General features: G+C 45.3%; 6 protein-coding genes and 2 long non-coding RNA genes across 19 annotated transcripts; 6 read left to right on the top strand and 2 right to left on the bottom strand.

Moving 5' to 3' along the window:
* Nucleotides 1-1,669: 1,669 nt before the first annotated feature.
* On the top strand, nucleotides 1,670-64,005 carry KLC4 (kinesin light chain 4). Of its 8 annotated transcripts, none has more exons than XM_080998159.1 (16): nucleotides 1,670-1,693; nucleotides 28,776-29,049; nucleotides 30,990-31,220; nucleotides 31,547-31,625; nucleotides 32,365-32,590; nucleotides 33,463-33,550; nucleotides 33,971-34,072; nucleotides 34,550-34,723; nucleotides 34,832-34,931; nucleotides 35,618-35,670; nucleotides 41,581-41,648; nucleotides 42,745-42,853; nucleotides 45,523-45,681; nucleotides 60,560-60,684; nucleotides 61,951-62,008; nucleotides 62,832-64,005. In XM_080998159.1, the coding sequence occupies exons 2-16, from the start codon at nucleotides 28,795-28,797 to the stop codon at nucleotides 62,919-62,921; spliced, it is 1,917 nt and encodes a 638-aa protein (XP_080854285.1). In that variant the 5' UTR covers nucleotides 1,670-1,693; nucleotides 28,776-28,794; the 3' UTR covers nucleotides 62,922-64,005. The 8 variants fall into 8 exon arrangements, with proteins under 8 accessions (XP_080854285.1, XP_080854286.1, XP_080854282.1 ...); XM_080998160.1 differs by lacking the exon at nucleotides 1,670-1,693 and adding an exon at nucleotides 1,700-1,848 and having other exon boundaries at nucleotides 45,523-45,654; XM_080998156.1 differs by lacking the exon at nucleotides 1,670-1,693 and adding an exon at nucleotides 1,700-1,848.
* LOC308472976 lies at nucleotides 38,397-41,573 on the bottom strand. The gene is made up of 2 exons (XR_013983842.1): nucleotides 40,642-41,573; nucleotides 38,397-39,068 (listed from the first exon to the last, which is right to left on the bottom strand). It is a non-coding gene; the product is annotated as an uncharacterized lncRNA (long non-coding RNA).
* Nucleotides 64,006-66,491: 2,486 nt separating the features above from the next.
* LOC308472923 (heme-binding protein 1-like) lies at nucleotides 66,492-79,997 on the top strand. Of its 3 annotated transcripts, none has more exons than XM_080998198.1 (6): nucleotides 66,492-66,602; nucleotides 70,730-70,893; nucleotides 72,984-73,069; nucleotides 77,877-78,018; nucleotides 78,158-78,341; nucleotides 78,638-79,997. In XM_080998198.1, the coding sequence occupies exons 2-6, from the start codon at nucleotides 70,746-70,748 to the stop codon at nucleotides 78,810-78,812; spliced, it is 735 nt and encodes a 244-aa protein (XP_080854324.1). In that variant the 5' UTR covers nucleotides 66,492-66,602; nucleotides 70,730-70,745; the 3' UTR covers nucleotides 78,813-79,997. The 3 variants fall into 3 exon arrangements, with proteins under 3 accessions (XP_080854324.1, XP_080854325.1, XP_080854323.1); XM_080998199.1 differs by lacking the exon at nucleotides 66,492-66,602 and adding an exon at nucleotides 69,733-69,873; XM_080998197.1 differs by lacking the exon at nucleotides 66,492-66,602 and having other exon boundaries at nucleotides 70,468-70,893.
* A 5,790-nt stretch (nucleotides 79,998-85,787) lies between these two features.
* Nucleotides 85,788-192,783, top strand: PTK7 (protein tyrosine kinase 7 (inactive)). The gene is made up of 20 exons (XM_080998124.1): nucleotides 85,788-85,992; nucleotides 157,290-157,583; nucleotides 161,487-161,589; nucleotides 162,349-162,539; nucleotides 164,000-164,150; nucleotides 165,055-165,185; nucleotides 166,558-166,827; nucleotides 167,667-167,800; nucleotides 170,467-170,602; nucleotides 170,915-171,034; nucleotides 171,290-171,439; nucleotides 173,653-173,803; nucleotides 176,664-176,791; nucleotides 179,141-179,344; nucleotides 182,305-182,460; nucleotides 183,091-183,323; nucleotides 184,834-184,914; nucleotides 186,451-186,602; nucleotides 186,708-186,886; nucleotides 191,169-192,783. The coding sequence occupies exons 1-20, from the start codon at nucleotides 85,941-85,943 to the stop codon at nucleotides 191,327-191,329; spliced, it is 3,177 nt and encodes a 1,058-aa protein (XP_080854250.1). The 5' UTR covers nucleotides 85,788-85,940; the 3' UTR covers nucleotides 191,330-192,783.
* Nucleotides 192,784-211,347: 18,564 nt separating this feature from the next.
* On the bottom strand, nucleotides 211,348-213,031 carry LOC308472977. Its single transcript, XR_013983843.1, has 2 exons — nucleotides 212,814-213,031; nucleotides 211,348-212,630 (listed from the first exon to the last, which is right to left on the bottom strand). It is a non-coding gene; the product is annotated as an uncharacterized lncRNA (long non-coding RNA).
* A 381-nt stretch (nucleotides 213,032-213,412) lies between these two features.
* On the top strand, nucleotides 213,413-296,293 carry SRF (serum response factor). Of its 2 annotated transcripts, XM_080998164.1 has the most exons (8): nucleotides 213,413-214,133; nucleotides 233,658-233,924; nucleotides 259,574-259,835; nucleotides 260,333-260,515; nucleotides 285,174-285,284; nucleotides 288,573-288,764; nucleotides 289,936-290,012; nucleotides 291,623-296,293. In XM_080998164.1, exons 1-8 carry the CDS (start codon nucleotides 213,540-213,542, stop codon nucleotides 291,716-291,718), a joined length of 1,782 nt encoding a protein of 593 aa, XP_080854290.1. In that variant the 5' UTR covers nucleotides 213,413-213,539; the 3' UTR covers nucleotides 291,719-296,293. The 2 variants fall into 2 exon arrangements, with proteins under 2 accessions (XP_080854290.1, XP_080854291.1); XM_080998165.1 differs by lacking the exon at nucleotides 260,333-260,515 and having other exon boundaries at nucleotides 213,417-214,133.
* Nucleotides 296,294-299,735: 3,442 nt separating this feature from the next.
* LOC308472875 (cullin-9-like) lies at nucleotides 299,736-358,229 on the top strand. Of its 2 annotated transcripts, none has more exons than XM_080998102.1 (41): nucleotides 299,736-299,841; nucleotides 306,385-306,993; nucleotides 312,604-312,758; nucleotides 313,099-313,629; nucleotides 320,285-320,423; nucleotides 321,621-321,811; nucleotides 322,319-322,694; nucleotides 322,906-323,098; nucleotides 324,266-324,473; nucleotides 325,236-325,429; nucleotides 326,500-326,708; nucleotides 328,487-328,724; nucleotides 329,759-329,864; nucleotides 331,124-331,351; nucleotides 331,717-331,807; nucleotides 331,893-332,064; nucleotides 332,390-332,495; nucleotides 333,562-333,657; nucleotides 334,307-334,482; nucleotides 335,005-335,138; nucleotides 335,242-335,427; nucleotides 335,712-335,827; nucleotides 336,360-336,542; nucleotides 336,909-337,066; nucleotides 337,535-337,775; nucleotides 337,928-338,102; nucleotides 338,495-338,640; nucleotides 342,235-342,343; nucleotides 343,242-343,438; nucleotides 343,526-343,797; nucleotides 347,092-347,455; nucleotides 348,366-348,506; nucleotides 350,833-350,997; nucleotides 351,105-351,268; nucleotides 351,920-352,013; nucleotides 352,508-352,582; nucleotides 352,963-353,073; nucleotides 353,877-353,994; nucleotides 354,881-355,014; nucleotides 355,144-355,235; nucleotides 356,735-358,229. In XM_080998102.1, the coding sequence occupies exons 2-41, from the start codon at nucleotides 306,399-306,401 to the stop codon at nucleotides 356,940-356,942; spliced, it is 7,587 nt and encodes a 2,528-aa protein (XP_080854228.1). In that variant the 5' UTR covers nucleotides 299,736-299,841; nucleotides 306,385-306,398; the 3' UTR covers nucleotides 356,943-358,229. The 2 variants fall into 2 exon arrangements, with proteins under 2 accessions (XP_080854228.1, XP_080854227.1); XM_080998101.1 differs by having other exon boundaries at nucleotides 335,703-335,827.
* Nucleotides 358,230-377,735: 19,506 nt separating this feature from the next.
* Nucleotides 377,736-466,614, top strand: TTBK1 (tau tubulin kinase 1). The gene is made up of 14 exons (XM_080998240.1): nucleotides 377,736-377,890; nucleotides 401,626-401,773; nucleotides 403,499-403,572; nucleotides 410,370-410,510; nucleotides 412,531-412,635; nucleotides 422,630-422,695; nucleotides 426,698-426,790; nucleotides 426,909-427,034; nucleotides 428,598-428,752; nucleotides 431,842-432,061; nucleotides 435,218-435,393; nucleotides 437,934-438,492; nucleotides 463,633-465,260; nucleotides 466,079-466,614. The coding sequence occupies exons 1-14, from the start codon at nucleotides 377,783-377,785 to the stop codon at nucleotides 466,473-466,475; spliced, it is 3,996 nt and encodes a 1,331-aa protein (XP_080854366.1). The 5' UTR covers nucleotides 377,736-377,782; the 3' UTR covers nucleotides 466,476-466,614.
* The last annotated feature ends 1,031 nt before the right edge of the window (nucleotides 466,615-467,645 follow it).

Raw genomic sequence — 467,645 nt, 5'->3', positions numbered from 1 at the left:
GCAATCAGCCTTCTTGATGGTCCAGCTCTCACTTCCATACATCACTCCTGGGAAAACCATAGCTTTAACTATACGGACCTTTGTTGGCAAGGTGATGTCTCTGCTTTTTAAGATGCTGTCTAGGTTTGTCATTGCTTTTGCTAGGCTCTGAATAATGTCTCTTGCTTCATTTTTCATGTAGGAGACAAGCCCAAGAAGCAGCTTTTCAGGGTGATTGGCAAGGTATTGAGGGCTGATCCCGGAGAGACTGTGTGGTGTAGTTGTTAGCATGCTAGGTTAGGGCTAAGGAAGCCTAGGTTCAGACCCCACTGCCACCCCACAGCCATGAAGCACACTCTCTTTTCTAAATTTATTTGATTTTCCATATTAAAATTTACATTCACACAACAGCATACTACAGTATATAAAAACAAGATTCCAAAGAATCTCCTGGACTTCCCTCCTCCCCTTTGTGGGTCTTATTGTTAGTCCTTTCCTTCTCCATCTTTTATAGTGATCCAAATTTTTGTATCTCCATTACAGTATATCCATTATCACTCTCTCTTTCTCTGCCTGGCCTATCTCACCTGGCTGTAGTGAGGGTAAGCTAAGACGGAAAGAACCACACACACTGCCTCAAGCTCCTTAGAGGAAAGGCAGTATATACGTGCAAGAGTAGTACGTTATTGTCATTTTAAAAAAAATACTATTAAAATAATAAAACTATATGATTATCAATCTAGTGAAGGGGCAGAGTGCCGTTTTCATTCAGGGGAGATAATTTTGGAAAACTGTGAGAACGCTTATTGCTTATTCACCAGCTCCTCTTGCTGTGGTGGTTTATTTCATTTTCCTTTCATCCTTGCTTTGCATTCTTGAAAATAAATCATTATAAATCATAATAATATTATAAATAAATAAATAACATTTTTCATTTCTTAAAAGAAATTATGGTAATTATGGGGACAGAACTACCTAAATTGTATAGAAATTTATTTATGTATGTTACTAAAGCAGCAAGAATGTTACTTGCCCCAAAGTGGAAAGAAGCAAAAGTCCCATGAAAGAAAGAATGGATACAAAAACTTATGGAATTTGCAGAAATGGTGAAACTTACCGCAAGAATAAGAAATCAAGATAACAAACTTTTTATAAAAGAATGGAAATGGTTTATTGAATATTTACAGATAAATTGTAAACAGATAAAAACATTGGCAGGACTAATGTAATAGCCTGCAGTTTTATAAGAGTATATATTTACAGTAGATAAATAAATGAGCAAGTTAAATGAATTTGGATATGCAGAAGTTATTAAAAATAAATTTTAGGAACTGCAGAAAAGAGGGGGAAGGAAGTCAAATTTTGAAATATTGATTGTGAAGCTAATGAAATGTATAAATTTGAAAAGCATAAATAAAAAACTTAATAAAAAATAAAAAGTGAAGGGATTTGGAAAGGCCTTGGAAATAAGGGGCAAAGCAACGAAGCGAACGTCTGAAGGGACGACACGGGGCAAGAGTCTTCCTTTCCCTCGTTTCTGCGAACGAAACTCAACGGGCGAGGCTTGACGGGTTAAGTTCTTCGCGGTCACCTGACCGAAAACGCCCCGCCCCCTCCCCGCGCCCATAGAGATAGGGAGGATCTCCCTAAGCGCGTCCTGCGCCATGTTGGATTTAAAGGGGCCGCGGCAGGATTGGGAAGAGCTTAGAAGGAGGTTTGTTTTTCCTTCCAGTCGGGAACGGCCGCCGGCGCCGCCTCGTTGGAGGGGGAGGGGGGGCGACACCAGCGGCGAGGAAGTGATAGCGCGAGCCATTTGCGCATGCGTGGCTAGCCATCCATCCTACGAGGCTGTCCCTGAAAAAGCAGCAGGTAGGAGCTTTGGTTTCCTTTCTTTCTGCCTTTTCGGAATACGGCGATTGGTTTCCATAATGGATATGCCCCTCTCCAATCTCTGGCAAGAGTGTTTTTGTTGTGGCAGGACCACCCTGGGGGGTAGGCCTCAGAGGGGTGGTCTGCCTGCTGGCGGGTGGGCCGGCGGCTGCTTGCAAGGGGGAGGGAAATGCCAAGAGGCGAGACTGCCTGGAAGCAAGTCTCTGATCTGGGAGCCCCCGCTTTCACCTTCTCCCCTACCCACCAGCCTTAGGGGCAAGGCGATCAAACTCTGCACATGCTCAGGAGCACTGCGGTCTGTCCCTGTGTTCCAAGGTTGAGTGCCGGCCGTGAAACACGGTTGCTGGGATCGAGCCCTGTCACTGCTTCAGCCCTGATTTCCAAGCTGTGTCTGCCGGGTTCTCTCTTCCCCTCTTTGCCAATGGCTCATGCCTGACTCACTTGCAAAGGGTTGTTGCGTTTGTTTGTTTTTGGCTTCTGTAGGGCTGTGGCTCTCTGCTGCGCTGGCAAAGCAAAAGACTCTGCTCCAGGCTAATAGAAGATAGAAGGGCAGATGCCCAGGATTCCTGCCACTCCTTTACTGACAGCAGTTGTGCAGGCTGCCAGAGGAAAAAGCTTTTCCTTCTATCTCAGTCTCCTATTTGGGCTTAGTCTTCACTGATCACAAGTTGCTTCCTGACCTGACCAGGAAAATTGGTTCAATGCAGCTGCTGGGGCAGATACCAGGTTTGCTTTGGGAATAGGAACTACAGTGATGCTTTACAAGGCTTATTTCTTATATTGCAGCTGTTTATTCTCTGTTGTGGTGTTATCTCCTCCTCTGATTCAAGGCTGCCCCTATCAGCTGTAAAATCTGACTTACTTGGCTGCAGTCGTGCGTCACACTAAAGTCAGAGGGTCTTACTTCCCATAAACATGTTTAGGATTATGCAATTAAGAGTGGCAGCTGCCTTAGCTGATGATGGGTTTGAGATTCTTGATTTGGGAGCAGCCGCTACCGAGTTCTGCCTTTCTTTAGGAACCGTGGAGCAAGGATGTTTCATTCTCACAAGAGTCTTCCATACCCATTTTCCTTTCTTCTTTTTTAATGCCAGAGAACTATTTAATACATGTGGCATGTTTTGCTTAGCTGGGATGTGGTTAAAAGCCCTCTGATGCAACATTCTGTAATGGTCCTACCACTTTCCAATTCCTGTCCCGTTTTTACAAAGAATGTAGGACTGTCTGGGCTCTCTGTTGCCTTGTGCTTTTTCCTCAACTCCCACCTAAATAGGCTGCTGGGTTCCTGTCATCCTCTTGTTAATCATTCAGATGTCTGATGCTGTTTTGAACTCTGAAACCAGCTCTGGGAAACTATGGGAGGAGCTGGCATGCTTGTTCTGAGTTTCAAGGTCTGCTGTGTATGTGGCACTGACCTGCTATTTATAATCATGATGCTATCTCACCGTTCGGCTGTGGGCTGTGGCCTCCTGCAACAGGGAATTTAATGGATTATTTGATGCGACTTCAGGCATTTCTTTTGCAAAGGACTGAGGTCACACCCGCAACATACATTCAAGCACATTTATAGCATATGGCTTTCCCCAAACAATCCTGGAAACTTGTTTACCCCTCATAGAACTGCAATTCCCAGTACCCTCAACAAACTACAGCTCCCCGAATTCTATGGGGGAAGCAAAATGTGACCTGAGTTACTGCTGCAATTCTAGGCAGGATTAGATGTACCTAGTTACATGTGTTGCATGTCTGAGTGAAATAGTTGGCATTGCTTTACTCGAATGAGTCTTTTCTCTAAATTATTAGGTGCACTGGATCTGCACTGGGAACATCCATCTACCACAGCTTTTTAGTGTATTTAGAGTTTCTGCAGATAGATATATTGAACATGAATCACAATCAGTTGTGTCAAAGGGCCACATGATTAAGAGTCTCACACTGTGACCAGTTGATAACCTGGCTCATGCTTCTCCTAAAGATTAAGTGTTTTGTGTTGGTGCCCCTATTCAGTGCTTTCTTTCTTTTAAAAAAATGTTTAGGCGTACTCTCATTTTGACTCAAGAAAATCACTATTTTATAGTTCAAATCGGGAAAAATAAATACAGTAAATGGACAAAAGTACAAAGAGTCACAAAATGTTTAGGGGTATGTGTTCCCCTACGTCCCCCTAGAAAAAAAAGCACTGCCTCTATTGTTATAAACTTCTAATCTGAAGATGATACTTGGCTAGGAAAGACGGGGAGAACCGTTTGGCAGGCTGAACTTATTTTCTGAAAGGATAGTGCTTGTTGGTTATATTTACTGATGAACTGATAAATGTACCATTTGATGGCAAAATCAATGTCTTGTTTGTGCTTTGGTAACTTAACAATATTTTTAAAAGGTTGCTTCAGGGAGTACAAATATAGATGAAGGAGCCCAATTTTAAACAAGCTCTAGTATTGCAGAATATGAATTGTCCCTAAATGATGTTCATCTGAAGCCATTTAACAGTTGGTGAATGGCTTCAAAAGACATGACATTTTGCCCTAATACAAAAAAAAAACCCTTAACACTTTTGTTCACTTATGGGGTGGTATATCAACATTTGGATATTTTGCAGTTTGTTGGCCTCTTTTTGCCTTTGTTACTGGCAGATGTTATAACATGGACATCAGGTCTTGTTAAGCCTTTGCACTGCTGGCGTATGCATTTCCCCCTCCTTTTTAAAGTGTATTTATTATTTTGGTATCATGTCTTTTTCTGTGTGTGTGTGTTTAATTTTAAAAACCCAGAAACCTGGTATTGCAAAAGCACACAGGGAATACATTTCACATTTCACTTAGCAATAGGAAAGATAGCAAGGTGGTTGCCTGTATGCCTTGGTTTGTAGTTTTTGGAGAGAGGATCAGTAGCAGAGCAGCATAATGCTATGTGTGTTTGGCCTGTAGTTAGACTTAAGAATTGCCTAGGATGGCAGCCTTAGCATGGATGATAGTTGTCTAGCTGGGTCAATGATCTGTCTTTGAGTAAACTTCATAAGCACATGTTAGCAATACATTATGAAGAGTTCGTGTTTCTCAGACAAAGGATTAATGTAGCAGAGATTGCTAGACAATTCTTAGACACCTTGTATACATCTAAAAACATTATTGTTATAGTGATTGAAATACAGTGGTGCCTCGCAAGACGAAATTAATTCGTTCTGCGAGTTTTTTCGTCTTGCGAATTTTTCGTCTTGCGAAGCACGGTTTCCCATAGGAATGCATTGAAACGGTTTCCCATAGGAAAAAGGAAACAAACTTGCAAGACGTTTTCGTCTTGTGAAGCAAGCCCATAGGGATATTCGTCTTGCGAAGCAACTCAAAAAACGAAAAACTCTTTCGTCTTGCGAGTTTTTCGTCTTGCGAGGCATTCGTCTTGCGAGGTACCACTGTACTTACCTTGATGCAGTTCTTCCAGCACACATACCAAACTATCCTATTTAGGATAGTTCTACTCTTTTATCTCAGATTAAAACAGTAGATTGGAGAATTTGTGTGTTCAGAACACCTTTCCTGTATAAAAAAAGAAAAGAACATGAAGCACTTTGAGCACAGTGAAATGACACTGGCTATGACTTAATCATAGATCCGCTGTCAGTTTGGATTATACCAATTTCTACTTTCATGTGATCTATTCGAAAACATTCTCAAGCTAACTTTTCTTGGACAGTAACGATAAATGGTTTGGACAACGAATCAAGACATGTTCAATATAGGCATGTTTTAATCAATTGGACAGCAGCCTTCAACCTTGCCTGACACAGGACAAACTTTTGAACCCCAACCTCAAACAAGGAATACTCCTGTATGTGTTTCTAACTGCCATCTATGTACGTCTATAAGTACCGTATTTTTCGCTCTATAAGACGCACCAGACCACAAGACGCACTTAGTTTTTGGAGGAGGAAACAAGAAAAAAAATTCTGAATCTCAGAAGCCAGAACAGCAAGAGGGATCGCTGTGCAGGGAAAGCAGCAATCCCTCTTGCTGTTCTGGCTTCTGTGATAGCTGCGCAGCCTGCATTCACTCCATAAGACGCACACACATTTCCCCTTACTTTTTAGGAGGAAAAAAGTGAGTCTTATAGAGCAAAAAATACAGTAACTTCTGATTTACAGTAGAAGCAAAATTAACCAGTGCTCATCACACTGAATATCCCATTGGGAAGGGTTTGTTAGGTTATTCCTTACATTCTTCCCATTCTTGCTCTTCAGATAATTGTCTCCAAAGCAGCTCACAAAGGCATAAGAAACAGGCCCTCACCAGACTCACTACTGAAAGAAACAAGATGCACAAGAAAAGAGGAGTGTAAGAAAATGGTAGAGATTAGTTCTTCAAGGCCAGAATGAAGTCGTAAGCTATGTATGGGTATTTGTATTTGGTTCAGGCCCAGCTGATCTTCCCTTTGCTGGTGTTTTTGCTTGTTCCTTGGCTGCTGGATGGGACCAGAGTGTCCTTTACCCCCGGTTCTGTAGTCCCAGGGACAACTGGCAGTGGGAGCTGTTGGGTTTGGAACTTAACAGGTTAAGTTGTTCCCATGATGCCTCAACATTCTGACGTCAGCTTTCGAAGCTGGGAGGAGCTGGGAGGAGTTTCGTTTCTGTTCCCCTCTGGTTCTCTGAGGGAAGAGGTTGCAGTTCGTCATGGCTGCGGTGAGCCCAGGAGATCCCTGGGGAATGTCGGAATAAAGATACTGAAATAGACAAACTGGTCTCTGTGTGTTTGTCTGAAGCTAAGTGAAGCTACGTGACAGTTTTCGCTGCTGTGTTCGACTCTGCTGAGGCGTGACTGGAGAGCTACTGGAGACGGAGCTGAGTGGCGCAGCTGGGAGGAAGCGCGCCGGGCATAAAGAGCTAATTGGGGACCGTAAATCAATTAGCGGGGTCACGCCAATAAATCAATTCCACAGGTTATGGACCCTTAATCACCGATCGTAAAAGTGTCACAGGAACGCTTTGAGGTTGCGGTTCAGAGCAACGCAAGTGCCGGAATGCGTTTGAAGTCTGCGGTCTGAAGCAGAGACGCTGGCAGGAGTTTTTGCCTGTTGCTAGGAGGCAAAGAAGTGCTGGGAGCTGAAGAGCAGCTGGAAAATCGTTTCCCCACGGATGGGTGCCGGAGGAGCTTGTAATCTGTGAGTACGGCTTGGGGCCCCTTGGGAGAACGGAAGACAATGGCAGGCAGCCAGGTCTTGGAGGACATTCCGATTGAACAGCTCACTCTAAGAAGTTGAGCAACGGGTGCTGGGATGTGCTGTGAAGCTTCAGCAGGAGGCCAGAGCCCTGAAGAAGTATTGAGAAAAGCCTAGAGATGGCTGGTGCCCCTGTTCCTGATGTTTTAGCCTCAAGGAGTGCTGGTGAGCAGATCGGGGGGGGCGAAGGATTCCAAAGGCAAGTGTAAAGGCTTGTCCACTGTGCGTGCTGGAGTGGAATGTCAACAAAGCAGGTTCCCAGAAAGCCGCAGTGGGAGCCAGGCCAGAGGGGGCGGAGCTGGCAAGGAGTGCTTTTCCGGAAGAAGGAGGCCAGCTGGGAGGAGCCCCGGGCAGTGTTTTTCCACTGGAGTTCGTCGTTGCTGCCCATGGAGAGTGGAGACAGCTGGGCAGGAAGGTCCCAAGGTCAACCAGCTGAGTTCTCATGGGAACCAGTCTCGGAGAGGAGGCCAGCGTGGGAACGCAAGGGAAAGACGTGGTTCAGACGCTGGGGAGGGTTGTTTTCTTATCACTGCTTCTATGGCAACTGTGAAGAACAACTCCAGCCAGGACACGGTGACACACTGGGTGTTGGATACTGCTGTTGGTCAGCACCTGCTAAGCGAGCCTGCTGGCAAAATGCGGAACTGCAGGGCTGTTTCAACAGGACACAACTGTGATGTTAGCAGACGGAATGAGAAAGTCGGTTTCTGCTGTGGCTAACATGTTTTTTTCTCCTTTACAGGAGGAGCTAGAGGTCTACGTTGGGGGGAAACAAGTGGCCAACGTGAAAAGGGGGCAGAACAATCTCTTTGTTCTGGAGTCACCTCTGGAGGGTGGTGGGAATGCTGGAAAAGCACAGGCGCAGTGTGCTAAGGTTCCCAGTCATGTGCAAAAGCTGCACAGGTGCACAAAAGGGTACAAACTCCGGAAATGTGGGAGGTCCCTAGGGTGCAGGGCATGCAAGGGTGCACAGGTACATGGTTTTCCCGGGTTTGGGAGGGTAGCCAAAGAGCCCTTTGAGCTCTTTGAGGCAGGTGGTCCAAAGGTTCAGGAAATGATCTTCTGTGGATATGATCCTGCAACCAATGGGTGGAAGTTTGCATACCCAGAGGGTGATCAAACCAAGCTGCTGGTCAGTAAGCAGGCTGAGTTCTGTGAACAGGATGGGTGTTCAAGACTCAGGGATAGTCCTGATTTTCTCTCAGAATGTCTGTCTGATCCCGGTGATAGGGACCAGGTCCAGGATCAGGGTTCAGAACCCGGTGATGGGGACCAGGTCCAAGATCAGGGTTCAGGGCAGGTCTGGGCATCTCCAAAGGTTGTGAAAGGAGTGTCCAGGTGTGAGGCTTCATCTCCGGTTAGTGTAATGGAGAAAGCTCACAAACAGGGTGTCAAGTCAGAGGGGGAAGAGTCTGACGGAGAAGACACAACTGCTGGCCCAAATGGGTCAGTAGGGTATCAGGTCACAAGTGCGTGGAAAAGTGTCGCACAGTGTGATTCTGGGAGTGTTGAAGGGGTTCAACAGGTGCCTGGGAAAGATGCCGGGAAGTGGCATAAGGCAAAGGGGAAGGTGTTGAACTCAAAAAGGTCTTGTCAGAATGGTTCGGCAAGAGGGGGTGTTGGGTTTGGAACTTAACAGGTTAAGTTGTTCCCATGATGCCTCAACATTCTGACGTCAGCTTTCGAAGCTGGGAGGAGCTGGGAGGAGTTTCGTTTCTGTTCCCCTCTGGTTCTCTGAGGGAAGAGGTTGCAGTTCGTCATGGCTGCGGTGAGCCCAGGAGATCCCTGGGGAATGTCGGAATAAAGATACTGAAATAGACAAACTGGTCTCTGTGTGTTTGTCTGAAGCTAAGTGAAGCTACGTGACAGTTTTCGCTGCTGTGTTCGACTCTGCTGAGGCGTGACTGGAGAGCTACTGGAGACGGAGCTGAGTGGCGCAGCTGGGAGGAAGCGCGCCGGGCATAAAGAGCTAATTGGGGACCGTAAATCAATTAGCGGGGTCACGCCAATAAATCAATTCCACAGGAGCTAGATGCCCTTTCTTGCAAGGAAGGGAAAGTAAGCCCCAGTGGAGGCTAGCATGCCAATTTCAGTCTGCCTTCAGGCAGTCCCAACTTGGCTGACTTCTTTCTTCTAAGCCAGTGATGGCCAAACTTGATCCTCCAGCTGTTTGGGGACTACAATTCCCATCATCCCTGACCATTGGTCCTGTTAGCTAGGAATGATGGGAGTGGTAGTCCCAAAACAGCTGGAGGGCCAAGTTTGGCCATCACTGTTCTAAGCAGTCCAGGGGTAGCACTGGCAATCAGCTTCTCCCTTAGTGTCAATGTTGCTTTTGTTGATCTTAGCAAGGAGGAAGATAGGCACAGCCAATGGATTCTAGTTTTGTACCCTTCAGTGTCTCTGGCTCCACCAGCTGTTGCCCTCCCTGCCTTCCACCCTGTCATAACTGGAAAGCACTTTGCAGTTGTTCCTTTTCTAAAAAACAGATGGGGCCAAGCTGATCTTCCCTTGGCTTGAGTACAATCCCTCCATAGCCCTTGACTATGACATGGAGCCCATTTTCCTTTAGATCTTCAGCCCTAGAGTAACTTGCTTGTGTTCCCTCCTTCAGAAATGACCTTCATAAATAACCCTCTCCTTTCTCCGACTAGATGACTGGTCATTGCCTCAGAATCTTTTCCCCTGAAGAAACTATCCTGTCTTGTTTGAGAGCAATTAATTTGTCCGGGTCTTAATCTTCCTATATTAAGAAGCAATGATAGGGCTATATACTAAGATTATCCATGGCTAAATTGTCTTGAGCACATACCAGGTACAATGGCATGTAATTAAGAGGATTAAAGTGCAAGTAGTTTGGTGCTGAATAAAGGTTCAGGAAAACGCTGTCTTTCGGAGTGTGGAGAATGCAGAGATTAGTGGTGCTGAAGTTGTATAATAATAATAATAATAATAATAATAATAATATAATTTATTATTTGTACCCTGCCCATTTGGCAGGGTTTCCCCAGCCACTCTGGGCAGCTCCCAACAGAATGTTGTTGTTGTTGTTTAGTCGTGTCCGACTCTTCGTGACCCCATGGACCAGAGCACGCCAGGCACTCCTGTCTTCCACTGCCTCCCACAGTTTGGTCAAACTCCTGCTGGTAGCTTCGAGAACACTGTCCAACCATCTCGTCCTCTGTTGTCCCCTTCTCCATGTACCCTAAATCTTTCCCAACATCAGGGTTTTTTCGAGGGAGTCTTCTCTTCTCATGATGTGGCCAAAGTATTGGAGCCTCAATTATTATTAATATTCCCACATAATAATTATTAATAATAATAATTAAATAATAATTAAAAAGCGATAAAAACTAGAATCTCTAGTTCTTCCTGAAGTTGAGGAAGGAGAGACAGTTCCATAAGCTGCAATTCTGTATGTGGTTACCTGGGAGTAACTCAGTGAGGCTTACTTCTGTATTCAGACACAGAATTGCGTTTTATATTTCCAATTTTAGAAATCCTTACAGATGTGCTAGGCAACAGTACCCAATTTCAAGTCTTCCACACGCTAAACATGAGCCCTGTTGGCTGGAAGAGTGGAGTGCTAACATTTAATTCAGTGGGGAAAAGGGATGATTCAGCTGTGGGGAGTTTGGGAAAGTGCTTTCATATATAGTGGCAGCTTCATCATTGGAAGCACTCTCTAGTCTGCTGCTTAAATGGTTGCACAAGCACAAAGCAATCAGACTGCTGTAAATTCATGTTTGCAAAAGCCGACCTTCCTAAGGAGGCTTGGGCAGTTGCTAGGCGAGGTACAAAAGGAGACTGAAGGAGAAGTGATCTTAGAAAGGGGAGAGAACAAAATAAAGTAACACTCTACAGAGAAAAATCTTTCCATGGACACTAGCTCACCCTTTGCCAGCCCGGTGCTCTCCAGATGAACTACAACTCCCATCAGCCCTTGGACTTTTTGAAAAGGGGGAAACTAAGTATGGTTGTGCCCAATTGTCTTCTTTTTGCTTTACTACCCGTGGAAGGGCTTATTGAAAGGCAGGGAGAGAGAAACGCTGGGCCTTTTTGTGTCCTCTCTGCTTTACAGTGGTACCTCGGGTTACATACACTTCAGGTTACAGACTCCACTAACCCAGAAATAGTGCTTCAGGTTAAGAACTTTGCTTCAGGATGAGAACAGAAATCGTGCTCCGGCGGCGCGGCAGCAGCAGGAGGCCCCATTAGCTAAAGTGGTGCTTCAGGTTAAGAACAGTTTCAGGTTAAGTACGGACCTCCGGAATGAATTAAGTACTTAACCTGAGGTACCACTGTACTGCCCACTGGTCTCATGGTGCAACAGTAGGCAGCTGCTCTAGCTATGGAGTAGTTTTTGGAAAGTGTGCATTGTGTGGAGTAGTGCAAGAGAAAGTTCAGCATCCACTCTTAATTTGTTTTATTTTGCTGCTGGCCAGCCACGTGGAGCAGTAGGCAAACAGCTAGTTTAAAAATAACTTGTGCATTGGGGTGGGAAATCACAGAGCTCACCTATTGCTTTCCTGCCTGCCAGTTTTGTGGCAGCAGCTGGCTGAGGGACTTTTTTTTTATAATGTGTATGTGGAGGAAGAAATGCACCGATCATCCTGTTGCTACTTTGTTTGTTTTGCTGGCCAGCAGCAAATGGCCACTGACGTAATCACAGGGCGCTGCTGGCCATTGACAAGCAGCATGTTGTTGCTCTGCCTTCCATGGGCGGCCACCAGAAAAGATGCTGCTCCATGGTGACTATTGTGTACTGCCTTCCATAACATTTCGCTAGCTGCTGCAAGCGTGTATTAGACCTGGGCTGCTACTCTTCCAGCTAATTAGGTATATCTCTTGGTTCTTCCTTGTTTGTTGTTCCTTTGTGTTGCTTGCCAATCCAGCTGCTGTGCTTTGCCTTTTAAAACTGTGGATCTCTGCAGCTTGTACAGCAATATCCTGTTACCTTAACTAGTGCGCGGTAGGCAACTGAATGGGGGCATGCCACAGTAGGGTTGTCCTCATTGCAGCTGAAAAGCTGCCCCCACTTCATGTATTGCTGGCTATTTCAAATTGCTGCAGACTCCTGCAGATTGTCATGCAAGAATCCTCTGGTATATCCTTCCCTTTTGGCTCTGTCTGCGTATTTGTGCTTGCTTAAATAAAATTACACCAGAAGAATACCACTGTTAAAGGACATGTTCCTGGTGTGGGGTTTTTTTGGATGTGTGAGTGTGTGTCAGTTGTATAGATTGCTTTGCTGTAAACAGACTTGAATGTTTTAATAGGTATACAGTGGTACCTCGGGTTAAGTACTTAATTCGTTCCGGAGGTCCGTTCTTAACCTGAAACTGTTCTTAACCTGAAGCACCACTTTAGCTAATGGGGCCTCCTGCTGCCGCCGCACCCCCGGAGCACGATTTCTGTTTTCATCCTGAAGCAAAGTTCTTAACCTGAAGCACTATTTCTGGGTTAGCGGAGTCTGTAACCTGAAGCGTATGTAACCTGAAGCATATGTAACCTGAGGTACCACTGTAATTTGATGTAGGTTTACTCTGCGATAGTAGCATGTTCACGCCAATTCCTACCTAAAACAGTTGTTGTTGTTGTTTAGTCGTGTCCGACTCTTCGTGACTCCATGGACCAGAGCACGACAGGCACTTCTGTCTTCCACTGCCTCCTGCAGTTTGGTCAGCCTCATGCTGGTAGCTTCGAGAACACTATCCAACCATCTCGTCCTCTGTCGTCCCCTTCTCCTTGTGCCCTCCATCTTTCCTAACAGCAGGGTCTTTTCCAGGGAGTCTTCTCTTCTCATGAGGTGCCCAAAGTATTGGAGCCTCAGCTTCAGGATGTGTCCTTCCAGTGAGCACTCAGGGCTGATTTCCTTCAGAATGGATAGGTTTGATCTAAAACAGTACCACTGTTATTCTGTATGGAGTGGAGGCATATTATCTGCATCTGGGCCTGTGAGATCTGCACTGTCAGCATGGGTATTGATGTGTGGAAAATGTTCAACTCAGACACTAACAACAAATTAGCCCTTTGTACCTCTGGGGGATTCACAGCATTGGTCTGAACACAGCCGCCCCTGTTTCGAACTCTCCTCATAGACTGTGTCAAGAGGGATCTTGAGAGTGGAAGCAGAGGGATTTCCGCTGGTGCTATCTGTTGACATAGGAGCAGTGCTTCATAGTGGGAAGGGGGGAGAAATCAGTATTTGTGAAGTGGCCTAAGTAGATTGCTTGCATCTGAAGACCAGAGTTCGTATGAGATTGTCTTGAAACAACCATGGGTATGAGACGCCAAGGATTTTAAACCTGCATATGTCTCTTGTTTAAAGAGTACCGTATTTTTCGCCCTATAGGACGCACCGGCCCATAGGACGCACCTCGTTTTTTGGGGGGGAAATGAATAAAAAAAATTTATTCCCTCCCCAGCTGCTTCCCCCGACCCCAGCCCCCAGAACAGGCTGCTGTCCGCAAGCCTTGCGAGCCCGGCGGCAACTCCCACCGGGCTCGCAAGGCTTGTGGACACCTGGGCGAAGCATGGGGCGCCCTCCGGAGGGCGCCCCGTGCTTTGGGCTGCAGGCTGCCGCCCGCAAGCCTTGCGAGCCCGTGGGAACTCCCGCCGGGCTTGCAAGGCTTGCGGATAGCTTCCTGAAGCCTGGAGAGCGAGAGGGGTCAGTGCGCACCGACCCCTCTCGCTCTCCAGGCTTCATCGAAAGCCTGCATTCGCCCCATAGGACGCACACACATTTCCCCTTCATTTTTGGAGGGGGAAAAGTGCGTCCTATAGGGCGAAAAATACGGTAAATGTTGTTGCCATCTGTCTTGAGATACAATGGAGGGCAACTCTGGGGGTGAAGTCAAAATGCTGTGTTAGCAGCACCAAAGTGACTTCTCTGGGGTGCAAGTCTGGACAGTGTGAATGGAGGTCCTGGGCTGCACAAACATCAAGACTCCCCACTTGGCCTCACTGATTATTATTAATTTATGAGATCTATATACCACCCTTCATCAGGTCTGTTCGCAAGATTAAATCTGGGACAAAGTTCCTCCTGCAGAATGATATGGTCCAAAGGAAAGCAGAGCAATACGTTTGGCATCAGCTTGGTTGCAGGAATTGCCCGAAGAAGTCATGCAAAGCGCCATCCAACCGTCTTAGCCACAGGGGTCAGCAAACTTTTTCAGCAGGGGGCCGGTCCACTGTCCCTCAGACCTTGTGGGGGGCTGGACTATATTTTTTGGGGTGTTTGTGTGTGGGATGAACGAATTCCTATGGCCCACAAATACCCCAGAGATGCATTTTAAATAAAAGCACACATTCTACTCATGTAAAAACACGCTGATTCCCAGACCACCCGCGGGCTGGATTTAGAAGGCTATAGGGCCAGATCCGGCCCCTGGGCCATAGTTTGCCTACCCATGGTCTTAGGGACTCCACTCCAGATTTGTGTAGGCATTTACTCCTTAGCCTTTTCTTCTCTTGAAGATATCCTGCAAGATAGTGGAGGTTCAGGATCAGACTTTTCCTTCTCCTAGATGGACTACCTTCCCAAGTTCCCCCTCACTTCCCTCTACAGCACATGCAGAAACCGCCTTCTTGACTGTTGGACCTGTATTGGTCTCATCCAGTCAATCTGCCGGAGTCTTGTCTTGACATGTAGGAGAAGTCCCCAACTCACTGGCAGTTTACACCCATTACAGCTGGTTCAGCCAGCTAGTTGAAGTCATTTCCCAGGGTGTGGACGCTGTCACATTAATGGAGTAAATACCACTCAACTGGTCTTTTGATTCTCACAGATGGACACTGTACTGCAAGAATGAGGAGCCTGTGGCCCTCCAGATGTTGTTGGACTCCAGTTTCAGCCTTAAGCCCCATTTTTCTCTCCTTCTCCACATTTGCTGTTTGGATAGAATTGTATATGAAGTGTGCAAACACTGGCCATGGGAATAAATCACAGTGGGGGGAAATAGCTGTGTGCTATAGGAAACAGTAGGGATGCGGGTGGCGCTGTGGGTTAAACCACTGAGCCTAGGACTTGCCGATCAGAAGGTTGGTGGTTCGAATCCCCGCAACGGGGTGAGCTCCTGTTGCTCGGTCTGTGCGCCTGCCAACCTAGCAGTTCAAAAGCACATAAAAGTGCAAGTAGATAAATAGGTACCGCTCTGGCGGGAAGGTAAACAGCGTTTCCGTGTGCTGCTCTGGTTCGCCAGAAGTGGCTTAGTCATGCTGGCCACATGACCCGGAAGCTGTACGCTGGCTCCCTCGGCCAATAAAGGCTGGCTCCCTCGGCCAATAAAGCGGGATGAGCACCGCAACCCCAGAGTTGGTCACGACTGGACCTAGTGGTCAGGGGTCCCTTTACCTTTACCTTATAGGAAACAGTACCAGCTTTTAGCTTTTATCAAGAGAGTAAATTGGTAGATCCAGGTGAGGCTTTGGGAGGAATGGCACTGAAATGATCTTACTGTGATAGTATTAGCCTTTTGCCACTTGTTTATGCTCTGAAAGAAATGTAATACCTGACTTTAGAGGGTTTTAAAAGTTCAGAAAGGAATGGGATATTTGGAGAGAGAAAAATGTCTTTTAAATAAAACTTTGCCCCTGGACAATTGTGGGTACTAAGCCAAGTTCATGTTATGGGCAGTAGCTCCAGATGGCCTTTTCTTAATGGGGCAGGATGCCTAGAGCCCAAGACGTTGTGCAGAAGTACAAACTCTGGTTTAACATGACATCCAAAACAGTAAAGTGTGTGTTGGGGTGAGGGAGGCAGAACCCAAACTCTCCTTCTCTCTGCAGTCATCAAACTCCTGATTTTGAGTGTCCAGGATATTTTAAAATGGATGAATAAACTAATCAAGCAAGGCATGGCAAGGCAAGTGGGACACACTCAATGCAGGAAACAAAGAAACCTGAAGTGAGATTTGTCCCAAACACCCTCCATCTTTCTCCTCTTTCTACCAGTCTCCCTTCCCCCGGGGTCATGTATTATTTTGTGATAGGCCTTAATTGTTAGAAGCCTCTTGAGTGAATGCTGACTGAAAAGTAGGAGCCAGGGTATATACAATAATTAAAATGGCACACTATTATTTTCTTAGGGGAAAGGGGGTGTGGATGGTGAGAACAGGATGCTGGACAAGATAGGCCATTGGCCTGATCCTGCAGTCTCTCCTTACGTTGTTATTAGACAAGTATAGTTCTGTTCAAGCTGTATGAAGTGCTTCCTCTATTCGCTCTTTCCTCCTGCATGCCGATTTTCATTTCACTCAGCAAGCCGCCCTGTTTAACATTTAATATCCCTTGACGTCTTCCGTGCGGCTTTACAGAGTCGCAATGGCTGTAAGCGACCACAGATCTCCATTGGGTGCGGCTATAATTAAACCACCTTGGAATGGGAGAGCAGAGTTAATATTTACCTAGCCGTGGAGTGAAAAGCCTTGTTTTTCTTCTCTCTTGATATAAAGCAAGAGACAAGACTGCCTTGTACTTGAGTTTTATTGTAAGTGCTTATCTTGCACTTGGGGCAGAGCCCAGCCCCACCCAGTACCTGTTTTAACGTTTTGGCTTTCCTGTTAACTCAAATGGGGTAAATATGTATTAGGGAGCCTGGCATGCCTGTCTTCCCTTTGAAGACAGGCATGTTGGAGGGTAGCAGCTGACAAGGGTTGTGTGTCTTGACATGCCATTAAAAGATGAGTCTGGTGCTTCACTGTATACTTTTCTATTTTGACTCATAATTTAAGAACATAGTGCTATATGAATTCTAAGGTCTCATATATATAAATCTCATGTCCATAAATTTACAAGGCAAACATGTGCATAAGTATAGAAACCACATGTCTGAAATAGTACAGGAGAGCAATCCTGAAACCATTTTGACTCTTCCAGTGACCTCAAATATTATCTGCAATGAAGAAGAAAGCCTCCCCATTGTCTCTTTGCTCAAATTCTGTCTTAAGGGCAAATTTGTGTATGAATAGGGTGAGCCTGTGACCTGGATTCAGGAACTAAGTATTTAGCATCTCAAAATGAATGGCCAGGCTACCCAGGTGGCGCAATCAGTGACCATTGTCAGGTATCCTGACAAACAGGATTTCTGTGGTAGACTGCCCCCTGTGATCTATTTCTGTTGGAGACCGCCTCCTTATGTGATGTTTGTATGATTCTTTGGGGGTGGTATTGAGCTACAGGGTGGGCAATTTCAAAAGTCTATATAAGGGCTTGCACACCATTGTTTGGGATTCCTCTCCACCCTCCCTGCGTGGGTGAGTGGGGGACCCTGTTGCAACAGTTTAATAAAGATCAGGCTTATTAAGCTGCTTTGCTTCTTAATATTCTCTGGTTGCCCTCTGTTATTTTCTCCTTCTGATAGGGAACCTACTTAAGGACTCTATACGGCCTCTTGGATACCCTATAAGGGAAAAGGAGCAGGTTTTTTTCTTATAACAATAGGAAGCTGAGTCAGACCATTGGTCTATCTAGCTCACTTTTACCTTTACCCATCTAGCTCAGTACTGTCTACACTGACTGCCAGCAGCTCTCCAGGGTTTCAGACAGAAGCCCTTCCCAGCCCTACCTGGGGAGGCTGGGGATTGAACCCAAGATTTTCTGCATGCAGAGCACTCACTCACTCACTAAGCTACAGCCCTTCCCCAAAGGAGGGAGAAATGGGGTAAGGGAAAAGGTCTCAATTTGTTTAATACGAGGGCAGTAGCAATGTAGAGACAGGAGGATGAGCAGTGAGAGGTCTAGGGGCATTACTGAGTAAGGTAGGGGTAGCCAATGTTGTGTCTTCCAGATGTAGTTGGACCACAACTCCCATTCACCCATGCCAGTATGGCTAGTAGTCAGGGATGATGGGAGTCCAACAATGTCTGGAGTAAAGAGACATAATTCTAATTCTAAAACAGGATGCAAGGATTCTCCCCAAGCCCACTGCAGGGCACCTAACAGTGTCTTTAAAATATATATGGCTATAAAATCATTAGTAGAACTAGAGAGAATTTCCTCAAATCTTGATCTAGTCCTCCACCAAAGGCCATCAAGAACGAGCCTTTAACGGATTATCCTGGACAAACGCTTCCAAGTCAGGGGTACAGTCCCTAAAACAGGCTCTGTTTCTTTTTGTTAACCTTGGTGGTCCATGATTTTCTAAATCTGGACCTTTGTTTTTTGAAGCTCAATATGTGCAGGAAGGTTCAAATGAAGACATGCTGTTCCCTGGATATCGGAAGGCCACCCATTATGTTTTAGATACTTAGCAGAAGCCGCTCTTGTTTGTAGGTTTGTTTTGCTGCAGGTATGGAGTAGTTAAGGTACAGCTATGACCCCTCCGTCTGTAAGTTGCATTGAAATCAGCAGCGCTTACTTCCAGGAAAATGTGTTCAGAATGGGGATAGTCTTGACTGCTTAGTTTAGTAAGGCTGTGATCCTGAACCCTTAGTAGGAAGAACTGCTTCAGCTTCAGCAGGGTGGCTGCATGTGCTATCACACTATGCCCAGAATCCCATCGTTCCTCCAAGGAGCTCTGAGCAGGTGCCCAACATAATGGCAATACAGTGGTACCTCGGGTTAAGAACTTAATTCATTCTGGAGGTCCGTTCTTAACCTAAAACTGTTCTTAACCAGAGAATCATAGAATCATAGAGTTGGAAGAGACCACAAGGGCCATCGAGTCCAACCCCCTGCCAAGCAGGAAACACCATCAAAGCACTCCTGACATATGGTTGTCAAGCCTCTGCTTAAAGACCTCCAAAGAAGGAGACTCCACCACACTCCTTGGCAGCAAATTCCACTGTCGAACAGCTCTTACTGTCAGGAAGTTCTTCCTAATGTTTAGAGGCACCACTTTAGCTAATGGGGCTGCCGTGCCGCTGCTGTGCGATTTCTGTTCTCATCCTGAAGCAAAGTTCTTAACCCGAGGTACTATTTCTGGGTTAGCGGAGTCTGTAACCTGAAGCGTCTGTAACCTGAAGCATCTGTAGCCCGAGGTACCACTGTACAGTAAGCCTGCTGCTTACTGGTGGCTGAGAAGTACTCAGGGTGGGGCATATTGAAGAGCTTGTTTGCCCTGGCTGCAGGATGGGCAGCCTGCAAGGGTGCTGATTGTGTTCCTTTGTATTTCCGTCACTTCCTATGGACCAGTGCCTCGGATGTGAATCTTTCTGTGCTTGCAGGAGAGCATTTGCTCTCGGCAGTCTGGCTGCATCTCTGCTGCTGCTGCAGTGGGTGGGTCACCACCAAACTGCATAGTAACTCTGCCTCTGGTGGAGAGGGAATTCAGCGCATCAAATGCTGCCGTCTCTCTCTGTGTGATCTGCTAATAACTAATGCCGTGCAGTTTCTGTAGCATCACTTGGCCCGAGGAGGCTTCTGTGGAAACCGGCTTCTTCGCAGTGTAAGTTGCTCTGTTGGGTTTGGGTGGGGGTTCCACTTTCGGGAGCTGAAGGACAAAGATCAGAGGGCTGTCCGTTCTTACTGGCAAAACGGCAAGCTTATTTTGTTTATTTGTATTCAGATGGAGCCCCTCTGGACCAGACTGATTGGTAGAGCAGGAAGCTGGAGCCCACGTTTAACATGGGTTGTGTCGGGATGGATTGGATTAAAGGGAACTCTGAATTATTTCAGCAGCTCTATTGGCGAGTATTGCAGGGTGGGGTTGCTGGCTGCATCGCAAGACAAAGCAGAGGGCAGCAGCTGGCGTGCAGCTCCTGCAGAGCAACAACTCTGAGCTAATAGGTGGAAGGCAAAGCCTGGTTTTCAGTGTGAATTATAGATGTGGCCTACCAGTGTTGGGGATTTGGCGATGCGCTAGGGAGGCACATCAACCAAGGCCATTCTCGCTTCTCTCTTAAAGTCCTTGTCCATTTATTGCTGCCGCCTTGGTTAAACTTGCTTCTTGGAAGATAAAACTCAATTATCCAGTGCAGTGGGACTCGGCACTTCTGCATCAGCCTCTGGGAATGCAGAGTAAAGTACAGGATTAGTGCACGCCAGTCATCTTACAGAGCCTGAAGTCCAGTGTGCTGCAAAAGATGGTGGGTTTGATTTCAGTCTGGAAGCTACTGGGTTCAGATGCTAATCTGTTTCAGACTTTGCATGGCCTCGGGTGAGTCGCTGTTTCTCAGCCTCACTTCCCCATACATAAAATGGGAGTAATAGCGAGCTCCCCTGCAGAATTGTGAGATGGGCATACATAAAAATGGCAAAGCATGTTGCAGATGAAAAGTGCCTTGATAACTACTATTTTACAACAGCTGTACCTAGAAGGCTGACATATTTATTGTCTCATCCCTTAGTAAGCAAGATGCTAATGTATCAGAGACAAGAATGTGGGGGCACTTGTGGATTTTGCAGAAGTTAACCATATTCCCAGTATAAAGTTGAAATCCATATGTCTTAGAAGCAGTAGCTGTTTAAAGAAATGTGGGCACAATCTAATATCCCCCCACCATCTATACTTGAATCATAGAGTTGGAAGGGACCATGAGGCTCATCTAGCCCAACCAAGTGCAGGAATTCTAGCTCTCAAAAGCAGAGGTGGGGAGCCATTGGTCCTCCAGATGTTGTTGAACTCCTGTTCCCATCAGCCCCAGCCAGCTGGCCTAGGATAGTGGGAGTTGCAATGCTGCAACATCTGGAGGGTCACAAGTTCCCCATCTCTGTTGTAAGCTGTAGTCCTGGGGAAAGGTGAAATACTCCCATCTTCCAGTTACAGGTAGGTAGCCATGTTGGTCTGCTGTAGTCGAAACAAAAACAAAAAAATTCCTTCCAGTAGCACCTTAGAGACCAACTAAGTTTGTTATTGGTATGAGCTTTCGTGAAGAAGTGTGCATGCACATGAAAGCTCATACCAATAACAAACTTAGTTGGTCTCAGGTCCGTATAGTTAAAGCTATGGTTTTCCCAGCAGTGATGTATGGAAGTGAGAGCTGGACCATAAAGAAGGCTGATCGCTAAAGAATTGATGCTTTTGAATTATGGTGCTGGAGGAGACTCTTGAGAGTCCCATGGACTGCAAGAAGATCAAACCTCTCCATTCCGAAGGAAATCAGCCCTGAGTGCTCACTGGAAGGACACATCCTGAAGCTGAGGCTCCAATACTTTGGCTACCTCATGAGAAGAGAAAACTCCCTGGAAAAGACCCTGATGTTGGGAAAGATGGAGGGCACAAGGAGAAGGGGACGACAGAGGATGAGATGCTTGGACAGTGTTCTCGAAGGTACCACATTGAGTTTGACAAAACTGCAGGAGGTAGTGGAAGACAGGAGTGCCTGGCGTGCTCTGGTCCATGGGGTCACGAAGAGTCGGACATGACTAAATGACTAAACAACAACAATTGGTATGAGCTTTCTTGTGCATGCACACTTCTTCACGAAAGCTCATACCAATAACATAGTTGGTCTCTAAGGTGCAACTGGAAGGATTTTTGTTGTTGTTGTTCCCATCTTCCAGTGAGGGAAATGGCTGCTGAATGAAATATTTCCCAGCTATTAGTGGTCAAGAGCTCATGGGTTTTCCCTGTTATGACCAACCTGATTGTGTGGGTTGATTTCTGGACAGGTTGTGAATTAGGAATGTTTCATGTTGCCTGTTCCCAATGGACTGCTCTCTTGGTGCATTAGGAAATGTGTCAGAAGCATTATATCAGGACTCAGCTCTGCAGCTGCAAATAAAATGTTTTAAGTGTGACACTGGATGGTGATGGTGAGCCTTATAGAAAATTCAAAGTGTTTTTAAAAACACTTTTAAAAAAGCATTTTCAGAGTGGTTTTTATATGTTTGTAGATTCCACCCCTGTCACATTTCAGTATGCAAAGCATTCTGAAGCCACGTAGATGCATGTTTTAATCTCCTTCCTTAGAAGCAGGGCTTTTTTCAGCTGGAACTCAGCTCTGGCACCTCTCAGGTGGGTGCCATTGCCATTATAAGAGAACAAGAGAGGCATTCACGATGAGTTCCAGCACCTCTTTTTCTAGAAAAATAGCACTCCTGGGAAGGGGTGTGCTTTGCCCTTTAGAGTACTTGTTGGCGCTGAATGTTTTTTGAGGAGTGAATGCCGAAAGGCTGGATAGCCAAATGAACATAGTTTGGCTGAAGGACCAATGTTATCTGCATGGATAAAGGAGATCCATCATTCATTAGATGATCCAGCAGGTTTTTTTAGCTAGAGATCAGGCTGGAGAGCAGGGCGGGGTTAAAACTCAATGGACATCACCCTTCCATGCTCTAAACATAAAGCTTGTTAGGAGGAAGAGTAAGGAATACCTGCCCTAAGAAAAGCCTACCCCTTGCATTTCTCCACTTCACTTGCTCTGGACACGCCTCCTGAATGTATAAAACACTCCCAGAGCAATGACTTGCACAGAAGAAGAAGAAGAAGAGTTTGTATTTGATATCCTGCTTTATCACTACCTTTAAGGAGTCTCAAAGCGGCTAACATTCTCCTTTCCCTTCCGCCCCCACAACAAACACTCTGTGAGGTGAGTGGGGCTGAGAGACTTCAGAGAAGTGTGACTGGCCCAAGGTCACCCAGCAGCTGCATGTGGAGGAGCGGAGACGCGAACCCGGTTCCCCAGATTACGTGACTACCGCTCTTAACCACTACACCATACAGAGATGCAACAGGCACCCTCCTCTGAGGGTGGTTAATTATCCTGGCACTCCTAATGCAGAGAAGCAGCAGAAGTGGCTTCCCTCAGAGGACAGTGGTTTGGAGGAGGAAAGTCCAGAGCAGCAAATCATGCAGAGATGCAACAGGCAGCCTCCCAAGATGAATGCTTCAGGCTTCTAAGACAAAGTACAGTGGTACCTCGGGTTAAGTACTTAATTCGTTCCAGAGGTTTGTTCTTAACCTGAAACTGTTCTTAACCTGAAGCACCACTTTAGCTAATGGGGCCTCCCGCTGCTGCTGCACTGCCCCCATGCAATTTCTGTTCTCATCCTGAAGCAAAGTTCTTAACTCGAGGTACTATTTCTGGGTTAGCAGAGTCTGTAACTTGAAGTGTCTGTAACCTGAAGCGTCTGTAACCCGAGGTACCACTGTAGTTGAATCTCTTACAGGGCAGAGTTTTAGCAGTTGTTGGTTTCACCAAAGTGGAAAATTCAGGGGGGAGACCTGAGATATCTTTGCCGCCCCCTTGCAGCAATTCCCGCCCCCCTATTCTGTGAGCCAGGCAAATGAGTTGGAGGCAGTTGTATGTTTAAGACTGTGATGCTGATCTTAGAAATGTTTTGTTCATGGGATATCATGGTGGGTTTTCCCCCCTCCAACTTCGAACACACACCCTCTGCCTCTTAGCTTGTTTACGTGAAATGCTTCTCCCTTCCATATAGTAAAAGAAAGGAAGATTCATTAAAGAACTCTGAGTATGTCACTAGATTCCCAGTGTACAACTTACCATTTCCCCCATAATTACCTTGACTTGCCTTCCCGGCCAATTTATATCTGGAAGCACAGAGATCAGAGAACCCAGGAGTTTTTATGGAGCGTCTAGTTTAGAAGAGCTGCTATATCTGCTTTCTGCAAACCTTTTCCATCCCACACCTTACAGCTATGATGAGTCAGATCCCAGCATTGGTAGCCTCAGGGCTGAGAGCTTTGTAGGAACTCATCTGTTGTCTTTGCTAGAAGTAAGTATTGATGAGCTTATTCAAACCGGAGATGCGTGAGGATTTAGTAGGCATGACTAAATGGTCACAGTATTGCTGTGACAAGCCCATTTGGATAGGGGAGGGTGACCATCTGCCTGCTATTCTGGTACTCCCCACCCCCAAAGTATTTATTTTTGTAACCTTGGCAAACAACCAAGATCAGAAGAAAACAGAAGTTGTTATAGAAGCTTCAAATTTCCTGGTTTGTTCTCCTTGTGGGTGAATGTTTTTGATACAAAATTGGTAACCAAAGTGAGTTTAATTGGATCCAGGGATCCAATTAAAGGGTGTTTAGGTAGTTCTGTGCCACTTAAAAAAATATTTTCATTGAAAGGTTTTCATGGATAACAAAGCTGCATATAGTGTCTGTGTTTTAGTCCTGTGCCACTTATCGCTTATTCAGTGCTGTGGGAATGACCTCGCTGCTGTACCCCAGACTCAAGAAATATACCGTATTTTTCCGTGTATAAGACTATATTTTTTCCTAAATTTTTGAAGTTTAAAATAAGGGGTCGTCTTACACACAGATAGTGCATAGTGCATTTTCTCAATTTTGAGTCCCCCAAAATAGGGGGCGTCTTACACAGCGGTACCCCGGGTTAAGTACTTAATTTGTTCCGGAGGTCCATTCTTAACCTGAAACTGTTCTTAACCTGAAGCACCACATAATAATAAATAAATAAATAAATAAATAAATTAAAAAAAAAAAAAATATTATTTATACCCCGCCCATCTGGCTGGGTTTCCCCAGCCACTCTGGGCGGCTTCCAACAAAATGTTAAAATAAAATATTCTATTAAACATTAAAAGCTTCCCTAAACAGGGCTGCCTTCAGATATCTTCGAAAAGTTTGGTAGTTATTTTTCTCTTTGACATCTGGTGGGAGGCCGTTCCACAGGGCGGGTGCCACTACCAAGAAGGCCCTCTGCCTGGTTCCCTGTAACTTGGCTTCTCACAACGAGGGAACCGCCAGAAGGCCCTCGGCGCTGGACCTCAGTGTCCAGGCAGAGACTGCTAATGGGGCCTCCTGCTGCTGCACCGCCGTTGTATGATTTCTGTTCTCATCCTGAAGCAAAGTTCTTAACCCAAGGTAGCATTCTGGGTTAGTGGAGTCTGTAACCTGAAGCGTATGTAACCAATTCTGGAACATCCTCCCTAAGATAGCCTGCCCAGGCCAGGCCTTCCAGTTTTTTCGAAGGAAAGTTAGATGTCTTTTAACATAGACAGGCATTCTGTGTGATTACCCGTTGGTATTTCAGTTTACTCTAGTTGTATTTTTTTATTCTTTTTGGTTACGCATTTTTATTTTACCTGTTAGGTTTGTGAATTATTTTGTGATCCCTTTTGGCTCTGTTTATGGAGACAGTTGAAGTACAAGTTTAAAGTACACACACACATGCACTTTTGCCTGGATATCTTCATAGTTAAATGTGCTGGGGAGCCCCTCTCTTTGTCTTGGACATGTGGAAAAGTTCTAGACGTTTGCAGATGTGAGATAGCTCAGTAGAGCACAGGACTCTTAATTTCAGAGTTGTGGGTTTGAGCCCTATGTTGCGCAAAAGATTTCAGCATTGCAGGGGGTTGGACTCTATAATACTATAATTTCTATTTTTTTAAAAATGATATTTATTAAAAGTTTAAAAATTACAGAAAAAAGAAAAAAGACAACAATAAAAGAGAAAAAAAACATAGAAAAGCACTACAACAATACAGCAAAAAAGAGAGAAAAAACTAAAACACACATCCAATATTCCATATCTTTACCTTTCCTTTACTTGTCCTATCGACCTCCTCACACCTCCCTTTTTTTGTATTCTAGTTCAATTCACTCTTTCAGCAAATTCTTATATATATCTATAATACTATAGTATATATATAATACTATAATATATATCTATAATACTATAATTTCTATGATCTATGTAATAAAGCACTGGGTGGCGCTGTGGGTTAAACCACGGAGCCTAGGGCTTACCGACCAGAAGGTTGGCAGTTCAAATCCCTGCGACGGGGTGAGCTCCCATTGCTCGGTCCCTGCTCCTGCCAACCCAGCAGTTCAAAAGCACGTCAAAGTGCAAGTAGATAAATAGGTACCGCTCCGGCGGGAAGGTAAACGGCGTTTCTGTGCGCTGCTCTGGTTCGCCAGAAGCGGCTTAGTCATGCTGGCCACATGACCCGGAAGCTGTATGCCGGCTCCCTCGGCCAATAAAGCAAGATGAGCGCCGCAACCCCAGAGTCGGTCACGACTGGACCTAATGGTCAGGGGTCCCTTTACCTTTACCTTTTATGTAATAAAGCACAACTCAGTTAAGCTGCAGAGTTTGGCTCTTTAAACATCCTTGTGACTAGATTGTGCTGAACAAAAATGCTTTGTACTGACAGGATTGCGAACTGTGTTTAGAAAGCTTTCGCCACTCCAATAGCTTTCCAGTATCCTAAAAATAAGGGACTATGCTAGATTAGTGATTGCAAAAAATGGGAAAACTTTAAATGCAAATATTTTTGAAGCCTGGGTTTCCCAAGAATGGGACATCTTGCTTATGAACATATTAACCATTTCACAAAAGGAATAATAATAAGAGTTGGGGGGGGGGAGAGACTCACACTTTTTATACAACTTAGTAGCCCTTTATTGACTTTGTTAAGACAATCACACATAGTTTTCACCCTCGATCTACTCATGGAACCTTATGGAAAGACACTTTCATTTGATTGCCTTTCTTGGAACGTCTAAAACTACAACCCTCAGCTGCTGTTTTTCTTTCTTTTCAGTACAAGTACTAAGCTCTCTTTTCCTTGCATAGGTATGTTTTATTACTTGAAATTAAAAATCTTTTTTTTTTTTTTAAAGGGGACTATATTAAGCTTAAATGTGTGGAGCTGAAGGTGCTGTAGCTCTGAATTTGGAAGCGGGGGGCTTCTTACTTAAATAGCACCGAAATGCCAACAACATCCCCATCCACCTGTTACAAGTAAGGTGTGAAAACTGCATTCTGCAGGGCAGGGTATAAATAAAAAATTATTATTATTATTTTAGAAAATGTATAGACCATTGATCGTTTAAATAAATAAAAACCAAAACCAAAACCTCGAAGTGGTTTACAAAAATATGCCTGGTGCTTAGGCTCCCCACCATAACACAAAAATGTTTTCTCTGCTTTGCCCTTTCCCCTTCCAGCAAAAACTGCATACCCTGGCCACCCTGCTGGTGGAACGTACCCTGCTTTCCTCCCCTCTGTGCAGCCTGAGCATCCCTCCCTCACTCTCAGACCCCCTTTCTGACTTGGAAAAGCAAACTAGGGCTCTCGCCACTCCTTCCTTTCCCCCCTTCCCTTCCTTCTTTGTTCTTCCTGCTCCCGGTCTCTATGGCCGCAAGGAGACCTAGGTTTGAGGGACAGACCCTTTCCCACCTTGGGAGCAGGGATCAAGGGCAGCTGTGCTGGGAGAGAGGCACCCATTGCCCTGGCGCTGGGTGGTTTCTTTTAGTGGGACTTTCTGGGCAAACACAGGGAGGCGGGACAGTTGCCTAGCAAAGATCCCGGGGAGAGAACACCCACACCCACAGAGAGAGAGGTGGGACCAGACTGAGAACAAAGGCAGATCTGCTGATAGCCTCCTCCCTCTCTCCTCTCCCGCCCCCCTTACTCCGCCTTGTCTGGGTAGCGTAAGAGCCTGGCCTCCTGCCAAGGAGGGTCACACCAGCCCAGGTTTCCGTCTCTTGTCTCTGCAGCAAGCCCTGCCACCGGCAACAGCTGTTCTGATGAGGTAAGCCCCCTTCCTGTGGAAGGCTCTGGGTCCATGGAGTAAGGAGACATGCCGGCCGGCTGGCTGGCTGGCTGGCTGAGTGGGTGGAACAGATCGGATTGCTGCTGCGCATCTTTTTGAGAGAGGATTTGAGTCCAGGTAACTGCTCGGCAAAGGAGCAGGAGCCGGATCTTGGCGTCTTCTTTTCAACAACAACAAAACAGGGAAAGTGTCCGTGCGGCTGGGGAGGGATGTTGCCTCTGTATAATCTGCATCTCTCTCTCCCTCCCTTGTTTTCCTAGGCAAACTTTCGCTTAGCTTTGCACTGCCGGGTGGCAAATGCGTATGTACGCGTTAGTGAGGGCTGCCAGCTTTCTCACTGTCAAAGCTGTGTGTTTCCGGCTCGTTCGTTTCAGCCGCTCTGCAGGTTTCAAGAACGCATTGGCGGCTCCTTCTTTCTTCTCGCCTGTCTGCCAAGCCCCACAAACCCTAATCCTCGACGTTCAGCAATGGCTAGCATTTGTACAGTGCCGTTTGGGAAAACTCAGCCATGGAAATGCAAATGAGGGGTTGTGGGTGGGAGACAGAGCCTCTTCCCAGAGTCTCAGATCGGAAATTAGGAAGGCTTGACTTGTCAATGTGCTTGGAAGAGCTGAGCAATTATACAGCACCTTCTCTTCCTTTCCCCCACTTACTCCAGAACCCTCCTCAGTTCTGAAGAGTGCAAATCCCCGTCGTTTTCTTCTATGGAGTTGAGTCCGGAACCAGACCGTCAAAACATTTTGTCCTCCTAGTTCTCTGCAAGATACACTTGTATTTCTTGAGCCGTTGAGGCTTTCTGTTGTGAGGAGAAAGAAATAGCAACTTAATTTCTCATTGTCTTTCGGTGGCCATACTGTAATCTATGTGTCCCTGTTTCATCCCGTTCCGTGCTGGATTTATGTGACCTCTGGGGCTGGAGGTGTGCTCTCTGCTCTTCCTCCCGTGCTCTTAAATGGCAGCTAAATCAGCTTTCTTTATTCCCAAGGGTGTGGGGGTGGTAGCAGCTTTGACGTCGCCATCAACCTTACCCAAGTTGCGCCTACCAATGACATGCCGTCTTCCTCTTTATGCAAGGACACAGAGCCGCGAGGTGTTGTGGGAATTTCCTTCTCTCTCTCTCTCCCTCTCTCTCTTTCTCTCCAGGTGATAAGGCTAAGTGGGAATAAGACCTCTCTCTCTATGGGATCAGCTGTGTGCAGCTGTTGCTTTAAACGTTTCAGGACCTGACCTGTCCAAGTGAGCAACCTTGCCCTTTCCTTCCGTAGGTGGGGATCGTAGCTGCGCATGACTATGTCCACGATGGTATATCCCAGAGAGGAGAAGATGGACAAGCTCAGCCAAGAGGAGATCATCTCCAACACCAAACTAGTGATGCAGGGGCTGGAAGCCCTGAAGAATGAACACAACTCGATCTTGCACAGCCTGCTAGAGACCATCAAGTGTCTGAAGAAGGACGAGGAAGCCAACCTAGTGCATGAGAAGGCCAACCTGCTGCGCAAATCAGTGGAGATGATTGAGCTGGGACTTGGGGAGGCTCAGGTAAGGGGCAGCCCATTGGGGTGTCTTGGAGCGGCATATGGGTTCGTCAAAGTAAGTGAAATACAGTCGTACCTTGGTTTTCGAACAGCTTAGTTCTTGAATGTTTTGGTTCCCGAATGCCGCAAACCTGGAAGTGACTGTTCTGGTTTGGGAACTATTTTTGGAAGCCGAAGCTTTTGGAAGCTTCCTGCAGCCAATCAGAAGCTGCACTTTGGTTTCCAAATGTTTTGGAAGTCGAACAAACTTCCAGAACGGATTCTGTTCAACTTCCAAGGTACGACTGTATGGGAAATCATTGTTTAAAAAGGTTGTCAAGTACTGTATATTGCCTTAGCTGGCTCTGTGAAATCATGCTTGCCAAACATGTTTGGGTGTAGGCAGGACTCTGCCACTCTTATACAGGATCATTGCAGCTTTGGGCATAGAATTCAACATCTATAAGCTTTTGTAGCATTTCTTTTTTTAAAAATGCAAGTTTCTAGCCTTCCGGTTGTCAGGATAGGCTTGAAACTTTGTGTGAAATTCTGGTGAAGTTGCTGAAGTCTTGACTTTGCAGGGCAGGTGTGTGTGTGTGTGTGTGTGTGTGTGTGTGTTTGGCTGGATTTCCATTCCTTGCTCAGGTGCCTTAAAGTCGATCCTTTCTCCATCCCATAATTTAGCAAAAGTGGTAACTTTTGCAAAATAAGCCAAGTACACATTTATTCAGATTTTTATTATTCATTAAACATGTATGTGCACCAGCATATGAAAGTCAAAGGATCAGCTTCTATAGATGCAAAATTGTAACAGTTTTAGCACAGCCCTTAGAGATACAAATCTGGTACTCAGCTAATCTGCATGAATGATGGGGAATGGAGATTAGGAATTGTTGTTCCTCTGTCTTGGGCCCTCTGTCCAGCAGCACTGCCCATCCCTTCCTCCTTGACAAATAAGGGACCCGAAGAGGTGGTCAGGCCCTCCACATTTTGCTGGTCTTCAAGTCTTCCCCTGTCCCACAACCCTTTGTGTTGTCTTGGAAGACTCCGGAATACAGCTGGGCAAGCAGCTGGTGTGGCCTGCCTGGCGTGGTTGTCTTGAATATGGTTCCAACTTTGTGTCTCCCCCCCTCCCTTTCCTCTTACTCATTAACCGCAGCCTTGCTTCTCCTTGGCAGCCCATAGGTGACTTATGGAGGCAGCTGTGGGGCCCTTATGGCACTCCTTAAGGGGCCATATTCACGCCCCCCCTCAAGACCACAACTTCATCAAATCATAGAACTAGTCCAATCCCTGTATGCAAGAACCTCAAAGCTTCCATGACAGATGATCATCCCAACTTGTTGAACCCAAGCGTTGCATATTTTAGTCTGAGGCAAGGACTTGGGCTAGGTGATCCTCTGACTTATACTTCCTGCAGGCCTTGGAATCTCCTGTAGTAGTTTTTTTCTTTTTACTGAGACGGCGAACCTTAAGTCAGGCCAGCCGGGAGGTTTTTGGATAGAGCAACATGGAAACTGCCACTGAAGAGGGACCTCCCAAGGGGGAACTATTCTTGCAATAGGCCAGGGGTGTGGAGACTCAGGCCTGTGAGGGGCCTACATGCGCCCCCTCAGGCCTCTTTAGCTGGTCCTCTGAACTGTTCATGGCCATATGTTTTTGCCTGGCTAGAATATGTCCCTGAGCTCTGATAATGACTCTCTTCCCTCCCAGCCAAGCAAGAGAGGGGGATATGTATTGGTGGGTGGGTGTGTTTAGAAACTAGCATGCTGTACAAAGGTAACATTTACGTTCATTGCTCCACCCACTTTTGCCTCTAGCTCCGCCTACCACTGTTAATGTGCCCCCTGCCCCCATCACCCAAAGGTTACCCTGAAGGAAACGCAGCCCTTCAGGGTCAAGAAAGGTTTTCCCACCTCTGCGTTAGGCAACAGCGAACGTCTCTTCTTGCTTCCCTTGGGCCAGGTGATGATGGCTTTGTCAAACCACCTGAACGCAGTGGAATCCGAGAAGCAGAAGCTGCGGGCCCAGGTGCGCCGGCTGTGCCAGGAGAACCAGTGGCTGCGGGACGAGTTGGCAAACACCCAGCAGAAGCTGCAGCGCAGCGAGCAAACGGTGGCGCAGCTCGAGGAGGAAAAGAAGCACCTGGAGTTCATGAACCAGCTGAAGAAATACGATGAAGATGTGTCCCCATCGGTGAGCACCCAGAACATTTTGGAGTGGGGGAAGATGCCTGTGTCTTGACATGGAGCTCTTTCTGCTTGAAAGTCTAGTAGTGATGGTCTTTCCAAGAGGTCCTGATAGAGCATCTAGCAATTTGAGTTTGTCTGGGTGGATGAGATAGACACGGCTCACCCCAGCTACAGTAACTGGGTTGGTCTTCTCTTGCTGGGGAGGAGAACCTTTGAATGGGCTTGGTTGGTTAATCTTAAGCTTAACTACTTAAGCGAAATATTAAGCACTCATGCTCTCCTTTCCCCCTTTTTCTTTGTTTCTCCCCTCCCCCCCCATCAATGTCCCAGGAGGAGAAAGAAGGCGATTCCACAAAAGATTCCTTGGATGACTTGTTTCCAAATGAGGAAGAGGACCAGGGCCAAGGGTGTAGGTTGCATTCCTTCCTTATTTTATTATTCATTTATTTAACCAGCAGGATTTGCATACCACTTCCTCATCAAAACCATTAAGCAGTTTGCATAAGACGATATAAAATTTACATTAAGATAAGGTCTTTAAAAACAAGCTTTCAAAATGCAAGTAAAGTCAGCAGTTTGTTTGTTTTTTAAAAAAATACGCATAATAGAATAAAATCACGTGTTAAAACACATGTCAAAATTCCATGTGTCTGGGTATGCTTGCCCTAAGCCAGCCTGTCTCAACCTGTGGGTCCCCAGATGTTGTTGAACTACAACTCCCATCACCCCTAGCTAGCAAGGCCAGAGCTCAGGGATGATGGGAGTTGTAGTCCAACAACATCTGGGGACCCACAGGATGAGAACTGCTGCCTAAGCGAAGAGGTTTTTTGCAGACAGTATGGCAAAGGTGCCTGTCTAATATCAATGGGCGGGGAGTTCCTGGGTGTATAATTCCTTGCAAGTGCAGAACAAGCATCATGTGGCACTTATCAAAGTGCTTGTTCTGCAGATCAAAGCAGTAACTGGGGTAACCGTGTGCAGAGGACACATGAAAGGAAGAGTCATAAAGCTACCTTTTTGGACCTATCTTCCAGCGGCTGTTGTGTCTCATTTGAGAGGGAGTGCTAGCCAGCAGGAATGGGCCATAGCCCCCATGGCATTGCGAGCTGCCTCCTCTATCCTCGATTAATGCGCTCTTATGTTTGCAGTGCCTCATCCGCACAGTAGTGCAGCGGCAGCCGCCCAGCAAGGCGGCTACGAGATCCCAGCACGCCTGCGCACACTCCACAACCTGGTGATCCAGTACGCTTCCCAGGGACGCTACGAAGTGGCTGTTCCCCTCTGCAAGCAGGCGCTGGAGGACTTGGAGAAGACTTCGGGCCATGACCACCCTGACGTGGCCACTATGCTGAACATCTTGGCCTTAGTATACAGGTGAGAGGAGGAAGGAATGGCAGACACTCACTTCTTTTTAATAATAATTTTTATTAGTTTTCAATTACAACAATCCAATAATAGCCTCGTTATAACAATGCCAAATTATAATACAATTATTAATACCAATCATTCAGATGCCAAATTATATAATTTAGGTGGGCCCCCACATGCTAGGATTGATGGTTTGATGATTTACTTTATTTCTGCATTCCAAAATCTTACTAATTTCAATTACACACCAGTCAAAATAACAATCCCTTATACAACAACTGCCATTTTAACGACTTCCATTTGTATTGACACATTAAATGATTTATAAACTTACAGGTGAAGCATTCAAACTATATCCTTGACCTTCCTGTGTGTGGCAATTATTCTGTCTGTGATGTTTCTTCCTGTCCTTGTGAAATGTTATGTCTATCTTTTCCCTGTTGTTGCTGTTCTCCATCATGCCTTGGACAGAGCTAGTATCCCATTGTTGTTTCAGAAGTTCTCCATTGCACCACCCCGTGCTTCATTGTTTTGCAACTTTAACAGCAGCTGCAAAAATCGCACTGTCCCAATAAATATCCTGTTTTCGCCATTTTTCTCTCAGCCTGGGAAGGAGAGCGATCTTTTGAGCTTCAAATAACTCAGTAATGAACCTTATCAACTCCGGCAGACACTCACTCACTTTGGAAGGAACAGGGCTTTCTTGGTTTTTCCCCTTGTGTGACTACGGAACAGTTGTCTGGGACAGTGAAACTCAGTGCTTTGAATTTAACTGTGGAAAGTTGTGTGGCGAAGGAGGAAGGACCTCCCTGGGTCTTGTGTGATACAATCTCTGTCCCTCCAGTATTGCTCACTATGTGCCTCACTTTGTGCTGCAGGGATCAGAACAAATACAAGGAGGCAGCTCACCTTCTGAACGATGCACTGTCCATCAGGGAGAAGACACTTGGCAAGGACCACCCTGCAGTAAGTAGCCGTTTCCCTGGACTTTGATGAGAAGGAAGTTCTGGGCAGTGGGGAGTTGTAAGCCAGTCATGTGGCCAAGGGGACTTGCAGGAGTGTCACGTTACATGGTCAGCTGACCCTTCGGAAGGGTTTGGTGCCAAGTCAGGGCTAGATGACTCAAAAGGGAGTTCTTTTTGCTGCAAAAGCTAAACAAGGAGTTCAAGGTGAGCGAGTTAGTCCCTGAACTAGGCCATTCTGCTGTAAAAATCTTGGACCATCTTTGCCATGGATGGTTGCAAGATAGTGGTGCTTAAAGGTATCTTGCTTGATAGGTCTTTCTTTCTTTCTTTCTTTCTTTCTTTCTTTCTTTCTTTCTTTCTTTCTTTCTTTCTATAGTTCTTCCATGGCTCTAATGTTAGGTCTGCTTATGTTTCTCTACAGGTTGCAGCAACCCTGAATAACTTGGCTGTTCTCTACGGCAAAAGGGGGAAATACAAGGAGGCAGAACCATTATGCAAGCGAGCACTGGAAATCCGTGAAAAGGTAAATTCCCTCCCCCCTAGAGAAGAAAGGGCCAGGGTGTCAAGACAACCAGCCGGGGTGCCTCTGCAACCCTCTTCAATGCTACTCAGGAAAGGGGAGCATGTGTGTTAGATAGGAAGTTTCCTGAGTCAGTCTAGAATGGTCTGTCTAGCTTAGTATTGTCTGCACTGACTGGCAGCATCTCTCCAGGGTTTCATGCAGGCATCTTTCCCTGCCCTACCTGGAGATGCCAGGGATTGAAACTGGCACCTTCTGCATGCAAAGTGTGGATCCATGTGGATTCAGAGCAATGCCTAGGGAGGGGCAGGTGTCAAATACGATGCAGAAGGAGCTATTTCTGCCAGAGCTGAAGCTCCAAATGACTTTCCATGGGCCACTCCCCGCCCCCCCCCCCAAAGTAAAAGGATCCTGCCATATTCCCAGATTTGCTTCTTTTCTTCCTAACTAGCCTTTTCTGTTTGTTTGCCTCCTTTTCAGGTTCTAGGCAAAGATCATCCGGATGTGGCCAAACAATTAAATAACTTGGCTTTGCTATGCCAGAATCAGGGAAAGTATGAAGAGGTAGAATATTACTACTGTCGGGCACTGGAGATATATGAGTCGCGCCTGGGGCCTGACGACCCAAATGTGGCCAAAACAAAGAACAATTTGGTGAGTCCACTGGGTGGTGAAAAGGGGGTGGGGGTGGGTATCGCGCATGAGGATCGGTGGCTGCCTGCGCTGCATTTTTAAGATTGTCATTCCTGTCCTCTGTCCCAGGCCTCCTGTTACCTGAAACAAGGCAAATATAAGGAAGCAGAGGTCCTCTACAAGGAGATCCTCACCCGGGCCCATGTGAAGGAATTTGGCTCTGTGGATGGTACGGACAGCGAAGAGCGAGGAGGGCTTGGTGGGGGTGTGCAGGCCAGTGGTGTATCGTGGGTTGCCCGTGCCCAGGACCACACTGTGGGAGGAAAGGAGTGCGCATGCGCATTCAACTGCCAAACGGCGTCCGCGTCACCCAGGAAATCGCAGCCATGGAGATAAGAAAAGAGTCATTCCGTTGTCTGGAAGAGGTCACTTCCTGGTTTATAGGTAGAAACCATTTTCAAAGGAGCCCAGTGCCAGAAGTGCACAGCTGTATTGAGGCAGCACCAGGTGTTGAAATTTTGCACCCCTAACAAGTTTGTGCCCAGGGCAGCCGCCCTTGTGCCCGCCCCCCAAACACCACTGGTGCAGGCTGGAGCCTAGGCGCCTATCTCCTTCTCCAACAGTACTCTTTGAATTACCTATTTCTTTTCATGGCCCGGCTGACAAAAACTATTTCCTCCAAAGAAAATAAGCAAACGGATCCAAAAATTTAAGCTTCTTCCTTTCTCGACTGTACCATGGGAAAGAGTAGCATTCCTTATGAAATACCAACAGGGTGTTTTGTTTTGTTTTGTTTTGTTTTGTTTTGTTTTGTGTTTTGTTTTGTTTTGTTTTGTTTTGTTTTGTTTTGTTTTGTTTTGTTTTGTTTTGTTTTGTTTTGTTTTGTTTTAACCAGATTTGTAATTTATCCTGCAGACGAGCACAAGCCGATATGGATGCATGCAGAAGAAAGAGAGGAGATGAGCAAGGTGAGTGCGAGAACATTTATTCTGGTGGGTGAGAGCAGGCACACAGCGCACACCTGAGTTTTTCTTGTTCACCTGTCCTGCATTGGGAAGAGCTCCAGAAATGGCAGCATCCTCTCTTTGCCTTAGAGTGGATCTCTGATGGTGCCAAACCTGCTGACTGGTAGCTGCAGCGGAGGGCTGAATACCTTAGTGCAGCAGTATTTTGTTGGGTTGTAGTGTGTTAATGTGTCATGGGGGGCAGTAGGGACGAGGGGTTGCTACTCAGACTGCATAGAAACTTTCTGGGGCAGGAGTTGAAATTGATTGCCCTGTTTTTCCTGTGCCTTGCATGTTTTCTCTTTATTATAGTGCACTCCTTAGGACGAACTGGAGAGTGGAAGATGAAGGGATTTCAGCAGGTTTCTGGGCCACAGACTGCAGAACCAGAATGTTTTTAGAAAAATAAATCTCAAGCCTCAGAATTCGGTCATTTGGAAAGCTCAGTTGACTGATCAGGAAAAAATAGCTCCTTCAGCCCCAAGGCTTAAGAGAAGGGTAATAGGAAGACACTATAGTCTTCTGCACCATCACCTTCTGCTTTAGATTTCCCAGTCTTAGAAACCATGATATGTGGGGGAACCCCTGCCTATTAGAGCTACAGCAAGCCCAAGATACTTAGGAGACATGTTCCAGCCCATGGTGCAGTGAGCAATGGCTCATGGCTCCTTTGGAAACAGATAAATTGCAAAGACTTCACATGCTTCTGAAACATTCTGGGCTAAGGTGCTGAGCACAGCACAGAACTTCACAAGCAGGAATATAAAAGCTCCAGCACACTTTCCATGCTGGAATTCAGTTGAGCGGAACCCACCTGGTTTTCTTTTTCTCAATTTCTCTCCCATTTTTACAAATCTTACCTGATGGCTGATGCCTGCTTTAATGTCTCAGGCTGTTTCCCTTGAACATGGGCCATGTCACTACAAGAAATAAGTAGGGTATTGGCACTCTTATCGCTACCAGGCTTGCCAAATGCCCTCCTGTGGAATAGATGGTTTAGAATGAGTGAGATGGGTGCCTGTTTCTCAGGTTCTGAGCCAGCCTTTCTTCGCTGAAGAATTTTTGCTGCTCTTGCTGGATGATCTCGGAGTCAAGTCAGAGAACTGTGTGTTTATGTGCTGCCTTGAATATTGTTGGCTAACAAAATCTGACCCTGCTATGATATGATCTCATGTCAGGAAGTGGCTGAAATCAAGAGCCACTTGAAACAAATTTTCCTCTGGAAAAAACCAGCTGGGCATCTTTTAATTGGATTTCACCTGGATCATGGGCTCAAATGAGTCAGCTGGTTAAATGAGAGACTTCATACATAGTTCTTGAGGCAAAACTCCCTCTTCTGTCAACCAGGATCTTTATCAAGAAGCTAAGAGTACTGATTTAGGTCCTCTTCATTGCCCTATCAGCAATCTGTCTGCCGATCCTTTTAATCCTATGTAATTTTGTTTCCACCAACCTTCTCTGTTTCTCATCACATGCTTGAAAAAACACTGTGATGCAACACCTCTCTGTCAAGTACTTGTGAACATGATTTAAATATTTCATGCATTCTTCAGTTCCAGACAGGAAGCAAATGAGGGGGGCAGGTTTTGTTCCCAAACCTGGAGCCGTGGTACTCTAATCCCACCTGACTCTTTCCTGCATGGTCTTCCTTCAGTGGACTGCCCTTTCACTACTGTGGCTACTTTGGCCTCCTCTAGCAGAGTTTCACTCCAGCACATTGAGCAGGGAGCAGCTGGAAAAAGGTGGAGCAATAAGGCTCAGACCATTTCCCCTCCCAGTTCCTTAATGCAGCAAGCATCTAGTTAAGTTAGTCACTAAGGCCCAGTTCACACTTGAAGCATTATTGTGACTAGGGAGCTTCCTATTGGTTCATCTGTTTTCTAGTCTGATGGGCAATGGCTCTCCATCATCTCATAGGATCATAGGATGCTGCCTTATTCTGGGTCAGACATTGGGTGCATCTAGCTCTGTATTGTCTCTCCAGGGTTTCAGACAGGGAATCTTCCAAGCCCGACCTGGAGATGTCAGCAATTGAAACCTGGGCCTTCTGCAGGTGAATGAAGTGCTCCATCACTGAGGTCTTTCCCATCACCTGCTACTTGATCCTTTTTACTAGAGGTTCCAGCATTGAATGTGGAGCCTTCTGCAGGCAAAGGATATGCTCTTGTCACTGAGCTGGGGTCTGTCCCCAAGTAGGAATGAAAAGTGTAAATACAATAAAGCTGATTGTGGACACCCATGTGAACTGTGACTGATAGAGACTTCCTGGTACATGCCCACCATGTGGCCCTACGTGTTTGCAAGCACACCTCTCCGCACATTGCAGTACTCGGCATTACAATTAGAGGTCTGTAAGTAGCAAACTCATTGCCTCTTAAAAAGAGTGATAATTGGAAGACACCAAGTGGGTCAGTCTCTGCTGAAACGGACAGAAAAGGGAGATGTCTAAAGGTTCTGTAGTTTGTGGGAACATAGGAAGCTGCCTTATACAGAATCAGACCCTTGGTCCTCCAGGGTTGCATACAGGGGACACTCGCAGCCTTACTTAGAGATGTTGGGGATTGAACTTGAGACCTTTTGCATGCAAAGCAGATCTTCTGCCACAGAGCTACAGCTCTTTAAAACATCTGTATATCTAAACAGCTACCAACGTTCATCTTTCTAGGGAAAACTATCTGAATAATACTGAGTATTTCAGAAGTGTCTCCCAGCCCATATATGTTCAAAGTTATACATGCCATCACAGGAATCACCAACCTTTCTGGGTAGGTCAACACAGTATCCCCAAAGCGGGGGGGGGGGGGGGGAAAGAGAAGCAGATTGAGGAGGGGCAGTCAAGAGTAAGTCAGTGGCTGACTTGGGGACGGTCAGTGACCTGGGGACTTCCCAGCTAAGAACTTTTATCTTAACAGCTAAGCTAAATAAGATTTTCTTTGAATGCAGAAGTGAACTGGAGCTTTCCAGAATGGCAAAACAGAGGATTTTTGCAACCAATGCAGAGGAGTGAGATCATATGTTGTTGTTGGACTAAGCAGCTCCTCTTCAGTAATGTACTTGGTTTCCATTCTCCATGATGTCATCTTCTACTGGCATTCTCGGTTTCTTTGCCATGCTATTAAAAAGCATTAAACCCATCTTGCTAGAGCATTCCTTTCCCCCCCACTTTCCTTTTGTCATATTTTTATCCACGTAACATAGCTTCATCCATACAGATCAGCCTCGTAAATGTTTTCTCAAAGCAGGCTTCCTCGAACACAGTGGGATTTGCTCTCAAGTGAATGTGCATAGAATGGCAGCCATGGCCATCTTCCTGTGGATGGACTTGGGGCACCTTTTCGCAGTGCATGCTGTACATGCTGACCCTGGGAGGTGGGAATAGATAGACAATCTTCATTGTACTACTAAGGGAACACTCCTAAGGAACAGGCTAAGGTAGGGGTGGGAAACTATGGCCATCAAGATGTTATTGAACGCCTGCTCTCATCAATCTAAAGCGCCATGGCCAGTGGTCAAGGATGATGGGAATTGTTAGTCCAACAACATTGGAGGGTCACAGGTTTCCCATTTGTGGGGCAGCCCCTGGGTAGGAACAACTAAATTCATATTGCCCTTTAAAACAAAAACAAAAGCTTTCTGTTCCGAAAGGGAACAGAATTCTATGGGGCAGAAAGATGGTCCTTTTTACAAAGAGATATCTCAGTGCCATCTCAAAGGTTTTCAGTGCAAATTAAGACTTTTAAGCCCCGTTAAATGGATGAGGGTGACTCTCAGCTTCGTATAGGTAAGCTCATAAGTTTGGAACTCTTCTTGCTGGGCAGAAGTTTTCAGCCAAACTGCTGACTCCGACCCCTGACCCCACATCCTGTGACAATGCCTCTTGCGATCCTTACCTACAAAATGCCCTAATGGGCTGTTCTTGGATGCTAAGTCTGCCAGTTCTTCGTACAGAATGATGCAGCTATGTGGGGCACTAGTGTCCATCGGAGCTACTGTGATTGAAGTAGATCAGAGGTGCCTGAGAGATCCAGCACAGTTTATATGGAAAACCTGTGGGAGCCTGTGTTAGAGGTTAATAGCCATTGATGGTCTCCTGCTACCCCAGACTGCCGTCTTCTGAACGTCATTGGAGGGCCAAAGGTCTGAATTGAATACCTTCTTAAGAAGGTCAGAAGCAGAGTCCTCACCCTTCGCAACAGCAGTAATGCAGCTCCCCATAGCAACCTAATTGCGATTTTTAGACTTGGGTGAAACGCAGCACAATTAAAACCCTGTTCTGGGCATCCTGTTTGTCTCCGTAATGAAGAGCCCACATTTTGAATAGCCCTACTGAGGACTACCAAGTCCTCTTGCTTTGGCCTGGTAACACAGTGCTTGAAACAGGATCACCCAGCCTTGCTGGAATGGAGCCCTGGCATGCATTAACCTACTTCCCCCCACAAATTCAGCGCTTAAACCCTTGTCGGCAGTAGCCTGAGGCATGACCGTCTAGGAATCCCCCAGATAGCAGGCCTGCCAGGGAATTTTCTGGAGGAGCAAGTCCTCCAAAGTGATTTAAAAATAACTTCTTCTTTTTTTAAACAACAGGAAGTTTTTCTAAGCCTAGGGAACCTAATGCCTGAATCGGCCTACTGTTCCTTGGCTGACTCCCCCAGAAAAATGGTTAAAAAATAAATAAAACGGTTAGGCACAGTTCCGGTGGGAAGTTGTTAGAAGACAGGAATTTTGTTCCTGGGAGAGGGAGCGGACCAGACAAAGTGGCTTTCAGTTTCTGGCCACACATTCAAGTAGCGCTTTGAGGAACTGTTAGAGTTGGAGACAGTCGATCAGGCCTTGCCTAGCCGAATCCCTTGCTCCATTCAGGAAATTCAGAAACTGGAATATCCATCTGAAAGGGAGAGGGCACACACACACACACATAATTGGAACTGTACTTACCTACAAGAAGCGTCTCTTAACGTCAAATCCGAATCTCCCCCTCCTGTAACTTTCAGCCCATCGGATCTAGCCAGCCCTGCCTTCCAGGGCAGCAGATAACAAGTCTTTGCCCACTTCAGGTATTTGAAGAGAAATGTGAGACCGGCTCTTCTGCTTAAGAAGGATTTTAGTCGCTTGTTAAAGGAATTAACTTTTATTAAGCTCTTACACTACCTTTTACTGTGACTGCATCTTTATGTACTTAGGCTTGTGTCCTTGTTTGCAGACCCGTGAACTCCAAAGTCCCAGGCATTGCATCACCATTTCATCTCTTTTGGCTGAAACAGATATTTGCTTAACAATATGTTTTTCTATGCATAAGCTGGGGCAGCCATCTCCCCTTTTAAAAAAAAATGTAGCAAGACCTGTGCTACAGCTGAAGCCTGTAATAGACCAGCAAGCTCACTAATTTTTATTTTTTAATGGTCAAAGTTGCCTTTGGTATCTTTGCAGAGTTGCCTTAATCACATACTTGAGTCTTCCCAGAATCTGTTATCTCATTCTCCGGTTTTTAGGGGACAGTGGTGTCATTCTAAATCCGGAAGTGCGGAAACTTTGGCCCTTCAAAATGTTGCTGAACTACAATTCCCATCATCCCTGGCCACTGGACAGTGTTGCTGGGGCTGATGAGAGTTGTAGTCCAGGCAGGCCAAAGGTTATTCACACCTGTTCTAAATGGTCGTGGTCTATATGTATGTAGTCTCAAAGCACACCAATATTGGAGCCGACATGGCGGCAAGGTAACTGGGACCAAACAAACTTATATCTTTTTATCCCTGCTAGGCACGCAAGCAGAGGCAAACAAACCAGCCATGGTCTTTTGTGCACCGATGCTTTGACTATTCTAACAAAGTCTTCTCTTTTTTCTCTCCTCCCCCCCTCCCCAATTCCTCTTTCCAGAGCAAGCACAGAGAAAACATTGCATATGCAGAGTATGGTGGCTGGTACAAGGCATGCAAGGTCAGCAGGTAAGTTGCTTTCAGGAGTTCTTTATTACTTGTTATTTCAGCTATTAGTTAATATGCCACTTACTTGCCAAGGTGGCTTCTACGTGATTTAAAAGTATTAAGCTTAATTATAGATAAATAAACACACATAACTAAAGAGCACAATAAGACAATTTCATCAAAATATTTAATATGTATTAATCCCCAATGAAAATGTACAGGTCCATTGAAACAATACAACAATAAAACAGCAATTGAAACAGGAGGTCCCTTGTTTAGAGAGGAGCCAGTGGTACGCCAATACTGATGGGGCTTCATATTTTATCGGGAAGAGTTTTCCACAACACTGGTTCCACCAGTGAAAAAACCCCGTCCTTCCGTGACTCAAAGGGTTGAATTGAATTGTTGCCCAAGTGCTCCTGTAACAGCTTTTGATCCAGTGGGCGGCTTTACTAATGGGAGCTTATTATTTTCCAGTCCCCCCCCCCCACCTTCAGAGCACCTCCTTCCTTGAAAATTGGCTCCAGAAAGTTTGGGGGATACAGCAGGAAGAGCAAATCGGCAAAAGTCACTTCTCCTTTTCCTTTAGCAGAAGTATCCACTGGATCCAAAAGCCTCCTGTAGTTTCAGATCCCACCCAATTTATTTATTTTTAGCTTTCAACTTCTTCTATTAATATGAATATGCCCATTTAGGGCCTAATAGCAAGGGGCAAGTACCTCTTTCCTTGTGTAGCAGTTTTCTGTGTAATTGCTGGGTAGTACAGTGGTACCTCGGGTTACATACGCTTCAGGTTACAGACTCCGCTAACCCAGAAATAGTACCTCAGGTTAAGAACTTTGCTTCAGGATGAGAACAGAAATTGTGCTCCGGCAACGTGGCAGCAGCAGGTGGTCCCATTAGCTAAAGTGGTGCTTCAGGTTAAGAACAGTTTCAGGTTAAGAACGGACCTCCAGAACGAAATAAGTACTTAACCCGAGGTAGCACTGTAACTGTTCAGCTAAGCAGTCTCAGTGTCATGGGAAGTGGGAGGTATGTAGACAAGGACGGCTCAGTGTTCAAGGTATTGCCATAGTAAGCAAGGACTGCTGGCTTCAGTGTTTCCCTCTCTCCTTAGCCCCACAGTGAACACCACTCTGCGAAACCTGGGCGCACTGTACAGGCGTCAAGGCAAGCTGGAGGCTGCGGAAACGCTGGAAGAGTGTGCAGTGCGATCCCGGAGACAGGTAAGGCCAACACCACCCCACGAACAACTTCTTGCGTAAAGGGAACTCTAGGGAGAAGAAAGCAAAAGTTGAGTGTTTCATCTGATGTTTAGATTTGCCAGGCAATTTAAGGCTTATACGGTGGAGCCTAAACCACTGGCTGTCATCAAATATGTAAAATGCCCTTATAAAGTTCCCTGCTGGTGTTGATTGAGAAGGTGTGGCCAGTTGTTTGTCAGTGTGGCTTTTCCTAGAAAGTTGCAGCTCGATATGTTTTTTTTTCAGGATCCTTCCACTTCATCAGCAAAAGAAATCGCAGCAGGCTATAGATTCCGGCCGAAATAATTTCCTTGACATTCTCTGGGTTCAGGCAATAAAATCTTGTCTTATTAAGCTGCAGTATGAATGAGCTTCATGCAATTGTAAGCAGCTGCTTTGCTTCCTTACAGGAAAGCAAATCGGGTAATTGTAATTATCCATAATTTCCCTTTATGTCTGTACAGGAAACTATGGTTAATGGCTTCCAAAACCAAGCCAGAACATGAAGCTACGGTTCATGGCTTTACAACGTTGGCTTGTTGGGAAGCCATTAGCCATAGTTCCCAGTTTGGACGTAATGGGAAGCTAACTGTGGCATCCTGACTTGACGAAGGAGTAGAACAGCTGTGTGCGGGTGCACACAGCTCATTCATATCTCAGTCCAAGATTTGATTGCATAAATGCATTGATTGCCTGTCAAGTGCTTGATGACTCCTTTGGAAAAGTTCTGCTTAATCAGAAAATGAGCTTTAGATCATTAATGTAGATCTGTCCAGCTGGTTGGACTGCAATGAATTTATATAGAATTGTGCCCAGGCCATATAGTTGCTCGAAGGCATGAAATGGAAGAGTTGCAGGAACACTCCTTGTATGTATGTTTATTTTTACCCCGGTTTACTTTGGATGTTCTTGATGGTCTCATCTTGATGTCCTAGTCATTTGTTGCCAGGAGCTGAGCTAAGCTCAGTGTGTTTCACAACTGGATCATTTAGATGACTGTGGAATTCAGCATCTGGAGAACATTTGGCTTCATTTTTTTTTTAAGGCAAGTTTTTTAGCCGTTATGGCAGGCATAGGCAAACTCCGGCCCTCCAGATGTTTGGTACAACAATTCCCATTATCTCTGACCATTGGTCCTGTTAGCTAGGGATGATGGGAATTGTAGTCCCAAACATCTGGAGGGCCAAAGTTTGCCTATGCTTGCATTATGGCTATGGAAGTGTGGGCAATGTCTGGTGAAGCTTATGTAGTGATGGAGGAAGAGGGTTTTGTTACTGTCCCATTACTCCATGCCCCACCCCCGAATAACAAAAGTTGGGGGGGGCAGATGTGTTGGGCAAATATATGCATATATTAAAAATGTGTATGCAATCCATACAAGCCGTGCAACAGCCATGTTCACGAAACCAAATCTCAGCTTAGCTTCCTGGGGGAAACAGTAGAAGAAAGCTGTTTCCCTCTTCTCCTGCTTGTGGGTTTTCCAGGGATATCTGTTTGGTCACGATAGGAGATAAGATTGGACTTCAGGGTCACCTAACATTTTGGGCCCCCAGGCACATTTGCAAACCAGAGCAACAGTCATGGGTACATATTCTGTTAGCTGCAATAGAATTTCAATGAGTGGAAGGACTGAGGAGCAGACCTTGAGGGCACCTGAGAAACCCTGTGTGGCACATGGGTGCCTGCAAGCGCCATGTAGGCGATCTCGTGAGCTTTGGTCTGATCCAGGAGGACTGTTTTTGTATGTTCCTAGAAAGTCAATATATATAGAAGGCGCATGAAGCCAGTTTTGCTCCTCCTCTGTTCCTCCTCTTCCCCTCCCTTCACACAAGCCAACGAGCAAGCCAGAAAGCCTTAGTCAGCTATAGCTTCCCAGTACATCTAAACCGAGGTGGGAGATGGGGTTGTATTCAGCATAGCACTAAGTAGATAGCTCGAAAGCTGCAAGGATTTCTGCTTGTGCAATGGAACTTTAGCCATCTCATTCCCCTGCATCTCTTTAAGTGCCCTAAATCTGTTCTAGGGGTTCCCCCAGTACTCTGAAGCAGATTTTGGGTGGGATGCATGATGCACCAGAAGAAGGAGATGCAGAGGGGAGAAGAATCCTGCAGTGGTAGCAGTAATCCTTGCAATGACGGGATAGTTTAGTTGAAGACTACTCATGATTAGTGGCTTCCAAACAAGCCAGAATATGAAGCCATAATTTAAAGTTAAATTAATACCCCAACTTGTGTTGAAGCCATTAACCATCGTTTCCTAGTTCAGATGTTAGCTGAAAAGTTGGGTTGCTCACTCACGTGAAGGGAGGAGCAAAGTGGGAATAAAGGGGCATATTTTGGCTTAGGAAGCTAAGATCTGATTCTGCAAATGTGGCCAGTGTGTTGGTGCAGAACTTGGCATGCGTACAATGGTGGGATCCAGGAAGCGAAAGGGCAACTCTGTAGTCTTTCCAGTCTCCTTCCTGAACACCTTCCTGTCTCCACCCAAAATCGCCACCAGAAAAAAATAAACACACATGACCTTTTGGCGTGTTAATGGCCAGGAAGCAAGGAAGTGTTTTACATCTCTAGGAAACGTTTGAGGGGCTCTGTGCTTCCCTTGCCCACCCCCAACCCTCCTTGTCTCTTTGTTTTGTGCTTGTCCCCTTGCAGGGCATTGACCCCATTAACCAGACCAAGGTGGTAGAGATTCTGAAAGAGGGCGACGGCTCCGAGAGGCGGAGGAGCCGAGACAGCCTGGGGGGCAGCGTCAAGTATGAGAGCGCCACAGATGGTAGCGAGGAAGTGAGTATGGGCGTGGAATGGAACGGGGTAAGTACAAGTCCACTATCAAGACCCGCCTAGCCCGGCCGAGAGAGGCAGAGGGCAGCAAACTCTACCCAGAGCTGTTCTTTCTTTTTTGTCCGCCAATTGCTGCCCCTGCCATCTCGGGGAGCTGATGGCCTGTCGTGGCATGCCCACCTCCATCCATCCTCTTGCATGCTCCCTGCCCGCTCCTCTTAATTGCCGGGTAGCCAGACTCAGGAAGGGAGCTCTTTCCATCTTGGTTCTCCCCACTCAACTCGGAACTTAGTATCTCCCGTCCCCCCCAGTTTCTTTAGGTGGGGAAGTGGGCGGAAGTAAGAGCAGAAGCCACTGATCGTAGGTGCTTTGATCTCCTCTACTAACATCCCACAGTGCTGCTCACCCCTGATCTGTTGCAGGGACAAGGGACGGGGAGGGAAAGAAGGTTGTTTTGCTTCCCAGGAGATAACTTCGCTCTCAGAGGGAAGCGCGTAAAGGGCTTTGTTTCGGTTAGGATCCTAGGCCTGCTGCTCTCCAGGAAAATGGATGTTTATGGGTTTGTTTGTTTTGTGTGTGTGTGTGTGTGTGTGTACGTGTGTGTGTGTGTGTTCAGCATCTGAAGGGCATGCCAAGAGGCACTGGAATGAATGTGTGAAGACTCAAAGGCATGAGTATGAGCTAGAGCAGGTAACCTCCTTCTCTGCCCTCCTCCTCCTTTGTTGACCCCTGGATTGCTCTTTTATCAACAAGAGGATTTAGCTTCTTCCTATATGCAGCCTGTTTCCTAGCAGAGTGCTTGGGAGCCTTGGGACTGGGCAGACTGGTGGGACATTGTCTCTGGCAAGTAGCAGGATCCTAAGAGATTTCAGCTAGTGGCAACATTACTATGTCCATGTAACAAGTGAGTTTTGGTGGAAGAATTGACGAAAAGCATCTTGACTCTGCCTGGTTTTGGTTTTGGGTTTCCCCCCTCGAAGACTGGTTCTTAGACCTGTTGTCTTTCCTCGGCTTGGCGAGAAGTGCGTTTCGTACCCACTCCGAGGTGGGGAAGGAGTGTGAGGATGCGTAGCTTGCCTCGATGCAGCCTTTAAGCATGTTTGTTCCTTTGGGGTTCTCCATCAGATGCAGCTAGCAGCAAGGACTTTGACCTAGATAAAGGATGAGGAGGGACTTACCGACCCATGGTTTTAATGCTTTGGTTACATTTAACTTGCACTCTCTCCATCGCTCACTAACTCTCCATCCTCTCTGCAGCTGCTCGCTTGCTTGCATGCGCCTCTCCATCCCCCATCTATCGCAGGCACATTGCCATGACAGCCAATCAGCGCCAAGGTGTCTTGCAATCTTGATTGTGGATTGTACCTAAAAGGCAGTACGTGAACAAAAACTGTAAGAGAATGCCAGGACCCCATAGAAACTTGGGGGAAAAGAGTGTATAAAACTCCCTAATCCTAAAAGGCTTTTATTCTTCATTTAACCAAAAAACCCCACAAACCAATATTTTTTAAAAGAGTTCCAAAACCGTTCCAGGAATTGTAGGGAGAGGTGGATGGATGATTTCTGAGATCCTTGGAAGATGAAGGTGGTATATAAATTTATAAATTAAAAAATAAATAGATGATAGATAGATAGATGATAGAATGTCTTGAGGGCCAGTTCCTCCACAGCTTGGGCGCCAGTTTTTCAGTGGTACGTTTTGTATTTAGTCTGGAAAGGGCGCTTTCAAACCACTTCCTTCCGCTCTTCAAATGTTGCGTTTGTCTTCATTCTTAGACTAGTGTCCCTTGCAAGCTATGACTGGGGCTACCCTTTGTTCTGAGGCTGGCTTCCCCAACCTGGTGCCCCCCAGAAGTTGTCAGACTCCCATCAGCCCTAGCCTGCATGGCTAAACGTTGGGGATGACAGAGACTGCAGTCCAGCAGCTTCTGGAGGGCATCAGCTTGAGGAAGGCTGTTCTGATCTATTCCACCTCCTGGAAAAAAGGACTGCCTGTCCCCCTCCCCATCTTTTATATAGCTATCTCCAGGGCTTAGGGTGGGCTTCATCCCTGAGGAAGAGCCGGTAATTCAGGTGCTGGTTTCCTCTGTAGTCATGTCTTTACTGTGAGCCTGCATTGCAGTAGTATTTCTATATTCTTGAATGCTCTTCTTGCTGCAGAGGCCACACCCTTATGCTACAAACCCTTCCCTCTCTCATTGCATGTTTCTTTAGATCAGGGTTTCCCAAACATGGGTCTCCAGCTGTTCTTAGACTACAACTTCCATCATCCCTAGCTAGCAGGACCCGTGTTCAGGGATGATGGGAACTGCAGTCCGAAAACAACTGGAGACCCAAGTTTGGGAAACCCTGCTTTAGATGTTCAAGATGGTGGATCAGCTTGCTTGAGCCTTAAAGGGTTGCCAGTGACATGGATCAGATAGAACTTCCTTCTCCAGCTGAATGGAGGCAGGGCCATCTGAGAGCTATCGATGGAGAGCCTAAGGAGCCACTCCAGAAAAGAGCTGAAACTCACAGCTGCCCAAATTCCCCAGAGTCTTAAAAACAACTGACTGAGTTTAGGCACTAAGCCCTGCTACTGTCATACTTCTTTTTCAGTTCAAACTGTATTCTGGCGAGAACTGAGTTTCCTTGGATTCCTCACTGAGAAGATCAGTGAGATGAACCTTTCTGGAAGACAGGGTTCCCACTGCCACCAGTTGCCTCCTAAAATGTGCTCACTGAAATTATGCACTTGGTTTACATTGGACAAATGCGAGGCCTTGCTAGCCTGCCCACCATCTCTCATGAGCCGAGCATGTACTCCAGACCGCTTCCCAGAATTCTCAGGGCGATCCGCTGAGCATTACGTTAAATGTAACCCAATCCATTTAGCTCACGGGGTCAAGGAGATGGATTCTGGAAAGGAGCAGGGGAGCAGCATTTTCTTTGAGAAACAGAATATGGCCTTTCATATTTGCCACTCCCCCTGCTTTCCTTTCCCCTCTAAACCCTCCCACCCCTCCATATTAGACTGGTAATAGCAAGAGATGTTGGAATAACTGAGGGAGACTTCATTTATGCAACTGCGATGTAGTGCTTCTTCCTTGCACTAGGCAGTCTTCTCCAACCCTGGCATCCTCTGAATGTTTTGGACTACAATACCGATCAGACCCTGGCTGGTGGGTGTTGTAGTCCAAAACATTCAGAGGATAGCAGGATTGGCAAAGGGTCTGGTTACCGCCCCGAGGTCCCATGACTATGCAAAGCCCTATGCCGTGAATATTTTGAAGCACCCTTTAGTGAATCGCATGTTGCCCGAGGAAATTCCTTGCCCCTCACCCACCAATAATAAAAATAAAAATAAAATTTTATTTATATCCCACCCTCCCCAGCCAAAGCCAGGCTCAGAGCGGCTAACAACAGTAAAATAATATAGCATTCTAAAATCTATTCATTATAAAATCAGTTCAAATCAAATTAATGGCAACCATTGGGCTAGAGTTCTGTGAGGATTATAAAGGGCAGCTGTGTGATTTTCTCCCCACCCCACTGACCTGCAGTCGTTTGCTCCCCATGCTTGTACCATTGGCTTGTATCTCCCTTCCCTCCTTTTCGTTTGGGGTTGTTGTGCATCCTCACTATGGCCTTGTAAAATTTTGTCTTTCTCCTCTCTGTGCACTAGGCTTAAATGCCTCCTGAGACTCCTTCCTCCCCACCATCACACACACAAACCCCACCCTACCCCTTCACCACAATCGCCCGGATGTTTGTGTGCCGCCCCTTCTGGCTTTCTTCCTCCAAGCCACCCCTCCCCTCCTTCCACCGTTCCTGCTCTCCTTGGCAAGGACTCCACGGCAGTCCCCAACCCCAACCCGGCGGGCACCGAGGAGTGGAACGGCACCCGCAGAGGAACATCCAGCTGGCTGCACCCTGGTTCTGCTGCTACCATGTCAACCGGCAAGAGAGAGCAGGAAGAAACTCCACGAATCCGCCATTTTGCCCCACCCCTTCCCCTCCGCCAGTGCAGGACTTTGGCAGAACTCCTTGTGACTTCCTCCGTTCTCTTTCCTGTGTCTTAACGGGGGCCCTCGACGAAGGTCTTCTGCAGTCTGAAGATGTCCTTGCTGCCCATCTCTCTGTCCTACTCCTCCTCTTGGCTTCCTTCCACCGTCTCCCACCATCCCTCTCCTTGCCTTCTAGCATAACTCAGATTTTTCTGCTTCCCATTTTAGCTCTCTACCTACCCCGCCTTGCCCTTCTCTCTGCCTCCTCCCCCCTCCACTTTTTCTTGAAGCCAGAGCAGATGGTGGGGAGGCAGGGTAGACATTGGGATATGTGTGTTTCTCACCCCTAGCTTCGGATGGCAGGGAAAGTTAGGGAGATGGGCGAATTGTACTCTGTGCCAGGGATGAGGAGTGTGTGGCCCTCCTGATGTTGTTGGGTTCCCCAGCCTTCATGACCAGGGGTCAGGGATGATGGGAGTTGTAGTCCAATAACCCCCATCCTTGTTCCGTGCTCTGTTTCCTTTCCTGTTCATCTGGTCAAGTCTGGGATGCCTAAATGGCATTTGTATGCCCGCTGCTGCCGCAGGTAAAGGCCTTGCAGCCACCTTCTTATAGGGATTGGGCCTGTCCAGATGGAGATGGAAGAAGCTTCAGGCTTGTGTCCATTCTCCTTGCTGATAGATCCTCTTAGCCTATTCTTGCAGGGTAAAGAAAGAGAAATGGGGCACATTGTATTGAAAATAAAAATACTGACGGACATGCCAGGGCAAAAGTGTGAGAGGCAGAAGCATGAGATGTGACTTTCTAATGAGGACCTTGTTTTAAATGAGCTGGGCATAGTCCGTCTCCTGTATGGCATGGAGACTTTGGAGGAGGGTAGGCTAGAGGGGCTGCAACCGTCATGGATAGCGTTTTCATGGCCTATTCAGTACTGGCCCCTCTGATTAGACTTTTGGTCTGGACTTCCCCTGCCAGTCTAGCACTACAAGACGCCTGCATTTCAGAAGAAACAGCCTCTCTAGGACTCTGAACTCAGGAACATTTCCTCACACAGTTCCTTTTTTTCCGCAACAGGAGGGATAATCGCAGACAAGGGTGACTCAACTGCCTCTACTTCGTTGCTGCTGCTCTTGTTGTGCGGCGGGGGTGGCAAAACGGGACTGCATATTTGCATCTCTTTTATTTATTGTCATGAATGTAAAAGATTTAACCTTGCTGTGGTTTATCACTGGAGATCTCAAGGTCCCAGCCAAATGTCACACACAAACACACACACACAAAATCCACCCTGAAACCCACACCAAATGGGTGTGTTTGTAGCACTTGTAGCTGCTACTTATTTTAGAAGCCTGGCTAGGCAAGTGGGAGAGAGGGTTGGAACTGCACATCCTTGTATAAAAAGGCCGAGTTCTAAGGCTCTTGCATGCAAGACAGCGAGGAGCAGAGGCAGGCAGAAATAGAAGGCCTCGGTTTTAAGGTGACAGTAGGTCGGCCCATTGTGATGGGGCATTGGGGAATATTTTAAGGGATGGGGAAGGGAATTTCTGGTTGGAGCATGGAAGTGTACAGTGGAAGTGTGGGAGAGACGTGCAGTCCTACATGTTTATATAGAAGCGCGTCTCACTGTGCTCATTGGCACTTATTCCCAGGTACATAAGATTTCAGCCTTGGTGGCAGCCATGCCACTGAATACATGAGGGTGTAGCTTTGTAGGGAGCTGAGAGAGCCATTTGGGGTGAGGAGGAGGAGAGAGAGAGTTCCCTTGGGAACTGGGGCGTACAGCGGGACTTGCAGTGTGTTGTCAGAATTTATTTTTTCTTTTTTTAATGAGGTGGGGATTTAAATGTAGACTGTGAAAAAGGGCACGTTGTTGGAGAGAATACCGGAGGGGATTTGTTGAGTAGAAAGCAAAGTCTGGGGAAGTGTTGGAGAGAAGTCCACTTGCATGCAGAGCATTTATTTTTTGGCCCATTTTACATCATGGAAACCTACATGGCCAGTATCGGTCAGGGCCAAATCCAAATTGGACAGAGCAAGGACACACACACACAGAGCATTCATGCATTTCCACGCACTCTGCGTATTCACTCACTTCAAAAAACTATCCTAGTTCTGTCACCCTTCTCCTCCCTCCATCCCCCCACTTCCCCTGCCTGCCCTCTTGTAGTCAAACAGGCAGGGCTGAGTTGACAACGCAGGAGGACGTTGCTGCCTCCCTATATCTTCATCTTGCTGTGCTTCTTCGCTGAGAATAGGACTCCCTTTCTCAGTGCACAGTGAAGAAGCCAAGCCTGCGAGTGTTGCAGGAAGAGAGCAAGCTCCCTTTTACGTTGCCAGCTCGGTGGGCCTGGTTCCCCTGCTTCTCAGCTGTTTCACACAGACAAGGGTTGTGGGGAGGTGGTTGGTTGAAACCTAACTTCCCTGCGATCTCCCTCCCCCTTGTGCTGCTCAACCAATCCGCAGCGAGCATCTGAGAGGCAGTGGAAATGGGGCTGTGGAGGAGGCGGGGAGTAGGACTTGAGGGGGAAGCCGATTGGCCAAGTGGGAGAGCCTGGCAGGCCGTATTTGGCCCACAGGCCGAAGTTCTCCACCCCTGGTGCAGAGGGTCTAGCAATGTCTGAGGGGAAATCTGGGCGCTGGAATTTTCTGGGCTCTGATTTCTAAGGGAGACAGTTAATTCATCCCTTGCACTGGTGCTGGACGTATAACTCCTTTATGTTTCTGAAGGGGAGTCAGGCGCTTTGATCCTCCTCCAAGGCATGCAGGTGTGAGGGAATTTTTCCCCTTCAGCTCTCCTACCCATGCATAGCTTTTGTGGCTGTTTTTGATGTGATTTGGTGTTCTCGTGAGTATAGCTGGCTTTAAAAGAAGACGGCGACTAGATAACGTTTATAAATTAGAATTAGGGCTAGGTGTTAGGTAAGACGTATGCACCCTTTTTGCTCCAGCAGCCCATAACCATAGAGTGCTGGAACTGAATCCTAAGAGTATGCCATTATTGCCCTGTTCTGTTATTTCTGAAGCAGCTGGAGCTGCTGGAGGCAGGATGCAGGTCAAGGGAGTGCCTGCCCCGGAAAGGATGCTCTCGGCTGGAACTGTGTGGCAGGACAGTTTGAAGGCTCTTGGGCCTAAATGCCTCTTGGGGCTCCTTTTGGGAAGTCCTTTGCAGCCACAGCGGAACTTTTTTGCTTTTTTGCCTGTCTGCTTCTGAAAGGGGGCAGCTTAATGCATGTCTGGGGCATGGCAGCTCTTGCCTCCCCGTAAAGGGAGCCGGTAGGGAGAGGTGTAACCAACCCATCCAGAGGCAGTTGCTAAGAACCTATTGATGCTTCTTTTACACCTGGTTGTGGTTCTGCCCTGCACCGAGTGGGGAGGTGAAGTCTGGCCCAGGATGCTGTGAAGATGCCTCTGGAGCCCGTCCTGGGAAGCTGCTTCCAGGGCCTCCCCTTAGAGCAACAGAGCCTCGATCAGCTCTCTGCCCAGCTCTGCATTTTGCCTTGCACTGGGGCTGTCCACAAGCCTTTTTAAAAAATAAAAATAAAATAGCACTAGCTGGGGGTGCTAAAAGTGTGTTCTACTTTCTGCCTTTGGCGCATACTTGGTGCTTTCCTTTAATGTTGTGAACTGATTTACCTCCAATTAAAGGCAGAAGGACCTGATCCCCTTCTTCTCCGTGACTCTTTTCACCATGCCGCCGCTCTTCTTACTCTTTTAAGAGAATTTCTGTCTCTTTCCTCCGAGGGCAAATCTTTATAGGCTTCTACACGCTGCAAATGCTCTGTTGTGGAAAGCAGGCAGCAAACTGGCCTTAGGTACGTGTGTAAAGTATGAATGAAGCTTGCATGTGTGTGTGTGTGTGTGTGTGTGTGTGTGTGTGTGTGACTGACTGACTGACTGACTGACTGACTGACTATTATTATGGAGCAAGTAAGGGGAAAGGATTTGCTATTCCCTGTGCAGTAGCCACCGTGTATAAAGTCACTCTGTCAAACAGAAGGGGGAAACAGAAGCTTTAAGAAGACCTGTTGTGTTTTTTTTGTTCAGAATTATTGCTTACCCATACAGTCTGAGGTTCAGTGGGTCTGAGAATCTACACCTCTAAGGGAAAATGCTGCATCAGGTATTTATAGGAATAATAAAATATGAATCGTTGCTGCAGGACAGCAGCATGCGTGCAATTCAGCAGTGGACCTGAATTCATTCCCACTTTCCAACATTATCCCTGAGAATGCATGCTCTTTACCACTGAATCGGAGCAAACAACAATCCACGGAAAACCTGAATTGCCGTTTGTTCCATTTTGGCGATAAAGAGCGGGTTTTCGTGGTAAAAGTGCCAGGGCAAAAACAAAAAAAATGGACTCTGACCATGCGCTTTATAGTGTGGACCTGGGCCTAGAAAATGTGAGGCAAAGGTAAGTGTGGATGATCCCTGTGTGACCTTTGCTTAAACATACCTGCGATTGTGGGAAGCTCTGAAGTTCCTGTGCTGCTTTCAATTCTGTCCCTTTACAGATGAATCCAAATTCTCTATTCTCTACTTAATACATATTCCTGTTTGATGCCAACATGTGGCTGGCTTGTCATCCCATGGAAATGGTCCCCTTAGCTCAACTCATAAGGTGACCCATATGGTAAAGGTAAAGGGACCCCTGACCATTAGGTCCAGTCGTGGCCGACTCTGGGGTTGCGGCACACATCTCGCTTTATTGGCTGAGGGAGCCAGCATACAGCTTCCGGGTCATGTGGCCAGCATGACTAAGCCGCTTCTGGCGAACCAGAGCAGCGCATGGAAACGCCGTATACCTTCCCGGCGGAGCGGTACCTATTTATCTACTTGCACTTTGACGTGCTTTCGAACTGCTAGGTTGGCAGGAGCAGGGACCGAGCAACGGAAGCTCACTCCGTCACGGGGATTCGAACCGCCAACCTTCTGATCGGCAAGTCCTAGGCTCTGTGGTTTAACCCATATGGTACCTAGGAGGAAATCTGGAGCATCCTTTTGATTCAGGCCAATGGCCCATCTAGTCTAGCATCCTGGTTTCTCAGCAGCCAGTCAGATTCTTGTGGAAAACCCACAAGCAGGACCCAAGAACAAGGGCACTCTCTCTTCCTGTTTTTCCCCAGCAATTGGTATTCAGAAGGATTACTGCCTCCAGCTGTGGAGGCAGATCATAGCTATTGCGTCTAGTAGCCATTGATAGATTTATCCTCCGTGAATTTGTCTAATCATCTCTTGAAGCCACCTGCTATGTGTATGCAAATAATATATAATAAACCTGGCCAATTTTCCAATAGCTTCACAGTGTAATCCTACTTCTACTCAGAAGTAAAATGCCATTGACTTCAATGGGACTTGCTCCTAAGTAAGTGAACATAGGATTGCAGTTTTCAGTAGAGTTCCTGTGCGTGCTACCTGGGTATAAGCCACTTGAACCCAGTGGACCTCACTTCTGAGTTGAGAGGCATACAACTGTTAGTTCAGTAAAGCAGAGATGAAAATCAACATGAAGCTAACGTGAGCTACAATGGCAGCTAGCTCAAACATTGCGGAAGGATTTAATGAAATTATGTGCTTCTAATCCGAGTACTTAAGAGGTTTGCATGTAAAAGCCAGATGGAACTCTTGTGAGCAAAAACAAACAAACCCCTGACATCTCTTGGGCTATAAAGCTGGAAAAGATCAGCTCTTGTGTGTAAATCCTTAAATGTGCTGATGAACAGTACCCATGCCATACATGGGTATTCTCAAGGCCAAACACAGCTGCAGAAGAAAGACCGAAACCAATTCCAAATAATTAGGACAAAACTGAGCCCCACATGAAATGTTACAAAACTCCAGGAGCTTACAAGTAATGGTCACAGAGCATACTTACAGCAAAAAAAAATACCTCTTCTTGTACAACCATGGGGCCCATTCACCCTCTTTTGTACAGCTACAATGACAATGAAAAGAAAGATTCGTTTGCTGTGGCATAGCCAGTCAAGAAACTGGTTGCATTTTTCCTGAGATTCCTTTGCCCTCTCTATAGCAGGGGTCTTCCCCTTCTGAAACAATTGGAGGGGGTGCCTGGGAGTTACTGGGTGAATGGCTGTGGGCAATAAAGCCAGTGGGAGTGCCCAAATCTGGGAATATTCCACAGAGAGTTAGGTTGGTCCAGTCCTATAAACTGGATTCCAAACAGATCTATTTAGTTGAAAAGTACATGAGTGAGGAATGGGGGGTTGGTAGATCACAGCCTTCTGAAGGTAAGGATCTGACCAAGATAATTAGTTTTTCACAGCTCCAGCACCTACTCCCATTTGTTTCCATACCATCCAATAACTACCCAAACTATAGCCTGCTGCTGTGTGTGTTAATACTCACAAAAAAGTTCCCGTGAGTGGTATCAAGTTCTGACCCAGCCCACAAATACCTTCCTTGGCATTTATAGGTGTTGATGTCCCCACAACACTAAGTTACATAGTTGGTGAAGACCTCAACGAAAGATCCAGCTTTCCAAAGAATCCGCAGTGCAGCCTAGCAGGTGTCCATAGCCAGGAAAAAACATTCTGTGGCATAAACTCTGCTGTAGAGCCTCCGTATAAGCTACAGCAGGGTTGTAAAATGTGTGGCCCTCAAAATGCTGTTTGAGTCAACTCCCATCAGTCCCAGCCAGCATAGCCAGGGATGGTGTTCAGAAGCATCTGAAGAGTCCCATCCCTGAGCTAGGGCATCTTCATGCATCTCTTCCATTCCATACCTGCAGCAAAACTTAGGCCTGGGGTTGCCAAACTTTTGGGGCAATTGGACATGTTTGGTAATTTGAGAAAGTGCTGCGAGAACCAGTTTCTTTTTATTCTGTTTGTTAAATTTGTATACTTCCCTTCATCCGAAGATCTCAGGACGGTTCACGGCATAAAAATGCAAAAATAAAAACACCTAACAAAAATGAGATTCCGCAAAATGGCTGCCATGCAGGTGCGTTTGTGACAAGACACAAAATGGTGGTTGCGGCATAACACAAAATGGCTGCCACACGTGAAGAGCCGAGACAGGTACACCAAATTTTGCAGGCATCTTCCTCCTCACCATCAATGGGGAAAAAGCACTTGCATCAGTCAATACTTGATAACAGACGTTTTTTGCACTTCTCCTGTGTTTAGAACGGAAGGGAGGGTTGATGTCCAATCTTGTAACATAGGCATGTTTAAGGGGGCACATTCATTGTAGGAGATGAAGCAGTCCAAACAAGAACTGAGCAGGAACAGTGCATTGTGGATTTTTGAGGGGATATTTACTGGGGCCTTTTGCAGATGCCACATGATGTCCTGCCGCCCGTGGGCGCTGTGTTGGCAACCCCTGTCTTAGGTCAACTGCAGACTATATTTCTGCACATCTTGGGTCAGTATTCTTAAATTATGTTGGGGCCCTAGGTAAAGGTAAAGGGACCTCTGACCATTAGGTCCAGTCGTGGCAGACTCTGGGGTTGCAGCGCTCATCTCGCTTTATTGGCCGAGGGAGCTGGCATACAGCTTCCGGGTCATGTGGCCAGCATGACTAAGCCGCTTCTGGCGAACCAGAGCAGCATACGGAAACGCCATTTACCTTCCCGTCGGAGTGGTACCTATTTATCTACTTGCACTTTGACATGCTTTCGAACTGCTAGGTCGGCAGGAGCAGGGACCGAGCAATGGGAGCTCACCCCGTTGCGGGGATTAGAACCGCCGACCTTCTGATCGGCAAGTCCTAGGGTCTGTGGTTTAACCCACAGCACCACCCACGTCCCTACGTTGGGGCCCTAAGTTGCAACAATACAGTGGTTTGACCAGATTGTGTAATGGCCACTTCCTACACGAGAGCCACCTCTCCTTGAATCACCTCTCCTCGAGCCCTGACAGGTGCCCATCACTGTGAATATTCTGTGCCAGGTGGCTCAGAGCTGCCTTTGTAATTTCCTACTGGCCCCTTGTGCTGTGCTGTCGGGGACCTGGTAAAAAGTGTAAGCGGCTCCCAAGTCGCCCATTTCAGGTGGCAGCATTGCCACCACTGAGGAAGCAGACGGTGGTCATGGAGTTGAAAAGGCCATTAGGAATTTTCACCTGCTGTTCAGCTGAAATCCACTTTTCACCCCCAGTTACAGTTCCTGCCCTCTGGGCAACAGAGAACAAGCCTGCTCCATCTTCTGCATGACATATCTTCGGATGTTTGGAGACAGCTATCATGTCACTCCTTAACTGTCTCTCCTCTAGGCTAAACATAGAAAGCTCTTAGTACCATTTCCCATAGGCTTTGTTCCCAGAGCTGCGGATTGTGAGCTGGGGGCGGGGGGTGTAGCGGGGAAGAACTACAATTCTTCCCTCCCTCCCCCACCAAGCAAGCTTGATATTTAGGCTCTTGCATTAAAATGAGGCTAGAATGCTGCCCCCTCCCCAACCTCCTTCATTAAGAGATCTAATTAATTCTGCTTTCATGCAAGGCAGCTGGCAAACAATGGACATATTTTCTAGTTACCACTATATGCAGGCAAATCAAGGACACAAACGCATGAAAATCAGGACCATTACAAGGGTTAATTTGGGATAGAGAAACTAGGTTCGGAATAGGGACTATTAAGAGGCAGGAGACCTTTGGAAATATATATATATATATATCCATGACTAATAGATCTAGATCTGTGGTTCTCAAACTTTGTTATCGGGGGTACACATTCAGAATTAAAAAATTGCTTGTGCCACACCATTTTTTATTTTATTTTACTGATAAGTAATACAAACAGAAACAACAACTAGCAGTGCTTGACTTTGAAAAGATGTCTATCCGTATTCTGCAAACTAAGCAAATAAATAAAATGTTACTATACTGTACTACACTATACTAGACTGAAAAGTTCAAATGTTTCTTCGTCCTTGAATCTTCCAGCCACATGGCCACACCAGTGATCTAGATCAAGGCTATTCATATCCTGCAGCTTCTTGCTGAACCAGGGTATCTGGTTTGAAGTTTGGATTTCAGTGAGTCACAAACTTTCACCGAAGAGAAAAGTAAACTTGACTCACACAGGAGTGAAAATGTAGAGATGTTTGTTTGCCTGGATCTTTGCATGCAGCAAGTATGATTTGGTGGTGTCATTTTTGACAGTGCCGATTGCCCATAGGGTAAAAGGAAAATGGCAGGCAACAGTCTCTTGCCCTCCCCCCCCATGGTAATAAATCACAGTGTCCTGCCTTACGGAAACATTTCATTAGCCTTTATGGAAAACAGACTAGATAGACTGTTAGTGTGCTCCGGCACGCCTCTTCTGATAGTCTTCCTTCAGGGTGCAACACACACCTATTTCCTGCATGACAACCTCTTCAAGAATGTGGCTTCATAGTTCTAGCTGCATAGGAGGAGAACTGTCGCTTCTGAGCATGTGACAATCTAAACTTTACTGTACTCCCTCCAGTGTCTTTGAAATCCCCTCTCTGTGTATGTGTGTGTTCCTTTTTCTACATGTGTGTGTGTTCTGAGTGACCAACTTTCCTGGCACAAAGTGCTCACATTAGAGATGTGGTCTATATGGTGATTGTGTGTGTATGTAATACTGTGTTTTAATAGTAATGTTGTGTTTTAATTGTAACCTGCCCCGGGACGCGTTAGGCTGAAGGGCAGGTAGTAAATCATAACAGCCGTAACAACAATTCTGTTTTAAGTAACATACCATTCCAGAATAAGGCCTTCTAGGTAACATTTATTTTGGTGACCGTTCCCATCACTGAATCTGTTTTGCATGAGAGAAACTGAGAGCAGCGGTGGGCGTAATTTCTTGCTCACACAGCGGATATGCATGGCTGTGAGGACTTAGTGATGCTGTGGTAGCTGGGTGGTCACGGCAAACAATGCCCATGTTAATTTTTGCAACTCAGCCATAACTTCAATAAATGTCTCTCACTCACGCACAAGACACACACTGCTTTTCCGTTTGTTCCCAGGCCTATATGTGGGCCATGCCCATTGTTTGTGTTTATCTAGGCGTGGATTCATGGCAGCGAGAGCATATGCCAGCCTCTCTTGTGTGCAAATGATGCGTTTGTCTGTTGAGAAGAAGGAACGCTCTTAAAAAGAGTGTGTTCTTCAGTATGCAAGTGAAGTTCAGTTTTACACACCCAGCTTTTTGGGGACTGTGCTGTACAGGTTGCTGGTGGGGAAATCAATTTATCCCCCAGCGGGTGGAAACATAGAATAGGATGTAAAGGGAAAGAACAGACCAAATCTTTTACTACTTTTCTCCCCATTTCACAATTGTGCAGCCCCCAATTGCAACCTGAAGTTGGTACAGTCCCAGAAAACCTCTACCACACTTTTCTTCAAATCAGAGATAGGAAACGTGTGGCCCTGTTACTCCTGTCAACCCTGACTATGGTCTGTGCTGGCTGGAGCTGATTGGAATTAGAGTGCTTTACCTCTGCTTTACAATGTACCTTGGTTCTCGAACTTAATCTGTTCTGGAAGTCTGTTCGACTCCCGAAACCGTTCGAAAAACAAGGCGCGGCTTCCGATTGGCTGCAGGAGCTTCCTACACTCAAGCAGAAGCCACGTTGGACGTTCGACTTCTGAAAAATGTTCGAAAACCGGAACACTTACTTCCGGGTTTTCAGCATTCCAGAGCCGATTTGTTTGTCAACTAAGCCCTTTAAGAACCAAGGTTCCATTGTATCTAATACCTCCAAATCTGATGTGCATTTACATAGGCTTCTTTTGGTGTAGGCCACCAGCCCATTTAATACTGGCAGTTATTGTTGCCAGACAGGAAAAGGGAGAGATCCTCTACCTCCATACTAACAGGTTGCTGTTAAGTTCTGACTCCAAATCGCATGGAGCCGTTTCCTTCTGCTCTCTGGACGAATCACGGTTCACACGCCATCTCACCAGTTATTGCCATTTGTTGTCTTCCTGTCCAGGATGGCACTGGTGCCCTTCGACGCAGCGGTTCTCTAGGGAAGATTCGGGATGTAATCAGGAGAAGCAGTGAAATGCTGGTCAAGAAACTGCAGGGGAATGGCCCGCTGGAGCCAAGGAACACCAAGTAAGAGGCTTGCATATTTGTTTGCTTAAAGCATTTGTACTGTGCCCTTTTTTGTAAAAGGATCTCAGAGCAGGAAACAAAAATCCGCGGTAAGATAAACTTGTTGTGGCTGTTGCATCTAGCTAGCTGCTATCTCTAGACCTGCACCCTGCTTTCTTAAAGACCTTTAAAAAAAATAATTGGCTGTACCATAGTTTGCTGGTTAGGATTGAATGGTAAACTGTGGATTGCCTCAGGAGAGGAGGAGGAGAATCACTGTGCATGAGGAGGGAGCATGCAAGGCTGAGACTTTGTCCCAGGCTTGGAAATGTTCATCTGAACCACCTCCAGTCATTTTTATTGTCTGTACCACCTTACATGGGACGTGAGTGGTGCTGTGGGTTAAACCACAGAGCCTAGGACTTGCCGATCAGAAGGTCGCGGTTCGAATCTCTGCGATGGGGTGAACTCCCATTGCTCGGTCCCTGCTCCTGCCAACCTAGCAGTTTGAAAGCGCGTCAAAGTGCAAGTAGATAAATAGGTACCGCTCCGGTGGGAAGGTAAACGGCGTTTCTTTACGCTGCTCTGGTTCGCCAGAATCGGCTTAGTCATGCTGGCCACATGACCCGGAAGCTGTACGCTGGCTCCCTCGGCCAATAAAGTAAGATGAGTGCTGCAACCCCAGAGTCGGTCACGACTGGACTTAATGGTCAGGGGTCCCTTTACCTTTACCACCTTGCATTACCCTTGATGAAAGACACTTTATGTCACATGAGAAAAGTATCTTTTCCAAACTTCCTTTCATCTGAGAAAGGAAGCTGGTAAAGGGCACCTCTAGCTACAGAGGTCACTTTGAGCCTTTATTGATAGAGATTGATCCAGGAGTGCCCCCCCCCAAACTCCAAACCTAGCTTTTCCAGAGTTGACTGACCCCACCCAAAGTAGGAACCTTTCCAATTTAGCAGACTCAGGAACCGCTCACCCATAGTGCCTCCATCTTGGAAGAGTTCAGACTCAGTTTTTGGCACTCATCCAGCCCACTGCTGAGTCCAGGCACTGGGCTAGGGCTTGCACAGCATCTCCTGAGTCAGTTGTTACAAAGAGCTGGGTATCATCAGCATGTTGAGGACACTGATATCTAATTTGATATGTGGCAAAGGGATATTCTCTGCCATAGAGTGGAAAAAGTTTAGTCAAGCTTTCTTGCCCAAAATATTCCCAGATCAATGAAAAGAGCATGCCTGGAGCCAGTGCTATGGAAACATCTTTTTCTTTCTTTCTTTTTAGCATGAAACGGGCAGCATCACTGAACTACCTGAATAAATCCAGTGAGGATTCCTTCCAGGTGAGAGCACCATTTGCTATGTTCCCAAAACAGCATTAGCTGCAGGTTATTTTCACTCCTTCTGTCACTGCAAATGGACAAAAAAAAATTCAGGTGCAGGGAAAGAGAGTTAGATCAGCTAAGGTGAAAAGTATAACCTGTCAGAATGTGTAAGTTCCCCGTGGGTATTGGGTATCACCACTGGAAGGGACATAGTCTGGATTAAGTGCAGGAAGAAACATAGTGGTTCAGTTCACACCTAATTCTAAGCCAAACTTTGGCTCATCAGTCATGCAAGCTCCCATGGAACAGATCTAGGCCACTTTGCTCTTCCGGCCATGCTGCTGCTGAGAAGTAAACCATGGCTTGGTTTAGTGCATCATCCGAACCTGAGCTCATGCTTTGTCCTCACAGCAGCAGGACTGGAGGAGGAGCAAAGTGGGAGCATTCTTCTCTCTGGGAGTCCACACACTCACATGTTCATGTCAAGCCATGGTTTGGCTTAGCATTACATGCAAGCCAGGTCACAGATCTGGAAGTATGCATGTGTCTGAAGTATTTGCTGCTGTAGCATTTGAGAAGTTCCCCTGGGTAAGCTGGAAATCAAGTGTGAGGCAAGGATTTTCCCCTCTTAACTTCTGAATCATCACTGTGGGGTGCCTTAATTATCACTTCTGCAACAGAAGTGGTGCAGATTGCATCTCTCAGGGCTAACATGCTTGTGCTGTATTGAGAGAAATCTGAACACTTGCTGGTTACTTTTCATGCTTTAACACAAGCTCTTGATCTTAATGAATACAAGATTGGAATATGTAAGTGAATCTGGGTTTATTTTTTTTTTTAGGATTCCCAGGGTCTTCGGGCTGAGAGCAGAGGCCTCAGTGCAAGCAGTGTGGATCTCCCTTCTCACACCTCCTTGGTCACCTCTAACTGAACCTACCACATTATTGATCGCCGCACCCCGTCTCAAATGTTGACTGCTTCACCATACCGATACTTCCATCTCAAGCTGATTGCTGTTTTGGATACTTCATCTGTAACGTCCTCACATGTTAGAATCCTCATTATTGCCTCTCGTGTTGATATCACTACAGTGGAAGAGAAGTGTGTCCTGTCATTGGAAAACACCAACCCACACGGGACCGTTGCCAGACTGGAAAGGGGAGCTCCCTCCTTCACCAGCTGTGGAATAGCAGCTTTGGTGAATGCATCCACCCCCATGTTTGCAAGCTGTGTTTTACCGATTGCACAGAATCGAGTTCCAGTATCTCTTCCTTGACCCGCTGCCTTGCTGAACTTTGGGCACAAAGTCTCAGCCTCTTCCTTAGTGCGCATCCTTTCCACCAGATAGCATTGCTGAGAGAAGCTCTCTCGTCCATGCTCTCAAGCTGGCTTGCTCATTCCTTCGGTGCCTGACCCCAATAGTCCCCAGTACCATCTATTTTTGCACAGTATATCTCCCCCATCACCCCCCCCCCGGCAGCCTTCTAGGGCTAGGCTCTTGCCAAATGAGTATTCTTGTGTCTGGGGGGTTGTACTGCAGCAGCAGACAGGAAGGGACATAGAAATACGATGGCTAGTTAGCCAATTTTGTGGGGGATTAACTTTGCCTAACCAAAGCAGAGGTGGGAAACCTCTTTGCTCCCTCGAGGGCTGCATTTATTCAGGTCTCTTGTGGGCCTCATGACAGCAGTGGGCAGGGCTGGAATCACCTCCTCTCTCTGTATCACCCACCCACCCATCCATCTAGTCCATACACACACTCGGCCCGCTTACTTAAAAGGACACAAAGAGATAGGCATCGACTTCACAGAGATTCGGTATGTATACACTCCACAAGTCTTGTTCCCACTCTAGCCTCTGGCATTGCCTGTGTCTGCCTTAGCATGAGCCACTGTAGTGCAAAGCAATGGAAATAACTGCAGGGAGAACCTGCCACTAGCCCTGTGTTACTACCCGTGATTTACTTCCGATTGTTGTTGTTTTAATTTAATAATTAAAAACGATCACAGAAGCCATTTTGCCAAGCGTCTCCAGAGCAGATCTTGCTGTCGAAACACTTCTTGGGTTTTACGTCTGCCACGCATGACGACAGTGGCAATGAAACTAGGGAGAGAGCAGCTGTCTCTCAGAAATGAGCATGCATTGTTGTATAGCGACAGCAATGTTACCGGGGGCGGGGTGTTAAACGAGCACATCACCTCGCCTCTTATTCAAAATAAAATAGTGTGGTTTGAATGCACAAAGGTTTCTTACACCAAGTCAGACCGTTAGTTCATCTTGGCACAGTGCTGGCAGCAGCTCTCTAGGATGGGTGGGGAAACCAGGCCTATTTGACCTGCAAAGCCATTTTGAAGCAAGTCACACCCACCTGCCTGACATCTGATGTCAGGTATGGGGCAAGTGAAGACATGGCTAGGTCAAAAAGGGGTTTGGAGGCACCACTGATCAGCAGCACCTGCAAAGCCCAGGGCTTGTATGGAATCTAACGCAGCTTATAGGTAAAGGTAAAGGGACCCCTGACCATTAGGTCCAGTCGTGACCGACTCTGGGGTTGTGGCGCTCATCTCGCTTTATTGGCCGAGGGAGCTGGCGTACAGCTTCCGGGTCATGTGGCCAGCATGACTAAGCCGCTTCTGGCGAACCAGAGCAGTGCACGGAAACGCCGTTTAACTTCCCGCCAGAAGGTACCTATTTATCTATTTGCACTTTGGAGTGCTTTCGAACTGCTAGCTTGGCAAGAGCTAGGACCGAGCAACGGGAGCTCACCCCGTCGCAGGGATTCGAACTGCCAACCTTCTGATCGGCAAGTCCTAGGCTCTGTGGTTTTAACCTACAGCGCCACCCGCGTCCCAATGCAGCTTATAGTTGATGCTTATACAGAGCCATACATGCCTCTTTGAAAGCACTGTGGTTTTTTAGTTAAGGGGTGTACATAAATGTTAAAAATATATAAATCAGCCTAGTATTGGTGCTTGCAGAATGCCATACATGGCGCTTTGAAGCACCAGCAGTCAATTGATCTCACACAGTTTAATTTCAAACCACGCAAGCAAAAACAGATCACCTGATGCTATGGTAATATAAAATGATTGGCAGGTGGGCAGCCTCACTCACCCCTGCTCAACTTGGCCCATGGGGTGGGGGGGGCAAGGTTCTGACCCACCAGCAGCATGCAGTAGATTTATGCTTATAAAATTTATGCATTGCTCTCTACTTAGAGAAGTCGACCAAAAGGTACAATGATACGACTTAAAACATATTAGAAACAGACCTACCAGTACAATATGGTATTGCCCTAATGGCTAGGAAAACAAAAATGACCTTACGGAAACAATGGCAAGGTTGGAGAGAGCATTCCATAACTGCACAAGAACTCTTTTGAACTGGAGACACTCAAGGCTGAGCTAATCGCAAAACCCACTCTTCATGCATTGAGGTACAATCCTGCTGAGCGATAACGATTCTGCACTCCCCCCACTCCACCAAAAAACAACAACGTGGGTTGGACTAAATGGTTCTTGGAACTCCTTCCAACTCCACAATTCTATGTTTCTTTTAGCCTTTAAAAGGGGCTTTCCAGTATGGTAGACAGGTGCAGGTGTAGCCTTCCCAACTGCTGTACCTCTGTAATGTTACCCACTGAATACCTGCATTTATCTTGTAACCAAAAGCTGTGGCAGTAGATACCACATCATGATTATTTTTTCATGGAGAAATGTGCTTTCATAGTAGGTAGGGCAAAAGAAGGGCGCACCTAAATGCAGTACTGCGGCTTTCAAGGTGTGGGCAACAGGTAGAAAAGCAGTAGGCAATGCCGTTCTTGCTGTATCTCAACCGAATGTTCTACTCGTCGCGAAGCACTGGAAAACGAACACTGGAGCCCGACGGGACGCGTGTCAGTTGCACGTGGGAAACATCACTGACTGGTGTCATTTGTGCCGCTTTCCGAGACGGATGCGGCGCTTACTTCAAATAACTGCAAGGAGAAACGAAAGACACACATACACCCGGGAGCCCTGCGTGGTTCACTAGTAAAGCACCTGTGTTGCGTGTAGAATGTCTCGGGTTCGATTCCCACATCTCCAGGCGGGGCTGGGAGGAATCCTCGCTTGAAAGCCCTGCCGAGCCTTTCGACAAGACTGAAATGCCCACGGACCAATGGTACGACTCGGCTTCCCCACGTTCCCGCACCTGACTTAATAAAGAAATAAAAAACACATGCATTATTTAAACAACCGTTCCGCTGCTTCTTGCAAGGGGTTGGACTAGAGGACCTTTGGGGGTACCTCTCCTAACCATTCTATGATTCCGCCGCCTTTGCCCCGCACGAACATTGCCCCGCCTTCCACCCGCTGCAAATGGAAACCGGAAATCTCGGTTGGATTTCCTAAGACCTTTCCCCTTTGGAAGTTGTGCGGTTGGGAGGAGAAGAAGGAGGAGTTGGTGGAAAAGCCGACTCGGTGACGTCACCGGAGCCCCGCCGCTTTGCCCTTCCCTTCCTCCTACCTCCGCCCCACACAGCGTGCCGACTCGCGCTCGGCCTCCCGCCTCTTTTTCATTCGGCGGGCAGGAATCGCTTCCGGGGTCGACCGGAGAACGCAGGAAGTGACAGGTAAGGGCTTCGCCCCCTTTTCCTTCTCCCTTTACCCAACCCAACAGGGGAGTGGGCCCGAGACCCCCTCCTCTATTCCTGGCTTGGGAGCTGCGCGCGCTTCTTCCCCTGAAGGGGATTGGCGGTTTGGGCGGGGGCGGAGTTTGAGGGTCAGGTTCTCCCCCTCCCACCGTCTGGCTGCCGTCCCTGAGGGTGGCAGTTGCCTCCGCCCTCCGTCCCCTCACCGTTACCTGGGAGGCCCGCCTGGGCTCCTGTTACCTGTGACTCGAAGGAGAGCAGCCCCCGCCCCCGGGTCTCACCTGGAGCCCCTCAGGAGCGGCTTCTTTCGCCTCCTTCCTTCGTTCATATATTATTATGCACTCCTTCGTTGGCTTCCTTGAATTGTTCAGACGCTCCCGAGTTCGAAACACGGAGTGGAGGAAATTGCGAATGCGAGTGTACCGTGGCGCTGTTTTTTCAACGTTATTAGTATTCGGTTGCTTTTTAGTGACGGGTTGTTTTTTAGTTTCTTCCCCCGCTTTTCTTTTTTAGCTGAGCCTTAAGTCTGGGGGGGGGAAGGCGAGATATATAAAAAAAGAATGATAATAAGAAAGGTAATCAGCAATGCAATAACACAAAGAGGGTTTTTAAAAGCTGCCAGAAAACACACTGCAAAAAGCTTCGTAGGAGAGAAACGCAATACTAAGTCAAGGGGTTGGGCTAGATGATGCTTGTGGTCCCTATGCAATTTTATGATTCTAAGGAAACAAATTTATTGAGAGGTGGGCCTTTTATGTGTTTCTGAAACACCAAAGTAAATGACAGTGCTTTTCCTTTAATTCATTCATGGTATTATAGTGCTTTTGTTACTCTGTCCCCCCTGTCTGTAGGTCATTTCCTTGTTGGTTTTATTTTTTCCTTATTTTATTTGGGATTGTGTTGTTTTTTTGCATGCAATCAAGGATATTAGATGTCTAATGGTTTTTGCTGCATAGTGTCACAATGCAATATGAATTTAAAAATATTTTAAAAGAAAAGAAAACACTGTGTCCTCAACATATACACCTGCATAGACTTCAGCTGTTGCCCAAGAGAAGCTCTCTTGCATGTCTTCCCAACCCCCATCTTTTTATGCTCCATATCCCAATCAGTACAACCCACCTACTTGCACCTCAGGCTTTGTGACCCTGCACCCATCTCCAGTTCCAGTCCCCCTATCTTGACAGAACAGTCTGCCCTTTTGATGGTGTGTCAGTTAAAAAAAACAAACGTCCCATTTTTACCTGTAGTTCCCACATGGCTGGAAATTCAACAGGTGTTTTCCCCATCACTGCATTGCTAGACTGCCAATGAAAGCTACATCTCCTGAGTCTTCCTATTGATGATGAAGATGATGGAAAGCAGGGAAAATATGGTGTCAGTTGTATTTCTGCCTAATACCTTCCTATACTGTGACTCTGCTCCATTTCTTTCAATGGTGCACTGTTGTCTGACTCTCAAGACAGGAGTGGGCAGAAGGTGGATCTTGACCTACTGTTTTATACAGACCATTAGGCAAGATAACTTTTCTAATGAAGCTGTACCTAACCATGTAGGAGCTCAGAGTAAAGTGGAGAAAACCTTATCTTAAGGGTCAAAGCAGAGAAAGGGTAACCTTTTCTTGGTCAGAATCTGAATTAAAAAAATAAATAGGTATAATACTGTAGTAAATTCTAAAGGGAGGTTCCTCAAGGATCCTTGCTTTGACTGGTTGTGGTTAGGATATTGTGATGACAAAATACTAATCTGTGATGACACAGTAGCGATTTGTTTTTAAAATATGGTTTATGATGAGGTGGCAATAGCTGTAGAAGTTTCAAAATAATTTGGAGACGTGTACAGTTATAAATGCTAAAGAATTCCTAACAACGGGTTGGAGCCAGAGTAGTTGTATTTGAGTCCTGTTGAAGTAATGAGAATTTAAGTGATGTCTAACTTTTAACATGGGACGCGGGTGGCGCTGTGGGTAAAACCTCAGCGCCTAGGACTTGCCGATCGTATGGTTGGCGGTTCGAATCCTCGCGGTGGGGTGAGCTCCCGTTGTTCGGTCCCAGCTCCTGCCCACCTAGCAGTTCAAAAGCACCCTTAAGTGTAAGTAGATAAATAGGTACCGCCTTATAGCGGGAAGGTAAACGGCGTTTCCGTGTGCTGCGCTGGTGCAGGCTCGCCAGAGCAGCTTCGTCACGCTGGCCACGTGACCCGGAAGTGTCTTTGGACAGCGCTGGCCCCCGGCCTCTTAAGCGAGATGGGCGCCCAACCCCAGAGTCTGTCACGACTGGACCGTACAGGCAGGGGTTCCTTTACCTTTACCTTAACTTTTAACATTTATTTTTTAATGGTACCTAAGTGCAAATAATCTCGTTCTGATGCAACCCAATGTGAATGACAGATAACATCTACTGTATATGAGATGAGTTATTCAAGGAAAATATATATTTCATTTATGTATGTCTGTAGCACATACTGTACATACAAACTCCGCTAGGAAACTGGCTTGAAACCAAAACGGATAATTATTTTTCTACCTCATTGTCCATTTCATAAATTAACTAGTAGCAATGGCTGAATGCAATAATAGTCTAGCCAAGCAGTTTCAAAATTTTTATCATTGTTTACTACATACAAGTAAAATAGACATGGAATGATGGGAAATTGTTATGCACTGTATGCATATTAATGCCTTGTTCCTTGAGTAGACCCATGAAATACTACTTTAGGAAGCTGCTTGCACGTTTATATGTAAAGAAATTAAGGATCATTAAGGTTGAAATCCTTTGCTTACCTGGTAGTATGAACAGCAGTCAGCAAAACATTTCAAAGTAAACATGCATATGATTGCTCCATGTGAAGCCATAAACAGCCTTGGCCTGTATACCTGAAGGAGCATCTCCATCCCCATCATTCAGCCCGGACACAGAGGTCCAGCGCTGAGGATCTTCTGGCAGTTCCCTCACTGCAAGAAGTGAAGTTACAGGGAACTAGGCAGAGGGCCTTTTCGGAAGTGGCGCCCTCCCTGTGGAACGCTCTCCCATCAGATGTGAAGGAAGGAACTACACAACTTTTAGAAGACATCTGAAGGCAACCCTCTACAGGGAAGTTCGTAATGGTTGATGTTTTGTTGTGTTTTTAATATTTTGTTGGGAGCCGCCTAGAGTGGCTCGGGTATAAATAATAAAATTAGTATTATTATTTATTACAGAAAGAAATGTAAGGCATTTCAAAGATAAACCATCTACGTAGATGAATGATAGCCGTATGTAAATAAGTTATTCACATATTGAATACTGGGGGCTTCTTTGGTCATTGAATCTTAAATACTTTTCCTATTCAATAAGAGAATGAAAGGCTGCAATTTGATAATATTTGAGTTATTCTCATGGAATTAATGGTAAATACTCCTGAGTAGACAGCGTAAGTTCATATGTAACTTACTTGCATGTGAACACTTTCAAAATCAGTATGTCTGAAAACTGGCCACACATGGGAAATCATATTTTTGTGACTTCCCTCCCCTAGCCCCACACTGCTCCCATTTTGTTTTGTTTTTTAAACCTGTCCAATAAATAAATTTGCATGTCAATGGGAAGATGGGCAGGACAACTTCATTTAATACAACCCTATGTTGCCTGCGGGTGGCGCTGTGGGTTAAACCACAGAGCCTAGGACTTGCCGATCAGAAGGTTGGCGGTTCGAATCCCCGTGACGGGTGAGCTCCCGTTGCTCAGTCCCTGCTCCTGCCAACCTAGCAGTTTGAAAGCACTTCAAAATGCAAGTAGATAAATAGGTACCGCTCTGGCGAGAAGGTAAACAGCGTTTCCGTGTGCTGCTCTGGTTCGCCAGAAGTGGCCACATGACCTGGAAGCTGTACACCTGCTCCCTCGGCCAATAAAGCGAGATGAGCGCCGCAACCCCAGAGTCGGTCACAACTGGACCTAATGGTCAGGGGTACCTTTACCTTTATGTTGCCCCAAACCTTTGTGGCGAAGGGAAATGTCTTAACAGCACTCAGGAAAATGTTATCCTGTGCCAATAGCACTTCCCCTGTAGATGCAGTTGTATCATTACTCAAACTGCTCAAGATATAAAATTTTCTGTTGCATTTTCTGCAGGAGCTACAGTGTTACTATGGCTCGTATTACACTTGAAGAACTGAATGAACTGGATGATGAGATCCCTGATGAAGAGGATGAACCAATGGATGGGGAGGAACAGAACAGGCTGTTTTCTCATTGGGAGACAGTAGCCAGCACTCACCAAGTGTCTCTCCCCCAAGGTATGAATTTGCATTCCATTCGCAATTTTAGGCTGCACCTCCAAAGAGAGGAGGAGGTAGATTTTTAATCTGCAAGGCGAGGTCTGCTTCTACTTGCCTTTGAACGTCTGCCTTCTCATGCACAGCCTCTAGCTCAAAACTGTTCCCGCATTTCATTTTTTGTTTTCTAGCATGCATGCACACACACCAAGGGCTTGTCCACATTTGAGCTTTATTTAGCTGTTAATCTCTCTCTCCCCCCCGTCATTTGAATTAGACCTGATTAGTCCATAGCCACATGTATTTGAATTTGTATGTAAGGAGCCCTTTCAGCCTATCCTGTTCATACCAGTAGGCACTCCCTTTTCTGTTTGTTCCCAACTTCTAATTTATTGCTTCTGTTTTGACAAGTAAGGCCATACTTGCAGATAGTTGTGAGTGCACCTTTAAAAAAAAAAAAAATCAAGGAAGTGAGCAAAAGCCAGGCAATTATAAAGTCTCATCACATACTTTTGCAGTTTTTTGGTTTTTGTTTGAGCACTCAGGAGCATGCCAGAAAAATAGGAGCACAGCTGGAAAAAAATGAAAGCCTTGAAAAGGTGAATAGCAGAAAGTGATGACTGATCCACCCACCCCAAAAGAGCAGAACAAATAGCCTGCATCCCTAAGTGAGGTGATTTGGAGCCCAATTTCTCCCAATTTTAATGGATTATCCCCATATCAGGTAAACCCAAATTTACAGAGGAAAAGCATTGAGATTGGTAGTGTTTTAATGGGCTATGCAATTTAAATGGGAACGCCAATAGTTGAAAGCACACAGTAAACTGGTGTGGGCAGTCCTAAGCAGCTGTCATGCTTATCTGCTCTAATGCTTTGTTTGGTGCTTTAAAAAAAGGCTTTTAAAAGAATTTATTTAAATTTTGAAATGTGCTGCAGTAGAGGACGGGAGGGTGCTTTGTGACACAGACAAGTGAACCAATCAGTGCTGTGCACAACCTGACTCTAGGAAGGAGGAGCAACAGACGGCTCCATGATTGACACAAGGGCCAGCCACTCAGCATTGTGCAAATCCAGTTTCTCCTCTAAGCTAAAGAGCTAAGGTTCTCCCTATCCTTAAAAGATTGTATGTGTACATGGGCTCTCCCCAGAAATTGTGGGTTGTCTCCAGTGCTGCTGTTCTACTAGTGCAACAGACTTCCACTCGTGCAATAGTGTTTTCCTCTCCTCTCCCTTGCAGACCCCCACCCCCAACACCCTGAGGGTTGGAGGAGTGGCGGACGAAGCTGCTTGGGCGTCTGGGCGGTGCACCCAGTGGTGGGGTGGACCGTGGGGTCTCTGGAATCTGCCTGCCTCTTCCCACTCAGCTGCCCTACAGCTGGGGGTGGGGGAGGCAGCTGGCGGACCATTTGGGCAGGGCGGAACCTGTGCTTGCCCAAGCCACTGCGTCTCTCCCAGGAGAGATGTGTGGCGCAGGCCCTGCAGTGAGTGCTGCCCGGCATTTTGTCACCCCCCTCAGTGGTGACACATGGGGCGGCCTGCACCTATCGCACCCCACTTCCTCCACCACTGGTTGGAGGGCCCTTCAGACCCGATTTTCTCCGCACATGCTCCCTAAATCTGTTCTGGGATTTCCTCCAGCCTTCTGGAGATGATTTGAGGAGGGTGCGGGGAGAATAAGGGGAGGTGTTCTGTTGCACAAACAAAAAACCTTGTGTGAACAGAACAAGTGCATTGGATACCACCCATTAAAACAACCAGCATCAATCGAAACTATATAATACAACAACCAAGGCAAGCTGCAAGAAGCAGATGATTTTTTAAAAAAATCAACCTCTCTCCTCCCTGCAGGACAATATGTTTCTTGAATAGTCCTGTAGTGGCAGCTGGAGAAGGGAGAGGCCTCCTTGGCTGGAAAGTAGGGAGCTAGATTACTGGTGGCTCTCCATGCTGTTATGTCTCCTCTTTACATGTTTAGATCTATAGCATACCCTATAGGTACTAATGAGGGTTGCTTGCTTTTAAAATGTAGGTTTCTACAGATTTTTTTTAACTTCTAAAGATATTTTTCAGTCTTAAAGTGAATTCCCCACTACTTGACTCTGTTTTGCTAGAGATGGCAGGTCCAATAATGCAAATGGCGCGCCATAACCAGACTCGAGAGCCTGTGCCCTACGCTACTTTATCACAGCATGAGAAGGTGAGCACTCTCACATATACAAACTTGTTCATAAATAAAATAATGTATGTGTATATACCTGGCCGACATAGCTTTGTGGTATATTGTGGAGAAAAGAGTGTATGTCATGTAATATGTCCCTCTCCCCTCCAACATTCTTCAGAATAGCACCTGTGACTCTCCCAGCACTCCAATGCAAGTTTTTGCCATCCTTAAACTTGTACAAAATCTGTCCTCCTGGAGTTCTATACTTGTCTACTCAGTAGCAGGCCTCATTGAGTTCAGTTGTCTTGTTCCTGAGTAAGTGCATATGGTACGATCAAATCTTACGCAGGTGGGTCGCTTCTAAAGGATCTGTGTATAAACAGAAACCACATATACCCAAACCCTTGGAACCAACCCTGCCCCCATGGCTAGTGGGTTATGGGGAATGAGAGAGAACGCTCTGTAATCCCAGAGCCATATGCTGAGCTGGCCTTGCCCAGCAAGCAAGGCAGAGAGCTTACAAGCTCTTCACACTGGGTAACCCAAGTGGACCCACTATGAAAATAGTTTTTAAGCTCTTTGCTGTGTTTGTTGGGCAAGTCTCACTCAAGGCATGGGCTCTGGGAGACTAGGGATGCTCATATGAGTTATCATGGGCACTCAGCTGGCCCCACAACATCTCAAGCAAGCATCCCAGAGCTGGTGCTCTGACCAGGCCTTTCCCCCCAAGCAAGGCAGAGAGTTTAAAAGCTTTTTATGAGCTGGATAACCCCAAGCAGGCCTGTCTTCAACCGCATATGGTTGAAATCGTGCAAGTTAAATGGGTGTAAGATGCAGTCATACTGTATAGCAGGGGTGGCTACCACAGATTTTGGGATGGCTCACTGGGACCTCCTGACAATTTGGCAGGAAATCAGTGGTGATTAAAACCCCCACCCCCACCACTCAACATCACCCTCCGCCTCTTTAAAAAGTTTCAGTTGTTGTTTGCCTTTTTTGTGCTTCCCCAAGTGCCTTCAGAAACTTTTTGGCAATTTCATGTGAACCAGGGCTTGTAAAAACACCCCAGAAACATCCCTTCCTGACTGCATGTTTCAGCATCCAGGTGCACTATTAATAGTGCTAGTTGAAAACTGCCTGCGATGTCCTTGGCAGGCTGCAAAGAGGAACAATAACTTGATTTCTGCTGAACGCATCACAGCTGGTGATGGCACAGTGATTAGCATAAGTAGGTCAACAGAAGCTTCCTGTAGTTTTGCACCAATGGCTGTTTGCACACTACACCTTTGAAGCACATTCAAATCACATTCTTTCCCTCAAACAATTCTTGGCACCGTAGTTTGTTAAGGGTTGCTGGGAATTGTAAAAACTAGGTTAAACTACAGGGGAAATAATGTGTTTTGGATGCGCTTAATAGTGTGTACACAGCCAGTGTCTGATGAAGAGATACAGATCTCTAACTATCATTCTCAAGCGCAGCCAAAGCACAGAACAACAGAATGCAAACAGAGCACTTTGCTGGCTCTAGAAAATTAGTGTGCCAAGTTCCCAGGGTTCCAGGTGCTTGCCCAGCGTTCATGCCTCCTTTTCAAATGAGGCACAGTGGAGACTTTGGTATCTTTATGATACATGGTTTATTTACACTTATATACAGCCTGAGCCTGTGATAGCTCACAGTTCACAGCATTAACACTGCAAAAGGCTCTTGTTTCTCCCCTTGGATCCAAACAGAAATCAAACATTCTCTCAAGCATTGCTCTGGCTCGTCTCTCCAGCTAGCTGCTTTCCCTCTAGGTTGAATCACTTCACTCTCTCTTTTTTCTTTTTGGGTGGCATCACTTCACTCTCAACTCCAAACTCTAGCTTTGTCCTGCTAACTTACCAGGAGCTGTGAGAGGGGCCTCACCCACTTGCCATCTCACACAGAGCTTCTTTCCTTTGTTTCCCTTAACAGCCGGTCACCAGGCTATCACCTCAACACAGGGTTTATATTTTAACACTTGTTGGATCCAGGGGTCAGAAGGATCTCGCATACAGCTTACTTCCCCCAACCCCAAAATCGCAACATTATATTGTTGGAGATGTAGCTTTTTGTTGGGCATTGGCGCGAAGGTGCAGGAAGCACCACAGCAGATAACTTCTCCGCTGCAAGGAAGAAATGGGTGAAGAAAATGCCCATGGTCATGGTGGTGGTTGCTGCCTTTGGGCAAGTTCCTTGGATATGGGTACTTAATTACCTGGCCACCTTTCTGCTGAGTATATGCTTCTGCCTGAATGTATGTGCATCAGCCTGCCTGTGTAAGCTACTCTTCTGCTGATTTGCGAGCGTGTGTGCCTGTGCGCTGGCATGTGGTCATCAGAGAGAGTTTCTCAAGCTGAGAAAGGTTAGCCACTCCTGGCCTACCCCTCACATAGTGCCCTTCCCAAACACTCCCTCTTTTTTGTTCACCCACCACTGCCAATTGCAGCGATGGGCATCTTGCTAGTATTATCTTCCTGTTGTCATAACGTTAGCTCAGCCTCTGCATATCAGTACTAACAGGATCAAAAGCATGCACTACCTTGGGTTTCTTCAATACAGATGTCTATATTGAATTCAGTCCACCTGGTCTTTTGCATTGTCTTCTGTTATTTTTAGTATAATGTGAGGGGAAATTACTTTTAAGTAGTTTCTGTTTTCCCCTGGTTGTTGAAGGAGCAGTAAGTCTATATTTGTCAGTCTGCAAGCACTTCCTTGTCTTTTGTTTGATTCCTTGGACCTGTATTTGTATGGAGTCAGAAAGCAAGGTCAGCTTTCAGTTTTAGTGAGAAAACTGCATCCATTTCCTTAAGTGCAGCTTGACTTTCAGACACACAGAGGTGGGAAAGTGGCCTCAAGCGCCCGCAAGTAACCTAGATCCTACAAATAAATTTTCCAGTATTCCTTTTGACTCAATTCAGATGTAATAACAAACCAATAATCATTATTATGAGAATGAGTAGGTGTTCCTTCTTGGTTCTCTCATTCCTTCATACGCAAGGTGAGATTAAAAGCAGAAGCTTCTAATTTGTGTCAAACCATAGTTTCCTGTTTTCATCCAAATGCAAAAAAACTGTCATTTCACAGACCAACGTTTGCCTCATTCCAAGATCCCAAACTAGCATCAAATCGTGGTTTGTCATTACATCTGAACTGAATTTATATGGCCATAAGTAAGGGCAATAAAAGTGGTATTTATCAGCTTTAATGCACTTATACTACTCCTAGCCTTCCATGTTAAATTGTGCTACTGTCTCTGCATTTACTCCCTGAAGTAAAGTCTCTGAAGTTGTTGTTGTTTTTTTGTAGTTTTCTTCTTCATTTCTCATTAGCCATAATAATTCCATGCAAATGCTTTATGGAAGAGTCACTTCATCCCCTCTCTGTCCTGTTCCAACCCAAAACTGCATGCATGCCTTAGAAAAGTTGGATATTCTGTCTTCTGAAACATTGCAATTTGTCTATACAGCTGTTGCTCCAAAGATGTGCAGGATAGTTCCTGGGACTGCTGAAGACATTGTTTTGCTTTCTATATTTTTTCTGCTCCAAAAGGAGTTGGATGTGCAGTTGTTGTTTTCTTTCTTTCCCCACCTGCATTGATGAGTTTCCTCCCTTCTCACTTTCCATTGAGCTAGCAAACTTGACTCCTATAATATAAACATACAGACTTACCGGCTCCTGCATTTTAAAAACCCTTACATTAATAATTAATCATTCATTTCTGTGTCTTTAGTAATTTTTGTTTAGCTTGCCTGGGTAGATTGCACCCTTTAGGGCAGGGTTATACTTGTGGTTACGAGCTCTGTTTTTACAGTGTGCATAAGAGAAAAAGATGTAACAGCCGGGATAATAAACCTACCCTAGTGATAACTGACAAAATAACTATTTAAGCAACTTTTCAATGCTGTGGAGCTCCAGGTTAATGCTTTTATTAATTCAGGAACAATTATCTAAAACAGTGACACCTTTTATTAAAGTATATTCTGTAGATAGGACATTGTTATAAACTGTTTATTATCCCGACGAATATATTTTGAAGAATTCCCAATTATCTGTAGTGATTTAGAGAAGCAATAATGATTACCTTAATGAAAAGCATCCTAATACCTTATGCTGTGTTGAGTTTGCTTTAATGCAGCTGATTCTTTAAAAAAAATAAAAAACTTGGAAGATGTTACAACCTGTCGCAATGGAGAAATCTATATTCTCTTTGTAACGGCCAGTTTTTGCCTAACAATATTGAGATGTATCTGGCCTATGCTATCAGCCTTTCTGTTTGGCTAGTCCATGCAAAGAACCAGAGTGGTGTAGAATATTGAACTAAAGCTGGGGAGACCTGGTTCAAAGTCCCACTCTGCCAACAACCTCACTTTGGGCCTAACCTACCTCACAGGGTGGTTGTTAGTCTAAACAGAAAGTGGGGAGAACAATGTCTGCTGCCTTGAGCTTTTTGGAGGAAAAGCGGAATATAAATTTAGTTAATATTTAGTTAAAACATCAATTATCTTGTATATTTTGATAAGCAACAGTACCAGCTTTCATTTGTTAAGCAGCTTGGGGTAATTGGAGGGGGGAAAGGATTTCATGTTGTTGAGATGACTTGATGTTATAAATGCAAAGAAGTTGAAATATTAAAGAAACCTATTTTCTTTTTTAAAAAAAGTTAATATTTGCCAGTGGAGATGCAACACTTCATTTGCACAGGACGGACTGTGAGTCACTCTTCCCTTTCCTCCAGTGCCAAAGCTTTATTCAGTACGTAATTCCCATCCTGTGTTGTTTGAGTGCCTGGCTCTCACTAACTCTTTTTCCTTCTTGGTTCAGTGTGAGGAGATAGCGTACGAGGAACGACTGTACCCAGCTGGGAAATGGGCATGCATTACCAGAGGAGAACCCAAATATGAACAAAGCATCTCTATGGGTTTCATGAAACTAATACGGTACATCTGCAAGGAGAACTCCCTAGGTATGTGGAAGCACGTGTCATCATGGCAGGGACATGGAAGCCTGCAGCAGCTAGACCCACTGGAACTGGAAAGGTCACAGTTGGGTTTCTGCAGATCCTCCTCTTTCACTCTGGTGTCTCTATGTGTGTTTTTGTCTAGGCCGCCAGTTGGGGATGACAGTGCCAGTGATCAACGAGATCCACCTGAACAAGGAGGGCACAGAATTGCTTCAAGAAGTCATCACTGCCTATTACCTCCCTGAAGAATTTCAACCTAACCCCCCTCTCCCCTTGGACCCCGACATCCAGATACAAGAGAGAGCACCACTTCGGGTTATTTCCAGGTGGGCCCTGACTCATGCATGCTAGGAATATGTTTTATGTGCCACAGGTCTCTAAAGGAAGGAAGGAAGGAAGGAAGGAAGGAAGCTTGCTTATCCTAGCTGGGAGAAAGGGAATGCATGGCAGGGAAGAAAGTGGCTAAGTGAGATCCCATTATGGAGACGGGAAAGAAAGCTGGCTCTCTCCAATTTCCCCACCCTCCAAGATGTAGTGAAGGATAGAGGGATGGGTGAGCAGAGAAACAGTTACAGCACTAGATCTTTATGGGCAATTGTTTTGTTGTTCACCTTGTGTAAAGGGTGTTTTATGGGACCACCACAGAAGAAACAATCCTGCGGGAGATTCACCTTCTCTGGGAGTTGCTGGGCTCCACAGACAATGTGCTCCGCGAAACCTACTTGGTGGCTGCGTACCAGAACCCTGGCGTCCCTAACCGCCGCAATGAGATCTGGTTTATCCGGCGAGCAGACTGAGAGCACCTTGAATCCCTGACCAGATTACAATCCACCCTCCGTGACTGGATCCGGTTTAGATGGCAGTTTTGAAGGAGAGGAATGCACATCCTGACTCACTGTAGAATAGATGAAGTGCTCCTTCCCCCCCTGCGCGAACCAAGGAGTTACTAGCACAGATCTCCCCGAGATGGTTTCCACCCTACTCCTGCAGGGGGTGCTGTGGTGTTCTCGATGGAGCTGGCGTTGGAAGGAACAAGGGGTGTCTGCTTCAGTGGGCCCTGAGTGCAGCCGTGCCACATTTGGATGAAGGCGCATTAGGAGCACAGGAAGCTGCCTTATGCTGAGTCAGATCATTGGTCCATCTAGTTCAGTATTGTCATTGCTGACCGGCAGTGGCTTCTCAGGTGTTCAGGTAGGGAAACATTCCCGGTCCCACCTGGAGATGCCAGGGATTGAACCTGGGACCTTCTGAATGCAAAGCAGTTGCGCTACCACAGAGCCATGGCCCTTCCCCCTCCTCGGGGATTGTATCAGGGATTGTAGCTGTTGTGCAACCCACAGCTCACATTCCAAGGGTTAGGTATCAATCCTGAAACGAATCTAGCAAGAGCAGGCCGGAACACCACTGCCTACAGCCGTGCCCATAACTGGCAAATGCTGATGTACTGGGGCACAGGTTATGACTAAGTTACTCGTAGAAGGAGGGTTTCACTTCTGATGCCTCGGAGTATCCCTTTTAGCCATGCGCACGAGAAGCTGCTAGTCAGCTTTGTTATCCAACAGCAGAAGAGCCGTTCCCACAGTTTGGGATGAGGTAGCTGTAGACTTCCTTGACTGGAATAATGTGAACACCTGTCCAGGAGCAAATGGGAAATCCCCGCCAAAGGGCTAAGGCTCAAAGGGAGATCTGAGAAGCAGAGATCTCTGGCCTATAAGTCCTCCTGTTTTCCCAAGAGCACATAGAGAGATAAATGCCACCCACTGGCTACCTCCTGCCTATGAGCCAGTTTCTCAATCAGGCAGGCTTGGTGCGAGCTGAGCAGGCCACATAGTACGTGTTAAGTTGTCGCTGGCAGCATTTTTGTCGCTGTGTGTTGCGTTGTGCATTGACTGGTTGGTATCACACTCATGAATGCTGCTGTCCTCTCCCAAAGAAGGCTGGTAGCACAAAGCAAACCTGAAATAAAATCTAGCCCGACCCTCTCTGTGTATCTCATTTTACTGACGTTCGTGACATTCGACTCCAGTAACCAATGGGGGTCACCACTCAGATGGAAGATCCAGAAACAACACAAAACCCTGACACCCAGAGAGTATCCAAGTGGCATGCAAGACATCTGCTTGCTCAGAATCAGGTAGGTCATTTTGATACAAAGGAGCAGGCTATCACCATGCTGTCTTCTTAAACTGATGTGATCAGGGAAGGCACTAAATAACCACCGTGCCTCTCCACAACTCAAGAATGGGGAATACGTCTGCATTAGAGATCAGATCTGACCATGAGAAATTGAAAGTCTTTCCCTCTTCAAGGAAAATTGGATAAGATGATATGCTTCTGTTAGTTATGTTCTGTGGCCAGTATATAATAGCCACTTACCAATATAAATTCCCACTCAGCTGCGCGTCTGTAAATGCTTTTTTTCTTTTTTCAGCAGTGAAGGGTGTGCATTGCCTTATTATTTGGAAGTCATAACCTTGACATTGGAAGCATAACCTTTTAAGTTAATTGGAGTGAGTAGAAAAAGAAGAAGAAAAAAAAGAGTGAGTGGCTATCCAGGTTCATTATTTCATCACCTCAGCAGAGCTAACTTCAATACTGTGCAGCAGTGGTAATACTCAGGAGTAATTTGTGAAGTATCCTATTGTTGCCTTTGTGTGGAAGAAGCAGATTTTGTAGGTTGGTGTTTGATTGCTTCTTCTTAACACTGACAACGATCTCACCTTTTAAATAATTGTTTTAGAAGTTTGAAAACATGAAGATTAAGCCACTTTTTTGCAGTGGTAAGTCAGGTTTTTTTTAACATAATATCATTTCCTCCAGAGGCTGCTCTTGTCTAACAGTAGGCTTTTGTTGAAATGATGATGAATCAAATATCTAACAGGAACACAAAGACCCGCACAAATAGTAAAAAGCAAGGTATTTTAAACACATTAGAAACGACAGCTACCAAAGACATTGTGAGACACATACTGAATTGTTATAAGCCCAGGAACACATGATGCAGCAAAAGCAGAGGCATTAAATGTATTTGTCATCTTGATATCTGAAGATAAAACTTAACAGGAGATCAGTAGTCCAGGCACCTGACAGAAGCAATAAGACAATCAGGTTTTAAGAATTGAATAAAAATTGTATGGATTAATTCCACATTTTAAAATCAATGGGCCTGGATGGTGTAGCCATAGGGCTTGTTTTATTTAAAGCAAACACAAAACATCAAAGTTCTGTGTCAAGAAAAGGTGAATTCTGTAATCTGTTTGTTATGCAGATAAAGCAAATGTGCGTCTATTTTGCATAATTTGCTGGTTCTGGGAAGTTTCAAGGTAATGAAAATTCTCTTGAGAGCTAAGCTGAATTCCCCCTCTGACTTGTGAGGCACTGCATTGCACCTTCCCGTGTCGTATTTTTGCAGCCAAGGCTAGAAACTTGCTCAACCCAATACAAAGCAAAAACTAAGCTTCTTGGGATGCTGAATTTTGTATTGAGCGCCAAATTCTATATTTTGCATAGATTTGTAGAATACAAAGAGTCCTGCCTGCATCCTAGTTACCTGAAAGGGGCCTGGGACTTTGAGGTCTTTGGCAGTCGTTAATGTGAAATCCTGCAGGCTAAGAGAAGCCCCAGAAGAATTGAAATGCTGCACCTATCCTAGAAAAATTAGGCCAAAAAGATGTAGAGCCTTGCTTTGGTCTCGTGTTGGTTTGTAGCTGAGGCTATAGGTGAGGCCACAGACTACGCAGTTATATCCCATACAATTCAGTGGAATAAACCAATACTTTAGTAGCCTAGAAAATGAAATGAATGGCAGCACCACTTCTCCCCAAATAGCTATCTAGCAAGTGGCAGTGCAGGATCAAAACATTTAAAATAGAGCTATCCTGCAGTGCTGGTGCAAACCTGACTTAAGTTAAACATCTGTAGTAGTCCAAATATATCACTGATTATATTGAATTAATATATGAACTTCCATCTCTCCAACTCCAGGCCACAAACATTCTCCTCCTTTTGTCTGCTGTCTTACCTAGTTGGTAGTACCCCCTGCTGAATTCAATGGGGCTTCATAGAATCCCACTGTAATGCATTATGCTCAAGTTGGTTCACTTTCCCTTACAATCCATATTAAGAAAGCTAGGAGAGCAAGTGGTGGAGATATGCATAGCCATTAAAATACTTCTCCCCTTCTAACCACCTTAGTACATTAATACATATCCAAGAGAAATCCATTATTCCTCTACCCTCGTTAAATTGAATTTCCTCGCTTGGTTTGGGCACCCCTTCCATTGTTAAATTAATATTTCTGACATAAAAAACGCCCCTTTGTTCTGTGGAAATATTGATACACGTAATGATTTCTGTGTTCCCCCTACTGCCAAGGGAACCTCACAACCTTGTCTTCTTCTAATGAAAATGCTCTCTGATGTGCAGCTAGAAAAACGCCCAAGAAAACAAACAAACCCAGCAACCCTGCTATCTCAGTCCACAAAGTAGTCATCTTTTAAGGTTTATTGGTTTGTATTAGGGATACCTTTTAAAGTCAGCATTCTTTATGATGTGAAGGGGCTTAACAGGAATTTCCTGGGTTGGCAACGTATTAGTGTGAGATTCTAAATTACTGTGTTCTGGTCTTGGAAGGACAAAGGAGTCAGGAATTCAAGTTGTGAGGTATTGACCCTAATTCCACCTTAGGAATGCCCCCCCCTTCAGTATGAGATAACATCACAACCGAAGGAAGAGGCACCTACTGTCTGTTTCTGCCTGAAAAACAGGATCATAATATAAGAATATGAAGGCTAGTCCTTAAAGAAACATAGACTTTCAAAGTGAATTATTTGCCAAAGTCACCACCTTGGCAAGCAAGCTTCTTTGTGTTTTTTGTCTAGGGCAGGGTGGCTAACCCTGGACCCTGCAGATGGCTGTTGGAGTCCAACATGGCTAGTGGTGACAGGAGTTGTAGCCATATTCAACTATCCAAAGGACTCACATGCAAATGGGGCAAGCTTGTCTTCTCCAGCTCCGGGCTCAATGACTATATGGTCTAATTGTGTTATGCCACACCCCCTCCCAGCAGCCAGCTTATATTATGCTACGTGCCATGGCAGCCATTTTGTGACTGGCGCCCACAAGCCTCAGAAATCAAAATGTGCCCACTGGTCCAAAGAATCTGATGACGCCTAGGGAGTGCAGAACTCACCTGTGATAAAAGAAGTCTGGCTGCTTTTTGTACTATTTTACAAGCAACCCGATTGTGATGTGTGTGTGTGTGTATGTGTGTTCAAAACTATCATTTATGATATTTTATACATTTCCCTTCAGCTTGGGTAAGAAAGGGTAAACATAACTACCTGCTAGTTTATTTGGGAGTAAAATTAATCATGCACACACAAACACATTCTACATAGAGGCTTATAATTCAATCAAAGTATTAGCCCACACATTTTCTCCTTAATATTCAGAAGCGAATAGCAGTGATAGCTACCAGGTGGGAGTGTTCAAATGAACAGCTTTATCCTGGTATTATGGGTAGCCTTCAGTGAGGATAACATTCTTTAAACTCCAAAGTATTTTCATATGTACTTTATAAGAGAAAGAGAAGAAATGCCACAGTTTGCAAATTCTTGGGAGTAAATGGCTCTTTATCCTGCAATTGAACAGCATGCAAAACTCCCTGAGGTAGCAAAAGCCATTTACCACACAGTAAGCATCTTGTGAGAACATGAACAAAGGTTATAATCTTTATAGCCTCATCCCTAGTTGCTAGCCTGGAAAGGAAATAGGGTTGTCACCCGCCCTGCTGTTCTCAGCTTGAGACAATAAAGAAATGGAATAGGACTCAGAGCTCTTTGATCTTCTCTGCCAGTGATCAGAGAGAGGAAAACTTCTCAGAGCCTGGAGACTAGTTTCTTTAATGTTTTTGGCAGACCCCTGTAAAGTATCCTCAGGCCAGGAGACTGCAATGTCATGTTCCTCCCAGGCTAAAATCCACCCATACAGGTGTGATATGAATGCAACAATAATTTAAGTGTGAGGGTAGGATGTAGAAACCATTTACAGACACTCGCAGGTAATAAGCAGGGGGGAAATATATACATAGACCAAATATATATATACTGTGAAACCTGAGATTAGCAAGCCGCCTATGGCAAGAGCATACTTGAAAACTTTCCAAGTAGTTGAGAAGTTTGTCCAGCAGCAGATAACCAACTTAACCAATTTTGAACTTCCCAGTTTTACTTACTTGGGAACCCTTGACTGCCTAAAATAAAAAGCCCATTGACCAGAGAGACTATTGTCATGGTTTGAGTCAAGACATCTGGTAAGCAACTTGTCAGGAAGACTGAGAGGAACTAACTTATTTATTACTTCCCCAAGGGCTTGTGGTTTCCTCCTCCAAAGAAGCTACTTTCATTCATCCCTGGTTACAGACTGTAGCCAGACTCTGCGCTTTTCAAGGTCTTAACCAGACTCCTCCAAATATACGGTACACTGGAGGTTCCTTGGTCTGTTTCCTTGGAATAATTATTCCTTGCAAGAATTGTGTTGCTCATCTCTTGGGGGTGAAAAGTTGGGATGAGTATAAGAACCTAAAAGCATAAGATGAGCCTGCTGCTTTGGGCCAGTGGTACACCTATTTCAGCATCCTGTTCTCACGCAAGATGCCTTTGGGAAGCCCAAAACCAGGACCTGAGCAGAACAGCAGCCCTCTCACCACTTGTGATTCCCAGCAACTGCTATGCAGAGCCAAACTGCCTTCAGCAGCAGAGACAGAATCTAGCCACTGAGAATCAGCCACATTGAGATTCCTGCATCGCAGGGGGTTGGACTAGATGACCCTTGGGGTCCCTTCCAACGCTACAATTCTGGGGATTCACCAAACCCTCTAGCTCAATTCGTGTAGGGTGCTGGCTGTTCATGGGGGGGGGGGAGAGTTCTGTTGTGGAAGCAGAAATCTTTGCATTGATTAAACACTTTAGTTGGAATCTGCCCAAGCAAAGCCTTATGAGGAACGTTTGAAGGAGCTGGGTATCTTTAGCTGGAAAAGAGGAGACAGAATTGGCGCCCCGGAAGCTTTTATATGTGAAGGGCGGTCTACAAATTTAATAATAATACAGTGGTACCTCGGGTTAAGTACTTCATTCGTTCCGGAGGTCCGTTCTTAACCTGAAACTGTTCTTAACCTGAAGCACCACTTTAGCTAATGGGGCCTCCTGCTGCCGCCGTGCCGCCAGAGCACGATTTCTGTTCTTATCCTGAAGCAAAGTTCTTAACCTGAAGCACTATTTCTGGGTTAGCAGAGTCTGTAACCTGAAGCCTATGTAACCCGAGGTACCACTGTAGTTTGAAGATCAGCCACAGGAAAGATTTGGGACCCATCGCCAAACCCTGTATTTATCACGTTGGTGTCCAAAAACCAGTTCTGTGTTGGCCAAGGCACCAAGGCACCCACGAACATCTCCTCCTCGTGGCTTCCAGGTATCTGGAATGGGGAAAGACGAACACGGGGCAGGGAGCTGCTTCTCAAAGTCGGCGCGAGAGAACCTGGGACACCTTCGGAGCGCCGAGAGGTGAGCGCGCGCCTCGGGCCTCCCTGCCCGAGAAAAGCGCCTCCAAGCCCGGCAGGGGTCGCTCGGCAGCCGGGCAGGTAACGTTGGGAGGGGAGCGCGGTGGGGTGGGAGGGTCGGTGGGTTCCGTCCTGCCTTGCAGGGAGCGGGATTGCTCCTCCCGGGGCCGGAAGCTCCTCCTTGTCCCGGGTGTGCGAGGGGCGGAGCGGGGCTGGGTTGGGCGGCTGGGCCGGCCTGGGCGAAGAGAGTCCCGCCGCAGCCTGAGCTGCTCTTTTTCTGCGAGCGGCATGGAGTGAGAGCGAGCGAGCGAGGGCCGGAGGTGGCCAGCGGGGCGCAGCAGAAGGGGGACGCCGAGGCGAGCGCGAGATGGCTGGGGAGATGGCGCGGGGGCTCCGGCTCCGGCTCCTCCTGCTTCTCGGTGAGTGGGTGGGGTGGGGTGTGGGGAGAGAGAGAGAGAGGGAGCCCTTCTCCGCCCGCCTCGGAGGCCGGGAGGATGCATCGCCCGGCTACCCCGCGCGGGGCTCCTTCCTTCCTTCCCATTTTGCGCGAGGGAGCGAAGCAGCGCGCTTTTACGCATTGCCTTGGACACTGGTGTGCGTGTGGGTTTGTGTGGAGAGGCGAGCTGCGCGTCTTCCCTGAAGAACGCGTGCCAGAAAGTGCGAGCCGTGCCGCTCGCGGGTGTGTGTGGAAGGGAGGGCGAGCGGGCGCCTGCCTTTCCGCGCGGGGCTTCTTTGTGTCCGCCCGTGAGGCGTCGGAAGGGGAGCTGCGAAGCGGCCGCGCGCTTTCTCTCTCCCTCTTCAAGCCATTCAAAGCCCTTCTTGGTTCCCAAAGCGCTTCCCATCCCTCGGCCCGTCTCCTTGGTTTTGCACCCGCCGCAACAGGGCGCGTTTCCCCCCCCCTCCTTCCCCTTCTCCCTCCTTCCCTCCCTCATTAGACGCGAGCCCAGCAATTGCTCGGTGCCATTCAGACTGAACAGCGGGATCTTGCCCGAGCAGGGAGCCAGGCAACGTCTCTCCTCCTCCTCCCTCCTCCTGGCTGCCTCTAACGTGCTGGTTTGAAAACTGCTCCAAGGAGCGGGGAGAGAGGGGTTGGGAGAGCTTTGGCTGGCTGGAGGAACGAGGGGAACACACGCCAATACTTTTTATTTCCTCCCCAATGGTTCTTCTTTTTGGGAAGCAGGCGCTAGTTGGCGTCTTCAGAGGAGCTTAAAATTACATTCCTGTCCCGTCTGCGACCTAGGTTGTTTGGCTTCTTCATGAGCGCAAGGAAGGGCATTTGTAGGAAGATAGTTGGTTTAGTTTATTCACAGGTTGGTCACAACGAGGGAGAATTGCAGGAGGTTGTGCCCTTTGTTGGTGTGCTTTAAACCTCGGTAAGAAGTCCGCAGGATCCCGGAGCTTTGCAGAACTCTGGTTCGCAGCCGCCTCCATTAATGAGAGTTTGAAACTACTGGGGCCATTCTGATAAGCTTCAGCCTAATCGCCAGGACAAAAGCTGTAGGGCTCAAACTTCAGAATGAATCTGTTGGATTTGGGTGGCACTGCAGATTTGGGGAATGCATCCTGAATTTATCGATTGTCTGGTTCTCAGACTAATGGAGACAACACAGAAGTTATCATGTTAATATGTTTGCAAGAACAAATGTCCTTGAATATTAATGTTCCAGTAACTGTTTTGCAGACCTAGCTGTTGAACCTCGTTACAGCAGAGAATTGATTACTTTAATTCAGTCGTCAACAAACTCTTCAGAACAATTTTTGTTAGAGAAGCGCTTGCTCTCCCACATACTTGGCTGATAAATGCAATGACTGATTCCTAGTGTTGACATCAGGTCATGAACCTGATTGTGGGTGAAGTCTCTCTATGTTAGGGATTGAACCCGTATATAACTTGCACAAACAGAAAGGTATGTTGAATCAATATTTGGCATGTTGTGCAACTGCAGAGACAACGTCCCGTTGCAGTTCTTTGATATTTCAAGTCAGAGAAAGTTCTTGCAGCAATTTAGATCTTGGAGAGGATAATCTAATGGAGCCCTACCTTTCTGATTCACGTGATGATGAATTAGTTGGTATAGTGCGTGCAAAATAAGAAGAGATAACCTATTACTGTTTCTTCCGGTCACATTTTCCTTCCAAAGAACAATAGAAATGCTTGCTCATGCGTTGTGCTGCCACACAAGAGAGAGTTGCATGAAGTTGTACATTTGAGGTGGTAAAAAATGTAGAATTTTCACAGTGGAAAGTATTTTTCAGCTTCTCTTACCAGTGTTGTTCAATTAATGCTTTTCATAGATGGTCCCCAGAGTGCTCTTATGATGCAAAATACCATGCTGACTGTTGTGTTAGAAGTTCCATATCTTGTGCATGTGCAATATTCAATTTTCAGGATATTGTACCAAAAATGGTGGAAAATCTCATTCTGAATTTAAAATTAATCTCAGTAAATCTATATATACAGAGTGGCATCTACTTATGTCTGCCTTCTGGCACAGTGGAAATCTGCTTCCACAACGGGACTTACAGTTTCTACCCTTCCCCCTCGTGCATCCCCAAAAACTGCTCTACTGCAAGGTCAGCTGTAAGCTATTTTGGAATTGAGGAAGAATTGCCCTCTTACTTAGATTATTATTTATTATTTATTGAATTTATATACCGCTTTATCCCTGGAGGTCTCAGGGCGGTTCACAAAATAAAATCAAAATATAAAAACACAAAATACATAATCAAAATAAAAACAACAACCCAATATCCACTCCCCCCCCAAACCCCCACATTTTAAAAGAGCACAGGATGTCAATCAAATCAACCAAAGGCCTGGTTAAAAAGGAACATTTTTGCCTGGTGCCCAAAGGTGTATAATGAAGGCACCAGGCGAATTTTCCTGGGGAGAGCATTCCACAGATGGGGAGCCACTGCAGAGAAGGCCCATTCTCATGTTGCCACCCTCCGGACCTCTGGAGGAGGAGGCACGCGAAGAAGGGCCTCAGGAGATGATCTCTGGGTTCAGGTAGGTTCATATGGAAAGAGGCGGTCCTTGAGGTATTGCGGTCGTGAGCTGTTTAAGGATTTATAGGTCAAAACCAGCACTTTGAATTGGACCTGGAAACTAATTGGTATCCAGTGCAGCTGGACCAGGATCGCTGTAATGTGCTCAGACTGCCTTGCTCCGGTGAGCAACCTGGCTGCTGAATTCTGCACTAGCTGAAATTCCTGAACCATCTTCAGAGGCAGCCCTACGTATAACACATTGCAGTAATCTAACCTTGAGGTTACCAGAGCATAGACAACAGTAGTTAGGCTACCCCTGTCCAGATAGGGGCATAGCTGGGCCACCAGCCGAAGCTGATGGAAGCCACTCTGGGCCACTGAGGCCACCTGAGCCTCGAGCAACAGCAAAGGATCCAGGAGTACCCCCAAGCTACGAACCTGCTCCTTCAGAGGAAGTGTAGCCCCATCAAGATCAGGCGATCTCCCACCCATCTGGTCTAGGGAACCACCCACTAACAGTGCCTCAGTCGTATCTGGATTGAGCTTCAGTTTGTTGGCTCTCATCCAGTCTGTTAACCGAGGCAAGACACTGGTCCAGCACTTCGACTGCCTCACCTGTAGATGTAAAGGAGAAATAGAGCTGAGTGTCATCAGCATACTCTTGACAACATACTCCAAACCTCCCAATAGCCCCACCCAGCGGTTTCATATAGATGTTAAACAACGTAGGGGGTAGGATTCAGCCCTGCGGAACCCCACATTGAAGATTTTCTTGAGCACTGAAGTTGCACTTGGAATATTGGGTGGGAAGAACCTGTAGGCAGAAATGTTGAGAACTTTGATTTCCTATTCATAGTCTCATTCATCACCCTTTTTGGGATTCTTATATTTCTGATGGCAGAGGGCTCTTGTAATCCCTAAGGGTTGTATCCAGCAGAGGTGTCTTGATAGCACAATGACTTCCCTCTCCTCTCTCTGCTTTCCCAGTCTTATTATTATCATCTGCCTCTCTGGAGCAGATGGGAAGGAAGTCCTATTGTGCAGGCAGAAGTTGGTGACAACCCAAATATCAATAATTCCCAATCATTAAGAGTTTTGAACCCCCGTATTGTAGGGGGTTGGGCTAGATGACCCTCATGGTCCCTTCCAACTCTTACTATTGTATGAGGGATCAGCAGTGAGAATTGGCCATCTTGAGGAGCATCAGCATGGAAGGGACATAACAACAAGAAGTTGATTAGATTCGGGCTGTTGAACTTGAGTCCAATTTAACTCGGTGGGACTTAAGTTTATAACTAACTTGTATCATGGATTCCAGGAGGACCCGAGAACATCCAACATAGGCTGCAAGCTATGCACACCTACCTGGAGTAAGCTTTCTTGAAAACAAATGTGACCACCTTCTGAATGCAATCACATGAATGCCTGATGTTCACCTGAATCCAGTGCAAGTTCCTGATAGGCTAGAAAAGTGTCCATCTATTTTCTCCATATATAGCAGAAGAGAGCATCTAGTTCAGGGTTTCCCAAACTTGGGTCTCCAGCTGTTGTTGGACTACAATTCCCATCATCCCTGACCGCTGGTCCTGCTAACTAGGGATGATGGGAGTTGTAGTCCAAAAACAACTGGAGACCCAAGTTTGGGAAACCCTGATCTAGTTGAATGCAAGTACAATACATCTGAAACTGATCACAAAAGCCCAGTTATTTCTTGTAAAATACAGGACGCCTGCAGCAAAACCAACTTCCCTGACGGGTGTGCTTCATCTTTCTAAACCTTTAAACGGGAAAATGTTAACAGCCGCCTACTGCGTCTGGGTTGCTGCTTTAGGACTTGATATTTACATTATTTCCAGTAGATGCTGAAAATGCACCATGCGGCTGAACGCATTACATTTCTGAAGTGCTTAAATATTAAGCCGTTCCTCAAAATAGATGCCAAGGGCAAGTAAGCACAAGTACAAGAATAACCCATGAGCGGAGGGTGGAAATGCATGAAAATGAAGCTGGTGTGATTAGTTGAAATTACAGGGCAGCAATGTGGGCTTGCTGGATGGAATGGAAGAAGCCTTTGAAGTAAGGTAGCTGTTAAGTTGTAAAAGCAGCCCTTATGCTACCCTTAACACCGGAGGTAACATCTGCAGGGGGATGCAGAGCTGAGGTCTGGCTTGTGTGCCTAGTCAGTAGTAGAATACCGCATTCCTTGCCTAGCATTGCTTTGTTCACCTAGTCTGGAAAAATCCCCACGTTTCATTTGAACTTTGTTATGTAGTAATTCACAAACCTTGGGCTACTGTACATAACATTGTGGATTTTTCACCTCTTTTAGGTCCCAGTTTCCCCCCATGCTTTCTTTCAAGCTTTACATGTTACTGTAAAGAACGGAAAAGGTGTCCCCTTTGTTTTCTGCCTTCACTGCTGATTCATGCGTTAATGCCAGACCAAACATTTTAGCTTCCACTTCCAGTGCTTTTCACAGAAAAGGGATCTGCGGTCCAGAAAAATGCAAGCTCATACCCAGGCAACATCCTCACCTTTTCAGCAAGTGAATTATTTTAAAATCTGCTGTGTACAGTGTGCTAGATGCCACGTACAAGCAAATAGGTAGCAAATAATGGCCCATGAAAAGGAGTCCATACAAGAATAATATACAAGATGTTAAAAATTTGTCGCCTTCATGAAGTTCAAAGAGCTAGTGCAGCCCTCGGGTATTGATTGCCCCTGAGCATGGCTGAGTGTAGCCCTGCGAGTGTGGATCTTATTACAAGCAAATAAAGCTATTGTTTGCCCACCTGTGAGGCATTCAGCAAGTGTGAGTTTTGAATGCTCTGCCCTCTCAAGGAAGCAGCTATATTAGGAGTAGCCCTGCAGATGTCTGCGATAAAGGTCATAATTTGAGCTGAATGAGAGATCTGATCCTCCCCCTTTTCACACTATCTTGACGACAAACCCTTCCTTGCAGTCCTTTGTGTGGCTTGATGATGGAGGAGGAGTGTGGGATGTCTCAAAGTGTCCTAAGATCCTGCTCTGCTTTTTAAAACAAAAACAAAACCCCAAAGTATTTAAAGTGAAACATGCAAGGGAAATATTTCTAGGGATCCAACAGCCATTGTGGTGCCCTTCAGATGTTTTGGACTACAAATCCCATCAGTTCCAGCCAGCATGCCCATTGAACCTAGAAACAACCGATCTTAGTCCAGCATCCTGTTCTCACAGTGGCCAACCCTGTGAGAAACCCCCCAAGCACAGGCATGGCCAACCTTAGCCCTCCAGCTGCTTTGGGACTACAACTCCCATCATCCCTAGCTAACGGGACCAGTGGTCAGGGATGATGGGAATTGTAGTCCCAAAACAGCTGGAGGGCCACGTTTGGCCATGCCTGCCCAAGCAGGACCTGAGCACAAGAGCACTCTTCCCTCCTGTGGTTTCCTGAAACTGGTATTCAGAAGCATAAACTGCCTTCAAGCATGGAAGTAGGGCATTCATCATCCTTCATGGGTTAGTCAGATATAATGGGAGTTGTGGTCCACGATATTTGGAGGGGTCCATGTTTACTACCCCTAGAGTTACATGTGAATGGATGTCTTGGTTTTGACTACATTGGCAGTGGGGGATCAGCGAAACAACTTAAATTCAAAGCAGATGATACCCGTTTCTCCAGGTTTCATCCAAGTAGTTCTCATTCCGTTTAGCTTGCTTTCGTCGGTCAAGAAGGACATGAAGCCTGGGAGCAGGGAATCAAAGCTGTTAGGAAGCGCTCCTCCTCAGTGTTAGATTCTGCATAGTTCTTACTTTAAAGCCACTCTCATTCTGTAAATTGCAAAGGGCGGGGAGAAGGAATACTTCTCCATAAAATGCATGCATGCTTTTTTATGTGCCAATATTGCTGAATGGACATTACCACCCCGGTTATTTTTTATCTGCAAAAGTATAAAAAACAATTTTTGGGTCCCGTTGCTGTTTTGTTCCTATTGTACAGTCTTCCTGAGCCTTGTTCAGTTTTGGTCTCCTCTTCCCTTCCTTCCTTTGCTGCCTGCTATTTCTGTTTCTGCTGCATCCCAGGCACCCCCTTCACTTTTGCCTTCACTCCCACTTCGCTCCACATTCTGCCTGCTCGAGTGATCAAAGTACCATTGGCCTTGAAAGTTAGCACCCCGGTTAAATAAATGGAGGCAAAAGCAGAAAGGTCATTTTTAATAAACCAGATGTTCTTAAAAAACAAAAACAAAACCCCCTTCAGCTACTTACTTTTGGGCCTGTGGTTGTGCAGAGAACTCTCCTAATGGTCTCCTAGTTTTCCTTTTTTTTCCTTTGCACTGGAAAACAAGAGTCCATATATATATATGCCTACCAACTCAGATGGCTTTAGGAGAAGATAAGGCAGATAAGTTTTTGGTGGCTACTAGCCGCATTTAATACATCTTACCTCCATTGTCAGACACGGTATACCTGTAAATGCCAAAGGCTGGGAATCACAAGTGGGGAGGGAGTGTGCTGTTGTCCTCAGGTTCTGTTAGTTATCCAGTTGGCTATTATGAGAATAAGGGACGCGGGAGGCACTGTGGGTTAAACCACAGAGCCTAGGACTTGCTGATCAGAAGGTTGGCGGTTCGAATCCCCGTGACGGGGTGAGCTCCCGTTGCTCGGTCCCTGTTCCTGCCAACCTAGCAGTTTGAAAGCACATCAAAGTGCAAGTAGATAAATAGGTATTGCTCTGGCGGGAAGGTAAACGGCGTTTCTGTGTGCTGCTCTGGTTCGCCAGAAGTGGCTTAGTCATGCTAGCCACATGACGCGAAGCTGTACGCCGACTCCCTCGGCCAATAAAGCGAGATGAGCGCCGCAACCCCGGAGTCGGTCACGACTGGACCTAATGGTCAGGGGTCCCTTTACTTTTACTATTATGAGAATGGGTATCTGGACTAGATAGGCTACTGGCCTGATCCAGCAGGCTCTTTTTTAAAATATGTCCTCAGGTTGCATAATCAGTGCACCATCTTTGGTCATTAAAAATATATAAAGCAGTGTATTTAGTGGCTGAGCCACAAACGAAAATTCCCCTTGCATGGAATGCTAATCAAAATCTAAGCTTTGAATGTTTTGGGAAAGCACAACCGGACGGCTTGAGCCACTTGTTTGTCTGGGACAGGAAAGAAGAAGCGGAATTTAATCTTTCCATCTAAAAGGCTGACTGGGGCTGTTATGGGTATGAGAACTGGGGTGTGTGCGTACACAGCCTTGGCTGCTAGGGGATGTGTATACATTGAGTCTATTCGGGAAATGTGTGGCACTTGGTTGCTAGCAATATATTTTCATTGGGCATTTTTGTCAGCTGGTTTTTCAGCGTCCATTAAAGTCAATGACCATGGGGTGTGATTTTGCAGGATTTGCTATGCCTGAAGAGGAAGAGTTGGCATTCCTGTGCAAGCTTGACAGTGCAAGACAGTATATGATAGATGCATGCCCTGCAAGGATTCTGCTGGCCCAAGCTGCTGCCCATTGGATTTGACTCTTCTCAAAGATTGGGGGCTCCTGTTAGCAGAATGGCTGCTGCAGTATACACAGTGGGCTCTGAACCAATAGCTTTTTGCCATTTCGGGGAATGCTTTCCGGACACCACAAAGTGTGGACTACTCAGCAGCATTCTCTATAGAATGCCTTTCTAATTTCATAACTGTTGCCCCTAGTGGCACGACAAGTCCATGCGTCTGGCTGTTAATCAGAAGGTTGGTGGTTCAAGCCCACTCAGGGACGGCTGTGGACAGGATTCCTGCATTGTACTAGATCAGGGACCGTCCAACTCCCAAGAGACTGCGAATAAAAAACTGGCAGTGATCTACCCCTTTTTTGAGGGGTTTGGGTCAAAGTTGCTGAGCTTTTTTTTAGGGAGGAAAGTCCAGGTTTTTTTGGGGGGGATACTAAAAATGGGAAGAAAAATGTCAAAAAGTATTAAGGAGGAAAGTCGCTCACCAAAAGATCACTAAGGAAATAGCCTCACAGTGAAAACTCCATCTCCTCCGTTCTAGCAGTCATGCACAAATGGAGGACGGGACCAGGAAAAGGAGCCCACGATTGACCGCACTAGATGACCCTTGGGGTCCCTTCCCACTTTACGGTTCTAGGATCAGCAAGCTGCCGACTAGACTGGGAACTTAAAAAGAAAAGAGAACAGTTCTGCCAGACTGCTGCTGCTTTCCCCTCCCTCCCAGGTTTTGCCTCCTTGCAATCTTACCCCACTGCCGCCCATTCTCATGCTTTTCCTCTGGCCCTCTCATTCATCCTGTTACTCTCTGCATAACCACAGGAGGGAAAGGAATGCTGGAAACATGACTCTTAAGTGCATTTTGAGAGTAGTTACCTTGTGGGCACTTAACCCATAGGAGGGCGGTGCTTTTACACCAGGATTACATAAGTAAGGTTGCGTGCCTCTATTGTTAGATGCCAGAGGGTAGGAACTTCTCTTTGCCTCTTGCTAACAGTCCCAGATTCTTGCCCCCCAGACTCTTTTTGGCCATGGGGCAATGGGAGTCTGTCATACCTGCCAGTAGTTATTGGGCAGGGCAAGGCTTCCACCCTGATTTCAGGCGGCTTGTATGTTGCCGATATTCACAAATGGCTCTTTTCCCACACACCCTTGCAGAGTGCTGCGTTTTCTTTGGCACCCTAATGAACACTTTTGAAAGCTCTCCTGTTTTCGCAAAGCGTCTTGACTGGAATGTGCATTCTCGTCCGCTCGGTTTAATGAAATGTTTGTCGCTTTCAGCTCTGTTTATACCACAAGGCTGCACTTTAGCAATGCTGGATGTGGCTGTGGGAAGGGCCTTTTGTGCCCTAAGAACCGATAATTCAGAGCTGCAGCGCTGCTCCTTTCCGCTTTTTAAAAAGCTGCGTTTGGGCACTGCTTGTTATCTGACTGGGGGGGGGGGGGGGGACCAGGCTAGTTAAGAAGCAGTTTGCACAAATGCACCTTTTGTTTCTGCTAATTAGCAGAGTGATTGTCAGCAGGTCTAAGCGAAGTCTTGAGAAAATAAGATTTACCTAAAAGGAACAATGTGTTGTTCCCCCTGCAGTGACTCTTTGCTGACTTAAATGAGCAGAGAATATGACTTAAAACATAATCATCATCATTATTATTATTGCTACTACTAGTAGTACACCCGCCCATCTGGGTGTAAGTTATTCTGGATGGCTTCTAACACATATAAAAACATAACAAGATGTCAAACACTAAAAACTTCCCGATACAGGGCTGCCTTCAGATGTCTTCTAAAAGTGGTGTAGTTCTTTATCTCCTTGACATCTCAATGTTCTCCATGCAGGCTATTTGCAAGAAGTCTTTATGTCATAAATTAAAATTCTTTTTATAAGCAACCCCCCCTTTTGACCCCCTCCCCCAACAGATTATATTGCACTAGGCAAAAAGCTGTTGGGTTGGATCAGTTAGTTTCACTTGATTCCCATTGAACAGGATGGACAATAACCTTGTTAATACATAACTTCCGCTTCTCAGGTTTGTGGTTTAAGTTACGCTTTCCAGGTAGATAGCCAGATCCTTCTCTCCTGGCTAAACAATGATGCTTTCCACCCCCCTAGTCATTCACTAATCCTTCTGACTCAGTAATTGCTGAAATCTGGTTAGGGTAGTTCTTGGGTAAACGGAATCTCAGGGGATGACATTCCCTTCTAAGGAACAACTTTAATCTACCCTAGGAATCTGCCCAGGAACTCATTGTTTTAATTCTTAGGTCACCCCAAAAGCCGCATTCCCATTCTGGGCAACTTTCCAAGGGCCACATGGCAATAGCAGGGCCGGAGGCAAAAGTGGGCGGGGCAACAAATACTACTTTTGTACACTGGGCTATTTTCTGCACACAGTCACACACCCTTCTCTGTCCTGTATCTAGACCGAGCAAGAGGCATCGTCGGAATTCATTGAAACATTCCGTTACTACAATGCCTCCTCTTTCAGTTGATTCCTCAGTTTCATTTGCCTTCTCAAAATCTCCTTGAGCATTTCATTCGGAGAGGCGATAGCCTGCCTCCAGTACTAGATTACTGATTCTTGTGGAGAAGTCCTTTTGTTTTCGTGCTTGTTTTGTAACCTAAAAGGCACAGCACAAGAGGAAAAGGGGGTGAGGAGGGATGAGGAAAACAAGCTCAGTTACCTGGTGGTTCTCACAATTAGCAGCTTGAATGGAAATAGTTTGATGGGGAGGATCCAAATGGAGCAGGTCTATCAGTAGGGCTGATAAACGAGCACCCCCCCCCCCGGTTTGTTGTAGTTTGATGGAGTGTGACTGCTAGTAGACTACAGTTGAAGGAGAGGAAGACATACAGATAAGATAGCTTGCAGAGGCTGTGAGGGACTTCACATGCAGAATGGCAGGTGGTGGAAAAACATGAAGCTGACCTACTGCTTTCACACACACAAACACACTTTTCATTGAAACTGTTTATCATTTTTGTCTTGGTAGGTGTTCAGAAGTAATCTGAACCAGGAGATTTTTTAAAACAACAACAGCAACACAATTTCAGATGGAAAAGTGCAAATGGGAGAAGGGCTTAGCTTGCAATGGATAATTGCACCAATTCTCTTCCAGTCACACATCAATCTAATAAAGTCCCAAATGTTGGCAACATCAATTAGTGATGAGTAGTTCATGATAAATAGGGAGAGTCTGTGATTCAGCTCTTGCAAGGTGGCCACAAAACTTTCCCTACTCTATCACAAATGATGATGATGATGATGTTTTTGGGAAGAGTTACTTACCTTTGCAACCTCACTGCTCCTTGGCTTAGCTTATCTCTCTTCGAAGCAAAGGCAGAAATGTTTGTGGACTACCTACATCGTGCTTGTACTACTTCCTGAGAGTTGAGAGCTAAGAATGCTAGGATCTCAGGCATATTAAGCAAAGTGTAAAAGCCATGCCATGGCTTAGAGCAGCTGGTTTTAGATGGAGTTTGCCATGGGGTTGCAGAACTTCAGTCCTTGGACACTTAAGAGCCAAGAATTCTGTATTCCTAGGCCAAGTGAAACAACGATCTACCATCACAGCGTCTTTCATTTTCGAGAGGCAATCATTCCGTTTCTGTCATCCTGACAAGTCGTACTTGGAGCACTTTTCCTCTGCAGCGAGGCTGGCAGAATTCACAAGCCAAGCAATCGGTCTGGCGGCTACAAGTTGTGCATCAAAATCAAAGAGACAGACTCCAAGGATATGGCTTGTGACAGGACCAAGCCTTGCTCCCCTCGTGCCCCAGTTGTATTTTGCCCTTGATTAATAGAACATCTCAAGGCCATTGTGTTAGCATATGCCACCTGCTTCCTAAAACGCAATAAGGTAGCCCTTTCTGAAGTGCTGAAAGCACCAAATAAATTGCAATAACATTGTTTGGCAGGTGCACATCTCTGGAGTCTCTTGGCCGGCAAGACAGTGAACTGATGTGAGAACAGCAGGTTCCCTTCAGGGGAGTTGGACTACTCCCAAGAGTCACTGCTGCTCAAGACAGGGTTGAAATGTAGAGGAACAGGCTCTGTGTTCCTTTCCAGCGAGGAGAGTAGTTTGCAATGTACTTCGTAGCGTAGGTTGCTTCTTGAAGACGCCTTCCTTGTATTCGTGAACACTCCTGCTAAGCAGAGTTAAGAGTTTCAGATACGCAGTTGTACCTTGGTTCTTGAACAGAATGCGTTCCAGGAGTCAAACGGAACCGTTCGAAAACCAAGGTGTGGCTACCAGTTGGCTGCAGGAGCGTCCTGCAGCCAGTCAGAAGCCGCGCAAGATTCCGAAAATTGTTCGAAAACCGGAACACGATCTTCTGGCTTTCGATCGTTTGGGAGCCGAAACGTATGAGTTCCAAGATGTTCGGCCAACCAAGGTACTGTTAGAATTCCTTTTTTTTTTTTTTAATGATATTTATTAAGGTTTCCAAAAAAAAGTTACATATATAAGAAAAAGAAAAATAGAGAAAAGAAAAAATACAAAATACAGAAAAAATAAAAGAGACTTAAAAAACAAATCAATCTTTCCATACCTTACATTTCATTTACTTGTTTCCCTGACCTCCTCACGCCTCCCTTTTTTGTATTCCAGTTCAGTTAGTTAATTCAACAATTCCTTTCCCTCTTTGTTTTTATCTTAATCCTTTAACTTAATATATTATAGCTTTAGATTCTCACCTGTTAGCAATCCATTTTTACATACACCTTTATAACATTGCTGCTAAAACCACTTAACTTCATTCTGACATCATTCTAACATTCATTAATTTTGCAGTATTTCTGTAAATAGTCTTTAAATTTCTTCCAATCTTCTTCCACCGACTCTTCTCCCTGGTCTCGGATTCTGCCAGTCATTTCCACCAGTTCCATGTAGTCCATCACCTTCATCTGCCATTCTTCCAGAGTGGGTAGTTCTTGTGTCTTCCAATACTTTGCAATAAGTATTCTTGCTGCTGTTGTGGCATACATAAAGAAAGTTCTGTCCTTCTTTGGCACCATTTGGCCGACCATGCCCAGGAGAAAGGCCTCTGGTTTCTTCAGGTACTGTTAGAATTCCTGCTCCTTGATTGCAGTCATGGGATTGTTGTCTATCACATGATGGTGTATGTTTTGATGTATGTAATTCCTACTCGAGTGTAGGCTACTTGAGTCCTACTCAAGTGTAGACTTGAGTCCTACTCGAGTGTAGGCTGGGCCTACTCGAGTGTAGGCTGCGCTCCTGACAGGTACGACTGTATAAGCTAATTGACAAATGGCATGTTAAACCTAGGTTATGGTCACCACAACAGAATGTCTAGGCACTATCCCCCCCCCAATGAAAATGAATTAATAATAAAAATAATAATTTCATTTCATTTCTGCTTTATATTTTAAAGAACCAACCCCAAAGAAGTTTACAACACCATTAAAACATCCTACAAAACAATCCGGAATAAAACAAATTCAAGCTTCAAGGAAAATATTTCAGATCCTTCTCTTAAGTGACATTTTGCTTTCCCCATATTCATTTACCTCTGGCCCTATCTGTTCCCCTACAAAACAAAATTCACCACACACCACTGCATCTTTTATAGCAGCAGCTAAGTATGCTTTTGGTGCTGCATAAATGATATATTAGTAGTGACAGGTGCAGAGATAATGCATTCAGAAAAGTCTGCACCTTCTGATCAGCCAAGAAACAACTTGCAATAAATACTAGCTGCAATAAACGGTTGAAACCCATATAGCCTATGGGGTGGGGGAATCAATGGATCTCAAGTCAGCAGGTGTAAGCAAGACCCTTTACCGCTGAAGTTCAGATATCATATGCAGCAGCTAACTTGAAGAATAACGTAGGAGCCTTGATCCTGTACAGATTCATGCTTCCCGCTGCAAGGAAAATAAAAATTGCACGTTGGAAAAAACCACAACTTGTTATTTTGCTTTGGCCCCAAGCAAGTTTGCTGTTTGCATGAGACCTATCTGAGATGGTTGTCAATTGGAGTAGGCCATGTTTGGTCTTGCTTTTCCTTTATAGGGCAGCTTCCTATGTTGATAGGACTCCAGAAATGCTTTCGGTTTACATGAAGGGGTCATGTAAATATCTCAGATTCCTAGGCAGCGTCAACATAGTATGTTGGATGTGCTTAGTGCCTGGTATTTATTTTGGCCCTGGGCATGGCTGAATGCAAAGTCTGCAGTTTTTAAGTATAGAGGTGACCCTCTGTTCTGGAAACACTTTTTATTGCCACCAGTCTCTTCTGGTATGCAAATGAACATTAAACATTTATACAAATATTGCTAAGGGTTGCATTTCAGTGGTATTGGCCCTGTACAAGTCATTTCTACAAGTTTATGTAGTGTAAAATCAAAAGAACTTAAACTTTTGAAGTGCCAAAGAGAATTGAGGCTGCAATCCAATGTATGCTTGAAGTAATCCCAGTGAACACGTTGGGGCTACTTTTGAGTATATGAAGGATTGCATTATAAACCAGACACACACTGTCCATTTTTCAGTACTTCTTGCATATGCATTGCTGTAGCTTTCTTCAAATAAGGAAAGTATACATCTTCTCATGTTTAAATTAACAGGATTTATTTATTTTATATCCTGCACCTTCAAAACATACATATCCCTCTAACTCATAGAATCATAGAATTGTAGAGTTGGAAGGGACCATGAGGGTCATCTAGTCCAACCCCCTGCAATGCAGGAATCTTTTGCCCAACGTGGGACTCGAACCCACAGCCCTGAGATTAAGAGTCTCATGCTCTACCAACTGAGCTATAAATCTGTGGCAACTCACGAGCTCTCTTGACAGTTTGATTTCTGGATGCATTTTAGCTGTATACCACATTGGTCTAAGTAGGGTTGTCCAACCAATTAAGAAATCTCAATTTACTGAGCAGTGTGTGTTTTAGTTGATTTATTTATTAAATTTGCACATTCTGGATCAGGCTACATAGAAGTAAATCCCATCCATTTAGATAGGGCTTACTTTTAAGAAAATCTGGTAGTAAATTACGAGTAGTAAATCTGGTAGTAAACTTATTTAGCCACCTGAGTCTTTGTTGTCCACGGAATATTTTTGTTGATGTTGGTAATTCTGTACATTTTCCATATTTCATATTGGATAGGTTCCTATAACTCGGTAAATGCTCCTTTGGGCTGGGGTGCAGTTCTGTTTTATCACACTTTCCAAAGCTTTTTTCTCAGAATATGCATTTGAAAACGCCTTTTCTTTTAATTTCTTTTACAACAAATTAGTCCTTTCTGTTATAGAAATGTGAGAATATATGTAGCAAGAGCACTTGTTGCTTTTTTTGGGACGGACAGGAACATTAGAACTTGCTATAACTTGAACCACCGGCATCTTTTCTTTAAAGTGACATGAAAGGAGCATATCCTTAGGTAACTAAGGGATGTTAGGTGAGTTTCCTGCTTCTCTACTGACTTGCCACTCAGATTCCCAAGATCAAAGCCCAGACTTATCAGGTATAGAGTGGCATAAGTAAACAGACGACTCAATAGCTGGTAAGTAAACTTACTCACATCCCTGGATGCTTGAAAGCTAGTTCTTGGTACTGGAATGCAGACTATTTCACATTGGCTACGAAACTGGAGTTTTTAAAGTTTAATTTATCATGAATATGTGTGTGTCCGTATAGTTGTGGACAGGTTCTGTTACACAGGACTCTCTGCGGAAGCGGATGCCATCGCAGGTATTTTTAGAGAAATTCCATTTTGTGTTCGTGTGTAGGGGACTTACGGCCAGAATCGTTTAACTCAGGGGTCAGCAGACTTTTTCAGCAGGGGGCCAGTCCATTGTCCCTCAGCCCTTGTGGAGAGCTGGAATATATTTTTTTTTGGGGGGGAATGAACGAATTCCTATGCCCCACAAATAACCCAGAGATACATTTTAAATAAAAGCACACATTCTACTCATGTAAAAACACGCTGATTCCCGGACCATCTGCGGACAGGATTTAGAAGGCGATTGGGCCGGATCCGGCCCCCGGGCCTCAGTTTGCCTACCCATGGTTTAACTCATAGATGGGGAACCTTTGGCTTTCCTGTTATTGCTCAAAAACAGCTTGCGTCTGCCGCAACCTTCATGGCCAGTGGTTGCGGTTATGGGAGCTGTAATCCCAACAACTAATGGAGAGTCACAGGTTCCCCATGCCTTCTTTCACTAATGTTATAAGCAGCGTTCAAAATTCGCCAGGCACATTTTGCACCTGGCTGTCGGCCTCTTTGCGACCAAGTGAAGATGCCCGAACACCACAATGACACCTGATGTCTCCATCATCTGGAGATGCATGCCTGGGGATCCTTGGATCTTGACTGCTTTCACACACTAGCAACATATCTATCTGTTATATTTTGTCTTCACAATCAGAATGAATATCAGGAACCAAAAAAGTCGTATTGAAAGATACGACTATAGAGCCGTCTGGCCCAAAAATAGCAACTAGGCATTCCGTTTTGGTGATTGTAACCCTTGTTTAGGGAGCCATTTGGTGCCTATCTTATATATCTTAGTTTCTAATACAAAATATAAGATGTTTCAGAAGTGATGAAGCCAGGTCACTTACTATGAGAGATGGAATTTTCTCTCTTGGGCAGAAAAATGGGACAGAAAATCTTCTATAGTAGAAAGTGGACTTTGTTTTTCCGTGGAAAATTGTATTTCCAAAAATGCGTCGATTAATTAGTAAAATAGTGAATGGCTACCCTGCCATTCAAACTGTGCAGTTTCACACTTGACACCCCCCCCCCCCCCATATCTGGGAAATAGCTAGATGCATTAAATTTCACCATGCCTTAGATATTGATGGTTTTCAGTGCTTTTTCTCTCTCTCTTCAGTTAAACAATGGCCCCATTCATAGTTCATGGTAAACCATAATTAATTTTTTAAAAAGCAACTGTTGCTCTGTAAGAGAATTTCAAAATTCACAGCTGAGTAACGCCTTTATTAGGACTAACCAAAATATCACAGAAGTGTGGTAAGCTTTCAAGTCTCTGAGTCTACAAGCTGACCTCACGACCACAGCAGCCTATTCCCCCCGCTTTTGATTTTTAATTTTTCCTCTTTCCCCACATCCCCTGCTTTGTGTAACATTTTGCAGGATGAAGAGTTCTGTTCATCATGCAAAATGTTCTACAAGGAAACAAAGTGCAAAAATTAGGCTGCTGTGGTCGTGAGGTCGGCTTGCAGACTGCTCCAAAGTGGAAATCGCAGGCTGAATAAAGTCCGTTGCTACTTCATCCCAGAATTCAAGGCTTGCAGAATTTCAAGGTATTTGCAGCACCTTGGAAGGGACTGTATTCAGCCTGCAATCTCCACCTTGCCTGCTGAAGAATTATGGAGAACACAAAAGCTTAACATGGCTTTTGTAAAAATTTGGTTGGCATAGTTAATAAGTTACTGGGCACATGAAAATTGCTCTTGCTTTGCTCCTTGGCTTCATTTGTTGTGATTGGTTTGGAGTGAAACCCTGGTTCAACGTAACACTAAGCCAGAGATGGATCGTGACACAGTAAACGATTAGTTATGATTGACCATGACCTGCAGAAGCTGCATTTCTAAGGAGAAGGTGTGGCTTGCAATGTTAGCAAGTATTACAGTACAAACAATTTCAGGGCAAAGCTTCCTTTTTCTTTTGAAGACTTCATGCTTGTGACAGCAAGGCTGCAATTGTGTGCATGTGTACTTTGGGGACTAAGGCCTGTTGAACTTGGTGTGATTTACCTCTGAGTAGAGGTGCTTAGGATAACCCGCATCCCAATCCAATGTTAGAAACTCAGATATAGAAGTAAATAACCAAATGGCATCTTAAACCCCTAGGTTGCAGTTGTCACAAAGGAAAGTCTAGGCGCCATTTTTTTTTAACAACAATAATTATTATTATTCATTTCTACATACTGCTTTATATTTGAAATTAAAAAATCTCAAAAGTGGTTTACAGTGGTACCTCTGGTTAAGAACTTAATTCGTTCCGGAGGTCCGTTCTTAACCTGAAACTGTTCTTAACCTGAGGTACCACTTTAGCTAATGGGGCCTCCCGCTGCCGCCGCCGTGCAATTTCTGTTCTCATCCTGAGGTAAAGTTCTTAACACAAGGTACTACTTCCGGGTTAGCGGAGTCTGTAACCTGAAGCGTTTGTAACCCAAGGTACCACTGTACATAAAAAACAATCCAGAATAAAACAAATTCAAAATATTTTAGATCCTTCTCTAAGTGACATGTAGCTTTCCCCATATTTATTTACCTGCTTAATTTATAGAGCTGCCCCATAGCAGGAGGACTCTGGGTGTCAGACTAGGACCTGGGAGATGAGGGCTGAACCCCACCCCCAAGGTCATGAAGCTCACGGGAGTCAGCCACAGCCTCTTAACCTACCTCACAGGGTCGTTGTGGGGATTAAATGAGGAGGGGGTGAACCATGTCAATCGTGGTGGGATATAAATGCAATAAATAAGCTCTTCTGCTTACCCGCTTCAGAAAACAGGAGGGGCCAGCCAGATGGAGATGTCAGTCACCAACTTGGTATCCAGAGATCTCCCAACTGTTTGCAATTGGACCCATGCCAATTGCAAAACGCGCCTGGCGCCTGGCTAATTTCTAATCATCATCACCATCATCATTTTTTATTTATATGCCGCCTTTCCATAGTTAAAAAAGCAATGCTCAAGGCGGCTTACAGCATGACAAGATTTACATAATTACCAAAGTCATAAACAATAAATAAACCACATAAAAAAAAAACCACAACGAAATAGAAAACAATTTCCACATAAATCAAAATCTAAAACTAAGAATACAGCATTAATAGCAAAGTTTAAAATGATATAGGTAAAAAATAACAGCAATTTAAACAAAAACAAAAGAAAACGGAGTCCTCTCTGCCCAGCAGCAGTCCTTTATAGAGCCCATCAGGCCCCGCCCAGGTGTTGAGTGGCAGGACTGGGGCCCAATCAAATGTCCAGGTCGCTTCCGCACCATACATTGGAAGCACACGGCTTTCTGCAAAGAATCCTGGGATCTCTGGATTAAGCGTGCTGGCAATTGTAGCTCTGTGAAGGAGTTCCCTGGGACTCTTTGGAGGAAGCCATGTGCTCCAAATGAATGGCATGGATGTGACCATAGTTGGAGTACTGGCTGTTATAATTTTATAAGCCCTTTAAATATAGTAACACAACATGGCCTTTGCCAAGCAGATGTCCTGCAGATGTTCTGGAGTACAGTTACACATGTTGGCTGGGGATGGTGGCATTGGTAGCCCAAAACATCTAAAAGAGCATCTGCCTGGCAAAGGCTGATATAATGCCTCCCTTTTGTTGTACAGTGGAACCTCGAGTTGCAGCCGTAATCCGTCCCGGAGGCACGTCTGCAACTTGAAGCATTTGCATCCACGTCTGTGCATGCGCGTGGCGCAATTTAGCGCTTCTGCGCATGCGCGAGCGGCGAAACTCGGAGGTAACCGTTCTGGTACTTTCGAGTTGCCACAGGACGCAACTTGAAAAGACGTAACCTGAAGCGGACGCAACATGAGGTATGACTGTACTTCACTAAATGCAAGTCAGTTAATGTGCTAAATAAAATCCCAGTCAATTTAGGGTACCGCAAAAAATTCTGGAAAAACCACCTAATTCTCTATCCCCTTTTCCCTTTTGAACTGCTGGACCTGTAGTAGTTGCTTGTTCCTTTGCTTCTAGTTTGCAGATTGAAGTTTGTGTTTGAGACGGAAAAACACTTGAGACGTTTTCTTCCCTTTATGCGGAACAGATCCAGCTAAAATTTAAGTAGTTCAGCCCATAAGCTACTATCAAGAGCACAAATCCAATTAAAAAGCCTTAGCCTAGTAAGAAGGCTAATACGTTGGAGTGAGCTGATCGGAGTTGCTGCATTTTGTATTCGGTGCATCACTTTCTGTGATGTAAGGAACCTGAGAGCCCAAAATACGCAGCACGATCCATTCAATTATCTATATATAGCAGCCACCACAGCAGCAAAACACTCAGTTTCTCCTACTTTAGTGTTGATGACCATGCATCCCAGAGCACTGGGAAGCCTCAGCACAACTTAGGTAAGATATAGGAGGGCATCAGCCTGCAGGATCAGGCCAGTGACCCATCTTGACCAGCATTCTGTTCTCATCATGGCCAAACAGATACATCCCTGGGAGAAGAACCCCAGAAGCAGGACCAGAGTGCAACACCAAGACCATTGGTTCCTGAGTAGAGCTATTCACTGGCAATATTAAACAGATATGAGACAGGGCACTTTGCCATACTGAAAAAATGACTTCCAACATAGCATTCCAGACATTTATCAGGTTCCCTGATCTTCTCCTGGTGGCCTTCCTGTCTTTCTTGCCTGGAGGAGAAAATAGCAGGTTCTCTCTCTCTCTCTCTCTCTCTCTCTCTCTCTCTCTCTCTCTCTCTCTCTCTCTTTGTTCCATAGCTTCTGTCTACCACCCAGCCCTCCTCTCTTAGCAGCTGTTTATTGCTTTTCAAACTGGGGCCATTTGTTGTTTTGCGGAATGTCTCCTCCCTGCCTCTCTCCTTCAGCCTGAAGACTGGGAGGGACAATTGTCTGAAGCAGTGTGTGTGTGGAATAAGCAGAAGCTCAAGCCTTTCTCTGCCTCCATTTGCTCCAGCCCTCTGAGTCTCCTTCATTTGTAGGACCTCACACTTAGCAGCAGTAGGGGAGGGGTGCTCTTGTGCTTGGGTCCTGATTCCAGGTTTTCTTTCCACAGTACTCCCTTAAGAAGAGTATGGTGGACTTAATGGACTGCTGGCAAGATCCAGATTCTATGTTCTTACCCTCTGATTCCTACCTCTCCCTCTGCTTTCTTGATCTCTTTCTGTTGTGTCCTAAAGCACAAAACATTGCAGCTAAGCGATGGAAGGCTAAGCTGTAAGCCATATATTTTGAACACATACATTTTAAACATTTTCAGGACAGGAATGTGTGACCTTTGTTTGTTTATTTTAAAACTCTCCAGACCTTTCATGTTGATTTTTTTTTTTTTTTTTTGGTTAAAGTTTAATTGAGGAGAATGTCTGGCTGTCTTGTTGAACTTTCCAAAGCCTGAGATACACAGCCTTTGACCTTGTGCATGTGTCAAGATATTTGGCTTGGCTATCTGCTTAAATTGCAGTCTGACTCCTTTGGAAGAAGCCCGGGGAAGGTGTGTTCCTTGCAGAACAAGCTGTGCAGGGTCTGTGCCGACGGGATCCTTGTGGGACAATCGCTGTTGGAAAGATGGCAAGTCAGCAGAGCTGTTATGGCTTCCAGGTTCCTGCCATTAAAGAAAAGTGGTGGTTTTGACTTCTTTACCATGCAAGCTATTAAAGAGCGAAGCATTACTTTCCTCGGAGGGGCAGAATCTATTGCTGACCATGGAAGAAAGCTGCCCATGAGTCTTAATTTCACATCCACAGGCAGCAGCACTTGGAAGTTTTTAGCTCTCATTCAAAATGAATGCCTCTTTGCAGGTATTTTCCGTGCTTCTGTGCTAGACAGCGTTTGGATTATATAAATGCTGAAAGACTTGGTAAACAACATGTACAAACAAAAAACAAAACCATATTATCTGGGCCCAGTCCCCCTTCTCTCTCCCTGCTCCCTGGTTTGCATGTTTGGTTTTTGTCAACTCCCAATCGTAACTCAGCCCTGGTTGTCCTGGCAACATGATTATGACCCCTAGTCCTACCATTTATTTATTAGATTTATTAAACTTCCTATCCCACTTGGTGTTTGGTCAGCTCCATAGTTTTCTGAGGGCAATGAATTTAAAAGAGAAATGAGTAGTCTGACTAGAGTAGATGTAGCCAACATGGAGCCCTCAGGTGTTGTTGGACTACAACGGCTATAATTTCCGTCAGTTGGCCTTGTTGTCTAAGGCTGAGGGGAGCTGTATTCCAACGGTTTCCGGAAAATACCAAATTGGTGACCCCGCTTGGCTTATGTATATTTCTCAGCCACTGTTGCCATGAAGTTAGCTCCAAATTGTGGTCTAGCCCATGTTCAGGAGGACTTCTCAGTTATCAATATACATAATAAATGGCCAACTATATTGAGAGGAAACTACATAAGGTATTGGGGTTTGTGAGACCCTTCAAGAATTAGCAGGAGTTATAGCCTCAGATAATTTTATATTAAATGGAAGTCATTGCTAAAGAACAATAAAAATGAAGCTATTATGCGGAATGCAATTCCATACACACTTATCAAACTCAATGGTACTTGTTTCTGAAGAGTCATGTATAGGATTGCCCTGTAAAAACACTCTGGATGTGTTTTTAAAAATGGAAGTAGCTTTCATTACTCCTAGTTGGCTTTATTTTATGCTTAGTGTAATTGTTTTTGCTGATATTCCAAATGTGGATGAATTGAGTGGTCCTTGGGTCAAGGACCCACTATATAAAAACGTTCTCAGAAAGCGTGTTACCTGATACATTTACCACTGCATTCCTCATTTCATTGGAATTAAAAATCTTGAACACAACTCCTAGTTGTTCCTGGTATATTTTGCTTGTTGATGATTCAGTAGCCTAAAGGCCAGTTAAGTAAGGATTAAACTGACCAATATAAGGACAGATTATATTGAAATAATTCTTGTAGATTTATTTTGTTAGAAAAGCATTGGTAATGGGGATGGATTTTGTACACGTTTATTCCTCCAAACCAGTGTTCACAGATGTGTGTCTTACATTAAGAAACATATGCACTGACTTTATTTTAAAAGTAATTCTGGGGTTCAAATTAATGCCTTTTAGTCACTGTGCCTCTTTAAGAACTTATTAAGTGGAAATGTATAAGAACGCAAAAGTATTCCTGAACAGTGATTTCCCTTGTGTGGAAAATAATTGAGTTTTAATACCAGACATGTTGGTAATGGTCTTTTAAAAACAAATGAATATATTGTACTGATTTGAGAGCTCATAAACACACACACACACACACACACACACACACACACGTTAAGTACTTTCTCATATGCATGATGAGCAGCAAATTTCTAAGAGATTCTTAAGGAGAACTTAATTAATTAATTTTAAATCAGCAATTTTGGAGAGAGCAGACTCTGCAGCCATTTAATTTCTGTTCAGACATAAGCATAATGTCATATCACTGAAAACTTGAATTGTATGGAATCTGATGTTTGGGATCAGCAGAAGAGAAAACAGGTTAAAGAGAATTGTATATTTGACGTATAGATACCATTAATGGTCTGTTTACCCCATAGGCATTTTCTAGATTGCTTTGGCTATGCAGGTGTGGATGACAGAATTTCTGGTCTTCACAATAAAGGCGGATAAAACTACACCTTTAGTTTTAGTAAAATCAGAATGCAAATTATAGGCACTCGTGTAAATCAAGAAAGATGTATCTTGAATTTATAATAACCCTCCATTCTTGAATGAGGATTGTGGTTCTCATATTATGTATTTGGGGCCTGATACACCTTTTTAATTTGCTCTTTCCGCACTCTTCTTTGTCTTTCATTTCAAATGTTGGGTGAGTTTGATATTCCTCTCAGCTCTTTCTGTGGTTTCCCAGGTGGGGTGCGTCTTTGCAAACGTTCCAGTTTTGTTGCAGTTTTAATATTTTGCTTTAATAAACCTATTGAACTAAGTTATCCTCAAAAAGGTGTGCCAGTAGCTTCTAGCACAAAACATAGAATTTTCTTTTTAAAAAAAACAACCAAAATGTTTAACGCCACCTATGTAAGCATAGGTCTTGTTTCTTTTGAATGCATTGCACATGAAATTACAGCTCACACCAATCCAAAGGCTTGGGGAAAGTGACTTTCTTCAAAGTAATTATACATAAAGACCCAAGCCCTGTTTTCGAAAGGCTGGTAATTGCATCTGTGATCTGCATGACACATAAATAAAATGCTGCTAACTCCCACTGTAGCGCAAATTTCAGTGAATCTAAATGTTGGAAGAAATACCTGTTTCTGTAAAACTGCTGATGAAATAGTCCCATGCCTCTTAGCAAAATTTGGGAATTGAACTGGGGGATAATGAAGCATACATTCACAAGCGAAAATTAAACCAAAGTCCTCTGCGTGGCTTCTCCAGCAACAATATGCCTCTCGGGAAAGGATTCGTTGCAAGTTCAGCGTAGATGTGTTGGCTGTTGCACCAAATTCTTCCGCCAGGGTATAGCAGCATGAATGTTCTCTGCTGAATCTAACCACCTCTGGGTTCAGACACCTCACCTCTTGGCTAGGATGTCACCATGGTTTGTGCATTTTGGCTTTGGAGGGTTGCACTTCCCAAGCCCCCAAGGTTGAAGAACTACCCAAGTGAAAAGTAAGAGAGTGCCCCAGTGGCCTCTATATTGTAGCACTCTTTGGTGTGCCTCACGTTGTGCTGGAGGGGAAGCCTGTGATACACTTAGCATGGGCATAGCTGTCAACTTACAGATTTGAAAATAAGGGACCAGCAGCCTTAAAAATTAGGGGACCAGCAGCCAAAATAAGGGACCTGCAGCCTCACCTGTTCCAGGCACTCCAGTCTTCCTGTCCTGCAGTCTGGTCAAACTCATGCTGGTAGCTTCGAGAACACTGTCCAATCAACTTTGTAACCAGAAGTTCAACTGAATAGAATCTGAATCACATGCACCACAAGGCCTATGCAGCCTCAGCTTAAGATGGCTCCCCGGCCTTGCTTTGCACTGCAAAGTTTGCAGCATCACGTGCAACAAAATGGCGTCCAGCATTCAAAAACCTCCTCAGCTTGCATTAACTAGCCACACACAAGGCATGCAAGCTCCACCCCCCAGTCGTTCTTAGACTTCTTTTTGGGTGAGCAACACAGCCAAGCAACACAGTTGGAGCCTCCCTCCTCCCTGGCCGGCAGGGAGGGAGGGAGAGGAGCTGTTTCCTTTGAAATTTAAGGGACATCATTTAAGGGACATCCATCAATAAGGGACAGCAGCAGGACATGGCGCTGGAATAAGGGACTGTCCCTTCAAATAAGGGACACTTGATAGCTATGAGCATGGGCGTTGTGTGCTGTTCCCTGTCCAACTTTGGACAGCAAGCAATAATGAAGAGGCTGGGTAATTCAGGAATCTTTCTCACTTGGCAGCAGTGTTAGAAACTCGGATATGAAAGCTAGGAGCTAAATGGCACCTTAAAGCCTAGGTTATGGGCGCAACAACTGAATGTCTAGGCACACTTTTTTAATAACAAGAATGCAAAGCTGAAAATGAATGAACTGCAGCTAAAATAATTATGTTCATTTTTCTCATGGTCCAGTCCTTCCCCTGCCCACCCCCCTAATATTCTTAAGAGGGTCTCTTCTCCAGTCTTCAGAGATGGGTAGGCAAACTAAGGCCCCGGGGCTGGATCTGGCTCAGTCGCCTTCTGAATCTGGCCCACGGACAGTCCAGAAATCAGTGTGTTTGTACATGAGTTGAATGTGATCTTTTTATTTAAAATGGGTTATTTGTGGGGCCTGCCTGGTGTTTTTATGAGTAGAATGTGTGCTTTTGTTTAAAATGCATCTCTGGGTTATTTGTGGGGCATAGGAATTCGTTCATTTCCCCCCCTTCAAAATATAGTCTGGCCCCCCACAAGGTCTGAGGGACAGTGGACTGGCCCCCTGCTGAAAAAGTTTGCTGACTTCTGGTCAGTAACAGGAAGTGGGGAGGCAGAAAAAGCTCTGCCTTTCCTTCCACTCCACAGTTTTAATCTGAAATTATAGAGCTCAGAAACTGCTTGCACTAAAGAAATTCCCTGTCGCAAAATGCACCTAGAACAATGGGAGGTTCCAACACTGTTTGGCAGACACCCTCTCAGCCTTCAAGGACACCCCAGGATTCTCTGCAGTGTTGCAGAAAGGGTTACCTGTTTTGTCTGAAAATTGCATCTGGATTAGCGATTTGGGAATGATTTCTTATTCTGGAAATTACCAATTTGCCATCCAAACATGGAAGCATGTTGCTCTCCAAAAGTTAAGCCTTTTTCTTCGCTCCAAGGCCAGCAGATGGTGCCATTCAGAGCACTGATTGTCAGTGAGTGCTGAGCTATGTTTACACACTCACACTCACACACACTTTGCCAAAAATATCAGAACAGTTGCTATCCAAGCTGGACAGGTACTTTATTGAATGAATGGAGGGATGATCTTCAGTCACTGGAAGGTCCACAGAGAGTCTTGTCCCGGTATGTGTGTGTGTTGACAGTATTTGGTGGGACCGCATAAGATGAAAGGTTCCAGGTGAAACATAGCTTCTTACGTGTTAGCAAACTTGGCCACTGGTTTTGTGTTGTGTGATCTTTCTGCCCTCTCGGAGAATTAGAGCTCTCTAGTTTCACAGGACGTGTGTGGAATATGCCAAGCAAACCACAAGCTAGAAACCAAGAACAAACCATGGTGTGTTTGGTTGACACACACTCAGCCAGATAATGCAGTAAGACCAGAAGTGGAGCAAAGTGGGTGTGATCTGATCACTGGGAGCCCACAAGTTCGTGTGAAGCCATGGTTTGGTTTAGTGTTATATGTGAACTGGGTCAGTGTGTGTAGAGCATATGTTAAAATAATAAATTATGCAAAAGATATAGCTGTCTTCCGCTCTCCTTGCATGCTCTCCCTTCCTCCAAACGTTTTTAAAAAGCACAGTGACGTTGTTGGCATCCGTCTGTCTCGAGAGACAATGGAGTGCGCCTCCAGGGGTGAAGTCAAACCGCTGCCTTAGCAGCACACAAGTGACCTCTCTGGGTGCAAGCCTGGGCAGTGTGTATGGAGGTCCTGGGCTGCCCAGATGACAAGACCCCCTCTCCCAGCCTCACTGATGTGGTCCAAAGGAAAGCAGAGCAATACGTTTGGCATCAGCTTGGCTGCAGGAGCTGCCAGAAGGAGGCGAACAAGGTGCCTTTCAAACATCTTAGGGACTCCACTTTGGATTTACTCCTTAGCCTTTTCTTTTCCTGAAGATATCCTGCAGCACAGTGGAATTTTTCCTTCTCCTAGATGGGCTACCTTTCCAGGTTGACGAGCCCCACCTGCCCCTCAGCACAGTGAAGAACAGCATTTTAAAACAAGCACTTTGTCAGTCTTTGTTCCACTGCTAGACTTGGAACATCAAGGCCAGTTGTCAGGTGTGCGTGCAGGAGCCAGGACTGGGGCCTTCCTAAGTTTGTTCTGAAGAGGCAAGGCGTGGCCACACAGGTGAGGCCGATTGGTAACTCACAGCACCTGGTGGCAAGAGGCGGGAAGGGATATAAGGTCAGCATTTTCCCTTTGGCTCTTTGCCACAGCAACACGTTCCCTGCCTTGCATCTTGACCCTTGGACCCCTGACTTCGTGACTCCTTGCTTCTTGATCCTCGGACCCATGACTTCGTGACCCCTTGGCTTCTTGACTCCTGGCTCTCTGATCCTCAGACTCTTGGCTTTCTGACTGCTGGCTTCTGGACTCCAGTTCCTGCTCACACCCCGCCATCTTGCCCCTGGTCCCGACGTCCCCTGCCAGGACTTTGATCACCCGTGAACCAGATCGTGACACCAGTTGACAATACAGTGGTACCTTGGTTTACGAACTTAATCCGTTCTGGAAGTCCGTTCTTAAACCATGGTGTGCTTTCCCATAGCAGCAGGGGACTCAATTTACAAATGGAACACACTCAACAGGAAGCAAAACGTGTTCTTATTCCAAGGCAAAGTTCACAAACGAAAACACCTACTTCTGGGTTTGCAGCGTTCTTAATCCATGTTGTTCACAAACTAAGCTGTTCTTAAACCAAGGTACCACTGTACAGAGCAGGAAGAATCAGAGGCTTCGTCGAGGAGTGTTAGTTATGCAGTGAGAATGGAAGATTGGTGAGGCAAGTCCCTTTCTTTCTAACTTTTACACTTAGGCACAGATCCAGATAAAAGCTGGCAGCCTCAAGATTCGTCCCTTGAATGATGCAGCAATGGTGAGGAAACAGAGCAAGATACGAGCAGCGAATGCAAATAGTTTGTTAATTAAGGTTGTTGCGTACATCTCTGTTTTCGCTGAGATTCCCCACCCCCCACCCCCAGAGAAGACTGTTCCTCAACTCACTGCCACAGGAGGATAGCTTGGAGAATTGTCCTACAGAAACTCTTCCAGATTCTCTTACCAAATGAGTTGCATGAAAGAGGGAAGCTGCCATTGGCAAGGAATGTTAATAGGAGAAGCTGCAACTCTATTTTAACTGGCTCCTCTCATAGTTTGCTCCTGTCAGTTGTTACCGCACACATTATATCGCCCTCAGTTTATAAAGCTTTTTTTTTAAAAAAAAATCAATGAAGCGCTTAGATTGCTCTTTTCCAGTGTGCAAATGGCTTTTAGCCATTTTTAGCGGGGAGGAAATGAAACAATATTTAGGCATAGACTAGGACGATGAATAATCCATGAATGTGGGCAAACTGGGCAGCTCGTCTGGAGTTGGGTCACCATTTCTGTGGCTTTGGATGCACATTTATATAATACAAGGAACATCCACAGTTGTGCTCCCTCTCTGCTTGCTGCATTCTCATAAATAGTTGATAAGCCAAGCCATCGTCTGGCACCCAAATTTACTTAATTGTTGCTATTTGGGGAAGATGGATTTGGAGGAGAAGGCATTCCTTTCCCCAGGGCTTGTTTTTATTTGGCTCCTTGCAAAAACACTGCTGTTTTAATATTTAGATTGCCCTTGATATTGAAGCATTCAGTTTTGCTACTAAGGTTTGCTGGCTAGAAGACTCCTCTGTATCCCATCAGCAGGGTGGTTGCATTAAAAGTTCAAGTCTTTCCGGACAATGCTTGAAATCTTGGCTCGGAGGCAAGCTAAGGATGTATTTTACAGGAACGCTGTGGGGATTTGGTGTTTGTTTGTTTTAATGTGGAATAGATTCAAAGAAAGCTCTCTGGTGACGGAGAACATTGATGGATCTGCTTTGTAAGACAGCTGGATACATCAAAGTAATCAATATTGCAATGCATGCCGGATATTGGAAGTGCTCTGTAAATGATTGGCAGGGTTGTACAAATGGACCCATGCAAACCCAACCTGTTTAGGAAGGAATATACTTTCTGTCCTACAGATAGACTACAAATACTGACTCTTATTTGGTTCCTCAACACCTGGCATTGGGGGGCGGGTAGGTAGCCAGTGATCGATAACTTGGTAGAGCGTGAGACTATCAATCTCTGGGTTGTAGGTTAAATCCCCATGTTGGGCAAAAAGTTTCCTGCATTGCAGGGGATTGGTCTAGATGATCGGATTGGTCCTTTCCAACTCTATACAATGGTACCTCAGGTTATATACGCTTCAGGTAACGTATATATAACCTGACCCTTGCGAGAAGCAGCCACCACAGCAGCAAAATACTCAGTTTCTCCTTGTCTAGTGATGATGACCATGCATCCCAGAGCACTGGGAAGCCTCAGTGCAACTTTGGTAGGATATAGGAGGGCATCAGCCTGCAGGATCAGGCCAGTGACCCATCTTGACCAGCATCCTGTTCTCATCATGGCCAAACAGATAAGTGTGGTACCTCGGGTGTGTTTTATTTCTTTTCTAACTAAGTTAAATATAGTGGTACCTCAGGTTACATACGCTTCAGGTTACAGACTCCACTAACCCAGAAATAGCGCTTCAGGTTAAGAACTTTGCTTCAGGATGAGAACAGAAATCGTGCTCTGGTGGCGCGGCGGCAGCAGGAGGCCCCATTAGCTAAAGTGGTGCTTCAGGTTAAGAACAGTTTCAGGTTAAGTACGGACCTCCGGAATGAATTAAGTACTTAACCTGAGGTACCACTGTAATTCTGAGATTTTGTGAAGAGACAAAATGGTGGAATGAAGGACAAAGGACAAAACTTTGGAGCTGTGGAAAATAGAGCTGGTGTTTATATTTCGGGACTAGGTTTGATGTCTGACTCCCTCTGCTGTTTTTGAAAACTTTTTTAAAGTTTAAAGCTTCTGGAAGACAGAGCTGTAACTTGGCCCAACCAACACAACATTTTGCCATGCTAATCTGTAAGATTTGTAACTTCTCGATTCCCTTTTTTTAAATTTCTTGCTAAGAACACAAGTCATGAGATCATGACTTCCTGTTCTGAGCACATAAATCATCCTGTTTCAATTAAGCATTTCTAAACCAATTTAGTTAGTTTAGTACAGTTTGGATTTGTGTATCATCTGTCTATAAGTTTCTTTAAGAGGGAAATAGCTCAGGAATTGTGTAGCAGCAGGAATAAATGGCTGTTTTAAAAATTGTGTGTATGATGGGTATCATGAAATTCCTGGTTTGGTCATCTGGTGCTTCTTTAGATTTGATGTTTTTAAAAAAACCTTTCGTGAGTTTTTTATTTGTTTGCGACCGTAAATAAAAATCCCACTAGTTCACACTTTTCTGAAGTTGTTTTTTAAGGTGATCCGTTTTAATAGTGATTAGCTGCTCCACAGGGTAAAGGTAAAGGTAAAGGGACCCCTGACCATTAGGTCCAGTTGTGACCGACTCTGGGGTTGCAGCGCTCATCTCGCTTTATTGGCCAAGGGAGCCGGCCTACAGCTTCCGGGTCATGTAGCCAGCATGACTAAGCCGCTTCTGGCGAACCAGAGCAGCGCACGGAAACGCCGTTTACCTTCCCGCTGGAGCAGTACCTATTTACCTACTTGCACTTTGAGGTGCTTTCAAACTGCTTGGTTGGCAGGAGCAGGGACCGAGCAACGGGAGCTCACCCCGTTGCGGGGATTCGAACCGCCAACCTTCGGATCGGCAAGTCCTAGGCTCTGTGGTTTAACCCACAGCGCCATCCGCATCCCTGCTCCACAGGGTGGTTCTGATTATTATGGTAATGCTTGTAGGGGTCAGATGGGGCAACAGATACTGTTTTGTCTTCATCTGTATCTGTGCATCTCATCCTCCTTAACAGCCGTACCCTGATCTCTTGCAGTGGTCTTGATTGCAGTGTGATGGTTTATTTGAAAGAGTTGGCTTGCATCAGTGGTGAGTAACCCGTGGCCCTTTAGCTCATCATGATCAATGGCCAGGCATAATGAGAGTTGCAGTCCAACAACATCTGGAAGGCCACAGGTTATTCACTCCTGGCCTTCATGGATAAAAAATGTGGGTATTTGGTTCAGCAGTGTGATAGAAATACAAACTGCATCTTATTAGCCCATTCCAGAATCATCAAACATGAGGAATTGACCGCCATTGGGGAGAATTTGTGGTACAATGGGACCACCACTTATGTGAGGGTTCAGTTCCAGGGGTCCCCTCGCAAAGGGAAAATTTTGCAAAGTCAGGAAACCTCCCCCCCCCACGCAAGACGCAGGGCTGCCTACTGGGGTCTTGGAAGGTCATGAGAGGTCCTCCCGCAACCTGTGCCAACCATGAGACTTCAGACATGGATAAGTTGTCCTGAAACAACCCGTGTTCCTAAACAGACAACTTCCTTTGTTTTGACTCTTCGGTGCTTACCGTGTAGTGGTTAGCATAGTGCAAAAACGGCGTATTGGTCTTAGGTATGAAGAAGTCTGGGAACGCGGGTCGCTCTGTGGTGTAAACCACTGAGCCTTGGGCTTGCCGATCGGAAGGTCAGTGGTTCAAATCCCCACGACGGGGTGAGCTCCCGTTGTTCGGTCCCAGCTCCTGCCAACCTAGCAGTTTGAAAGCACCTCAAAGTGCAAGTAGATAAATAGGTACCGCTCCAGTGGGAAGGTAAACGGTGTTTCCGTGCGCTGCTCTGGTTTCGCCAGAAGCGGCTTAGTCATGCTGGCCACATGACCCAGAAAAACTGTCTGCGGATATACATCGGCTCCCTCTGCCAGTAAAGCGAGATGAGTGCCACAACCCCAGAGTTGTTCGCGACTGGACTTAACTACCTTTACCTTTTTATGAAGAAGTCCAGTTTAAATTTTAATTCAGAGTGCCACCACACTTTGACATATGCATTGGATTGGGCACCAGGGATCATGTATGCAGCTGCTTAAAAGTTGCTTGTTCGCACTCCATGTATTTACCGTGTGGCAAATGCTGTTGCTGCATAAACTGTGAAACTGCCCTTAGCGCTGAATCTTAATCGGATGCCCTTGGGCAAGTCGCTCCCTTTCAGGCTGACCTTCCTTGCAGGTCCGTTGTGATCCTAGAGCCCTCTCTGAGCTCCTTGGAAGGGTGAGAAGATAGAAACAGAACAAAATTCATGGATGCTTGAATGACCTTTTCCTTGGATGTTCTGGCTTTCCTTGAGGGGGGGAATTTTTATCTCGGCGCTTCAAAGGAAATGCTGCTTGGGTGTATGGGCATGGTGTAGTTCATTCCTGAAGTATTGCACTCATCTTGATAGAACTGGCTTTGTGTTTACTGATAAAGCGGTCTAAATGGACTCTTTCTAGTGCGTCTGTCTCCTCTCCTTGTACAGCTGTCTGCTGAGCACAAACATGAAGCGGGATTTTCTCACGTGATAGTGGCCTCTGCTAGCATCGCCCAACTGTATTTTCAGTCGTCTATTCATTGAGCTTCCAAGATGAGGAAAGAAAGGAATGCAAGATGAGAGGGAGGAATGTGATTTATGGGGGGGGGGGGGACACTGCTTCACATTCCTTAACGTCCAGTTCCGTTTGCCAGTGCAGCAAATATTGTTTGGGGGAAACTGCAAGTTGTAAACTTGGGGAGAAATCTGAGAACAGAAGGGAGCACCTTTTAAAACAATGCTTCTATTGGATTAATCCTGACCAGTGCATTTAAACATGGGGGGGGGGGGGAGAAGTGTTCAGACAAATGTCCATGATCTGTAATGCCAGGCCAACCACTCCTGTGCAATGTTTTTAGAATTATTAGGAATCTACTTAAAGTAAATATGGACACGTTTCTGGCTGTTTTTAGAGCAAATGAGACATGAATGCCGGCAGCATTGACCCTGCCATAACTGCAGTGACCAGAGAAGGAATGCTGGCGTCTGCAGCGGCACAACCGGATGCCTTCATCTGCCCCAGCTGCAAGAAAACATGTCTCTCAATTATCGGTCTCTACAAAACATGTCTCTCCATTATCGGTCTCTACTGCCACAGCAGGCTGTAGAGAAGACCCAACAGGTTTGACTTCAGCCCCAAAGGTGCCACCCCTCCATTTGTCTCCCGGGAAGCCAATAACAGTCACAGCAGATGACATGGAAGACCAGGTTTCATATCCCCCACTCAGCTGTGAATCTTGCTTGGGCTGGTCACTGTCTCTCAGCCTAGCCCTAGCTCCCAGGGTCCTTGTGAAGATAAAATGAGGAGGAAATAATCATGTGCGCCACTTCTAGCTCCTGAGAGGGAAAGGTGGTACAGGTAAACCCCCCAATTTGCACGTGGGCTGTGTTCTGGGTTATAATGTCCAATGGCACATAAGCCTGTTCTGCCCTGTTTTCCGGCCCCTTCCAGGCCGCCGTGAAGTGCGCAGTCATGTGTCAATTGGTCATTGCCTGTGTATACATGAAATAAAGTGGGAAATTATAGCCAGAGAACTGAACTGAATTGAATAGTTATCATGCAACAGTATTCAAAATCCCCCAGATGCCAGGCACATTTTACGACTGGCGTTGATCCAGTCACAACCACATGGAAATCTCTGAGTGGTTCCTGGGCCATTCTGTTGTGGCAACTGCAGCCTAGGTTTAAGGTGCCATTTGGTGATTAAGTTTATATATCTGGGCTTCTAACACTGTCGTACAGATAAATGCAGTTGCACTTTTAATTTAGTGCAAGAGAAAAACAACATGCGTAGGAGTCCCCCAAGTAGGAGTCCCCCTTAGGAAAGCCAGGGCCTCATTTTCAGCTACACAAAGTTTCTTCGGATAACTGTAGCCTCAGACTTGGCTGGCCTGAGTTCAAATCTGCCTGTAGATCTGCCAGAACCGTATTGTATTCTCCCAAACACAGAAATGGAGAATCCAAACGGGATCTTTATCTGCCAGGCAGATGATAAACCTCTGCGATTTCATGCACATGAACAGTGTGAATTCAGCGTTCTGGGTAGGTGCCAACTTCATCATATCCAGGTTTGTTAGCGATCAAATGTTTAACACGGGCCCTGGCAGGAGACTCCATAGTTTCCAGGTGCACCTTTTCTTTCTTTCTTTCTTTCTTTCTTTCTTTCTTTCTTTCTTTCTTTCTTTTACAAGTCTGCTCATCTGCTGGACTAGCCAGAATGTTGGGCAGCACAGAGGAACGTTTTGATTCCACCGCTGTGTGTTGCCTTAATTGCTGCTGTCTTTATAGGAAATAATGTTTCCATACCCCCAGGAATTTCATGTTTTGGAGGTAGCCGGGCACAGTTTTATTGCATTGGCTGTAATCCTCCCGCTGTCTTCAGTAAAACAGCTTATGGTAAGAGGAAGACGTTAAATAATAGATTGGGATGTTGCTGCTGCAAAACTGTGGTTGTGTCAGTCTACTTTGACAACATCTTCCAGTGCTAAAACTTGAATGAATCAGACCCTCTAACTGACTTTCCCCTCCCCATGCTTAGGAGTAAACTTTTTCCTCTCATTGAACTTTGCAGAAAAAACGGCAGCTTTTTTTGCCTGGGTAAAAATGGTGCATAAATTTAAGGAAGCTTTTGCAATTCTTTTCCAGTTTTAAATGCTCGCCTCTTCCCTTCAGGCATGTTTAATCACTGCAAATCCTGCACAGCACAGCTGGAGATTTCCTGTGGATCATCTGGTGTTTTTTTGACAGGGGTTTCCTGTAAAACTTCCTGGCGTGGTTCAGAAGTGTCCCTTCTGATGCCACCGTTGAAACACCAGGTTCCTGAATTTTTTAGCTGATGGGCCGGATGCAAGCCGGGTTGTTCTGACAGGCAAGTGTTCTGGTTCCCGAGGCTGCAGCTACTGTGAAGGAGATCAGCAGTTCAGTCTAGCAGGGACTTTTCGCTAAGAGACGTGGTTCAGTTTGAAGGGCTTGATAGAGCGAGGTGGAACTCTGTTCCCAGGGTCACATGATCAAGGTGTGCAGTCAGCTGTTGGGGCTTAAAATGTAGCCTAGATGTATTTTTGGGTAACACCATTCTGTCCCCAATTCCTTGGGCAGACATTCTGCCTCAGGAAAAATGAAAGTTATGGTAAAATAGATTCACTCAGCAGCCAAAGGCAGCCAACAGAGGGGTGGGGAAGCATCCTCCAAAATGGGCAATATCTTTATTGGGACCAACCAAAAGGCCAGAAATTAATGGCAAGTTTTCAAGTTCTTCAGAACTTTTCATCAGGCAAGATCGTAAATAAAGTCAGAAGCTGGGCTAATGAGGTGAGTTAATGAGGAAAACGAAAAAAAAGTACAAAAATTAGGTTGCTTGTTGTAACAATAAGGATGGAGGTTGTAGGCTGAGCAAGTTGCACACCTAGAATTCTGAGACAAGCACTGATTGCTCCCCATTTTTAAAATACAAAGGGCTGCTGCTATCAGGATCTATTTTTTTGCCTTAAGCAAAACACGCAGGTTCCTAGTTCAGCAGAGAGCAGAAGTAAAGAGAAATATCAGTGCAAAGGACACTGAACATAAACTGTTACTGGCACTCAGTCCTTTCATAGCTTTGCTTGACCTGAGAAGTAGCTGTTGCTGGTTGTTATTGAGAAAGAGGAGAAGTAGTTTTGCTTTCATCCATGTTTCTTTGACTGCTGTAAACATATAGACAAAAAACATGTTGGGTACAGGTGGGGAATATATGTGAAGAAGTGGTTGTGCACATCAACCCTGAAACTTCGCAAGCGTAGATGTAAATATTGCTGATGATATAAGTGAAAACACTGCTCCTTTTCCCTTATGGGGTACCCAAGAGCCCGTATAGAGTCCTTTTGTAGTTCTCTATCAGAAGGAGAAAATAACAGAGACCAATTAGAGAATATTGAGAAGCAAAGCAGCTAGTAAGCCTGATCTTTATTAACTGTTGCAACAGGGTGCTCCCCCCACATGCAGGAGAGAGGAGGAGGACCCAGAACAAAGGTGTGCCTGCCCTTATATAGACATTTTAAATTTCCCACCCCTGGAGTCCAAGACCACCCTCCAGATACATCATACCTACATCACAGAAAAGGCGGTCTACAACAGAAATCTGAGTGCGTTGTTTATCTCCTGTCTGGCAAGCTACCTGCTTGCATTGTCTGGGTTTTGGCCACTCTTTTGTTATTATAACTACTTAATTCCTGAATCTAGGTCACAGGCTCACACCCTGTTCATATTTTGAATGTGCCCTTAAGACAGGATTTGTGAGGAAAGAGACAATAGGGAGGTTTCCCACTTTGACCTTGCAGAGAAATATTTGAGGTGAATTTGTTCAGGACCTAATCTGTGGGGTTTCAGACATGTGGTTTACATATACAGTTATGGACATTTAATTTATATATATGACCTTAAAATTCTTATAACGCTGACGTGCTGCAGGAGAAGTGCAGTAGTCAACATGGTCAAGTGACTTCCATCACTTTGGAGGAATTAACTACAGGAGATCTCTGACTTTGCAACCCTGATGATGCAAAAGCAGTTGCATTTATTAGCCTCCATAGCTAGGATTAAGTTTACTGGTTAGCAGCTCAACCCTTGGACACTAGGCACTTTAGAGGAAACTTGGTTACATCTAAGTGAATTTGTTGTCTTCATATTTCATTTGTATCTGAAGATCTGCTGCTGGAAGTAGGTTACTAGAAAATTATGCTTAGAAAAGTGGTAAAATGGGGGAATAACAAAGCCAGAAAGAGTGTTTGGGAAATGATTAAATCAGCAGATTTGAATAGTGGGTAACAAAATTAGTTCGTGTTCTCCTTGTGCTTCAAGAGGCTTTTTATCAGGAGATATTAGGAGAGGAAAAATTATAGCTTTCCCCCCCATGGCGAAGAATATTTTGTACCTTTTTGAAGAACTATTCCTTGTGATAAAAGCACGGTCTCCTTTTGGCTCAGCTTGTCTCTAGTTAAAACAAGAAGTTGCAAGACACAGAAATTGTTTGGTTTGAAGTGGGCTCCTCTTGAGATTTTTAGGCAGCATGAAAGGGAACAAGGTTTCCAAGGGGCCTCAAAAGCAATTGAAGTGGGAAAAGAGTGAAGTTTTCCCTCTGAAGCATTTGAAACTCAATTTTCACTTTGCAGCTCTGTGCATTTATTTTTTAAAAAGAACAATTCTAAACTATTCTACAGTTGGAAGCTGAGCCACACTTACAGCCTGCACATTGTGATGGAGGAACATACATCTGAGCTCACATGCTGGGCATGGTATTGAGGAAATTCTTGTAGGAATGTTCCCTTGGCCAGTTTATTCTCATGTATGCTATTGTGACGGTTGCTTCAACACTTTCTCAAGTGATCAATTTACACTGTAATCCCTTTATATGCTGCCTTTTAAGAAAAACCTGTAGTGGCTGATTAGAAATTCCAGATGGCTAATATCTTTCTTAACATGCCCCTTATGCAATGCAAAGTACAATGTGAACCGTGAAAAGCATTTGAAATGGAATTGAGTTCTCAATAGCAGCATTCCCTTAGACTCCTTTCTTTAAGAGTATGGAAAAGGAGGAGCTACCTTTGGAATTTGAGGCTAGGCTTGCCCCAGTTTTAAATTGTGTATTAAGTAAAGCTGGGAAATGATTCTGAATGCCAGGTATGTGTTTACGATATATAGCGGGAATAAAGCAAATTGTATTTCACCCCAAAAATTGAAATGGAGTTGAAAGTATACCATTTTTTTCATTATGATTAATGGGGAAAAAATTGCAGATTCTTAAATTTCCCTGTGATCTGCAAGTGCGTTGAAAGACTGAAGGCTTGTGGGAATAGACGTAAGCTTCTCAAAAATCTTTCATATTGTCATAGCCTTAATTTTTGTATATGTATTATCCACCACTGGCTACAATCCACTGCATAGTTGTTGTTGTTGTTGTTGTTGTTTAGTCGTTTAGTCGTGTCCAACTCTTCGTGACCCCATGGACTAGAGCACGCCAGACACTTCTATCTTCCACTGCCTCCCGCAGTTGGTCAGACTCATGCTGGTAGCTTCGAGAACACTGTCCAACCATCTCATCCTCTGTCGTCCCCTTCTCCTTGTGCCCTCCATCTTTCCCAACATCAGGGTCTTTTCCAGGGAGTCTTCTGCATAGTTAGATACACTTAAATCCCGGTGACCTCAGTTATTAAGAGTGCACTGCATTTCCCCCATTGCATATGTTCCCAAATACTGCTGTTCTTTCCTCATTTTATTATTAAAGAGATTTCAGATCTGTTCTGAAGTATGCCTAACCCTCTTTGTTTTCAGGGGCCACTTTGTGCTTCAAACTTACATTTTAAAACAACAACAACCCATAACAACTTAGTTAGGGGATCAGTTTTATGCTATCTGGCAACAAGTAAAGGTAAAGGGACCCCTGACCATTAGGTCCAGTCGTGGCCGACTCTGGGGTTGTGGCGCTCGACTCGCTTTATTGGCCGAGGGAGCCGGCATAAAGCTTCCGGGTCATGTGGCCAGCATGACTAAGCCGCTTCTGGCGAACCAGAGCAGTGCACGGAATCGCTGTTTACGTTCCCGCTGGAGCGGTGCCTATTTATCTACTTGCACTTTGACATGCTTTCGAACTGCTAGGTTGGCAGGAGCAGGGACCGAGCAACAGGAGCTCACCCCGTCGTGGGGATTCGAACCACTGACCTTCTGATCGGCAAGTCCTAGGCTCTGTGGTTTAACGCACAGCGCCAAGTACTGCACATTAATTGACTGCCTAGTCTCAGGCGTCATGTCGCATACAAATTCCAAAATAAGGGATGTAATAGTAAAGCAGGGATGGGAAACCGCTTGAGTCCTGTAGGCCAGATCAAAAAAGTGTCCATCTTCTGCCAGGTGGGTGCATATGTTCATCTGTCAATCACCTGCCATCATGTCAGGTGGATCCGAAAAGCCACAGGACTGAATTTGAATAGTGCTGAATGGGAGCCCACTTGCAAAGGAGCAATTAAGATTGCACTGTAAGCTGTGTGTTCCTGAATCTTCCTAGGCAGTGGGACTTCCATTTGGTGCTGCTTTAATTAAATTGATTTGGCACAGACTGACTGCACTTGGGAACTCTTGATTAAGAGCTCCTGAGTGGAACCAATCCCAGCAGGGCTTGCATTCAGCAGCATGTTTAAACAATGCCAAATGCAAGCTCCCATTGCGAAGGAACAATCAGGAGTAGGTTCCTGGGCTCCCACCGATTCCATGGCAGCCATGGTTTTCCCTGTCCCACACCTGGTGTCGTATGAATCAGATGGATTCAATTCAGATATATAACCTAGGTGCCAAATGACAACTTAAACCAGCGTTACAGTTGCTAAAATGGAATGTCCAGTTGCCATTTTGGGGCCAGACAGCTCCAAAGTTGTATTTTTCAATGTTTGTTCCTGAAATTCATTCTGATTGTGCAGGTAAAGAATCACAGCTGGAATTCTAAAGGAGAATCAAAGGCAGAACTCTAAAGGATGTTTTGTTCGTGTGTGAAAACACTCAAGATCCAAGGATCCCCAGGCATGCACCTCCAGATGGTGAAGCCTTCAGGTGTCATCCTGGCAACCTGGGCATCTTCACTTGGTTGCAAGAGGTTGATATCCAGGTGCAAAATGTGCCTGGCGAATTTATAATGCTGGTGAGGAAGTACACAGTAAACAGAAAATTAACAGGTGGTCCGTGGTGTGCTGTTGTTTAATATGGCAGATGTTGCTGCCTTTGCCACCTGTCTTTTGTGGACCTGCGCAGATAAGAAAATGTTCCTGATCCTGGCACATCTTGAGAAAGACCTAATTGATCCTCCGGTGAAAGGAAGGCTTAGGGCGTTGTCCAAACCTGGGCTCACAGTTTAGCACTCTCCAGACTAACCACAAGCTATCGCCAAGGTTTCTCCAGGATAGCAAAACCATAAGCCTGGGTTTAGATGGCGCACAAAGCCATGCCCATGGTGCAACCAAGCAGCAGAATGACCAGAGAGGAGCAAAGTGACTACAGTCTTCTATCCTCCTTAAACCATGACCAATGTGAGATTACTGGTGCCAATAAATGTTCATTTGGGGGAGTTCAGGCTTTCTGGCTTGAGTCAGGATGAGTTGGTAAATGTGCAACCAAATGTACAAGCGGATTGCTCAATACAGTTGACTCCAAACAACACACCACATGTGTGCTATGTTTGTGGTGGTGTTGTTGTTTTTGTACCATAACAGGCAGTTTCTGACATAGTAACAACATAAACGTACATAGGATTGTATGTTAGGTTACGTCCGCCCTACAAATTTTAGAACAGGTCTACATCACAAGTGGCTGAGCTGTTACTCTGCTAGGCAATCGAATGCTAATCTCATTTGTATGGCAGGAAAGAGCTTACATAGGTATAGAAAGCCTTCTGGCATACTCTTCAAGTGGCGTTTCGAAATTCTTTTTCTCTTTTCAAAACACATGCGGTTATGCAGGTTTGAGTAGCAGAACTACATAAAGTTTTATATTCTTAATCATATGGGGAAATAAGCCTCGCAGCCATGTGCTGCTCCAAGATGCACCACACTGAAAATTAGAATTAATAGAAGCAAGTTCATAATGCTCTCCTGAGCAGAGCCAAGAAACACATGGCTTGATTGACCATGAATAGGTGATTTGTGCTGGCACCAGCCTCTGCCTCTCCCCCCAGCCCGACTTCCCCCCCTACTCTCCAGCCAGCTGACAAAGAGCAGAGGTTTGGCAACCTTGTTCGCTATGCAAGATTTTGCCGTTTCGCTGCTTGCGAGGGCGGCAGCAGGACAATAATGCGAGGGCATGAATGTGGCAGGATATACAGCAGCTTAATTGAACAGTTCTTGCGTATCTGGCCCAAAGCCTGGTTCTCTCGCTTTGTGAAGCTTGTGTGAAAGAAATTAACAGAAGCAAACGCCCTCTCTGATGGCTGCGTTAAACCCAGCACTCTTCTGTCAATGGGAATCGGGGTTCCCCTTTCAGCCATTTGTTCAAACACTTATCAATTTAGTAAAATGAAAAACAAAAACCCACAATTCCCCGAGCATTGAATAATTATCAAATTAAATCTATTTTGTAATGCCTCAGAAGATTTGGTGGTGGTAAGGTTTCTGTCATTGTCTTGGATAAACTGCCCTGATATCACAGAGGATTTTCTGTTTGAAATTTTATTAAGTATTTTGTGTTTTCATGTTGTAACTGCCCTGAGACCTGTGGGTATAGGGTGGTATACAACAACAACAACAGCTGCCGCGGCCCTGATATCACAAAGGATTAGCCAGGCAGGACATTTTGGGCTGCTGTTGATCGAACCGTTTCGAACCCAGAACCAAGGGAAGCAGAAGGGATTAAAGGAGGGAGGGAGGGGTAGAAGGATCCCAAGTGGCACCCCGGGTTGGCGGATCTGATGCCCAGTCATCGACCGACTGCGGTTTTACTGATTTTTTAAACTGTTGATTTAAATTGTTTACAGATGGGTTTGAAGGATGAACTCTGATGGTTTGAGTTAGGCCAGGTCATATGGCCGAAAGTTTGCCTACTGCTCTGGTCTTCTGTAACTAACACAGTTTAAGCAATTTGTAATTTGGCTTTAAAAGGGCAAGCTAAAGGACATCAACCTGACACATCCTTAGATGAGTGGATGGTATGAATCCCAGATGCTAAACCTAACAATACACACCATTGCGTTGTAATCACTCACTTTTTTATATATATAAGTTACCCTGATTCCATCAGACACAAATTTCAGCCACTATTCCAACAGCAGGAGAAGGAATCAAAGCTTAATGTGTTTTCTTCCCAAGTACACAGTCTGTGTGAGGGGCTCTAGTTTACAAAGCCCCCAAGAACTATTTAAGCTTTCAATAAAATGTTCTAAACATCCAGGCATATGGAAATACTTTAAACACAGGGAAGGTTTTCTGTATATACAGCTGACCTGCTCTAATCAAATTCAACATCTGGAAATTCTTTTCTGAAGCCCACCAAGCCATCTTTGAGAAGTAAACTATATCACAACTGAGATCTTAGAAACAAAGGGCATTAACGTGCTATTAAGAGGCACCCAAAAACACATTGTTCTCACCAGGCTCTGAAAGCAACTTACTTGTATTTAGCTGCTTATGTATGTTGGATAACCTAAACAGAGCTGTGTTTTCTGGAAACCGGTAAACCGGAGCCTTCCTTGGTAAATCATAAGAACTTGCTGGTTCCAATGGCTGCTTTCTTTCCTGGAAAGAAAGAGCCCTTATGACACAAATCGCAAGCAACAGCTACGCCGTGTTCAGGAACTTAATTTTTGCTGCAGTGTCTTTTGGCAAAATAGAAAGCTTTGTGAGCGGCTGAGGACTTAACTGCTACTGTTTTTCCATATACAAAAATGCTAAATAAAAACAAAAGGCAAAGAATGGAAGGGTTTTAGAGTGAGGTGAATGGTCAACTGGTGACTCCTAAGAATATGTGCTACATCAGACCTGTCTAATCCATCCAGGGTTCAAAATTTGCCAGGCTCAAGGCGCGTTTTGCACCTGACTATAGCCACTTGTGACCAAGTGAAGATGTCTGGGTACCAGGATGGTTCCTGACATCTCCCATCATCTGGAGGTTGAATGCCTGGGGGGTCATTGGATCTTGACTGTTTTCACACACTTAATACCACATCCTGTAGAATTCAATCCGGCTATATTTGATCTGCACAATCAGAATGAATTTCAGGAACCAAAATCCTTTTATCTGTTCAGCCTGAGCAGGAGCAGTGAACCATGTTATAGTTAATAGTTGTAGCTTCACTCACCCCACCCCACTGCCCTGCTCACGGTCGTGAAGAATATTCCTATGTCATGAATATTCCTGCATCATGAATGGTCCGTGTCACTATTATTAAAAACTAGCCAGGTGTTTAACTGAGAATCAATCACAGTCTGTCCGTCGTTCAAAAAATGACTTTAGAGCCGCCTGACATCAAAATGGCGACTAGACATTCTGTTTCGGCGACTGTAACCTTGGTTTAAGGAGCCGTTTGGCGCCTAGCTTATGTAACTGAGTTTCTAACATGGAATCCAACATCTTGTTCTCACAGTGACTCATCAGATGCCCATGGAAAAGCCCCTCAAGTGGGACCTGAGTCCAAAAGCACTCTCCCCACTTGTGATCCCAGCAAGCTGGTATTCTGACAGTGAAGGTAGAACATAATCACCATGACAAACAAACAAACATACCCCGCCGTCCCTGGCTAGAGCCAGGCTCAGGGTGGCTAACACCAGTAAAATTACAATAAAAACATAATGGGGGGGGCAACAATTTAAAATACAGGTTAAAATGCAATTTAAAATGCAACCTCATTTTAAAAGTAGCCCATGGATCAAAACCGTAAGGGGAGGGAAAACATAAGGGTCAGACTGAGTCCAAACCAAAGGCCAGGCGGAACAGCTCTGTCTTGCACACCCTGCGGAAAGATGTAAAGTCCCTCAGGGCCCTAGTCTCTTGTGACAAAGCGTTCCACCAAGTTGGGGCCAGTACTGAAAAGGCCCTGGCCCTAGTTAAGACCAATCTAACCACCTTGTGACTTGGGACCTCCAAAGTGTTGTCATTTGTGGACCTTAAGGTCCTCCATGGGGCATACCAGTGGCCTTGTCCTCTATCAATTGGTCCAGTCCTATTTTAAAGCTATCCAGGGTTGGTGTCGGATCAGTACATCTTACGGGAGCAAATTTCATCATTTAACCAAGTGCTGTGGGAAGAAGTGTTTTATTTTGTTTGTCATGAGCCTCCCCACATTCAGCTTCCAGATGGCCCAGATCTGGTCCTCAAAGCATGCCTTGCCAGATTTAAATCAGGATTCAGTTACAGATGGGTAGCCGTGTTGGTCTGCCATAGTTGAAATAAAAAAATTCCTTCCTGTAGCACCTTAAAGACCAACTAAGTTAGTTCTTGGTATAAGCTTTCGTGTGCATGCACACTTCTTCAGATACACAGATGTGGGAGAAACATTGCAGTTTCACTTGCAAGGGAAAGAAAAGTGTTTCAGGGTGTGGGTGTCTATGTGTTTGTGGGGGTGGGGGCCAACACTTTAATCTAGAGATGGGGGAACCCTAGCCCTGCAAGGCCATTCTCCCAGCCCAGCCCAGCCCACCTGCCATCATATCATGTCAGGTAGAGGGCAAGCAAAACAGCAGCTGCAGAGGAACAAGTGGCAGCCTTAGAGTGTGCTCTCAGCAGTTCCTCTGTGTGCGGGGATTGCATTTGCTGCACCTGGAGTGGGTTTCAGTCCTGGTTTGGGTAAGGTTTTAACACTTAACAGGAAATGTCTTCAGGGATTGTTTGCCTAACAACTGAAATCAATAGATGCTGCAGCTATAAAATAGAGTGGTTTCCACAGGCTAATCTGTGTCCTTGTCTGAAGCTTTCCATGTTGCACAAACATGTCTCCACCATATGGAATGGCATGCATTGTACAGTGGTACCTCAGGTTACAGACACTTCAAGTTACAGATGCTTCAGGTTACAGACTCTGCTAATCCAGAAATAGTACCCCAGGTTAAGAACTTTGCTTCAGGATGAGAACAGAAATCGTGCTCCGGAGGCGCGGCGGCAGCAGGAGGCCCCATTAGCTAAAGTGGTATCTCAGGTTAAGAACAGTTTCAGGTTAAGAACGGACCTCCAGAACAAATTAAGTTCTTAACCCGAGGTACCACTGTGTCTGCATCCAACATCTTGAGAATCTATCATTCCCACTGCTTGCCCTCTCTGTATTGAACATTTAAAGCCCCACCTCAAATGGCGATGGACAGGGTGAAGTTAATAGGCACTCCTGTCATGGCAAAATAAATGATTTTCATAGTTAGACTTTGGCTACTTCGCTGTGACAGGATGCCACTGTAATTAATTGCTGTATGGTTAACTGGAGCATATGAAATCACTTTATGTGCAAATGTTTTGGGAGATATTTCTGGCTCTATTTCCAATCATGAGCCATTCTTAGTTTCCAGTTGTTTGTGGCAAGCGGTGAAACCTCTGCTTGGCTGGCCTGTATTTTCCTAGCAAGGAACCATTAACGTTAACTTCAGCCCAGAGCTTATTCCCAAATGTCTATAAATGAATTGACCAAATTATTAAAATAGAAGGTTATTACCCAATACTCCTTTCTAGGGAATGACATAAGCATTTCCAAGGTAAGTACATCTGAGGTAATGGAGCACTAAGACTATTGAAGCTGCTGTTTGGGGGCAGCAGGAACACTGCAGAAAGGCATAGTATTTCCTTGGCATTCCTCATTTTTCCAGGTGTACTGTGGTCTCTATTTCATTCTGAAAATGCTTTAAATGAGCCACCATTCACTGTAAGAAATGCACAATACTGAAATTCTTCTTTTTGGCTTTTTGGTTCTGTTAGTTCTCATTTCTCTGGAAGGAAAGGTGTTGTAGTGGCAACACAGTTTTCTTGCCTCTTTGCTAAAATAAGTATTTTAAGTGACAGTGCATTTTATTTCGTTTTTACACATTATTAAAATTGAGACCAAAGCTCTCCTTTTCGTTAGGACAGGTGACGTTTTCATCTTTGCACACTCAAATGACCTGTTAGCATTATGTTTGGTTGCAAACAAGCAAAACCTGTCAGAATAAGCTAGAGATACTTGCAAATAGGAGCAATGCTGTTCCAAGCAGAAGGTCCCGAGGACCTATTTCACCACTTTGATTTCCGTGATGGAAAGACTATGGGACGTAAATACAACACAATAAATAAAATAGTGGGAGTTTTGGTTGTTCCAAGCCTCCTCATTCCGGTATTTTACTTACAGTTTTGAAAGCATCACACTGATATCTACCAGTCCATTGTGACATCCAACCATTTTTTCCAAAACCACTCTATTCTGTACCACTCTATTCTGCCTTGGTCAGACCACACCTGGAATACTGTGTCCAGTTCTGGGTGCCACATTTTAAGAAGGATGTTGAGAAGGTGGAATGTGTGCAGAGGAGGGCGACCAAGATGATAAAAGGTCTGGAAACCAAGCCTTCTCAGGAACAGCTGATGGAGCTGCGTATGTTTAGCATGGAAAGAAGGAGACTGAAAGGAGATATGATAGCCACCTTCAGATATCTAAAGGGTTGTCACATGGAAAAGGGAGCAAGCTTGTTTTCTCCTGCTCTGGAGTGTAGGACCCAAACCAGTGGATTCAAGTTACAAGAAAGGAGAATCCGACTAAACATCAGCAAGAATTTTCGTGACAGTCATAGCTGTTCAACAGTGGAACAGTCTCCCTCAGGAGGTTGTGGACTCTCCTTCCTTGGAGGTTTAAAATTTTATAATTACGGAAATGTACCAGCAATGTGAAGTGCAAATTCTAGCTTACCTCTAGGCCACTTCATCAATGAGTTAGTGATATAAGTTATGCAGATTTCTTTAAGATGAGAAATCCCATGAATTTTAAGGTTGGGGGAAGGAATTTTACTCATTCTGCGCTGGTCTGTTCAGCAGTACCCACTTCCTAGCGCGTCACATCACAATTGCTTCATTTTGGAATGATTCACCGACAATTGAAACGGCTCCAGATGATGCATTTGCCTTTGGGAAGTCGAGAACCAACCTTTAAACTTCCTTCTGAATAAGGATGGGCTTCGCGATGAGATCAGGCTGAGGAAAGACTTGAAGCATTGGCTGAATTGCATTCCACTTCAGTCTGAAAGCTGACCAAATGCTTGCACGCTTTGGGCAGTTTTCCCATGCACTAATAAAAGTAAAAGCAGAGGCTTAAAAAAAGAGAAAGAGAGAGAGAGTTATAATGCTCTTTTTGTGTAGGTTCTGGGGAGAGCTGGATAATTACACCCTCCCGGGCCAGGTCTCTCCCTTACAGACTTCCCAGTTCAGGAGTTGTGCACTTCCTCCAGGAGCATAATAGTCTGCATTGCTAAATTAACACCTGGCAAGCATTCAGTGCTGAGTCAAACAAACTCTGAATTTCTTGTAAGTTTCAGAGATTTGGGGGATGACTACAAATCGTTTCGCAACATCTTTGGAAAGTTTCGGAACAATTTAACTGTTGCAGAGAGTCCTGTGGCATCTTATAGATTAAGTATATAGAATGACGTTAGAGATACGTAATGTAATTATTACTATATTAGTTTTTTATGTATGCAACAACAGCAGCAAGGATACTTCTCGCAAAACATTGGAAAACTCAAGATCTACCCACACTGGAAGAATGGCAGATACAACTGATAGACTACATGGAACTGGCTGAAATGACCGGCAGAATCCATGACCTGGGAGAAGAGAGGATTGAGGAGGACTGGAAGAAATTTAAGAACTATTTACAAAAGTACTGTAATTTGAGTGAATGCTAAACAAGACGCTAGATCAAAATAACTGAGCACCACTTAATTTAGAAGTTTTTAAGAAAATAAGTAAGATTGTGAAATTTAGCTCCTTTTGAGAATTATAAGATTATGAAATATAAGGGATATAAGAATTTAAATAAGATGATAAATTGCTGACAAAACGTTACAACGATGAAAGTGGGAGCGGGAGATGTGAGGAAGTCCAAAGAAAATGTGAAAATATGTTAAGATCAATGTTACATTGCTTATTATGTTTATTTTTATTGTAAAACCTAATAAATTGCTTTAAAAAAAAAAATATTAGTAGTAAGGCACCACAATATTCTTCTGTTGTTTTTGCTGCAAAAAAAGGCTAAGGGGACTAGGTCTTGAAAAAGCAATTACAGTGTTGATGTTAAAAAAAAATTGCATTGTGTAATGAAAGCATATTAAATTTGGGTTTTTTCCACGAGTGTATTCTGCAACATATCATTGATAAAACTGTAGTGTGATAGTGGTGGGTTTATACTGGGTCTTCCGTACATCATTCCAGTTCTTTGATGTTTCCCCAACGTTATCACACCGTTGCAATCTGGAGGGGCATTCTTGCACTACAGCGCAACAAAGTGGGACGAAACAACAACAAGCCAGGAACATTTGTGGCATAAAAAATGGTTTTCTGATTTTTTTTTCATTGCCTCTTGGGCGAGATTCTTATTTGAAAGTTTGCCAGGTGACTTATTCTTTCTGTTTTGAACTTGAATGGATTACTAGATTAATACTCCAGGAACAAAAACATTCTTGGGTCTATTGTGTCTCCTTGCAAGAGCACACCTGGGGATATTATTAGTGTGATTAACAGTTGCTTTATTATCGTGATGACACATATTTGTATATGATTAATCCTTGCGGATAAAAAGACTGCTTGGGAGTCGTCAATGATTTGGGTGAATTGTTAGTACCTATGCTTCATTAAAGCTTTAGTATACGTACATGTGTTGCTATTGGACATTGAGCATTTGATATGGTGTGTGTGACTTCTAATTGTTGGGAAATCCTTTTTGCTCTTACGTTCATTGGTCTCGCTTGCTTCTTCTACAACTCTGCTTACTACAATAGCGTCCACTAACAAGCGGAACCCTTATTCTTTCTCCCAATCCATGAAACCCGAAACTTGGATAGAAAGCTTTTTAAAAGGTACGCATTGCACAACCAGAGCCTATTGAGAAAGCGGATGGCATTGCATGTTTGTTTATTTTTATTTCATAAAATTTATATGCCACTTGATTGTAAAAAAGACTAAAACAAAAAAACCTCAAAGCAGTTTACAAACAAGATAAAACAATAAAATTATCACTAAGAAAAGTAGCAACAGTAGTTTAAGACAGGCATGTCCAAAGTCCGTTTCGAGGCCTAATCCAGTCTGCCGGTCAGTTTAATCTGACCCCTGTGGTAAAATTCTAAAAAAAAAAGCAACTTCAATCCTTAAAAAAGGTCAACAACTTTGGTTGTCCCTCACGCATGTTCACTTCATCAAATCTGCCCTCTTTGAAAAAAAATTGGGCACCCCTGGTTTAAGACATTCAAGAAGTTTAAATAACAATGCACTAAACAGTTTGGAAAACAACAACTGAATAATATCCTGTATTTGTTGTTGTTTTATCAGGCTTCTAAATAAGATTTTGGCAGCCTTTCTGTATGTTTGCCTGTAATTTTTATTTGATTTACATGAGATGTGGAGTCAGTGCTTTAAAATCACCCAATTCTGCTCGCTTTCCAGCAAGGAGTGATTTGGTAGTTTTGCAGAGTACCTGTAAGCCAAAGACGGGATGAGGAACCTATTTTGACCAAAGGGCCATATTACCTCATGGGCTGATTTCCAATGGAAGATGCCAGTGGCAGGTGTGGCCAGAGGCAAAAGAATATAATAATAAGCTTAATATTTGTACCCTGCCCATCTGACTGGATTGCAAATGCACATTTTACTTTCTGCAATAGTCTGGTTTCTACACACAACTCACAGGCAGAAACATTTGGAGAGCAAAACAGGTTAGCAAAGGGTGTGGCCTTTAGAGGGGGCGTGGCTTGAGGAGAGTTCTGAGGCCTAGAGAACCGCATCTACAATGATGATGACTATCATTTGTACCCCACCCATCTGGCTGGGTTGCCCCAGTTACTCTGGGAGGCTTCCACCAGAATTTAACAGTGAAACACCAGATATTAAAAACTTCTGGAGGCAGGGTGACCTTCAGATGTCTACAGAAAGTTGTGAAGTTGTTTATCTCCTTGACATCCGACGGGAGGGCGTTCCACAGGGAGCGTGCCACTACCGAGAAGTCCCTTTCCCTGGTTCCCTGTAACTTCACTTCTTGCAGTGAGGGAACCACCAGAAGGCCCTCAGAACTGGACCCCAGTGTCCAAGCTGAATAAGGGGGTGAAGATGCTCCTTCAGGTACACAGCTGCAGCGAGGGAAGAATAAGCCGCAACTGACATAATTTCTCTCCTGTACAATTCTTTTTGAAACAAGAAGAACAAATTGTTTCTTCTTTTGCACAACCAATTCTTGGTAAAAGGAATTAGTATTCTCCAGTACAGTGGTACCTCGGGTTAAGAACTTAATTTGTTCTGGAGGTCCATTCTTAACCTGAAACTGTTCTTAACCTGAGGTACCACTTTAGCTAATGGGGCCTCCCGCTGCCGCCACACGATTTCTGTTCTCATCCTGAAGCAAAGTTCTTAACCCGAGGTACTATTTCTGGGTTAGCGGAGTCTGTAACCTGAAGCGTCTATAACCCGAGGTACCACTGTACAATTCTTAAGTGCGGCTTTCCTTCCTCTTCCTTGTCGGCCACCCAAAACTGGCCTGTTCATCATTCCTAGTGTGCACTGCATGGTGAAAGCACAGAGGTTCAAGTTATTCAAGTGGCCCTGTTCAGTCTCAGTAATGAGCGAGGCCAATTGCAGCTTCCTTGCAGTGGTGACATCATGTTTGCGTTAACAGCAATACACCTGGAAGAGAGGTCTTCCCTCTGTTCTGCCTGCCTCTAGGCCTGTCTCCACCACTGGCTCACCACCCACGGACATGTGTCCAAAGCCTAAGCAACATCTGGAATTAATCTGCTTTATTTGGCAAGCTTTTCGCTGGCCACGGATAAGCAACATTTTCATCCCCCCCCCCAAATGCTAATAGAAATATTAGTATATGTTTAGTCATAATTTGTGCATTCCTGAGCCTGCAAGATAGAGGGCATGGATGTAAATGTGTGGTTTTTGGAGTTACAAATTCCATTCCTGAAGTGTTTAATTCTGAAGCTGTGAAGTGCTTTTTCAAAAGTCTTTCATTCCCTGCCAGTCCTACTCCAGAGACAGCTTGGAACCCTGGTAGATGAAGTTCCCACACTAATATCAGTATAATATTAGTTCAGTGCTAATATTTTATATACCAGTGGATTCTTTCGTTCAGCACTGCATCATTCTGGGCTGCCTCCTCGTAAGAAACGTTATAGATAAGAGAGGTCGCTGCGAAGACAGCGGGGGTGTTGTAAGGTGGACTGTCTTTTGTGGTCAAGGCTGCGTTCTCCAGCTATGTCTGCAAGGAAGTTGCCGAGACAATTCTCTCTCCCCCCCGCTCCCCAATTGCTTCAAGATGTGAGCTATTTGGTCACAGCCCAATTTGAGCTCTACCACCTTGGCCTTCCTGCCATGAGAAGACTTTGACGCAACAGTTCAGGGGTTTGCTGATAGCACAGAAGATGGTGTTGTTGTTGTTGTTTAGTCGTGTCCGACTCTTCGTGACCCCATGGACCAGAGCACGCCAGGCACTTCTGTCTTCCACTGCCTCCCGCAGTTTGGTCAGACTCATGCTGGTAGCTTCGAGAACACTGTCCAACCATCTTGTCCTCTGTCGTCCCCTTCTCCTTGTGCCCCCCATCTTTCCCAACATCAGGGTCTTTTCCAGGGAGTCTCCTCTTCTCATCAGGTGGCCAGAGTACTGGAGCCTCAGCTTCAGGATCTGTCCTTCCAGTGAGCATTCAGGGCTGATTTCCTTCAGAGTGGATAGGTTTGATCTTCTTGCAGTCCATGGGACACTCCAGGAGTCTCCTCCAGCACCATAATTCAAAAGATGGTTCATAATTCAGAAGATGGTGTGCTGTCAACCAAATGGAGAAACTCCGTTAACCTTAGTAATCTACACTCAACTAAGGAGAGAGGCAGACTGACTTACAGGTTGATATTTAGGCATCATTTTCAATGCGTTTAAGTTGGAAGTATCCGTAATGTTCTGATCACAAAATAGTCCAGCAGATGTAAAGCAAACTGTGACTCTTATTCAAACTAGGGGTCACTAGTTGAGTCATTCTGGAAAAGTAACACACCTGAGAACGAATACCGCTGAGTTCCTTGGCTCACTAGGCCAGCCTATATAGTTGATATTATTTAAGTGTCCTTGTACTGCATTTCATTTTCCAGAGGGGTAGCTATGTTAGTCTGTTACAGCATAAACAACGAGGAGCCCAGCTTTATTATGGAATAAGATTTTGTGAACAGCACTTCACATCATCAGATACATGAAGTTGTTCTCCTCAGGGATATTAAATGGCACCATATTAAATGGGTTAGTTTTCAAGGCTTCACAAGTGCTTTTTTTCTTGTATTTCATCTTCATTCTTCCCTCTCTTTGTCTCTTGCCCGCAGTAACTTGCAGAGGATGTTGTGAGAGTCTGAAACTAATTAAAATATTTGGTACTGTTCTAGTTGCGGTTAACGCTGTTAGCTGTGTATTTAGTATTGTGGACCCAATTTTATGGAACTCCTTTTCAGATGAGGTCAGTCGCTACTGGAGACTCCCCTCCCCCCCTTCCAGCACGCATTTTAATTGATGTTTCCTTTTTAAGAAGGGGGGGCTATTAGAATGGGTGGTATAAGAATGGAGCAGACATTATCTGGGAGGCTTGAGAAAGTTTTGATTAAGCATGGTGGAAAGCTGGAAGTTTTGACATCCAGGTTTCCTGCAGCACCTATGAGGTAAAGGAGGTAAAGGACCCCTGGACGGTTAAGTCCAGTCAAAGGCGACTATGGGGTTGTGGCGCTCATTCACTTTCACGCCGAGGGAGCCGGCGTTAGTCCACAGACAGCTTTCCAGGTCATGTGGCCAGCAGGACTAAACCGCAACGGGACAGAAACCGGAGCGCACGGAAACACCGTTTACCTTCCCACTGCAGCAATACCTATTTATCTACTTGCACGGGCGTGCTTTCAAACTGCTAGGTTGGCAGGAACTGGGACAGAGCAACAGGAGCTCACTCCGTTGCAGGGATTCGAATTGCCAACCTTCTGATTGGCAAGCCCAAGAGGCTCAATGGTTTAAGACCACAGCGCCACCAGCGTCCCTACAGCACTTATGAATAGGGATGGGAGTCCATGGAAGGCAGCAGGCTGAACATAACTGGCTAGAACTGGGATTAAATTCAAATGGTAACACGATACTATGAGAAATGAAAGAAGCAATAAAATGTAACTAAAAATAAATATGGATGTTTAATGCAGGCATCCCCATGAGTGAAGTTCGTGCATCACAGTTGGGAACCCCCCGATTTAGAGTAAGTCAGATGGTACATAAATTCAATTTAGAATAATGCAACTGGAACAGTAAAAGTGAGTGCACTCAATAGTATGTCCTCTGTCTAGATTACAAAGGGGCTTCCTGAATAAAAGCGTTTTTATTTACTGCCCCACCTGCGCCTCCCAAAAACCCTTAGTGGCCAGGAAGGTTTGTGTAGGGAAATGTAACACACACACACACACACACACAGAGCTTACACTCTGGTTTCCAGAAAGCAAGAGGCATCTTCGACCTCTTTGAGAATCTCTTCTTTCGTTCTACCTTGGAGTTGGGGAAATTAGCTTGGGGGGGAAAAATCTAATGCATGAATGTGCTTAGGCCTGATAAACCACAAGGCAGGTAAAAAAACAACCCAGAGCTAGCAATTTAAATGCTGAAAGATCAATGCTTGATCAGCCCAGTTTTGAAGTTAACAGTTCTGAGACAAAGAAAAAAACTACACATTTCAGAGATTCCCATGGCCTTTGCAGCAGGCACTCTGTTGAAGTGGAGCAGCCCCTAGAACAGAGGCTTGCACATGTATGGGCCAGAATACACTGGAGTAGGTTGCTCTAGCAGGGAGCTGGCCAGGAGTCGAATTGTTTGTTTAAATTGGCTTTGTTCAGTACATAGTCATGGCTGTGGAATGCCCTTGTCACCCTGGCTGCAGTCCCACACCAGGGTTCTTAATGCTGCTAGAGTGGGACAAAAATGCTGGATTTGCACACTTCTTGAGGTTTATATATTTATTTTTCATAACCTTAAGTTTTGAAAATCCCAACTGTAAATTTGCTAAAAGCTAAGCCTTTCACTGTGATAGAACTAAAGCTGCGTTTTGCTCTAGCCCTGAGGACTGAATGCTGAAATTATTCACAATTTTAAATACTTCCATCTTAAAGTGAATATTGCAGAATCCTGGTACGTGGTTCGTTTTGACTTGTTATTGCTAGCAACCCGAAATTGCTATAATGCTGAAAATTGGGAATACTTTGTGGTTCGTGTCCTTGCATAGAATGCATAGAAGCAGTCGGCAGATGTAATTTTCATCCTTATGAAGAGGCTGCTTTTGATCTTGTTAGATTAAACACAGATTCAAATGAAGCAAATGAACCCCAGCATATTTTGTAAATTGGTTTGGTGTGTCCCTTAACCAAAAGACAGCCATGCTTCTGTGCCCAGAGTAAGTCTTCAGACCAGACAATTGCTGCCCTGGGGTGTGTTGGGGGAGCCATTTGCAGCTAAACTTTTAATATGTACGCTGCTCAACTGCGTTTTTATTTTCAGCAGAACAGACTCTATGGGAAATCTCATGGTTAAATCAGGTTGTGGCTTTCCCAACTCCCAGTTCTTATGAAATCAAATAATTAAATCACTGCAGGATAGAAAATAATAATAATAATAATAATAATAATAATAATAATAATAATAATGTGGTACTTCAAATCCAAAAACAATGCTTAGTATTCTGTCCCCATGAACCTAGGCTCATTTAAATATGACAGAAACCATTGGAAAAGATTAGTTAAGTCAAAAGACATTTGACGTTGATTGGATTATGTATGTGGCAATAATATGTGATATGAAACTGAGATACAAAAGCTGCAGTTAAATGGCACATTAAACCTAGGTTATGGGCGCAACAACGGAATGTCTAGGCGTCCTTTTTTAATAACAAGAATGCAAAGCTGAAAATGAATGAAGTGCAGCTAAAATATTATGTTCATTTTCCACATGGTCTAGTCCTTCCTCTGCCTACCTCCCTAATCTTCTTAAGAGGGTCTCTTCTCTAGTCTTCTGAGAGTAATTGGAAGTAAAGGTAAAGGTACCCCTGCCCGTACGGGCCAGTCGTGTCCGACTCTGGGGTTGCGTGCTCATCTCGCTCTAGAGGCCGTGAGCCGGCGCCGTCCGAAGACACTTCCGGGTCACGTGGCCAGCGTGACGAAGCTGCAACTGGCGAGCCAGCACCAGCGCCGCACACGGAAACGCCGTTTACCTTCCCGCTATAAAGCGGTCCCTATTTATCTACTTGCACTTAAGAGTGCTTTCGAACTGCTAGGTGGGCAGGAGCTGGGATCGAACGACAGGAGCTCACCCCGCCGCGGGGATTCGAACCGCCGACCATACGATCGGAAAGTACTAGGCACTGAGGTTTTACCCACAGCGCCACCCGCGTCTCTAATGCCATACTACTACTTCCCAAATTGGAAGTAGGAAGGCAGAAAAAGGTCCTCCTTTCCTTCCACTTTGCAGTTTTAATCTGAAATCTTAGGCGCAGTACTACGCCCAGAGCTCAGAACCTGCCCGCGTTAATGAAATCCCCGGTTGCAAAATGCGCCTAGAACAATGGGAGTTTCGAACACTGTATGTCAGGGGTCAGCAACCTTTTTCAGCAGGGGGCCGGTCCACTGTCCCTCAGACCATATGCCCCACAAATAACCCAGGAATGCATTTTAAATAAAAGCACACATTCTACTCATGTAAAAACACCAGGCAGGGCCCACAAATAACCCAGAGATGCATTTTAAATAAAAGGACACATTCTACTTGTGAAAAACATGCTGATTCCCAGACTGTTCACGGGCCGTATTGAGAAGGCGATTGGGCCGGATCCGGCCCCGGGCCTTAGGTTGCCTACCCCTGCTGTATGTGATTACTAAGCCTGGATCGGTTTTATCATTATGGCAGTTCATATGGTGACAGAATTGCGGCTTCTCTTTTAAACAATGTATTCGTAACAACATATTTTACCTTATTTTAATTAACAAGTGACAGTGGCCTGGTTTGCACATCGCTTTAAACCATAGTTAAACTACCCTATGGTTTGGAGGTGAATGGGCTGTGTACTGGTGCCTGGGGCTAAAGTTGTAGGTGCTTTGCTTTGCCCCTGCCGCACCGCCAAGAATCAAGGCACGGTTTGGCTTAGCACTGGCTCTGAATTCAGGTTTGTGATTTGTTTCCCGCCAAACCAACCATAAGCAACGATCTCCTTAGCGCTGTGTTGAATTCCTTCCGCAATCTCCTTACCTTCAGTAGAGATACATATGCTGTTTTCAACATGTTCTGAATCAGTTGGGTGTGTAGCTTTCCCCATTTGCGGGGAGAGCGCTAGGCTTTCCAATCTTAGCTTTGCCACTCTATAAACAAATGCACCTTGTTAATTCTCCCTTCCCTCGCAAATGCACCTCACCTCACCTACTCTCCTTAATTAAAAAGTTGCCTACTGGAACAATCAGAAAGCTTTGCGCTCCAGTAAAACCAGTGTTCTTCCAAAGGAAGAGAGAGAGGACATGAAGGCGAAATGATATTTTTTTGCAAGCAGTTATTTGACTACTAAAGTAATCACGACTGGCAGTCGCTGTGGAAAACTTCAAAGTTATTTTATTCAATTTATTTTAAGTACTTCTTAGGGCAAAAGCACTCAAATCACAACTGTTTATTTATTTATTATGGTTTGCTTTTTAGTTTTAATGGGTTTGTATAGGAACGTCCGTGCCAAAACTGAAGTGCCGAGTCTCCGTGCCACCTGTGCTTGGGAGAAAGAATAAAATGCAGACCGTCTCACACTTCAAGTAGGCCTTCTTTAGCAGTTGCTGCTGACGGCACTGTAGCGGCTGGCCTCTATTTTTGGTCAAGAAGTACAATGGAGCTGGACTTCCTATTCACTCCTCTAATCAATGCAAATCACCGTTTTGTGTTTGTGATCCTTTCAGCTAAAACCAGAACAGCTTTCAAGTTTGCCCTGTAGTTTAGAAACACACAAATGTAAGATCTGAGATCATCTTCTGAGGCTCTTCTTTGTGTGCCTCCTCCTTGAGAGGTCCAGAGGGTGGCAACACGAAAACGGGCCTTCTCTGCAGTGGCTCCCCGTCTGTGGAATGCTCTCCCCAGGGAAGTTCGCCTGGTGCCTTCATTACACACCTTTAGGCGGCAGACAAAAGTGTTCCTTTTTAACCAGACCTTTGGTTGATCCGATTTACATCCTATGCCCTTTTAAAATGTGAGTTTTGGGGGGGAGGGCTATTGGGTTGTTGTTTTTCTTTTTATTAGGTATTTTGTGGCTTTATATCTTGATTTTATTTAATGAACCACCCTGAGACCCCCAGGTATAGGGCAGTAAATAAATTCTAATAATAATAATGATAATAATAATAATAATAATAATAATAATAATAATAATAATAAATGTAAGACTTTCAGCCACACTCTTAATTTCCCAGGTCTGCTTTGCAAACTGAACTAGTGAGATTCGAGATTATTGTAAATTCGTAAGAAATGTCTAACTGGGGAGAAATTGATATTTAAGTGTGGTAGTGCCCACACTTTGGAACTTCCTGAGTATTGACATCAGGCAGGTGCCTTCACTGGTGCCATATATATGTGTGTGTGTGTTTTTTAAGGCAAACCTATCTAGTTACGTGAAATGTAGACTTGTATTTTTAATCTGTTTTTTAGCTTATCACTTTTCAAAATTACTTTTGGAACGTTTTAAATGGCTGTTTCCACTGATAAGTTTATTGTTTTATTCTTTTTGTAAACCACACTGGGGTTGGTTTGTTTCCAACAAACAGTATGTAAACTTTAAGAAAATAGACAGATAAATCTCCGAACGCAATGTCTTTTGCAAAACATGCACCAAGAATGGCCCCTGTTAACCTTTAAGTAATGTAGATATCGTTGGCCCTGCTGGATGTAGAGGAATGGTGGGAGGCACCAGCTGGGGAACCACCTCCAAGGGAATCCCCAAAGGAAGAAGGCTCAGAACCAAGGGATTGGTGGTGGGGTGGCAGTGAGTGGTCAGAGGGAGAAGAGGGAGCAGATTGTGGGGGGAGGTGTTGGAAGCTGAAGAGACAACAGGGGTTTAGTGAGCAGGAAGATGAGGACAGTCCAGAACCAGAGGCAGAAATGGAGGCTGGGGAGGAAGGGAGCCAAGAGGCAGAGATCAGGCAGGCTGCTGAAGAAGCCAGGGGGTCTCCTGCTCAACCAGCTCCCCTGGTCCCCTGGTCCCCAGAACATGGAGAGGCATGAACAGGGCGGAGCAGAGACAGGCAATATGAAGGAGCAGCCTCAGATTGCTTGGGAAGGAACCAGGGGAGACTTGGAGATCTGGGACCTTCAGTCCTCACAACTGTCTCCTTGGGGCAAGACCTACCAGGAAGAGTTGCCGTAATCACTAATCCTGGGCTGTTCAGTTTGTCTGAATAAAGAGTTATCACTACCATATTTTTTGCTCCTTAAGACGCACTTGACCATAAGACACACCTAGTTTTTAGAGGAGGAAAATGGGGGGGGGGGGAATATTCTGAATCAAATGTTGTACTAAACTATTTAATAAACTACCAGTATATCAGAGTGAGAGGGACAGGAGCTGTATGTTTCTTTAGCATGTGTGCTCAAAGAGCCAGCGGATCAGCTGAGATGCTGGGGGGATTTGCATAATTATATTTATTTACTGAATTTATATACTGCCCTATACCCAGAAGTCTTAATTAATTTCACTGACACCTTGTGAGTTATTGCTGACCTGTTCCTGACAATAGATGGCATAGATATGAACACAGCTCGAGTTCCCTCGTCTTTTTCCTAACCAGCGATTTAAATCCAAGTGTGCATCCTCACAAAATGCATTTAACCCCCCCCCTCCAGATTTATTCTTGTTGCCATGCAGTTTCAGGGTTAGCGGCTGGTCAGCTCTCTGTACCAATCTCTCTCGTATGTGTGATATCAATGCATTAGATGTCTTTCTCTTGCAAAGCTGTATTTGAGGCGGCGGGGTTGAGCAAACAGCCCCCTGCCCCAAGGAACGGCATACAAGGGGCAATGGTTTCGTTCAGAGATGGGGCGAGGAAGAAAACTGCTTATTTTAGAAGGTTGCACACTTCACTGCTTATGTAAGCAGTGTGAACACAAGCAGCGTTCTGTCTTGCTGAACTTGGTGTAATTTGTCGTAGGGCAGGAAATGAGCGCTCGCAACCGCCTTTCCCTTGCTTCCAACAAGCAGAGAAAGGGCTGTGCAAAGGCTGCTGCCTTTAGAAGTCTGCCTCCCCGCCCCTCCTCTGCTGCTCCGGCCGACACCGTCGCCAGAAAATGTTCTGTGAAGCCTAAAAAAGATATTTAAGCGATATTCCCTGTGTGGCTCGCTGATGGTCTGTGTGTTTGTCATGGGAACCTTCTGTCCTTGCAGATCTCCTTGGAAGTTACCGCTTGAGATGCTGCCTCTGCAACTCATACGCTTCTCTGCAAAGCATTACGGAATTTGTTTTCTCTTTGCTTTGCTGTAGATCAATGGCTTTCAAACTTCCTTTGGCAAACTCTTTCTGTGAAGTTGAATGCCAGCTGCTGCAAACCACAAGCGGGGAAAGAGGTGCTTATGGTCAGGTCTTGCTTTGCAGGCCTCCCCAGAGGCACCTGGTTGGTCTCTTGAAGAACAAGATGCTGAACTTGATGGACCTTAGGACTGATGCCACAGGGCTTTTATCTTCTTTAGCAAGAGGGCTGTGTGCATCTGCAGAAGATTCAGAGCCATGTTCTTGGATGAAGCTCAGTTTTATGGCCAGGGCCTGATGGGTCTTGTTGTTCCTGGAAATGAGATAATAGCTCAGCACTCTATTCTGCAAAGCTGCACATGGCAGAAGGAAGTTTGGTAGAAACGGACAAGCTGTCTTTTAGAGACTTATCTGCCTTTGCTTATCTTGTCATTGCTGATGAGCCGGAGAGGAATTGCAGTGTTCTCAAACAAAACTTGAGATAGTATAGCATTGGTGAGCATTATTTCTGGCCCCCAGTCAACTTTCTGTGCTGCTAATAAACATCACTAAGGTTGATTTAAAAAGAAAAAAGTAGTTATTGTGAAGTTGAGCTTGAAAATATGTTCCCATGGTGATTTGCTGATGAGAAAAAGTCAAGCGAGAGCTGTGCACATCTTGCTTTCAGACCTTATTATTTCCCAGCCTTTTCCATGATTTTAAAGTTGAAACTAATTTTAACTTGTGCTCTCTTACCTCGTTTTGAAATTGCAGGGTATCTTGGACGGTTTCTCTCCTTTGTATATGTTGAATGTGAAAAGTACCCACAACACTTTAAAATTTATCTTTTATGTGAGTGGAGTCTTGCCCAGAAAATCCAGCAGATAGATAGATGATAGATAGACAGACAGACAGACAGATAAAACACACACATTTATAATAGAAGAATGTTAGCATTTGGATCCATGCCCCATATTGCTACTCCATGGAGCATCTGGGAAACCACTTTACTAGCAAAGATTTTCAACACGGATTCTAGTAACTGGCCACCCACCGTAAAATAGAATTTCATTAGTGTTCCACAAGCTTTCTGCGCTTTGAGTTTCGCAGCCTCGATATGCCCCTTCCATGATAGTGTCTAATAAAAGAATGTACAAGTGTTGATTGAAAGAGAGGATGAAATGTATGCTAAGCTATTTTAATGTAATGCGCACGTCACATATGAGAGAAGACACAAATAAGAGACCTGCATGGTTAAATAGAAATAATAACATATAATATACAAGCGTTGATTAAAGGAGAAATGAAATATACATGGAAAGCATATGTTAAGCTATTTTAATGTAGTGTGTGTCGCATACAAGAGAAGGCACAAACTAATCTGTTGGGATGCCTTCGTGGTTAAAAAGTAATAAAATATAACATAGAAGTCTTAATTAAAAGAGATATGAAATATGCATGGGAAGCATATGCTAAACTATTTTAATGTAAGTTACGTATGAGAGAAATCTAATAATAAGATGCCTGCATGGTTAAATAGTAGAGTCAATGTGCTTTATTGCCAGTAGCTTGGGAGCGCATGAAGAAACACATGTAGTACCCCTATCATGTTTATCGCCCTTTATTTTTAATCTGTCTTAGTGTATTAGATGGCAAACATTTGGTGTGTTAAAATTTGCAGTGAAATTGATATGCAGCATTGCTAATTTCACTTATGCATCTTAATATAGGAACATGTGTTTCCCTTTGCTGTGTAGCCTTGAGATACTTAGCCGGCCTTTGTTGTATAGGCAGCAGCTGCCGTGAATTGATGGATAAACAGGGCATCCTTGTAAGTCATTATTATGGGTGTGCGGCAGCTGATGATGGAAAGGGCCTCTGGCATTCCTCTCTCACCAAGATGAGAGAATTAGACCTGTCTTTAGATGGGGGCGGGGATTAATCTCAAGGAACGCTGACTAGCAATCTGGGATTTGAGGATGGGGAGTGGATGGTGAAAGGGTGGGGGTTGGCATGTGGCTTGGCTTGTTCATTGTCTGGAGAGCTTGTATTAAGATTATTCCTTGCCGGAGGTTCCCATAAAATGCATGGGTCATCTTGTATTGCTCCAGTTCTCCCACAACCGTGACTTGGATTGATGCTGGGAAATCCTTCTTCTGGCAAGGACTAGGGCTACAAGGTCTTCTGGCTGCCCAGATTTGATGCCCACTAAATACCTATCCCTGGGTGCCTCTCTTCCTTTCCTCCCTATTAAAGAAAAAGGTATCAGTGAAATCCTATGCATGTACTTGGAAGTAAGTTCCCCTGTGTCCCTTGTAAAAGGTAAAGGACCCCTGGACAGTTAAGTCCAGTCAAAGGCGACTATGGGGTTGCAGCGCTCATCTCGCTTTCAGGCCGAAGGAGCTGGCGTTTGTCCACAGACAGCTTTCTGGGTCATGTGGCCAGCATGACTAAACCGCTTCTGGCGCAACGGAACACCGTGACGGAAACCAGAGCACACGGAAACTCCGTTTACCTTCCCGCCACAGCGGTACCTATTTATCTACTTGCACTGGTGTGCTTTCAAACTGCTAGGTTGGCAGGAGCAAGGACAGAGCAACAGGAGCTCACCCTGTCGTGGGGATTCGAACCGCCAACATTCTGATCAGCAAGCCCAAGAGGCTCAGTGGTTTAGACCACAGCGCCACCCGCATCCCATGTAACTTACTTTCAAGTACATGTAGCCTTAAAGACTAAATTGCAGCCTGATCCAGTGTGAGGGAGGTCTGGGAGGTTGCTCCTGGCCTAGGAAGAGGTGCTGGAGATGTGGAAAGTGAGTTGCATATTGTCTTGACTGCAGATATCTAACCATCTGTCTCTGTCTCTCTCTCTCTCTCCCCCCCCCCCCATTTAAATGTTATTTTCATCCTTAAAGGGTGATGGGTACATAATTCAGTTGACCTGAAAGCGAAAGGATGGACTCAACAAGATCTAGGGGTTGAGGAGTTCTTTAGTGAAGGTCCCTGTGATAATGTGAGGTGGGAGGGAGGGAGGGAGGAGGGGTTGTGTCTCTTTTGCCAAGTGTTTGATGGCAAGAGTGTGATTTGTATTGTCTTAATAAAATGGATCTGGTATACGCAGACTTTGTATTCTAATGGAAGCCACCTAGAGTGACTGGGGCAACCCAATCAGATGGGCGAGGTGTAAGTAAATAACTACAGTGGTACCTCAGGTTAAGAACTTAATTCATTCTGGAGGTCTGTTCTTAACCTGAAACTGTTCTTAACCTGAGGCACCACTTTAGCTAATGGGGCCTCCTGCTGCTGCTGCGCCGCCACCACGTGATTTCTGTTCTCATCCTCAGGTAAAGTTCTTAACCTGAGGTACTATTTCTGGTTATCGGAGTCTGTAACCTGAAGCGTATGTAACCTGAAGCGTATGTAACCTGAAGCGTATGTAACCTGACATACCACTGTATAGTGATTCATCCAGACCTTTTGAGATATTTTAAACTCCTCTCTTTAAGGAGAGATTAGACTGCCATCTTGGTTGGGAAAGTCTCAGAGCATCATAGTCATTGTCTTGGCAGGTACAGTGGTACCTCAGGTTACAGATGCTTCAGGTTACATACGCTTCAGGTTACAGACTCTGCTAACCTAGAAATAGTACCTCGGGTTAAGAACTTTGCTTCAGGATGAGAACAGAAATCGTGCTCTGGCGGCATGGCAGCAGCAGGAGGCCCCATTAGCTAAAGTGGTGCTTCAGGTTAAGAACAGTTTCAGGTTAAGAACAGACCTCTGGAACGAATTAAGTACTTAACCCGAGGTACCACTGTAGTATAATAACAGAGATCTCAGAAAACACTCAGAAGAACAGTTTTACAGTTGTTTATTATTATTATTATTATTATTACGTGCAGCTTTCATTAGGCTTGGCTTGAAAACAAGGTGAACCTCCTTTCAACACATCTAACGGTTCAGCTAAATTGAGTGAATGTTTATGTGACCAAATTTCAACAAGTACCATCCAGTTTTGTTTTTTCTGGATTTCTGTATATGTTCACTTCTGAACATATGTTTTCTTCTGACTGTAGAGCTGATCAGGTTAGCTAGGGAAGTGACCTATGGTGTGTGCCTGCGTCCTTTCCTGATGAATTAATGGCAAGAGCACTCTGAGACTGGTACATGTTAGCTGACTGCAGCTGAACTCAGGTTCCCTAGTGTTTCAAAAATGAAAGTGTGACCAGCATTGTAAAGGAAGCATTAGCAGCAATGCAGAGATACAGAACACCTGATGAGTATCTGCCTGGCACCTGGCTATTTGGGCATCACGTGCCAGATTTGTCGATTTCTTTTCGCCATCTAAATTGTAATGCGCTTGTGGATTTTGTTGCAAAGATCCCAGCAGCAACGTTAGGTGCTCTTGGGGTGTCTCTAGGCGGGGGGGGGGGGGGGAGCTTAGGAAAGTATAAGGCAAATGGAATGGGAGAGAGTGGGAAAAAGACAAAGTGAGGGAGGAAAAGGGGAGTTGGTCACGACTGGTTTCAGTTGTGGCCTTGGGGATCTGGCCTAATGTGTGCCCTTGCGGTGATGTGCAGTTGTGGAAATACCATTTAGGTTTAACCAAGCCCTTTACCACATGGGAGTGTAAGCCGTGCATGCGATAAGCTGCTGTCGGGGCTGGAGTCAGACTCAGGTCAGCATGAAAGACGCAGGGTTCCGTTGTCAGTGAAGGTAACTATCCAATGACATACAACTCAGCAACATATCCCAGAAGGTCTTGCGCATGGGTAGGCAAACTAAGGCCTGGGGAATCAGCATGTTTTCACATGAATAGAATGTGTGCTTTTATTTAAAATGCATCTCTGGGTTATTTGTGGGGCATAGGAATTCGTTCATTCCCCCCCCCCCCCATATAGTCCAGCCCCCCACAAGGTCTGAGGGACAGTGGACTGGCCCCCTGCTGAAAATGTTTGCTGATCCCTGGTCTTGCCCTTACGGAGCAGTTACCGGGACTGAAGGTCCCTGCTTTCAACCCTTTCTAAGGCCCCTCCTCTCCTCCATGTTTCCCAAGCAGTCTCAAACTGCACCTGCCCACCTCTGGCCTCTGCTCTGCCCTCCTCCTTATCTTGCACGTTCTTTGAGACCAGCAGGGAGGGGAGCTTGTCGCAGCAGGAGAGGGAGACTCCCCTGATTCTTCAGCAGTCTCTCAGTTCCCCTCCTCTGCTTCAGCCTCGGTGTCTGAACTGCTCCCTGTCACAGGTTCCTTTCGCTCACTAAATCCTGTTGCCCCTTCAGCATCCAGGCCTTCCTCCTAATCCTCTCCCTTTGACCTCTCCTCGGTGTCCCACCACTCACCCCCTGGCTCTGAGCCTTCTTCCTCTAGGATTTCCCTTGGGGGTTCCCCAGCTGGTGCCTCCCACCACTCCTCTTTGCCTAGCCCGTCCCTGACAGCTGCTTACCTTAAGGTCATGTGAACTTAAGGAACCATTGGTCCAGCTGTCTCAGTGTGTCTACACTCACGGGTAGTGGCTGTCCCAGGTTTCAGGCAGGCAGCCCTACCTGGAAATGAGAGGGACTGGCCTTCTGTATGCAAGGTAGATGCTGTTCTGCTGAACTATGACCCTTCCCCAGGACCCAACAGTTGTGTAAATTAACCATCATTGAAAGCCTTCTGTTGGAATGCATTGGGACTTAAATCACACACATATTCACTCTCCATCTCTCTCTCTCTCTCTCTCTCTCTCTCTCTCTCTCTCTCTCTCTCTCTCTCTGAACAGACACCTCAGAATTTAAAAAGCTAAGTGTAAGTCATGGGAGAAATAATAAACAAACCTAGAAGAGCTTACACCTGGTGACACTGACTAAAATAATGCAAACTCCTTTTTGCTTCCATTTTTCATCTGTGCTGGGGAATATACTGACCCTGTGTCTTGGGAGATATAAACAAAACTTAGAGGCTCCTGAATTCAGTTCATGTAGAGGGGAGCCATGATTATACTAACATCTGTTGCTGGATAACCAGAGATATAAAACTGTGCGTTGGGACGATGGGGAAACCTACAGTGCAGTTTGCAGGAATATGGGTTACTTCACAGAATGACTGGACCTATAATAGTCTTTATTACCTGGACATTTATTATGTGGTCTGTGGGGAGAGGGGCACAGAAGTCTTAACAGAACAGAACACATATTTTAATTGCAGAGTAGCAGCTCTGATAACAGCAGGGGTATTGTTGAAGGGAATTTGGTCATATATAACCAGCATGCAAAGGAATATGAAGACCAGAGAAGCTAATGACAAGGTTGCAGTCATTGGTGGAATTTCTCGAGTAAATTAATTGTCCAAGTAGTGGTGTCATTTCAGTACAAGGTGATGACATTCAACCATGGCTGAGTCAAAAAGGGGTATATTTTTCACAAGCGTTTTCACCAGCATCAAAGTACGGTGGTACCTCTGGTTGCGAACGGGATCCGTTCCGGAGGCCCGTTCGCAACATGAGCAGAACGCAACCCGTGTCTGTGCATGCGTGAGTGGCGAAACCCAGAAGTAACCCTTTCTGGTATTTCTGGGTCGCCGTGGGACACAACCTGAAAATGCTCAACCTGAAGCAAACGTAACATGAGGTATGACTGTACGCAACTGCCACACACATATATACAATATGATTTTGAGTGGATGATTGCTGTGAAAGCTTCGTAGTTCAGTGGCAGAAGGCTCCATGTGAAATCCTTTAGAACTTCAGATCCTTGGTGTTCAAGGAACGGATCTGCTAGCGATCTATGAAGCCTCTTTGCTGAATTGTTGTAAGTCCCGGGGGTTGTTTTTTCGTTTGGCTGCTTTTGGCTTAATATTTATTTTGCATTGGTTGCAAATATAAGCACACGCCCTGGGATTGCTTTGGCTATGAAGAGCGGGCGATGAACATTACAAACAAATAAATAAATAAAGCTGCAGAACGGTGGCAGCATTTTGTTTGCAGTTTTCTTCAGTAAAAATGACACTTTAAAAAAATATATGCATAAGCCTCTTAGCATCTGTCTCGTATCAGACTGACCCTGAAATACCAAGCTCCCTTGGCCTTGTTCCACGTGAGAGCTCATTCCTGGGGACGGCATCAGATGGAGAGCAGCAACTGTTGAATTACCCTTTGTTTGCCTTTCTATGGCCAGCTTGTAACCTGAGGAGCGCAAAAATGTGCAGCTATTTGTAGGCGCTGGCTTCAGAGCGCTAATTGTGAAATCTCCTAGGTAGGAAGCTAGCCTGATTCTGCTGCTAGGTTCACTCACAGCGGACCAATTCCCACCGTGGCATTGTCAATGGGCATGTGTCCTCAGGACTGGCCACGTGACCCAACTTACTCTCTGTCAGCGGCGTGACCCAGAAGTCCCAGTTGGTTGTTGGGTGAGGTAGGAACCATTCAACCTCTGCTTCCTGCCATTCATTGATCCTTTTCCATTGCTCCATTCCAGCTGCAGTTACTCATTGATGCAGTTGAAACCCTCCTTCCTTCCTTCCTTCCTTCCTTCCTTCCTTCCTTCCTGGAGAGAGAGAGGGAGAGGGAGAGAGAGCACAACACAACATAGGCCACTCAGAGCACCTCGGGCTGTTCTGCTGACTAAGACCCCATTTGCATCACCAAGTAACAACTGGTTAAATTTAATTCTGCTGGTGCTACAGTCACACAAACTCACTGACTGTAGGTATTAGCGCTAGTATGATTATAAAAGCAATTATCAAGTTAGTTCTTGCATCTCAGTAGGGCTCGCGTTCTGCATAGGGGTATAAACTCAGAAATCTGATGCTGAGTTTCTGCATAACTCGAGTTAACATGTTTGCGGATGCTCTCTGAATAGGGACACACAGGAAAAGACCGAAATGATGAACTGAGCCTCAATTAGCACTGCTGGCAGGTCTCAGAAGTCAGGCCTGGCCTGCTCTGGGAAGAGGGGAGATTGAGGCTGCATGCAAGTTATTGTCACATCAACTTTGGGACCTTTTAGCTTAGAGGAGGGTTCCCCAAACTTGGGTCTCCAGGTGTTTTGGGACTACAAAATTGCAGTCCAAAAAACATCTGGAGACCCAAGTTTGGGAAACAAACTTAGAGGAAGGACATGTAAGAGGTGACACGATAGAAGTTTATAAAATTATGCAAGGGATAGAGAAAGCAGGTAGAGAAAAGTCGCCATCCCCCCAGAACACTAGAACTCATAGACTTCTTCTTCTTCTTCTTCTTCTTCTTCTTCTTCTTCTTCTTCTTCTTCTTCTTCTTCTTTATACCCCGCCTATCGGGCTGAGTTACCCCAGCCACTCTGGGCGGCTTCCAATTAAGTGTTAAGAACAATACAGCATTAAATATTAAAAACTTCCCTGAACAGGGCTGCCTTCAGATGTCTTCTAAAAGTGTGGTAGTTGTTTTTCTCTTTGACATCTGGTGGGAGGCCGTTCCACAGGGTGGGTGCCACTACCAAGAAGGCCCTCTGTCTAGTTCCCTGTAACCTCACTTCTCGCAATGAGGGAACCGCCAGAAGGCCCTCGGCGCTGGATCTCAGTGTCCGGGCTGAACGATGGGGGTGGAGACGCTCCTTCAGGTATACAGGTATAATGAAGCTGAGTGTTGGAAGATTCAGGACAGATAATAGAAACCACTTCTTCATGCAGCAAATAGATGCCTCTCCAGATGTTGGTGGACTACAATTTCCATCGTTCCTGAGCATGTCCCCTGAGGTCCGACAACATCTGGAGGCCCACCCACCTGTCCTAGGTAAAAAGTAAAGCATCTGACCACTTAAAAAAAAATTCCCAGGACAGCAAACCTAGGTAGATTGCGTGCCTTAGATTTGTCCCGAATGTGGAGATGTGTCTGTTTACCTGCCTGGGTGTCTGTTCAGGGCTTGTGACCTGCATCTTGCGTATCTGCGGAAAGGTACAAAGAAACCCTTCAGCTTTTATTTGCCTTGGAAACATCTGCTAGGTGGAACTCCCCTACAGGCTTCCAGTACAGATTTTTACTGCAGCATCTGAAGGAAAGAGCCCACGGGCTATGCCCATTCCCGTTTTATATCTGTTTATTGGCCAGATCAAAGCACCGACTTTCAGTAAGCTTTCTTCAAAGGACATTTATGTGCGGAAATGTCGCCCCTTCCCTCACTTCTGAGACCCTCCTTTGAAAATTTTGAAACACATGAGCTTCAGGTTAGACCATTCCAGGTAGCCGCAAAATGATGAACCCCAGTTGCAGCAAAGCTTTGGAATTTGCAGAGCTAGCAGCTTCAAGACCAGGCAAGGGTTATTAGGGGATATTTCAGGCTGCTGTAGAATGGCACTTCTTAGCCATTTTTTCCCCTTCTTCATTTGACAACCCACAGGTCTAGCCTCTTGATCCATTTTTTTTTCAAGTTCAAAGGATGGCTGAAAGACACTTTAATGCAACGAAGGCTAACAATTCCCTACCCTGCCTTTTTCAGTTTCTCAATTTGTGCAACAAGTTTTTGCAGAAGGATTTAAAAATAAATAAATCGCCACACACCTTTCCCTTAAGTTAGCACAGTCATGCATGGAGTAGCATTTTCCCCACAAGCACTCAAAATGTTGTTGCTGGGAAAATGTGTCTCTCCATCACTACCAATATTGCTTTAATCATCATCATCATCATCATCATTTATTTATTTATGCCCCGCCTATCTGGCTGGGCTTCCCAAGCCACTCTGGGCGGCTTCCAAAAAAATATTAAAATACAGTAATCCATCAAACATTCCTAAACAGGGCTGCCTTCAGATGTCTTCTAAAAGTCTGGTGGTGGTTGTTCTCTTTGACATCTGGTGAGAGGGCGTTCCACAGGGTGGGCGCCACTACCGAGAAGGCCCTCTGCCTGGTTCCCTGTAACTTGGCTTCTCGCAGCAAGGGAACCGCCAGAAGGCCCTCGGCACTGGACCTCAGTTTGCTATGATGTCTTCTTAGACCTGTGACATCAGTAGTGAACAGTGAAACAACATTTTCCCATACCCACCATGATTTTGGTCATCTTTCAAACCTTTTTTTTTAAAAAAAAATACTTTTGTGCAATCTTATAGGAGGCAGAATCCTTCCATGTGCTACTCAAGCAACAGGGAGCGCTTGGGATATTCACACAAACATAAAAAAATGGCAAATGCTACCAGCTCCTCCTGCTTCCCATAGCGATGCCCCTCCTTTTTCTTAGACCTCATCAAATATAGCCTTTTGAATTTCGAAGCCTTGAGAAGCATTCGTACAACCCTAATTTTAAGCTATAGCTGCTTTGCTTTCTGCTTTTGATCTTTGGGACACAAATTTGGTAAGGTTGACAGCAAGGCCTCTCCTTACCTCCATCAGATAATACCTTGCTGGGAGTAAACACAAAATATTTTCCATTTCTGAAAATCCCGTGTGTGTGTGTGTGTGTGTGTGTGTGTGTGTAATGCTAATTGCTAACCCAAGGATTAGCTATAATACCAGACAAACTGGGCAGTTTCTAAGTTGTAATTAACTTATTTCTTCCCCCTAGATGATTATCCCTAGGAAGCATGCATTTAAAATATTTATTTCAAAAATGTGTGTGCGCATACACACAAAGACTTTCTTCTTTTTGAACAGTGTGTGTGTTTGGGTGTGTGAGCACGGTAAATTAAAACCAAAAGCACATATTCAAACCTGCTGAATTTGATCCCAGTTTAGTATGTCCGGGGGGTGGGTGGGGGGTAGAATCCAGTTTGAAATTTTCTGAAAAACCCGTGTTATAAATTTTGAAATAATCTTGGGAAAATGGAGTTGTGGTTCACTGCTAAGGGTCATCTGAACAAGCTTTCGGATCCTTGTAAACATTTCCCGCATGTGTGAACTGAGGATTCTGGGAGGCCCTACTCTGATTTTGTGATCCGTAAAACGTAAGAGTCATTTACAGTCCAGCTATGGCGCCTTAGTCTTTATAGCTTAAGGCAATAAAGCTCCTGCTGTTAGGTCTGGCAAATCTCAGTTTTGGTGTCCAGCTGGTGCCCATCTCATAAGCACTTCAGGGCCTTGTTAAGGTATATATTTAACAATAAAGCTCTTCTTTCCACATAAAATTATTCCATTCTGAATTTACAAGTTAGGATAGAATGCCTTTGTGTGGGTTTCACATTACAGCAATGTGCTCCACACCTAGACAGCTAGGTGGCGTGGATTGGGGAAGAGTTTAATGTTGACACTCGTCCTTTCTTGAAGCTCCAGCTCTTTTTACATGTTCTAGATGGGCTCTTTCTTGCAAGACCACTTTCCTTGTGTAAATGCCATCGTCGGAGAGTATATTACCTAATCATGTGGGAAGCAGCATTATTTCAGGGCTAGAAGCATGCTCTTCCACCATATTTTGAAGGTCTAAAAACTTTTTGGTAACTTACTAGTGGAAAGCTGCTAGGAGTTTGCTTTTGTGTCATCGGGAGGAAAAGACTCATGCAGCTTACAGTCAGGCCATAGCAGTAGACTAGAGCCTGCCATTTTCGAAAGAGCTTCACAACTCAAACTTGAGAACAGCGTGTTGGGTGTGCATCAGACTTTTTGAGGGTTCTGGTCTTCTGCCTGTGGCAACAGCACACTCTTGCCCCGGATACATCTTAGAGAGCCAGTGTGGTGTAGTGGTTAAGAGTGGTGGACTCGTAATCTGGTGAACAGGGTTCGATTCCCCGCTCCTCCACATGCAGCTGCTGGGTGACCTTGGGCTAGTCACACTTCTCTGAAGTCTCTCAGCCCCACTCACCTCACAGAGTGTTTGTTGTGGGGGAGGAAGGGAAAGGAGAATGTTAGCCGCTTTGAGACTCCTTCGGGTAGTGATACAGCGGGATATCAAATCCAAACTCATCTTCTTCTTCTTCTAATAGCTCAGGGCAGGAGGGAAGAACCTTTGCAGAAGAAGAATTATAAGTGTCAATGGAATTTTTAACGATCTCCACAATCCCAATAATTAGAAATTTAGTTGATCTTTTCAGTGGCTGCTCAGATTCTTCCAACGCAGCCCAATATGTTAGTCTTACTACAATTTAAGGATGCATATTGTTTTCCTCTTTAACCCCTTTAAAAAAAAAACAAAAAAACTTCCACGGTTTGAGGTCTTATCTTCTTTCTCCTTTGTTTTTTTTCCCAGCTGTTGGGACTCAAGCTAAGATCTCCTTCACGAAGGAGCCGTACTCCCAGGATGCTTTCCATGGCCGCAGCGCCATTTTGCGCTGCGAAGTGGAGGACCCAAGAGACACAGAGTTTGAGTGGCTGCAGAATGGCGTCCCCGTCCAGGACACTGAGCGCCGATTCAAGGAAGGGAGCAGCCTTCAGTTCACATCTGTTGACCGGCATCAAGATGGCGGGAATTTCCAGTGTGTGGCCAGGAACGTAGTGACTGGAGAAGAAGCTCGGACCACAAATGCGTCTTTTAACATAAAGTGTAAGCGCACCTTGGTTGGCTGGTTTCGGCACCAGCATTATTTCAATCCAAACTGGCATGAACGATTGATTGTATTTGGAATATGTATATGATAGATAGATAATATCTTTATTGTCATTGCCCCCTTCGGGGACAACGAAATTACTTGACTGCTCCATAAAAACACTAATTAATCAATACAGTATAATACAGCAAGGGAGATTAGATGACTTTCAAAGTCCGGGCTTCCCATTCAGGGCCGAGATCGCTCTGGAGAAGAAGCTGTTCTTAAGACGGCTCGTTCTTGTCTTCATCGTCCTGTATCTCCGTCCCGACGGCAAAAGCTCGAAGAGACAGTGACCAGGATGCGATGGATCTTTTACTATGTCCAGTGTCTTCCTATGGCACCTTGTGGCATAAATCTGCTCTAAGGTGGAGAGTGGGCAGCCAACAATGCTCTCTGCTGCCTTAACAACCCTGCACAACCCAATCCTGTCCTGGGTAGTACAGCTTCCGTACCACACACATAAGCCATAAGTGAGCACGCTCTCAATGGCACAGTGATAGAAGGCAAGCAGCAGTTTCTGCGGAAGATGGTTTTTCCTTAGTATTCTCAAAAAGTACAGTCTCCTTTCAGAGAGAAGCCTTCCCGAAAGTGTTAAAAAATAATTATGGCAACAAACTAAAAGAGTAGCCTCCAAACTACTTGTATACAAATATACAATCACTTTTTTAAAAAATCAACAGTGGGAACCAAACCCGCCCCCCTCTAAAGATTTTTCATACACACCAACTTTATATCTAGTCTAAACTACATACAGAGACAAGAAGTTGGTTTTGTGGGGTTGGTATGGATTTGTATATTTCAATATACAGTCGTACCTTGGAAGCCAAACGCCTTGCGAGTCAAACGTTTTGGCTCCCGAATGCTGCAAACATCAGTGTTCTGGTTTGTGAACGTTTTTTGGAAGCCAAATGTCCAACGCAGTTTCTGCAGCTTACGATTGAGTGCAGGAAGCTCCTGCAGCCAATCGGAAGCCATGCCTTGGTTTTCGAACGTTTTCAGAAGTCAAACTGACTTCCGGTACAGATTGTGTTCAAGAACCAAGGTACGACTGTATTGTTATGTACCACATTAGGAACCTTTGGGCTGAAGAGTAGAAAAACAAATACAGTGGTACCTCGGGTTAATATTACCTCAGGTTAAGAACTTTGCTTCAGGATGAGAACAGAAATCGTGCGGCAGCAGCAGGAGGCCCCATTAGCTAAAGTGGTGCTTCAGATTAAGAACAGTTTCAGGTTAAGAACGGACCTCCGGAACGAATTAAGTACTTAACCCGAGGTACCACTGTAGTATAATAGAGAATAAAAGTTGGTGGCTAAACGACCTAGAAAAACACCTCAGGCTACTTTCTAGAGAGAGCCTGCACAACAATTTGACATAACACTATAAGGCGCTTATTTTTTTTTACCCTGGGTTCCACATCGCTGTTAGGTTATCAGGAATGTCCACTTTTGTGTGAACCGTTACTCAAAAAGCCAGAACCTTAAAATAGCCAATTTTGCGACACATACAAATGCGTACCTTAAAACACGCACCTGCTGTTCCTTTCACCCAGATCGCAGGCACGCTGGGTACGCTCAGACTCTCTTTCCATGCGCACACATATGTATTCTCTCAATCACGCCGGCACAATAATGCGCTCAGCAGGCAGCAAGGAAAAGGGGCTTTGGAGAAACTGCTGTTCTCCCCTCCCGGTAGGCAAAAAAACTGCAAGGAAAGTGTGCAGCTACTATCTTGGCCCGAAGCCTGGAGCCAAGCAGGTCTGCCTCTGATCAGAGGCTGCCTCGCAACCCTGCGCATGTTCTGCCATCAGCTCCACTGCAAAAAGGTGGGATGAAGATTAAATGCATAACCTTCCTGTGAGCTGCAGCTGCATATTTTTCCCTGAGGCAAGTGATTGTTCCAGAAAGCAGTTGCAGAGCTTTACGGCTCTCTTACAGTAGCTTAGTCCCATTGGCCATCACCTAGGCTGAGCCAGCTTTTAGAGCCAGGTTGTACTGAAGCCTATTGCAAATGTCATTCTTGGTTCATAGTGAGGCCAACGCAAAAGGAGTCAGGAGGGATTTGCAAGGAGACAGATGTAAGCAATGGAGAGAATGTCTGGTTTAGCCTGCCGGTTCAGGTTTAGCACCTCAGGTGTAAATCCTCTGCCTGGCACATTTCAATGTTTGCCCCCCCCCCATCCTGCCATGAATTCTGCCGCAGAGCCGCAGGAATGTGACATCCTCATTAGTGGCCCAGCTGTGCTCTTCAGTGTGATCAGATAACATATACAATAGCTCTCACCTGCTGCAGTGTAATTGTAGAAAGTCCACTCTGGATAGGGTTGCCATATTTCAAAAAGTAAAAAACCAGGACACCCTGAAAGTTGCTGAGCCAGTTGTTGAGCCAGGACAAAGCGCCGCCTTTCAGAAACGCCTCCTCCCCCCCGGATGTCAACTGCACTTTTGAAATCCCGTTAATTTCCAGGAAAATCCGGACGTATCGCAGGTCTAACTTTGGAACAGCATTAGAAACTCAAGATATATAAGCCAGGAAACAAATGGCTCATTAGACCAGGGTTACAGTCAACAAATTGAAATACCTCGTTGCCATTTTTTGAGCCAGACGGCTCGAAAGTCGTATTTTTCAATACGATTTTTTGGTTCCTGAAATTCATTCTGACTGTGCAGATAAAATATAAAGGATAGAATTCTGCAGGATCCGTTGCCAGTGGGTGAAAACAGTCAAGATCCAAGGATCCCCAGGCATGCATCGCCAGATGGTGGAGACTTCAGGTGTCATCCTGGCAACCTGGGTGTCTTCACTGATGGACAGGTGAAAAATGCGCCTGGCAAATTTCAGACACTGCTTTGGAAACGTCCCACGACTTTTGTGAGGCACCAAAACAACAAGTACTACATATGACTGGAGCATTTGTAAATACAGGCATTTGACAAGAGAGCCTAGACTTCGCTCCATCTTCCATCGTGGCAGGTCTGCTCCTTGAAATATATCAATCACTTTTGACTAGAGGTAGGGAACCTGTGTCTCTCCAGGTATTGGTTGGGACTCCGACTCCCCCTAGCCCCAGCCAGCAAGGAAACCGAAATTTTCCACCTGCCGTTTTTGTTGAGTCTCAAACCGTAGGTGGCACAACACTTCTTCTGCTAGTTATTACCTGGCCTCCAGTACCCCAGGGCTTGAGCAGGTACAGAGCTGGCTGCACCATGAGAGCTCGCTACTTTTTGTATAGCTATCTCCAAGCACAATTTGAACAGAGGCTATATCTTACTAGGTTTCTCACCCGAGGCTGCCACTCTAAGGCTTCCTAAAGTTTATGTGTTAATATAAAAGTACCTGATGCAATAATAATAATAATAATAATAATAATAATAATAATAATGGTATACAGTGGTACCTCTGGATGCTAACGGAATCCGTTCCGGAGCCCTGTTCGCATCCTGAAGCGAACGCAACCCGCGTCTGCACGGGTCGCAATTCGCCACTTCCACGCATGCGTGTGACGTCATTTTAAGTGTCTGTGCATGCGTGAGCGGCAAAACCTGGAAGTAACGTGTTCTGTTACTTCCGGGTCACCGTGGAGCGCGACCCGAAAATGCGAAACCCGAAGCATATTTAACTCGAGGTATGACTGTATAGGCAGGACTGATAAATGGTTTGCATTGCCAATATACAGCTCAGTGGGGGTTTTCCCCAGTGCCGAGCAAGTGCCATCATGCAAAGGTGGAAGCCGTCTTGCATTCCTGTAGTGACCCTTTGACACCTGGTGTCAGGTATATGGATGCTTCCATTTCCAAAGCACAGAGGCCTGAAAGTCACCTTTGTTTTGTTTTCTCTCCCCACCCTCTTTTCATTAGGGATCGAAACAGGGGGAGTTGTTCTGAAGAACCCGGCCAGAGTGGAAGATATACAGAGTTCTGCTCCAGTAACGTTGCGATGCCATATCGATGGGCACCCTCGGTAAGGAGTTACCAATGTGAATTATCTTAAATGGTTTCTGCCAGCTACTTCTCCTGCATTCCCACCCCAGAAAAGACGCCCTTGGAAACTCCTTCCTTCAATAAACTTTTCTTTAAACAATTTTTAAATTGGTTTTTAAACAAATGCACTAGACATCAAACACTTACCCAGCAGTACATGCAATGGTGTTTGTTTTATCCATGGTCTCTAGACATGCATGTACACATTCAATGTTCAAATATATTACTTAAACATAGCCTCTCCATTGAAAATATGGAGCGGTTGGGATAACAAGGTCCTGATTTGGGTCATTAACGTAGTTAAAGAAAGGGTTATTGGAAGGTATCTCTATTCGTTATGCCTTTAAGTGCCCTCCTGCAATGTCTGAGGTGCTCAGACATTGCTGTATCCCAGATATTATCCTCCCATATATTCAGGGGTATTTCAGTCTGGTTTGTTCTTCAAGAAATTTTTAAGCACTAAGAAGGGTTTAATAGAACAACTCTGAACTTGAGCGAGAAGGTAGATTTTCATCCCTCTTGCTGATGCCTGAATATGCTGTGGGAATTTGAAAATGATTCAGAGTTGGCATGTAGAACAGTGCTAGATCTCCACAAGTACCCTTTTGGCATAACATCGTTTTGCAGAGTCTGACCCATTTGTGGTGATGGTGGGAACTGGGGAGAAAGGTGAGCCATTTGGAGCTGCCTTTTGATGATTTCCCTGTTGGCTGTAATCAAACTGCCTGTGTCTTCCTAGCCCGACGAGCCAGTGGTTCCGGGATGGGACCCAGATTGAAGACGACCGAACCAACTATTCCGTCAGCAACAAGGAACGGACGTTAACCCTCAAGAGCGCCAGCCCAGATGACAACGGGGTCTATTTCTGCTGCGCTCGGAACGCCATGGCCTCGGTGTGCAGCAGCAACAACTTCACTCTCAACATCATAGGCAAGTGGGTGTGCTTCTCATTGTGGGAAAGGTCTCGAGTGATGGCTGCGTTACCTTTTGTTGGACACAGGGTAAGCCCGGGGATGTAGTTGCCCAAGGACTGCATCCAGGAGATAACCACAGGGGCCTCTGCAGACAGCTCTATAGAAGAATCTTGCATCACGGTGGTGGACCTGCTTGGATGTTGCGTTCTAGCCAGAGGTGTGCCTGCAGAAATAAAAGCCCTCATTCTCTTGTGCCTCTTTTTATTTTAATAATAATAATTTTATTTATACCCCGCCCTCCCTAGCGGAAACCGGGGTCAGAGCGGCTAACAATAAAAGTAACACAGCATTCTAAAATCATTTCATTCTAAAATCAATTCAAAATCAAATTAATGGCAACCACTGGGGTAGAGTTCTGTGAGGATTACCAAAGGAAGGAAACTACAGTGGTACCTCGGGTCACAAATACCTCAGGTTACAAACACTTTGGATTACAGACTCCGCAAACCCGGAAGTAGTACCTCAGGTTAAGAACTTTACCTCAGAATGAGAACAGAAATTTTGTGCCGGTGGCACAGCGGCAATGGGAGGCTCCATTAGCTAAAGTGGTACCTCAGGTTAAGAATGGTTTCAGGTTAAGAATGAACCTCCGGAACAAATTAAGTTCATAACCAGAGGAACCACTGTATTGACCCAGAGGAAGGAACCCTGGGTAATTCAGGAGGGACGCAAATAAGTGCTTCTTCAGACTGCACACAGACTGGCAAAGGAGTGGTGAGGCACCAGCTGGGAAGTAGGCTTAGAGACACAGCGACAGGGGATTGGGGGTGGAATGACGACGAGGGGTCAGAGGGAGCAGACCGGGAGGAGGAGATCAGAGAGGCTGCTGAAGAAGCCGGGGGGGGGTCTCCCCCTCCTGCCGCGACCAGCTCCTCTCCCCGCTGGTCTTCTAGGACCAGAAGAGGTATGAAGAGGGTGGAGTAAAGACAGGCACAGCAACAGAGTCTCAGATTGATTGGCAAGGACCCGGGGAAAGAAGAGACTTAGGGAACTGTGGGAAGGCCGGGACCTTCAGTCCTCGCAGCTGCCTCGTTGGGGCAAGATCTGCCGGAAGGGTTGCTGTGCTCACTAGGCCAGGCCTCCTGAGCTGCTTGTGTCTTTGAATAGAGAGTTCGCTGACACCGTGTGAATTGTTACTGCTCCTGGCACCCACCCCTGACGCCAGGCTGTTCACTGCCACAAGGTGTAACAGTGAAGCACAAGGCTGTCAGTGTCCGCTAGTCATGATGGCTATATATTATTTTGGGGTCAGGGGCAGTATGTCTTTGGGTACTAGTTGCTGGGGCTCATGAAGTGCTGTGCTTATTTCCTGGGCTTCCTATAGACCTCTGACGGGCCATTGTGGACCAGATACAGATGGGCTCTTCTTATGCGATAAACCATCACTTTCTCATGTTCCCCTTTTCCTCACGCCAGATGAAAGCTTTCCCCGCCCCGTGATTGTTCCTGAGAACCAGATTGTCAATAGGAATGAGGAGGCCATGTTCCACTGCAAGTTCCAAGCTGTGCCACCTCCCACCCAGGAATGGCTATTCGAAGACGACACTCCTGTTTCCAATAAGTCCAGGTAATCTGCCCTTTTAAGGACAGAAAACATTCTGGTAGGCGCTGCTCAGGTGAAATACGTATTTCCCATTTCCTCCCAGCATAAGGGAAGTGGACATAGCTGGAGCCTGGCAGGGTGGCTTACACTATGCTATCAATCCCTTCATACATTAATTAGGCTTACGCACACAGGGCTGCTTTATTTTTCGTTGGTATCCTTTTATTCAAGACACAACTGCAACTTATGTTAATAGAAAGCCCACCTGAAAACATGGCCAGCTATGGCTAGGTCTAAAGGTGCACCAATCCTTCCCATTCACAATAATTATTATGTCTTATATGCGCTTTTAAAAATATATATATATGTGGGTTAAACCACAGAGCCTAGGACTTGCCGATCAGAAGGTCGGCGGTTCGAATCCCCGCGACGGGGTGAGCTCCCGTTGCTCAGTCCCTGCTCCTGCCAACCTAGCAGTTTGAAAGCACGTCAAAGTGCAAGTAGATAAATAGGCAGGAAGGTAAACAGCGTTTCCGTGTGCTGCTCTGGCTCGCCAGAAGTGGCTTAGTCATGCTGGCCACATGACCCGGAAGCTGTAAGCCGGCTCCCTCGGCCAATAAAGCGAGATGAGCGCCGCAACCCCAGAGTCGGTCACGACTGGACCTAATGGTCAGGGGTCCCTTTACCTTTACTATATGCTTTTTTATGATGAAACATTCATGATCCTGTATTCATTCTGTGCTCTCTTCTGCTTTGGTAGCCTTGTGGTTTTGACTTATAATGTCTGTCGTGATGGAAATTTCAGTATAAAACATTTATCTAAAAAAGGGGGGGGGGTTTACACAGAGGTAAGCCTGCCTTTGTCTGTAAGCACCTCTTCTGCTGAAAGGTCATTGATGCCAGTCTTCTTCTCTCCCTGTTCCCAAAGGACGGTGCTGTTCTCCAACGGCTCTTTGCTGATACCTCAGGTGAAACCACGCAGTGCAGGAGTCTATAAATGTGTTGGTCGCGGGCAGAGGGGGAAGGCCGTTGTTTTGGAGGCAACATTGCAGCTGGCAGGTATGATAAGCGCCTCCAAAAGATTTCTTGCTTATTGAATTCATTGTTACATTTCTGTTTTCCCAAAAGAGGGCATGGGTAGCAAAAAACAAAACAAAACATGGTGTTAAAACAAATTCAACTACAAATAAAATAAAAGCACATTTAAAACAGTTGAAAGCCTCTTAAAATAATTAAAAACATTTGAAGACAGTCCCATAAGAATTCCACTGCTATTAATTTCAGTGTTGCCAGGGAGACAGAGTATTTCATTTGTCAAATGCTGCCTGAGATTTAATAGTAATTTCTTTCTTTCTTCTATTGCAATTTTAATAAAATGGTGTCGGGGGGAACAATGAGGGAATTCCACCAATGGAGAACTGCCTCGCCAAGAAGACTGTATTGTGGGTCAGCGGCAAACAGGGAACAACCTGACAGTGGCAACAGCAGTGGAGCTTCCCCTGCTGACAGCAGGGCCCAATATGGTTGATACCAGGAACCACACTATTTTTAGGGATTATTAGGATATTCCCCTAGCTTCCAAGGACCCAAGACCTGAGTGGTCCACATGTGGCAATATAACACTGATTTCCCCCTCACCTCCAGTCAGTTATTTATCTTTCATTGGGACGAGGTTCAGTTGAATCTGCACTTTTATTACATACATTGGAGCATTTTAGGCCTTCCATACAATCATTTATACACTTCTCTATACGGTTTGCTTTTTTGCAAGTCCCTTTGAGTTCACCTTCCTGAAAAATACTACTACAGTCGTACCTTGGAAGTCCAACAGAATCCCTTCCAGAAGTCCGTTCGACTTCCAAAACGTTCGAAAACCGAAGCACGGCTTCTGATTGGCTGCAGGAAGCTCCTGCAGCCAATCGGAAGCCCCGTCGGAGGTTTTGGCATCCAAAAGAACGTTTGAAAACCGGAACAGTTGCTTCCGGGTTTGTGACGTTTGGGAGCCAAAACGTTTGAGAACTAGGCTGTTCAACTTCCAAGGTACGACTGTAATAGCAAATAAGAATATGGTCAATTGCCATAGAAGAAAAATTAAGAAAGAGATGACATGAACTGAATTACACAAATGATGTAGATGATTTTGTGGAAATACGGCATCCTTTTATAAAATACTTTATAACCCTGATAACCCTGAAGAATGGCAACCGCTAAAATCACAGATTGGACTTGGGCAAATTTAACTAGATTGATCCATCCTGGAGGGGAGAGGGGGGGTAAGTTGGGATTCTGTTTTGTATCTTTTTCATTTTTTTGAAATCAATAAAACATCATTACTGCTACTACTACTACATATTTGTGGCATGGTCCACCCCCAGCTCTCCCCAATCTTACACCACTGCCTTCTAAGTTCAGCACCTGCATTTCTCCTCAGAAATTGAAGATTTCACCTACCTGTTTGGCCCAAAGACGTTCATCGCCAACAAAGAGCAGCGGGTGTCCTGCATAGCACCTCGGGGAGTCCCTGAACCCCGTATCTGGTGGGAGAGAAATGGTGCCCCGCTCCCTGCGACTGGCAGGGTGCGCCAAGAAGCCGAGGACCTCGTCTTCACTAGCGTTGTAGAGAAGGACTCTGGAGTGTACACCTGTCATGCGGTGAACAAGGCTGGAGAGAAGAAGCAGAACCTGACCATCACAGTAGCTAGTAAGGAGACTCCTTTTGCAGATACTGAGAGCGCAGAAGGAGCACTGTGTGGGAGAGAGTCATGGGTGGTGTGGGATTGAAAGGAAAGGAAAGGAAAGGGTCCAGTTCTGGTTCTGGGTTGAGAGTTTGGTGGACAAAACCAGCTACTCCTTGGTTCTTGAGACTGGATTGGCCCTGCACTGGAGTTCTGGCCTGAACTGTGGTTTTCACAAGATCAGCGGTGAGGAAGCTCGGGTCTGGGGACTGAACATGGCCCTCCAGTCCTCTCTATACAGCCCTCAGCACTCTTCCCAGTCCCAGCTCCAGGCTGTTTCCCTCAATGACTCTGCTCTGCTCCCTCCCCAGAGTCCTTTTTCCTGGCTGGAAACTGCCCAGAACTGTGATAGAATCATAGAGTTCTATGAATTCATAGAATCATAGAGTTGGAAGGAACCACGATATATGGAGAGGTGTGTGTGCTGCTGGTATGTGTGGAAACCTCAGGCTTTTGGTGTACCCAGGTGCGAGTAATATCCGTCACCTCACCCACTTTTACCTCAGGCCCCCTCCCACCACTGATGTGCGGCCCCCAAAAGGTTGCCCATGAGGGAATGTGGCCCTCTGGTTGGAAAAGGTTCCCCATCTCTTCCCTAGATCCTTTCAGCAGGTCAACAGTGGCTTCCTTGCCACATTCATTGAATTACTGCCTCTATTGCCGATGAAGAAAAAGATGCTGCCGTGACTCTTGGGCAAGTTATTCCGCAGGCCTCTTGTGCTTAAGATGGCATGGGATGCTCTTACCATTTTTCCTGCTCTGGTGTCGGCTATGACGAGTGTCCTCTTTTCTCTCCTGCCTCCAGCTATGCCAAAATGGGTGGAGAAGCCCAAGGACAGCCAGCTAGAAGAGGGCAAGCCAGGATACCTCCACTGTCTCAGCAAAGCGTCTCTGAAGCCCACAGTCAGCTGGTTTCGCAATGGCATCCCCATTTCAGAGGTGAGCGCTGAGGGACTTTGTGGAACTGGCTCCCCAATTCTGCGGCTGTGTCTCCTTTATTGCCTTTTCTTATACTTTAAGCAGTAAAAGGTAAAGGTAAAGGACCCCTGGACGGTTGAGTCCAAAGGCGACTATGGGGTTGCGGCACTCATCTTGCTTTTCAGGCCGAGGGAGCCGGCATTTGTCCGCAGACAGCTTTCCGGGTCATGTGGCCAGAATGACTAAACAGCTTCTGGCGCAACAGAACACCGTGACGGAAGCCAGAGCGCATGGAAATGCCGTTAACTTTCCTGCTGCAGTGGTACCTATTTATCTACTTGCACTGCCTTGCTTTCGAACTGCTAGGTTGACAGAGCAACAGGAGCTCACCCGGTCATGGGGATTCGAACCGCCGACCTTCTGATCGGCAAGCCGAAGAGGCTCAGTGGTTTAGACCACAGCGCCACCCACATCCCTACAAGTTTAAGCAGTGCATCCTCTCCCTGCCCCTACCCCATCCCAGTTCGATTTTTACTGTTTTGGGGACAGGAGTAGAGGACTCTCAATTGTGCTGCATAAGACAAACCTGCTGAATCAGGCGAGTGGCCCCATCCAAGTGGCCCCATCAGAGACCTCCGGGTACAGGGCGGTATATGAATTCAGTAAATAATAATAATAATCTAGTACAGCTTTTTGGCTGACCAGCTTCCTGCAGGAAGCCTGAAAAGGGACATGAGCACAACAGCACTCTGCTCACCTGTGATTCCCAGCAGCTGGGTGTCAGAGATATTATGCCTGTGTCTTAGGGATGTCTTTTTGTATGTGAGTATACATGCCTGTGGGTTAAACCACAGAGCCTAGGACTTGCTGATCAGAAGGTCAGTGGTTCGAATCCCCGCAACAGGGTGAGCTCCCTTTGCTTGGTCCCTGCTCCTGCCAACCTAGCAGTTCGAAAGCACGTCAAAGTGCAAGTAGATAAATAGGTACCACTCCGGCAGGAAGGTAAACGGTGTTTCCATGCGCTGCTCTGGTTCGCCAGAAGCAGCTTAGTCATGCTGGCCACATGACCTGGAAGCTGTACACCGGCTCCCTCGGCCAATAAAGCGAGATGAGCACCGCAACCCCACAGTCGGCCACGGCTGGACCTAATGGTCAGGGGCCCCTTTACCCTTTACATGCATGCGTCCCAAATACAGTGTGTGTTTCAAGAAGGGGCGCATCCATGCCCTCAAGAGAGGGCCCCCCCACCTATTACAGCACAGTGAACCAACCCAATTAAACACGGCCAGGTGGCCTCCGGTCAGAGCTGCCATTTCCCATTTCTCTCTCTCTCTCTCTCTCTCTCTCTCTCTCTCTCTCACACACACACACACACACACACATGCTCATTTAAACCCTCGTTGTGTGGTCTTGCAATTCAACAGCTGACTGTGTCCCGTGGCTGTCTATATATGTGCGTATGCATGTATATCAGGTTCCAACCGGCTTAATCCTATTATGCAATTAAATCCTTTTCATTAAAAAAAAATAATACAACAAAAGGGAGACGGGCTCAAGCATCTGACACAGAACTAAAGAGGCTTTCATTTGCAGTCTCCTTTTTCAGTCCCCCCTTTCCCCTGTGAGATGCTTCTAGAAACAGGGCCCTGTTCTGGCTGTTGCAGACAAGAGCCAGCTAGAACCCCGTCGGTGGTGGAGTCTTGACTGTGCCAGGAAGAAAAAGGGGGCGCTTGAGGTTCTTTCGAATTCTGCTGTGGGGCTTTGGGGCTGGTGCCACAGCCAGTTCTGCTGCCTACAAAACAGACTTTTCCCTTTCCTAGTTCCACTTTTTAAGAAACAGAATTTTTTAAAAAATTGGGGGGGGGGGGAGTCTTCCGATTTTTATTTATATTTAGTGGTTCTTTGCTATTCTTTTCTGAGGCAAATCAGGGATGCCCTAACTTGCTGATGATTTAGTTATATCATCAATTTATTTACTGCTTGATTGGGGGTGGGGCCCGTTAAAAACAGCTTACAGAAAAGATAAAACGGTGAAATTATCACAGAGAAATTGACAGCCATGATTTCAAACGTGCAGAAAGTTACAACCGCAATGTAATGGACTAAAACAAATTAAAACTCGTGCACACTTTCTAAACGTCTGGGTAGGCTTGTCTGAATAAGAACAACAATTTGTAATAGTTTATGACTTGTACCCTACCCATCTGACTGCGTTACCCCAGCCACTCTGGGTGGTTTGCAACAGAATGTAAATAATAATAATAATAATAATAATAATAATAATAATAATAATTTTTAAAAAGAGACATTGAGAACTTCCCAATAATTTATTCTTGAATGCCATCAGCAGGCATTGAAAAGAATGCAGGGAAGGCGCTTGCCAGATATCAATAGGCAGGGGGTTCCACAGTGTTGATGCTGCCACACTAAACGATCCAGTTCTTACAGATGCAGTGCAGTATTACGTTGCGCCTGCAAAAGCGCCAATTCCACCGATCAAAGTGAACCTTTGGGGCTCTGAAAAGGCATAAGGGTAAAAAATAAAGATCCAGGTGTAGTCTCTGGCAGCGGAAACGGAAGAAGTAGCCTGCAAAAAAACCACCCCCTGGAATTGTTTCTTTTGGCTTGGGGGACCTTAAAAAGCCTTTGCGCTCATCATATGTCGGCCATTTCTTCACATCTGGCAGGATTCCCGCTTTGAAATTGCCGAGAATGGGACGCTGCGGATTAACAACGTGGAAGTGTACGACGGGACAGTGTTCAAGTGTGTGAGCAGCACACCAGCTGGGAACATTGAGGAGCAGGCTCGGGTGCACGTCCTCGGTATGTGACTCCTGTTGGGGGGGGACTCCTCGTTTTCTGTATGCATGCGCTACACGAAACAAACGCATGCCCTCACAATTCAGCTGGGATTCCTTCATTGCTAAATGACCCCTGGGAATCCCTTCCGGCTATGAATCAATCGGTCAGCGTGCGTCTCCTGCTCCTGAAGAATTGGAGCCTTTTCAGGGCCACGTGTGCCTGAGCCTGTGCCGTCCGCAAGCGCTAAACTGTCTTGTAAGGAGACCTAAGGATTAGTTGCTTGGTGTTTGATTACTATGCTCATGTCTTCTTACCCGGGCATTTTAATTTCAGAGAAGCTGAAGTTCACCCCTACCCCTCAGCCTCAGCAGTGTGTCGAGTTTGATAAAGAGGTCACCGTCTCTTGCTCTGCCACAGGCCGGGAAAAGCCTGCAATCCAGTGGATTAAAACCGGTGAGGAGGAAATGTTCAGAATGTGCAATGGGCTTTGTATCGACAGGCCTTACTGCAAAAAAAATGTCTCTAGGTGTTCGCCTTTTGCTTTGCAGAGAAGCGCAGGAGGTTTGCATTGGGTTTCTAAAACGTTCATTGTCCTTTGTTGACAATCGTTTCCCATCTCTGCAAAGCTAATCCTTTGCCAGGACATGGTAGGTCCTAGTCGGCTACTTGCGATCTGCTCCTGAATGATCTCTCTACTCCTTTACCCAGACGGGAGCAGCCTGCCAGCCCGGGTCAGTCAGAATGCTGGAAACATGAGCTTTCGTAAAGTGACGAGGAGCGACGCCGGAAAGTATACTTGCATTGCTTCCAACGGCCCTCAGGGAGAGATCAGAGCGACCGTCCAGCTTACAGTGGCAGGTAAGCATTGGGTAGAAGAGGATTGTCTTTTTAAGCAGTGCTTGGCGACTTAAGAAGTCCGAGATCTGCCAGCCTGATTTTCTGAGGAGGCCTGTGGGGTGGTCAGTAGTCACTCTTGGTAAAATGTTGACATTTGGGTCAACACCACCAAAGAGGTGGGCTCCTGTTCATGGCTCTAGACACACTGCCCACCTGATAGCTCAGTCAGTAGAGCATCAAACTCTTGATCTCGGGGTTGTAGGTTCGAGCCCCACATTGGGGTAAAGATTCCTTCATTGCAGGGGTTGGAATAGAGGACCCTTGCGGTCCCTTCCAACTCTACAATTCTGTGCTTCTGTGAGCCTTGTAATGCTGTTTTGTGTGTGTGTGTGTGTGTGTGTGTGTGAGAGAGAGAGAGAGAGAGAGAGAGAGAGAGAGAGAGGCAGACAGACAGACAGACAGACAGACAGACTAAGGCTGGGCAATACAGTGGTACCTCAGGTTACATATGCTTCAGGTTATAGACGCTTCAGGTTACAGACTCCGCTAACCCAGAAATAGTGCTTCAGGTTAAGAAATTTGCTTCAGGATGAGAACAGAAATTGTGCTCCAGCGGCGTAGCGGCAGCAGGAGGCCCCATTAGCTAAAGTGGTGCTTCAGGTTAAGAACAGTTTCAGGTTAAGAACAGACCTCCGGAACGAATTAAGTACTTAACCTTAGGTACCACTGTATTTGGTTTTCAACATTTTGATATATCACCAGCTAGATATTGCGATGTACTGATAAATCATAATATCAGAAATATGGATGGAACTATGGAGGTATTGGGTGGTGTCACAGGTTTCTCTTATGATTTCCGATTTTATACATTTCAATAATTTTGCAATCATTTTAGCATTTCAAAACTCAACTTCTTACCCCCTCTTTTTGCGGTTCCTTAAATTTATTTTTTTTATATTTTCTGCATATTCCATATTACTTTAATCATTTGCTCATCTACTTTAAATGTATACTCTTATAAAACTGCAGGTTATTACAATACAGTTGTACCTCGGAAGTCGAACGGAATCCGTTCCGGAAGTCCGTTTGACTTCCGAAATGTTCAGAAACCAAAGCGTGGCTTCTGATTGGCTGCAGGAGCTTCCAATCAGTTGGAAGCTGCAGTAGCCCCGTCGGACATTCGGCTTCCAAAAGAAAGTTCAAAAACCAAAACAATCACTTCTAGTTTTCGGGAGCCGGAATGTTTGACTCCCAAGGCATTCGGGAGCCGAGGTACGACTAGTCCTGCCAATGTTCTTATCTGTTTACAGTTTCTTTATAAATATTCAATAAACCAATTCCATTCTTTATAAAAAGTTGTGTAAAAAGTTGTATAGCTTTTTATAAAAAGTTATCTTGATTTCTTCTTTTTCTGGTAGGTTTCGCCATTTCTGCATATTCCATAATTTTTTGTATCCATTTTTTCATCGGGACTTCTTTCCATTTTGGGACCGCTGTAGTAGGGCTGGGTGATATATCATCCCAAACTGGTTTGAAGTCCATATTGTGATGTTGGTTTCATAATTTTTGACCTGGCAATATATTGCGAATCATAGTGCACATGTGCACCCCCCCAATAGCACAGCCTTTTTCAACAACTGGAAAAGCAGTATAAAGGTAAAGGTAAAGGGTTGCGGCGCTCATCTCGCTTTATTGGCCGAGGGAGCTGGCGTACAGCTTCCGGGTCATGTGGCCAGCATGACTAAGCTGCTTCTGGGGAACCAGAGCAGCGCACGGAAATGCCGTTTACCTTCCCGCCAGAGCGGCACCTATTTATCTACTTGCACTTTGACGTGCTTTCGAACTGCTAGGTTGGCAGGAGCAGGGACCGAGCAATGGGAGCTCACCCTGTCGCGGGGATTTGAACCGCCGACCTTCTGATCGGCAAGCCCTAGGCTCTGTGCTTTAACCCACAGTGCCACCCACATCCCGTATATAGACGTTTAAATAAGTGGCTTAGTCGTCAGTGGGATACTGCGACTTCTGGGGAGAGTGGCTCTCAGAACTGATGGTTGCCATCCATATCGATTTCCAACATGCTCCCAAACGTAATGTCCGCACCTGGGTGCAGCTGTCTTTCAGTCTTGCCTTTTCTTCTGGGAAAGAAAAAAGTGGCGAACTCTAACGTACCTAAACTCATACAATGATATGAAAAACAGCCACCAAACAATGTGAAGTTTCTTCCTTATTTTTAGTTTTCATAAGCTTTAAGCTGAAGCCAGAAGACACAACCGTCTACCCGGGACACACAGCCATGTTCCAGTGCCAAGCCGAAGGCGACCCGGCACCACAAATCCAGTGGAAAGGGAAGGACAGGATTCTGGAAGTCGACAAATTCGGGCCCAGGTAATGGTCTATCCCCTCCAAAAAATTCTCAATACCTCTGTTGGGGAAAGGCATCCTTTCACCCGCTAAGTTGCACCCCCAGTGCTTCTGTCCTTCTCACGCAACAGACTTCCACTTGGATGAAGGAACTTCTCCCTTCTGAAGCCCCCCAAGATCTGCTGCAGAGACTTCTCTTTTGGGGGGTACATGGGGAGAGGAGAATGAAGGGGAGTCCTGGTGCTTAGCGTTGGATTCAATCCAGTGGACGTCCAAGTTACTTGTGTCTGTTGATTTCACCGAGTCTGCTCTTTCTTTATATCCTGCCTTTATCCCAAGAAGCTGTAGGTGATGACCATACGTCTCCCCATTATATCCTCACAACAGCAACAACCCTGCGAGATAGGTTAGGCTTGAGAGTTAAGGGACTGGCCCAGGATCACCCAGCAAACTTCATGCCCGAATGGGGATTTGAACTCTGGTCTCCCAGGTCCTGGTCCAGGCCTCTTAACCACTGCACCACCCTGGCTGCAGAGTATGATTTAGTTGTATACAGCCCTTAACCTGTTCCTCCATTGCCTCCTGCACCGAGCCTCTTGCATTCACCCGTTGCTTTATAGCAGGGCCTTGTCGACTTGAATTTCAAGTTCTGCAGGTAAAAAGAAGCATTTTTGCAGTAGCTGCAGCTTAGTTGACCCAACCGTGTTGCCGTACTAAACCGCATTAGAAGCCTATGTTTTGACGGTTCACCAAGTCTCTTGCCTGCTGTGTTTTTACAGAGAGGGAGGCTCTCTTCTGCAAGACAGGGGTCACCTCCAGGCCTCTTGAGTCCTCTGGCTGCACTTCTCCACAACCACCTCCTTTTGTATATGTGCGTGGGAAGAGCATGGCACTCCCTAGCCCATGGCGCAGCTCTCTCCGGTTCCCGCACAGCCGAAGCGAACACAATAGGCAGGCAATTAAGGGATCATCCCTTTTGCTCTGAAGGGCATGTGGCAAGAACCAGCGTTTAGGGTTGATTAAAAAGCCAGGCAGACTCTTTAACAAGAGCGTGCCTCAAAGCAGTACAGCACTGTTGCAGTTACAGATGGGTAGCCGTGTTGGTCTGCCATAGTCGAAATAAAAAAATTCCTTCCTGTAGCACCTTAAAGACCAACTAAGTTAGTTCTTGGTATAAGCTTTCGTGTGTGTATCTGAAGAAGTGTGCATGCACACGAAAGCTTATACCAAGAACTAACTTAGTTGGTCTTTAAGGTGCTACAGAAAGCACTGTTGCAGTGGAAGGTAGGTGGAAGCACCCAGAGTGGAAGCACACTCCTGCTCAAAAGGATCGCTGGTAGCAGAGTGGGGAAAGGCTTTGGCCTAAAGCTTTGTAGGGTAGGAGGTAGAGGTCAGGGTGCACCAGTGGACTTGATCTGTTGGAATCCCCAGGGGTCAAATTTGACCCTTGTCACTCCCCAGGCTACATTCACCCCCCAACCAGTGATACCCCTCCACTGGCTCTTTTTTGCAGCCTCCTTGGGTGGGCGATGCCTGGGATAGCTCAGTTGGTAGAGCACAGGACTCTTAATCTCTTCACTCTCATACCTACGGGACCGCCTCTCCCGGTATGCCCCACGGAGAGTCTCAAGGTCCATAAGTAGCAACACCTTAGTGGTCCCGGGCCCTATGGAAGTTAGATTAGCTTCAACCAGAGCCAGGGCCTTTTCAACACTGGCTCCGGCCTGGTGGAACGCTCTGCCTGATGAGACCAGGACCCTACAGGATCTGATTTCTTTCCGCAGGGCCTGTAAGACGGAGTTGTTTCGCCTGGCCTTTGGCTTGGAGTCAATTGGATTCCCTCCCCCTCTTTCTTTTTTCCTTTCTCCTCCTGTGATGAGGCTAAATTTTAATATTTTAATGTTTTAATGTTTCAATATTTTAATTGTTGTATTTTAATCTTGTTTTTAAGTTGTATTCATTGAACTTGTTTTTATTATTGCTTGTTAGCCGCCCTGAGCCCAGCCTTTGCTGTGGAGGGTGGGGTATAAATAAAAATTACTATTATTATTATTGTTATTAATCTGGGGGTTGTGGGTTCGAGCCCCGCGTTGGGCAAAAGATTTTTGTATTGCAGGGGGATGAACTCGATCACCCCTGGGTTCCCTTCCAACTCTGCAATCCTATGACTATATGTTTTTAGGCGCCTGGCGAAAACATTCTTCTTTACCCAGGCCTTTGGCCTTTGCAATATGAGTGGACTGTCATTATGATTTTCTTCTCTGATTTTATTATTTTTATTATTATGCCACGTCAATTATGTTTTTGATGTTATAACTGCCCTGGGATCTTCAGGAAAAGAGCAGTATATAAATTGAATAACAGCCATACCTTGGAAGTCGAACGGAATCTGTTCCGGAAGTCCGTTTGACTTCCAAAACGTTCGGAAACCAAAGCACGGCTTCTGATTGGCTGCAGGAAGATTATTTTTAGTTTTCATAAGCTTTAAGCTGAAGTCAGAAGGCACAACCATCTACCCGGGAAGCTCCTGCAGACGTTCGGCTTCAAAAAAATAGTTCGCAAACTGGAACAGTCACTTCCGGGTTTGCGGCATTTGGGAGACAAAACATTCAAGAACTAAGCTGTTCGAAAACCAAGGTACAACTGTGTTATTATTATTATTATTATTATTATTATTATTATTGCTACTATAATAACAACAACAACAAGAACACGTAGTAATGCTAGTAGCAGGTGGTTGGCTTTGAGTCCACTAGAGCTGCTTCCCTAAAGATGCCATTCTGTGGTGCAGGTGTATTCTGTTTGCACAGAACCGTGCTCTGGAGCTACCTAGGGATGTTCTGCTTACTGCCCCCCCCCCCTTCTCGTCCGCTTCCTTTTGCAGGGTCCAAATTATGTCTAACAACTCTCTGGTAATCTATGATGTCACCAGTGAGGATTCCGGCAAGTACACGTGCATCGCCGGAAACAGCTGCAACATCAAGCACCACGAAGCTTTCCTCCACGTCGTGGGTAAGGGATGTTCACATAATATGCCCGCTCAGCCACTTCACTCTGCAGAACTGGCACTGTTAAAGCCACATACTACTCACTGCACATTTGTAACAAATCAGTCTTGTAGTGCCTTGGGAAGATCCTTTCATTGTAATCTTCTCTGCGGCTGCTAAAAACATTTTTCTTTAGGCAAGCCTACCCATTTATATATATGTGTGGAATGTTGACATAGGCTTTAAATGTCTATGCCTAATAAAGGATCATGAATGATTGATTGATTGATTGACATAGACTTTAATATGGTTTAAAAATTTTTTCATTGTTTTCAGTTATTTTTGTTTTGTTTTTTTCATTTTTTTTATTAATTTTCACAAAATTATAAACAAACAAAACACACAAACAAACAAACAAACAAACAAACAAACACAAATCATAACCTTATTGAAATTACACTTATTAACATTGTTAAGTGACTCGCTTCCCCTTGGTTGAATTTCCATGCATATCCTTACAATGGCTTTCCAAATCCTAATTCTTATAAACCTAACTTAGTTCATTAACATCCTTATATCTTTTCAATTCAAAATTGTACATGCCTGGTAGATGAAGGGAACACAGTGGATGTAGCCTACCTTGATTTCAGCAAGGCATTTGACAAGGTGCCCCATGATATTCTTGTAAAGAAGCTGGTAAAATGCGGTCTTGACTATGCCACTCAGTGGATTTGTAACTGGCTGACTGACCGAACCCAAAGGGTGCTCATCAATGGTTCCTCTTCATCCTGGAGAAGAGTGACTAGTGGGGTGCCACAGGGTTCTGTCTTGGGCCCGGTCTTATTCAACATCTTTATCAACGACTTGGATGATGGACTCAAGGGCATCCTGATCAAATTTGCAGATGACACCAAACTGGGAGGGGTGGCTAACACCCCAGAGGACAGGATCACACTTCAAAACGACCTTGACAGATTAGAGAACTGGGCCAAAACAAACAAGATGAATTTTAACAGGGAGAAATGTAAAGTATCGCACTTGGGCAAAAAAAATGAGAGGCACAAATACAAGATGGGGGACACCTGGCTTGAGAGCAGTACATGTGAAAAGGATCTAGGAGTCTTGGTTGACCACAAACTTGACATGAGCCAACAGTGTGACGCGGCAGCTAAAAAAGCCAATGCAATTCTGGGCTGCATCAATAGGAGTATAGCATCTAGATCAAGGGAAGTAATAGTGCCACTGTATTCTGCTCTGGTCAGACCTCATCTGGAGTACTGTGTCCAGTTCTGGGCACCACAGTTCAAGAAGGACACTGACAAACTGGAACGTGTCCAGAGGAGGGCAACCAAAATGGTCAAAGGCCTGGAAACGATGCCTTATGAGGAACGGCTAAGGGAGCTGGGCATGTTTAGCCTGGAGAAGAGGAGGTTAAGGGGTGATATGATAGCCATGTTCAAATATATAAAAGGATGTCACATAGAGGAGGGAGAAAGGTTGTTTTCTGCTGCTCCAGAGAAGCGGACACGGAGCAATGGATCCAAACTACAAGAAAGAAGCTTCCACCTAAACATTAGGAAGAACTTCCTGACAGTAAGAGCTGTTCGACAGTGGAATTTGCTGCCAAGGAGTGTGGTGGAGTCTCCTTCTTTGGAGGTCTTTAAGCAGAGGCTTGACAACCATATGTCAGGAGTGCTCTGATGGTGTTTCCTGCTTGGCAGGGGGTTGGACTCGATGGCCCTTGTGGTCTCTTCCAACTCTATGATTCTATGATTCTATAAACATCACTTAACTTATATAAATTCCTAAGCCAATGATTTCAGTTTTTATTGAATGTTTTAGAAGCTTTTTTAAAAATCCGTGTTATTGTTTTATTCTCTTTGCAAACTGCCCTGAGGGTTTTTTTTTACAGACAAGCAACATACAAATTTTATGAAATAAGTGTCCATTTCAGAGTGGTCAGGCAAATGTGTTTGGGGTGCAAGAAAGTGACTCTGTTTTTTGGCAAGACATATTCTTCATACTTGTGGTTGAAAAGGAGGAGAAGGGCAGAATATTCTCATGTCTGCATACTATGACATTTAACAGCATCACTAGGCAGTAGCCGCCGTTGGACACAAAATACCCTACGCAGACTGGTTCTAACAACATCTGAAAAGAACCGTTCACCCTGCTCAAGAGGCAGCACATGCTGGCACAGCTGTCTTGATGAAGGGAGGGTTGTCGAGCTAATTCTGTACGTTGCAAAGAAAAGTTAAGAGCATGCTTGGTTGCGGTATGTACTGTGGCATGTGGTGACCAGATGTGGCTGCTGTGATGTGGAGGCAGCATCGCAGGTCTCTGTTTCATGTCATGCCCTCCCTCTTGCTTCCAGACAAACCGGTGACAGAAAGGGAGGGTGCACCAAGCAGCCACACTCCCTACAAGATGATCCAGACCATCGGGCTGTCCGTTGGAGCTGCGGTGGCGTACATCATCATTGTCCTGGGCCTCATGTTTTACTGTAAGAAGAGGAGGAAGGCGAACAGGCTGAAGAAGCAGCCGGAGGGGGAGGAGCCAGAGATGGAGTGCTTGAATGGTAAGATGTTGGAACTTGAATCCTGGCCAGGAATGGGGTAGCCTACATTCAGGTTAGGCTTCCTGGTTCAGAAGATGAATGAATTATTCGCCTTCGTTGTGGACAGATGCTTGGGCCTGCAATGGTTCCTTTTCAGGAAGGTAGCCTGAAGAGCTGTCCAAGTTGATGTAGAATTATAATTATTATTATTATTATTATTATTAATTAATTTATTTATACATACATACATACCCTGCACATCTGGCTGAGTTTCCCCAGCCACTCTGGGCGGCTCCCAATCGAGTGTTAAAAACAATACAGCATTAAATACTAAAAACTTCCCTAAACAGGGCTACCTTCAGATGTCTTTTAAAAATAAGATAGCTGCTTATTTCCTTGACATCTGGATGGCAGGGCGTTCCACAGGGCGGGCGCCACTACCGAGAAGGCCCTCTGTCTGGTTCCCTGTAACCTCACTTCTCGCAATGAGGGAACCACCAGAAGGCCCTCAGAGCTGGACCTCAGTGTCCGGGCTGAACGATGGGGGTGGAGACGCTCCTTCAGGTCTACTGGGTCGAGGCCGTTTAGGGCTTTAAAGGTCAGCACCAACTCTTTGAATTGTGCTTGGAAACGTACTGGAGCCAATGCAGATCTCTCAGGACCGGTGTTATGTGGTCCCGGCGGCCACTCCCAGTCATCAGTCTAGCTGCTGCATTCTGGATTAATTGCAGTTTCCGGGTCACCTTCAAAGGTAGCCCCACATAGAGCGCATTGCAGTAGTCCAAGCAGGCGATAACTAGAGCATGCACCACTCTGGCGAGACAGTCCGTGGGCAGGTAGGGTCTCAGCCTGCATACCAGGTGGAGCTGGTATCACACTGTGACAGAGCCTTCCCTCACTTGGGATGGTCCAAAGGATGTTGGACACCACAATTCCCAGCCAGCGCCAGCCAGCAATTGTAGATTATGGGAGTTTTAGTGCAAAACACCTGGAGGACAGAGGACTTGGAAGGCCAGTCTAGGGATTATAGACAAAAACTAACATAATCTCCAGGAGTTCTTGAAAGATCTCAGATGTGACATTGCTCACCTCCTAACTTAATCCATAACTTGTACTCAGAATCTGCCTGGAAAGTACCTCTCTGAATCAGGTGAATAAGCAGCAAAATAAGTTCAAAATAATGCACATTGAGGCAAAAAATATTCCTAACTTCACACTTGCATCGATAGGATCTGAAGCATGCTATTCTGTCGCTTTTGTGGAGAGAAACTTAGCAAAACACTTTTAAAAAATGGGAAGGAACTTCTATAAATTTGCTTTATTTAGAGGGGGCATGATTTTAAATTCCTTTGGTGCTGATTTTAGTAGGTTTTTGTAACTTTCCCTCCCAACGCTGATAATAACCTGCAGGAAATAATATAGCTGTGCAGGAAGAGGACTGTCTGCCTCTTTCTAAATTGCTATCTCCTGCCTTTTGAGATGTTTACCTTTCTGTGCAAGGCAAACTTAATCTGCCGGGTTCCTCTTGAGAATGCAGGAGCTGCCCAGAATACTCTTATTAATCCGTCACTGCCGACAGCGGGACCTCCCTCCTGCTTTGACTGCTGAGGAGCTGTGATGAGTTCTGATCTCGACTACTGGAGGGTTATGAAATAACCACGAGGGGTATCCAGCAGGAGCCTCGAGTGATAGGCCAAACAGCAAGAGGGGCTAATCAAATTGCAGGAGCTGGAAGGCAGCCAGTTCTGTGCACTTAGCAGGCTCCTCTGAATTCTGTGGCAGCATCGCCCTCTAGCGACCAAGGCAAGCTGCTTTGTAGGGAAAATGGACTGTTCTGCCTTGAAATAGATCCCAAATTCTAGAAGGGTGGTTGCATTGAGTCCTTGCTACAGAAACAAAGTTTTCTGAGGGTGTGTGTGGCACAGATAATGATCTGTCTTGTGGAATGGGTTTGATAGGTGAGTGGAGCAACACACCTGCCCAAGTCCCTTGCACAGTGCTGCTATAATAATAATAATAATAATAATAATAATAATAATAATAATAATTTATACCCTGCCCATCTGGCTAGGTTTCCCCAGCTCCCCAACCACTCTGGGCAGCTCCTAGCAGAATAATAATAACAGTAAAAACATCAAACATCAAAAACTTCCCTAAACAGGGCTGCCTTCAGTTGTGTTCTAAAGTCAGATAGTTATTTATTTCCTTGACATCTGATGGGAGGGCATTCCACAGGGCGGGTGCCACCACCGAGAAGGCCCTCTGCCTGGTTCCCTGTAACCTCACTTCTCGCAGGGAGGGAACCGCCAGAAGGCCCTCGGAGCTGGACCTCAGTGTCCAGGCAGAATGATGGGGGTGGAGAAGCTCCTTCAGGTATACTGGGCTGAGGCCGTTTAGGGTCGTTTTAAAGGTCAGCACTTTAGATGCCTGGCAGCCATGTGATTGTCGGGTGCTTGGGAAACACAGTTTGCCAGCCCTATGCTTGGCAAAGCTGCTTTCTGTGGGGATCAGCTGCATGATTTGAGTTTCCCCATGGGGAACTCGGTTGCACAGCTACATCCCTGAGGCCTTACATCTGATGTCACCTATGACATCAGGTGTGGGACAGGTTGGGGGTGCTTTAAGGGCTAAATAGGGACCCAAGCCAGGGCCAGATTTGGCTTGCGGGCTGAAGGTTCCTCACCTCTGCCCTTGGGAATCCAGGGAGGAGTTCTTGCCTTCTCGTTCCCCTCTGCATTCACCCCACAGTGTTTCAGCTGCGCAGAGCTCTTCGGTTGCAATTAGCAGCCGCACAGCAGAACAGCGATTGGCCTCCTTTTATGGGGCTGCTGGGAACTGGGCTCCCCTGAAATGCACCTTGCATGCACTTTGCAATCAATGCTTTTGTTTCCGGAGGCTCGTTAGCGTGGAGTTTGCGATCCCCAGGAAGCGTTCTGCTTCTTAAAAGCGTTCCTTTTTGACAAACCCGTTTCTCTTTCCAGGGGGCACTCTGCTGCAGAATGGCCAGACCACCGCTGAGATCCAGGAAGAAGTGGCCCTGACCAATCTTGGCAGCGGCTCCTCGGTCAGCAAGAGGCACAGCGCCAGCGACAAGATGCACTTTCCCCGCACTAACTTGCAGACAATCACTACCTTAGGTAATGCTGCATTACCTTAGGTAACTGTTAGTTTCTGTTTGCCTCTGTGCAGTGCTTTGGAGTCACAAGTCTCTGTTTTGCATTCCACACATTCCAGGCTGTTGAAGTCAGACAGGAGATGGATGTGACGCTACTGGTTTCCTGTTCCTTTGTTGTTCAGTTGCTCTCTGCTTTCACAGAGAGAGGATGTATTTCTTTTCTGTCTGCGTAGCTTTGTAATAAAACCTAGCAATGTAGCCCAAACTTCTCATCTCTTCCCTGTGCTGGAAACTCTGCTGAATGGGGGATGTGCCTGGAGCCTTATCAGAGGCTCAGGTCGTTAATTATCGTCGGAGGGCGATTCCGTCACTCTGTCGAACGCAGATTCTGATAAACAATCCTGCTTTGCATTTGCTTGCTGGTGACTTCAACCTTTTCCCCCTAGAGTTTGACCACTCGACATTTGCTTTCCGTCACTTAACTAACACCGCACACTATAGGTGTAAAGTATCATGTAGCTATTTGGGATCATGGGTAAATAGGTCAACGGTATTCCGTGCAGGACATACGAAGTTCTTGTGCAGTACATTGTGTTGGTTTATCTCCCCGCTTGCCACGAGAACATCAGCAAAGGTTGTCCTCTTCTTCCAGGGAAGGGCGAGTTCGGAGAAGTCTTCCTGGCCAAGGCAAAAGGCATCGAGGACAACGAAACCGAAGTGCTTGTTTTGGTCAAGAGCCTTCAAACGAGGGATGAGCAGCTGCAGCTGGACTTCAGGCGAGAGTTCGAGATGTTTGGCAAGCTGAACCACAGCAATGTGGTGCGGTTGCTGGGCCTTTGCCGGGAAGCTGAGCCTCACTATATGGTTCTGGAATATGTGGATCTGGTAAGAAGCCCCTCTGGGACTGTCAAATCTTTGTAGGAGCTTTATGGCAGGCAGCCTGGCCTTGAAATCGGGCCAACATCTCTCTCCTGCCAAAGGCGTTTTACTGAGGCCCAGCATGGTGTGGTGGTTATAAGGCCTTAGGAGACCAGGGTTCAAATGCCCGTTCAGCCACGAAGCTGGTTGGGTGATGTGGAGCCAATCACAGTCTCTTTTAAGTCCGACCTGCCTTGCAAGAGGTGAACCATGTACAACACCTTGATTTCCTCTGTGGTATAATTGAAAATTCAGGGACGCGGGTGGCACTGTGGTCTAAACCACAGAGCCTAGGGCTTGCTGATCAGAAGGTCGGCAGTTCGAATCCCCATGACGGGATGAGCTCCCGTTGCTCTGTCCCTGCTCCTGCCAACCTAGCAGTTCGAAAGCACATCAAAGTGCAAGTAGATAAATAGGTACCCCTCTGGCGGGAAGGTAAACGGCGTTTCCGTGCGCTGCTCTGGTTCGCCAGAAGCGGCTTAGTCATGCTGGCCACATGACCCGGAAGCTGTACGCCGGCTCCCTCGGCCAATAAAGCGAGAAGAGCGCCGCAACCCCAGAGTCGGCCACGACTGGACCTAACGGTCAGGGGTCCCTTTACCTTTATAACTGAAATAAATAGATTATACTTTGACTGATGCTAAAAGGCCCGTTAACTAGGGGAATTGCCACAATGAAAACAGTGGGATGCTCCTAGGATACTGCTGAGAATTGAAGGTCTTGGATAAAGCAGATATGCCTGCTTGTTAGACATCTCTTTGAGAGGCAGATGAACATTGGGTGGCCCTTAACTGCTTTCTAGTTTGGGGGCAAACGCCAGCAGCTTATGTAGAAACACCAGCCGCTTGCATTGGAGGTGACTGCATAGATTTCAGTCTCCGAAATGGATGGCGTGACAAGGGAGTCTGGATTCTATACAGGGCAATATTACTTTGTAAGTGAAGGGAATGCATATATAATCATTCACCCACTTCTAAAAGTTTCCTGAAGCAGAAGGAGATAGCAGTGAGATAAATGATTGCAAAGCAAATGAGATGAGGAGGAGGAGGAATACGATGACGTTAATGGAAGATAATATTTGGGTTCGTAGGGGGTATTCCAGATTATATATGGATGTAGAAACATGGGACACTATTTTATCCCAAGCCCAGACCATTGATCCACCTTAGCACTGTCTCCATGGACTGGCATCATCTTTCTGGGTTTTTCGGCAAAGGACTTCTCCTGCCCTACCTTGAGATGCCAGGTGGTCACACCTGGGACCACCTGCATGCGAAGCAGAGATTGTTGCAGCCACACGGAAGGAATCTCTCTCACTCACACACTCGGTTGGTTTTGCGCTCTCCTGGTAGCACCAGAGAAGATGCCGTCGCTTTTCCCTGGGCAGATGAGGCCATCCCTGTCATCGTCCTTCCTGCCTTTCGGTGCTTTCTGCGTGCAGTTCTGAAAACAGCAACTTCCTTTTCTTTCCTGGCAGGGAGATCTGAAGCAGTTCCTCCGGATTTCCAGGACTAAAGATGAGAAGCTCAAGCCGCAGCCCATCAGCACCAAGCAGAAGGTGAAGTGGGAACTTTGCACCACCAATTTCCCCTGGGGGAACTTTGCACCAATTTCCCTGAGGCAGTTTTATGCTTCAGCCGACAGCCCAGGGAGGAGGGAACAAGGCACAGCTGTTTCCAGGGGGCCGACCATGATATAATTCAGTGGTTTTGGTCTAAATGGTTGGCACGACATATAGGCTACAACCTTAAATCCCCCTTCCAATCCAGGTGTATTTTAGTAATGAAATTACTCAATTGCCCTTCACTGCAAGGTCAACAATAGGATCTACTATTATAAAAAACCAGATAAAAGCATTACAGTACAATGAGAAAACACATAAAGTAGTGTTTTCTTTACATACATTTTTATTAATTTTTTAACATATCATTTCCAACAGCCATTTAACATATCTTCTTTTCTTATACAATGTTTTAGACTTCTGTCAACAACCTCTGAAGATTTCCCGTTCTTTATCACTTATTCTGCATTTCTGAATTTCTCTATTACTTTTAATTATCATTAACTAATAATTCTCTTCATAATCTTCCTTGCAATATTTCATATAATCCTCCTTACAGAACTCCTTGCAGTCCTACTAGCGTAATCTGCTTATTACGATTGCTTTTCAAATAGTTCAAATATTTACTCCAGTCTTCTATGAATCTCTGGTCCCGTGAGTTTGGAATCCTTCCTGTTAATTTATCTAATTCTGCATAGTCCATTAATTTCATTTGCCATTCTTCTTTCGTTGGTAATTCTTCTTGCTTCCATTTTTGTGCCAAATAAAGCAGTGGCTTTCAACCGGTGTGCTGTGGCACCCTGGGCTGCCTTGAATGATGCCAGGGTGCCACATGCAACACTGGCCTCTGTCTCTCTCTCTTTCCTTCCCTCCCTTCTCTGATGCCCTCTTACGTCTCTTCCTCCCAGAGGCTTGCACAGCTGTTTGTTGCAGCAGCCCTGGCTACAAGCTCAGCAGGCGAATGATGCCTCTGGGGCTGGCCAGGGGGTGCTCCCCAGGCCTCTGTGGGGCAGTGTGAGGAGGCACCTCTCTCTTCGGCAGCTCAGAGACCAGGGGCGACAGCTGCGGCTGCTCAGAGGACTCCCAAGGAGAGCGAAGGGGAGAGGAGGCTGAGGGAACACTCCCCGAGGGAGGGGGTTCGAAAAAGGGCAAGAGGCTGCAGGCAAGGGGCGACAGAACTGGACGACTCCTGAGCCCCATAGTTGTGGCCACAGAAAGATAGTACAGTGGTACCTCGGGTTACAGACGCTTCAGGTTACAGACTCCACTAACCCAGAAATAGTACCTCGGGTTAAGAACTTTGCTTCAGGATGAGAACAGAAATTGTGCGGCAGCGGCAGGAGGCCCCATTAGCTAAAGTGGTACCTTAGGTTAAGAACAGTTTCAGGTTCCAGAACGAATTAAGTTCTTAACCTGAGATACCACTGTAGTTGGTCAAGGGTGCCGTGGGCCCAAAAAGGTTGAAAACCTCTGGCATAAAGCATTCCAGGTGACTTGATTACATTTTTACAGTGCTGGTCTTTTTCCAAACAGGTGTCCTTCTGCTGCCAGGTGGCCCTGGGGATGGAGCACATGTCCAACAGCAGATTCGTGCACAAAGACCTGGCAGCTCGGAACTGCCTTGTCAGCGCACAAAGGCAGGTGAAGGTGTCCAGTCTGAGCCTCAGCAAGGATGTTTACAGCAGGTAAATAGAGACTGCTGCACCTCCCTGGGCTGGTCTGAATGCAGCACATTTGGGGGTTTTTAGGGGCCAGAGAACTGACCTGTCCTTTTGCTTCCTTACGAGCAGCGAGTACTATCACTACCACCAAGCCAGGATCCCTCTCCGCTGGATGCCCCCTGAAGCCGTCTTGGAAGACGAGTTCTCCACCAAGTCTGACGTCTGGTCCTTTGGGGTCGTCATGTGGGAAATATTCACACTGGGGGATATGCCCCATTCCAAGCTGGCGGATGAAGAGGTGCTGTCAGGTACGTACTGTTACAATATAGAAGCAATGATATAGAATTAGCAATTACACTAATTGCCCTGTGAATTGACTGTCCCTCTGTTTCCCACGGAACAGTCCTAACATTCCACCATGTGCTGTTTTCAAGCTAGCAGCTCGCGGCTGCATTGCTTCAATATCGTAACATACTCCCCCATATGAATCAATGTGCGCTGCGAGCAAAGCTTGATCCAGAGAAGAAAACAAACAGTTGTTATACATATAACACTTCCCTGTTGTTTCAGTTCCACTCTTGGAACTACCCGCCACTGGTTTTCCCAGTGTACCTCTCTGGTTGTCTGACTTCCAAGGAATGAGTGCATCTGCATTACCTTGGCTAGGGAATGTAGTGTTACGCTTAGCAACTCCCTGTTGTGTCATTGTCTCTGACTTAGACACACCTTTAACCTGTCTTGAGTTGTCAACAATAGTAACACATGCTACAGCTGAGTTAGCAAACTCTTTTGAATACCTCTTGGGTGGTTCACCCTTTGTAACTCTCTCGGACCTGCGTATAAGGTGCTGATCCTCTCTGCTCACTGGTTTAGTCTCAGGACTCTTTGGAGAACCAGTTCCAATAGTAAACAGTGGTTCATCCTTCACCTGTGAAGGTCTATCCATTGTGTGAGATTTCCTCTCAATGACTGTGTCAACTGACCTCTTTGAGCTATCACTGTCAGTAAAATCATCATCATCATCATCTGAATTGTCCTCAGTGGGAAATGTGTGAACAATTACTCTCTCCTGTTCAGGAGCACTCTCTAGAAATTTTGTGAGAATCACTTGACCAGATTCTGACAAAATTACTCTGTAGAGACCCTTTTCATAACCCACAAAAATGCCTCTAGCATTCTTTACTCCACCTGGAGCATCAGTCAAGACATGAGACCCAAAAACCTTAAAATGGGCAACAGAAGGTTTTCTATGAAATAGCTTTTCAAAAGGAGAACTTCCTAAACCTTTTGAAACCTTTCTCAACCAAGAGTAACAATAACGATTCCGCCCAATACTCATGTGGCAAATGTGAACTCAGCAATTGTGCCTCCATGCCATTTTGCAATTCTTTGTTCACTTACACACAGACACTTTTGTCCCATGCATCTGCTGAAACAGCAGTCTTGTGCCTTATCCCTTTCTTATCCAGGAAATCCTGAAAATCCTGTAAAAGAAAAACTGGCTTTTCATCTGTGAAAAGACAATCAATGTTAGCATCATGATCATTTTTAACCTTGTCACAAAACTCTTTAAACCTTTCTAAGGCTTCTTGTGGTTTGTTCATTATGTATATCCACACATAATGAGAGAAATAATCCACACACACAAGATTGCATTGCCTCTAGATGGTGCTAGAGGACCAATCACATCAGCATACACTCACTGAAAAGCTTTGGTTACTTGCGTCGTCTTCTGGACGTTTTTCTTCATACCTGCAAGAGAAATCATGTTAGACTCAGATGCATTACAACTTATGCAATCACTTTGATCAAAAGTCAACAAATACAGTCCATCTTTCTCTCTGGCAGAAAGATACAGCTCTCCATCTTTGAAGATTTTGCAGCTTTCTCTATCATAGGACAAAATCAGTCCTTTCTTTGTGATCTGCGAAACACTCAGCAGATTGAACTTTAAATCAGGAACCAAATACACATTGTTAATAGTCAAGTTCAGACTCTCAAGATACACAGTTCCAAACCCGGTCGCTTTCAGCTCCTGGCCATTGGCCTGTTTCACAGTGAAGCTTTGCTTCTTAAACGTTGAAAATAGTCCTCGGCGCGACGTCATGTGTTGCGTGCAACCAGTGTCAAGGAGAAAAGCGTTCTCCGTTGAAAATTCGGCTTTTGTTGACAGCAATGCTTTTACAGGTTTCACCTGGGACTTGGTACGGCTTTTACCTTAGCTCCTTTCTGTTGACGTGGCTTCTTACAATTCCGCTGAAGATGCCTAGTCTGTCCACAATTGTAACAACGGACAACGTTCAAAGCAACAGCCTGTTCTTCACTTGCAGTAGCAGTGGGGGTGTCAGAACTCCGAGCTTCTCTCCCCCTGTCATTGACATCTATTGCAGCAAGTCTGTCTCTCTCACTGAGAACCACCGAACAAATTCTCTCCACCGTAAGATCTCTGGCAGGTAGAGAACCCAGCTGACTTGCAACTGTTTTATAAGTCCGATTAAGGCTGTTAATAATCATGAAGCAGAATACCTCTTCCTGAAGAGGGAAATTGCATTGCGCCATCTGCTGGCGTAAGAATTTCATCTCTGTCAGATGCGCTTGTACATCTCCATCAGGCGCTAGCCTCAGATTGGTCAGTTTTTCAAAATGCAGCAATGCTGAAGAACCAGCATCTCTTTGATGTATTCTACGCAGTATTTGCCAAATCTCATGCGCGTATTCCAAATCCTGAATATGCACGAGTTGATCATCTGAGATACACAGAATTATGGCCGTCCTGGCTCTCACATTCTGTGAATTCCAACCTGGCGTTGGTGCAGCAGGGATGGGGTTATCAATCACCCCAAAAATCCTCTGATTCTGAATCAGGGCTTTCATCTTTACAGACCATGAGGAATAATTGTCATTAGTTAGTGGAGGTGGGTAAGGTAAGCCTCCCCCCTTCTTGGCATCCATTTTGAATCCAAGCCTCAGCTCTCACTCTCAAGCCTGTAAAATCCAAGAGTCTATTGGGTTGTTTACTGCCTTTCACTTGGCAGCTAAACACAGGCAGCTCCGGAAAGTCCCTCCAAGAGCAGTGAGACAACAGACAAAACAAACGCTGGAATTTTTACCAGTGTTTTTCCAGCCTTTTACAGTCCCAGCCCCTCTTCCGTTGGCTACTAAATTTCCACTTTCTTTCAAGCTAACTATCTCCGACGTAGCTGAAAAGATTGACGTCTCATTGCTTAGCAACTGGACTAGCAAGCTTATCAAGCCTCAGGAATGCGAAATATGCAGGCTGTTTCTCCGTGCTGTTTTCATCCAAAAGCAGACACTCAGTGAACCGAAGAATGCTTCAATTCGCGTTCACTCTCACAGCCATAAAATCACCATACCTTGAGGGAATCCGTTGCTCAGCAAAAACACCTCCTCCGGTGCTCAGCCGTCCTTTGTAGCTTCCATCCGCCCGCTACCACATTCTTTCTTTATCTCCTTGCAGAGGATGAAGTACGATCCATCAACCTCTCTTGCTGCTTTCATGGATCGATGCCATCGGCTCCATGCTACCAGATAGGCACCCCACTGGTGCCTATTCCCCGGGAATAATAATAATAATAATAATAATAATAATAATAATAATAATTTATTATTTATAGCCCGCCCATCTGGTTGGGTTTCCCCAGTCACTCTGGGCAGCTTCCAACAGAATATTAAAAACACGATAAAACATCAGACATTAAAAGCTTCCCTAAACAGGGCTGCCTTCAGGTGTCTTCTAAAAGTCAGATACAGTGTTACCTCAGGTTACAGACGCTTCAGACTCCGCTAACCCAGAAATAGTACCTCGGGTTAAGAACTTTGCTTCAGGATGAGAACAGAAATCACGCGGCAGCAGCGGGAGGCCCCATTAGCTAAAGTGGTACCTCAGGTTAAGAACAGTTTCAGGTTAAGAACGGACCTCCAGAATGAATAAAGTTCTTAACCCGAGGTACCACTGTAGTTGTTTATTTCCTGGACATCTGGTGGGAGGGCGTTCCACAGGGCAGGCACCACTACCATAGAATCATAGAGTTGGAAGAGACCACAAGGGCCATCGAGTCCAACCCCCTGCCAAGCAGGAAACGAGAAGGCCCTCTGCCTGGTTCCCCGTAACCTCACTTCTCGCAGTGAGGGAACTGCCCGAAGGCCCTTGGCGCTGGACCTCATTGTCCAGGCTGAATGATGGGCGTGTAGATGCTCCTTCAGATATACTAGACCGAGGCCGCTTAGGGCTTTAAAGGTCAGCGCCAACAGTTTGAATTGTGCTCGGAAACGTACTGGGAGCCAATGTAGCTCTTTCAGGACCGGTGTTATGTGGTCTCGGCGGCCGCTCCCAGTCACCAGTCTGGCTGCCGCATTCTGGAATAATTGTAGCTTCCAGGTAGCCCCACGTAGAGCGCATTGCAGTGGTCCAAGCAGGAGATAACCAGAGTATGCACCACTCTGCAGTTCTTTGAAATTACCGTAACCTTTACAAGAGTCTCAGTGCTGAGTTTCCATAGTGTGTGCCCCTTGCTAAGGGCTGGCCCAGCTGTCCCCTGTGTCCTCAGCCTCCTCTTTTTCTCTCTTTAGGTTTACAATCTGGGAAGATGAAGCTTCCCCACCCAGAGGGCTGCCCCTCCAAGCTCTACAAGGTGATGCAGCGCTGCTGGGCTCCCAGCCCGAAGGACCGCCCGTCTTTCAGCGAGATCGCCAACATGCTGGGAGAGAACCCGTCCGAAAGCAAGGCCTGAGCAGGGAGGTGCTGCCCGCCCTCCTCTAGCCGGGGTTGGGACACAGCGGGAGCCTGGCTTTTGGCATTTTGACTGTTACAGACTCCTCAAACCGGGACCTAAGAGTCGAAACCCAAAGGGACCACGGGATTTTTACACGCAGCGCCCACGCGGAGGGTCACAGACGCAGCGGTCCTGAAGGCCTCAAGGCCTCTCTTTTTCTACCACCCACCCCTGTTCCCTTGCGCCCAACCAGACTGCGCTTCTCCAGGTTCTACCTCCGATAATCCGCAGGGCTAGTTGGAAACAACGACGTCCCAGAGATGAAGGGGAATCTGGGAGCTGCCGTGGGCCAGTCACAAAAAGAGAGTCTCTGTGGTGATTCCTCTGTCTCGGGACATCTATCCTTTTCTCCCTCCCCTTGAACAAAACCCCTTTGGGGAATCCTTTTTAGCGAAAAGCACAGCCAGGTTCCTTCCAGGAGCTAGAAAGTGTCTTAACATTGGGGGCGGGGTAGAGTGCAGCATGCTGGGGGCTTTTCTGTGCTGCTGTGCAGCCCACAAGGTTTTTTCTTGGGGGGGGGGGGGGTAAGCACTGGGAAGAAGTCTAAAGTAAGCCCTGAGCAACGCCCAGGGGGAGGCTGTCTGATTCTGTACATACAGCAAAACCGTGTCCCAGCGCCTGCCCAGGTCCACCTTGTGGGTTTGGCATTTCTTGCTGCCTTGATTTATATTTCTCAGTGCAATGGCTTCAGCAGCAGGTACTCCCAACCCTGTGCTTCGGTCATTTTCAAACACCTCCTTCCCCAACCTTCTGCCATATCAGTTGAGCTGACCTAGGAGGCTTTAGAAGGCAACCAGCCCCAGCTCCACTCCCTGGGCTGTACGCCTTATCTGAACAGGGTCCAGCAGCTTTTTTGTGTGGCCATATTACCCCCGCCATTTTCTTGGGAGGTTGCCCCCTTGCACAGAATCTGGTGTCCCACCCACACTGGAAAAGAGACCCCCCCCTTCCTTGCCCCTCACACGCAGTCCTTTTCTTTCATCCGGCGAGGAACCTGTATATTTATTAAGCAGTCCTTCCACCTCTCTTCTCCTCGTGTCGTCCATCTTGTCAGGCCTTCTGGCACCTCCCTGCGTATCCAAAAAAACAGAGCAAAGAACACTTAAGTGCCTGGCATATGAAGGAGATTTCTCACTAGCTTTCCTGACTATCCAATGCCGCCTTTTTATATGATTATTTGGGGCAATGTTTGTTTTCCTTTCTTACGTTTAAAAAAAAAAAGTTGACACCTCTCAGCCTTAGTAATTTTTTTATATATATTATTACTGGAATTGCAGCCTAGAGTCATTTTTTTTTTTTAGTTTCAGTTTGCTTAAGCGGAGGGGTAGAACAGCCAACAGGTGTTCTTTTTTAAAAACAAATAATATGCTGCTCTCAATAAAGAGTCCCTCACTTTTTAAAAAAACCCATAAGACCAGTCCTGTATTGCTTTTCTCTGCTTCCCCCCCCTTCCCCCCCCCAGGTGGATCCTGCTGTCAAGAATAAAGTTATATTTTATTTGAGGCTCCAAGGAAGTCTGGTTGGGTGGAAACTCTCAGCTTGCACAAAGTGACCAAGAATCACTGTGTTATTTGGCAAGACGCAAAGAGCACCGTTCATCTCCTCATCAGCAACATACCTTTAGTTACCAGATCTGTTTGTTTGTTGAAATTAAAGCGTTGTCTCTATCGGGGAAGGGCCATAATTCAGTGCTAGAGCATTTCCTTTGCATGCGAAAGGTCCTAAGGTCGATCTCCGACATATGCAGGGAGACCTGGAGAGTCACTTACCTGAAACCTTAGAGAACAGCTTCCGGTAGGCATTCCTAAGCGAGGTGGCCCATTTGGTCTGACTCTTCGAAAATGCAAGAAACGAGATTCTGACGAAACATCAAGAAGAACTTTCTGACGGTAAGAACGGTTAGATAGTGGGACGGATTCCCTCGGGAGGCGGTGGGTTCTCCTTAGAGGTTTTTAAACAGGTTGGATTGCCATTTGTTGGGGATTCTTTAGCAGCGATTGCAAGGGTTTGGACTAGATGGCCCTCCCTTACTGTTCTATTCGCTCAGGTTTATCTGCAGAAGATCAGGAGGGAGAACGTTGCCTTTGGCAGCTTGTAAGAAATATACCGTATTTTTTGCACCATAACACTCACTTTTTTCCTCCTAAAAAGTAAAGGGAAATGTCTGTGCGTGTTATGGAGGGAATGCCTACGGGTGGCATGCCTACGGATTTTCCTCCTCTAAAAACTACGTGCGTGTTATGGTCAGGTGCGTGTTATAGAGCAAAAAATACGGTATATCACTGCGCAGCCTCTCGACGACAGAATACACAAAGAGATTAGTTTTAAAATGCGGGAATCAGAAATGAAGTTCTTTTCTCTCGTCTAACGTCAAAGCATGTTACCAATAAAGCATATTTTTAGAGCAATTCATTTCATTCCCTGGACATTTTCGAATGAAGAACTGAACGCATTAGTACAGATTGTACATATGCAAAGTGCCTTTCCTCTCTAGATGTGGTTGGGCGAGCCATAAAAAGTTTTATCAAATCCTCTCCCGCAAGGCAGAACCATCCCCTCTTATCTCCACCTCTCCCCAAAACACAGATTAACCTACATAATCAATTGAAACTACCATTCTTGCTCTATAAACTTGAATTCAGCTGCGCAGTTCCATGTTTGGGATCTGCTTCGTCTGAATAAATCGGCTCTACCGTTTTCTATCACTAGTTAGCATGGACCCATGAAGATAATAGTACCATGGAAATCTCTCGTTTCTTATGTTGTAAACCACCCTGAGATCTTCGTTTAAAGGGCGGTATACAAATTTAATTACCGTATTTTTTGCTCTATAACACTCACTTTTTCCCTCCTAAAAAGTAAGGGGAAATGTATGTGCGTCTTATGGAGCGAATGCAGGCTGCGCAGCTATCCCAAAAGCCAGAATAGCAAGAGGGATTGCTGTTTTCACTGCGCAGCGATCCCTCTTGCTGTTCTGGCTTCTGAGATTCAGAATATTTTTTTTCTTGTTTTCCTCCTCCAAAAACTAGGTGCGTCTTGTGGTCTGGTGTGTCTTATAGAGGGGAAAAAATGGTAATAATAAATCATTGGTATTGTATTAGATTTGTTTCTTTCTTTTAAAAATCACATACAAAGCTAGCAGGCACACCAACTCCTAGGAGCCAAGGCTGAGGCAGTTTCACCCCCCCCCAATGTATTTTTTGAAGTGACTGGCCCCCCTCAGTATTCGGGGGGGTTGTCTCTGCCCCCTGGCTCCTCGCAATGTCGCGTGTATGACATCACTGAAAGACAGTGGCTGTCCCAAGGTCGCCCAGTGAGCTTCATGGCTGGGGGCACGGGATTTGAACCTGGATCTCCCCAGTCCTAGCCAAATTGCCACACCAGACTGTGTCTCACATATAACAACAGGTGCAGCTACCAAGAAGACCGCGTCTCGAGAGACTTTACCTCAGGCAGCAGACTTTGATGGGTGCATGACAAGATTTAATCAATCCACTCCGAGAGAACTCTGATAATGTTATTCCTGTTCTGGTAACGTTTGGGCTAAAAGTACACACTGTACCAATTTAAAACCCTTTTAAAAATATGTCGTTACAAATTCCTCATAGCAGCTTCGGTTTAATTCCTCTAATCCCAGATTTCTGACAACAGCAACAAAAGCCTTAACTTTCCTCTGAAATCCATGGGGAGAGAGCAAGCACAGATGGAGCTAACTTAAGAAGGGAAATCCAGAGACTCAAAACACACCAGCAGAGAAGGCCCTGCTGTATTTAGGGAAAAACTGAGCACAGGGCTGATTGTCAGGCATTTGGAAGGGGCTGTGCAAGGGACTTTGATGGATGTCAATCACCTAGTGCTGACAGAAATGGCCGATCCAGCCGGCCAAGAAATCCCCAGCCTTTGCCCTCTTGCAGCAAGAACACAACAACAACGATGACTTTTTGAGGTTTGGAAAGTTGTTAGGAAAAGGCATCAAAATATTTTGGATGGATGAATGACTAGTGGGAAGACCTTTTAACCACCCCACAAGCATATTGGGGCGGATGCTATTTGCTGTTTTAACTGTCTTATAAGCCAGAACAAATGTTCAGACCAGATACAGTCTAATGATTGTGTAAAACCCTTTGCTACAACAGCTCCACCGGCTGCCAGTTTATTTCCAGGCACAGTTCAAAGTTCTGGTTATGACTTATAAAGCCCTACATGGCTTAGATCCAAGCTGTCTGGAAGACTGTATCCCCTCATAAGAACTTACTCTGGTTTTGAGATCTTTGGGAGTGGTCCTTCTGTCCCACCACCCTCGCAAGCATGATTGGTAGGGATGTGGGAGAGAGCCTTCTTGGTGGTAGCTCCCAGATTGTGGAACTTCCTCCCTAGAGAAGCTAGACTGGCTGCCTCCTTGCTGTCCTACCAGCAGGTGAAGACATTCTATTAAGACTATGTTTAATGAGGGGATTGGTGCCATGCAGTTTCTACTGTAATTGTTTGTATGGTTTTAATAGAGAGATGATGATACAGTGGTACCTCAGGTTACAGACACTTCAGGTTACAGACTCTGCTAACCCAGAAATAGTACCTCGGGTTAAGAACTTTGCTTCAGGATAAGAACAGAAATTGCGCGGCGGCGGCAGGAGGCCCCATTAGCTAAAGTGCTTCAGGTTAACAGTTTCAGGTTAAGAACGGACCACCAGAACGAATTAAGTTCTTAACCCGAGGTACCACTGTAGATAGATAGATAGATAGATTTAATTCTTGCAGTGTTTCATTGCTTTTTAATTATTTTTTTCTATGTTTTTAGCAGCTCTTGTTTTTATCTGTGAGCCGTCCTGAGTTCTGTCAGGGGGGAAAAGGGTATGAATAAGTATACAATAAAAGCAGCTATAATAAGCTTTGTATTATAAGCAAATCAGGATGACCTAAATTAACAAGTTGTCCCGAAGAGCCCCATGAGGGCAGAAACTTTAAAAAAAAAGAAAAAAAAATCTGCTGAGATTCTTAGGATGCTGCGCTTAATAGTTTTAACTTCTTCCAGGTGATTTTTCTTCAATTTGCAGTGTTGCGCTGGGAGAAGAGAAAACCCAAAAACTTTCTTTTATTTTCTTTTTTAAAATGCTGCATTTCAGTTATTTTCTACATAGCTTTATTTGACCTCTGATTCATATAAGCAAGCCCAAAGATAACTACCGTATTTTCACTGTCTTACCTTTTGGGTGCCATTCCTCCAATTACCACTGGAGGGCACTGTGTTGTTAGGAGAACACCTAGTCTAGGGAAATTCTTGAGGACAGCTTATTATAATTGAGAATTTATCCTGATTTCTTTGCAGGAAAACTAGGTGACGTTCAGACCTGTTTGCAGAGAGGCTAGGTGACACTGCTTCAAGGCAAGCGTTACCTGTCACTTTCTATCTGACATCCCTTTCTGTTCCCCCAAAAGTCCGATTTTGGGGGGGTTGTTGCACAAGACCGCTCAGTCAGTTGCACAACCCGATTTTGCAGATATTCCGTTGAATCCCACCCCAAAGCTGTGATAGTCTAAAGGTCCGGTTGTATTAGGTATTACACTTTGCTGATCTCCCCATCTGTGTGATTTCTTGAGAAAGATACGTCGTTTTCTTAATCTGTTCTGGCTTTACGGTGAGCTCTGGAGACCTGTTTGTTTCCAATCTTCTTTTAGCCAAAATGCCTTTTAGTTGGGAAAATTTGAGCTAGTTTCAGATTATTAGTGGCTATTTTACTGCTATTTAAAAGACATATTTTTATAGATTGGCTGGACTTTTGAGTGGTGTGTGTTTTTAAGGACTGTTTTATATTATGGCGTCATATCTGACATCATCATTATTATTAGTTTTATTGTTATGTAAACTGGCTTGGGAGGGCTGTCTTCCTTTTGCTCTTCAAGGCATCTTAAAAGTACTTTGAGAAACAACAACCGGAGAAAACAGCCAGCCCCACCACTACCTTTAGCCAGTATGATCAAAATGGCAATCAAAATGTCTTAAAGGAAAAATGTGCTAGATATGGGATCTACCAGGAATGTGATTTTTCTCATGTGCGTATGAGACACAAGGAGCCCCATATAAGGTATAGATCCTTTTTGGAATGGGGCAAATATACAAGAGTTGCATCATCATCATCATCATTTATTATTTATACCCTGCCCATCTGGCTGGGTTTCCCCAGCCACTCTGGCGCCTTCCAACAAAATATTTAAAATACAATAAAACATCAGACATTAAAAACTTCCCTAAACAGGGCTGCCTTCAGATGTCTTCTAAAAGTCGGATAGTTGTTTATTTCCTGGACATCTGATGGGAGGGCATTCCACTGGGCGGGTGCCACTACCAAGAAGGCCCTTTGCCTGGCTCCCTGCAATCTCACTGAGGGAACAGCCAGAAGGCCCTTGGCCCTGGACCTCAGTGTCTGGGCAGAACGATGGAGGTGGAGACGCTCCTTCAGGTATACTGGACCGAGGCCGTTTAGGGCTTTAAAGGTCAACACCAACACTTCGAATTGTTCTCAGAAACATACTGAGAGCTAATGTTGGTCTTTTATGTGGTCTCGGCGGCCGCTTTGTTTTGGTGCCAACTCTTGGGGAGGGGAGTGTAATGGCAGTTCCTAGTGTTGTCAGTGATTCTCCAGCATGGAGGGGTGTGAGAAGAGAGCCCCCCCCCCCCCCCGAAGGATTGGTATTGGCAAGGTTTGTGGATGACACCAGATTAAATACTTGTACTATATGTAGGCTATAGAAGCTGTAATATATTGCTGAGGGCGCCAGGGGAAGAGAAGAGGGAAGCAAGTCTACGACCACCAGTTATGTCTATGTCTCATCCAGAAAGTATAGCCAGAGACATTTTGGCAAATTAAAAAAAATCAACCCAGACAGAAATTGTACCCCTGAAAAAGAGGACGTGTCCTGGAAAAAGAGGACACATGGGGCAACCCTTGTGAGGAGTTCCAAAGAAGTACAGTGGTACCTTGGGTTACATATGCTTCAGGTTACATTCGCTTCAGGTTACAGACTCCGCTAACCCATAGTACCTCAGGTTAAGAACTTTGCTTCAGGATGAGAACAGAAATTGTGCTCCAGCAGCGCGGCGGCAGCAGGAGGCCCCATTAGCTAAAGTGGTGCTTCAGGTTAAGAACAGTTTCAGTTTAAGAACCGACCTCCAGAATGAATTAAGTACGTAACCAGAGGTACCATTGTATGTCCAGACTAAATGAATGGGCATTAAAACTGCAAATGGAGTTCAATATATGCAAGTATGATGTGGAGCAGAAAAGTAAACAAATCCAGTTTCTCACTTACGCTTCTGGAATCTGGACTTGCAGAGACTGACCAAGAGTGAGACCTTGGGGTTGTCCGTGGATATAGCTTGATGAAGAAGTCGACTTAAGTGTGCGGCAGCTGTGCAAAAGGCAAATTCAGTGTTAGGAGTCCTTAGGAAAGGAATGAAAAACTGCAAACGACATTGTGCAGTTATGCAGATCTATGGTGTGACCGCACTTGGAATTGTGCGTGTACAGTTCTGATTGCCACACCTCAAATAGGTAATCTAGAGCTGAGGAAGTTGCAGAAAAGGGCAACTAAATTGGGGTTGGAGCAGCTCTCCCGTGAGGTGTCAATATCGGGAGCTTTTAGCTTTACAAACTGTGAGCAAGAGAGACAAACTAAAGGTGTATAACATGGTGCATGGTTGGGATAACTAAAGGGAAGATGTATTACTGTGGTACCTTGGTTCTCAAACGCGAAAACCAGGAAGTTTTCCGGTTTTCAAATGCCGAACATCTGATGTGGCTGTCAGCTGTTGTTTCCAGGGCGCCTGCACCAATCAGAAGCTGCGCCCTGGTTTTCAAATATTTCAGAAGTCAAATGGACTTCTGGAACGGATTACGTTTGGCTCTTTTGTTTTTGCTAATTATTTGTGTTTTTGTTTTTGAGGCTTTTTCAGTTAATTTGTTTTTGTGACTGTGTGGAACCCAGTTCAGCTATTGATTGATTGATTGATTGATTGATTGATTCTGTGACTGTGGAAATGGATAAAAGCCTCCCATACAAACAACGACTATCATCAGTGCACGTAAGAAAAAAATGTAATTTTATTTTTTATCATCTACAGTACTGTCTTATTTATTTTATAGTACGGTACATTGATTATTATTGGGACGCTGGTGGCGCTGTGGTCTAAACCACAGAGCCTAGGGCTTGCCGATCAAAAGGTCAGCGGTTCAAATCCCCGCGACGGGGTGAGCTCCCATTGTTTGGTCCCTGCTCCTGTCAACCTAGCAGTTCGAAAGCACGTCAAAGTGCAAGTAGATAAATAGGTACCACTCCGGCAGGAAGGTAAACAGCATTTCTGTGTGTTGCTCTGGTTCGCCAGAAGTGGCTTAGTCATGCTGGCCACATGACCCGGAAGCTATACGCTGGCTCCCTCGGCCAATAAAGTGAGATGAGCGCCGCAACCCCAGAGTCATCCGTGACTGGATCTAACGGTCAGGGGTCCCTTTACCTTTACAATGATTATTGCTTTCATTTTTTGGATCAGTGGTCTCGTCAGATAGTAAAATCCATGTTAAATTGCTGTTTTAGGGGTTGTTTTTAAAAGTCTGGAACGGATTAATTTGTTTTGCATTACTTTCTATGGGAAAGCGTGCATTGGTTTTGGAACACTTTGGTTTTGGAACGGACTTCTGGAACAGATTGAGTTTGAGAACCAAGGTACGACTGTAACACCCTTCAAGCAAATCAAGAGCGAATGCTCTTTATTGTATAACTGCCCCACGAACAGATCAGATGCTCAATAAAAACCAGATATGATCTAACCCCGGCGTAAATGTTGCGCAAGCAAATCAGGATAAATACTCAAGAAACAGGGTTGCCTGGAGGGCCCCACAGAAGCTGCTCCAAGTGGCTTTTCCAAAGATGCAGGTAAGTTCTAAATTGGTCCAGGGAGGAGACTCTAGAAGTTCGGAGACTGCTTTTAAGTCACCCGGTTGAAAGGTGCCACCCATTCTGATTCTGTGGAAAACCAAAAACAGATCCATTGTGCTTGAATGCCCAGCCCTCCTGTTTGCACGTTAGCCTTCTGGAGAAGAGAAGCGAGATCCACACTTTCATTGTTCCTTGCCAAGGACATCTCTTCCGGCAGAGGCTTGTCCTGCCCGCATTTCCATGGCAGCAGAGCCGCAGAAGGCAGCAGGAAACAATATTGCGAAATAAATTTAGTATCCGGCATAGTGACAGATTCTGTGGCGCTCTTGACAGTTGCTGTGGGAACCGGATCTTGAAAACTCATTAGATTCATGCACAAAATTCAAGTGGGAACTGGAAAAGGCTGCGATTCCAGGCTAGGGGGCCAGTTCAAGACCAGGCAAACTTTTGGGGAACTTCATTGGCTCCGGTTGGCCGTAGAACTGAACCTCTCCTGTGATGCTGTGTTACCTTTACACAGGGGCGGAGCAAGGTGGGTGTCACCTCCGAGGGGGGTGGCAAAAGGCTGTGAGAGACTCTGCTGGTTAGGCCCTCAGCCGTAGGGCAGCAGTCAGACTTCTCGCCGCAAGGCACAGGATCTCCCCCCAAAAAGCTGAACAAGTTGGGCTTCCCCAAAAAAGCTCAATAACTCTGGCTCCCCCCCCCCCCCAAAAAATATGAAATAAAGTCAAACCACTTTTTGCAGACAATTTTTTTTTTTTAATGGGGGGGTGGACAAGAAATTTTCCGCACCTGGTACCACCTAACCTTGCTTTGCCACTGCCTTTAGATGGCTGAATACATGGCTTAAAGTGCCAACAGCCAGTTTTTCTGATAACATTGTATGTAATTGACTTACATAAATATTTCTATGCTGACATATCATAAAACATCAGGGTATCTTATGGGAAACCGGTGCAGGTGTTTTAGCTGAGGTGTTGCATATACATGCATGTGTGTGTGTGTGTGTGTGTGTGTGTTCATAGCTGTCAACTTTTCCCTTTTCTTGCGAGGAATCCTATTCGGAATAAGGGAATTTCTCTTAAATACAGTGGTGCCTCGCAAGACGAAATTAATCCGTTCCGCGAGTGTCTTCGTCTAGCGGTTTTTTCGTCTTGGGAAGCAACCCTATTAGCGGATTAGCAGATTAGCGCTATTAGCGGCTTAGCGGCTATTAAAGGCTTATCGGATTAGCGGATTAGCTGCTAAAAGGCTATTAAAGGCTTAGCGGCTTAGAAAAGGGGGGGGGGAGCGAAAAAAAATCTCAAGACTCGCAAGACATTTTCGTCTTGCGAAGCAAGCCCATAGGGAAATTCGTCCTGCGAAGCAACTCAAAAACGGAAAACCCTTTCGTCTAGCAGGTTTTCCGTCTTGCGAGGCATTCGTCTTGCGGGGCACCATTGTAAAGGGAAACGTTGACAGCTATGGTGTGTGTGTGTGTATTTTTATTGAAGGTTTTTAACATATTAAGCAGTAAAATCCAAACACGTTAATAAAAAGCTCATAAAAAGCAACATCTCCAAAAAGAATAGCAGTAAAGGAAATATAAAATAGAATATTCATTATCTGTACCAAACACAATTGTATATAAAAAAAGAAAAAACAGGGAAGAAAAAACTGAACAAAAACCTTTATCACATTTATAGCATATAATCTAAAAGAACAGAAAAAAAGAAAGAGAAACTCTCACCTCCCTATCTGACAATTATCTGCAACCACAATTATTCAAAATAAACATTTTGAACATATGCACTCTTAAAAGTTTTTACCAGGGTTTTTTCCTCCAGGGGGAACTCACAGGAACTCAGTTCCAGCACCTCTCAGGTGAGACCCCATTGCCATTATAGGAGAGAAAGGCCCTCTGCCTGGTTCCCTGTAACTTAACTTCTCAAAGTGAGGGAACCACCAGAAGGCCCTTGGCGCTGGACCTCAGCGTCTGGGCAGAATGATGGGGGTGGAGACTCTCCTTCAGGTATACTGGGCCGAAGCTCACTAAGAAAGAGAAGCAAGGAGAGACCTTGAAATTATTATTTATTGAATTTATATACTGCCCTATACCCGGAGGTCTCAGGGTGGTTCACAGAAAAAAATCAAAATATAAAACCACAAAATAAATAATCAAAATAAAAACAACCCAATAATCCAACCCCAACCCCCAAACCCCCACATTTTAAAAGGGCAAAGGATGTCAATCAAATCAATCAAAGGCTTGGCTAAAAAGGATCATTTTTGCCTGGAGACTAAAGGTGTATAATGAAGGCACCAGGCGAACTTTCCTGGGGAGAGCATTCCACAGATGGGGAGCCACTGCAGAGAAGGCCCGTTCTCATGTTGCCACCCTCCGGACCTCTGGAGGAGGAGGCACACAAAGAAGGAGCTCAGGAGATGATCTCAGCGTCTGGGTAGTTTCATATGGAAAGAGGCGGTCCTTGAGGTATTGCGGTCGTGAGCCGTTTAAGGCTTTACAGGTCAAAACCAGCACTTGGAATTGGACCAGGAAACTAATTGGTATCCAGTGCAGCTGGACCAGGGTCTGTGTAATATGCTCAAACTGTATTGTTCCGGTGAGGAACCTGGTGGCTGAATTCTGCACTAGCTGAAGTTTCTGAACTGTCTTCAGAGGCAGCCCTATGTATAACGCATTGCAGTAATCTAACCTTGAGGTTACCAGAGCATAGGCAACAGTAGTTAGGCTATCCCTGTCCAGATAGGGGCGTAGCTGGGCCACCAGCCGAAGCTGATGGAAGCCACTCCGGGCCACCCGAGCCTCGAGCGACAGCAAAGGATCCAGGAGTACCCCCCAAGCTACGAACCTGCTCCTTCAGAGGAAATGTAGCCCCATCAGGTTCCCCAAAAACAGGTAGCAGCTGGGCAGCAGCCAAAGTAGGCGCACAGATTACCTGATCACAGCCTTCCCTATGATGGTGATGTATTGCACCCAATGATCTATAAATTGGTCCATGCAAATTTTGTGCAAATAAATCAATCTTTTTGCATTTATTTGGTTATGCATAAGTGGTCACTGTCATGTAACACGTAGTGGTCCCAAATTTACTTTATTTATTTGATTTAAAAAGATTCCTTCCTGTAGCACCTTAAAGACCAACTAAGTTAGTTCTAGGTATAAGCTTTCGTGTGCATGCACACTTCTTCAGATACACTGAAACAGAACTTCTGTTTCAGTGTATCTGAAGAAGTGTGCATGCACACGAAAGCTTATACCTAGAACTAACTTAGTTGGTCTTTAAGGTGCTACAGGAAGGAATCTTTTTACTTCGACTATGGCAGACCAACACGGCTACCCATCTTTATTTGATTTGTTATTGATTTTATTTGATTTTTTAAATTACAGTTTTACAATCACATATCCAACATACAATATAACGACAAGATTCCATGGAATCTCCTGGATTCCCCTCCTCCCTTTGTGGGTCCTATTGTTAATCATTTCCTCCCGCATCTTTTACAATAATCCAAATCTTTTACCTCTCCATTATATCCAAAATTCACCATTAAACTACAAGTGTTATTCCAACCCTACTAACGATTCATAGCGGTTCCAAATTATACTTACTTTCTTTAAGCATTGCCTTCTACAAACACGTCTGAAGGCAATGTACAAAATACAAAAACTGCTAAAAAAACCCTCCCAAAACCCAGTTAAAAACAGCATTTGCAGCAGATAAATTTAAGGGCAGCAGAGAGTAGATACGCAGTGCTTTGGGGGGGGGTACGCAGGGGTACACATACCCCTAAACATTTCATGGATCTTTGTACTTTTATTTATTTCCCCCCGATTCGAACTATAAAATGGTGGTTTTCTTGAGTCAAAATGAGAGTACCCCTAAACATTATTTTTTTTTAGGAAAAAAAAAGCACTGCAGACACCCATTGCAGAGATCTACTCATCCTGCTGGGAATGCCTGTCAAACCATAAATGTCTTTGATATTTTCTTGGGAAGTTCAGATAGTCGGTGCCTGTCATTATCTTGACAGGAATGCTGTTCCGCGAAACGGGTAGCCATGCTAAAATCCCCAAGCCCCGTTACAAATGCTGATTTTTAGCCACATCAAACCCCTCTCACTAGATATGATACATCCTATTGTTGTAAACAAAAATTGCCCTTTTCCCTTATGGGGTATCGAAGAGCCCATATAGAGTCCTTAAGTGGGTTCTCTATTGGTAGGAGAAAATAACAGAGGCCAACCAGAGAATATTGAGAAGTAAAGCAGCTAGTAAGCTTGATCTTTATTGATCTGTTGCAACAGGGTGCTCCCCTCACATGCAGGAAAGGAGGAGGACCCAGAAAAATGGCATGCAAGGCCTTATAAAGACTTTTGAAATTCCCATCCTGTAGATCAAGACCACCCCCAGATACATCATACCTACATCACAGAAAAGGCAGTCTAAAACAGAACTTTTAATGTTGTTTTTCTCCTGTCGTTGTTTATCTCCTGTCTGGCAAGTTACTTGATTGGATTTCCTGGGTAGCCTGGCTAGTCTTTTGTAGTGATAAATACTTAGTTCCTGGGCCAGGTCACAGGCTCACACCCTATTCAAACATAGACATACCCTTAAGACAGGATTTGTGAGGAAAGAGACAATGGGAAGGCTTTTCCAGTTTGACCTTGCAAAGAAAACATTTGCTCAGTTTAGGAATCAAAATGGTTCCAGGTTGGCCTTCCTGTGCTGATCTATGTATAGTGGTGCCTCACAAGACGAAATTAATTTGTTCCGCGAGTTTTTTCGTCTAGCGAATTTTTCGTCTTGCGAAGCACGAAATCCCATAGGAATGCATTGAAATTCAATTAATGCGTTCCTATGGTCAAAAAAAGTCCAAACAAAGCCAAATCTGGTACAACAAGAGTTTATTAAGTGACTTAAGTAAGTCACACATACTGTAAAGAGCATTTCAAAAATTGAAGGAACAATAAATTAAGTTTCTAAACATGACAGAAAAACATTTAAAAATCAACAAAGTGTACAGTACATTTTCTAAGACTCTGGGGGACAACTCGAAGAAGGTTCCTCTTCCACTCTTTGCTTCTTGCTGAAGAACCCCCTCCTCAACTGTTCCCCCAGCCACCCACCACACAGAAATTCAAATCCAGGATTTTTTTTAAAAAACAGCAGAGTGGCCCAATGGTCACAGAAAATCATAAAAATGCGGGGGGGGGGGGGAAACAAGCTTCCAGATTCTTGCAAACCCCTCCCCAACACCAAGTCCTTGAATTCCAAACACCCCAACCCAAAATCCAAAAACCCCCCAAAAAGTTTTAAAAGTTTAAGTACCACACCGCGTTCTATGAGTTGCTCCTCAAAGTCAAGTCGCAACTGTATTAACAGTGTTAAGAAAAAGGAAACAAACTTGCAAGACGTTTTCGTTTTTCGTCTTGCGAAGCAAGCCCATAGGGAAATTCGTCTTGCGAAGCAGCTCAAAAAACGGAAAACCCTTTCGTCTAGCGAGTTTTCCGTCTTGCGAGGCATTCGTCTTGTGGGGCACCACTGTATGTGCTTGGTTGGTACACTTATGAACATTACCATATATCTAAGACCATAAAATTCCTATCACACTATGAAGAGGTATTCAACCTCTGAATGCAATATTTTGGGTGCCAAGAGCAAATGGCCCTGACTTTTACGCCCCACTAACGAATTCTCAGAAAAGCCCCAAGGCAAATGCAGAACCAATCCTATGAAAAAACCCACCTAGTTTTCAGGGGAAGTGTATTTAAAATTTTGCAGTGTTAAAAGCTGATGTTACTACTTCCTTCCACCCCCACCCCCCGTACATTTGATAATTCTGTTAATTATCTTTTCCGCGGTCCCGCCCTGTAGAAAGTGTATGCAGAATCTCATGTCTACAACCCAACCCCAAATAGCTGCAAGTGTTGTAAAATTCAGGCTTGCAAGCATAGATTGGGTCGTAGGCCAGATAATCCAGTAAATCAGGGGTGTCAAACTCAAATTCATTGGGGGCTGCATCAGCAGTTTGGTCACCCTCAAAGGGCCGGTTGTATCTGTAGGACTATGTGTCCACTCTTTATTATCATAAATTATTGTCACTGCATTCAATTATTACTGTTTTTTGTAATAATTTAAGTAATAACTAGCTCTGAAAGCAGAAACATAGTCAGAATAATGGCAAGTAGATATTCAAATGTACAATTATTGTACAATTTATTGAAAAATGATTTTTGGTAACAGACAGTAATTATTATTTTTTTAAACATACAAATATTGCCAAACTCTAGCGCCGCTAGAGGGCAGACGTTCTCTGGCTTGTAGGCTGCCGCGCATGCGCTGAAGAGGCGGTTTTCTTGTGTCAAAAAAAAAAAGCGAGAATAAAAGGTGAAGGCTGGCGGCCGCCGGCGGCTACACGGGCCACATGACGAGGTCTGGCGGGCCGGATTCGGCCCGCGGCCCTTGTGTTTGACACCCGTGCAGTAAATCAGAGTCTGAACTTGCTTCTTCCAGAGCCAAGGGAAAGAGGCTCCTTTTTCCAGAACAAGATAAATAACACCACAGTTGTCATTTACTGCTGTACTTGCTGGTTCCCTCCCCAAAGGCCTAATAGACTGGAACTTTTTAAATTTTTAAGTGAATTTAACAGATCTTCAAATTGGAACTGCATTTCCCACAGGTATGCTCGATTTTATTTTTGCACCTGCCAACCACCAGCTACTCATATTCTGTGCTCTGACCAGAAACATGATATTGCCTGTTGAACTTTGATGACTATAATTCTATTAATTCTGCCTTTTCCAGAAGCCTATTCATTTGTTCACTCAGCCTCCCACACATGCCATTGGCAGTTGTGTGGCGAGGATGGAGACCAGCTTGTTTCAACAATTTTTTTCCAGCTGGATGTGTCTGTGTGTGGGGATATTTTAGATCTGTGCCTTAGGTTTTTATTTGCATTTTTTAAGCCTACCCTTATTATCATTTTAATTGTTTTGTATGGTCGTAAATCGCCTTGAGACACATGAGAAAGGATTAAAATAAAAAATTAAAAAATAAGATGAAACATATAAGCAGGGATGTCCTTGGCAGAACCCCCCTTAGTAATGACAACGACAACAACAACAATAATTTGGGTTTCCCCAGCCACTCTGGGTGGCTTACAACATAACTAAAACCATAATAAAAACATCAATCCTTAAAACCTTTTCTAAACAGGGCTGCCTTCAGATGTCTTCTAAAAGTCAGATATTTGCTTATTCCTTGACATTTGAAGGGAGGGCGTTCCACAGGGCAGGTGCCACTACCGAGAAGGCCCTCTGCCTGGTTCCTTCCTTGTAACTTCGCTTATTGCAGTGAGGGAACCAGAAGACCCTTGGAGGTGGACCTCAGCATCCAGGCTGAGCGACGGGGGTGGAGACGCTCCTTCAGGTATACTAAGCTGAGGCCCATTAGGGTTTTAAAGGTCAGCACCAACACTCTGAAATGTGCTCGTAGATGTACAGAGTGCCAGTGAAGATCCTTTAGGACCAGTGTTACAAATATTGTCCCATCAGCCACTCCCAATCACCAGTCTAGCTGCCGCATTCTGGATTAATTGCAGTTTCCGGGTCACCTTCAAAGGTAGCCCCACATAGTCCAAGCAGTAGTCCAAGCGGGAGATAACCAGAGCATGCACCACTCTGGCAAGACAGTCTGCGGGCAGGTAGGGTCTCAGCCTGCGTACCAGATGGAGCTGATAAACAGCTGCCCTGGACACAGAATTGACCTGCGCCTCCATGGACAGCTGTGAGTCCAGAATGACTCCCAGGCTGTGCACCTGGTCCTTCAGGGGCACGGTTACCCTGTGCTGTTAAGCTGTTAAGTGGAAAAAAACAGGAGGGGTGGAAATGGAAAAGAGTCAGATATGCCTGAAGGCAAGGAGTAAGTTTTGTGTGCATCTGTGTGTATGTGTACCACACACACACGTGTGCAGGAGCATGAGTTTAAAACTGTTTGCAAATTAATTGAGCAGCAAGACTTATAAACTGCAATTCTCTCTCTCTTCTTTCCTGACGTAGAATTGCCAGCCAATTTGACCCGGGGGCAAAATTCTTTTCCAATCTGAACTGCAATGATTAGATTCTGGCTGTAGAAGCAAAAGCACTACGGCTGGCTGCAGATGAACGATGGAAGTATTTCACTGTGCACGTCTGTGGCTAGCAGGAGGAGGGAAGGGCCTCTGGGCATAACCAAAGTGTACTTTGACTGCATTTCAGTTTCTGCGACACTCCCAAACACCTTTTTCCACAATCGTCCTTCTATTAAATACTTCTGATCCCAAATAGTTTTGAGATCCAGTTCAGACTCATGACCTGCATGCAGCAATGCGTGAGCATCAATGCGTGAGCTCTCTGTATGCGGGAGGAGGCCTGGTGGGGGGTTGTTAGTAGGGGAGCTCCATTGCCGCACGATGCACATGAAAGGGTGGATGAAGTAAGCATTGTGAGGTGACATCATCTCCTTCATGTTTACAGTGTTTTGCTCAAGCACTCAAAAATATTTAATCACCCATAGAACTGGTCTGCAGCCTGATGTTTGGTTAATGCCAACCTGGGTGCAATGTTCTTCCCCTGGTGCCCATCACTCAAAGCCCTTTTAGTCATGAGATGCTGAAGATGCGGTACCCTTTTATTCCTTGAGAAGTATGTAAACACTAAAGGAGGAACTTGGAAGAGTGCCATTATTTCTCTTTTCAATGCTTAGATCAACTCTACTGGATCTTGACTTTTACCCAGAGTACTTGAAAAAAAGGAATTGTCTGTGCACATGCGCAAGCTCACTCTCTCATCCTGTGCCTTGGTGGGGGGCTCATCGGGTGGAGAGGAAAGTGGGGGCTCATGGCTACAGCTCAAGAACCTAAATGTGCCTATCGGCCTAAAATAAGGTTACCAGATTTTTTTAAAGAGTCCGGGGACACTTTTTTTTAAAAAAGAAAAAAGTTATTAAAATTGTTTTATTTTTTTTTTTTAATCAAGAAGTAATAACTTCTTTTCTGTGGTCTCCTCCATCGCACAGCCTTCCTCTGGGTCCCGGCTTGCTCTCTTGGGAGTGCTAGCTGCCGTGGAGTAGGCCCGGGTTGGGCCTGGGCTCAGCCATGTGTCCTTGCCTTCCTGGTGCTCCCCTACGTCCCTTTCTCAGCGGCGGCAGCTGCTCTCCTCCTTCTCCCTGCGTCGGCTCTGGGGGTTTTCCTGGCCCCGGAGCACTGCTGGGCAGTCAGCCGGGTTCTCTCGCTCCCGTCTCGATTTGGGGTGTGTGTCAGCGGTTCCCCCAGTTGACGTGCCAGGCGTCCCTGGTTCCCCCTCGTCAGTGGCAGCGGCAGTCTCAATAGCCCAGAGTCGGCCTGGTAGCGCAGTTGGCTCTGGCTGGCTTCATGAGCTGCTCGCTGCTGGGGTGCCCGCCATTTTTTCCTACCATCTGTGATTGGATTAAAGACTTTCTGATAGATCGGACACAAACAGTGAGGATTGGATGTGTAACATCTAATTCCTTAAAAATCAGCACTGGCACACCACAGGGATGTGTGCTAAGTCCCTACCTGTATTCATTGTATACATACGATTGTGTATCATCTGACCCGTCTATTGCAATTATTAAGTCTGCAGATGACACCACCATAATGGGTTTAACAACAGGTGGAGACGAATCAGTGTATAGAGGGGAGGTCCAAAAAATATCTACATGGTGCCTATGGAACAACTTGCACCTTAATATCAGCAAGACAAAGGAGATGGTGTTGGACTTTCGGAGGAAGAGAGGAGAACTAGCCCTGCTGTACATCAAGGAGGGCTGTGTGGAGAGAGTCTCTTCCTTTGAATTCCTAGGAGTTTATCTCAGTGAAGACCTTACTTGGAAAATAAATACAACCCAGGTGGCTAAGAAAGCCCAATAGAGACTCCATCTCCTCAGAGTCTTGCGGAAGAACAATGTCAATCAACATCTGATGATCTCCTTCTACCGGTCAACAATAGAAAGTGTCCTTTCATACTGCATCACGGTGTGGTACGCTGGTTTGACATCATCTGATAGGAAGTGCCTACAGAGGGTGGTGAATACAGCACAAGATATTATGGGCTGTCCCGTGAATCCACTGGATGACATTGCGGAAGAACGTTGCCTCAGGAGAGTGAGGGAAATTCTCAGGGATGATTCACACCCTGGCCAGCACTTTCTTGATCTCCTGCCCTCAGGCAGAAGATATAGAAGCATGATTAGTCACACCAACAGGGTAAAGAACAGCTTCTATCCGTGGGCTGTTAGGCTGCTGAATGAAAAGATAACAACAGGGCAAGTGACTTTCGGGTTTGGTGGGTGTGCGTCAGTAAACGAGGGGAATTAAGACTAAGAGAGCTGAGTGGAGGGTGTTCATGTAATCTCACTGTATACAAGTGACAATAAAGTATTTCAATTTCAATTTTGCATATGATGTGTCTTGTGCTGTTAAACCAATCATGCAACATTCATTCCCTACTAATAAATCTACAACACTTAAAATATAAATCCGGGGACATTAAATGAAATCCAGGGACATTCCGGGGACGGATTTTGTCCGAGGATAGATTTGTAAATCCGGGGACTGTCCCTGAGAAACAGGGATGTCTGGTAACCATAGCCTCAAAAGGTTAGTGCCCCCATAGTTAGTGGAAGTGATGATAAATTGCAGAGGCAAGAGTAGCTGAAAAACAAACCAAGCTTTGGAGTAACGAGCCACGATTTGTATGCCCTTTTGCAAGATGACTTGTGATTTGTGGAACAAACAGTGGTTAAAACAAACCATGGCTTAGTGTTATAAGCCATTTAAATACCAGCCAACAACTAGGCCATATAACCTCCTAAAAATTTCCCAAAAAGAAGCTGATAGTGATTTATATTCTTAAATAAAAGACACATCATAGACAAGTTATATCGATGACTGGTGTATTATCTATATTTTTCTATGTATTCACTCTCAGTCATTTCTAAGAAATGAAATCCCCAAAAATTAGTATGAATGATGCATCGTAGATAATGTGAATTGATACGTCTTTTATTTATATGATTTATTATTCGTCATTTCTCCCTAAGGTTCCAGGGTGAGTTACAGCAATTTAATCATACAATTGAAAAAGTAAAACGGTTTGTATGCAATTATAAAAGCAGATAAAGCAATTCAAAGCAAAAGCACCAGGGTATAAATCAAATATTTCTGAGCATTATCTGTTTAGATAATACAGTGGGTTGAACAGACTATCTTTGCTGAGATTATAGATAATGCTGCATTTGTGAGTACGCTTCCTACCCTGTGATTAATATTGTAAGAGTAGCTATTAAGTAGCCTTATCATCAGAATAAGCCTCTTTAAGTCCTCCACATTTTTTTCTGTGGTGGATGGCTAGACTGCCCAAAGTTGCAAGGTGTCAACTCTAAAAAGACTCTAAGTTTGATGGAGAGTAAAGAGGGGGCACAACGCCTATATTGCAAAGTTAGGAAGCTTAACCATTCTTCTTTACCTAAGAACAATGGGATGATTAACATCCTTGCACAACTCTAATCCCCAGGGACAGAACTCACTTGAACAGTGATTCCTTAAGTATGTAGAACTGATATGCCTCCAGTCACTAATTATTTCCATTTTTAGCTGCAGCCAGGAAGCAAACTCAGCTCTGCATCTATATGGGATCCACTCCTGTGCCTATTTTTTAGCCCTTGCTTTCTCTTGCTGATATTATATCATAAACCACTGTATGATACCCTTGTTTTGTTTTGTTTGTAATAAGGGCAAGATGCTGTTGCTTTCGCTGTTCCAAACTTTTCTCTCGTCTTCTGCCGCTGGGCAGTGTAGAGATTCTCAACTTTGAATACTTTACTTCTCATTTGGAGAGAAACTTCGGAAGGCGGTGTGAAGAGAAGCTTGGACATAAATGATCCGATGCACCAATCCCACTCTTCCCAGGGAAATCTTTTTTTGGTGTTGAGCAGGCCTGGTAGGGAAAGGCGAATTGTTCAACTTCCCTGCTAAACCACCCCACCCCCCTCTGGAGTTTCTCCAGTCCAACCCAATATATTGGGAGTGTGAACAAGAGGGCTACCCTCAAACCATCTGATGAGCCTCCAGCGGCAGGCACGTTCTACCTCAAATCCAGGAGGAGCGACAAACGGCGGCGGGGGAAAGGGAAGGTGTATCTGGACAAATTTGACAGCCGAAAGCGGGTGGCTCCGACTGAGCCCTTGGCGAGGAGCTGCTTCTCAGTCCCATGCGCCCCCTCACTTAGTTGGATCCCGGTGCCTCTTTGCCTCACTTCTTAGCTCCTTAGGTAGAGGGGAAAGGAAGGAAGGAAGGAAGGAAGAGATTTACGATCAGTTCATTTCATATACATACTATAGGTCATGGCACATCCCCGCCCGTCGGTGCACGTGCAGATCCAGCCTCCAAGACCGACGCACGCCTACTTGTGAGTAAAAAAAAAAGATCATGAAACTCGGTGGGCTTACTCGCGAGTAAACATGCAGGGCTCCCCCCCCCCTTGGATCCAGCAGTCTCAGCTGCTGAGCCTCCGGGGATATTTCCTCCCGTCCGCCCCCGGCTCCTTGTCTCTCTTGCTCAATCCACGCTCTCCTTCCTTGCCTCCCTCCCTCCCTCCCTCCCAGGCGGCTGCTGCTACTGCCCCGCCTCCTCTTTGCTCGGGAGAAGCGCCGCCCCGCTTTCCCTTTAAGAGCTGCGCCTCCGAGTGACGTCTCGGCGAACGCAGCTCTTTTGGAATGTATGCAAACGAGCCCTCTCCCGCCCCGTCCAACGGCGAGGCGAGCCCGGCCCCCGCCAGCCAACGGCGCGCGGGCGCCGCTGAGGGGTCGGCCAATAGATGCAAAGCGCCGGCTCGCACCATATAAGGAGCGCCCTCGCCATAAAAGGCAACATTGTATCGCTTTATATGGGGGGAAAGGCAGCGCGGCAGGAGGAGGAGGCGGCGGCGAGGAAGGAGGAGGAGGCGGAGGGAGCGAGGGGGCTCCCCGGGCCGGCGCGGGTCCTGCGTGGAGCGTGAGCGAGAGGCTCGCGAGGCGGGCGAAGGCGGCGGCGGCGGCGGCAGCAGGGCAGAGCGAGAGCGCGGAGGGGGCCGGGCCCAGCCTGCCAGCTCCGGGGCCCATGGCAGCGCCGGCCTGACCCGACCCGTCCGTCCCACACTGGCGCTGAGAGGAGGCGGCGGCGGCGGCGGCGGCACCATGTTACCCAGCGGGGCCGGGAACGGCGCTGCCGCCCTGCCCCGGAGCTCGGTCATGGGCATGGCCAGGACGTCCTCGGGCCGGCCGGGCGCGGGGCTCTCCCGCGGGGCGAACGGTGGCGGCGGCGGCGGCGCTGCTTCTTCTGCTTCGGCGGCGGCGGCTTCTGCGGGAGTGCGCGGCGGCCCGGGCAACGGGACGGGCCCTCCGAGCGGCCCTGGGGCGGCCGGGGGTCGCTTCGATCGCGACCGGGACTTGGGGGCGGCCGTGGCGGCGGCGGCGGCGGCTGCGAGCGACAGCGAAGGCAACTCGGAGTCTGGCGAGGAGGAGGAGCTGGTGGGCGACCGGCGCGGCGTGAAGCGGACTTTGGGCGACATGGAGCTCGGGGTGGTGGTGGGGGGGCCCGAGGCGGCGGCCGTGGCGGCGGCTGCAGCGGCTGCAGCGGCGGGGGGCTACGGCGGGGGGAGCGGCGCCGTCAGCGGCGCCAAGCCGGGCAAGAAGACCCGCGGCCGCGTCAAGATCAAGATGGAATTCATCGACAACAAGCTGCGGAGATACACCACGTTCAGCAAGAGGAAGACGGGCATCATGAAGAAGGTAACCGGGGCGGGGGAAAGAGGGCAGTTCGCGTACAAGGGGGGGGGGCGTTATTTCTGGATTATAGGGGTCCTGGGCTTCCCCTCTGCCTGTAGAAAGGGGATGGAGCTCTTGACATGCTCGGAAGCACCGTTGTCTCAGCTGCACGTGCTCCGTCGGAGCGCCCCGAGTCAATGCACCCGTTGGCTTTGGAGAGAGCAGCTCCGGGCTGGCTGGGTCTTGGGCAATTGACACCGGAAGGGGAGCCAGCCATGGGCCTAGCCAGCCAGCCCCGGCACCGGAAAGGCACGCCCCGCTCTGGCCCGGATTCAGCTCGAAGAAGGCCTCCCGCCGCCCCCCGGTCGTTGCGCGAGCCCTTCACTTCGAAATGCTTCGCGGAAAGGGGGAAATGCAGCGGAGGGGTCACCTCGGATGTTTGCCCAGCCCGGGTTGCGATCGGGTGAAAGGTCGGGGCAAATCCATTGCAGCATCCTCGGGGGAGAAAGGTGCGCCTGTGTTTTGCAACAGGGGATTCCCCACCCCCCTCCTCACGAGCCTGCAAATAAGTAGGCAAACTTGGACACCTCTGTCCCTTCCTTACCTCGTGCAGAAGAAGCCCCATTGAGTTCAGTGGGGCTGGGCTTGCAACATGCACGTGTTAGTTTGGGTGTTTGCTTCCCTGTAAAGTGGCAGTGGGTGGAACTGACAGGCTGACCGAGAGCCTTGAACTAAACAAAACTCCAGCCAGTCCCCTGGTGGGTTTCCTCTGCTGACCCCTCTAGTTTTGAGAGCAAGAATCACAGTGCCATCCTGTGCTTGTCTACTCGGAAGCAAGTCCTATAGAATTAAATAGGGATCACTCCCCACTGTGTACAGAGTTGAGCCTCTGTTGGGAACTGGGTCTGCAACCCTAAACATGGTTACTAGGGAGCAAGCCCCCATTAACCACAGAGAGACATACAGCCAAGTAGACCCACATAGTTTTGTGCTGTGGGTGAATCAGGCTTGACTCAGGGATAAGGAACTTGTGGTCTTCCAGATGAGGATGGACTTTGATTTCCACCGATCCCAGCCCATTGCCAGGGTTCAGAGATAATGGGTTCCCCATCCCTGATTTAAAGCTTGATTAAATGTTAGGGCTCCTTCTTGAGACAGGCTGGCCCCTTAATGTGTTGTTGTTTTTTTTAAAAAAACTATCTTCCTGTTTAGGAACAGCATTAAAAGTTATTAGAATCATAGAGTTGGAAGGGACCATGAGGGTCATGTAGACCCTGAAATTGAGTCTCATACTCTACCTACTGAGCTACCTCTCTTGAGCTTAAAAAATGATTTGTTAGCTATTATGGTTAAGATTTATCTAACAAACCCTATCAACAGAAGCCCTACACAGGGACTCCCGCTTGTGCAGTGGGGCTATCCCTGCCCCCCATGTGTCCCTGAAATTGGCTGGGTTTGGGGTCGGAATAACCTCCAGGACAATGTGTGGGGTAGCAGAGAGGGATCGTGCCATCTGGTAAGCTGAAATGGTTGCGCAGATGGGACTGGAACAGCCCAATGTTGAATTATTCCCTTTGCTTTTAAATCTGGGTTTTAGGTTAGCAGAATCATTTTCTTCTCATTCCCTTGAGGATGGCACAGTTCTCCCCGTTCACTGCAGTGTTTTATCTGAATTTGTATAGGGTGCTGCAAGAGCAATCGCAAACAACTTTGGCTTAGGAAGAGGCAGATAAGGAAAGGGCCATAGAGTATTATAAAATTATGCATGCATCTTGCAATACTAGATCCTGGGGCCACTCAGTTAAAACTGAATGTTGGAAGAGTCGGGGCGAGCAAAAGAAAGTTGAACTATGAAATTCTCTCCTACAAGGGTGTAATGATGGACACCAACTTGGATGGCTTTAAAAGAGAGTTAGACAAACTCATGGAAGTTAATGCAACTAGCCACAATGCCTTGTGTTTTGCCTCCATTGTCAGAAACAACATGCCTTTGAATACCATTTGCTGAGAATCACAGGTGGGGAGAGTCTTGTTGTGCCAATGTCTTGCTTGCAGGCTTCCCCACAGGCGTCCGGCCGGCTGCTGTGAGAAACAGGATGCTGGACTAGCGATGGGCCTTTGGACAGATCCAGCTGAGCTCTTCAAATCTTGGTTGCTGGACTAGGCTCTAAGCAGTCCAAACAACCTGTAGCAGTCCAAATTGTGGCCTGTATGAAGATTTGGCAGCTGTATTGTGCCATAAGCTTATGTCACAATTCAGTTACTAGTCTTTAAGGTAACCCTGAGACTCTTGGTTGTGTTAAAACCATCAACATCGCCCGCTCTTTTTCAGGGAGGTATTACGATGTTTGAGGTGTCAATACCAGACTTTTAAAAACACAGTGGTGCAGAACTTTCCATATCGCTTAATATTCTCTCACTCCTTCTGTTCCTCCATCTTTGTCAACACACAGAAATCATTAATACAGTAAAAATGATTTACCCCATTATAGCTATGTCCTTACATATACAGTGGATGCTTGGGTTGCGAACGTGATCCGTGCGGGATGCACGTTCGCAACCCACAGTGTTCGCAACCTGTGTCTGCGCACGCGTGGGTTGCAATTCGGCACTTCTGTGCATGCGCAAAGCGCGATTTAGCACTTCTGCGCATGTGCAACCGCCGAAACCCGGAAGTAACCCATTCTGGTACTTCCAGGTTTCGGCAGTCCGTAACCTGAAAAAGCGCAACCTGAAGTGTCTGTAACCCAAGATACGACTGTATTTGGCTTACGGTGCTATAACTTTTTTGCCTGGGGGAGATGCTTATTTTCCTCAGGTGAGTCATAGGCTTGTTTGCTACAAAGTTGCTGGGCAGGCTGAAGAAAAGGATGCAGGGTGCACCAAGGGCTCATGTATGCACTGTTCACAGTGGTTGCTGTGCCATTTGAGCCTCGTAGGGTGTAAGACAGGGAGGCCAGCAGTAGGTGGAGCTAGAGTCAGGGATGCAGCCAAGTCACTCTACGTTTGCCTCTGTTATCCTCCCCTACAGCCGCCAGACTGGTGACTGGGAGTGGCCGCTGGGACCATATAACACCAGATCTACATTGGCTCCCACCACAATCCAAAGTGTTGGTGCTGACCTTTGAAATCCTAAACAGCCTCGGCCCTGTATACCTGCATGAGTGTCCCCACCTGCATTGTTCAGCCTGGACACTGAGGTCCAGCTCCGAGGGCCTTCTGGTGGTTCCTTCACTGCAAGAAGTGAAGTTACAGGGAACCAGGCAGAGGACCTTCTCGGTAGTGGCGCCCTCCCACCAGATGTCATGGGGAAAAGGGGATTGCTGAGGCTGAGGTGGGGGTTAGCTGAGGGTAGACTTGTGGGCTAGATGACCAGCAGCAGCATCCACTGGACTGGTTGTAAAAAGGCAGGCAGGTAGAGGCTGATTCAGGATGGTGGGGCAGTGTGTCATTTGTTCTAATGGACCAGCCTCTGCTGAGTGTTTCTAGAATCCACAAATTTATTTAGGATTACAGATGAAGGCGTGGTTTGAGAATGCATCATTCAGCCCCCTTCTGGAAGCTATGCAGGTCTGGATGGGAGCTCCATGTTGACCACCTCAGGTTTCATTGTGGAAGAAAGTCCAGATATAACTCTGCATAAAATAAAATCGTAGCTTGCTTTATTTTTGATCAACAACTCCACAGTATATATAGGAAAGTTCCAACATTCTGCATGTGTTTTAAGTGTTTTGAACATGTTCCCACTCCTAGAGCCCTGTCCCAAGTATTAGACATCTTTACCTGAGCTGCAAAATATAATTTTTTTAAAAAGGCAAACGGTACACACCCATAGAAACATCATGTGCAAGTGCAACTATTCCTAAACCACTCAAGCAGTTGCGCAAAGAGAATGACAGTTGTTCCCTTCCCTGCCTTTTAAAGGGGTGGAACAGTGCTGTTTGGCTAAAACTCCCATAAACCCTGACCATTGGGATTGGTAGAGGAGTTGGTTCAGTGGAAAGAGTGAAAAGTAAACTCCACCATCTCTTATTTTAAACCACGGATGTGGAACTTGTGGCTTTCCAGATGTTCACCTCCAGCTCCTACCAGCCCCAGGCAGCATGGCCATTGGAAGCTATACTCCAGCAATAACTTTACGTTAGCCAACTGTAAGCCAGGAAGGTGGCTCACAGATTTTCAGCAGCATCTTGAAGCCATCATCCCTAAAGTTGTTTGGAAGTTGATAAGTTTGGAAACTGGTGTGTTTTGCAGCCCTAACTTAATGGTGAATGTCTTCTGATGAGCAATGATTAGGAAACAGTGACAAATCCCCAAAAGGGAGTGGTATCTTTTTGCCTGAAATCTGTAAGCAATTGCTGCAGCTCCTTTCTCTTCTCTGTGAGTGTTTCTCTCTCTCTCTCATATATACCGTATTTTTCGCTCTATAACACGCACCAGACCATAACACGCACATAGTTTTTAGAGGAGGAAAACAAGAAAAAAAATATTCTAAACGAAACAGTGGATGTATGATTTTTGTGGTTCATGCTGTGGCCACAGACATGTGATCTGACAGTGAGTTTGGAGTAGCCCAATGCAAAAATCCTGAGGATCCATGTGGATCCATGCTTTGTAACTATGTTTTTGCACCACTGCGACCCCAGGCAACAGTGGGTGTGTGATTTTTTTGGTGCAAGATGTAGCCATGGACATGCTATGTGATCTGATGTTGAATTTGGGGTGACCCAGTGCAAAAATCCTGAGGATCCATGTGGATCTGTGCTTTGTAACCACGTTTTAAGTGGGGAGGGAAGGAAAAGCGCTCAAGGGACAAGGAGCATGCATGGGGTGCGTGGAGAAGGATGCTGCTAATAATGCTATTTAGCGAGCTGAGTGGGGAGGAGAGAGGGACAGAGAGCCTGCTTGCTTTATAGGAGCCAACCGGAGAGGAGCCGCTTACACTTGTGTAAGCGGCTCCTCTCCTCTCCCGCTTTGCTCCTTTAAAGCAAGCAGGCTCTCTGTCCTTGTCTCCTCCCCACTCAGCGGCTCTTCTCCTGCTTTGCTGTTTCAAAGCGAGCCACAGAGGAGGGAAGGAAGGGGAACCATGGATCCTCTGCTCATGACTGCAGCAGATCCCCCCCCCCCGCCACCCGTAGGCATTCGCTCCATAACATGCACAGACATTTCCCCTTACTTTCTAGGAGGAAAAAAGTGAGTGTTACGGTGCAAAAAATACGGTACTTGTAGTTTCTGAGCATAAGACTCATGCTGCATCAGATCAAGACTTAATCTCATCCAGCAACCTGTCCCACCTCCTCCACCAGTGGTCATCCAGGCACACCCTAGCAGCAGCCTCCCCCCTCTCCCCATTGGTAATCTGAACCTAGAGGGCTCCATTCAGCTACTATGATTGACAGAGTAATGCCTAAAGCATTTCTGCCCCTACTTTCCCACCGCATGGGTGGTATTCAGCTGTTTTTCTCAGAGTAGACCTGTTGAAATTAATGGCCCTAGCTAAGCCATGCCCATGAATTTTCAGTGAGTGTACTCGGAGTAAAACGTAGTTGAATACTGCTCTGTGTTTTCCAAGGCAGCTTGCAACCTGAAACAGTACTAAAATTAATTTTAAACGACAAAAAACAACAACAAAAAACCACACACAAAAGGTAAAACACCAGTAAGATAAAACTAGCAAACCATTTTATCTTCTTTTTAAAAAGCTAAGATTTAAACAGATTTTGCTGGGTTCCTAAATGCTAACAGCGGAGATGCTGCGTAAACCTGTCTGGGGAGGGTGTTCAAGAAATGGGGCAGCATCACAGACAAGGTTTAATCCCAGGAGTGTCTTGTGTGAAGACCTAAGTCGCCAGGAACAGTTGGTCATTCAGATACTCTGACCCCAAGTTGTTACAGCCAAAGCCAGTACGTAGATCTTTTAATGTGGGTTCATTAACGTGATTCAGTTCAGGCATACCTTGACTTAAGTTGAGTTACGCTTGAGCTTTCTGCCAGCACCTGCCGCCCCCGTTCCTTCTCCACTCACTGTGATTGAAGGCTTGCCAGGTGAATTAATTATACCTGAGCTGGGAAACTACAGTTACAGGAACAGAGGAAGCGACCTTATACATGGAGTCACACCAATTGTCCGTCTAGCTTGATGTTGTCTATACACTGACTCTGCAGGGTTTCAGGCAGGTAACATCCTTGGCTCTACCTGGAGATGCTGATGGTTGAACCTGTGACCTTCTGCACGCAAGGCAGGTGCTCTGCAGCTCGACTCCAGAGCTTCCTCAATTGCAGCAAACCAGAATCTTGACCCATGGTTTGTAGTTGGTTTAGGATCTTGGTTTGTTCTGAACCTGGTAATTGTAGTTTCCCAATATGATGGACTAACTTGGAAAATCTGAGTCACGTACAGTGGAAGGGGTCACTAGCTTTAGGCACATGAACGCCTTGGCTTATTAAGTTGAGATATGTCTGAACCAGACCGGTGCATCCCTGTTTATAATCTGACCGCTGTGTTCAGCTCCGGTGAAAGTTTTGGAAAAATCGTCGGAGGCAGCTTCATTGTAGCACATGAAGGTAGTCCAGAGGTGGACTCCCGGTTCTATCCCTGGTTTCTGACCAGGGAATTGGAGTCAATGATATCCACAAGTTCCTCATCCCTGTGGTAGTCTGAATCTGGATGTTACTGACGTAGGGCTAATTGTGGCATGGTGTTTTCTTTCCAAGAAAGGGGGTGCATCTGTTGCATCCATTTTGAAGCCAGTGAAACCAGCTTTGTAGCACAGAATCCCCTGAGCTTTGGATCTGACCACCCCTGAAAGCTGTAGACCTGACTCTTCCAAGATGGGCGGCAGAATGTCCCAAATGCCGCACGCCACATCTTGTCTGCACTGAGCTTCGGTTTGTTCTTTCTCATCTAACACATGGCCCTCCAGCCACTGGCTTTCATCATCTCCTCTGCTCTCCTCTCCCGAGTAAATGGCAGAATTTAGGCCAGCACCCTTGGGCCAAATGTGTTGTGTGGTTGCGGGCCCTATGCACACGCCGCCGTCGTTGCCATTTGAGAAGCTCTCCAACAGCTGGTCTTGCCTTCCCCCTGAGTCGCTGCTGTGAAATGAAGCCTGGAGCAGCTGTTTGCCATTGGGACAAAGTTGAAGAAAGGCTCTGTTCCCTCCCTCAGCTGTCCTGCTCTCTGGTTGTGGCCATGGCCATAGAGCGGACTGAAGCACTCTGCCACTCTCTGCAGTACTTTGCCAGCAGTCTGGCCAAACAAGAATTCAAGGGGAGTCGGGAAGCTGCAATCCAGCTCTGTGTGTGAAGGTCTGCCTAAGGTCTGGGGCAAGGGGCTGTGGAGACAGCTGTAGGCAAGCTCCTAGGACTGGAATGCCACACATCCTCTCGACTTGCACCTGTAGAGTTGGCCAGTGCAGCTTGGAGCCTGTTGAGTCAAACACAGCCCAACAGCTGATGGGTATATAGGAAGCTACCATCTACTAGAGTCGGATCATGGTTTCATCTACCTCTGCATCGCCTGCACTGGCCGGCAGCACCTCTTTCAAACGGGACCCCCTGAGCCCTATCTGGAGAAATCGGGGATCGAACCTGTGACCCGCATGCAAAGGCAAGGCCCTGAGCTGTAGTCCTCCCCACCAGGGGCTTGATTCAAACTCCTAGATCTGCTGTGTGCCCAGGAACAGCAGAGGGGGTGGGGTGAAAAACATGGCAACTGGATTCTGCTGATCTCTCTTTCAGGACTTGTTTCCCAACAATGCCTGACGTTTCAAAGGGATGGCCAAAGGGGGCTTTGACAAGTGAGAGAGATGAGCAGAACCTGCATCCTTGTCAGCATCATTACTTAACTTTGTTTGTTGTTCTATGTTTGTTTATTTTATCTATTTATAAGAGCATTGCCTTGCTGCAACTGAAACGTCACTCGCAAGTAATGCTCTGAGGGCCTCGGCCCAGGCATAGCCATAACCCCTAGACGGTTAGGGCAGAACATAAATCAGCGTCTTAAAAGTTCAGATTCCCAAGGACTCTTCTTGCCCATCTTGGCTGCTGTAGGGTTGCTTCTGTGCATTGCAGAATATGCACCAAGCAACTGCCTTTTGTTTAGACACGGAGTTGCATTGAGTTTGTGGGATTATGAGTGTGCATGCACACACGTGCACTTCGCTCTTAAAAAAAATAAACCTCTTAGAAGTGACTATATGGGATTTTGTTTACAACACCTTGGGCCATCATTTCAGGAGAACTTGGAGTGGCTGCTAAGTGTGAAGTAGCCTAGTTGTGCAGCCAGGTAGATCTCGCCATACTAACCTGCTGTCCTCCAGGCATTCCTTGGCTTGTCCCTGCTCTGCTTGTGGCTTTCTGTCACCTGGATGATCACCTGGAGTGTTGCTGCTGTAGAGGTCAGTTCAGCAAGCAGTGCACGAAAGCATTTAAGGCACTCGCCCTCCCCCTTTTCTTTATGGAATTATTCTGCCAAGATCTGCAGCTAACTCTGCTGGTTTTCTGTAGCTCAAGGCATTCGTTGTCTCCAGCGCTTTGTCTATTAAGCTGTTTGCAGAGAAGCAGTGACAATGATAATGAAATTAGAGGCTTCAACTGCTGAGCAAATCTTGCTTTCCCCATGCTTGGGGACTTCTTAGTATATATTTTGCATTGTTATGCGTTTGTCACCGGGATGCAGGTTTGAAAGCCAGTCTTCTGATGCATTTCAATGCTCCTTGTCCCATTTTATTCTTTGATAGGGTAGTTGAATTTTGGTAAAATCCTCATAGAGATCTTGAGGCTGCTGAAATGGTTCAGTTGGGGGTCAAGTGGTGTTATATGTATACTGCCCGAAGTTGCCACTTAAGCAAAGTGTTAGCTGCAGTTACCCTTTGCTGGACAGAATATGTGATTTACTCTGTTCTTTGGACAAAAAAAAAACAAAGAACCTGCATTTCCCAGTGTTGCATTCTCTCTTGAACACCCAGTTTGTTTTGCTCTTTAGGAGACAAACTGTTCTTGCATTTTAGCCTTGGTGCTCTGGAGCAAGAGAGACGTGAGCAAATACAGCCTTGAATTTGGTGGGATGCATGGATGTGCGTTGGTCTGCATTTACTGCTGGAGGCCAACCCTTGCCAACCTGCTGCCCTCCAGATGTTTTGAACTATAGCTCCTATCATTCCCAGCTAGCATACGTGCGCTGGCCAAGGCTGATGGGAGATGCAGTCCAAGACATCTGGAGGGCACCATGTAGGCAAGGGCCGCTGTAAGTTAATTAGAATGGGGGTGGGGAACTTTGACCCTTCCATATTTGGTTGGACCAAATAAGATGCCCCTGCATCCTCTTCTCATGGCCTCTAGGAAACCCACAAGCAGGACAGAGCATGAATTTGTCTAATCCTCTTTAAAAGCCATCCAAGTTGGTGACCATCGCTCCCTCCGTGGGAGCAAATTCCATAGCTTCCCTCTCTCCTGTGCAAATAAATACTTCATTTCGTCCATCCTGAATCTTCCAGCAGAAGGTCCAGAAGTTCTAGTGTTAAGAGAGGGAGAAAGTCTCCTCTACCTCTGTGCTGTGCGTAGTTTTAAAAACTTCTGCCATGCCGCCTCTTTCTCTGAACTAAAAGCATCCCAAGCTCTGAATCTTTCTTTAAATCAGAGTCGCTCCACACCCCCTTGGATCATTTTGGTCCCTTTTCAATATCCTGAGGCGAGGCGACCAGAACAACGCACAGTAACTCCCACCATTGGCCACGCTGCTTGGGACTGGCGGGAGTTTGGAGTCCCAATAGCATTTGGAGGGCTGCATGTTCCCCACCAAAAGGGATGCGGGTGGCGCTGTGGGTTAAACCACAGAGCCTAGGACTTGCTGATCAGAAGGTCGGCAGTTCGAATCCCTGTGACCGGGTGAGCTCCCGTTGCTTGGTCTCTGCTCCTGCCAACCTAGCAGTTCGAAAGCACGTCAAAGTGCAAGTAGATCAATAGGTACCACTCGGGCGGAAAGGTAAACGGCGTTTCCGTGCGCTGCTCTGGTTCGCCAGAAGTTGCTTAGTTATGCTGGCCACATGAGTCGGTCACGACTGGACCTAATCATCAGGGGTCCCTTTACCTTTATGTTGCCCACCACTCAGGGGATTGTTGATAAAGGATAGCTCTGTGAACAGCTACTGGTAGGCATGAGAGACAAAAAGAACCTCATTGCCGTACTTGTGAACACAACTTGCTGGGAAGGGCTGTTTTCCTCATGCCCTGCTTGTGAGACTCCACAAGGCACCTACCTGCCTACAGCTTCCTGGACTAAGAATCAGAGAATCATAGAGTTGAATGGGGCCCTGAGGATCATCTAGTCCAGCGGTTCTCAACCTGTGGGTCCCCAGATGTTGTTGGACTACAACTCCCATAATCCCTGAGCTCTGGCCTTGCTAGCTAGGGGTGATGGGAGTTGTAGTTCAACAACATCTGGGGACCCACAGGTTGAGAAAGGCTGATCTCGTCCAAGCCCCTGCAGTACAGGAATATGCCTCTGTTCCTTTTGGGGATCGAACCCGCAACTTTGGTGCTGTCAGCACCGCACTGTAACCAACTGAGCTCTAATGAGACTAGCTGGACCTTTTGCCTCTTCCAGCATTGCTCTCCTCCTGTTGTCAGACCCCAGCTGTGCAATGGCCGGAGGAGAGCCTTAGCTGCGGGATTTGACAATTAACTGCCCGAACTGCTGCTTTTCTGCTCTCTGACCTTGTCAGTGGTGGTGGGGGTAAAGGGCACCTGTGAGGAGGCAAGTCCGCCCGGGAGGTCGGCGTGGTATCTAAGAGAGGTCAGGCTGTGGCATATTGCTTGGTGATGACTTTGGCTGACGTTCCGAAAGCTCTACTGACTCCGCTTCCTCTCGCTGACTGATGGCCTGTGCTCAACTGTCAATTGCAGTACCGTTTCCCCTGAGTAAGTTCCTCCTCCTGTCATTGTGTTGGCCCAGGGATGAACAAAGCCCCCTGAAGCCAGTGACTTGGATGGAGAGCAAAGCTCTTGTGGTCCTCACAGGAGATTATGGTTTGGTCCGGTTTGGTGCTATCTCTGATTTTGGTGGCGACGGGAGGGAAAAAAGCAGTGAGCTTTGACTCTTGCTTGCAAACTGCTGAAGCACGATAACAGAAGACAGAGTGTTGTTTGCCTTTGTTAAGGGTTCTCTGAAGTGAGATTTCTTGCCCCCTAGCGCAGGTAGCTGGCATTGAGTGGGTTTGATAAGGTAGCGAATCACAAGCTAACCAGTGCAGACTGTATGGAGGAGACTGGCGTATGCAGCAGGTAGAAAACCGTTGCCTAATTGGATACTAATTGGGACTTCTTTCACAAGTGAAGGAATGCTGACCATGCTTCTGAGCATGTGCGAAGTACCTTTCCCTCCTTGCTGTGTAACTGGAAGCAGTCCTCTGACATTTTTAGGGGTGGGGGTTGCAAGATAAGACTGTGGCTTCCAGGCCTAGAGCCTCCTTTTTTAGAAGGTGAATTTTGCCGAAAACTATGTGTGTGTACACACACACACACACACAGAGAGAGAGAGAGAGAGAGAGAGAGGGGGGGGGGGGCTGGTTGTGTTCTGTCTGGATAAGCCAAATACGTAGCTGAGAAAGATGACACATATTTCTTTCTGCTTTACCCTGGATAGCAAGAATTCATGGGAGGTCTTGTTTTTGGGAACAGAGTTTTTGGATGGCCACACTGGTGCCACACCTTGTGCCAATGTGCCGGGTCGATTGTTTTCTGAGAGCCTTCCTGAAGGAGAACTCTCCAGTGCCAAGTACGCAGAATGTTGAGACTGGGACCGGGGTGTGCGCACGATATTTATAAACATGGCAAAACAATAGATTTAGGAAAAAAGAATCCCAAGGAGTTGCGCTCCTCCGGTGTTAGGCCTGTGGATTAGAAGCCAGAGCCTGGGCTAGGGGCCTGTAGAAGCATGTAAGAAAGGCAGAGGCCAGGGGAATGTGTAAAACAGCTCTCCCCAGCTCCCTTAAGATATGGAACTACAATTCCCATCAGCCCTAGCCAGCGGGATGATGGGAATTATAGTCCAGCAACAACTAGAGGCACAAGGTTGGGGAAGACTGGTATAAACGGTGCAAGCCTTAGAAAATATTGGGGGGGGGGGAATTAGGTGCAATGAGAGGAAATGTTAAAATATGTGCATAATAGTCGCTGGATGCAGAAATGGACAGAGTTTTTAAAATCAATTGAAGTATCTTCTTTTTTAAAGAAAAGGTCAGAGTTCTTGTCCTTTTAAAAGCTGTGTCACGAAATTTCCTTTTCTGCCTGTCCTTTTTGGCCTATAAAACCTAGGCACCTTAGCTGATTTTTTAGTTTACTCCTGTGGATGCTAGGTTACTGGAACTGGCAGGGGAAGGGATTTGGATGGAGGAAGTAATTATCTGAAGGATAAGTTGTGTGGTCCAGATTGCTATCTGGCTTGGAAGTTGGGGAGGAATTGGGGAGGGTCCTGCTCCTCAGCCGCCAGAGTCTCCCTGCAAAAGCCTCTGTTGTGACAACTGGGCTCCTGGGGCCTAGTTCAGTTTAAACTCTGCGATAGCATGGGCTGCAAGGGAATTCCCGTTCTCCAGAGTGGGCTGTGGGATTGGAACAGAATGCCCAGTTGAAGAAAAGGGAACTAAAGTCAAAACAAAACCCTTAAAAATGTTACAACTCCCCATCTCCTCCAGATTGACATTGGTCATTATGAAACCCCACTTAACGAACAAGGCCTTGCAGCGCATTTGAAAGATGCTTGGGTCTTTGGAGTTTTACTGAGTGTGGCTTTGGCTGCTTGGAAGGGTCAGAAAAGATGCTGCAGGTACTTTGGTACAAATATACTTTGTCTGCAGTACCAGGATAATTGGCAAAAGCAGGAATTTATGTATAGTTGATTCCCCCCCCCTTATAATATAGCAAAATGTTTTACACACACATATACATGCTATTAAACCAAGGTGTTTGGATTTAAATCCCACCACATGGTGATTCTTGTGTTAAGTTATTGGGTTTTAGCCTGATTGAATTTAAAGTTTTGCTAACTGCGCCCTTTGTGAGACTCTTCATTTTAATCGAACTCGCTTCTCTGTGGGTCTTTGCTTATTTCAGTCAGACTTGCCACTCGTTCAGTTTGTTTCCTAGAGGAAGGAAGTAACAAATAAGAACCACTGAATAACTAGAACATGTTTGCTCACAAGTGAGCAGAATCTAGTACCAGTCTGTGTTTCTAGGAGTCTAAACTCGTAACTATGCGCCGGTTCACTTGAGCAGTTACCTGCCTTGGAAATACTCCAATTATCTTAACTTGTTAGGAAATTGTAAATAAGGTATTTGTTAGTTACAGTCTGTATTCTGATAAGCTGAGAATGTTGTTATCATGTGCCTACGAAAAAGACACCTATTTTTTCATTAAAAAACCAAACTTTATTGACATACAGTAAAAATAATGGATATGGCAAATAAAAAGGAATGTGAAAGTAGAAAAATAAAACACAGATACAGAGGAGGGGTAAAAAAACCCAAGAAACTGCTGAAAATACAATGCCTCATTCAGTTGTCAGATATGAGAAGAAGGTGGGTCAATTCAGTTCTCAGTAAAACCTCTCCACATGCTTGTCTGTCGTACAGGTGGTGTAGGGGGCTGTTCAATTGAGTTAGCATAGCAGAGGAACTTACACCATATTGAGTAAAAAAGGACAAGGCACCTGATTTTGACAAAGCATTGTACATAAGATTAAAAACAAGGAAGGCTTTGCCCATGTTTTGTTTTGGCTTTCTTAACATCAGAGCTTCAAAACTGGGACTGTCAGGCAAGAGGCACTGCTATATGCTTTGGGTGGTATTAAACCAGGTTTCCTCAACCTCAGCCCTGCAGATGTTTTGAGACTACAATTCCCATCATCCCTGACCACTGGTCCTGCTAGCTAGGGATCATGGGAGTTGTAGGCCAAAAACATCTGGAGGGCCAAGGCTAAGGAAGCCTGTATTAAGCTATGCCTGGAGCAACTGAAACTAATGAATATGACTAAGTTAGGTCCATTAATTTTAGTGGGTCTTCTCTTAGTTGAATATCACCCTATGATTATGGCTCTCAACCGATTAGTGATGGGGAACCTTGGGTCCAGGGCCAAATGCACCCCTCTGGGCCTCTTTGTCTGGGCCTTGAAACTCCCCAAGCCCACACCCTTCACTTGCGCTTCTGCACACCCAGAGTGTTTTGCCCCAGTCAACAAATGCTGCAGTTAACTGCCCTGCCAGCTAACTGAATTAAAACCTTCACTCTTCCTTTCAGGATTAATAAATGGGACTATTCAGAGGAAGCAACAACTTGGAAAAACTTGTGTTTGAAAATGAGCAAAGTGCATGCTCATAGGCCTATCTCTTTGCTCGAATCAGCTTGATGTCCTTCCCATGTTTTGGACTACAGTTCCCATAATCCTTTAGCCATGCTGGCTGGAGCTGATGTGGGTTGGAAGTCCAACAACATCAACATCCGGATTGACTATGGCTGATATAAATAGTTTGGGGAAAAGGTGTCCCCCATGATCCTTATACAGTACCTCTCTACTTGCATATTTAATGTTTCCCCCCTGAATCTCTGGTTGAATTATCCCCAGTTTAAGGATTGGTTCTCCCCACTCCTGCTTTCCAAATGTAATTGCCATGCTTGAGCAAGCTGCCTCCAGGTTTCTAGCTGCCGGCTTGCTTGGTTAGTGATGTGGCTGTGTTTAAGAGGAAGAAGAAAGTGCTCTTGAGTGCAGTTGACCCACCTACAGAAGGCGGTAAGCAACTCCTGTTGATTGTAACAGATTTGACTTGCACCGTGTTCCTGTATAAGCAGCAGAGGCGTGAGAAGCTTCTACCTTGGAATTTGAGCATACTTAATTTTGCCTTGTTTCAAGAAATAGTGCATCTCAGCTACAATCAGGTATATTTAAATGAACTATTCATTTTGCTTAACATTTTACTACAAAAAGATAGAGTGCAGTTGCAAAACGTTAACAAATCTTGGGTCCTGCCATTTTAATTTGCAAAAAAAGGCATTTATGGTTCTCATTCACCCTCTTCAGAACTCAGAGTTCAGGTGAAGTGGCAGGGCTGGTTCGGAGTGCCTCACTCGAGACCACATATTATGGCAAAAGTGGGACTTGAATCGAAACCCTGAAAAGAAGTTTCTTGGAAGGTATACAGAAAACGAAGTGATGGACAAGCCAGTAGACTAGTTGCTTGTTTAGTCTTCTGGTTAGAGAGGTGCAAAAGCTGCTTCTTTTTAAAAATTGCTTTTTATTGAATTTTAAATTGGTTATTCGTCTATATATTCTGTTCACTCTTTAACATATATTGTACACATATAAAAAAATCAAACAGTAACAATATTTCTACACAAGTGACTTCCCACCACCTCAGCTTCTGTCGTCTTTCTCTTCTCAACTATGTTGTTTTTCCTTATTGCCTTTCTAATACATAATATATCTCAGGGGTGGCCAACTCCCAAGAGACTGCGATCTACTCCCAGAATTAAAAACTGCCCGTTTTTTAGGGGTTCTGGTCAAAGTTGTTGAGCTTCTTTTAGGGAGAAAGGGGAACAGCCACTCACCAACAGATCGCTGTGTAAAGCCTCACTCAGTAAACTCCATCTTCCGTTCTGCAGATCATGCGACAATGGAGGGCGGGCTGGGCCAGATTCTAATTTACCAATGGAATGGGACCCGGGGATCCACCACGATCTACCAAAACCTCCCAGGGATCTACCAGTAGATTGCGATCGACCTGTTGGACATACCTGATATATCTTACCTATCTGATCTTTACTTTGCAAAATTAAGTCGGAGCATATCAGGGATTTTATTTGAGAACGACGTTTCCCCAGATAATCTTTTACACATTCCCACTCCGTTTTGAATTTTTGGTTTGGTTGGTTCCTAACTGCTTCTGTCATGCTTGCTAATTACAAATACTGATACAATTTAGTTTGCCATTCTTCCTTTGTTGGTGTCCTATTCCCCTTCCGATTTCTTGCGATTAATGTTCTTGCTGCTGTTGTAGCATATAAAGGTAAAGGGACCCCTGACCGTTAGGTCCAGTCGTGACCGACTCTGGGGTTGCGGCGCTCATCTCGCTTTATTGGCCGAGGGAGCCGGCGTACAGCTTCCGGGTCATGTGGCCAGCATGACTAAGCTGCTTCTGGCGAACCAGAGCAGCGCACGGAAACGCTGTTTACCTTTCCGCCGGAGTGGTACCTATTGATCTACTTGCACTTTGACGTGCTTTCGAACTGCTAGGTTGGCAGGAGCAGGGACCGAGCAATGGGAGCTCACCCCGTCGTGGGGATTTGAACCGCTGACCTTCTGATCGGCAAGTCCTGGGCTCTGTGATTTAGACCACAGCCCCACCCGCATCCTTCTGTTATAGCATATAGGAACAGCCGTTTTCGAGAGGTGCAAGAGCTTCTATGCCCATCAAGTGGAGAGTTTGTTAGACTCTGGTTCAGATTTCAGGTGATGGAAAAGGCCTGTGCCTGAGTTCTTGGGAGAGCCGCTGCCAGTCAGAGTAGGCTAGATGGGAAAGTAGTCCGACCTTCTAATTTGAAGCTGGCTTCCAACATTCCTATGTTTGCCGTTCTTGCTGGGTGGCTGTTTGCCAAAGTAGGCTCCCACTCTCACCCCCCAAGTTGTTCTTGGTAAGAGAGCTGGCTTTTGTGTTTTGAAGGACTTATTAATGAGGGAGGCAGGCCAGCCAGCCGGCTAGGCCTTGGAGGAGCTAGCTCAGCCCCAATTGCCATGTTTGTGAAGCCGGCGTGGTGCTGGCGGAAAGAGCAATGAGTGCCTCAGATAAAGAAGAGCGACACATTTAGCAGACGCCTGATAAAAGGCGCCTGGCTCGTTGCAAGTGGGGGGGAAATGAGTTTGTGCTTCCCTCAGCCGCATTCGCACCATACGTACGATGCTGTTTTAAACAGACAGGGCTTCTTCTCCCAAAGGATTCTGGGAGCTGTCGCTGGTTAAGGGTGCTGAGAGTCATGAGGAGAACCCCATTCCCCTCACAGAGCTACAGTTGCCCTAGTGGTTTTAACAGCCAATCCTCCTTCACAGGAAAATCTGGGAATTGTAGCTCTCGGAGGGGAACGCGGGTCTCACAGCAACTCCTGGCACCCTTAACAAACTACATCTCCCAGGATTCTTTGGGGGAAACCACGACGGTTTAAAGTGGTATCACACTGCTTTAAACATATGGTGTGGATGTGCCCTTGGTAAAATGGAAAGCTTTCGGTTTTGGCTGTAGAGTCCTGCTGCAGGAGCCCTGGACATTATCGTTGTTGTCTGGTGTCATAGGACTGACTCCTCACTCATCTTCTCCTCTATAACCTTTCTATCAGATTGGGCAGTCATCACACTTGTATTTTGACAGGATGTGCTCTCTATTTTTAAGCTTTCTTGTCCCCCTCCCTCCCTTGTTGCAGAGTGAATATGATGCTTTCTTCGTATTTCAGGCTTTGTAGCTGAGAAAGAAGGCTAGAAAGGGGTCAGGGGGGAGGACGCTGGACTACTTAGGCCTGATTCAGCAGGGCTCTTGCATTAGGTAATTGGCTCAAACCGCCCCCAGGTTGCACAGGGCTGTGTCTCCAGGCTGCTATTTTGCACTTGGGTCTGGTTAGTGAGCTTCAGGATTCTTCTAGTGGAAAGCAAAGTGGACGTCTTCCCTCCAAAGTCCTACAGTTTGACCATTCCTGAGCTGTTTTAGTCCAGCATCACATTTTGCAGCAGCCAATAGTTGCTAGAAGGTGTGGTCATGTCTGGCTTCAAACAATGCTCAATTTTGTGTTTCCAGTCCCTTTCAAGCATAACTCCTCAACCCAGCTTCTGGATAGCTCAGTTGGTTAGGGTGTGGTGCTAATAATGCCAAGGTTGCAGCTTCAATCCCCATATGGGGAGAATTGCAGGGAGTTGGGCTAGACTAGAGGATCCTTAGAGTCCCTTTCAGCTCTAAAATTCTACAAATATATTTCATTTTAAATGAAAATTCTCTGGAACCCTGAGCAAGGTCTCCGCTCAAGTGTAGCAACCTTCCTTCTACGGAATTAGAATATTGATCCATTTATTGTCTCTGGAAGCCAGCTCTCCAGATTTCCACAAAAGCGTCTGTCCCAGCCCCACCTGGAGATTTCAGGGATTTGAAACTGGGATCTTCTGCATGCAAAGCAGGTGCTCTAACACCTTGCTACGGACCTTCTCTTAATGCAGTTGCGGAATACGCACAGCCTTGATCATTGACAGGTAGCAAAAATACTAACACATCTACACCCAGGACTTTGATTGGACGTGTAGGAAGGATGTCCACAAAAAATGCTGTCTTGGTGTCATCTTGATGATAGCAGAGGGTAAGGTAAAGGTAAAGGGATCCCTGACCATTAGGTCCAGTCGTGGCCGACTCTGGGGTTGCGGCGCTCATCTCACTTTATTGGCCAAGGGAGCCGGCATACAGCTTAGCCAGCACGACTAAGCCACTTCTGGCGAACCAGAGCAACGCACAGAAATGCCGTTTACCTTCCTGCCAGAGCGGTACCTATTGATCTACTTGCACTTTGGCGTGCTTTCGAACTGCTAGGTTGGCAGGAGCAGGGACCGAGCAACGGGAGCTCACCCCGTCACGGGGATTCAAACCGCCGACCTTCTGGTCAGCAAGGCCTAGGCTCTGTGGTTTAACCCAGAGTGCCACCCTTTGTCCTGATACCAGAGGGTAGGTGCTCACAAAGCAAGCCAGTCTCTTTACCCCTTTTGCCGCTGGGGCCAAGGGTGTTTAGTACATGCGTCCCCTGGAAACGTTTTGGAAAACTGTTCCAAAGAGCATGAACATGAGGAAAGGATCCCTGCTGGATCGGGCCAGAGGCCCATCCCTGCAGAACCCTGTTCTCACAGTGGGGAAACCAGCAAGCAGGATTCAGGCGCAAGAGCGCTCTGCCCTTCAGAAGCATTGCTTCCTCTTGACCAGGGGTCAGCAAACTTTTTCAGCAGGGGGCTGGTCCACTATCCCTCAGATCATGTGGGGGGTCGGACTATATATTTTTTTGGGGGGGGGGATGAACGAATTCCTATGCCCCACAAATAACCCAGAGATGCATTTTAAATAAAAGGAGACATTCTACACATGTAAAAACACGCTGATTCCCGGACCGTCTGCGGGCCGGATTGAGAAGGCGATTGGGCTGGATCTGGCCCCCGGGCCTTAGTTTGCCTACCCATGCTCTTGACTATAGCCGGAGAGCAAAACCTTCATGGCTAGTAGCTTGCTATTTCAGAGAAGCATTGGGAAGGTAGCAACTTGTGCAGAACTGCGTCGGATCTCGCTGTGGGCATTTGGTGGACTCCGATAAGGTGGACTCCGATAGCAGACCACATGTGTAAAGCTGGCTTTTACCCATTTGTGAATACCACTAAAACCAAGCGACATCCTCTCGCAAGAGGTTGGGCTTCCTCTCCGTGGGAACCAGGGTCTTGCGAAGGTCCGCGCCTCATTGTTGACCCTCTGCTTTTCCTCTCTACCCTGCAGGCCTACGAACTCTCCACCTTAACGGGCACTCAGGTGTTGCTGCTCGTGGCCAGCGAGACGGGCCATGTCTACACGTTCGCCACGCGGAAGCTACAGCCCATGATCACCAGCGAGACGGGGAAAGCGCTGATCCAGACATGCTTGAACTCTCCTGACTCTCCTCCTCGGTCAGACCCAACCACTGATCAGCGCATGAGCGCTACGGGCTTTGAGGAGACGGACCTCACTTATCAGGTGTCCGAGTCAGATAGCAGTGGAGAAACAAAGGTATAGACACCCTCCCTTTTTCGTGCTGTGGAGGGCTTTGAGGAGGGGGGAATTATTCCTACAGGTCTCTGGGGAGGGAAGAAGCTTTGTCCTTGCAACCTTGCCTTCTACCTAGGAGAAGGTTTACCTGGGAGGACTACAGAGCACAGGCGGGCAGATTTCAGGCTTGTTGGGTGGGTCTACTGTGCGTGTGTGGGAGAGGAAGATGAACCTGTGTTGAGGGGGACTGAACATCTGCAGGAAGGAAGCCTGCTGTTCTAATCAATTGGCCTCCATGCTCCTTTTAGAACCTTGGATCTTCCAGGGTTCCGAGTCACATGGGGCGCTGACTCAAGTAGCAAGAGACTCTGCCCGTCCGGCAGAGGTTCAAGCCTCCCACATGGAAAGAGCCACTCCCCCCTGCATGTGTGAATGATTTGAGAACCTGCTAGATCAGGCCAGTGGCCCATCCAGTTCAGCATCCTCTTCTGGCCGCCCAGGTGCCAGTGGGAAGCCTGCAAAAGCAGGACATGGGCACCAGCAACACAGCCCACCTGCAGTTCCTAGCAGCCAACATTCAGAGGCATTTTGCTGCTGACCTCAGAGGCAGTGCCCGGCCATCATCGCTAGTAGCAGCCTTTATCCTCCATGAGTTGGTCCGGTCCTCTTTGACCTGAAGGAGCATTTCCACCCACCCTGTCCATTCCAGACACTGAGGTCCAGCTCCGAGGGCCTTCTGGCGGTTCCCTCATTGCAAGAACCAGGCAGAGGGTCTTCTCCGTAGTGGCACCTGCCCTGTGGAACGCCCTCCCATCAGATGTCAAGGAAATAAACGACTATCTGACTTTTAGAAAACATCCGAAGGCAGCCCTGGTTAGGGAAGTTTTTAATGTTTGATGTTTTATCGTGTTTTTAATATTCTGTTGGGAGCCGCCAGGAGTAGCTGGGTCAGCTCAGTCAGATGGGCAGCATAGAAATAAATTATTATTATTATTATTAGGCCAATCAAGTTGGAGGGCATCCCTGCTTCCTGTGGGAGTGAGTTCCATAGTTCAACCTTTTGCTGCACAAAGAAGTACTTTTTAAAACCTTGCAACATTCAGCTTCAATAGATGCCCACCAGTCCCCTTGTTGCAAGAGAGGGAGAAAACCATTCCTGTATGCTCTACCCCCATGCCATGCATAATTTCAGAAGCTTCCATCGTGACACCTCTTTACTTGCCTTTTCTCTAAACCAAAAAGTCCCAAACTCTGCAGCGCCTCCTCCTATAGGGGAGCTACACCCATGGAATAAGGCTTAAGAGAATCAGACCCCTCCGTATTATTATTAGTATTATTCTGGCTTCGGTGATCTGTGGTGTTGGCAGGGGACAAGTCTATGGGCCGAGCCTCCTTTTGGCTGTAAAGATTCCTATATAGCGTGACTCCTAGCATTCAGTTGTCTCTCCCTTACCTCCTCCTCCCTCCTTCCCTGGGACTTGAGTAGTTGTGCCCTGTCAACTCTGCTGGAGCTCTGCCGAAGTGGAAGCAGGGCTGAGCCTCGCCTTGCCCTCGGCAGCACGGTCCTGGATGGGAGATCCGTGGGGTGGGTTGAGGGGGTGCAGAGCGACAGGTGCTGCTTGCCTCACCCCCCCCGCCCACCCCGTGCCCCTTGCCGAGGAGTCCTGCTTTTCGGTTATCTCTCCTTGGGCGTCTCTCTGCTCGCGCTCATTGATAAAAATTTGATTCTGCCTCCGTGGCCATATAAGGCCCGGTTTCCTTCCCCGGAGTCCCTGGCTGGGCCCCTCACATTCCTTATAAGCTGCAGCTGTCTCTTGCTTTGGTGCTGTTTTGGAAGGGGGCAGGGAGGACACGGGGAATTGAAGCACTTGGCTGAACAGACTATTCCTTCTCTCCCTCTCCCTCTCTCTGTCTCCAACCAGCTCCTCTGCTGGCTTAACTCACAGCTCGCTTCTCAGCAGCTATCGTATCAGTAAAGGGAGCCGACAGCGCTGATAACGTGGGACAATTGCTCCCCTTCCCCCAGGAAGCTTAAAAGGTCTTGGGCTTGCTATCTGTATGACTTTACTCTGCTTTTATATAGCACCTTCTCGAGGCACCAGAGTTCTTCATGCACATACATGCATCTCACAAAATACAGAGTTGTAGAATTGGAAAAGGGACTCCAGGGTCTTTTAGTCCAACCCCCCACAGTGCAGGAATCTCAACTAAAGCATCCATGACAGATCGAACCTTGGCTTAAAAACCTCCAACGATAGAGAGTCCACAACTCCCGAGGGAGACTGTTCGACAGTCGAACAGCTCTTACTGTCCGAAAGTTATTCCTGATGTTTAGTTAGAATCTCCTTTCTTGTAACTTGAAGCCACTGGTTCGAGTCCTACCCTCCAAAGGAGAAAACATGTTTGCTCCATCTTCCATTTGACAGCCCTTTAGATATTTGAAGATGGCTATCGTATCTTTTCTCTGTCTCCTCCTTCCCACGCTAACTCTTTCTCTCTCTATATATATTTATTTATTTGGTTTTTTTAAACATATCATTTCCAACAATCACATAACTTAACTTCTTATCTTACGCATTGTTTTAGACTTCCATCAACACCTCTGATGATTTTCCGTTCTTTATCACTTATTCTGCATTTCTTAATATATCTATTACTCTTAATTATCATCAACTAATAATTCTCCTCATAGTCTTTCTTGCACTATTTCATATAGTTCTCCTTCTTGCAGTCCTACTAGCGTAATCTGTTCATTACTATTACCGTATTTTTCGTTCTATAGGACGCACCGGTCCATAGGACGCACCTCGTTTTTTTGGGGGGGGAAATGAATAAAAAAAATTATCCCCCCCCCCGCGGCTGCCGCCCCAAGCCTCGCAGTGCTTCGGGCTGCAGGCTACCGCCCCAAGCCTCGCGCGCTCGGCGGGACCTCCCACCGGGCGCGCGAGGCTTGCAGACACTCGCCCGAAGCACGGGGAGCCCTCCGGAGGGCTCCCTGTGCTTCGGGCGACAGACTGCCGCCCCAAGCCTTGCGCGCTCGGCGGGACCTCCTGCCGGGCGCGCAAGGCTTGCAGACACTCGCCCGAAGCAAGGGGAGCCCTCCGGAGGGCTCCCCGTGCTTCGGGCGACAAGCTGCAGCCCCAAGCCTTGCGCGCTGGGCGGGACCTCCTGCCGGGCGCGCAAGGCTTGCAGACACTCGCCCGAAGCAAGGGGAGCCCTCCGGAGGGCTCCCCGTGCTTCGGGCGACAAGCTGCAGCCCCAAGCCTTGCGCGCTGGGCGGGACCTCCTGCCGGGCGCGCAAGGCTTGCAGACACTCGCCCGAAGCAAGGGGAGCCCTCCGGAGGGCTCCCCGTGCTTCGGGCGACAAGCTGCAGCCCCAAGCCTTGCGCGCTGGGCGGGACCTCCTGCCGGGCGCGCAAGGCTTGCAGACACTCGCCCGAAGCAAGGGGAGCCCTCCGGAGGGCTCCCCGTGCTTCGGGCGACAAGCTGCAGCCCCAAGCCTTGCGCGCTGGGCGGGACCTCCTGCCGGGCGCGCAAGGCTTGCAGACACTCGCCCGAAGCACGGGGAGCCCTCCGGAGGGCTCCCCGTGCTTCGGGCGACAAGCTGCAGCCCCAAGCCTTGCGCGCTCGGCGGGACCTCCTGCCGGGCGCGCAAGGCTTGCAGACACTCGCCCGAAGCACGGGGAGCCCTCCGGAGGGCTCCCCGTGCTTCGGGCGACAAGCTGCAGCCCCAAGCCTTGCGCGCTGGGCGGGACCTCCTGCCGGGCGCGCAAGGCTTGCAGACACTCGTCCGAAGCACGGGGAGCCCTCCGGAGGGCTCCCCGTGCTTCGGGCGACAAGCTGCAGCCCCAAGCCTTACGCGCTGGGCGGGACCTCCTGCCGGGCGCGCAAGGCTTGCAGACACTCGCCCGAAGCACGGGGAGCCCTCCGGAGGGCTCCCCGTGCTTCGGGCGACAGGCTGCCGCCCCAAGCCTTGCGCGCTGGGCGGGACCTCCTGCCGGGCGCGCAAGGCTTGCAGACACTCGCCCGAAGCATGGGGAGCCCTCCGGAGGGCTCCCCGTGCTTCGGGCGACAGGCTGCTGCCCCAAGCCTCGCGCGCTCGGCGGGACCTCCTGCCGGGCGCGCAAGGCTTGCGGACACTCGCCGGGGCTGCAGGCTTCTGCCTGCAAGCCTTGTGAGCCCGCGGGAACTCCCACCGGGCTTGCAAGGCTTGCGGATAGCTTCCTGAAGCCTGGAGAGCGAGAGGGGTCGGTGCGCACCGATGCCTCTCGCTCTCCAGGCTTCAGCGAAAGCCTGCATTCGCTCCATAGGACGCACACACATTTCCCCTTCATTTTTGGAGGGGAAAAAGTGCGTCCTATGGAGCGAAAAATACGGTACTTTTCAAATAGTTCGTATATTTACTCCAGTCTTCTAAGAATCTCTGGTCCCGCAGGTTTCGAATCCTTCCAGTTAATTCATCCAATTCTGCATAGTCCATCAATTTCATCCACCATTCTTCTTTCGTCAGTAATTCTTCTTGCTTCCGTTTTTGTGCCAGTAGTATTCTTGCTGCTGAACATTCCCAACTCTCTCAACCGTTCCTCATAAAGCTTGGCTGCCTTCCTCTGCGCATGTTCCAGTATGTCAGTATCCTCCTGGACGCAGGGCTCCAGGTGTGGTCTGACCAAGTCAACAATCCTCTGAACCTCACAACAATCCTTTAATGTCAGTGGCATTGTTGCTGTCCCCACCCCACCCACTCCAATGCAGATGAAAAGGTTTGGGCTGAGAAGAGAGTGTTTTGCTTGATTCCACCTGGTGAGCTGAAGGTAGGATTCAGCCACAGATTTGCTGGCTCTCTCCCTCTTTGCCACCAGGGTTGTGGAAGCCCCTTCCACCACACAGGGAGCTAGCTACCTTCTACTGAGTCAGGCTGTCGGTGCAGCTAGCTCAGCATTGTCAATGGCTCTCCAGGGTTTCAGGCAGGCCTTTCCCATCCCTCTCTGGAGGTGCCAGGGTTTGAACCTTCTGCATGCAAGGCAGATGTCCTGCCACATAGGAGACTGCCTAGGGCCAGGTCAGACGGTTTTATCTCTCTCCCATTTTTTACTGCTCTGGTTGGCAGCTACCCTGAAAGGTCTCTGGCAGAGGCCTTTTCCGTCATCTGTTGCCTGCTGATCTTTTTCACAGCAAGTGCCATTGGTCCATTTCACAGAATTGTAGAGTTGGTAGGGACCACGAGGGTCATCTAGTCCAACCCCCTGCAATGCAGGACTCTTTTGCCCAGTGTGAGGCTCAAACCCATGACCCTGAGATTAAGAGTTTCATGCTCTACCGACTGAGCTATCCCTCGGCTAAGTGTTGCATATTCTCAATCAGCAGAAGCTCTCCACAGATTGGAGCAGAGGTCTTTCCCATCACCTCCCGTCCGACCCTTTTAACTGGAGATGCCGGGTTTTAAACCTGCGGCCCTCTGCGTGAAAAAGCATGTGCTCTCTCCCACTGAGCTGTAGTCCATTTACAACCTTGAGAAAATCCCTGGCTCTCATTTATTTCCTTTTTGCATATTTTGGAAGATACAGGAAATGAAGCTTCTGTAATAGCTTCCTCGGGTCACAAATCCGACCCCCGGCGCAATAGAGAGCGCAGCGGGCAACTGTATGAAGCAAAATACTCCTCTTGTGAAAACCAGCATTGCTTGAACTGCTTCCCTAGTGGTGCCATAGAGCGGGGTTTCCCAAACTTGGGTCTCCAACTGTGTTTTTTTGAGGGACTACGATTCCCATCATCCCTGACCTCTGTTCCTGCTAGCTACAGATGATGGGAGTTGTAGTTCAAAAACAACTGGAGACCCAAGTTTGGGAAACCCTAACCTAGAGAGATTGTTTGTTTTATGGGGATCATAAGGACATTAGATGGAGACTTGCCGGTCAGAACAAAAGCCGATCAGTCCAGCATTTTGTTCTCACATTGGTTACCTTTGGTGCCTATGGGAACCTCACATGTAGGGCGTGAGGGCTCACTGTCACCAGCAACTGGTACTTGGAGGCATCCTGCCATCCGCTAGTTGCCGCCTGAGAGATGGAGATATCCCCAGTTCCTAGATTTGTGCTTGGGAGCATTGGGGTTTTCCAATTAGCACAGCTCAGCAATGGAGGTGTGTTTCAGACTAGGTCATAATTTTTGCCTTTACAATTAGAGGGGGGGGGGAACCCCACTAAAACTTCTACATGCAGAAAATAATGTACCCACACCCTTACTTTCCCTCCCGTGTTCTAAGCTCCGGCCAGCATTTTAGAAGACTGACTGCAGAGGCTAGAACTATGGGCCTTATTGCTGCTCTTGACCTTTTGGAGAAGGGAAGAGGGATTTGAGGAAGCTTTTATTCCCTCTCTGCCTGTTACATAAGGAGCCAATTCCTGTACTTGTGCTCTTTGGAGAGCTTGGGGGGGGGGCTGTTGACCGGCTACAAGTCTTCGGACTGAATGGGTTTTTAGTTTTGGAACAGAATTCGTCTGTGCTCTTTCCAGTTACCAGCAGTGCTTTTAACTTGAGGTGGTAGGATTTGAACTGGCAACCTCGCATGTGCTCTGTCCCTGTGCTGCAGCCCCTTTTGTTGCTGTTTGGGTTTGAAGGAGAACCAGACAGATCAGAGTGGGGACTTCCTCATCCCAAGAGAGCAACATTCCTTTCTGGGTAGCCTTCCAGTGTGGCCACAAGGAGGATGGGTGCATTTCAGGGTTAATGGGGGATGTGGCTGGGGAGAGTTCCAAGGGTCAGATAGAGAGGTCTGGAGGGCCACATTTGTTGTTTCCCGCCCATTTATATTTAATTTTTTTAAAAAAATCACATGCACTTTCCAATACATGATATATATTTTCCCTTTTGTTTTGTCAACTCCCCATCCCATTTGCCATGGTATTATTTTTATTTCTCTTCCTTGCTGCATCCTATCTTCTCTCTCTTACACCATAACCATCATACAATAACCTCTCATTCTGTTGCTCATAGTTCAAATCCCGCTTGCAAAAATTCCTCTTGCTATCATATTTCTTTAAATAGTCCAAGAAAGCCTTGCATTCTTCAACAAAACACAAGCATCATTAGGTTCTCTTATTTTAGCTGTTAGCTTTGCTGATTCCACATAGTCCTTCTGTGCTGGTCCCGAGGGTTAACCGTGTGGCGAGGTCTGGGTCCAGTCTGAGGTCGAGGGTGCGGTATGGAGGCTGTCCGTCAAAGCTGAAGCTGGGTCCAAGGCAGGGAGTCGGGTGAGGTCAGGAACTCTGGCAGAAGAGCAGGACAGGATGCAGGCAGGAACAGGCTACCAACAATGTTGCTCCCACAAGCTGCGACTGGGGCTGGCTGGCTTTTATCTGCCCCGAGGCATAGGGCGGCCCCGGTCCACAGGTGACTCGCCTCTCCTGGCCTGGAGGCGAGCACTCCTCCTGCGGGAACTTACTTCCCTCCGCCTCTCTGCCCTGAGCCTCTGCAGCTCAGGAGAGGCTGGAGGGTTACCGGACCCAGAGGCAACCTCAGCTTCCCCTGACGGGGCTGAGAGTGAAGCACCTGCAGGCAATGGGTCCTCCATCACCTCAGGAGCCAGAGCAGACTCAGCTGGTGCCTGCACCTGAGGATCCAGCACAGGTGAGGACCCTTCAGGCTCAAGCCCCAGCCCTGGCTCAGTCGGCCCTGGAGGCGGGTACTCCTGTGCAGGCTGGGATTCCTCTGGTTCAGCCTCTGAGTCTGAATCCCAGACCATCACACCTTCACTTTAAGTATCCAGTCTTCTTTGGTGGGAACTTCTTCTTTCCATTTTTGTGCATAAAGAATCCTAGCTGCTGTTGTTACATGCATAAACAGCTTCGTCATCTTTTTTGGAACTTCGGTTCCTATATTCCCCATGGAGGGCCACCTTTAAGATGATGCTCTGGAGGTCCATCCCTCCTAAAACAGATGATGGGCCTGCCAAGGAACTAGTAAACTGAAATAAGAAGGCTGGAAGCTTTACTCAGGAAGGCGAATCGCTAGCCATTTACATCTTTTCTGTGTCCACTTGTCTATAGATGCATGTTAGGTGTACCATTTTTGTGTTGTTGGGAGACATAGGTAAAGGTAAAGGGACCCCTGACCATTAGGTCCTGTTGTGACCGACTCTGGGGTTGTGGCGCTCATCTCGCTTTATTGGCCGAGGCAGCCGGTGTACAGCTTCTGGGTCATGTGGCCAGCATGACTAAGCCGCTTCTGGTGAACAAGAGCAGCGCACGGAAACGCCGTTTACCTTCCCGCCGGAGCAGTACCTATTTATCTACTTGCACTTTGAGGTGCTTTTGAACGGCTAGGTTGGCAGGAGCAGGGACTGAGCAATGGGAGCTCACCCCGTCGCGGGGATTCGAACCGCCGACCTTCTGATCGGCAAGTCCTTGGCTCCGTGGTTTAACCCACAGCGCCACCCGCGACATACTCCAGGACATAATAGCTCGAAACTGTGAGCGATACCCATGTTCCAATATATCTTACTTTATCTCACTGCATCCATTCAACCAGCTCACCTGGGTTCTGCCTCCTTCCCAAAATCCACCTATTGGGTGATGGTGCACAACTTGCCATGGAAACATTTTTCGCCACTCACATTCTGGCACACAAAATAACATAGCAACTGGAGACAGCAGCTTGGCAACGGGCAGCGTCTGCTGGAAGGTGGAGAAAGAGAAAAGTGGAAATTGAAGAGGGGGTTGAGCTTGAAACCCCAGTTCTATTTGACCTGAGGCTAGGGTTATAAGCATCTGCTGTGTATTACTGCATACATTGTTTTAAATCTAGGCTCTAGATTTAAAACGAAGTGTGCAAAGGATGCTTATGCTCTAGCTGCAACCTCATCCTAGGTCAAATGAAACGGAGGGTTTGAGATATATTCTGGAGAGAGCCATGGGTAGGAAATGGTAAGAGGACCTTTACAATCTCTGAAATCCTTATAACTAAACATTCACACCATACCAGTGAAAGTATGGGTAATGGTGGGAGAAAGTGGGAAACTATCCAGGAAGTTCCCAAAGATATACTGCTCAGATATACTGTAGCAATCATGGACTTACATCAGCCTTGCAAATAAGCCTACAAAAGTTACTAGCCTACACAGATGTTTACCAGCTTGCTACGGAGGAGTTTTGGGAAGCTCTGCTCTCCTTGTGGTGGCCTGCTGCATTTCTGTACAGTGGTTCCTCGGGTTAAGAACTTAATTTGTTCTGGAGGCCTGTTATTAACATGAAACTGTTCTTAACCTGAAGCACCACTTTAGCTAATGGGGCCTCCCGCTGCTGCCGTGCCGCCGGAGCACGATTTCTGTTCTCATCCTGAAGCAAAGTTCTTAACCCGAGGTAATATTTCTGGGTTAGGGGAGTCTGTAACCTGAAGCGTCTGTAACCCGAGGTACCACTGTACTAGGGACAGAGAAGGAACAGACCACTGCAGCCGTTCTTCTCTGTTATAAGTTTTCCAGTAGCACATAGAGCAAAATATTTAATATGGATTATTTTGTTGCCTTCTGTAGCAAACGTAGAAAACAGAAACTGAGAAAGAAAAGGAAAAGAAACATATACTAAGAATTCTCAGTTATATGGATCCATCTGCCATGGAAGCATTAGTCAAGGTTCCTGCTTTGCAGGGGGTTGGACTAGATGATCCTCAGGGTCCCTTCCAACTCTACAATTATGGTCTTATAACATCAAAGTGAGCCTTTTTATTTATTTATTTATTTATTTATTTAAATTTATCTGCCTCCCTTTATCCGAGGGAACCACAGGACAGTTTATAGCATAAAAACACAAAAATACGTAACGTAACAAACAAAACTGTACCCTCCCAACAGTTTAAGAAGCCACAGATTGTTTAATTAGCCAAAGACCTGGGAGAAGAGGAATGTTTCTGCCCGGCACCTAAATATTTGTAACGAAGGTGCCAGGCTAGTCTCCTGGGGGAGATCATTCCACAAACGAGGAACCACCGCAGAAGAGGCTCATTTAGCTCAATTTATCTGCTCCAATATATAAGAACATAGGAATCATAATCCGTCAAGAAATCTAAAATATATTCAAAATTAAAATGGGGGGGAGGGTTACAGTTAGTTCCACATAAATAAGTAATTCCGCAGGGTGGTCTTTTTCAGTTGAATTCATTTATCATGCAATTAGTAAATGGCTGCCAAACAGCTTCAGAATCCTCAGGAGCAGCTTTGTTGTGTCCATTTTTCAGATTCCACTATAAATAAAAGCTTTTTTGTATCATGCGCCTGAAGTCAGACTGTGTGCATCCTTCTGAGGTCTGGGTAATAACCGAGTGCTCAACTATCGTCATGATTTTTCCTTACTGCTTTCCGAAATATCAAACTTGGATTTTTGCAGAAATGTGAAATTTGTTGACAAAGAACGTAAGATGAATCCTGCTGGATCAGGCCCATTCTGGGTGGCCCACAAGCAGGGCCTGAGAGAAACATCATTCTCCCCACTTCTGAATTCCCAGCAATTCAGAGAAATGTTGCCTATGGCGATGGAGGTAGGGATATAGCTAAGGAAGGCAGGAGGAGCAGGGAAAACTAAGCTTGGTGTGTTGATGTGCAGGCAATGTTGGAGTCTTTGGAATATGTGTTAAACATTAGCAGACTGGGGGAGTAAGGCTGGAACTTGAGGAACATTGAGGTTAGCTGATATAGTTGGAAAAGGGGTTATAAGGAGCTCAGATCCTGAAAAAGGCTCCCAGAGATCATTTTCTAGTCATGAGTTCTTACGATATGCTTCATATCCTTTGAAAAAAACCCTCCACAATACAGTCATACCTCGGGTTGAAGTTGCTTCAGGTTGAGCATTTTCGGGTTGCGCTCCGCGGCGACCTGGAAGTAATGGAACGCGTTACTTCGGGTTTCGTCGCTCGCGCATGCGCAGACGCTCAAAATGACACCACCTGCATGCGCAGAAGCGGCGAATCGTGACACGCGCAGATGCAGGTTGCATTCTGCTCAGGATGTGAACGGGGCTCCGGAATGGATCCCGTTCGCATCCAGAGGTACCACTGTAATGAGGACTAGAAACCTGGTGTGTTTATAAAGCAGAAGCTCTCTGCCTTGATACTATAACAATAATATAATAATTTATTATTTATACCCTGCCCATCTGGCTGGGTTTCCCCAGCCACTCTGGGTGGCTTCCAACCGAATATTAAAAACAATACAGCGTCAGACAACTGTATATGCCACCAGGCTTTATGGTAAAAGGGGATGGTAGGGTTTGTTGCACAGCAGAATGAAGGCCTTCCAGACTTCTACTAAATCCTGGCCAGCCTTGTCTGTTTATCCTGCAGTTGTCCAAGCTGCAACAGTGTCAGCAATAGGAGTGCTGGAACTGGGTTCCGGTAGATGTGGTCAGAGGGCGAGTCACAGGCTACTGAAATGTACTCATATGAGAGAAGAAAACCCCCCAGCCTTAGAAACCCCAGTCCCGGTTCCTGATTCTATAGCAGCAGATGCTCAGATGATTACACCCACACCAGCCCCATTTCACTTCTTATGAAATGCTAACAGCTTTAGCTTTCCTGCTGAGAGGAGGAGAGGAATTAATGTTACTTTTTCCCCCAGTCAGTCATCCACAAAGAATCCTGCTGCTATGAGTTCTGTTCACATTTTCCTCCCCGATGTAAGGGATGCTACCATTTTCTTAATGCAGAAGTTGCTTCTTTGTGGTGGTGGTCTTTTGGGGCTGGTCCAGGGGGGCTCCACCAGATCCTTGCCCTCCCCCCCCCCCGTGTTTTCTTCTTAAACTGGATTTTATTTTCGTTTTAGTTTGACTGGCTCGCTGGCCACGCTGCAAAGCACGGTGCTGCTGCGTGTGGGAGACCTCTGGCCCCTCACAGTCCTCAGGAGCTCAGAGATCGAAATGCGCATATGAATTAGCCCATGCAAATTTGTGCCATGTGTCTGTGAAATACCTAGCAACATCCCGGCTTCTGTGTAGGAAGTTTGATGAAAGCTGTGAGCAGATCATTGGATCTTTTGTCTCCTTTTTGGGTGGGGGGGGGGGAGAGAATACATATATGCATGCTCTTCAGCATGTGCAGAGAAGATCCATGTGCAAGCATCATGTGTGATGCGCCCTAATTTCCTTACAAAAAATTGCTGTTCGCTTAGAGGGGCAATCTTAAGATATAGGGCAGGCACCCCCAAGCTGTGGCCCTCCAGATGTTTTGGCCTACAACTCCCATGATCCCTAGCTAACAGGACCATTAGATTTCACTCCTTCTTGAAAACAAACAGTGTAGGGGATAGCCAGCTGGCTGCACAGCAACAAAACCCAACTACAGTGGTACCTTGGGTTACAGACGCTTCAGGTTACAGACTCCACTAACCCAGAAGTATTACCTCGGGTTAAGAACTTTGCTTCAGGATGAGAACAGAAATTGGATGGTGGCGGCACGGCAGCAGCAGGAGGCCCCATTAGCTAAAGTGGTACCTCAGGTTAAGAACAGTTTCAGGTTAAGAACAGACCTCTAGAACGAATTAAGTTCTTAACCCGAGGTACCACTGTATTAGAGTCAGTTTGTGGCCACTGCTATCGGAGTTCCCTCAAAAATGCAGTAAAACAAGTTTTGGTTCCTGGTTTCCCTTTTAAAGAAAACGGGAGAACAGTACTGCAAAGTCTGGAGAAGTGGATAGGTTGCCTTCCCCAGCTTTTGATGCCTTGGTCTATGATTCACACTGGCTGGGGCTCATCAGAGTTTTAGGCAATATGATAAGAGCATCAGAATAGCCTGCTGATTTGGCCAGTGGTCCATCTTAGCCCAGCATCCTGTTCTCACAGCGGCCGGCTGTGGGAAACCTGCAAACAGGACCCAAACTCCAACAGCATTCTCTGTGCCCCGTGGTTTCCAGCAACTGACATTCAGAAGCATTACTTCCTCCGCCTTTGATCCCAGACACGTAGTGGGTCCCGATCCACCAGTTGAAGACTATATAGGGCAGCCTTTTTCAGTCTTGGGTCCCAGGTGTTGTTGGACTACAACTCCCATCATCCCTAGCTAGCCGGTCCAGTGATTTGGGATGATGGGAGTTGTAGTCCAGCAATACCTTGGGGACCCAAGGCTGACAAAGGCTGCCCTATAGGGTAATACCGCTCAGCACTTAGAATCATAAAATTGTAGCATTTATTTGTATATAATTGAAGGGATACCCAAGGGTCATCTATTCCAACTCCCTGCAATGCAGGAATCTTTTTGCTCAATGTTGGACGTGAACACACAACTCTGAGGTTAAGCGTTTATCAATTGAACTATCCCAGGATTTGACTCAATTTGCTTAAAAGAGTTGGGAAGTTGTATGCTCTTAGGACAGGGGCAGAATGGTTAGTGTGGAGAAGTCCATTTTATTTTTTAAAAGGTTTCTAGTCCCTGTGACTACAAAGATAAATTGTGTTAGCAATTTCTGTGGATTTGTTAGGAAAAACTAGGAAGGCGGCTGTATAAGATTTTCAGTGAACTGGGGTGGATCTTTGCTGTTCTTGCCCCTCCTGTTGTTGGCAAAACCAGAAAAAATGATTGGGGGTGTGAGAGATCATGCAAAGCTGCTTGGTTTGCATGATTTATCAGGCATGGCACAGAATTCACATTGCCTGTGCACACAGTTTAAATCCCCGGTAATTGATGATCTTGTATAGCAAGTCTGAAACCTTTGTTCTAACCCTGCGTTATTCCCCAGCAAGAAGTGTGAGTACAGTTTCTCCTAAGCTCTTCAGGTCTCATTCAGCAAGACTGGCTCATTTCCATTAGCATCCCAAGTGCCTCTCGCTCACTCGCATCTCCTGTTCTTAAATTAAATAGACCCTTTTTATTCCCCACTCGCCCAGCATGTTCTTCTGGATGAACAAATGATTTAGCATCGCCTATTTAGTTCCAGAAGCTATAAACTAGTCTGTCATAACCTGGGGTCCCCAAATAATGTTAGACTGAAAGTCCCGTCATATCTGACCATTGGGCTTGCTGGTTGAGGATGATGGGGATTGTAGTCCCAACAACATCTAGGGATCTAAGACTGGAAAAGGCCTGTTCTGAACTGTACTTGTGGGGGTTGGTGGGATTAACACATGGGTAGGCAAACTAAGGCCTGGGGGCTAGATCTGGCCCTGTCGCCTTCTGAATCCAGCTCACGGACAGTCCAGAAATCAGCGTCTTTTTACATGAGTAGAATGTTTTCTTTTATTTAAAATGCATCTCTGGGTTATTTGTGGGGCATAGGAATTCGTTCATTTTCTCCCCTTCAAAATATAGTCCGGCCCCCCACAAGGTCTGAGGGACAGTGGACCAGCCCCATGCTGAAAAAGTTTGCTGACCCCTGGATTAGCATATCTGTTACATGCAAGCTTAAAAGGGTGCTAAAAGCCAGCATGGTTAAATAAAACATGGTGGATAAAGTGTGAGCCCCAAATCAGGCGGAACCAGCTTCAGATCCCTACGTAGCTATAAAAAAAGCTTATGTGGGGTGACCTTGGAACGTCCATTTTCAATTTTTCTCAGCCTGCCGTACCTAACAGAGGTGCTGTGACAACAAAATGAGAGAACCTCGCAAGTGTGTCACCCTGAGCTGCTGGGTGGAAGTGTAAAGTAGAATGTAATAAAGCGGGCATAGGCAAACTCGGCCATCCAGATGTTTTGGGACTACAGCTCCCATCATCCCTGGCCACTGGTTCTGTTAGCTAGGGATGATGGGAGTTGTAGTCCCAAAACATCTGGAGGGCCGAGTTTGCCTATGCCTGTAATAAAGGAATAAATGAAATGAAATAACAGTGGTGTTGTTTAAAAGAGCTGAGAACTGCATCCAAAGAACTGCAGGGTGCTAAGCAGCGGAAGCTTAAACCAGCTGGATTTGTAAATTACAGAGGCTCCTGCAAATGGTCTCCGTTAAAGTGTTCAGCACACGCCTTGCAAAGTCTTTGAGATCTGTCTAGTAACGGTTAAGGAGCAGCAGCCTCAGGTTTGAATTTGGGGTTGCGCTGCAAACTTGGAACTCTGCTGAAAGATCTCCCAAGTGCAAATTTCTCCCCAGCCTGACTTGGCAGCTGATGCTGCAGAAGCTGCGGGTGCCTGCTAGATACTTGCAGACGGTCTGCTAGGAACAACATTCATTTTAGTCTCTCTTGTTTGTTTTCTTGCCCTCCTTACACAAGCTAAGTAAGGCCAAGGCATGTGTGGAGTCCTCTTTACCTGGGGTTGGGGGAACTTCAGAGGCTAGATGCAGAGTTCCTAAACTTGTGGGCCCTCAGATGTTTTGCTGGACTTCAGCTCCCACCATCCTCAGCCAGTTTAGCCAATGGTCATGGATGATGGGCATTGTAGTACAAATCTCTCTTGGGATCCAAGAAAGGCTGGTCAAGAGAGAGGGCTGACTTTCTCCATTCTGTACTATTTTCTAGTTTTCTTTTGGCAGGGAACTTTATACGTGGCAAAGGGTTTAAAAATGGCGTCCACCCCCTGGGGTCCGAAGTGGTAGAGGCCATGCTATCTCCTATTCCTATTGCATGTCTAGACTGGACCTTAGAAGTGAGGAACCTGTGGCTATGTTGCTAGACTATAACTCCCCTTGTCCCTGCCTCTTGGCCCCATTGGTGGGGACTGAGGGGAGTTGAATTCCAACAACATGTCCCTCACTCCAGCCTTAAATACAGACCCACTTCCCTCTGTTGCCTCCTAGCGACTGGCATTCAGTGGTCTTTCAGTTGTAAGTCGCTTTGGGCTGCCCTGGGCGAGATAAAGCAACAAATTGAATAACTAATAGTTTTGTCTCAATGCTTCTTTGTATTAATGCAAACCTTGGGATTTCCCCAAGCCAGCTGATGACTCCATCTTGGGTGTGTATGGTGCTATTTTGGCTACACAAGTGTCAGCACTCACAGCCTGAACATCGGACATTGAGGGGATGGTGATGATCAGAGGCGGTGTACTCTGAGGACTTTAACATTTATTTACTCTGCAGCGTGTTAGGGAATTTACCTTGCTATTTAGGAGGGGAAAAGTGCGTCCTATGGTGCGAAAAATACGGTAGTGTGCCTGTTAAACTGAGCAGACTTAGTTTTGTTCCCCAATACCAGGACAGGCATGTTCCCGAACAACTTAGTTCAGAGGTAGAGAATAGGGCTGGGTGATACCTGGCTTTCAGCATCGTGATACATCACCAGCTAAACATTGCGATAGACTGATATATCGCAATGTCTGAAATAAGGATGGAGCTATGTGGAGACATTGGCTGGCGTCACGGTTTCTCCCACATTGTGATTTTTGCATAACACACACACACACACACACAAATCTCATGATTTGCAATATACTGCCAGGTCAAAATGTATGAAACCAATCTCACAATATGGACCACAAACGGGTTTTGGATGATATATTGATATACTGTATAGCCCAGCCCTAGTAAGCAACTTAGGGCCAACCAGAGGTGGTTGGACTGTTATGTCAGGCATTTAGGGGTGTTTATGAACAGTGTCAGGGACGCCGGTGGCGCTGTGGGTTAAACCACAGAGCCTAGGACTTGCCGATCAGAAGGTCGGCGGTTCAAATCCCCACGACGGGGTAAACTCCCGTTGCTCGGTCCCTGCTCCAGCCAACCTAGCAGTTTGAAAGCACATCAAAGTGCAAGTAGATAAATAGGTACTGCTCTGGCGGGAAGGTAAACGGCATTTCCGTGCGCTGCTCTGGTTTGCCAGAAGCGGCTTAGTCATGCTGGCCCCATGACCCGGAAGCTGTATGCCGGCTCCCTCAGCCAATAAAGCGAGATGAGCGCCGCAACCCCAGAGTCGGCCATGACTGGACCTAATGGTCAGGGGTCCCTTTACCTATGAACAGTGTTCTGGCCTGGTTCCTACTGTACCCGAAACCCCTTAATTCGCCCAGCGGTTTGTGGTGTTCTGCTGCTGTGCTTCACAGGCAGTATTAAGGGCCCTTTCCAGTCAGAGGCCTTTAACTGATTAGGGCTTGGTAGTGACTTGAACATAGCAATCGACACAGCCAACGAGAATCTGGGTCGTCATCCTGCGGGGTTTCAGGGTGAAACATTACTTATGAGGCATGCTATAAGTCTCAGCCCTGGACCTCCACATCCCAACGGCGCTATTCTCATGTGCAGTAATAGCACTGAGGCTGTGAGGTGGCTCATTCTCAGGGAGGGCTAGGCCTCTTTTGCGTTGTCCTGTGATGTTGTGAGGTGGTGTCCTCGGTTGCTATGCCTTTGCCTGCCCTGCTGACCCCCCTCCTAAGCACGCGAGGCTGCTAGTAGTTGTCTGGGTCTCTTCACGTGGCACTCGTCCCCTGACAAACGGAACAGCTGTGGGGCCGCTCCGTTGGAGCAAGGGGCTGGAATGTCCTGTGGCAGGTGTGAGAGAGGGGCCGATTCCCCTAAGGCTGCGGGGTGCGGTCTTGTGCCAGCCTGCCGCCTCGCTGCTATCCTGCCTTATCTAATTCTCCCCTTTTCTCAACCTGTGCAACCTGTTGTCACGTTTTGGCATGTTGGGAACTACCAAATCTTTTCCCTAAAGGTGCATGGCACGCTTGTGCGGACTGACGCATGGTTCGGAAGGAAATGTTCACAAGCAGAGGGCGTTAAAACAGCTGCTGGTTAGTAAGCATGCTTTAGGAGTCAGAGGAGTCAGACTGTTTGCCCATGAAGTTCAGTATTGCCTACACTGACCGGCAGTGGCTCTCCAGGGGTTTCAGACAAGGGTGCTCTCCCACCCCTAGCTGGTGAGGCCAGGGATCGAACCTGGGACCTCTCCCACACTAAAGCATGAGCTCTGAGCCACAATCCTATGTATGACAGCTATAATGCTGTCAAGGCTCTCTGCACAATTTCTCTTCCCCGTGTTCGTTTCCCTCTTGAGCATTTTGTTTGCACCTCTTCCTTTGATGTCCTCTCACTCAATCGCGGGGGCATCAGCAGTGGAACTTCATGCTGAGACATGTGGGTGGTTTTTTCTTTCTCTCTGGGGCTAACCCAGTCACAGCGGCACCCTCTAAAGCTGCATCAAATGGTATCTGATCTAATGCAGCTGCCCTGCGGAGGGTGCCAGGAAGCGTCTGGTGCTCCGTGTTGCTGGTGCAACTTTTGAAGTCTCTTAACTCTCATGCCCTGGCTCATATATGCATGCGCCATCTAAACTCTGTTGAGGCTCAATGTGCCCCTGAGAGTCAGTGTGTGGTGTAAGAGCCATTTAAAAGTTTCACAGCGGTTACATGGGTAAGCGCTCCTCACCAGCTTCAAGGGTTGCGATGCTTAAAGCATCCCTTGGTTAAACTTGATTGGCAGGTCTGTTTTACTGCCAGTCCTGTTTCCCCAGCATCATTAGCTTTCCACGTGGTTCCACGTTTTGCAGGCAAGTGAGTGTCCCGACTCAGTTCCATGTTCTCATCTCTGTCCTCCCACTCAGACCAATCCCACCAGGATACTTCCACAATCTAATTCAGGCTTTCCCAAACTTGGTCCACCAGCTGTTTCGGACTAAAATTCCCATCACCCCTAGCTAGCAGGACCAGTGGTCAAGGATGATGGGAACTGTAGTCCAGAAACAGCTGGAGAGCCGCATTTGGGAAACCCTGGATCTGTTGTTGTAAGGAGGTTTTCCTGTGTCCCACATTATAACCTGCAGCTTCATACAGAGAAGTTGCAGCGTTCATGCAGCTTGTACTTGTATTTGGCATTTTTGATGTGCATTTTACAAAACGCTCATGTTTCTCTATTAAACCTCTGTGCATAAAATGGGCTCATTTTTGTTTATTCAATACATTTATATATTTCTTTTTCTCCATTGTTTTTAAGGAAGCGTAGAGTTCTCCATCCATTTAAATTTTTTTATTATGATTGTTAATTTACTAATTGCCTTCTTTTACACAGTTGTCTCAAGAAAACCCTGGGGGTGAGTGGGGAGGAAACCCAGCAGTTAAATACTGTTGGTTCATTTAAAACCAAAACAATACAGAATGGACACTGGGGGGTGGGGGGGTGGGAAGGGTGAAGGCACATGATAGAGGTGCTTGGTGCAGAGAAAATGGAGAAAAGAGATATTTCTCCTTCTCTTATAGTACCAAAAGCTGGGGCCATCCAGCAAAACTGGACAGGTAAAATGAGATAACTCCTTCACAGAGTATATGAAATTCCCTCCCACAAGATGTAGTGATGACCCACCAACCTTGGATGCCTTTAAAAGGGGGTTGGGGAAAAGAAGCTACCGTTTGAGTGTGAAAGGAGAACGGGAGAAGAAACAACAAGAGATGGGTAGAAATATACATGGGGTGAGAAAGAGGGAAATACTGAGCACTTGCCCACTCAGAGCCTCCAGATCAAAAATCTTTTGGACAGCTTCCTGGAGAAGGCTGTTGAATAGCTTATAGCCATGATGGCTGTGCTCTTGCCTCCACAGCTGGAGGCAGAAATGCTTCTGGCTACCGATTGCTAGGAACCACAAGAGAGGAGAATGCTGTTGCGTACTTGCCCTTTTTGTGGGTTTCCCACAGTGTGGTGTAGTGGTTAAGAGCGGTGGACTCGTAATCTGGTGAACCGGGTTCGCTTCCCCGCTCCTTCACATGCAGCTGCTGGGTGACTTTGGGCTAGTCACACTTCTCTGAAGTCTCTCAGCCCCACTCACCTCACAGAGTGTTTGTTGTGGGGGAGGAAGAATGTTAGCCACTTGGAGACTCCTTAAAGGGTAGTGAAAGGTGGGATATCAAGTCCAAACTCCTCCTCTTCTTCATCATCTAGTGAGAACAGGATGTTGGGCAAGATGGGTGACTGGCCTGATCCAGCAGGATCTTCTTACGTTCTGTCCACTCACCCTTTTTTGCAGTCACTTCCACACATGCACACACCCAGCTTAACCCAGATTTTCTGTTTCTGCTATGTCCGTGTTTGTTTTGAGTTCCATGGAAAAGGTAGATCAGGATTAAATGGGAAAATAAGACGAGACTGAATTTTGAGCATAACAACATGCAGCCACTTCTCAAAACTTCCTTGCATGAGTCCACAATAAGGTGCCATTTGAACATGCTCACAGTTGTTTTTTCAAGACCGTCTCTCCTCCACCCCCCATCCTTTCTCCCCAGCGTCCCAGCCTGCCTGCCTCATCCAGAAATGTTAAAGTGAAAAAGTGAGAGGAGTTTGCACAAAAGCAGGTTTTCAACCAAACACCATCGTAGCCAACTGACTTTGAATACAGTGCTTATGCATTGCATTTTTATACCACCTTTTCTCCAATGAGCTCTGGGTGATATACAGGATTGCTGCCCCCCCCCCTTCATTTCATCCCTGGAACAACCCTATAGCAAGCTGAGAGGCAGTGACTGGTCACCCAGTGAGCTTCACAGCCGAGTAGGGATTCAAACCCTTGTCTCCCAGGTCCTAGTCTGATGCTCTAAACCACTACACCACAGAGGTAAGATATCTGATGTATCTTGCACAAACGAGCAAGGTTTTCAGAGTTAATTAGTTAAAGGCCCTTTCGAGTAAAGCAGAAACAATGTCCTCATTTGCACCAAAATGCTAAGCTTAGCATCCCTGCAATCTTCCAGAAAGGAGATTGCAGCTTCCTTGCTCTTCCCCAGCCATTCTGCTGCGGTGCACAGAACCAAATCCGTGGTTTAGCTCTCTCCCCAAATCACTGCCTGTAATTTACAGTTTGAGGTCTTTGTGGGAGAGCATCTTAATTCTATGATGTTGCCTACCCATACAACTTTAGCGTGCAAAGGAAGCACACTATCCCGTTAAGAGTCTCACGAAAGTCTTGCTTCAAACACCGGAATCCCTGACTTGCGTGTGTACATGTTTTCTTTTCCATGTTTGCCGCAGAAATGTTCTGCAAACAGTTGTACTGGCCCTATAGCTTCCTTTCACCCTGGGGGAAGGAATGCATTCAGCACCCGCTTTTAACTGTGTAATGTGTCCAGTAGCCCTTTAGTCATTATGCACCATGGATGGTTATCTTATTACCTCTGTAGCTGAGGGGCAGAGCATCAGAGACAGAAGGTCCCTTGATTAATCTCCCAGCATCTCCAGTAGGGCTGGGAGATGTTCTTGTCAACACTGACTGGTAGCTGCTTTCCAGGAACTCAGACAATATTGAGCTAGGTGGACAACTGGCCTGACTCTGTGTAAGGAAGTTTCCAATATTCCTATGTTTTGCCAGGAGGGGTGGGTGGGGAAGGATGCGGATTTGCCTGAATCTGCTGTGATGGGTTATAGCAACTTTGCACGTACTAGGTTGTCAAGAGGATGCTCCAGACATCATGTAAACATACCCATGGACAATTAAAATAAAGCCTCTTCCAGCCTTGCAAATAAGCCTATAGAAAATAAATAAAGTTAGTTAGTTCGTTTGTTAGTTAGTTAGTTACTAGGCCACTTACACTTAGCAATATTTGTTCCTGAAAGTGAGTGACAGAGGGCAGACATACATTCATATCCCATCTTTCTTCTGTCTAGGAAACCCATGTGGTTCCCATGTGGTCTCCCATCCAGGCACAGACCAGATCCAGACCTGCTTAGCTTTAGCAAAGTGGTAGCTTCATGTACCCTCAGACCATAACCACCATGTTTGTAAGCTTCCCTATCCTGTTGGTTGGAGATGGTGTCTGCCTGCATTGCCTCTGGCCCTCTAGATCTTGTTAGGGCTACAACCTCTCTGACCATTGGCCACAGTGGCTGGGGCTGGTGGGAGCTTGAGTCCCACAGCATCTGGGGAACCATAGATGCCCCACTGCTGCAGCACATACCAAGTCGGCCACGGTGTCATCTGCCAAACCCATATGAGAGGGCAGTCTTTGCATGATTGGCAGGTGACTCAGAGACCCATTGGCTTCCCAGCCAATGGATTTAAAAGCTAGTGGTTAAGAGTGTTGGACTAAGACCAGGGAAAACTGAATTCAAATCCCTCCAAACTTGAAGCATGGGAAGTCCTATTAAAAAAATTTGGCAGAATATTCGGATTATTTGATATGTATATGCATAATCTGGAATATTTAATGTGATTTGATTGGATTGTTAAAGTGGAAAGTTTAATAAAAATGATTTTTTAAAAAATCCCTGCTCAGTCTTGAAGCACACGTGGTAAGCTTGGGCCAGTGGCTCTTCTGGGCATAGCCTACCTCTCAGGGTTGTTGTGAAGATAAAAAGGGGGGGGGGTAGCCATTGTAGAGAGCCCCGAGCTCTTGGAGGAAGGGTGGGCTTAAAAATATTGTAAATGCAACCATAGTTATTCAGAGAACTGATGCCGTGGGGTTGTTGCTCCCCCCTAGTTTTTGTAGATTTGATCTGTGAGAAAGTCAGGCCACTTGTTCATGTAGCCCCCACTTCACCCCCCCCCCCAAATAAGCACAGTGTTCAAACAGTGTTAAGTGTGTTTGTGCAGAATAGCAACCTGCTCTTGCCCTTTTCCCATGGCAGGCAATTGCCCTCCCTCTTGTGGTGGGTGGCATTATTTTTGGGGGTGAGTAACAGCTCTTCCTTCTCTAGTGGAAAGGAGGTTGCAGCTGAGATAATGGAAAGTTAATTTGCCAGGCTATGTACCATTATCACATGCTCATCCTAATTCCATCTACACAGATCTCGGTGCCAGGACTGGAAAGGAATTGGGGGCTGGCGTCTGCTGGGCAGCCCTCCCCACCTCTTCTCTCCCCTTCCTCCTCCCCCCCTCCTTCTCCTCCACACTCCCTCCATGCAGCAGGGAAGGGTGATCTGGATTGGCTGCCTCTGTCCAAAATGGGCTGCCTTTCCTTTTTTAGATGTTAGTCGAGCTGTGAATTCCTTGATTTTGGCAGAGTGTCAGGTCAGGAGCCTGGAGGAGCACATGGGAGCTCCAGTCCCGCCAATCTGCATGGGGTGGGCAGAGCACAGACATCACACAAAACCCATTAACCCTTTCCCGGGCGTGGAAGGTACAGGCATGCTGACCCGCAGGGACCAAGAGCAGATCACTCCCAAGGGTTAGCTTCCACCATTCCAATTACGCAGTCTTTAAAGGTCAAGAACTTTATATACGTATTTCTCTCTCTCTTTTAAATTAAAAACAAACAAACCCAGTTCCCGGCATTCTGTCACATTTTAGCATGACCAAAAATCCAAGCCAGAATGTGGACGCAAGAAGGCTAAGGTTCTCAATGGCTAGAGTCTCCCAGGGAGTAGTAAGATCTCGCGTATCACCGAATGTTTGCCGTTTGCTCAGACGTGGAACAGCGAGATGCAGCAATTCTCCCTACACGCTGCTGCTATTCCGCTGATACGGGAGTCAAATGGATTTTACTTCGGCTAAGCATGTTTTCTTGGGAGTAGGAGCACTGTTTTGTGCCATAAGACAGCAACATGCTTTAAAAGATGGAAACTCAGGCAATGAGCATCTGTAGCCATGTAAATACCCGTTGGCTGGCTGCCCCTCAAATATAATACAGTGGTACCTCGGGTTACATTTGCTTCAGGTTACATACACTTCAGGTTACAGACTCCGCTAACCCAGAAATATTACCTCGGGTTAAGAACTTTGCTTCAGGATGAGAACAGAAATCGTGCTCCGGCGGCGCGGCGGCAGCAGGAGGCCCCATTAGCTAAAGTGGTGCTTCAGGTTAAGAACAGTTTCAGGTTAAGAACAGACCTCCAGAACGAATTAAGTTCTTAACCCAAGGTACCACTGTATGTTCTTAAAAATAAAAGGGAAGAGAGGATGCTCTGAGGTACCAGCCCAGGTGCTGACCCTGGGCCTGTTTGCTTGTTTTTCCATTGTGTGTTACCTTCTGGGTGGCTGTTTGGGGTTTCCTTATTCTATGATGTCCAGGCCCTGAGAGACAGCTCTTGTTGTACCACTGACACTTTTCTTCCGCAAAAAGCAGAGTCGAGTACTAACATGGGTGAACCTCCACAAGTTTAATTCCACTTTAAAATAGCGGTAGAGCATCTCTTTTGTTTACAGAAGGTCCCAGGTACAATCCTTTAGCATCTATGGACTGGGAACTTCTCCCATCTGGAACTCTAGAGAGCAAGTGCCAGTCAGTCCTGAGCTCGATGGACCAGTCGTCTGACTCACTTTTCCTACGTTCCTATGTAAGAACCAGGATTTGGCCTAGTGCCCGGAACCAAGTTGTGTTTTGAGCCTGGCCGTGTTCCCATAGGGCTGGCGCTTTGACAGGAAAGGCCCGGCTCCTAGCGGTAGGTAAATATGTATCACCATCAGACGTGTCTGTCTCCCTGCCGTGAGGAGCTTACAATTGCAGGTGGGTGGGGAGCTTAACACGGAGTGGGGACACAACAGGAAAAGAACGGAAGTGCAGCCAATGGCAAACAGGAAAACGATATTTGGTGGTTTCTCTTGCGTGTGCTTATGCTTCCAGGATTTGAAGGGAGAAAGAGAGGTGGCGTGCTGGCTGCTCTGGGAGGCAATTTCAAGCATCTGGGGCAGCAAGGGAGAAGAACTAGAGTCCTCTCAGGTGTTAAGAGGCTGGAGGAGTAAAATTCAGAGGCAGTAGGGTATTGGGAATTGTAAAGAAGGGTCAACTCTGCGGAGGGCTGACAAACTTGGGCTGGAAGCGGATACTGTTTGGGGTTGAAGAGGGAGAAGCATGTAATCGGAACTGTGAGGGATTTTGGCAGCAGATGAGCGCTAGACTGATGCAACAGGACCAAGGCGAGAGGATGGCAGACCAGCGTGGAGAAGGGCTGCAGTAGTCTCAACGAGAGATGGCCAGGGCACGGACCAGACCTTTTGTCAAGGGGAAGGAGAGAGAGGGCTGCGTTTTTGATGGGAGAAGTGGCACAACGGTGGCTGCAGGTCGAATGTGGAGAGCAAAGGAATAGGTGTGTGTCAAAGATAAAGAAAGGCCATTAAATAAACATTCACATTATCAGCATCAGAAAATGTTTAGAAGATAGTGAAATAGGATGGTGTATTCACTTTTATTTTTAGGTTTTTAGGTTTGATGTTATGTTATTAATAACTTTTTCTGTTGAGAGATAGCAAAGTGGGTGAAAATAGAAACAAACCAGAAGCGGAAGTTGGGGGAAGTCTTGGAGGAGAGGGAGGGAGGAATATATAGTAAATGTTAAGAAATTTAGATGTATGTAATGAATGAAAAAGAAAAATGAATATTTTCTTTTTTAAAAAAGGACAAAGAAAGGCCTTTTCAACAGGATGGCTGATAACATTATCGATGATCAGGCTTATGCGAGAGGAGGGCCTGGGTAGAAAAATGAGAAGTTTGATCTCAGTTTGATGTCCACCGGACATTTCTGTCTCAGTGGATCCAATTTTTGGACTTTGTGCTGGTGTGTGTGTGTGTGTGTGTGTGTGTGTGTGTCTCAGAGAGAGAGAGATTCATCACTTAGCAGAAGTACTCAACTGGCCTCTTCCTTGGCTGCAGATTTCTGGCTCATGTCGCAGATCAAAACAAACACCCCGCATCCTTCCCTCCTTCCTTCCAGCAGCCCAAAGGTGGCTCCACGTAAATTAGAACAGAGCTGAATGTTTCGATGAAAACATTCAGCCCCGGGGACTGTTCTCTGCCACGTTTGGCACTGGGCAGTTTGTATGGCTGGAGCAGCAGGGTTCACAGGGAGGTTGGTTGCGGCAATTCTGATTTTCCTGGCGTTGTGCCTGTTCTGAACGTGAGTTGCCCTTCTCTTGCAGGACTCGCTGAAGCCTGCATTCACCGTCACCAACCTGCCAGGGACGACGTCGACCATCCAGACGGCGCCCACCACCTCCACCTCCATGCAGGTCAGCAGCGGCCCCTCGTTCCCCATCACCAACTACCTATCGCCAGTCTCTGCTAGTGTCAGCCCCAACACGGTAACCAGTGCCAACGGGACGGTGCTGAAAACCACTGGAACCAGTGCAGTGGCCTCCGGAGGGCTAATGCAGATACCCACCGGCTTCACCCTCATGTCAGGTCAGTTTCCCTCTTGCCGACTGAGGCACTTTCCTGCTTTTTCCCTGTGGAACCCTCCGGGTTTTAGCCTCAACCCCCCTCTTTCGCTCCGGAGAGGCTGGAATAGGAATGCTGGCGCTGTGCTCTCTCGAATATGATTGGTTCAGGAGGGAGAGTGTGGCTTTGAGGCCTAGCTGCGAGGTGAAGCCTGTGAAATTCCATGGCTGCAAATTCGCCACCCCATGGCTCCTGTGGGGAAGAAGACAGCTTCCCAAGGAACTCTGCCATGACTGTTCCTCTTTTTTTGTGTGGCACACCTGGTTGTGAGAATTGTAGGGTTCGGAGCTGGGATGTGGAGCCTTCCCTCCTCTTCCTCCCAACAAGGGATGTGATAACAGATAATAATAACCGGGAGGAAACTCAGCCTAAGCTAAAAATTAAAATTAAAATTTAAAAAAGCGAGCCGGCCCCTGATTTTTTAAAAGAAGGCTTTATTTTTTTCTCCCTCCTTCCGGCAGGTGCTCCACTCCCTCCTGGGACCCCTACCATTCCTCTCACTCAGTTGCAGCCGCACTCCCTTGCCCTCTGCAGCCAGCAGGGCCAGGCGGCCGCTGCAGCCACACCTGGACAGGTGCAGCAGGCACAGCAGACAGTCTTCCGATTTCCAGCCTCCGCCGGAGGGCAGTTTGTGTCCCTGACAGGTCAGCAGCACTCACTTCTCCCCTTGCTTGTGGGAGGTGGGTGGAGGGTGCACGCTTTCAGGGAAGCCTCTCCTCCCACGCCTCAGAAAATATAGGTCCAGTGGGAGCAGGCTGAAGGCTCGTCTAGTCCAGCGTCTGGTTTTCCAGATATGCCAGCGGGAAGCCCACCGGAAAGCAGGATTATGAAGGCAATGGCCTCCTTGATGCAGCTGTTCCCCCTTAGTGGCTGGTGGTATTCAGAGGCGTGGTACTTCTGATCTTGGCGGGGTAGCACATAGCTACCGTGACTGGGCGCCATCGATAGTCTTACCCACCACGAATTTGCTAATCCTCTTTAAAAGCCGTCCAAGTTGGCAGCCATCTCTTATGGCAGGCAATTCTAGAACTGGAGCTATTTGCCACGGGAAGTGCTTCCTTTATCTGTCCCAAACCTCCCAGCATTCAGCTTCTTTGGTTATTGCTGTTCTTATTTTTATTACAGTTTATTAATTGCCTTCTGAGCCAATGTTCTCAAGGCCCCAATGTTCTCAATGCTAATTCAAACTGTTTGGACACAAAAGTCAAGTTGTGTGTAGGAGGCCCTGTTTCAAAGGTACCCATCGCGTCCTCCTCTGGACGTTATTTGGACTACAAATCCCATCAGCCCCAGCCGGCGTGGCCAATAATCAGGGATGATGGGAGTTGTAGTCCAGCAAAGATCAGGGGCACCTTGCTAGCTGTGCCTTCCCTGTTTGAATGTGGGCACTCTACTTCCGCTAGTATGATTATCAGGAAAGCAAAGCTGATGGGGGAGCGTGTGCGCTTGCCTGACGTGTTGGTCCCCCACTTGATGAATGAAATCTCCTGCCTTCTGAAGCATGGTTATCTCTTGGTACGTTCCTCTGTTGTCACAGTTTCCACTTTTAGGGGCTGCCGCTGCTGTGGTGGCACAGACTCTGCTTTGCACTGTTTCATTATGCAGTTGATTAGTGGCAGGGTGGGGCAAGGGGAGAGACGTCTCCATGGCAACACAGGAGGAGGTAGACAATACCAGTGGAGGGAGGGGCTTCTGGCCCCACTGACCTTGGCTGTGATTGATGAAATGGAAAATGGTGAATGCTTACTTAGCGGGGAAGAGGACCTGTGGCAGTTGCTGTGATGGAAAGTAGCATCTTAACTGGAAGTTTGGACCCTGCAAATTGTCTAGGGAAGACAGGGAGCCGGGAGGCCACCTTGCTGGAATCGTGCTGGAACTCATTTGGATGTCCTTGAGGCCCGTGCAGCTGTAGGAATAATAAACAGCACTTCAGTCTTGATGCAACAAGCCATTAGCAGTAAAACTGTTGTAATGCTCTCAGGCTGGCCAGCTCTTGTCTTATCCTTACAAAGGGCTTGGGTTCCTTAAAAGCCTAAAATCATATGCTGAAATTCTGCTGCAGAACATCCAACTTTCCTCGAGCAAGTTTGCTGGGTTAGTGGTGAGGAGTACGCATATATGTGGCGGGGGAAGGTTTAAGGACGTATTTAAAGGACCTTTCAGATCACTTTGCATGAACAATATGCTGAGCAGTGTATTGAGATTTGAAGATGGCTATCACATCTCCTCTCAGTCTCCCCTTTTCTAGGCTAAACATTCCCATCTCCTTCAAACGCTCCTCATAAGCCTTGCTTGGGATGATTCCAACTAAAATGTTCCATCAATGCAAGGATTTCTGCTTCCGCAACAGAACTCCTCCCCACCCCATCATGAGCAGCCAGCGCCCTACCCAAATTGCGCGTGTTGTAAACAAAATCTGCCCTTATTCCCTTATGGGGTACACAAGAGCCCTTATAGAGTCCTTTGTAGGTTCTCCATCGGTAGGAGAAAATAACAGAGGCCAACCAGAGAATATTGAGAAACAAAGCAGCTAGTAAGCCTGATCTTTATTAAACTTTTGCAACAGGGTGCTCCCCCCACATGCAGGAGAGAGGAGGAGGACCCAGAACAAAGGTGTGCCCGCCCTTATATAGACATTTTAAATTGCCCACCTTGGAGTCCAAGACCACCCCCCAGATACATCATACCTACATCACAGAAAAGGCTGTCTACAACAGAAATCTGAGTGTGTTGTTTTTACCCTGTCTGCCAAGTTACCTGTTAATGGTCACTTGACTGGATTACCTGAGGAGTCTGGCCATCCTTTTGTAATGATAATACTTAATTCCTGAGCCAGGTCACAGGCTCACGCTATTCACACCTTAAATGTGTCCTTAAGGCAGGATTTGTGAGGACAGAGACAATGGGGAGGCGCATTTTCTTCGAAATTGTAGAGCAGGGATAGGCAACCTAAGGCTTGGGGGCCGGATGCGACCCAATTGCCTTCTCAACCCAGCCCACAGATGGTCCGGGAATCAGCGTGTTTTACATGAGTAATAATAATAATAATAATACCTTTATTGTCATTGTACAACCTGTACAATATGTCCTTTTATTTAAAATGCATCTCTGGGTTATTTGTGGGGCTTGCCTAGTGTTTTCACATGAGTAGAATGTGTGCTTTTATTTAAAATGTATCTCTGGGTTATTTGTGGGGCATAGGAATCTGTTCATTCCCCCCCGATATAGTCCGCCCCCCCCCCCCATGGTCTGAGGGACACTGGACCGGCCCACGGCTGAAAAAGGTTGCTGACCCCTGTTGTAGAGAAATATCTGAGGTGACTGAAAGAGTCAAAATGGCTTTAGGACTTTTCCTATGGGTTTCAGACATGTGGTTTATATATATATGTACGTGTTTGCTTAGTACATTTATGAACATTTATTATACATATAAGACCTTAAAAATTTTATTACACGTTAGAGGGTTGGGTGAATCCCCAGAACCAGAAATGAGTTCCTGCAGGTTCCTGCTGCAAAAAAAAGAAGCCCTGGTTTTTGTTATGTGGGTGTTTTCAATCTGTATGGCTGTTTTAAAATGCATGAAAGTAATAAAGGTAAAGGGACCCCTGACCATTAGGTCCGGTTGTGACCAACTCTGGGGTTGCGGCACTCATCTCGCTTTATTGGCCGAAGGAGCCGGCGTACAGCTTCCGGGTCATGTGGCCAGCATGACTAAGCCTCTTCTGGCGAACCAGAGCAGCGCACGGAAACGCCGTTTACCTTCCCGCCATTTACCTTCCTGCCGTTTACCTTACCTATTTATCTACTTGACTTTGACGTGCTTTCAAATGGCTAGGTTGGCAGGAGCTGGGACCAAGCAACGGGAGCTCACCTCGTCGCGGGGATTCGAACCGCCGACCTTCTGATTGGCAAGTCCTAGGCTCTGTGGTTTAACCCACAGCGCCACCCACGTCCCATGAAAGTAATGGTCGGGCACTAATTGATTTCCTTCTCTGCGTGCCTTTTTGAGGAGGAATGAACCCTAACAATAACACGCATGCACTGCTAGTGATTTGGGGAGGTGGGATTTAGTTCTTGGTTGTACATACTCATGGAGGATCAGGCTGTCAGCGAGTCACGATGGCTGTCAAAGACAGTTGCCGAGAACATTCCTGCATTGCAGTGGGTTGGACTAGATGACCCACCGGGTCCCTTCTATGAGCAGGAGAGGGCTCTTGCGTTCATATCATCCTTATGGGCTTCCCATAGGCATGTGGCTGGCCACCGAAAGAACTGAATGCTAGACCAGATAGACCTTTGGTTTCATCCAACAAGGGCTTTTCTAACGTTCTTCCCAGCATGAGAACTGGGAGGCTGGCAGGATGGGGTAGGTTTCCTTCTTTTCGTTTTGCTGAGTCTTTGGTATGGGAATGCTGATTTGTGGTTGGTGTCTGGGTTTCCTTACCACTGGTTTGACTGGTGGTCTTCAGTAGTCCCACCATTAGAGGCCCGTTATAGAGGAAGGTCCATAGCTCAGTGGCAAGAGCATCTGCTTTGCATGCAGAAGGTCCTGGGTTCAATCCCCAGTGTCTCTGGGTAGGGTTGGTAATGTTTGAAATCCAGGAGAGCTGCTGCCTGCGTGTGTGGACAATACTGAGCTATTATTATTATTATTATTATTTATTATTATTATTATTATTATTATTATTAAAATTATATTATCATTTGTTAAATGTATATGCCGCCATTCATCAAAAGATCTCAGGGTGGTCCTACAGAATAAAATACAAGTAAATAATTAAACCAAAACAACAAAACAGTAACACCCCCTTCCCACAGATACATTTAAAAGGCAGTAGGATATTAATCAGCCAAAGACTGTCAGTGAACATATTTATTTGCATTACTTAGTGCTTTAAAACTATTGGTGCAGCCCAGGATGGCAAAACAAGGCCATTATTCCGGAAATCCTTGTCTAGACTCTGTGAAAGGATTTTGTGGAACTGTAACAACCTTACATGTGGATTGTTTGGACTTTATGAACAGACAGGTGGAATAGACACCATTACACGGATGGACCTTATGCATGAACTGACTAGAGAATGATCTAATCCACTGGGTCTTCTGCTTTGTTTGTTTGTTGAACTTTATGAGTCACTTCTGTTGAAATTTACAGTTTGATACAATGAATAGTATACCTTAATTATCTAAGAACACAGCCAGTTACGTCTCGTGTGATTATTGAATATGTCAGTGAACATAAGGCAGCTTCGGGTATTCCAGGGCAGCACATGATCATCCCCCTGCTGCAACGCATCACAGGTTAGCTTTTGCCTGTAAGAGTTCAGGTGCCCTGTTGCTTAATTTGGAATCCCAGCTTGCCCATGATTTGTATTTGCTTCTATCTTGCCTTTCTCAGATGTATTTATTTATCTTACTATTTCTGTGGAGATCTGGATACCGCAGGCCCCTGGGCGGCTGTGCCGGGACCCCACTCAACTGCCCCAGTTGCAAAAGCCTTGGAAGAGGCAGAAGGGAGTAGTGGTAGGAGAGAGGAAGAGAGCAAGCCCCAGAGGACGGGGAAGGAGATTCGCCAGGAGTCAGTGGAGAACCTGGGAAGCCTGCAGTCGGGCTTGTCTTCTGCCAGTTGAAGAGAGTGCTTAGCCAGTGGAGAGGGGAAATCTATCTGCTGAGGGAAAAGCAAGTTGGCTGCCTTTAGAGGGCACTCCTGTTTAGCATTAGAATAAGTGGAGGCCTCTGTTACCATAAAGCACCAATGCTGCAGCAAGCAAAGGCTCTAGCAGCTCAGCCAGCTGCTTGTGGCTGGAAAGCCAGACAGGATGTTTGTGACTGTTGCCATGGGAACAAAGGGGCAGTCCATTCTGTACTGAGCACCGGATGTTAGCTCAGTGTGTGTGTGTGTCATATGACCCGTACTGGATGTACTTGGGAGGAGTTTCTTCTTGCTGTTGTTGAGTGCAGACATGATTCTCTGTACTGATGTGAGAGGCAGAAATAAATGATGTAAATAGTTTTCTGTCTGCTTCTTTCCCCTCCCTGGGGACACCAAAGGGGAGAGAGGAAGAACGGTGTGTTCCTCTCATACATCTGAGAAGAATCGCCGGACCTCGCCTGCTTATCAGCAGAGTGGAGACGCGCGGAGGTCGACAGGAATATCTGCCGGTGCCTACGCTGTGGCACATTCCTCTGACCCAGGCAGAATTCCAACAGTGGCAGCCTTCGGATGGTTGCGATTCATCGGACATCTGCATGAGAGGCTGGTGGATTGTCCTCCTCTGCTCCAAGGAGGAAGAAAAGCGTCTGAGAAATGCCAGAGGCTCAACAGACGGCTGGTGGAAAGAAGAAGTGTTTTCCAGAGCAACAAAGTTCAAGGTATGCTGCATTTCGGGCTAAAAGTGTGAACGCAGGAAGATTAATTCCCTGGTTCACGGAGCTGCGTTTCAAAGAAAACAAGAGCTCCGGGAGAAGAGGCCTGCAGCTTGAAGGCTGAAGCCTGCATTCCACAAATTTTTGTGGTAGATAAGATGTCTTATTGAAATGCATTGTTGCTAGGTAACGGTCCTGGAAAGTTACTGGCAAAGGGGCTGGACTCTGAGTGTAAGCCTGGGAAAGCGAAACAAAACCAGAGAATGTTTTGGCTACAAGGTTTACGAGCTCTTCGAAGGGACTTTTCAATAGCAGCCTGAGTTTAGCTGCCAGGTGCAAAGAGCGTAAACAATTTGCAGTTTGCTGCGTGAGAAAGGAAAAAACAACTGTTGGATTTTACAGTTTGTTTGAAAGTGAGAGAGGCTTGGCTTCAAGATGGATGCCAAGAAAGGGGGAGGTTTGCCTTGCCCTCCTTCCTTAACCAATGACAATTATTCATCTTGGTCTGTAAAGATGAAGGCCCTGCTGCAGAATCAGAGGCTTTTTGATGTAATTGAAAACCCCATCCCTGCAGCACCAACCAGAGGTTGGGAGTCACAGAATGTAAGGGCCAGGACTGCTATAATTCTGTGTGTCTCAGATGATCAGTTGGTGCATGTTCAGCATTTAGAAAATGCGAAAGAGGTATGGGACACGCTGCGTACAACGCATCAGAGAGATGCTGGTTCTTCAGCGTTGCTGTATTTTGAGAAATTGACCAATCTGAGACTTGCGCCTGATGGAGATGTTCAAGCGCACCTGACAGAAATGAAGTTTCTGCGTCAACAGATGGTGGAACGCAATTTCCGTCTTCAGGAGGAAGTGTTTTGCTTCATGATGATAAACAGCCTTAGCCGCACCTACAAGGTTGTTGCCAGTCAGCTTGGTTCCCTACCGGCCGCGCAGCTGACCGCGGAGAGAGTTTGTGCTGTGGTCCTGAATGAACACGACAGACTTGCTGCACTGGAAGAAAAAGACAGGGGGAGGGAAGAACAGAGTTCTAATTCCCCCACTGCTGATGCTACTGGAGAGCATGGTGTAGCATTGAGTGCTGTCCGATGCTACAATTGTGGACAGACTGGGCATCTACAGCGAAACTGTAAGAAGCCGCGCCAGTCAAGAGGAGCAAAGAGCAGCTCTACGAAGCCTCAGGCGTCAGGCAAAAGCCGTACCAAGTGCCAGGTGAAACCTGCAAAGGCTATGATGGCGAAAGGAACCACGCCAGATGTTGGGAACGCATTCATAATCGACACGGGCTGTACAAAACATTTGTGCCCGCACAGAGGACTATTTTCAACGCTGAAGAAGCAAAGCTTCACTGTGAAACAGGCCAACGGTCAGGAGTTGGAAGCGACTGGAATTGGGACTGTGTATCTTGAAAGTCTGAACTTGACTATAAATGATGTTTACCTGGTTCCAGAACTGAGATTTAATCTGCTGAGCGTGTCGCAGATTGCAAAGAAAGGACTGAAACTGTCCTATGATGCTAAAAGCTGCAAGATCTACAAAGATGGAGAACTGTTTCTTACTGCCAAAGAGAAAGATGGACTGTATTTGTTGACTTTTGATCAAAGTGATTACATGAAATGTAATTCTTCTGTTTCTAACGAAATCTCTCTTGCAGGGGTGACCAAGACCAGTGTGAGCACCAGGAAGGTGACGAAAAAGGTCGACAGAGCATTTCAGCGGGTGTATGCTGATGTGATTGGTCCTCTAGAACCATCTAGAGGCGGTGCAAAATATTACCTTGTGTGTGTGGATTGTTTCACTAATTATTCTTGGGTTTATATGATGGAGAAACCGCAAGAAACTTTAGAAAAGTTTCAGGAGTTTTGTGACAAGGTTAAAAGTATGCATGATGCTAACATTGATTGTCTTTTCACAGATGAGAAGCAAATTTTTCTGTTACAGAAGTTTCAGAAGTTCCTGGAGGGAAAAGGGATAGACCACAAAGTTGCAGTTTCGCAAGAAGCGTGGAACAGGGGGGTCTGTGTAAAAGTGAACAAAGAATTGCAAAAGGGGATGCATGCGCAATTGCTGAGTTCACATTTGCCACATGAATATTGGGCCGAATCGCTAGCGTCCTATCTTCATGTGTGGCTGAGAAAAGTCTCAACAGAGTTGGGATGTTCTCCTTTTGAGAAGCTGTTCAATAGAAAACCTTCTGTTGCCTATTTTAAGGTTTTCGGGTCTCATGTGAGAACAGAAGCTCCAGGTGGTGTAAAGAATGCCAGAGGCATTTTTGTGGGTTATGAAAAAGGTCTCTACAGAGTAATTTTGTCTGAATCTGGTCAGGTGATTCTCACAAAGTTCCTAGAGAGTGCTCCAAAGCAAGAGCGGATAGTACAGACATTTCCCACAGGAAACGATTCTGATGATGATGATGATGATGAGTTTGATCTTATTGAGTTCAGTAGTACTGATGATGACAGTGAGAGCTCAGAGAGTTCAGTTGTAACAGTCATTGAGAGGAAATCTCACACAATGGATAGACCTTCACAGGTGAAGGAAGAACCACTGATTGCTACTGGTTCTCAACAGAGTCCAAAGGTTGAACCAGTGAGCACAGAGGATCAGAACCTCTTACGTAGGTCTGAGAGAGCAACGAAGGGTGTACCACCCAAGAGGTATTCAAAGGAGTTTGCTAACCTTGCATATGTTGCTATTGTAAACGACCAAGGACAGATTGAAGCTGTGTCTGAGTCAGAGACAAAGGCACAACAGAGAGTTGTTAACCGAGGTAATGCGAAGTCACACAACCAGAGAGGTACATTGGTTAAACCAGTGGCGGGTAGTTCCAAGGGTGGAACTGAAACAACAGGGGAATGTTATAAATATAACAACTGTTTGTTTTCTTCTCTGGATGACGCTTTGCTCGCAGCACACATTGATACTTTAGGGGGAGTATGTTACCATAAAGCACCAATGCTGCAGCAAGCAAAGGCTCTAGCAGCTCAGCCAGCTGCTTGTGGCTGGAAAGCCAGACAGGATGTTTGTGACTGTTGCCATGGGAACAAAGGGGCAGTCCATTCTGTACTGAGCACCGGATGTTAGCTCAGTGTGTGTGTGTGTCATATGACCCGTACTGGATGTACTTGGGAGGAGTTTCTTCTTGCTGTTGTTGAGTGCAGACATGATTCTCTGTACTGATGTGAGAGGCAGAAATAAATGATGTAAATAGTTTTCTGTCTGCTTCTTTCCCCTCCCTGGGGACACCAAAGGGGAGAGAGGAAGAACGGTGTGTTCCTCTCATACATCTGAGAAGAATCGCCGGACCTCGCCTGCTTATCAGCAGAGTGGAGACGCGCGGAGGTCGACAGGAATATCTGCCGGTGCCTACGCTGTGGCACATTCCTCTGACCCAGGCAGAATTCCAACAGCCTCTGGGCGCAAGCAAAGCCAAACGGGATAAGACAACAGGCCAGGCCTTGTCTGCATTGTATATAGTTAAACCAGTACTGCATCACTTTAAACAGTCATGGCTTCCCCCAAAGAATCCTGGGAAACGTAGTTTAAGGGTTGTTTAGGAAACCTCTGCTCTCCTCATAGAGCTACCATTTCCAGAGTTCCTTGCAAAGTCAGGTTGATTGTTAGCCCACTCTGAGAACTGCCTGAGAGATGTTAGGAGACCCCGATTCACCTTGTCCCTAAACCAGCAGAGGTATTTTTGCTGTGGCGGTTTTTACAGATTTGTAAACCTTGCCACAGCCAAGAAACTATTGAAGTGGTGTGCCATAAGACAAAACGAGATAAAATATGAAAACAACACTGTTTCTGTTGCTGTATGATTAATATTCCATCAAATCACCAGATCAAACTTTCTTACACAAAAAAGGCTTCTGTAGCTGCCTAAACATCAAGATGACAGGTTTCTGCTTCTGATTTTGGCTTGGAAATGACTGCAGAAAGAGTCCTGCTCTTCAGAAAAAGTGTGTCAGGGCTTATACTGTGTTCAGGCTGACTGAACGGAGGAGAGTTTACAATTTTGGTCCTGCTTTTCAGCTCAAAAGTTGAAAACGACGGGAGCTGTAGTCTTGCAGCATCTGGGAGGCCTCCTTGACCCACCCTACCCCACCCCACCCTCAAGCTTTCCAAACTTTTCATGTTGGTGACACACTTTTTAGATACGCATCATTTCACAACATGATAATTCAGTTTGACTAGCAAACCGGAGGTTAAAGTCACCCTTTTCCAGCCCCCGGCGGAGCATGGGGAGCGTTTGCGTGACGCACCTACACACTGCAGCCGGTACACTTAACATGTTGCGACACAACATTTGGAAAATTCTGTCTTATCAAGAGGAAGGGCGAGTGCCGCCACCACTGTACCAATGAGATACAGCACAAATGCTCTCCACAGTTCTGAGAAAACCCTTTAATCCCTCAGAACAAAAACTTATTAATGTATGTGACAACAGCGGCTTGGATTTTGTTCGCCCCCAAATGGAGGGTGAGTGATGTCCCTGGTAAGGATGGCTGGCAATTTAAGATGATAGACTATTCAGAGTTAGCAGGCCTAGCAAGTAGAATAAGAGAGCAAGAAGAACAGGTATTTAAAGAGGAGTGGAAATTTTTTGTTGAGAATGTGGGGAATAATTGAAAACGCCGGCAAGTACTAAGGTAAATTCAACAGTGCAACATACCATATTTTTTGCCCCATAGGGCGCACCGGCCCATAGGGCGCACCTAGTTTTTTTGGGGGGGAATAAAGAAAAAAAATGTTATTTCCCCCCCAGGCGCGGGGCTGGGGCGGGGGAAGCCCGGGCTTCCCCCGACCCCAGCCCCCAGAACAGGCTGCTATCCGCAAGCCGTGGTAGAGCTGCGCTTGCGGAGAGCTGCGCGAAGCCCGAAGCCTGGGGGGCGCTGAGCTCAGTGCGCCCCAGGCTTCGGGGTGCAGGCAGCTCTCCGCAAGCCGTGGGAGAGCTGCGCGAAGTCGTGCAGCTCTCCCACGGCTTGCGGATAGCTTCCTGAAGCCTGGAGAGCGAGAGGGGTCAGTGCGCACCGACCCCTCTCGCTCTCCAGGCTTCAGCGAAAGCCTGCATTCGCCCCATAGGATGCACACACATTTCCCTTCATTTTTGGAGGGGGGAAAGTGCGTGCTATAGGGCGAAAAATACGGTATTTAAAAGGCATGTAAAAATGGGGGGGGGGGACTAATTCAGATGGATATGCAAGAATATGCAGGAATTGTGGGATAATTGAGAGAACGTTGGAAGGGGAAGGAGGGAAGTCGTTGAATGTATGGGTATAATGAAAGGTTTTATTTTATTCTTTGGTAGGTTTATGGATGTATACTTTTCTTTTTGTAAACCTACCAATCAATAAATAAATTTTAGAAAGGGGCAAGGTTAGAAGTAGATGCACAAACCATTTTTTTTTTAAAAGGAAGGCTCCTTTTTTCTGCCCTGCGCTCTGTCTGCACCTCAGACCCAATGTGTCAGGCAAGACGGGGCCTCTGTGGCGGCATCGCCTCTTCCTTGCCCGCTCTCCAGCAGCCACCACAAGCTGCCCAAGGGAGGAGAGGCAACGGGATGCTCCCTTGCCACTGCTGCCCCTTCTCAGGACAAGCACTAGACTCCTTGAGTTTGGTTGTGGCATCACTTGTGGGGGAAATAGAGACATTCCAGGATCAAATCAGAAGCACTGATTTTCCAGCACTGTCCCTGGAAAATAGGGGCACATTTGGAGGGTATGCAATCTGTAGCCTCCACAGACACACTGGGCCAACTGCTGCTGCGTTTTCTGCGTTTGCAGAAAATATGTGTCGATGCTCGGCCCACCACATGGCAGCACGGCCTGCTTTCCTATGTGGTTGGAGTGTGGAAAGGGGTCGGCTTGTTTCTGCCATGAGAAGAGGTTGTGGTTGTGGTTGGAGGCGCAGAGCGTTTTGCTTGCTCGCGATAGTGCGCCCTGGGGACCGATAGCTTTGCTTAGTCGTTTAGTCATGTCCGACTCTTTGTGACCCCATGGACCCGAGCACGCCAGGCACTCCTGACTTCCACTGCCTCCCACAGTTTGGTCAGGCTCATGTTTGTAGCTTCGAGAACACTGTCCAACCATCTCGTCCTCTGTCGTCCCCTTCTCCTTGTGCCCTCCATCTTTCCCAACATCAGGTCTTTTCCAGGGAGTCTTCTTTCCAGTAAGAGCTGTTCGACAGTGGAATTTGCTGCCAAGGAGTGTGGTGGAGTCTCCTTCTTTGGAGGTCTTTAAGCAGAGGCTTGACAACCATATGACAGGAGTGCTCTGATGGTGTTTCCTGCTTGGCAGGGGGTTGGACTCGATGGCCCTTGTGGTCTCTTCCAACTCTATGATTCTATGATTCTCTTCTCATGAGGTGGCCAAAGTATTGGAGCCTCAACTTCACGATCTGTCCTTCCAGTGAACACTCAGGGCTGATTTCCTTAAGAATGGATACGTTTGATCTTCTTGCAGTCCATGGGACTCTCAAGAGTCTCTTCCAGCACCATATTTCAAAAGCATCAATTCTTCAGCGATCAGCTTTCTTGATGGTCCAGCTCTCACTTCCATACATCACTACTGGGAAAACCATGGCTTTAACTATATGGACCTTTGTTGGCAAGGTGATGTCTCTGCTTTTTAAGATGCTGTCTAGGTTTGCCATCGCCTTTCTCCCAAGGAGCAGGCGTCTTTTAATTTCGTGACTGCTGTCACCATCTGTAGTGATCATGGAGCCCAAAAAAGTAAAATCTCTCACTGCCTCCATTTCTTCCCCTTCTATTTGCCAGGAGGTGATGGGCCCAGTGGCCATGATCTTCGTTTTTTTGATGTTGAGCTTCAGATCATATTTTGCGCTCTCCTCTTTCACCCTCATTAAAAGGTTCTTTAATTCCTCCTCACTTTCTGCCATCAAGGTTGTGTCATCTGCATATCTGAGGTTGTTGATATTTCTTCCGGCGATCTTAATTCCTGCTTGGGATTCATCTAGCCCAGCCTTTCGCATGATGAATTCTGCATATAAGTTAAATATAAGGACCATCGGCTGGGTGAGGACTGCAGGGCCTGCTCCCTTACAGGGCCTTTTCCAACTGGCCCAGGCCCTCTCTCCCAGCTATAAAGGGACTCCTGCTGTGGGGAGGCCTCGGACCATCGGCTGGGTGAGGACTGCAGGGCCTGCTCCCTTCCAGGGCCTTTTCCAACTGGCCCAGGGGGCGTGGCCCAGGCCCTTATTTGGAACAAACTTTTGGGGAAGTGTGGGAAGTGTTCTGCCATTGCTTCCCTGTTCCAGGTGGTTAATGTGCTTTAAAATGTCCTCAAGCAGTCGGTGGCAATTTAAATTTTTATTCCTTTTTTCCCTTTCTTCCTTTGTTGGGGGTGGGTGGGTGGGATGGATAGTTGGTTGGGGATTAATTTTAGTATAATTGTTCTGTTCCTTTTTGTTGTTGTTGTTTTATTGGTTCTGTATAGTTTGTGTTTTGTTTTTAAGGGGCGGGATCAGGGCTGCCTGGGAGTGGCTCCCCAGCCAACACGATGGCTGGGACAAGTTCCACAGGGGGGAAGCACTGGGACATCCGATCTCGGTGATCATGGGCAGGAGGCGGAGTTACGCTAAGACCAGACCATGTCATTACCGAGGAGGCAGGTTTCGTCGTTGTTTGAAGACTATCCCTGCCTCCGGGTCTGGCCTTGACCGGATGGATACTGGAATCAACAGGTGAAACCCACATGACCTGAAAGTGTTGCTGTGCAATGCCAGGTCAATGATGAATAAAACCACTGCCATCCACGACTTGATTGTGGATGGAGGATTTGACCTGGCACATGTGACAGAGACCTGGTTGGAGGAAGCAGACGGGCCTGTCCTTGCCGCTGCTTGCCCACCAGGTTTCTCTTACGCACAGCAACCCAGGTCATGTGGGCGGGGAGGGGGGGTTGCAGTGATTTTTAGGAAGTCACTAGCTTGCACCAGGCGTCCTACTGGGAAGATCCAGTTCTCTGAGTGCATGTTCTGGAAGTTGGGCAATAGGGGCAGTACAGGATTCCTTTTGGTGTACCGACCTCGCTGCTGCACCAAGGATTCCCTGTCCGAGCTGCTTCAGGTCGTGGCGGATTTTCTCCTGGAGACACCTAGTTTGGTTGTCCTAGGGGATTTTAACATCCATGCCGACACAACCTTACAAGGGGCTGCTCGGGACTTCGTGGAAAGCATGGCCTCCATGGGGCTGTCCCTGAATAGGTTTGGCCCAACTCATAGTCATGGACATGCCTTAGACCTGGTGTTCACCTCTAGTGACATGGGTGATCTGACACTAAGTAAAAGTGAAACAAAAGAAGTGCCATGGTCAGATCACTTCCTGGTGCAACTGGACTTCTCCGCGATCCTTCCCCTCTGCAGGGAGGTGGGACCAATTTGGATGGTCCGCCCCCGCCACTTAATGGATCCAAATGGTTTCCAGAGTGGTAGGGGATGCTTTAGCCCGTGTTGATGGCCTTTCAGCTGATTCCCTGGTGGCCCGCTGGAATGCGGAGTTAACCAGGGCTATCGACTGTCTGGCTCCGAAGCGCCCTCTCCGATTGCATGGAGCCCGGACAGCCCCATGGTTTTCTTCGGAGCTGAGGGCAATGAAACAATCGCTGAGACGGCTAGAGCGTCGGTGGCAGAAAACTCACTCCGAATCTGACCGGACACAGGTTAGAGCTCAACGTCGAGCCTACCAAGTGGCGATAGCGACGGCGAAGAAGACTTTCTTCACCGCCTCTATTGCATCTGCAGAAAATAGTAGCAGGAGACTCTTTCAGGTGGTTCGCAATTTAACGGAACCACCTTTACCACCGGGGCCTTGTAAAGACCCCAAGATCTCCTGCAACGATTTTGCAAAGTTTTTTGCAGATAAAATCACTCATATTCGGAAGGAGCTAGACACCACAGTGGGAGCAGGGCCGGGGCGGGAGAGTGCTAGAGCTCTGTCTGGTCAAGTTGCATGGAATGAATTTCAATCCGTTACCCCCGAGGATGTGGACAGGCTGCTTGGACGCGTGAAACCAACCACCTGTCTCCTTGATCCTTGCCCATCCTGGCTAATAAAAGCAAGCCGGGAAGGGCTGGGCGATGGGCTCTGCGGGGTGGTGAATGCTTCCCTCTGTGAGGGAACATTCCCAGATCCGCTGAAAGAGGCGGTCATTAAACCGCTTCTTAAAAAACCATCTTTAGACCCGGCCAGTATGGCCAACTATCGCCCAGTCTCAAACCTTCCATTCTTGGGCAAGGTGATTGAGCGCATGGTTGCTGAACAACTCCAGGCACACCTGGAGGATGCGGACCATTTGGATCCCTTCCAATCGGGATTCAGGCCTCACCATGGGACTGAAACTGCCTTGGTCGCGCTGGTTGATGATCTCCGGCGAGCTAGGGACAAAGGTGAGAGTTGTTTCCTGGTTCTGCTGGATCTCTCAGCGGCCTTTGATACAATCGACCATAACATCCTTCTGGACCGTCTAGAGGAGCTGGGAGTTGGGGGCACTGTTATACAGAGGTTTCGCTCCTTCCTCCTGGGCCGTGTTCAGAAAGTGGTGGTGGGGGATGAGTGTTCAGACCCCTGGGCTCTCACTTGTGGGGTGCCTCAGGGTTCCGTCCTCTCCCCCATGCTTTTAAACATCTATATGAAGCCGCTGGGAGAGATCATCAGGGGGTTTGGACTGGGTGTCCATCAATATGCAGATGATACCCAGCTCTACCTCTCTTTCAAATCAGAACCAGTGAAGGCGGTGAAGGTCCTGTGTGAGTGCCTGGAGGCGGTTGGAGGATGGATGGCGGCTAATGGATTGAAGTTGAATCTTGACAAGACAGAAGTATTGTTTTTGGGGGACAGGGGGCGGGCTGGTGTGGAGGACTCGCTGGTCCTGAATAGGGTAACTGTGCCCCTGAAGGACCAGGTGCGCAGCCTGGGAGTCATTTTGGACTCACAGCTGTCCATGGAGGCGCAGGTCAATTCTGTATCCAGGGCAGCTGTCTACCAACTCCACCTGGTATGCAGGCTGAGACCCTACCTGCCCGCGGACTGTTTCGCCAGAGTGGTGCATGCTCTAGTTATCTCCCGCTTGGACTACTGCAATGCGCTCTACGTGGGGCTACCTTTGAAGGTGACTTGGAAACTACAACTAATCCAGAATGCGGCAGCTAGACTGGTGACTGGGGGCGGCCGCCGAGACCACATAACACCGGTCTTGAAAGACCTACATTGGCTCCCAGTACGTTTCCGAGCACAATTCAAAGTGCTGGTGTTGACCTTTAAAGCCCTAAACGGCCTCGGCCCAGTATACCTGAAGGAGCGTCTCCACCCCCATCGTTCTGCCCGGATGCTGAGGTCCAGCGCCGAGGGCCTTCTGGCGGTTCCCTCATTGCAAGAAGCAAAGCTACAGGGAACCAGGTAGAGGGCCTTCTCAGTAGTGGCGCCCGCCCTGTGGAACGCCCTCCCATCAGATGTCAAAGCGATAAATAACTACCTGACATTTAGAAGACATCTTAAGGCAGCCCTGTTCAGGGAAGTTTTTAATCTGTGATATTTTACTGTATTTTTGGTTTCTATGGAAGCCGCACAGGGGGAAACCCAGCCAGATGGGCGGGGTACAAATAATAAATTATTATTATTATTATTATTATTATTATTATTATTATTATTATTAAGCAGGGAGGCAATATACAGACTTGCCGTACTCCTTTCCCAATTTTGAACCAATCAGTTGTTCCATATCCAGTTCTAACTGTAGCTTCTTGTCCCACATAGAGATTTCTCAGGAGACAGATGAGGTGATCAGGCACTCCCATTTCTTTAAGAACTTGCCATAGTTTGCCGTGGTCAACACAGTCAAAGGCTTTTGCATAGTCAATGAAGCAGAAGTAGATGTCTTTCTGGAACTCTCTAGCTTTCTCCATAATCCAGCGCATGTTTGCAATTTGGTCTCTGGTTCCTCTGCCCCTTCGAAATCCAGCTTGCACTTCTGGGAGTTCTCGGTCCACATACTGCTTAAGCCTACCTTGTAGAATTTTAAGCATAACCTTGCTAGCGTGTGAAATGAGTGCAATTGTGCGGTAGTTGGAGCATTCTTTGGCACTGACCTTCTTTGGGATTGGGATGTAGACTGATCTTCTCCAATCCTCTGGCCACTGCTGAGTTTTCCAAATTTGCTGGCATATTGAGTGTAGCACCTTGACAGCATCATCATTTAAAATTTTTAATAGTTCAGCTGGAATATCATCACTTCCACTGGCCTTGTTATTAGCAGTGCTTTCTAAGGCCCATTTGACTTCACTCTGCAGGATGTATGGCTCAAGGTCAGCAACCACACTACCTGGGGTGTACGAGACATCCATTTCTTTCTGGTATAATTCCTCTGTGTATTCTTACCACCTCTTCTTGATGTCTTCTGCTTCTGTTAGGTCCTTTCCACTTTTGTCTTTTATTATGGTAATCTTTGTACGAAATGTTCCTTTCATATCTCCAATTTTCTTGAACAGATCTCTGGTTTTTCCCATTCTATTGTTTTCCTCTATTTCCTTGCATTGCTCGTTTAAGAAGGCCTTCTTGTCTCTCCTTGCTATTTTTTTGGAAATCTGCATTCAATTTCCTGTATCTTTCACTATCTCCCTCGCATTTTGCTTGCCTTCTCTCCCCCGGTATTTGTAAGGCCTCGTTGGATAGCCACTTTGCTTTCTTGCATTTCCTTTTCGTTTTAGTTGCTGCCTCCTGTATAATGTTACTAGCCTCCATCCATAGTTCTTCAGGCACTCTGTCCACCAAATCTAAATCCTTAAACCTGTTCCTCACTTCCACTGCGTATTCATGAGGGATTTGACTTAGATTGTATCTTACCGGCCCAGTGGTTTTTCCTACTTTCTTCAGTTTAAGCTTGAATTTTGCTATAAGAAGCTGATGATCTGAGCCACAGTCCGCTCCAGGTCTTGTTTTTGCTGACTGTATAGAGCTTCTCCATCTTTGGCTGCAGAGAATATAATCAATCTGATTTCGATGCTGCCCATCTGGTGATGTCCATGTGTAAAGTCGTCTCTTGTGTTGTTGGAAAAGAGTGTTTTTGATGACCAGGTTGTCCTCTTGGCAGAACTCTATTAGCCTTTGCCCTGCTTCGTTTTGAACTCCAAGGCCAAACTTGCCAGTTGTTCCTTTTATCTCTTGACTCCCTACTTTAGCATTCCAATCCCCTATAATGAGAAGAACATCCTTCTTTGGTGTCATTTCTATAAGGTGTTGTAAGTCTTCATAGAATTGGTCAATTTCAGTTTCTTCAGCACCAGTGATTGGTGCATAAACTTGGATTACTGTGATGTTTAAAAGGTCTGCCTTGGATTCGTATCGAGATCATTCTATCATTTTTGAGATTGCATCCCAGTACAGCTTTCGCCACTCTTTTGTTGACTATAAGGGTCACTCCATTTCTTTTACGGGTTTCTTGCCCACAGTAGTAGATATGATGGTCATCCGAACTGAATTCACCCATTCCCGACCATTTTAGTTCACTGATGCCCAGGATGTCAATATTTATTCTTGCCATCTCATTTTTGACCACATCCAACTTACCAAGGTTCATGGTTCTTACATTCCAGGTTCCTATGCAATATTTTTCTTTACAGCATTGGACTTTCCTTTCGCTTCCAGGCATATCCGCAACTGAGCGTCCTTTCAGCTTTGGCCCAGCCGCTTCATCAGCTCTGAATCTACTTGTACTTGTCCTCCGCTCTTCCTCAGTAGCATGTTGGACGCCTTCCAACCTGAGGGGCTCATCTTCCAGTGTCATAACTTTTATATGCCTGTTGCCTTTGTCCATGGAGTTTTCTTGGCAGGGATACTGGAGTGGCTTGCCGGTTCCTGCTCCAGGTGGATCACGTTTGGTCAAAACTCTCCACTATGACCTGTCCATCTTGGGTGGCCCTGCACAGCATAGCTCATAGCTTCTCTGAGTTATTCAAGCCCCTTCGCCACGGCAAGGCAGTGATCTATGAAGGGGACCGATAGCTTAGCCGCTGTAATAGATTGAACTGGGAAAAGGAGAACACCGCTGAGCCGGTTATATCTTCAAAGTGGTGTAATTAATCGGATTAGGCTAATCTGGAGAAGACCACAAGGGAAGAACCTGGCGATTGGGCAGAATAATGGCGTATGAAATTCGGCTCTTGCTGATGCGATTTATGCAGTCGGCTGGGGTGAGGTCACACCGCTCAGAAACTTGCTTTCTCTTTGGCCTGTGGGAACTCCGGTTTGCATTGTGACACCTTCCGTGGAACTGTCGCCTGATTCTTGGTTGTGTAATTGTTTCCTGTGAATTTAGAAGCAGCTACTCTGTGCTTGACAAAACCCTTTGCATGTCCTCCCCGCCCCCCCCCCCCCCAGTCTCCATTCGGTTCAGGCCGTGGACCGTTGAGTATGAAGTCAGCCTGCGACTTTGAAGCCAAGTGTCAGTGCAAAAGCAAGTCCTTATTTCTATACAGAATAGTGTGGGTGGGGAAACAACCTCTTTCAGCTCTGGCAGGCAACTTGTGGCAGGCATGTTGCAGCCTTCATTTTACCCTTCTCCCAAGCAAGGAGAGAGAGACAATGAATGAATGGTGGGAGAAAGAAGGGGTGCCTTGTCCACTTTTTGCTTTGCCCCAACAGCCACAGTGGACACACTGCATCCATATCACTTTCCCCCCTCTCCCCAGCGAAATGCAGCCCCCAACCTCAAAAAGATTGCTCACGGCCGACTTCCAGCTCTTTCGGTGATATGCTGTCCTATAAACGCTCCTTTTGTGCTCTCAGACATCTCGTAGGAAGCCTCCTTATGATTTTCTGTTTTTTTAAAAAATAAAATAAAGAAATGGGAGAGAGGATTAGAGAGAACAGTTTACTACCTTTCACCTTTCCATTGAAGGCAGTACTGCTGTCTCTGGAGGCTACTTCCTGATTGGGTAGTGCTGGCATAGGAAGACTGGAGCTGGATGGAAGACTTGGCTTAAAATAGGTTGAAAACACGCGCGCGCGCGCAGAGGCATCATGAAGTCCACAAAGCTGAACGGTGGAAGACATAGACCTGTATGTCCTGCCCAATGCGCCCAGTTGAAAAGGGCAAATGTCCACACAGGTCATGCTGAAATGACAATAGCCAGCTGAATGCTTTTTCTAGAAATTTGGGGCCGGTCGCCTTTTCCCTTTGGCCTTCCGCTGCTCCGTTTGTGTGCACAAGAGATTCAAGTTGCTGTGTAGATCAGCAGAATCTTCTTGGTTAGGGTAGTATGCATACATATTTCTTAATATATAAACATCCTGTATACCGCGTGGGGTGGGAGTGCCGATGGGGAAATAAGACAAGCTGGAACGCAGCAGATCATTGTATGAGTAGAAACCTGCTCTGTGCCCCCTCTCACTGTTCGACGTGGATTGCTTGTGTGTCTTGTGTTTTCTAAATGCTTGTCAGACATTCCTGCCTCCCTGACCTAGGAAGTTGTCCCGCTTGCACAAGGACTTCTGTTTGTGCTGTCAAACGTTCCCTCCTTCTCTCCTCCCTGCGACCCCTACAGATCCACTGCAGAGGGGTAGGGGAGCCCCCAGAACAGATTCGGAGGGCACATGGTGGGGAGAAGGGCTGCAGTGGAAGTCCTTGCACAAACAGGATGACAGTTCTTTGGATGTGACACCCCCTTCCCATGCAACATGGGTGTTGCTTTAATCCAGGGCAAAGACGATCTGAGTGCTTTCTTCATAGAAATAATAGCATCACAGAGTTGGAAAGGGATGGCAGGGGGTCATCTAGTCCAACCCCCTGCAATGCAGGAATCTTTCTGCCCCGCGTGGGGCTCGAACCCACAACCCTGAGGTTCAGAGTCTCATGCTCTGCAAACTGAGCTATCCTACCTGCTTCGTGTTTATTGCATGCGGCCTGTGTGTCATGAGCCCCATGGAAGCTTCTTGGCAGGGTGAAGAGGAATGGGATGGAAGTGCTGAGCTTTGATGGAGGGGAGGGACTGAGTAGTTTTTTCTGGACATCCTCCTCCTCGCCTCCTGATACTGCTGTTTCCGCAGCAACCAGGGAGGCACTTGGGCCTGGACCGGCTGGGTAGAGCTCACCTTTGTCTCCAAGGAGCTGCTGCCAGATGCTCAGGTTCTAACAGACCCAGCTTACTCTCAGGAGCGCCCTGCTTGCTTGCCTAGTCCCATTTCTTGGGACCCGAAATGTGTGAATCACTGGTCCCACCCTGCTCTTCAAAAGGAAGGGGGGTGTCCAATGCCTTGGCGTATGCCAGTCTGGACTTCTCCTGTGACTAATTGCTGTAGGTCATGGCATCATTAAAGGTAAAGGGACCCCTGACCATTAGGTCCAGTCGTGGCTGACTCTGGGGTTGCGGTGCTCATCTCGCTTTATTGGCCGAGGGAGCTGGCGTACAGCTTCCGGGTCATGTGGCCAGCATGACTAAGCTGCTTCTGGCGAACCAGAGCAGCGCACGGAAACGCTGTTTACCTTCCCCCTGGAGCGGTACCTATTTATCTACTTGCAGTTTGACGTGCTTTCGAACTGCTAGGTTGGCAGGAGCAGGGACCGAGCAACGGGAGCTCACCCCGTCGCGGGGATTCGAACCGCCGACCTTCTGATCGTTAAGTCCTAGGCTCAGTGGTTTAACCAACAGCGCCACCCGCGTCCCCATGGCATCATTAAGTTGGCATAAATTGATAAAAAGTATATGTCCCTCAACGAGCTATCTTGACCCTGGTGCTAGTTCTTAAATTTAAAATGCTTAGAATTGAAATCTTAAGTTACAAATATTCAGTTCCGACACCTCTTTTTATGTTCTTGTTCTGAGCAAAGGAATTGCATATAATCGGTTTCTGAGCAGGGCTGTTTGTATTCCTTTCTGCTGCAGTCATGGCATGCAGGCGCAGAAAAGAAGTATTCACTGTCCTGGGAATTTCAGCTTTTCATCTTAAATATTTTAGCACTCAAGGTTGCAGGAAGAGAGCTGGAAATGCATCAGACTTGATGAAATTGGGGGGGGGGGGACTGGGGAAGGAATAGGGCTGCAGTTGAACAGGATTTTGAATCAATCCTGGAGATTGCTATCCTTTCCCCTACAACAGCAGAATAATAAATTGTGCAGAATGACATGCATATCCAAATATTATTAAACTGCACGAATGTATGCAGGTTGCAAGATTCTATGTGTAAGTGGCATAGAGGGGTGAGAATATTTTCCCTCCCCCCCAAAAAATAATTGTGCAAAATACACACTTTCCTGCGTCCTGACAATGTAAAATGAACTTCAGAGCCATAATGTACAGTGGTACCTGGGGTTAAGTACTTAATTCGTTCTGGAGGTCTGTTCTTAACCTGAAACTGTTCTTAACCTGAAGCACCACTTTAGCTAATGGGGCCTCCTGCTGCCGCCGCGTCGCCACCGCACGATTTCTGTTCTCATCCTGAAGCAAAGTTCTTAACCCGAGGTACTATTTCTAGGTTAGCGGAGTCTGTAACCTGAAGCATCTGTAACTTGAAGTGTATGTAACCCGAGGTACCACTGTATACTAATGGCCAGTTGCTCAAGCGGTTTTTGAAGGGGCTTCAGCAAATTTGTGGCCCTCAGCCAACATAGTTCAATGGAACCTCCATGACCAAACATAGTGTAGCTTTCGAAATTGGTTGCTACGGAACAAAGTGTTTGTGGATGTCTTCACACCTGGCTGGCAGTGAGTTTCCCAGCTGTATCATGGGTCCCTCAGCCCCATCAGGATTTGGCATGGTTTGGCAGCCTCAGCCAGAAGGAGCAGGGGGGGGAGGGGGCTGGAAGTCTGGGACCCAGGCGTGGAGGAGAGCTGGAAACAAAGGGGCAGGACGCAGTCTTGTCGCTGAGAACCAGGCATCTAGGTGTGATCAGACGCGCTTACCCAGATCACAGTGCGTGTGTGTGTCTGTCGGCAGCAGACCTGTAGGGTGAGATAGTCTCATGAGTGAGCAAGCACTGCCTCATCTTGAAATCCCTTGTGGGAGGGTGTTAGTCGTCAGCACATCTTTGTAGCTGCAGTTGGGTTAGGAACTTCTCGCCTTGCTCATTTACTTTCGAACAGGGTTAGAAACTCAGATATATAAACTAATATATAAGGCCCTGACACTGAGGTCCAGCTCCGAGAGCCTTCTGGCAGTTCTCTCACTGCGAGAAGTGAAGTTACAGGGAACCAGGAAAGTGGGCCTTCTCGGTAGTGGTGCCCTCCCATCAGATGTCGAGGAGATAAATAACTATACGACTTTAGATGACATCTGAAGGCAGCCCTGTAAAGGGAAGTTTTTAGTGCCTGGTGTTTTATTATGCTTTCATATTTGTTGGAAGTTGCCCAGAGTGGCTGGGGCAACCCTGTCAGTTGGGTGGGGTACAAATAATAAAATTATTATTATTAATCGTCAAATGGCACCTTAAACCTAGGTTACAGTCACCACAATGTCTAGGCGTCTTTTTTTTTGCAGTGGGAATGATGATGCTTAATAGAATCAGACCCCTCCATGTTGTTGTTGTTGTTGTTGTTGTTGTTGTTGTTGTTGTTGTTATACCTCTCTGTATTTCTCGTTTGTTTTACACCAAAATTTTAGGACCAGTTTTGTATATGTGTGTGTTTTATTAAATATTAAAAGACAGAAATTTACAGTACTTTCTGAAATCTTAATTTACCTAGGATGGACTGAACTTTTTTGCAATTCCTTTCATATGGAACAGGGAGCATGCTTGTTTTCTCCTGCTCTTGAGGGTAGGACTCAAGGCATTGCCTTCGAGTTACAAAAAAAGGAGATTCTAACTAAACATTCGGAAAAAAATTCTGACAGTAGGAACTGTTCAGCAGTGGAACGGACTCCCATGAGAGGTGGTAGACTCTCCTTCCTTGGGGGTTTTTAAGCAGAGGTTGGATGGCCACCTGTCATGGATGCTTTAGTTGAGATCCCTGCATTGCAGGGGGTTGGACTAGATGACCCTTGGGTCCCTTCCAACTCCTATGTTTTTATGAATTTTGGGCCAGTGGCTCTCTTAACTGGATAGCCTTTCTTAAAAACAACAACAACAACAACACATTAGCACCCATTTTACTCTCCATTCTCAGAATAACAATAAACATATTCCTCTCCCCACACAGGAGCATACATAAAGAAAAAAACTTAAAAGCATTTGTATTGATTAGTCAAACCACTTCATCGGTAGAATAAAAATATCATTCTGCAGATCCCTGCAGGTTGCTGGTAGCCTATAACCATGCTTTTCCATTGCCGCATAATAAATAAATTTGTATCGTTGAGTAAAATGTATAATAATAATATTAATAATAATAATAATGATAAATTTTATTTATAACCCACCCTCCCTGGCCCAAAGCTGGGCTCAGGGCGGCTAACACCAATAAAATCACAGTAAAAACATAAGGGGGGGGGGAGAAAAAAAAACAATTTAAAATGCAGGTTAAAATGCAATTTAAAATGCAGCCTCATTTTAAAAAGTAGCCGATAGATCAAGACCATAAGGGGAGGGCAACATAAGGGTCAGACCGAGTCCAAACCAAAGGCCAGGCAGAACAGCTCTGTCTTGCAGGCCCTGTGGAAAGATGTCAAGTCCCGCAGGGCCCTAGCCTCTTGTGACAGAGCGTTCCACCAAGTCGGGGCCAGTACTGAAAAGGCCCTGGCCCTAGTTGACAGGGCATACCAGGAGAGGCGGTCCCGCAGGTACGTGGGTCCTAGGCCGCCTAGGGCTTTAAAGGTCAAAAGCAGCACCCTTTCAAAAACAACAACAATGGAGCACGAAAGAAGTTGCTGTTGATGTAATTTATATGTTGCCTTGTTAGCTCTGGAAAGGTGAACTTTGTCAATGGGCTGAATGGAGCTCAGTCGAGTTTAGGAGTTAAACGGTCCCCGTCTTGCTTCCTAGGTGGAGCCGTGGCTCAGCAGGTTCCCGTGCAAGCCATCCAGGTGCATCAGCAGACGTCTCCCACAACTGACAGCAGTACTGACCTCACCCAGACCTCTTCCAGCGGGACAGGTAAGCAGCCACCAAATCTCTTGCTGCCACATAACTCTGGGTAGGGAACGGGGAACTCTCATTTCTACCAGGGCCATTGACTCACAGACGACAACGACAACAACAACGTGTGGCCGTCCTGCCTTAGTACCCCTGGGCTTCCATCCCTTGGTGGCTGTCTCCTGTGGTCACCAGTCAGCTGACCTCTGTCTCTCCTATCAGTGGATTGCTGTTGTTTGAAACACCTCCCAGCCACGGTGCCCAGCCAATCGGGAGAGACCAGTGGGGGAGAGCACATGCTATTGGGCTCCACTGCCTAAGAACCCCCGCCCAACCTAGACCTAGGCCTTTTAGGGTTGCCATATGTCCTCTTTTTCCAGGACATGTCCTCTTTTTCATTGGTATGTAAAATGAGAGTCGCCGTTGTGATCTATAGTTAGAAGAAGAAGTCGGCAGATGTGTCCTTTTTTTTGCTCTTCAAAATTTGGCAACCCTACCTTTTTATCCAGGGAAGGGGTTGATGCCCAAAGTGGCTTTCTTCAGCCTTGCTTCCCTGAATGCCATTGGACTACAACTCCCATCATCCATGACCTGCGGCTGAGCTGGCAGGGGATGCTGGGGGTTGTAGTCAAACAACGCGCAAGGAGGACCCAAGCTTGAAGAACTGTGACCTTAATGGTTTTCTCTCTCTCCCCCCACCTGGCAAAGTCTGTTACCCAAACTGTTAGTGAGGCTGGAGTCTTCCAGCTACCCATGTGGCCTGGATGAAATGAAGTGGCAGGATAAATCTGGCCCATGCTTGTTCTAGGCCTTGCAAGGCTTTCCTTTCACCCACACCTACATCCTTCCAATTGAACCTTCTGGTTCTGACTTGCAGTTGTGTAGATTTGCAGTCCGTATGCCCTGCCTGGGCTTATTGAGTGCTGTTGCAGAGCCACCTGAGCTCCCCTCCCCCCTTTGCTTGCACAGCTCCCTGCAGTCGGAGCTTCTTTTAAAGATCATTCTTGTCCCAAGCACTGCTCTGCGCAAAAGTATATCATTGCTTACAAGGTCACTGTCTCCTTCGAGTTCAGCAGACCCTTGTCTAGTCAGTGCTGATAGGCCAGCAGGAGAATGCTTGAGAAACTTAGAGGAAAGTATTTGTTCTAATATAGTGTTACTCTAGTGCCATCTAGTGGGTGTTAGTTTGCATATATCTATATCTATATCTATATATATGTATGTATATGTTGTATGTATATGTGTGTGTGTGTGTGTGTGTGTGTGTATATGTGTGTGTGTGTGTGTGTGTGTGTGTATGTGTGTATATATGTACACACACACACACACACACACACACAGTGTCATACCTCTTGTTACGTTCGGTTCAGGAAACATCTTTTCAGGTTGCGTCCCATGGCGACCTGGAAGTAACGGAACTGGTTACTTCCGGGTTTCGTCACTCGCACATGCGCAGATGCTCAGAATGACGTCACGCGCATGCACAGAAGTGACGCGCAGACGCGGGTTGCGTTCTGCTCATGATGCGAACAGGGCTCCGGAACAGATCCCGTTCGCAACCAGAGGTACCACTGTATACACACACACACGCACACAGTGATGCCTCATGTTTAGTCTGGCTCGTCGAGCGTCCATTTTGTCGAACGTCCGTGGCAAACTTGGAAGTACTGGAACAGGTTACTTCCGGGTTTGCCGCATGTGCAGAAGTTCTAATTGCGCTTTGCGCATGCACAGAAGCACCGGCACTTTGTCCTGTGTCCTTTTTGTCTAGCGTCCAGGGCTCCGAAACGGATCCCGGTCGCAAAACAAGGTCCGACTGTATACACACACACACACACCAACTTTCTATTCAAAGGAGTTCTATCACGGCTGTTTCCAAACCAGCCCAATTCCTATTTCAGGGCTACTTTGTACATTGCCTGGTAGCAAAGTGGGGTTTGCCACTGACAGTACTCTCAGCAGAGAGTTGCAGGCAGTCCCAATTTCCTGATGAGGACCCCTGCATGGCACATGAATATATGAAAACAAACCAGAAATACTGGGGCCCTTCCTCCCAAAAAAGTAGGTGAAAACCCTGGGGTTTTCCATTGGAAAAAAAGGTGGGGTGGGGGACCCTTGAAAAATGAGAGGGGACAGCTCCCCTCAATCTTTCCACATGTTTTCAAGGCCTTCACATCTCTATGTGTGTCTCGCACATTCCTTATTTGTCTTTAGGTGTACACTTTAACATACCCCTAACAAAGCATAATGTATAGGAGTGTGGTTGTTACTGTTTTTGCAAAATTTGAGAGCTGGCTGGATTTTCCAGCAGCCGGCTCAAAGAGAAGTAGACCTACATGTGCAGAGAAGTGCATCTTGTTCTCAGCAGTGTATTCCAGTTGTCTTGGCGCTGACGTGTGCTCATGTGCATAACCCCTGTTCTCCCTACATGCCAGCCATGACATCTGTTTTCTGGCAGATGTTGGGAAGCCCTGAAAGAATTGAACTTCCTATGTCAGCTTAATCCTGTGTAAAGCAAATGCATGCAGTGAGCTGGTGATGGACCTCGGAATCCCACTGTGAGGTTTTCAAGCAATTGCTTGATTGGCTGCATGCAAAAATCCTCACTGGTTCTGCATCTTAAAAACAAGCAAGATAACGGACTGAAGCTGATGCAGCACGGGGGACTGAGGCATTGTGGGTGTGGTGCCATCTATTATTATTTTTAAATATATCTTTATTAATTTAAAATAAATACATTTATGAGAAAACAGACATACATACAAGTAAACAAACATACAATCAATCAATCAATCAAACAAACAAATAACAGAAAAATCAAACCACCACACTGTAAGGTACAAGAAGATTAATATAATTGTCATCATATATACTCCTGATAGTGAACACAATTATAAAACTTATAGAGAAGAAATTTATAACTGACTTCCAATTAATCTCACTGTACTTTATCTATCCATTACTTTATACTGCACATTTACACATTTCTTATATTATTTCTTTTTACCTCCCTGCGAACTTATATTTATACAATACAGGGATCAGTCTAATTCTGCCAAGATGTTTCCTTTTATTCCATAGTTTTCTAAATATTCTTAAAGATTCCCCAATCCTTACAGACTTTTTGTTTTGATTGGCCTCTCACTCTTCCTGTCGCTTTTGCTAGCTGCAGATATTTTACCATTAGGATTTGCCAATCTTCCGTGTTGGGTATTGTTGTGCTTTTCCAATTTCTTGCTACTAAAATTCTGGCCGCCGTTATTCCGTACATGAACAATTGTGCCTTGCCCCCACCCTTTCTTTTGCCAGTGACCCTGCCAGCTACGATCATGACTTCGTCCGTGCCAACCACCGTAGGCGGCCATATGATGTACCCCAGTCCTCACGCAGTGATGTACGCGCCTACGTCAGGCCTGACAGATGGTGGCCTTGCAGTTCTCAATGCCTTCTCCCAGGCACAATCTGCAATGCAGGTTTCACACGGACAGGTCCAGGATCAGGGTAAGACTGGAGGCGGACTTTTCCTTTACGTAGAATGCTCTTATCACACTTCTGTAGCTTCAAAGGGCTCTCAAAGCAGCTTGCGGAACATTCTTGAAATAAAATGCGTCAATCTAGTACAGCAGCAGGTGTCGCTTGGTGTCCGCGACTAGGTTAGAACGACAGCTCTCCCCAAAATCGTCTGAAGGGTGTGGGGCTGAGCTGTTGTGTCTTGCTCACCTCATGATGAAATCCGTCTTCCCTGACGCACAGTGGTGCTTCTGAAAGAGTGAACGATCTTCATTCTGCCATGTGTTGCGTTCCTCAGAGCAAAGACAGACAGACAGACAGACAGACAGACAGACAGACAAATAGATAGATAGATAGATAGATAGATAGATAGATAGCACCAGTAATGTGCATGGTGTTTTACCGAGTAGAAGAGCACAGCACTCTGCCCTGAGGAGCTTACAATCTAAAATTTGAACCAGAGGAATGGGAAGAAAGTGGGGTCAAGGGAATACACAGGAAAGAATGTGTGATTATTTAAGTTACATCTGCTCAGGGTAAGTTGGGTTTGGAAAGAGATATGAGGATAATTCCAGAGAGGAAGATTTGAGAAGGGTGAAAAGGAGCAGCTACATGTCTTTGATGCATAGCTCAGTGGCAGAGTGCATGTTTTGCAGAAGGTCCCGGATTTGTAGTTACCTGTAGGGAACTCAGGTACCAGTTTGTAAGAAAGACCTCTGCTGGAGACATGTCAGAGCTGCTTGCTAGTAAGTAGGGTTGCCATATCTGAAACAGTGAAAATTGGGACAGAAAAGTTGTTGAGCTTTTTTCAACAACAACAAACCAATGGAGCTGCTTTATATATTTTAATACTTAAGCTTTATCAAAATATATACACATTTCTATTTCGGTGAGCCTCCATCCTGCATTTCAGCAGGAGATTTGGTGATCACTGCTTTTATAAAGCATATTTAGGACAGCTTTTGTTCAATAGAACATTGTTTGCTCTCTTTGAAACGACTCGTTTTGTTTCTAGCTTTAATGATATTGGTTCTGGGTTTATTTTCGTTTATGCCACTATGATTACACCTGAATTGTTCTGGATCATTTGAAGGTGGTGCTGTTGGCACTGTTAGTTTTGGATAGTGGCTAATGGCACACTTGTGATTTTTTTCTTTGGCAGGTGGAGTCCCTCAGGTGTTCCTGACAGCACCATCAGGAACAGTTCAAATCCCAGTCTCAGCTGTCCAGCTTCACCAGGTTGGTTCGCCTTAGACTTAAACTTCCCCCAGACTGGGACTGCAGTCCTATTGAACCTTAACGGATTGTGCTTCTGAGGAAACGGGATTGTGCTGTAAGGCTGGCTGTAATTTTCTTTGCACCCTGTTGAACATATAGCAAGATACACAGCTCCCAGGTCTGTTTCCCAAGTTGCCTTGTGTACTGAATTGCAGTGGTCCCGTTTTGTTGCATTTCCCTATTGTTTCATTCAAGCTTCAAGACTCCTAGGGATGGAAGCAGACAATGGCCTGGTTCGCACATAACACTAAGCCAAACTTAGTGTGAACAGGCAAGCGTGCTAATGCAACAATTAGACAATCACAGCTGCTTTACTCCCCACTCCTGCTGCTACACTGCCAGGAGCTAAGTGTTACAGTCAGGCCTGGGTTTATGATTTATCTCGCTCCAAACAAAGAAAGAGAAAACCAAGGTTTGTTCTAGGCTTACTGCTCTTGGAGTGTTTGGCAGCTACAAACCACAGTTAAACTATGTGCTGTGTAAGTTCTTCCTTTTGTCTGTCCTCAATCTTCCAACACTGGATGGCCCTGAGTTATAATATTCTGGGAGTGGGTTATAAGCTTATCTTCCTACATTTTTCTCAGCATACATCATCTGTCATATCCCTCATTACTTGCCTTTTTTCCTAAAAGTAGAAAGCCCCAAATTATGTAACTTTTCCCTGTAGGGTAGTTGTTTCATCCCCTTGATCATATTGATTGCTTTTTCTTCATGTTTTGATGAGTACATCATATTTGCGTGATCGTGTCTTGACTTACTATTATCCTGAGACACACACAAGCTTTGTAGTCCTTTCGCTTATCCTTTGTCATCAGGAAATCCCTAATTAACTTAGCTTTTCGTTTCATCCAAACTGTGAAACTATGGTTACTAGCATTGGAAAAAATCAGGATCTTAAACCAATTTCAAAATGGTCTAATATCCTGACTTGTTCTGCAGCTGGTTACCATAGTTTCCTGGTTTGGACAAAACAGGAAACTATGGTTAGTTAGACACTTTCTGGTGTAATTTCAGCCCACGCTAAAGAGAAGGGGCTTTGAGATTTGATAGCCTGAACCAGCTCTGAATTCTGTTCATACAAGAAAATACCACCTTTAAGTAAAACAAATCCATGTATATTCTTCTCTGACTACTTTAATATGTGTACCTCCATATGGTGAAATATTGAGAGAACCATGTGAAATTAGAAGCAAATGGTGTGTTTCACGTGATTGCATCAGACAACCAGTCTGTCCTGTGACAGTTGAGGCCATCATGCAATTGCATTTCCTAAGCCAGTGTTTCCTGATCTTCTGAAACATGCGTTCCGAATCTTCTTTTCTGGATGAAGGCACACCTCATTCTTACACTCAAAAGACAAATTCACCATCACTGCCTGCAACCAACTTTGTATTTTATATGACTTAATCGTTTTTAGTATTAAGATTTTTTTTTTAACTGCCTTGGATTCCTTGGGAAGAGGGAGGGGTGGTATATAAATGTAGGATTGAGACAAGTAAAATAAGCATGTGCTGTTTGAATGCAAGCGCTCCTTTGCTTAACAGTTCTCCTTCGTTCTTTTGTCTCCCCAGATGGCCGTAATCGGGCAGCAGTCCAGCAGCAGCACCAACTTGACAGAGCTACAAGTGGTCAACTTGGACACGTCGCATAGCTCCAAGAGTGACTGAGCAACTCTGGGGGTTGGGGGGCGGGAGGGGGAGAACCTGGGGGGCGGAAGGAGAGAGACAGAGGAGAAGGTGTGTCCCTGGCACCCAAACCTCAGTGGCTGCCTCCAGTTTTTGAGGCCTGTGCCTGGCTCGAGGACCCGCGGCGCTCCCCAAAACTGCACCAGGATCTCTGCGGTCCCTATTTTTCTATGGACTCTGTCACTTATTTATTGTTGCCTTTTTCACGTTTTCTTTCCTTTTCTCTCAACACTTCACACCGACACACACACGCACAAATACACACACACACACACTCAAAACACATATTAAAGTGGCTGTTGAGGCCAGCGGCAGGGAGCTGAGCCTGGGCTGTAAGGGGGGGCGGGGGGGCGGTTTGCTTTGTTACCTTTGGACGCTGCATATACAGTGCTTTTATTTGTGTGTGTGTGTGTGTGTTTGTTTGGTTTTGTTTTTCCCCTCCTCACTCCAGCCAAAGAAACGTGTCTCTCGTGGGTGGGGGAACTTTACTCTGCCATGTGTATATAATATATAGGAAGAAAACAACCCTCCTTCTGTCGTCATCGCCAGAGCGGGAGTTCCTTCTCCCCCTCTCCGCAGTGTGTCCACGAACTTCGTCAGCTCACAGTCTCCAGCCTGAGCAGCCAAGACTGTGGCGGGGAGATAAGCTGGAACGCAGAAGGGTCTGAAGCCATCGTCATCCAAAAGGGAGTCTCTTGTTTCTGCTGTCATTTTATTTTCACTTTTAACCTATGCTGGAGCAAAGGGTCATCTCTCTCTGTCTCCCCCTCACCCCCCACCCCCATCACCCCAGGTTCAGGTTGTCCAGCTGGCTTGCAGCAATGTGCCTTCAAGCAAATCAGTGATGCGTTGTGGCCTGGCCTCTGCACAGCGACCCTTGCCTCTTACGCTTGGCTTGCAAAGAGGGGTCGCTCCCGCCGGTGCCCTCCTTCTCCTTAGGCTCTGTTGTGGGTGGGTGAGGAGAGGCAAGAGCACATTGGCAGCAACCCTGGAACCGTTCCTTCCCTCGAAGCTGGTGTTTGGTTGGTGAGAACCCACCGGCTTTAGGAGTACGTGCCCCGGGGGTGTGTGAGCGGGCAGCGGACACATTTCACTGCCAGACAGGGCGCTTTTAAACACCGCCCTGCCCACTTCCTTGGGTCATACCCAGCAACCCTTAAGCCCCATCGTTGCAATGGAAGCATCCTCTCGGGCGAGCTTTGTTCGTTTTTGCAGAGGCTGCTCCTCTTGAGAAGGTCGATGAGATGAGCCACCGTCCTTTTTCTAAGTAATCGGGGAGAAGGGTGTAAAGGAGCAGTGTCGGAAGCAGAGGGAAAGCTCTATTTTTGTAAGTTTTGAACTCCACAGGCCTTCCCAAGACTGTTGTGCCCACGATTTGAGACCTCTCACCCCAACCCTGATCAGGTAGCCCCGAAAACAAGATGATTCGTCCCCTTGAAAGCGTGTTCCGCCTGCCTCTGCTGCTTCCGAGTCTGCCGTCCTCAGTTGGGACTGGGTAGGACTCAAGAGTGGTGGGAACGCACCTCCCCTGCAGGAGAAAGGCAGCGCCGGATGAGTAAGGCGACAGCCGCCGTCGGGTCCTTGTGCTTTAGAAAATTCCTTATCGTGTAGATCCGTGGTTCGGTGTCAGCAAATGCAAAAAAACAAAAAGGGAATAGCCGCAAGGGAGATCGGGAAGGGCGTTGTGCTTCCAATGGGAGGGGTGTGCATGTGATGAAGCTATCCCATTGGGGAAAGCACTCTGCCGTTGGATACTTTTCTTGCCACACAATCATGCACTTCCTTTTAACCAATCCAGAAGTGGCGCAGGAAAGGAATTCTTCATCCCCCTTCCACACACACACACACACACACACACACGCACACAGACAGACACAGGCCTACTTTGGAGCAAGGAGGCTGCAGACTTTTAGAGAAAGGAAGCAGCTGCTGTAACCTTTTTTTTAAACTAAAAAAGACAAAAGAAGCCTTCGGGGGGGCGGGAAAGGACTTTATTTTTCTAAATGTTAAACTCAGTATTTATGTAATTCTCAAAGGAATTAAAGTCTGGCTCCTGTACAGTTTTCATGGGGTTTGTACTTGGGGAGCGGGTGGGTGGGGAAGAAAGGGCCATGGGGTGGGGAGGAGGAAAGGGGCCTTTTAAATTTGTATTGTCACCTTTATGAAATTTCTTCCATGAACATTAGCGTTTAAGCTGGTCTCCTGCCTCAAGCACTTGGGTCAAACTTGATGGGAAGTCCTGACAGTGGAGGAAGGGAGACTTCCTTTTTAAGGTTTATTTTCCCCTTTCCCAACTTTGCTTCCTTTGAAATCTACGGATGAAGGGCGGTATACAAATTTTATTAATAATAATAACAATAATGGAGTTGACCATACTGTGGAAATTAAGCCCAGCTCACTCACACCCGCTTATGTCTTTTGGTAAAATGGACTGTGTAACATCTGGCTGCAAGGGGTGCCTCACATTTCTCAGTACTCCCTTAAGAAACAAAGTCTCCACTCAAAACACAGAATCAGCACAATTTCTTCCCTGGTGTGCTAGTATTGTAAATGTCAGAAAGCAATCAAAAATTGTATCTCCCCTACCGCAGCGTAAGGAATAGTGTTTGTTCTTTCACTTCTCTTCAAGTTATATTTCCAAAGGTGTAGTAGCAGTGTCAGTCTTTGAGGGTGCCACAAGACTCTTGATTTTTGCTGCAAGAGACCAACAGATTTACTACAGCACAAGGTTTCTTGGACTCAGGCCCATTTTGTCAGGTGTGCGAAACCAAAATTTAGTTGGCTTTATAAAAGTGAAAATTGTAAGCGACAGCTAGATACTAACTACTGTGTTAAACAAGCACATCTTTAACTTTTTATAGTACCAGATTGTTGGTCAATGGTGAGATGACTGCATTACTTCCCTGGTAAAAAAGGCTAAAGATGTGTCTATGTAGCACATCTAGTTAACATCTTAAGTATCACTGAGTTTTAATTTTTGCATCTTACTGCCATTCAACTAGCACCTTGATTTTTCTCTTCTATGCACCTGCCAACTTGAGTGGGCTTGAGTCCAGTCTTTTAAGATACAATACTTGTTTGCTTTTGGTACATGTGTTGATTAGCCTTCAGCCAATGTGCTCTATGGACTCTAGCAATGGACTCTAGCAACTGGAGGGGAAACCATGTTTCTATACGGGAAGATGAGGTCCTAAAGAGGAGCCAAGGTAACCTTATTCTTTTAAGTCTCCCATTTTCCACTGTGGGATGTCATGAGTCCAGGAAACCATCCTTTGGTTCTCTTGGCCTGAGCAAGACTGACCCTTGAATTCCAATGTCCTGATGTGCTTCCAACTTCCAGCCTCGCCCTAGAGACATGCACTACATTCTTCTATTAAGCTCTGAGCCGAACACTCCTTCCATGGTTAAAATATTTTATCCTTAAGAGACATGGATGCCACAAATGCATTCAGAAAAAAAAGTAACCTGCTTCCAGTAATTAAGAGCTTCTTATGAGAATTTGGTCCAGCCATTCTGGTGAAGCGCAGGGAGTTCAAGGGAATCTGATGTAATGGGTAAATATAGCTCATTTTTTATCTGCATGCAACTCCTTAGCAAGCTGGTGGCCTGTGTTGACCTGCCAAGTGATGAGAATTTTACTAGCCTTTTGTATTTGGTCAGGAGTTGAGAGTAGAGGGGGAGTGGTAAAGGGTGCTTAACATGGCCAATAATAACAAATTACTGGCCTCCAGGCAGTTGCACATGGTGGCATGTTGGTAAATGGTCAATTGTACTCTCCCACTAATGGGGGGTGGGGTGGGAAATCTCTGGTCCTGTAGTAGTTGCTAGGCTACAACTCCCATCATGCTTGACAATTGGCCATGCTGGCTGGAGGTGATGAGAATTGGGAGTCCAGCCACAGGTGACCCCCCCAAAAAACCCCCACTCTTAGGAATTGGTAAGAGTAAAGGGGGTATGTATGAAGAATATATTTGTATCAAGAGGGAGTTTGTGGTGAATGATTATGGATATGTTTGGGTAGAGGAACATCGGCAAAGCCGGTTTTCTCTAATGTTGCTGACTCAAAAGATGCCTGTTAAATAGGATCAGAAACCAAACTGATTGGATGTAGGTTCCTACCCCCCAAAAAAAATTCTTCCAGAAACCCCCACCCCACCCCTGCCCGATTTCAAGCGCTGAGGATCTTGTTCCATTTAATCTGTAGTCCGTTCCCCACCCCCCCCCTATTTTAGGAAGTTTTGTTGGCTACGAAAAGCACCTGCAGGTTAAACGCTAATGTTGCATGTAATTTAAAGTGTTGACTTGTAAGAACACTTATCAGGGATGAAATGGCATTTATTGTGTGGTGACCTTTCTAGTTCACACTTTACAGATTGTTTTGGAGTTTTGTGTGTGTGTGCGCGTATGCGTGTGTGTGTGTGAGTGGCTGTGCGTGTGGGGTTAATTTCCAGGGTTGTGTTTCTGGAAGGATGTGACTGTAATCGCAGTACTATGTACAGAGCTTTCTTTTGTATTAAAAAAAAATACTCTTTCAATAAATGTATCATTTTGTGCACAGACTTTGTGTCCTCAGTGTTGCCTCAGGGATTCAGAAACGGGAAACAAAATGGGGGATGCTCACAAAGTTCTGGGATATTCACAAGCCAAAAATGAAGAGAGCCCCCAACATCACCAGCAACACTCCTAGCCCTTTCTGCATTGGACAGAGATCGTATGCATCTTGGAACTGGTGGAGATATATATGAAGGGGTCTTGTCCGTCATAATTTATTGCAGGGTGAAGTGGGGAGAGGGAATTTGATTATCTGAAGAAGAGCCAAAATGCATGTTATCACTAGCAAATTCAGGTCCCCAAAATTGTGTCTCTTGTTGTGATGCAAACAGGGAGGTGGGAGTGTTTGTCAGGTAATTTGCCGAGAGTGGCTGGGGTACAAATAATAAAATTATTATAATTGGGTGGAGGGGTGGTGTTTTGCCCTTCTCAGCATTTTTTCCCCACGGGCTCTCCTCATCCCTAATGAACTCTTGCTCACAGATTCTAGGGCCTGCCCTTTTTCATTTCTTAAAAAAATGTATGAGCTGCTTGCACAGTAAAATAAATAAATTTTGAAGTGGTATACTTGAGAGTCCCATGGTCTGCAAGAAGATCAAACCTATCCATTCTTAAGGAAATCAGCCCTGAGTGCTCACTGGAGGGACAGATCCTGAAGCTGAGGCTCCAATACTTTGGCCACCTCATGAGAAGACAAGACTCCCTGGAAAAGACCCTGATGTTGGGGAAGATGGAGGGCACAAGGAGAAGGGGACAACAGAGGATGAGATGGTTGGACAGTGTTCTCGAAGCTACTAACATGAGTTTGACCAAACTGTGGGAGGCAGTGGAGGACAGAAGTGCCTGGCATGCTCTGGTCCATGGGGTCACGAAGAGTTGGACATGACTAAACGACTAAACAACAACAGATTCAATGTCATAATAAAACCTAACTAAACTGCACAAAGGAATTAAATAGGCACAAGCCATCATCTAAAGAGAAGGATAAATTCAGGAAGACTTAAAATAAATGTAACTTGAGCCTTGTGTCTGGATAGGCTTGATGGTATTTATTGCTAGACTTCGCAAATGCTAGAAATTTAAGGTTACTATCCAGCAACACTGGAGGGCAATTACCGTATTTTTCGCTCTATAAGACGCACCAGACCACAAGCCGCACCTAGTTTTTGGAGGAGGAAAACAAGAAAAAAAATATTCTGAATCTCAGAAGCCAGAACAGCAAGAGGGATCGCTGCACAGTGAAAGCAGTGATCCCTCTTGCTGTTCTGGCTTCTGGGATAGCTGTGCAGCCTGCATTCACTCCATAGGACGCACACATATTTCCCCTTACTTTTTAGGAGGGAAAAAGTGAGTCTTATAGAGCAAAAAATACGGTAATTGCCTGCCACTATAGTGAAGCCCAAGTCTTCGCATGTAGGTAAGTCCAATGGAGTTAAAGCGGGCTTCTTTCCAAGAAAATCCTCTCAGGGTTGGTTAACAATGAGCTGGGGCGGGGAAATCACTTTGGCAGGTTCTGTTTGTTATCTTTCCGTCACGCTTTCACAAAATCATGGCCTCAGGTGGTATACAGGCTTCATCTTGGGGAGGGAAGCAGTATGTAGGGTAGTCACCAACTGTATGTAGCTTGTCTGTGCCAAAGTAGTTTATAGACAGTAAAATGGCAAAGTTTAATCCCTTGAGGTTGTTTTTTTTTTTTTTTGTCAAAACAGGAGGATATAAAGCCAGAAGAAATAATGTGTTTCCCTTGCTTTTTTCCTATAAGATTGCTTTTTTAAAAAAAGCAGGATTCAAGTGCCCAAGTTTAGAGCTTAATACAATACAGTACTTATATATTCAAAAAGTTGCTTGCCATAGGGGAAGGATACTCTGTAAGTGCTTAGAATAAAGATGCTAATGACTAGCACAGGTGGCAAATACACAATCCTTCATGTCATTAGAAATCACAACAAAATTAAATGAAGAACCGAGTTTGAGCTTTAGCCTTGTTCTGGCCAAGTTGGTCTACACAATCTAATGAAAGCACTTAAAGTTGAGCAAATAAAGCTTGCATGAATCTGATAGTGACTTCCATTCTAATCAATATAGAGCTAATACCCGTTGCTAGGAGGCACAGGTAGGCAGAGTGCTGCTGTGCTCATCTCCAGTTTGCAGGCTTCCCACAGGCATTGGGTCAGCCACTGTGAGAGCAAGATGCTGAAACTAGATGGGCCATTGGGCTGATCCAGTAGCTTCATTTTATGTTATTAAATACAAGCAATGTATGTAGAGCTAGGGAGTAAAGGGCTTGGGAGATCTCTCACTGGTGGGTCAACACAGACCACCAGCTTGCTGAGGAGTTGCACGCAGATAAAAATGGGAGACTCTGTATCTTAAGGGCAGAAAAATCTATTTGGATTTATTACATACATTTTGTGTTTTTAAGCTTGTATTTTTGTGCTGTGCGCCACCCTGAGATTTACAGATGAAGGGCGGTATAGAAATTTAATAAAAACACACAAAAGTAAAACGCATGACCTGCTGTGGCTTTCCTGGTCTGGAAATGGCTGCAGCTGTTAACCATCCGCAGCTGATAAAAGACACACGTAGCTGAGCCTCCAGGGAAAGTTGGATCCAATAGCACCTCCAGACTGTGAATCTGCTCCTTCAGGAGCATAGCTGTCAACGTTTCCCTTTCTTAAAGGGAAATTCCCTTATTCCGAATAGGATTCCTCACAAGAAAAGGGAAAAGTTGACAGCTATGTTCAGGAGATGGCAACCCATCCAGGATTGGCATCCGACCAATTTATTTTTTAATGTATTTCTTTCCCCCCTTGGTTTTTATGTATCTATTTGTGTGCTCTGTGTGGGTGCTGTTTGTTTGTTTGGCTGCAAGTCGATTTGGGCTGCCCTGCGCAAGATAAAGAGACTAAACACATTTAAACAACAACAACAACAACAACAACAGTAATATAATGCACATTTGTTCAGCAGCAAGTACCGGTGTACTCAATGGGGCTTGTTATCCGGCAGATGCAAATGCTAGATTAAATAACTAAAGGAGTGAGAATGGTCTCAGCTGCAGGCGGGCTCGCCAGCTAAGCAGTGACGGCTCAGGTGGAATCTACAGACATATTTAAAAAGTTCTGAAAATGCTTATTATTAAAGCGTTTTTTTAAAAGACACACACAGACACTGAATTTTCCATAAGGCTCGCCATCGCCACCTAGTGCCACGTTGTACATTGCACTTTAAAAACACACTTAGAACGCTTTTTTGCTTGCAGCTGCCACTCACTCGGCACTCCATATAGCGACAAAACATACACAGCGGCGCGCGACTTCGCGGCGTCCGAACTGTCCCTCGCAGGGCCCCGTAGACTAGACTAGAGGCGCCGGCGGCGGCGGCGTTAAAGCTGAAGGGAAAAGGGCTTACGCACGCGCGACTTCCGGCGCATGCGCCCTGGTGACCCGGAACTTGTGGAGCTGCTGGAGTGGCCGGGCGAGGAGGAGGCGGCGGCGGAGGAGGAGGAGGAGCGGCGGCGGTGGCGGCGTCGCCCTCGGTGCTTGGCTGGGCAGGTAACGGGGCTCCCTGGGCGTCGGACGGGGCTCATTCCCCTCAGCAGGCCCCTTCCGGGGTGGTCTCGGCTTAGGGGCCCTCAGCGTCAGGCGAGCCGGGGCGCTTCCCCGGCACCACGTTGTGTCGCCCCGCGGCCCTTCTGGGCGGGGAGCTTCATCCCGCCGCTCCGTTTCTTTGTGCTCCTTTCTCTTTCGCTTCCGCACCGCCGCCTCCCTGGTGGGGAGGGAGCCCGGCTTGCCCACAGGGGCTTCAGTCGAGGGACTCGTGAGGGGAACTTGCCCGCCGCTGGGGGTGTCGCGGGGATTCCTCTGAATGGAGGCGGCCGAAAGGGAGCGCGTGTCCGAAAGCTCAAGAGAGGCCAGCGGCCGCGTGGATTAAACGGGCGACAAAGCCTGTACAGTGGTACCTCGGGTTACATACACTTCAGGTTACAGACTCTGCTAACCCAGAAATAGTACCTTGGGTTAAGAACTTTGCTTCAGGATGAGAACAGAAATTGCGTGGCGGCAGCGGGAGGCCCCATTAGCTAAAGTGGTGCTTCAGGTTAAGAACAGTTTCAGGTTAAGAACGGACCTCCGGAACGAATTAAGTACGTAACCCGAGGTACCACTGTACCTTATATGAAAGGGGGCCGGGGGGGGGCAGAGAAACAACAGGACGACCCTCCTCCGTCGGATGCATTGATTGAAATCGGACCGCCCCAAGTATAGGTAGGAGGGAACCGATCCCAATAACGTATTTCACACACACACACACACACACACACGCGCGCGCGAGCGCACGCATCTGTATCTCACGCGCCGGCTCGCGAACTGCTGCTCCAAGAAGAAATCCGAGTGCAATTAAAACGTCCCGACTTCCATTCCGAAGGGCCTGTACGGATGGGAAATGTGGGTCGAAGTGACGTTTCAGTGAGCAAATTGTACTTTTCTCACATAGAACTTGGTTCGGGGGACCTCTCCTGAAATGAGTTTGAGGCTTCTTCCGCGCAAAAGGAGGAAAGTGCTTGACTTCTGAGAGCAAGCATTATGGCTCTTGTTAATGAGTGGCTCATTAGTAGCATTTCTGACTTATTCTTGACCAAATGGGTGTGTGGTTTTTCGTCATATGGAGAATCTCTTCTTTCCATTATGTGCTGGATAGTTTGGGGTGTTTCACCCACAGATAAATTGCCTTAGTATCCTTTGATGTGTACGGTGTGACAGATAAAATGTTTTTAGATAGTATAAAGGCTTTGCTTATTGTGCATGAATGTGATTTAAATGTCATAACATGCTATCAGTGTGGACTGTGATAGGAAATGCTGAGTGGGAAACTTTAAATCAGTATTTTTACAGCAATTTACATTACTGCTTTAAAATTGCCTCGATTTAAGCCGATGCACCGGTGCTGCAACAGAATCTCTCCCAGTGCTGCACTTTATGGAGTAACAGGTCATTGTTGCATGAATTTTCATAGGCGAGAGTCTGCTTCATCAGATGTATTACTAAGAGTATATTCCTTAGATGCCAGAGAATAGGTTCTGACTCATACATCTGATGAAGTAGCACCTAGAATTCATCCCTCAGGATTCCAGTTTTAATTTGAAATACACTTGGTGCTAGACAAGCAAAATAATTTTCCATGTTCATGTTGGCTAGAACTTTCTCAAAGACTGTTACTCCAAGATTAAGTTACTCTATTTGATTAAAAGTTGATTATTAAGTAATGGTCTGAACGGAAATAAAAGCAGAGGGAAAGACTTCTTCCGTTGTAACATTTATGGGACATTGCAAATGGATGTGCAAGCCTATGTTGGCAAGATACAAAGTAATGGAAAGAAGAAAATGTTGGAATAGCTTGATTATAAATCACCTGATGGGCGAGGTTATCACAGGTGCAAGGCCAAATGAGCCAGTTGCTGTGGTAATGGCTCTGAGCTGTAGCTATATCACGGTGATTAATGTATGTCAGCTAGTTTTAGTTGGCCTTAGTACAGTAAGCCCACAACTTACACACATTTAACTTGTGCGCATTTACATACTTGGCCATTTTTTTAAAAAAAGAGGGCGGAAAGGGGGCACAAAGGACTTTGGCAGCCCCACCCATCAATGAACCCAGTGTGTTTTGACTATGTGATTTTGGCTTTAGGAGCAATCCCCAGAACATGACCCCTGCGTAAGGTGTGGGCCTATTTTACTGCGGTTGAAGCCTTGGAATTAGAGCAACAGAGATGTTCTGTATTTGTATATATCTGTAGCTGAAAAACCTGCAGGCTAAAACTTCCTGTTCTGTGTATAACTTTCTCCAGCACTGTTTGCTGTGTCTGTTACTTATGCAGCAGTAAAAGATTTGGCGACTTTTACTGTGAGCATGATCTAAATCCACACTTCCATTGTATATGTGTCTTATCTCAGATTCCTAACAGAACACTTTATTTTTATGGTTAGAATCATTTACAGGAGCTGGAAAATCAAGATTAAGAAAAAGATAGGTTAATCTATGGGAGGAAAAGTGTTAAATGTTATCTTGGGTGGGGTATAAAACAATTAAAAAATGTTCTACACCTCACAAGAAGGAAATATAATTTCAAATGTTACCAAATTTGAAAATACATACTATCTTTTTATAATGACAAAGCCAAACGCTTCCACAAACAATCAAATGGCAGTATTGTACTTCCCATTTAAACTATTGTCATTGGACAATAGCCAGAGTCTTGTGAACATACTTCCCCTCACCCCAATCTTCTTCAGAGGGTCCTTCAGCATTTGGGAGCAGATTTTAGGGGCAGGTGAAGGGGTGAGGGAGAGTCGTTTTTGCCATTGGTGTCCATTTTGCTGGTGGATGGACACAGTAGGATTTTGCCCACTGATTTTAGCTACATGGTATTTGCTTCAGTTTCTATACGTCCTATCTGTGTGGTTTGTTTCAAAACCAGCACATTAAAAAACGCAAAGATTTAAATGTATAAAATGACAATAATTAGAAACATTGTCAACTGTCACGGAGGTTTTCCCAAAGGTTTTGGGATTATATCTGGTTATTATGTCCCCTCTTAAACCTCTGTAAGTACATTCATATTGTTTATACATCTCTGGACTGATAAATTTCGCATTTGAATGTTTATTGTTTTCTAGCCCCTCTGTGGTGAGAGACTTTGTCTTATAGTCTGTATTGCAGAGATGTAATATTTTCCCCCTTTATCTAGTTTAAATAAAATAAGAAATAAAAAATGAAATGTAAGAGATTCATGATTTATTAACTCTTAGAAGCAAATATTGGGCTTTTCTTCTTCTTTCCAGTTCATATTCAAAGTCAGTTTCTTTTTTTTGTCATGTTATCAGTTAGTGCAGGGATATTTCAAAACATGTCACCTTAGCGCCACAAGCTTCCAGCTTGTCCTTTGCATTTGAAACTGTCTAATCTTACAACCTTAGCACCAAAGTTCACATGACAGGAGGCAGGCTCATAAAGCACATGTGAGTGTTTCTCATTGTGTGATGATTTGGTTGATGCAAGCGGTTTGTTGTACCTACTGGTTTCTTGAAACTGATGGGAGAAAACTAATGTTCTTGTGACACATGGCTTTACGGAAGTTCTGCTGCTTTAAATGTGTTGATAGGCGAATTTGCAGTCCTGTGAAATTGAGGATTTTTAAAAAAATGTTTTGAAATGTGAGCCTTGGCAGACTTGCTTGGAAATAGAGTGTGAGCAAACAATCAGATTCAGAAGTAAAATAATTCTGTTTGGAATGAGTGCATCCGTTGCACTGCTGTCAACAAGAACACCACTAGGTCCACAAACTAGGTTTGTGTCACTTTCCAGTGATAACACAGCTAAGGATGAGCCGGGTTTCAATGCCTGCCCCTTGATGGGAGAGAGAGTGTAAAAAAATATTTTCCTGTAATTTTTGCACTGTATTTCAGGCCACCATGCAAGAAAGGAAAGAACTGTAATTCCCACAGCGTTTCCATCATAAAGGGGATAAAGTCTTGTTTATCTTGGAGAGCTGTGCTGAAGACCATTGCCAGTGAAGGGGCATCTCTTGAAGGCAGGCAGAGATTGTTTTTAGTGGGGGCTGGCGCTGGTCAGTTTGAATCCCAAGGTCTCCTTTCCAAACCTGGCAAAGTCCAGCAGGGTTGCCCCATAGAGCAATGTATTCTGATCAGTTGTTTAAATTTGGCTAGAAGACGTTTGGTACAGTATTACTTTTAGTCCAGGAATAAGTTCCATGCTGGTTTCAGTAAGAGGTTGGCACTGAGTGGAACCCCTGATGATGCGGCATGGGTGGAATGCTGAGTGATGGAAGCGCAGTCTTGGAGCCAGGCTGTTCCAGATGACAAGAAGTCTGCCAAGCCTCCAGCACAGAAGTATTATTAATTGGTGTTAGCTTAGCAGATGTAAGAAAATACTGGTCGAACGACGTCCGCAAGGTCATGTTAAGTGAGAGAGAGAGAGAGAAATACAAACACCAGAAGGAAATATGCAGTGCATGGTGGAAAGTGGAATCATTGAAGGCATTATTGAAGGAGGCAGGTTTGCTCTTTAGTTGTTGGATATTGGAGGATCCAGGACTGGGGGTGCTGGTAGCAATAATGTCTAGCCCAGAATGAAAGTTGTCATTGTGCTTGGAAGACAGTTACTTTTAAACTGTGCGGCTGCTTTCTCTTTTTGTTCCTAGTTGCAGGCCCGCTGATTTCTTTTCACTGTGCAAAGTCTGTCTCTCTTCCATTGCTGTCAGCACTTGAGTATGCAGAACAGTTGACAGATTGCAAAGCATGGCTCACAAGGAGGAGAAGTTGCATGTAAGGCATGCATGACTAAGTCTCTGTTCTTACCAGTAGGAGCTAGACTGTCCGTCTCCCATCAGTGGGTAGCAGATCACAGATGACTTGAACATGCTGTCAAAAGTAATAATGCTTTTTTCTTGTCCTGCCTCTGCTAGCAATGTGGGGCTTTAGGAAGGATGAGTGAAGGCGATCTATTGTCATGACTTCCCACAATGAGTTCTGGAAATTGTAGTTTTTGAAAGAACTAAGAATTCTGCTAGAAAACTCCCCCATCTATGGTTCCCCAAGGGGAAGGAATGATTGTTTAACACTGAAGTGTAGATATGATTTTTCTCCTCCTCCATCTAAGAGGATTAGAGAAAGGAACACACACATTTTTCTGACCTTTGCAAAGCTCTAGTTCTGCTCAGTTTTATTTGAACTGTGAGAAAGAAGAGGCTTTGGGGGGAGAGTGGTTTGTGCTTTTCCTTTTGCTTTGAACAACAAAAGTATAAGATGGAATTTCAGAGAGGGCTGCCTCCCATTTCTTCTAAAGAGATCGCAATGTGTGCCCACATACAGAAGAGGATCCACCTCTGGATGAAACTATAAACCAGGATTGGAAGTTTCTAATTGCTGCATGGTGGGGGCTTTGGTGAGGGAGAGCAGGGGAGGCAGAAGAGTTTGGGCAAGGAGAATGAAGCTCTTCAGAAACCTGTTTTATTGTTTTATCTTTTTATAAACTGCATTGAGGTTTTCTTTCAAGCAGCATATAAATTTTAAGAAATAAAGTCTTGTGCATGATTTTATGTTGTGAACCAGCCACCCTGTGATCTTTAGGTGGGCAGCATACAAATTTAATAAATAAATAAATAGTTCACCTTGATCCTATCAAATAAAGTACAGGGATGCTGTTTTTCCTGGACTGGAGAGAAGATTTTCTTAGTGTGAAGATTGCTCAGATCTCCTCTTTTTAGATCTGACATCTGCTCATCTTTTGTTTCTATAAACGAGTTTCCTGGTTTTACTTTAAAAACCACAGCAACTCTCAGTGAATTTTATGTGGCCCATGTTTATTAGCAAATGTGTTTTATTGTGGAGAAGAGTGTTTTCCTCTTGTTAATTTTAGCAGCGAAGGCTCTTAATAAAAGAGAAGTGTCTATAGTCATTGGCTGCCTGATTCACAGCATATAGTTCCCTCCTATTAGAAGAGAACAAATCTCAAAGTGGTTTACAACACATTACAACATCCGATAAAACAATCCAGAATTCAAGCTTCAAATAAAATAGTCCAGGTCCTTCTCTAAGTGATATTTTGCTTTTCCCAGCCGCCAGCCTAGCACCCAGAAATCTCCATGTGGTCAAAATTGCACCTGCACCAGTCACAAAACACATCTGGCACCCGGCTAGTTTTGAACACTGAATGAAAACCATGTTCCCTGCCTGCATGCTTGCAATGTAATAATGCATGATACATCAGGAGTCCTTCAGGGCCATGCCAGCTTTTCAGTGATCAAGGATAGGAACCTTTGGCTTGGAGCAAAATGTTTCTAAATGTGCATTAAATGCCACACACTTGTAAGGGAGAAGTCAATGACACTGAAAAGTCTGTCTGGCATGGAGTGTATGACGGGGTCCCCACAGGTACAAGGAGTCATACTTGATGTTATGCATTTTGCACCAGACCAACTTTTTTACTTAAAACAATTTGGTGCCTCTAGTTATGGCACTATGGGGCACCTAGCCTGGATATCTCTCAGGAGCCTAACCTCTTCCCTTCGCTGTTCACAGATATATCTTCCATCATGGTGGGCGAGAGGAGAAATGGAAATCTGCTGGTGCATCTTGGGCCCAAACTGCAGGCCTATCCCGAGGAGCTAATCCGGCAGCGCCGTGGCCACGATGGCCACACCGAATACTTGATTCGCTGGAGCATCCTTAGCTTGGATGACAGCCTAGGAAACAGCGCCAATGCTGCTTCCTCCGAGAGCAAAACGGAGAATATTCTGATGTGGATGTCGGCAGAGGAGGTTTATGCCAACTGCCCCACGCTGCTGGGCAAGAGGAAACCTGAGGGGCAGCGGGTAAAGGAAGAAAAAGCACCTAGTACATACCCATCTGACGTCACTCTGGATGAGGCCTCACTGCTTGAGATGAAGGCTGATGTCAGGAACCTGGTGCAGCGGGCTGCTCGGCAAATGGCCAGGACTACAGGCCCAGAGTCCTCCATCCTAAACACCATCCATGTGCTCAGTGCCTATGCCAGTATTGGCTCGTTGACGGGTGTCTTCAAAGAGACAGGTGCTCTGGATCTGCTGATGAAGATGCTGTGTAACGAGGAGAAGCAGATTCGCCGAAGTGCTGGGAAGATGCTGAGGGCCCTGGCTTCCCATGATGCAGGTGAGATTTCCTGGTCTAAAATCCTAGGGTGACCTCCAGGCTTAGAATTTTAGAGTTGGAAGGGACCCCAAGGGACATCTAGTCCAGCCCCCTGCGATGCAGGAATTCTCTGTTGATAGTCCCTAGAATGCTTTGAGAAACTGGAAAATGATAATGATTCATGTGGATGGAGTACCTGGTGGGATTGGGTGGCTGAATCTGCTCAAGGCTTCTGCCTGTTGCATTTGATGGTGGTACTGTTGTTCAGATAAGAGGAAGGAATCTTGCATCTGAAAATGTGGTCGTCTTGTTCATTAGGGCTGAGTAGAGTTTTGATTCCAAACACAGTCAAAGTTTGGTAAGTCTGAACCTGCTCCAGAGACACTGCAATCACTGTTCTTTTACGTAGCATTTTAAATTGCCGAGCTTTCTGTGTTCCTCATGGTGTTAGATTGCAAGACAGATAAAGTGTGGTTTTCTAGTTGTCTTGGGAGAACCAAGTTCTTAAGAACTTCTAAAGAAACTTTCATTTTATATTTGATGATGATTCCAGGGCTAAATGAATAATTACAGATCCATTGCTGGAACTACGTTTAGTCAGACCTCTCAGACTTTTATCTGTGGGTTTTAATAGGGTTATCCTGTATTTCTTGAATTTAGACAAATAGGTTTTCCCTGAGTCTTTCCTCAGAGGTATGCTGCAGCAATGTTCATCTGTCACATTCTCACACTAAGCATGGTTTATCTTTTTCCTTGGAGTTCTCTAGAGGAAAGGAAAAGGGATATAGCTTGCCTTGAGACCTTGGCTATCTTGATTTTTAATTATTTCTAGGATACTTTTAACCTTGATGTTTTAAGTATTCAGTCTGTAGTTCCCGGCTACTGTAATGTTTCTTACTAGACTAGACAGGACTGTATCCATTAGCTGTTTAAATGGAGGTCCGCTCACACAAGAGGACTTCCCCTTCCTCTGCTCTCCCCGTGCCCTCAAAATCTACATGAGGAGGGGGCATGGGGTGGGCTGCAGAGGAGAGAAGGGGAAATTCCATTGTACAGGTGGAAGTCTTAAGTGTGGAATGGCAGCTTTGGATACAGACTTCATTGTGAGTCATGGGGATATTTCTCTTACCCATGAAGTCAAACATCATTATAATTAATATTCTTATTTTTAATTCAGCTCATTGGACTGAAGTTAGTCAAGTTTGGTCCCACTTCAAGCAAACAAAAGTTCGGTGTCTTCTTTGGGAGACAGTTCAGGTTCATGTGCAAACATTTAAAAATTCACCCCATGCAGGATTGCCCCTGCGTTTAGACCAGGAAACGCTTTTGGATGCTGGGTCTCAGCCTCAGAATGTGGGGATTTTTTTTAAAAAAAAACCACCTCTTTTTCGTGGTCATTTGTCAGGTCATTTGTGGTTCCTGCATTGCAAGGGGTTGGTTACCTCCCAACTCTACAATTCTGTGATGTGGATTTTTATAGTTATAAAATGATTAAAATCTTTATTCAGTATCCTGATCTTAATGATGGATAGTAAGCATGTTACACAGCAGGAATGGGGAATCTTTTTGCCTCCATGGGCCAGATCCACATTGGGATTGACCTTGTGTGCTAAATTTAACAAGTGGATGGGCCTACCCACCCGTCAATCTCCTGACCCCACAGTGACATCAGCTGATTTGGTGCTGTTGAGCTCCAAAACTGGGACTTCAAAGCAGGTTGCAGGCAGCAAGGAGCTGGAAAATTGAAAAAACAACAACAGTAAAACTTTTTTATAGCAGCTGTATCAAAGCAGGTCTCTTGTTTCAGAGGGGTTTTCAACGCAAAACCCCTTCCTGGTCCAGTTTGCATTAAAACTGCTCCTAAAACAAAGGCAAAAAGCTCTGTGCAAGGTGCTCTGAAGTCCTGACTTAGGGACTTCAAAACATAGCCAAACTGAGCAACCAAGCTGCATTGCGTTAAATAGCCCTGTTTGTATCAGTTAAGTGGAGCAATGAGACATTGAAAAACCCACTAGGACAGTAATTGAGAACAAGCACAAAATGGCAGTCTTCTCTAGAGAAGAAGAATAAATAACATTAAAATGCAGGCCTTCCTCTTGTTTCTTTGATTAACAAAACAGGTGAATGCTGTTGACTTCAGCTGGATTACTGAGAGTGGCCATGGGCAGGTGAAGAGAGAGTTAGACTTTGATCCAGGAGATTGGAGTTAAAATTCCACCTCAGCCTTGGACTTGCTCTGTGGCATTAGAAAAATAACAACTTCAGTTTTCCATCTCAGAACTTTAGTTTTCCATTTGAATTCTCTGCCGCCCCAGCAAATACAGGCTGACCTCTATAAAGGTAGCAAATAATAAAAAGTTGCATGGAAGCATATAAGAAGCTGTTTTATATTGAGACAGACCAGCAGACAATGTTCAGTAGAGTCAACTAGCTGCTGCCTAGAGCCTCAAGCAGAGGTCTTAATGCAGTTTTGCTTCTTGAGTCATCAGAGTTTGTGCCTGGTACCTTGTGCTTGCTAATCGTGTATCCTCTGCCCCATGTAAATGTTAAATAGGCATGGATTACACCAGTTTAAACTTTCTGAACACAGCAACCTGGCTGTATCTGCAATTGATTTGGTGCTGCTACATGATGTGGCTCTATCTAGACTTGCAAAGTTTGGCTGTGATTCCCAGTGTGTTTCGGTAATTAAGTTAGAAGGGCTAGAGACAAACTTGGCAGCTTTCTTTTCAAACTTCTGCAAAGTAAGTTGTAGTGTTTCAGGGTAAAGCTGACCTTGTATGTAATACGTAAATTGGTTTTAGGGTTTTCCTGCCTCCCTTCTAACACAGATTGTGATAATTATTTATTTGGAGCCTTTGTGAATGTTTCGTTTCTTTCATGCTTCTCAGGAACAGGCATTGACAATTAGTCATCCATTTTTGGAGTTGTTCTCTTATGCTCAGTTCACATTACAAGCTTTACCTGAATTTACTTTTCAGCTATTTCAGAAACCTGGAGACAATGAGTCCTACCACTCCAAATCTTAAACTTCCATTGAATATTTGTTGGCTTGAGTAATTAAGAGAGAGAGTAAAAGAAATTCAAAACATGCTCATTTTCCAATTCATCCTTGTCTGTGTAGTGAAAAGAAGGGAGAAACTAAATTCTGGCAGACCATTAGCAAGAATGGTTGTTTTTGATTATACATCTCTGTTGTATTAGCAAGTATAATCTTTTTTAACAACAGGAAGAAATGGAGGCACAGAGAGATGACCAACTTGCCGTTAGAGAACAGAACTCGGTTCTAAAACTCTTGACACCCACTTACTACGCTTCCTTTTCCTATGTACTGAGATTAAATTTGCACTGAAAAATGTAATGTGGGGCAGTTCTTGGAAATTATGGTTTTACTGATAGGATATCAGCTGCTTAATCTGTGATCCTTTGGTGGAAAAGACATTAGCACTGCCCTTCATAATGTTCCAGAATGCATGTTTTTCCTACACAGAGATTAATCTTGCACTTAAACTCATGATTCATTAAGCCAGAATCTCACAGCTGCTTAGTGTAAACTTTTTAAAACAAAAAGATTAGGAAGTGGGCAGGGCTATTTATGGTAAGAACCTTAAACAAGAGTGGTTGATAGAATGCTAAAGCCAATATTTCTAAATTTTATATATTAGTTGGAAAGGACTTACACTGCCTACAAAGCTAGATGAAAACCAAATGTTACTTTACCCAGTAATAACTTACCAGGTGCCATCATGCAACCTGAATGCTCACTCCTACCACTGACTAATGCCTGCCCCTGACTGTGTAACAAAAAACCCAGGAATACAATTCCTTAAACTGCACAGGCCTTTTTGATCTTTGCTTCTGCTCCTACGTGTTCAGCTTCTCACAACCCGGCTACATATCTAAGTACCACTCAGAGCATTTCCAGACTTCCTCTGTCTCTCTTTTTAAAATAACCTTCTGGCTTTCATCCTTGTATATGTAATGGCAAACATTTTGGAGACAGTTTCTTATTCCTGCCACCACATCACACAAACTCATTCTGATAGATATGTATTGTGGTAAACCTGCCATCCCAGACAAACTGCATTCTAGACAAAACCAAAGCAAATAACCAAGAAATAGTGCCCATTATATTTGAGAGCAACTGAGGGCCTTTCTGGATTCCCAGGAAAATAATGTAAAGAAAAGCCCTTAAGCTGTGTTTTATGTTGTCTGCATTTTGTATTGTACAATTTTGCAAAAACATTATCGTTATAAAATGAGACATTGCATTAGATGGAGCTTATTATTCTTGTTCCTCAGACCCCCCACTTTCTTAACCATAAACATTTCCCCTTAATCTCTGAGGACATGCTGTCTTCAGAAACTGTGTGACTGAACTTCCTAAAATATCCTATGCTTCTTAGTTATCATACCCTGGACTTTTGAAGCGTCACAGTTTCCACTAATTCTCAATTTTGTTGTCATCTCCAAAGACAAGAATCTAGGCAAGAGCTGAATTTGTAATGAAAAATATAGGATCAGAGTGGGAAAAGGAGGAGGAAGAATGATGTACTGGCTTGTCATATCGTTAATAAGCAAAGGTTGAGTGAGTCTAGATCAAATTGGTGGTAGTTACTTGTCACTGATGTGTAAAGGTAAAGGGACCCCGACTGTTAGGTCCAGTTGCGGACGACTCTGGGGTTGCGGGCAACTTGGGGCTCTCATCTCGCTTTACTGGCCGAGGGGGCCGGCGTACAGCTTCTGGGTCATGTGGCCAGCATGACTAAGCCGCTTCTGGTGAACCAGAGCAACACACAGAAATGCTGTTTACCTTCCCAGGGGTAAAAAAAGGGGGGGACAGATGTTCGGGGGGGGAGAGACTTTGGCAATCCCATCCGCCATTGCACCCAATGTGTTCTTACTATACGCAATTTTGGCTTTAGGAGCTTACTGTAAAACTTCCAGCAGGAAACAGGATAATCATTTCTTTAATGTACATTCCCAAGCTCTTTTCCTTTTCTCCCTAATAATAGCCAGTGCTAACCAGAATGTATAAACCATCTTCAAATTCTGCATTCACGTTCTGGTTAAGACTGAGAACATTAGCATTAACTTTCATTGAAGCCTATGGGATAAGGGTGGGAGGAATTAGTGTGGCTGTCTGAAGTGATCAGCTGGCTCCCTCTTACTATTCCAACTTTAATTTATAGGGAAAAACTAAGTTTAGGCTCTCATGGTGATGAAAATAAAGGTTGAAGACATGAGAGTAGTGTATTTGAGAGGTTCAGTAACCAAAAGAGAGGCAGTAGTCTTAACCATGTTTTGTTTTTACATTCTGTGATTTTGAGAGGGACTGGGAATGCCAGCTGTCTTGAACTGCTGCATCTAACGGAAAAGCGCTCATTCTGCTAAAGTAGAATTTGTCTGCCTTGAAAAGCCTTTTCACCTACCACATTTATGCATTTGTTACCTGTGTGTGTGACTTACCTGTGGGTCAAGATACATTTCCAATGTACATCTCAGAGCTGCATTAAATGTGATAATCCAGGACAGATGTATAATGCTGGAGAAGCACCACTGTCTTGCGAAGATCTCCTCTCACTGGCAGAATATGAGGCGCAGCACTGAGTATGTCTGTTTTGGTTTCAGGAAGCCGAGCGTATGTTCTCTTGTCCCTGAGCCAGCAGGATGGCATTGAGCAGCATATGGATTTTGACAGCCGCTATACTCTCTTGGAGCTGTTTGCAGAGACGACATCTTCCGAAGAGCACTGCATGTCCTTTGAAGGCATCCATCTCCCTCAGGTACCTGCTGATCTGGTCTGATTCTGATATGGTCAGGAAGGGTTCCCTTGTGAAGACAGATGGTTGAGAATGCAAGGATTTGAGTGCATGTCTTAGATGAGATAAGAGTGGCAGGACCCAAAGACCGAGATCAAGGATGTTAGTTGGCTGGGGTAATCCAGGGACTTGCCTAGTGTGGAGGTGGAGGGCAGTGGGTTTGGAGAAAGCCGGAACTCACAGGGGCAGAAACTTAATTGGAAATGGAGATATAATACAGGATGATTTAGGGTCTAGCTTAACAATGAGCTAGGGGAGAGCATAATTTTCTAGTTGTTGGCCTGATACGTTGCATCTCTTTCAGATTCCAGGGAAGCTGCTGTTTTCTCTGGTGAAGCGCTATTTGTGCGTCACCTCCCTCATGGACAAGCTTAACAGCACCACAGAACTGGGAGGGGAACGCCAAGACTGCGCAGCCCCCAGCGCAAACTTTGGGGAAAAGAGTCGGGTGCAACGGGAGTTTGACTTCAGCATGGCCATGGCGAACCTCATTTCGGAGCTGGTGCGGGTCATGGGGTGGGACCGCAGCCAGGAAAGGGAGCTTTCCCTCAGGGAGACGCAGCCTCGAGTCGTCCGCTCCATCTTCCAGCCCAAGGGTTCCACTTGTACTGCTGTCCAGGTCCCTCTGGTCACCCCAAAGCCGTCGCCACGGAAAAAGCAAGGGCAGGGATTTTTGACTTTGTCAGATTTCTCCAACCGTAGCAGCTATGTAGAGTATGTGCAGGAGAACCTGAAGCCGGGGATGACCGTGCGCATGCTGGAAGACTACGAGGAGATCAATATCGGAGACGAGGGTGAATTTCGCCAAAGCAATAGTGGGATGCCCCCTGTACAGGTATGTGGTTTGGAGAAGGAAGGAAGGATGGAGCAGAGCAGGGGAAAGAATTGGGGGGTGGAGGGGTGGAACTTGCAGTGTTGTTCCTCCCAGGACTCAGGGGTTGTTCTTTTGGGTGGAATGGTTAAGTGGCATTTAGAACTGCTGCATCTTTCATTGGTTTAATCATGGAATGGGGAGGGGATGTACTTCCTTAGAAGGAAGATTTTTGATTTGTTTTATGTTCATTTTCGCTTCATGGCAGGATGGCTGCAGGTCAGAAACTTCAGGCCAACTGTTTTGCAGCCCCCTACCTGTGTGAAATATGCCCTTTCCATTATTAAAGTTATAATGTTGATTCGTGGGGTTAGATGCTCTGCTTGCTATCTGCTGTTTGTTTGAATGCTTATTCTGTATCCGATTTTTGCCGGTTTGTACAAGTCAGATTGTATTTTATTGTTTGTGTGTCTGGCCAAATTACCCTTTTCATGTGCCTGGCTATCTAGCTCTGAAGTTATAGTTAAATATTGTTCACCCTTTCCCTGATTTCAGCAGTATAGCTTCTTATTATCCTCATTGTTTGTTCAGTCAAGCCTATGTCCTCAGATAGCCTTTAGGAATGATTTCTTGTCTGCTTAATGTATTCTGGTTTAAATTCCAGCTTATGGCTGGAATACGCATAGTGTAGGATTGAAGCCACTTACCCTGCAAGACTGAAATACTAAAGCATATTCATGAAGCCAGTTTCAGTATGCTTCATCCTCTCAGATTTAAACATCTGAGCTTCAGGGTGTTGGATCATAATTTCAGAAACTAGTATGAGTAGCACTGGGGATTTTTCCAGCCCTGAGACCACTTTAAAAGAAAGAGAGAGAAGGAGAGAGAGAGAGAGAAGAAAAGCTTAGGCTAGGTAAAGGGTTATGTATTACATACTTAAGAGCCTTAGTAACCATGAAATCACCTGATGAAGATATCTGAATATCATGTACTTTACACTTAATTAGTGAGGGTGCATGAAATTCCTAGCATTGACCACAGGAATAAACAATTATAAATCTTCCAAAGTTGGGTACAAATGACAGCAAGGGGAGTAGTATAAGAAACTGTTGTTCAGTCTGATATCCAGTGAGTTAAATGTACCCGTTAGCTGTCTTAACTTTTCAAAAGTTTTATTATTAAAGGAGGTGAAAAACAGCCAGGGGAGAGCTTTTTTGCTCATAGCGCAATATAGAAGAAATGTGAAGGTTCTTGTTTAAAATGTAGCAAGTGATGAATAGATGGAGAGAGATTTATTCTGTAACTGCCTTCTAGAAATTGAAAATATGTTTGCATTATAGGGATATGGTGGAGTAAGCTGGAGTACGGAGCCAAGGAAATAATTCTTTCAGTAGCAGTTTGCTTTGCAGCGTGAACTTTGCCAAGGCCAGAAAATAATGATGTTGCAATAATATTGGATAGTTTGAACAAGTATTCATTAAAGAGTTTATGCACAGACACAAAAATTGTAGATATTGCCTCAGTGTTGAGTATCCAGAGGGAGAATGAGAGCTGAAATTACACCCTCCACTCTTAAGATCATCTAGAGGAGTGGGAAAGATTTAGAACTGAGTTTTGCTCATGCTGAGGATGTTTTCCCTGTAAGGCAGCATTTCTCAACCTGGTGCCCTCCAAGAATGCCATTTAGAGATTCTCATCTGTAGAGTGTGCCGGTGAACTGCAGTGGAAAGAAACTTGAACTTCAGAGGAACTTTCAACACAGTTCTGAACTTTTCCTAAAAATCCTATGTTTGTCACAACAACTTCTTCTTCTTCTTCTTCTTCTTCTTCTTCTTCTTCTTCTTCTTCTTTCAACACAGTTCTGAATTTTTCCTAAAAATCCTATGTTTGTCACAACTTCTTCTTCTTCTTCTTCTTCTTCTTCTTCTTCTTCTTCTTCTTCTTCTTCTTCTTCTTCCCATTTATTTATTACCACTATTCACCCTAAGGCCACAGCATTAAAACACAACAATAAAAATAGTTCAAAGCAATTTATATTGATGAAGGTAAAGGACCCCTTCAGTTAACTCTAGGGTTGTGGTGCTCATCTCACTTTACTGACTGAGGGAGCCGACATTTGTCCGCAGAAAGTTTTTCCGGGTCATGTGGCTAGCATGACTCAGCCGCTTCTGGCGAAACCAGAGCAGCGCACAGAAACGGCATTTACCTTCCTGCCAGAGCGGTACCTATTTATCTACTTGCACTCTGACGTGCTTTCGAACGTGCTTGAGAACTGCTAGGTTGGCAGGAACAGGGACCGAGCAACGGGAGCTCACCCTGTTGCGGGGATTCGAACCGCCGACCTTCTGATTGGCAAGCCCTAGGCTCTGTGGTTTAGACTACAGCGCCACCTGCATCCCTCATGAAGATAAGGTGGGTCCTAAAAATATACACCTTAAGTGTCAAAAGCCATGGCAAAGAGGTACATCATCAGCATCCTCCAGAAGCTGTATAATGTAGGTGGAGAGGGTGTCCCACAGCTTAGGGGGTACCCAAGAGGCTCTGTAAGGAACGAGGCAGTGCTGCTGATATTTAAGGCCTGAATCTACTATATATGGCAGAGTCAGGCCTCAGATATCTGCAACACTGCCTCTAACACTGGAACAATGCCGATTGCACAGTTGTTTTGATGGCGATTGAAATAAAAATTATAGAGCTGTTTGCTTGTATAATAGTCTACGTTTAGGTATAACCAAGGATACTCTGTCCTTCACCCAAACACTGGATACTTTCTGATTTTGAAGTTTCGTGTTATTTTATTAGATAATACACCCACACACCAGCCGCATCCAGGCTGATACCAAATCTGAAATGTTGCTGGTATATTCATAAGAATAAAGACCCCAAGATTAAGAATCTCATGCTCTACCAACTGAGCTAAAGGCGTTTCTGACTGGATGCATGTGCATAATAGGGAAAAGGAGGTTGGGGAGTGGAAGGGGTGTTGGCCAGGGAATTCCATGTACAGAATACTGTATGTGGGCGGCGAGGATGCAGCAGAGGACTGAATGGTCCACATGATGTTCCTTCAGTTATGTTGCTCATTATTTTGCTACAGAAGCAAGATGATACATTTTGTATTAACTCAACATGTCTGGTGAGAAAGTTTGCCAGATGATATGCAAAACAAGCCACCGCTTTTAGCAGAAGATCATGGGCTAAGCATCTAGGCAATTTAGGCTGTGGCAGGTGAGAGGCCTGGTATTTGTGAGATGCTAAGGTCACAGCTTGAATGAAGAAGGAGTTGGCTGTATCTGGCAGTTGCCCATGACTTTTGGATCTAAGGCAAGCTTGTTGAGCTTTGGTCTTCAGCTCATCCATCTCTTCTACTGATCTTAATCACTATACTGTACTTGGTGCTTCAAAGACTTAACATAGTGTTGTTCTGTGTTCAGGTTATTTTTTTTCTTCATATGTTTGTATCTTCAGTCCAGTTGTGATAGTTGTCTCCTCTCCTCCCCAGTATATTTCTGCAGTATTATTCTGCAAATAATTCTTCAAGGGGTAGCTCCCCTCTTTATGTTTGAGTCACTTCTTCTCCCCATCCCCTCTTTCCTGGACTTTAATGTGCAAGGAGGGTGTTGGGAGAGGGAGTTGGTATTAGTTTTGAACCATGTAGCTCAAGCACAAGGTTAAGGAGGTCTCCTCTTGAGTCTCCCTTTCAGCCTCCATGCCCGCAATGTACACTTTCTGGAGGTGTCTGTGGGAAATAGAATGCTGGACTTGATGGGCCTTTGGTCTGCCTTGCAGATTCTAGTTACAGATGGGTAGCCGTGTTGGTCTGCCATAGTCGAAGTAAAAAATTCTTTCCTGTAGCACCTTAAAGACCAACTAAGTTAGTTCTTGGTATAAGCTTTCGTGTGCATGCACACTTCTTCAGATACAGATACAGATGTATCTGAAGAAGTGTGCATGCACACGAAAGCTTATACCAAGAACTAACTTAGTTGGTCTTTAAGGTGCTACAGGAAAGAATTTTTTACTTGCAGATTCTGTTAAGCTTATCTCCACTACAGTGGTACCTCAGGTTACATATGCTTCAGGTTACAGACTCTGCTAACCCAGAAATATTACCTCAGGTTAAGAACTTTGCTTCAGGATGAGAACAGAAATCGTGCTCCGGCGGTACGGCAGCAGCAGGAGGCCCCATTAGTTAAAGTGGTGCTTCAGGTTAAGAACAGTTTCAGGTTAAGAACGGACCTCCGGAACAAATTTAACCCAAGGTACCACTGCACTAGGGGACTAGGGGGAAGCAACCCTCACTCCTGCCCTAGTTAAACAGATGAGAGCTTAATTAAATAAGGAAGGCATTCTACCACCTAAACAATGAAATTCTTGGAACATTTGAGTGCAGAGAATTGTCTGGCCAGTTGACAATATTTGTTTTTTTTTTTTTAATCATATTTATTAAAATTTCCAATAATAACAGAATAAAGAAAATAGAAAAGATAAAGAAAAAAAAGAAAGAAAAGAGACCAATTTTAAACCCTTATTTTCATAACCTTCTTTCTGGGACTCCCTCCTTCCCCTCCCGACTGTATTCCCCTTTCCCTACGTTGGTTCCACAAGTTCTCATTCCCAATTTAACCTAATATGTTATGCCTAATAGCCAATTTAAATTACAATCTTAACATCACTCCTCACCTTTAACAAAATAGAACAAAGATTTTTTCCCCCAAAATCTACCCCGTTTCCTTCCACGAATTCCCCCTTTTCTTTTTTTTTCCAAAACTTGTTAAATCAAAATACCAAAGTTATATATAAAAAAAAAATTTAAAAGATAGAAAATAGAAGAAGGTTCCAGAAGTTGATTACATAGCCTTTGGATTCTAGAATTCCCCCTCCCTTCCCCGGTTTAGATTCCCTATGTCCATCAGTCTGTATGTTGTCGGCCTGGAGGTCTCAAGTCCACAGCCAAACTTTCTCAATTCATCTTGCCGGTTTTCTTTAAATTTACTTGTTTTGATAATGTTTAATTTCAAAAGTCCAGTCTAATCGAGGCCTTTAATTTCCCTTGATCATTGTTACTCCTCCCATTGTTCTTGCCGTGGCGTAGTTGGTCCTTTACTCTTTTGTTTCTTACTTTCTCAGGTTTCTGTCTTGTTCAGCTGCAAAACCATTCTTATTCTGAAATCTAGTATCTCTACAGAGGTTTGTTATTCAGGAGCTTACTTAAATAGAAAGATTCTATTGTGTTGTCACCTCTGTAGACAAAACAAATATTTCAGTTTTGCTACTTTCCCAGGAGCTAAGACCAGTAGTACACATCCCAGAGTAGTTTTCCATATACGCCGCTTGTAATGTCCCAAAGCCCCTCTAGAGGGATTGCAATAACTTTGTGTCCTCTCATCCAAAAGTCAAATTGTTGTTTCTTTTTCCACCCGACATTTTGTATCCATATTTATATCCAATTGTATCAAAATTAACCAGCAAAATACTTGTAGCAAAGTCCTCTTTATATTCTCAAGATTTGACAGCTACTTTGACAGCTGTCAAACTCTCCATCTCTCTCCGCCAGGTTCTCTGAATCGCCCCGGTTCCCGGGGGGGGGGGGTTGCCTTTTCCCTCTCACCCTCGACTCTCCTCCAGCACAGTTCTTGTAATGATTCCATCGTGGAATTTGGTATTTTTAGTCAGCAATAAACTTCTGAATTGATCTTGGTTTCTCAGTCCTTGTTTTAGCATGTTTACAATCAGGGAGGGGACTGACTTCCTTTTTAGATCCCCCCCGCTCGTGCCGAATCCGAAAAAAAAAAATTCCCTTTTTTTTTTTTCCTCCTTTTGTACCCGGTTACCCAATTACTCACGGGTTTTTGTTAAATGTCCGAATTTCAAATGGAAGAAGCCAGCGCTCTCCGACGAATGGCATGCGGCTGCACTCGGCAGGGGAAGCGATAGACTCAAAGTACCACGCCACTCCCAGGCACCCGATCCGTAGCCTTTAAAAAGGCTCCTTCACGAGTCGGGAGGGCGCTGACGGTACCAGCCGAGTCCCCATGTCCACGGGCCCCGTGCCCGTGGTTTTTAAGGGTCCCCGCGTCGCCGGCGCGGTAGGACCCAGCCCCTGCCGAGCCGACTCCCTCCGGAGCTCGGAGGGAGTCCGCCATTCGGCGATGGCGCCAACCCGGAAGTGGCCAGTTGACAATATTTGACCAGCCAGTTAACTGGTGTGCCAGCCCTAGAACGGTATTAAATTAATTCTGCCAAACGAAATTATATACGATGCAAAAAAAGGGCCACAACTTGATCCCTATAACATGATCAAGGATTGTGTTGATCATTGACATAACTACGAAATACGATACGATACGATACGATATCTTTATTGTCATTGTCCCATACAGGACAGTGAAATTGAAAAACTACATAAAACTACATAAAAACTACATAAAACATTCAAAAACCCCTAAATAATAATAACAGTATTAAATAATAATAATAATAATAATAACAACAACAACAACAACAACAACAACAACAACAACAACTACCCCCTGTTCCCTACATCTTTAAACTTGCTTCATAATGTATGCACCGTTTGCCAGCTTTTTTGTTCTGCATCTCAGAGCTCCCATTATGCAGCACAGAAGATTTGGGCTGGAAGTTAGTTCTAACCCTGAAGTTCTGTTCATCCTCACAGGTTTTGTGGCAGTCCACGGGCCGCACCTACTGGGTGCACTGGCATATGATAGAGATTACAGGCTCCGGGGAGCAGCCTGAAGAGGAGGCTGCCCAAGAAAAGGTCTCCAATATAACAGAGAACCTGCAGCTACACACAGGTGAGGTTAGATGCACTGTGTGCATTGGTAAACATATGCATTATTATGGGTGTCACCTTTATTGCTTGTTTTGCTTTCTTTCTACTTTTTAGATATATTCCTTTAATAATGATCACTAAAGAGGAAGAATTGTGTTGCAGGCTTTGCTTTCTTATGTCTGGCCACAAAAATGATTTATCGCAGAATAATTCAGAATATTTTCTTGACTAAATTGACATATTTCCTCCTCCTCTTCCAGGAGCGCTACAGTTTTGTTTTCCTGTCTAGCTTAGCACATCCTTTATCTCTCCTCTGCCCTGTCCTGTAGCCATTTCTGAGGTTTTTCCTTCAGGTTGTTCTTTTTCTTGCCCTGCTGTCTCCAATTGTCTCTCTGTCTCGCTAAGACTTTTTCTTTCCTCCTTGCCTCCTGCTCCCCCCCCCCTCACTTTTCACGGTAAGAACCCAATCAACCATTCCTTGTTGCACGTTTTAAAGGTGACATTAGCATGGGTAACCTTAAAGTCAGGTTTCCTCAGCTGTGTCACAACACGTAGTCCATTAGCCATCGAGGTAAGAATTGTTGGACAGAGCTATAACATTTAACCAAGCTTGGCATCTGGGTGGTACCTTATGACAATTCCTGCTTGCACATTTGTATAAAACTTAATAGCGACACTGGCTGCTATACCTGATAAGTTTGGATGAAAATCTCCAGTCTATTACTTCTCCACCTTTCTTTATGTAACTGTGGCCTGGTCATTGGAAACAACAGATCACTTCATAAAGCTATTCCTTGACACTTCTTGCATACAGAAAACTTGCACACCTGGTTCTAGGCTACCGTGTATTCTGTCACGCTAGGTTTTTATGCATATGGAGTTTTTCCCCCATAAGAAAGAAGCATTCATATATGTGACCCCTCTTGCGTGGTCTGAAGTGATGCAGCAGAGAAATACTTTTATTGTGTGATCCATGTTGCATGTAGACTCACCATATACTTAAACCTCCCTTTCCTCTCTTTAGCTTTACATCTGCTAGTGCCCTTTTCACCATCAACTCTCTTCATCCACTGCGGTACCTTATTCCCTGCCTTGGGAACAACATTAGATGGAGCTGTGGGCACAAGCAGTAGCCAAGCCACTTGTTTAACTTGGACCTGAGTTTTCATGTATATCAGGAGAGGGCCTAGGAGAGTTTGCTTTCTTTCTCTGCATACAGTTACTAAGACCTTCTACTGCAAGCCACTCGGAGGACTGTACTCTCTACCATACCTGACGGATCGGATGAATGAGAACTCTGGGACGCTGAGCCGGGCTGAATGGTGGGAGCTCCTCTTCTTCATTAAGAAGCTAGAACAGCAGGAGCAGCAGGAAGTGGTCCAGTTCATCCAGCAAAATCACGAAGAGGTGGTAAGCAGAATGAATCAGGCATGAGAAGAACGAGGAGAAGCATTGCTGCTGGGAGGAGGACACTGGAACGTCCCCTTCCTACTTACCAGATCATTGTATCAAAAGTGTGGCCTGCCAGCCCGCAAGCTATGTCCTCGCGGTTCTTCTGTGGCTGGGTCTCTTGGAGGGGTGGCCCCTGGACCTTCTGCTTCCAGTGGCTGTGGCTGGACTTGAGAAGCACAGTATTTACATGGGAGTCGGCATATAGTCATACCTCGGGTTACAGACGCTTCAGGTTGTGTTTTTTCATGTTACGGACTGCCGAAACCCGGAACAGGTTACTTCCAGGTTTCGGGGGCGTGCATGCACAGAAGCGCTAAATTGCGCTTTGTGCATGCACAGACGTGCCAAATCGCAACCCGCGTGTGCGCAGGCACGCTGCTGTGGGTTGCGAATGTGCATCCCACATGGATCATGTTTACAACCCGAGCGTCCACTGTACTTGTAACTGTCTCTTTTTATTTCAAGGTGTCAGAGCTAGATGAAGAGGGCCTGATCCAGCTGTCGGTGTCGGTAGAGTTGGCTAAGAAGGTGCTGCAGCTCCTGAGCAAGTACTGCCAGGGCTGCACCTGCAGTGACCTGCATAGCTCTCACGTCTATCTCAAGTATTCCTTCAGCAAAGGAGGGACAGAGCAGAACTGCCAAAACGCGGACGTTACGCCCCTGGATTGTGGCGGCCTTTCTGAAGGCATGGCGTCCAAAAAGCCAAAGAAGGAGTCGCTCTCAGCTGAAGTGCCTTCTCCAGCTCCATCGGCGGCAGAGAAGACTGACACACAGCTGATTAATGAGCTCCTCAAAGTGGAAGGCCTTTCATTTCCGGACACGTTGGATGAAAAAGCCAAGAGTAAGTGTGCCAGACCGCATCCCCACCTCCGTTCATTTGGGGTGAAGTAACTCAGGGGGGCGGTTTGGGTTTCTTTTTAATCCCAGAGAGACTGGTTGTGGGCTGAGGGAAGCTAGAATGGAAAGTAAAGGGGCGTCATGGTGTTTCTAGACAAGAGAGCGTTTGAAACGGAGTGGCGACTTGTACTGATCGGTGTTTTGATCCTGGTCAGCTTTTTGCAGCCTCAAGGTGACAGGGAAGAGGAACTCACTGGAGAAGCTAGCAGATGTTGTGGATATAATCCAGAAATCTAGTTCTGAGGTTGCGCTGCAGATGGCTGGACTCAGATTCATCACCAAGATCTTGGAGGATGAACCTGGTCAAGAGAGACAAGTCATCAAAGTGGACAGTGGCCCTTCAGTCAGGTCAGTTCCCTTCCCACCCCAGGCAGTAGCAGTAGGAGGGCCATTTTCAGTTCCACTGCTTTGCAGGAGAAGGTGCCTCGGGGGAGGGGGGGATATGAACAGGATGTTAGCTGACTGATCTTCGGTAAAATCGGTCTTTCTTTTTTCTTTTAATAAGTAGATTATGGGTTATTGCTCCTTGGGGCTGATTCACATGTTAAATGGGTGAGCCTTGGGCACACACATCCTTCATCCCTTCTCTTCTCCCTTCATGTACACTGATTCTTTCTTGACTTCATGGTTTATAGCAAACCAGTGTGCTATTCCATCTGAGGCCACTGCATTTTGTTTTTTAATTTTTTTTTAATTCTCTGTTTTACAATTTAAAATACTCATTTTACCTCCTTAAGATATCATTGATTTCCCTTCTTCTCTTTCCATGGTTCATTTTACATATCATAAATCCCTGCATATTTTATAAAAACTATATCATTCAGTATTCCATTATTGCATCCATCAAAACTTATTTGCACTGCTGAATTTATCTTAATGCTTCCAGCGTTTTCAGCTGTACACAATTAATTTCCCACATATTCAATAAATGTTTTCCAATCTCCTTTAAACATATGTTCTTCTTGTTCTCTTATTCTACATGTTAAGCCTGCAAGATGTGCATATTCTGTCAACTTAAGTTGCCATTCTTCTGTTGGGACCTCGCTGGTTTTCCATTTTGGGGCTAACAATTGGGGGGGGCACACTGCATTGTGAGTATACAACACTTTGCCCAGCTTCGATATAACAGCAAGCAATGGTTTGTTGCACACCAAGAAATCAGGAAGGCAGGGAGAGGGGTGGGAGCATGACACATGCGTAACACTAAACCATGGTTTCACATGATGTATGTTCTTTAAAGAAGAAAAACAACAAGAGCATGTTTTAGTTATCCCAGGCCTTAGATAATGCAGCGTATAAATCCGAATAAAGTGCAAAATGAATTGGGTTTCCTGTTCCAAAGCAAGCTTAGTTTTTTATATGTTCGTTCTTCTGAATTTGGGGCAGCTCTTTCCCTGGACTCCAGCTTCTCCTCGGGAGAGACTCATGTCAGAGCGTAGGCTGGGGCTTCCTCTGCCCAACTGTGAGTGACCAGCCACCTATAGGGTATAACAGGGGCCTTCTTGTTGTCCTCAGAGAGAAAATGGTGAAGATGCTGGTGGAGCTTCTGAGCAACCAAGTGAAGGAGAAGCTGCTGGTGGTGATGGCACTGCGCCTGCTTTATGTGTTCATGGCAAAGTACGATTGGAGAGTTCTCTTTGCCACGGAAGGCGGGGTGCGTGCCGTGTTGGGCTGCATGCAGGAATATCCCGCATCAGCCTTGGTCCAGCAGGCTGGCTTAGCAGTAAGTGGAATGTGCGGGGGGGGGGTGCCTGATGGAGTATGGAATTGGGGGGGTGTTGGCATCTTATTCTATAAGCAAATGGAATGAGGGATTGGCATGACAGATTTTAAAAAACAACATATTTGCAGTGTAGCAATAGTGTTAGTCTATTGCAGCAAAAGCGGCCGGCAGTTTTGTGGCACCTTAGAAGCCTAACATGAGAGCTTATGCCATAGTTTTTTTGTTTTTCGTTTGCCTTTTTAAGGTACTGTCAGACACTTGAAAAATGTATTAGCCTCTTCCTCGTGTTTAGAGCGATGGACTATGAATAGTGGATACCTGATAATAATTGATAATAGGATAACTTTTGGGAGTTAATGGCGCATAATAAATTGCATGGATAGCACACCTGCTTCTGAAAAGGTGGATTTTTACACAGATACCACTTTTGCCTAGAAGTTTACATGTACTCCATCATATTTGGTGACTGCACAGGTCTATTTCATCTGTTTGTAGAAAGTGTAACTTGTGTGAACAGGAGGGCCAGGAAGAATCAAAAGCATATCCCCTAGCATGTGGCAAATGGGTCAGGGAAGCATATTGACCTGTGACAAGAGAATGCCAAGCAAGGTTTTCTAGAATTGTTCAGGAGTCGTTGCACTTGTGAGAATGGGCCACCATTCAAAAAACTGAATTACAATGGAAAGGGTGGGGGTTGCTATTGTTGGGAAGGGCTTTTAACGTTTGCAATCTTGATTCCGTTCCTGCTTTTTGCCCTTCTAGGCCCTGAAAGTCCTGGTGGGTGCTGGGAATTGTGAGCTTCTGGGCAGCAGTGGGAAGGCTAACCCTCTGAACCACTCAGATGCCCAGATGATGCGGGAGATCTTTGCTAGCATTGGTTCTGCTTCCGGCAAGGATTCGGATAACTTGCTCTGTGTCATCTGTACAGCTATTGAGAAGATGTTGGGCACACCTGGGTAAGCTGAAAAGGGATCCTTGGCAAGATACTGTTAAACTTAATTGAGGCTAAGGATAGCCCAGTGTGTGGAGATAATATCCCCTTGATCAGTAGCAGCTGGTGGGGCAGAAGGCAGGGAGACCAGCAGCAGATGGAGCATGAGCCAATCAGAGCCACCCTCACCTTGGTTGGCTGTTACATAAGATGGCAGGAGGTGAGGCTGGCTGAGGTTGCTGCCCCTGTTTCTATAGAGCAGAGTTTCCCAAACTTGGGTCTACAGCTGCTTTTGGATTACAGTTCTCATCATCCCTGACCACCAGTTCTGCTAGCTAGGGATGATGGGAGCTGTCATCCAAAAACAGCTGGAAACTCTGCTACAGAGCTTCTGGAGTGAAATAATTCTTTTGGAGGAATCTAATTAGTATGCCATGTTCTTAATATGTGGTTGACATACGTCTGAAGTTTCCCGGACATCCATTAATTTATTTGTATACCACCCTTCATCAGAGGCGGAGGGTACAGTGGGAGCGAGCCGCCCCGGGTGTCACCACTGTGGGGGGGTGACAAAATGCCGGGCGGCACTCACCGTGGGGCCTGCAGTGCACTTGCAGGCTCCACGCTGCCTCAAATGGCCCACCCGCCCCCTCCCCCTCAGCTGTAGGGTGGCTGAGTGGGAGGAGGCAGGCAGACTCCTTGGAGGCCCTGTGGAGCATCCTGCCCTGGCTGGCCCCGCCCCTGGGCGCAGAGCACGCCCCAGGTGCCCGATTGGCTTGCTCCGCCGCTGCCCTTCATCTACAGATCTCATGGTAGTTCACAGCATAAAAGCACCGTATAAAAGCCACAAAATATAGTAAAAATAAGAAAAACAAACCAATAACCTCCCCTTGCACAACACATTTAAAAGGACATTGGATGTCGATCAACCAGTCTGACAGACGCCTTATTTGCTGTTGTTTGAATTACTAGCTTCTCTGGAGCCGATCATTGCTGCTCTTGTATAGTGCTGTTCATTCGTTCTTGAATATAGTCTCTAAGGTAATGCCAGTTGGGGCCGGACCGTCACCCTCTGCTTGTTTCTCCTTTTCCCAGGGCTTCATCAGCAGTGCAGAATGGACTCTTGGTGCTGAACATGCTGATCAACCATCACAAGGGCCTGGCGGAGCAGCTAGGAAACTCTGACCTCCACGCCATCCTGCAGAGCTGCTGCCGAGCTGGCCAGAGCTCCAACGAGATCCTGGCTCGGATAGTGCTGAAGAGTCTGGCTGAACATAAGTTGCCACTGAGCCAGGAGAATGCAGGTACGCATGGCACTAGACCTGCAGTTTCTGATCCTTAGTCCCCCTTTGCAATTTAAGTATCAAACTGCAAAAGGCTTAGTTTTACTGGATGATGCGGGACAGAAATCTTCCCAGTGCTTTATTTTTCCACGAGGAAGAATCCATTTCTAAAAATGAGTTGTTTCATAAAATTTGTTAGTAACAATATATGAATGCCAATACAATATTAGACAAGCTTGGCTCAAAGTTGTAATTAGTTTTTTTCTCTCTCCAACTAATTGTCACTATGAAGTGTCTGAGGGAGTAGATAGGGAAGAATTCAATGTCACGTTGAGACAATCATGCTATTTCAGCTTGCCAGACGGAACAATCCACCATCTGTCATGCCTCTTGTGCTGTTCTGGGGGATCTCACACACATCCCAAGCCAATTCAGGGGCTGCACAGTGGAAGGAATGAGGGGGAAACACCATAATGCAAGCGCAGGGCTTCTACTGAGAAGGGGACCCATAGACCGGGTAAACCACAAATGCATATCGGTCCATATCCAAAGTCGGTCATAATTAGAGCAGAACTATTGAAATCAGTGGACTTGGGTTGCTAATTTCCATGTGTCTCCTCTGTGTATGACTAACATTTAATACCATTCAGTAATCCCAAACCAAAAGTTACACAAAGTGATCAATTCATCAGTGATTGGCTGCGCAGGTCGATTCATAATCAAAGCCAACATTCTTACTTCATCTCAACCTGCAGCTGAAAGCAAAACCAATGCTGTGATTAATTCTCGTTTCGTTTTCAACCAACGCACAGCGTCACTATCTCATTTTTCTTTTATGGAGCCAGGGAAATTGTTTATGTATAGACTCACTTGGGGGGACGGACACTTTATCGAAAGAGGAAACTGGTTCAAGTAATTCTGAATAAGATCTGCCTCCCTCTAATGGGCGGGGTTCATAATGGTAGTGCAGTTGTCACTCTGCCCCCCCCCCCCAACTGCTGATACCACTGGACGGGATTCACCTAATGAGCCCCATCAGTGAAAGCTCTTCAGAAGGATTTCTGCTTGCTCAGCTGGGCTTCCTGCCCCTCCCTGTGCCCCAAGTTGGCTTGGGTGAGGACTGCAAGACTAGTGTATGGCGAGGGAGGGGGGATCACTCCACCCAGCAAGCTGAAATGCTTGCAGAGAGTGTGATATTGAATTCCACCCAGTGTGTATCCTCACAGCATAGACCATTAACCTTTTACATTGAACTATATATAAAGCCCTTTATACATTTTTACGATATAAACTTTTGCCTCGGAGGTGATTGCTCCACAAGCCTTTTGGAACAACATAAGAGCAGAGGCTACTTTTTAATTTTGTTTAATTTTTTTTCCTTCTGGAAACCCCTACATCACTGACTTCATTTCCGTCAAACTCTGCCTTGTGCTACTAGAAGGTGTATGCATGGAATGCCTGGTCTCCTTTGCCTGCAAATTCAAGCAAGGTCTTCTGTACTTAACCTTGGAGAAGATTGGTCATGTGCATTTTGCTTGCTTACCCTTCTGGAGCCCAGTGTACTTGGGCCTTTCATCCATAACCCTCCTTTCCACAGTGAACTGCTGGTGTTATGACTCTCTCTCTAGGAGAGTGAAAGATGTGAGGCTTAAAACCACCAGCAATTCCTCATGTGGCTTTTCTAATCGTACTCAACAAGGCATGATCACCAACTAAGATTCTTCCACGACTCATTTCAGGAGAGTGCCATTTTAACTCACAGGGATCCTATCCTCATCTCTCCTTTTCTCCCTCCCCAGAGTCTGAGACCTCCTTTGAGCTGAAGGACATGGATGTCCCCACCCTGCTGAAAAACCTCCAGGAGACCAACTTCTCCAAGGAGGTGGTGCTAGCCCTGGAACGCTGCCTTTGTGATGAGGGTGTCTGCCCCGAGGGCAGTGGCACCGAGCTTTTGCCAGACCGTGAGCACTTCTTGATGTTGATGAAAACCCTTGAACAGCTGGGAGCTGAGAAGACTGTGCAGATGGGCATGCTGAGGTGAGCTGGAAAAGATGGAAGCGCGGCTGTGCCTGGGTTGGAGGCTGCAAAAATGGTGGGGCATGTCATTGTCATCGAGTGGAGAGGGATGCTACAGAAGAGTGTTAAGGCAAATTGGATGTTGGGAGACCAATGTCCCTTTAGTAAAGGTAAAGGGACCCCTGACCATTAGGTCCAGTCGTGGCCAACTCTAGGGTTGCGGTGCTCATCTCGCTTTATTGGCCGAGGGAGCCGGCGTACAGCTTCCGGGTCATGGCGAACCAGAGCAGCGCATGGAAATGCTGTTTACCTTCCCACCGGAGTGGTACCTATTTATCTACTTGCACTTTGATGTGCTTTTGAACTGCTAGGTTGGCAGGAGCAGGGACCGAGCAACGGGAGCTCACCCCGTCGCGGGGATTCAAACTGCCGACCTTCTGATCGGCAAGTCCTAGGCTCTGTGGTTTAACCCCAGCACCATCCGCGTCCCTGTTGGACTTGGAGAGGAGTTGTCTAAGCGGGCATCATGTATGCAGGGCCTACGTTTATAGATTTTCATCTTCTGGTAGGTGTGGAAACCTGTGCAACTTCTTAAAACTTGGAATCCAGGGATTTAGGACTCCGTGAACGGGGAGGTTCTCCAGCAGAGACAATGTAGGGAAGCTGTAGTCCTTCAGACCGCATGTGAAGGAACTAAGCAGAGGACACCGGTGTTGAGAGGTGGCTTTTATGATTAGAATTATGAGGGAGAATGCTTGGTGGGTTGCTGTGGCTGTTGCCAATCAGTTCTGGGGAATTCTCAAGGCAATCATGTGCTATTACGGGGGTGGCATTTCTTGTAGGAGTTGTAGTGAGCTTGACTTGTGGAGGAGTCTCCGTTCTATAAGGTTCCCGAGCATCTTAAAAGCAAAATGAAAAGAAGAATTGTCTTGCTTTAGAAAGAGAGACATTATTAGAATGGACTCTTGAGCTGCAGGGGCAGCCCTGTTGCACTTGGGTCCAAGTCAAGGCAGAACTTGCCGTTTCCCCTCTTAAACGTTTTCTGTTTGTTGCAGGATTTTGAATAAGTTTTTGGACAGTACCCAAGAGGATGCACTGCCCTGGCATGAGTGCATTGAGCCCTGCCTGTCCTCTCTGAGCGCCAACAGCAATGACCGGGAGGTGAGGGACTCAATGGGTATATGGCTTGAAATACTGAAAGCAGGAGGGGCTGGTGCGGTGGAAGTCGTTTGAAGATTGTCCAAGATGATGAATAAGATTGGGCATCTGTATTGTATACTAAGTTGTAAATCCCTAACCAAATTTAGTCAACAAAAAGCATTTTTTTGCCCTGCTAGAACCTCACATTTCAAGCTTAGAAGTGTGTTGGCGAAGCTCATGGCTTCAGCTCTGCAGCCGGGGCAGCTGAGTCACCAGGGATGGGTGTTCTGGGACTGGCAAATGTGCATATGGATAAATAAACCAAGCCAGTTGCACGTCAATTGTCAATCATTATTTCAGTCCATCCTTTTAAACAGTTGCTCTCCAGGTCACTTTAAGCAACCATATGGGGGAGTTTTACAAAAAGCTGGGCTTCCTTTGCCTTTCTTTGCTAGGCCTGTGTGGTCAGAATGGACTTAAAGTAATAAATGTCTGTTTTGTGGCTTGAAACCTCTGAGTTTGTGTGTAAGTAAGGCTGCTAGACTGTCAACTTGCCCTGGCAAATTCAAGGAATATAAAAACTTAGCTAAATGAAAGCAAGTAGCTGATTTGGTGGGGCTAACCCAAAAGACCAGACATGCCTGTTGAACAAAAATACAAGGAAACCCCCACGAGGAAGGTCCTAGAGCAGGAATGAGGAACCTGTGACCTCCCAAGGACTACAACTCCAGTCATGCTGGTTTGGGACTGATGGAAGTCCAACAACATCTGGAGGCTACAAGCTCTCCATCCCTTTTCTAGGGAGCTTGTAATCCATTCTTGTAACCACCTTGCACCTCCCTTCCAGAAGCAGGAAACTGCTCAAGATGAGTCTTAGTGTGCTTCTGTGTGGTCTTGCACCTTGGTCTTCTACAAGATCAAAGTCTGTCCATAGATTGAATAGTACTAACTGGGGCGCCGTCTTCCTTCACTAAACTGAAAGCCAGAGTTTACAGAACTGAAGCTGTGCCAGAGTGCAGTGGAGCCAGAAACCCACAAGCATGTAGATGCATTTGAAGCCATAGTGCATATGTTGACTTCTGGTCTGACAGCTTTTTCCCAAAGGTGGAAATTTGGAGACGAAGCCTTAGCCCACCTGGGGAATATATCAGGAGACAGCTTAAAGACGGGAATGGAGTTGCAGAGGATGGCTGTGGCTTCTCCAGAGCTGTTCAGAACGTTGTTGAAGAACCCAGCCCTGTGTCCCACCATCTTGCCATTGCTGTCTTCCTCATCTGTAGGTTGTGCAGGAGTTCATTCGCTTCCTGCATCGCCTGGCCACCACAAACAAAGACTGTGCCGTGGTGATGAGTCGCGTGGGCACAAAGGAGGCGCTCACCAAAGCGATGGACAGGTACAACTCCAATCTGCTGCTAGTGACGGAGCTGCGTGACCTGGTGACCGACTGCGAGAAATACGCCAGCCTTTATAAGAAGATGACCACCAGCATCCTGGCTGGCTGCATCCAGGTGACTCTGAGACCAGGGTGGGGTAATGAGGCTTGGGGTGGCTGGCCAGGTAACAGGAGGGAGGGCATGGAGTGTCAGCAACCTGGCCAGTTATGTCTGGTAAACCAGAGGAGGTCAGCCTGAGATTGGTGGTCCTCTTTTGAAGCTCTGGGGATCTGTTCTCTTCTCCATCCCCCATAATACATTTGACTTGCTGCAGATGGTGGAGCTCCCCTAAAAAGATGCTTGGTGAATTTCTAGGCTCTCTTCAGCAGTTTGGGCTACTGAAATTGAAGGGATCAAAAGCCAAATACTTTGTCCTGATCATGTCTTGAGCTCTACTAAGAATGCCTCTGTTTGTTCCTCTGCCCCTCTTGCTCCGACAGATGGTTCTGGGTCAGATAGAGGAGCACAGGAGGAGCCACCAGCCTATCAACATCCCTTTCTTTGACGTGTTCCTGCGCAACCTTTGCCAGGGTGAGCGACTCATTTGGGCAAGGAAGCAAGTGGCGGCTGCATCCGTGTGAAGCCTGATCCAATTCAACTTTGCTTTTTGGTCTAGGTTCCAATGTGGAGGTGAAGGAAGACAAGTGTTGGGAGAGGGTGGAAGTCTCCTCAAACCCCCACCGAGCCAGCAAGCTGACGGATAGGAACCCAAAGACATACTGGGAATCCAATGGCAGCACTGGCTCTCACTACATCAATGTTTACATGCATCGTGGAGTGGTGGTCAGGTGGGTCCTGGTGGGGTTCACTGAGGAATCTCTTTGCCCAGGTTGGGTTGGGGGATTTCGTAGGCAGCAGAGTAAGGGCGGGCTTGAGTGCGTTGGTGCAGATGGCACCTCTAAGGTTTTAGGGAGAAGCTCACCTGGCTGCTTGGTTTTCTTTACGAGCGATTCTCGGGGAACAGAGGTGAGAACTGTGGATATTTTTCATGCCAGGCATATTGTGAAACGCTTCTGGCTTTCAGGGCAGATGACCCCACCAGCTTTGTGAAGGGTGCTGGGATTCTTCCAGGGGTTTAGCTTGAACGCTTGTTTCTTTCCTCTCCTGGTGTAGGCAGATGACTCTGTTAGTGGCCAGTGAGGACTCCAGCTACATGCCAGCCCGGATCGTGGTCATGGGAGGAGAGAACTCTTCCAACATCACTACCGAGCTCATTACTGTGAGTGCTGCAATCTTTCTGTAAATCTGTACTGCTCTGGCCATGAACTTCAGGTCAGAAGGGCTGACATTTGAACGTTATTTCACCATATTGCTGCAGTCTGGACCCAAATTATCAATATTTGACATAGAGCATGTATCTGTGTTGAATTGCCTGACACTGGAGTGATTTCCTATTGGAGATTTCCTATTTCTACTGGACCTGCCTCTTGCCTACCTGCCTTTCCTTATTTCCTAGTGGCTATTCTACCCTTCTTCCCATCCCCAGCTATTTTTAGGGGTATGTTAGAAATTACATCAATGAGCAGGGAAAGATTTAGCTTGCCTTACTGATAATGCAGAAAAATGAAGGAGGTTTTCTCCATTGCAGAAGACATAACATCTATTGAGAGGATAGTGTTAATGGTTTCAGAACTCACAGAGTTAAAGAGTTCTGGTGACGTCTCTTTCCTGAGGCGTGGTTAGAAACACTTAAGGGAGGGGTTTGACTCCGAGTGTTTCAGTCTGCCTCTGGGACGCTATGCGAGAGGGAGAATGTGTCAGTTCTCGCCAGGTCTGAATTTATGGTGTTATTCTTCATGATTAAAGGCAAGAGAAGATAAGGACTGCCTTGTGTCTGCTCTGAATTATTACACACGTGCTGCAATTTGCTTCTCACCGCTGTGTTCGCTCTGCTACCGGCAAGAGAAAGAGGCCTGAGGAGGACTTTTTTGCAGGAGGCACGGATAGCTTGCAAGCTACGCAAGGGAAGTGTGCCAGGCTCCATGTTCAGCCTCTGTTTACACTCTTGTCCGGCATTATCCAAGAGATAGTCTCTTTAGATCTCTCTTTCCATTTCTGTCCTATGGAGCAGCTTCCTGATCTCCCTAAAAGCTGCCTATGTACCTTTGCTGTGGTGTGAATTGTTTGGTTTTACATTCTCTACAGTTGTAGTGAGAAGGGCTCTGGTTCTTTACATCAACGGGGGGAACGCAGAGAAGAAGGGTGTGCACAGGGGCAGGGGGCTGGATTGTTAACTGCATTAGCACTTCTAGCTCAAGGTGAGACTCTGGCTCTTTTCCTTACAGCTGAATGTCCTGCCATCAGCCAGCAGGGTGGTTCTTCTGGAGAACATGGCCCGCTTCTGGCCCATCATACAAATCAAAATCAAGCGTTGTCAGCAGGTAGGGATGTACAGTGGAATGGAGAGGAGCTTTGATATCCTGCACAATTAGTTTCTGCACATTAATAGGGCATTTATTTTGAATTCCCAAGCTTGCCCATCCTCACACCTTCTCTCAAAATAGCATTAGTGTTTCTGGAATATTGCATTTTCCAAGCATTTGAAGGATTGAGATCCGTACCTGAGAAAATGCAGTGCTTCTCAAGGAGGAATAGATTTGTCGTAATGACATTGTGGAATGTTGTTAATGCGAGTGCAGAGGGTATAGATTGTGAGACGACAAGTGACAAATAAACAGCTTAACACTTTGTAGCTTGGTCACATTCTGATAGTTTTTCATGGATGCTGCACTGTTTTTTGGAACTTTTTTGGTTCGCACAAACATTTTGCAGCTCCTTTACAGCACATCTCATATGCAGAAGAGCATGGCTATCTTTCAAAAGACAAAGAGCAGCTACTACATAAAAGTGTGTAAAACACAGTACTCTTCTGTGTTAAGTGGGTGGAATATGGCTCTCTTATTGTTATACCATAACTTGGAGAAATATGTTCATGAGTGTGGGTGGGCAAACTTTGATCATATGGAAATAGCGAGTTCCTTCTTTATACATAACACATTGCCTTATTGGAGAAGTCCATGTCGTTCTCAGGGGGGCATTGACACTCGCGTGCGTGGCATCGAGGTGCTGGGCCCCAAGCCCACCTTCTGGCCCATCTTCAAGGAGCAGCTGTGCCGGCGCACGTACCTCTTCTACACCACCAAGGCGCACACCTGGTGCCAGGAAATCTCGGAAGACCGCATGCAGCTGCTGCAGCTCTTCAACAGGTCTTGCCTCCGGCGATGTGCCTCTCTTGCCCTTTCCCTGGGGCCGCAGGTGGGGAGGGGCAGGGTGTCCTGCGGGGCAGGGAGGGGTCTCCCTCTTGCGCTGGGAAGGGGGTCCACATTCCCAGCCCTTCCCACGCTTACCCCAAGACAGGGTTTCCCAAACTTGGGTCTCCAACTGTTGATGGACTACTATTCCCATCAGCCCTGATCATATGTCCTGCTAGCTAGGGATGATGGGAGTTGTAGTCCAAAAACAGCTGGAGACCCAAGTTTGGGAAACCCTGTCGGAAGATATCCATCCTGCTCCTCCCCCCCTTCCATCTCAGTAATAATAATAATAATAATAATTTTATTATTCATACCCCACCCATCTGGCTGGGTTTCATGTTGTTCAAGCTCCTGCCCTGCTTTGTCCCGCACCCTGTGCAGCCATTGCTTCTCAGCCCATTTGCCCCTGACCTCCATAGGCCTCCAAGCGTCGCCCAAGTCAGCAGCTGACCCTCCACCCCTTTGCCCTTTCAGGTTGAACAGTGCCTTGCGCCACGAGCAGGTCTTTGCCGACCGCTTCCTTCCCGACGACGAAGCTGCCCAGGCCCTGGGCAAGACCTGCTGGGAGGCTCTGATCAGCCCGTTGGTGCAGAGCATCACCACTCCAGGTATGGCATCTCCTTCCTGGCACAAGTCCTCAGGAGCCACACCCTCCCTCCCCCCCTCCCCTCTCCCAGCAGCCCTCCGTGTTGACTCTTTCCTGCCCTCCAGATCCCAGCGGCATCAGCCCCCTTTCCTGGCTCCTGAGCCAATACCTGGAGAACCTGGAGGCTTCCCGGAGCAGCAAAAGCCGGGCGGCCATCTTCAACTCTCGCGTCCGGCGCCTGAGCCACCTGCTGGTGCACGTGGACTCCAGCAGCCCTGAGGCCGAGGAGCTGAAGCCCCCCGTGAAATCCAGTGAGTGTCTCCCTGCTTGGGCAGATGGGCAGCCCAGGAGGGGCAGGTCCCCTTTCCCAATTGAAGGGGGGAAGGTCGCCGCAGAGGAGCCTCTGGGGGCCAGGCAGACCTTGGCAGGAGAGCAAGAGTGTCTTTGGCGTCCGGGGCTGCAAGGGGGGTGGCGTTGGAGGAAGAACTGGGGAGGGAGGAGAGCCCTCAAGGTCCCGTATAGTCAGAAGTGGGTGCCTGGGTGCTCCGGTCCCCGTGAATAACGCCGCACAACCCCCACTTTGCAGACGGGAAGAACGGGAAGAACGGGAAGAACAAAGAGTCGAGCTCTGGGACTGTCAAGGCAGCCGTGAAGAAGCCCAGCAGCACCACTGGCATCACCCAGTGCTGGAAAGGGGTGGTCCAGCAGCAGGTAGGGGGAGCAGAGGACCAGGCACGAATGGGGGCGCCAAGCAGGGTGAGATGCGACTCTCCATTGCTGCAAACAGATGTCTTCCTGGCCACGTCTTCCATGGCAGACCATTCACTAGTCCTGCTGCGTTGTTCTCACTGTGTCTGCATGCAGCTGCTTCCCTGCCTATTAAGGAGTTACTGGGAAGGCAGCCTTGGGGAGAGCTGAGGCTGCAGGACAGGACGGGGTGTGGACCAGACTCTCCCAGGAAAGGGGGTTTCCTGGCTCCAAGCTCTACGTGGTGCTGCTAAATTAGGTGGGAGCCTCGTTCTGATTTTGACACATCTGCCCCAGTTCCAGTCACATGCCCAGGCTTTCCTGACGACTGACAGCCAATCAAAAGATGAGCTAAAGGGTGTTTAGCGCTACCCAGGACAGGCAACCAGCCAGGCATCCCTGCCCGCAGGAAGACTTCCAGGCAGGCCCCAGGGAGCCAGAGAAGGGCGTGTGGGTTGCTCTGACCCTGTTGTGCTCCTGCCGTCCCTCTGCCCAGGTGAAGCTGTTCCTGGAGTCCTCCTGGCAGGCCCCGGACTTTGTGGAGCGCTACTGCAGCACCTACCTGCGCCTCCGCACCGCCATGGAGGAGCTCTTTGGGCAGCAGATGTCCTTCATGCTGGCCCTGTGCCACGGCTTCTCGGGGGGTCTGCTGCAGCTCTCCTTCCTGACAGCCATGCATGTGAGTAAGGGCAGAAGGGTGGGGGGCACGGCCTAGTCACAGGGGAGCTCATTTGCAGGAACTGTCCCTCTGACATCCCCCCCCCGGCTCTGCAGGCAGCCTGGCCTTGCCCCTTGCACTTCCAGGGATGTCAAACGTGGCCTCATCTCAGAGCCTGCTTGGCTCCCCTGGCCTGATCACAGAGCAGCCAGCCTCCCCTGCTGGGATCTTCCCCAGATGCCTTGTCCATCCCCTTCCCTGGAGGCGTTGCTGCTGGTTTGAGGGAGGAATCCCCTCCACCCCCCTCACCCCCCCTCTCCCTTCATGGAAGCTCCACCTGCTTCTTCTCCCGGCTTCAACTGGTGCCTCTTGCTCTGTGGCCAACAGGTGAGTGAGCAGTTTGCCCGCTACATCGACCGGTGGATCCAGGAGAGCTGGGCGGACTCTGGCAACGTGGAGACTTTGCGGCGCCTGCAGCAGAGCCTGGAGCCCGTCCTCTTCCTGGCAGGCCTGGAGTTGGCCAACACCTTCGAGCACTTCTACCGGTGAGGAGCCCTTCGTGGGGCAGATATGCGGAATCGTAGTGGGGAGGGAAGGGCCAGAGATCAAGGGGGAGAGCAGCTGCCATACAGGCAGAAGGTCTTGGGTTCAGTCTCCAGGAAGGAGGGAGATATTCCTGCCTGAAGCCCTGGAGCCACTGCCAGTCAGTGGAGGGACCAAGGGACCTGGCTCAGTCCAAGGCAGCTTCCCATATTCCCAAGGAGCTGCTTATCACGTTGTTCTGGGAGACGGCGCAGGCGTCGGGCAGGAAGTGGTGCAGCCTGTTCCTGGCACTTCCATAAGGAAGAATGACTTGAGAGCACCAGTTCAGCTGCTGGGTTCCTTCCTTCCTTCCTTCCTTCCTTCCTTCCTTCCTTCCTTCCTTCCTGGGTCTCTTGTACGTGAGGCTGGCCTGCCCTGCAGGAGGGGCGAGGGGGTCTGGGCTGATGGGTCTGCCCTCTCTGCTTGCGCAGGTACTACCTGGGAGACCGGCTCCTGTCTCAGGGCAAGACGTGGCTGGAGTGTGCGGTGGTGGAGCACATTGGGCTCTGCTTCCCCAACCGCTTCCCCCAGCAGATGCTGAAGAACCTGAGTGAGCTGGAGGAGCAGCAGCAGCAGTTCCACCTCTTCCAGCTGGAGCAGCTCGACAAGCACCTGCTGGAACTCGACCAGGACGGGAACTGGGAGGCGGAGGAGGAGATGGAGGAAGGCGAGGTGAGAGGCGAAGGAGGGACCAGCAGGGCAGAGCCCCATCCCTGTGGACCATGCAGGAGGTCCTCTGCCCCAAGGCCTTTTCTTCCTCCGCTGACACTGCCTGGGCAGCCCCCACTGTCCGCCAAAGCCACAGACCTTCTGTATTTCCCCAGATGGTGGAGGCGCAGCAGCTGTTCTCTCAGAAGGAAGAGGCCGAGGTGAAGGTGCTGGCGCTGTCTCCACGCTGTTGGACCATCTCCTCGTTCTGCTACCTGGAGGATCCTGCCAGGTTCTTCCCAGAATCCCTCAGTCAGCACCTGAGCAAGTTTGCTGACTTCTACACCCAGAGTGAGTGCCAGGCTGTTTTTGAGCCCAGCCCTGCCTCTCTCAGGCTGAGTTTTGGGGGGCAGGTGGACCCCACTTTGACCCAAGACTCTGAACTTGGAAAGTGAGAACCATCAAACTTTCTATAAAGAAATGATACAAACCTTCGCAGGGAGCTGTGAGTCTTTAAACCATCCTTTGAGAGAGGCAGCATTAAGAGGGTCATAATCTTTGGAAAATCTGGCTAATCTACGGAACGTGGGATGAGACAATTTGAAAAACAACAAGATTTGTGTTTTGTTCATACTTCTCCAACCCCAGTATTGTGATATCCTGTCCTTGAGCAGAGAGGCAGAGAGAGTGTTGCCCGTCTTGCTGCAGTATTTCTCCCTGACCGTTGCCTTTGTCTTTCTCAGGTCAGAGCCGCTTTGGGCTGGAGCACACCAAGCCGCGGCGTTTGCAGTGGACGTGGCTGGGCCACGCGGAACTTGAGTACCAGGGCTGCCTCCTGCACGTCTCCACCCTGCAGATGTACATCCTCCTCTGCTTCAACACTGCCGAGGTTTGAGACTCCCTTCATCCCCACTTGCTTGCCATCAGCAGGGCATATTCCGTGACTTAGAAGCAGTCACCCTCTGAATTTTGCACAGCAGAGTTGAAAGTCCTGCAGGGTGGGAACTGATCCTTGCAAATCCCAAGGATCCTCACTGGGACCCAGCCCCTGTTAAGCAAATGCTGGATGTGCTCTGACGGGAGGCACTTTGCTTACTCTGCAGATCCGTTTAGCCTGCCTTTTGTCATAGAGCCAGGATCTTTTGTGCATGACTAGAGTGGGGATGGTGGGAAGTTTGGGGTGGAATTAGATCAATGGCACTAGATTATAGAATTGTAGAGCTGGAAGAACCTCAAGGGTCATCTAGTTCAATCCCCTGCAATGCAGGAATCTTTTGCCCAGCATGGGACTCGAACCCACAACCCTGAGATTAAGTGTCTCTCCCGACTGAGCTACCAAGGTGGAGGGTGTTCACCAGCCTGTGTTCAGCCAGATAGCTTATCTGATTGAGGCTGTAGGTGGCTTCTGGATCCTGTTGCTGAGAATTGAGCGGCTGCAGGCAGTTGTTGCCCGAATTCAGTGAAAATGTTAAGACCTACAGAATTGGTGAGAGCTTAAGGTTACATATTCTGAGACAGACAGCCAAGAATCTTTCACCCCAGAGCCTCAGCACTGCAGTTTGGGGCTTGGAAACATTACTCCATGCTTTGCAATGGTGCTGCAGTCCTGGTGCGACCTGGGCTGAGTCTTCCTTCATTGTACTGGGCATCTCTTTGCCTGTGAGCTCTTCTTCCTTGGGAGCACTACAAACAGACCAGCATGATGGCCTAAGGCGCAGGACCCTGAAACCCGGGGGCCAAATACAGCTGTCTAGTCCTCAGAACGTTTCCCGAGGCCACACACCCCTCAGTGGTCCCAAATGTTGTGTGTGTGGCTGGAATCCATTCTTCTTCTTTTACGTATAAGTTTTATTTTTGCATTTTCTATTTTACATAAACAAATGAATTAAATGTATAAGCATATAATCCCTTTTGACCCCCCCCCCGTTGTGGTTTTTAATGTAATAATTTTCCTCTCTGCATTTCTTTCATTACTCCATTTTTATAAATCCTTTGTCAATCCATAGTTCAAATTTTTACTACAAGTTTTCTGTCAATCCTACCAATGTATGTAATTGTTTACAATAGCTTTTTAAATAAGTTACAAACTTTCCCCATTCTTTATTTAAAGACCTCCTCTTCCTGGTTTCTAATTCTTCCCATAAGTTTTGCCATCTCAGCATAGTTCATCAATTTTGCTTGCCACTCGTCTTTGGTCGGCGTTGTACCATCTTTCCATTTTTGGGCTAGCAGAGTATGCACAGCCGTGGTCATGTACAGTGGTGCCTCGCAAGACGAAATTAATTCGTTCCGCAAGTCTCTTCGTCTTGCGAGTTTTTCGTCTTGCGATGCACGGTTTCCCATAGGAATGCATTGAAAATCAATTAATGCGTTCCTATGGAAACCGCCTTCAGACCAGGTCCGGGGACAGTCTGTCCCCCGACCTCTTCTGAAGGCTGGGGGGGGGGGGAACAAGGGCTTTTCTTCCCACCCCCAGCATTTTAAAAAACCCGGGACAGCGGAGGACTTCTCCGCTGTCCGGGGCGATCTTAAAATGCTGGCGGGCGGCATTTTAAAATCGCCCCGGGACAGCGGAGGACTTCTCCGCTGTCCGGGGAGATTTAAAAGCCCCTGGGAAGGCAGGCAGGGGGGAACAAAGACTTTTGCCCCCCGCCGGCCTTCAGAAGGTGTTCCTGCCCCGCCGCCCGGCTTCGGAGGAGCCTTCCGAAGCCGGGCGGTGGCGGGAGGTGTTCCCGGACCTGTTTTGAAGCAAGGGGCGGAGGGGAGAAGATCGCTTCTCCGCGTTGCCGCCCCTTGCTTCAAAAGGGGTCCGGGGAGAAAGGGGAAGACGCGTGCCTTCCCCTCTGTCCCCGGACCTGTTTTAAAGCAAGGGGCAGCGGGGAGAAGATTGCTTCTCCCCATTGCCTGCCCCGCAATCTCCGAGGGGCAGAGGGGAAGACGCGCGCCTTCCCCTCTGTCCCCTCTTTTGAAGCAAGGGGCGGAGGGGAGAAGATCGCTTCTCCGCGTTGCCGCCCCTTGCTTCAAAAGAGGTCCGGGGACAGCGGGGAAGATGCCAGCATTTTAAAAAACCTCGGGACAGTGGGGGACTTCTCTGCTGTCCGAGGCGATTTTAAAATGCTGGCAGGCAGCAGCGAAGCCTTCGCTGCCGCCCGCCAGCATTTTAAAATCGCCCCGGACAGCGGAGAAGTCCTCCGCTGTCCCGGGGTTTTTAAAAAACCTCTCCGCCCCCCCGCCAGGCTTCGGAGGAGGTCCGAGGACAGTGGGGAAGACGCGCTGCGCTTCCCCGCTGTCCCGGAGATTTCCCTATGGGCTTTCGTCTTGCGAAGCAAGCCCATAGGGAAATTCGTTTTGCGAAGCGCCTCCAAAACGGAAAACCCTTTAGTCTAGCGGGTTTTCCGTCTTGCGAGGCGTTCGTCTTGCGGGGCACCACTGTACATAAATAGTTTCGTCTGATCCTTTGGGATCTCTGGTCGTATAATACCTAAAAGAAAAGCTTCTGGTTTCTTAGGAAATGATATTTTCAACATTTTTCCCCAGTTCATTGTACAGTGGTACCTTAGTTCTCAAACTTAATCTGTTTTGGAAGTCCATTCCAAAACCAAAGTGTTCCAAAACCAAGGCACGCATTCCCATGGAAAGTAATGCAAAATGAATTAATCCGTTCCAGACATTTAAAAACAACCCCTAAAACAGCAATTTAACATGAATGTTACTATCTAATGAGAACATTGATCCATAAAATGAAAGCAATAATCAATGTACTGTACTATAAAATAAATAAGACATGGAGATGATAAAAATTAAAATTAATTCTTTTTCTTACCTGCACTGATGATAGTCGTTGTTTGGATGGGGGACTTTTATCCATTTCCGCTGTCACACAGTCAATCAATCAGTAGCTGAACTGGGTTTCACACAGTCACAAACAAAAATTAACCGAAAAAGCCTCAAAAACAAAAACGCAAAATAAATAGCAAAAGCAAAAGCGCCAAACTTAATCCGTTTGACTCCTGAAATGTTCAAAAACCAAGGTGCAGCTTCTGATGGTGCAAGTGCCTCAGAAACTATAGCCGACAGCTGCATTGGATGTTTGGCTTCCGAAAAACGTTCGAAAACTGGAACACTTCCAGGTTTTCAGAGTTTGAGAACCAAAGCGTTTGAGAACCAAGGTACCACTGTATATCATTTCCCAGAAGTATAATGTGTAGAAAGTAGCTTACTGTTCAAAGGTAAAATGTACACTCATTGTTCTGCCTACTTTTGCCTCTAGACCCACCTTCATTAGCATGTGGGCCTTGGAAGCTTCTCCGCTGACATAAGGGTTCCACCCTAAAAAGTCGGTTTTCTTTTATTGCATTTGCAGTATTCCTTGCAAGAACTCTGGGGCCGAAAGTCTAGATGCCCCAGTATTTCTTTGCTTCTCCCTTTTCCTCTGTGTACTCACCTTCATTTCCATAACCCCCCCCCCCTTTAATTTTCCTAGGAGGTTTCGGTGGACACACTGTTACAAGCCACGGATCTTTCCCCTGTCCTCCTGCATCATGCGCTGAAACCTCTAACAAACGAGAATGGGATCCTGACCCAGAGTCAGAGTAAGTGTGGGGTTCAGAGGAGGAGGAAACAGGGTGGATAAAAATAAAAAAGTCAGATTTTTTTATTTAAATCGGATTTTTAAAATAAAATGCTTTTGGAGGAAAAATATTTCTAAAGATAGTTTTCTATTTAAGTTACATTGTAGTCCAAAGGCTATTCATCAGGAAATGAGGATTTGTTTTAAGTTTTTCATGTGTGCTAAAACTCAGTCTAAGGTGGTGGTGGTGTTTTTTAAACCATTTAACCACATCAGTTAACAAACATGGATACATATGCTACAATGTTACTGTTTTAGTTAAATAAATTGTTTAAATTGTTATTAAGGAAATGATTATTTTTCTCCTTCCAATAAAGTACAGCAGAAAAGTAGTTGTCCAAATATAAACAGTTAACTTACTAAACCTCACAATAATTTCATCATTATCTATGTCAGTGTATTTCTAATAGTATAACTAAATCAGTAATTTTTTATATAACTGTAAAAACTACTCTGAAAATTTATTCTTCCAAAAATGAAACCTTCCTCTGGTTGTAAATATTAAGATTATACCAGCTAGAATGAGTCTTTCTGTAAAAAAAAGAAGATTTAAATTGTGATTTAAATTGATTTGATTTAAATCAAATCCACCCTGGGAGGAAAGGACCTTGAGTCCCTTGGGAAGCTATCCCAGCAATGTGGGTGGGATTTTGACTCCTGCCATGCAGCAGTTAAGTTTGCCATGTCAGATGGTGCAGATGAGGTTAGGCATTGCAAGAGGGGAAACCTGTGCCGTGAATTGAAGCCCCGTATTCTTTTATTGTACCTTTAATATTTTGTTGGAAGCCGCCCAGAGTGGCTGGGGAAACCCAGCCAGATAGGCGGGGTATAAATAATAAATTATTATTATAATTATATAGATGTCTTGAGGCTGAACGAAGGGACACTGAGCCAAATGTCCGGCCAGTGCCTGTGGCTGTTGCCCAAGCAGACCTACTTGAATGTGGAAGAGAACGAGGGCAGCGCTCTGGAGAGGAAGAGGAACATCATCTGCTGCCTCCTTATCCAGATCTTGAAAGAAGAGAAAGAGATACACATTGACAACCTGGTGTTCAAGGTATGGAACGCAGGGACGGGGCCTTGCAGCGCAGTCCGACTGGTAGGTGAAGCGCAGGGACTAGCTCATTCCTCTTGCCTCTCCCAGGTGATCGATGCCTGCCAGAAATGGGAGTCTGGCTCAGCTCTGAAATTCTTGAGCTTCTGCTGCAGCAGCACGGATGTCCTGTCCTGCATCCTGCACTTGCTGAGCCAGGGCTACATCCTGCGCCAGGAAGAGAACCCGCAGCTGCTGGAGTACATCTGTGCTGAGCCCACCACACCTCACCGGGGCCAAGCTCAGCTCATCTTCCAGAGCACCGATTGCCAAAAGGCCAAGGCTTCTTCTGGGACAGACCCTGGCAACAAATTGCCTTTCAGGTAACGAGCTTTTTTGTTTTGTTTTTCAATTAATACTTTTTATTATAATAATTATTTATTATTTATTATTTATACCCCACCCATCTGGCTGAGTTTCCCCAGCCACTCTGGGCAGCTTCCAATTGAGTGTTAAAAACAATACAGCATTAAATATTAAAAACTTTCCCTAAACAGGGCTGCCTTCAGATGTCTTTTAAAGATAAGATAGCTGCTTTTTCCCTTCACATCTGAAGGGAGGGCGTTCCACAGGGCGGGCGCCACTACCGAGAAGGCCCTCTGTCTGGTTCCCTGTAACCTCACTTCTCACAATGAGGGAACCGCCAGAAGGCCCTCGGTGCTGGATCTCAGTGTCCGGGCTGAACGATGGGGGTGGAGATGCTCCTTCGGTACACAGGACCAAGGCCGTTTAGGGCTTTAAAGGTCAGCACCAACACTTTGAATTGTGCTCGGAAACGTACTGGGAGCCAATCCATTTTCCATATTCCATTCAATTTACTCATACAGTCATGATCATCAACTTCCCTTCCCCATCTTTTCGTGGTTCTATATATTTACCCATTATATGACTGCATATTCTGATTTCTCCATAAGTTTTGTTCTCCTCCCGCCTCCTCATATCTTTATATACTTTAAACTGTTGGATTTACTCCAACCCTGCTAACGTTTTAACCTGTTTAACATTATTCTTCATAATAATACCAGTGCTTTTTTTCTAAAAAAAATAATGTTTAGGGTTACTCTCATTTTGACTCAAGAAAATCACCATTTTACAGTTCATATCAGGGAAAATAAATACAGTAAATGGACAAAAGTACAAAGATTCACAAAATGTTTAGGGGTATGCATACTCCTGCGTCCCCCCAGAAAAAAAGCACTGAATAATATAATAATTTATACCCTGCCCATCTGGCTGGGCTTCCCAAGCTACTCTGGGAGCTACCCAACAGAATATTAAAAACACGATAAAACATCAAACCTTAAAAACTTCCCTACACATACTCTGCAAACATTTCCCACTCTTCCTTAAATACTCGGATCTTCCTGATCTCTTACTTCATTAGTTAAATTTGCTGATTTGACATATTCCCATCAATTTCATCTGCCATTCCTCCTTTGTTGGTGTTAATTCCCTCTCTCCAGATGTTTCGTTTTAACATGACACATAGCAGGGGTGTAGGAGCCTACCTGCCTACTTGTTGTTTGTTGGTATCTTCATGAACTTACCTAAAAAGATAAAGAAAACAAAAGACTGAGTTAAGCATTTGAAAAATCCATTGAAATCAGACATTATAAGTTCATCTTAGGTTGGGTAGTTTACAAGTCTCTGTGGCTTTGCAAAAGGTTTTGTATTTGTCTCAGAAGATTGATAAAGAATGTATAATTATTTTGGTAATTATTGTGTGTACAGTGGTGCCTCGCAAGACGAAATTAATTCGTTCCGCAAGTCTCTTCGTCTTGCGGGTTTTTCGTCTTGCGATGCACGGTTTCCCATAGGAATGCATTGAAAATCAATTAATGCGTTCCTAGGGAAACCGCCTTCAGACCCTGTCCGGGGACAGTCTGTCCCCGGACCTCTTCTGAAGGCTGGGGGGGGGGGGGATAAGGGCTTTTCTTCCCACCCCCAGCATTTTAAAAAACCCCGGGACAGCGGAGGACTTCTCCGCTGTCCGGGCAATCTTAAAATGCTGGCGGGCGGCATTTTAAAATCGCCCCGGGACAGCGGAGGACTTCTCCGCTGTCCGGGGCGATTTAAAAGCCCCTGGGAAGGCAGGCGGGGGGACAAAGACTTTTGCCCCCCGCCAGCCTTCAGAAGGTGTTCCCGCCCCCCGCCCCGCTTCGGAGCACCGTTCCGAAGCGGGGCGGTGGGGGAAGGTGTTCCCACCCCCCCGCCCCGCTTCGGAGCAGCGTTCCGAAGCGGGGCGGGGGGGAAGGTGTTCCCGCCCCCCGCCCCGCTTCGGAGCACCGGGAGAAGCGATCTCCCGCAGCCCCTTGCTTCAAAAGAGGTCCGGGGGCAGCGGGAAGCGCTTCCCGCTGTCCCCGGACCTGGGGCTGCGGGGAGAAGATCGCTTCTCCCCGCAGCCCCTTGCTTCAAAAGAGGTCGGGGGCAGCGCGAAGCGCCCGCTGTCCCCGGACCTCTTTTGAAGCAAGGGGCGATGGGGAGAAGCGATCTCCCCGCAGCCCCTTGCTTCAAAAGAGGTCCGGGGACAGCGGGGAAGAAGCGCTGCGCTTCCCACTATCCCCAACCTCTTTTGAAGCAAGGGGCGGCGGGGAGAAGCGATCTCCCGCAGCCCCTTGCTTCAAAAGAGGTCAGGGGACAGCGGGAAGTGCTTCCCGCTGTCCCCGGACCTGGGGCTGCGGGGAGAAGATCGCTTCTCCCCGCCGCCCCTTGCTTCAAAAGAGGTCGGGGGCAGCGAGAAGCGCCCGCTGTCCCCGGACCTCTTTTGAAGCAAGGGGCGATGGGGAGAAGCGATCTCCCCGCAGCCCCTTGCTTCAAAAGAGGTCCGGGGACAGCGGGGAAGAAGCGCTGCGCTTCCCACTGTCCCCAACCTCTTTTGAAGCAAGGGGCGGCGGGGAGAAGCGATCTCCCGCAGCCCCTTGCTTCAAAAGAGGTCCGGGGACAGCGGGAAGTGCTTCCCGCTGTCCCCGGACCTGGGGCTGCGGGGAGAAGATCGCTTCTCCCCGCCGCCCCTTGCTTCAAAAGAGGTCGGGGGCAGCGCGAAGCGCCCGCTGTCCCCGGACCTCTTTTGAAGCAAGGGGCGATGGGGAGAAGCGATCTCCCCGCAGCCCCTTGCTTCAAAAGAGGTCGGGGGCAGCGGGAAGCGCTTCCCGCTGCCCCCGGACCTGGGGCTGCGGAGAGAAGATCGCTTCTCCCCGCCGCCTCTTGCTTCAAAAGAGGTCGGGGGCAGCGGGAAGCGCTTCCCGCTGTCCCCGGACCTGGGGCTGCGGGGAGAAGATCGCTTCTCCCCGCAGCCCCTTGCTTCAAAAGAGGTCCGGGGGCAGCGGGAAGCGCTTCCCGCTGTCCCCGGACCTGGGGCTGCGGGGAGAAGATCGCTTCTCCCCGCCGCCCCTTGCTTCAAAAGAGAAGACCCGCAGTTCCCGGGGCAAGCTTCGTTTTGCGAAGCAAGCCCATAGGGAAATTCGTCTTGCGAGGCAACTCGAAAACGAAAAAACCTTTCGTTTTGCGAGTTTTTCGTCTCGCGAGGCGTTCGTCTTGCGGGGCACCACTGTATATTAGTTGCCAATGTGTTGCATGAGTCGTACTACTTGTTGTGATATGGCTGTTCTTGCCTTCAGGTTGGATGCCTTTGGCCTCGGCACAGAACAGGTTCTTATGGAGACAGTTCTGCTACCCATGGGGCGCACCATGAGCCAAGACGAAGTTGGGGTGCTGATGAACCAGACAGTGCAGAGGGTCTCAGATACCCTGAGCGTGACGGCAGATGTAGCCCAGCACCTGCTTATACACTGTAAATGGAACGTGGATGTTCTGATTCAGCGCTACACAGAGGATCCAGAGGTGCTCCTGTTCTCCTCAGGGATGCAAGTGCGAAACCCCCAGGAGCCCTCAAGCCCTGTCACTCACTGTCCAGTCTGTGTGAATCTGCTGAATCAAGATGACAACCCACCTGTTCTCTGCTGCATGCACTACTGCTGCAAGGTGAGGTTTGGCTTCCCTTACTGTCCTGACGGCAGGTATCTGCTTTCACTCTCTCCATTCTTGTCTTAATTCTGATCCCCGACAGAATATTGTTGCTTTCTGAGATTGGGTGTCCCATCCTTGTCCCATTACAGTGGTACCTTGGTTCTCAAACTTAATCCGTTCCGGAAGTCCATTCCAAAACCAAAGTGTCCCAAAACCAAGGCACGCTTTCCCATAAAAAGTAATGCAAATGGATTAATCCGACCCAGACTTTTAAAAACAACCCCTAAATCAGCGATTTAACATGAATTTTACTATCTGATGAGACCATTGAGCCATAGAATGAAAGCAATAATCAATGTACTGTACTATAAAATAAATAAGACAGTATTGTTGATGATAAAAATTAAAATTAATTCTTTTTCTTACCTGCATTGATGATAGTCATTGTTTGGTTGGGGGGCGTTTATCCATTTCCGTAGTCACACAATCAGTCAATCAGTAGCTGAACTGGGTTCCACACAGTCACAAAAACAAATTAACTGAAAAAGCCACAAAAACACAAAATAAATAGCAAAAACAAAAGCACCAAACTTAATCCATTCCAGAAGTCCGTTTGACTTCCGAAATGTTCGAAAACAAAGACGCAGCTTCTGATTGGTGCCCCAGAAAAAATAGCCGACAGCCGCATTGGACGTTCGGCTTCCGAACAACATTCGAAAACCGGAACACTTAATTCTGGGTTTTTGGCGTTTGAGAACCAGGGCATTTGAGAACCAAGGTACCACTGTAGTCCTATTGGTTTTGGTGTAAATTTCCAAAACACTCCCCCTAGTGGGCGACTTGGAGCACTGCTGCCTGTATTGTTAACACTGCTGATCTCTTGATCCCATGTTTTCTTCCCTCTCATTTTTTCTTCTTCAATTAGTCCTGCTGGAATGAATACTTGACAACTCGGATTGAACAGAACCTGATTCTGAATTGTACATGTCCCATCTCTGACTGTCCTGCTCAGCCGACTACTGCCTTTATCCGCTCTATTATTTCCTCCAAGGAGGTCATTGCCAAGGTAGGCACAGGGGTTCTGACACGCAAGCTCAATCTATCAAAACCTCCTACACACTAGGCGAGAGCTTCATCTTTTCCTTATGAGAAAACACCTGTTGTGTGCTATAGCCTGGGATCTGAGTAATAGGTCAAGCCGTTAATCCATTTAATTCCAGGTATGCTAACTCTCCCATTACTCAACATATTGCTTGCTAAGATTGCTCTGTTGTCCATCTTGCAGAATACAGTGGTACCTCAGGTTAAGTACTTAATTCGTTCCGGAGGTCCGTTCTTGACCTGAAACTGTTCTTAACCTGAAGCACCACTTTAGCTAATGGTGCCTCCTCCTGATGCCACGCCGCCGGAGCACGATTTCTGTTCTCATCCTGAAGCAAAGTTCTTAACCCGAGATACTATTTCTGGGTTAGCGGAGTCTGTAACCTGAAGCGTATGTAACACTGAGGTACCACTGTATCTCATTTGCTTGAGACGTTTTGAGCTGTCTGCCCTGCAGGCACCTGTTTGTTAGATCCTGTGTTCAGTCATACCTCATGCTGCGTCCGCTTCAGGTTACGTCTTTTCAAGTTGCGTCCTGCGGCAACCTGGAAGTACCGGAATGGGTTACTTCTGGGTTCGCCACTCACACATGCGCAGAAGCGCTAAATTGTGCTGCGCACATGCGCAGACACAGCACTTCTGGGTGCGAATGCTTCAAGTTGCGGACGTGCCTCCGGGAAAGATTACGTCCGCAACTCGAGGTTCTATTGTACAGGACTCATGGACTGACTTAGTGAATGCCTTTTTCCACTTTAGTAGGGAACTGGGTTAAGTTGTGCTTCACTTCCTTCAGGTTCATGACTTCTGCATCATTAATTTTGTGTGTGTGCTCTAAGAATACTTGAATCTGATTTTTTTAAAAACAAATTCTGCAGATTGCCATATTTGCTTGTACTGTACTATTCTGATTGTGCTCATCGGGAGGGATGTTTGGAAACCCCACCTCCTGATCACTGGAAATTGTGCTGAGCACACTTCCTTTTTTCAGTTCCGCTAGGTCACTAGGCATTGCAGAGCCCTCCGCACTCTCAAGCCCTTTTAGTGCTTGAAACATTTTGAAAAAAACACTAAAGCTGAGGTTTTCAGCATACCCAGTCCAGTATCTGTTTTTGGACTTGCATTATGTGATCATGGAGTTTTAGAATACACATAATCCTGTCGTATGATATGTCAAGGAGATCACATTTAAGTTTTTGTACTCATATACCTGATTAACTCAGGCTAATAGAACATACTGCATCTTCAGCATTTATTGGCCAATATACATCTCAAACTAAAGCCTTGGAATTATGTTAGACAGAAGCTATCTTCTGAAGGAAGTAAAACAATACTGTTCTTTGGTGGTCTTCACCTCAGCTGTCCTTCGGGGTATAGAATATTTTTGTTGAAACTTGACATACAGTTCAAGAAATCCTAAGAGTGACATCTTCCTGCTCTTCAATAACAAGTTGAAGCCTATGTTCACGTCAGAATAATGTCAATTACCTTAACTGCATCAAGAATCCTTCTGCTCAGTTTTTAACCAAAGTTTATCTTCTTCAGAAGACGACCAAGCTTCTTACAGTGTTTAGCTGAGAAGCATAATAGTACATTGCAAAATTCAGAAGTGTTAGCCTTTCCGTAAGACCATAGTAGATATTCTGGGCGGCTTATTGTTCTGCCTAATATTAATTAATACTTTTGCCATGACACTAACGCCTCCTGTAGCAATTGGACTATTATGATTAAACTGAGAAACCTAGGTAACACATTCTTTTTAAAGGTGGCGATTATCCCTTATCCTTTGAAAGTCTGAGGAAAAACTATTGTTGAAGATCACTTTGTATTTTTTTGGTCAGCAGTTCATAGTCCCAGAAAGTTGCTCTAAATCTGGCACGAGATTAATCACCGTGGCGCTGTGGGTTAAACCACAGAGCCTAGGACTTGCCGATTAGAAGTTCGGCGGTTTGAATCCCTTTGACTGGATGAGCTCCCATTGCTTGGTCCTGCTCCTGCCAACCTAGCAGTTCGAAAGCCCATCAAAGTGCAAGTAGATAAATAGGTACCGCTCTGGCGGGAAGGTAAACGGCGTTTCCGTGTGCTGCTCTGGCTCGCCAGAAGTGGCTTAGTCATGCTGGCCACATGACCTGGAAGCTGTACGCCAGCTCCCTCGGCCAATAAAGCGAGATGAGCGCCGCAACCCCAGAGTCGGCCACGACTGGACCTAATGGTCAGGCGTCCCTTTACCTTTTTTTAAACTGATAATTGCACAAGATCTCCAGAACTGCCACTTGTGTGTTTCTTTCCTGCAGTATGAGAAAGCGCTCCTGAGGGGTTATGTTGAATGCTGCTCGAACCTGACCTGGTGTACCAACCCCCAAGGTTGCGATCAGATCCTCTGCAAGGAAGGTCTTGGCTGTGGAGAAGCCTGCTCAAAGTGCTCTTGGATCTCCTGCTTCAACTGCAATTTCCCAGAGGTAAGGCTGAGATGAACCATGGAGGAAGTGCACCTGTCTCCTCACAGGACTTTTGTCCTGGGTTTTTTGCCCTCCCAAGTCAGCTCAGGCTCTGTAATTCCTTGCAGGCTCACTATCCTGCCAGCTGCAGCCACATGTCCCAGTGGATGGATGACGGAGGGTTTTATGAAGGGATGACCGTGGAAGCCCAAAGCAAACACCTGGCCAAACTCATCTCCAAGCGCTGCCCAAGCTGCCAAGCTCAAATAGAGAAAAATGAGGGCTGCCTGCAGTGAGTGCCTTTTTGTTTATTAGCTTATTTAGTTAGAGGGCAGAAGAATGATACAAACTTGGATTGCATGGGAGGTGCCCCCAAACTTTCTTTGGCTTCTTGTCTGATGCCGCCTTAGTTGTACATAACATGCATACTTTTATTTGTATGCTGCCTTTCCATAGCTGTAAGCTTCCTTGAATGTGGTTTTAACATGAAAAAATCCCCCACATAATTGCAAGAACAAAAATAGTCACAAAGAATAAATAAAACATCAACACAACCAAACAGAACAATTTCCACATAAATCGTTTGGGGAAGGTATAAATGAAATAAAGATACAAAAATTTAATATCAGTAACAGCAGCAACCCCGCACACACCAAAATGCCCTAAACAATAACCCAGTCCAAGAATCTGTTAAGCAGCCTCAACTTTTGTAGCTGGAGTCAGTCATGGCCCTGCCCTCCCAGGCTATGTGGAAAAGGTCTGCAAGGCTGGGAGTAGGTCTTCCAGGATTCGCAGCCAAGCTTACTTACCCCTGCACAGTGATCCCAGTGCAGCCAAGGAAGAGAAGGCAGGCCAAGAAGAAGGCCTGATCTGGCCATCAGGAATTAATTTTCTGGCCAAACTTTATGCTTGAACTAATGGGAATTTTTTCTGTTCTACGCAGTATGACTTGTGCCAAATGTAACCATGGATTTTGCTGGCGCTGCCTGAAGCCTTGGAAACCAACCCACAAGGACTATTACAATTGTTCCGCTATGGTGAGTTTAGTACAGGGCATACTTTGTGTCTGGTGTTATTTATTTGTTTAACTTCATCACTTGCCCTTAAACCTAAGGTTACAACAATTTAAAATCCAACATTAAGGACCGCCTTGTCTCTTTTCAAACCGACCCGGATCCTGTGATCATCATGTGAGGCCCTTCTTTGTGTGCCTCCTCCACAAGAGGTCTGGAGGGCGGCAACACGGGAATGGGACTTTTCTTTGGTGGCTCCCCGTTTGTGGAATGCTCCTACCAGGGAGGCTCACCTGGTGCCTTCATTACAAATATTTAGGTGTCAGGCAGAAATATTCCTCCCAGGCCTTTGGCTAATCAAACAATCTATCACCTTTTAAACTGTTGAGGGGTCTTGTTTTGTTACTGCGTTGTGTATTTGTGTGTGTGTTATATTGTAAACAGCCCTGTGATCCTCTGATGAAGGGTGAGTTAGAAATGTAACTCCAGGTAACTTATTTCCTGTTTCCCACCCTCAGGTGAGCAAAGCAGCTCGACAGGAGAAGCGTTTCCAAGACTATAATGAGAGGTGTACCTTCCATCATCAAGCAAGGGTGAGGATCGCTCCCCTGTACTTCGGGGACAAGGAACATAATCCAGCCCCGGTGTCTGCTCTTCATCAAGTTTTACCATCCAAGAATACTTCATAGGCAGCTGGTTCTAGTATTAGTGGTAGAAATTGGCCATGAAAACCACTTGGGCTTCTGTCACACAGAATTTGTGTCTGCCTGTCTGGAATAGTAACACTTGGCCAGCTTGCCAAATCTAACATCTCTAGTCCAAAAGATTGCTTCCTGTGAAGAAATAGGATTGGTGGCCATAACAGTTTGGTTGTAAATCTGTGCCTTGAGAGGAAGACTGGGCTCATGTCTGCAGATAAGAAGGGTTCTTCCTGAATAGACAGGATTGCTGAGTCTCTTCCTTTTCATTGCAGGAATTTGCCATGAACTTACGAAATAGGGTTTCCACTGTCAGTGATGTGCCACAGATTCGGTCCTTGACGTTTGTCGTTGACACCTGCAAAATGCTGGAACAAGCGCGGAAAGTAAGTGCATTAATCTGAGAAAGAGGAGGAGGGACACACATGGGTGCATGTCTGCTGCTCTTCTTTCTGACTTTCTTCTGCTGCAGTTCCTTTGTCCTCTTTCTGCAATACAGTTTAAACTCATTAAGAAAATACAACCCCAAGAGGATCCACAACATTCAGATCAATGGAAGGACTGTATTTTGGAGGGATAGGAGAGGCGAGTGCCTGAGCGCAGCAAAGTCTTAGAAGATTTATTATTCAGGGTGGTGGGTGGAAATAAGGGTTGCTGTCCAAAGGTGCTGGAAGCCCAACACCACATGCTATCCCCTCTCTTCCTTTAGGAAATTCTGGTGGCATCTGGTAACACTAGTTTTTGGCTTGGCCAGCAAGGCTAGTAAAAATGGTGAAGCCCTGGTCAGTGCATCCATTTGAGACAAATATTTTCTTCTTGAAGCCATGCAGTATTTAATAGGCTAACACTATACCTGCACTGATTCTTACAGTGGAGAAGGCGTATTTCAGATGTCTCCCAGAGGCTCTTTGTTGGCTTTCAACAAAGGTCCTTGTGCAGATAAAGGTTTAGTTCTTGCTTTGATTTACGATCTTGCTAGCTCCAGATTGTTTTCTCTTCTGAGTTGCCTATGCTGTTCTAGACATGTGCCCAGAAATGGAGGCTCCATTCTAGCCATAACTATGCCAGAAATAGCACAGAGCAGGAAAAGTGGCTCTCCAATAGGAAGCTGTGCCTGGAAAGTGGGGTGGGGAGAAAACCAGCTGCCTGTAGTATGTATGTAAATGTGGTGTTTTGTGCTCTCTCTCAGGTGCTGGCTTACTCCTGTGTGTACAGCTACTATAACCAGGACACTGAAAAGATTGACATCATGGAGCAACAATCAGAGAACCTGGAACTGCACACCAATGCTCTGCAAATCCTTTTGGGTGAGTAGAAGTGAATGAGACCATGTTTGCAAGATGATGGGTGCTATAGACTTTAAATACAGGTTCAAAGAATGCTAGATTAGAGGCTAGATTATCAGGAAAGGCAAGAGAGCATTTCCTCATTGCAACCACCTGGGTAGCCCTCATCCAGATGCCTGACTTTCACTCCATGATTCTTCTAAATATGACTAAAAGCTTATGTAATTTTAAAAAATAAAACAAAAGCTATAATTCTCTTCCAAGAACACAGAGTCCACATTGTTAGTTCTGTCATGACACTTGGGCCTGCCCAGACTTTTGCCCTTTTATTTAATCCCCCCCCCCCCCAGTCTGATAAGCAATAATTAAGAGATGTATCTATGAAAAGTATTTAAAAGAAGTGCTTGGGGCCAGAGCAATATGTGTCTCTTCCTCCTTTCCTCTGTTCAGAGGTGCCAGCTGTGGCCTTGTGCCCCAGTGCACAGCATTCAAGTAGGTGTGTCATATCCTTGTCTAGATGTGGGGCTAGGTTGTAGGCATAGTGACTCCTGCCACATTCCTTCATCAGTCCCTTTTCCCACTAAACCCCCCTCTAGTTTTACCCTATAACAGGCAAAATAAGAGGAGTGGACAAATACTGTTAAAAAAACACACAGTTTGAGTGCCTTTCTGTACGCATATGGATAAGCACTCAGTATCCAATCCAGAAAAACTGGAACAAAAAGGAATCTCCACCTATATATTCACCATTCCTCTTCTGATCTGAAATTCAAGTGAGGCCGAATGAAACTTCTCTAGCTGCCTGCAACTTTGTAGGATGGATTAGCTGAGTCAGGTCTACCCTTTCGGTTGCTACTACTCAGCCTGCAGCCCGAAGGCTCACGTTGTTTTGATCCTTGTATTTCAGAAGAGATGTTGCTGCAGTGCCAGGATCTTGCCTCTTCGATTCGGCTGCTCAAAGCCGAGCATTTTAATACAGGTCTAGAGCTGGTGCGCAGGATCCAAGAACGACTCCTAGCGATTCTGCAGCATGCCACACAGGTAACAGCTATTAACTTGACCAGGAATGTGTTCTGTCCAGCAGTGTAGCAGAATGGAAAATGCTGCGGTGCAGTTTGTTTCGGAGGGGCTGCCAGTGACATTTTCTGACCTTTCATTATATCCTGACAGGACTTCCGTGTGGGATTCCAAACCCGACAAGGCTCTGAACAGAGGGAGATGAAGTTATCCAATGTGCCTAATGCCACGCCTACTTATAAAGAGTGAGTTTTCTTGCAGGGGGGACATGGGCAGTACGACTAGATGGTGGGTTTTGTATTCTCTCCCTCCCTCTTTCTCTCATTCTCAGTTTTATTAAATTTCCTGTTTTACAATTTCAGATAAACATTTTACATACTTTAACATATCCAATGACTTCCCTTCTTCTCCTTCCATGGTTCATTTTGCATATCTTACATCCCTGCATATTTTACAGTAACTGTTCCAATCGGTTTTCCACTATTACATCCATCAAAAATTATTTACTCTGTTGAATTCATCTTAATGCTGCCAGCATTTTCAACTTAAGTTGCCCATCTTCTTTGGTTGGGACCTCACTTTCCATTTTGGGGGCGAACATAACACAGGCCGCAGTTGTTGCACACATAAATCACCTTTCCTGACACCTGGGGATTTTAATCTGATTTATCCCCAGCAGAAAGGACTCTGGTTTTGGGGGGAAAGTAATTTTAAACACCCCCCCCCCCGAGTTCATTATAAATCATTTCCCAATACTCTTTTACCTTTTTACATGTCCACCACATATGAAAGAACATTCCCTCCACCTCTTTACACTTCCAGCACTTATCTGATTCTGTCTTGTAATTCTTAGCAAGCCTACTTTGAGTTAGATACCATCTTTGGATCATTTTCAAATAATTCTCTTTCAAAGAATCACATGCTGTCAATTTCAAGTCGCTTTTCCATAGTTTCTCCCAGAGGTTAAAATCTATGTTGTGTCCTGTATTTATTGCCCAGTGTGTCACTGAAGCTTTAACTAGCTCGTCTTTTGTTTCCCATTCTAATAACAGGTTATACATTTTAGACAAAATGTGAGTTTTGCATTCTTAGTGAGGTACAACATATCTAGAGTTACTGCCTAATCTGAGCATACAGCAGACTGAACAATTTAACACATGTCACCATCCAGCAACCCAGACACAGAGCTGCTCTCCCTCTTGGAAGCGCCCTTTTCTTCCTGCACCCTTTAATTTTCTTTTTGCACAGTGAGCTAGACAGGTTGTCATTTGGGCTACTCTTAATCTGTGGCCTGATGGACCAGGTGAGGGGCTCTTGTGAGCAAGTTAAGGCTCTGAATGTGCCATCCCCTGAGGTACTAACAGTTGTAATATTGTATGTATTTTTTAAAAATTACAATACTTTAAACCAACGCTCCTTCAAAGTACGATACCAAGAATGTAAATGAAAACCAAGAAATACAATTGTGAACAAAGAATACAAGGTGCAGATAAAAACAAAGGAGAAGCAGCAATTACAATGATATAAATACACAATTTATCCAGTTCTTGCTGGAATGGTGGTAGCAGTCCAAACGCAGGATTGCCAGATGTTCAAATGTCCAATCACGTTTTCCTGAAACTCCCAACAGTAGTTGAGTTCTGTTAGGTCTTAGCCAATCTTCTGTTGTGTTTATAGCGTTTCTTGTGGTTGTTGGCTAAAAATGTGCAAGGTGTACTGACTACAAGGGTTTGTTTCCGCCTAGGCTTGTTTTCGATGAGGCATCCGATTCAGCCGACACAGATGATGGTGGCAAAGAGGAAGAGGATGACGACGAAGATGAAGACGAAGAATACGTCCCCGAGTGGCAGGAGGAGTATGATGACGAAGATCTCGATGATGACAATATTTCTTACGATGATGAATCGGAGAATCTGGAGAGGGATTCTTTCTTTTTTGACGACGCTTATTAGTAGAGTTGGCCTCCTGGCACCCCAAATTCACACCAGAGAATCCTGGAGTAAAACATTGCCTGTCACTCAGACAGCCTTGTCCCGGCTGCACTCTCTGCTCTGCTTCTGTCATAGTCCAAGGACAGCAAGGAGAACTAGATTTCAGTCAGGCAGGAGTTTGTATGGTAGTTTACAACAAAAGGGTACTTTCCTCTTTGAGACGGCTGGTTGTGACTCTTTTGGTACAACTTGCAGGGCTGCTGTGCCCGGTTACATAGGAACTTCATCAGCTCTTGGCACAAGCGGTGGCGGGGAGGGTGTGTTCTTTGTCATCTGTGAGCTTTTTTTTCATGCTCTTCCTTGGGGAATGAAACCAAGTACCAATCTAGCAACAGGTCCAGCCATTATCTCGTCCCATTACAGGCTTCAACCTTGAGAGATTCAGGGCACACCACATGCCATTTATGTCCGTATGTAAAGTTACACACCATTCTTGCCTGTATTTCCTATATCTTATTTCCACACCTGCTGCTATCACCCAGGAATCCAGCCTTGGCAAAACCTACTTGATTTCATAATCTAGCCTGACAATGGCGAATGGCCCAGGAATCGTAGTGACACAGCCTTGAGTGCCAGCTTTTTAGCCCGGTGGCTTTTGGTTCTCAGTAGTGATGTTCCCTGTGGGGTAAAGACATGGAATGTGCACCCACCACCCAGGCACGCACAAAATATTTCTTAAGGGCCTCTGTCTGCCAAGGCGATTCTCATTTCTGTTCTAGCACACGTCTAAAAACTAGGGCCTGAGTTTTTCACTCCTTTGCAGCGAAAAGCTCTGCTGGATTGAGTGACCAGGGAGGAATGTTCTAACTAGAGAGAAGGTAATTTAGGTCATTGGGTGTGTTTGGAGATGAGAGCTGGTGAAATAGTTAAAGAATTTTTTTGAAGTAGAGCTCAAGTGCCCTGCTCTGAGTAGTTCTGTGGGTTGCCAGCACTCTTGAACGGACATGGTTTTGAGAGTACCTCTTTCGTTGAGAGGTCAGTTTTCTGTGGGGTTGTTTTTTTTGTTCCTTTGTCATTGGAATCGTCTTCTCTTCCTTCAGATAGGAATTCTGCAGGATGTAGAGGTTCAGAGGGTTCATATATATATATATATATAATAAATATATATATATACACACATATATATATATGAAGAAGCTGAAATTGTTCAGATTATTATGCTTTATCTTTTCTTGAAAATCAAAAAGAATCCTGAAACAACAAGATTATACACCACCTGTTTATGTAATAAACAGTTTTTTTCTTTTATTACCATCTTTTTAGTGTGGTTCTCTATCCTGCTTCCCACACTTTCCCAATTCCTGTTGCTTATGGCTAAAATAGAGGTTAGCAGAAATGCAGTGCTGCTGCAGGAGAATCCCTATGTCTCATTGGTAACATCAAGGGTGTTTTTTTATTTTAAAAAAATTAAAACTCCAAACATTTGTCAAATAGTCTCAGTCATGTAAGCTACAAAAGCTGTGCATAACATTGGTGCAGTAGTCTCAGTCACGTGAGCGGGCTTTTTAATACAAGGTTTTTGGGTTTTTTAATGCAGTGTTTCTTGCTTTTCCATGCCCCATAGTTCCAGAATTAATTAACCTTGCCACCAGCCTCACTCATCACCCTATCTATTCCCCTGTCCCCTGGTGTACTAATGTTCAGTTCCTAAGCGCCTGTCCACGGCGAAGCACTGCAGGGTTACAAATATCTGCCTCCATGAAATTTAGCTCTACGTGGATTTGAAGTATAAATGATGGGAGAAACAAGCTTTCAAAATAAATCAGAAAAGTTGTATGTATAGGGTGCTGAATATAAAGGAATACCAATAAATACTGGGCTGGAGAGGGATGAGTGTCAAAGTGTGAAGTTGATAGTGTTTTGAAATCACACCTATACCAATGTGACCAGTAGAATTGTCCAGCAAAGCATCATAGTCTTCTCCTTTTCCCAGTTGTCTGCCTTTCCAGAGTTGAATGTGAAGAAAACTCCTTGCCCACACATTCCTGTGTAAAGTGTTTTATTGCCTCAAGATCACAAGATGATCCGGATACACTATATACATAAAGTTAAGAGGTGCTGGTGCATCATTAACTATTACTACAGTGGTACCTCGGGTAAAGTACTTAATTTGTTCCGGAGGTCCGTTCTTAACCTGAAACTTCTTAACCTGAAGCACCACTTTAGCTAATGGGGCCTCCTGCTGCCGCCGCGCCGCCGGAGCATGATTTCTGTTCTCATCCTGAAGCAAAGCTCTTAACCCGAGGTACTATTTATGGGTTAGCGGAGTCTGTAACCTGAAGCGTATGTAACCCGAGGTACCACTGTACTAAGTACAGTAACCTGGTCTTAGAGGTTAAGAGAGATCAAAATGTGCAGAGAAATCCAAGTGTGGAGAGACATCCACCGCCACCACAATTCACTACTGCTCTTTTGCCTCGCTGCTGAATGCAGCCTTGGCTTTATACCTGCCAATGCACATACACACATTCTTTGGAGAAATGGAGAGTGGATGAGTCATGCCGGAGGTCCATGGCTTTGGACTGTTTCAAAAGGCCCACCACAACTGGCATCCTAACCCTGAACAAAAATCAGACATGGGGGGGGGGGGGAGAGAGACTCGAGACACAGACCTTGCAAGCAGTTGGTGCAATTTCGCACGTATTCCCAAATTACAGCAACAGAAGTGACTGATAGATCCCATCCTGAGAAGATAGCAGCCAAGTTTGAAACATAATTCAAGCATAGTTACTTTGTGGTCGAAACTAATCTGGAAAGGCTTGAACAAAATAGAAGACAGTGGAGAGTTGCTGGAGGGCACTATACAGATTGGAGCAAAAGAGCAACATAGTTCTGCTCCTTTTTGCTAGTCCACCCGCCAGGTTTTTGAAGAGGTCCCTGCTTCAGTTGCTTCCTACCCTTTTAAGTTACAGATTTGGGATTCATGATTATATTGGATAACCAAATTCCCAATTGAGAGTTGCTATGAAATGAAAATTGAATCGCTTGGAACATTTAACTGATCTTGGCTCTTCATTATGCAATCAATGTGGACGATACCAGGCTGATTGCTTCACTTTATTTTTTATTATTATTCATTTCCAGTTGCTTTTAATTTTTCTTTCTGCTTTTCAGTAGCCAACTGGCATTTCCAGGGTGGCTGCACAAATGTCTGTACAGTCACTAGACTTCCCTCATGATACATAAAGAATAAGAATGGGCTCTCTTTGCTCACAAGCAAACCTTTTGCTTGTTCCTGCTGGAAAATTTGAATCGCACGTCATCTCTGTCTCAACAAAAGGAGACAATGCATCTTCAAACTAGTTTATAAACTGAACATCCTTGTAAATTTCAGATGAGTGAAGGGATGGCTACACACACAGAATTTTGATTATGTGCTCCGCAAGAGATGTGGGGAGAGGCTCTGAAGGGAGAATACATCTTTCTCTAAGGGCTTATCCAGGCTTCTGTTTGCCCTGCTGCTTTCACCTGGGAAAACCCACAGTTTAGTGCTGAATTGGAGAAAACTGGGATTGGGTTTTCTGCTGATTGCTGTTTGTTCCGATTTAACCCTAAAGAGTGGGTTTTCCAGGGAAAGCAGTTGGTCAAATGCAAGCACTGCTTGGGTCCGTGCTTTCCTGGCATGGGACAAGTGGAAGAGTAGACAAGCCCTAAGTGTTTCACACCTGCACTGGTTTCAGGAGGTAAGGATCATCTCTCATTTTCCTGCTAAGGGTGCTGTTTGGTGAGGCATGATATTATGAAGTGCTGGGGAAGGGTGATCGGCAAAGTCCAAAGTCTCCTGCTAGCCCTAGCTACTACCTCCCGGAGCTTTAAAATTGTTTCTAACAGCCAGCACAGATATTATGCTATTTTGCTGGTTTCAGCATTTTTAAATTGTTGGCATCCGTCTGTCTCGGGGGAGGGGTGAAGTCAAATTGTTGGGAGAGTTGCAGCACCTGCTGGTATTATGTAGTAATCTAATTGAGTTCCAACTTGAGTGGATGGAGAGAAGAGCAAAGGCAAGTAGAAAAGGGGAATGTTGTACACTCAGCCAGAGGATGATAAGAAACGTATTGGGGTTTGTGAAATTAGTGAAGAGAGCAAACAGGACAGCCACAATATGTCATTTGCATTTATTATTATTTATTTATTTATTTATTATTGCAGTTAACACTTTCTAATTAGCATAAGCCAAGAGAAAATGTACCCTGCTACATTATTTGTAAAAAAATATTGAGAAGCTTGTAAAGCCATATGTCCTACCTCATAGTTCTGGAACATATTTCTCATTAGTACATGCTCAGGGACACTTTGCTTTCTTCATATAATTTAGGACTTTGTTTCCTCTACAGGAAACAAAACTTATTTTTCCTGATATGGCAGTTTCTCACGGGTCCCAGGGTGGGAAATGAATATGATTCATTTTTATTAATACACAGTAACATAGCTCCCTCCCTTCCATGTTCCCTTCCCTATGAACCTTGCTTTAAGATTTGTCAGAGTGCAGTGCACTTCCTATAGAAGTGAAATCCCTTGAAGAACCCAAATTAGGTCATTCTCCATAGTGGCAATGCAGCTTTGGAATCAACTTACCAGGGAGGTCCATCATGCCCTTCATTATTTACATGCAGGCACAAACCATAAAACTTGTTACCTGTACTTTTCAAATGCTTTTAATTTGTTCTGCTTCTTCAGTATTTATTGCTGCTATTTCATAGTACATTTTAACGTTTATCCACACTGCTTTGACTGCATTTAGCAAAAAGGCAATCTAAATATCACATACATGACATACGTGCAGCACCAAATAGCTCAATCAGGGTTGTGGGTTCGAACCCCACGTTGGGCAAAAGATTCCTGCGTTGCAGGGAGTTGGACTAGATAACCCTCATAGTCCGTTCCAACTCTACAGTTCTATGATTCTAACGGTACAGTACTGTACTGCACAGCAGAAATTTCACTTTCAGCTACAGACATGCCTGGGGAATCAGGGACCACCTTATCTTCCTCAGCATTCAAGCCAAAGTGGAATAACTTTTCCATTTCCTATGATCTTCTACGTTGTTTGCTTAATTAATTAATTTTATATACCACCCTTCAATGAGCAGATAGCACAGGACTGAAGCTTCCTCCGGCAGCAAAACGTCTAGGGTCAGGCTGGCGAAGTGCTGCGAGGTGCCCGGCGGTGTCACGCCACCCCATGTCCGCGCAACCAGGCTATTGCAGCATTATCTCTAGGAGAACTTGGAAGCGCAGGGAGGAGACTCCCGCTGCAAGAAGAACAAGGCTGAGGCATGGCCGGCCTTCTGCACTAAGGCTGGCAGAGGGAGCTTGCAGCCTCATCTGTGGCGGCGGCCAGGACAGCAAGGCGGAGGGGTGGGTGGGGTGGCGGCGGCATGCCCCCTCTCCCCTCCGCCGCCGCCAGCACCTGAAGTCCCGGTGCAAGCCGGCAGGGCGGGGCGGGGCGGCGCTGCGGAGGCTGGAGCTGATGTCAGGCTGATGCTGATGCTGAGGCGCGCGGTGCATTGTGGGCGAATCCCCGCCACCAGCGCCGCCGCCGCCGCGGACCCATCCCGAGGCCGGTGCGGGAGGGGGGACGACGATGCTCCCCGGGCGACCCCCTCCCACAGGAACAGGAGCAGCCTCAGGCGGTCCCGCGCAGGGCAGGGAGCCGCGCGCAGACGGCGCTGCCGCACTGACTGACTGACGGAGAGCAGCGGGCGGGGAGGGGGGGATGCGCCGCCCTCACCAACGGCTGCGGCAGGGACCAGGTGAGCGCGCGAGGGAGGGGCGGGCTGAGGCGAGGGAGGGCGCCCCCGCCCCGCGCTATAACCGGGCCACTTTGCGGGGGGGGGAGAAGGTGGGGGTGTCCTAGTGTGTGTGTGTGGGGGGGTGACACGGCCCAGCCCGAACCCCCTCACAAGCTCAAGTGTGGCCCGGCGGTGCATTGTGGGAGTTGTAGTTCTTCCTCTGAGGGGGGAGAGAGAGGGGGGACACAACGCCTTTCGAGCTCCCAGGATGCCCTCGAGGCTAGAGGGGCCGGTGGGGATTGAGTGGCGAGCAGGAGGCCAGTGGCGAGCAGGAGGAGCCCACCCCTGTGGGCGTTGGGCAACGGGCGGCCGAGTTTGAACGAGCTGCAGTGCAGGCGGAGGGGTGAGGAGGGGGCGGGGCTTCGAGGGCCTCGCGCGCCTACCTTGCGAGGCGCGCGGGGGCGGGGCGGAGTGTGAGGCGGGGTTGGGGGTTGGCGTCGAGCTGCCTCGTGGGAGCGGCCCCTCTGGGATGCGGGACTGTCCTTGGGGACAGCAGTTGGGCCTTTCATTTTCATTTTTATTTTTTTGAGATGCTGGTTAATATGGGCGTGGAGGGAGCTGGCCACGGCGAGCTTCGGTTTCCTGTGGGCCCATGGGAGCAGGGTACATGTTCCACTACAGCGGGTGGCGGGGCCCTCGGGGCAGGACTTGCCAGGCCAAAGCCCAGGCCCACCTCAGGAGGACTGACTTGAAATCCTCGGACACGCATAACTGTCAAACAGGGTGCGTGTACCCCCATAAGACCATTAAGTCTTGAGGGCGCAGTCCTGAGCCTGCATACTTCGAAGTAAGGCCCATTTACTTCAGGAAGACATACTGTGATCAGGCATGGTTAGCATTGTGTTCAAAAAACCAACTGCACTGTGACTGAGGTAAAGAGGCGCAATGTCAAAGAGGGTCATGAGTCGGTAACCTTTGACTTGTGCAAGAGGACCTGTGAACAGGAATGAACTGCTCTCTAAGCCTACGCAGGTGATTTGAAAGTTGATGAGAATTTTAATCTGTTTTAGTGTTGTAACTTTTTGTATGTTTTAAAGTATTGTTGTGATTTTTCCTTGATTTTCTTGTTCTATCTTTTTGCAAACTTTTTTTTTTTTTACAGTGAAGCATATAAATTTTATGAAAAAATAGTTTGGAGGGTTACATTAGGCAGGCAGGGCTTGATAAAAGGTTGAGGTTTGATGGTGAAAATGGAGGTGGGAGTGTTAAATGGCAATGCAAGGGCAGAAAAGTCCAAACATAAGAAAGAAAGGGTATGGCAGAAGATGCACAGACTGGTTTGAGAGAAGGTGACAAAATTGGCTGAGCTTGAGCAGAATGGAGAAGCTCAGTTTGAATTAAGATTCCCTATGGTATGCTAACAGCACAAAAGCTCTGTGACAGTCAGGCAGTAGTCTCAGGTGACCAGGTAGTTGGCTGGGGTGACAGTGCTTTGAAGACTTACCAGTAAGTGGGAGAAGGTATGTAGCCTGTAACAGTAGGCAATAAGAGTATCATGGAGAATGAATTTTCCCAAGTTATAATATTTTTGGTTATTCTTACTATTGCATGTCAAACTTGCAATAGTCATGAAGAAAACAAACATTTGTTTTTTTGGGAACAAAATCTTAAGGATGGAGAATTAACAGCTTCTTCATCCTTTTGGATTGATCTCTTGCTCTTGAAAATGTGAAGGTCCCCCCCCCCCCCCATTCTGGATCAGTTTTGTAGTTTAAACCATTACACTTCTTGTCCTCCAGTAGATCAAATGCCTCACTTCTTTCATATGATAATCTAGTTTGTTATATAATGGCAGGCTTTCTAAGGTTGTTATTCTTATAGCTCTCATTTCAGTGCTTTCTCATTTGTCACATCTTCCAAATAGGACACCACATGGTATGCTAAATGAGATTATATCAGTGCATATTGTAGCCACTTCCTGAGCTTTGAAGTTCATACTTTCCCACTAGACATTATTTTGGGTTAAATGTTGGCCTTTGTTGTTGGATCCAGATATCTCGTGACATAACTTAGTTATCTGGTGACTAAGAATATCACTTGTCATACCCATGGTCCATCTAGCCCTGTATTTTTTAATGTCAGACCTGATTGATCAAAGAAATTTCAGCAACCTAGGATACTGTATTTTCTTGCCATTCGGATCTCTTCTAGCCACTGACAGTCTTAAGATATTGGGGCATTTGAATTATTGTTTTGGGTATCACAAATCACCAGGTCTGGACCTGGATGGTATCCACTTGAGAGTTCTTAAAGAACTCAGATGTGAAATTGCTGATCTTCTAATAAAAATATGTAAATTGTTCCTAAGAGCAGCCTATATATCTAAGGACTGAAAAGTGGCTAATGTAACAACAGTTTTAAAAAATGGATCCTAGGCCAGTTAGCCTAATGCCTGTTTTGGGAAAACTACTGGAAAGCGTTATTAACAAAAGAATTACCAAGCATATAGAAGAACAAGTCTTAGTGAAGCAGAACCAGCATAATGTCTGCAAGGACAAGTTCTGTCTCAATACCCTTTTAAAGTTCTTTGAGAGTGTCAATAAGCTTATAGGAGGTGACCAGTCAACTTTGTGTACTTGGACTTTCAAAAGCTTTTGATAAAGCACTTTGCCAAGGACTCTTGAACAAGCTTAGCAGGCACTGGTTTAAGAACATGAAGCAGAGAGTAGGGATAAATGAAGGGATGTAAGAAGTGGTAATCCCCAAGGATTGGTACTGAATCCTGTACTTTATAGCTGTTTCATAAAAGATTGTGTGAGCAGTGAGACAGCCAAGTTTGCTGATGATACCAAATTGTTCAGAGTGGTTAAAAAGAAGAGGCATTGCAAGGAGTTCAAAAAGGATCTCTTCAATCTGGGTGACTTAACATTAAAATGTGATTCGATGTAAGCAAGTGTAAAGTGATGCACATTGGGGCAAAACATCCTAATTTCACATATGCTGAAGAGGTCTGAACTGGCATTGACTGGGAAGGAGACCTTGGGGGTCGTGGTGGATATCTCACTAAGAATGTTGAGCCGGTGGGCAGCAGCTGTGAAAAGCATGAATTCCATGTTTGGAAAATCAGGAAAGGAATTGAAAATAAAGCTGCCAATATCATAGTACCATTCTACAACTCTGGTGCATCCATACTTTGAATATTTTGTACAATTCTGGTCACCACCCATCAAAAGGATATTGTAGAGCTCGAAAAAGGGGCAATCAAGAGGGTGGGTCAGCTCTCCTGAGGAAAGGTAACCACATTTAGAGGGACTATGACAGAGGTGTATAAGATTATGCATGGTGTGAAGGCTAGAGAAATGTTTTCTCTCTGATTGTGCTAGAACCCAGACCACCCCATTAAGCTGAATGCCAGAAGATTTAGGATAGACATAAGGAAGTCCTTCTTCAGACAGCACATAGTTAAACAGCAGAATTAGCTCCCACAAGATCTGATTGCCATCAGTTGGATGGCTTTAAAAGAGGATTAGACAACTTCATGCCGGATAAGGCCATGTTCTATCTCCCCTGTTGGAGGAAGTATGTCTTTGAATACCAGCTGCTGAGAATCTCTAGTGGAGAGATTGCTGGTGTGCTCATGTTCTGCTTGCAAGCTTCTCATAGACAATTGATTGGCTACTGTGAGAACAGGATGTGGAAACAGATTAGTCTTTAGTCTGATCCCAGTTTTGCTGAGTGATTACCCTAGTGCAGGGGTCTGCAACCTTTAAGACAAAAAGAGCCACTTGGACCCGTTTCCGAAGGAAAAAAAACTGGGAGCCGCAAAACTCGTCATTATAAAAATAACTTTTTTGTCACTTTTTTTTATTATTTCTTCGTTTGACCCCTCAGAATTACTCCTCCTCATAGAAATAAATGTTAAATTAACAAGTTACCTTTTTTTGTGTGTGTGTTCTTCACTCCCCTTCAAAACAGTGACCAGCGTACGTGCCCCCTTTCACTGCAGTGACCAGCGTACATGCCCCTTACAATGTAGCGGGCAGGAAGGTGACGTCGGGACGGTGCGTGACTAACGCACGCACTGCCCCCATGCGACGTCACAGCCAGTACAGCGCCCGCCACAGTGGGGAGTGTCGGGGCGCACAATGCGCCTCCTCCCCTCGCTAGTATCCACCCTGGAGCTGCGGCAAAGCTGTAAAAGAGCCACATGCGGCTCCGGAGCCGCAGGTTGCAGACCCCTGCCCTAGTGATCAGTCTGCAGGGAAGACATACTGTGACTGTCACTTAGGATACTATATTGTTCCCAGTGCTTTTTAACATCTATTTGAAGCCATTGGGAGTGGTCATTAGCAGATTTGGACCTAGGTGTCACCAGTATGCTGATGACACTTGACTCTACTTTTCTGTAACATTTGACTTAGGAGAAAGTGTGCAAATCCTGGACTAATGTCTGGAGTTGGTAAGGGCTACATGAGGGCCAGTAAATTGAAGCTGAATCCTAGTAACACAAGCTCTATGTGTGAGTGGTTTCCAAATTCAGGAGATTAACAGGTTGCACTCTACCTGAAGGTGCAGATGAATAGCTTGGGAGTACTCTTGGATCCATCACAACCGCTTGAGGGAGAGGTATTCTCAGTGACTAAGAGTGCTCCCCCCCCCCAGTTGCAGCCGGTATGCCAGCTGTGGCTATTCGTAGTCAGTAGTTGTGAAATACTTTTAAAATGTTATTTTAAGTGCTCATACATTTCGTGGCCACTGCAATCAGTGTGCTTGCACTTCTTCCTGTATTTCGGATGCTGCTGATTGATGGTGGCTTTTCGGTGAGTCACTTGTCCAAAGCTTTTAAATGTCTTCTTTTATATTTTTAAATAGTATTCACTTGGGAAACCAGAATAGAGATATACTCTTTTCAGGGATGTGTATAATCTCATCGCATGTACTAGGTGGGAGTTATGCATCAGACCTTCTAGCGTTGAAGACTGAGATATTTCAGGAAGTTTTATACTTTTTTTGAGGTGTAAGTAAAACCTTTTTTTTTCTGCACATGGGTAAGGAAATTTTTATTTTTATTTTTTACAGACATTTGGAGGTGAAGATAATTAATTCCAAAAAGTGAAAATGTTGGTGGTTCCTAATATGCCAAAAGTGTCAGTGTTTTTGTTGTATTTCAGATGACTCTTATACTCAAATATTTTGCACTGCTTTAAAGTCAAGTGAACCACAGCACTATTGCAATCAAGTATGTTAAAAATAGTTAGATAATATTATATTTAACCACAATAAAATTCCTTGTGCTACTATCGATCTCTTCCCAAAAGCACTGTTTTTGTTATTTCAGGGGTGGTAGGAATGAAAAATAGTACCCAATTAATGTGAATATAAGTCCTATTTTAAAGACGACAGTCCTATATTTCAGTTGCTTCTCTGTTTGAAGGGTTGTTTGGTCAAAGTCTGGTTAAAAGATAAAGAACCGTAAGAAGGGAGAGCAGGTTCCTTGAAGTTCCCCATCAAGGGATAGCACCTGGCTGAGCAGGCAAACAGGCCACCTGCTTAGTTGTCTTTGAACTTCCTATAAGGCAGGATTTTGAAGAAGTTCAATTTGTTCCTATTAGAAATTCTTGGCTCTCTCTTTATTTCCTGAGATGCAAGGCTTGAAATCTGCATTATTGTTAGGGGAGAGAAAAGTGTTTACTTTTCCACCACCCAATTTAGCTCAGTTTGTTAAAATTTTCACTTTTTTGTTAAACTTTTACTGTTGTCTTCTGAGGGTTTGTCCTGGTCCTCACTGCCAGGCAAAGCACTCAAACTCTCAGCTCTTGTTTTGCAAAAGGCTTTAATGCTCAATCAGATAGGCACACTACAGGTTACAAGGTTCAGCAGGTTCATAAAAGGTTCAGATACATGCCTGAATGCAAGCTAAGATGTTGCTTCAACAAGCACCTCCCTTTTGAAATGTGGGGTAGGCACAGCTATTTGTGTGGCAAGTGGCTGGGGTCCAAGACTGGGCAAGCAAATGAACCCTCTTGAGTAAGTTGGGCTCCATGAGATTTGTTTGCTCTGGTGACTCCATGTTGATGGAGGCGCCAAAACGTACTCTCAGTTGTCTCCTCAGAAGTGGGAGGCTCCTCACTGACAAGAGGAGGTGTTAAAGTTGCAGTGTCCAATGTCATAGGAGTATTACGTTTTTCTAACAACTTGCTGGGTCCCTACCCTGGTTCCAGATTCCCTAAGCTTCTAGGTCCCTTCCTGGGATCAGACACTTCTTGGGGTCCCGGTTCTACTTCCCTCATTCCACTATGAAGTTCTCCAGGGTCCTTCAGCTCCAATTCTCTGAGGTCCTCCTATTCCCCCTCCGTGTCTGACTATTCCCCCCAGGAACTCATGACAGGGTAGAATTCAGCATAGATTTTAGAAGATTATTCTGTCAGCACAAACATTTCTACTTGCTTGATGGAATGATCTCCCCTATGTCCTGTTCTGGGGGTTCTCCTGACCCTCCAGAGTAAATCTGGGGGACGCACAGGTGTAGCAGAGGGGGAGAAAACCCTGTTGCGCTAGTAGGAGCCCTTATCCTGGCTTTCACTACAGGTTAGTTGAACTGGCCCTAAATCTGCAGCAACAGTGCTTCGTGGAATTTTCTTCTTTTACATTAAAAAATCACCATTGATTTTCATGCTAAATAAAAAAGAGTGTGTTTAAAACATTAACCATGTTATCTACAAATGAATGTCCTGTGTTGGATGAGAATTCCTCCTTACTTTACAGATAAAGAGTGGAAATAATATATCATAGTTGTTTCTTCCTGTGGTTACGGTATTTTTAACACAGCCCAGAAATTTATCTGTTTGGAAGGTGCACTGCTAAACTGTTACATCTTTTTATGCTTCTGGCCTCAATGCCTGGCTCTTTGTACCAATCATATGAACTTGATATTTTGAAGCAGAGGAGAATTGTTTTCAGCTGTCTCCCACATCCTGATCTGACCCACCAAAACCCTCCAGGCTCTGTTCCCGACCACTCAACTTGTCCTGGTCTATCTATGGACCTCTCCCTCCAGCAGGCATTTTTTAAAAAAAATCCACAGATTGACAGCTCTAGGCACAGATTGAAAATAAGCTCTAAAAGTGGTCATTTGAATCTGCTGCAGTTCATGAATACTAGGTCATTCATGCCTTGTTAGTACTGGTTTATTTAGTTCCAGCTGGCATTTCCGTAGTGCAATCACTATACTACTATTGTCTCCTAATGCGGTGCCTAACTGAAGGAGGTGTGCTGGTTTGGTATGCAGAGCAAGCAGAGGGAGATTGATCAACAACCCAATAGACAAAGATATCCCAGATAAATGTTGAGTGATGCCTGCTTTAAGGCAGTACCATGTGCAAGGAGTTTACTAGATAAAATTTAGGTTGCCCTTTGAGTTTTTGCTTCTTTTGATTATATGAGCAACTCAGCTTCCAAATTATTGTGAGCAGAGCTCTCAAAATACAAGCAATCCATTAAAATTTTGAATAGGCGATAGCCCTGTGTCCTGACGATAGAACAGACAGTCAAATGAGTTTTGGGGGAACTGCAACTGAAATCATCCCAGGCTGCATCCTATAAATGTCTGGTAGATGAGTACAACCTGGGGGGTAGCAAGCATGTAAAAAGCCCCAACTAGACAGTGTTTCTGAGATAGACCTGGAATTCATCCACGCACCAAAGGAGTATACTGAGATGGAAAAGATAGCCAAAAAAGCACCTGATATTTGGCATCTCACAATCAATGGTGGTGGTTAGTCTGAACTGAATGGCATGCAAATTTCCAACTTACTAGGGATTGAATATTCCTTAGATTTGTCATCCTTACATTTGATTTTTCCAGAACCTGGATCCTGTGAAGTATCAGTAAAGAATTTCTAAGGGGGATTCTTTCCTGGGCAGTCCGATGAGAAGCAGACATCCCAGAGGAGAGGAGGCCACAGCAGAGGTGGGGACTCTAGCTGTCACCTAACCCAGGATCTTGCCACATGAAAATAAATATTTGAAGATAAAAATAGAAATAAGAACTCATTCTTAGCTTGCTGCTGTCCCCCTGCTTCAGTGACATAAAATTAATCAATCTGTGGTTTCTGCAGAACCTGACAACTTTTAAAACACCATGTCATTATTAAATGTTTTGCTGTCTGCTTTACTCTTGCATCATGCTCATTACTTTTGTCTTTGAGGCTTTTTAAAAATACCGCACAAGTCTGCTAATTGCTTTTGTACAAAAAAAAAAAAAAATAGCATAGGTTGAGAATGGGAATTTCTAAATGTGCTTTGCCTGTAATATTCTGACCTGGTCCACATATCAAAATTCATGGCTTATTGTGAATGCATGCAGGTTCTGGAAGAAGGGTTTGCGGTAGTTTCACTCCTCATTGTTTTGCTGTTGCATCACTCTGAACTAAAGCGTGGTTTGGTTTGGCTTAGCATGTCATCTGGGCTTATGGTTTAGCTCCTTGGACAAGCAAGAAGCTGATCATTAGTCTGGAGAGAGTTGAACCATGAGCTAGGTTCAGATGCCATGCTAAGGCAAACTATGGCTTTACTCAGCATGATATAGCAGCAAAACTAGAGAGGAGCAAAGTGGCCATGATCTCTCTGGGAACCCACGTGCTTGCATGTTCACACTAAACCTTGCCACTGAGATCCAGTGTGGTGGAGTAAGAAATGTGTTGGTCTTGCACTCAGGAGACCTAGCCTCAAATCTCTGCTTGGCCATAAGGCTTAGTGGGTGATCCTGATCTAGTCATATTCTTGGCCTAACCTACTATGCAGGGGACTTGAGTAAGATCTGTGTGGCAGAGGACTACTAAAATTTTGTATAGCGTAGTGTCAGGATATACGCGTAATAATAGTAGCCCATGCTGTAATTCATTGATGTTGGGTTCTGAACCACGCTATTCCTCATTTGCAAAAACACTACTCGGGTCGTTACTTTATACAGTTGTTCCCTGTATTGCCATTTCTCTCTGTACTCCGTCCAAGAAAAGAAAGCATCTCTCTGTATTTTGGAGACGCACAAAAGCAAGAATCTTGGTTTAAAATCTGTATACAATTTTCTGCTCTTTCTACTCTTATTGCTTTGAGAAGGGACCAATACTCTTTTAAAATCAACTCATATTGTTGGGAATTCTCATCCTACTCTCCAGATAGCTGGATCAGGTATGTTCCCCTCCCCCACCCCCCGAGCTCCTTAACAACCTCTCCTTGGCTCACATAAATCAGTTTAAGTAAAATAAGTAACTTATTTATTTTGGGTGGGCAAATACTGGTGATGAATCTGTGGGGTGGTCATGATTTCCAACAATTTGAATAAACATTGATTGTTCTAATTCTTAGGCTTCCTGAGGTGAGGATGTATCCTGAAATAAACTGGGATATTGCAGTTCTTCAGAATTGTGCATAAAACACTAAAGTGTTTTCCAGGACCTTTAGTAAGATGGTGAGAGCCAGACTTCCATAGCTTTGTTCTGCTGATTGGAGGCAATAGAGCATTCTGAAGAGATTTTGGATATTATTTTTTATATTTTGGCTGTGTTTGGGCAAATGCTGCAGCAGACTCAAAGTGAGAGATTTAACATAGGAAAGGCATGTTGAACACCACAGATTCCTTATTTAAAGCTTTTTATTCTAACAGACGTTCCAAAATTGCTAAAGCTATAATAGGGAAAATAGAATGTTCTTCATAAAAGACCCTTCTTAATTGCATTATGATCTATAATGTTCCAAAACTGGATCTCCATTCTACTCCCCCTTAAGAGAACTCTGCTAATTATTTAATACAGTGGTGCCTCGCAAGACGAAATTAATTCGTTCCGCGAGCTTTTTCGTCTTGCGGTTTTTTTCGTCTTGCGAAGCACGGTGTTGGAAAAGTTTTGGAAAAGCTTCAAAAATCACCAAAGTCTTCAAAAACCTCAAAAAAGGCTACCACACCGCATGCTATGAGTTGCTCCTCGAAGTCAAGTCGCAACTGTATTAACGGTTTTAAGAAAAAGGAAACAAACTTGCAAGACGTTTCCGTCTTGCGAAGCAAGCCCATAGGGAAAATCGTCTTGCGAAGCAACTCAAAAAACCAAAAACCCTTTCGTTTTGCGAGTTTTCCGTCTTGCGAGGCATTCGTCTTGCGAGGTACCACTGTACAGGGTTGTAACCTGCATTTGTTTAGCTGTCTCCCATGTAGGGATACATTAGCTGATTTCAGTACTGTTCTGAAAACAATTCTCTCCTAGAGGCTTTTTAGAATCCCAGCTTCTTCCCTGCTGCCTGTTCTAGCCAGTTGCTTATTTTAAAGCTAATTACTTCTATTATGTATGGTTTTTCAACTTTGTTCAGAAAGAGGCAACTGCTATTGATAGATAGCAATTGCATGAGCTTTCTTTCAAGGCTAACTTCAAAGCAAGGTATCCCACACTAACACTTATGTGCTCTTGTCTACATCTGGCTGGATATAATCTATGAGTTGATGCCTCGTAGATAAATTATTTTGGGCATTATTTCAGTTCAGAAAGGCATACTAGCAAAAGAAGCAGAAGTCCAGTTCTTAGTGCACACTACACACACAGAATGTGTGTCGCTGCTTAGTATCTCCCAGGCAACTGGTATTTAGTAAGGGTGACAAGGAGGCAGCAAAAGAGGACCCATTATTCAAGTTCTCTTGCCAATGTTTGCCTGCTTAATTTCCTGAATGAAATTGAATGAAGAGAGAATATTTTGCAAGCTTAGCACTTGAAATGTCAGGCAGGTGCTGGAATTCTTGAAATGGTAAGTTAGGCGAATAAACACCCAAGCCTTTGACATAGCTGGGATATTTACAAGAATGCAGAAAAAGCAGTATAGGGAAGGAGAACAAGGAGGGGGGAAATTATAAAGAACGTGGGGTTTATCTTGACTTCACACTTAAACTATACTGGTGTCAATATTTGCCATTATGCGTTACAAATATAAAATAAACTGAGCAATGGCTGATGCTGTCAAGAGACAGTATGCCGCTGAATACCAGTTGCTAGGAATCACTGTGCAAACAGAGTGCTGTTTTTTTCAGGTCCTGTTTGCGTGTTCCCCACAGGCATCTCGTTGGCCACTGTGAGAACAGCATGCTGGACTAGATGGGGCATTGATCTGATCTAGCAGAGTTCTTGTTATGCTGTGCCATATAGTAGCAGCTGCTGGCAAGTCAGCATCTTTACCTTAAAGGGCATTGGCTTCCTGCCCTGAAAATGATTAAATTGTGTGAAATTCAGTTAGATTGGCAGAAGCTGTGCTGTAGGCTCCAGAGGACTCAATAAGTTCCCAGGAACTTTTACTGACAGTCCCATATCCCTGTGCCCTCCAGTTGTTTTGGACCACAACTCCCATCATCCTTGGTTATTGGCTGTGCTAGCTTGGGTCCTGGAAGAATTGTACTCCAAAATACCTGGAGCTGGGTTAGGGAAGGCTGTCCTAGAAGATGTGAGATACTGTTCAAAGCTTGCTAAATAGCTTCCTGTATGTTGTTGTTTCTCGAGTTTGAATGATCCAAAGAAAAGGGACAGTTTATTTCATTTTAAAAAGTTATTATTTTAAAATCAAACATAACCGTCAATATACTTAATAATGAATAAATCAGAGTAAAAGTAAGATATACATATATACACACAAAATAAGTTTATAATAAACAACTTAAAACCTCAGTAACTTAAGTCCAGGGTCCTTTAGGGACCACCTGAACTCTTCTAGCCCACATCATCTGTAGGAGTGATCCTACAGGAATGATCACCTTTAGGAATGTCACTGGTTGTCCCCTTAGTTGTTGAGGCTTATTGACATCAACACAAAGCCGAACCCTTTAGAGTTATTGGCCCAGCCCTGTGGAGTTGTCCTTTGATAGAGATTCAGCAGGCATCTTCTTTATTGACCTTTAAATGTTTGCTGAAAACTTTTCTGTAGACTGTTAAGAAAAGCATTGTAACAGCTGATGAACCGTTATTTTAATTCTTTATGTGGTTTTTACTTTTTATTTGTGTGTTTGTATATTCCATAGAATTGGTGCCACTACTCGAGAAATCTATGTGCCTAGTGGCCATTGAACCAAATAGACAGCCAGTGTAGATTAACAGAACCAGAGTAATATGATCTGAACCATAACTCTGCCAACAGTCTGATGGCAGCAAAATGCCTCCTTTTATAGGCCAAAAATTTGTGCAGTGGGGGATTTCTGCTTATCGTTGAAGGTGGAGCATGGGACTCTAATGGGGGAATTTACTGTAGCTCCCTTGCTGCAATCGACTGGCAACCACTGTCTCCTCTGCCCACCCCACTCCCAATCTGTGGGGGAACTATGGTGACTACTAGCTAGAGCTAAAGTACTCCATTAAGTTTTATTAACATTCACTCATAAAATACAAAAAGGGAGAAGCACTTTTACCCTCCCCCCCAAAAAACGAGAACCCTCCAAAACTCAGGCTAAACTTTTGGCACTCCAGACGTTTGGCCTCAGCTATAATTTTGCACCAGCTAATTTTCTGAACTCTTTTTAAATTAGACCCACGTCAAGCATGTTACAGTAGTCTGAAATGGAGGTTACTAAAACATGAATACCTATGGCCAGGTTTCACTTTAATAAAGCCAGCTTTATTAATGGAATCTGACCTCTACCTATTACAACTGCTGCACAAATCTCCATGCCTTTCAAGGAAAGCTGTGTGGGAAGCTGCACAGTTGTAGGGCTAGTTGGATTGCTTTTTCAGGATTAATGTCTTTCTTCCCATCCAATTTAGAAGATTATCAAAGAACCAAAACTAGAGAAGTAGAATTTTTGAAGGCTTTAGAAGGACTTAAATGGAGCACAGAGCTGCTGTGCTCTACTTACAGAAAAATAAAAAATAATTTCTCTCTAATTGCTCACTAGCTCCCTTGAGGATTCAGAAAATGTTTTTGTAATGAGGAACCTTCACTTCTTGAGGGTTAGTTTGCTTACATAACGTTTTGTAGGGAGATTGTGTTATTTTATATAAGTAGTGTAATGTATTTCATCATTGATTTATAGCTGTAAACTGTTTAGAAGCTGTTTGGGCATATGTGTCTGTGTGTGCGTATACACACACACACACACACATATATATGCGTATGTGTGTATATATATATATATATGTATGTATATGTATATGCACACATGTCAAGAGTGCTGTGTGAAAAGTGTATACCACCCTTCATAATATTTATCACAGATGAATTGCGCAGGTATGTAATTTAAAACAAAAGAATAATAAAAAATACAATAAACCAATACATAAATTAAAATAACAATTAAAACTGTGCATTAAAATATAGCATCCTCCAAATGCTATTTCAAAATGTATCCCATTAAAATGCCTGCAGCTATTAACATGGATTAGCCTGATGCCTAAAAGACAATAAAGTGGGTGCCAGATAAACCTCCATGAGGAGGGAGTTCCACAGTTGAGGTGCCATAGATGAGAAGGCACTGCCTGCTTAATTTCTGATGGTGGTGCCATTCTGAGAAGGGCCTCAAAGTGGAAGGTGTTGGTGCTTGGACAGTTGATATGCAAGACCGTTAGGAACTGGGTTTCCAAGCTGTGAAACTCTTTAAAGATACAAACCGGCTCCTTGAGTGTGTGTTTATTAGAACTGGTGGAAGATGTTCCTAGCAAGTTCTAGTCAAAATCCCGGCTGCTATATTTTGAACTAATTGCAGCTTCTGAACTATCTTCAAGGGAAGCCCCACATACAACACATTACAGTAGTCTACACAAATGTTACCATTTATTGATAAATGCTGCCAGACTTTTCTTGTGCAGAAGAGGATTCCAACTGGCATACCAGCTTAAGCTGGTAGAAACCCCAGAAGCTGTAAACTCGCACTGTTCAAGCAACAAAGTTGGATCAAGGTGTGAACCAGATCTTTCAAAGGGAGTGCAACCCTGTTCAAAGCAGGTTGAATCTCCCCTTCCGAGTCTAGGGAAGCAACCACGCACAGTGCTTTCATTTTATCAGGAATAAGTTTCAGTTTATTGGCCCCCAGCCAGTGTTTTAAAACAGCGGTTTAAAAATCATGTATAGCATAGCAAATAAAACCTTGAAATATTATGCGTTACACATGATCAAACCCAGTTGCAGGGAATAGACTAGGATAAACGAGTACAAACTGTCCATAGCCAACAACAGGAAAGGCAACAGAAACAAGGACGAACCCTAAGTTTGCATTCTTTGAAGCGAGACCCATCCATATCAATAGCACTTCTGAGTAAGCATGGTGAGGACCAGAGTTGAAATCTTCCGTATTTTACATAACTGTTGATAGGGCCTCTTAGTTGAAAGACGACTGATATACCGAAGGCTGAAGCAGTTCTGAACATATTCTTTTCTCTGCTTGGCTGTCTTATGGAGGTAGCCGTTCTTAAAGCTCACACTCTAAAGAGCACACCTTGGATCTTGCTGTGTGCGGTACCTGGCAGTCCTTGGTCAGCTGAGTGCTAAAGGCGGCTGTTTCAAGAGAAAGTCATCTGTTTAGTTCAGTGAGATCATTTATGTTCTTGGAACAGATTTAGCTCTTACAGTGTTGCTGTCACCGTTGTGGTACTCAGACAATATCCAAGAAGTTGGCTTCGGCCTGTCTTTGAGTTGCTGGCTTTCAATTCCCCACCCTCTCCCCCAAAGCACCCTGCATGGTGTAAGCCAGTAACTTTTCACTACTCACTACTTTTAAGTTTGTGCTGCTGACTCACAGCATGGTCGCTTCTGCTAATTTTGTGCATGAAGACCGCTGAGGATTTTGTAAAGAGGGCAATTGCTTGCGCCAGCAAGGCTTGTTGCAAGCTGCGCTCTGACCCCGAGGTGAGTTTGCCACCTTTCCTAGTGCTACTTCCTCTCACTGGGTCTAAACGGGGGTTGTTTCACCAGCACGATCTGCCTGTGATGACCTGCATTAATTCTGTTGTGTTTCTCCTCTCTCCCCTTTCGTGTGTATGTGTTTTCCCTCTTCTTCCTTAGATAAATGGCTCGTTTAAATTGGGAGCTGCTACTAAAATATTCTCTGGCTGGCAAATGCAGTGCCTAGCAGCTGCTATCAAGGACGAACCAAACATGAGTGGGGGAGGGGAGCAGGTCGACATTCTGCCGGCCAACTACGTGGTGAAGGACCGTTGGAAAGTGGTGAGTATTTTCCTCTCTCTGCATCTCTTCTAGCCATGATGGAATGTCTTATTTTCAAACTACCCTTTTACATGGGTCTCTTCCAGTTATCTGAATCCTGCTCTTTTTGATTAGCTGCTCTGATGCCTCTAGGAGCTTGTGAATACAGTGGTACCTCTGGTTGCGAACGGGATCCGTTCCGGAGGCCCGTTCGCAACATGAAAAGCCCACAGCCTGAAGCGCCGTATCCGCACAGGTGCGTGGCGCGGTTTAGCGCTACTGCGCATGGGCGAGTAGTGAAACCCGGAAGTAACCCTTTCCGGTACTTCTGGGTCGCCGCAGGACGCAACCTGAAAAAACGTAACATGAAGTAAACATAACATGAGGTAAGACTGTACTTGGTTTTAGTGGGGGGTTTTATAAGAAAGAAAGAAAGAAAGAAAGAAAGAAAGAAAGAAAGAAAGATCTAAAGAAAGAAAGATGCTCTGTAAAATGTGTTCTTAATGTTGTACACCACCCTGGGATCTTTTGCTAAAGGGCAGTATATAAGTTGAATAAATAGTAGTAGTGGTAGTATAAATAATAGTGGTAGTAAATAAATAATAATAATTTCCTAGAGGACCCAGCATATCTTAAGAAACAGCGAATTCCATTTTCTACCATCATGTTTCCTCAGACCGATTATACTGTATTGGCCCGAATATAAGCTGCACTTTCCTCCCAAATTCTGATCATGAAAAGTTAAAGTGCGGCTTATATTTGTGGCCTTACGCCGCCAGCAAAGCAGCACGGCTGGCCCCCACCCGTAGGAAGCAGCACGGGGCAACGGCATGCAGTTTGCCCACTTCTCCCAAGCCTCCCCTGAGCCGCCGAATTTTAAAAGTGTGGCTTATCTGTGGGTGCGGCTTATATTCGGGCCGATATGGTATGTACTTCCTTAATAATGCCATCAGAATGAGAAACGAAGACAGTTTGCCCATGCAGAGATTGATTCTAGGTGACTGCTCTACAACCCTATAGCTCCTTTCTATTTAATCTCTACCTGTGGGGCCATAATTACTATAACAGCAGCTGGATAATCTTAAGTGTTGTCAAAGTTTTTAAAATGTCTTGTTTGTTTTACTTATTTTGCAAGCAGGTCCTGCAATAAACTGTTGCAGTGCAGAGTACCCCTGTTCAGGATGCCAGCTAGGCCCTTTCCCAGGATACTCCATTCCACTCCCCCACCCTTAGTTTTCCAATCTGTTCCCCCACCCCACCCCAGCTATCATGTCGTAGCCACTGAATATGCTTGATCTTCATTGGGATGATTCAAAGTCTTCCTTGCTTGGTTCTGCCCCCCACCCCCGGCTCAAAGTTTTTTCATAGTTCTGTAAACCTTGGAGCTGTCCTCAGCCTGTTAATATTCCCTCTTGTGTGGGAATGCCATTTTAGCTACATAAGAATTGGCACTTGGGAAATTGAGTTTGTTATTAGTACAATATGGAATAACAGCAGTTATTACTTTCTCTAATTTGATGATGATGTAATTATTCAAATTGGCACTTCTCTATAAGCTTTTGCATCCAGGGCCTTCCTAATGTTCCTTGTGGAACAGTGGGTGACTACCTTAGGTCTGTGTGTTCAAGCTGAATTTCCCTGTGTCTGCCCTTCTGATTGTTAGGGAAAATTGGACTCTGAGGAAAAGTGTCTTGTTACTATGGCTGTGAAGTGGGTTGTATTTTTCCTCTTAATTCCTTCATGTAAGGAGGCCCTTTCCGGATACTGCTAAGACAAGTTCAAACTGCTAGACTGGATGCTGTGTGAGGTAAAGGTAAAGGGACCCCTGACCATTAGGTCCAGTCGTGGCCAACTCTGGGGTTGCCGCGCTCATCTCGCTTTATTGGCCGAGGGAACCGGCGTACAGCTTCCGGGTCATGTGGCCAACATGACTAAGCCTCTTCTGGCGAACCAGAGCAGCGCACGGAAACGCCGTTTACCTTCCCGCCGGAGTGGTACCTATTTATCTACTTGCACTTTGATGTGCTTTCGAACTGCTAGGTTGGCAGGAGCAGGGACCGAGCAACAGGAGCTCACCCCGTCACTTGGATTCGGACCGCCAGCCTTCTGATCGGCAAGCTCTAGGCTCTGTGGTTTAACCCATGTAAGGAGGCCCTTTCCAGATACTGCTAAGACAAGTTCAAACTGCTAGAGTGGATGCTGTGTGAGGTACAGGGCTGTAAACAGCAACAGCAGAAAGAAATGACATGAACTGCCTTCAAGGAAGAAGGAATGGGTGATTCCTTGTTTGCCCTCCCCTCATCCCTTTGCCATTCATATCCGTTAGGGCTGCATTCATCCATTCACTTAATATTCATCCAGTTAAGAGATTTGCTGTACCACCCATCTTGTGAGCTGTCAGGCCCTTTTCTCCCAGTCAACACCATATAAGAGAGCATGTCCGCAACTGGTTTATCTTGAGAAAATAGTAGAGCTAGCTGTTACCTTTGAAACAGGAAGCAACACCACCTTACCATGCATTCATTATGCTTTTCACCAAATCTTACAGGAGAGCTGACAGAGTGATAGATGGTGCGGGTAGTGACTTCACCATGTCCCAAATGTAATGTTGCTGCCAGGTTTCTGCTTGGTGCACTGCTTCTTGTCCTATTTCTGTCTAGCAACTAATGCAGCAAGCCTCTGCTCTCTCAGCTAATAAATGTGCAGCATCTCAGTGAGGTGCAGGTATTTTGTACTTTTTTGGATTTGTCTGCAACAGGGTAATTGGGAGCTGTTTTTTTGCTTTCCTTCCACACTGTTTGTGTTCCTTCAGAATACGTGAACTGCAGCTGAGGAGGTCAACTGCTAATGTGGCTTTCATGCTTGCTGGGTTCTGAAGTGTCTGGCACGCTGCCAGCAATATCAGCTTCTGTTGTATTCAACTGTTCAGTGGCACACTGAATTAAGCATATTATTTTTGTAGGTAAAGGCTGAATATGCCAAAATTAAGATTCTTGCTGTTTCTTGCACTCAAAAGGATGCTAGCTTTTCAAAATGCTTAAATGAAAAATTCTTAAATGAAGGTTTTATCAATCTTTGCACATCCTGATCTCTCTTTCTCTTCCCTTTCCCTTATCATGTTGTCTCAGGGGACTTGTCCTTCAAAAAATCTATATAATCTGCATAGTTCTGAGTTAAGTTAAAATACTATGCTTTTCCATTAAAATCTTTTGAGCTTGTATGCAAACATGAATTGGGCTTGGGGTGTTGGTTTTAGCTTAATTACAGGGATATTTATTGCAAAGTGCAGCTGATTGGTTGTGTCAAAGGGATCCCTAGATTTCACTGTATGTTTTGTATTTACTCTGTGTCAGTGCGATAGATTTCTATTTCTCTGGTTACATGTGAAAGCTATCTAAAGTGCCATATACCAGTTTATGTTAAGGAGTAATTCTTCAAATTGCTTTAATAAACCCTTGTTTAATTTCCTTGTTTGCCCATTACAGCAAAAATTCTAGCAGAATAGGTATGAACGAGACTCTTTGGGTACCTGCAGTACAAACTTAAGCCACCCTTCCCTCTCCTGTTTATGGATTTTGTTTGAAGTGAGAGAAGTTGTGGTTTATTAGGCAGCCACAAACTAGGGAAAAAATGAGGATTTCAGAAGTGGCTCATTTCAGCCTGCTAGACTCCTATTTCCCCACATACTGTGTCCAAACCTGGTTTTAGTGTGCCAATGTACAGTGGGTGTGTTTTTCATATTCAGTCTGGCCAGTGAATCTGATCTGATTTTGCTGTGGAGATGTTCAGCCATGGATGGTTCTGAATGTCCTGAAGCAGTTTTTTTCAACTCCAGCCTACTGATGTAAGATTGTATTTCATAAATAAAATCATTTTCTCTTAACACTAATCCCAGTCCAGCATTTGTATAGCTGGATAAATAAGTGTATAATGATGAATGTGTGTGGTGGCTATAGAGTGGGTGACGACAAGAACAGGTATGGTGGCAGCAGCAGCAGCAGGAAGGCTGCATTTTCCGTTTCTCCTCAAACAGCAAAATGGGACATGCCACCCTGGCTGCCAATATCTTTTGAAGTGGAACGTAGAATCATAGAGTTGGAAGGGATTCCACAAAGGGCATCTAGTCCAACCCCCAGCAATGCAGGAGTCTCAGCTAAAGCATCCATGACAGATGGCCATCCAACCTCTGCTTAAAAACCTCCAAGGAAGGAGAGTCTGCAACCTCCTGAGGAAGTCTGTTCCACTGCTGAACAGCTCGTACTGTCAGAATGCTTTTCCTGATGTTTAGTCGGAATCTCCTTTCTTGTAACTTGAAGCCATTGGTTTGAGTCCTACCCTCCAGAGCAGGAGAAAACAAGCTTTCTCCGTCTTCCATGTGACAGCCCTTGAGATATTTCAAGATGGCTATCATATCTCCTCTCAGTCTCCTCTTTCCCAGGTTAAACATACCCAGCTCCTTCAATCATTCCTCATAAGGCTTGGCCTCTAGACCCTTGATCGTCTTAGTTGCCCTCCTCTGCACACATTCCAGCTTGTCAGCATCCTTCCTAAATTGTAGTGCCCAGATTTGGACACAGCATTGCAGGTGTGGTCTGACCAAGGCAGAATAGAGCGGTACTATTACTTCCTTTGATCTGGACACTGTACTTCAGTTGATGCAGCCTAGAATAGTATTAGCTTTTTTTGCTGCTGCTTCACACTGTTATTTCTGTTTAAGTCTTATCTCCATCTCTCCCTGATCAAATCCCTGTTCAGTGTGAGTAGCTGATAAAAAATCAATGAGTAAGTTGATACTCCTGATTTCGACCCAAACTGTGTCTGTAAGCCAGTGAAATGAAGACTGGTGTTATGTCTTAATTGTTGTTTACTTCAGTGTCAAGGAGATGTGTTTGGCTTTAGTGCCAGCTCATATAGCTCCCTTAAGAACATAATAACATTCCTGCTGGATCACACCAAAGGTCTGAATTTGGGAATGGGCATTTTTATGAAAACTGATTACACAATTACCAAGGAGTTGATGTCATTTAGGATAGAGGAAAGGATATCCGTATTCCTCACTCTCTCTCTCCCACCTGAGTGTGATTTCTGCTCATCAGTAAACTTAGATCAGCCCTTTTTAAATTGTCCTGACCAAAAATTGGAAGCCTTTTGAGATCTTTAGTTATAAAGTAATCCAGTTGCCTTGAACTGGGCTTCCCTTGACTTTCCTGATGAAAAGGGCGAGAGGGAAGCCATTGGGAATTAACATTTTGAGCAGTACCTGAATGGAAAGGTAGACAGAGCACTGCAGCCATCAGAAGAGATCAGGTTTCCAGTGTCCTTTGAAGCTTGCAATGCTCCAGGCACTTGCCAAAGGCTTCACAGGGAAGATGAGTTTTGATCAGTGTATTGAAGTGGGAGGGATATATGACATTATACATGTACTGCTCTGTGAGGGAGTTCCAGGTCACCTAACAATTACTGCTGTTCCAAACAACTTGTTTATTTGCCCAGTTATTCTAGCTAAGGTCATCAAATGAGTGGAAAGCCCAAATCTGCAGGAATGTTGTAGAATTCCTGCAGATGACTTGGGAGCAGGGGTGCTGATCCCAAACTAATGTAACTGTAACAAGATGGCATTTTGAAAGATGAAAAGTATACTTCTGGAGGGGACAATAGGAATTGGTTTGCTCTTAAGGAGAAAGGCAGTGGTTGGCAGTTTGTTTCCTAACAATAGCAGTCAGGGGAAAGGTTAGTGAGCGTTGCTTCCCCGTTTTTAGGAGTTATCCGTCTGTAGGTTCACATATCTGCATACAATATCTGCAATTTGGGCCTTTTGTTAATGGCTCTTTCAGCTGAACTCCAGATGACATTAGTTAACATGACAATAATAAGACGTTTGCCTGCAGTCACCCAGCTTCACTTTTGGACAAATGTGTTCTGAGGCAGGCCCATTTATGTTCAACGTATGAATCCCTAGGGCAACCAGGAAGAAATAATTAAAATGAAGCAGCAGCAACTGTACCAGATGGTTGCTGAGCAGGTGCTTTTGCTTGAACTGATGATTGATAGTCCAGAAGAGAAGGATAGCCTGAGGGAAGGAAGGATGTCACCAAAAATATTTCAAAAGTACCCTAATGATGTACAGTTGGGGAATAAAAGAATAGTGTGTGCCCAAACGGGATATGTTAAGCACACCGCACAATAAAGAATTAAAGACTAAAAGAGTTTTGAATTAGTACTGTTGTTTATACCTATGAGCGCTGCATTTGCCAAACGTTTTTGTTAATAAACTGAATTACACTGGACACTGCACTGGGTTTAAGTAGAGAACAATTTTCACAGGGATGGATAGATTTATTTATTTATTTTATTTGTTAGTCGCATTCTCTTACAATGTAACTCAAAGCAGCATACATTAAGTAGGCCTAGCCCTCCTTCACTAAGCATGCCAATCTAGAACCACCACCTTCCAACTGGGGTCATGCCCATACTTTAAATAAATGGCTATGAATTAATATACAATAAAAGCAGCCTTTCACTACCCACTTGGCATGAAGGAGTAGAACTTACACACAGACCTGAGCCCTGGCTTCTTTCTCTGTCCCCCAGAAATTAAGCAGTGCTCCCACCATTCTTCTGAGAAGGAAGTCCACAGGGTTTTTTGGTGAAATGTTTAAAGCTGATAATAGCACTGCTAAAACTTACAATGGTACTTCATACTTTGCTATACGCAAACACTCATTCACTACTGTGGGAAGAGACCGTCAATGGAGAGCACCTCACTCATTCCCTTTTGGGATCCTTAATTCCTCCTTCCTCTGGGAGAGTAGCACGAAGACTGCATAAGGATTCTTTCTTGGCCCCATTTTTATCCTGCCTTTCTTCCAAGAATCTCGGGGCAATGCTTATGACCTCCCCCTGCCACTCTTTTATCCTCACACTAGCCATTTGAGATAGGTTAGGCTAAGAGAGACCATTTTTTGTGGTGACTGCCACAGATACCTCCAAACTAGAATGGTGCTAGGTTCAAGGCATTGCGGAGAACAAAAATGCGGCCAGGCTGCCAATATAATTGCTGTTGCTGCTACTTGCAAGACAGAAACTCCAACCACCAGCAGTGCACAGAGTATTTGCTTCTAATGGTGAGCCTAATCCCTGGAAAACTGCTGGAGAAATTTGGTGAAATCATAGAATTGGAAGGGATCCCAAGGGTCATCTAGTCCAACCCCCTGCAATGTAGGAATCTCAGCTAAAGCATCTATGGCAATTGACCATCCAACCTCTGCTTAAAAACCTCCAAGGAAGGAGAATCCACAGCCTCCTGAGGGAGACCATTCCACTGTCAAACACTTCTCAATTTCTCTGCAGATGGATAGGGTGGAAAAATTTTGTGAACAGCTGTAGTTTCTAAGAGATTTTCCACTTAGCACCTTGCTGCATAAGTGCTGTGATGCTTTTCCAGAAGCACAGGAACTTCACTTGAGAAGTCATGTCATTTTTCCTCATCATTTTTCCTCATCATTTTTCTTTGATAATTTTCCATATTTACTGTTGGAAGCGAGCCATGTGGACCACACCAGTATTTGGCAACATGGCCTTGCAGAGACTAGCATGGGTTAAATAGTTTCATGCGTTATCAGAAGCACTTAAACAGGATGCTTGGACCCCAAATCAGTAGTTTTGCAGACATGGCCCCAAACACTTTGCTGATTGTGCCATTTTCATAATAATGGGCTCTGGCTGGGACCTTTCCTTATACTTTTCAGTGTTTGGATCTGGCACCGTTCCAGCAGTGAAACAGTCACAATTTTTATATCATTTTAATATATCTATCTCGCTTTCCCCTAGATATTGCATGCTGTCAGTACTTTTGATAAATGGAGATGTTAGTTCTTCTCATTTAACAGGGTGACAGTTCAATTTCTAGTCACTTTCTAAGCATTTGATGTTCAGATTGCTGACAGTAGAGACTGGTAATTTCAAAAAAGAAGGATGGAGAATAGCACACATTTTTGTTTTTTTTAAATAAAGACAAAACATTTTTTGCTACTGAATTTAAAGAGAGAGCACCCTCAGCAATTATTAGAAAATACTTTGTTCTGATATATTTAATTTTCCCTCTAGAAAATACTTTCAGACTTCAAATCTGGTAGCCTCCCCCCCCCCCCCAGCAAGTGTTTCTTGTGCTGCCACAAATTCAGATTATTCCATTATAAAATATTACAAAACATGATTATTTATTAACTTTCAGATTTGACAATCCCTTGATTGATCTTAGATGCACTTCTCTAATTTGACAATCCCTTGATTGATCTTAGATGCACTTCTCTAATTTTCTATCATATCCCCTGTAAACAAGGCATCCAGCAGCCCTTCACAGTCTTTCTTAGGTCACACATCACACAGCCACAAAGCTGTGTTTTTACACACCGCAGTGACCAGTGATCAATCCCAGTTCTGTGGCAGATAGACCTGCCTCAGACATGCGCTTTCAAATGTCTCTGCATTATATTCACAGCTTCCATCAAAGTGGCTTACCTCTGGTCCTCCAGATGTTGGACTTCAATCCCTATCAGCCCCAGCTGCCAATGTCAACTGCCAGGGATGATGGGAGGTATAGTCTAATTTCATTGGGAGGGTCACAGGTTAGCCTGGTTTACTTGTTGAGCGTATGTCAAAAGTTTTATTTTTGTAGGTGTACACACAGAAAATGTAATGTGTGAAGCAGACTTGTACTCCTAACACCCAGAAGAAATACTGGAGGTGAGCTCATTCTGTTTCAGCTTGGTGTATGCCACCTATTGCTGGTTCAAAATTCAGAGCAGGGGCCCCAATTCCTCTCTGAATATGTTGGTGGCAACTGAAAAAATAATCTGTGCAATAATTAGGAATCATACATTGCATCCCAGCATCATGTGACACGTGTCTTATTTTGAAATTGATACTTAGTTAAGGGGCCACCTGATGCCACCTTCCATGGGTTTGCTGAAGCTATAACTTTTAGCTACCTTATATACCATGCAGGGATCCTGAAGTTTGTGCTGTCAGCTTTTTCTGCTGTCCTCTTTTCTACTTTCATTGATTTCTCTGCATGATGGGTCTATGGCAATATTCCCTGAATTTTCATCCACTTAATGTTTTGCAGTGTTTTCATTGATCTTTTTATATCATAGTTGTGCTTGAGCCTATTTTTAGAAAGCAAAGCAATCCATCCTTTGTTTTTAAAATTAAAACTGTGGTCATTAAGATGCGTACTAAACATCTACGCCACCTTGCTTGTTTGAAATTGACATTGTTTTGAAATTGAACTCAGGCCTTGCTGCACTTGTTTAATTCTACTGCAATTTTGCCATTGTGGCTGAAAATGCAATTGTTTTACGTGGTCTGCTATACTGAGATTGACTAGGCTTTTCTTTTTCCATTGTATCCCCTTGCCTCCGTGCCATTACCAGTTAACTGGACTACCCCATGATTGCCTGGGCATGGTTTGCATTTCTGCTATTCATTCTGGCATATAATTTCTTTAAAACTTCTCTTCAAAGAGCATACAGTCAAAAGTATGCTATACCAAAGTGTAGTGTAGTTCTGCATCAAATTCTGTTGAAACGAAGAGTCAGATTATGTAACCTTGCATACATTTTGTGTAATTTCAGTTAGCTACAGCAGAAGGGTGAAGAGTCATAAAAACTACGGAAGCCTGATCCCTGGCTTTTCAATGCCTTCCTTTGTTTTGAGATGTTATTGGAATCGGTCCCTACACATTCATGTTATGTACTTTTAAAAAACGAAAGTTGAGATTCTTGGAACTCTGAAATACGGTCTTTTATATATCAGTGGGGTAATCTGTGACCCTTCAGATATTGTTTGACTACAGCTCCCACAAGTCTTCACCAGTATGGCCAGTGTTCAAGGATAATGGGAGCTATGATCACTAGGAATGTAGGAAGCTATGAATACCTTGGATGATGGGTTCTGGCCAAGCCCAGTGTTTCCAAGACATTCAAGATTTCCAGAGTGAATCCTGCACCAGTAATGTGCTGTGAGCTATTTTTGTAAAACATTATACTTCCTATGAACAGACCCAGACATTAAGATCTTCCCCAGAAATCCCCCCTTGCTGTTTTTGAAGTGTTTTAGAGGAGGTGTTTAGGGATTGGGCCTTTTCTACCATGGCTTTGAAACTGCCTCCTGGAGAGAGTTCATTCTGCTCCCTCTCTTTGTTTTCATTGCAGAGTGAAAGCTACATTGTTCATGGAGGGTGACATTTAGAGCTCTCTTGAGTGGGTTTCCTTCTCTGGCTGTTCTACTGGGGCTTTTCTTTCTTTCTTTCTTTCTGCTAGTCTTTGATTTCTGTTTACTGCTGCTTAATTGATTTGATATCTGATTCTTGGTTGATTTGTGTATGTGCTTTGTTTTTAATATGTGCTTCATTTTAAAACGTTGTTAGCTGTCTTGCAGATCTTTTAGCTCAAAAAAGTGAGAGAAAGATATGTAATGTAAAGATGTAATTCAGAGCACAGAAAGAACAGTTTTTCTTGCCTCAAAGATTAGAGCAGAAATACAGTGGAGTAATTCTGGAAGTAACTGCCATTGAATTCAATGGGAATTATATTTGAGTGAACTTGTATGGCATTAGGCTATATGCCATCCGACTGGGAATTTTCCTAGTCAACAAGAGTAAGACATGAAATGCACTGTGGAACATTTGCTATCATGTAGTTTGAATTGATGTCCTGATACCCAGCTAGGTCATCCAGTGCAAATATGAGGATGAACATGTTGCTAGCAGTCTCTCCATATTGTGCCAATAACAGTCTCGGTACTTTGTCAACAGAAATGGTGCGTTCACATCAACATTAACCGCCTCAGCTGGGATTACCTCACTGCTGACATAAGTCGTACCACTAAACTAAATGCTGTTTCTTTGGAAGCAGAAACCATGTCCAGACACGTTGTCCTCTCCATTGCTTAGTCTTGTGATATCTCACATGTTTTTGTCTTGCAGTGAGGGAGTGTTAATATATGCTTTGAATTGCTTTGCAGCACCTCCCTGCATCCTAAGAGAGATTTTAATATTCATACTACCTGGAATTTGTATAGTGCAGTAGAATATTCAGAGTACTTCATTTACATTCACCTATCTCAATAATTATTAGAACAATTCTGCAAGGTAGGTCCGCAAGATTGTCCCTGTGTTGCAGATGGTGTGTTGTTAGTGGCTTCCTGAAGGCTATCCAAAGGCCATAAGAAGGACACTGACAAACTGGAACGTGTCCAGAGGAGGGCAACCAAAATGGTCAAAGGCCTGGAAACGATGCCTTATGAGGAACGGCTAAGGGAGCTGGGCATGTTTAGCCTGGAGAAGAGGAGGTTAAGGGGAGATATGATAGCCATGTTCAAATATATACAAGGATGTCACATAGAGGAGGGAGAAAGGTTGTTTTCTGCTGCTCCAGAGAAGCGGACACGGAGCAATGGATCCAAACTACAAGAAAGAAGATTCCACCTAAACATTAGGAAGAACTTCCTGACAGTAAGAGCTGTTCGACAGTGGAATTTGCTGCCAAGGAGTGTGGTGGAGTCTCCTTCTTTGGAGGTCTTTAAGCAGAGGCTTGACAACCATATGTCAGGAGTGCTCTGATGGTGTTTCCTGCTTGGCAGGGGGTTGGACTCGATGGCCCTTGTGGTCTCTTCCAACTCTATGATTCTATGATTCTATTTGAACCCGAGACTGCAAGTCTCTTAGCTACTATGTTACACAGCTCCCAGTCTTGAGTTTTATGATGCTAGCCTTTCTATGTATGGCACACAAGGTGACCTTGTTCATCACAAAGGTCTGATGAACCCTCTGTGGTGGGACCTATTAGGATAATCCACCCCTGGTGACTTAAAAAAGTCAGGGGATACCTGAAAGCTTTGAAGGATTTTCCAGAAGCCAGAGCAATCCTGTCAAGGCATTGCTCTTGCTACAGAATGGTGAGATGTGCTGGGCTGTTGACATGATTGCTTCCAAGTGCCCTTTCTGACACTGTCTGGCGAGCTGCTCAGTTTTCCAGGGAGCTCCAAGCTATAAAACAAGTTGGACGAGGGCTAGAGCACAAGTGGTGTAAGACTCAATTTGAAACTGATCGGACACAATAGCTATGCCTATTGCAATATGGTAAAGGTGACTAAGAAGGCTTACTTTGCCACCTCCATCTGGAGTAGCCTGCCAGCAGAGCTATTCCGTGTGGTTGTCCTCAGGAACAGAGTTTTGGGACAACTTAGAGGCCTGTTGTGACAAGTTTCCCAGGCATTCTGAGGATAAAATCACCAATCTCTATCTTTAGTTAAATGCTATTGTTATTGCAGAGCCAAGTGAGGTGTTTGACAGAACATCTTGTGGGATTGGTTTCAGTTGATGAAGCATGAGGACATGGACAAGATGATTGCAGCGGTTTGGCCCACAGCATGCTCCTTTGACACCTGCCAAACATAGTTAATTTGTACTAGCCAAGAGGAGTTGGTTGGGTGAGTTCAGGGAGTAAACCCATCTTTGTGTGGAGGGGTTGGTGCCTTCCTCCTTGAAGGAGGCAGTAGGAATATATGACGTTTTCCTGTATAGTTCTCCAGTTTCAGGATTCAGGTGAGTTGAAATGCAGTTTGTAAATCCACAAATAATAATTGTGATTAACGATCTGCTAGGCTGCTTCTGTTGGTGGCAGCTATGAATTCCTTGTAATGTGAAGTTTGGGCCTCAGTGGTTATATCAGCAAGCTGCAGGTAGCTTACAACATTTGTCATTTGTGTCACTATTTTTGTAATTCAGAAGACTTCCGGCTCAGGAAACAGAGACAATGCTTTAGTGGGGCATTGTTCTGGCCTTTAAAACACCATACATCTATCTCTGAGACTGCAAAGTGACACCACCACTGATTGTAGTCTTCAATTGTCTAGATGATTTATGTCATGTCTTGTAATTAAGTACAATGTTGGCTATGCTGGTTTGATTAGAGTTGGCTGAAAGGCTTTTCTTCCACAATTTAGAGTTGACACACCCAGTGGAAACCTCTATCCTTGCATATCTTCCCAGCCATGGAACTGGTTAAGTATTTGGTCAGTATAAATTGCTTTACAAGACAGAATACTTGGCAGAGATCCTGCCACAGACTTGTGCAGATTTTTGTTGTGGGGGGAGGTGGTTCAGTGATCAATAGTTCTTCAAGTCTGCTTGGTCACTTCTTTTTGCCAGCCAGATTGACTGTGATTGACACCATTCAGATGCACACTCCTTTTATTTATATTTGCCCTTGCTAAACAGGGTTGTCAGCAGTTCATAGTACACTGGCTTTGGTATTCATGAAGTTACATTAACAGATGCTTTGTGATGGAGCCCTAGATAAAGGGTGAAATAAGGTTAAGCAAAACACTGTTCACGAGCCAAAAGGCAGTCTCAAGGAAGTCTAGGATAGCTAATGGAGGATTGTGAATGGAAACCTGCCAGTGCTATAGGAGCAGTGTGTGGAAGGGTGTGGGGTGAAGGGAGAGTGTCAATAAAAAGGCGGTTACTTCTACTCAGGCATAATCTGAAATTCCTGGCTGTTGGAAGTCACCAAAGGGCCTTGTTCCTCTCCTTTCCCCACCTCATTATATGTGGCTTTCTAGCAGGGCCTCTTTCAAAGCCCCTTGGCCTCAGTTACAAGGAAGTCTTTACATTGAGCAGGATATTAGTCATAAGGGTCTTGCTCTAGGACAAGATAATTGTTTTGTGCCACAATACTGGGAATCTCTCTTTCCCCCCACTCTACATTTGCCATTTCTGGGCCAGCTAATGGGGTGGGACCTCTATGGCGAAGTTACTGCTTCCCCTGACTCTCCTCTCTGCTTAACCAGACAGGAATGGGGAAATAGGATTTGGCTGGTTCCCAAGTGCCCCTACATCCCACCATGGGCTGCTTTGACAGGTGGATGGGTGACCCTGTCGGAGCCAGCCGTTATAAATGGCGCAGTTTAGCATAAAATAAAGACACAGTCAGCAATATTTTCAGGATGGTATGAGCAGCTCCTTTCGAACTTCTCTCTCCTCCCATAGCTTTTTTATTATCCTTTGTTCTCCCCACTCGCATGGCCGTTTGCCAATGTCTCACATTACCTACATCCGGTCATGGCTTTAACCCACCCACAAACCATATAAGGTTATACTGCCCAGAGGGGGAACCTAACTCCATATAAGGCTATGCTCTTAATACACTGCAAGGCACGGACATGCAGGTCACCGAGGTCAGCGAGGCATCAGGTGGCGCTACAAGCCTTTTTCCATGACTTCCTGGCTCCCACATGCCCTCTTTCTTTATTTTATATCAGAGTCATATATGTCATTACCAATACGGTTATATCGAGCGCAATAGGCGACTCTTGTGAGAACCATGCAGTACATATAGAGATTAAGGAAGGAATACGTTGGATACAGCAACACAAAATAATGCAAATAACTACTATAATGATCACTAAAATCAATAAATGTCGAAGCCAACTTCCATCCGGAAGCCAAGAATATAAGAATTCTGATTCCAAGCTGCATGGTAGGCTTCCTTTCTAGTTTATTAGCCATGCACTGGTGTCACTCCTATAGCACTGAGATTGGTCACTGTATGTTCCTGTAAGAGAACAAGAGCTATTAAAAGTGAATTTCAATGTATATTGACAGTTTGGATATATGCCCTATTATTCTTTCCCCCCTTTAATTTGAAAATAAATGGGGGCAGGCTCATGGAGGGTCAATTGTACTGGAGGCCAAAAAGTTTGCTTAGGGGATATAATGTTAGTAAATTGAAAAGATCCATTGACAGGCACACCATGAAGCATTATGCCTGAATGACTGGCATACACACCCAACATTTAGAAGCATGCAATAAACTGGCAAACATAATCATACCTTGTACAAAAATATTATCCCTCCATATCTTATGATAAATTTATCCCCTAAAAGTCTTATTCAACAACGCTGTTCTTCTAGTTCGAAAGTGGCTGAGCCGTGGATACTGCCAGCCAGAGTAGGAAGCTGACAACAGCTGCTTGCCAGCCGATGAGATGGAATATGGTGGTTTCAACTGGACTGGGTCGTCTGCTTCTCTTCCTTGTATAACGGTGCAGCAAAGGATGGCAAGGCAAATGGTTAGGAAGGCAAACACTGCCAGATGCAGCTCATGTGCAGCACCTCTAGGTGGCGCATGCGGAAAGGTTTCAATGCTTCACCCACAAAATGTTGACAAAGTGTAGGGGAGTTCCGCATGCCTTGAGGCAGGACAACCCACTGATATCGCTGGGTGGGCTGCGAATTGTTATATACTGGCAATGTAAAAGCAAACCGTTCCCTGTCTGCTGGAGCCAGTGGGATGAAGATGGTTCAATGTGGCCAAAAGTCAATTGTTCAGAAATAAGCTGTTCAGAAATAGCTGGTGCCGCTGCTGCGGATTTTTCTTTTGGTAGAGACCACTGTTCTACCCAAACTGGGGTATCGGTGATCCTGGTTTGCCACACTGGAAACAAGTTGTATCGGTGGCTACAGGCTGGTTTTCATTTAGCGCTGCTGCCAGCAGATGAGCCTTGTGGGTGGCTGTACCTACAGACTGACAAATGCGAAGCATGGCTGCTGTGTGTGTGGCAGGATTGTGTATTATCGGTCGTAACGCAACCTTACAATCCTCATTGGCATTTTCAAAGGCCAATTGTTTGATAATTATTTGTTTGGCTTCAGGATTTTCAATTTGGCGACTCACTGCTGTAAGCAGCCTGTCCATAAAGGAAGAATATGATTCTCTTGCCTCTTGCCTGATTGAACCCCACCTTGATTGAATACTGGGTTCTGGGATTTTTCTCATTGCTTGTTTAGCAGCAAGAGCAGTGTCCCTCAATAAGATTTGCAGCAGTGTGGCTTGCACTGAAGCTTGAACGAAGGGACCACGCCCCATCATGGCATCTATGACGTCTGCGAGGGTAACATTTGGATTATTTCCTCTGACTTGTTGTAACAAGGCTGGAGCATAAGCACGGCAGGCAGTTTCCCATTCGTGGGCAAACAAAACAGCAGCTGATGGGGGCAACACTGTATGGGCCAAAAGCTTGATGTCCTCTGGAACCAAGAGCTGGGCTAATGTGGCTTCTAAAAGCGCCTGCGTATATGGGGCTTGGAGTCCATTGGCCTTTACTGACTGTTGCAGCTCTTTCAAAATCTTAAAGTCAAAAGGTTGGTGTTGGGCTTGGGTGCCTGCCGGGGCACCAGCAGGGGGCACAATAACAGGGAATGCCATAGTATCCTGAATTAAGGAACAGGCAAGGATTGCACGTTGAAAAGGGGTAGCTGGTTCTGCCGCTGAAAGATTAGGATCATTGCCAGCCAGACCACAGTATTTTTGCAGGATTGGGTCCTCTGGTGAGGAACTGTAGTCCGGAGGTTTGGGGTCTGGAGCTGTTGGCAAAGCAAGTATTGGAACAGACTCTAACACAGCAGGCTGGACTAAGGAAGCTGGAGGTTGTGTTGGCAATGCAGCCATGGAGATATTTTTTGGTGATAAAGAGCCCATGGCGTAACGAACCTTGCACCATGCATTTAGAATCCGAAGACCAATGCTGGGGTGCCCATGAAAATGTGCACCTATCTTGTCCCAAAGTTTTAATTCCCAAGTCCCATCTGCAGGAAACCAGGGGGAATGCTCTTCGATGGCCAGAATGAGCTGTATCAAATCACCCTCCGGAACTTCCAATTTGTTGGAGGAGAGGAGAAATTTTAAGTCTTTTAAAAATTTCTGTTGGGGAGTAGACAAAGAGCTGCCCATTTTTCTAAAATCAAGATAAAAAAAAGAGATCGAACTCACCGGGATCTTTTTAAGATGATTTGCGCTTGAAACCCTTGCCGGGCGTGGTGAGCCGATGATATCCTTTGCTTGGATCGAAAAACCTCACACGGTTTTCTTTTAAAAGCCTCAGACGTATTCTTTTATTCAGCCTCACACGGTTTTCTTTTAAAAGCCTCAGACGTATTCTTTTAGTCAGCCTCACACGGGGCACCACTTGTCGGAGCCAGCCGTTACAAATGGCGCAGTTTAGCATAAAATAAAGACACAGAGAGCCAGCAATATTTTCAGGATGGTATGAGCAGCTCCTTTCGAACTTCTCTCTCCTCCCGTAGCTTTTTTATTATCCTTTGTTCTCCCCACTCGCATGGCCGTTTGCCAATGTCTCACATTACCTACATCCGGTCATGGCTTTAACCCACCCACAAACCATATAAGGTTATACTGCCCAGAGGGGGAACCTAACTCCATATAAGGCTATGCTCTTAATACACTGCAAGGCACGGACATGCAGGTCACCGAGGTCAGCGAGGCACCAGGTGGCGCTACAAGCCTTTTTCCATGACTTCCTGGCTCCCACATGACCCATTATGTGAGGTTACCCAACTTCAAAGGAAATAATCAGGACAGCACTTTTAAGTGTGCTCCAGTTATTTCCTTTCTTCTTTGCAGCCCACCTTAAGTTCAATTGCAAATAAAAAATGTTCCTAACTTTTAGGAGTTGATGAATATACCTACATAGCATGAATTAAGAAGGCAACGTAGTACATTGTGATGTGCAATGAGCATTTAAGGAGCTAGAAAGTTGACATTTTCCCTGATTCCAAGTCATCTTTGATGCTTAGCTGCCCAGTGGTGAATGCAAACCTTTGCCTTTCAAACTGTTCAGTGTGGCTCATTCATAGTGGATAGCTTTATTTAAGTTTCCTAAACTATGGACAGAAGAGAATAAGAAGAATAGTTTTGAATTTCTGGCTTTTAATTATAAGCTTGTAGAGTTTGCCTTTGAACTCCTTTGGACTTCAAAACAAACAACTCCCCTAGATAAAATGTACCGTAGCCACTTGTTGTTTAGTCGTTTAGTCGTGTCCGACTCTTCGTGACGCCATGGACCAGAGCATGCCAGGCACTCCTGTCTTCCAGTGCCTCCCGCAGTTTGGTCAAACTCATGCTGGTAGCTTCAAGAACACTGTCCAACCATCTCATCCTCTGTCGTCCCCTTCTCCTTGTGCCCTCAGTCTTTCCCAACATCAGGGTCTTAATCCAGTTAATATTAGGGGTTGCAATTGGCAGCCCACAGGTAACGAGTAGCCCAGGATTGGGGAACTTTTTCTGTGGTGTGTCACATTTCCTTGGTGCTAATCTGCCAGAGACTGCATGCTGAGAGTGGGGAGGATCCTTTTCTCCCTCTTGGCTCCCCACACTTGCGTAAAATTAGGCCTGTGGATTACTCACCCAAGGTCTAAGCACTTTGGCTACATAGTTTCCAACCCAATGGAGAAAGGAAGAGTCTGGAGGGAGAAGCTGCGAGCAGGTCATACTGCGTAGTTAGCTTTGCCCCCCTCGCACTCCCGCCATGATCACTTCTCAAAGTTTTCCCCTGGTAAAATGTAACTACTGAGCAGGTTCTTTGATCCGTTCCACAGTGTTAAGATAGGTGCTTGTTTCCATAAATACATTTGTTCAAATTTATGAGTTTATGATATCCTCTCAACTGGTTGATGTCAAGATTATCCTGGTAATAAGAAATGATTGTAATTGGAAGAAGACCCCCACCCCAGAAGAAGAAGACCCCCACTTCCTGACAGTAAGAGCTGTTCGACAGTGGAATTTGCTGCCAAGGAGTGTGGTGGAGTCTCCTTCTTTGGAGGTCTTTAAGCAGAGGCTTGACAACCATATGTCAGGAGTGCTCTGATGGTGTTTCCTGCTTGGCAGGGGGTTGGACTCGATGGCCCTCGTGGTCTCTTCCAACTCTATGATTCTATGAGTAGAAAACCGAATCATACAAAGAGCCTCAAAGTAGACCTTGCTTTTCCCTATAAGATTTTACAGAGCAAAGCAGAGTTTCAGGTGGGTTCAACCACTGCCCATAAAACACCTTTCCTCTGTGTCCTTCTGTTATTTATCCCCCCATCCCCTTTTGTGCGTGTTGAAAAGAGCTTGAGGGTGCTGCAGAAGTAGGCACATATTTTATTTTGAGGTGGCAATAACCAGTGTAAGGCTGTCGGGGAGACAAGGTGTATATTTCATTTTTACCTTACTGTAAAGAGTTGAGCTCAGCACTTTATCCTGAATTGCAATTGACCTGTGTATAGGAAAGTGGCCCCTGTGTTATCCATCTCTTCACTGGGATTTGACATCACACTTTCAGGTGGTTGTTGTATGAAATGCACTTCTAGTTTGAGGTGGTGGACAGCTCCTTTATGAAAATCTCCCTTTTTTATATGAACTAGTTTTAAATGAAACAGGATAAAAAAAATATTATATGGAAGAATAATTCGTGGATACTATACAGAAGAGAAATCATGGGATATATAAAAAAAACAGAGAATGAAATACTTGGTTTTACAGACCCAGATTAGAGTCTAATTCTATTTACGTTTACTCAGAATTAAGTCCCACTTTATTCAGTGGAATCTACTCTCAGGTAAAGGTGCACAGGATTATAGTTCCATGTCCTAGCTTTCCCTTTTTTTTGGTTGGATCCAGTCAAAAGCGAACATATCCAAGCCCCATTGACTTTTGTGAGAAGAGAGCTGTGCAAGGGTTAAATTTTCCCATTGAAATCGGCTGGGCTTAAAAGTGCTTGGCTGTATTCATTGATTAACAAGTAAAAACCAATTTTAATTATTGAGGACAATTTTTAATCTGTGTGGTTGGGAGTTAAAGGTATGCTTGTTTGTTTTCAAAAGCTATTTGGTTCTCCTATAGTGCTGTAATAGGGGAGGGGGGGCATTTTCATATCAGACATTAATTGGTGTGAAATAATGGCTTGTTAATTGGTGCTATTGTTATCCAGTTCCAGTTTGAAAGTCTATAGTGAAGAGTTCAATTGTCATATGAGCTTGTGGCTGAAAGTAATCGCTAGCTGGTGCCCATGGGCTGTGGGTTGGTGGCTATCATGCATTTTTGGACAACTGAAGGGGAGTGGGTGAAGCAGCAATAACTGTACTCTCTCTAATTTTGTGTTCTGCCATACCCCATCGCCGCTGATCTGAAAAGGTTTGTGGCTCTTGTTTTAACTCATTAAACCATTTCTGATTATGAACTCAGATTGTTCCTATTTTAAATAAAAATTGAAAAACAGACCAGAGCATGTTTCCCCAGCCTTTTTAGTCCTGGGGAGCATATTTGGAAATGGGCATCACAACATATTCATTTCACAGTAAAACCCCCCACAAAACTATAATAGATTCGCCAGCAGGCAAAGCATCACATCCCTAAACAAAAACAAACAAAAAACAAAAAAAAACACAGACAAAAGAAAGAAAGCAGGCAACACCTTCCACCCACCACAACAGACAACCCCCTTGCCAAATAACCTTTTGTTTTGTTTTGTTTAATTGAATGGGTGTGGGTTGGTGCCCAGGGGGTGTCTGAGGGTGCTGTGGTGCCCACAGGCACCTGAGGTCCAGAAAAAACACACTTTAGGATTGGTTGCTGTGATATAATTCAGCCCCCTGAATTCCGCTCATTCCCTAAGAGAAAAATTGTGCAGTCATGCCATGAACAATTTTCTTTGCAGTGTCCTTTCTTAAAGGATTGTCAAACTAAGCTAGCAATAGAGAAACATTCTGTCCTGAACTAGGATTAACTTGCATTCAGCTCAGGTGATGTAATGATGCAAGTATCTATGAACTGTTGAGATTATTTCAGTATTTTACTTATTTTTACCACAGCTACCCAAGAGCTCAGAATGGCATATAATAAATGGTAGAACAGTAAAATGCAACATGAAACAACCCACGGATGCTTCAAAAGCCCATGCATGAAATCCACCAGATAAATGTTTCCAGAAGCTGTTTCAGGGCTTATCCACACTTAACTTTTGCCCTGCTTTTTCCAGGCAAGGTCTGCTCTTTCAAGTTCTGTGTCCAATTGCTCTTTTCCCCCCCTCGGAGTTTCCCCCACGAAAACTCACTCTTTAAAGCTGAAGTGTAACAAATTGCTATTCAGGTTGCTGATTGCTATTTGCTCTGATTCAGCTCTAAAGAGCAGGTTTTCACTGGGAAAGCTTTGGAGGAAAAGAAATAAAGGAGCCCTTGCACACAGAGCTTTAAAGAGCAGACCTTGCCTGAAAAGCATGGAGAAAAAGTAAATGTGTTCATAACAATGTTCATAACAGACCTTTGAGAAAAAGAATGGTTTACAGCAGCCTTCACCAGCCAGGTGCCCAGCTGTGCTGGCTGGGATTGTTGCAAGTTGAGGTCCAAAAACTCTGTGGGGCCATTTAGCTGGCAAAGACTGGTTTATAACGTTTCTTTTTTATATATATATAAAATATTTATTAAAGTTTAAACATTGCAAAAAAACAGAAGCAAAACAAAAGAAAAATATGAACAATAAACAATTACCAAACCTCAAAAACAAAAATACAGAAATACAAAACATCAACAATGCAAAAAAAGAAAAAGAAAACAAAAGCATTAAAAAGGAAAAGAAAACCCCAAAAAAGAACAAACAAACATACAAAAGAACCACATATTTTCATATCCTTATCTTTCATTTACTTATTTCCTCGACTTCCTCACACCGCCTTTTTTGTATTCTAGTTCAATTAAATATTCCAGCAAGTCCTTTCCCTCTTTCACAAATTTAGTTCCATGCTTTAACTTAATGCAATTTTAGACTTAAATTTACCTCTTTACCCAATGTCAATCTATTCATACTTGATTCTTTATAATATTTCTACTAAAGTCATATAACTTCTTTCCAGCATCTTTCTAACATTCATTAATTTTGGAATATTTCTGTAAATAAGCTTTGAATTTTTTCCAATCTTCTTCCACCGACTCTTCTCCCTGGTCTCGGATTTTGCCAGTCATTTCTGCTGGTTTATAACGTTTCTGAAGTGTTGGGCTTATCCTCATCAACCCTATAGAACTGGGAACGGCTGCTGAGAAATCCTGCATTATGTTTTAGTAACAGAGCTGTAATATTAATCAGGACCACCTTGCCTCATCTAATTAGGAGCAAAGGTGTGCAGGGCACACATTTCCTAAGGTATTTGGAGGGTTGTGTGGGTCAGCATCAGGATCTTGAATTGAGATTGGATGCTAGCGGTCAGAATAGTTGTTCTCAGTCATCAAGCAGTGTGTTCTATAATATCAATCATATTGCACACAATATCATGCCATTGCATATTTGTAGAAGCTCCAAATCTTATTTCCAATAATGTTATACCTCCTTGTTAGAAATCAATGCAATGCCACATTTATAATTCTATTCTATATTAGTTTGCCAGTGCCTTGTAAAAAGCCTGTGATTAGTCGGAAGGTACAGTGGTACCTTGGGTTACAGATGCTTCAGGTTACATACGCTTCAGGTTACAGACTCCGCTAACCCAGAAATAGTACCTCGGGTTAAGAACTTTGCTTCAGGATGAGAACAGAAATCGGGCGGTGGCGGCAGCTGGAGGCCCCACTAGCTAAAGTGGTGCTTCAGGTTAAGAACAGTTTCAGGTTAAGAATGGACCTCTGGAACAAATTAAGTACTTAATCCGAGGTACCACTGTATAGCCATCTAGAGCAGTAGTTTCCAAACATTTTACTCCCAGGACCCACTTGAGATGGCTAAAATTACAGAGGCCACAAAATAGCCGGAGAGGAGGGGTTTGGTGTAACAAGCTGACAATTCTGGTACTTTCTACTGATAGCTAACTCATGTTTGGATATTGCTAAATTGTTTGCCATGACATTTTCCTTGCGGCAAGCAGTTCCCTAGCTCAGCTTTCCTGAAGTTGTGTACAGGTTTTTGCTCTGGAGGTCTTGTGACAACTTCTCCACTTTGGGCAGAATTTGCTGGTTCAGAAATTCTAAGGGGAGAAGGCTTTTCATTTCTGTTTTTCCCTTCCGAACCTCACACGCATTATAACCCATAATCTGTAATTTCTTCTCCCATTTTCCTTTCATTGTCAGTTTGTGGCTTTCCCCCTCTCCTCCACCAAATCGACGCTTTCTTCAACTTCCATTTACATTCACTTCTGCCTCATGTAACAGTTTCCCTCTCTTATCCCCTTCAAATTTCCAGTTTGTTTGCATTGTTCCAGCCAAAAGACCACAACATTGTTAGGGCACAGGATAGGCAAGCAAGGGAGGACTGTGACACTGAGCCCCACCTCAATGTGGCCAAAGACCCACTGTTTGAAAAATAATGATCATCTTGTAGCAAGTGAGAAAAAGTAGGAAATAAACCATATTTTGGAGCCAGTGCATACTACTACTACTACTACTACTACTACTAATAGAATTTATATACCACCCTGTATCCGCAAGTCTCAGGGCAGTTCAGAATTTACCTTCATGCATTTTTGATATGGCAAAGTCAGCCCACGTTTGCTTTTGGGAGGTTTGCAAATACATTCTGATTCAAATTTATGAGATGCATTGCAACAATAAGAGAGATGTTGCTCAGCCTCTCCTTGTCAAGCAAAGCCAGGCTGTCTATCCTAGGCAGACTTCTCCCATGAACTAAGGTAACTTTCACCTTGCTCAAACAAGGACATGATTCAGATATCTGTTGGGTAGGAATATATATGTTGTGTCCTATTTTTACCTCACTTTATTTTTCAGAGCAAAACCATTTTGACTGCTTTCTTGCGTTTGTGAAGTCATTTAGTTGTGTGGTTTGGCTTTCAGTATTATGACCAAATCAAATTTTATTCTTCTCAGTCAGGGGAAAACTTGTTCTGCCAAGCATGATAATGTTTCTCCTCCCGTTTAGCTGAAGAAGATTGGTGGTGGTGGCTTTGGAGAGATTTATGAGGCAATGGATCTTTTGACCCGTGAGAATGTGGCCCTGAAGGTGGAGTCAGCGCAGCAGCCAAAGCAAGTTCTCAAGATGGAGGTAGCTGTCCTAAAAAAGCTACAAGGTAAGAAGTAAAGTTGTTCTGGAAATGTAAGTTTCTAGAACTTGGGTTTTCATATCTTGTCCACCTTCTCCATTCTTTTGTTGTGCTTACTGGCAAAACAACCACCACCACCCAAGAACCCCATAATATTAGTGCACAGCACTTTGTGTTTCTCTTTAAAGTCATTTCAACCTTTCACCAGTTTAATGCCACTTTAGCTATCATGACTCCCCACTGTCCCAAATAAGAATTCTGTAGTTTGGTGAGAAAACTAAGAATCCTCTGTTTCAAGATTCCTAGTTTCAGCCTTAGAACTACATTCCCCTGGGTTTCCTAGGGAGAGGGGTTGACCATTTAAACCAGTTTAAGTGTAAATATCTCCACCCTCCAAAAGAATTGTACATACTTCCTGTTTAATCTGCCGTCTTAGGTTGCAGCAAACTTGGCGTGTCAACCAGAACATGATGTTGCCATTTCAGAGTCCTAAGTGTACCTTACATGCTATAGAATTAGTGCAAAGTGGCAGTAGCGCAAGAATTAAAGGCTACTCTGACAGTCCTAAAGACTTGGGCAGTGAACTTTATAACCAGTGTTACTGTGCTAGGAATATTCACATAAGTAGAGGAGTAGCTGATAGCACCAAGGACAGCTCTAATGATCTGAGAGGAGAACTGAACTTTCTGAGCAGCTCCTATTTCTTTTACTGTGTGGATTGGGATTTCTTTTTAAATATTTCCTGTTGCTGCAGTCCTCGTACAAAGAGTGTTTCAAGTCTCACAGATATACAGATTGCTCTGCTGGGTTAGACAATGATCCAACATTTTGCTTCTGAGAGCAACCAGAAAAGAAGCTTGCAAGCAGGGCATAATGAAGACAGCCGTTCCTTGTGTGTGTCCTTAGCATCTAGTTCTCTGAGATAAACACCCATGCAAGATTAAACTTCCAAATATGGATGTTCAATTTTGTGGTGATGGTAATAGCCATTAATAGGCAATGGATTTGGCTAAACCTTTTTTAAAAGCTATCAAAGACACTGACTATCATTACGGGGTGTGCTAATGAATTTCGTGAGTTAGTCAGGTGTTGTGCATTGGGGAACTTGATATATCTTTTCCCCCCTCTGCCCTGACCTTACAGCTAGCCAGTTTCAGTGGGTGATCTGGTATAGTTCCTCATTTACCCCTTCAACATGTTGGGATGTAAATTATTTAGTGATGCAGCTGCATGTTTGAAATAATTTTTTCAAACATATAAAGCAAGTTTAAAAGTGCAAGTTAAAAATTAGTTCTTAGTTATAATTCATTTTAAAGGGGATTTACTCCTATATTGTTAGTTTTTAATGTTATTATTGGGGCACCCCCCCCCCCCACAACCAACACAGAGAAGATCACAACTGTTTCTTTTCTACGGTGCATTTTATAGCAGTTACTTTTAACAAGTGGAGGAAATGTGATTCTTGAGTGTTTGCATTAAATTAGATAAGCAATACCCAACATTTCTACATGTAGCCTATACTTATCAGAAGTATGTTCCACTATGTTTATGGAGACTTATTGCCAACTAAGTCTATGTAGTAGTACAGTCTTAGTTTTACTGGACTAGGAATGTACAGTTGACTGTAAAGAGGGCATGAGCAAAATTTTATGTAAGTATGACTTGCTTATGGAAATATATTGTACTCCTTGCTTTTACTCATGTAAATACACTGGAACTAATTTACTAATTTACTGTCTTTACTCTTTGCAGGGAAAGATCACGTTTGCAGATTTATTGGCTGCGGAAGGAATGAAAAGTTCAACTATGTTGTCATGCAGCTTCAGGTGAGTTCTTTGGTATTCTGTTTCCCCAGTGTTCCACAGATGTAGTTAGTAGGTCACCACACTGTTGACTAGGTATTTTGTGCACAAATGTGGTCATTAGGAAAAGCACAAAGTGATAAATCTCTCCCTTTTCTAGAGCACATTCCAGGGAATTCAGAGGGGGCGGTTATTTTGTGCTGGGTAAGAGAGAGAAATATCCCCCTACTCTGACATACTTGGGGGAGGAGTCAGCATTTCACTTTGTCCCAGTCTTGGAGACACTGAGAAGTGTTCAGTGTCTCATACTGCTTCCAAGTGCCTCCCCAGAGGACATGAGGGAGAGGAGGGATTAAAAAAAATAAAAAAATTCACACTGATAGTTGAAGTCGCAGGACTGTCTCTTACACTTGATTGTAAGTAAACCCCACCCCGTCCCCAAAGTTCTCTAAAATTTGGGGGAAGTGCACACTTGCACTCACTTTGGGAGGGCCTTTGTAGTGATGAAAATGAATCACAGTTTGGTGCAAAAGGGAGAGTCGGGTCCCTTTCCTGGTCTTTTATATCTGCCAGGGGGGTTATGGGTTCAGGAGCAACCACAAATAATAGCTTTCTACCATTATTTGGATCCGTTTGTTTTTTGAATTAGGGACGGAGAGAGGACTGCACTCTTCCCCCTCCCACCCCACCTAAATAAATAGATAATGCAACATACCATAAAACCTTTGTGACAGAGCAAAGGTTTTATGTTGCACTTCTAAAGATGTTTTGTGGTTGTGACTTGAAAATGAGAGTTTTAGTGGTATATGAAAGGTGATGATGTACAAATGCTGGCTCATTTTGGAATTTTGATTCTTCTCCCTTAATCTTCTTTTGATTACAGTGCTTTAGCAAGTTAATAGCATGTTTCAGAGACTGGTTTTAAATTTTCTGTGATGTGAGGAAGGTGTTTTGAGAAAGATGGGATGAAGCCTGAGGCCATCTCTTAATATGATGAAAAGCTCTGTTGGGTTTTTGTAATAAGAACTCCTGAGTAAAAAAGACTTTATTTTTAGATCTGAGTGGTGACATCTTCATTCCTTTTTCACTTCTATTATCATATGGCTTTATTTCTACACGTTTTAGCGTGATTGTTGCTCTTCTCCAAATCCCTTCTGAGCTGAAGTATCAGCCAGAGCTGAACACAGGGCTCTCAAAACAGCATGGCCACAGCTGGCCTAAAATACATTGGTGCCTGAGGCAGGAAATCCACATGGCATTTTACTCCTAGCTAAGAAATGGGAGAGAATGGGAGAGTGAATAATTACTGAAAACATCCTGATTTTTAAAGGACACACAGATTCTTTTGTCTGAGATGGTTGCCTCCGTTGGCTAACTCATGGTCTGGTTGGTCTGGGCCATGGCTGTTCCTAATGGGAGCTGATGCTTTAAGAGCATAAGAAGAGCACTACTGGATCAGGCCAAAGGTCCATCTAGCCCAGCATCCTGTTCTCACAGTGGCCAACCAGATGCCTGTAGGAAGCCTGCAAACTGGACCTGAGTGCCACAGTGCTCTGCACACTATTGATTCCCAGTACTTGTGATTCCAGCAGTGAATGTAGAACATGTCAGGATCTCCACTCGGCCAAGCTGATAAAGCTCATTTTCCTCCGGCCGAGTCCTTCAGAATCGCCTCCGACAATAATGAATGACCTGAGCCTTTGATGAGGCCTCAGGCACATTCCCGTTCAGCGGAGTTTCCAGCACAGGGAAGTGATGAGATTTATGGCTACATCACTATGCTTTATTTCTTACTACACAGACAGCAAAGAAATATACATCCTCTCTCTGTGAAAGACAGAGAGCAACTGAAACAAAGGAACAAAGGAACAGGAAACCACTAATGTCACATCCATCTCCCATCTCCCATGAGACTTCCAACAGCCTGGAATGGCTCTGGAATGTAAACAGAGTCCTGTGACTCTAAGCAGCTGCACAGTGGCAAAACAGAAACTAACATCCTCCCGCTTTCTGTGAACACCACTGGGCAGTGTATCAGTACAATCTCAGTACAAACCCAGTTTCTGTACATAGGTACAGTGTTGATCCTTCGGAACAACCTTGGAAAATAAATCAGCAGGAATTTCATTACCTGGCATGTAGGACACCGTTACAAGTCCTTTCTGAACACATTCCCTAGCATGTTGCAGCTTCAATTGCAAGTGCTTCGTGCTTCATGCTTTGCTTACAACCTTCAGAAGTCAGCAAAGCCAAACATGCTTTGTTGTCCTGATAAACCTGGATTGGACACTTTACAGGAATTCTCATGTCTTTACACAATTGTAACAACCATTCACAATCCACAAGTGAATAAGACAGTGCATTCAGTTCAGCTTCACAAGAACTTAAGCTTACTGTTTTTTGCTTCTTGCACGACCAATCAAATAGACATAACTAACAGAACATAGATATTGCAGCTAGTAGTTGATAGCCTTATTCTCCACAAATGTTTCTAATCATTCAAAGCCTTCCAAGTTGTTGGCCACCACTACAAATTGTGCAACCAATTTCCATAGTTTCACTAAGCCACTGTGTGAAGAAGTACTTAATTTTGTCTGTCCTGAATCTTCATATTAGAATCATCCAATGAAGATTCAGATGGTGGATTTACTCTTCTTGATTAGTTGTACTGTGATGCTTCCCCAGTACTACCATATTATTGTTGTGTTGTGGGGCTATAGCATAACAACAGCAGGACTAAGAACCCCAGAACATTTGCGGTATGAAAAGTTACAGGATTTTAGCAGGAATTGCAAGATACAAACTGATTGGAAATGGAGCAATATGACTACCTCAAAAATTTCCTGGTGCAGATAGTATGGGGAAGGGATCATGTATGATCACTGCCTTCATTAACATAAACCATCATAAATGCACAATAAAATGGATGTTTTAAGGGGCCCTTTAGTGCCCATTCACCCAGTTTGGAGATATCCATAATAATAATAATTATGAGAGCACTGATAAAACCATCCTATTGATTTTCAGTGCAAGAAATTCCTGAACATGTGTGTGGTTTTTTTTAGAGTTCATTTGCTTTTCCCTATTCAGTATGACAATACAGGTCTCCACAAATCCTGCAGCATGATAAATAATGCTCCAAGCCTTTTCAAATTACCCCTAACAGACCCTGCTGAACAATGCAGTCAGATGGAGATATATACAAAAATTACAAGCTTCACAAGGCTAGTAAACGGAAAAAGAATGAGAGGAATGTTGGTTTATGATTACAAGAATCATAAGAGTTACTCAAGTAGAGCAGGAAAGGAGTTATTAAGGAGATGGTATGATTCATTCTTTCTGTAAATGTAACTCTGTTCCATTACAGGTTTACATTAATAGGTAGCTAGCCCATTTCCAGGATGATGTGAAAATAGCATATTGATATTCTAATTTCACATGATTGCCTTTTGGGAACTTGGAGAGTATATCCCTACTTATTTCAGCTATGGAAAAAATTGAATTGCCTTTGTAACAGTCAAGGCAACAGCAGCAACCCTTAAATAAGACTGAAACTCTTGCAGGCAAGGGGTAATGGGTCAGGCAGAGAACCAGGGAATCAGGTCGTAAACGACTCTCTCAGATGGATCTCCAACCGTCTTCTTCAGCAACTGCTGCTGGATCCTTGTGAGCCAGATGGAATGGGCCTTACCATTCAGATACAAAGATATACGGTCAGATAATATTCAGTCTTCTTCTTCAGCCAGACCAAAGTTTCATATCCTTTCAAACTCAAGTGCTCTTCAATAGATACAGTTCATGGATTCATGAAGTTTTCAGTGGTTAAGTGATTTAGTACAGTACCTATGTGTGTGAACTAGTGCAAAGGTGTTCAAGCTAGTGGTGACACTATTGAATTTTAAAAGAGAAGTCCTTAAGACAAAAATTTAAATTAATTCTTAGAGAGCAAAGAAGAATATACGAAGAACCCAACTGGATCAGACCAATGGCCTATCTGAGCTAGTAGCTTATTTCATCATCACCATCATCTGTTTATTTGTACGCCACTTTTCCACAAAATTGTGCCCAAAGTAGCTCACAACATCTCAGGCAAACAATTAAGTACAATGGGAAAACCACTAGCAGGATAAGAGCTCAACAGCACAACAGCACTGATGCTCCCTTGTGACTGAGATTCAGAGGCATTGTACCCTTGAGTCTGGCAGAAGTAGGCTACCAGCGTGACTAGTAGTCATTCAGAACTCTGTCCTCCATGGATTTGTCTAATCCCCTTTTAAACCTGTTTAAGTTGGAGGACATTCCCACTGAATTGCATAATGTAACTCTGCCCCGTTGAAGCGGTACTTCTTTTTGTCTGTTCTTCAGCTTTATAAGATGACCCCGGGTTCTAGTATGAAGGAAGATGGAGAAAGACCTGTTAACTTTATCTGCACCATCCGTAATTTTATACACCTCTGTCATACCTTTCTTATCTTTTCTTCTAAACTAAAAAGCCCCCTCCCCCGGCAATTTAACTTTTCCCGATATGGGAAATACTTTTTCTCTTTCCCCAGGTTGTATGTATGTTTGCAGAAAGATTCTCAACAGTTTTTCCGCCTGCTGAGGCTTTGTGAGGAATGAGTATCAGTAATTTTAAGCATGAATATGGATGCATAGTATCTCTTTACAGTCAGACTTCTTATGCTAGGTATTGAAATTTTAAGAAGAACTTTTACAACTGAGTCTGTTCCAAGTATGAGAAGTATCAAATCGGAAAGATGATTCTGTTTCTGGGATTAGTTTAGATTGTAGAGTGCATCCAGCCCTTTTTATGGAGAGTTCAAGTGAGGAGAAATCACTGTTGCCAGATTCTGTGTGTTTGGAAGATTCATTATGAATTGCCTTATTTGTTTAATGTTATGACTTCTGGAAAAAAAGTGTGTTGCGTTTTTTCCAATTTAAGATTCCAGCTTGAAACATGTGATCAGTTAGTGACTAGGCGGTGCATGGTTATGTAGATGAAAAGTAATAGCTAAGTAAGGAGATATCTAGATGGAAAACTTTCCTGCTGGTAAGCAGAATCATTTTCGATGGCCAAAAAGGAGGGACTTCAGTTGAAAGGTCATTGGTTAGATTCTGTCCATATTTGAGCATGAAAGACAGTGATTGGGAGAGACCCATCATGGGAAGATATGAGTCAAATATGTGCTTGTTAGAATCTCCATTACTAAGGAAAGGGTAACTGACAGCACAAATATGGTACTGATTAAAGATGAATGGAAGGGGGGGAAGTTGCCTATAATTCCAGAAGTGACAATATTCAGAAAGGAGATGGAAGAAGTGGGGGCAAAGAGAGTTAGGGTAGAGTAAAATCAAGACACTTTGAAAGCTGGGTTGTGGAGTTCCATTCCACCAGATACCTGGTACCTGATTCCCCACACCCTGAACAGGATTTTGAACTCCTGCAGCCCATGTGTTGGTCAGAATGTAGGGTAACAGGCAATGGTTTTCATATGTGGGGGACTTGTGCTGCAATTAAAAAGGGGTTGGGAACTAGTTTTGCATGAAATGGGATTATGAACTGGTCAAATACATCAACCCAATCCAACACACTCTCTCCTGTCCCTCTTTGAAAGGAACAGGGCAATATGTTTTGTATAAGGAACTCTTGGTCATCTTGTTTCTTGCAGCCACATTAACAATTGCTAAAAAGTGGGGAAGAACAGGTGAAGTAGTACCAACAAATACGGTTGCTTGCCATAATGGAAAACCTATCAAAATAGGTTGAAGCACAGTGAAATCTAATGATAGGCAAAAATAGTTTTTGTTGAAGCTGGCATTGCTTTATTACTTATGCTCCACATAAAGAACATGATTGATTGACTCAACCAACCAACACATGGGCTCCTCTGGAGAGATGTTTTGGGTTGGACTTCATTGTGTGGTGGTAGGACTGTTGCTCAGTTTGATGTAACAAAGCTTTTCTTTTTGGGCTGCTGATTATCTGGAAATAGTGCTGCTCGCTCAGTTTCATTTGTTACTATTAGCTAAAGTAAAATCAAATAAAAATACTAAAAAGAAAGAAGAGCCCTGCTGAATCAAGCCAAAGTCCCATCTAGTCCAGCATTCTGTTTGCACAATGGCCAGCGAGAAGCTCCTGGGAAGCCCACAAACAAGGCATGAGTGCAGCATCACTCTCTAGTTCATGTTCCCTGGCAAGTGGTATTTGGAGGAATTCTGCCTGTGATATTCAGCGTTATATATAGCCACCCTGACTAGTAGCCATTGATGACCTTATCCTCCACTAATTAGTCTAATCCCATTTTCAAGCTCACTTTATTTGCTAGCCTTGGTTTTCATGTGCCTTTGGCAAAGCATTTTGGGGAACTTTCCTAAAGCCAAACTTAGACAGATGTTTGATGTGAGAGAGCTAGGGACAAGATCTCTTGCATTTTTTAAAAAAGCATCTATCTATATATTCTCACTCCCATGAGCAAACAGCAGATTTTTTAGTGTGATTTCAATCACGAAAACAGTGGGGGTAGTGCAGAAGGAGAGGGAGTGTTCACCCAATTCCACCATCCTGATCAGATTCCTCCCCACACCAAGTTTCCATTGAGCTTTGATAGAGAGAAAAAGCAGCAGGACATCTGATCACAGCATGCCTAGTTGTGCCCTCCACTTTTCCAGACTGAATGCACAATAATCTGGGCTGCTAAAAAATGCCAAGCCTGAACAGAGAGGATATTTTCCCCCCATTTTTCCGTGGATTGTATTTAGCTACTGTGTTGTAACTGATGCTGAAAAATTAGTGCTATAAAACCAGTATACACCTCTTTCAGGGCCGGAATCTTGCAGACCTCAGAAGAAGCCAGCCGCGGGGAACTTTTACACTGAGCACAACCCTCCGATTAGGCAAACAGATTCTAGAATCTATAGAAGCCATTCATTCAGTGGGATTTTTGCACCGAGACATCAAGCCTGTGAGTAGTTTGCAATGACCTTGTTTTCCCTACTTACAGAGTTTGCATTTCCTGTTGTTGATGCTGTTATTTTATCCAAGAACTTTACTATTAAGTGAGAGGATAGTTATCCCTGTAATTGAGAAAAAAAATGGCAGCCATCCAGTTGATACAGTGCTGTTCCTCAGGGGTGTTTGATTCCTTCCTTTTACTATATGAAGCTTGATTTGGGCAGGGTGGCAGCCATCCAGTGCGTATAACTTGTGAATAGCAAGGTCCATGCCTCAGTCACATGCATGGCCAGCTTAATAGACTTTGATAATTTGCACTTTGCAAATAGTGTACAGAAAGAGGCAATGTGAGAAGGTTAGGAGTTTCATTACAGATTTCATTAATTGGTTTAAGAATTATTTCTTCCCAAAGAATACCAGGAACAGTAATTGTATGAGGCTGTCCAGGACTCTCTTGCAGAGAATTCCCTCCCTAAACTATGGTTCTTAGGATTCTTTTAAACTGGGGGTAAACTGTTGTGGGTTTAATGTATCAGTATGCCAGAGGGTTTCCCAGATAGCAGAGATAAAACCCAAGTGTCAGTTCTACACTGAGACCACGCTGATCCAGTCCTAGTGATACATTACCCTGTCTCAAAGCAGTTGGCATTTATTTAAATTTATATTTAAAACTTGTATCCCACCTATTTTAAAAAGAAACTGAAGGTGGTCTGGAAACTTCAGCTGGTACAGAATTTGGCAGCCAGCTTGCTCACCATGGCAAGATGGTTTGAGCATATTACACTGAACTTGGCCCAACTGTACTGGCTGCCAAGTAGTTTTGACCTATAAAGCCCTAAATGGCTCAGGACCATGATATCCCAAGGACAGTCTCTCCCCATATGAACCAACCTGTACCCTGTGATCATCCTCTGAGGCCCTTAGTTGTGTACCTCCTCCATGAGAGGTCTGGAGGGTAGCAACACAATAACGGGCCTTTTCTATGGTAGCTTCCCATTTGTGGAATGCTTTCCCCAGGCAGGTTTGCCTGGTACTTTCATTACATATCTTTAGACGCCACGCAAAAATATTTCTCTTCAACCAGGTAATTGGCTGTTTAACACCCTATGGCTTTTTAAACGTGTTGGGGGGTGTCATTGGTTTGTTTATGTTTATGTTTTATTCTGTATTTTGTTTTCTCATTTTATATTTATCTTTTGTGAACCGCCCTGGGAGCTTTGTATGAAGGGCAGTATACAAATTGAATACAGGACGATAGTAATAATAGTAGTAATAATAATAATAATAATATTAAGAAAGGTGCTGGTTTTGAGCTATAAAGCCTTAAATGGCTCAGGACTGCAATACCTCAGTGACCTCATTTCCCCATATGAACCAACCTGAGTCCTGCAATCATCTGAGGGCCCTTCTTCATGTACCTCCTCCATGAGAGGTCCAGAAGGCAGCAACAATTGGTGGTGGAACTTGCTGAAAACCCACCTAAAGTTGTTGAGCACCCACCGCCACAATTGCCATGCCAACACAATTGCCGCAGCAACACGATCATCGCGCTGCACAGCCCGGGGAGTTCCGGCTGAGTGTGCTCAGTAAATTTCAATTCATGTGGGTTGAGTGGGAGGCCTTGGTCCACTGTGCTTCATCTTCAAAGCAATTTAGGTCATGTTGTGTTATTTTTTCTTCGTTTTGATCAAGGAAAAACTTTACTAGGCAAGTGTTTAACAATTAGAAGTATTTTTTTGTACTGAGCATATGGATTACTGCAAACACTGTCTAAAGGTAAGATGAAAATGAAACTGGTTTTCAGAGGATGTAAGCCAGGGGAAGCTACAGCATTTGGGATGAGCTGCAATTATTGAAGCAATCTTAAGCTAGAAAACAGGGTTGATTAGTAGCTGGGGCTGCAAATGCCCTTGTAGCAAGTGGCTGATAACTTTAAGCATAATTATATTAATAACTGGTATGATCTCTCTTGTTACATGTGAAAAATACATATTTTCCCCAACTCTTCCTATCCTTCTGTTTTTCTCTAGTCCAACTTTGCCATGGGACGCCTCCCCTCAACCTACAGAAAATGTTATATGTTAGATTTTGGTCTGGCTCGACAGTATACCAATACCAACGGTGAAGTCCGGCCTGTAAGTGATGCTTTTTTTCCCATTTCTATGGGGGAATATAAATATTTCAAACAAATCCTGATTATGTTAATTCATTCTCACAATACTGTTGATGCTGGTTGGGCAGGTACACTTGATGGGATAGAAACTGAACCTATCAGTTTCTCCCTGTTGTAACAGAGAGACTGTATTTCTTTTGAAAACATGGTTTTTTCTATTATTATTATTATTATTATTATTATTATTATTATTTTATTTTCATTTATTACCCACCCTTCGCTGTAAGGTATACATGTGCCTGTTGCTCAGTGTCTTGGCTCAAAACCAAAGGAAGGAGAAGTGCTGTTTTAAGAAGTTCACATTGTTTCATTAGTTTACTTTTCCTGAAGCTCCCATTTTTTAAACATGTCTAGTGTGGGAAGTTGGGGGGGTGTTATTTTGGAACTAATTTTCTCCATCATTTTGAGGTGTTCTCTTTTAAAACAAACAAACAAACATTTGTTTTCATCCTGTGGCCTTTTCCACCTTCCTTCTTTATGGTTTCAGCATTATTAGCAGGTATGTAGAGGCAAATCAGCATCCTCTATCACTCGTGCTCTGAGGCACATAATGATGTTTCTTGCCTGCAAGGTACTTCCTTGCAGGGGCCTTTTGTGAACATGAAGGAGCTCTGTATGTTCAGAGTTGGGGGTAGGGCAATGTTTTTCTCAATAAGCTGATCCTCTGCTAAAGAGAATTTGAAGTCTATCAGAAGCAAGTAAGAAGCAGCACTCTCCTATCTCACTCCATGTGGTCTACAGTTTTCCTGGTGTTTAAGATGTTTTGTTTCCGACTCTAGGCTGTCTTGTGTCTGCATGCTCTGTGATTACCTCAGAGAGATTAACATTGCCACCAGATCAGTGGGAAAATGAATAAATATTAAAATTAAGTATGGAGAGTGATCTCCATTGATTGCATCATAGTTCATAATACTAAGGTATTAATAAAAGGATGCCATGTATGAAATGTAGATTAAAATAAGTGCAGCCTGCAACAAATGTTGCAGCGCATCCCCGACACTTAACCAGGAGTGCTGCTCTTCTGTGCTCTAAGCAGCCTGGAAAAGAAGCTTCATAGAGCTATTTTGAGACTTGCTTGCACAGAACTTGTTTCTTTCTCATCCTTCTCCCACTATGCAATACAGGGTTAAAGGGTTATTTTTTAAAAACGGCATTTCATGAATCTCCCACCCACCCAGTGCTCTCCTCCTGGATCCTATAAGGCCTTAAGGACTCAAGCAGTCTAATTCCTGTTCTCCTCCGCCCTTGTCCTTTTTAAAAATCTGACATCTTCATTTCATGACTCAGCGGCTATCAGCCATAGATTTATGCAAGCTGCCCAACTTCTGATGGCTGCATAAGGAGCTTACAGATGAGCTGAGATTTAAGAAGGGCACATGTAAGAAATGGGAAAAAAGGGAAATCACGAAGGAAGAGTATACAAGAGTATCCAACAGGAAGAAGGTCAGGCAGGCCAAAGCTCAGAATGAGTTCAGGCTTGAAAAAAGAGGTTAAAATCAATAATAAAGGTTTCTTTGGCTGTGTTTGAAGCAGGAGGAAGGACAAACAAGTCCTTATTCATGGAGAAATGCTATTGGATGACAGAGAGAAGGTGGAACTGCTCAACAATTGCTTTCTATCTCTTTTTACCCAAAAGAGAAGCAGTGCCCAACCTGGTGATAACATAATAAGTGATGCAAGGAGGGAGCTGCACCCCAAGATAGGAAAAATGGTGGTTTAGGGTACACCTAGGTACTTAGAGTGGATTCAAATCTCCAGGGCCTGATGAGCTGCATCCAAGGGTACTAAAGGAGCTTGTGAGTCTTTGTCTGTAATCTTTGAGAATTCCTGGAGAATAGGTAAGGTCCCTGCAGATGAGAGGCAGGCAAATGTTGTCCCCTTCTTCAAAAGGGGGGATAAGAAGACCTAGGTAATTACTGACTGGTGAGCTTGACATCAATACCAGGAAAGTCCTAGAATAGATATTTCAACAGTTGGTCTATGACCACTTAGAAATGGATGATGTGATTACTAAGACCCAGCATAGGTTTCTCAAAAACGTGTCTTCCCAGATGAGTTTCATTTCTTTTTTTGATAGACCTACAAGCTTGTTGGATCAGGAGAATGGATATAGTGTATTTTGATTTCAGTAAGGCTTCTGACAAAGTTCCCCCACGATATTCTTGTAAGGAAGCTGGTAAGATGTGAGTTGAATCAGGTAATTTTTGGATGGATTAGTAGCTGGTTGACTGACTGAACCCAAAGAGTGTTCACTAATGCTTCCTCATCATCCTGGAATAAAGTTACAAGCAGGGTTCTGTCCTGGGCCCGTTGTTCAGTGTCTATAAAGTATCCAATTGACTTGGATACTATGGTAGCTATGGACATACAACAGATGGATAATGGTAAAAGACGCAGTAAACTTGAAAGGAATTGAGGGAATGAGCATCACATTTGCAGATGACAACAAACTAGGAAAGGTAACTATTGCCTCAGAAGATGGAATCGGGATTGAAAATATGTGTAACAGATTGGAGAACTGGGCCCAAACTAACAAAATTAATTTCAATAGGGACAAATATAAGGTTCTACCCTTAGGCAGAACCAGCTGCACAAATATATGAATCGGGGGGACGGGGACCTCACTTTCTGGTACTATATGTGAAAAGGATCCGGGGTCTTAGTAGACCACAAGCTTAGCATGAGGGAACAGTGTGCTGCTGCAGCAAAAAAGAAAAAAGAAAATAAGTCACTGCTATTCTAGGCTGCATCAACAGATTCCCAGGTAGTCACTGCTCCTCTGACACAAAGCTTTGTAATGGAGCTCAATCTTTCTATATAGTACTGTTTAAAGATAGTCTGCCTAGCGACCTCGTCCACAGCAGACCTCACAGAGCCCAGCATCATGTCACCCTACTTGGTAGATACCAGAGTGCAGAGCAGAACACCCAATTAGTACTCTTTTTTCTATAGCATTAGTTTGAATAGTTGGCTGCTGAATGGGGGAGTCCCACCCTGACTAATCCAAATGATGGTCAAACTCTCATTTGCCTTCTTAGTTGTCCTGCTGGGAAGTGGACAGGTGGATTGTGGGTTTGAAAGGAAAGTACAGTGGTACCTCGGGTTACATACGCTTCAGGTTACATACACTTCAGGTTACAGACTCCGCTAACCCATAAATAGTACCTCGGGTTAAGAACTTTGCTTCAGGATGAGAACAGAAATCATGCTCCGGTGGCGCGGCAGCAGCAGGAGGCCTCGTTAGCTAAAGTGGTGCTTCGGGTTAAGAACAGTTTCAGGTTAAGAACGGACCTCCGGAACAAATAAATTACTTAACCCGAGGTACCACTGTATAATGGAAGTCCAGCTCCTGTGCAGGGCATTGCTATATATTTGTAAGAAAATTTGCTAATGGTTTGTCTGCCAAGTGTACCTCAACTCACTTGCATGCCACCATTGGAGTCTACTTTGCACATTTGATGAAGGTTGCAGTTAGCAAAATACCACAGTGTTTCTTCTTCTTTTAAGTAGTTACAATGAGGGGGGAAAGCATTTGATCCCCTGCTAAATTTGCCCGTTTTCCCTCTGACGAAGAAATGACCAGTTCATAAGGTCCTGGAGTGGCCTAGCCAGTCTCCAGACCTTAATCCCATCGAAAATCTGTGGAGGGAGCTGAAGGTTCGAATAGCTACACATCAGCCTCAAAATCTTACTGACTTTGAGAGGATCTGCATAGAGGAGTGGGACAAAATACCTCCTGAGATGTATGTAAACCTGGTGGCCACCTACAAGAAACATCTGACCTCTGTAATTGCCAACAAGGGTTTTGCCACCAAGTACTAAGTCATCTTTTGGAAAGGGATCAAATACTTATTTCACTCATTATAATGCACATCAATCTCAGACTTTTGTCTTCTGGGTTTCTGGGGTTTTTCCTGTTGTTATTCTGCCTCTCACAGCTACAATAAACCTACCATTAAAATTATGGACTGGTCATTTCTTTGTCAGAGGGCAAATGGGCAAATTTAGCAGGGGATCAAATATAGTGGTACCTCTGGATGTGAACGGGATCCGTTCTGGAGCCCTGTTTGCATCCTGAAGCGAATGCAACCCCCGTCTGCGCATGCGTGGGTCGCAATTCGCTGCTTCTGCCCATGCGCGTGACGTCATTTTTAGCGTCTGCGCATGCGCAAGAGGCGTAACCCGGAAGTAACATGCTCCGTTACTTCCAGGTCGCTGTGGAGCGCAACCCGAAAATGCTTAACCCGAAGCTACTTCAACCCGAGGTATGACTGTACTTTTCCCCCTCACTGTAATAGTAACATTGTTCATTGTCCAGAAACAATTACTTAAGATAAAGGGTACTTAAACAAGTTACAGGTTTTAAATGCACGTCATGTAGCCTGTAAAGCCATTCTTCCTTTACATGACTGAGGCATAAATCAGAAGAGCTGAAACTTTAGGGAGGGCAATTTTTGCAATATTTTATGGCTTGCCCTTCAACTAGATTAGAGCATGAGTAAATAAAAAGGCTTGTTTTTCTGTAATAATGGTTCTTTCAGTTGCCTTTAATGGACCGCCTCCCAACTATTCTACTTTTTTCCTTTGAAGAAAATGGACAATGAGGACTCTGGTTCTGTAGCAATGGGTTCCGGGCTGCAATTCTAGATAAACACAAAGAATTAATTCAAAAGAAACAGCCCTCTTATAGTTGTAATGTATTGGTTTGCTGTAATGTTATTCTGTTCATATTTAGGGTAGCATGAAATTGTGGTTCAGCAAAATTTGCCTACTTTATCTGTTATACAGATGTTATCCATTCAAACAAAGTTTACCATGTTAGGTAGAGATGTGAAAATGCTTCTAAATATTTGTCATCATGCATATGTTTAGCAATGTGCTCTACCATACTAGGACTAGGCTTTCATTCTGAATTCATGTTGTCAACCATATGCCTGAATATAGGAATTAGTTTTACTGTTGCCAGCTGTTCAGTAGCTTTTAATTCATAATGCTTTTCTCACAGTGCAAACTCTGGTTCTCTGTTTGAAAACTGACCCGCACTTCTATTATTAGCACAACTCTCGCATCCCCTTGAAGCTCTCTGCTGAATACATCTCTGCTGCTTTATCTTTCATGGAATGGCAAGGGGAAAGCAGCATTTTTGTCATGGCAAGCTTCTCCTGTTTGCATGAATTGGCAATGCGCTGCTGTGTTTTGCATGCTGCTGCTTCTGCTGAGTCAGCCCTAGACCATTGATTAGAGCTCTGTCTCCTCGTGATTCAGACCGCACTGCAGTAGTTTGCAATGCTTGACTGGGGATATTGTATGTATTTGTAAGTGCAGTTTTGTGTCCGTGTGTATCTGTATGGCTGAGGCTGAATATTAGGAAAGAGAATGCCTGATCAGGTGTGAAAGTTGAAAGAAGCAGAAACCAAAACCCTAATTAAAGAAGATTATGTTTTTAATTGTTACATGACCAGGTTCCATCTAAAATTGGCACATCATTGCAAATACTTAAAAATGTAGTTGCTGATACAGGCATTTTCTAATCTTGGTGCAACTATTGCTACATTTTGAAATATATATTGGAGCAGAACTGTTTTAATAAAATAGCCTCGTGAGTGCTGGATCTGATTGGGGCATAGCTGAGTGACTTAAGTTAGACATCAGTGCATTGTTGCATACTATTAACAATATTGCATGAATAACTCAGGAATATAAATGGCAACACATTGTGATTTCCATGCTTAAATGCTCATTGTCTGCAACCAGAATGGCCAATGCTAGTGCATTGTTACCTGATGCCGGCAGCCCGACCAAAGGCTAATAAAGATGTGGCAGAGAAGTTGCCCGTACTGTGATACAAATGGAAACAAAAGGTTTCAAGAGTTTAAGATAGATGCTACACGCTGTGTTTACACCTTTCTCTCAGATTTTGTTTGTTATGACCCCATTACGCTTGAGCTCATGAAGTGATGAAAACCGAACTGCAAAATGTCACCAACTTTATTATGGTACTTGACCACTTGTGTGAAAGTCAGTTGTTGTGGGAAAATATATTTTCAGTTCCCTGAGGAACAGCATAGTGTTGATGCTTCACAGATGAAAATAGGGACACTTTTATGTACTTGTAATACTGCTAATTATCACATCAAGGGTACCATCCTATTTCACACACTCTATTGTATATTTTAGAAAACTGTCTTTACTCTCTATATCAGAACTCTATATGTGTTCCTTTACTTTAGCCCACCCTGCACTGGCTTCTGAAGAAGATGTGTTAGTTAACTGGTCCTAAGAAATTATGTTTAAAACAGAATGGTACAGATGTTAAGTCTCTCAGTGGAGATAATTGCATTTAATACAGAATAGATACAACTCAAGCATAGTCAGCAACATTTGCTATCTTGAGAGATTTTTTTAGGAGATAAAGGGGAAGTGGTAAATTGGCATTTTATATTTCTGCAATTGAGAGAGAATCCACTGATCACATTATTTGAAAATAAGTATTGTGCTTCCTCTTCGAACTTTCTGGATGAAGAAACATAACTTTATAAAGGGTTGAGGCTGCTTTTGAAATGGCTCTGGCATCACTGTAGCCAGTTCAAACTTAGTTTTTAATAGCCAGGTTTAAACTCTGGGAACAATAGTTCTGTGAATTTGCAGCATACTTGACTAAGTATGGCATGATTGTCTGAATCCTTTATGTCACCAAGTCCGTCCCCCCCCCAATTTCCCAGATCAGGTTTTTACAAAATAAAGGCCAAATGGGTTAATGTGCCTGTCATCCCATGTAGAAATAAGATAGGTATGGGCACCTGCCTAAAGCATGGGGGAGGGAAGAACAATTCTGATGGCTAAACCACTGTGTAATTTACTCATCTATACATCTGCCTTGTAAGTTGCAAAGCTGGAAAACTCACACTGCCAGTAAGGATTCCATTGTGACCTCCCTTGCACTATTGCTGCTGTCTTTGCCTTTTAGATACTGTGGGGTGTGTGGGTGTGTGGCCGTGTGGGTGTTGAATTCTAAAGAATGGCAACTCTAGTATTGCACTCTTAATTCTATTTTAAAAGGCGCCTCCAGTCTTCCCCAAATACAGATTGGGATGGTGACTTGACAGGGACAGGTAGCAGGAAATAAGGGCTGTTCTAGATAAATATGGGCTGTTAAGGGGGTGGAATAGAGTGGTGCCTGGGAATACAGACTTAGCCATACCCAATTCAGACAGAGACATAGGCAGTAACAGTCAAGACACAATGGCAAAAATCAACAGGGCAGCAATAAGAAATGATGCCAATAAATTCAGGCTGAGAAAGTGTCAATGAGCATGTGAGTCAGGGAGATTATGTGGCTTTTACTGCAGCTCTTTCTGCCTGAAGACAGAAGTTTCTGTATTACCTCACATAGATCAAGCACCAAAGTCTAAGCCACTATGTACCACCCAGGCATAAAGTATCTGCAAAGTGACCAGCTTTAGATAATTTGAGCAGTGAAGCCAAGGCACATGCTGCAAGAGAAGGGAAATAATAGTAATAATTTAATAATAATAATAATAATAATAATAATAATAATGGTGAAATTGTTGACCTGATTTCAAATTCATTTCTGTTTTTATTTCTCTCCATTTTGCATTTTTATTGTCATGGTTTTCTTTGGGTTTCTCTTTGTTTTACAGTTCTTTTGGGCTCCTTTTTTGAGACTGTGTTTGATGCGTTGGCTTCCCATCCGCTGCTTGTAACCATCTCAGCCATGAGTTGTGAGTGAGCCATCATGATGCTTCTTGGTTTCCCCCCACCCCCCTTTATTTTGTGCTTGCTTGTTTTAATTATTATTAGAGTTCTCCTTTTGTTTTTGCTTTGGCTTTTGATGGTATATACTCTTTTGCTTTTCAGGACTGGGACATGTCTCAACTCTTGATGTACAGGCCAAGAGTCTTATGCATTCTGAGTTCAAAAAAAGTCCTATTCAGGTGTTCTGATCTCCCATACAATGAGAATTGTATGTCTCTGTGTGGGCCACATGTGCTAACTCCACCACCACCATTGCCGTCTTTGTCACCCTCCATAAGTTAACCACCAAACACATGCAGCAGGTAGCCTGTTCTATTCTTGTAGGCTCCCTGAAAATATTCAGAATCCTGGAACAAACACGGGTTCTAACTTGCACGAGGAACCTACTGTGGCAGAAAAGCCTCCCTGCTTCCTTTCAGCTCACAGAGGGTGAAAGGGTGGTGGCAGAACTGTCACCCCCGTTTTTCCTAATTACATATGGGATGAGAACACCTCAATAGGGCTGAAGTGCTGGGTCTTTCTGAGATTGCAGTGGCTCAGGACTGTCCTGGATGGGGATTACTTGGAACTTAACAGCATCCTCCCCCATTGTTGTACTTGAGTCTTACTACTTATGGGAGAACAGAATATGACAATTCCTGTTTATAGCCATTAAGATTACTTCATTCTGAAACAGACAGCATGAAATCCCAGCTGCTTTAGTGGTGGAATCCTAACCAGCAAGGGATAGTTCAACTGTTATGACAAAATATCTGTATTGTTCTTTCCTTAGCACATGCTTCTTTGTTCTTAACCCCAGTGGGGACAAAATACTTCCTTTTTTGCTTAGTTTGCTTAGTAGCTGAGCCTGAATTATGAAATTTATTTATCTAGAAAAGACTTGTTGTGATAGTGCTTAATGGTGGGAAGGGGAAGGTTACTATTTCAAATAGGCTATTCAGAACCCCTAATCTCCTAGTTTGGTGAGGAATTACAATGGAGTTTATAACAGCTGGGATATGAGTCAGTGCAGTGGGGAACCAGTGCTTATGGGCAACCAGCGGGATCCTGACAATGACCTGGTTCAAATGTAACTATAAGCCAAGGTTTGTTTAACAAACCACAAGTTAACTATGAATTATCTCACAGATGATCAAACAAACCAAGGCTTTTTTCTCCATAGCTTGACCATGTTTTATAGTTGCTCTTGCCTCATGTTTTATTTTTAGTTGAGGGTTTGGGGTGGGATGGCCAAACAAACCATGGTTAAGAACCATGGTTCTGTGCCAACTTTTAAAATGCCTGCTTAAAATTTTTCTATTCTGCCATGCCAATGAAGTAGTTAAGAATGCATCCTTCCACAATCGGTTAATTGAGGTATATTTTAAACTTTTATATGGTTTGATATATTTTTATAACATGGCAATTTATAAATATTTTTATAACTCAATAAGGGTGTCTTGTTTGCACATTATGCCAAGCCACAGTTAGAATAAACCAAGGTTTATTATTATTTAAATAAGCCAACAACCCATTGCTTCAGATCTGCTGGGTACAGTTGATGATGAAACAAACCATTGTTTAATAAATAATAGTTTACTAAACCATGGCTTATTGTTATGTGTGAACCAAGCCAATGTAAATTAAGGTAATTAATTGGAGCAGTTGACAGAAGCATCCTGTGTTATGCAACCATAATAATGGGTTTTTTTTAAAGGGAAGATGAGGCTGTCATGATCATTTTCTGTAGTCACTTAAAGGATTACAGAAACCATTTTGGACTTCTCACTTGCTCTGAAGTTTAATTGACTTGAAACCATTGGTTTTTGGTTTTCTACAGAGATGAAGCTGGGCTGTGTCCACTCAAGGTGGAAGTATTCTCTTTTAGGGAGGGCTTATCCTTAGCAGAAGATTTTTTTAAACAAACAAACAAACAAAAACAAACAAACTGTAATTAGATCTCTTGTAAGCACTGTGAAGTACAAGTGGTTTTTCCACTGTCATGTTTTAACTGTTCCTGAGGGGTTTATTCAAGGAGCAACTTTTAATGTCTAACCAAAATGCCTACCTAGGGCATCAGTTCAAGTTAACAAATGTAATTAAAGTGGTTTATGGCCCTGAGTGATAAATAAAACATTAACAGCTCTGCTAATTCTTAAGTTTGATGTTTAAGTTTAATTTTTCATTATCTTTCCCATTAGCCTCGTAATGTTGCTGGTTTCCGGGGAACGGTCCGCTATGCTTCAGTGAATGCTCATAAAAACAGAGTGAGTATTTCTTTTTGGGGAGGTGGGAGAATGCCCTGTTCAGTATTCTGCCAGGTAGTGCAAAAGCTGGAGCCATTTTGGAAGACAAGGCGTCTGCAAACTCAAAGCACTACTATGTGTGCTGTATCTCAGCGGCTGTTGATACCATCGACCATAACATCCTTCTGGACTGCCTAGAGGGGCTGGGAGCTGGGGGCACAGTTATACAGTGGTTCCACTCCTTCCTCCTGGGCCGTGTTCAGAAAGTGGTGGTGGGGGATGAGTGTTCAGACCCCTGGGTTCTCACTTGTGGGGTGCCTCAGGGTTCTGTCCTCTCCCCCGTGCCTTTCAACATCTACATGCAGCCGCTGAGAGAGATCATCAGGGGGTTTAGGCTGTGTGTTCATCAATATGCAGATGATACCCAGCTCTACCTCTCTTTCAAATCAGAACCAGTGAAGGCGGTGAAGGTCCTGTGTGAGTGTCTGGAGGCAGTTGAAGGATGGATGGCGGCTAACAGATTGAGGTTGAATCCTGACAAGAAAGAAGTACTGTTTTGGGGGGACAGGAGGCAGGCAGGTGTGGAGGACTCCCTGGTCCTGAATGGGGTAACTGTGTCCCTGAAGGACCAGGTGCGCAGCCTGGGAGTCATTTTGGACTCGCAGCTGTCCATGGAGGCGCAGGTCAATTCTGTGTCCAGGGCAGCTGTTTACCAGCTCCATCTGGTACGCAGGCTGAGACCCTATCTGCCTGCAGACTGTCTCGCCAGAGTGGTGCATGCTCTGGTTATCTCTCGCTTGGACTACTGCAATGTGCTCTATGTGGGGCTACCTTTGACGGTGACCCAGAAACTACAACTAATCCAGAATGAGGCAGCTAGACTGGTGACCGGGAGTGGCTGCCGAGACCTTATAACACCGGTCTTGAAAGACCTACATTGGCTCCCAGTACATTTCTGAGCACAATTCAAAGTGTTGGTGCTGACCTTTAAAGCCCTAAACAGCCTTGATTGAAGTGGAATACAAAAAAGGGAGGTATGAGGAGGTCCGGGAAATAAGTCAAAGGAAAATAAGTAATGGAAAATCTGTGTGTTTTAAACTATTTTTATTTTGTATTTTTGTAATTTTTTTTTCATTTTTATTGTAATATTTTAAAAAATCTTAATAAATATCTTATAAAAAATAATAATAAAGCCCTAAACAGCCTCGGCCCAGTATACCTGAAGGAGCTTCTCCACCCCCATCATTCTGCCCGGACACTGAGGTCCAGTGCCAAAGGCCTTCTGGTGGTTCTCTCACTACGAGAAGCCAAGTTACAGGGAACCAGGCAGAGGGTCTTCTTGATAGTGGCACCCGCCCTGTGGAATGCCCTCCCACCAGATGTCCAAGAGAACAACAACTATCAGACTTTTAGAAGACACCTGAAGGCAGCCCTGTTTAGGGAAGCTTTTAATGTTTGACAAACTGCTGTATTTTAATATTTTGTTGGAAGCCGCACAGAGTGGCTGTGGAAACCCAGCCAGATGGGCAGGGTATAAATAATAAATTATGTTATTATTATTGTTATTATTATTCATGGATAAACCTTTTTGAACTGAGTATACACAAGCAAAAGGTTTTATTAATATAGCATGGTCTTATATAGGAGCACCACAAACTGTTTTTCAGACTTGGTGGGCAAAATACAGTGTCTAATGTTGAAATTACAAGAAAGTATACCCTTATGAAACCTCTGCTCATGATTGCTCATTGTCCATGCAAATTGCCTGCTTGTGATTTCCTATCTATTGTTTCAGCATAAACACTGGCCTGGTAGATCACACCAAAAGTCCATCTAAGCCAGAACTCTGTTTCCAGCGGAAGCCAGCTAGATGCCTCTAGATGCTCACAGGAAGGGCAGGAGGGCCTCATCTTTCCCCTGGCATTTGTTCCCAGCACTTGGTTCTCGGATGTTTGGAACAAGGCAGCAGTTATAGCTATCCTTGCCGGGTGTTGAAATGATAAAACAGTGCTTCGCTGTGATCGGTATTTAAAAGTCATCTGAGCTATTAGTGATCACTGTCTTATGGCTGTGCATAGATTTATCATACATAGTTTGGATTAGTAGTAGTATTGCTGATTCCTCTGTGGAATATAGTTAAATACCAGGTCAGTATCATTTGTTAGCTGTTGTAGCTGAGACAGAATAGCGAATGGTACCCTGCCCTCCCCCCAAATAAAGGTGCATGGTACCCAAGGCCAGCCAAGTTAGCTTAGCACTTGAGGCAGAAAATATCACCGGCACCTCTCCCTGGCAGTATAAAAACAGTAATAAACAATACAATAAATATAAAAATGCTGCTCTTTCATACCACCCAAAATTGGTTGCCTGAGCCATCCATTTCACACTTCCTAATTTTTTAATGACTCCTTGTTTGAAAGAAAGTCCATCTTACTCTCAGGTTCTATCTACAATAGCATTATCTTGTTTGTTAAGCTCTGCCAAGAACTGTCAACATTTTATAGTGCTATTTGAACGTTCGGGGTATTTCAGATTATCCCCACATTGCAGAAGGGGAGAATGCAGACTGAGATAGAATAGCTTGCCCTGGGGTCACCTAGTGCATTCATGGCTGTAGCCAGCTTTTAGTCACTGTGCTACATTTGCACTCAATAAGCTACCCACTGAAAGATGTAAAAGAGATGATATTTCGTACTAAAGACAGTACTGCTGCACAGTGAAATGATGTTCACATCTCTGCTCAGCAATTTCATCTTCCCTTTTGCTCAGAGCAATAATATCTTAGTTGCTCTGCAATGCCCCCAATTTATGCTTTATCTTTTGATGGGCATGAGGAGAGGAAGTCATCCTTCATCTACAAAGTAGAAAATCCTGAAGGAAGACCATTGTTTCAGGCAATGTGTCTGAATCTATGTTGTAAGAAGTAGTTCTGACATTGTGACATCACCTGTTTGTGGAACAGGGGAAGAGAGATTCAGAAATACAGAACATTGTTATTATTAGTGGTGCTTTAGTCTGCATTATATTTCTAAAATGCCTTTTAACTCTAAGGTTCACAGGGTAATATACAGTACGGCACTAAAGATAGTATAGAGTTCATCTTCATAGCGATTGCTTCTCAGAATGGAAAGTTAGCCCATAGACTGTATCCAACCTTGCAAGATCTTTTCTCTGTGGCCAAAGACTTCCAAAATTTGTCATTGAACAAGATTAAATTGCTTTTAGTTTATTTTTGAAATGATGGCTCCTATGGCCCAGAGGTGAATAGACTTATTCAGCCTGAGGGCTTCAGTCCTTTCTATGCAGCCTTCTAGGGGCCACATGCCAGTGATGGATTAGACCGCAGACAATAGTGGGCAGTTCAATGAATGTAAAAGTTAACTTTGTATTGTAGGCTAGTTTCTACACACTCATATACTCTGCTCTATAAAAGTCATTATTGGAGTTTTAGGACATTTCTGAGCCATCTGTGTGTGACGCAAGAGGTGTGGCCTGGGGAAAGCCCCCTGGGCCAGATAGAGAGGACGGAGGGCCAGATTTGGGTCCAGGGCCTGGTATTCCCACCCCCATTGTAAGCATTCCATACACACAGTGTTTAAAAACACTTACCATGGTTGTTGGCCTCTTTGCATGTGACATTAGTATGCTAGGCTGATGCTAAGGCATGCACCTAGCATGCTAATGGCAGGCTAATACATAGTAAGTGTCAAAAATATTAGCGCACATGGGAGATGCATACCTAGAAAAATATTTTACTGGTCAATCTACCTCCACAATTTCTGATAGTTTGTCATCTACTAATCCTTTCCTGTAGCATACAGCTTTTGGTGTCTTTTAAGGCAAATGCTTGGGTCCAGCCTGCAGGTAGACCACATTCTAAGCTACAAGGCAATGCGGAAATAGGTAGAGAGGACATAATGAAATCCATAAATCTCACCCTTTGTTCATAAATCTCACCCTGCTCTGTTGTAAAGTTGAAGACTCTATCAGCAGCTTGATTTTTGTATTTTCATTTTTCTCCAGGAGATGGGTCGACATGATGACCTGTGGTCCCTTTTTTACATGCTGGTGGAGTTTGCAGTTGGTCAGCTTCCGTGGCGCAAGATAAAAGATAAGGTAGAGAACTCAGTCAGTGACTGAACAAGACCCTCCATTTTCTTGGTCATTTTATCTGCCCTAGAAGTTTCATGTTATGTGTAGTGTAATGTTGTGCGATGGTATTTTTTCTTTGCAGGAGCAAGTTGGTATGATTAAAGAGAAATATGAACATCGAATGCTGCTAAAACATATGCCTTCCGAGTTCCACCTTTTTCTGGATCACATTGCAAATCTGGATTACTTTACTAAACCAGATTATCAGGTAAAAACCTCTGAGACCTATAATAACAGAGAGGTGTGTCCTTTTCATTTTAAAACCAATAAAATTGTATTTCCCAAATGTGTTGGGAATGTTGTTTGTGTGGGAAGAGCTAGCTGGAATGCTTGGGAGATCCCTAATTCTCCATTGACAATTTTCCATGCCTTCAAAATATGATCCAAATGGAAGCAGCATATTTGTCCCTTCTCAAGATTGCAGTTATTCCAAAACTGTAGATTATATCCATTTGTTTTGTTTCAAAGGAGTATTAAGTCCTACGATAATACTTTTCGAGATGGTATCCAGCCATCCCCACAAACAGCTAATTAGGATGATTCAAATCCAGTTTGTTTGCTAAAACATGATTTGAGGAATGTACAAATGGATTAATAGAATGATTCACGGCATATTTTATGAGTTGTGTGTGCAACACCTTTGATGGTAACAAATGAATTCTTACACCTATATATCTAGACTGTTTTTCACTATCTATCATAGGTGTGGGGAACTTTTGGCCCTCCAGAAGTTGATCAACTATAGGTCAGCATTGTAACCATTGGCTGTGCTTTTTGGGGCTGACCGGAGCTGTAGTTCAGTGACATCTGGAGGGCCAAATGTCCCGGCTGCCCCCATCTATGATGTATAGAAAAGAAAATGCTTGCACACATTAGCCAATGGCTTAAAGGGCTTTCTCCCAAGATATTCAAATGCTGAAATGGATTGAGTTCCCTGCTATAGCTGGTCCCTGTGATCTGAAATCAGATTCTGAAATCACTCTAAGATTATTTTTCATACTCATGACTAAGGCAATATTATATGGATTAGTGGATTGGCCTCCCATTGTGCAGCGACTGTGCAGCAGCTAGATTAACAGAACACATGGGTCATTTGCAAGTTGTTGTAGATTTTATTATAAGCAGCAAATAATACCTTTTGTACCACAGATTATGCCCAATTGTATACTTACTGCTGTTGTCACCTGGGGATTCTTTGTGACTGAGAGTACTCCTCTCTTCCTCTCTTGTTGATTTTCCCCATTCAGAGCACCGTGCAATCCAAGCTTAAGATAAGAATCTTAGGGATGTCGGTGCAAGCTGCATTGTCTGCTTGGCTAACAGTAGTACTTCAGGTTGGTGCACAAATGCAGAACCTTTAAGCAGGAGATGTTTCCTCTCAGATGTGCCCTGAGATGGCTTGCTTTAACCAGGGTTGACAGTATTTGGTGAAACTAACATAAGACTGTTACCCCTGACAGTTGTTATATATTGTTCTACACCAGATGAAAATCTGAAAATGCATAGGGAAATTCTTTTAAAAGATTATTTGAGGAGAGGCCATAGCTCAGTGGTAGAATACCTGTTCTGCATACAGAATGCTCCAGTTCAAGTTCAATCCCTGACAACTTCAGGTAAAAGGATCCGAACCCCTAGATTTCTTCTGCCCGTCAGAGTAGACAGTACTGGACTAGTTGAAGAAAAAGTCTAGTATAAGGTGGCTTTCTGTGCTCCTGTTCTTTCTGACTGTGGATGAACATATGAACCTTATTATAATTTGCTTTTCTTCTAGCTCATCATGACTGTGTTTGAAAACAGCATGAAAGAAAGAGGTATTACTGAGAACGAGGCCTTTGACTGGGAAAAAGCCGGTACGGATATTTTATTATCTACAAGCACCTCTACTCCACCTCAGCAGAACACAAGGCAGACAGCAGCTATGTTTGGGTGAGTGACACATTCACAGCCCTTGGTATTGTCAACATTTGCAGAATCTTACAAGAGGAATCAGTCATTCTTCAGGGACATTATTTTTTATTGTATACCCTATATACTGTTCGTTTTACAATGGCAAGAATTCCCAGAAGAAGGTTTTTGGTTACAGTTCTGATAATGTCATGAATGTACGTGAATATCATGTAATCCATTCATTTAAACAGTGTGATCTTGGACTGTCTCCTCCCACATCACAATATAGCCACTAGATGAGGAGATTCCTAGTACATGCACTCCTGTGGCATTTGGTGACATCATGTTCTGCCTAGGTTGCTGTATCCCATAAAGGTAGACTGTTGCAACATGCTCAGTGTGATAGTACGTTATCCAGGATAGTGATTGCTCTCTGGTGGGGTCTTTGTGGCACTGCCTCAGTACTACAGTGGTACCTCGGGTTACAGACGCTTCAGGTTACAGACGCTGCTAACCCAGAAATAGTACCTCGGGTTAAGAACTTTGCTTCAGGTTAAGAATGGACCTCCAGAACTAATTAAGTTCTTAACCCGAGGTACCACTGTATACTGTTTCTGAAGCCAGTAAAAGAAGGCAGATGGAGAAAGCCTAGCTAGGGAAAACCCCACATGCCCTCCAGGCCAAACCTTGGGCTCTTGCCACCTCCATTCTTCAGCACTGTTCATGCCCTTCTGTAAGAAGAAACCACTTTTTCAAATGGGCTGTAGAAGGCACCTTCAGGCCTACACAATTTGGGAGCTTGTGTGACATTACAAGGCTTAGGACCTCAATACCTTGAGGACCACCGCTCCCCATACGAACTGACCTGGATCCTGTGCTTGACATCCAAGGCCCTTCTCTATCTTGCCCTTCTCCGAGAGGTTTGGCGGGTGCCAACATGAGAACAGGCCTTTTTTGTGGTAGCTCCCCATCTGTGAAATGCTCTCCCCAGAGAGGCTCACCTGACACCATCATTACATGACTTTAGGCACCAGGCAAAACATTCCTCTTTTCCCAGACCTTCATCCATTATATAATCTATGGCCTGTTAAGGGGGGGCTGTTATTATGATTATTTATTATGATTATTATATCTATTACTAATGTTTTGTTTTACTTTTTTATGCTATGTAAAATAGGTTTTTAATGTCTGCTGAGATCTTTTGATAAAGGACAATATATAAATCAAAGTGATGATGATGATAATTAATAGAAAACTGACTGCGCTGTCAGGACCTTTTCATCTGATGCTGTTACTTGTCTCCCCTCTAGTGTGGTTAACGTCACTCCAGTTCCTGGAGATTTTTTTTTTTATATATAAATATTTATTAAGGTTTTTACAATGTTACAAAATGAAAAAGAGAAAAGAAAAAATACAAAATAAAAATAGTTAAAAACAATTCAATCTTTTCATCACTTATCTTTCATTTACTTGTTTCCCGGACCTCCTCATACCTCCCCTTTTTGTATTCCAGTTCAATTTATTAGTTTAGCAATTCCTTTCCCTCCTTATTTTATCCTGATCTTTAATCTTAATATATTATAACCTTAATTTACCTGTTAAGAATCCAATTTTTTCATATTCTTTTATACCATTACAGCTAGAAACCACTTAACTTCAATCCAACATCATTCTAACATTCATTAATATTGCAATATTTCTGTAAATAGTCTTTAAATTTCTTCCAATCTTCTTCCACCGACTCTTCTCCCTGGTCTCGGATTCTGCCAGTCATTTCCGCCAATTCCATATAATCCATCAGTTTCATCTGCCATTCTTCCAGAGTGGGTAGATCTTGTGTCTTCCAATATTTTGCAATAAGTATTCTTGCTGCTGTTGTAGCATACATAAAGAAAGTTCTGTCGTTCTTTAACACCGATTGGCCGACTATGCCCAGAAGAAAGGCCTCTGGTTTCTTCAAGAAGGTATATTTAAATACCTTTTTTAATTCATTATAAATCATCTCCCAGAAAGCCTTAATCCTTGGGCACGTCCACCATAGGTGAAAGAATGTACCTTGAGTTTCCTTACATTTCCAACATTTATTATCGGGCAAATGGTATATTTTTGCAAGCTTGACTGGGGTCATGTACCACCTGTATATCATTTTCATAGTATTCTCTCTTAAGGCATTACATGTCATAAACTTCATACCTGTGGTCCATAACTGTTCCCAGTCAGCCATCATTATGTTATGTCCAACATCTTGTGCCCATTTAATCATAGCAGATTTCACTGTTTCATCCTGAGTATTCCATTTCAACAGCAAGTTATACATCTTTGACAAAATCTTAGTTTTGGGTTCTAACAATTCTGTTTCTAATTTTGATTTTTCCACCTGGAAGCCGATTTTCTTGTCCAAATTGTATGCCTCCATTATCTGATAATAATGAAGCCAGTCTCGCACTTTGTTTTTTAGTTTTTCAAAACTCTGCAATTTCAACCTATCTCCATCTTGTTCCAAAATTTCCCAATATTTCGGCCATTTGACCTCCATATTGAGTTTTTTCTGAGCTTTCGCTTCCATCGGTGACAGCCACCTTGGAGTTTTATTTTCCAATAAGTCCTTATATCTTATCCAGACATTAAACAGTGCTTTCCTGACAATATGGTTTTTAAATGCTTTATGCGCTTTGACCTTATCATACCACAAATATGCATGCCATCCAAATACGTTGTTAAAACCTTCTAAATCCAAAATGTCTGCATTTTCAAGAAGCAGACAGGCCTTTTTTGTGGTAGCTCCCCATCTGTGAAATGCTCTCCCCAGAGAGGCTCACCTGACACCATCATTACATGACTTTAGGCACCAGGCAAAACATTCCTCTTTTCCCAGACCTTCATCCATTATATAATCTATGGCCTGTTAAGGGGGGGCTGTTATTATGATTATTTATTATGATTATTATATCTATTACTAATGTTTTGTTTTACTTTTTTATGCTATGTAAAATAGGTTTTTAATGTCTGCTGAGATCTTTTGATAAAGGACAATATATAAATCAAAGTGATGATGATGATAATTAATAGAAAACTGTCTGCGCTGTCAGGACCTTTTCATCTGATGCTGTTGCTTGTCTCCCCTCTAGTGTGGTTAACGTCACTCCAGTTCCTGGAGATTTACTTCGTGAGAACACGGAGGATGTTTTGCAAGGCGAGCACCTGAGCGACCAGGAAAATGCTCCCCCAATCTTGCCTGGCCGGCCAGCAGAAAGCTTAGGCCAGGCTCCAAACACTGCCTTCAATGAAGGAGAGGTTTGGGAAGAGACGGATGTGAACCGCAACAAGCTCAGGATCAGCATCAGCAAAGTAAAGTCCTTTGATCTTTTTGAATGGGCACTGTTTCTTTTTCCTGCTGGTTTCTTTTAAGAATTGAGAACTTCACATTATTCACAGTCACAAATATAGCATTACAAATGAAAAGAGAATGATAAAAGAGCCTTACAGAAACTGACTGAGTACGGAGGAGTATCGGGCTTCAAGTTAAATAAAGAAAAATCTAAATTATTAACGAAAAATATGGGGGTAAAGGAATAGGAAGAATTGGGAAGGGTAGCAGGCCTTAAAATCACCACGAAAGCTAAGTATTTGGGGATCTGGATTACAAATAAAAATACCAATTTGTACAAGGATAATTATGTGAAGAACTGGAAGGAAATAAAAGGATATTTAAATAAATGGAAAAAAATTGAACTTGTCTTTATGGGGTAGGATATCCTTGATAAAAATGTCAGTTCTCCCAAAAATGCTCTTTCTTTTCCAGACAATTCCAATAATTATTGGGGCAAAATGTTTTAAAGGCTGGCAAAGGGATCTTTCCAATTTTATTTGGCAGGGTAAGAAGCCAAGAGTAAGGTTCAAAGTATTGATGGAGCCCAGAGAAAGGGGCGGGTTCACGGTCCCAGACCTCAAGCTGTATTTTGAGGCCGCATGCATGACGTGGCTGAAAGATTGGATGTTACTGACAAATACGGAAATCCTAGACCTGGAAGGCTGGGACAAAGTTTTCAGGTGGCATGGCTACCTGGGTCATGAGAAAATAAAAGCACATAGAGGCTTTACTAATCATTTGGTGAGAAAGGACCTATTTGAAGTTTGGGAAAGAAAGAAAACAATAGTAACAGCCAAAACTCCCTGGTGGCTGTCGCCTATAGAGTCATCAGCCATGCAAAGAAATAATATGAAAGACAGTTGGCTAACATATAGGGAACTCGTAGAAGAGATAAAGGATTGCCTGACAGTAAAGAAGTTCGAAGAATTAAAAGAGAGGGGGGTGAATTGGTTAGAATATTTCCAATTAAAAACAATATTTGAGAAGGATAATAAACTTAAGGGATTTAATAAAAAAATCTCGGTATGGGAGAAGGAAATCTTATACAACAACCAACAGACTCTCTCAAAAATATATAAATTGTTACAAAATGGGAAAATCGAAAAGGAGGAAAAAGGTGACACTATTAAAAAATGGGAACAAGATCTGGGCCACTCAATTGAATATAATGAATGGGAAAGACTATGGATAAAAATATATAAATTTCACAGCATGTTACCTAATAAGAGAGAACTATATGAAAATGCATCATAGGTGGAACCTGGCACCAGAAAGGCTGGCAAAATTGAATAAAACATAATAATCAGTGCTGGAGATGTAAGAAACAAAAAGGAACCTTCGACCATATGTGGTGGACATGCCCTGAAACTGGGAAATTTTGGAGCATGATCCACGAAGAAATAAAGAAAATTCTAAGAATATCTTATAGTAAAAGGCCAGAGGCATTCCTTTTAGGAATTTTAAACAACGATATTCCAAAAGACAAAACTAAATTTTTCTTATACGTGACGTCTGCAGCAAGAATCCTGGTGACTAGGAAAGGAATCAGTTACTCACTATGGGAGAATGGTTATGTAAGCTTTCAGAATATTTATAATTAGCCAAATTGACAGATATAATAAGACAAAAACAAAAAAGTGAAGTGAAAAAGGAATGGGAGTGCCTAAATGAATACCTTAAAAGCCAAGGTTCGAGGACAGAAACCTGGCTGAGTCTGGAATAACCTTGTGAAGTGAAAGGATAAGAAAGAGGGATTTATATCTAGATGCTAGGATAGAGATGATAAGGAAAACAGGAAGATACAATGAGAGGTAAAGGAGGTGCTGTGGGATTGGTGGAAGTCAGTGTTTGTTTTCCTTTTTAGTGTTTATATTATTAATTTGTAAGATTTGGATTTTTTATATATATGCTTGTTTTTGTGTTTTGTGGATTGTTATTTTTTGGGGTTTTTTTGTTGTGTAGAAAATACTAATAAAATTTACTATTTAAAAAGAGAAGAAAAGAAAAGAAAAGAGAATGATAGAATTGTTGTATTGTAGAGGCCTTTTAAAGGCTTTTTGCAAGAAACAGAGCACCACATTTTGAATTTGTAGATTCATCCAAAGAAAGTGGTTCTTCTTGCCTGACATGTAAACATCACATATCTTGGCATTTCTTTGAGACATTTCCATATCAAAAATAGGTGCGTAGACCAGGTTTATACCTATGCTTTCAACCGTGATTAAGGACACCATGTTACAACAAATATTTATTTACATTGTCCTCCCTATCCATTAGCCTTCCAATTTCACTCGGATTCCTTGCATTTATCTATTTATTTCCTTCATGAGTTTTGCAGCTGTGAAAAGATTTGAAATTAATGAGTGAAGTGCTTTGGGTTTTGGTAAAAATCAATGATACAGGAGCTTAAGAGACACCGGTATTTTATCTAATAAAGCTGTAATTATGAATACTGCTCTACCTACTTAGAATCCAGCTTTCTGGGTGCTGCTTTTCTTCCTATAAATCAAAAGATGGCGGCTCACAGAAGAGATACCATCAACAAAATGATGAACTAAAGTTGCCACTTAATTTTGCTGTATGTACTCACACGTGGATCATAATGTCAAAGGAGATACTCCTGGTAGATCACAGTTATTTCCTCTGAGCAGCCTGCATTGGATAGTGGAAGTAACTGCTGCAATCCTTCATGACTGCCTTCTCTTATGCCGTTTACTTGAATAGACAACGCAAGAGGAACCTAAGGAAAATAACATATGAACCAACTCTGAGACATGTGAGAGCATGTGCCTTCTAATCTAGTCTTTCTCTGCATTGTGTTCAAAGAGGGTGCTGGGCATTGTCATGTTCCTGTTCTACCACCATGAATATTTTGTGAATATTTGAACAAGGCTAAAGTTAGGAAGAATCCATCATAAACTTCCAATTCTGCCTTAGTGCTCAGTGTCAGCTTCATAATTCCTTTGAATTGTGACTACTTGCCCTCTTCAAAAAAAAAGGGCAGTCAGGACAGTATAAACATGATTGTATTGCCCTGAGTCTTCCAAACGATGCTTCTGAGATTGGCATCATGTTCACTACAGTGCCTTAGCTGGATCTGTAATGTTGTTTTGGGGGTTTGCTATCTTTTGCAGACACAATGTTTGGCAGAAGAAGATCAGAAAAGTGGTGTGTGCCCAAGCTCCCCAGTGCGAGCCGCACCAGACTCCCCTACTACTCAAGGGCGTTCTCTGAGATACCGTCGTGTGAACAGCCCTGAGTCTGAACGCCTCTCCACTGCCGATGGGAAAGGAGATCAGCACGAGCGAAGGTTTGTTTATTGTCCACGTGGACTTTTTATTATTTACTTATTTAGAAAATTTATATACCACTGAACATTTTTTTTACAGAAATCCCTAAGTGGTTTACAGAAATTTATAAAATCAAAATACAAGTAAAATACAAATAAGTACATTATATGTCAGTTTTCATTTCTTAGTACAGAAAGTATTGATCTGCTGTGTAGAGATCTTTCCTATTCCTGATTAGTTCAAGAGGGTTCTAGAACGTTTCTTCTCGTGTGAAAGAAGGCTTATTTCTATGTGGGAGAAACAGGAAGAATCCTTTCCTTTCACAAGAAATAAATCCTAGCCTTTTGTTGCTAGTCCTGAAAATGACTAGCAAAAAAACACAGATGCTTTTCTTCCAGTGCAGAAGTTGGCGTTGCCAAAAACCTCTCTGGAGATTTGCTGTTACATATTATATAGTGTCTTTATTACACAGAACATCATTAAAAACCTATCATTTAAAACATCAAGTCAGCAACTGAACAGGATAAAACTTTAAAGGATCCAGATAGGCCTGGGTAGAAAACTGTGGTTTTAGGAGATGTCTGAAGTCTTTACAGTAAGCTTAATAGGTTTTTATTTAAAATAATGGGAAGCTTGTTTGTGAAAGACAGTGAGTTCCCATTTCCAAGCACCATTTTGGATCCCTTTCATCCAAAATGAATGAATGCTTGGATGTACAGAGCTTACCCATTGTGGGTAGTATCTGCTGTAGTACTTTCCTAATAGAATTGTTTATTGCATGCTAAAGATTATTCTGCTGTTTTATGGTGAAGGAGACATGATGGCACAACATCTCAGGAACACTCTGCTGTATTCAGATACTAATGGAACAGGGCAGCACAAATTATTTTTATTCAAGAAAAATAACCATATTGGTGTTTAAATATGTGCTGCCTAAAGAGCAATGACAGCTTTCCCAATATCAGAGATGTCTAGAAATCCAGTTCGGATGAGGATTCTAGAAACCAAGAGGACATGTAATATGGTTACAATCAGTTAATAAGAGGATAGGGGAATTTTCCACTATTTTATTTAGGCTCTGGGGTTACTTTTAGTTTTATCACTAGCATGCCATCTATTTCCCCCGTTGGTGGATCTGTTTTGGGCAACTCTTTCTCCTGGAAAGGCTTAATAATTACTGATAAAATACAGCATAATATTTACTGCACGGTATGCAGTCACAGCAGGGATAACTCAAATCCAGATTGTAGATTTATAAAAAGGTTATGAACTCAACGAAGTCATCATTTTGCACTTACTTTTTTCACTTTCAAAATATTAATACAGTTGGTTCTGAGTGAAGTTTGAGAACTTTCAATGATAGGTTTAAACAGAATGAAAAAGTAGTTCATGAGATTAACGCAAGATTATTAAATTTTAAAACAATCTTTATTGGTTTTTAAATAAATACAAATATGATAGCCATTAAACACTTATCCAGCTGTACATCTAAGGGTGCTCGTTTTATCCATTGTCTTTAGATATACACTTACACAATCAATGTTCAAACATCACACAAGGTTTCTTTTGGTTGTCTGAAAGTTCTGCTTTTAGGCGATTATATGAAAACATGGACAAGAAAAGCAAGTAGCTGCCCTGTTGTGCAAAGCTGTTTGTAGGAATGGGAAGCAACATGTTCACATACCTTAAATTTCCGGATATGTATGCTCAAAATGAACCACTCACTTTTTTAAAAATTCAGGACTGTGATCTGGAACAACAAGTAGTTTCAGGAACTAAGCTCAGGTGAGCCTCTTGTTCAATTTCAGTCCTGCATTCAGCTAGTAGTGTGATGCCCCTTTACTGGGGAGTATCTACAGCAGGACAGGGGCAGTTGCATTTGGGTACTAGCAGCTAAAATCCTCCCAGGTCTGTATCAAGACCCTGGAGTGAAGATTTTGCGCAGAGCATTCTGCAGATATTTCAGAAGAAGAGGAACATGTGGAAATATGCAAAGCAATGGGACTTCAGTTTTTAGGAGACCTTGAGTACTTGGTAAATAGCAAATCTTGCCATGTGATTCGTGAAAGGTGCATTCAGATGATTTGCTATTACAAATTATATAGTGTCTTTATTGCACAAAAACTTGTGCGTATCAATATTACACTTCAGTAATCCTTTAGTCCTAAATCTTGAGCTGAATTCTAGCAGAATTCAAAGTGTTGGTGCTGACCTTTAAAGCCCTAAACGGCATCAGCCCAGAATACCTGAAGGAGGTCTCTACCTCCATCGCTCAGCCCGGACACTGAGGTCCTCCTCTGAAGTGAAGTTACTGGGAACCAGGCAGAGGGCCTTCTGGGCAGTGACGCCCTCCCTGTGGAACGCCCACCTATCAGATGTCAAGGAGATAAAGAACTACACAACTTTTAGAAGACAGCTGAAGGCAGCCCTGAATTGGGAAGTTTTTAATGTTTGACGTTTTACTATGTTTTTATTTGTACTGTAAGCCACCCAGATGTGTGGGTATTATTATTATTATTATTATTATTGCTGTCCCTTAGGCTTTTTGTCTTATTTTCAGGTCACGAGTGGATTTGCCCTGTTCTCCTTCACGGCTTGTATGCTCTTCCCAGCCAGCACAGATGCTGTCCATTGACACCGGACAGGTAGACAGGCAGGCAAGTGGCAGGATGGATGTGTCTGCTTCTGTGGAGCATGAAGCCCTCAGCAATGCTTTCCGATCGGTACCCCTGGCTGAGGAGGAGGACTTTGACAGCAAAGAGTGGGTTATAATTGATAAGGAAACAGAACTGAAGGACTTCCACCCTGGTGCTGAACCAAGCACATCTGGAACAACAGATGAAGAGCCCGAGGAGCTGAGGCCTATTGAAGAGGGTGACGAGAGAAGGCGACTGGGGGCAGAAGCGGCAGTGAGGCCGAAAATTCATGATGGGAGAACCCGGGGTATGCAGCCTGTGGCTGAGGAGGACAGTTCCCACAGACATGAAGGGCATTGTCAGTCAGTCTCTGACAGCAAACATGAACAGCAACCAGGAAGCCCCACACAGTCCCCCTTATATTCAGCACCAGCTATCCGACAGCGGAGACGAGAATCCGAGCCTACTGGTCCTGAGAGACAGGTAAGACATTCAAAATAAGCACCGTTCATCCTTTTTTTGCTTTAGTTCCCATTTCGATTGTGTAAAGTTGTCACCTCTAGGAAAACGTCCCCACCCCCAATCTGTCACAGAGAATGCAAGTCTGATTCTTACTCTGCTGTACCAGATTCCAGAGGTATGTTTTCAATATATTATTATGGCACCAGCATCAAGAATATTTAATTAAGGCCATTAAGCTGGTCTCCAACCGTAATAAATTATCATCATCATCAATTAAGACCACTGTTGAAAGTGGGATGACATGAACCCTCCTCGATGCAAAAAAGTGTCAAAACATAGATGTTCAGTGGATTTCCCGTTAGGTTCCTGTATGCCCTTTCTGCCCCTCTGAAATCCCCCACTTCCACCTCCCTCCCCTGTCCTCCTCATTCTGTGTTTCTGTTCCTTTCTGTGCTGCGAAGAGAAGAGACGTAGGCAGGCAGACATGTGAGTTTGAAGTCCAAACCACAGTGTGTAGTGCCTAGAGTGTCATTCCAGAGGAAGCAACACTACTCTAGTAACTGCACTCTGTGGTTGGTGGTCCAAGCTCACATGTGCTCCATACTGACTGCTTACCTGTGTCTTTTCACTTCCACCTCTTTGTGGCAGCTTGAACAAAGTGAAAACATGGGGGGTTCCTAGGGACAGGGTGAAGATATGAGAAGCGCTGGGGGGGGGGGGTATGAGAGTACAGAGGATGCTGTATGTTGGAGGCCACATCGAGTGAAGCTGCAGGATGCTCGTAGCCCATGGACACAGCTTGTGCAGCTCTGCTGTAGGATGAGGCAGATTTGTAAGGATTTTGCTGCTCAGAGCTCACTGAAAACAGCTTCAGCTAAGTGGCTAAGATATAGGGGTGGGGATTCTATCCACCATTTCATGGTATTAGAATGGGGGATGCACTTTAATGCTTCTTGGGGCAGGTAGTCCTGTAGTTGAAAACAAATGGTAAGTGGGGCTCTGAAATTATGATCCCTGGGGCAGATCTTCAGCAGCCTCTGGCTGGCAGCTTGGGTGTGGAGAAGGTTGCTGGCTGTGAGTCTGGAGGCTTGGTTTCTCCTCTAGCTGTTTCCTCCCCAGATTGGGCAGCTGGTCTTACTGGAAAAAGCCAGTCCTTCCTGGCTGTCCCTTCCTCAGCTAGGTCAATGCCCATGTCCAGCAACGGTGTCTTCTTCTGTTCATGATCCATGTCAGGTTCATCAGACTGGAATCATGACATAGGTGACCTGTTTAAGCTAGGGAAAGAAACATAGTAGGTTATCATAATAACATTTGTTAGGTTAAATGTGGGGGAGAAATAGCAATTCAGTTTTCTTTCAGTCCTGGAGTTTCCCCCCAATATTACTGCCATTCAGAATGTTTATGCTAAAAAATGATAGAAAGTTAAAGGGACTTCCGACAGCACATAACAATCCTTTGGGTAAGCTAAAGAAAATGAGTTATTACTAAAATAATGTACGTAAAGCACTTTTAGCTCTCTAAAGTGCTATATAAATGCTAAGCGTTATAGGGAAAATGTTATCTAGTAGACACCAGAGAGACGAACATGGTAAATGACTCCCAGTTATCCTGCTGAAATGAACTAAAATGCCATACTTCTTCACCAGGCTCCCAAATATACCTGCTTGTGTTTCCTTTGTTCCCAATTACACCTTTCTAGCTGTTTCCTTAAAAAAATATTTATCCAATAGCTAGCTTGTTCCATGAATCAAGCCATTTCTTCATTTGGTTGAATAATCTATGTTTTCTAACTCATTGCTTAAGTTCATAGCTGTGTAAAAACAAAACAAAACCAGAGCTCTAAACATTAATAATTGAATTAATGTGTTGTGAAGTTACACAAATAACTCTTAATACATAGATCATGAGGGGAACAAATGTGTGGATATTGGGGCAGTGGTTGAACGGAGAAAAGAAAAGGCTGCTTGTATTCTGAAAGTGATCCAAAGGGAAGAAATCTTCATTATGGTGCAGGACAAAGGAAGCCAATAATAGGCAGGACTAAAGTTGAGAAGATGCTATTTGTGCAACATTTTGACTATCCTGGGTGTGTACACACACACACACACACACACACACACACACACACAGGCATTTTGAGACTTGAATCTTGCTCACTGTAGATCTCACTAAAGAAAGTTCTAGCTGCTTCAGGCTTGTGATTTTGAGAGATGTTCCTCTGTAATTTGATACCAATAACATGAACTAGACCGGTTGTATAGGATTCTTGTGAGTTCCTAAAATCCTTTAATCCCGTCATATAGATGATGAGCAAAGGCTTATCCTCTGTGAGAAAATAGTGTCTCCAAATATGTCATGAGGCATTCCTATGTTGCTTTTTAAAGTCGATTCTGTCCCTTTAATTAATTAAATGGCCCAGGGATCAGTTTTATTAAAGGGTGGTCTACAGATCTTTTAATTAACAAATACAATGAAGACTTGTTTGCTAGTTCCAGCCACTGGATCACAAGAACACAATGCTTTTAAGCTACTGGCCAGATTTCCCTTTTCAGTGGTTTCAATTATTCTTTGAAAAATGCTGATATACTGATTTTGTGGCAGCCAAACATTACCTATTTTTCCCTTTCATCTTCCTAGTATTGTTATTAATGCCACCAAATTTGCAAGTACTTTTCAGTTACTTTTAAAAAGGTAGGATTTTAAGGGGGAGAGACCATGAGAGGGAAATATTCAGCTTTGGTAAGGAATATAAGAACTTTTTTTTTTTTAGTAATGTCTTTTTTGTGGCAAATATCCCCTTTTGTTCGAGAAGATGACGACAGCCTAGTTTCAGGCAAGCTTGAAAGAATCTGATTATCTGGTCACATTTCAGTCCAGTTCCAGGTCTTGTCATGGCACTGAAACTGCTTTGGTTGCCCTGCTTGGTTACATTTGTTGAGAGAGAAATGGGCAGAATGTCACTCTGCTCATTCTCCTTGACCTCCCTGTGGCTTTTAAAATCTTTGGTCATTATATCCTTGTAGAGAGCTCTCTAGAGTGGGGTTGGGAAACACTGCATTACAGTGGAGCCATTTTGAGAAAGTAGCTATGGCACCATGGGAGTTCTGTGGCATCCTGCAGGGTTACATCTTGCCCCCCCCCCCCATGCTATTTAATACCTTTTGAAGCTGCTGTGAGATGTCTTCAGGAGATTTGGAGAAAGGTGCCATCAACTTGCAGGTGATGCATAGCTCCATCTCTCCATTCCATCTGTATCAGACGATGCGGTTCAAGTGTTAGACCAGTGTTTGGAAGCAGTAATGGATTTGATGTAGGCCAATAAATTGAAGCTGAATCCTGGTAAGACAGGTGTTAACAGGGTTCTGAGTTGTGTTGAAAAGGTGGGGAGGTGGCCTGTTCTGGATGGGATTGCAGTTTTGTAACTTGTGGATACTCCTGGATCCAATCTTGACACTGAAGTGGCCAGGACTGCCTCTTTCCAGCTGTGACCGCTTTTGGACAGAAATGACTTGGCCACTGTACTCTATGTTCCGGTAACTTCCAGATTGGATTACTATAGCACACTCTTTGTGGGGTGCTCTTAAAGACACACTGGCAATTTCAACTGGTCCAAAGCGCAGCAGTCAGATTATTGGCTTGGGTTCTCATTTAGATTAACTCCTGTTCTAAAATAGCTGTACTGATTGCCAGTTCACTTGTAGGCCCAAGGCAAGGTGCTTACATTAGTGTCCAAATCCCTAAATGACTCAGGTCCCAAATATCTGAAAGAGAAGCTCCTTTCCTACAGAGTGCCTTGGGTGTTAAGATCAGCAGAGGAGGCCCTCTTGTTAGTTGCATCGCCACCCTTGGGTGTGGTGGCCTGGAGGTGGGGACACAATTCCCTAAACTGTGGAATTCCCTCCCCACAGAACTGCACCCGGCACCTTCACTGTATTGCTTTTATCATATGCTGAAGACACACCTCTTTTACCTGGCCTTTGAAGCCTGAGTTACTTATTTTTAGGACCCACCATAAATTGTTTTAGCTGATTTTAATATTGCATTTTTATATTTTTGTAACACACCTCTGGACCATATGGTCAAGGGTAGGTATGAAATCCTGTACATAAATAGTTTCACATATGTTGGCTAGAAACTAATTGCTGTAGGAGGTCACGAAAGCTTCAATTCTTAGGAGTGTACACCAGATTAAACTTCATTCTACCCATGTGTAGTCAGTTGATGAATATTCCTGCTTATGCCAGATATAGCCTCTCTTGGCTCAGTGCAGGACTTTGATCCATATACTACTGCAAGATGAGACCAGAGACAATGAACAGTGAACACCCTTCAGGAGGTGTTTATTGCAAAGGGAGAAGGGAACTCCACAAATAAATAATTGCAGGCCCACAGCAGCAGTACCAGAAAGTTATGGTGGAGTTAGAGGCACCCCTGTCTTCATGAAGTACCCACATAATCCCGTGATGGCAGTGTGATGTGGCAAATCCAGGTTTTAGCACATTTTTAGATGTTTGGGTGACTGGCTGCCCTTTATCTGGATTTACCCTGGTATAATCCAAGGGGATATTCAGATGCTGGATAAGTTTGAATCTCTATCAGTGGTCAAACTTTTGCAATAGATCAGAGGGGGATGTTTCATCCATGCTTTCATCCAAAGAATCATTGTAAACCCACTGGCTTCCACATGTAAAGCTAAGACATGGTATGTTTTAACCACAGTTTTTTGAACAAGCCAGGTTTAGTTTCACAGATGAGCAAAGTAACAACAGCTTTTTTTTACCTAAAGTTGGTTTCATTTTCTAACTGCTCTTCCCTCATGCCTCTGTAGTTGGGCAACTGGGGGCAGGTGCCAACACAAATCAGAATTAAGCTAGCATACTGATATAGCAAGAAGCCACGCTTGAAGTAAGCTGAGATTCTTAAGCCAACTTAGAACCATGGTTTCATATTCTGGTTTGTTGGCTGGGGTGGCTTTGGATGTGTAAACAAAATCAATGTTAAGTTAAACAAACCATGCATGGCTTTGTATTACCTGCAAAGCATGCCATTGTCTTACGGAGATGGATGTTTGCTAGTGGTCTACGGCAGGCTTCCTCAACCTTGGGCCTTCAGATGTTTTTGGCCTACAACTCCCATGATCCCTAGCTAGCAGGACCAGTGGTCAGGGATGATGGGAACTGTAGTCTCAAAACATCTGGAGGACCAAGGTTGAGGAAGCCTGGTCTACGGGACTTCCAAGTGCCCTCTAGTACTTTTTATTTATTGTAGACCATTTTAATCACACAGTTAATTGCCTGTGTAAGATGTTAGCACTATGCAGTATATTTATAGCTAGCTGTGCATCCATATAGACACCCGCACAAGTCTGCCTCTCTGCCTCTCTTAAAATTTCAGAAGTAATCTTGTTTATAGCCTAAACAAACAGCAAATACAAGCTTGTGGGATATCTTCAGGAGAAGAAAAGGCTAAGGAATGAACCCTACACAAATCCAGAGTGCTCAGATGGTTGGATGGCGTCTTGTATGCCTCCTCCTAGCAACTCCTGCAGCCAAGCTGGTGCCAAATGTATTGTTCTACTTTTCTTTGGACCACATCAGTGAGACCAAGAAGAGGGTCTTGTTGTCTGGGCAGCCCAGGATCTCCATACACACTGCCCAGGCTTTTACCCTGGGGAGGTCACTTTGGTGCTGCTAATGCAGTGGTTTGGCTTCACCCTTGGAGGTCCACTCCATTGTCTCTCAAGTCAGATGGGTGCCAACAACAGGATCCTAAGCATGCTGATTCAAAATGAGTTCTGCTGTGTTTAGGGTACAGCTTTCCTATAATTCCCAATCTCTACTAAAATCCAGTCATGATAAAAATCAGGTCAAAATGTAGGCAAAGTCAGTGTCTGATTATCAGTCTTTTAGTGCACAAACAGTGTACAGCTTCTGCATTGAGTTATTGGCCTGAGGATGATTGTCCTGTATAAGTACCAAATGTTCAAAAATCAAAAGGCAGTCTGAACTTAATTTATTTAAGGCATTTATATTGTGCTTCCCCCCATCCAGAGTATTTTTATTGAAACTTTTTAAAGATAGGTAGGCTATATAACATATTCACGAACTTTTTGTCACATCAAAGGAAAGTACTGGGAAAGCATATATTTTTCTTCCTGAGTGTGGTGGGGGGAGGGGAAGAAAGTAAACATGGATAGAAGAATGGGTTCAATCAGTTTCTGCAAATTTATGTTAATTTTTTTTCAGGCAGGCCTCACAAATTACGGTATAGTTACAACAATAAGCACCAGTTTCTAAAAATTACAATAAATGGGAAAGAAAGAACAAGCTATAATTGCTTATCCTCTCGCCTCAGGACAATATGAGTCCCTGTGGTGGCAGTTAGGTTAGGGAGGGACCATCTCATAATAAGATCTTGGAAGGCTACAATCTTCCTATCTTTCATAGTGAAATATAATATGCAGTCTCTCCTTAGTCAGCTTGCGGTCTATAGAACTCCTTTTCTGTGACTTGCCATCCTGCCTGGCTGTTGCAACATGAAGATTAGTGGCACCCAGTGGTTTGAAGGCAGCTGATGCAATTATTTACTAGATGCCAGAGCCAACAAATTAGCTGCCTGCATTAGTTCAGGACAATATGTGAAATCCAGCCCTGCCTCTAAGTCCTTGTTGCCTGCCGAGGGTTGCCAAGTCACAATGCTACAGGGACAGCTTAAGCTACGACTGGCAGGATTTCCTTTCTGTGCAGCTCTTTTAAAAAAAGTGTGCCAACCCTGTCAGTGAGCAGTTCCCAATGATCTATTTGTTGAGCATTTGTCCTGATTTCTTTGCAAGGAGTTAGACAAAGTTGACTATTTAATGAGCATTATGATTTGTTTGTTAGGAGGTTAGGTGACATTGCATCAAAGCAAGTGTGGTCCTACACTTTCCAGTTTATCTTCCTTACCACAAAAAAAAACAGTGTTTTGGAGAAAGCTGGTTTGATGCGCAAAACCTCCCAGTCAGCTATAATTGTGCAACCCGAATTCACTGGTATGTGACTGAATCCCACCAGGAAAAAGCAACAGTCTGAAGGTGCCGAATGTCTCAGTTCTAGGCAAGTAGCACTGTGTTCACCTTGCTGCTGGCCCACATTCCTCAACTCTCTTCTTGGGCCACTTCATTTCTATTATTAGTGCACACACAGCCCTTCTTGTAAAATCATAGAATAGTGGGCTATCAATGTCTACTAGCCTTGATGGATGTGCTCTTGTGCTCATGTTCTGCTTTGCTGATTTCCTAAAGGCACCTGTGAGAACAGGATGCTGGACTAGATTGGCCATCCAGCAGGATGTTCTTATGCCCCATAGGCCCCATGTACATTATTTACCCCAATGCCCTCCTTTTTCCTCGGCTCCATTTTTCCTCATCCCCTTGTCTTCTCTACCGATTGTTTCCTTGGGCACCTTGTTTTGTGCCCGCTAACTATTTTGACCACTTCCTTTAGCCACAATTGCACCCCAGTTCTCTCCATCATAGCCCACACCCCCTCCAGATTTTAAACACACCACAAGCTGATTCTGACATTGTTTCAGCCATCTAAGTTGGGAAGTCATTCCCTTTGAATGAAGTGGCTTCTCCTGTGAGACCAAGATGTATTTGTGCTCATCTTGCCAGGACTTCACCTCTTTTCTCTCTCTCCTCTCCAAGTCTCAGTGTGGCTCTCCAAGCGTGGCATTCCGAAGTAAATAACAGAACAGCCATATTGGGAAAATATGAAAAGAATGGACAATGTTCTCTTGAATCTATACTGTATGTTGCTCAATATTCTTTCCAAAGCAACGTAGTCAAGTTGTGGCCTCTCTGAGAATATTAATATTAGTCAGTATGACAAGACTCTTGCACTTAAGAGGCATCACTTGTCCCCCCTGCAAGGGGGTCTCTTACTGCTCAAGGTTCAAATTTCTTGTAATTTTTAATGTGATGCATTTTATTGTTTGAAACAGGTGTTCTGAGCAAAGCAATCTATATGGGTAGACACCATTGAATAAAACAGAGACTATATAGTGATGCAGTGAGGATTAATATTTTGGGGCAAAGTTCTGAGGAAGATATGATACTTAATCATAGTCAGTTTAGTCATTGACTACCTCAGTGTGTAAAGTTTGTATAAAGATTGTATAAAGTTTTTGGTGACAAATGTTGCAGAAAGTAGGGACATTTGCCTTGTGGAAAAGAAGAGTAAGGGGTGGCCTGTAATGATCAAGTAAAGAGGAGCAACAGTTATTTGTTTATTGAGGGTGGAAGGTAATGAATCTAAGTTGGCTTATAGCAAAAATCTACTGTAGGAATAGCAGGAATAGCAGGACACTAGTACAAGATTCCTGAAGGGAGGCCGCAAAGTCTTTGGAGAGATTTTTTAAAGGGGAGACTGGGCAAACCATTCCTCCAGGAAGCAGTTAGATCTAGCTAATCTTCCTCCCAGAACAAATTCAGTCTTGTGAATTCTGTACAGCTGTGTGGCTGTGAGCGGATGGGAGAAGAAGAGCATTTGATTCATTGGCCAAAGCAAGGGGATGGGTCTTTGAGCACAGCACACTGCAGAAAACCCATCTAATTGCCTATGCACTGTGCAGTTTGCAGGTTTCTTTCCTTCTCATTGATGGAATTGAATACGAGGGTTATCACAAATAGTTAATTCACAATTGCTGATTTCAAGCAATGCAGTAGCACAACATTATTGTATGTTGTGTTTTTCCTGAATGTTCAGTTTGTCCTCATATTGATCTACTTGGCCCATCTGTGGGTAGGAGATAGGGAAGGGAAATGAGTAAGTCGGGGATTTCTACAATATATGTATGTTTGTGTGAGCATTTGCGTAAAGGAGAGTGAAGAGGAGGAATAAATTGCCTAATAAGTGAGGAAAGAAAGGTATGGTGGGCAGGTCCCTTCAGGGGTGACACCCAACTCCCTTTTCTTGACCTTCCAAGGCACCAGTAAAACTTGCAGCAGGTTTGTTGTGTATGCATGCTAGACAGAGCCCTCTTTAGCCCTTGCTGTGCCCACTGCTGTGAAGCTCACAGCATGTACATGTGGAGTTGCCGATCAAGATGAATTAGGAAAACCTTGAAGCAGCATATTTGATAGGTTGAAAGACTGCATTTCCCTGTTGCAAGATGTCTGTATTACCCTTCATTAACACTTAATTTAAAAATGCCTAATTAGATCACTCCTTGCTGTAACAAGTGCAATACACTAAAACGTATCCAAACTGCCAATTAACCAATCTCTGAGTTGGCGGGAGGGAACATTGAGTGAGGGAGTGACAGAAAGGTGAGGAAGGGAGGTTTTGTTTCCTAACCTTAACGGAAGTTCAGACCTGCTCCCCTTCTGTGAAGGTTTAATGGTAGGGCATAACTGTAACTCCTGCCCCTACATCGTATGATGTTTTGAAGATGTAGCACATTAAAAGCTTTAAATCAGGACTGGTGGCTTGCACGTAAAAGGCCTCTCCAAGTAACAATGTGGTGTTAGCCTAGTAAGGGTGAACCCCGAGGCTGTAATTAAAGCCCTGCAAAGCCAGAGGGTTTGCTGCCCGCCAGTGAAGATTTCTACAGCATGCGCAGCACAAGCCAGGGGCGAGTCAAGTCTTTGCCTGACACCTTTTCCTCCACTCTTCTTGGTCTTTTGCAGTTGGAGGAGGACAGGCATTCTCAGCACTCCCTCCCGAGGTACAGCCCCCTCAGAAGACTGGCGTCCTCCGTTTTCTCCTCCTCAACCCTGGAGACAGAACAGTACCCTCACCTTGGCGGCACTTTCATACAGCGCAGCCGTTCGGCGGAGAGCAGCCCCGTGCGCATGCCCCACCGCAGGCACATGCCCCTCACAGCAGGAAACCACAGACTCATGCCTTCTGTCCTCCGCATTTCCAGATCCCAGCTCCAGCAGGTGTGGGCCCGCTTCACACACAAAACATAGCCTGTACCGGGGGAAGCAGCAGCCTTTGTAATGCAATAATAGAGCCCACCTGCCCAGTGTGTCACCATTTAATGCAATACTGAATCCCAGACAACTTTGGCCTCAAAGGTACTGTAAACTTCCAAGTCCCCTGCGAGAGAAAAAAAACACAGAGACTCAGAACACCCACCTCTCTCATTCTCCAGCTTGCTGGGCCCGAGGCTGCGTCACGACTCAAGATGAGAATACAAATAGTATGGACATGTAACGCATTAAGAGGTTTACATCAGGGCTCTGTGGCGGTGGCCTCTAGCAGTGGGGTGACGAGCGTAGGGCTGTCTCAGCAAACAGACAGGAGACAGGGGAGGGGCACTGCAGGTATCAGAGAGAGCTGTCTTCCCAGTCAGATAAAATCTGTACCAAATTCTTGATCTGTGATTTGTGCTTCCCCTCAGATTTCACTCAGCCCTTGATTCAGGTGAACACGCATGAGAAGTTTGGGTCAAGAGCTCAGGAGCTGAGAGGGATGTACACTGACATATTTGCAAATCACCCTGACAGCCAAAATCACAGTACTTTTATTGCAGCTTGTGTGAGGCATACAGACTGCAGCCCTTGCACCCCTGTGGTTTTGTCTTCACTCTGTGACTATTTTTGTCACTTAACTCTGCGTAGATCCGCCTGCACTTATTCTTTTCCAACTCTATCTGCCAGGCATGACAGTATAGCAACAATTTTTATCTTAACCCATCTATTGATTGCTATAAAGGCTTCCTGGCTTCAGAAACAAGGAGGCTAGCTTCTTGCCTCTGGCCTGGCTTTGTTCATTTCTGAGGAGAAACAGATTTCAAGCTAGTGTATAAGAAGGAACTGACCAACTTAAACCAATTCTAATTGTTTTTAACGTGGAAAGTGACAAAAAAGACTCCTTTTTATTTCAATCATCCAGCTTCTCTTGGTGGAGAAGACAAAGTCTCATCAGCCAAAATCTATTCGGGCAGTCTGAAAAAGCAAGATTTTGGTTGCGAGAGCCACCCCTTGCTTTTAGCTGGTTAGGTTAGATTATTCAGAGCCAGAGAAGAGGTGTCTTTAAATCTCAAATGTGACTTAAAATTGTCAGTTAGCCTCCAACCACTCTGCCCAAGGTGTGAGCCTCTTTGATGTGCACAGTTAGACTTGATAAAATCTCCCTCTGTCCTAAGCAAAAGTTCTGTTTAGCATTAACTGGATATCATTCTGTCCTAAACTGGGATACCATGAACCAGCTTGATCCAGGTCTCTTGAACAGTGTAGGAGCTGAGTGATGCTGAAGTGCTTAGAGCAGATTAACCGAAGAACGAAACATAAGACTTAAAGAAACTTGGTCCATGGTTGAAGAACCAGAATACTGAAGGTTCTGGTGCAGTAGTTGGTTTTGTGCTATAGAGCTTTCTGGGGCTTAATAGCATGGTTTTTTTTATTATTATGGGGGTGTTTTTAAGATAATTAAGGCTTGCCCCACAGAGATGGCAGCTTGGAATGGTCAACACACTGGAATTGGGCCTCCAAATCCCAACTGGCTTAAACATTATTTTTTAAAAAACATTTGTTTATTGCTGTGCTTTTTGCTGTGCTCTCCTACTCATCAAAAGAGCAGATTCTGCAAAACTGTCCAGTGTGATGGAACTCTCATCTAGAGTAAAACAACAACAACAGGAGGCTCAATAGTTTGCCTCTATAGCCTCCCTGGGTTTTAATTGCTGCACAGGAGCCTTTCATGTTCCTTTGCCCTAAGGGAATGGACTAAGTGCTTTTGTCAAAGTAACTCAAATGCAAGCCAACCAGGGTCATGATTTTAAGCAAAGGCCAGGTGAAGGGGGTAGCAGATATGAGATTTTCATCTAGGTTCAAAGGTCTGCTCTTCAGTATAGTGATAATTCAGCAGCAAATGAGTGGTGCATTCTAAAAGCATTTATTGTGATTGATAGCAAAGCTTATCAATATGTGAGTTTTCTTTTCAAAGCAGAAAGATTTGTGCTTTTTGACACACTTCCTGCACAGCCCCTTTTAACCATTTAGAACTTGATAATGGTATACCCTTTCAGCTAGAGACTTGGCTGCAGTCTTCCCAGCAGCATTCCTTCCTGCCATTTTCTGCAGTGGTGCTCGCCGTAAGTGGTGATGTCAGACTAAACAAAAATAATGGGACTGTTTTCAAGCTGATTATTTATAGTGTGTGTGTTTTTAAGGGCGGGGGGAGTCCCAGGAGAAAACTGCTGAATCTTTCAGATGTACAGGAGCATTTCTGGGCCACCAGACAAATTCCAAACTACATACCTCTCTCAGATTTTAGAATGGGAAAAAACCGAACAACAAAAACTTAGGAAATGATAAGAAATTCAGAGCAGTACATATATCAGACACACTCACATTCTCAAACACTCCGTTTTCTAAGAGAAGAAAGTCTAAACTTAAGGCTGCCTCAGTATCATTTATATGCATAGCCAAGTACTGGTCTTAACTTGAGATAAATTCTTCTGTTAATTTTACTTTCTCGCCAGCAGAATTTTCTTTGGTTTCCTCCAGATTTTATCTTAATTCCGCACAACAGTTCTCTCTGCTTTCAAAATATCATTATGTATGTTTGCGTGTGTTTTTAGCCATGCCATTCCTACTTAGTTTTATTTTTTGAAGCATTTCTTGCCATTCTAGGGGGTTAGATAAGAGCCTATGGAACAGAATAATAAGAGTTTTTGATCCTCCAGTTTTGAGAATTTAGTATCCCTTTGAGTCAGGGGGGTCATTTTCAACTTGATATGTTTGTGTGTGTGCACACATGGAAATTATAGACCTTGCATTTCTAAGGCTGCAGTCCTATGCACACTACCTTTACAATAAAACACATTAAACTTGCTTCTAGGTAAACACAGAGTCATGTTCCAGTGCTCCTAATCTCTCATCAGAAATGGCATTCTGTACAGTGGCAATGAAATTTATGTTTTGAGGAAGCTAGTTAATGGAAAGCTTCCTGTACTCATATTTTTAGTACAACGTTTTCTCTTCAGGCTGATCCTGCAGGAGAAACCCATCTCTAGTGATCACAGTTTTGCTTATACAGCATGCATTGCATCAAAGCCTGAGCTGCAAAATAATAGCTTCTTCCTGCCAAGCAGCTTGAAGTTCAAAATACCTCACTGACACAAACTTGATTTGCAATTAATGGGCTTTGCACCAGCAATGTCTCACCAACAGAGTAATGTGTTGAGGACCAGAGACTTGGTGAGTGTTCAGTTTTGTTTCAAAGGTCTCTAGATTATGAGAATATACAGGGCAAAGCTTTTTGGATTGTTTTTGCTCTGTGCTTCATAAAGACCAAAATCTTTTCATCCACACAGATTAGTGGGCACTATTGGATTGTTTATTTCTCAAAAACTGCAAAGAGCAATAAACACAGGAGTTGCTCATAAAACTTGAGTTATGTTTTGCGTGAAAGTTTCATTTGAGAGGGAGTCTGTTTTGACTTGATACAATAAATTACCACAATACCTTCTTGGTTTTCTTGTCCCTCAGCTCCTTACTCAGTCCCTTGCCCCTCTGTTGTCTTCCCTATAACAACAATTCCATTTGCCAGAAGGCCTTTTACAAGGTTTCCCCCCTAGCACACTATTTTACCTCATTTTCCTGCAGTCTCTGCCCTTCCATCTGCTTCTCAATACCATATGTTTCATTATTGCTGCCCCATCCTCCAACTACCCTGTCTCTAGCGGCCTTTGCACTCAGTTTACCAGCCCTGTTTGCCTCTTTGTCCCCTTCCTCTCAGTAGCACACAAATCCAGTTTCTTGCTGGCATTCCCTTAGTTTCTATTCCCAGGCAAACCTTTGGTTTCTTTCAGAGCAGTGGCTCTGATAGTCAACATACTTTGAATGGCACTTTCCTCTTACAAATTGGAATGTTTGTGAACATTCCATGACTCTGCAGCAACTCAGCCTATGGTTTGGGAATGGCTTGCAAGACAACAGGCGGGCAGTTCCTCCATATGATGTATATATGATGAAATATTAGCTTTTTATGGCATCTTTCATCCCAAATGTTCTGAAGTGCTTTACGAAAACATGTACACACTTGTATATATATGCATAGTATTTATTTATTTATTTATATATTTAACATAGCTACTCCATAATAATAATAAAATCCTTGTTCTGCTGTTGAAATTCCTCCACCTCTAACGGAAGGAAAGGACAATTTGATTCAACAGTCCCAATGCTGCTATATTCCAGTTTGTGATAAGCTGTGTAATGAGAGTGAATTTGATGCTCTAGAGAAGATGTAAGAAAGAAGAATGCAATTGGAGTGTATGCAGGACCTGGGGATGCTATTCCGGCTGGACGAGAGAAAAAAAGCATCCAGGGTTCATTAATATCCAAAGAAGGTTGGGATCTCTGTTTTATGTGTGTGTTAAACTACACCATAGATCCGTTACTGTGAATCCAGTATCAAAGATTCTGTGAAATATCTTTCATTTTTGCTCTTTTGACATGAAATAGTCTGAGCTTCCCAATGATGTATCTTTTTGTGCAGGTGTCTGAAGTAGGCACTGCAGTCTGTGCTGCTTCATTCCTCTCTCATGAGTTTTGATGGTGCTTCCTCCATGTGCCATTATTGCTTGTTCAACACATTAGTGTGTGAATAATATTTGAATAAGGTGGTTTCAGGGCAAGAGGACAGAATTGCTAATGTTCATTCATATGGGTTGGTTGTGAACAGAGGCACCAGGTTGCCCCAAGGTGGAGGGGGCCGGGTGTGCGATGCATGTGTGATGTGTGATGCTTCCATGTTTTGTTGCAGCAAAATTCGTACTTCACCAATGTAGTAAGTTTTCTGCATCCCCCGCAACCCCACCATCCCAGTTTTTGGATAGATAACACACTGAGCAATGTCCCCTATTCTAAGTCAGGCTTCCTCACCAAACCATGAGTAATGTTACTTGTGAATAGGCTTGCCAACCTGCCATTGGGCTGACTTGTGCTTTTACACACAGGGAGATTTTACTGGCAAGTAAGTGGCCCAGCTTTTCGTCATTTCAAGCAGCAGATTAGCACATATACCTACGAATAAACCTGGCACCCCAGCTTGCTGCTTGAAGTGACATGCTTTTGTGCCTCAGTCCATATCTTGCCCACCATTGTTTCTCTCCTGATCTTCGTGGTTATGCAACAGGAGTGCTCTGGTGCAGTTTCCCTGTGCTTGAGAACAGGGGTGGTTTCCCTTTCCTCTTCCTCTCCAAATTGGCTACCTTCTGTTTAACCAGCTCCTTCTTTATGATGTGAGCTGCAGGTGGACACAGGCAGGTTATGGAAATGAAGGCCATATTAAAAACCAAATAGTGTGTTCCCCTTTCTCATATTTGCCCCATTGCTGTTGTTGTTTTAACTACTGGATCTTTTGGTTTTTTTTGACTGGACGTGAATGCACTGTGTCCAAGGCCCACAAACAGCAGTTGTCATCCTGATATGTCTTACAATGGCATGTGGCAAGCTTTTTCGGTGCTGGGAAGGCAGTGTCTTAGTATGCAAGCCCCGTTTTTGAATTTAGTATTGCAAAGAAAGTAGTTCAGTCAGATAGATGAAAAATCACTTCGGCAGTTTTCCTGAAGCAGCAAAGTGGTACCATATGTGTAGTCCGTAGATCACAATCGCCATCCCTCTGTACCACTTCTCCTTACTATAAAAGACACACTACCAACAAAATCCACCCCCGTCACCCAACCCTAGAGCTGTGCTAATGACGAAGGGGCTGCTGGGATGTAGACATTTTCTTAGCAGGCAATGTAGAGTGCTGTCTGCTGGCTCTGCCCCTGTGTGCCAGGGGTTAGGCACCTGTGCAGCTGTTGATGCTACCATCATATTCCAGTGCTGGAAGAAGGGCACAAATTGTATACTTCCACTGGTGTTGGAACCCTCAAGCCTGGTTCTCTGAGCTACTGAGGTTGCAGTGCAGCTTCTCATCTGATTTAGCATTGGGTCAAATGGACTAGACTTTTGAAGACTTAGGCCATCATAGTTTTGTCCCTGCATTATCTTGCACCACTCGCACCCTATGCCCTTTCAGCTATCTTTCTGTACAAGAGCGCTTGGTTGAAGCTGCGTGGCACTGTGAATTGTGATTTATTGGGTGTTGTCTTTCCCCACAACAGTATGAATCTGGTAGGGTGTGTGTTTTGTGTAATGTTGCCTAGTAAGGTAAGCAATCGGTCAATTGTTCTAGCTCCTTTCCTTGTTAGACTCTTACCTTGTTAGACTCTTACCATTTAATCACTTTCTGGGTCACTATAACATTTAGATCTGCATCAGCAGTTCCACGAAACAGCACAAAGATGACATTTATAGGAAATGTTTCTAATTCTCCATTTGATGTATTGAAAGTCCTTCTTTGTACTACTCAAACCATTGAGAAAATGATCTTCTATTGAATGTACTTTTTTTAAAACAAGCTGCTAAACCATGTAACCTGGGGGTTGAAAATTGACCTCCATTTTGCATTCACCTTGCATGCAACTTAACATTCAGATACAAACTTGCGCTTCGGAATTTCCCCCCCATTTTTTATGACGTGATGTGTTTTTCTGTTGGGTCCTGTCACCTCAGTGCACCTGGCTTAATTATATCTTTCTTTATAAGAAATCACAGAGCTTCCTTATCAACACATCATTGCAAGTGCAGACAGGTGATCTGCCAACACGAAATGTACCCACATTGCAAAAGCTGCTCCATGTTACCAATGGAATAAGAAGGATGCTCATGGGACACTTACTTGCCCCTTCCCTTTGGTCCTTCCTGAGAAAGGCAAGGTCAAGGTCACCTTCAGCATTCTCAATGCACCGGGGAGAAATTAATATTTCCCAGATGATTTTTCTGTGTCCTCTTATTTGTTAAGGAAAGACAAGAACAATTGTTAGTGAAACTTTCTCCCTTCCATATCTGCTTTACTGTCCTCCTCACCAATAAAATAGAGCAACAAATGATCCAATAAGGGCAAACCCAGCTGGGCTTAGTTTCAGCACTTCTGATCCATGCAATCCACATTGTAGCCTTTGCTAGTGCTTCATTGGGCTATATGGTGTGAAAGGGATAGCCATGGATAGCCAGCATGGGCTTGTGTAATCTGCAGAGCAGTGGGTGTCTTCAGCAGGGAGTAATGGGAAAGTAGGTGCCTTCTGGTGGCTTCACATCCTTTTTTCTTGGTTTTGCAGCACTTGCAGTGCTGAACCAGGACAGGGAGGCACCATCTAGACCTGCCCTCGGCCTACAAAAGCCAGTGAAGGGTTAACTAGCATTTGATAGCAAAGTATTAGAAAGTCATGCATCTGCTGTATCACTAAAGTGTAGACTGCTGAGGTTGTGAGAAGAGAATTACTGTCGCTCCACTGTGCAGTTTCTTCTGGAAGACACTGTGCCTTTCATATTTCAAAAGGCAGGAATCATACAAGGTCCATGGTTCCCAGGAGGTTCAAAATCCAAGTCTCCAAGTCCCATCTAAACATCCTATTCTGCTGGCAAAGGATTATGCTGCTTCCAGGATATGCTAAGGCCCTGACTTAAAAACAAATCTATTCCAGAGAAAGCTGGATTCTTCATTGTTGGTTTGCCAGCTGCATTTCTCAGGGCTAAGGCCTCTTCCAGTTTCAGATGCTTGTTTTCTGTTTCTCAGGCCTTCCAGCTTCCAGATGCGCAGTTATAATAATTAATAATAAAAATCCTCAGGGACCAGCATATCCTTGCTTCGCCTTATCTCCTAAAACTGCAGGCTTGCTGCTACTCTTCAGTTGGTAGTGAGATTTTAATAAAAGGATGCAGAGTCGGATTTATTTTGTTTCTGTTCTGTTTATGCAACGTGGACACCCAACTTTAGTCAGATGTGAGTGCCGTTAAATTCACTTTGGCTCACTCCCAAGTCAGTGTGCGTAGAATTGCACTCTTCATCACTTTCAAGGGCCAGACACACAAAGGAGCTGATCTCTTGAGCAACATTTGAGAGATCAGCAACAGGCTGTGGGATTGTGCTCTTCGTCCTTAGAGGAAAATCCCCAGCACTGGAGTTTATGTCAGTGTATACCCTAAACAGAATTAAGTCAGAATGGGGGAAATCACTCTGAAAAGAGAGTGTGTGATCCTACAGCCAACTGCGTTACTTTTGCCTCTTGCATCCTGAATTGTTTTCTCAAAACGTTAGTTTGGATATCTTGAGCATTTTATTCTGTTTTTTTGCACGGGCAGCTGATTCTTAATGTTTAGAAAGCCCCTTGAAAACCTCAGGTACTAGATTGTCTTGGAGTCACTGCAGAAGGACATACATATATTAAGCAGGAGCACTTGCCATGGCATCAGCTGAGGAAGGCATGGAGGCCCTTCTCCCTGGGAGAGTGGCATGTTTTACCTTTAATTGAGGGAGAGCAGGAATTAGCCTGGAAGGACCAAGCTGCCTGAAGGGGTTCAAAAGTTTTGTTTTCCCTGAGCCTTTTTATTCTTTGCGTGTATTCCCCGCAAGATCCTAAGGTAACACTCCCAAATCCCCACCCCACCCTTCACCCTTTTGTACTGCAATAACATTGTATAATATGCTTGCACTATTCTCCCGGGCGCACCAAGCATGCAAGAAGAATAAAAAAATATTGAAGCTTTTTTCACAATAAAAGCACTGTATTATTTGTGTATATAGAGAGGCTAAAGGCGAGAGAGAATTTTAATTCTGTCTCATGTATAAAAGCATGCACTGAATTACTGGTATGTAGAACACGCTGTAAATGCTGCAGAGTACTGTAAGATCCTACACTTGAAATCACAGTTAACAAGCAACTTCATCTAAAAAAAGGAAAAGAAACAAAAAACTAAACCGAAGCTGTGCAATGGATTTTGTGCCTTTTTTAAATCCATGTATCCAGACAATCGGAAAAAAGCTTGTATACTACCAAAACCTTATTAAAGAATCAAAGGCAGAACTTTGTGATGGTTGTTTTTCTTTGAGTTTCACCTTCATTGGGAAAAAAAATACTTTTGTTGTTCTTATGCAACTTTCAGATCCATATTCAAGAACTCTGCCATTGGGCAGTGCCAGTATATGTGCACTCCCCCCCCGCACCAGGGCAAAGTATTTCCCTCCTGGGATATCCCCTCCTCTTGAGGGAAGACAGAGTTAACCTCTGACTTCAACTGCGGGTAGGAAATCCCTTGCTATGCTTGATGAGTCCTGCTGTCTGGACAGCAGAGTAGAGTTTCTCTGGAGTTCCTCTGGACTCTATATTGTGATTCTATCACACACACACACATCCCACCCTTTCCTTTCCCTTCCAGACCTCCCTAGTGATCCATTGGACAGGGAGGAGCATGGAAAATGGTTCATCTCCCCACCCCAGCTGGGATGTGGTCAACAACTTGATCTTCCTCATAGCACAGATGGAGAAGAAAACAGCTTCCCCACTCCTGTTCTAGGAACCGAGGAGAGTTCTGTGCAGTGGCTGGAAAGTTATTCTCTCTGTGTGTTCAGACAGGAGAGCTCCAGTGGTAGCCCCTACTGCACTGTAGAGAAGATTACAGCCATCTCTGAGCATGCCAGCATGTTGAGGACCAATGGTGGTAGCAAGATTTAGTGTGCCTGCTGCCTCAGGTTGACTGGTGATGTCACTCACTTCAGCTGAGGGCACAACTCATATGGCAAAGTTGACACCATGGGGTATAGTTTCTCCCAAGACACTCATCTGCACCCACACCAACTTCCTTGGAGCTACAGTGGTACCTCGGGTTACATACGTTTCAGGTTACATATGCTTCAGGTTACAGACTCCACTAACCCAGAAGCGCAACTGTTTTGGTCGCACTTGGGGCGGAGCCTCGGGGGTGCTGTGATTTAGAATGGAGCACAAGAGGCAGGGCAGCGGCAGATTTTTGGCATCACACTGAAATTTGAGACCCCAAGACCCTTCACTGGAAAAAGCGGGAAGAGCGATGGATGTGACTCTTAACTTTGTTACAATGCACCGTATTTTTCGCTCTATAAGACACACTTTTTCTCTCCTAAAAAGTAAGGGGAAATGTGTGTCTTATGGAGCGAATGCAGGCGGGAGGCTCTGCTCAGCGCTCCCTTTAAAGAGCTGCATGGAGCGTGTGTGCGGCTCTTGGGGGCTTTTCCCCGAGGAAGGAGGAGGGCAGCCTGTCAGTAACGGGCTGCCCTTCTCCCTCCTCGGGGAAAAGCCTGCAAGCGCCGCACACACGCTCCACGTGGCTCGTGAAAGGGACCGCTGAGCAGAGGCTCTGCTCAGCGCTCCCTTTAAAGAATATTTTTTTCCTTGCATTCCCCCTCTAAAAACTAGGCACATCTTATGGTCAGGTGCGTCTTGTGGAGCGAAAAATACAGTACATCCCAGCTGCAAAAGAGTCATTCTTACAGCTCAAGGCCACATTCCAGCCAGGTAAAAGCACCTAAGCTATTTTAGGGCAAAGCAGGTCCAGGCTTAAACACGGCTGGGAGAAATCCTGGAAGGCTGGATAGAGAGGACTGTCAGGCCACATTTGGTTCTTCTTGCTATAAGAAAGGCTATAAAAAGTGACTTCAGTGGTCTTGAGGTTAAGGACATAAGAAGAGCCTGCTGGATCAGGCCAGTGGCCCACCTAGCCCAGCATCCTGCTCTCACAGTGGCCAACCAGGTGCCTTTGGGAAACCCACAAGCCAGATTCGAGCACAAGGGCATCTCTCCCCTTCCTAAAGTTTGCAGCAACTGGTGTTCAGAAACATGACTGCCTCCAACTGTGGAAGCAGAACATAACCATCGTTGCTAGTAGCTGTCAATGAATTTGTCTGATACTCTTTTCGGGACATCTAGGTTGGTGGGCATCACTGCCCCTGTGGGAGTGAGTTCCATAGTTTAACTACTTTATTTATTTCATAAAATTTACACACCGCTTGATTGTATGGCGGGGGAGGGCTTCAAAGCATTGTACAAAAAGATAAAGAAATTATCAAGAAAAAAATCACAAGCATCGTTTAAAACATAGAAAAAGTTAGAATACTGAAACAGGTTACAATTCACATGCCCTTTCTATTATTATTATTATTATTATTATTATTATTATTATTATTTATTAAATTAAATTTGTATACTACCTAAACCCACAGATCTCAGGGGTACAACATTAAATCACAGTATAAAAACACAAAATGATTGATAAAAACAAAAACCAACCCTATAAACAACAACCCAATCAGCATCTGGGTAAGCTTGTGTAAACACAAATGTTTTTTAGCAGGCACCAAAAAGCACACACTGAAGGCACCTGCTTGGTATCAATAGGCAGGGAGTTCCAAAGTGTAGGTGCTGCCACACAATATGATTATGTTCTTACAAACAGGTATTATGTGGCACCTGTAGTACCACCAATTCTGCCGATCAAAGCGATTGAATGCAGTAAGACAATCTCATAGGTAAACTGGTCCCAAGCTGTTAAGGGCTTTAGACACTAATTTTCACACCTTGAACTTGGCAAATGAGCAACCAGCGCAATTCTCTCAGCACAGATGTTATATGCTGGGAAGGCCTCACTCCTGTCAGCAATCCTGTGGCAGCATTCTGCACTAACTGCAGCTTCCAGATCAAGCGCAAGGGAAGCCCCACCCAGAGCACATTGCAGTAACTCAGTCTTGGAGTAACCAATGCATGAACTACCATGGCAAGGCTTTCCTGGCCCACGAATGGCCGTCGCTGTCAAACCATTTGCAGCTGATAAAAGGCACTCCTAGTATCTGAACCTCCAGCGACAGAGCTCTGTTCTGCTCGTTACAACTGTTGTCATGCTGGGTTTAAAGATTTTGGCTGCTGTGCTGTGTACAGTCTAGGACAGAGATTCCCAAACTTACCCCCTATAAAAAATAATAATTACTCAGCACCCTGTCCCCCCAGAAATCTACCTGCTGGCTATCTACCCCAGGGGCATGGCTGGTGCCACGGCTGGCCTGCCATTGGCCAAATAGACAGGCAAACTGTGACCCATTTCCTGGGTGAAGCCAAAAAAGGTTCACCCAAGCCCAGGAAAACCCTTTGCTTCCAGCACAAACGCTGAATCCAGGGGAGGCATTTCTGTCCCGCAATGGCGCCCGAACTGGTAGTAAGCGTCATTACACAACAGATTAAATATGAACAATTTTTCAAAATTTCCTTCTCTTTCTTTATACTTCCACCGCCCCCTTATTTTTATTCAACACCCCCTAATTGCACTACTACAAGGCTACTACTGCCCCCCTGGATCATTCCAGCTCCCCCCCCAGGGGGCGATATTGCCCACTTTGGGAAACACTGGTCTAGGAATGTCTCTTCCTCTGGTTTTGACTCCTTTCTCCCTCTGGCGTTGCTAATCCCGAAATGAAAAACTATCCCCTGGCGTTCTCTGAGAAGTGGGTGTCATGGTAAGACAACCTCACCCACTCCCCACACTTTAAAAACTCCTCTTGCTCGCTGCTGCCTGGCTAATTCATGGTAGTTTTCCAGCTTTTTGGCACAGCTGCTGCCTCCGTGAGCCATTAGGAGGGACACAAGGGCCTAGAGAAGAATGTGGTGTCCTTCTTGACTGTTGGGCCCGCTGCTGGTGTCATCTGTTCAATCCTCCAGAGCCTGTCTTTGCATGCAGGGAAGTCCTTAACTCGCCAAAGTTTTAAGATCCATCAGTTTACCTTCACCTGGTTTAGCCAGTCTGTCGAAGCTGTTTCTGCGATGTGGCGGCTGTCGCACACTGACAGCTTTTAGGAGCCACAGGTGAGAGCAGGGTGGGGATCACAAAATAAATAAATAACAGCAGGTAAATTTAGAAGCAGTGCAAAGTAGACACCCATGGCAGAGACCTAAGCATCTAGTACAGTGGTACCTCTGGATGCGAATGGGATCCGTTCCGGAGCTCCGTTCGCATCCTGAAGCGAATGCAACCTACGTCTGTATGTGTGCAGGTTGCGATTCGCTGCTTCTGCGCATGTGCGTGACATCATTTTGAGCGTCTGCGCATGCGCAAGTGACGAAACCCGGAAGTAATGCATTCTGTTACTTCCGGGTCGCTGCGGAGCGCAACCTGAAAACGCTCAACCTGAAGGTACTTCAACCCGAGGTATGACTGTATTACTTATTTCCTTGGACAGGAGGATTATGATCTGTCATGTAGATACACCACCTGGAATTTCTTGTCCTTCTTTCTTCTGGCCAGCAGTCCTGGTGGAACAAGAAGACAGCGAGTGCCTCAGCCACAGTTTCCCCACCCTGGTTGAACCTTCAACTCCTGGAGTCTTATCTCCACTAATGCCCCCCCTTGTTCTCACGGCACCCGCTCCTCTGCAACACCATCTCCCCCCCTTTTTTTGGTCTCATCCCGCCCCTGCTTTCTTATTTCTATTCCCCATCTCTTTTTGTGGGACTCCATGGTAACAGTGCACAAAGGCATTTCACTCTCCCTGCCCTCCACATCCTTGACGGATTCTCAGGCGCAGGTGGGCCGTGCAGTATGGCTAGGAAATCCAGCATCAACACCACCCTAAGAATTTTCTGATAATTATAAATGAATAAATCCCAGGCTCCCTCCAAATTGTTAGAGAATCTCAGGTACCCCTGGAAAATATTTGACAATGGCCCTTCCAAAACTTTTTTTTTTTGCCTGTGAGTAAGGTGGTCCAACTGTGGATCTATTATTTAATCTTGTTTTAATGTTTTCAAAGGAAAAAATGGGATTAGTCCCTGCTCCTTCCTGTCTTCATCTCCTGAAGGGCAGCACATTGCGGATGGGAGAGAAAAGCCTAATTAAGCATATCAAGTTCTATACAGTGGTACCTTGGTTATCGAACTTAATCCGTTCCAGGAGTCCGTTCAACTCCTGGAACTGTTCAGAAAAACCAAGGCGCAGCTTCCAATTGGCTGCATCGGACATTCAGCTTCCAAAAAAAGTTTGCAAACCGGAACACTTACTTCCAGCTTTGCGGCATTTGGGAGCTGATTTCTTCAGGAGCCAAGCCATTTGAGAACCAAAGTACCACTGTAGATATAATAATAATACTAACAAAAAAATTATTATTTGTTCCCCTCCCATCTGACTGGGTTACCCCTATCACTGTGGATGGAATCTAACAGATATAACAACATAATCAAACATCAAACATTAAAAACTTTCCTATACAGGGTTGCTTTCAGATTTCTTCTAAAAGTCATAAAGTTTATTATCTCCTTGACATCTGATGGGAGGGTGTTCCACAGGAACACCTACTGAGAAGGGCCTCTGCCTGGTTACCTATAACTTCACTTCTCACAATGTGGGAGCTGGACCTCAAGGTTAGGCTGAATGATATGGGTGGAGACACTCCTTCAGGTATACAGATCAGATATATCAAGATCTAGATACACACGTGCACACATGCACATACACACACGTGTTTATAGCAACACTCCTTCTATGCTATTGTGAATGGCTGTGAGCCATCGGATGTGTTCCACTTTACTATTTTATATCCTCTCTTTCAAAGTGATATTGCTGGTGCTGATGTTGTACCTCTTCCAGTTTGATCGCTTGGTGGCCCATGAGACGGGCTGATGCATTAACTGTATAATGAGCTTTTGCATTGTTACGTGTCAGGAGTGTTCATCAGACATCACACTAGCAGGAGGTGTAGGGGAGGCCCTGCCTCTTGCTTGTCTTTAGCAGCAGTGACCTGAGATGAGTGGGAAGCAGTGGCCTTTCCTTCCTTTCCTTTCCTACTAGTATCATGCCTGGATATTAATGATGAAGCACTGAAAAAGAATGAAGGGGGAATTCCACAAACTGTTGATCAGACATCCCAGAAGACACTCTCGGGCCCTAAGGACCGAGTTTAATACCATGCGGTAATGTAATGTCTTTGTCCAGAAACTATCCTCAAAGGCAACTTTTAGTATTTTTAGGTTCTGTCTTGAGCCTTCTCCAGTTCTAACCAATTTTTCATGAATCAGACATGGTCTGGGTCCATAATGATACATTTAAAGCATATGACTCCCCCCAAAATAATTCTGGGAACTGTTGCTTGATGTGGGCATTGGGAATTGTAGCTCTGCTGGGTGTGAACCACAAGATTGTTTGGTGGAAGCCATGTACTTTAAATCTACTTTGAATGTCTGGTGCGGATGCCCCAAATACATTTTCCATTTAGTGTTCTCTGGATAACTGTTTTCTCCTTCTTCCTTGTCTTGCTCCAGGTGTTCACACTGAAGCCTTTTGAAATGAATGGTCTCCCCAAGGTGGTGCCTTTAAGTTTGCCTTATCAAGACTTTAAAAGGGATGTGTCAGAAAACAGGGAAAGGTCCAGAATTCTCCAGCATATAAAGAAGGTGGATTTCTCAAATGTTGTCTTAACTGCCCCTTGCAAACCACCGGCAGCCCATCTAGAAATGGCAAATGACAGATATGAGAAGGAGGAGGAGGAGGAAGAGGAGGAAGAAGAAGAGGAGGAGGAAGAGGACGAGGAAGAAGATGATGATGACGACGAAGCTGGTGACTTAGGAGAAGAGCTTGATCTGCACAGCGACTCAAGCAGTGACGTGAGCCAGAAAAGTACTGAGCACAGTCAGGAAGGTGCCCCATCCACCCTCTTGGCTGATGACCAAAAGGAGTCCAAGGGCCGAGCCTCAGCAGCAGAAGGAGACTTGGAACTTGAAGAAGGCTCCAAAACATTGGTTCTCTTTTCGCCCGGTGACATCAAGAAGTCTCCCGTGAACGCAGACTTGGCTCCTGATGCCGATCTTGGCACTCTTGCTGCATTGACTCCACAGAGTGAGAAACCGCAGCCAATGGGAAGCCAGCTTGATGTATCGGAACCAGGGACCTTGTCCTCCATCCTTAAGTCAGAACCAAAGCCTCCTGTTACTGTGGCCACCACCTCGTCCCCTTTCACCAAAGTTGAGCGCACGTTTGTTCACATCGCAGAAAAGACCCATCTGAACATCATGTCTTCCGGTGGTCAGCTGATGAGGCACGAGGAATACCCTACTCCAGGGCAGTATGAAGAGATCATCATCGAGGAAGAGATGGAGGAAAATCAGGCACTTGTAGAAAACGGGAGCGTGAACTCGGCTCTGGAAGGGGGAGAAATGGAAAGCTGTGCTCTCTCGGTGAATCACATCGAAACCACCTCTGAAATTGTAGGGGAGCAGGCTGTGCTTCTCAATGGTGTTAGTAAAATGGAAGAGGACGACCTGGAACATAAAGGCAAGTTTGCCCCGGAATCAGATTTAGAAGAAGCCGATAAGATGGATACAGAAGAGCCTGGCCTTGAAAATAACACTCTTGCAATGGAATCCTTTAAGAAAATGGAACTCCCTCCAGATGTTCCGAAAGAGAGCCCCAGAAAGCCCCTCAACGTCAGGTACAGAAGCCGGATCCCCGTTTTGCTGTCCGAAGAGGACACTGGCTCAGACCTTTCGGCCTCGCACTCCGGCAAAGAGCGGTTGTACAAGAGGCTGAAGCAGCAGGATTTGGCTCGCCTGGTGATGGAGAGGAGGCAGAACCGTCTGCTCAGGTTAGCTTCAGGTGCGTCATCCTCTGCTTCCTCCAGCGACGAGAGGCGGCGAGCTTCAGAAACACTCTCGGCCACTGGCTCCGAGGAGGACACCCACGACTCAGACGATTTCACCCCGAGGAAGACGGGGAGTCAGGAGAAATATTCCCTGGCTAAGATGGAAGAGAGAGGCTTGAGCACAAAGAGCAGAATCCCTCGCCCCATTGTGCCTGCAAAGCCGCCTGTGATAGAACTGAAATCCGGGAGCCCCTCAACTCTTCTGCCGCCAGCACTGAGTAGCAGCCCAGGTGATAAAGCTGTGACCAACAGGTGAGTCTGTATGAGAGGCCCTAGTTCCTTCTGAAGCCAAGCGTTCACTATTTCAGCCAGCTAACTTCTCTAAGCAGCTCCTCAGCTCCTCCTTTTGTCCACCCACAGGACTGTGATTTATCTCTTCTCTTTAAGAGGTATCGCTAAGGTATCGCTTCACCTGCTGGATTTCCCCCCATCCCAGTTACGCAGTTACTCTGCCCCCCATCCCACAGCATCCCCTGACCTTCAACCTTCTTCCCACAGTAAGACTTCAGCTTAGACACTGAGATCTAGCTCCAAGGGCCTTCTGGTGGTTCCCTCACTGCGAGAAGTGAGGTTACAGGCTCCCTGGATTCTTCAGCTATCTCTAATCCCCCTCCTCTGCTTCAGCCTTGGAGTCTGAACTGCTCCCTGTCACAGGCTCTTTCTGCTCACTAAAGCCTGTTGCCCCTTCAGCATCCAGGCCTTCCTTCCAATCCTCTCCCTCTGACCTCTCCTTGGTGTCCCACCACCAATCCCTGGGCTCTGAGCCTTCCTCCTCTGGGGTTTGTCTTGGAAGGAGGGTTCCTCATCTGGTGCCTTCCACCATTCCTCCTCATCCAGCCAGTCCCTGACAGGTAGGGGGACAGGCTTCGTCTCCTGTTCTGAGAGTGTAGTACTAACCCTGGCAAAATATATGAATCAGGGCTTTTTATATAGCTGTGTGACTGTGTATGTGGACTGCCTGGCTGCCCCTCTCCTGCCACCAATTCGATGTAACCAGTAGCATTAGCTTTGTCATTAAATTCTCTTTGTTTTCTCCCCACCTCCTCTTTCCCTTTGGTCTCCTCCTGCAGGCTTCAGGGGCAAAGACCATCCGGCGACTCCCGAGCGAAAGCAACGCCTACTCCCGCTGTACCTCCCTTGCGGAGCAGTCCGAGGAAAACCCCCCGCCCCCCACCTTGGAGTCCCAGCCTCCCCCCGCGAAACCTCAGTGCTTCCCCCAAGAGCCAATCACTGTCCAGAAAAGAAAGCTCATCGCCCTCCCGCCAACATAGGTCAGGTACCACGTTCCCTCCGTGGGTGCAACCTTCTTCCAGGGCTCCCTCCAGAGCTCAGGCAGGTGGGCTGCTGGGAGACGCCCCGGCGTCCCCCAGTGCAACCCGGAAAGGACCGAGAGGGAAAGCCCAAACTCAAATTCCAGCAACCAAAGGAAGGCAAGTATCCCAGGAAGGCAAGGCTACTGCTAGATAATGATCTGCTGCTGCCAAACCATTTTTGACCAACCGACCTACCATCTCGCCAGGCTGGAGAAACCTCTGCGTATGCTATACACTCAAGACGCCACAGCACAGCCTTACACCGTGTTGGAAATACAAGCATATAGCAGCTAGCTCGACTTCAGTGCTTCACTTAACCCACAAGCTCACGCTGTCTCAATCCAGCTCTTTAACCTGGCTGGGGCCTCCCCGGCCAGCTCATGCTTGCTTGCTATTGCCCAGCCACCAAGCAGTGACTCGGGCAGCCTGCCCCTGTGCCTGACCCTCCTTCCTTTCACGCCGTCTTTTCCTCCCACACCCCCATTTCTTGGTTAGCAATACCACCGTCTCCTTCGCGGAGCCCTGACACTTGGGTAGGGGGAGGCGGCTTTTTTTATAACGCACCGGCCAAAATCAGAGGAGAGGTGAAACGGCTGCGCCTCACCTAGAAGAAGAGTCTTGGTGTGAACTTCTAAATGGTCAGGTCAACCCAATGCCCTTGCCTCCCTCACCGCCCTACTGCCCTGCCCTTTGCCACCCCACCCTGCCATCCCCGGGCCGTCTTCGGGGCAGCTCTGGCCGTGCTGCCTGTCCACTCTCCCGTAGTATTTTGACCCCGAGCACTGATGGAACAAAAGTCACAACCAGACTCCTCGGTGGCTGCCTTGCCTGCAGTGTCAAGCAAGGGGAATGTATGACTATAACTGCTAGCCAGAAGGAGAGGGGCTGCGTGTTGCTTCCAGCGTATATAGGGCCTCTCTGTTGGCAGGCCTGAGGAGCTCGTTGCTGGTGAAACGATGAGCATGTTAAGGCAGGGGTAGCTCCTTTCCCCCCCAAAAGCATGCAGCTGCTCCAGTGTCTTGTGAAGGGGAGGGACCTTAGTCCTGATTTGTTCAAGCGATGCACCTGTAAGCTACCTGTCCACCGGGAGGTTGTATTGTGGGCAAAGGCTTCCCAGGGACCCATTAGCTGGTCTCTTTCTTGGCAGAAATGGTAAAAACAAAACAACCTCTTAGCCCCGAAGTATGATCTGTGGCCATCGCATGGTTCCAGCGCGCAGGGTTTCCTCCGAATCCAAACGCAAGGAATCTATGAATCAGTCACTGCCTCTTGCTCTGGGACTTTGTCTCTGTGCTGGACATGCAGGCGGCCACAGATTTATTTA

The sequence above is a fragment of the Podarcis pityusensis genome, assembly GCF_964106645.2.
Source record: "Podarcis pityusensis genome assembly, chromosome: 3".
Classification (NCBI taxonomy): domain Eukaryota; kingdom Metazoa; phylum Chordata; class Lepidosauria; order Squamata; family Lacertidae; genus Podarcis; species Podarcis pityusensis.
The sequence above is the reverse complement of the archived record's forward strand: the minus strand, read 5'-3'. Positions and strand labels throughout refer to the sequence as shown.

Bases quoted from the DNA above. Each gene is read 5' to 3' on its own strand.
- KLC4 (XM_080998159.1), top strand. From the start codon at position 28,795: ATGACTATGTCCACGATGGTATATCCCAGAGAGGAGAAGATGGACAAG. The intron at 31,626-32,364 runs GTAGGTTGCATT...TTATGTTTGCAG, and splicing joins AGAGGACCAGGGCCAAGGGT to TGCCTCATCCGCACAGTAGT. The intron at 41,649-42,744 runs GTAAGTTGCTTT...CTCTCTCCTTAG, and splicing joins AAGGCATGCAAGGTCAGCAG to CCCCACAGTGAACACCACTC.
- LOC308472923 (XM_080998197.1), top strand. From the start codon at position 70,668: ATGCAGTTGTATCATTACTCAAACTGCTCAAGATATAAAATTTTCTGT. The intron at 70,894-72,983 runs GTATGAATTTGC...CTGTTTTGCTAG, and splicing joins CCAAGTGTCTCTCCCCCAAG to AGATGGCAGGTCCAATAATG. The intron at 73,070-77,876 runs GTGAGCACTCTC...TTCTTGGTTCAG, and splicing joins CTTTATCACAGCATGAGAAG to TGTGAGGAGATAGCGTACGA.
- PTK7 (XM_080998124.1), top strand. From the start codon at position 85,941: ATGGCTGGGGAGATGGCGCGGGGGCTCCGGCTCCGGCTCCTCCTGCTT. The intron at 85,993-157,289 runs GTGAGTGGGTGG...TTTTTTTCCCAG, and splicing joins CCGGCTCCTCCTGCTTCTCG to CTGTTGGGACTCAAGCTAAG. The intron at 167,801-170,466 runs GTGAGCGCTGAG...CACATCTGGCAG, and splicing joins ATGGCATCCCCATTTCAGAG to GATTCCCGCTTTGAAATTGC.
- SRF (XM_080998164.1), top strand. From the start codon at position 213,540: ATGTTACCCAGCGGGGCCGGGAACGGCGCTGCCGCCCTGCCCCGGAGC. The intron at 214,134-233,657 runs GTAACCGGGGCG...TCTACCCTGCAG, and splicing joins AGACGGGCATCATGAAGAAG to GCCTACGAACTCTCCACCTT. The intron at 259,836-260,332 runs GTCAGTTTCCCT...TCCTTCCGGCAG, and splicing joins CGGCTTCACCCTCATGTCAG to GTGCTCCACTCCCTCCTGGG.
- LOC308472875 (XM_080998101.1), top strand. From the start codon at position 306,399: ATGGTGGGCGAGAGGAGAAATGGAAATCTGCTGGTGCATCTTGGGCCC. The intron at 321,812-322,318 runs GTAAGCAGAATG...TTTTATTTCAAG, and splicing joins AGCAAAATCACGAAGAGGTG to GTGTCAGAGCTAGATGAAGA. The intron at 347,456-348,365 runs GTGAGGTTTGGC...TTCTTCAATTAG, and splicing joins GCATGCACTACTGCTGCAAG to TCCTGCTGGAATGAATACTT.
- TTBK1 (XM_080998240.1), top strand. From the start codon at position 377,783: ATGCAGTGCCTAGCAGCTGCTATCAAGGACGAACCAAACATGAGTGGG. The intron at 403,573-410,369 runs GTGAGTTCTTTG...CACCTCTTTCAG, and splicing joins ATGTTGTCATGCAGCTTCAG to GGCCGGAATCTTGCAGACCT. The intron at 412,636-422,629 runs GTAAGTGATGCT...CTTTCCCATTAG, and splicing joins CCAACGGTGAAGTCCGGCCT to CCTCGTAATGTTGCTGGTTT.